This window comes from Ornithodoros turicata, chromosome 1 (genome assembly GCF_037126465.1).
Source record: "Ornithodoros turicata isolate Travis chromosome 1, ASM3712646v1, whole genome shotgun sequence".
NCBI lineage: Eukaryota > Metazoa > Arthropoda > Arachnida > Ixodida > Argasidae > Ornithodoros > Ornithodoros turicata.
The window spans coordinates 13,123,078-13,699,793 of record NC_088201.1 but is presented as its reverse complement, the minus strand read 5'-3'; the positions used below and the strand labels follow the sequence as shown (position 1 = coordinate 13,699,793).

General features: G+C 46.0%; 15 protein-coding genes, 4 long non-coding RNA genes and 2 pseudogenes across 33 annotated transcripts in view; 11 read left to right on the top strand and 10 right to left on the bottom strand.

The window, feature by feature from the left end:
• The window catches only part of LOC135377519 (nucleolysin TIAR-like), a 231,867-nt gene extending 6,096 nt beyond the window's left edge, over positions 1-225,771 (top strand). Inside the window, exons 4-13 of one of the 7 annotated variants that reach the window (XM_064609993.1) lie at positions 38,770-38,865; positions 174,167-174,224; positions 194,784-194,871; positions 213,800-213,875; positions 217,954-218,062; positions 218,132-218,239; positions 218,306-218,390; positions 220,035-220,161; positions 222,452-222,588; positions 222,653-225,771. In XM_064609993.1, coding sequence (XP_064466063.1) covers positions 38,770-38,865; positions 174,167-174,224; positions 194,784-194,871; positions 213,800-213,875; positions 217,954-218,062; positions 218,132-218,239; positions 218,306-218,390; positions 220,035-220,161; positions 222,452-222,588; positions 222,653-222,806 — 1,038 coding nt within the window. In that variant the 3' untranslated portion in view covers positions 222,807-225,771. Of the gene's footprint in view, positions 1-10,084; positions 10,152-38,769; positions 38,866-151,351; positions 151,674-174,166; positions 174,225-194,783; positions 194,872-213,799; positions 213,876-217,953; positions 218,063-218,131; positions 218,391-220,034; positions 220,177-222,451; positions 222,589-222,652 lie in introns of those variants that run through there. The other 6 variants (XM_064609996.1, XM_064609992.1, XM_064609995.1 and 3 more) reach the window with 6 other exon arrangements.
• A 94,715-nt stretch (positions 225,772-320,486) lies between these two features.
• On the bottom strand, positions 320,487-374,341 carry LOC135377515 (insulin-degrading enzyme-like). Of its 2 annotated transcripts, XM_064609986.1 has the most exons (29): positions 374,258-374,341; positions 372,562-372,648; positions 340,699-340,907; positions 339,952-340,028; positions 339,848-339,874; positions 339,158-339,261; positions 338,862-339,031; positions 337,811-337,933; positions 337,514-337,626; positions 337,057-337,146; positions 336,863-336,935; positions 336,675-336,767; positions 336,343-336,515; positions 335,077-335,180; positions 333,253-333,355; positions 333,082-333,177; positions 332,964-332,990; positions 332,743-332,825; positions 331,178-331,322; positions 330,957-331,067; positions 327,215-327,335; positions 327,024-327,115; positions 325,228-325,339; positions 322,443-322,610; positions 321,944-322,068; positions 321,676-321,823; positions 321,405-321,466; positions 321,012-321,143; positions 320,487-320,880 (listed from the first exon to the last, which is right to left on the bottom strand). In XM_064609986.1, exons 1-29 carry the CDS (start codon positions 374,323-374,325, stop codon positions 320,764-320,766), a joined length of 3,153 nt encoding a protein of 1,050 aa, XP_064466056.1. In that variant the 5' UTR covers positions 374,326-374,341; the 3' UTR covers positions 320,487-320,763. The 2 variants fall into 2 exon arrangements, with proteins under 2 accessions (XP_064466056.1, XP_064466057.1); XM_064609987.1 differs by lacking the exons at positions 372,562-372,648; positions 374,258-374,341 and adding an exon at positions 341,495-341,687.
• On the top strand, positions 371,075-407,041 carry LOC135377518 (uncharacterized). The gene is made up of 3 exons (XR_010418121.1): positions 371,075-371,215; positions 399,274-399,504; positions 406,819-407,041. It is a non-coding gene; the product is annotated as an uncharacterized LOC135377518 (long non-coding RNA).
• Positions 406,129-410,119, bottom strand: LOC135377517 (glutamine amidotransferase-like class 1 domain-containing protein 3, mitochondrial). Its single transcript, XM_064609988.1, has 8 exons — positions 409,831-410,119; positions 409,675-409,727; positions 408,472-408,585; positions 408,282-408,401; positions 407,356-407,448; positions 407,053-407,126; positions 406,897-406,982; positions 406,129-406,348 (listed from the first exon to the last, which is right to left on the bottom strand). The coding sequence occupies exons 1-8, from the start codon at positions 409,915-409,917 to the stop codon at positions 406,217-406,219; spliced, it is 759 nt and encodes a 252-aa protein (XP_064466058.1). The 5' UTR covers positions 409,918-410,119; the 3' UTR covers positions 406,129-406,216.
• Positions 410,120-410,143: 24 nt separating this feature from the next.
• On the top strand, positions 410,144-422,062 carry LOC135375727 (WD repeat-containing protein 11-like). Its single transcript, XM_064608568.1, has 26 exons — positions 410,144-410,384; positions 410,591-410,660; positions 410,723-410,764; positions 410,820-410,973; positions 411,269-411,442; positions 412,661-412,880; positions 413,983-414,103; positions 414,198-414,351; positions 414,494-414,675; positions 415,667-415,967; positions 416,025-416,109; positions 416,168-416,350; positions 416,422-416,530; positions 416,599-416,720; positions 417,140-417,260; positions 417,319-417,425; positions 417,487-417,601; positions 417,657-417,825; positions 417,882-418,116; positions 418,181-418,265; positions 418,332-418,427; positions 419,819-419,985; positions 420,053-420,245; positions 420,670-420,750; positions 420,845-420,986; positions 421,458-422,062. The coding sequence occupies exons 1-26, from the start codon at positions 410,254-410,256 to the stop codon at positions 421,607-421,609; spliced, it is 3,711 nt and encodes a 1,236-aa protein (XP_064464638.1). The 5' UTR covers positions 410,144-410,253; the 3' UTR covers positions 421,610-422,062.
• A 1,791-nt stretch (positions 422,063-423,853) lies between these two features.
• On the bottom strand, positions 423,854-433,248 carry LOC135377514 (DNA-directed RNA polymerase II subunit RPB2). Its single transcript, XM_064609985.1, has 18 exons — positions 433,101-433,248; positions 432,093-432,316; positions 431,695-431,807; positions 431,364-431,583; positions 431,133-431,291; positions 429,060-429,224; positions 428,388-428,584; positions 427,580-427,699; positions 427,284-427,470; positions 427,074-427,217; positions 426,083-426,954; positions 425,775-425,869; positions 425,568-425,689; positions 425,045-425,263; positions 424,597-424,818; positions 424,361-424,521; positions 424,077-424,272; positions 423,854-423,997 (listed from the first exon to the last, which is right to left on the bottom strand). The coding sequence occupies exons 1-18, from the start codon at positions 433,117-433,119 to the stop codon at positions 423,908-423,910; spliced, it is 3,525 nt and encodes a 1,174-aa protein (XP_064466055.1). The 5' UTR covers positions 433,120-433,248; the 3' UTR covers positions 423,854-423,907.
• Positions 433,249-433,503: 255 nt separating this feature from the next.
• Positions 433,504-448,908, top strand: LOC135377512 (phosphatidylinositide phosphatase SAC2-like). The gene is made up of 18 exons (XM_064609983.1): positions 433,504-433,713; positions 434,388-434,468; positions 434,935-435,071; positions 435,141-435,269; positions 435,485-435,538; positions 437,476-437,667; positions 437,855-438,245; positions 439,172-439,364; positions 439,447-439,524; positions 439,610-439,730; positions 440,003-440,131; positions 440,268-440,338; positions 442,949-443,194; positions 443,267-443,338; positions 443,472-443,545; positions 443,626-443,781; positions 444,027-444,418; positions 444,738-448,908. Exons 1-18 carry the CDS (start codon positions 433,617-433,619, stop codon positions 445,617-445,619), a joined length of 3,495 nt encoding a protein of 1,164 aa, XP_064466053.1. The 5' UTR covers positions 433,504-433,616; the 3' UTR covers positions 445,620-448,908.
• A 1,779-nt stretch (positions 448,909-450,687) lies between these two features.
• Positions 450,688-462,993, bottom strand: LOC135377513 (casein kinase I). Its single transcript, XM_064609984.1, has 7 exons — positions 462,716-462,993; positions 462,378-462,484; positions 458,439-458,565; positions 456,770-456,868; positions 453,794-453,933; positions 453,048-453,421; positions 450,688-450,893 (listed from the first exon to the last, which is right to left on the bottom strand). Exons 1-7 carry the CDS (start codon positions 462,845-462,847, stop codon positions 450,883-450,885), a joined length of 990 nt encoding a protein of 329 aa, XP_064466054.1. The 5' UTR covers positions 462,848-462,993; the 3' UTR covers positions 450,688-450,882.
• Positions 462,994-463,469: 476 nt separating this feature from the next.
• On the top strand, positions 463,470-468,522 carry LOC135377509 (uncharacterized). Its single transcript, XM_064609981.1, has 11 exons — positions 463,470-464,020; positions 464,111-464,341; positions 464,473-464,699; positions 464,799-464,862; positions 464,998-465,088; positions 465,756-466,324; positions 466,758-466,909; positions 467,309-467,447; positions 467,589-467,693; positions 468,121-468,264; positions 468,336-468,522. The coding sequence occupies exons 2-11, from the start codon at positions 464,141-464,143 to the stop codon at positions 468,459-468,461; spliced, it is 1,818 nt and encodes a 605-aa protein (XP_064466051.1). The 5' UTR covers positions 463,470-464,020; positions 464,111-464,140; the 3' UTR covers positions 468,462-468,522.
• A 680-nt stretch (positions 468,523-469,202) lies between these two features.
• LOC135377510 (la protein homolog) lies at positions 469,203-476,996 on the bottom strand. Its single transcript, XM_064609982.1, has 14 exons — positions 476,743-476,996; positions 475,162-475,231; positions 474,838-474,878; positions 474,669-474,734; positions 474,472-474,573; positions 473,342-473,452; positions 473,168-473,268; positions 471,324-471,371; positions 471,176-471,257; positions 470,931-471,059; positions 470,752-470,866; positions 470,451-470,519; positions 470,198-470,239; positions 469,203-469,822 (listed from the first exon to the last, which is right to left on the bottom strand). Exons 1-14 carry the CDS (start codon positions 476,815-476,817, stop codon positions 469,560-469,562), a joined length of 1,314 nt encoding a protein of 437 aa, XP_064466052.1. The 5' UTR covers positions 476,818-476,996; the 3' UTR covers positions 469,203-469,559.
• Positions 476,997-478,809: 1,813 nt separating this feature from the next.
• On the bottom strand, positions 478,810-486,583 carry LOC135377508 (ATP-dependent RNA helicase SUPV3L1, mitochondrial-like). Of its 2 annotated transcripts, none has more exons than XM_064609979.1 (13): positions 486,129-486,583; positions 484,252-484,329; positions 482,668-482,775; positions 482,463-482,577; positions 482,202-482,370; positions 482,029-482,140; positions 481,704-481,873; positions 481,566-481,617; positions 480,964-481,487; positions 480,204-480,383; positions 479,973-480,121; positions 479,759-479,892; positions 478,810-479,112 (listed from the first exon to the last, which is right to left on the bottom strand). In XM_064609979.1, the coding sequence occupies exons 1-13, from the start codon at positions 486,406-486,408 to the stop codon at positions 478,886-478,888; spliced, it is 2,298 nt and encodes a 765-aa protein (XP_064466049.1). In that variant the 5' UTR covers positions 486,409-486,583; the 3' UTR covers positions 478,810-478,885. The 2 variants fall into 2 exon arrangements, with proteins under 2 accessions (XP_064466049.1, XP_064466050.1); XM_064609980.1 differs by having other exon boundaries at positions 478,810-479,109.
• A 255-nt stretch (positions 486,584-486,838) lies between these two features.
• On the top strand, positions 486,839-487,413 carry LOC135377511 (uncharacterized). Of its 2 annotated transcripts, none has more exons than XR_010418119.1 (2): positions 486,839-487,019; positions 487,276-487,413. It is a non-coding gene; the product is annotated as an uncharacterized LOC135377511 (long non-coding RNA). The 2 variants fall into 2 exon arrangements; XR_010418120.1 differs by having other exon boundaries at positions 486,839-487,158.
• Positions 487,414-488,096: 683 nt separating this feature from the next.
• Positions 488,097-499,507, bottom strand: LOC135377506 (AP-5 complex subunit beta-1-like). Of its 3 annotated transcripts, none has more exons than XM_064609977.1 (23): positions 499,446-499,507; positions 498,121-498,212; positions 497,904-498,027; positions 497,673-497,798; positions 497,461-497,577; positions 496,806-496,961; positions 496,641-496,715; positions 496,400-496,543; positions 496,210-496,336; positions 495,970-496,120; positions 495,804-495,905; positions 495,511-495,652; positions 494,995-495,130; positions 493,726-493,832; positions 493,257-493,326; positions 493,125-493,191; positions 493,000-493,067; positions 492,817-492,893; positions 492,670-492,751; positions 492,551-492,586; positions 490,498-490,558; positions 489,699-489,875; positions 488,097-489,293 (listed from the first exon to the last, which is right to left on the bottom strand). In XM_064609977.1, exons 2-23 carry the CDS (start codon positions 498,159-498,161, stop codon positions 489,023-489,025), a joined length of 2,457 nt encoding a protein of 818 aa, XP_064466047.1. In that variant the 5' UTR covers positions 498,162-498,212; positions 499,446-499,507; the 3' UTR covers positions 488,097-489,022. The 3 variants fall into 3 exon arrangements, with proteins under 3 accessions (XP_064466047.1, XP_064466046.1, XP_064466048.1); XM_064609976.1 differs by lacking the exon at positions 499,446-499,507 and adding an exon at positions 498,776-498,978; XM_064609978.1 differs by lacking the exons at positions 498,121-498,212; positions 499,446-499,507 and having other exon boundaries at positions 497,954-498,027.
• A 2,234-nt stretch (positions 499,508-501,741) lies between these two features.
• LOC135397194 (B-box type zinc finger protein ncl-1-like) lies at positions 501,742-521,264 on the top strand. The gene is made up of 3 exons (XM_064628602.1): positions 501,742-501,809; positions 517,523-517,672; positions 518,703-521,264. The coding sequence occupies exons 1-3, from the start codon at positions 501,762-501,764 to the stop codon at positions 520,821-520,823; spliced, it is 2,319 nt and encodes a 772-aa protein (XP_064484672.1). The 5' UTR covers positions 501,742-501,761; the 3' UTR covers positions 520,824-521,264.
• Positions 521,265-525,045: 3,781 nt separating this feature from the next.
• Positions 525,046-526,279, bottom strand: LOC135397186 (uncharacterized). Of its 2 annotated transcripts, XR_010423608.1 has the most exons (6): positions 526,191-526,279; positions 526,027-526,062; positions 525,879-525,969; positions 525,755-525,818; positions 525,444-525,673; positions 525,046-525,367 (listed from the first exon to the last, which is right to left on the bottom strand). It is a non-coding gene; the product is annotated as an uncharacterized LOC135397186 (long non-coding RNA). The 2 variants fall into 2 exon arrangements; XR_010423607.1 differs by having other exon boundaries at positions 525,444-525,818.
• A 4,872-nt stretch (positions 526,280-531,151) lies between these two features.
• Positions 531,152-531,752, bottom strand: LOC135397181 (uncharacterized). Its single transcript, XR_010423606.1, has 2 exons — positions 531,664-531,752; positions 531,152-531,595 (listed from the first exon to the last, which is right to left on the bottom strand). It is a non-coding gene; the product is annotated as an uncharacterized LOC135397181 (long non-coding RNA).
• An 828-nt stretch (positions 531,753-532,580) lies between these two features.
• On the top strand, positions 532,581-533,349 carry LOC135374750 (brain tumor protein-like; annotated as a pseudogene).
• Positions 533,350-533,355: 6 nt separating this feature from the next.
• On the top strand, positions 533,356-536,754 carry LOC135373975 (B-box type zinc finger protein ncl-1-like; annotated as a pseudogene).
• Positions 536,755-539,398: 2,644 nt separating this feature from the next.
• LOC135397176 (B-box type zinc finger protein ncl-1-like) lies at positions 539,399-555,570 on the top strand. Its single transcript, XM_064628569.1, has 3 exons — positions 539,399-539,521; positions 552,287-552,436; positions 552,724-555,570. The coding sequence occupies exons 1-3, from the start codon at positions 539,474-539,476 to the stop codon at positions 554,881-554,883; spliced, it is 2,358 nt and encodes a 785-aa protein (XP_064484639.1). The 5' UTR covers positions 539,399-539,473; the 3' UTR covers positions 554,884-555,570.
• A 1,307-nt stretch (positions 555,571-556,877) lies between these two features.
• Positions 556,878-563,104, top strand: LOC135397170 (B-box type zinc finger protein ncl-1-like). Its single transcript, XM_064628556.1, has 3 exons — positions 556,878-556,961; positions 560,463-560,612; positions 560,930-563,104. The coding sequence occupies exons 1-3, from the start codon at positions 556,914-556,916 to the stop codon at positions 563,087-563,089; spliced, it is 2,358 nt and encodes a 785-aa protein (XP_064484626.1). The 5' UTR covers positions 556,878-556,913; the 3' UTR covers positions 563,090-563,104.
• Positions 563,105-565,541: 2,437 nt separating this feature from the next.
• Positions 565,542-573,276, bottom strand: LOC135397155 (uncharacterized). 3 transcript variants are annotated; one of them, XM_064628543.1, is made up of 12 exons: positions 573,119-573,276; positions 572,618-572,917; positions 572,319-572,450; positions 570,445-570,759; positions 570,246-570,368; positions 570,068-570,178; positions 569,711-569,824; positions 569,521-569,625; positions 568,791-568,904; positions 567,561-567,692; positions 567,298-567,487; positions 565,542-565,765 (listed from the first exon to the last, which is right to left on the bottom strand). In XM_064628543.1, the coding sequence occupies exons 1-12, from the start codon at positions 573,204-573,206 to the stop codon at positions 565,678-565,680; spliced, it is 1,812 nt and encodes a 603-aa protein (XP_064484613.1). In that variant the 5' UTR covers positions 573,207-573,276; the 3' UTR covers positions 565,542-565,677. The 3 variants fall into 3 exon arrangements, with proteins under 3 accessions (XP_064484613.1, XP_064484594.1, XP_064484603.1); XM_064628524.1 differs by having other exon boundaries at positions 565,546-565,765; positions 573,055-573,276; XM_064628533.1 differs by having other exon boundaries at positions 565,548-565,765; positions 567,561-567,689; positions 573,055-573,276.
• Positions 573,277-576,716: the final 3,440 nt, after the last annotated feature.

Below are 576,716 nucleotides of genomic sequence, written 5' to 3'. Positions count from 1 at the left end.
GGCCCTTTCATGGAGTTGTTTTCCTGGTAAGAAAGAACATGCGCAGAGTCCGAAAGTGTACCACATGATTTCGGAGCACTCAAGTGTACCGAGCTACTTCATCCATTTATCTGCCGAGGAGAGACCTTCAGGTCAGAGCTCACCTGAAGGTCGCTTCTTGGCAGATAACTGATGTGGTTCTTCTGTACGCTCGAGAGTTCTGAAATCGAGGCATGTGCCCCCGTGTCACGTGGTACACTTTCGGATTTTGACGCACGTTCTTTCTTACCAGGACAGGTGTTTCTCGACACGCTCTACCACTTTCCAATTTGCATCTCGGCCCTAAGATGAATAATTAAAAAGTTGGCCAATTATTTTCACCTACTTAATTAATCCGTCACCCACCACGAAGAATACAGGCAATTAGAGCACGAGACTCCTCACAACATTCTGCAGTTTTCATTCGCTTATGACACACCTTTTTTTTTTAATACCACGGTGCATGTTAACTCGGACGCCCTGTATATGCATAATGTACGCGTGGTCTACTGCAACAATCGCGGAACATTTTAAGGGGATAGTTTCACTCTTAAAGCGTCAATTTGTAGATTTTTGATGCCGCGGGTTTTCTAATTTGCTGATTCACAGCTTCAGTTTTAACCAACTTGAGTGATGTAATTTAATAAGTCATATATATATATATATATTTAATAAGGCATAATAAGCCATTGGAATCCAGCACTGGTTTAAATTGCCACACTTAGATATGTATGCACGACATCAGTGTTACGACATGGGGCACTTTGTATGACAACATACTTGTTTGGCCTACTATTGGCGCCATTTTCACGTGACCCCAACCGTATGAATGAGTTGCTTCTGTCGCTCCTGCTGAGGAATTCTTCACATCCCGCTGCGCAGACTACGTCTGGAGTAGGGTTCCAACCCCAGCATGTTTGTTTCGAACCCCAGCAAAAGTAAAAAAACAGTATGTTATAGCCCTACGTTTGCTGGCATCCCGTCCACAAAAAATATTAATTGCAATCCAAAAGTGAAACAACTGCATTGTCCACGATGCATGACAAACATGTTAGCTGCTTACACAACTCACCACACAGCCGATAGCCGAGAACATCCATGAAGTGCCAGTGGCGTACGCGGGGAGAATGGCGCTCCTGTCACAGTGTGTGGCGCTCATTTGTAAGATAATGTGATCGTATCATGAAATAACAAATAGAGTCAAGCTTGTAAATAATATAATGAACAATGTAAGTCACTTAAAACAATTCTAAACATCGCTAAAGATGAATGAAGGCGCTACAAGGAAATTGCAACTTAGTCTGCCTTGCTTTCACTAGCAAATTTGTCAGTGGCATGATCAGAGATCTGTTTCTACAGTCAAGAAAGTACTATTACAGAGTCTGCTTTGACCCATGAAGACCCTCAAATGTGAAAGATTTAGTTTTAACTTGAGTCATATTTCGCAGGTGGCAATGAAAACTGCAATTGAATTGGTGCACCTGAAACTGAATTGCTTTCAGCTTCACAAATCCAATGTCGTCGTGTTCAATCCCTTGTATGAAGGCTGGAGTCCGTTTCTCTAGGTTCGATCTTATAAAGTGCAACCTCAACCTCCCCCTCTCACGTTCTCAGTGTCAGCGACAGCCTCACTCTTTTAATTTCAATTCTTCCCAGTATGGAAGTGCGCCCCCGCTCAAGTGGCGCTCAGCACAAGCGTCCCCACTTGCCACACCATTGATACACCTCTGATCAAGTCGCATTCAAACTCCTGCAAAATCATAAGGATTCTTCCTATATGTGAGAGTACACAGAATATTACAGATCTGTCTCACTTTTTTCTTCTTTTGATCTCCATCAAAACATTGGTTTAAAAGTGAAAAGAAAAAGTTCGAGACAGCCTTCCCAGAAAACTGGACTGGGGTACTCTCGACCGCAACACAATAGTTACCATGGACGAATAAGAAAAAAAGAAAAGAGAAAAACAAATTAATGGTGATAATAATGGTAACAAACGATATGGTAGGGACAGTTGCATAAAAATCCTAATCCAGTCCAGGACCTGGAGATCCACATACAGAAATCCAGGGACCATAAAAACTAGAAATGGGACGAATCCAGCATTTTTTGAATCCGAATCCAAGGAGGGCTCTGCGAATCCACAAATCTTAAGAATTTCAAATCTTTCGAATCCGTTCTCAAAAAAGAGTTTGAAAGGCCAGGAAAAATAACACTTCTACTGGAAAGTGTTTCGAAGCAAAATTTGATATCTTTGTTTCGTGAAAAACAAATAATAGTTCACTTTCAGGAGAAAACATACCCATATGCTTCTTCTTAAACATAATTAACTAATAACTTTTAGATAATTTAGAGGTTTCTGTTATATTTTCTTCAAACTGCTCTTCTTTTGGAGCTTTACAGCAAGAGTAAGGTAGACATTGCAGATAAAGTACTTCCCCATTTTTGCCTACCTATACTTAATTTTTATTTTAAAAAATGCACAAGTTCATGGTAGTTTGGCAACAGTTTTTGTTGTATGACGTGAGGAAGCCACTCTAGGCATCAGAATCGAGGACTCGTGGGTTAACGTTTGCCCCCCATTTCTTTTATTAGGGTGCAAGTTTGATTGTATAGACAGATAGGTATGAGAAGCCATGAATTAAGCAATTGGTTTCATTTTCCAGTGGTAAAACTATCTATGCATAAGGATTAAATTAGATCAAGTTCAGTTTAAAACAATTAATTCGAAGTTCAATACTGTGTGAAATGGGATACCACAACAATAGCTGTGCGGTGTTACAAATCATACACAGGTTTTCTTGATTCCACAAAAAATGGCAGTTAGTTAATTCAGGTAGTACAACCAAGATAAGAACAAAGGAAGAGATTGCAGTTAGTACATTTTTAAATAGGCTTTTCACGTTTATTGGTCCCCTAGATTAGAGCAGTAAAACAGGTCATTGGCCTTTTGCTAACTTGAGGACATGTGTGCAAGTTTGCTTTTCAAAATTGGAGTATAGCCTCAGGTATTGCTTTTGCATCACCAGTAATATCGATCACTTCTAGTCCGCACCGTATTGTTAATACGGAATTCCAGCTATGAAAGTACAGTTCATCCTTTTGGGAGCCATACATGTGCTGTTGACTTCATAAAGTAAGTGCGATTGTTTTCTCTCTATTCGTAATGAATGTGAGAGATACGTGGGTGAAAAAGATCAACCTGTAACAAGCATCGGTACAATATTGCGATATTCTTATTGACACATACACCTTTTCCCATCTATCCGCATATTAGTTTCCGGAGAAGAGTTGCCGTATTGATTTATTTCCGTAGGAACCTAATTCTCTGGACATACTTGTGTCTCGATGCAACTTCCCGATATTGTGGCCGCCTCACCTCATGGCATGGGATTGAACCAGTACTCATATTCACCGTGCTCCTTGAGGTTGAGGTTACAAGGAGTTTAGAGAATTAATTGATAGGACTGGAGCGGCTTGTCTTATGACTAGTGGCTAACAGTCCTTGTCTCAGAACTCTGTTTGCATATGACCTCCTTGTTGCTTAAGTTTTGCAATTTGCGTAGCTTTTTGATATACCACAATTTCTATAATATCTTGGATGCAAGAAGGGAAAGAGAGACTTAACATGAAAAAAATAACAAATTTAATCAGACGTTTCATCTCCCATAGGGAGACAGTATCACATATTTGATTTAGGATAGCATAGTATATTTCTAGGTGCTGCGATACACATGATGTTCGGCTATTTTTTCCGATGTGATAGCTCCGTAATATCCGTGTCAATTATCATGAACTTGAGTAAATTCGGCACGCGCATCACATTGGTGGTGTAAAAAAGCGACCTTTACTTGGCAAATTTCCATGTTCAGTTCGTAAAAAGTGACATAATAAAACTTTAGTTACATGACATTCACGTTAGAACGTGGTAAAAACCTAGTAAGAACAGATGCCGTTGGCCGCGTGATTCTAGGTGGCGTGGTTTTTTACATAATGATTGCATGACACGTTTTCTGGGACACCCTGCATAACATAGCTCCCACACCACATGTGCACTTCCCTGGACCGTGATCACATCATATTCGTGTATCGATGAATTGGCGTCTCATGAAAGGTTATCATTACGAAGTTGCGATACGGTTAGTGCTGTGCTTCACTCAGGTCGTATTTCAGACTTTGTATGAGCAAAAAGATAACTGTGATCCCTTTCCCAGTGTGACAAATTAATTATCTGACCTACGTACGCACTTCAAAAGTATGAAGCAAGACGTCTCAGACCAATTGAAGTGAACCGTGGGCTTTGCTGTGTAGGGCCAGCTGTTTGTACATAAATAACCATTTTCATCAGAGCCTTTCACTGAATTTTGCTTGCATTTGTGTTAGCCTCCATCTTAGGCTTGCCGCATTCTGCCGCTCGCCTGCGGCTTCGGCTGAAGACACCATTTTGCAGCTGACTATAATCAAAGATATTTGAGGAATTTCGTTAATCAAGATAAGGACGGTTTAATGAGTGTAAGACTGCAAGCCCGTCGCAGATGTCAGAGCAGCGTGATATGCTGTCTCGTAAGTCGTTGGAATGGGTGGGAAGCTCATGGCTCTTCTTTGGAGCTCGTATAATGTGCTGCTCCACAGTGATGGCCATTAACTACTTCGTGATGCAGTAGTTTAACTAGTAGTTCAACTGCTTTTCAGGGCAGGTAGTTAAAACTGCTTCTTTAACTACTGCAATGTATTTTAACTACATCTCTAACTACTTGACATTGTCCATCAACACCAATCTCATTCTACAGTGTTCTTGGACACCTAAATATGAATCACAAGCAGTGATAAAAGTGAAGATTTAGTACACATGCACGGCACAATTGCTCTGCACCTCCGTTCTCATCAAACAAGCAGCTCAAGGTAAAAGTCGGAAGCACAATCGTGCCGTAAAGCTTGCGGCAAAATCGGAAGTAGTTGGTGCCTGCAGTAACCAAAACTACTGTAGTTAACTACTCGAAATAGTAGTTAAACTACTAGTTTCACACTACATTTCTGCAAGTAGTTGATAACTACTTTTTCACTACCATCAGGTAGTTCAACTAGTAGTCCAACTACATGTAGTTAACTACTGGCCATCACTGCTGTTCCAAGTTGGCCACAGCAGGACTGCAGCTGCTGGCCATGCCAGTGGACCTTTTTCACCTTTGCGTCATATCCTAGTGGCTTTCCAGCGAACCACCCTGGGCGCGGCACAGAACAAACCCACGTGTGTAGCACAACGGGCCAAGTTCCGGTCTCGGAGTGGAGCCGACGAGTTCGTGTGGTGTCTCCCCACTCCTGTCGGCCCCATCCAACACCATCTGTTGGAGGTAACACAGACGTAACTATGTTTGGTTCGCCCAAGGTCATCGGTGCCGCAGCGCATGCACATAAGAAGTTGTGAAAAAGGTCCATTGGTTATCTTGTAAGTTACGTTCGAGCTCATGTAAGGAGGCGGACTGGTCTAGAACATAAGCTTGGATACCACCGTAGTACGATACCTAATGCTGTTTAGAACAGCAGTATATATTTTAGAATCTGTATAAGTAGTAAAGAGCTCTTTTCTTCGCGAATTTAAAGTTCCGCGAAATGTTCAAACCAATGACAGAAAAAAATACGTGAATGAAACGTGTAAGAAATTTCGCGCAGGACGTGAGGCAACTTATGTACACGGTTTCTTACGCTATAACACTGCATTGCCTCACAAAGTGTTCAGTTCTTCTCCGCTGCAAGTGGGGACAGTAGTCCAGCCTTCACGACTCCCGCGCGGATATCTGCGTCCTGTGATTCCAGTTCCTTGTATAAGCCTGGATAATCTAGCAAGCGTGTAGGGGTTTAAGCATGCTGCCACGCGGATTGGCCTTTGCAAAAGTTGGCACATCGCTATAGAGTGCCAATCGTACCTGCTCCGTGCCCCTAATTGCAGCCCTCTCAGTCAGAAGGGCTCAAAAGGAGGAAGAAACCAGCAGGTTATTACCCAGTTGTGATACATTCCATGATAGGCAAGCCTGGACACCTTTTGTTAACTTCTTCCTGGAAGTCCAAGGTGGAGGGCGGCTAAGACGCCTGATGCAGGATCGATGCACCGCGGATTTAAGGTTCCGCGACTGATAGCCTGATCTTGGCTCCTCACAAATTTTCGAACTGTTGAGCCTGTGAATTAAACCAGTTACACAGTATAGAACAATGAATATTTTAGAATATTTAGAACTGGCAGTCGCACTGCCAGTGGACAGTACAGCAAGAAGTCATTGTTATGCTGGTAACGGCAGTAAAAGTCCAAAGAGCTCAACATCTGCTGTTGGACTCCCATAAAGTGCTGAGCAAGTGCTTTTTCCTCCCCTTGAAAGCACGTCGAGAACCATGCACTGCGAAGTAAGTGGCATGCTTTTCGCAATATTTGGATACAGATGTTTGTTGGTGTAATATTCCATCTGGAACAGGCATTGTTTGTGCCCGCTATATCAGCTATCACATTTTCCATGTGTTAGCATTTAAAGTGACATTCAGCTCATTTTTGATTGTCCTGCAAACATTTGACACGAAACTACGTTTGGTTTGAACAGCCTTCAGACAAGTTCCGTCCAAAATATGATGGCCATAAGGTTCTTACGGAGTATTTGCTTCTTCTCTGTGAAAGAAGAATGCGTACATCACAGGTGTGGATCATAGCATGCACACGGATTTCAGCCCAAATGTTTACAGCAAGTACCTTGCTCTTTTCTGGTGCGTTCTCATGGAGCACCCACAACCAGACGTTGCATTTGGGCCAAGATATTTAGGCAGAGCAGGTCAATACTTGCTTCTTGTCATCTCTACTACGAATGCACCTCATTGAATGCTGAAACTGACAAGGATTTGTACTCCATTATACAACTTGAATGGGTCAGTTCGTAGCCAAATAGTCTTAAAGGGGCACTAAACAGCTCGACGAACATTCTCCAGTTATTATGCTCTGTGAAACAACGTGACTCGCGATATCCAAATAGGTAATTAATTTACTTCTAGTGAGCGTATCTACCGCAAAACAATGCCATTCGACAAACATAATTCGTGTGAGTCTCTCCTTCAACCTTGGAACGGAGTCACGTCACCATGTTCCAACGTATAGCAACACTGCATTCCAGGCGCTGGAGATGGGGGAGATTTCGCTCTCCTAGCCAATGACTGGCCCCGTTGAGACAAGCTGCGGCTCGCAAGGGAACATGCGGTGACCTAGCGGAGCAATACAACACTGAAAACATGAAATGGAGCATTGCGGGCTTTTGGTACGGTTTGAACTGGTTATCTTGGGTTTGACAAGTGGAAAGATGTTTAGAATTTACCTCGCTTCTCGATATTACAACAAAATCAATGTATGGGCGGCCGGCATTTTGAATGGTTGATGGTGTGTGATGTCAAAATGACGTGTGGCTACTGTCGCGAGAGCATGGCATGAGCGTGAAAGAGTGCAATGAATATTTGGTCGGCTTGGAGCCATTATTTACTTTTTGGTGGCGGAATTTTTTGGAAAACGTTCACTGCCGGCAATGTATCGCAGTGCATTTAAAAAAAATGCACCTTGTGTACCTGTTTATTGCCCATTTAACCACATACATGATATGGCGGACATCTTACGTCAATATCGTTTGCCAAAGATTAATGAACAGTAATTAAAGAGAGTCGTGCCCAGCATGGGGAATCTAACATTGACTCTTCTGTAGTTCCGCAGCAACATTTTGCCACACAGATACCTGCTCCGGGTAACCCACTTTTCCAAGCATGCATCACTGGCCAAAATCTGGACCTCATTTCAAACTGTGAGAAGTCTCCGGCATAGTAATCTGCTCAATACATGAGACACGTTAACTGTTAGCTCAATTTGTTCTTGAACATCACATTAGCCATTACGAGACTGCGAGGCAGACTTTCATGCTTTAGGTTGGACAACTCCACCTTGAATAACACCTTGTGGTTTTACCTGGCGAGGACTCACTCGATTTTCCAACATTTTCAAGAAACGCTCGTGGGCACTGGCATGCTGCAAGGTGTGGCTGACATCTCTGCCACAAATCGATTTTTTTTACAATCTCCGTTATGCCATTCCTAGGTGGTGTTGCAGTAGTTAAATTGTTCAAGTGTGATGCATTTCCGTGTCTGCCATTACAGTGCTGTTTGAAGCATGCTGTAGAAAATTAATTTTACAAGAATAATAGTGCTTATGAAATTTCGTGGGCTTCTGCCACTGAATTATGACCAGTTGTCAGCTATGTTGAATTCAAGGATGTATTCTCCCCACTGATATCATGGAGCCCTTTCTGCACAGATGTTGCACATGCTTTAGTGCTTTGTGGCACACAATAGGAGTGTATTCTAGAAAGGGTCGGTCTCATTATTTGCAGGAGCTGAGTGCGAAGTCTTTGATGGAGGTTTAGAACTTGTCTAGACCAGTTGGACGGGTTAATGACGGAAACTGGGGAAATTCAGTACCGTGAGCATTCGTGCTTCTGGGGCATCTCAGTTTCTTAAATTTTCTCATTTACCTTTCCAGGGGATGAATAATTACACCACATGGTATCTGGATAGGCGTCATTGTTATCCATGCCAGTTGTCTGTCACACACGCACACACACGCACACACAAAGCAGTGTTTGTTGCCGAGTCACCTGAAAAGTGGTTACTGCATGATTAGTACTTAAATTACTTTTAATTTGTGTGGGCATGAAGCTCTGGAGTGGTGATGGGCTCTTTGGAGTTACCACCCAAAGTATCTAAAATATGTGCTAATTTTTCCAAAAAGTCAATCACTTTTTTTTTTAAATCTGTGCTATGATTGTATGTATGTTATATTTCCTAGCATTTCTTTTTTTTTGTTTTTTACAGGTGAAAAATTTAAAATTGTGTCTGTGCGATCTTTGAAATTGGAACTAGTGTCTTACTGGCTGTGTTGCTTTTCCTTCTACACAATTGGATGAAAAGTTATGTAACATTCTTATCAGTATGTATAACCTTGTTTGAAGGGGCTGCTACTATTGTAGAGTTCCAACGAAATTTGTGTAAAATTTGCGTTGCAGGAGCTAAAAACGTGCTTTATTTCCTTCAGGCATCTTCTTCAGGTGATCCTTTCAGGCACCAGCGATAAGCCACTTTTTTCTATTCAAGTGTACATAGATACTTATGCGAGATACCTTTATGTGGGGTAGTCGGTGCTATAATTCCTGTGCCTCATACAGTGCAGAAATCATACGGCGGCTGTCCTAATTATCCTAGTAATGAGCTAACCTAAGCTGTGTCGACTTTTTTTTTACTATTTGAAGGCTGACTTTTCTTATGTAGCCACAGTGCAGAGAGCGTGGCATAAGAGAGAGAGAGAGAGAGAGAGAGAGAGAGAGAGTAAAAAAATGTCACTTAGTTTGTAATTGCCAGGCGGTAGTTTGATCGCAAGCCTGAGCGGAGCCAGTGCATTTCCAATTGCGGAAACGCATGGGTCACAGGAAGGAAGGACAGATGCGTGTGCACGCCCGCTCATTAAGCGCAATGCGGTGTCTGCTGGTTAATTACTTTTTGCAGCAAGCAGAAAAATCACATTTATCTGCCGATTCCCATTTGTATTATCTGGGGTCTGAGAATTTACGCGGTTTCTGGAATCCCCCCCATTCCCCATTGGGTACTGGGCTTCAGGTAGAGTGTTGCGTCTCATGAGGGCTTAATTACCTTTCCAGCGTCGTTCCATCGAGTGCACGAAAGCCCTGGCCTGGCCATGCGTCGTTTAGTTTTTTGCTTCTCGTAAAATAATTACATAATGATTAATTAATTAATTAATGGTTAATAATTAATTATCGTAATAATGAGAGCTTGTTGCTTTCTCGAGGAGCTTCGGTTGTACTGTTGAGTCTACTGAAAGTGAGGACCCCCCCCCCCCCCTTTCTGGCTATGCACATCATGGCAACGCCGGCGAATGTGGCGCTCCCCTGCGGGTGACATCACGTGAATAAACGACAGTGATAACAGTGTACCCAATTTTATATGGCAATTAATTTCGGCGCGTATGAACGGTGAGGGCTAGCTTCTGTCCTGCTCATTGCACGTATACGCTGTGAGCCATGTATTCTTTGAGAACGTTCGTGATGCATCCCGTAAGTAGCAGAATTCTACCATTTCTTTCCCCTTCTAAAATTATTTTACCGGGAGGCTTTGGGACTTCCCCATTCATGGTAGGTTCCGGTAAATATCCTACGCAGTTTGCCAAGTAATGAATGCCGTAAAAACGGAGCCCTGCATATAACTAGCGTTAGAAGGTCTTCTTGTACTATGTATACAGGTTTTGAGATGAGACAGGTTGTTTACGCGCTGAAACTTTACGACAGCTTTTCGTTTTTTTCTTTTTTTGCTGTCTGTCACTTAAAGAGGGTACACATGTTGATCGCGTTCTTTCTAACTAGCTTTGTTCAGAATTGGAATTGCACGTGATCATGGGTTTGGCAGAACTGGCCGGAAAAGCGTTTCATTGCGAGCGCTATGCATTGAACTGGAGGGCTCGATTTTGTACCTGTAGGATCTGCGTGCTAGATTTAATCATTGTCTGGGTGAGATCGACTGTTACTTAATCATTTCGGAGTTATCGATGGAAAAACTTTTCTCAACGTTGCATCTGACTTCACTTACCCTACGCATAAATCGAGAAATTCCTTTGTTTTGCGTTCAGACTCGATTCAAGAACTTACTGTTGTACGGCTCTACAGTAGGATCTGCTTCGAACGCAAGCGTGAGCACGTACCGTTCACAAGGCCCAGCCAGCTGCATTGTTTATTTTTTGATGCACTAGAACTGTAAGGTTGATAGATAGGTAGGGCAGAAATCTGGCTCGTCCCTAAACACACCAAAATCGATTCAGGAGGCAGAAATCTGGCTTTGCGTGGTCAAGCCCCTGTTTATACCTAGCAGACACCTTGTAGATTCTTAAAGCAGCATTGTGCTAGCTGCTGTTGGAATTTCGTTGCAACCAGCTCCGTCTCTCACCTTCCGGGCAAAATGATGGGAGTCTGGAGAATGTGCATCTACTGTCTGTGATGACCCTGCTAACCGTGAAGGCCTGGACGAAAGTTCAGGGTGTGATCCAATCAAGGTTGCTTACCGAAAATAATGTTTCCGTTTCTGTCTTCGGTACCTAGGACATTCAATTTTTCGTTTCCGTTACCGTTTCTTTTCGGTAGCGGTTTCCGGTAAAGGTAACGAACTTATTTTCGTTTCAGTTTCTATTTTCGTTTCTTGCAGAATTTGGGTGCTTAACGTTTCCGGTACAAACCCCGCGTTCTGTGTCATACTTGAAATAGGAAAACACAGAAGACGTAACTCGGCGCAGACTCAGGCACCAACTTGGCACGGTGGTGGTGGTGATGGTGGTGACGATTGAACTGCCTGCCTAGTTTTCCAAGCTCGGGCGGGCAACGTCACGACTATCGCTGGTGGGATCGTGCGTCCGGGGCCGACTTCACAGGCCGACATTTGTCTTAAAGCCGTCTGAGAAAAGCCCAGGGAAAACACCCAGACAGCAGAGCCGGTGCCCGGATTCGAACCCGGGTCACAACTTCGCTGCAAACTTGTGCAGAGCCAACCGTTAGTTGCGGTTTGGATTTAAATCAATCTCATGACTGATGAGACCTGAATGAAAGAATACTAATATGTGCACATTTATTTTATTTATTTATTAATACTCTCAAGGCAAAGTACTACGGACGGGAGTGGTGGTTAGTTATAATGCGATGGAAGGAACATGCCACTACCGGCATTCATACAAAACAATGACGATGGAAGGTGGTTCCACGCCAAGCTTGTTCTAGTTATGAAGCAATTAAAGATATTATATGTATATTAAGAGGAAAGGTAGGGGAGTGTCACGTGGTTTGATGAGCCAGGGATTTCCCAACGCGACGGCGTAACTGGGGAAGAGCTGTGTCGTCACCGACCAATGAGCAGACCAAGTCACACAATCGTTTTTTGGAAACACACACATTTATAAGCAATTAAAGAAACAATCAGTTATAGACAGTTACTTGAACCACTAGTTGAACATGAGAGAGAAGTTTGCCTGACAGTTACAGTTACGCATTACAGAAGGGCAACATACAAAGAATAAGAACAAAGCAAACTTGCGGTCAAAGACTGTCCAATAGCCGGTGAGTGAGGTCCCTCGTAGAGACGAAATGCGCAGTGGAGAAGATGATCTTGAAGAAAAGTCTGATTGGTACTTGAGGAGGATGGAGATGGGGCTTGAAGCAGAGAACACTATTGCACAGATTGATTGAAGAATACACCAGCCCAATACTGGTGGCACAACATCGAGACGCCCGATACGCCACGTGAAAGTGTGCGACTTCTTCGTGAGCTAGCCCGATACCAGCTACTTACAACTCATTATTCTGTCCCGCTCCGGGACTGGAACCCCCCTCCATAAATCTGTCGTCAGTGTCAAACACTAGCGAGCGCACAACATTCCCGAGTATCACTGAGTGTCCAGTTACTGAGGCCCGAAGTGTGGACCAGACACCATATAGGGGAATAGTTCTTGGAATCACACGTGTGCGAATGGCTGCTAACAGAGCGCAGGCCATTCGCGCAGTTTCTTGCCCGTGTTGCTGTGCCGGGCAGATGTTTTTTTAAGCAACCGGGGAAACAGAACTGCAATATACTTGTGTGGGGTGCTGCCTTTGTTCGAGGACTGTGACAGGGAGTTACGTGAATTCCGTTTCCGTTAACGTTTCCAGACTTGAATTTCGTTTCCGTTTCGGTTTCTGATAAAGGTAACGAAAATATTTTTGTGTCCGTTTCTATTTTAGTTTCCTGCGGAATTTTGGTATTTAACGTTTCTCGTTTCCGTTTCCGGTAACCCAACCCTGGTTCCAATACTTGGCTGTATATGAGAAGGCATCTGACTGGACAGCTAGGCAGACGTCTTAGGGGGCGCGGATTTCGAACAGACTTGGCGCAGTGTCCGCCCGCCGTCTGTCAGACAACGGAGGAAATACACCTCGCACTTCATTAATAGTCTCAATTGTTCATTTAGCGTTGATATATCAATATGGGCGACCTATAATTAAACACCGCAGACTTGCCAGACGCGGAGACCTGGATGTCGTTGACGGGCGGGACGATTTCCATGGTTGCATGGCTAGTCTGCATCGGCGCAGACTAGTCGAGAGGCGCCTTAGCAGTCTAGTTACAGTGGCTAGAAGGAGCCACTGTAGTAAGGAGCCACTCTAGCCACTGTAGTCTAGTCTAAGCACGGCGGCACTTCCGGATAGACCACCAAGAAGCTGTCCAACCAGAGTATTGGAACAGCAGCCACGTGTAGCGAGAGCGGAAGTGAAACCGGATGTACGCGCGCTTTCTGCGGTCTCTCTCTCTCTCTCTCCCCCTCTCCTTACTCCTTATAGGTTAATGAAAGCGGGTTTGCGATTGATAACGGCGCGTTGATATATCCGAGGCATACGTGGGATGATTGACGACGCACAACCGACGCGTGTGCGCGGTATTGGTCGTAAAAGCTGTTAGACCTTTGGTGGTCTGTCTTTACTAAAGGATACGCCGTAAGCCTGACGCGCTTGTCTTGAACCGCTGTCCTAGTATAAATGGCAAAGGTGTACTCGAAAGGAAACGGAAGTGTGATTTCCAATGCCTGTCATATTTTGAGTAGAATAACCAGCGCGTGTTAGTAGATCGGGAGGTGTTCACGATCACGGTTACGAAAACATTATAAGCCAATCGCCTTATTCCTTTGAAGTGGCTGACGTCACTATGCGGATATTTGATTGGACTGTTTCCGCTCTACTGAAACTCCCTTCTAGCTCTGCCGAAGTGTAAATAATTGAAACGCGTCGTGGATTTCGGGAACCCTGCGGGATTCGACTTTTCTGGGGAATATGGGGAGTTATACCGGTGCCGAGTGGTTTATTTTCCATTTGGCTGCTGGCTCGAAAAATGTTGCTCTTTTCGAGGTAATTTCATTTCTGCGTCCCCTTGTACGCGATGATGCAACTGCCGTGAGTGCCATGTCATATTAGCAGTCGTGGTAACTCTGAACGTAACCCTTGTAACGAACTACACAACGATGCATGAACTATACAGCAATAGGCGAGTGGACTGCTGTAGTACTTAACAAGAGCTCCAAATCCACGTACTTTCCAAAGGCGCGAATGGTGGTGACGAGTACCTTAAGACACGTACTAGGCTTCTCTTCCGAAGCCCGGTAGCTGGTATTGCTATAGTTGCTAAGATCTGTTCTGAACTGGTAATTTTAAAACGCTTAAAACGGTTCAGACGCTTCTGCCACAAGTAGGACATTGGTATGGTAAAAGAATGGGACAGTTCTGGGTTTCGGACGAGCGTGCCGCGCATGTCACGTGGGCAAAACACCATCAGCTGTCTTTGTTGTGCTGTCTGTTGCACATAATTCCGTAAAGATGTGTTTCCCCTACCAGGTACGTGCAAACTTTTATCCCCAAAGTCGTTTATATTTTAACTGGCCACTGGAACACTCTAAAAGGTGCCCAATATTAGCAGTTGAAAAGTAATTGCGAAGAATATGAAGTTAGAGAAGGCAGGAATGGACTTGGGCATAAGAGGTCGTCAGAGACCGCCGGTATTCTGTATTGACACCGTTCTTTTCCTTGCAGGCCGAATGCCTTATTTAGCTCGATAAACGAGACGCATCTTATTGCGCCGTTCAAATTGCTTTATACCAGTGCTCAAAGCTAAGCCGGCAGGTGTGAAACAAAAGGGGAGCATCGTCAGCGGTTGCTCGGGGGTGGTCGGAAATCTGCAGTTAGTGCGCCCGGCAACCTAATCTTTCCTGGCTTCCCCCCTCTCCCTTGATAAGCAAACGTTTGCTTCCTAAGTTAAACCCTCGTAGTACTTACGGCAGGAAAGGCTTCCGCCTGCTAGTTGTAGGTCTGTTTACTGGAATTTGTTCTGTATAGGAAAACTGGACAATCAGTCCTAGGGTTGTTTTGTTGTTGTTGTTGTTGTGGTGGCGGCGGCTGGTAGGCGTATCAAAAGCCAGCACCTTGCGTTCCAATCTGCGATGCGAAGCTTTTAAGGTATATCTTGAAACAAATGTTTCATATATGTTGTCTGTTGCACACTGCAATGGAATCCAGCAAAGCGCTTTTTCTATGCAAAGTCGCGCTTCCAAACGAGAGCTCACCAAGTGGAATTATACGGGGTGTTTCGCGTAACGTGTTAAAAATTTCTTGTTGGATGTCTAGTTGTCCGAAAATTAAGAGGTCAGCGTAATTTGTGTCACGACCTGTTCGATCAATTTTCTGTCGCAAAGCATCAAAATTTTCTATTTATTTATTTATCAATACTACACCCTCCATTTGGTGGCCAAGTAGGAGTGGGACTCATACCGAGCAATGAATAAAAACAACAACAACAAAAAACATCCATGTATACATACTTACACACATTGGTAAACAATGTTTGCATGGTACGTGAACGATATCGCATCAACATCAACACAGTGATACTATCAGAATTGTTAAAGTGCAGATTTCGCTGTAAAAAAGGCTGGGCATATAAATTATGATTGTTCCTAACACAATTACTTACGTGCATATACAACAACCTCAAACAGTGTACTCTCCGTCGTGTTTGTTCCGTCGTCGTCGTTCTGAATTGAACTCCGAAATTTGCCAAGTCTAGGTGACGCTTTTTTTGTTTGTCAGAAACAAAGCCCATGCCGGTTTTACCGCACTCCATTTCAAAATATACTCCCTGCTACAGTGATAACGGATTTAAAAAAAAAAGCGAAATCTGTTGGATCTAGACACACAGGTACGATGGGCCAGTAGGTCAACTGTTCGCGCAGCTCCCCAGTTTCCATCTTTCTCCTATTGCCCCCGGTGCGGCCTCATTGGTCCCTGTCTCAGAGGTGAGGCGCACGTGGTTTCTTCTGTGGACCTACGCGGGGTACTATGCCAGTCTGAGTACCCTCACCTCCCGTATTACTGCCTTGTGAGTAGGACTGACACTTCATCGCATGGTTCCTCCAAACTTTACCTTCTTTAATGCGCAGAGACAAATTGTCGCAGCGTATTGTCGGCGGCTGTCGGTTCTGCGTCAAATTAATGCAGGAAAAGGCAGAACAAAGCGGTGTCCCGTCTGTTCCTGTTTCCTTCTCACTGTTGTTTCGGATGACTGGTGCGTAACCTGGCAGCCGTTATCAACAGAAAGGGCGAAAAGGGAAACTGAAGGGTCAGCTCCATGTCCCGCCTTTCGCCGCCTCTTGCATTAACTTGACGGAGAACTGACGGCGGCCGACAATTTCCGTGTCTCGGAACGACGATTTTCGCGTTTTTTCCCCAGCTATCACCATTGCTGTAGGGAATGTACCTTAAAAAAGAGAGAGAGAGAAAAGAAAAGAAGAATCGTTGCATGGGTAATGTCTCGACAAATGCGGAGTGCTACAGCACTTACGTTTCAGTGGCAAACGAAATGTCGAAATTACGGTTCTCATTAATACATGTATATGTGAGAGCGCCCCTCGCAGGAGGAAGGAATCGCACGAAAAAAAAAAGAAAAAAAAAGCACGTGAAAAAGAGTAAAGAGAAGGGGATGGACAGAGCGTGGCACCCCGCTCCACCCCGTCTGGCTTTGTTTGCTCTGTTTTTCCAATAAATTCCAAGCAGGTTGACAAACTTTCCACGCCAAGGAATTAGTAGTGGTGTGCAGTTAACCTCATGCACCATAATTGCGCGCTGAGGAGTGCGGACTCTGCCACACGCAGGCTCCTTCATCGCAAACTACCAGGTCGCTGAAAGCATTCTGAAGCCGACGGTTCCTCGCTAATTCCGGCAGTAGTTCAGCCAAATTTGCTAAATGCCGCTAAAGGTATTCCCCGCTTCTGTTGCCCTCCCCATGTGCGAGCGCTGCTTGTACCCGAATGAACGGGGACTGAGGCTGCAGCCTTCGGGATGCTTGGCTATCGTTGAAAACCGCGCATTCGCTTAGATGTATTCTGTTACCTATTGAAAGCCTCGCTCAAAGGCTGCGTGAAAGCCGGAAGTCTCTTCTCGTATTTAATTGCTTTCATGGGACGCGTGTGCTCCGGTGTGGAGCTTGTTGATGGGACGGTTATTGTGACGCGCACAATTGTTGCGTTGCTTTCCGAATGGCGAATGCGAGAGAAGCATGGCCTCCTCGCACCCCAGAGAGGTTTCTGATGACCGTTATTGACGGGCTTATCGATCGTGTGGCTGCTTTCATTTAAATCTCATTGACGCAGAAACTTCAGCCGGTGTCATTTGAACAGGGAGATATTGGACTGCGGTTGGTTCAGCGTTTCATCGGGATATTTGTAAAGGAGCGCGCATTGAGTGTGTGAGCGCAGTTGCTAATATGGGGTCATATGTGAGGTCTAGGCGAGGCACCTGTTAATGTGCAGTCTGCCACAATGGGAAGTGCAAGGACGGTGGGTAGATTAATGTGAAGGCCAGGGACTGCAAGCTCTTTCGACCTTTTTGGACACCATAGGACTTGGATCCTTATTGTGAAGGGGCTCATTATTTCATTCCCCACATCACCACCAGCACTGGCGATGAAACTCCCCGTTCATCGTGTCACAATTAGGTGGTGGTTGTAGTTCACAAATGAGATGGCTGAATTAATATGTTTGCAAATATAAGCGTCATGCCTATTAATGTGTCTCTGCATGCACATGCTATGCGAGACAAAAAACTGAAGTTTCCAGGCTGTACAGACTGCATACTTTTCTAACCGTCGAATCTGCGCCATTCCAGTCCAGTTTACACCGCGCCACCTCGCTTTACTTTTCTCCCGAACACGCACACTCAACCGTTACGTCCTGGGCGTTCCAAAGGCGGCTGTGGACGTCAGGATGGCAGCACGGTTTCTCGCAGAGCGTCGAACCGAACCAGAACCGAAACCAAAAACCGGAATTAACCGTAATTTTTAGCTCGAACTGAACCGTAATTACTAGCGCCATCTTGGAGCTGAACCGGGACCGAACCGATATGAAAACTTCGGTTACCGGTTCGGGATGCCGGTTCGGTTCGGGTTGGTATGTGGTGGAAGGGTGATGTGGGGATTCGAGCGGTCTGCCTGCCTAGATTGGGGGCCCATTGCTCGGAGAAGGACGAAAGGGGATCCTGTTGGTCGAAAAACAGAAATAAGTTCATAAAAACATAACTAAGTGATCTCGTCATTTTTAGTGGCTACCTATAATTTTGTAGCATATTAGAACCTCGAACCGGTTCGCAGCCTCTGAACCGGTTAATCGAACCCGCATATGTGAACTCCGGAGCTGAACCGGAACCGAACCTTTATGGCCGAACCCGAAACAAACCGAAAAACGTTTCGGTTCGATGCTCTGGTTTCTCGTGATGGGTGCCGGGCAGCGCACCATTTTCAGTGACCGCTTTCAGCTGGGATTCCCGTTGGACTTGACGCATGTTGTCTTTCTCCGTCCCTCGGTGACGATAGCAAACCCAGCTGCCTGCCCCCAAGTGGGCTGGTGGGGGGGGGGGGGGGGGCTGTCTTCGTTATTGGAGCAGTCCGAGGAGAGCGCTTTGAGGAGCGTCGATAATGACCGTGCATAGGCATCCCTCCGGGTGACTGTTAATTTCTTTTCCAATGATAACGAAGGGGGTGGAGGAGTGGCGGTAGCGTCATCGATTCGCGGCACCACACATACCCGGAGGCTGTGAAATAATACGCTCCCATTTTCTATCAGAAATAATGCCCCAGAAACGGTCGGGAATATCATCGCCGTGTGCGCGAGTAGGTGTGATACCGTTATATCGTCGTTCGCCCATTCGCTCGCTCGATCGCGTTCGAAGGGACGAGTATCGTCGTTTGTAGCTCTTCCCCCCCAAAACTGCGCGCATGGGCGTGTGCAGTGCGCCGGGCTAGATGCGTTGGCAACCTTTGCCCTATAAAGGCTAATTCACATAGCGCGCACAGCAGATGGAGCTTCGCTTTGATCGCCGCCGACTTGGATGCGAGGCACTTTGTGGGAACTGCACCTTATTGAACATGCTCGGGCACGGTGGTAGTATTTCTGCCTCGTGTGCCAGTGCGACGTTGGGTTTCCAAGGCGCAGTGACCTCTTTGATCTTGTGCGGAGTGATAGCTAGGCGACTGATTTTTGCCTTCTCGTTTCTACGGGGGTGGGGGGTGGGGGATGAATTGACTTGACGACTTATTGCCAGCCGCGTGAGTGTATGTAACCACTTTTTTTTTTCTTTTTTGCCTCCCCCCCCCCCCTTTTACGTTCTTTATCGATAGGGGCGACTGTACGTTCTTGTGATACCTCATAAATATACGATGAAAGATGAAAGTCACTGAAAAGGTTAGCCAGCTGTAGGAGTCGAACCCACATCTTCTTCTGGATTGCCGGTCCAGGGCTCTACCAATTGATGTTGTTCCACAATTGTTACGATGTTGTTCCAGCCTCAGAACATCAGTTCTCTCATGTTCATAAATATAGTTACGCGACAGTGGGCACTAAGAAAATATGTTACCGTGGTGTCGAAGTAAACTCAACTTCATCTCCGAAGCTATTTGTTACTTCGGCTTATCACATAGAAATAAGTCTCGCTAGTTGCTACTAATGGCAGACAGTCGAACGGGATTTGTTGGAGTAGAGGGTAAAATTCCCTCGAGTTTGAGGAGGTGAACGCACAGAGAAATGGACATGACTGTGTTTCCTCCTCAAACTCGCGGAAATGTTCCCCTCTGCACCGTTACACCAGCTCGCTTGTATTTTACTGCTTCGTTCATTGATGGCGTAGCTGCTGCTCCAAGCGCCATGATGCGACGTCCTGATATGGTTGATGTCTTACTGTAAGTTTACCGTTTATTTCGACAAGCCAGGCGCTACATCGATATCAAAATGTATCGAATCGTATTTTTCTGGAGTCCCCTCGGCGCGCCGTATGAAACGGAATCCATCAATGCAGCATTTGACTCCATCGCGTTGCGGGACACTGTTGAGTGCAAAAGGCGAGAGTGCTTCTTGTTTGAAGTGCACTTTGGGTTGTACGCGCCGGCTGATGGCCCACCACCGTCAAAATAGTTCGTTCCCCGGAGACAGTCTTCCGCCATGTCCTTCTAACGATTGCACTTCCAACACCGCGTCGCCCATTACATAGAAACGCGACGGCAAGTTCAGGTCAACGAATCCGAGATCGAAGTGTTCGGATCAGCCGGCTGCGATGCATGCGTGCCTCCTGATTTGTGTCCGCTTGAAAGCTATCGATTGTGGCAACTCCTTGGTGTCGTGCTGACTCTGCTTGGATTGATAATCGAGTACCGGAAATGGAAGTTAAGCGACTCGCCATTGATTTTAGGCCCCGTCGGATAAAACGACTGTGTTCATTTTCTCACATAATAGGTGAGAGAAGGCGGCGTTTCTGCCGGTGCTTGTTCGCGTCTCTTGTGTCCGGGCTGGGTAATTTGTTTCCTCCTTTCGTGGCGGCGGTGATGGATTGGCGGTCTTGTTTTCCGCCTCTTGTCACCCACCTGCTGTTGACGCAACTGAAACTTGGCGTCAAGGCCGCGCCCAAGGTGGTGATGGTTCACACCAACGGGGCCCACGGGACCACTTATCATTCCAACAGGCGTGCGAAGATGTTCACTGCAATGCCGTAGTCGACGTTGATCATGATGGATGGTACGAATGGGTGATTGACAATTCCTGATGCGGGACCGAATCGAAATGGCACTGTTAAGGTCTGCGGCAGCAGCGTGGGGCACGTCCGACCGTTTTGTAACGATGTGTGTCTTATATATGCTGCTTTGGCACATTAGCAGACACGCTCGGTAGAAAGTAAGATTATTTCTCGGTGTATACTACCCCTTTTTGTTCCCTTCAGTACTGGCGAGCCGTTTCCACTTAACCTTATGACTCAGCATTCAGTAGCTGTCATGCGGCATTTCAATAAATCTAATTTTTCGACGAAGAGCGATTTAGAGTCGCTGGATTTCCCGATGATACGCATTCTGCAATCAGCACGACGATCGGTGTTAACCTTTGTTGAGTACGCCGCCGCCCTAGTCGCGTTTGCAGTTGGGGGCACGGATCATGGGCCTTCCCTTGATATTTTCGAAGGAGGGAGGGGGCAAAGTGCTTCCAGTGGTGGTGGTGGGGGGGGAGCAAAGCGTGCAACCCCTTAACGTCTTTTCCTGGAGACTGCAGCTGCGAACTGTGCGTGTATTCAGAGGTTCATACTATGGCATCCGAGAAAAATCATGACCTATGAATAAAGAGTGCACAATTTTCGCAAGTGACCTTGAAGCTCCAGCGGGGGGGGGGGGGGGGGGCACGCCCCCCTTGCCTCCATCTCGGCACGCCCGTGCGCGGATGCCCGCCTTGTCATTCTTGCATTCGTAGGCCCGGTATATCCCCATGCGGACACGACTGCAGTCTAATCACGATTCCGAGTAAAGCATGCAATTTTTTTCCACCGACTGAGTCCCCGTGTCTTTGAAATATGCCTGTGATGCGAGTGGGTGCTGGCTTGTGTCTCGTCAACTTTCTGGTAGCGTACGTGACGTCCTCGGTATGAGTACAGCGACGAAGCCGACGCGCAAACTTCAAAGCGTTGCTGCTCGAAGCAGCACCCGCTGGTTCCCTCTCGGGCGGAAGAGACTCCTGGACCCCATGTCCTCAGCAGCGATGCAACCGTTCGTTAACCGTGTTCCCGTGGTTGGACTGCTCCTAACGGAGCCACTGGAGCGTACCAGTTTAATGACTCCTCCTCATTTCGCTACGCCATCCTAGTACACCGCTGCCTCCGCGCTTCATCTGCTTGTACACACGGCGACTTCCTTCTCCGGAGGTCCGGTGCGAACACTTGCGTTTGGCCCACTGGTTCTTGTATACGGACGTTTGGGGAAAACTTTGCCCCCTTTCGGATTTATATTTGGATCCGCAGTGTGGCAGTAATAAATATAAAGTAGGCTCACAACTAATACGAGCAGTGTCTTGTAGTCAGTGGAAGATGGCTTCAGTGGCCAGTTAATGATGTAAAAGCGTTTTCTTTCTTTGTCAGCGCTGGAATCGGGAGTTCAAGTTCCCGGTCTGTAATCGATCTAGCGGTCTAGCAGATCTCAATAACTGCGTATATTTATCGGCTTTCTTTTATCGATAACGATATGGTCGTTTTAATGATATTTCGCAACACAGTTCCGTTCTCCTTTGCCGCCAGACGAAGTTTTAGCGCCTTCATTTCGCGAAACCAAGCCCAAGATATTCTTTGTCCTCTCGTCTGTGTGCCTCTTATCACAAAGTATGGTGTTTAAGCCTACGACACCAATCTCTCCAGGGAACTAGAAAAGGCTGCCGACAGTCTGCGAGCTTCGTACGGCTCTGGAGAACCAAAAACATCGCGATCCGCGCTCGGGACTCGTGTGATGGGTTTCGAAGTTGCGTCTACTTCAGGGAGCCGGTTCGTCGACTTTCCTTTGTTACTCCATCGAAAAGGCGGCCGAAAATCCCACCTTCTTCAGAGCCTTTCTGTTCACTACGATAGCGACGACGGCGGCGGAGGCGGCGGCGGCATTGCCTCACATCGCGTAGAGTTGTCGGGAAAATTGCGGCCGGCTTTTCGGCTTCTTGCTGCTGTCGGATTAGACACGGATCGCACCTGATCTATTCCCGGCGTAGAGCCTTTCCCATCCCTGAGCTGACATCTTTACGAGCTCTCCGTTTCCAATATAGCCCCGGGGTTCATCCGCGCGGAGTCTCTCGCCGTCTTCGGGCGGAGTTTTGCGTCGAACGCGCGCAGTTTGTAGAGTTTATTTCGTTAGGGAGGACGATTTTACGTCACCCGGCCGCGCTGCTCCACGAAGATGGGTTTGGGACGGTCGATACTGCTCCAAATAATCACCCAGTGAGGCGAGAACTTTGATATCCCGCCCCCTCCCCCCCACAAAGAAAAGAAAAAGAAAAGATATTTGTTGGAGTGTGCTAGTTTTGCTAGGAAGGGGAAGCTCGGCAGATTCCTCGAATTGGTCGGGAGGTGTGTTGATACCACGCTTATTTTGACGCTCTGTTTGTTGACGACCCGTTGAATGCTGTTGGTATCACTCCATATATTCCTGGCTGTTTCGCTGTGCTTCTTTCGTTGTTTCTAGTCCGTTGAAATGCAATGTGGGGTGATTTCGTTGTGAGGCGAACGTGACATTTTCTTTCTACGTTTGTTTGAGAAGGTATAACAATGTTTCTGTTTCTGAAAAGGTTCAGAATCTACCATGACATTCTCCATCGTCAGAATTTTTTCTGGAAATTTTCCATTCGGGGTGTAGCGTATGAGCATACATTTTGAGCGAATGAGCACTTTTTTTTTGTCATTAATAACTTATTATGTACAGTGTCTTTGTGTATCAGTGTCAGTATGTACTTTTTGTGACTCTCCTTTATTTTCAATTATTTTTCTTTTTCTTATAACTTCAGGTTTGCGTCATGTTTGTGCGAAAATGTTCAAATGACTTTGTTAATTTACTCCGCTCCCTTATGTAAAGCCTGCAAGCGCATTTAAGGTCAAATAAATGAAATGAAATGAAATAGCCAACCAAAATTGAATGAATGGTTGACGTGCCCCCAAGGTACGGGTACCAACTAGGGCGACGGCAAGTCCAACACGAACGAAGTAAGAACACGAACTGTTACGGTGTGAACCGCAGATCTCAACCCCTCTTCTCGAATCTACCCTCTCCCTCCACATGTGGCTGATTCTCGTCCTTGTGATGTAGGTACCTGTGTGTCTGTACGTGTTCACTACGCAGTCCGTAAAAATCTGCATGTCCTTTGTAACTCCCGACGAGGGGAGTCATTTGAAGTGACGGACGGAGCGAGTCCATTCTGCAGGCCAAGTCAGTGTTGTCACTCATAAAACAAAAACTGGGAGAAACAAAATCTCATCCGAAGACATGGACATCCGAATTCTGCAAGTTCGCCCGCTCGTTTTCGTGTCATTTGTTGTTCGTTCCCTCGGGACACCCCTTGTTCCCCCTGAACATCATTTATGTATGGACAACTTACTCTCCTCGTGCTCAGTGTCCTCTCCCTCTTTCTCTCTCTCTCTCTCTCTATCTCTCATTTCTGGTATGTCGTCTTTTTCCCAGTGGAAATACTTATTGTGAGTTGGAGCGTGCGGTGCCAAATGTAGCATATGCCGGACGGCGCTTTCTAATCCCAGAAGCCGAAAACGTTTTGTCGCAACTGCATCGAAGATATCAGCATTTTCGAAGAACTGTGAACGCGTTCTCAGCCGATGCCTGACTGCCTTGTACCATCCCTCCAGTAGTATCATCAGCGTGTGCTGATAGAACGTAATAGCGACGGCGTAACCTCTTGACAGCTAATTTCATCGCAACACGCCAGTGTTGTATGCCGGAACAAGGACTGGGGCTTTGCTTTGATATATAGCGGACGTTTTCAAGAGTGATTGGCCCCAGATCGGATGGGAATTGGCCCTAGAATTGGATTGATGTACTTCGTCTGGTTTCGACTCGTTTGGTCTTTTGATTTATCGTCCTCCGTGGCGGGGTTGACCGCTTTCTTGGAGTCCCCCTCTGGCGAAGCGGCCAGCAACGAAGTAGTGTGCGCGTCACGTGTCAAATTTTCTTCAAATGGACGTCTGCTTGGCCGAATACGATGGATGGCGGCTCCGCGTGTTCGCTCGCCTGCCGTTTTGCAGTTTACATGGCTCGTGTGGTGCGCCGCGGAATGTTGTTCTTGGCGTTTATGGCGCACGGCTGCCATGCCCACTTCAGTGTCGCTCCTGGGATAATTTATTGCTTCATGGCGCGACTGATATAAACAGGACGGCGGGTCAGAAAAGAAAAAGTCTGCTCAGCTTCGTGGGGCGGTGTTTTATTTCTCGTTTCGATTGAAGGACGTTTCGCAGCGAGACAAAGAGAGTGACCACTAAGATATACGCATGGCGGGAAGGTTTTTGCAGGAACGCGAGGCTTTCTGCTCCTCCAACAATGCCGATTTCGTGTTAGTTGAGGACCGCGCGTAGGGCGTACCCGCTTAATATTTATTACAGGTGGGACGAATCCAAAATTTTTCGACTCCGAATCCAAATCCAAGGAAAGTTCTACGAATCCACGAATCTTACGAATCTCGAATCTTTCGAATCCTTGCTTGAAAAAGAGCCTAAAAAAAAAACACTTCGAGTGAAAAGTGTTTTGAAGTAGAATATGATACCTAACAAATTAAATAGTGCTTCAGTTTCAGGAGGAAATATACCCATATAGTTCTTCTTATACGTAATTTATTTAACATGTTGTTCATAAATATAAATTCTCGAGTCTGAGTTATTTCCATAAAACTAAGCAACAATCAAAAGCAAAGCCAGGTTACTTTTAAACATGTAATGTAACAGTTTCTGCTTGAACTCTTTCAGTCCAGAGCAATGTAAACGAACAAACAAGAAAACACCTGTCGGCCAATCAGGCTTTCGGAGGACTCCGCAGGCAGCAGTTTGAAAAAGAAAGGAGCAAACGTGGTTGGTGGATTCGAAAGATTCGATTCGCCGTTTATGACACTGGGATTCGGATTCGCGAATCTCGAATTACCTGCCTAGGATTCGAGGATTCGCGGATTCGCTTGGTACATTCGTAATATTTATCGTGCCCAGGAAAATTCCTCCGTGGAATCGCTCGACTCTGGCACGTTCTTTGCGGAGTTTGCGGTTCTATTCACTACTATTCACACATACGGTTTCATTAAAACACGGCGCATGTCGCGAGGAGGAGACTTTCCAGGCGGATGACGGCACGGTTCCTTGTGAAGTCATCCCAGGACGCATGCTAAACCCCCTGTTTATATATATCTATATAAGTACATTGATTAACCTGCCTATAGGAATGGCTGACCGATAATCGTCAAGGCGAGGGTTGCAAATATTCTGATGCAAGAAAAGACAGCAGTATTCACGGAATAATCGCGAACCACCATTATTTTGCATTGCTGTCCTTGAAGCCTACGGTAAAGACATGCTGGATGGAATGTTTTTTTTTTTTTCTCTACAGAATAAGTGAAAAAGTATAGCGTCTTCGATCAAGACCGTGTATCGCAGTGACTGCATGTTGAACTAGTTTGAAGCGGGAGTTGCCAATCCGTTTGGTAATGCGGCTTCTCCTAGCGTAAGCTGAGCTGCGCCGGCAAAGCACGCTTTACAGGGCACAACCAGTGCAGTTGCATTTTTCTAAAGAAGTTGTGAAAGAATACAGCCTAATAGAAGAACGCTTCCTGAATTTGTTTGGCCAGTAACAGCCTTTGGTGTTACGTATTTATAAAGCGTTTGTCGAGCGTGGTTCATAATATTTCGAAGTGGTGTCTCGCTGCACGTATTTGACGTTTGTGTCATCCTTCTGTTGTTGTTCTGGCATTTATTTAATTGGCGAATAGATATCTTATTGGACAGCTGTGGGGAGCGCGAGGAAAGGGTTAAAAACGCTGTCGTCCACACATGCAATTGAGACATCGAGATCCTCCTTAGTAGTTTCTAACAGGCTCGATTCATGGACCGCGACGTGTATTCTACAGGTATTCATGGTTGTATTTAATGAATGGCCGTAAATTAGACATAAAGCGAACTGTGCAATACTCTGCAAGCCTAGCTACAATCGCTTTTTTCTATCTGTAACGATCCAGCACTTTCTACAGATTCTTTCACCAAGTGAGCGAAGGTTCGTTCCTTGGGCACATCTGTTTCGAATGTATAAATTCCCTTGTGCGCGACCAGTGATAGGACACGTTCTATCCTCGTATTCGTATCTCCTCCCAGTTTATGCGGGCCATTGCGTGGCAGGGGAATCGTTGTGCATTCCCCCCCCCCCTCCAAAAGTGGATCGGAATCTTCACGAACTGCCATTTGGGTGCAGAACGACTTGGGTCCGGAAGCCTGAATAAATGGACGTCCCCTCTTTTACGGCTGTGCTGAACCTGGCGTAACGGGGGGGGGGTTAAAGGGGGTGATGGGGACTTTGCGCGCAAAGACCGAGCGCGGCGCTTACTCTCTCTTCGATCCTGGCGCGGCGCGGCCGTCGCCGAGCGCAGTCTGCCGGTGGCGGTCGGTGGGTCGGTGGGTGCGTGCGTCTAGGACCTTCTGTCTGCCCGGATTTGAGACTTCACCAGTCTCACATGCTAGCCAGCGAGATGCAGTGGGCCGCTCTGTCGTCCTGGCCTTCGCCGCTGCTGCTTTGGGTAAGCCCTGTGGCGCCCTCCCACGCCTTTTTTTTTATTGTGTGTGGTCTCTGTCACGTGGTTTTGTGGGGAATCCTCCCCGTGCGTCGTGTCTTTTCTCCCCCCTTTCCCGAAAGGTACTGTCGTTCTCTGGCACGACCCGTTCGAATCCCATGTTCGAGCATGTGAGTGTACGGCAATGCTCTGTGTACGATGTGTGCGACGGTTGTCGTTCGGTTGCTGCGCCGAGCCATCCACCAGACGAAATTTGAGTTTTCTCTCCAGGCGTGGCCTCAGGTCGATGAGCGTAGGCTGAATCGTGTGCGACAACAGTCTTGCCTTGTCGGGGAGCACATGGTATTTCTCTTGCCTGAAAGCGGTTTGCTGTAAATCTTCCGAGTAAAGGACGTTCTCAGTGTCAGGGTACTACATTTTGTGGAGTGGGACAAAAAGTAACACCGGGTCTGTGTCAATATCGAAAACTGGATATGGAGCAGCCTACTGTATCTTGGTAATCAGTTACAGGATGAGCTTATGAAAGCTTTCGAACGCAGATGTGTGTCACATTCTAATATGAAAGGAAAGCAGCACGGATATGCGACCTTCCTACTCGTACTGATTTACTCGCCTAGCGTACAGAGATCGGGTGGTACCGCTAAGCTGACACTTAATCCGCGAGCTCACTTCGTTGTATTGATTTGATGTGTTATAGATGCATAACCCGTGTTCCAAGTTTTTAGATATGTAAGGTTCAGTTTATAAATGTTTCCCGTCGTGCTTCTTCCTACATCGTTCGATCCTTCCATCAGGACACTGGCCGATCGTTGTTCACAGATGTAAATTGGAACTTGCAAGGCGATCAAAACCTGTCATAAAGCGTAGTATCGTGTTATATTTTTTCTCGTTACTTGAGAAGGTTGAGTTATAGTACTCCTGTAAGACGACACACTAAATGTCAGTTTAGGAACTGTCATTCAGGATAAAAGACCTTTTTGCGTCGCTGTCAGACGACAGTGGAACGGCCTTGTGCGATAACTGGCATTTTCGCCTAACGGAGGCCTCTAACGGTCTTTAGGGCACAAGCGGCGTAGCATCGACTACAGAGCGCTCGTCGCGTGTATCTTCGCACCCAGAGATTGTTTACGCCGTTGCTGACGAACTCCATTTATATTTTGCTTCTGCTCTACGTTCGCTTAGCTTTAATCTTCTGTTACATTTCTGTAGACATTATCTTCCAATATATGGTAACTATTATCTTTTTTTTGCGTGTATTTACGAATAATTGTGCTTCACAAGCTTGAAGCAGGTTCCGATGGTTGGTCATCGCTGCGACGCTGTCCTTGTAGCAGGGCGCCGTTTCTCAGAACGGATGCGCTGCTCCCCCATTCAAAAAAAAAAAAAAAAAGAATACTGCTGCGATGAAGGTCACGAAGGATTGAAACACGTGTGTTGGATGAGAGTTGGCATTTGGTGTAGTCTGTACTTGTTCATGATGGAAGAGCTGCAACTGAACAGAGCACACAAGGCGAAGCGACGCACACACCAGCTGACACACGACTGCGGTTTATTGTACGTACACACAAATCAACACACAGACTATCTTAAACTTACTTACCTTAGGCTTTAAACTGACTTGTAAACCACAATCGTGAGCTGTTGTGTGCGTCGCTTCGTCTTGTGTCCTCTGTTTAGTTGTAGCTCTTCCGTCATGATAAAAAAACACGCTCTGAGTTCATTTGCTCGTGACGAGTGGTGGTCTTGTATCGTTGGGATATTATGTGACTTGTTCTCCACCTTGTATGCGAAAGGATATTTGGTTAGCGGTATGAACATCGCTGGTTAGGAATGTCAGCTAGAGCTCGTCTGACAGGTGTCCACCGTTAAGTAACACAAATGTCAGTTTACTAATTCGCCGTGTGACAGGGCGCCGTTCCAACTAGGTTCGCCGCGAAATATTCGTTACTTGAGAGCCAGTGCCCTAGCACACACATTTAGTTTACGCATGTTCTATCATGGTCTCCCAAAACGTTGTCTCGTCTCTGTATCGCCTAACTTCTGAGCGTTGCATGACGCCGCCTTGTCGTATTAATGCTAATTGCCAAAGCTGCATTGCGAAATATTTCTCCACCGTGTAGAAGGTAGAGTATCGCCCCTGGCGGTGAAACTCCCCAATAATCATAAAGATGTTTGTTTGTTTTTTGTTCAGTCCGGATGAACTCTAAGCACGTTACCAGGGTGTCTACCAACCTGGAAAACAGGGAATAGTCAGGGAATTTTGATGTGACTGGAAAAGTCAGGGAATTGTCAGGGAATTTTGCTAAAAAGCAGCTGAAGTCAGGGAAAATCGCAGACAAGTGCCGTGATGATGCACGGCGAATTCGCAAGTGCCGACCGGTGGTTGAGAGGCGATGCCGCAGCAACGTTACTGCGAGTAGCAGTTCACCAGTATGACAAGCTCTGACGCAGAAAAGTAGGGTAGCCTCACTAATACTTAATAAATGGTCTGTTTTATGTTGGATCTGGTATCAAAACGTATGAGCAGGCACCAAGTTCCCTTTTGTTTTTGCCAGGGAATTCGCTTGAAATAGTCGGTGAAAACCTGGAAAAGTCAGGGAATTTGAAGGCTGCTGTTTGGTAGACACCCTGGTTACATAGTAAAGAGATATCCATTCTTTATGCTGACAGCTAGTGTTTCCCTCCCTTCAGTGGAATGGAAGAAACAAAATTGCCGTAAACTGCCGAAGACACTGTAACACTGCGTGTCCCTCGTACGAACGCGTGCCACTCAGGTTTTGGAGGTTGACATCCCTGTTGACCGTTTTCTGCCAAAATGCAATCATCTTCCCCTGATACCCCGCTGTAATGACGCTAAAAGCAGAAATGGCTCTCGTCTCGTAACTCTCCTCTCGCTGAGGCCGTTACTAGGCGTGATAAAAAAAAAAGAGGGAGAGAGGGAAAAAAAGCAAAGAAACGAAACCGGCCATTCGCGCCTGTGGTTCATACGAGAATGCCGTGTCTTGGTGGCCCGATTAGCCTATTTGAGGGTTTTCCTCGCCGAGAAACTCTAGCTTCTGTATTGTCCGTTTCTTTGTGCCCCCTGAAACAACAATAAGCCTCCACCACCAGCAGCAGAAGGGTCTCATTTTCCTTTCGAAAGAAAGAAAAAAATAACGCCGAAGAGAAAGGCGTCGATGAAGGAAGTTTTGCGCCATTACCGGGCAGTTTAGACGGAGGAACCTACTATTAGCTTATTTTTGGCGAATAATTCCGGGCGGGCGATAAATCACAGCCCTTCCGTTACTGCAGCCGCTCGTCAGAAGGAAGGTGTCATCCGGGGCGGGTTTGGTTTTAACGCTGCATTCTTGGCGGAAGTGGCTGTGCTTTGGCGGCCCGCGTTTCGAATCCCTAATAACGGATTTAGAAGTTCCAACCACCAGAGCGGGAAAGCAAAGGAAGGTCGCTAGGGACCACGGGAGGATTTGGAACAGAGGCCGTGCATGGGCGGGCGTTCTCTGGAAGGGAAAGTCGTTCCAGGGAAAAGTGTCATTGGCGTGCCAAAATGTCGTGCGATAGTCTCCATCTTGTGCGAGGAAACGCAGTTCTTCCGTCTGAAAGCGTAGCTCGTTAAAATAGTGGCAAGTCTTAGTAGATCGGAAGGTGTTCAAACGGTAACGTTTCCAACAGCACGATAAGCCGGTCGCCTTGTTCCTTTTAGGCGGCTGACATCACGTTGCTGATCTTTGATTTGGTAGCTTCCTTTATCGCATAGTTTTCGTATAGACCCCTTCCGATCCGTTCAAGCTCGCTACTGATATAGACTAATACCCCTGTCACACGGGCATTTTCGATCCTGCTCGACCGAACCTGCTTGAACCCAATGCAGATCGGATGGTGCTACACGGCCGCTTCCAAGCAGGATCGAACTTTGATCCTGCTTGACTCAAGACAGTTCCCATAACAGGATTGAGAATTTCAAGACGGCTCGACGGCCGCCATTTGCATCCTCGACCCCGGTGAACTGTCATAACTTAAGACGGACATGCGTGCGAAGCTACAAATGATGCTTACATCGGTATACGATAAATTACCACTAATATCGCTCTTATATAGGAAACGCGAAATTAATGAGTTCCGTTTATTCATTTGCACAGGTCAACCATTCAATGCGCATTGAAAGTGGCCGTGTAGCAGCGTCAAAACTCGAGCGTGCTCGGGAAGTTCGATGCAGATCGGATTCGAGAAGGATCGAAATGCCCGTGTGACGGGGGTATTATACTTAAAATGTGCGTTCTTATATTTCGTTATGGCTCCCAAGCTGTGCTTATGCCATGCATTGGTATATACTTCTCCGGTGGTATAACCAATCGCAGCTTCCTTCCATTTTGCCTCGACACGTCGAAAGAGCGAATCTGCCCATCAGTCATGATTAGGCCATCCACGCTTTCTTTCTTCCTCCGCTCCGTGAATTCCGATTGAGGCCTGTGCCGGAGCGTTATTGAGTCGTCTCTAACGCGCCTTCCCTCGGAAGCCACCCCGGTTGATCGAGCTCTAACTTGCGCTCGCATGTACGAGCTGTGCACTGTCGAATATGTGGGCAGCGTCGTGATCGAAATAAATTGCACTCGTAAGACTTTGGCTAGTTATCGTTCACCGATGGCTCGTTTTTCTTTCTCTCTTTCTTTCTTTCTTTCTTTCTTTGTGGCGTGTGCGCGCGCTCGAATTAGCAGATAAGTTCTCTGGCGTCTGCCAAGCATTGAGCTAGACAAATATTCGTTGTAAATAAGAAGAAGAAGAAAAAAAAAAAAGAAACTTGCGTTGTATTTGACGTTGTCATTTCGTCCCGAAGAGCGTGACAAATGGACTAGTGCTTGACATGTCAGTGCACGCTAAAATGATCTTCGTATCATTTTGCTTTAGTTGAGGTTTTCCCTGGGTTTTCCGAAGACTTTCCAGACGAATGTCGGCACAGTTCCCCTTGAAGTCGGCCCAGGACGCATACTAATCCCCCTGTCCCCCACTCCTTCCTGCTGTCCTCTCTCCGTCTGTCCACATCTGTACGTCGCTCATAGCCACAGTTGCTTCGCGGCGCTAACACGCAATCAAAAAAAAAAATCATTTTGCTTTAGCAGTCATTGAGAACGCTTCCGCACACATTAGCCGTAGTTCATTGATCTTTCATATGCAGAACCGGAAGAATTCGACATATTCACTGCGGGTGTTCCTGCAAGGAATTTGTCACCTGTGCGTCGTTTAACTCCATCCACATTTAAGGCAGTCGTGCTTTAACGATATACTTCTTACGAGACTTTTCTTAAAAAAAGGTTGTTCTTGTCCCTTTCCGACGGGGAGACAGGAAATTCTCAAATCTCCTCATTTGAAGAGTAAGAAACGACACGCCCAAGTAAAAGCAGTAACATAAAAATCTAAAAAAAAAAAAATCCTGGAGTACAGCGCTGTTGACCGGTACCTTTAGGCCGTGTTTTCTTTTAAGAAACATCATTTCACGCGTTTTGTTTTGAAACGCCCTGTATGGTCTGCACATCGTGATGTAGCTATGGTCGCCGTCATTCGGCTAATTTAGGTACGGCATCTGACATTTGGGAACCCAAACACCCGGTGACAGATTGATGAATCGGGTCCCCAGCATTGAAGTTCGCAATCATTGCCTAGCCGGGCTCGTATCCTGTCTCGCCTTGGGGTATATCCATTGCCGTGTAATTATGTATGTGGTTGTAATACAATTTATTCAGCTCTTCATCTCATTACACGCGTGTCGAGCGGAAATACCTTTTGTTGTTCTCCAATGTCTGTCGCTTGAAACAGCGCACAGGGCTGCGGGAGTGTTCAACGGCTGCACGTATCTGAAACCGGACCGTTCAAATGCTAGTGTTTGCCGTAAACACGCTGTTAAGAAAAAAAAAAAGTTGCAGATAGAGCACGTTATATTTGCAGAATAAGGATATAATGTTTACGTCATTTAATACTTGAGCTGTCATGGGGTGAATGTTGTGTTCCGGAAATCTTGGCTGTTGCGGTTATTAGTGGCGGTCCAGGTCTACTAATGGCAAGGTCAGATTTTTTTTTAAAGTGATTAAAGTTTGGAATGTCCCATCTGAGGAGCAGGCTTCCTCCAAGGCGAATGCATTTTATACTGAGCTTTTCTTTTTTTTTTTTTTTCGTTTCTGTCATATAAGCGTGCTGCTGCGATGATTTTCTGTTCGTTCTACTACTAGTTGATCTAAGTCGTAAGCTTGCGCGCTTTCCCGTCCATTTCGTTTAAATCAACACTTTCGTCTTCAGCGCTTCGACTAGGGCCGGAATCGCATATTCTGTGAAAAAAAAAAAAAAAAAAAGTGGATGCACACAACTCACTCGCCTAAGAATAGCAACGGCCGAAAGCTGACCAGCCGTAGCTCCGAATGCATTCGCTCCCATTAAAATGGAATCGGCCAATTAAAGCACGTAGTCGGGGCTTAATTATGGACGATGACTTTCTACTTTGATTCGAGATACACGCATTCCCCCCCCCTTTTTTTTTCTTCTTTCTCGTTTCCGCCGTGACTGGAAAGTTCGAAATGGCTCGCGCGATGACCTCTTCGAATGCGGGTGAGTGGGTAAAACGCGGGGAGCAAGCCGTTTAGAGCATTGTTATTGCCGTGCCGCTTGTGCCTCGTTAAGAAACTCCATTGGGCCGAGTATTTATTGGGGCTATTTACGGAACCTCGCTGTATTCTCTCTCTCATTTTTTGGGGCCTCTGTAATGATTCTTTTAAAGCATTGCTTTAAACATAGGCACGGAGGAGGTCTATATAAATTGTCTCCGACCCGGAATTACTTTGATGGCAATCGATGCGCTCCTTCTCGAAACTCTGTTAGTTGCAGTCTCGTGAGCGCCCTCAGCGACGACTACGACTTACTTACTTAATGGTGGTTGTGATAGCTTCAAGTCGTGTATTGAGACACATAGTGAACTTGTGAAGGCTTTTGAGATTGCCTCCAGTTTCGGGTGGTTGTGTTCCTTGAGGCGAAGATATTAGGACGACCACCTTCCTCCCTAGCCTTTGAAAGAAAGAAACGAATAAAAAAAAAGCATGGTATGCGAAGTACTACCATTCTTTCCTAACGATTCCCGCTAAATTGTGACTCCGGATAAACTGACGTAATCTTTTCGAAGAGCTCTTGTTTGTCGAGGTGACTAGAAATCGATATCTTCTGTTGGCAACGGTCTTAGTTCTCGGATAAATCGACAGTCTTTGGATGGATGGATGGAAGAGAAATGAAAGCACGGATTTCGTCGCGGGATGTGCTCAGTTCAGAAGTATTTTGTTGTCTCCCCAATATAGTACGGTACCAGAAAACAAAAAAGATGTTGAGAAGGAATCTGCTCGGTGCTAAAAAAAAAAGAAAAATAGGAAGAAAAAATACATGCCCATGCAGTCGCAGCTGCCATGAATCGGCTTACTTGCCTACGAATTTGTACCAGGCTCTGCGTGAAAGTCTGTGATTTGTTACAAGCTGATTTGTGAATACGCAACGGACACACACATTTTATCCGCCACTTCCCCAACGCACAGCAGTGGGTGGTGGTGGTGGGGGGGTTTAAAGCCGACGTGCGGTGTAGTTTGTCCACGTTGCGTAGTACACGCATTGATATACAGACATTCCAAACTAGACAGCGGCGGCGTGTGCTCCTGTAGTTTGCTGCGATCGATGAGTTAAAACCGTCTGATAGAGTTCCTGCGCGCCATATTTGCTCGTCCAGAGAATGAGCCTTACCCTGATGCCTGGCCCTTGTCTACTTGAATTGCACTACGTATTACACAGGGGAGTTATCTCGTGACGTAAAGCTGCGAACTATTTTTATTGTTTATTATTATTATTATTGAGGTCCTCCTCCTCTACTCCGATTGAGAAGGAAATTGGAAGCAATCAGCCTCGTTTTCCGATCGGAGGATTGGAAAGTATTTTTATGCGCAGCAGAAGTTTGAGCCTCGTCCAGTAAAAACCTATAAGAAAGAGTACCTTGATAGCCGTGATGAAGAGCTGGTGAAAACTTCGAAAATGTAACGCGGAACCGAAAATGCGCTCTTCCGTGAGATGGTCACTTACGACCCGGAAGACCCCGATGTTCGCTCGCGCTGCTCACAGATGGCACCACCCTTAGTGGTCTCTTAGGTTCATGCTACCTGCATGCTGTGACTGGTCTACGCTGGTCAGGAGGGCTTGATTTCACAATGAGCTTAGCACAATGAGTGTAGCAGCGTATATGTTTAGAGCTACGTTGAGGTCCATTTACCCATGTTGCATTGGCACTCATGGTTGAACGTTGAAGCATCCCAAAGAAGCTCCATTCCCCAAGGGGAGAGACAAGCGTACTTTTGCTCGTCTCTCAGTCCATGCGTGGAATCTGGAGCACGCCCTACCTCGGGACTATATGGTCAGTGGTGACACTTTGTTTGTCTAGCCTGTCTGCATTCAGCCTCAGGAGCTCGTAGAAGTGGTCCCTGTATACCGTTCGTGCCACTCTAGCGATATATCGTTAACATTCAATCATTAATATTTGCGGCACTTTATTGGTTAATACGTTGCGTGAAACCACACTACACATTTTTTTTAAGTTCCCGTTGCAATAGGAGTAGTGTCTGCCTGACAATTGATGCCGTTCGCAGTGCGAAAAATATCTCCCGTGCCGGTGTCACAGTCCTTTGGTTTGAAACAGAATTTGAAAACTTGTTCCGCATCCGACGACACGCTATTGAAATAAGTGCGGAGCTTCATCGTAGATGCCTTGCCCCACTGCCCTCGGTGGCGGGCGCAAAGTTTTCGCACTATCTCCTCCCACACAAGAATAAATTGCCTGTCGTGCGTTATGTCCCCCCATCCCGAAAAAAAAAAAGAGAGAAAAAACATAGGCGTACATGTTACGCTATGCATCGATTATGAGGGGGTAGTCAATTAATCGAAGCGGAAGGGGATTAGAAAATAAAAATATTGATGATCTCGGCTGCTGGTATCTGCTATGCGAAGACTAAGCCAGAGGGGTGATCGAACCTCGTAACGGTTTCTAGGGCAGTGGTGGATTTTTCTGCGACATTTAGCCCCCCTGCCCCCGCTTTGGGATCGATGCTAGTGTTGCAGTACTTGCGGATACAGTGCGGAGCGGGAGAGATAGTGTAGGACAGAAAAGCGATGCTGCTGACGTTTTAATGTGACAGTTCCAGGATTGGTGACGACTGCCGCTGCACATGCAGTTGGGTGTTTCACGGAATTACGATACGAAATATACAGAAGTCTGAAGTCTAATGTGGGATTACATTTCAAGTTTCTGACGACTTTCGCCATTGTTTGGCGCGACGTGGCCATAGTCGCTTATGCATCATAAAACATCAACACATCATCATCATCATCATCGTTTCTGACGGACGCGACTCGATGTTCTTTATTGGAGTAGGACAACCGTCCTCAGCTCCGTATAGGTAGCATGAAAATTGGATTTCATTCCTGTGGTGGCAGTAACTTTATCGATTGGCTGCGTGTGAACAACAGAGTTCAAAGTGTCGTTAGAAGCAACCCTTCCAGTATTTCGTTGACGATAGCCACTGGAGAGTGTACAGTGCTGGACAAAAGTCTACGGAGCACGTTCCGGCGCATTCCTTCCTCGGAGTGACACGCTTGCAGCGAATGGGACCGTACGGACTTAGACATCTGCCTAGGTAACCCAGTCACCTGTTTGCAAGTGTATAAGGTACCATTCGCTGCTAGCGTGTCACTCTCTGGATGGAATGCTCCGGAGGGCGTTCCCCGTCAAATTTTGTCCAGCAATGTACACCCGTTCTTTGTGTGAGCTCTACAGTCGGAGTCGACGTAAAATTCCGCTGCTTCGAGCTGATGGGAGCTAATTGCTCGTATGCAGTGTGTGCGTCAGTGAAAAGAGCCATATGAGCTTCTTTCTACGTTCTTTCTACATTCATCCCTTCTACCGTTTAAACCGTCCCTTCGAGCTCTTGGAAGCACGGTTGCACATCGGACATATACTGATTTACATCGAGACATTTTGGTTATAGTCGTCACTTTGTCTAGCGTGACTCCCAGGAAATCGGGAAATAAATGTAATAAAAATAAAACACATACCCTAAGGTGTGGATAGTTTTTCTCAAAAATGATCAGCAGAGCACGGCGAAAGACAGTAAATCGTAGCGTGGTTATTCTTAACAGTGAAATAGCCTTAAGTGCTTCACCTGTCACATTATGCTGAAAAGTGCATGCCAGTTATCCGTCCCGCTGACGCCAACTCTGTAGCACGTTGCTAGACTGAACAAGATTTGCCGGTTTTGCACATAGGTAATGCCTTTAGAAAGCACTGCAGCATAAATAGTCGAGGGGGGGGGGGGTCTCTGAGCCCTCCTGTTTTCGAACACACACACACACACAATAACTCCATTTGTTAGAAGAGAAATCGCGGGCAGTAGCATGTAATGTGACACATCCCTGGTTTTCCAGCAACTATGTAAATTATAAAGAACCTTGGACTCGCGGCCCGACCGCAGGCGGTGGAACCCAGCCGCGGCGCAAGGCAGAACGGAAGCTGTGGTCGTTTTAACGATAAGCCGTTGAATCGGCCTTGTTTCTTTTACCAGCGGCCGGGATGGATGGCGCTGTTAATTCTTGCCGGGAGACGCGGTGAAATACGAGTTTCTGCGACGGCTTGAGGTTGATAAAGCTGACAGTAGGGTGGCGGCGTAATTCATCGAGGCTTGGTCTTAGCAAGTCAAGAAGGGCCTCTCTAGAGCGCCATTCAGCTACCTTGCATCAATTGAGGGTCTGCTGGCAGCTTGCGAAGCCCTCCATACGGACGGATCTCATTTAATAGTCGGGTTCCGGCTTTTCGGAGTTTTCATATCGGGGGTGTTTACTGCTGCTCTTAATTGCTGGAAAATTTGGGAGTTTCTCGAAGGGTCTCCGAAAGGTACCTCCGAAATTTTCCAGAAATTGAATACTCTGGTAAGCACCTTCGGATTTTTGTCTTAGGAAAATTTCGAAAAGAGTCGGGACCCCATTTTAAGCGACGAAACACCGTGAGTTCCTGCGCAACATTTCGCCGCGCAGCACAAGGGCTTCTAAAATAAACTTCTCAGCTTCCTTGCACTTGATGCGTGCATATTTTCTCGATGTGTATCTTTTGACGTGTACTGTTTGCTATCCTATTGAAGCGCTACTTCGTGAACGATGAATAGATTTGTCTCGATGTTCTTTATGGGTTATGTTCGTAGTCTATCATGACGCCTGCTTGTTGTTCCGCTCGGCAAGAAAGAACGAGTCTTACTTTGCCGTACGTTTACAACGATTCCTTTCTAAAACAGTGTCTGGATTCGTTGAAAGTGAACCGTGTTTTGCGGCGCTTATCCGTCTGGAAAGTGGTCACTAGATGGATAACGTGTACATCATAACGTTTTTCATGTATACATCATGCTTGAGTTTTCGAACAATACGGCAGTGTGTCCTCTCTTTTACATTAGATCCCATTCTCTTTTCAGCCCGGAAATGACCCCTACTGCTTCGTGGAATTCACAGACCATCATGCGGCCGCCGCTGCCTTGCTAGCCATGAACAAAAGACACTGCCTCGGAAAGGTACGTGCCCTTCAAACATTGGAAGCCAGCGTTACTTTCTTTTTTTTCCCTTTTCTGTCGTTGCAAGTCTTTGAAAATCTCTCCTCGCGCTACACGTGAATCAATTTTCCGATGTACGATGGGGAGGGCTTTTTGAGATTTTGCTCTGATCTGAATGCTGATGTAGTATTAGAGATGTTTGTCGAGGAAAAACCATCTGGCTCGTCGCCCCACGGTCCCTTAACGCTTATTTTCTGCGAACTCGGCACACCTTTTTTTTTCATCTGCGCCCGAGCTCGCATTGTCTTTCTTTAGCATTGTATTAGGTTAGGGGTAACCCATTTTTGGCACTACGTATCCGATGTAGCGCTGCATATTTGACGTCAGAGAAGTGAGAGCCTCGGCCATTCTCATTGGCTCTCGTCTGCACGTGACCCCGCCCGCGGACGCCTCACTGGAGGGGATGCCTGCCCTGATGTAAATGCCCGAGTTTCGCTGAGTGCAGATGAATGAGTTTCGCTATTCGCGGTGCAGATTTTCTACACTATGTCTATCACCCTCTCTCTGTAAAACTTGGAATGCTGATTAACATCGGTGGAAAAATAATCGTTTTTTTTTTTTGTTTTCATATATCCGGCATAACTTGGGGCAATATGTCACGACCCCTTTACAACTCAGAAAGTAAGGTAACGTTCAGAGAAGTAACAATTAAATTATCGCCGCGCTTGATGCGCGATTTACGGCGGAACAGGCGTTTAGGGCTTGCCTCGCTGCCGTCCGGCTTGTCAGCTCGTTCTCCACATGTGAAGGGAATCGGACAGGAGTGATCAAGTGGCAGCGACACTCCATCTGCTGAATCGGTCGACGCGTTCTGCCGGCTCACCGCTCGTATATCTTTTCTCGTCTCGCTATTCACCGCGCCTTTCCATCACACTGACGGATTCAAAGGGCGCCGGCCACCAGTAAGAAGAGGTAACAAAACGTGTTCTCTTCTTCTTCTTCTTGTTTTTCAGCATTATGTTATGCCCTGGCCTGGCACAAATATAAATACACCCGTAAATGCTATAGCGTGGCGTCACGCGAAGTGAAATTTAGACATAGCGCCGGTTATGGACTAGCTATTCGATGTGCCCATACTGCTCGCTATCCTGACGCTCAGCGCTATCTATCTCCAATGCCCGTTCGCATTTGGGCACTTCTTTTTTTCTTGAACAGATGCAAACGAGGCAGAGAAACTGATCATGCGAAACTCAAACGGGCGAGCTCTGCTCACGTAAAGTAGGCCTTGGGATGTTTTGGTTATGACGAGCGGAAACCCCATCGCTTTCATCGCGTTCAGAAAAAGCAGATATGTAACTACACGCGCTATTAGCCGTTCTTGGCGGTTGAAGTCATTACGTCTCTGCCCCACCACTTTCCCTCTTTCGAGCCAAGCCGATCGTGAGGTCTTGCAGCCAAGTTGCATTTTTCGCCTCCAAAGACACGGACCACACTGTGCACATTTAAGTACACGACGTTCGTCTGCACCCACTCGCTTCTGCAATCGTACGGAACCTTATTACTTGTCATCATCCAACCCTAATATCTAACATTTCATCAATTCGAGTCGCCTGTACTGTAAAGGGACGCAGAAACGTAAAATGTAGGCATACCAGTCGAAAAGCAACGCATTACCGTTTTCTCCATTGAGATCCTCCTTTCCGCTTCGGCTGTGCCACGTCATCCCATTATTTTTCATGGAGGTACGTCGATGGTCTACGTCACGACGCTATATAAGCTAATTATTTGAATGCAGCTGTTTTTTTTTACGCTAGCACAGCTGTTGCTTCGGTCCCGCTGATCGAACATTCCCGATGAAGGGGGGTCGAAATTCTAATTGAATGAGAGGAATGTGCGACTGCAGCCGAATGCCATCCAACGTATTGCGCGTCAGTGGGGCGCGAACCCGCGGGAATTGTCGCAATCCACGGGCTGAGTGTCTACTAAATTACTTACAGTTGATTTATCCGTTTTAATCTACGCCTAGGCAATTATGCAATTAAAAAAAAAAGTCCAAAAATACCTCGGAACGAATCGACATTCTTTTGTGCACGCACGTGCGGCTGTTTGGCACGAACCGCCTTTAAATTGCCCGAATTGAATTTGTAAGTGTCGTAAGTGTAGCAAAAGAGGTTCGTGGTGCGTTATCTGTAAAACGACTGGGCACGGAGCTGATATTACAGATGCTTATGATGAACTTGGAAACGAACGGCGAAAAAGTTCCGTAATCTGGTGTAGTCTGTCGTGTGAGCTCTGTGTGTGTGTGTGGGGGGGGGGGGGGGGGGTGAGGCAATAGCTTGCCCAACACCATCCACCTTGTTCGGCGGTTCTGCTTTGCCGAGGCGAGTGGGTGACGATAGGTGCCATGGTGTCGTGGCGGCAGTTGCCAACATTCTGTCGAGTTTCTGTGAAAGTCGACAGTATATGAAAGAAAGGATCAAGAAAAGACGATTCTGAAATGTCCATGTTGGAAAATGATGTTTTGTCACTTTTTTAAAGCCGCATGGATTTTGAAACTCCACGAGCGCGGATTAAATCAATGCAGGCACTGTTAAAACGAGTCGTGTATCTCATAATACTAATCTTTCGCGCTCATATTGTTCTTAACCGCGTGCTGTTATGTTTAGAGATTAACTAAGAGGCTCTACATTTCTGTCGATACGTTACTCTCCTCACCTGGCGCGTCTTAGCACTTCTGTGAGATTCCGCACTTGAGGGAGGGCATAAAAACGCAGGACACAAAAGCACTGAAGAATTAGAAGACTGAAAAAAAAAAAAAAAAAACTGAGGAAAGCGGAAACTCTTCGCGGACACGCTGCTCCGCATTTGCAACAGTTTCGCCTCAAGAACGGCTTTCGTAGGTATCGCGTCAACTCTGTCCCGTTTTAAATAAATAGTTAATGATTTACCTATTTACGTCTTCTGTAATTTTTCTGCACTTCCACGCGAAGGTTTAACTCGCTTAATGCGTAAGATGTGAATTAGCGTACTACGCGCTACACAGTGCGACGTCACACATGTAGGATTTCGACGGCAAATAAAATAAGCACGTTTTTATTCCCACGAGTTCGAGTGAAACTTGTGTTTAGCCCGTTTAGACCTTGTACTGTACTATACTCCGAGACAACTCAAGAGCTGCAGGCACAGAGGTGGTGTATCTCCGCCCGCAGAGAATGTCGTCCGCACATTCAGAGTGGGGCACCGCCAGACTGCTCTGGGGCATACGAGAAGGCGGCGGACGGGGAAACCGATCGGCATGTTTTATTAGCGCGAATATTTTATTTAATCTACATTGGCACGTAAATGTGATGTAAGTAAGTACATCATATCCGACGGGTGCTTTCGCAGCGTGATCAGTGTACGAGCAACAGTTCGAAGCATGCGGGCGCACTATGTTGTGACTCGGAAGCGATATGCGTCCGTCTAAGCCAATCACGTCTTCAGATTTGTGGACGGAGTTGACCTGCAGGAGTTAACTTGTCCCGAAGTATAGCGGCCGAGTACTGTACTAGTTATATAATATTCTGACAAGATGTCTGCTAATTTCTTTTTACGGCTTTCAACAACTTCATTTGTTGCGGCATTTACAATTCCAGAAAGCTCTAGAAATCACGGGAGGCTCCGTGAACACCCAGCGAAATTTCCGTGATGGAGTCCCCTAAAGATAGGGCGACATTCCCGTTTTGGAAGGTCCATTCCGCCGTCCCGTCTTTTTTTTTTTTTTTTTTTGCCTCAGTGAGGTGATGTGTCCATGTTTTCGCAGAGGCGAATAGTTTGGGGATCAACGTGAAGCCGGGAATGCAAACTCGAAAAAAGGTTTACTCCTCGCACGCGTAGCATTTTTTTAAAAAGATACCATGAAAATGTTTCCTTCCTTGGGGTACAGTTTGGTACTGCGTCCCTTGTTTACATCCGAGTGCCTTTTTGCGCAGAGGTGGGCGCACAGAAAATTTTGTTGCTGAATTTGTCGTGCTCGTAGAACAGGGCAGACCGCCCTTTCCACCCAGTGTTACCCTCCTCCCTGCTCCCCAGAAAAAAGAAGAAAAAAAAAACGAAAGAGTAAGTATTTTTTAAGTGCTTTCTCTGTCCCCTACTCTTACGTCTCGTTTTCTACCTTCAGGAATGTCGTCACCCCTCCCTATAGATCTACTCCCTTAGCTACTTTTTTATTTCGTGTTTGCCGCGAAATTTAATACGTACGATAGTATCAGGAATCATCGTTTTTTTTTTTTTTTTGCTTTGTAACACGACTCCGCTGCGTAAATACGGATCACCCTTTGGATCACCGGTGTCGTGTGGGGTAGGCTCCGCTCGGCAACCCCGTGATGGATGTAGCTTCATTAGCGGACGAAGGAGTGCAATGGCGGCGCGTTACCGAGGTGTCTGTCAGCTCAGTTTATGCAGGAGCGTTAACAAAGGAGGCAGCAGGTATAGGGTAATGAAGCCCGACAGTGCTGGTCTTTGGGATATCTGCTATGGGCAGCTCATTTGTGTTACTCATCGCGAGGAAGCCTGATTAGGTTTTGTGCGCTGGCAATTTAGTACTACCAAGGTGGCTCTGCGCGGGTGTTTATATATATATATATATATATATTTCGTTTGGTACGGCGCTCGATTATTTTTTTGAAGCGCTACGTGCTCGTGGCGGTATCCTGTAGTTGTATGCCGATAGGAAATACGTTGACGTGACATCCCTTTGGGAAAACAATACCCAGGACCTCACGCTCAGGTGTTAATGCTTGAAGAAATATCGCTCCTGTTGGAGTGGCTTGGTTCTAATTGTGATGTTTCGCCCATAAGGTAACCGGCGCAAGCTGAATAATGTGCTGAAAAAGTACAACATTGGGTGAACGCTACAGTGGGTGAAGGCAAAGGCCTTGGATGACTCTTTCTATGCAGTTATAGTGCAATGTGTTGCTGGAGATGAAGGCTAGTGGGAGTGATCTTGAAAACGGCACGGATGCAGTGCTCATGCCTTGTGCTTTGTAGTGATTTCTCGCGTGGGGGTGTGGTACGTTTTCTCCACTAACGACAACGCGGTCACTTCTGAAGGACACCACTGTGGGGGGGGGGGGGGGGGTGATTAAGACGAACGCCTTTTTCGCGCCAAGAGTGGGAGCTGAACCGGGTTCGAATCCGGTCGACCCTCCTCAAGCCCCTAAACAAACAAACAGACAGACAGACAGACGTTTAAGACAAATTTCGGCGCAGTTCCTGTAAAGTTGTCCCAAAACACACGATTCCACTCCCCTCTTCCCTATAGTTGCGTGATGGGCAGATCGCTCAGTTGACGCGTATCGAGAGGGAAAAGTTGACGTTATCGACCTTTAGGGGTCTTCGTGCACTCCAATTTTTTACCCTTTCCCCTTTTTGCTGCACAATCTCTCTCCCTCCTTGGCAGCCTCTAATATTAATGCACTTAGGAAGTCCTTTTCTGGAGGCCAGTGCGCCTGGTTCCTTATCGGCCGATTTCTTGTGTCATCCATTGCGCTAGTTCCGTTCTTTTTTTTCTTTTTTTTCATGTTAATGCTTTCATTTCGTTTCATGGAAGTAAGGAAGCGTCTCTGTTGTTGCCTTATGCCGGATGTGAAGTCGAACTAAAAAAAAAAGGAAAGATCTCGTTGCTGCCCATCTCGAATACGTTTAATTTCAGCGCGTCTTCCGATCTGTTATTTCAAAAGAAACGTTATATACAGCGACTTATTTGCTGATCATAATTTAAATGGCAGTGCTCGACACACGGTCATCGAAAAGTCTGTGTTCGCCTGTGACAAGCAATGCGCTTTGCCGCACGGAGATTTACGTGCGTGGAAGTTCCCCGACTTGCGATCTTGAGCAGATTGATTGATGCTTATTGCTTATGTAGTCTTTTGTACGTTTTGGATTTATTTTTTTCGAACAACCATTAGCCGGAGCCGTTGTACAGTAATTCGTTGTATCTCTTGAACCCCGAAAGTAGGACAAAATAAGTCACAGTCAATCAGATCCGGATAATGCATGCAAAGTAAACTCGTTTTCTGTTATTCAGTCCAAGCAACGTAGTAACCCTTGCTTTTCCAGTTTCCCTAGAGAGAGCCAGCATTTGGCACAGCTTCTGCAACCTGAAGGCACGCCTTGACCAAATCCTGCCATTTTGGAACCATTTCAGAAACTATGGACGCCGAAAATAGTAAACCACAATATATATGTACTGTATAAGTAGTAATTTTCACGAGGACCTATTTTCCCCGAAATTCGCGGACGCCCTTTTTTTTTCGCGAATTTAAAGTCCCGCGAAATATTCAAACAAATGACAGAAAAATACGAGAACGAAATATGTAAGAAATTTTACCCAGGACGCTGAGGCAACTTATGTACACCGGGTTTCTTACGCTATTAGACTGCATTGCCTCGCAAAGTGTTCAGTTCGCCGCTGCAACTGGAGACAGTTGTCCAGCCTTTACTTACGAATCCCGCGCGAATGCAGGCGTCCCGTGATTCCAGTTCCTTGTAAGCCTGGATCGTCCATCAAGCGTGTATGCACTCTGCCACGCTGATAGGCCTTTGTAGAAGTTGCCGCATCACTATCGAGCGCCAATCGCACCTGCTCGATGCGATGACAAGAATGACGGGAGACAGGGCAATTCGGCAATGACACAGATACGAACCGAGTAGGACCCCCTAATCGCAGCCCTTTAATTCAGAAGTTCTCAAAAGGAAGACAATTTGAACGAGTTACCCAGTTGTGATACCTTTTATTAGCTTCTTCCAGGAAGTTCAAAGTGGAGGACCCCAACGAGACAGGGCGACGCACCGCAGCACCGCGAATTTAAGGTTCCGCGAATAATAGCCTGATCCTGGCTTCTCACAAATTCGCGAATTATTGAGCCCGCGAATTTAACAACTTATACGTATATCGAATGGACCCTGTCTGGGTTCGTTGTGGCCGTATAGTTCAATTACGCAATCTGGATCACTACATAAAATTTACGCATTACTGCGAAATTTGCGTGTCATAGTCCCATGCGTTTATAATATCCCTAGGCTCCGCCTTCCACGAAGTTTCGTACAGAAGTTCCAGCCGCTGCCCGAATATTCGGTTTCAATTCACACTGAAATATTGAGGAAAAAGTGATTCGTGGAAACTTAAATTCGCAATATAACGTGGGAGCCACTGTTCCACTGTACTCGTTCGGTTATTGTTGCTAACAGTTAAATGACGTAGCATTAAGCTGACATATTATACGACACATTTTGTGCAATAAGCACACCTACAATAAATGCCGGCCTAGAAGATAACTAAAAAGGAAACAATGTTACATAACCCCACCACATCTAAAAAAAAAAAAAAAAGTATGTCACCACCAACCATAAAAACCAAAACGAGGGCACTACGAATTACTTCTTTTTAGGGCTGCATCACATATTAACTCAACAGAAAAAAAAAAGAAAAGAAAACGTGCAATCGCATCATCTGCATAATTAACGAAATACTTATCCTTATGAGCATTTTAACCGACGCAGCTATTGCGGGCAAAACAAAAGGTACGTCCCCACGTGACGGGGCCTGCCGGTCGACCAGTCAAATGGATGGCGCGGACACGAAGGATGCAGTTTTTTTTTTGCCTGCCGGTTTACTTAAGCGCGTGAGGTTATTTAAATGAAAGCGCCATAAACTATCACGACCTGGATTTTCGCACGAAGCGGAGCGTGAACGCCCCTCGCTGTCCTTGGGAGGCACGTGGGGCACGACCAGCGACGCGAGACCGTCGAGCTCCCCGCCAGGCAACGGGTCCGCAACGTGACCGTGCGGCCATAACTAATTAAAGCGATTTCCCTGGTCGTCCCACTGTTGGTGTCGCCCACACGAGGCCGTTTTGTTTTTCAATTTTTCTCCGCCCGCATTACAGCGGACTTTTCACGCATGGAGGAGGCTGAACGCTATGAGCCATACTTTTGAAGCCCGTGAAAGAGTTGGTGCCCGCTTTTTAATTGGGGTCTTGCCACGCGGCCTTGTTTGATCAGCACCACTTGCTTCGTTGGTTTTGCGGTCATCGTACTTGAAACTATTTTCACCATTGCGCGGGAAGCCATTTTCGTCGACCGTAGGTGGCGTCTTCTGGATCTGCCCCCATTGGTGGTAGTTAAGGTTTGCCCAGTCGTAATCCTGAAAAAGTCGCCAACGCGCCCTGAGAAAGTAGCCTAGCTAATTTTCCTCGTGCGTAGCCAATTCTGTAGCCAGTGGTGTACACCAGGTCAGAGAGAAAGGCATGACACGATGCGCATATAGTCTAGCGGTCATTGCAAAATGAAAGGGAACCCTCGATTTACGAATCCCCTCTCTTCATGCACTGGGACAACGCACTCCCCCTTCCTTATTTCAAACCCCCATTTGTGAATTCATCGATTTATGAACAATTTTTTTCCGGGAACGTTAACCGTTCATAAATCGAGGGTTGACTGGGTCGACTTAGGGTCGACTATTTGGTGGCTTGGCTTTGCGAGACAACATGATCACGAGAGAGGCGGCGGCGGGTCGGTGGACGACGTCTACCTTCCGGAGGATTATTTAACGAGTGCTGAGATTCCAGCACACAGCCACAAACCAAGCTGCAGGACATCACACCGGCTGAGAGAAGGTTGCCAATCGTGGGACAAAGTGAATGTGCTTCAGTATTGCGTGTGTCGCCTCGATGAAATCACCTCGTACAGACTTTAAGAGGAACCTAAAATGGAAGCGCCGAGAAGTGTCCCCGAAGTAGCCATAAAATAGCCAAGTCACTATTGCTCAAATTTCGGCGCCACAACAGTCAGAAAGTAGCCAAATCTGGCAACCCTGCACAGGTATCTTGGAGGGCAGGCTAAAACCGGGAGGTGGTAGGACCGAATCCCACCACCGGCTGGTGCTGCCTGATGGTTTTCCCTGAGTGGTTTCGGCAAATTTTCATGTTCGCGCAGTTGCTCCTGAAGTCGGCCACGTAATGAATGTCTTCTCTTCCTACGTTTCTGCATCACTCATACCCACAGTTGCGTCATGGTGCCAACGCATAAGTGAAAGAAATTGTCGTCGAAGGAGGGCATTACACTGAACACATTCTGAAATGCCTGCGTAGAAGTCGTGCTGAAAATGGGCAGCAATTTGGGACATGTAGGGTCTCTTATCAAAGGAAGCAGGAGCTCTATAATGTCGACTTACGCTGGACATTGTTCCGACGGCCCGTTATCTCTTCCGCAGAGGGAGTTTACCTGAATAGCGAAACCGGGTTTCGTAGTAGCCAGGGCAACACGTTCCGAATTTGACATTCCCGGGTTGTTAGGAATCGAGTGGGTTGCAGTGGAATTCGATTTAAATACAATGCCGGTGATGAGGACTGTGCCCAGCAGAACAGTCTCTCGTTGGAAATAAACCCGCGTCATCCGATCTGAGGCACCACCTGGATTTGCTTCAACTGGGGACTTTCACGTGTTAGATTAGATTTATTAGGAACTACAGCTTTTTCCGCAGTTATTAATCCTCTTGTCGTACATTTTTAATCCTTATACCATGACATTTAATCCTTTTGCCATCCGAATTAATCATGCTTTCATTAATTTTAATCCACGTGACTATGTGTGGGCTACGTGACTTTTTTTTGTATTTGGGGACAATTCCCATGTCTACGGGTATTGCACATGTTTTTCATTATTGATGTGGGTTTCAGCACCATATTGGGATACTGTCTACGAGTTTTACCCATGGTTTTCATTACAAACGCGGGTCTCTGCGCTTTAATGGGTACTCCGGGACTGCAACATCTGGATTATGATATTGTGGGACTATTTCCATATATGCGGGTATTACCCATGCTTTTGATGAGATATGCGGGTTTCTGCATTGTAATGGAATACTGTGGTACTGTCGATCTTGATTACGATATCCTGGGTCTCTTAAGGGCGTCTACGGGTATTCCGCATGCTTTTAATTAAACATGCGGGTTTCTGCACGGTAATGAGATACTCTGGGACTGCCAATCGCAATTACGATATTATGGTACCATTCCCATGTCAATGGGTATTACCCATGCTTCTCATTAAAAACGTGGTTTTCTGTACTCTAATGGGATACTGTGGGACTGTGTATCTGGACTACGTTACTGTCGTCGGCGGCATAATTGGGAATAGTCCAACAATATCGCAACCCAGATTGACAGTCCCACAGTATCCAATTATGGTGCAGAAACCCACATTAATAATGAAACACATGTGCAATACCCGTAGACATGGGAATTGTCCCAAAATACAAAAAAATAGTCACGTAGCCCACACATAGCTACGTGGATTAAATTGCATGAGAAATTGATTAAATTATGTGAAATGAGGATTAAAATTAATGAAAGCAGGATTAATTCGGTTGGCAAAAGGATTAAATATCATGGTATAAGGATTAAAATGTACGACAAGAGGATTAATAGCGGCGGGAAAAGCTGTAGTTGTTGAAGACATTACCGTGAGTTTTGGGGTAAACGACACTGACGGAACACAAGTGGACGGGAAGAGACTCAAACTGGCAGTTCGGTTTACCCAAGAAACAGTTCCAGACACAAGAGTAAGCCGAACAAAAAAGGGACAAAGAGGCAAAGGTCACAACGAGGAGAGTAGCTGGGGGAGGGAACATTGTTAAGTCGGGTTAATGAAGTCAGCTAAAGTCGGAGTGATAAAAGAGGAAGGTTTACTGACACATCTTGGGGTATGGATTATGGCCGCCGTTTCGAACCGGGTACGAGAAAAGTTATCGTGGCAAGACATAATGGGAGAAAATGGATAAAAAAAATGTCCGACAGTTACACTGGGCGAATGGTTTGTATAATTCAGAAGACGTGGGTCTGTTATACACGGTTGCAAGTTCTCTTAGCCAGCGTTCATACGGGGCAACTTTTCCCATCAACTGGAACCAACATCTGATGACTAACTTCGAGACTGCGCAATATCCGCGTTCACATGTACAGCTTGGGACAAAAGTTCACGGAACACCGGGTAAGTCGCATTTCTCCAATGGAGCGACAACCTATCAGCAAACAAGAGTGGACACGCATACTGAGAGATGGATGGAATTGCGGGCCACTCGTTTCTTATTCGATCTCATCCTGATAGCTAGCAGGAGGCCGGTCCGATGAAGACACAGGTGCCTTGTTCCGTAAACTTTTGTCCCTAGCTGTACCAACTCTGTGTAGCTCCACCCACAAACAACCTTACGGCATTCGAAGGGTGTGGGTTCGAATCCAGCTGATGGTGCCTTTTTTTTTTTTCAACTGCCATTATTCAAACCTAAATCATTTCGCCCAAAGATCATCATTAACTTTAAAAAATGCCTATTGATATGTTTGCGTTGCGTTAGTTCAAAAAAATAACGATATATATTTCTCAGCTACGCCTGCAGGATGTGAACCAATGCCAGGTAGTATGGCACGAACGAAATCACATCACGCCATCGCGAGCCACGTGGCAAGGCTCCTCACTGGAGATTCAGCGCGAAAAGACGAACAGGGACTACAAGAAGAGACAGAAACACAGGCGCTGAAACGCTCCTCTCATTTATTGGCTAGAACACCACCAACTTTCTGGAGTTTTCGCTCGGCGACCGATTCCCAGCAACTCGAGTTGGTGGAGGTTGGTGCTGTCGGCCGACTGCCACCAACTCCAAAATTGGTCATAGTTGGTGGAAAAAGTTGTCCCGTGTGAACGCAGCCTTGGGCGGTGGTTGAGACATCTCTTAGTTTGACCAACGTAGAAGGCGCCACAGCCTAGAGAACTACGGTATAGTTAGCACATTTTTCTTAGAAGACACGTAAGGGGGGTTGCGCATGGACTATGGTGCAAAGCACATTAGGACTTCGGGCGTAGAAAAGGTGTGTGATATTAGAGAGTTTGTGGGAACGTTGATGAAATGAGAAAGGAACGATGCTGCGAAAAAAAAAAAAAAAAGAATTGTGAGTGAAGGAAATTCCACAAGGACCTGTGAATTGATTCAGTTGGGTAGCCAGCGTGGAAAAGTCATTTTACCTGGGAAGAAATGGCAACGTCGACGCGATGAAGACAAGATTCTTTCAAAGCGCAGGAAATAGTTGATTTGAGAATGCCACACTTGATAGATTTAGGATGACAGCTATTCCGGGAGGAGCGAGGGTTTGATGTGGGGCCAGCCACACTGCCAGCAAAACCCATTGTCAATGTAGAAGGTGAGATCTAATCTACACTCTAGTCTCTAGAGATAGTCTACACCGGTTAGCTTGCGTCCGGCTACTCTGTTCTTGTTAGGAACCTCTCGCATTCGTTTAGGGCAGTTTGGATGGAAGGAGTGTTGTATTCGCAAGGGGGAGAGACGGGCTGATCGAAAACCATTTGACCTTTCCCTGCATCCGTAGTTTGGCTGATCGCCCGAAATCGGCTGGTTGATGTATCGCGCTCCGATCAATAAAAACACTGAGCGGACAGCAGAGCACACCGACTCCTTTCTTGTTTTCTTTGTGCGGTTTTTAGAGCGCATACCAGTTGTCGCTGTGACTGACGTAGCTGATATCTCGGTTGGACAGTGGGATCCGAACACAGAGCGGTAAGCGTAATGGGCCGAAGGAACCTTGCTAGATTAAGAGACCCCACGAAGGTCGTTAGGTCATGTGCTGTGATTGCAAATATACAGGTATAAACGGAAACGAGAATGAAAATTATCGGTCATCTCCGAAGATGGAAAATCTTATTTCCCTTGCTCTAAAGTCTCTTTGAAGAGCGTAACAACACTGCCCATACGACAGTTTTTCCAGTTCCTGTCCTTTCTGTAACAATAGCAAAGCAGACGTCACTATAGTTTAGTGTCGGTACCGTGCCATGAGTCCCAAGCTACATTGTACCTGTGTGTTGGACTGGTAAGGTACGTCACGTCCGCGTAGGATGTGGAACGCTGTGTCACGAGTGACGAAATTTCAGCACACGTCCAAAGGACAATGTACAGATCTTGTAAAGATTGTGCGCCTTGATAATGCATTTTCTTTTCTTGTTCGTCGTTAACCACGAGAAATAGAAGCGTACAAAATAACGTTGACATTTCGCAAAGGGCCGGAGCAGTCCAGCGCGAGAACGTCGCCTCCGCTTGCGGCTGGCGTCGTATGTAACCCTTTCAGTGACGGAAATATCGGCGGCACCTCACTTCGGCAGGCTAGACGAACATCTGCACGTGACGCCGTGACGTACTCACACGAAAGAGGGAAGGGCTGGGCCTGTCATTTTGCTGTTTGTTAGCGAGCGAAATGGCGCAGGAGTGGTGAGTTTACAACAAAATGAGAAGCGTGTGGCCATACATAACGCTGGAAAACATTAAAAAATTCGTCTAGTTATTCGTAATGGAAATTACTGTGCTGCCCCCCCCCCCTTTTTTTTCTTGTCTGGGCATTCGCACTTAGGAAGCACGAACACAGGCCGTACAAGAAACACCACTCGGGACTGGTCTTCCCGCCTCACGCGGTGTGCCACGTGTTTTCGCTGCAACATATGTTCAAGAACATCTGAACGTGCTTCTCCCGTACTGCTGCACTTGTGTATATGAAAGCATTTTTTCTGCCTTTTGGCATCCCTGCTTTCCAACGCTGCTTTCACTCGCCGAGGCGCGCGAGTGAAAAATGACGCGTACCGCGCGTTGGAGAAGCTTTCAGGCGTCGGCGGCGTGTGATGCATGCACAACTTTGCGCCAACGTCTGGCACGTACGGCGCCCATTTCCTCACCGGGAAAGAATTCTTCCGCACTTGTTCCCCTTTCGGGGCCCCCGGAGACTTTGGGAATCGTTCGCATCTTCTCCGTCCGCCGAACGAGATCGTTGAGGCAATTTTTCTCTGGAGAAATGGCTCTCGCCCCCTTGTGCAGGTGTCGCTAGAGTGGGCGTCGAGAAGGTCAATCTGTCTCGCATATTTGCATAGAGATTCTCTCTTTTCGAAGGAGTGACGACTAAACGAAACAAAGTTTTAAAAAAACCTTCGCTGACGAGTCGTTCCTTGAGCCAGCCTCTATTTATGCGAAATAGGAGGACTGCAGACGACATCAAAAGAGTAATGTGCAGCTCTCCGAGAACTCGAAACTTGGACATAGCGGGACAAATATTCCGTCGATAGATTCTGGCGAAGGCGTGTTCTGTTCCAGTGTTCAATCGGGTCGAACGGAGGTTGTTATTTTCATCGTAAAATCTGTGCGGTTCGGTGAAGATTTCCGGAGGTTGCGACATACTGCCGACTGCGTAGCCTTCCATGTGCCACAGAGTGCCTATAGTGGCTTCACGCTATAAATGCGGAAAGAATCGTTCAGTGAGCATTTGTTTTCAGCGCGAAGGGGGTTGATTGCGGGAAACCTTTCGAAAGATTTCCCTGTGTACAAAGGCAGTCTCTACCAAACCATTTACGTGAGTCGTGCACTTTTTTTTTTCCCCACGAAACCAAAGTTCTGCATTTGTTCTTGAAAGTAGTATCAGCGGCATGGCCGGGTGGGTACACCATTCACCCGTGGTGGTTATACTGCAAGGTCATGGTGAATACTGGAAGGTGCTGGGTTCGAATTCATCGGAGGTCTTCCTTTCAGACTTCCTTCAGACTTTACGGACGGATGTCGACACAGGTTCCACTGAAGTCGGCCCAGAACGCATACTCCCCCCCCCCCCCCGTTTTCCACTCCTATGTACTGTGCTCTGCCCGCCTGTCCACGTTCGTGTACCGCTGATAGCCACAGTTGCTTGGAACGCGGATTCAAAATAAAAACAAAGGATAATGAACGTAGATGATAAAGTTTGTTCGCTGTACTATAACGAACCGCGCGTCTCGGACCATCCAGTGCGGGTATGACGCGGTTAACCGCTTCCGCGTGGCCACTCCCCGAGACTGCGATCGAGTTTGACGCCGACTTCCCCTTTGTCTCGTGTGTTTCGTCCTTCACCGGTATGTTGTCACCTTTTGTTAAGCGGTGTTGCGCTTCCACTCGGCTCGTTAAGGAGAAGGGCTCGAATCGATGACCTTTTTCGTTCCCTTCCGTGTTGCCAGAAGGTCGTCAATGTTGATCGGGTTTCGCGATCTCCCTTCTCTATTTGTGCGACCTTTTCTTTTCTGCTTCAATCAGGGGACGCAATGAAAACGCGCCAGATCGTTGCCACGAAAAGGGGGCCAGCGAAAATAGTTTTTTACTTGTGGCGTTATTTTCAAGCAGGGTGATTGCTGTTGGAACCCGCACCGTTAAGACCTTCGGGGGCTTTGTGAGCGAGAAGTATTGGAGCGCGGGAGAAATACGTAGGAAAAAGAAAAAAAAAGTAGATAGTGGAAAGGAAATGATGACGACAATTGTGATGACTTCCTCGGTTCAGTGGAGGCTTTGTCGCTTTGGCGCCGAAAGGATTGGCGAGGGAAATCGAGGTACGTGCGTCGATTGCCCCTTTTCTATTGAGCCGGGATGAAGGGTGATGTCGCTTCCCTAATTGTGCTTGTTATGGCCTTTTGTTTGTGTGTCCCGTCATCCCTGCTGGTATGCTGATTTTTGGTGCCTTCCCTTATCAGGATGCCTTTGTGTGGATATTATGTGGGTAGGAAGCCTGTCAAGGAAGGTCATCACATCGCTCCTGGTCCAGGCGATGTAGTTCAGCGGGAGTCGTTGATAAGTGGCACCTCTGTGTCGATAAGTAAGCGACGGCTTTTTTGTTGGGCTGTTTGGGAAAGCCCAATAGGACGCTCTCACGTGGAGCTCCTTTTGCTGGTTGAGGTGGACAGGCAGCACACTCAAAACGGATACGTTCAAAATAGGTATATGGAGTGCTCGTATTGAAACGGTGGAAGAGGGTCTTGAATTGCGAGATTTGAGAGTCTTGCATGCTATAGGGCAGCGCAAACACGGACGAGTTGTTCTCACGGTAAAGCGATGTGTAGCTCCCAGGGCGCACCCAGCGTTATATCGTCCGCGCTCCCAGGACGGTGATGGTTATGAAAATGTGGCCGAATGTAGTGGGGTACTACAGACGTGTGAATGCGTGGGTGAACTCATAATCTTAAAACTTTACAGGATTAAACTTTGTACGAGTTTTATGGATAAATGTAATGTCCACTTTGAGACCTGACTCGGTTAAGTTAAGGTGCGCGATTACAGATTAACACCATGCAGTTTGTTCATGCAGGTGGTAGGAATCTGTCTCCCACCCCACCCCACCCCACCCCACCCAGCCCCGTCCTATTTTGTTTATCGTCCATTGGCTTTCGTTACTACCCGTATAACAACCATAGAAATCGAAAAAAAAAAAGTCCCCATGGAAAAGAGCAGCTCTTGGAATGAACGTTCGCGAGAAAGAGAGGTGAGATCCTCTTCAAACTTTTTTTTAAACTGGGAATTGGTTTACCCAAGTGCGGCTGCTGTACTGAATAGGCTACGGTTAGGGTTCGTCGTCTTATACAGCACATAACTGTTAAAACGGAATGATTTTTTTTAGAGATTGGAGAAATTAACTCCTGTATGCTGAATGTAATGCTTTTAAGCTGACCCGTTCCACTGCATAGAGGCATTTTTTCCTATCTACACACTGCTCCTGCACACCAAAAAGGAACGTTTCTGGTGATTGCCAGTCACCACGTCAGGGGTACCCTGAACAGTGTAGTTATTAATATTATCAGTTCGTCGATTCGCCGTCTTTACGCGATTCGCTTCTTGTAGTTCGTCTTTTCCTTTCGTGATCCTCGACACAGTTTTGTAAAAACGAAATGTCGTGCGCAGCGGATGGCGAGTGCCACTTTGAGTTGAAAGATCCTGTTCTGACGATGCGAAATACTTGCGTTGGGGGCTGGGCGCTGCTTTCGAAGGGCGTGATAGCTCCGGGAGGCGCTTTGAAAAATGACGCGAAGGAAATTCAAATTCACATCTCCGTGCGGTGTTGCTCGACGGACCAAGAAGGCGAACGTCGCATATTTGCCCTATTCTACGGGGAACTTTTGTTTCAGGCGTGGCGCGATGGAGTACAGATGGGCTTGGATACGATATGTGTGAATAGGGCAAAAGAGAGAGAGATGGGAAGAAAGGTCTTCTTTCTTCTCACCCGTCGTTTATCTTCGAACTATAGTATGGACATACGTAGGGCTCAAGTCATGCTGGTACATTTTCGGGAAAAGTATTGGAGGACTTAACATTGCGACCATTAAGATGGTATGAAGATGTGGTGTCCGTACGCAGTCCTACGCAGCTATTTCTGTTCCGGCATGCTGTTTCCTGATGACCTGCTGCAAGCCTACGTAATTTGATTGGCTCGGTGCCTTTGGCGTTCTTTCAGGGCAGATGCATTGTAGTTCAGTTTCGTTCTTCCGAAAAGTAGCCCCCATTGAGAGAGTCGTTTCGCCTTTTACTAATAAGTACTGAAAAGGCGAATAAGTACTTACTTCACGGAACTCGTTGTTCTTACGATTGTTTCCCTCGTTATATCGCATGCTGCGTGTTTCCATTATTGCAGTGTTTTGTCGTCCTAATCTGTATCTCAACTCTTGAACTCTCTTCGTACAGTATCCAGGAAGGCTTTTTGTAGAAAGAGCTATGGGAGCAGCATAGATTCCGTTTTTGTTACTGGGTTATACGGCCAGGCGTATAATATCTCTGACAGTATGTGACTACTATATGACTAATTACTTAAATTCGTGAATTACCTCTTTCAATTAGGGGTTTTTGGGCAAAAGTGAGATAGCAGTATGGCAGACAACCCTCGTCGAAAGCCTTCTGAAGCAAGCATGCGCGTTAAAATATGCATCGCGGAACTCTGCTATGCCAACGTGCCGAAATCGCGCCCGCGCGCACCAGGAGCGTAGTGGGGACAGCGCTCATTCCACTTCAGAGGGCTTCGTGCTTTGGTGTTGGTGCTGATCCGCTGGGCAGATCAACCACTTTGCGGCGCAGTCAAGGTCATACCCTCCCTGCGCTCCTGATACGCGCGCCTCTTTAGTTTCGGCTTATGTAGATGTGACAATTCAGGGATATTTCAGCGTACGCGCTCGTTTCGGGGTTTTATAGTAAATATGGCTTTCAACAAGGATTGTCTCCCATTTTGCTGCCTCACTTTTGGCCGAAAGCACCCAATTAAAGACTTAAATTTCACATATTTATTCATTTAGTAATTACATACTCTATTCGAGAGGCTTTCCGCCGGGCCGTATAACCCACCGGCAAAAACTGTATCTATGTTACGTTCGTCGCGGTTTTATAAAAAAAAATATATGTAACGAAAAAAAAACTAAATTCATCACTAAGCTGAAGCTATTGTTCCTGTAAAGCGTGCTTTGCCTACACGGCTCAAGTGTCGTGGAGTGAAGCCAACTTGCATCTCTCCTTCCGTTTGGATGAATCATCGAATTGTAGCTAGGAATCGTGTCTGCATTGTAGTCAGACTTGCCGCAAATATTATTTGTCTGTTTGTCATCTGAGACTCAGCTATTTGTACACAATATGAACAGTTGTGCGGGCGCATAGTTCTGGTTTCGACTCGCTTATTTGGCGATGGATATGTCAACGCGCATGCTTGTTTCAGGATTTTTTTTTAAATAGAAATGCTTTCGACGAGGATTGTCTCCCATTGTACTGTCTTAGTTTTGCCCGAAAGTCTCTAATTACGGAGTTAATGCATTTTAGGTAATTAGTCATATAGTAGTTGCACCGGCGTCCATGCTGCTCTCATAGCTACAACGAATAATAATAATAAAATCCTGTATTAGGTGTTGTTCATCTTCTCCTGATGTACCGGCCGCGTTCTGAGTTTGTCACTGAATACAACGCCACACGTTAGCTCGCGTATGAGAAGCGCTTTATTCGAAAACGGTACCCATTAATTATTAATTGGACAAATTATTCGCTCGTAAGCTGTACCTGCAATGCCGATCCTCGTTGCTTACTCATTGTCCGTCTGCTTAACCTGTGAAGTTCTTCGTCGCATCCGCACCTATCCTCGCCCAATATTTTAAGTGAGGACTGCCCAGACTCACTCATTTATATGTATACGATACCGTATTTCTTCTCTCTCTCTCTCTTTCTCTTTTTTTTTCGTTAGCGCCGGCGGCACTTGGAAGCGAAGTCTGCATCATTCTTCTGGTGCAGTGGCTGAAAAACGAGACGCTTGCCTGGAACTCCGGAGGACGCTCTCCGAAGAGCGTCCTATATTTTCTGGGACGCCCGTAAGGAAAGTGTTTTCGGACGCTCACGTTTTAAAGTTCTTCCGGGCCTTTTTAATCCATTACTGGGCGCCTTGGCGGTGCGCCGATTTGCATGCGGCCGGCGTCGATCTGCGGCTCTACTTTCTTCTCTGGAGCATCGATGAATTGTGGCTCCTTTTCCTTTGAGAAAAACGGTTCCTCCGAACAGAAAAGGGGTTCCTCCTTAGTGCAGCCGTCGTTTCCGAGATGCGTGTTCTTCGTTTTTATGACTATCTTTAGTGCTTAGTTCAGAACGGTCTCTGCCGTCGCTCGCGGTGATGCTGTATTGTATAGTCCGCTCGTGAAAAGACGAAACAAATCGGGAAGGCGGCGTCATTTCATCGTCTTGTTTCTCGTCGCAGGACAAACATGGCGACGGTCCGTGCAGTGAGTGTACTCTCGCTGCACTCTCGTCTTCAGAGATCGTGATGAATTCTTCGGTGCAATGGTCTCCGTTTTGCGCGAGTACATATTGCGTAATTTAGTGTCCTATTCCTCGCGTCTAAAGATACGCGTGGGCCATCTGTGATACAGAAGCATCGCGAGACGCGAGTATTCACCCGTAATGAAATTACTCGTGTGTTCAATGCGTTGGAACGTATTGGATGTTTGGATGCGCATAGTTGTTTCCTTTTTTAGCCAGTGCTTCCCTTAGGTGTACACGGTGCTGTATCTCATTTGAAGCTTCATACTCGAGTCTATCAAGAGACACGATAACTATCAAAAGTTTGTTAGAGAAGCATGGAAGGCACCTGGAATACTTTTTTTTTCTTACCGCGCGATATGAACGTACTACCTTCAGGAAATGTTGCGCAAAATATTTCCTTTTGGGAAGAGCGGATTTCCTAAGAAGATTAGTTTGTAAGAGTGAGCGCAGTGGCGGCGATCTCTCCGAGCTCCTTCTGGCGTGTTGTGACGTCAGATAAGCCGAGCGCTTCCAAAACGATCTATGGCTTTACCTACGAAATGAAAACTACCAGGAAAACTGCAGCAGCCTTACGTATTTGGGCCTCTTGTTGGGCTGCTGCGTTGATCGTTTGCAAGAAGCTCGCTGTATGGGGGTTTTGGGACGCGCTAGGGATAGACTTCGAATACCTCATTTACCTCTCCTATACTCCGAGTTGACAGGACTTGGCGGATGACGTGTTCGGATGCTACCAGCGGCTGCCTTTTCTGCGTATTCCTGTGATTATCCAGAGGACTGTCGGCACAGTTTTCCCAACTCAGGACGCATGCTAACCCCCCAACGTCTCCGACTTCGTCCTGCTATCGTATCTATACGTTAACTTTGATTATCACGTACAAAAAAGAACACAAAGTTCTAAGGAAAGGATGGTTCTGTTTGAAGACCGTATCGAAAGATCGTGTATGTTATGTATGTATGTTATGAGCATCAGGACGAAATGTGATCCATGTCGTAGTTAGTATTCTGAACTGGCGCCATAGCTGAATGTACTGCTCTCAGTCTAAACTGGGAAGTAACCGGTTATCGAGTGCCGTCTGCAGCAGATTTGCGTTGCTGTGCGTTGGGCGCGTCTTCTTGTATCCGTGTTACTGCGAATTGTGAAGGTGGCCGCGCTTCCTCGTCACTCCTGTGATTCTTCACTCCAAAGTACGTTGTAATCTGTTCAGGGTGTCTGAACACCGAGAAACGAATGCATTCACCCGTGTGCCACTGAAAAATCCTCGGAAGATGCAGCTCAGAAGCGTATGTGAGTGAGATTTCAGAAATGCGCTTCGTAGATGGGGCTCCTGTTTTCGAGAGAAACCGTCAAAGAAGAAGAGAAAAAAAAATGCGAAAGAATGGAATGTCGTTAAACCTTGATAGCCCCGCTATTCTTCCTCCCGTTCTTCCTATCGCACGCTGTAATTTTGGCTTGGAATGAACCTCTAAGAGGGAACCTCAGCGCTACTAAACTGTCTTGCTGGTCGATTAGTGCTTGCTTGGAGTGTAAACATGTTGATGTATTAAGCGTGCCTTTTTTGTTTCATCGAACACGGTAGTAAATGAGTTGTCTTGCCCTTCGTTCCAGCCTCTAGTCATTTACAAAACGGCCGCACGTGTGAGCGAGTCGCCAGAAAAACTGTAATGATTCCACCTCTTTACGCGCTTAGAGTAAGTTCAGTGGCTCGCAACCACGTAAATCTTGATCGGAGAGTACGTTACGCGTCGGACGAGCATGAATGAATAGGGGGCGCATCTATAGAGAACTATTGGGGAGAGGGTGTATAGATATCTCTTCGCAACAGCCACTCTTGGCAGATATTTGATAAATGTTCTTTTATTATCCTGACCAGTTTTGACCTCGGTGTCAATTTATCCCGTATGGAATTGGCGGAATTCGAGAGAGAGAGAGGGGGGGGGGAGGGAAATCTGAAAAAACGACTGTTGGCAGGAAAAGTAACGCTTCTGTTGTTTTTATAAGCAAGTTGAGTTGAGCAAGTATCGGTACTCGGTACAAAAAATGAGCTTTCTTTCGAGACGTGCGAAATGGTCATCGGATATGTTTGCACGAGTGCAGGATTTCCGTAACTTTAGTCTACTACTCCATCCTAATATTATAATTATCTTTTTTTTTTCTGTTTATTGTAAACGATGAAATCTTGTTGCCTAGTAGAAACGCCGATCAGCGACGCAAGTGAAAGCAACTAGCGCATGCGGTATTTCTTCCGTGCCCACACCACCGTCCATTCACAAGCACACAACGTGCTCACCAAAATGTAGCGCGTGTCGCCAACTTGTCTTCAACGTTGGAAACGTCTCGCGGAGCACCCATTGTATGTGTTTGGTTAGGTCCCAGCGAGGCTTTCTGCCTGCGTACGGGCGCCACATAAAAGAGAAAGCAGCCGAGACATCACTTAGCGGGAGCGCTCCGTGCCGCATATTGGTGGCGGCGAGAGACGGGGGTGTTGTTTCTTGCTCGAATGGCTGTCCGAAAGCATCGGGGACGAAGAGCGCATCTTTCGTTGCGTGGTTGATTGCTTCCGACGAACAAGCGTCTGTTTAAGATCCCCTTTGTTCGGACCGGGAGTAAAACTCCAATCCCATTTGGTTTTGTGACCGCTAGTAAAACCTTGAAACGAGCCTTCGTTGAAGCCATTGCTCGCCCGAGTGGACCGTCTACTTTCCCCCACGTTGGTCGCTGCCCCTATTCAAGTTGTGGTTTGGCGTCACGCACACCGCGGAGGATCTTACGCTTCCTGTGTTATGTGCTTGTTTGCGTGGCCAGCTCCTGACGACGAGTGTTTTCTGTCTCTTTCTCTCTCTCTTTCTTTTCAGACTACCGCTTTGTATAACGTTACTCTTGCCACGCCCGTGTTTATCCCTCGAAGGGTGACTGCGTTTCGAAGGTGGTCTTAGCAGCGACGTCGCTCGCGTGAAAGGCGGTGAACTGTAAGCGGTGGAATACTTTACAAACAGCGTACTGTTGAACCGTTTCCTGCATCTGAAAGAGATGTTCTCTTTTGGAATGGGCGCTGCGGAAACAGAGTCGACAGGGATTCTGCTGCAAGAAGGGTGGAGGGGGGGGGGGGTGCGTTCCGAAGAATTTTGCGCAATCATGCTTTCCACGTAGTCAATGCGGAGATGGAATGCCGTCGGAGAAGCCGAAGAAGATAAAATGGAAATTGGAAAGGAGCTCATGAAGGGGAAGAAGAAAAAAAGTACCGATGTTGCTCTGTTTGATAAGTAGCTGAAAACTGGGGGAATTGTGGGAGGTGGCGTGGAATGTAAAGAAGGATACCGTCTTTTCTTTCGACTTCCGTATGACTCTCTTGGGCCGAAATGTACACAGCACACTTTCCCTTTCTCTCTGACGTGGAGCAACCACACTGTTTCTCGATGCTCCTTTGGCTTTCCCGAGATAACGCCCGATTATTTGAGAGGTACTCCCTCTACGTGCGGGTAGGGATAGTTCCCAATGGTAGTGGGTCGTCCATTCGACGTTCCACCATGTACCTTGGAATGTGCCAAGAAATATGTTTTGATCAGACGTATAGTCTCGGCGTGTTCTTTCCTGCTTCGTCTTTGTTTTAGGAGGACGCGTCGAAATCAAGCCTTAATCCCAGCGAACAATAGAGAACGCCGAAGCATCAGGATCAAAATTTTCAAATAAATACACACGCATAACTGAAAAAAAAAAAAACAACAACAACAACAACAAATAACAGAAGAGGGGCAGTCAGAAAATTCCAGCGAGCTTCAGCGACGGTATGTCACACACATTCACCCTCCACCATTTTAGCCTACAGTCACTCCACTCACTCGCATCTCCCAAGGACTCCCAAGGGACTCGCATCTCCCACATTCGGGACAGGCGGCCCTTTGTGAAGACGGTGAAGGGCAACGTGCTGAGGCTGTCACGAATGCTTCGCTGAACATTGCATACCGTTTCAAGGATGTTACGTCTAGTTGGGATTGAAGGATGAAAATGTTGATGTTTGTAGCTCGACCCACAGTGACCCACACTGAAACCGGAACCAGTAGCCCTGAACAGAGTTGTTGCCACGGTTCCTTGTTCACCGCATTCAGCTTAGATATTAAAATTTCGCTGGCAGTTTGATGATATCCAGGAAGCTCCAGAACTCACTCATCGGTTTTTCGCCAACACGCCTTTAAAGGTCGCTAATCGAGGTAGTAGAGCGTCTTTTAGTACCGTGATAGAAGTACGCCATTGTGGTGCTACGGCGGCACATGAGAGGAGGTGAACAGAACAGAGGCCACGCGACGAGCGTGGTCGATGTTCGGGTACGCTGCATGGTGGCTCTCTGTCGCCAATGCTGAGACCATGCGGGAATGCACATGGTCAACCTCAAACTTTATTTGGAGCTCAAACAATGAGGGCACGTCCTTCACAAACGGGGAAAGGAGGAAGTTAGAAGGATGCACTGTCCCTTTGACCCACTTACGTGGCGCATTGCCGACGCGTAATGAGAGGAACGTGTTAATTCCCGTGAAAGAACCTGGGAATCCACGGGCTACAGTCGAGCCGCGGAAGCGACCGCGAGTTTCTTTCTTTGGTGTGGTTCACAGTGGCTCGATTCCAGGGTAAGGGGAAGGCTGATATTACGTAAGGTACTTTAACCCTGTGCCACGTAGAGCTTATTTGTGGCGATCGATCTGTCGCAGTCCTTCAGCTCCTACAAGCAGGTGCTTAGAATCCGCTTGCTGGGAACATACTCGCGCAGGACTTTATCACCCGGATCTGTAGCGTAGGCACGTTTTGAAATTCCCACTACCACGGGCACGTTTAAGTTGTTGGTTCTTGCGAAGGAGGTTTTTGAAAATTTAGCTCGGCTGAGGCGCGTACATGCACGAAACTACGTCTTCCGAGACATTGACATAGGCAGTGTTCGTTAGTTTCGAAACGTATTCGTCATTGCTGGGATGAAAGCTAGAGAACTGAGGTCTTGGATGCCAATGACATTTCGGGACCCTGTACAAGTGCTCAGTTTATTTTACAAAAGTAGAAGGAAACTGATCACAAGAAATGTGCAAAAACTTTGGTTTCTCGTGTAATATTACCTGTATAATAATATATATTATCTATAATATATTACTATTATATCTGTTTCTATCGCTTCTTCTTTTCTGAATATAACAGTGTACAAGTGCTTTCATTAAATGCAGAATATCGCGAGTTACGTATAGGCCCTCTGCTCGGGATCACCAACAAGGCCACGGCTACCTCAGTCACTTCGCGGTACTCAAAGGAAACCTTTGGCATCATCGTCCCTGTCTAGTTTTGTGTCCCGCACTTTTTTTAAATCGCTGTACAGTTTAAAGTCTGCTTTCTTTCGCAACAGTGCTTTTTTCTTCTTCTTCTTCTTCTTCTTCTTTCCTTTCCCTCTGAACACCAGAGCGATGCTTTGAAGGCTGATGCCGCGGTGTAGCCGCTCGACGTTTCGCTGACAATGCTGAGACTGGCGAATAATGTCCCAATCGAAGGTCTATCCCGCGCGTAGCTTTCCTTTGCAAACGACCCATAAGATACAGCTGCTCGAATTCTCGGCGGTATTTTTCTGTAGCTGTGTGTCCGGTTTTGTGGTGGGGCTAACATTCTGTTGAACAGCGGTCTTTCGATCGATGACGGGGGCTACACGCCCTCTTGGCTTTGGTTTTGGGCTCGGTCCGTGTTCGCGATGTGCCATTGCTATGCGGGTAGCTGTTCTGTGCGTATGAGGCGAGTGGGGAGGCAGCACCGGGTTTAGTAAATAGATTCAATTGCAATGTGGTCCTTCCTTCATCTGTACGTTCTGTTTGTAAGGGATTGAGTAGAGATGTCACTCGGGTCGATCTTGGGGATTGATTTCCACTGGATTAAATATATATTATCTCATGGAATTACTATTGAAATTTACGGATGTGGTAGAGAACATGTAATATCCTTTTCATGATATGGGCCTTCGACTATACAGGGTGTACCACGAGAGGATGTCGCTAAATTCCTAAAAATGGGTTTTACTTCAACGAATTATAAAACTACTTGGAATACACTCATGTAGACTTTTGCCACAAATTGAGCCCTTTCGCATTCGTGGCACGCATTAAGCTAATTTGCGTAATTAAACTCGAAAATTGCCAAGCAAAGGTAGCATTTTTCTTCCTGAATTCGGAAGCCTATGGCCCATGACACACTATTCCAATAAAAATCGCGGGGGTTTTCACAAGATTTGGACAAAAATATGACGGCCGAAAATCAGTCGCTGGGCGAAGCGTGCTCGCTGTTATGTACGTTTGCGGAACTGTTGACTCCGTCCAAATACGCTCCTTCCTGTGAAAGAAACCACGCCACAATCACACCTTTCCCCTTGATCAACGTGTCTGTCATCAGCCGCCATCCACTGATAACGACGGGCTGCGCGACAAGTCCCTCGATCGGAACAAAACTGTGTCGCTCCTTTCCACTTCGCCTCGGTAAAGGCGGAGCAAAGAGTTCCGCCAAGGCAAATTTCACCGGGCATGCTTCGCCCAGCGACTGGCTTTCGGCTGTCAAATTTTTGTAGAAATCTTGTGAAAACACACGTGATTTGGATTTTTGCGTTACGGTCCTAGGCTTCCGAATTCAGGAAGAAAAATGCTGCCTTTGCTTGGCACTTTTTCGAGTTTGATTGTGCACATTAGCTCAATTAATGCGTAGCGCGAATGCAAACGGCCTCAATCTGTGGCAAAAGTCTGTATGAGTGTATTCTAAGTAGTTTCATAATTTTCTGAAGTAAAACCTATTTTTAGGAATTTAATGACATCCTCTCGTGGAACGCACTGTATATTCGTACAATGAATCGTGGGATTACTTGCGTTTATTTATTGTTTTTCCATATTGGCTTTTTTGAAGTTGAGTTGTTCTTGAGGCGCTTTCTTCACATTCTTACTGTTCTGCGTCGCATTTCCTCTCCACGGCTTTGTTGCCTCATGAGTGACCCTTTCTGTGAGAATTATATCGGGTGTTCCTTCACCTTACGTATTGCGTATATACCGATTGCAACATCGTTCTGACGTTCTCGCGACAACTCACCCATTCCGCTGGACAACAGACGGCATCGTTCGCGAAGAGTGCAATATCGCCGTTGAGCTCTTGGAGGGCTCTCCACTTGCACTGCTTGGGGCTCTCTCGATGTCGTCTCGAGTATCTGCACGCCGTCCTTGTCTCGGCGCACTTTTCCCATCGTCGACAAAACCTCGGCGACGACTCGTTCGTTTTTCCGCACACTGTGTCGCTGTCCTCGTAGCAGACACTTTAGGCCGCGGCATTGCACGCTTGCGTGGTTGGGATCTTTTTTTTTTTCAGCGGCCGGCGTCGTCATGAGGACCATTAAGTTGACGGACGCTGTCTCTTGCATTGCCTTGGCATGTCAAAGTAGCTTCGCGCCCAAAGGAACTCGCACGAGAGGAGGGGGACTGGCGTCTTTATGCGCCACATTGGAACGCGCAGTGTGTGTGAATAGTTCGACATCAAAGATGGCGCATGACTCGGAACCCGAAGAATATGACGGCGAAAAGACCCCTCAAAAAAAAAAAAAAAAAAAAAAAAATGTCCACACGCTGTTGCCGATCTTGTGGTACTAAGACAACTGATATAGGCGCCAATCGAGAGAAGAGGGCAGTCGATGATCTTTATCTGCATTACTTGTCGTTTCTTTCGCTGCTGCTCGGGCGTATGGTGATGAGAGCGTGTTGTTCATTTCTCCGATGCAACGGCGCCGGTTCCGGAGTTTGGGTCCGAATGGCGATGTCGTCTGTCATGATCGCCTCGTGGACCGTGGGTCATTTGCTGCTGCCGTCTCGGTGCCAAAATGCAGACGAGAGGAGCGACGCCGCAAGTTGGACCATATAATCTCGGCCATCCTTCTTTTTGGGAGAATAAATGATGTTGATAAGATCATGTCGGAAACACGCAGTGAATGTTCCGTGGTTGTGAAGGCTGCTTCTGACAGCGTTTGTGCCCCAGGTTTCAATGTCGGCTTTTAAGCGTTGCTGTTGACAATGGCTATTTAACATAGCGGAACTGATGCGGAACTTGAAAGGCGATCTTTCGTTGTCTTCGAGGGAATATACAAGTTCTATCACGCCGCCGAGGGAAAATATGATCCGCCGAAACCAGAGATAGCCTATTTCATGCTGGTGAGATTATCGCGTTTTCCTAGGAAGAACTGAAAGAAAGTTTAGAATGGGAAATTTGGCAAGGGTGCCCTCGAAAAGTCTTCGTATAGGTTTCTGATGTTGGCAAAAGGTTAGTTGCCAACATTGAAGGAGGTGAGAACTCCTATCTGCAGCTATTGGGTTACGGGTGTAATAGGTGTATTATTGTTTTTCTACGCTTCGTAATTCTATTTACAAGTTCTTGTTCAATGCTTCTCCTTCATAACGGGTGCAGCGTTAATACTTAATACAATAACGCACTTTTTTCGGATACGGGTGACACGTACCGCCATCCAGATACCCATATCCATAATTATGTCATTTTTAGAATTGTAGCACCCAATCAGACGCCAACGCGAAGGTACACATAAGGTCGTCTGCTCTAGGTAGGTCAGCAGGCAAGAAGCAGCGAGAAAAAGTGACTAGCTTACGCGAGATGGTAGCATATGACCTCAAATGTTGGACACAAAATTTATGTGCGATATAACTTCTGCGCGTCATTCGTTTGATGCGTCTTGTTTTCTAGGATGCGGTGCAATACACTTTCTTTCTGACTCTGACGACACACAGCGTAAGTATTTCGTCCACAACGCGCGCGGACACCTTTTCCTTTCTGCGCATGCTTTCTGCGGTAAAGCCTAAAATACGAAGAAATGCGTGCTCACGTTGAAAAACCGTGGCGGACCGACCGACCGACCGTGGAACCGAGCCGAGGTAACCGTGATCGCATTGGTTGGATACGCATCTCCCAAACAGAACAAAACCTCCCGGGGTGTTCCTGTGGATATCCCTTCACGGAAATTCGGATCTCCCTGGGAGACAGACATTTTTTCTACGGACGTCCCCCACATCTCCGAGTGGCCACGGTTCGGACTTCCCACATATATCCGTCGTTTGTCCTCACAGGATGTTCCATTGAGATGTCTGGACATTGCACGAACCTACTTATGTACATGCACACGTTGTGTGGGTATACAAACATCAGTAGAGGAGATACATTTATCCTCAGTTTTCGTAGAAATCAGCATTTTTCTGCCTGCCATATTTTTTTAATCCCCGCCTACGCACTTTTTAATTTCTGTTGCTCCTCTTTGTTTCTCGCGCATGCCATGACGGAGAATGAACGCAGCGTTTTAATCGAAAAAATATATATATATACAAAAGCTCAGACAGGACCACCCAGTCCCAGAAGCTCACTTCGAAAGGCAGTGCCATTTCCTTCCAAAGAGAGAACAGATACCATATACTGCTTGTCTCGCGGGCGTCCCCATATTCCAGATACCTTCTCGCCTGTGAATCAAAATGATGGGTGAGTTGTCTAAGCTTAATTCAATTACGCGCGCATACAACAACGAAGTGAGACATTGCTCGGTACAATTAACTCGCTATCAAGACAACGTCCGTGTTTCCTACTGGTTTTGGTTGGAGACATTCAGCTGGTACATCGAAAGTCAGACTTCCCAGTGCTACATTGCCACCCTTTTCTCTTTTGGTGCCGACACAGTCGGCGGTGTAGTTTGGTAGAGTTCATAGGCCCTTTAAAGCATGTCACCTTTTCTTTGCTCGTTGTGAAATATAATGAATTCAGGAAAATGTGCGTTGTGTAATATTTATTTACCATGGCCTCATACCTGAAAAAGTTCATACCCGACTGCATACCAAGGAATCGGAACCCACAAATGTTACTCTTGCGTCGCCAGATTGGACGCTGGTAACTGAATTAAATATTGCCTTCTTTACAGCTCGAAACCTGCTTAAGGCTGATTTAAATTACAATACTGCTCGTACTATCGCTTTGAGCGTTTGTACAACGTCCCGCCACCTGGGAACTTGTGTCGACAGCCCAGCTTCCCGAGATGCCTCGAGTACTTCACGCGATAGTTCGATAGACGTAAATGATTGAAGCGCGCTAGAATGTTACTGTATAATCGGGGGAGCCCGAGCGAACCTTTTGTGCTCAAGGGAAAGTCACTTCTCTTTAGCGCGCGTAATTAATGAATGGAAAATGACTGGCAATACTAATGAATGTATTTCGTGCCGTCGGTTTTGGTTTGTTGGGTGAGGACGTTCGCTGCGCCTGATTCCGATGAGAAATGGCTTCCTTTTGAACTATTCGATCGTTTCCCGTTGCTATCGCAACTTGTCCTTTTTCGTCTCGTATCGCTCATTCCGTTTTTGTGTGTCTCATCTCTCTGACTGAATGGCTGTCACGTTCTGAAAGGAAACGGCTCACTGTACATCTTTAAAATGCGGCAGTGCTCCGCATCCAGTGAGAAGTCTCTCGCTACTTCGATGTGAGTACCGCGTACATATTTTAAAGTTTTATCTTTTCCTCAGCGCTCTATAATCTAATCAGCCGTATGACTTGTTTTCTTCTTTAAAAAAAATACCTCGTCACTCGTAAACTAGTGTAAGTTCAGTTTCTCTCCGAGAGCACTAAAGTGCAAACCGCGTCGTTCGTGATTTGAGCACGAAGGAGACATGCATTTAACGCTTTCCCCCTTGTTTCCTTCTTCACGAGCGATATATTTTACGGAATATTATAATGGAAGAAAAAGCAAAAAAACAACAACAAAAAAACTGCTCACTGTGCGGAAGTTCTTACGTTGAGCATTGGCACGGCGCAGGAATATCGGGGTGCCGTACTGCGGACATTCGCGACGACACCATTGACCCTGTCGTCTGCTACCTAATATTTTGTGGCTGAGCCGCAACATATTCCCCATGGTTAGAAGTGCATAAAGTGACGTGACGTTGAGCGCTTACGTGACAGCAGAAAGCTATGACGTTTTCCCCAGCTGCCACTGGAATAGTCATGGGAATGTCACCCGTGTGAATACAGGGGTACTTCATAGTCTGCTTGGCCAAATTTCTCTTTCGAAAATAGCTTCCATATTAAGCGAACGCGTTTTAAGTATTCGCATTGCCTCTGCGCCGAAGGAAGCCCCAGCGATAGTAACATCATGATGACGCAGGCCATGCAGGCGCATGGCAGCGCAGCGCATGCGATTGTCTCCGAGCTCGTCTGCTTCGGGTTCGCATCGCAATATACGAAGTTGAAAAGTCCTCTGTTAACATGGCGATTTTCGCTAATGAGTGTGAGTTCTGACGCCACCATGTCGCGTGGAACAACGGTTTTACTTTCCTGGCTGTACGAATACGTCCTGCGATAACCCAAAAACGACATTCCACGACAGGGGTGACACAAACCCGCCATTGTTGTAACTACCCTCAAGCGGGTGCTTTTGGCAAAACTGCCATCTTGTCCTGGTCGCACGTCATAGAAAACGTCATTTTGAGGTCGTGTGACTTTGTTTACATGTCGCTTTGCCACTTACCGATATATTTCCGTCGTCATAACGTCAAGAGATGAACGTATTTTGCCAGTGTAAACTATGCGGTGCTTCTTCCGCAACATGGTAGCCCATTTCTCCTTAGTTTAAGTACATCGCATCAGCTCAGTGAGTCTTAACGCGCGGTCGTCATCACATCTTTGGAAGTCATCAGCAGTACCAGGCCTTATGTGCAAAACTGCGCGTTTTACTGCGACGTTATCGGATAAAAATAATTACCGTGATCGAAAGACATCTAAAACGTTGTTGAACTGTCAAGTGGACGGGGTTTGCCTGGACACCATAGAATTGCATCACGGGGAGATGTAGCCTGCCTTTTTCAAGCTGTATCGTCGTTCTGGCACATCGGATTCCGGAAACGGGTGCCTAGTGGACGACCGTCTCGATTCTAAGCTCTCCTTTTCCGAATTGGTCTTCGATACGGCTTGGTAATGAAGCTTGACGAGAGTCTCAGACCCCGGAGATAGCTCTTACCGCGAGTACTTTCTTCTCCTGAGAAGGAGAGTCCAGGCATGGTCAGTGGGCACGTCACGTGTAACAACGTCAGGATACGTTCTGTAAAAAAGCAAGCTCTTGTGCAGCGATTGCCATATTGGTGAGTTGTCTGTCCCGCCGTGGCGCTAATGGTTCGGAAAATGGTCTTTGGGTGCCTCCACGAAGGAGCCCTTGTCGGGGAATCGCTGGTTCCGTCACGCGTTTTTCTTCGTCGCTGTTCTGTTGCTCTGTCCGAACTTCTCTTTGGAGAAGTTGGGCAATGAAATTAGAGCGGTATAAGTAATTGGATTAGGGTCGTCCGCCTTGCCAGTGAGTGCCTGCTGTTCCTCGGGGCCGCTCGTGGGGCCGTCCATCCCATTGGAAGCGTTACTGGCTGCGCTGTCCGGCGCAATTTTCAGGTGCATTTCGTTCCTGCATCATGCGGCCGGTCCGCAATGCTTTTGCCATTAGACCCCCTTGGACGGTGTTCTTTGTCTTCCACTAACGGAGATGTGCCAGTCGAGGCTGAGCGAAGTATAATTGTATACTGCGTGCCTACTTTCTCTTTCTTTGGATGCCGTTCTTGGCGAGTCTGCCAAGTGTCAAACCAGCTAGGATCAGAGAGTGGAGGCTCGTATCTTACGTGTTTGAATACACGCGCTTTGACACGGCGCCTGTATAAAGTCTTTCTCGTGTGATGGCCGAGGAGCTTAACCTCTCAAACCCTTATACGGCAGCAAGGAAGAGCTTTCCTTTCGCGTTTAAAGTGGTCGTAAGGGGTCTTGTTTGATCCAGCTGCCTACTCTCCACGAATCCAGCTGGAGTGCAAACACACCTGTTGGTTTTGTTTTCGCTTCCAAAGTTTGGGAAACTACTCTCGTGTATGTGTGGATTCGTCTGTGAGCGAACGGATGCGTGTGTACGGGTCTCGCTAAAGTCGCAAGCTCTTCTCTCTCTTTTTTTTTTTTTTTTTCATTTCTACAGTCGCCGTTCTCGCGTTCGCTGTCGCCTTTTTGTCTGTGTTTTGTCTTGTTGCTTCCAGTAATTCTTTGTCTCGGATCTCTCTTATCGCATCGCTCAAGCGTTTGCGTTGTGCTGTCGCGCTGCGTACCGATGTTGCCCATTGGCACCGGGGCGCAAGTGCTTCAAGCGGTTGAACGGCATACTTGCTAGACGGTCAGATAATTGGAAATAATTAGAAGGTGGATGGTTCCGCACGTTACTATTTTCTGCGCTGCTTTTTGACACGGAAACGGTCAAAAAGAAGTCTGCGCCCGTTTTCCACCTACAGGGTACTTGGTTAATGACTCCGATGGGATATCAGTCGGGGTAGAATTAACTGGAACTGGCGCGAGATGTATCCGAGGCTAAAGAGAGAGAGAGATGGAGGGTACACGGTCGGCTGACTTCGCTAAGCTGCCGCCCAAAGCGAGTCTTTCCGTAGCAGTGTCAGCTGTAGCGGCAAATTCGCGGGATCCGTAAAGAGCCTTTCCCCGACAGTTTTATAATTGTTTCGTTAATTAATGCAGTTTTGCGTACGAGGCAATTCCCTTATTTCGTGCCGCGCGACGCGCGCAGCAAAAAGCTGATGGTTTGAAAACTTTGGAAGTAAGAAGCAGAAGAAAAGGCTTCTCCGGCTACACGATGAGGACGTCGCCAGTCTTCTGGCGTTACGACAATAACCAGCTAACTGGCTAATGTCGGAAAATGTAACAAAGCAGGGGTAAGGTGTAGGGCAGTCCCGCAACTTTTGAGGAAAAAAAAAAGCACAAGACAACGTCTGCTACATACTCACCGGAGTGCAGTGTTTCCATTGCCCCGTGAGTTTCATATAGTTCCAGCACTCATTTAGTAGGTGGAGCGAAATATACTTCTCAGGGAAAGGCATCGTTTTTTGTTTTTGTTTTTGCGTTTGTTTTTTGCTGGTGAGCGTTTTTGTTTGTGTGTGTGTTCCAAGACGTCGTCGGACGCATTGGACGGACTGTCTCTCGAATTTAATGACATTTCGGGCATAGTGACAATTCAGTTACCAATGTGCTACTGCTATGCGGTTAAAGAAACGAACGCCCACTTGCAAACTGTTACTTCTTTAGAGGCCGTGTTGTGAAACGAGGAGGCAGCACGAATGCTTCTAAAACAAAAGATGCGCACGCTCCACCTGTGCCGATCCACTATTGAACATCAGGTGGAATATTTTTTTTATTGTTATTGACCCTTTCGTTCCTTTCTGGTGAGCGTTCCTTCTTGCAGCGAGATTGGAAAGCCCTCGTTGCGCGCTCGAGTTATCCCGATTTGCGTTTGTCGCGCTCCTTGCTTCAGTTGAACACGCGTCTTTTTGATCTTCGTCCCATCCGTTTGCTTTTGTCGGCCCTCGTAAGGTTTTCACCGAGGCACGCAAGCGAAAAGACGCGGTTTGCGTTCTACGTTGTCGTAATAAGTGAGGCTTCGGTTTTAGACAGCTAGTGCACAATACGCATTTGACTTCGGAAGTTACAAGGCGTTACTTGTTAAATGCTGGAGCCCTTGCCTCGATTGCTAGGTTTGGTTGCCGCTAAGTGTGTAGGTGGCCTTAGTGAAAGGTGCAGTGGCCTTTCGCTCATTAAGGGATCGATTTCCGATGTGGCGCTGAATTGATCAGGCGTCAGCTTGGGACTTGCCGAGAGACGTAGCTGCAGCAGTGGTGGTCAAAACGTCTGACACCCGAATGCTGCCTGTATAGATGGTGTTGTCGGTTTGCGGTAATGAACGCGGCATTTCTCCATACCGCGATATGGAGGGAATCTGTCGGTTGAGCTCCACGTTTTCGGCCATCAGCGATACACAGAAAAGAATATTCGACGACTCGACTTTGCGTGGCCGGATTGCATTGTGCCTATCTTCTCGCTGCACACGTATGGAAATAAATTTTGGAAACAAGAAAACTTTTCTCAAGTGAGGTGATGAATTCGCCCGCTCTGTATTTTGCAATTTTTGCGTTCATTTCTACGTAAAGCAGCACATAAACCATGGACAAGTATGATGCATGACGCCAATAAACGTTCTACAGGAACAATGGCAACGTCACCTTATCCCATGAGTCTTCAGAACGGCACCGGTGACCAGCGGAAAGCAAGGACGAGAGTGCAGGCGATAGTGTTTGCCTTCCTTTCGAGCCATCCGTGCAGAGACTGGCGGAAACGGCGCAGAAAGCTCGGTCCTGGGCGCAATAACTTTTCGTTGGCCGGGCGAAGGAGCACGTAGCCGGGTGGCCGGCCGGCCAACCGCGGCGCACCGAGGCTCGTGTCACGCTTCCCACGTTTTTATTTCCGGCCACTTTTGTTTTGTGCCGTACCTGAGTTCGCTGCGAGGTGGGAATCTCACTTTATTGCGTTCTCTGGAATGGAGAGCCCAACAGGAAAAAGTTTCTATTTTTGGTGTGGTCTCCGGAGCTGTGGTTTGAGCTCGCTCGAAAATCCTGTTATGGAGAGGCGAAATAAAGGCACTCCCATCGTATCTTGTACTGTGGGTGCTCGTAAGGCCCCCACCCTTATTCATCCTTCCGGGAGGCTCCTTTTATGATGATGATTCCCGGAGGATGCATTGTGCGCTTCGATAGCGAGCGTCCAGATGTTTTCCTTCTCCTAGTGATCACGCCGGTCCATTTGCTTGGGGAGCGACGTCGAAAGGACTTCTCAACACGGTGTGCGCTCCCCGTGGTGTCTGGCTGCTAATACTGTCTCCATGTCGCTCCTCTGTTGTGCCGTGTTTATAATCGCGAAGCGCTTCTACGTGTCATCGTTTTTTTTTAAAAACCCGTTTTACCTTGCTGCTAGCGACGTATCCAGGGCTTTGTCGAAGGAAGCGCGCACAGAGACGGGGCTATCCGTCTCGTTTAAGCACCCCGAAAGGACTTGGCGGATTCGATCTAATAGAGTGAAATCCAATCCCTGCGAGGGCTTTGCCGGCTCTCGCGGGGCCATCTGTGTTTTCTCTCGTTGAGTGGGGAACATATCGGGTGTGTGGCTGCTGCCGTGGCCCGTAAGGTGCGAATATCACCGTGATGTCCATTTGATGACTTAGTTTTTTGTCCGCGCCACGAATGCAGGACACTATGGGTGGCAGTTTCAGATTTCCAACGTCATTTGTCGTTAGTAGGTAGCTCTTGTTGCGTCTTCGTGGCGTCAAATCCAGGGTCCCTGCATGGGAACGACTGTGTTCGATTGAAGCTTTTGGGCACCTGATTCCGTCCATTTTCACCCGCTCTGTGTGTGGCAAGGTCTGGTGAAAGATTCAGACGGCGAGCAGCAGGAACGTTGGTCGTTGCGCAGATGGCGGCCTCCCGTTGTCATTAGCGATGTATTATGGATGTGGTGAGAAATCGTTGCCCATTCCTAATGGCGGGCGGGAGGCTCCGCCGCTCCATTTGGCAGCAGGAGGGACGGCTACCGCTGTTTGCCTTTGCTCACTCCTTGCTTGATAGCCTCTTCCCAGCGACCTCGGCTGACGACGCAGTAGGCTAATGTGCATTAGTTACAACTAGAAAATGAGCTTTGTGTTATTTTTCTCGTGTACCGGCCCTGCACTCTTGACGCCTTCGACCGATTCATCGAAGAGGGAGGCAAGATACATACATTGTGCAAACTAAGCAAACATTGTCTGTCTGCGCCATCAACCGCGCTTCAGCAGCAAAGTTTTAATTTTTCTTAGAGTGATTTCTGCAGTCTTTTATGACTGACAACCTATTTATGGCACATGGTCTCTGGTCTGCGTGTTTTTTGAGCAGTTTTATTCCTCACAAAGAGGTAGGTGAAATTACGCCGAGCTAACAGAATCCACATGGCAAATTTCTTTGTGGGTGTCGTTTGAGTGTCCAGAATAACTCTGAATACGATAACAGTACTCTTGCCATGACAGCAATTCCTTGAAAGCTTCTTTGATGGCTTGTCTTTTGAGAATAGTGAACAACGCGTGAGGGATGTCTCGCGCTGGAGCTGTCGGTTTCAAAGCTCCAAGTGAGCTCGGAGGGTGTTCCTAAAAGAAACCAACGCCCATATCCGTGTCACGCGAAGAGGCTTTACGGAGCGCGTTCCAATAATGAGGGATCGATCGAAAGTGATTGGACAGCCTTCATTAAAAGCCATAAAAGTACTCGAGAGAGGGTCGAAGCACTATGTTGCATGTCTCCATCTAATGCTTCTTTGCTAATACCCTTTCGTAATGAAGGTGATTTTAATATATATATATATATATATATATATATATATATATATATATTTCTTAACGTTCCCAAGTTTCAGTGGTCTTGCCGATCATCTCTTTTCCTGGAGAATAGCCCTGAAGTCTGCGGGATATGAAGTGGTATGTTGGGATTTACCGCGGTTGCCGGCAGTCACTGGGCTTGTTCGTTAATGTACAGGTCGTATTTACCCATTGGAACCCAAACCTACAAAATAGCTCTACAAGCAGTGCTTCTAGTTCCTTTTCTGGATCAGTGGCAAATACATCATGGAAGAATCGGAACTGGGTTTATTTTTCTGGTCACTCTCGCGCATTGTATCACAATAGGCGAATACGATTGAGCAGTAATTTCCGGGCTTTACTTCGTGAAACGACTGCGGTCGTGTACGGCGCCACATTTCGAGGCCCATAAGTGTATTTTATCCACCTGAGGCATTCTCAATAATAACGTTCGAATATCCGTCCGCACCCGCTATACAATGTCGACGTGTCTAAGGAGCTTATACCGCGCTACGAAATTGCTGCCTTTCTCTGTTGCGCTATGCAAGCTGACACTTTCATGGTCGAGCTATATTTAGGCTAGAGATGGTCGACTTGAACGACGTTGGTCCGTTGCGTTGTGCCCGAATATTTTCTACTTACACCCTCCCTGCCTAAGTGAACATTACTCGCGACAAACGCCTCGGTAAGGTACACGCGACTGCAACCCATGGATCGCGCGTCCTCGGCGTTAACTGAAACCGGCGGCGCGGTATTCCTTGCTGGGGTAGTATGCGGCGGAGGGAAGTTGCTTTCTCTCAAAGGAAGACGACATTCGTGAGCGCTAATTGAATTCCTCTGGCCGGATGCACCTGGCCCGCAGGTTGGACTGTGTCCGCGATGGGACTGACCCACCGCGCTCCTTCTGCCGTCCATTGCCATTAACAGCGGAGCGGCTTCTGTAGCTTCTATTATGCAAATCCCACATGGGCGGCCTCTCCACCGTTGGTTAATGGATGAGGCTGACAAAACTCGTCCTGAACGCTGCCGCATTAATTAACTCCGGAACCGTCTCCACCGGGCAACTTTCGTCGGATCTGTCTTGATGCACCGGCGGATTGGAACCTGCGCCGTCTCTTCCGCCACGCAGTTTTTCCCCCCACGTATGCCTCTGCGTCCTCCGAACTGCAGCCAGCGTTCCTGCGCTCGACAGGCAGGGCTGAGTTGTGGATCGGTTGAGCAAGTATGGAAGCCTCACGCGATCTTTCACGCGGCCCGAGCGGTGTACCCCTTTTGCCGTTTTTGCCTGAAGCTCGGAAGAGTGGTCCATCTTGATTTTATTAGTTTACCTCACGTTCGGAGCAGCTGGTGTGGCGGCTTAGGCTGTCCTCGCGTTATCCATCTCCTCCGATGAAATATTCATCCTCTTCTCGATCTTTAATGCATGCCGCGGATCTTCCGCCTCTTCAGTCTGCCCATCCACGTAGAGACCGACCGCTATATATATATATATATATATATATATATATATTCTGTCTTTAACCGGCATTGGTGGACTCGGGCCACAGTCAGTAATCTCCTCAAGTGGAAATGCGTATTTCCCCTTTTTAATCACGGTACAGCCACGGCTGTTTAATCCCTGCTTTTCACTCGCGTAGAGGAGGGGGCTGGAGTAAGCAGACGGTAATCGAATGTTCACTTTCGTCGACTGCGCGGACACTCATTTTCCTCCTTAAACCCCCCTTTGTTCCTGCTACTGACAGGTTGTAAGGTCGTCGAGGCCAAGTTTAGCGCTCCGTTGGCTTGTCGCTCCTTCCAGTCGCAGTCGTTAAGAGTCACAGCACTTTCAGTATTTCAACGGCATTTAGGTATCAATTACAATCGGAACGCGTTAAACATGCATAATGTAGCACCTGTGGCCGCGCTACACGCGTTGGAATGCACGTGCAGTGTACGAGCCTCCACTGCTGTCGTCGTAGGAATTACCCCGTTGACTCTCGGCAAACGTGTACGCTGCACTATAGCGCATCACTGCCACATTTAGACGTACTGCCCCCCCCCCCCCCCCGCCTCCGTGGAAAATCAATCTCCCTGGGTTACTGCCGCGTCGTGTGGCAAGCGCGTTTAGGCGAGGAGTGTGCTAGAACGGACGCACTTCGACCCAAGTGACAGAGCCTTCTGCATCACCGAGTCGACAGGTCTGCTCATTTTCTGTCGCATACGCTACCGGTCTGCAGCGCGCTGTGGGCATTGGAGAATCTCTGCTCGTCGAAGGAACGGGCTCGTCGGAAATCGAAGCGCGCATCGTTTTCCGCCATTCTTCACAGGCCTTCCGGAATGACCGAATTCGATTTCGTTGGCGATAGTATTGGCTATGACACCGCTATTTCCAAAGAACGGACTTTTCCCATTGTGTTATCGAGAGGCTCGCTCTTCTTTTTGGTCGTTTCTCTTTTTCTTTTTTTCTTTTTTTGCAGTAAGCGTTCCTTTGAGACGAGCGCATTCTCGTGTTGGCTTTTTAAAAGACCGGTGTCTCGTTTTCTTTCGCCTCTTAAGCAGTTGAAATGCCACGCCATTGTATTCTCAGTACAGTTCGGTAGCATCCACTCGCTTCGAAATGAAAATCTCAAGGGCCTACTCAGGTTTGTGCTTTTCTTTTTCTTATTTGTTTTGCAAAACGGCCACATACCTACGTCTTTTTTTAAACCCCTCTATAGTCATGTTCGACCTAAGGACGGCATTTTTCTCCCCAAATTTAACCGCCAGAAGGCACAATAGTGGTTGAAACGTTCCACTCATTATTTCTTCGGGTCATAGTTACGTTTGAGAAAAGTTATTTTCTGAAAGTTCTCCTTCAGCACCCGAGATGTCATTCGTAGGTAGCACACGACTATATTATTTACTACGGTTCCACTTTTCGGCAAGCTGCGGCAAGCTTTCGCTAACGCGGCATCCAGTAGGCATTCAGTCAGTGTTCACGCTGACGTGCGGCCGACAGATTATCGTAGTCGAAGTGACCACTGTGTTTCGCATTATGTGTGATAGGCTAAGCAGGCTTGTGACAAGCAACACCTCGTATATGTTCTCACTCGTAACTTTTTTTACGACGCACTGTGCTTCCTTGGAATCATGTGTCCACCTACAAACGGAGCGTCGTAATATTGTAGCTTCGAAATGGCACGTTGATCTGGGTCTCATTCAGTGCGCCTGAAGAATGAACGGACCAGCGGGCATGGCCGAGTGGGTTAAGGCGTCTCGCTCTTTGGTGTCGTGCTGACTGGGAGGCGGTGGGTTGGAATCCTACCACCGGCTGTGCTGTCTGGTTTTCCGAAGACTTTCCAGACGAATGTCGGCACAGTTCCCCCCTGAAGTCTGCCCAGGACTCATACTAACCCCCCCTGTCCCCCACTGCTTCCTGCTGTCCTCTCTCCATCTGTCCTCTGTACACCGCTCATAGCCACAGTTGCTTCGCGGTGCTAACACGAAAGTAAAACAGGCTTCCCTACCGGTTCGCTGGATTTTTACCCGTCTACCCTGCCATGAAGAGTATTCTCTGTAAACTTAAGTGATCGCACTTCTGCGTCAAATGCGCCATTTTGCGCCAAGCTGAATTTTTTCACGCCATCCTGATAAGAATCTCGAAGTTTGCGCAAAGGTGCACCAAGTGGAGCGTACCGTCTTCTCCCACCTGGCCACGGGTGGGTGCCAGCAGTGGCTGGAACACGCTGACTGGGGAGAGGGCGAGATATTCCTCCTTTCCACGTGCGTTGGCATTTCCCTTTTCCTTCCGTTAGCTAACTCCTACTGTGTTGTTTGCGTGCGGCTGCGCAACTGTATTATTCGTGCCTGTTATCGCCGCGTATATTGTGTTGCTATCCTGGAGTACTCCGAAGTGTCAGAGAACGGATTTGTGAGTTGAAACTCTTCGAGGCTGTGTGCGCGCAGTGAAAAACGGTACCTCCCTTGTTTGTAATGTATTGCGTACAGGACATGCGCACCGATTTTGTTAGTGAGTGCAGTGTAACTAAGGCACGAGTATGTAATTGACACAGTTGTGTATATCAATCAACCACTGTGAAGTACTCAGCGTAGAAAATGGGATCACTCAATGATCATTGCACATTTTTCGAAAAGGCCCGTAGATTTGCATAGTTCCGGATTGCTAAAGAACAGGTGACGACACCAGCGTAGCGCTTTTCTTTTCTTTCTTTTTTTGCCTTTTACCAGTTTTCAACAGCACTGCTTACACGAGAGTGTCGAGTTGATTGTCCCATCCTACAGTTTGCAATACAAACTCGACCGGGCTGCATTTACGCGAACTCGCTCCAGCGAGTGTCGATCGCAGGACCGCCGCATCGAGTCGAATCGTACCAGCGGCTGTATTTGTTTCCGGTAGTGATCTCCGTCGCATGAGAGCACAAGATCGCTGCAGGCACGACATCCCGACCGCGTTTACATGAACCTGACATTCGCAGAGCTCTCTGAGCGTACTCATACTCTGTGCGTCGAAGCTCACTGAAAAAAAATGATGCCTTCAGCAGATTTCAATCTATGATCCAGCGTGCCCATGAATTTATCAAAACGGAGTTGCCACTGACAACATAGAAGAGATCGAAAGTAGTCATGTTCTCCTTTCCAAAGCTAACTCGTTCGGAGTTACATTTTTTCAAAACGTCAGGAGGCTGGCAGAAATTAACGAACGCCTTCAAAAGCTCTGTAGGTACTGTGTGTGTTTTTGACTTAATGAAGTCTTCGAATGCTGTCGTGTTTTTTTTTTTTTGTTTTTTTCAATATGCTGCTGAATGTGTTTTCATAGTGATGCTGCCAATGTAGTGTTTACTTCAGTCTTTTTACTCAGATTCCTTTTTTCTGTGGAGGCCCACATAAGCGAGCGTACCTTTATGCTTGAAAGGATACCATGTGGATGCACCCCATTATTCAAATTTCGTGCACTAAACTTTGGTACCCAAAATTTTGTGGCTATGTGCTTCAGAGCGCTCCAAAATCGCACGTTTGCATGCCCCAAAGTGCTCCAAGACCAAAATTTTGTTGCTCAAAACGTTGCTTCAAATTACTTTGTGAGGGTGGCATCACAGAACTTAGTGTTCGTCCGAATTCCTTCTGTCTACGTGGGTGCTTGTTTTCTTGATAAATGTTATCCCAATTGACGCGTAGCACGTCGGTCGTCCGCAGGTTCACAAAAGGAGACGTGTGCTGGACGGTGGAATAAAGTTCGTTTGCAGCGTGTGCATTGTGGTAGCGCTGAGTTACAAATGGTGGATGGAGCGTGGGCATGATTCGAGTGGAGGCGCGAAAACCGCATGCTTTTTTCTGTATTGATGGGTACTTCCAAGTGGCACAGAAAAGCAATGAATAAAAAGACACGGAAGGGCGTGTTTGCGGTCGATATGACAGACAGCATCCCCTCATATTTTTGCATTAATTTCTGCAAGGTGAGCAGTCTTTGGCGTCCTTATTTATCCCGGCGTGGTTCCATTAACGGCAGGAGTGGTGGCTGTCACCATCTCGCCTAATTGCCACCACCCTGGCAGTATGTCGTATGCAGATGGGATGTGCCGTCAGCGCGACCTTTTTGCCGCCGTCGGAGATTCTGGTTATGATGTGCGCACGGCTGGGATGCGGGATCGATATGCTAATGAAGAACGAGTTCCCTCTCTTCGATACAGCCTCGTTTCGATATGACTTACTGAAGCGACGTGCTGCTTTCATTCTTCTTTTCTTTCTTATAGAGTGCTTGGCGGGGGCTCATTCCGAGGCTACCTGTCTTTGACATTTCATCGGCTTACTCAGCAAGCTTTCAAATGAAATATGTGTACATTTCCTCTTGCTTCCTTTAAAGTCTTGATTCCTGTAAAGTCGGCAGCGGAAGGGAATTGTATGGTCCCCGCTGCAGCGTCGTCGTCGTCATTTCGGGTTCGTTCAGCGAGCTTTGATGATAAAGCAGCTTTGACGCGACGGGCACGGGCGACGGCGTTATGCTAAGACACTGAGGCGGACTTCGTAAACAAAATTTGAATACTACGCGGTGCTGAGGCGGCACGTCTATGTGGAACCGCGAGACCTACTGATTTTTAACTGATTGCTGTAGTGCGGCAGTGCAGAATCGGCTAGTGGTGTACGGCTGGTGGCTGTCAGGCTGGTCTTTCTTGTGGAGATGGTGCGGTGGAGGAGGAGGTGTTGTAATTTTCACTCTTACATAGTGGCTGCAAACAGCACTCCCCGTATATCGCGACACGTTGCACAGTTGGAATGAACGCCATCTTGTGGAAACGGAGGATATAGACCCCGTATTTTCTCTCGCTGGTAACCATGCGATGGGATGCGTATAAGGACATCCTTGACGATCTCTGCAATTCTTGGATATGAAGTGTCCTGAGAATCCGAATAGTACAAAGTAAATGGAACGTATGTATACCTGGATTTATTCAGCGGCTATATGTACACGAAACTAATTTGAGTAGTACTTAAGTAGAATGTCTTCGATACGCTAGTTACTGTTTTACTTCGTTATCGATTCTTTTCCAGCCTCATCTCGGAAACACGGACAGCACTTATGAATGTTACCTCGGTAGTCCGTGACGACCACGCTAAATGCAGATAACAGCCCCGTGCCTTCGCACGGAAGCATCGCGTCTCATGGCGTGTGCCATTGACAGAGCCGTCCCTTCTGTCCTATGGCCGCCGTTCTTTCATTGGCAAGAGACATTTGTTATGCGGCACCAATCTATATGCAAGCACGGAGGCATCGTCTTGCTTATTGTGGCTGACGCGTCCATGCATGGATATCATCTTTACTTATCTGGAGCTTTCGAAGATATGGATGCAATCTTGTCTTCCTGCATTTGTGAGAGTAACAGTTGTATGCTCATCGTATCGGACTTTCATGGCTCACCTGCTCATAAATACAGCCTCGTCAAATGATCATTTGTGGCTTTTCGTCGGGAGACAACTGTGATCGTGATGGACGTGACATTGGTCTGTGTGTTCATTAACTTCGCCTATCTAGGGTTTCCTTGACGTGCGCCTACGTCTCCGCTCACGGCGAGCCGTATCTAACGTCCCTCGTGCTCTGCCAGCAAGTTGCCTGCGTAGTCGACCCGTTTGGAACCCGCAATTTTGGGATCAGTAGAGAGACACTCTTGCGTTGTTTTCTCACAGCCTCCGGCCGATTAAAGCGACATTTGTCACTGGTACTTAGTAGCGTGGCCAGACAACCCTTTCGAGAGTGGCTCTACGGGAATTGTACATGGGGGAGTGGATTTCATCCCTCCTTTCCCTCTTCCGAATGCACTGCCGAAGGTACGATTTCGCCCTTCCCTCCTCTTTGGCTACGTCACTGCCTGTATTGTGCCATCATGCATAGGCAGCAGCAGAGTAGCGTGACTTGCCCCGCACAATGACGGTCGTGTTACGCGCAGCTTGGATATGCTGAGGTTTCCCAGTTTTCGGACTTAGTTTTGGCATATTCGGAGCGTGTTTTTCGGGGTTTATTACTTTCTGAAAAATCTGAACTTTTCGGAGTTTTCTTTTTTTTTTTTTTCAGGTTAGTTAACATCCGACATTCAGAGGAAAAAGAAACTACGGCTGCGAAATGACGCAGTCACACAAAGGATGAGAAGCTTCCTCGAAGAACGCTTACTGTCGTGCGGTGGAGCCTCAGGCAGTTCCAATACTAGGAAATTGCTGACTTCAAAATGCCCTCATGACGAGTCGAGTCACTTATTCAGTGATTGTAATGGCGAGGTGTCTCCAGGCAGTGATGGAGTTGATCCGCATTACCAGGATGCTTTGGGCTTTGCTACATCAACGCCCATGCTTGAAGGCTAAAAATATTTTCACATGGTTTGGATAGAAGACATTTTGTGCCCAGTATACAAACCGGACACCTCTTACGCTTCTCGTTTACCATCGCTAGTGTCTGTCCACCCAGTCTCCAGTGGCTGACAACTGCGTGACGCAAGCAATGGGGAAAAGAGCAAAACAGAAGGCTTGCGCAGGAGGCGACGCCTCTCGAGGGCCATGCAGACGCCAGCTAATGCCAAAGACGGGGGTCGTTGAGACGTTTCCGTATCAGCGATTCAGGATCAGGCTGCTACTAGAACAGGGATTCCTGTGCTTCACGTCTGGAAACTGATAACAAATGCCGGATAAACGGGTAAAAAAAAAGGAAAAAGAAAAAAAGAAACACGTTAGGAAGTTCGTTCCCGGTCACGCAGGCCGGATAACGAGCTTTTTTTTTTTGGTTAACCGAGTTACGGGTAAACGAGTCATGCCTGCATTGTAGTTATTTCCGTCAGAGATAAAAATTTCCACTCTCGGCTGCAGCAGCATGGCTAACGGAGTCGAACTGGTTGTACACAGGCTAATACAACGCAGTACATCCAACGCAAGAACCAGAGCCTCACCTTCGCTCAAGCAGTAAAAAAGCGAATTGGATGTGAGCGATCGCGTTCCCATAACTAGCGCTGCCGAGGGACAAAAATATAGCGACGGTCCCCTACCCGTTGTATGTGTATTGATCTATCCGGGTGACTCTTCTCGAGTCGTCCAGCCAGGCTGGCGATAAGACCATCGCTGTCTTTGGGCGGTTTGGCTAGACCCGTCTAACGTTTCTGCAGAGGTGTTCATATTTCAAATATTTGGACGGGGGGTTCGCTAGAGTAGCCGTCTGTTTTGAAAGGGCGTTCTTCCTCTCGGAAGCTGGCTGTAATCCCGGAGCAGCTTTTGCACTGCGCCGCGTGTTTTCTAGTCCGCGCTGTGACAGATGGCTTTTTGTTTCGTATGCCATCAGATGCGTGTGCTCGGAGAATCACTTCGGAACAACGTTTCGATTTCGTGGAGCCTTGCTGTTCTCTTTGACGGCGTCCTCTATTTCCCCCACCCCCTCTTTTGTTTTTTCTTGCTCGGTTCGGGATTTTCGATTTCCGTGCTGTTATCGTGATAGCTAGGGTTGACGTGAGTGCCTGTCTTTTATAGACTCGATAGTCGCTAGTTCTCGATACGTGGCAATTCGTGTGTTGTGGCGTATCTGGTGATATGTTACCAATGCGAAACGTGTAAAAATTCGTTTAAGCTTGTTGTCGTTGCGTTTTTTGTTTCTGTAAAGGTTCATTGAAAGGAGTTGTAACGCTTAGACACATATGATTCATTACATCATGCACGCATTGTGCTGCTCGCCGGAATATATATTTAAAAAAAAGTACGTGTTGTGCTTGGCGAGGTAGGAAACCCTCGAACGCACGTACGCGCAAGCGCTGACGTTAGAGGAGCGAGAGGTACTGCTGTTCCCATTGGTATTCGTAAGCACGTGACCTCTCCCACGGCTGTCCCACTGGCGGACACGCCACAGCTGGATGAGTTTCAGTGTTAGCGGTGCCGAATTCCCGCTCGTCTGTTACTCTCCTTTGCTGTAAAACTTGGAATACACGTTAACATCGATGCAAAGAATTTCCCTTTCACATTTATTTGGCTTGAACTTGGGGCGAAGCTTCTCAACTCCTTCCAGAAAGTTGCTTTTGCGTTGCTTCGTAAAAACATTTAATGCTGTGCATAACCGTGGGGGGAGGCTTAATGTCGTCACGTATTTTCGTCGGTAAAAGAATATCGGGGTTCAAATAGCGCGAAACCTCCTTTATGTTACTTTCGGGAGTGTAAACGTCAAACTTAGCGAGGGAGATAAAATCTAATTTTACACGCGACGCTGAAATCTCGGCAACCTGTTCATGGTGGCATGACGGTGTCGAGTTCTTCGCCACCTGCGTTACTTATTTGCCGCAAAATCAACGGACAATCAGTTCTAGAAAAGCCGTAAGGAGGTAGAGATGAAGTAGAATGTAATCTTGTCTGCTGCTGTTGAGCTTGCTGTCCAGCAGTTCCACGTATCTACAACAACGATTGTGCGCGACTTCATCTTAGTCTAGTGTATCTTCCCAGTTGCTGTTCGCCCTCCGCTCGGTGTTTTTGTCATTTGGCGTGGCAAAGCGTTGATGCTCCGCAAGCTTCGTTATATCTCCTGTGCTATTTCGGGGAGAATTTCTTTCTTCGAAAGATGGATGACGCAAAAGCGCCCCCATTGTCTCCGACTGGTGTGGTCACTTGGGACTTTCGCTGTCGTGATGACCTCTTCCGGTGCCATACAGTACGATGCCTCGTCGACAGGTCTTTGCATCACTGCGTATCCTTCCATTATAAATGGCGTCGAAGAGAGCCTATCTTGAAATAACAGGAAAAAAAAAGAGAGAGAACGGAGGAGTGGAGGACAAACATCTTTTTGTCGTTAATCCCTCTGAAATATCGAGAAGCTGAGGAAGACGACAATTGGGACTCAGTTGCACATTCATGTATTTATAAACGTACGCTATATCTGACAACTGTAGGCCATCTCTTTTTAAATTTTCAACGAGGGGCCTCCCTGAAAAAAACAAGATAAGGTCAGGAGTGAACAAGGGCAATGATAATGTATATACGAGGGTGGTTCCATAAGTTTCCGGCCCGAGGTAGAAAATGCGCGCGAATTTGAAAATGCGATTAAGGACGCGTGGCGCCATCTGTTGGAGGGCCGGAGCACCACCCTCAACCCTCTCCATGCTTTTGTCGGTTGGAGAGCGGCATTTCAAACAGCCAGGGTGCACTCTTCAGTTAAAATGGAAAAAAGCGAGTACCGCGCTGTGATAAAATTCTTGACAAAAGAGGGACTTTCGCCTAAAGAAATTAAAGCGCGACTGGACAACGTGTACAGGGAAGCCTCTCCGTCGTACACAACGGTAAAAGATTGGGCTAAGCAGTTTCGACTGGGGCGAGAGTCCATTGAAGATGATCCACGCGATGGTCGTCCAGTGGAAGTGGTGACACAAGAAAATTTGTCTCTTGTCGAGGAGGAAGTGCTGAGCTACAGGCGTCTGAAGGTGAAGGAAATCTCAGAAAGGCTGGGGCTTTCCAAAACAACCGTTTTTCGAATCATCGACGAGGGCCTTCACATGAAAAAGGTCAGTGCGAGATGGGTGCCACGACTTCTCTCGTCAGTTCAAAAGCAACAGCGCGTCGTCTGTGGCAAAGAGTTTTTGGGGCTCTGTCAAGAGAACGAAGAAGAAATATTGAAGTCAATTGTCACAGGGGATGAGACTATGGTGCTCTACTATGATCCCCTTTCGAAAAAGGAGTCGATGGAATGGCGCAAACCAGGAGAAGCGCCCCCAAGTAAAGCCAAGGTCACACAATCCACAAAGAAGATCATGACAACAATATTTTGGGATTGTCACGAGATCCTCCTCATCGACTTCAAAGAGACGAACACCACAGTGAATGCGACTTATTATGCTTCACTCCTGCACCGACTGCGAGACGTCATCAAGGAAAAGGGGTGCGGCAGGTTGAGTCGAGGTGTCCGGTTGCTCCGGGACAATGCCCCTGTTCACACGGCTTCTGTTGCCAAGGCTGCACTGAAGGAGTGCGGCTTCGAAGAAATCCACCACCCACCCTACAGTCCAGACTTGGCACCGAGTGACTACTTCCTGTTCTCAAACTTGAAGAGGGATCTCAGAAGACGGAGATTTCAAAACGATAGTGAGGTGCAAGAGGCAGTTTTCCAGCATTTTGCGGACAAAACTTCGGACTATTTTTTCAAGGGTATAAGAATGCTGGTTGAAAGGTGTCAAAAGTGCATCGAAGTTAAGGGTGACTATGTCGAAAAGTGATACACTTGTTTCGTCTCTATGACAATTAAAAGTTGGTCGGGCCGGAAACTTACGGAACCACCCTCGTACATTGAGTACAAACAGGTGTGGACAGAAACGAAGTTAGTATACATTAAACTTTCATTCACTCACGTTCTCCTAGTGCACGATGTAGTTGTGGACCACGTTGTTCTTAAGGAGCCTACAATGTCTCGTCCGCTATCTTGTGTTATTTCAACAGCCGTACTCGCGTTTATTTCACTAAGACAGAGAATTGGGGTAGTTCGTGCATGGATTCAGTTGATGAAACAGCATCCGAACACACCACAAAGAGAGAGAGAGAGAGCGCTTGTGTTGTCTATCTCTCCCTTTGTGATGTGTTCTGGCGCTTTTTCATCCACTGGATCGTGTTTATTTCTCTGGGACGTAACATGCAGGCAGTGCGGTTTCCAGTTACCAGCGCACGTAAATCCGCGCTGTTTTGTTCGAGCTACTTCGAGCGTATAACTGTCAGATTAACCGCGATAAAGCTGTGGTATTTTGTAGGAGACGTTAAAGTGGGACACCGCTGGAGTACTCGCGTTGTTAAAATACTGACCTCTGGACGTATTAATACTGTCAAAACTCCGTATTTCTCGAAAACGTTTACTCCGAGTTCATTGTAACGTCGCGCAGGATATTAGTACTTGCAAATCTATATCTGTGTAGGAAATTGTGTTGTCCATTGTGTGGTATAAGTAGTGCGTCGTGAACTGCATGAATTGAAATTTGGAAACGCGCGTCAACCAGTTCGTGAAACTGCGCGCACGAAGTACGTAATGCGATGTAAATGGGGAGGGCGCGGAACGTTTCCGGTTTCTGGTCGCAGTTATTTGCAGCGTGTTTTGATCGTTTTTAATTTCGGAGTCTGCGAGCAAAAGAAAAGAAGAAGAAGAAAAAAAAACATTGGTTGGTTCTGACATTCAGAATATAGATGTAGCGTTCCTCCTCTGGATTATACAGCTGCTCGCTGTAGCACAATAGAAAACGCGATTGTCAAGGACTTTTTGGCGCAGCCACTATGGAGCCCTGCCAGAATGTTTTCTGTAAGTTGAACTTTTTGTCACATAGCGCTGTTTCTTTCAAAGCGGACCCCAAGAAGCCATGATCCCCCAAGACAGTGGTAGAGTCGAATAGCCGTGCTCTTTCTTCCGGTAGGTCTCTTCCGGTTTGCCGGGGAGGTTCTTTCTTTCACCCCCCCCCCCTTTTTTTTTCTTTTTGCAAATGGGATTTGGAGGAATTTCCTCCTCCTCAGATTTTTGGTCCCTATCCTCAATTAGGGAGCCGTCGTTTGTGCGGTCGGTGAGTGCGTGCTCTCTCCCTAATGGAGTCCGTTTGTTTTTCTTGGCCCTTCTGGAAGGAGCTTCCGGTCTTTGCGTCATGTTGCCTTTCCCTGATGGAAATGAGCCGAGAACCCGGAAGCGGCCAATGGGACGTCCCGGCCGACCTTTTTCGATCTGAATATTGAGATCCCCGTGTGGAGAGAGGGCCTGGACGTCTCTCTTCCTAAATGATCCCTGCTTTGTTTTGCTTGTATCAGAAATTCAGAATGGTGTATGCACCCAGGATAGTGAGTTACACGGAATTATCCAAGTCCCCCCCGATGTGGGCTACATGCTTGGAATGTATGCCAAGCTTTGGAATAGTTGCGCTAGTGGGCAGCACATAATAGCAATCTAAGGGTCTGATAATATAATAATATTAGACCAATATCTGATCTAGATGAGATCTGTCTAGAAGCACTAATTACTTCCTAGTTTACTCCCCCCCTTAGAGTGTAATGTCACACTAATACGAAAGATGCCCCGATGCGGTAAAAATGCTGATCTAGATGAGATCTATCTAGAAGCACTAATTACTCCCTAGTTTACTCCCCCCCCCCTTAGAGTGTAATGTCACACTAATACGAAAGATGCCCCGATGCGGTAAAAATGCCTTCCGTACGCACCTTCTGCCTTATTCATCTTGTATTCTAAAGCACAGAGTCAATAGTTGTCTATGCAGACATCGTCTGCCTAATCGCAGTGGCTTGTGAGTGCTTCGCGCACTTACTTGCGCAAATGTTAGTAGAAGGGGACCTGTTTGAGTAACTGCGCGGTAGCACTGCAATGATATTGAGAGTTATCGGAAGGCTGCAGTTTTATTGGCTCGTGGTTTCTTTGCGACATGGTTGCCCGAGGCTGTGTAGCTGCTGCCGTTTGGTGAAGTTTCTTTGCATTGGGGGCCCATCGCTTTGATGTCTGCGGATCTTTCTCTCCCGGCCGCTGATTCCCGAGGGACTGTCCCGTGTAACGACGTCTGTTCTCCCACGCGTGCAAGCGAGAGGCACTCAATACGAAGGGTTTTCTTTTATGTTCTTGTTTTGCTGTCCGCAGCATTTGCACGCTGTGTTCATTGTACACAAATGTTACGGGGACATGTTGAGTCAGCAGGAGGACGACGCGGAACGTTTTGTTTCAGTCGATTAATCTGTAAGCGTAAATCAAATGCGATTTCTCTGGATGCTGTGCCCATTGCCGAATGAATGCGCAGCTAAGATGTGTTTCGATAGTTCTATTTGGAATTGTTTCGCCTTATTCGGTGGTTAAAGGTGCCCGTGAGAACGTTGACATATCGTAGTTGCCCAGTTGTCATCCGTAAAATGTATACGTGACACGCGTCTGCGGTTGTCTCGATGTTATTTCGCGTGAGCCCTATTATACCTCCTATAATGTACCGGTCTCCTGCCCCTGTCAGAGATATAATGCGGTATTACGCGGATTACCCAAAAATATGTGTTCTATATAGTAGTCGCTTCGTAACAGAAGTCGTAATCAATTTCAGAAATCATGTCGCGCTTCTTGATTGAGCAGTTTCTATGATACGTTATCTGTACACTCTTCTGCCATTTTTTTTAAGGCAGCAGTACGAATAAAAGAGAGATTCGTCTTTTATAGAGCATTACTGATAATGATTCACGCCTAATTGCTCCCACAAGGTCGATGTCTGGAGAACCTGGCTCTCGTTCTCGTCTTGTGGCAAAAGCTTTTCGCGCAGCGACCAGAAAACGACCGTTTCCCTTTTCCCTCGAAGAACATGGGCCTGATTTACTTCCTTGGTGAGAGTCCTACACTGGGCGAATGCGGGAACTTTTTTTTTTCCCTCCTATCCCTCGCTGGAATCGCAAAAGATCACGTTCATTTGCAAGAGAAATCCTCTTTGGAGAAAGACGCTCTTATTTAACGAAGAGGTTTCGGAGAAGGCATTCCAGTCCAGCTGAAAGAATAGCGTCCTTTTTACCAGAGGTCTGTCCTTATTAAAAATTTTGATTTCTCCAACGTACGTTCTTATAAGGCACGGGTAATTACTGACGCGCAATCTGGAAGGTCTTAGCAGAATAGAAAACGTCGTCTAATGCTCGGCGACGAGTACGGATGTATCGTGTCTTCTCGGTGTTTTTTTTTTTTAATTTTTGTACTTCGACAGTTCAGAGAGTTATAATTTGCTGCCTGCTATGAATGAGGCAGGGCGAATAGCAAAAAACCCGGAAAAGATGACTTGTAGACGAACGTGTCTATGCGAGCCCTTGGACTACGAACAAACCCAGCCTTGTGGATATTGTTGAACCCCAATTTGTAGAATTTGTCAGCTGACGCGTGACGCACTTGCCGATGTCTCCAGCGTGAGCGGTGTTTACAGAACCTACAAACTTACGCATTAAAACTGCGTTATGGCGCGACTGCTGTGTCGACCAAGTTCATACAGCATGCCTGTTGTTTTTCTTCTTCTTCCTTGTTTGTGATGGTGCGCTCACTACTGAGCCACGGAGTTCAGTTCACCTCCCGTTCTGTATGCAACGCAGAAAGCGAAGCTGTAGGCTGAAATCCCTTCGTTTCGAGCAATACAGGACAAGTCGCATTCAGTCGCGATCAGTACGGCATGCCGTTTGACGAAAGCCTGGAGCCAAAAAAGAAAACAAGAGCCATAGGGGTATCCACCAGTAACGCTTAGCAGTGTCGTGGCTGCGAGAATACTTGATGACGCGGCTCTTATTCTAATGGAAACCTGTCGCTGATGTTGCGCTGAAGGTTCTGTCGTCCGGCCAATGTGAGGCCGGCAGTGGTATCGAATGAGGCCTCTCTTGTTTGTCGGAAACTGTTCGTTTCCCTGCTTGACATGAACGGAAGATAAGCGGAAGAGTTTCATTAGCGGACCCTGGGTAATAATTCCCGATGAGGCTTCCATATCTTTATTCTTGTTATCTGCCGCTCTCGCAATAATGTATATTTTATACGCGAAGAAAGAAAAGTAAGTCACTTGTCGAATGTAATTAAAAAGCTCGCCCTTCCTCGCCCTTCCGCTTTTGAAGAGGCGGCCGTCGTTCCGGAAGGTATTTTTGCGTCGATGGCGTTTCTTTTTCCTCGTGTGATTTACATAATGCCATTCCGATGGTCTTAACATGTGCCGTTAGGGGCCGTATTGTGTTTTTTTTTTTCCTCTCCGTTCGGTCACCGTTGGGGTAATGACAGTAGCCGGCACTTCTTTCGCGGCGGCGTGCCGTAACCTCGGGCTTTCCGTGTCTTCGTCTTTCTAGCTCGCGTCTGTGCACGCCTCCCATTTATAATTTAGGCGAGTGCTTTCTTTGGGTACGTTTTCAGTTTTCAAGCAACACGCACACACGAAGAATACGTGGAAGAATAAAGAGTTACGCCGAAGGATATTTGTGAAAAGCAAGACCAACATTGTGAAGACAGGATCGAAATTGTCTACTTGGAGCTACAGCTCCTATCGAGGTGTCTTCTGGATGTCTGGGACGTGTGTGTGGTTGCCTAAAACAGAGGATTGACTTTTGGCCGATGGTATTGTTTTCCCTCGGGATGTCTTTTCCTGTCGGATTACGGTGCCGATGCTTCGGACAGGGAAGTTGGACTACGATGAGGCTTGTTACAACAGGGCCCTCTTGTGCGAACATTGAGGAAGCTCCTGAACAGCTTTGCCGGTGCTCTACGAAAGAGCAGCGTTGAGTACTGTATATAGTGCGTGCTCGGAGCACTACTGAAGCTCTTTAGGGTACCTCTGAGCAATTTCTTCACCATTCGTGCAAGCGAGCCCAGATCTGTTGGTTAAATAGTGACAAGTCGTCTTTGGCCAAAGTACCTCTCCTTTTGATATAGTGTCGGGAAACATCCGTCTCATTCCTCTCCGCTTCACTGCGCCCTTACGACTGCAAGAGACAGACAAGAGCTCGTTTTGCGTCGCTTCGACCTCATTCAGCGACTATTCTTGACATTTGGAATTCGAGAGAACAAAAGAAAGCCAAAACTCTCCTCGTTTGATAGCAGCTTGTATGTGGACCTTGATCGATCCGAACTGCAAGAGACCGAGGGTGGTCTGACCTCAGTCCCTTGACGTCTCTTGAAGTGCGGTTCCATTGAGTTCATCCCAACAGCCACGTTTGTTGTTTTTCCGGCTTCCACGGGCCGACTGCATTTCTTTTATTCAATTGCAGTACGTGGGACGCCTTCGTGCTTTGGTAACAGTAACTCGCACTCTGGGGCTCTTGATCTTTCTGTGTTGTCTTTTTTTTTTGTCTTTTCTGAGTAGCGCACACCATCAATGGCTACGTTAACTCTTTACGGTTCGACGTTCCAGTTAACCTCGAAGGAGATTAAGAACGCAGTGTTGTCAAAAAATCGTTTTATAAAGGATCACTCGTGTCTTATATCATTGACCATCCCAGCCTTTTAGCGTAGTCTGTATCTACTGACGCGCATTCGTATGTGTATACAGTAAATTACATCAAGACAACAGCAGTAGAATGAGGGATAAGCGATTTGAACGGGTGCTTGAGACAAGTTTACACGAGTGTCTCACATTCTGGCGGAGGCTCCGTCTTATTCAGGATAAAGAAGGCTGAAGCTCAGCTGCAACGGCAACACCTCCAGTTGACAAATAGTTTGTCAATTTTGAAACTTTGTGTGTGTGTGTTACCCTTCCAGGTTTGCTTTCGCGGATCATTTATATTTTACTCGTACTACTTCTGAACTTCCACATTTCAGCATACACAGTCATATTTAACGTTCCTATTCAAAAGCACATTCGCAACCGAACGCCTGCACACTACACGCATCCTTTGTTACCCGCTCGGGAAAAAGTCTGCAGATCAAAGCCCGTATATGTCTACGCACGTTAGCTCTCTGCTCTCGAAACACGGCAGCTGCCAGGCCAAAGTCGGGCGCCTAGATTCCCCTTCTGTGCACGTATCTTCCGCGACTTCTTCTCTTCTTCCCTTTCAAGTAAGCGGATGAGCAACAAACCAGTTGTATATGTACATCTCTGTCTTGTCCCATTTGAATTAGGGAAGAGAGGAAAGTTTGCGGACTGTGTTTTATGTCCCTCGTCCAGGAGGGATTCCTTGCTTGGTGGGTCACGGTGGTTTGCCCCGTGGCTCCCGGCAAGGGACGCACGTCTCACGCCGTGACCCGGTCGCACGCCAGCGAGTATTATTCACTCGTTTCGCTCTGCTGGCTTCCTTTTCTTTTTTGCTTTCCTCCCACCCAGGAACTGAAATCCGGTGCACTCCAAGGCAAACGATCAGTGTAGCATATTTGCTACGTTGAGGTTATTTTCTCTGCTTTGGCGCTCTCTGCAGATGGAAGGAGTTTGACTCTTTTGCGGGCAAACGTCTGGAGGCTCACTTCCCCTGCTGGTGCTGACTTTTTGAGTAGTTGTACTGATTTACAGGAGCTTCTGTTGATCTAATTTGGCTAGACGAACGAGTTGTGTATGTCGCTGTTTGGCTACGTTTTATTTTCTTCATTTCGTACCATACTTTGTAGTATAAGGCGCCAAAGCATCGTCTCCAACGAGTTCATACCCCTCTGGTGTCTTGTTGACGAAATAGTGCGCTTATTTCTCTTCTTTGACGTTAAAAATGCGTCCCCGTAAGCGTGATATGATGAGATGAGGACAACATACGCAATATTCTGGTGAAGGCATAAGCTACACCGGGAGCACTAGAAGCTTTATTCCGTTCCCAAGAATGTGCTCCTCTTTACGGTACGATGGGCATCCCCGGCCTTTTAACGGCAGTATCCAGGGTACTTTTGTCCAAATGTTATATGGCTCCTTATATCGACTGTCGTTCTTTAATGTCGAAGAATTGGGGCCTTTTCCGTTGGACAGGTCAGCGAGTTTTTCGTTGCAGAATTTGGTTTGGTGACTTTCATAATGTTAATTGTTTTAAGGAGTTAATGACTTTGATAAGTTGCAGCACTAGTTGACAGTTCTGAAACAGCTGAAGAACCTCTCGCAGACGACGTTGACGGCCGTCCCTTGGTGATCGAGCGCGTCTGAAAGCGCCGAGACGAAATCGGAGCCGTATAGATGTCGTAAGTTGCTCCGCAGATTTTCTGGCACCGGCCTCGGTGGCTCAGTCGGTAGCGTGTTCGCCTTCTGATCCCGAGATCGCGGGTTCGAACCCGGCCGAGGACGCCAGCAACTTGGTGGCAGGGTACAAGTTGCTTAGACACGCCGTCTTCCGCGAGGGACGTTAAATACGGGGTGCCGTGTGATGAGCTTTCATCACACGTTAAAGAACCCCCAGGTGGGCAAAAGCAATCCACAGACCGACCGCTGTGGCGTCGCTCATGACCTCAGTTGTCTCGCGACGTAAACCCCCAATTATAATATATATAAAAGATTTTCTGGCTCTATGCTCTCGGACACGCTGTGCTCCGTAACGCCAAAACGTTGCATGAAATTTCTCGAGTGTCAGCCACGTAAGGAGATATGCGAAGGACGTGAATTCTACGCCAAAAATAACGATAATCGAAGTACCAGCCTCCTGTTCGCGACTTCAATCAGCAAAGTCTCCACGATAACCGCCCTCTTCTGGTGGAAAACGGGAAAGGCGATTAAGGAAGAGCGGAATGCGCGAGTACCTCGAGTGGTCTCTATTTGGAGCTTGCCCACTGTAGCTACTTGGTAGCGTGCTGCTCGGTAGAGTGGGCTGACCTCCACTCATAGATTGCGGCTGAGGCACCTATCAGCGTTCCTCTCTGGCCTACGATGGCTGATTGATATGCCTCCTGTGCACGCGATTCTCTCATCTTTTCTGTTTCGCAGCGAGAACTGTGCATGTTCCATGGGGCCCTGGTGCTGTAATTTCATAGTTTAATAGAGGCCGTTCACGACACGCCTCCAGTCGCCATGTCGATTCGGCCGTTCCGAGGGGGCTTCGGATTGCTACCACTCACGTATGGATGATTTTGAAGTTCGTAGGAGTTGGATTTCGAGAAGTAACAATGGCTTCGAGCGAAATGTTCGAACCCTCTAACCTACAGTATACGTCCACGTGGTAGATTGCTCCGTAGTATAGGTGTCCAAGTAACGTGCAGTTGTGCTGACCAGATGTTAGTGATACAGAAGGACAAAACGAAAAGAAAGGAAACCGGTTCATTTGTTGTTCATTGTTCTTGCTTTCGTTCATCCCGATAATTTGGAGGTTATTCGATGCTTCTGAGCTCGATTTGACGTAGTATGTGCAAGTGTTCTGCGTCAGTGCAGTAAAATTTGACAGATACGGAATAACGAAATTGAGGTGTCTACCTCCTGGGAAAGCACGAATGTTGAACGCCTGTAACGAAGTCAGCGAAGAACAAATCAGGAGGGTGCAAGTGAGTTGAGTCCCGTGTCGTTCTACTTCGTTCTGTGTTCCATCTGTGTTTTGGCCTTCCTCAGACTCAGGGAAATGTTACCGCTCTCACGAAGTCCGCCTTCTTGACACTGTGAGGCTGGTGAAGTTTTTATACCGGAGTTCCCCCGCGTTGTGCTTTCCCCTTGGCGATGCTTTGAATGAAGGCCTTATGAATCGCAGATACTTCCAAGCGTCCTTCCTAATGCAGCCATTAGCGTGAGACTTCACTGGAAGATTTTTTTTTTTTCGGCGTTTCTCCTTTCCCGTGTCTCAACGAGAAGAGGAAATTGTTTCGACGCCCGAGATGGTACCCTGGACCGTGATCTTATTTCCTCGTGCCATTTGTCATTGTAGTCCCCGGTATCGGCCTGATTGATTGAGCATTGTCTCGATGCTAGTTGCGTTTCTTTTTGCTCAGCCCTACCCACTTGAAGTAAACGGCCGATAAGCCGGAAGGGATCCTTGTTAGTAGTCTGCGCGGGGCGTTACCGGTCATTTCGGCGGTTCCGCTGCACCCTCCTTATTTCTGTCTTTCATTAGCGCTGGGAGAGCTGCACGTGGAAACGATCGGACTACGCAGGGACCTTCAGCGGAGGGTGGAATTGCTACCCGTTGGGATCCGGTCGAAAGTCGCTTTCGAATGCTTATCACAACGCAGTCTCGTATCCCACAGCGTGCATAAGAATTGGAAACCAGGGAGCGGCGTTCCCACTCGGCAGTTTCTGCCTGCACTCTTCGTTTTAAGTTAAAACTCCACCATTTATTTTTTGGAGATTACACGTCCGAAGTATCACAAAAATGGCCTCGGAGTTAGCCTGTGGATGATTGTTATCCAGACTTGATCGACGTGTAAATATTTCGGCACATACTTTGATTTTGCACGCTCAAAGACTCACTGATGATATGAAGATATCCCTCAAGGTCAATCAGGCGTGATTCATGTTGGGCGGCAAACTCGTAGCGCCTTTTTGTTGAATCGCGGCGCAATCGGAACACGCCTGGAAATGTCAACAGATCCTTGTTCGCTTGTCGCGTCTGTACGTGGACGGCTTTCATCACATTACAGAGAGAAAGAGAGAGAGAGCGAAAAACCGAGGACTATAAAAGTCCCTTATCTTGTTTGCTTCAGTCATCCCTGGAGAGGGAACCAAGCTGGGTCCGAAACGTTGCGATGTTCGTTCATCTTTGGTTGGAGACGTTTTTCTTTTCTTGAACCGTCAGGTGTGCACAGTTAATCCACAGATCTAGATTTCTGGCGTCTCTCACGATCGCAGTAGCATCGCAACGTGATGCCACGAACTGTCATTAGTGTTTCAGTACATCGTACGCTATCGCCTTTGCGTACGCAAGGATTATCATTGATGGTTCTGCGTACGCCCATAACTGCAAGGAGCTTCACGCAGTGCGCAGAACCACCTACGCTATCCCTTACGTACGCTATCGCCTTTGCGTAGGTAAGGGATAGCGTTGGTGTTTCTGGGCACGCGCAAGACACAAGCAGAGCTTTGCGCATCGCGGAGAACCACCACGACGCTATCCCTTACGTACTCATGGGCGATAACGTACGTTGCACTAAAACTCACTACTATCTCGTATTATACTAGCGACATTTATCGTTGGCACGCGTATGAAATCACCGAAGTTCTGGATGGTTGAGCCTGTAAAGGCGTCTCGCCCGCATCGAGCCTGTTGTTCCAGGAAAGCACGCTTTCCGGTATGAAGCTGTGTGTGCGTTGCGGGCGATTTACGTATGTGATCGGGCATTGTTCGGTTGCTTTGGGAGTTTGCGAATGACGAATGCTCGCATTGTTTATCTTGTATAAGCATGTAACAGTACACAAATCGATACACAGCAACAACAGAAGTCTTGTGTGCGTACGGAATCTGGTTGATGCGGCGTTGCAGTATGATGAATAGTTGGCGCATCCGTCACAACATCCTTGTTTGATGCATGCATTGAGAGAGGTTTTCGTGTTTTCTTTTTTTTCCTTTCATTTGGTAAATTGTACTTGCATTCGTTGTTGCTCGCTACAAGCGTCCGTGATGGAGCTACAATCAAGCGTATGCGTATTATTGCTGCAGATGGACACTGTACGCTATTGCAACGCCGAGATTGGTGTGTGTTAACGCCAACTGTTTGTTTTTAGCAGCTTTTTTTTTGTTGTTGTTGTTGTGCTACGTGCGGTGCTCGTTTCAGCTCGTATTAAATGTCTGTAGAATAGATACGAAACGGGAATGCAGTCGTAAAGTTGAAAAGTAATCGATCAGTCGCTTAATTTAAACACGTTTTCTCTAGAATGACGTGACATTTCGTTGAGTGTGATGAACACGGATAGAACTCGTAGACGACGCAAGAAACAAAGTAAAAAACAAAAACAAAAAAATGTTACCTCTTCCTGCAGTATCCCAGCTCGCTTGGACCATCTGAATTCGTTCATTTTCTGTTTAGATTCACGGTGCAGCGTAGTACAACAACTTGATACATGAGCCTACGTAATGAAATTTCTCACCGAGAACCTTCGTTTGCATTTCTAACGAGGCTCGTACATGCGCTTTCAACGGATTTTGCGTCCGAAACCTCGCGCTCTGAAAGGTTGCTGTCATCTGCTGTCATTGAAGGGGGACAGAGTAGAAGCATTCTGACCATTCTCTCGTGGCCTCTGCGGTAGCACCCCCCCCCCCCCCCAGTCTTCCCTCCGCATAATGTGGAATGACGTACTGCCATCTGACCGCCTGTTCCCCATTAATTGGAGGAGCCCCTAGTGTGATGACGGATGACCCACATGGCGCGCAATCTGCTTCCACCGTCGTTATTCGGGCTACTTCTACTGTGGCCTCCCTGCCAGTGTGTGTCGCGTTTCGCGAAAGCGTCACAGCGGTGACGCGCGCGCGTGGGTCACGGCAATATCTCGAAAAAGCGTGCCGCCCTATCTGGTGCGTGCTGCTTGGATTCCCGCTTTGCTCGTCATGCGACGAATCGAATGCGCCTCCTCTGGGTCCTGCGAAGTCCATGGATCCGATTGGGCTTCCGGGAAGGGACAATTGGAATGGCGATCTCCAGATGCTGAGTACGGGGAGTATGTTGATGGAGCAATGTCTCCTCAGTCCTGTGTGCTCCGTGTTCTGTCTTGCGTCCTCCTTCTCCTTCAGTCTCAAAGAAATGTTACCTTATTTGCGTCCCCTCAGAGTTTCGCAGTTTCAGACAATCAGAGTGGGGATAACCAGTAATTCGCAGCGCCTTTATTCGGTAGACGTAGCCCTGTAGCGTCTTTAACGTGCAGTTGTGGAACCTAATGGGCGTACATGTTTGCTGTGATCTCGTAAGCGTACTTGACCTACAAATGCCTCCTCGCTCGTTTCATTTCTGCTCCATTAGTGTTATTTTTTCTTGAACACCCCGCTGACTCTGTACGTCCTTCCCATTTCTGTTCCAAGACGACGTCGCAGCCTCTGTCCTCGTTAAGAGTTTGCAACGCTCACTTATTCTCTGAAACAGAGGGACGCAACCATCCATTTTAGGCCTAGATTGCTGTGTATCTAAGCACGAAGCCGTTTCTAGCTTTGGCAACGATTTCATGGGCCATGCAATTATACGCGCTCAGTTACAAGTTTAGCATAAGCCTGTACAAGAGAGTGCTTTTTAGAGCAAATATGCTAACACGACTGTTTACGCTGGGAGCGTGTGGATAATGATGATGTTTGACTTGGAATGCGATATCGCATGTCGAAGGAGTGATTATAGAAGTAATGAATCTCATCAGCTGTTAAAAAAATAAAGAAGAAACATGCTCTTGTACATTTACACTAAGTTCGTCTGAAATGTTTCCAACAAAATTACTTCGGTAAAATCCGATGATAACGTGGTTCCAGTTTTGAAATAATCTAGTTCTTCCCGTGAAAGGCACTTTATGGGGAATATTACGAAAACGGAATTCCATCCAGGCATTCCTGAATTTGAATATTCGGATGCACAGGATTCACGAAATCAAAATGTACCAGATTAGAAGAAATATGAATTTCAAAGATTGCCGTTCTACCGGAGACGACTCGTATATACTTTCACGTAGAGAGACTAACATAACTAACAGTCAGGGCGGCCGATGTACTGAAGCTTAAGCAGGTTATTCTCCTCTTCTTCGTCTATTGAATTTTCGGCGTAAGCCGCTTGGCGAGTTTCGGGTTTATTCCGCGTTGAGCCTCGGCCTCGCAATATTTCTTCCCCTCGCGTTCAGCTACTACAGAACAAAGCGGCTTACTCGTGACAGCTAGGGCCGCTTGACCGGTGGACCCACGACGCGAAACTTTGGGGGGCGTTCGAGATTAGACGAGTGGAACCGGTCAGTGTGCGAGGATAGAAATGCGTAGCTGACCCACTGAAAAAAGGCGGGGATGAAGGAAAGGAAATGTCCCCTGGAGCTGTATTACGTTTTTCAGATTTCAGAATAATTGCCCTCCTAATACTTACTTGTGTGCTAATTTCTCGCAAAGTACATATAACCCTTTTCTTGCAGTTCAGTTGCAGTAAATCAACGACAGTTCGCTTTTGAGTGGCCGCTGGGATAATTTCATCGTGTTTGTTCGCGTCCAAAGGGCGTACCATTTGTTATAACGTAACAATATTAACATCTTATACGCGACATAGCATATTGGCATTTGGTATTTATTGTAGCGTAGCAGTTACGGAGCTGCTTACACGACCCTGTCGTAGTGTCCATAGTTCCGGTGTATCACGCAGGAAACAAGATCATTTGTTATCACGTGTCCCGTGAGCTAGAACGTCGTTAGTGAAGGAACTTCTCATAACCGAGGCTGGGAATAGTATAACACCGTCTTTGTGCCTGCTTTCTTTTTTTTTTTTTTTTTTTTCGTGCAGTACTTTTTACGACCATCTTTATCCTATTTCTTCCCGTTTGTTTATAAGAACAATGCTTTCTTTCTCTTTGCAGGTAAGGGGATGTTTCTTTCCTGCTCACGTTGCGAGCTGCCTCATGTGAGTACATTCGGAAAAAACGACCACGGTGTCTGAAATATTCCTCCACGAGCTGCTCATGAATATTACAGCGTCCAAACGAACGCTTTTGCTAGCTATGCGACCACACAAGAACCACTCTGTGATCGATACTTCACAAGCGCGCCTTGCACACCTAGGCCCGCTCCCCAAGTTTCGCGGCCCATATTGTGGTGGGCGCATTTACCTCGTCTCGAAGGGCTACAGTGTACGGTCGGAATTCAACCATTGCAGCTTCCTACCATTTCTCCGTGGGTGCCGTCTCGAGAACGGATTGTCACCCGAGACGGCAATATTGGTTCTTGGTGGTGTTTACCTCGACTGGCGTGTTGACACCTTTAATAAGTAAGAAACGTATTCCTGGAAACAACATTTATCGAGCGGCACGTCTCTTTTTTGCTTCCTCCGGGGACGGCGGGGCGAATAAAGAAAAAACTGAGCCAAAAGAAATTCGATCCTGGGGCATTGTCTTCGTATCGGCATCAGCGCAACAGCAAAAGCCCTTAGTGATTTTCGCCACTGATTACGTCGGCGCGTTCGGCTCTCCCCCTTGTAACGACTGGCCATGATAACCGGGATGGGCAGCCGGTTCGTCTAAGACGGCCGATACGCCGTTTAATTGAAGGGTTCTGCAATCTCCTCCTGCTTGGAGGCCTCGCCGAGGGTCTCCCTCTTCGTCCGACTCGGGGACCCCGGCCTTATCGCCCCCCCGACTTGGAGCGCCAAATCCCGATAAGTGGCCCGTACAAGAGCGAACGCGCTCGCGCGGAATAGAAAACACCACTTTGTCCCGCGGGCTCCAGTGCGGAGACGGACGAATTTTGCGGTTGCTACTCAATTGACCTAGTGTTTCCGGAGGTGGGAACGGATTTTCTGTCGTCGATGTCTTTTGGTGTGGCACCGTCAAGGCCTTTTGGAGATGATGTCTCGTTTAGAGTGGAGTTTCGACGTGATTTTATTCACGTTGACGGTTTGTTCTTGAGCTTGAGTAAGGCGCGTGTCGGCGCGATCGAATCTCGATTTTTTGTTGTGAGATTTGTTGTTTAGTTACTTGACTTACTCTTTGCGCCTGCTCTACTATTTTGGATACTTGATTCCCGAAGATAACAGTTTTCCATTGTGTTTTATGTGGTTGCGGTTCCGAAGCAACTGAGCTGGGCCACGATCCAAAGAAAACGTTTTGCCACCAGCTAGTTCCCGGGTAGAACAGTGGGCATCATACCTTGTGGGCACTTACTTTAAAGCCAGTAATTACGTGAATGGATCGGGAGCCACGTCCCAGAAAAGAAACGCAGTTGGAACGCAAGTATCCTGGCCGACGCTGGTTGGCCTGTAAGAGCAGCCATAAGCCGCACTGTGGAAGAGGAAAGAGGATTAGGAAGTAAGGAAAAGCGCTACGTAGCGGTAGCGTGCGTCAGTGGCCTTCATTAGGAAGTTCCCGCTGAAAGCTATCGGGGATTTCCGAGCAGAACCGCACGGATTCAAGCGCACTCTACGCGGTCAGGAGCATGCGTGTGGTTCTCAGTAGTGTATTAGTTAGGAGCCATATATCTCTCTCTGCTATCGGGAATTTATTAGAGAGTTTTAGTACATCGAACGCTATCGCGTTTGCGTACGTAAGGGATAGCCTTGGTGGTTCTGCGCACTGCCCGAAGCTCTCTTTCTGTTATGGGCGTGCGCAGAACCATCAACGCTATCCCTTACGTACGCAAAGGCGATAGCGTACGATGCACTAACACTCTCCAGTAGCCGCGTTTTATCCCTGTTAGAGCGCTAAAGACACTTTGATTCTGTATATCAGCCTAACTTGCGTTCTGTCGTATTTCATTAAAGCGCATCTATTGTTGCTATTATCCCATATCGAACGTGCGGTCTCCATTCACCGGGGCTTCCCGATTTAAAAGCTAAGTAAACACGAAAGGAAGGTGATTTCCCAAATTGTCCGTTTCCCACTGTTGCTGACGTTTGTAGGACTGCCCCAGATGGATGGTTCTGAGAATGTGCCTCTCGGCTGGAAGATGGACCCATGGAATGTGCCCGATTTTGTTCTTTGTTCGCTCGCTGCACCGCTGAACGACGCCACCGCGTCCCTGACAATCGATGCTGGGCTACAGGACTACCGCTTGTATGCCGTCATTGCTTGGAAGGAATGCTAAGTGAAGCGCGTGCATAAGGAATCGGAAATGCGAGCAGCTAGGATTATTACTTGGACTAGGAACGATTTGCGAAGCCTTCGTCGCGCACAATCGATTTATTCGTAAAAGCGTACCAATTATAAAACGCGGTGTTTAAACTCGATATACCTTTCTAGCAGTCCTCGTCCTGATGTTAACACTGGTGTCACGGGTAGCGTTTTTACTGCGGCAAAGAAGACTACTGCCGCGAGCCCATGCGTATGACTTCCAAGGCTGAGCTTTCTAAAATGAACGCGAAGGGACTTAGTGTGTACCACCAGTGTGGCGCAGCGAAAGGAAGTCAGGAGTAGCCAGCCAGCCAACCAAACCAACCAGCCAGCTCGTCTCGGCTAACAGCTCCTTTCATCCAATAACGGACGGACGGACGAACGAAAGTGTCGAGCTTTCGTTCCCAAATAAAAGTCTCGCTTTTGCTGGAGGATAGGCGAAATTAGTGAGCATTATTGACAGCCGGAACCTTACGTGTGTTGTCCACCACGCTTTTGTAAAACTTTCAAAGGAGCATGGAAGGCACCTCAAACATGTTTTTTTTTTTTTTATTCCGCGTGACATACACACACTACTTGCATGAGCTATCAAACAAACTATTTCCTTTGGGAAGTGCGGATTTCCGTAGCAAATTAGTTGATTGATTAAATTTATTGGTGCGCGCAGCGGCGGCGATCTCTCCCAGCTCGTTTTGTCGTGTGGTGATCGTCGGATGACCTGAGCGCTTTTATTGACTGTCAATAATCGTCTGCGGGGGCAAGGCGACCCGTCGACTGTTCCGCGCCAGACGTGGGACGGGCAACGCCAAGTACGACAGCAAAAAGAAAGAAATAAAAAAGAAGACGCGCGCTTCACTATTGTAATGTATGTAGGAGCATGTACAGATGCATTTCGTTTCCTTTGTTACCTGCACACGTTTTGTTAAATGTTACATCATTGTAACAATATCAGCCATTCAGTCGGATCGGTGGAGTAGTCTTCTTCTTCTTTTTTTTTTTTTTTTTTAGCCGTGAGGGATCTATATAAGGTGATAAGCAGAAGCGCGACGTTGGAAATTGTGGCTGTCAACCTACATCGCTAGCCAGTGGTGATTCAATAGGCTGACCGCTTGAGCGAATCGTCCAGAGCCAGCCGCGAGGAAATGGCGTCATCTGTACATTTCGGGGGTTGGGGAGTGGGTGTCCCCATAAACGTCCTGTTTAGAGATTTCCGCTCGCGTCGCAGTGTGTGCAAAAATAACTTCAGTAAGGAAACACGCATGTCAAAGCGTAGTAACAGCCAAGGTGGTAACAGATACGATGGCATAGACGCAGGCAAGCTGCTGTGGATGAGATTCACGAAGAAAACAGCCTGAGCTTGGGGTGTACAGCCGTTGGGGTATAACACTGACAGTTCGCCTTCGCGATTCTTAATTTCGCATGTGTTCCCAACGATGGAAGCTACCAAACAGAAACCATAACCATGGTGAAGCCACGGTAGGCATTTCGCCCAGAAGGCCATTCTCTGAAACGTAAGATTTCACCATATTTCCTAAAACATAATCTCTAAAACGAGGCTCGCGCAAATGAAGCCGCTATAAAACGACCGCTACGAAAACGATTCTCGCTAAACTGATGGGCCCCTGTGAAGGATGGATCCTGAAGATCGCGTGTGGCGTTTCTCATGTAGTCGCGTGGTGTTCAGGGCATGCACTACACAGCGAATGAGGAGGAAAAGATCATATCGTTGCCGAATAGTAATAGCCATTAGCGGAGCTCAACACCGGCCGAACATTTTCGTTTCCGTTTCCAGTAATCGTGGAACGCGGTATGCGGTTTCGTTTCCGATGTCGTTACCAGCTCCGATTCCGGCAATATACTATTCCTATTTTCGTTACCGTTCCCTGGTTTCTACTACTAACCCCCCGTTTTTTTTATTTTATTTGTTGAGTCCGTCCATGTTCCTTACACCTTATCCACTCCCGTGTGACGTTCTGATCAATTGAGCCGCAGCCAATTCAAGTTCCATTCGAGGAACGACGTCCAGTGTCGTTTGTAGAGTGTTACGGAATGATAACCAGTGAATTCTGCGTGAATATTACCGGGACATTATTCGCGCGATACGACCTCCATGAGATATTCTTTCGGTGCTCCAGCTTCGACAATGATCGAGAGCGCGAGGCGCTCGTGTAACGTGCTCTTATGATTTCCGTTCTTCGCACTTGGGTTGTAAAGCAATATAGGGCTAACAATCCGAACTTGCTACCTCTCGTGGTTTGTGCATGACGCCAGTTCCTTGGAAGAATGTGAGCCCCACAAAGCCTTGCGCGAGCATTCACTCGCTTCCCATAGAAACCTCGCGAAACAATCGCTTTTTCTGACGCTTTGTGCTCCGCTGCTTGTTGCTGTCGGCCTTTGCAGCGATAAGACACTTTCGACAGGTGTATTGTGCGTGAGCTTTTTTTTTTTTTTTTTTGCGCTGGAGGTAAATGGCTCGCGGAACTCGAGTTTCTTGCAGGCCTGAATACGCGTTGAAGGATGACGGTGGTTCGTGCAGCGGACTCCGTTGTTGTTTGCAACATCGTGCTGGCAGTTACATATGACAGTCGGCATCTGCCCGTGCTCATTGGGATGCAAATCTTGAGCCGCTGCTGAAATCCCGCGATGATTCCACGTATGCAGGCTTTGCTTCCGCCTTTATTTTAGGCCCAAATTGGGATTCTAGTGTGTTGCGTCGACTCTCGACGTTAAGTGAGGCTCATCCGACACGAAATGGGAGTTAATTCTTTTAAGCCGCTTTACGTCGACGAGGCTTCTGAGAGGAGTTGGTGTGGCGCGCGCTCCGGAAGGCTCCGTTGTTCCGCGTGATTTCCAGGCCCGTCGATGTGATTGTGAGAGATATTATGTTGAGCGTCCCCATTTCAGTCGCTTTCATGGCACACGTGACGCCTGTGCGTAGCATACCCGCCAATTTCTGATGATCACGTGCATTAATGGATACCGTTCTTCTATTCAGAAATGTTGCACGATCTGGCACAGGCTGAAAAACAATTTGGAAGGCATAATTAATCCACAGACGGCCACCCTGGCGTTGCTCGTGATATAACTGTCTGGTCACGTAAGCTCTCGGTTGGAGCCGTTCGCCGCGCAAAAAGGAACTCCACTTTCTTTTTCGTTCTCTCCCTTTTTTTTTTTTTGAATGCGGTTCAGTGTGATACAAGTAAAAGCGATTATTACAATTCGAAGCCGTATAAGAAAGGAAACCTTGCATGGTGTCCGGTATGGGGTATTTTCTTGGTAAAGACCAGAAATCGGGAAGTAGTTCTATCACCAAGTGTAGGGAGAGAGAGATAGCACGAGGAGATGGTATTTAGAGCTGTATGTGCAGTACCGATACTTAAATGCACTCTTCATATCATATTATCGCAAAAGTTGTTGCAGTGGTCTAATAATTGTGAGTGCGTCAAGTTGGTTCTGGTTAACTCTTTACGAACCAACCGCAGCTTTATTTCGTTGTCGCAGCATCTCTGTTTATACCGGACCGTGGCTCTGTCCTGCTCTAGATAGCACGTGATAAAAGTTCTATACCTCTCCTTTGTTTCTCCAGTTTGAGTCTTTCCCCTACTATACCATTAGTTTGGTACGTTCCACATTTCCCTACGACTGAATGGCAACCGTTTGTTCCCGAGATATGCTGACTCCCCCCCCCCCCCCCCCACACACACACACCCGCCATACCTCTGGCCCAATGATAAAATTGAGATCTATCGTAAAGCGAGAAAGACGTCGTTCGTCAGTATTTCACAATTAATCGAACGTGTCTACTCGGGAATTTTCTCTTCGCCTCTTCCTTTCCCGAGCTCACTCTCGAGTATTACACCCGCATTTTTACTTGGACTGAATTCCATCAATCGAGCCACCCAATTACGGCTAGGAGGAAGGACAAATAGATTTCGCTCTTAGGGGTAATGTGTTAGCGGAGGTCTGGAAGAGGGGAAACGCAAGAACCCCTTTCCCCGCGCTCTACGGTGTGTGCGGTCCTTCGCCGTGGCGGTAACGCCGCCCTGTACGAGCGCTTTGTTACTTACGTCGCCTTTTTAAAGGAGCAGTGAAGGACCCTTCCATACATTTTTCGCACTCGCTACGTTGCTCCTAAGTTACAGTGTTCTCCTCGCGTCACGGCAGCTCAGCGGGTCCAAGGTTACGCAGCTCCGACCAGTGCTTATATTTAGGGTCTTATTTGTGAATTGAATTGCCCAGTGCTAAGACAAAGTTCGCTGTAAATATTTTACGCGGTACGTAGCTCCTGAGCAGCATTCCTAAGATTCGAACAATCGTAAGTGTCATTTCACTTGCTCCCTTTTGCAGCAGCGAGAGAATAGCGGCTCTTGTTCGTAACCTGACCGGAAAGCGAATCGGATTATCTGTCTTTTCAGGTAATTACTACACACACAAGGAGTCCTCCCTCTCCTCCCTCCCTCTGTCTCTCCCTCTCCATCAAGTCCTCCCTCTCCATCTGTCCACGTCTGTACGCCGCTCATAGCCAAGGTTGCTTCGCGGCGATAACAGGGAATTTTTAAAAAAAATGCATACCTGGTCGTACAGAGGGGAGCCCACTAAGGGTACGTGCCCATTCACTGAGAACCTACGCGCAGTGTTCAGGAGACCACTGTTTTTTTTTTTGTTTTTTTTTTTTTTTGTCTTGTTGTCTAGGCCGTCGTCCTTCAGCTTAGCGCTGTCGTACAAATGACCCGAGTTCAACCGGAATGGCACTACGGCACAGCAAAGGAAAAGTCATTTGTTCGAACAGGAAAATAATTCCGCACAGAGTTGTACACTGCTCAAGGCACCGTACTACGCGTTTCCTTTTCAGCCATGACGTGCAGCGGCGAATGCGCGCTAATGTCCCTTCTCTCTCTCTCTTTTTTTTTTTCTTCTTTTTCCTCGCTAAATGTACGTGTCGTCACAAGGCGACGTTGGCCCTGTGCATGCAGCCGTGCAGCTGCAAACGTGCCATTTTTTTTTCGCCGCTTTTCTTTTCGACGCGAACTTTTTGCCCCCTCTCAATTTTTTATGATTATTATTATTCTGCTTGGATACGGCGTTCGCTTTTTCATGTTCGGCGAAATACAGCCTTTTTGTCGGCTCCTCTTTGTCAGGAGAAATGGCGAAAACGTCGCGCTCCGTCTAGCAGCCCAGCACGAAAGTCGCTGGACTGTGAACGCTAATCTGGGAGCACTCGGAAGTGCGACATCCCAACACTCTCTCTCTTTCGTACTTTTGCTCTGTTTTTTTTTTTTTTTTCATTCGTCTACGGATTGTTTTGGTCGCCAACTTTAAAACTCGTCCGGTTGAGCATGCAATGAGCAGTGTCGGAAGAAAGCGAGAGAATTATGGACGAGCGTTCGGAACGTTATAGTGGCGAGGGCAAACGCTGGCTGTTTTTCACATGTTCGCCTCGCACACGCTGTGAAGTGACAAAAGGCTTACTCTTCGGAAACTGTTGGACTGCCGTCCATCAGTTTCCGGACGCTAAGGAAAGCGTCGGAATATCGTTGTCGCTTTTTTAATGTTCCTTTTTACATCACTCTAAGCGAGCGGACTGCGTTATTGTGCGCAAGTATAGCGCAAGCTGGGATCGAGGTTGATGCAACCGTTAACCATATAGCTTGAAATGCTGTTAGCATAGTTATACTACACAGTTGCCTCTGTAGCATTGGGAATTCGTGAAGAGGGATAAAATATTCGGAGTGAGGCTTTTCTGTTCGTTTAGGAACACGGGCTATGTCAAATAATAGAGAAAAGTCTCGGGCGGTCGGTGTCTTGACCATACACTCTTTGTGGTAATACGAAAGCCTTCATCACGGATGACTTTATTGACTATACGTTGGTGAATGGATCCTCGTTCGTTTTGTAAGAACGGCACAGGCATTGTCGTTAATACGCATAGCATGAACTGCGCTTCAATCGCATCTTTCGCCGCTGCTCTCTCTCTCAAGCAGCGAATCCTGCGAACGTGTTCAGCGTGGCGATGGGCTTGACGGTGGCACGCTACCGGAGTCAATACTAATATTGACTTTGCGGTAGTGTTCTGGGTGTTGTATCTCTCCGCACAACGCAGACTGAACGATCGCCGATTGCGTGAAAACAGCAAGTGGCGTTCTTTGACGACTCTGTCGCCTTGCTGGTTCCTCCCCCGCGGTTTTCCTTCAAACGCGATTGTTGCTTTCAGTATTCACGTTGCTTATTTTTTTGGGAACGCCCGACTAGTAATAAATGATGGGTGATGCCTTCGAGGACGGACGGACGGTTGGATGGTTACGGACTCCACCCGGCTAGGTAAGGGTATAAATAATACAGACATATAAAGTGCGTGCGAAAACGGGGCTCCTCATTGGTCGGTTTTGTTGTTTACCCCGGAGTCATTTATCTGGACTTTCGCTTCGCACGCAGGCTTTTGTTCTGCCGCGTGGATGTCACGCGCAGCATGATTAGAAACTTACGAGGGTTCTTACAGTTCGTCCCAAGCTACATTAGAGGGTTTTTCGGGAACCGGAGTGGAACGTTACATGCGGCGCCATCTTTGCTCAACAATTGAAGAAAGACATTCTTCCGAGGTTCTGCAAAAACTATTTCGCGGAACGGTAGCAGACAGACTCCCATATGTGTATTCAACCGGTGAGACATCGTACGATTTACGAAATAGAAAGTTTGAACAGTTCTAAAATCATCGCAGCACTCCACATGGAATGACATTAAAAGTGGCGGCGGCAGCCTATCGGATATTTCCTACGGTCAGTTTCTGATCTAACCTGAATGGCGATGAACCAGGAATATTAATGCGCAGCGAGATTTTCGAAGGTGTTCCAAACGTCATGACACGGGAAAAAAAAAAATTAACACAACATTGTTGTCATTCTATGTTGTGTTAAGTCGGTGACAAATTTTTTTTTTCTTCCGAGATGTTCGAGGAACGCAGTGAGGAATCATTACGACAACATCCGCGGAATACTTGACTGCTGCGAAGTACGAGGGGCGTTCAAGTCAAACCGGGACTTTTTTTTTTTTTTCGGGGATTTTTCGCAAATGTAAAATTAACTTGGGGGCGAGAAATTAGTTATTTTTCAACGTAATCTCTAGCTGCGCTAATGCACTTGTCGCAGCGTTTCACGAGGGCTTGGATGTCAGCAGCGTAGAAATCCTTACGGGCGCGTAGCAGCCATGATCGGACCGCATTCTTGACCTCGCCGTCGCAGCCGAAGTGGCAGCCCCCAAGGAACGCCTTCAGTGGACCGAAGAGATCGAAATGGCTGGGTGGCGAGGTCTGGACTGTAAGGGGGATGTGGCAGCAACTCCCAGCCAAGTTCCTGTAAGGTGCCTGTCGTGAGATGTGCGGTATGCGGGCGTGCATTGTCCTGTAGGAGGAGGACTCCTTTATTGATGAGGCCCGGCTTTCCGAAACTGGAGGTGTTCATGAATGATAGTGTTCAACGTTCCCACAGAAAGGTCCATCTTTCGAGCCAGTTCGAGACACGTTATCCGTCGGTTCTTGAGGATCGGGCGCTCCACAAGTTGGATGTTCTCAGGAACTCTGACACTGCGCTCTGAGCCGTCCCGGCCGGGATCGTCCTGCACTGATGTACGGCCGTCTCTGAACCGTTTGCACCAATCAAACGCTTTGCTGCGGCTAAGTGTATCGTGGCCATACTGAGCCTGAAGTCTTCTGTGAATTTCAGATGACTTTACGCCTTCACTCACGAGAAACTTCATGACAATTCGCTGTTCGATGTGCGCGCTCACCTCGTTGTCGGCCATCTTGTCCAGCACGTGTCTTCTGTTTTGCACAAACTTTGGACCACCATGTGGTCCAAGGACCTGAAGGTCCAAGGTCCAAGGAAGGTGCGGAGGCCTGTCGCGTGTGAAAATGACGAAAAAGAAGTAGCGCGAGCCATTTGTACACTCAGGAGACAGAAAGTCCCGGTTTGACTTGAACACCCCTCGTAGATGGAATCCATCCCGTGGGCCATTTCAGCTTCGTTCGGGAGACCCGGAAGGGAAACTGTCGAAAGCGAGCCGATCGTCTCCTCGGAGCGGTCCGGAGGATCGCCGCGCGGGAATGATAACCCCCCACGGGGGTAACACGCGTGATATCAACATGACATCATGAGGCTACGATAGCTGTTCGCTTCTTAACATGTCCGGCATGTTAGATAATGTTCCGAAAACTAATTTACGATGCTTGTAGATGGAAAATATACGCGGCGGTGGCACTTCGACCAGAAACGAACTGCACGGATAACCCACGGAGTCTCGTCTCTCACCCTTTCGCTTAGGCCGGTTTTACACTAACTTTTTTATTATGATTTTTTTTTTCGTCCGTGTTTTGCACGGATCCGAAACGGACCCGTTGGAACATACGGGGCTCGGTTGCCCTTAGTTTCTATTTGTGAGGCAAACGGGCGAAAAATACGGTAGTGTGAGATAATGGGCCTTACTTTTAGCAACGCAGATATATGGCCACACATGCATGTGCTCTTAACTGTTGAACTCGTTCATACGTTTCGATTCCACGGGTCGATTTAGTCTCGAAGCTCCCGTCCGACCTTCTATGAGTCTGAAGTTGACTTTGCAGTTTTTCCACATTGGCTGCAGGGAGGATGGGAGCGTCGGGGACATTTGGTGCGTTAGTATTCGCGGACCGTGAGCCTCATCTGATTACCGGAAAGGCTTCTAAACTTCCCGTGGCCGGTCCCTATGTCAGCAATGCCCCCCCCCCTTCCCTCCCCCGTAGTACAGAACACGGGGGACGCGCCTAGATGCTGTCGGACGGCTATCCTTTGCCCGAAGCGGCTTTATTGTGAGGCCAGAAAAACGGGTGAAAAAAAAGAGTGTCTCTGTTGCGCCTCATCAAAGCTACTTTGTATGTGGGACGTTTACAGCTGGTGGCTGTTAACTCTCTTGTCGGAGGCCCAACGGATTGCCTCTTTTGTTTCTCCGCCTCCGGGCACCGCCTTACTTAACTCGATTGAGGTCCTCTTCCCGGGCCCATGTTGCCTCACGCGAATGATTAGTCCAAAGTTTTTCTTTTTTCTTTTTTTAGGGAGCCCGTTCTGCGAAACATTGGTAAGGCGAGTCACGCGACTGCCCTAAAGCCTTTTTTTTTTTCTCTCTCTCTCATCTCTACGGTCGCCTCCCTGAGCAACTATAAAACTGCAATGACGGTAGGCGAGTTGCACGCGCGAGGTCTCTGTCTTGACTGTCATCTCCAGCCGGCCCGCTTGAGTGGCCCGTTATTACAACGAGCGGTAAGGTATGCCCCTCACGCCCTTGCATTGCGCGGCCGCCCTTTCAGATCTCGCTTTTGAAAAGGGAGAAGTCGAATAAAAGGTGGCGTCTTTCGCTCGGTAAATTGTGGTCCTTTGCACGCGGCTTTTGACGTCGCTTTAAGGTAGCCGATGCCAGTTCCATTTCCTAGCGCAGTGCGCGACGTGCCACGCATGCGCTAAGTTAAGTTTGCCGGGGAGGTGGCATCTCAAAGAACACTGCTGGCAGAAGTTTTTTTTTTCTTTTTCTCTCCCGGTATTAGAATGGGCGACCAGCTAGCCGCCTCTGCGCCAGACAAGTCATTCATCCACGTCGCCGTGTGTGCAACAATTTTTTTTTTTTTTTTTTTACTTTGGTTCCCCCTCCACTGCTTCTTTGATCTTTTCACTTGGTGTTGTCCTCACTATATGAGAGATCTCTGAGTAGCTTGTTCTCCGTCCTGGCAAAGTTTTAATGGGACTGCCTATTGTGCGAGAGGGTTATAAAGCTCCGCTTCTTCTGTTCATAGAAGGTGAAATGTCCTCACCAGCGCCACTAGCTATCTCGTGTCATTTTTTTGACACTCCTTCCAGTAATGGGGAACATGCACGATAGTAGTAAGAAGTTGATTGTGGCATCGAGTTCATCCCATATATTGATGTTGTTCTCTATTATCAATGTGCGCCCGTGAGTGTCTTGTAATTGAAGCACGGTTTCTTGACGGCCCTGCCTGAAATGGCGCTCGGCGGTTCTCGATAACAGTCTAGGTCTGCCTTTCGCCAGTGTTGCTGACATAAATAGACCGCACTGAGATAGCCCCCGCGAAGACCTCCGTGTCTCTGCGATTTTTATGGTGAACACCGGGTCTCTGTGGATAGGCGTCTCCGCCGGGGGTCCCTTGACGCCTTGAGGTCGACAGGGACGTGAGATCAGGTTCTTTTTTATTAACTCGAGTTTGCTCGACGGGCAGTGTCTCCTTTACGACACCCCAGTGTGTCGGCAGCCGTCCATTCCACCGGGCTCGAATTTCCCGAAAGGGTTTTCGTGTTTACCTCCGGGGTCTCATCTGCTACCGCTGCGCTGTTAATATTTCCGCTCTTTTGTCGCTACCGCATGGCCAGGGATATGACCCGTGCGTACCTGTTTGCTCGCGGTGAAGACACCGTCTCAATCAGTCCGGGCTAGGAATTGACATGTAGCAATTTTCATCAATGCACTGCCTTCGATGTCCTTTTATGGCAGTAGTGGTGAAGATAGACAAGGTTCTTACACGCACTTCGTGAACGTGTTTTGGACGAATGGCAGGGCCCTAACACTGAACTTCGGCGCTTTGATTCCATTGCGTGCGATTATACTCCTTGTAACCTCATGAACTGCGATATCCTTTAACCCTTACGAATAACCCTACAGTCCTTTCCACCAACCCCTGCCGAGTCCCAGTGATTGGATGCGATGTTTTTGTGTGTGTGTTTTTTTCGCGTCTCTTCGCAAATTTGTTGAGATTACAGGAAAGCGGGCATGTGGTGTTCCTTTCATTCGAGGAGGATTTCCTCTTCTAGGCCCGTACCTGAGTCGCGGTGTTCGCCGGATTCACTATTTCATTAGGCAGAAAGAAGCGCTCCCCCTTTGGCCGGAAGCCCTGTACAAACTGCTCCACTCAGTCGGCTTAATGCGGGTTAGGAACGCGCCCTGAGTGTTAGGTGCTTCGTGGCATTAACAAACCCACTGCTTTCTCAATATCCACCTCCCAGTATGGGCTTTCCGTTTTCCTCTTGTATTCACTGTGGCGCGCCTGTTTCCATGTCTGCTTTCATTTGGCGTCCCTTCCGTCGTTATAAATTGTTAGCGAGCGTCGTAAGAGCCAGGAATGAGCTATGCTGTGGGATTCATAATGAAGCAAGGGCGCGAGTCGGACGGTTCGCGACTCTTCGGCCGGCTTTGGAGAATTCTAGAGTAAGTGTAGGAAAAGAGAGAGAGAAACCGTTGCGTTGGTGCGCTTAAAACAGTCCATATTGTTCTTCCTCTGTGCACACGCGTTGTGTCAGCCTTACTCGTGAACGTGTTTTTAGCCGGTGACCGGGGCTTTGTCTGTTCTTACAGGTAAATGCTGTTCTTTAAAAATATTACGGAATTGTATTGCGACCAGTGTCGCATTTGAAAGCGACAGCTTTTCGGACCCACGAATATCGACAGCTGTGTAGGTCCGTCCCTAACAATTGTGGAGAGAGACGAGAAGTAAGATGGCCGTACCGCGTGCGACAGAATGCCCAAAAATTGAACTACTTTGTATGATACCCGGTGAAATGGCCAATTTTACGCGTTACCGTTTGGGCACGCGCTGCAGCGACAGAAGGAATACTATTTTTTTTTTTTAAAGGCATAAATCCGACATGTCATCGAGCGGAAATAAAAACGGCGTCGTTCAGTGGGTTCTGAACTTGCGTCGTTTCCATCTCTGCCCTCAGAGACGCTTTGAGGAAGCTATGTCGCCCTCAAGTTTCATCCGTCTCCTTTTCTTCCCTTCCTTGCAAGTATACGATCTTGTAAGTACAGGATGTTACATTCCCCGGCAGTTTAGTTCGGTTCCACTCGCCGCGTACAGGACGGCTTCTGATTTCCCACCTCCCTTATTTTCCGGCTCTCGTCTTCCACGTGACGTGACGGGCCTTCATCGAGAACTCTTGTGGAAAAAAAAGCAAGCAGACAGCGCGTAGTTCGTCGTCTTGCCAACGCCACGGACAGCAGCTTTCCGTGTTGACACTGATGGATTGCCAAAGGAGCGTGTCTTTCCCCCATGCAAATGCGTTCCCACCATCGTTGTCCTGTCGTGCGTCGCGCGAGTCTATATCGTTCGCGGAGCAGCGTTCCCAGCAGGTAATTATGCGTCCATGTTTTCACAGACGAGCTTCAAACGATACTGGTGTTGTCCCCGGCGGCTGTCTTCTTTCTCGAGGGTCGCGAATTTTTCGAACGGGCTTTATTAGTCTGCTGTATCCTCCCAATTTGGCGCGTGTTAAGCTCGATGCGCGATAAAACCATAATGGCAGAGGTACCAGATATTGTCGTTCCATTCGCTTCTCGGACTACGCTAGAGGCATAGGGGAGAACCTTCGGAAATCGGTTGAGCACGCCCGTATGATCGGTTGGGAGCGACGCGCACGCGCTTTACCTTGTACGGATTATCCTCGCCGCGTGGGAATTCTCCTGTCCGCTTCGAAGCGACGATCGGTTCCGTTCCGATCGTTCTCCTTCGAGGTGTCCCGAACGAAGCAGACGGGATTGAATCTACTCCCCAACAGTCAAGTGTTCCGCGCATACTGCAATGGCGCCTCATAAGCTTCCGTTCTTCGGCAGCTTCACGAAGAATAAAACTCTCCAGTTCATCGTCATCCAAACTAGAGGTATAGAAAATCGCTGTAGGAAATTGCCGAAAAGCCTTCTGCTGCGGGATGCCCTGGTGATGTAGGATTGTTCGTTTTGCTTCATAATTTGTGCAAACTAAAGATACGCAGACTGAATTAAAACCGGTACCATGTCATGTATCACCACCACGTCATGTATCGGCACCAAATCATGTACCAACAGGCCCACTCTGCCATTTTGATAAAGATACGCGATAATTTTGAGAGCACGTTTGTTATTGTTCTGTGAAATAGTAATATAATTAGAGTGCATCGGAAGATGGCACCCCACGTATCGTAGCGGTGGTCCTTTCCGGTTCCCCAAAAAACATTTTTCTTAGAGGTTCCGATCGGTTCCTTGCCGATCGACCACGCAGCAACCGACCGACCGACTGTATGCACGTCGTCGGCTCCCGAAATCTCCCTATGCTCCATAGCTTCAGGATATCGGAAGATCGGAACACCTTCCACGACTTTGCGTCTGGAAGGTGACCAGGGTTGGAAACCCGGCACCGACTGTGCTGTCTGAGTTTTCCTGAGACGCTGTGGGGCATACGTCTGTACAGTTCCCTGTCTGCTCAGCGAGCACACACCGGCAGGCAGACTGCTCGGCAATAACACACCGCCAACCAATCAATAAACGTAGGTCACGTGAAATATCTGTCTGTGCTGCTTTCTCAGTTGTGGCAGCTTCAAGCGGGGATTTCATCTAACATAGCAAGCTTCCCATTATTCGCATCAGCTATTGTGGCCCGCGTGTTGCGTTTCCTACGATGTCTTTCGTTGGTACCCCATTCCAGCGTGCTAGGTCTATCTGGGACGACGCGAGTGGGCTGTTAACGAGGTTAGCTTGTCGACCGATCGTCCTCTTCAGTGGCCGTTGGTGTCCCCGGGACTTTCATTAACTGGCGAACAAAAGCAAGGTGGTCAATTAAAGGCCCGAGAGCAACGGAACGGCACCCAGGGCACGCGTAGCTTCTAATTATGGCCCATCGCTGAAGATGCATAGGCTCCGGATCACCTGTCCCCGCGCCTCCGCCGCTTGATTTCCCTTGCGGCCGCCTTTCCTTTGCCGTCTCTGCCGAGCTTCGCTCCTTGAGCACACATCCGCCAGTAGCCTTGCATACTGCCTGGCGAAGTCGGAAAGGTTACGTGGGGCCGCCATTCAATCGGTCGAGCTGCTGGCCCATCTCGTTTCTGCCAGGTGATTTCGTTCGAAGCTTTACGCTACTTCCCGAGCGTCTTCATGTGGGCTGGACGATAGCATGTGCGTAAAGGTTGTCTTCCTTCGAAGGAGCCTATAACGGGTATTTTTTCCATGTAGGGAGCGTGTTTGATCCAAGACACTATTTCGAGACATATGCATGTTATGAGGCCAATAGGGTAATGCACTTTGTCTTTGAATGTTCCTCTCATTACTCAGTCGGTAGCTCCACGCCCGCTATTGATTTCTCATTTCAAGACGAATATTGTGTATCACTACCGAAACAGGATCTATGGTTTGTTTACATAACGCGATTCTGCGCCAGCTCTGACTCTGAAACATCTACACTGCTTCGTGACATCATTAACCGACGCAACATCGTGTCCCTGGATATCGACTCGTTTAGAACCTAATCTATATCTAATCGAGCAAACTCACGAATTATAACGCACGTATTGCGTTTTTCCAGTTATGGCGCTTCCTCCCTAAGTGGTTCCTCTGCACTATCAAAATTTAAGTATCTCCTCCACCACCACAGTGCCCGTAAGCCCCGGTTTTTTGTTTTTTTTCTGCGCCTGTGCTCCGCAAAATAAATAATGCAGCACGTTCACTGGTGCACGGCGAGCTCTTCCCGGCTGGTAATTATAATCTCTGTCGCGATTGGTTACCCCCTAAATGTGATTGCTTCTTATCGTATTTAATCCCGGTATTAATAAATATGCTGCCTAGGGCTGTTCTGTGGACCGTTTCTGGCATGTCCCTTCGCGGAATTTGTCGCTCGTGGTTAAGCAGCGTGGTTTTTGTGCAGCGTTCAAATTCTCCGTGACTTACCTACTGGCACGCCGGAGTCTCTAGCATCATTTCTGGTAGAATTACGTACAGCGGGAAAGTACCGAAAGCACACCCGTTTTGCGCTGCACACTTTAACGTAGAGATGTCTAGTTTGAATGAGTGTGATGCTCTCCAGTGGAATCGTTCCTGTGTCTCACACTGATAATCATAACCAGAGTAGTCATCGTACTAAGTACCACCATTAGAAACTAATGTTGACCCTGAAAGTTCCTGTCCTCAGCCCACCACCTTGTCAAGGTTATTCCGTGCAGTAAATGGCAAAAATTCCCTGAGTCTGGGGCGAAACTAGAAACGGGGACAAACAAGGCTGACAGGTCTATCCACCTGTTTGTCGCCGTCAAGGAAATGTTGCCATCTGTTTACCTATACCAGCTAGCTTGCGTTTTATCCCTGTATTCGTATTACGTGCATGTTTTTAAGTCGTCTTTCCAAAAGTAGAAATACGTGGATTCCTTTTCCCTCAGAGTTATAAATTGGCATTCTTTTGTTTTGTTACATGTTCGGGCATTCATATTCCCAGTAGCCAGAGGTGGGGTTCAACCCCGAACGTTCAACGGGGTTCCCCGGGGCTCAACGAAATCGTACATTTGGTATTGCACTTGGGAGAGGGGAACCAGGGTGAAATACTCCTCCCCCATGTAAAGTCCCCATAGAACCCCTCTCGAAATATTTTTCTGGCTACACCACTGAATCTTAGTATGAAAAATGCAATGCTGTCTGCGCCACTGGGAAGAGATTTTCAACGCTATTTATGCTAGCGTACGTGTCCTTGCGCCAGAGCAAAACTATTATAATATAGCGAGCGTATGCCATGGTTGGGCAAGCTTGGCAATACCTAGATCGTCTTGTGCGCCTTTGAACAGGATGAAATACCCGCACTAGAATATCTAATGGTGCATATTAGTTCCCATTTCGGAATAGTTTGTTTACGTTTAGTTGCACTGCCTTGAAGTAACAAGTAAGCCAGATCACTCATACGAGAATTTGGTAAACGATACACTCCCATTGAGTATACAGACGTGGCGCAATCTTGCCGCGGTACTCTAGGCACAGTAGCCGTCGAGACTCTGCAAATTCAGCACGCAATCCCGAACATGTTAGCCAATCTGCTCGCCTCTGCATCCAGCCCTCGGTACACAATATTGCTTCTTTGCGCAGATTGGATCCGCTGCTGCCGCCACAATAACGTGTTCTCCGTCTTAATGCAGGTATTCGGTAATGGATAAGGCAACATGCACATAAACCAACATGTGTCTACTCCTAAAGCTGGAGATACATATTTCGCTTTTCCTTCGATGGCCCATGTTCTGGTCTAATGCCTCTTCCAGCTACCTTTGTGGCGTTCTGTAGGGTACTCGTCTTCTCAAAACTTCCCGTACACCGAAACGTATGCAGACTGCAGTATTGCGTTTGTTAGTCATGTAGACGCCGTATTACGTGTGGTTAATGGCAGTCGTTAGACATGAGGCTTTTTGTATCGCATCTAAGTACAGTTGTGACGCCCGCACAAATAGCATCGGTACAGCGTGTACCGATTTCGAACTCTCCCTTTAATTAACGTCTTCGCGAAGGCATCTCTTTCGAATGGCATGGGCACATTAGTGAGAACTAGTAACCAATGACACCGTTCCTTCTTTGTCGGGGCTTATAGTGCTTGAAACGGCTTAGTCACCAACGGCTGGCTAAATCAGGCTGACCTTCTTATAGCTAAAGCGGGATAAATCCGGAGGCAAACTGTAGATCCATTTTTTTTTTATTCCCACTCCTATCAGCTGATCGAGGATGGGCAATCGGTAAGTATATCGCATCAGGACGTGACTAGGCATGAGACAGGATGTAGTGCGGTATACTAAAGAGTCTGCAACCGATTGTCAGCCAGATACCCTGACTGCGTCCCAATGATCACGCATGTGACGTAATAAGCCACGAGCAGCTTGAAATAAACCTGTTGTCGTTGAAAGATGGAGTTACTGTACCCTAGGCCTGGGCGACACGAGTGGCTCTGACCCAGAAGTTAGTGGGGGTTCCCACGACATGTACCCCTGTCACACGGCAAATTGAATGTTCTTAATCAGCGACAGTGACATCATTTGTGAATGCCAATCGGTACGAGTGTCGTTCGCTGAGAATGCCATTCAATTTGTCGTGTGGCAGGGGTATAAGTTCAACTGTAATTTACTTATCTACGTGACCCACGCTTGAGCGCGTGAAATCCAAGAAGCTTAGTTGAGCGAGCAACGTTCATTTTAAGCGCAGTCTTACCCGGGCGCAGGCAATGGGGATTATCGAGGAAAGACTGGGAGCCGAAGCAACCTTCCACTAGGGACGGCACGGATATCACCCTTGAATTTCATGGCGATTATGTTTGCGGTCGCCGTTCGGGACGGCTCCCGTGTATGCGATCGACGTATTTCGGGGCCCAATCTACCCGTGCAATTGAAATATAACCCGGGCGTCCAGAATCGATGTAGACGCTCAGAGAGAGAAACTCCGCTTCTGCCGCTAACCTTACTCGCATTAGTGAACGCTCCAACGACTTTCGTAGGAACATTCGTAGGAGACTATTAGGTTAGGCCTGCCACGGCTGGAATTCGGGCTCTGGGTAGCGTTACCACGAGCCGGAGTCGTTATCAGCAACCGTCGTTATAGGCGAAATCGTGCTTCGAAATTGGGACTTGTGTAACTGCCTTTATGAAGGAGTCGAATGTGAATCAGCCTTAAGTCTCGTCTGGCGTTGGGCGTTTTCGTTTTGCCGGCCATAAACGTCACAATGGACCGTCGCGCAGGAGCTCGTGGCAAATCACAGGGAAGCGGTGCCGGTATGGAATAACGAAAACGTGAACGTCGAAGCCCCTGGGAGCATACTAGGTTTCGCGTGCACCCAGATCGTCCTTGCTTCTTTACTAGTACGTCTTTATACGGCGCTGCCTAACAGCAGCGGAGGCTTCAACCGTAGAACTGTCGCGCGATTATAAATTGGGAATACGTCACCCACCCCTCTATACAACAAAGGTCATACTTACGTGCAACGCGCGATCTGTGGCCTCTGACGGGGTTCGAGCACCTGGTAACGAGATATGAAGCCGGTCGGACACTGTCTATTTGTCGGGGAGGGCGTATGCACATGTATAGGAGCTGGGACAAGTGATAAGGGTGATACTACAGGAGATGACAATGGGGGATGCGCAGTGTTCGTCCTGAGACTTGTAAGGATAGCTGAAGCATGAAGGAGTGCGTTCGGTCGTCACCATGCGCTTCCATGCAACGTCAAGCTGCACATACAAAGGACACCCGCGGCACTACTCTTACTCGCGACTCCCTGCCATGTGATCAACCACCGCACCATGGCCACTTTTTACTCTATAGTCATTGTTGTGGTCGGGCTGGTTTCAACGTAAATTACATCCTGCCTCTGCCCCCAAGCGTCGTCCTAATGATCACGTGTGAACGTGGCTAACGCCGACATTGTTAACGCTTCTTTTCTCAGCATACTGAGTTGAATAAAAGCTTTTCTACGGGACCGTTTAGGTGGTGTTACTTTGCAAGCAAAACATTGCAAGCAGCTGGATCAATTGTGGGCAAAATCCTTGCACCTAGAATCCGCTTTCGTCGTCTAAAATGGTCGGTGACAGTTTGGAGTGACTTCCGAATGCCATTCAAGACGGACCGTTATGTACGTTGCGGATCTTTGTGGGTTTTGTTACTTTTTATTGTGGCCATAATATGCGATAACTCGCTAATTTTGGATCACCTGTCCTGCGCTTACCGTTTCGGAAGTGCCGTGAAACAGAACTTCAAGCGGTACGTGGAGGTGTACGTTCCTTCTGCTAGTGGTCCTCGAACGCATTGAAGATTCTTGACTAATGCCTGCCGGCGTGCTTCCACAAGTACTGACCACGAGCAACATTGCGTAGCATCGGTCTCCTCTCTCGGTTGCATTCATGTTGTCCTGGATGCATGATTGGAGTCTTTGTCAAGAGCAAACCCGGAAGCCCCGAGTGTCTGCTTCACTACATATTTCCTTTCGTTTTCCTTTTTCAAAACTTTGCACAACTTTTATTTTTATTTTGTGTGTTTTTTTTTTATCTGGGTGTAAGCGGCCCTATTAAATCCCTGTTTGCTCGTCGCATTTGGTGCATTTCGGTCTCGTTTCTCGCGCGACAATCTTCCGCGAAATGGCAGCATGCCGTGTGGTGCTTATGCGCGATTTCATATATATATATATATATATGAAGACGAAGGCTAATGACTCTCGTTTGTGTCTCCCCATACTTGCGTTTCTTATGCCTCTGTAATCCAGCTAATGTTCGAACGTGAAAGCGCGAATGCTTCCTTCGTTTTATTTCTTTCCGATCGCGACGTCTCAACGCCTTGTACCATCCCATTTTTCTTTTTTCTTTTTTACGTGCGGAAGCTCCGGTTTCATTTGAAATGGGATTTGCAAACAAATGCTGCCGCTGAAGCATCCTTTTTTCCAGACGACACGGAGTTGGGAACCTACATGGGTGGAAATGGCGACTTCCCTTTTCTCTCTCTCACACTCTCTCTTCGTCAACAATGAGGATTGTTTGAGATTTATTCTACAGGGTGTTTCGAATGTCACGTCATTTCTTTTTTTCTTTTTTAAGAAATTCGGGAAAGCATTCCGTATCAGGATGGTTTCGTAGTACTCACCGAGTTCTGTGGAACATATGTCCGGAGTGCTTGTCTGATTTCTGATCCAAGTTACAGCAACGGCGGTAATAGATACCTGGAAAGTTACAGCCGCGCAGACCGGAACTGATGTTTTTATGGCGGCAGAGCGCATCCTGAAGCTGCCGCTTTCCCGCCGACGCCGATCTTAGGAGGAATCACACGGTCGGACTTAAGTGACTATGGTTGAGCACTCGGTAGCAGCATACGCGTTCGCTTGGCACTGAAGAATACTTTATTTTTCTTTTTATTTACTAATTATCCTGAGATGCAGTAAAATGGGGACATTAGCTGGCGACATCACAATGTCGCATCCCCTGTGAACTCACTGTGCAACAGTTCCACGTTTCTTTGTCATTGATTACGCTAATTTCCGTCAACATCTTAGAAAGGGACGAGAAGGCTTCTTTCGTCTTGAAACATTCAGGAGGATGGCGGTAACGCGACCAGTTGAAGCTCGGTCATGATTTCAGGATAATCAGTCTTAATCAGCGTTCTAACTGGCGCGATGTATTTTGATGCCTAGCGCAGGCAGTGTGGACGTGGTCAGGCGGTCGAGAAAGGCGCGCAGCTGCCAATACTAAAAAATGCTTCTATTTCTTCGACTGTCTAATTTCAGACACCTTCTACGTGTATTTATTCCACTGAGGGATCCTCGCGTGAGTCTGTAGCGACGGGCACGTCTTCGTTCCAGACGATTTCGCAACGCGTTAGCGGAATGGAAGGGATTTACTGGCCTGAGAGACGGCTCTGTGCAGCATATGTAAGTGCGGTCTGCCATAAGCAAATTTTCAATTACTCCGGCACGCCTACTCTCTTAGATTCCGCAACCTAATGCGCCCTCTACCTCGTATGGCTCAAAATAGCCTACATGGAACATATGGAGCATTATCCTGCTGGCTACAATGATAATGCACACGGAGAAATAGTAGGGTGATTCCATTTCAACTCAGGCAAGGCGGTCCGGGCACCCTCAGTGATTTTTACTGAAAAAATATATGTTGTAGCCTGGACTTTGAGTAAGAACGTAACAGCGAGTATTTTTTCTCTAGTTGCCGTAGTTGCCGAGAAAAAAAAAAATCCGAAGAATATCGCAGGTCCAACGCACTTTCAAGCGTAGCGTTTTCGGCGTTCAATACCTTTCCAACGAACGCGTTCACACCTTTGAATTTTTTCCCCGCACTGTCAACTATGTTGGCTAGTAACTTTTTGGTTTAATTCCTGCGAGATGTGTGCTGTTTTGCAGCTAAAAAGATGCGAAGTTGGCGGCGACGACAAAAATCGCTCATATTCTTGCGCCTATTGCGGCACTTCTGTGCACGCTGGTGGAACGAGAAAGGTATTGCCATGTAGGGGGGGACTAAGCTCTACAATTTGGTATCAAATTTAAGGGCCTAGGTCAGACTTCTGTCCGGCATGGAGGCGCCTACCACACGCAACATTTGAAAAAATGCGGTTTTTGAGTGCCCATATCTCAAAAACCGCACATGAAATATTCTTCAAACTTTGTAGGCCCACGGTCCCGCATATGATATGTGAGTCAACAGAAAATAGGTTTTTTTCCTTGTACAATAAAAGTTATAGCACGACAAAGTTTCAGCGTCAGACTCTGCTGCGTGTGATGGCCATGCAAGCGCTGTGAGAACTCCACGCGTCAGTATTCGCATTTTTCTCGTCACAGCTTCTCGTGCTGTCCACTGTGCATGCTTGAGCTTACAAAGAGTCGAATGTTTCTCTTCAGGGCGTCGAAATAAGCACGATGGTTACACAAGGGTACAATACAGAAATGTTGATTGAGCGTATGTGTCAATGTTTGCGCGGTCCGTGCATGAAAATTCGATCGTTACATCCAGCGCTCTAGACCATGCCAGCAAAGTTGACCAACTGTTTATTTACTGCATTAGATTGATTACATTATAACATTATTTGCATTATTTACTTTCTGCCTTCTATACATTAGTGATGATAACTACTGCAGCGTATGAAAGCATTATGGTAAAGTAAGCTTCATCTATTTCTATTGATCAGGTAGTGGAACTCAGGCAGTCCTCGACATCTGGATAACCATTTGCCCACTTGCGTTCATTTTTTTCGTCCACAAGTGACAAGACTGGATTCCTGTTGCTGGGCGAAGTCTCGCCCACTCGCTTTTCTTCCTTGCACGGAACGCTTCGAGCTTCGTATTTTCCAGGACCACAAGCTTCGTTTTCTTAATTTTAGCAGTCAACGCAACGGCCATTGTCGCGGCAGAACTTATTATATCAGTGGATGACGACCGGAGGTTATGCATGGATGCGAGGTGTTTTATACGGCCGCCAACTCAATCGGCGGCGTTCTTGCCGTGGCCTGTCGCGGAAAATAGCCACTTCGTGACATGCGTTTTCTGCAGGAATTCGTTCAGTTGGTAGCGGTTCTTGAAGTGGCTGGCCGCTCCGTCTGACACAAATGTGGCTTTCGTGAATATTGGCAGGTTTGCTTCTAACCTGTCTTCGACTAGGTTCAGCGCCGCCAAAGCGTGGGCGCTGTCGTGGCACGTGTCGTCGCTCACTACGGCAAAGCTATATGTTCCATTGCTTGTTGTGACAACACACGTAAATATGGATATTTGTTGGTTCCGCCAGTAATAACCTTGCACAGCTCGCGGGATTACTACACTCCAGTTTTCTGCGAAGTCGAACAGGAACACGACTGAACGTTTTGCTAAGCGCGATTTTGCGTTATATATTGCGGTTCTCTGAATTCCACGAATGTAGTCGTGGGGTATGTATCTCAGGATGATGTCATTCACTTCCCCCAGAAACGCAGGAGCACCAAGGTCCTTCCTGACAAGGTCCCCCTTTTCCCATGTAGTCAACGTGACCTCATCGTCCTCGTCTATTGACAGATCACACAATGTCATTCCGCGCTTTTTACGACAGTCTTCGCACTCAAGGAGAAGGCATCTTACAGATGGTGGACGGCAAAGGAAAAAGTCTTTTGCGGAACTTTCAGTGAAACACTTGCCGGAGGCATTGCTGATCGCTGTGAGGTACAACGTGAAGTTTGCACAATAGCAGCACAGGCAGCCGTACGGGCAGCCTTGTACGGGCTGCACTTTACCCACTGTGGTCGATGCGAGTAGAACTTTGAAAGGCCCACAGTCGCATTTGGATGAGCCTCCCGGAAGACTTGGTATAGGTTTCCCTTATAGTCTGTGTCATCTACTGTTTGTCCTTCAGTATGAACCGACACAACATCACGTTTATCAGGGCTCTGTACAGAACAGCCCAAGTCGTCGTCTGTGAAATGACTCGCGGCAAGTGCGACATCGTCTTCCTTCAATCCGTGTCCCGCGTATGGATCTGGCCTGGCGTAGACGCCTGCTTCTGAACGCAGTTTTCTAGCCCGGTCAATGAGATGCTTTGTCGCCTCTGGAATCAGCTCAACAATGTCTCTTTTCGATAGAATTGCTGGCACCAGAGTCAATAACCGGCACCTTTCTTGATATGAAGACGTCGACCGTAAAGCAAGGCGGATGTGCTCTACCCACTCTGGACATAGATCACATTTCCTGCTCTGTTCCTCCACCGAAGGTCCACCATATGCTGCCGACAATTCCTTTTCTAGGCTTCCGCTGAAAGCTTCCACAATTTCGTCGTGTTTGCGCTTCGCGTAGTACTGTCGAGTTGTTTGCTTCACGTGCGATGGTGGCTTCAGAGGAGAGATGGTTTCAAATGTCGAGCTGGTTGAGCTCAACGTCGCGTTCAGCCTTTCAACAGTCTCATCTTCGTCAGTGAGGCTGGTATCCAATGGAGCCTCCAGTGCGGTGTCGTCCTGAAGAGAAACGGTCTTCCTGATATGGAGACAGCAGTTGTGGCAAAGAAAATCCGACCCGCGCACGCCGCAGTACTGTTCGGGCGTCAAAACGTTTCTCAGCAACGCGTCGTCCAGGGAAGATACACAGACGAAGTTCTTTCGAAAATTTATCTTCTGTACGTGCCTGTTCATGTAGTCCGCGCAGTAGACACGGTCTTTGCTGAACTTCGTGTTCATAGCGCAGATGCGGAGGGCAACGCGTACAGATTTTGCAAACAGAATGAATACTGGTCACGGGTAGAGGAACCACTCAATCTCCCAATGACTTGGAAGTACGTTGAGCTTGGTATCTAAAGCCCGATGCGGCTGCAGTGCGGGTGGCGCTAATCTTGTTACTCTCCGCTGTTCATTAGCAGCGGCTCCTGACACCACAAAGTACTCGCCGACGAACACAGATATATTTGTCTATGCTTGCATGTTAAACTGAAGAACGTATCCTAAAATAAGCTACAAGTACAATATACTGCTGTCACGAGAAAATTGCGAATAATGACCCATGGAATTCTCACAGCGCTTCCATGGCCATCACACGCAGCAGAGTCTGACGCTGAAACTTTGGCGCGAATATGAGCGATTTTTGTCGTCGCCGCCAACTTCGCATATTTTTATCTGCAGAACCGCACACTTCTCCCAGGAATTAAACCAACAAGTTACAAGCCAACATAGTTGACAGTGCGAGGAAAAAAATTCGAAGGTGTGAACGCGTTCGTTGGAAAGGTATTGAACGCCGAAAACGCTAGGCTTGAAAGTGCGTTGGACCTGCGATATTCTTCCGGATTTTTTTTTTCTTGGCAACTACGGCAACTAGAGAAAAAAAATACTTGCTGTTACATTCTCACTCTAAGTCAGGCTACAACATATATTTTTTCAGTAAAAATCACCCAGTACTGATTTGATTTTGAATTAGTCTTAAAGAAGCGTACTTATGCGTTACGAATTCAAACGACGGTATAGGCATCGCGCAAAGCGAGACGTGTCTTCAGCGACCAGGATGGAAAACGTGAACGCAATGTCAACAGCGTACTGTGCAAGATGTAGCGCGTGTTCGTGTTTTAGTGCGGTAACGCGATTCAAATCGGCTGTTACATGACGACTTACTAAGACAACTAGAAAGATAAACGTTGATTTTTCATCCGCTTTGATGAAAGGAAGACACCTGATGTTTTTAAAAACATAGTGACAGAAAGCATGAACAACGATACCCCAATTGGGTGAGCCAATATAACTTAATGCTGTGCTCTCGAGGCTTTTCCAATATGTGAACGGTGTTTGTTCTTGTCTGCTTCATCTTCCTCAACGCCCGTGTAGTGCATGATATGATGTGCCCACCCTGTAATGTTTGGCCAGCAAACATCCACACCGAATCATACTGTACGTGCGTTGTTGGCTTATATAACGCCGTTTCGTGACCCTGTATGTGGACAACTAGTGGTCTGCTCATGGTGTGAAAGAGTTTGGGGCAGCTGGAGCTCCATAAGCTCATTAATCCGCTTCACCTGGTGTCTCATCTTGTTACCAGCGAGCGAGACGCTAATTATTCTCCCGTTGAGGATAGGCCGGACGGAGTTAATTTGCGCGCCGCTCTCTGGAAGCGATGTCATATTGCGCTGCCTTTTCGCGCTTTTATATTTATATATTTTTTCTTCTTCTTCCTGCCGCCGTGTACGACCTATCGGCGTAACTAGTTTAGGGATTTTATTTTCTAGCCTGTGAGGGGCAGGAACGCAAGCAAAAGAAGTGAAAATATGCGCTGGGTTGAGCGTTCTTTATCTTTTTTTCGGAATGTCGGGTATTCTACGACTTTAGCCGCTGTTGTTTTTGCTTTGAGTGAGGGATTGAGGGGCAAGGGAGTCAATGCTGACTCGGATAAGTGTGCGGTTGACGTGCACCGCGCCTGTTCAGAAAGAAACCTAAAAGGACTAGCAACGAGAATTAGCCGAGGCGAGCTGCTTCCTGGACCGACATAAACACATAACCCTCCAACGCTCCAGAAACAATGGAATTCGAATAACTTTGGTTCAATTAAAGTATAATTTAATTGTAAAATGGCTGCCTCTCCCAAACCGCCTCGCACTAAAGGGCTTGGGACAGTTTCATAGATGTGGTTTATTGAGGGAAAAAAGAATATTTCTCTGCGTGCCGTACTTGGCGAGATATAAACCCTTATACGCACACACGTACGCGTCAAGTTTTGACATCAGTGCAGACTTTTACAAGATAGTAAAAAAAATAAGTTGAGTGACTTTTTTTATTGCTTGTTAGAGAGGACAGCAGGAAGCAGTGGGAGACAGGGGGGTTAGTATGCGTCCTGGGCCGACTTCAGGGGGAACTGTGCCAACATTCGTCTTTGGAAAGTCTTCGGAAAACCCAGGGAAAACCTGAGACAGCACAGCCGGCGGTAGGATTCGAACCCGCCACCTCCCAGTCTTCAGCTCGACCTTGGCTACCCTGGACCTTGGCTAACGAGCGGGACGCCTTAACTCGCTCGGCCATGCCGCTGGCCTCCATGAAAAGTATTTGAGTAGATTACTAAATATTCACAAAAGTAACTCGTTGCATTCAATATACTATCAGTTTACAATACGGGAAATGTACTGTCAAACAGATACAAACAGAGCAAAGATGAAATTGTTACTCGTTCGGATACTCTTGTTTTCCCCCGAGATATCTTCTTCGTACATGCTCTCCCTCTCCCCCGCGGACATCTGGCGCGGATACCCGACGTACAGCAGGTGTAGAGTCAGGAAGAGGAAGAGCGGTACAAAAGGAATGGAAGTGTGAGCAAGCCACGTTAAACTATGTCTATTGTTTTAATCAACGGTTGATTCCAGTTAACCTGGCCGACCTCGCCCGCAATGACTCCATGAAACACCGGTCCTCGTCCCTGGCTTCTACAGACCCCGACCATTCACCGACCATGCCCTTCAGGCCCAACACATTGTCCCGCGTTTCCCGCTAAACCGCCACCGCGCTCTTGTGCAGACTAGGTCGCAGAGGGACGGGGTCACCCCGGAATATCTTAGATGAAATGTATGCAGATATAAGTGGCAGACGGCCCAACCAAAACACATGAAGTTAATCTTCAACAGGGGTTGCCCTCTCAGTCCTCTTTTCAATGTACGCTGTAAATATCATAAGCTAATAATAAAAATCTGAAATCGTTATTGCTAAAAAAAAGGGGGGGTATCTTAGGAGTAACTTAAGAAATGAGTACAAGTCACCGATAACTATTTAATACAGATACTGGCTCTTAAAAGTACTTGTCTGATACTACCGTACTCCCAAAAGAAAGTAGTGCAACTTCAGTAGAGGATTTCAGTTACATACAAGTCTGCATCAGAGAAGTGAGAGCCTCTGCCATTCCCATTGGTTCTCGTAAGCACGTGACCGCGCTCGCGGACGCCTCACTGGACGAAGTGCCAGCCGTGATTTAAGAGCCGGATGAGTTACGGTATTCGCAGTGCCTATTTTTCTACGCGTCTGTTATTCCCGTTACCTGTAAAACTTGGAATATAGTCAACAAGTAGATGCCCCAAGATAGAGCTCGGCTGGGCTCGGCTCGTTTGCCTATCTATTTGGAATCCAGGTTAACATCGGTGGGAGAATAACCGTCCTTTCCATTTATCCTGCGTGACTTGGGGCGTTGTGTCACAACTTGCAACCTTTCTGAAGCTATCGATCATTGTCACCTTTCTCTCGGTCGCTTTCAAGCGTCTTTCGGCGCTTGCATGTCTCCTTAAGGTGGTTATTTTTTTATTTTTCCACCATTCAAATAATGCACCTGTATCGCTAGACACTCGAAACTGCCCCTCCCGATATCAATTCATTCCAACGTGAAGCGCTGTATTGTATCCCGTTGCCATTGAATTAAGGCGATACTCTTTTTCACCTGCGTCTTACACGGAAGTAATGATCTTTCTTTTCTCCTTTTTCTTCTTCTTCTTCTGGGTAAACTTGCTTTCATCGGGATCAATACGTAACCGATTCCATTTGCTTCGAGAGCTGCCGTCACGCGTCCCGACAATGCGGAAGCGTTAATTATCGGAAAACTGAAGCATCCTTGAAGGAAATATTTCTTTCTGTAGCTGGAGGCGACGATTTGAATCACCCAAAATACTTAGGCGCAATTAGCGGTTGTCAGGGAGCAGTTCAGAAGCAGGCGCGACGACAGATAACTCGCGCGTGGCAGTTTTTTTGTTTTTGTTTTTTACGCTTCTCGCTCCTTTCCGAATTCCCAAGGTGCCGCCTGTCGCGCCATTCACTGTTTGCTATACTAATAGCGAGTGTTTTCTTGGCTATGAATGGAGAAGTGTAGCGGATAAGATGTTTATATGGTAGAGAGTTGGAAATTTTTTGCATTACGTGTTGTGTCGCCATATGAGGCAACTGCCCATGGTTTCGCTCTTGCCAATAGGATGGTTCATCAGCGCAACCGAACACGGCACTGGCGTATATCTTCATCGGAGCAGCTCCCTTCTAGATATCAGGAATAAATCGAATAAGAAACGGGTGACCGACTATTCCTCTCAGCGTGTGTTTGCTGCGAGGGTTTCGTTCCAATGGAGAAATGCGACACCCCGGTGTTCCGTAAACTTTTGTCTCAAGCTGTACCACTAGCGTTGTTGCGACTGAGCCTTTCATTTTTCTTTTTTTTTCCCCCGATGCCCCTGCACGCTTAGTTAGATGTGTTTTTATGCGCCGTAATTGAGAGTGGGCGCCCCGTAATCTTCTGGTCGCTGTCTAATTTTTGAAAGTGGTTCGCTTGACTACGCATTCGTTTTCCTCCGTATGACGACTTGTAATGCTCGGGGCATTCGGTTCGAGCACTTCTGTGCGCGCTGAAACGAGGGATTCCATCTAATGGGCCGCTCTTAATAAGCTCTATAAAGTATTCACAAGAATTCGTTTCCTGTTCGTTGTTTTCTTCACAGCGAGCGTCTGGTTTTGGTAATGCGAAAAACACTTATTTCTTTTCATTTGCAGTCATTGGTTTCTCTACTGGTATCGTTTGAATGCTTCCCTTCTTATGTTTCCAAAGGCGATCTGCGACATTGCTCACTGCCTTATATATTCGTATGAAACGGTGTTTGTCCGAGGATGTTTCTTCCCGAGGCTAATCTTTAAGTTTGGGAACGACGCGTTGTGAACGAGAGTTAATATGGTTATTATCGATTTAATAATTCGGGGTCTGTATATAGTGTGTATGTGTGTGTGTATATAGTTTGTCTGTCTGTGTATAGTGTGTAGTGTAGGGTGTTGGGCCCGTGGAGTCCAAAGTCAACCTCGGAGGTTTCCACTGGTAATCAAATTCAGATCTTTCGAAGTTCTCCACATGGAAAATACTAAAATAAAACACTACTCGGTCCTCGAAAGTGTCGGAGCGAAATGCGTAAATACATAATGCGTTGCGTATTCCTATCGCGCAGTGTGAAGAAAACGTGTTTAAAAAAAAAACGTTTTGAGCCGTGGCAGGGCAAATTATGTCAGATAGACGCTAATGTATCGTTGAAGATGCTCGAAGATATAAACATAAAGTCCTGTGTTTTCCCGTTCTGAGTGTGTCCGGGATATGTATGGCACACAATGATGGTGTGTTAAACGCACCCGCTTGAAATGCTGCGCATTAATGGACCAGTTCTAAAGGCGGATGACCCGCAAGGGTGAGGTGAAAGCCTTTGGGCAAGTGGATTTGTGGAGCTGCGATTTTGGACCATCCCAATGGCAGATCTGCCGTTTGCGGCCGGAAATGTTCTTCTGGTGTGAACAGGGAGGGGCATTAACAGGAAGGCATTCGGGCCACGTCGCGGCAGTCTCTGTTCCGGCACGAGGTGGTGCACAGTGTACCACATAGATTAGCGGGTGATTCACGGGCGGGCCTTGTCTGGTCGTCCGATACGGGCTCTTCCCGCGTACTTCGTTACGATAAGGTGGTTCTGCGTTCCGGAATGGCCGTGATAGGAGGCCCGACTTTCCGACAACGGCGACTGATCCCCTCGGGCATCCGACGTCTATTGTGTCCTGCCTCCGACCTGTCTTCAACAAATGCGCGCAAGGGCGGCATAACGCCCGTTGATATTGTCTCGTTTGTTAACTTTGCGTTTTCATTACTATTATTATTATTCGCCGATATTCCACCTATTATATAACAGTATATCTTTAAGTACGTCGAAGGGGGAAATAAAACAAAAAATACATACTATCAAGGAGCCCGCGACGAGGGAATCAGAAACGTAATATATAAAATAATAACGTAGTAATAAATATAAAACGTAATATTAAAAAAAAAGGAACTCTTGCACGAAAGTTCTCGTTCGAATAAACCTTACTTGCTCCTAACCATTTTAATATTGGAACAGCGTCTATATAGTTGCATGTAAGTATGGAGTGTGTATTAGCTCGTCTCGCCTTGTTATTACTCTTGAACTCGTTTAAATGGATAGTCAACTCGTTTTGTACATATCTGGCGTTTTTTTTTATTTTTTTATCAGTGTTAGCGCCGCGAAGTAACTGTTGCAGGCAGGCAAAAGTAGCAGGAAGAGTGGGTTAGTACGCGTGCTGGGCCGACTTCAGGGGGAACTGGCGACATTTCCTTGCCGGGTTCGAACCCTCTTCACCTCCCAGTCTCTGCTTGGAAAGCGATCATCCGATCCACTACGCCACACGAGCTGCCATCTAATTTGGTTGATTGTGGATTGAAGAGTTTTGTAGTTCCATTTCATTAGCAGGCAAACGCAGGAAGTGATGGTTTACTTTGATTGTGCTTAACGGCTACATGGACGGCTGTGACTTCCGCCTGCCAGCATGACTTAGCAGTGTACACAATTACGAAGACTGCGCAAAAAGTTTGACGCTGGCTTAATGAGCGAACGACGATTTGCCTGAGGGTCTCTCTCTTTCTCTCTCACTCACTCACTCACTTTTTTTCTTCTTTTTTCGTTTGGCTTTCTTGTCCGTGTTTCCGAATGTTCACGGAACAGGCAGTGCCGTAAAAAGGGACTTTATGGGTTCTGCCATGTCGAGGCTAAGCTCTATTTCGTCGTCTTCCTGCGTTTTTTTTTTTTTTTTTCCTCCCGGGATAGCGAAAAAAAGTGAAGATTGTGGTTCGGTCCTCGCCCACTCAACACTCTGCAAACAGACCGCACTGTGTTGTCACCTATTTAGGCAAACAGTTCCTCATAGTTGCACAGTCTCGCCGCAGTTTACATTGGCCAGTCGTGGAACGACGTCGAAGCTTGTGATCGCTCGGTGAATGTGGTCCGCCATTTCGTGGCTTTCCGACAACTCGTCGGTGACCTAGCTTCCATACGGTATTACTCGAAAAGATAATTCTAAGAGATAAAAAGTTATTTTATGAAATATGAGCTAATTTAAAAGGTAAAAAGTTAATTTGAAAAGATAATTCTTTCTTTGGCGGAGACTTTGGTCAGGATTTTAGCGTAGCGTCATTTAAAACTGTGGCATAGTTCACGAAATAAGTGGTGGCGAAAAGCTAGTTATGTGTAGTTGATATTATCCAGGGGAAACTTGAACTGAACTCCGAAATTGCGTCCAGGACACTGCATTCAACGATTGGTTTCAAAACAGTAATCATTCAGCTGTTTTTATTTTACTGTAGTTTATATAATAATTACTTGGCCCTAAAGATGCGTTTGACTAGCGGTTACTCCCATTTTTAAACAGTAGCTGAGCGATAGTTGATGCCCATCCTCACACGCCTTGCCGATTGTTTAGCCGTCGATATTTCGGCAGTCGATCCATCGCAACAAAATGTCGTCCTCGCATCAGTTATCTTTGAACGCGAGGCGAGCCCGTCGATGCATCGTGGGGATCGTAAGTTTTGCAGTTTGTTCGTAGCGCCAGGTGCACTGTATAGCGTCAACGATTGGGTAAACAGTGGTCTGGATATAGACACACGCCCCTGCAACAATCCTGGAAGTATTTTTGGATCGCAACGATACGACGTGTTTCAGTGCTATTTCTCCCCTAGAACTGTATTTCTTTTCACAACGTGTTTTTAAATACACGTAAAATCGTCGCACAAGGTTTTGGGCAGGTGTACGTTGTCGTTACTCTGTTGTCTCATCGGCTTCTCGCGTTTTCCTGGCGGTAAAAATTGCCGACTTTGGCGCTGCCTTTCCGTTGTTGGCTGTTGGAAACGCTCTGAACCCGGAAAACTCTGCGAATCAATCATGTGGCGTCGTTAACGATCCTTAGACAAGCTTGCTGTCACCGACCAAGTTTTTAATAGACTCCAGCGCCGCGTTGCTTTTAATTAATTCGCGTTACGTTGTCTGCTTTTCTTTTTCCGCCGGCATTCATAAAACGGTTATTCTGGCTTTGTATGTATGTATAACTTCCTCTCGAGGGAAGATCAGTCAAGCGAGGACGTGTTTTAAAGTTGACGGCAAGTCTTCCCCGTCTTGGCTAATTACTTGGGGTGACGAGCAACTCTGGCGATGTTCCCCGCATGAGACGCTCCGCGCCGCCTGTGGCTCGCAGTATCACAGGTAGTGGAGCCACTCGATATAGCTGCTCAGGATATTACACAATTTTCCGCGTTGCGTAGCAGAGTTTTTGGAGGGAAGTTGTCTTTGAACTTCGCTTCGCTTCCATCGGGAGTACTTTCTGTGTCCCTCGGCTGTCTTGCGCTTTTCTTTATCTTTATTTAGACGGTATTTAGCTAGATGCCTGCAAAAAGTCACGCGTAGTTTGTTTGTCGGGAGGGAACAAGTTTCGTTGTTACATGATGGCTAGGGTTCCGGGTTTTCGGAGTTTATTTCTGGGCGTTACCGGAGGATGTTTTTCGGATTTGTTTTTTTTTTTTTTTTTTTTTTCAAAAACGGAGTTTTTCGGAGTGTATGATTTACAGCCCAGTTAATATCCGAAATTCGGAGAAAACTTGACGACGCACGCACAGTTGTGCTGCGAAAATGCGGTTGTCACATTTATTGCTTCAACAGCAAAGAGACACAAGTTTAACAATACATTTCGTGCGACACACACTGAGGTGTTCCGCAATTCCAAATGCGCCCTTTCCGTGTGCAGTGCTCACTGTTATGCGTGCTCGTGAACGCGGGACGATGTGAACTCCTCGAAATCAGGGTACTCCTTGACGTAGTCGCAGGGCAGCTTTGGCTTGCGTCGTATCTTGTCGTCAGCACTGCAACTAGTTGCCCTTTCAAAAAGACCACTCCGTATGACCTCGGTTCGATGCTTATTTTAGTGCTTAGGTCACGTGTAGGACAATGAAATCGGGAAACACTCTGGGGGGAAACCCGGGCGGTGAATCCTCAAGTGGTCGAGATGACCGCCGAAGAAAACGCTAGGTCACGGAAACCATTATTATGTTGCGGTGGGGAGCTATCCGAGGTCAGAACAAACCCAGGACACAAAAGGAGGCCAAGAACAATTATCCGGTTATCAGGGAAAACATCTGTCAACCGGAGTTTTTCGTATTAATCCGAATTGCTTAAAATTTTACCGGAGTACGTTTTTCGGATAAATCCGAAAAGCCGGATTCATAATGTTAGCTCTAATTTAACATACGAAGCAAAAGCGAAACAATTTTATTGTGTCACAGTGGCGTCACATAGGTGTACAGGGCTAAAGAGGACGCAGAATGACAGGACGACGGGCAGCACACGAGCGAACAACCGTACATTCTCTCTCTCTCTCTCTCTCTCTCTCTCTCTCTCTCTCTCCGTTTCGTTCACATACAGTATACAGTGCACAGGTATACAGGGTGTCCAGGCTAACGTGCACCGGGAAAGAACACGGTGAAAACATAGGCGAATGAAAACTGTAGAATATTGCGCCACATAGCGTGTTCCAACCGCCTGTATTTTTTCATAGTTTCCGATTAATTAATTCGCTAACTTATTAATTGTTCGTCTTCGAACGGCGATGTGTATTAGAAAGCTGTAGAGCTTGTGGAGAAACACCCATCTCAATTGTTTCCTACAGCGTACGCCTTGTGTGGTGTTTTTCTCCTTTTCCCGCGAAACCCGAAAGTGTGACACGAGACGAGCGCCGTCTCGATTTCAGAGCTTTCAAGCGTACAGCAAAAGAACTACATCCGTTATCTGCCAAGAGGCGAGCTTCAGGTGCGACGCTTCCCAAGCAGCACAATATACTGAAAGTCCAGTGCAATAGGCGTGGGCGGGGTAGGTGGAAGGCCTTGAACAGACTCTTGAAACTAAAGAACAATGATGAGACACTTACCGTCCACCCCTATTACACTCGACTTTCAGTACATTGTGCTGCTTGGGACATAAGCTCTGAAATCGAGGTGCTCGCGCTGGTGCGCTAGCCTCCTGCCACGTGATACACTTTCGGGTTTCGTGAGGCCGCGAAAAAAAAAAAAAAAAAACTCCCTGCAAGGCGTACGCTGTAGGAAACAATTTCGATAGCACGTATGTGCCTAATACAGAGTTCGCACAGGGCCTTGAAGACCCTGGAACATGAAAGTCCATATTTGAAGGGCTTGGAAGCCCATCACTTTGGAGCCGCCCTTGAATTTTGGGAGTATTTCCTCACGCGGGGGGGGGGGGGGGTCATTTAACGAACAACACCACGGCTTGAACTACCCCACTGTCCCCTCCACTTGCTTCCCAAACTAGTCGTTCCATGCGTGTTTTGATCTACCAGACCAAATGTAGACTTGCTCCCCTGTCTGGCCACCCTGGGATCTCTGAGCGCGTCTAGTTCTGCCCGATAGCGTAGCCACTGTACTGATAGCATTTCTTGTCAACGTCGTCTGACAACCCTTCATTCAAACGTCTACATGTATGCCCACCTGCGTCCGCGTATTAACCATGCACTTTTTGTGTAATGCTACCTGACCTTATTGGGAGTTGTCATATTGTTGTAACGTGAGCGTTAAGTAAGTTAAAAACGGCCTTCGAAAAACTACTGCAAGGTGGATACAACGCGTTGTAACAGTTATTTCGCTTCGATATTTTGTGTAATTATTTCGGAACAATCTTGTCTGCGTAGCTGTAGCAGTAGAGTGCACATCACACACCTTTGCGCCCAGAGATATTGCCCTCAAAACTATACGCCGTAAAATTGTCCTTGCGCCTTCAAAAAAAAAATAAAAATTACCATAAACCTGTACTGAAGTCGTCTGTCTTCCAACCTCCTAGTTACACCTCACATCGAATAGATAATCGTCAGAAAGATAGGATTCCATCGCTCTCTTCTGTGGATGATCAATTATCTTTCCCGGGATGAGTCTTCCTGGTATGAGTTTAGTGTGGTATGAGTTGTCTTGGTGTGGAGCTGGGTGGTCGCCACCACACATAAACTCTAGGGAATAGTGTCGTGCAGGTTAACGTGGGTTTCTGGTCTCAAGCGCTGTCACTAAGGGACTGCTTGCCAATTGCTCTTTCGGCGCCTAGCCTTATAGCTATGGGTGGTGTCACCAAGTTAATGGCATTGGTATTAACTACCCACAAATATTTTACCTATCTTTCGTTTGATTTCTATGTCTGCAGCGCGCCTTGTTCGCTGTACGTTCTAGTTGGTTGAATATAATTTTTCTTTCTTTGCAGGTAAGCTGCTGAACTTCGAAGGCTTTGTCGAGAAATTGGCAATACGTAAGAGTTGTGCCGATTACCTACGATCCAGCATGCAATTTACGACATTTCGAATGTGGGACTTGGTTTGCGTGCATGTGTATAAGCATGAAGCACGTAGAGAAGAAAGGAACCGACAACCCGAGTCCCTTCGTATTTAAAGTGTTCAAGTGAGGGTTCCTTTCTGTTTTGGCGAGCTTTAAATTATGGACACTTGCGTGTGCGTAGCTCTCGTGGAAATATTGGACCTGAATAATTATTCTCGAGCTTATTACTATTTATCATTCATCATGAATAGAGCGCCTTTAATTAAACCGAGAGGAGGACGGTCGTGCGCTACTCATTCGCGATGACTTATTCAGATTGCCTTATTGCTGCAGAATTAATGCTCATGGAAATTGCATACCTCCGGTAGGACACGAACTGGAATGCATTCTTTGATACATCGCGCGCCGGGAATACTTGAAACAATTTTTCCTCATACGTTGCTCGATTTCCTAAGTAGTTTCTTCCACTCGAAAAAAAAACGTCGCAGCCGTGACGGTTACCGCGTTTGTGAACCCTACATTGGAAAGCGCCGATATGATGCCACTACAAGAAGTCATACTGCCCACTGCTCGCCGTATCCACTCGCTTTATTGATGGCGCTGTGACTCTGCCTAATTCTCCGAGCGATTTCCGGCATAAACTTCCGGCTTGGGGCAGTGTCCAGAATAGTGCTCGTTAAATCTGTTTTACCTCTCGAAGCCGGTGTTTTTGTGCATGCTGTGCGCTCGAGGCTGTAGTGCGGGCTCCTGTGCACCGCAGAGAGACGTCATGAGCAAGGAATCGATAGAAAACGCTCTTCGACTTGTTCGTTCCATCTTTATGACCATCTCTCTCTCTCTCTCTCTCTCTCTCTCTCTCTCTCTGTGTTCACATCCGCCTATCGGTGTGGAGCCAGGCACCGGTTTGAGCGTTGCCGCATTCCAAGGTTACTTGTCTCTGGGAGGACATTACGCGGTTTGCGATGGACCACTTTCCGCACGCAACCGAACAATCTCTCGCATCCACCAATCGCTGCGGAGTCCCGCGTGCGTTCTTCAGGGAGTTTGGTGGTTATTCCGGTAGGCAAAGAAGGGATCCGATAAAAAAACACAACGAGGGCGGTCTCCGGCTTCGCTCTCTACAAATCGCGCCGGTCTGGCATCGATCGATCAAATTTCGAATTCCTTCGTACCGTGCCTGGCTGCACCCTGACTTGATTCTGAATATAATCTTTCCGAGTCTTTGTTTTTCCCTCTTTATTGTTCTTTCTCTCCCTCCCCCCCCCCCTTATATACACACACGTACTACGCTTTCATGTGTGCATGTTGTGTAAGGACAAAGAGAAGCTGCTCCGCGAGACGGCGGGGGCATCGATTGGCGCCACTTTTCTCTACTTTTGTCGTTTCAGCCATATTCTTGTCCACTTCTTCCGATCCTAAGCGATGAGGTGGAAGGGATAAGTTGAGGGAGATATATGGCAAGATTCACTCCGGGAAGGAAGGCACTCTTCCCGAGTTTATTATTGTTCTTTTTCCTTTTTTTGCTCGCTTGTTTGATTCACCTACATTTCCTTTCCGACTTCTTGGTGGGGGGGAATATTATGCTTGCACCTGGCGCTATCCGCTTTCGTTATGTCGGAGCCAGCCGAGCCTGTGCTTTCGATTTTTCCGGGATACAAAAAGGAAGCGAGTTGAGAGTGGAATGTTAAAGTCCGCCGTCAAAGAACTCTGTTCACATAAGCAGCGCACGTCGCAAAGCGCCATCCCTTTTTTTAGATGGTCGTGGCGGACGATATGGATCGTTTTGGCGTCCGCGCACCTTTCTCCTAATTTTCGTTAATGATGGCATTGACGATGGCCGCGAAAAATGCGTCCGTGCGGCGAAACACTTGGGAGGCTCTCTGGGATTGAGGCCGTGATGAACTTGATGAAACCTTCATGAACTAAAGACCTTGCCCATTGTAGTGGGAAAATTTTTGTGCCCATATACTGTCTTCTCTTTGCTTCTATTGCTTCTGATAACCGTTTAAAGACTTTCTTTTGTGTGGGGTTCACTAATGAGTTTTTCCCGCGTATATCAGCTCTGTCACACAGGAAGTAACATTGAGCAGGTGAACTACCATAATGGCCACTTGGAAGTTCTCCCATTCTCTGTTTTAATTCGCGATGACTTGGAAGCTCGCGACGTCAAAGACTGAGACCAGTTAAACCCGAGACGAGCGCCGATTTCTTTCCCTTGTTTCTCACCTTTTTATCTGTGACACGGCTTACACGGGTGATTGTTCTGCAATTCTGCCCGATGTCCTTGAGGAATCGCAGTACCAGAAATACTGTAATTCGCTACAAAACATGTTCGACTCACTAAATTTTATATAATTCGGCAACTTTCCTTACTGATGTATGAAGGGTGACAACCTCACTCACGTAATGTGGTAAAGGCAACTGCCCCTCACTTGAACAGCTGACTAGCGGGCGATACTGTGAACCAATCGGCGATCGCGGGCGGTGTAGCGTCAGCGCAAGGTCACAAGCTGGTACTGCTCTCCACCACCGTTGCGCACGGTCGCCTTTTGCGGCGTACTTTAAATTCAATTTCTGCGATAATTATGACTTTGTGGGGGGGAATTACTTCTCATGGTGCATTTTACTGGCCTACTTAACAATTTTATAGAAAGAAAACAGGGTGTTAAAATTACTTTTGTGCTGCTTTAATGAATCCCTAGTTTCTTATTGCCATTCTCGGTCATTAGTCCAACAACAACTTTATTGGAGATAAAGTTTTTGTTTGTTTTGTTATTCAAAGTACTCTTTTTGTCATATGCAATGTCAAACCCAGTGACGGCTGTCCCGTTTATGTCCATAACATCGCCCTTTTTTTTTTTTTCCTTTCCTACCTACATGTGTCCTGCTTCTCTCACATAGTTCTAGCACCTGGCAGATGTACCGTAGACGTAGTGGGGTATTTCCTCTGCTGTGCGAGCAGGGATCCTCAGAGGACCGGAGAAAGCGGTTGTGTAAATTTGCGCCTACTTTCTGCACTGTGGCAAATATTTCATGGGCGCGCGACATTTGATTGCGTCGCGATTCGATTAAGCCTGAATCCGAAACAAGTTCTTGCGCTAACTCAGCAGGACAACATTGACTGATTACGTTTCTGATTACGGAGGCGCTCCCTCCTATTGGTGGCAGAGCCTCAGGACTCTCCACGGTCGTCCACACACAGTGCAGCTAGGCGGGATACAGCTCAGTTTAAACGTTGGTTTAGGCTCTGTAGCGAGCCGTTGGTGTTCAACTGGGAATCGCACGGGGAGCATTAATCTGGCGCTATCCTCTTGCACGCTTTGAGCCTTGGAGTCTTTGGACGTATTCTTTAGGAGAAGCAGATGATCAGGCGGCTTGATACCGCTAGTGGTTTACACTAGTGTGCTGCGGATTCATTTGGCTCATCTGAAGGTTTTGTAACGTGCGGTCAAAGCTGAGTGGGTGGCACACACTGCTTAGGTATCCTGGCGGAAGACGTTAGACCTCAGCGGGCAGCGTTATACCAGTCGGCCGGAAAGTGCACTCTAGATTCCCAAACATTCTTACAACGCAATTTTTCCATTGCGATTTCGTGTTTTTCCTTACTGTAAGGAAAACCACGACATCGCAATACTTTCACACGTAAAACTAACTCGCAGTCGCGCTCGGGGTAGTGCATAGTTCGGGTTTCATCTCATTTGCATAGAGAAATTTAGCAATTTATATCTCAAAGTACGTTCGCTTCTCAATTTCTCAGGGTGTTCAACAAGGACGATGGATTTGAATAATGACTGGCTCCAATTCTGCTACTTCGCATTTCCCAGAAAACATATAATAAGTTAATAATGTTGATAATGTTATAATGTTAATCTAATAAGTTAATGAATGTTGAGCTAAGTAGTCGTCCAGCAGTTACAAACGCTTTCCCGCAGGACGTCCGCCCGGCCGCATATCCCGCCTGCACAAATGGCGTCTTTGCTGTTGTCGCAGCTTATTTATAAGAAATCTAACGAATAAAAATACAACCCGTATAGCGAAATCACGAGAAGCTTCACTTGCAGCGAGAGAAAAAAAAAAAACCTCCAGTCCATGCCATAGTCTGCAGCTGTTTTTTGCTTCTCAAGTTCGCGGTGAAGAAATCTGAGCACTTGGTGCTGTTGTGTGTTTGATGAAACATTGAATGCATACCCCAAACAAAAGCAATTGGATGTAAATGTCAACCTGTGTCAGAACCTTCAACAGTACGGTTCAAAAAATATTTGAACCTTTCTTGAATTCTGGTCTTTGGGGTGCTTCAAACCCTTGAATTCTGGGGAAACGTTTCTGTACGAACCCTGCATACTTTACTTCATGATCATCAGTCACATCTTTGCTGTTGTTGCGCCAGCAGAAATCAAATCAAATCCTCAGTGATATCGGTTGTCCTCCTCCCGTCGTAGCGCTCTGCCTATTGGTGTTCCTCGCCTAAGATCGCTAGCGAAGCTGACTCGGCTTACGTGTCTTTTCTGAAGGCAACAACCCGAGAATGCGAGATATAACGGGAATATGAGATGTCTCAAGATGTCAAGATGCGGGCTCTCCTTTTAAGTATGTCAAAGGCCGTTCGAATATAACCTGAACAGGGAATGCTCAATGTCTCGAACACCGCGTTTGCCCGTGAAAGTACAACCAATCCCTCTTTCTTCCAGCATGCAATATATTGTCTGACTCCCTGTTTGTTTGCCAGGTACAGTATGTTGAAAGTAGCATGACGCACGGTCCGTCCCTACGCACCTGAGCTTTCGGAAAGGGACTTCGAGATGGTTGGGCGACAATGGGACCCGGGTGTCGCGACGTAGCCGTTATCGGCGCTTCGCGCACGGCGAGTTTCCCGTTGCGGAACGGAACATCGAGCGCTCATAAACGATTTTCTCGTGCATCATTCTAATGCAGCTCAAGGGATCTCTGCACTAAGCCTTGTTTTCCTCCTATGGAAAAACCCATCGTTTTCATATTTAATTTCAGCAGCATTCTTTGGCGATCGAATAACCTGTTCCTATTAGTATGCCGCTTCCATCTGTCTTGTACGCTGATGTGCGAAGAAACGTGTTTTGTATTGCGCGTGTATGACCCCAGCATCTGCTAACGAGGGAAGCTGCAACGGGTTTCGAAATATATCGTGTTTATCGTTAATGTCAAGTGAGAGTTCGGAGGATGAGAACAGATGATGAGAAGGGAGCGATGAGTGTACTGGAAACCTTGCCGGAAATTGAATTATGGCAGTGATGGTGCATTCAAATGCCTCATCCGTTATAACCTTACCGGAAAGTTTTTGTCTCCATTTCCGGAATCAGCCATATTTGTCATGTACAGTTCTCCAGGAAGCTGGATTATTTAAGCGGTAGAATGACTGATTATGATACTTCAGACAGACTTCCGTGTCTTGCCATCGAGTGGACAGTCAGGGCAGAGCTTCACAAAAATAAAACACATAAAAAAAATACCGGGGAATGAGTGGGAGTAGAAAACCGCACTCGAAAAGCAGTTCCTAATCATAACCTTGCCAAGCCAGCTTAACAAAAAGTAACATCGCCGTTCCTACTCTGTATTCCCGGTGCCTTTCATTTTTCTTCCGGGTAGCACACAAGTGAGGGAAGAATGCTATTTATATTAATGCTCGTAAGTTCCATTGTTCTTGCTCCGCCAGCGTAGGGTTGATGAAGTTCTCTTAAATGAAAATTTGGATGGTGTAGCACAGAGGAATCGGCGGGGCCCCGGGCCTCTTCTCTGGAAGAAATCGTGCGCAGGCGTTTGATTTAAACAAACGACCCCATTCATTGTTTCAACTTTCGCCAGCCGCTTCCGTTGTCTCTTCTCACTGCTGTGGGTAGTTTCTCTTTCCACAGTCTCTCTCTCCATCCTTCGTTGCTCGTCGTTTTTGTCTCTCCTCAGAAGCGAATAATAAATAATGAGCGCAGCAGGAGTTTGTGCGGCGGGGCAGCCAGGCGCTGAAAATGACGGGATACATATACGTTGGCGATGTGTTTGTGTTTAAGGAAGCTGGAGAAGAGCGCTGCTTGGGAAGAGAGAGAGAGAGAGAGAGCCGTGGCACAGAGTACTGCGCTATGAAGGATCGATCTTTGTAACGATATACACTGGGTGTCGGGGGCTATGGAAACACTGGCATGCAGTTGAAACCGTGTGTTCGATGTGCCCCTTTTTTACGTCTGACGCATTTTTTTGACGCCCTTGTATCCGGAGTAGAAGAGTATTGAAATTGTTGCAGCGGAGATATATGGAGGTTGAATCCGCCCGCCTTGCCTGATCGATTAACATTTCCGAGACTCCGTTCCGCGCTGTCGTTGCGTGGGTATTTTGTCGAAGGTGTGCTATAATATGTGAAGTTGATTATGTTAGTAGTAAGTCGCGATATTTGGTATCGTACAGTAGGTTTGAGCGTCCTCATGGAATGCTGTCAATGACGGAGTACGGAATTCCTGTGGGATCAGGATTTGGGATTCGCTCGACCGTTAAAAAAAAAAACTACTGAAAAGCATTTTGTATAAAAATACTTTTCTTTCTCACTTCCAATGCTGCAGCGCAGAACGGATTGCATAAATTAATATGCGCTTCGTAATGGCGCTCCTAGCAGCTCTTGTGGTCACTGACTGCTCCCGAAGTCTGCCGTGACTTCGGCTTTCTGAGTAACACTGGTTGACTTCGGCTTTCTGAGTAACACTGGTCGTGCCAGTAGCTATATAGCAAAGACCGGTTCGCACGTAGGCTTATTGTTACGCACGCTAGCATTGCGAGTGTCATTTGAGTGCAACGGCATCGTCTGCTCCGACATCTTCCCATCGTAGCAATGGACATTTGTACAAACGACCGTGCAGTAGACACCCTTTGTCAATAAATAACCGATCCCGTTTCATTGAACGATGCGTTTCGCGCTTGTCGCTATCCTCACGCTCGCGAACGACCGTCTCACCATTTCCGTCCTCCTCCGTATCGCCATAACAGCTACTCCGCCCAGCAGCTTATTCGTAACACATCCCCGCATTCTGCATAAAACTCGTCCGTCTGCACACGGGGCGTCTAGGAAGGCACTCTCAAATTAGCCATTGTGCTGTTGTCGCAGGATGGCATAGTAGGCCTGTCTCTCCTGGGATGCCTTTCTTCCCCGGTCCTTCCCGTATTTCAGTCATCGCACGCCGAGGCCTCTTGTTTTAAGAGAATTCAACGCTGGCGTAATTGCTCATTTGCTTCCGCTGTTGTCGTCTCCTCCATCCTGTCGAATGGGTGCGACGATTGATTTTGAGCCGCCTCGTTTGGCCCGTGAATGGGCTACGGCGTAATTCGAGGGCGGCCCTTAATTGGTGAACTTTTCTCCATTAACGGGACAGTATTGTGACGGACGGTGATATTTCAATATCGGGAATGCACAGTTGGTAGCGCGTGCCCCGAATTTATTCCAGTCTGCGTGTGAGACGGAAACGACCGTCCAGCCATTTGGACCCCGCAAGCCCCACTCCGAAATGCCTCTGTCGCAGATGGTCTTCGCACTAAACGGATAGCGTGGAATTAGTGCTCGTGCAGTATTTCTTAGGGTATGTCCGCTATATATGCTTGGAAACAAAGCAATTTTCAGAAATGCGTTTCGAATACATACGCGTCCTGTAAAGCGTGCTTTGCCTGCAGTGCTTTGGAGTTACGTGTGAAGCCTACTTGTCAGTTCCCGTGGCGAAAGCTAAGTGGATGCGATGCATAGAATGCGATGTTGTTGTACGTGTAGAACAACGCGTATTAATGATATACAGAGCGAAGGTACGTGGGGCACGAGAGAACTGATGTTCTGAGGCTGGAACAACATAGAAGGGCAATCACATGCAAGGCCTCAAGTTGCCTAAGAAATTAACGATGAAAGATGAAAGTCACTGTACGTGGGGCATGTACCGACAAGAAACGAAGACGACACATAGAGATCCTGTTAAAACAACGTTGTAGGGTAAATATGTTAAAGTAGTATTTGCGTATTATGAAATCATTATATACCTCATTTATGTAGCCTGCTAGATCCACCACATCAGGGGCCGAACGCCGCGCATACAGTGACGGACGTGTGTTGTTCGATGCCTTATCCAAGAAATCTACACCGCTCTTCCTATTCTTCTTTGATTTCTTCTTTTGTGGTGTCTAAATTGTGCATCGGGGGCAGGGGTATCTGTGACTCCCCAAACTACGTGACCAAATCGTAGTTCTGGTGATTCCCAATAAATGGCGAAGCCACATATTTCGCCGCCAGTGCATATCAGTCGTTTGACTTATTCATTACTGTTTTTTTTTTTCTTCTTCTTCTTCTGCTTCGTCTTCTTGACATGCGGTTTTTGCTTCAGTGGTGCCTGCACCATCGATCACTTATTGTTGCTCCCCCTACCGGTTACTATATTGTATGCGGACACACCAGAAATGGGGATACGGAATGTCAGTGTGTTAGTCTTTTTTTCTCCGAGACGTGGACGCCATTGTGCATAAGCATTACCAGAATGACTTTCGCACAGTCTTGGTTTCTCGTAGTGCATATTTGTCATTTCCGACAGAAGAACGGCTGTTTGCCTTTTGTTTCGTTCCGTATTTTTGGACGGCGTACTCGTCAGCTTCTTTCTGTGCGAGCATTTTTCCGGCCTTTATTGAGCTCACAAATTCGAAAGTCGTGCCCTGAATTTGAGGCTTCCTTAACCTCTCGAAAAAAAGAGAAAAAGTGGTCGGTGCTTTATTGGATCGAGTGTCCTATTATGCCTTTCTAAATATTAGGCTGCACTTATTTTTTTTCTGGCGGCAATACTGCGAGGACAGTGCATTGTCTCTCGAAACGGACCGGTTCTGAGCAGTGCGCTTTAGCGTAGACTCCAGTATGCTGCGGCGCTGTGTCAAATCCACTCGCGAATATATGCGCACATGTACGTTATATGTGGAGCAATCCCACGTTTAATACCGGCAAGGGATGCGCGTGTCGCTGCTTAAAATGATAATTCATTTTTATTTCTTTGCCCGGATCTCGATGCATAGACAATGCGGACTTTGGTTCGGTGACGGTTTGAACTATAGTACGGGGAAATTTCTCTGTGGCGTGATGAGAGTGCAGACCGATTTGTATGCGATGGCACGACCAGCGGCACGCGATGCCCTGCGGCCGTCGGGACTTTATTTATGGGCGCGGCGTGCCAGCCTCGAGTCGGGGCCGGATCATGTTGTGCAGATTTGAAAGAAGCCGGGATGCGCAACTTTTCTTTCGACGACGACATGGGCCCGACTAAAGGATACGGCTCACTCTGAAAGCGTGTTATGCTCGTCCGTCACCGGGCTTAGAGTACTTTGAAAGTCGCAGTGGTGTCATTTGTGCCGCTTGATTTATGTACTGCAAGGTGCTGTCTTTCGCGAAGTGTACAGCGCGCCCTTGTTATTACGGTTATTTACATCTTGTAAGATGCTGGAATTAAGAAAGGAATCGTCCACCAATCGTTCGTGTATCGCAAAACGGGTTTCTGTTTAGCCTTCCTCTTGCACTTTCCTCTGTAAAGAAACGGCGTGAGTCGCTAAATACGCACGCCCACACCCACGCGACACGAAACGAAGCTGTATACGGCAAGAGTAGCGATTTTCGAGAGCCCCTAATTTTTGTGAATTTAATATCACGCGAAATAGTAGTAACGATGACAGAAAAATAACGGGCAGTTCAGTTTCAAGAAGTCGAAGTGACTCACTGAATTAGAATTTATTTTGGCATTTTCACTATTATAGTGCATATTTATCGTAGTTTCATAGCATTTTCATTTTCGCATGCCACGAAACACCTCTCGTCAAGATGCTGCATTAATTCATCGAATGCGCCTCGATGTGGCTTTTACAGCTCAGTGGCGTTGCCGCTTGAGACAAGTTGACTCTCCCAGATGCTGCCACTGCGGTGCTCTAGACGATCTAGAGCACATTCTTCTTCATTGCGCACACTACCAACCTTCCCGAACCGCACTCTCCGGGTATCTTAGTCAGCTGGACTCTTGTCCCTTCTGCCTATCAAAATTGCTTGGTCCCTGGCCGAATCCAACCCACCAACGGTCTCCGCTCAAAGCTCTTTTGACCTTTCTGGACACAATCGGACTTCGATCCTTATTGTGAAGGGGCTCATTGTTTCATTCCCCACATCACCCCCAGCAATGGGGTAGAGTATTGCCTGTGGCGATGAAACTCCCCACTCATCATCTGTAAATAAAGTTGTTGTTGTCATTTCTGGACACTCATTCTAACATCATTTCGTCATTCCACACTCGTTGTCAACTCTTGTCTCCCCCTTTGATGTAGAACTTTGGTTTCCAGTCTCAAACCGCTGCTAATGAAGTAATGATCGACTTGCACGTCCACACAACGTAACTCGGTACCACTGTCGTAACCACTTTAGTTTGCCCATCCATTTATCAGAACAGGAAAAAGGAACAGGTTGTCTACGCGTTTAGGAAAATCGATGGGATAAGAAAGAAAATCACGACTAATGGCAAAGCATTGAACATGTGGTTTTGTCAATGGAGCCTCGTGCGAGTAAAATGCGTGAAGCCAAGTGGATGTTGTCACTCCCGCGCGTTCAGTAATCCTACCAAGGCCTCAGCTGTAGCCGTCAGAAAGATCACTGCAGAAGAACGCACAAATGGGATTCCCTCGTGAAAATAAAATATCCTATGCATTAGTTACTTGGATTCACGGTATTCTTTTTTTTTTTAATTCTATCCGTAGTAGTTATTTGTGCCCTTATTTCAGTAGCCGTGATAGTTGCGTTTCTTTGTGCCCCTGGAGGGTACTCTGTTCCCTTTTGTTTCGCTTCGTTCCGCACGTCTAGAAGGGTCCGGAGCTACATTTTCCTACACCCGAAAGTCCCTCTGTGACTCTAATACCCCTGTCACACGGACGCTTTCGATCCGCATTGAACCAATGCTCATCGAGCTCGATGCGGATCCGGCGCTGCTACACGGACACGTTCGAGCAGGATCGAACTCCGGTACTGCTTAACCCGATCCAGTTTGTTAAACGGGACTGAAATTCTCGAGACGGATTGAAGACCGCCATTGGCATCCTCGAACTGAGCGAATTTGTAGTAGTCAACAAAAACATTACATTAATTTGCGAATGTTCCTATGCAAGCCCATGGAACTTTACGGTTTTAGTCTAGGTATGACGGGCGACTGCGTTTGCTAATTTGTTTAATCTCGACCGCTCTCGACACCGCGCCCCCCGTAAAGGCTTAGCGAACACCACAATGTGGAAGCGGATGCGGTTATTCCCGACTTTTTAGGAACGTATTTGTCGATCCTAGCGTACTCCCTCGGGGCTGTTAGCGACGCCTGCTGACAAGCCAACCTTTCAATACACATTGAGTTGGACCATGTAGCAGCATCGCGCACCGAACGCTCTTGAACGATGCGGATCGGATTCAATCCGCATTGAAAATGCCGTGTGACAGGGGTATTACTGTACTGCATCATCAAGTTTTCATTTGGACTCAGGCAGCGCACACTGTTGGTGCGAGGACGTTCCTGGAACGGCTCCTCTGTAAAGGGTGAACCGCATGGCACGAAAAACTGGCCGAAAACTGTCCGAACCGAAATCGGGACCGAACTTTTTTTTCTGTGCATCACCGCATGCTACCGAAATGCACCCCGAATTTCGGCCGAAGACTTCTGGCCTTGGGGAACATCGCCTTTCAACCATCCAGGTCAATGAGATAATCCATGTATTCATAGGGGTAGAAGTCCCACACACGGCAACAGTCAACCCAATTGCTACGTCATCGTTGCTGTGGTTCTCCTTCCGACTGGATAGCCATTGGATGTTTCTACTTTTTCGGTTGGCGTCACTTCCCATTTCGGAGGAGAAATCCGGCTTGGCCAGATCGGGCCGAATTCGGCACGGAATTCTGTCCTCCTAAAAAAGTTCGGTCCCGAAATCGGTTCGGAAAGAATTCGGACGCTTTTGGGGCCATGCGGTTCACGCTTAAGGAGAACCTGAAAAAAAATTGGTCCCGGACACACAAACCTTCGCCGTCATTGGTCCACTACCATTAGTCCACTTCACACAGGAGTGATATTGCAGGTAACCAGAGAGCCATGATAACATTAGAACGCCTGGAGACCTGGGGCCCCTTGCACGAACGTTCAGGCAGTTCCTCAGTGCTGCCCTCGGTAGCGCTTTCTGCACACGGTACTGTCCTCTGCGCTTCTCTTCCTTAGAGCACTGGCAAAGCTACCGAGGGAAGCACTGAGGAATTGCCTGAACGTTCGTGCATGCGTGCCCTGAACCGAGGAAGCTGCAATGTCCTTCATTAAGAGTGATCCTAGATTTCGGTAAATTTGGATGGGGATATTGTAGAACCTTAACTGTGACATAGATAGCAAGCTGTTCCATTACGATTATCACTTCGTATCGAGTGACTTGGAAGCTGTGCAGTCCGCTCCCGAATGTCCTATATATTCTTTGTCGTGCTTCCAGCAATAACAACTTTATTTGAATGGTGATGTCCTTCTTCCTACGGCTTTCTTATCCATTTACTGTGTACCGTTAGTTTTGTCTTGGAGATCGATCCAGAAGTGAGATTTCGTAGTTCGACTCCGTCTGTTATATGTACAACCACCAGCCATATGACGTTGGCGTACATATTAACAGCAAAACACTAAAAGGCCAGCGAGCTGGTGTGTCAACGTGGACGGTATCATTTTCTTGAGCATAAGGAGGCGGTAGGGAGAGAGACACCAAACACAACGCGGTTGTCAGTTCCTACCACCTCCTCATGTTCAAGGAAATGATACCGTCCACGTACATGTTAAATTAGTGCAAATCAAGGCGACCATCCAGTGTCTGCCGTGGAATACAGTGCTCAGCCACTGTTGCCAGAGTATGACATGTGGAGGTTGAAGCCATCTGAACCAGTGTTGAAGCGAGCTCAGTGTCCGGTGTGACTGGCGTTAGCGGCGGCGCTCGGGTCTGGAGCGAGCGGACCATCGATTGGGCGTTGTATCGGTGACGTCAGGCGCGGCGTCGGGCGGCGGCGCTGAGGCTGTCGCGGCATACTCAGTCCCGGCGTCGGCGTTCGGCTTGGCGGTCCGAGGTGATTGGCGCGCTCTCTCCCCCTCTGGGTCCCGCGCTTGAAATCCTGGCGTCGGTCGTGTGCGATCGGTTCTGCTGGTGCGCCGCCGGGCACGGTGGCATTGGTTGCGGCGGTGGCAACTTCCTCATTCTGCCCTACGTGCCCCAGGTAAGCGGTCGCCATGTTCGTTAATGTGAACGGCTGTGCCGTGCCCCTCGGACTGTCCACGACGCACGCCGCCGCCGCCGCTGCGCTCCGGGGCTGCGGCGTCGGAACCTGCGGACTCGCCGCCGCGCCTCCAGCCCCGGACATTGTGCCCCTGCTCCAGGTAATCACAGCTTGCTGCCTGCCTGCTTGCCTGCCTGCTTGTTTATCTCTTTTTTTTTCTTTTGCCCTCTGTGCAGCGTACTATGTTCTGACCTAGCTTTCAGCCGGGTTAACCTTTTCGCGTTATCATATTCAGGGTACTTTTGTCCCGAATATACATGTCCATAGTACTTTTCTTATTCACATTTTCGCACTATGTACTCTTACTGTCCCTTATTAGCGGCGTGTAATGAGAGAAAGGCAACTAAATCTAAATTTACGGTGACAAGGCCATGCCATCTGCAGTTCAGTCTATAAGTCGGGATGCCAAAGCATAAATCAGCCATAGGAAACGTGATGGTTCTTCTTTTACTTTTTCATCCCATCAGGATTTTCACAAGTTGCGCCTCAAGAATTGAAAAACTCGTGTTGCCACGTCCAGGTGGTCTTCTTTGCAACGAAAGTTTGTCGTTTTCTCTCTTTTCCGAAGCCTCCAAAGCAAACTCCCACAAGTAACGATTTAGGATATCCATACAGTGATTCTCCAGTTAGCTACAGAAACTCGCTTTCGCAGTGTATCCTCGCTGCTTTTACTTTGGACATGCAACCATCAGGCTGCCTACCAGTGGAGCCGAAACGTCTGACAACTAGCCACTTGTTTCTGGCTTCCACGGGAAAGGCACTCTTTTGGTTCCTGAGGTCCTGGAAGGGTATTCTCGGTTGTTGCTAATGCAGAAGAAGACTACGAATCGCTTTGCATGGCTGTGCTTGGTAGGTGCCGTTTCTTTACCGTTGGAGCGGCACTTCAGGTGCTCTCGAATTGTACTCGTAGTGTACCCTCCCCCATGCTACTCACCTCGGGGATGCTATGCTTAACGCAGGTCGTCCCTGACGTGTGGTGTGTACACCATTCTCTGTATGAGAGAGTAAGGATGGCGCCAGTGAACGGCATTATTACAGGTTTGACTCGACGAAGGAATCGTCATTGATGTGCCGTTTCCGTATTGTTGTTGTTGTTTTCTTTTCGCACAGTCGTTTTAACACGTGGAATCTGTCCCTAGCTACGACAGTCTGGCATTCAAGTGCGGAACCAGAGCTGTAAGCGTCCTAACACATGTACATGTGTACCATATGACACTCTTTTCCTATTCTATTCTACTCTACTCTCCACTCCACTCCACTGGCTCTTGAAAGACGTTTGTTACTAAGTGACCCCCCCCCCCCCCCCCGTCTCTCTCCTGCCATGGTGGCGCTGTGTGTAAGGCGAAACAGTGTGCTCAGGTTTCCGCATCAGTTTGCGCAAAGCGAGTGCGCTCTCCTTGCGTGCTATACTATTTAACCACGCCATCGTGTAGGGAATTCCTACCAAGGAGGGAACTTCTTATGTAATGTACAAGGATTAGGGTTTTTAGAATCCCCCCCCCCCTTTCTTCGTTGCCTAAAGTACATCGTGCATGCACTGTTCACGCTGTGCAATATTTTGACTCCGGTTCTTTTACCTCATGCGTACTTATAACTCGTGACGTCATCAATGATGTCGACACGAGATCTTGCAGGGTAGTACCTTGTCCATTTCTTCTTCTCCTTTACTGCAATTGTTTGCCTGTTTATCCTGTTTATTTGTTCCCCACATGCAGGCCTGTTCTAACGTATTACAGACTGTCATGCTCCGATCGAAGTATAACAGATTCTGATTCTATAAGCATTTTCTGTGCTGCACATAGCAAGTGGCCCACTATTGTCGTGTCCAACCTTCTCGACTGTTGTTGGAGCCGATCACGTTTTCTCTTTTTCTCTTCTTTTTTTTTTTTCTTTCGTTGCACGTTCCTCCGAAAATATTTGCCAGGCGTAAGTCTAAGACGAGAAAAACGTATAGTCTACATTGTAGGTTCAGTAAATTTTCTTTGAAACGTAAGGGAGGGGAGATGTTCAATATCCTTCTTAGATTCCACACGACTATAGGGAATCCCGTTCCTGTTGACGAACACCTCGCTGTAAAAGTGCTAAAACGAGACGGCGACGCAAGGTAGAGTGTAGATGCAATAGTGTAGTTGTAGGCATCTATCAGTCGATGAACGAAAAAAACAAAAATAGCAGGGTTATAATGACGCTGCACACAGTGTACGAATGCCCAATGCATTGTTGGATGCAGCGACGAAGGATAAGATAAATTACGTGCCCTTTTTTTTTTTTTTTTTTTTCATTCATTCATTCATTCATTTAGCCGTCAAAGCCACTGGCAGAGTTGTGATATAATACACCATTTTTCATCCCATGATGGGGAATAGCAGCAAGAAGACAATGACATAGGTAGAAGTAAACAGGACAACTGCAGCTATTCGCCATCATGAACCTATACCAACTACCCGGGATTGTTCCTATTTTTCATCATTGTAAGATAAAACGTGATCCTTCCAGCGGCAGGTCGCGAATCATGCACGATGACGATGATACGTACTTCTGACCGCGAGAAGCATTTATTAATTCACCCGCCATATTTGTTTGTTTTCTTCTCGGTAGAAGGTTACGTTGACTTCCCCCACACACACACGATGTGGAACCACGTGCTATCCTGCGGGGAAGTCCCGTTTCGGCGAACGGAAGTGCAAATGCTCTTCCAGCATTTTGACGTATCTGCGGTAGCGACAGAAAAGGACGCGTACGCATTAATAAAACGCGCGTGTAATGTTCGAGGAGCTTCTTGTTTCTGTGTCGACGAAATATGTTCAAATACTTAAAATAAAAACGTCGGATTCGAAAATGAATGTTACGTAATAGGGGCGACCACTGGGTCACAAACCATCAGTGAATCTATCCTGTGAACTTTTCCATCGTAGCGAAAGAGGAAGGAATCCGGGCCGTACAAAAACAAAACAAAAAAAACAGGGCGTATATTAGCGAGAAAGTTGGGCTACTAGGTTTTGCTCTTCGTTTTCCTCCAGAGAACGCATATGTGAGGGTAGTTTTTCAATGGACGCGTCGTCTTCAACAACCCAAGTGTAAAGCCAGGCGAGCTTCGGCAAGAATTCAGTAATTGCTGGCAGAACGTGCCCGTCCGCCAGTAACGGAGATTTCGCTTCGATGATTAGGAGTTATCTTGGCTGATGAGCTTCCCAGCGTCGAAAAATGGGCTACGATTGACCCGCGGTGCTAGGCTCTCCAATTCTGCCGGTCATCTATGGCTGTCGGGAGCGCCCCACATTACAGTTTAGGGGGTCCGGTGATGGAGTCCACTTTGACCGTTCAATGTTTATCGGCTTTTAGGATTAACGGGTTTGATCAACCATAGATCGTTGGCGGAAATTTGAGGGGGCGAGTGAAATTTATATAGCTTTGCTAGCTCAAATACCGATTCTGCTTTATTTTGTTCTACCCTGTAGCTAAATGATATTGCGCACCAGCGTCATTCGGGCGCACGCGCCGATAGGGTCATCCTCTTTATCGTTGTCTAAATCGGGATTTATCGGCACGTGGAGTGGGGCGTATACGTGATGCGAGAGAATTGACTCCACGTCGACTTCCTTACCCACCGAATGATCGCTTCGGGTGTTCCAGGTCTATTATAGATATCTGTAGATTTATGTGAAACCGGGCGAGTGTCGGATTCGGCTTGTGATCAATGTCCGAATTGGTCGTGAAGTCGTGGAACCGTTTCGCCGTCGGCTACGTGCCCGCTTGTGCAGCCCGTTGCCGACCGAGCCGTTAATCACCGGCTGCCCTACCCATTCCTTTCCCCCTCCTCTTTCTCTCTGTCCGCGCACCGCTAGTTTTGCAACTCCTTTGGTTTTTGCGTTCTCACTCTTTTTTTTTTTTCCTTCGTCTACCCCTTTTCCGCCGGGTCGATATTGCACTGGCGAACGTGGCAGCCGCGCGACCTTATCGTGCGTTTTGCGACAAAAAGCGTCCATGTGTCGAGCGGTCCGCGTGACCGGAGCCATTGAGCGACCCCCCCTAGAATCAATAGGGAGGACGGACCCGGACGACAAATTCGGCAGCACGCAAGCTGGCCGCCGCCTCCAATTGACCGGATGAGGAGTGGATCTGGGCTGTGGGTTCCGACGACCGTTGTCCAGTCCTATATGCCCTCAACGTGGTCTGTTTCGGAGCGGTCAGATTCTATTAGCTGCACGGTGAGAAAGTGCCTGCCGCGGAGAAACGTATCGCGGAATGTTGTTTCGTCGCATTGCGCCTCCGCACACGACTTTTCAGTGCTTGGCGTCTCGGGATGGGAAGCGACCTTGGCATTCTGCGAGTAATTAGAAACGTACTATTTTATGTTATGAGCGCTATGACTTGCACACACTCGGTTGTAGCTGAAAAACGACCCTGGTGTCCCTTTGTACTGCAGTTTGGTTCCTCCTGTCATCGTCGATATTAGATAATCAAGAAGGCATTTAAATTGATGTGAAATTTAAGTTACTACTGTTTGTTCTGGAAGAGTAACTAGTAGAAGCATACAAGTAAAAGCTAAGTAATAGGGAATGGACATAGTTTTTTTTTTTTTTTTTTTTTTGCTGAAATGGAGGTTTCCGCAGCGCCTTGAATCTTGAAGGAAAGAAACAAAAGAAAAAGAATGCTGTAGGCCGGTGGAAGAATCCTTTTATTATCAAACGTTGCTTGGCAATACTTCAAATGCTCGTCTTTGCGTAACATCTTAAAAACGAGAGGCTGCGTGGGTTCATAGTGGAGTCTCCCACATAGGGCGGAGCAAAATCTGAGACAGGAAGAAAATTAGGCATCGCAGGTATATCCTCTCAAGCCTCTGGTGTCTTTGTTGGCCAAAACCGTGAGCAGTCCGTGTTCTGGAACCTCTGCGATTATCATTTTGATCAACAGCCATCCAATGCTTTCAACTCACTTGAGAAGCCGTCAGGATATGCGAATGTCTCGGGAGAGCTGCGCTTCTCTCATTTTTCTTCTTCTTTTTTTGCACGTTTCCTTTTGCGTTTGTTTCTCTATCAAACTTCATTATGCCGTGTATGGCACATTTTCACTTCAAAGATTAGAATCACTGCTCTTCTTCACAGATGACTGACTGTAATACGAATACGCGTGGGAGCCTTGCGGGACGATGTTGTCACGAGGGACACTTTCTTATTCATTTTTTACCTCGTTCGTCTTAAACTTCTTATCACCTCATCTTCAGGCGTGTGTCACGTTTGCAGACCTTGGGAGTAAAGACCGGAAACTCGGCGACGTCCGGGATGGGTGCCGTCTTTGGGGAATTAATTACGATAAAGCGTCGGCCAGGTGCCATAATTTTTGGGCCGGATCTAAGCTTGTGGCCTCACCCGTTCGTGACGAGCAGCCCAAATGTTGGCAGCGGATTAGCGTCGTATTATTATATCTGGCAGGATAAAGTCCCCCAATCGATGCAGACTGGGCGAGGAAGAGGGAGAGCCTTTATGCGGCGCTGCACAACACCCTTTTGGGAAGCGTCGGGGACGTGCTCCGTTTATGTTCCACACAAAATTTAAATTTGTGCGAATTTAAAAAATCAATATGCCAAGACGTTCTCTTTGCGAAAGACTGTACCCGAAGCAGCTCATGGGGATGGTAAATTGCAGAGTTCTTGCACGTACGAAGGGTATCGCTTGAGCTCTGCAAAGCGTGCAGCCAATGCCACATTTTACCTGCATGAACGGCAAAATGTTACGTAAAATACATGCGTGTGCTGTCGCCACGTTGACAGCGTCTTGAATGATAGTTGCATTTCTAAACCTCAGAAAGACGGCAGTCAAATTACGTAATTACCGTGAGGAATTGTTGGGTTTATGTTTTTGTGCGCTACAAGTAAGCGCTATTAATGATAATCGACACGGGACGACAAGAGAGGCACCGGAAGCGGAAGTCATTAACGTCGGTAAGGGTACAGTAGACGGAAATCGATTTCTTTTACCTACAGAAAACTTCGTTACTTGTGTGCGTATAGCATAATAACCACCACAGCATAATAACCGGCATACCACAGCAATAACCGGTTTTATTCGGCATCAAGCGCTTATTAGTTTGTTCTAATACTCTGGAGTACCCACAACTAGTGCAATTACGAAATATATGTACCATAAAGGTACTTGTTTTACTCGGTGTCAAATTCTGTACAGGGTGCCCAAGCTAACGTACACCGGGGTCTAAAAAAACACTGTGCGTCATAAGCTAATGAAAACTGCTGAATATTGTGAGGAGTCGCTTGTGCTAATCGCCTCTATTTCGTGGTGGCTGATTAATTAGGCGCATTTAATTAGCTAACTTTTTAATTATTCGTCTTAGGGTCGAGATGTGAATTGGAGAGTGGTAGAGCGTGTCGAGAAACACCCACAATGTACGCCTTTCGTGGAGTTTGTTCCCTCGTAAGAAAGAACGCGTGCGAATTCTGAAAGTATAGCACGAGACGAGCGCACTTACGCGCACGGCCTCCATTTCAGAGCTCTCAAGCGTACAGAACGGATGTAGCAGTTCTGTATAATCCATAATTGCACCGAATGAAGGGACACTTCCGTTTTACGGTGCTTTTTTTTTTTTTTTTTTTTTTTTTTTTTTTTTCAAGATGCGCCATTATGTTATATCAGGATACATTGTTGTTGCATGAGATTTGTTCAATTATTCTTACCGTATACTCCATCACGAGGCAAGCCTGAGCATAGGCGGCAAAAGTAGAGACAACGCGTCATTCATATCTATGTGGAAAAAAACAAAGTGTTCAAACATCCAGCTTTCTCACTGTCCTACATTGTGAACAGATAATGTTTATTTTGCAATTGTATCTTTCGAATGTTGACGCGGAAGTTTGCTTTTAGAACTTCGCCTTTTTTGTGCTGCTTATGCGGCGGTGATCGAAAAGGCTGCGAACGCGACTTGTAAAGTGGGCTTGCCCACATATATACTCCTGAACGGGTGAAGCACGCTTTCCGGCGGACGGTTCCGTTCGCTCCCGTAAAGTCAAGAATGTCGTTCGCCGTTGCTCACGAAACGCGGAATTTTGGTTTGTTTGTGTTCATATTCTCTAGTGTAATGTTATGCTTATCCAAATAGAGCCTCGTAAACAGACAATATAAATCGTACTTAGTGGAATATTTCGAACTTGTTTACCTTATAAGCGCACGGGTAAGGGGGAATCACTTCTTCTCAAGACAATAGAGAAAATTTGTTCGCACAGCGCTCAGAAACGGCGTAAAATATCGTCAAAACAGAAGTACTGGCGTGTTCTCCTTGTATTACCCTTGTCAATGACACATTTTGTAGAGTTCCAGGACTATCTGTTGATTTGTATTGAGCCCGAATTCGTAAATATTTTAGTGTCCGACACTCTATCGAGATGGCAGCACATGTTCGAGACGCACCAAACTTTAATTTATTAAAAATCAACGGCTCAACCTTGTCCTCTAAAAATACTTCATCGACTAGAGAAAAGCTAAAGGAACACGCCAGTACCAATCTTATGATGATAGTTTAGAGTGTTCACGTGTCTTGTGCCAACGAAAATCGCCCATGGATTTCTGAAGTGATTCCTCCTTAATACCCTGGGCTTTGTTCTCGACGTGGAAAATAATTCAAATTTTGTACATATTTATTTGGTTTTTGTGCGTTGTCCTCGTTTAATAGTGTCTCAGGTACTGCCAGCTCCTCGTTTTCATCTCATCTTTTTGCTACACAAAATTAGTCAGTGCTGGCAGATTGCAATGTTCGGTAAAAAACATCGCAGAAAAAGAGTTCTAGAAGCCACGTTAAATATTATCGCTTTATTAGGTTAAAGCAACGATAACGAGAAGAATTACGGTAAATTCGGTCGCTTCTGTAGAGCATTCGCTCGCATATGTAAAGCGCCTGTACAGTATTGGGGGAAACGTGTCCTTAAAAAAAAAAAGAAAAAACTCTGGGCAGGCTATTGGATAGTAATTTTGAAATGCAGTTGTTCCTGCGAGCTAATAAAGCTTTTCGGTAACGCCATTTTCAACTTTACGATCTTCGTATTTCTTTGATAGCGAATTCCAACTGTGACGTCAAAGTAACTTGAAAGAAACGCGTTACTTTTTAATACTCTACCTTAACTACTTTTCAAGATCGGTATTTAAGTACGCTACTTCTTTTTTTTTTTGTTGTTGTTGTTGTTGTTGTTGCTTGGTACTCAGTAACGTAACTTAGTTTTTGTGAGTATCTTGTACAAGCCTGGTGCCAAGTAACCAGCAGGGGCAGCTAATCATCACGTGACATCGTGCCGAGTCCCTGCGTAGGCGTAGAACTTTCGCAATCCAGTGAATTAATCTGACTACGCTCTCAGCGTGCACGTTGAATGGCGATAGAAATGATTGAGGTATTTGTCGTGTGCATAACAACGAGACAGTTCTATTCCACTGTTTGGTTCAAAAAAGAGAACCCGCTTTTGTTCGTTTTGCGCTCGAGGATGATGTCCACTCCCTTCCGCACGGAAGTTCGCGTGCTGCTTGCTCTTCTCTTTCGGTTCGCGAAGGGCGGTCGTCGCCGACGATGTGGGAATCCGAGACCGATCTGGTAACTCTCGTTAAATCCCGCGTCTTGGAGAAGTCGGTTAATTGCTTTATATGGTTCGATAATCAGGAAGTGGGGGGGGGGGGGGTAATGAAAAGTGCCGAGATAATCTCTTTCGATTACACTTGCGCGGCATTGTCGTTTAGATTGCGTTTCCCGGTTTTAGAGCTATTGGGAAAAGTAAAAGAGTACGATTGCCGACGAGATAGGTTACGAAGCCGTCAGAGCCGTTGAATGCGACAAAAAGGGAAAGATCAGCGAGGCGTGCGCGATAACTTGGAGCGGGGCTTATTCTTCTCTTTTCGTTGTTTTTCATTCTCATTGACTCTCTTGACTGATTCTCAATAGCAATGGCAGCGCTGCCCGCACGGTGAGCACGTGCTCATTGCACTGCCAAGGCTTATTCAGTATCAGTTTGAGACTTGTTTGCTACTTGGCTACCGAGAATTGCGAGTTTTGTTCTTAATTTGAAGCACCAATCATACCCATGTGGGTATAGCGGTGTTGTTAGCAACTACAAACAGCTCCATCCTGCTTAGCCCTACTTTCGTACCCTAGTACAATTTCGAAAACAGCAAAATCTAAAGAGGCCGGAGGTGAGGTGGCGATCGCGTTGTTGCGAGCGTTCTTCGTATAAAATTTCACTTGCCGTGCTCGCCTCGTCCACGCTGCGTGATATTGTAGAGCGTCAAATTACCGCTCACGCTGCCGTGTGAGCATCCCGGTTCAAAAAAGGTTAGCGAGCACTTATCAATGAATGCATGGGAATACAGCCATCTTGTGACCCTTTTGTGCCTTACTTCGGGCTTTTCACACACCAAACCGGCAGTGTCAACGCACGAATGTATGCTCTTCCAAACGCCAGGAACCTACTCCCTTTTAGGTGTTTTTGGCGCTCTATTTGGGTGCAATGCAGGCTCTGAAATCATGGCCATGTGAAAGCGACTGCTCCCTCTCTCGACGAAAAAATAATAATCAAACTTTCTTCAAAGAGCACCACATTGAACGACACCTTTCAAAGACTGGCAAATCGGTGTCACCCCCTGTCTCCACGAACCGACGGCGAAACGAACATGTTCCGTTCAAGATTTGCCTTTTGTTGATCGTTTCAATATTTCACGAGTGCCACAATTCAACGCACCTGCTCTCCTTCCGTTGCTGCCAAGGGAAAAAAAGAAAAAGAAAGCACTGTGGAGAGAAGTCGGAAGCGCCAGACGAAGCGCGGCACACGAGGGTTTCGCTTCTGGTCGCCTTGTTCCGAAAGTTAAAAGAAAAAAGAAAAAAAGCTACTCCTTGCGCCACTTTCAATAAGTAATCGTGATGGTATAAGAAAACGTACTGGAAAGAATGAGTCGTCCGTCTCTCTATTTAAACAGAGATCGCTCGTCGACGGTTGCCTTTATTCAAAGCGGAAGGTTTTTTCCCCAAAATGAATTCCCTCTACACTGGCACATGCGCCATCGGGGAGTTCAGGCGGGGACACGATATGCTTTTAAAGAGCGTTCTTCGTCTGGGCCGGCAAAATAGAGTTGTAGTGTATCGTAAGGGATGTCGCGGTAGTTTGCGAAGCTTTCTTTATGATTTGCGCGTCCGCAGATCCACCAACGCTATCCCTTGCGTACGCAGAGGCGATAGCGTACGATGCACTAAAAACTCACTAATATTGAACCCGCTGGCTAATATTCTCGATCTTCGATCTCGGGGTAGCCGGTTTCGGTCAAGGTGAGCCGGACTGGAAGGCCATTTCGCAGGAGAATGCCGCGAGTCAAAGTCGCAGCGGATCCAAATAGCCGGTTGTGGCCGACTGCGAAGGCGGCAGCTTCCGTTCGTGCAGGACAGGTTGCCAACAGCGGAGAGCCAGCGAGTTTTTACATACTTGGGAATGATTTTAAAATATGTTTGCGTCTACTAAATGCGACGAAACTTTGCAGAGTTGTTCTCCTTCGGGGACTTCATGAGATGCATGAAACAGTAGCAGCGTTTTCCGGACTGTGCAGAACACCTTTAATGGCGGTGGACACGGAAATGAGCGTTTCGCTGGGTCTAGCATTTTACGCACTTCTCAAGGATGGCTTCCGAACTATTCGTGCGTTCGGCCCAGAGCCGTCGCGAGGCGAGTTTGCGCCCGGGGCAGGGCAAATCCGAAGCGCCCCCCCCCCCTTACCGTTGCCACTAGAAGGTCTGTAAACAAAGAAAAGAAAACGCTTATTTGCACTGCCGAGACCGTAAATTCTAGTTCTCCTCATTCCCGGTTTATACGGTTCAGCTAACCTGCCAGGACCCGCCGTTCGGCGCCCTCTCCGGTGAGGGAGCCCGGGGCGTATGCCCCTCTCGCACCCCCGTCGCTACGGCTCTGGTTCGGCCTGACGTGAACGTTAACTGCATTGTTTTCTTTCAATTCTACTACTACTGGAGTCTCTTTACGTAACGCGGCTGCGTGGGAGGTCATGTGAAAGGCACCGCCTTTGCGCTCGCTGAGCCTCTTTCTGTAACCCCTTGCCATTTTATGAACCTTCATCCCAAAGTGTACTCATCCTTGTAACCGCTATTAATCCTCACAAGGCGCGTTTCCCGGGCTATTAAAGGCAGTGCGCAGTTCAGCCTTTAGCACGAGACGACAAACCTTTAATGACTGGCAGCATCACGGACCCGTTAATCCAGTACGGTTAGGACGCGGTCTAACGTGGACCCAGTGCCGCAGTTTGATGGCTCTTTCACTGCCTCAGTCAAGTGCGGACTTTGATTCTGCTAGTTAAGGTTTCCCGTTTCTTTGTGAGCCACCCGGTTTACTGTTATTGCTGTTCCACGTTTTTGGTCCTTATTTCGACGCTGATTCGGTGCCTCTCCGTTGATTAGGCTCACTTTTGAAACTCGAAGAAGTGACGCATAGGTTGCGCTTAATGCGCACGAAATTTCGCTTCCCGCATTCGCCAAATGTTCGTTTCTTTGCGTGTTGTTCACGCGAAACTAGAGTCTTACGAATCGGATACGGGGCGCCCTTCGAAGTGTTTTGGTGAAATGGGCGTCTTTCCATGTTGCGATTCCGACTAGGCCGAAGTGGCGGCACCTATGAGCGATGGGAGGAATTAAATGGATCACTGTCACATTCCGTCCGCTTAGCTGCTTTCTTCTGCCTGTGTCATCTTTCTTTCTTTCTTCTATCAACTACTTCACAAATGTCGATCACCGTTGAGCGCTTGCATGTTATTCGGGCGGTTCCCGCAACAATAGTCGAGCCTCGTCGGGTCGACATATTGACTTCGCGAGACTGGTTCGGAAAGCGGCCCTCTTTCACGCTTAGAGAGTCATTGGCCCATAAAACGTAACAGCCTCCGACTAAGCGGGCTGCACACTGATTGGCTGACAGCGATACGGTGTCGGAATCGGAGGGCGCTTACGATTCTCTAAAGATCTCTATTAAATACTCTATCCCATCCTCTGTTGGGAAAGGGAACTGTAGCGCAGTTTTGACTTATTTTGCGCGACTAGGCCAGTGGTGAGTTTTTCAACTTTCGCTCCAGCTGTGCTCCTTTCTTGTGCGCAAAGCAGCACGTCGTATCATTACATTGGTTACGACCCTCCTCTCCAGTTACACCAAATAGATGCGAAAGACCTGCACCAGTGTGAACCTGCATTCCAAGTTTTACAGGAAAAGAGGGCAATAGACGCGCAGCAAATCGGCACCTCGAATACCGAAACTCAGCGGGCTCTGACATCACTGCAGGGTGTCGTCCAGTGAGGCAGCGCGGGAGAGGTCACGCGCTTACGAGGCCCAATGGGAATAGCCGTAGCTCTCGTCCCGCCTGATGTCACAGATTAATGCGTACGCGTGTAGGTAGGGTTTATAGCTCACCATGTACGACCCGGAAAAAAAGTAGTTCTGTTTTCGTCAATACACTGGTGTGGTGTACAATGTGTGCATACTGTAATGAAGCACATACAGGGTGTTATTTTTAATCTTTACATTTTTTAGCAAAAAAAGAAAAGCTATAAGAGCTGCATAGATGCCGTTTTCGCGGTTGAGTTTTGCGGCCTGGAAGACATCCTCTTGTAGACAGAATGTAGCTACTTGATGGCTAATTACCTGAAATTCATTAACTGTTTAATTATGGGATTTTGGGCCAAAGCGTGATAGGTTTCGGTATCTGCTCATTTGCATAGCAAAATTCGGGTACCGATATTTCAACGCACGTGCTCGTTTCAGGATTTCTTTTATTTTTTAATTTTTTTCAAAAAGAAGTGCTTTGAATGAAGATTGTCGCCCATTCTGCTATATCACTTTTCCCCGGGAGCTCCTAATTAAAGCGTTAAGTTATGAATTTTAGGTAATTAGTCACAAAGTTACATACTCTCTTCGAGGGAATGTCCGCCTGGCCATATAACCCACCTAAAAAACGGTATCTGTACTGCTGTCATAGTTTTAGTACAAAAATCTGTAAAACTATAATTTAAAAAAAAAAACACACACAAACACCCTGATGTCGAAGTGTGTCAACCCCTTTGAGACCGAATTCGGGATAAGTTATGGCTATAACTTGATTCGTTGCAATTCTTAATTGCAATGTCTCAGTTGCCATCCTGTTCGAGCAGCCACTGGCAATTTTTCTCGGGACTATCCGGGAAATGTTTTGTGGCCGTACAAAACTCCCGAATTGACCGCACCCATCTTCCAGTCAGCTTACTGTTACCTTCGACATGGCGAGTTCGCTACTAACGAAGTAGAAAACTGCAGCGACTGATGATGTGGAAGCGGGAAAGGAAAGCCACTAGGCGGGATTGAACTCGCAGGGTGCTGTCCCCATTTGCTGGACGCCCGCAGCCTCTTTATGTGTGACGTTGACTTCTTATCTTGGTCTTTGAGAACCAGAATAGTGGCGTGGATGTACTTCGAGTTCCAGAGGTGTCTAAATAGCTCTGCGGTACGATAAGGGTGTGTGAGAAAGATTTTACGTATCCTGTCATAGCTGAACGCTTGTGCCGCTCGAGGAAATGCAAGATCCCGTAAAGGTTGACGCAGTCCCATCCGAGTAGGCAGATCCTCTGTGTCTTCGCCACACGCTTGCACTAAAAAGCATATGGGAATTTCGTATGCCCTCGCCCATGTGTGTCTGTCCCGGCCGGTACTGAAGAGAGAAGTACGTTGTCAGGGTGTCTACCAACCTGGGAAACAGGGAATTGGCAGGGAATTTTTCTGCGACTGGAAAAGTCGGCGGATTGTCAACGCGTTTCCCAGAAAGCAGCTGAAGTCAGGGGAAAATCGCAGACAAGCGCCATAACGATGTGCAGCGAATCGCGGGTGCGCACCAGTGGTTGAACTGCCACGCCGCAGCAACATTGCCGCAAGTATAGCAGTTTGCCATTACAACAAGCTCGGAGGCAGAAAAGTAGGGTAGCCTTACCAATACTCAATAAATTGTCTGTTTTATGTGGGATCTGGTATCAAAACGTAGCAGCAGCTACCAAGTTCCCCTTTGTTTTGGTCCGGGAATTCGCATGAAATAGTCAGGGAGTATGAAGGCTGCAATTTGGTAGCCCTGGTTGTAAATGCTTGCGGAAAGCATATTGATACATCGCATAGAGAAACTGTATGAACCCTCTATCCTAGAATGGTGAAACTTTCTTTTCTTTTCTTTTTTTTTTCGAAGCTTAATTAAATTATTCGGTTTGTTTGGAATTTTTGTTATTGGACTTCACATTATTAAAGATCCAAATATAGGTACACGATCTGTACAAAAAGACCACGTGTAACACCTGGACAAGGATTCATGCGACGTCCTTATAAAGAAACTCAATCCAATTCTGCGAATTTTGCGTTATTTTTGGCCCTTCTTGGTCGCTAAGATTCGATTAAAGAACAGAGTTAATGGAATCTGAGATCTGATTAATGCCGTTAGGGCCCCGAAAGGATGTCGCGCTTGTGGCCGCGTGTTCTTATTTTGCGGGAGTCCTTTTTCTATATTGGTCCAGGGAAGCTTCGATGTTATGCAAGTGTAATGCTAGCGTCAGGTAGGTTTGTTACCTGCTGCTTCGAAGGAAAATTTCGTTACCACACCATGTAGCCATGTTCGGATGGGATCTGAACTTCCAAAATTTTTGTGTATCAGTTACCATAAACAAAATAAAACAGAATGTGAATAACCGCGATGGATACCGATAGAGACCTTGTTTCCCACTCCACCTCTCGCTGACAAACACTCAGATACAGCAGAACCGCGAACTACTACTACTACTACTCTATCCCGCTATCTACTAGATATGGTCGTGGGAAATTTGTTGTCGCACTTCATTAATAATTAGTTATGAGCGATAGCATTGCTCGAAACCTTTCTTCTCCTTCCTGCTGTCCTCTATCTGTCTGTCCACGTCTCTACGCCACTCACAGTTGCTTCCCTGCGCTAACACGAGTTTTTTTTTTTTAGACACCTTGTTTCATTCATCACGTAGTCCATCAGGAACCACCGTACAAAATATTTTCGCTTAGCTGCTATGTTGCGGTGAAATACATCGCTTTCTCTCTTGTCTCTGCACAACTTAATTTACAAAGACTCCCTCAAGGACCCAGCCATGAGCGCTGCGACGTGACCCCGGAGGTCCAGGCCGATCTCCTCGCGTGACGTAATCAGGTTCATGCGATGTAGCATCAACGTAGCGAGCAGCCGCTATTGTCCCCATTTCCCCCTGAAAATTCGTCTGCTACGGACAAGGCGCGGCGCTACTTGTAACTGCATGCTCCATACGTCACGGAGTGACGTGAACATCACTCATTCACTTACGGACTCTCTGAGGAAGTTGAGGGGTTTCTAGAGGGAGGTGCAAAGATTAAAGGTCTTCCTCGCGCGTTAGCGATCAGCTACAACCATAGTTCTTGCGCGAGAGCGCATGTTATTTGTTGCACAATCCGCCGCAGCCATAAATGATAAATCTATGGAGGAGGCTTTTCCTATTTTACGGGTATGAACGACGTGCAAAACCATCTTCTCGCGTTCGCAAAGTAGAAAATACTATAATGATAGTGTAATGGTGTTGAAACATTCGCCTTTCAACATGAACTTCAATATGTTCACCCTGCGGACAAGTAACGCATAATTTTGGTGTTTTTCACAATGGTTTCATTATTACTTCATCGCGACATTGGTGTTCAAAGCCAGTTGGGTCCACTCTGCTGCTCAAAGGTGCAGAAAGTGTCATCCCGTATTGCCTGAACTAATCCATAGTTCCTAAACAGCGCCACTTATTAGTCCCACGTTGAGGATTAATCGCCGTCAGGGAAAATGTAGTAAACAAATGAAAACGCAAAAGTCGCAAACATGCTAGCTAGCAAAAAGATTCCATAAGCTACTTGGCATGTAGAAACGAAAGGCAAAGAAATGGCTAAGAAAAGCATCGCCGCTAATAGGGCGCCTTCATGGCAGTCAGTTATTGTGCAGCAGTACCACAACGTGTCGCTTTAGTTTATCTACTATTTGTCCTTGGCTTTCAATAAATACTAACGATAATGTTTACAGTAATATCCCCGTAAGTTATTTTGGAAGGTTCTATCGTGTGTTTTCAGCCGCGATACAATGAAAAATAGAGCGACAGGGAGACTAAAAGAAAGGAAAAAGCTTTTCGGCGAACCTTTGACGTTTTCCTCGGTGTACACGAATTCACAGATCTTGTTTACTGCCGCGCTTTAGCCATATTTTATTAATCCCCCCCCCCTCCCTCTTAGTCGAATACGTTCTAATCCCTTTTACCGCCTCGATTTATACTTATCCTTCGTACCTTTCTCCTTCGCTTTTCCATTCGAGGCAGAATTTCTATTAGGTGGTAAGTGCCTTCCCATCTCGTCTTTTAAGTGGACAATGCGCTCATTCGATGCCACCTCACAAAGGAAAAATCGTCCTCTCAAAGGACCATTTGAGAGATTTATTTAAACCTAGAGGTGAGGCGTTTGATTTCTCGCGACGAAGAAGCTTGTCGTCAGAAAAAATTTGTAGGGTGCTAAGGGTGACACTATTATTAGGCTGGCAACGAGGCATGGCGTAATCGCCAGGTCGTGCTGCATTATTAAAGCACTCTACCATCCATCGATTGCCAGTAGCGGCGATGCACTTCCCGTCCGACGGCAACCCCGCCTGATTGAACAGGGTCTCGTCTTGGAAGGCCCCACGCCCATTAGCACCCGCTGCCGTCGCAGCGATTGATCTCGGCCGCTCGCGATCGCCTTTTAAATATGTGAACAGCTCGTTTTTCAGAATACGCCGTGACATTTGCTCTCTGAGTACCTCGCCCAGCAAGGAAATTCGATTTCAGTAATACCTGCCGTTTATGCGAACGTCGATGGGCGCGTCCCTCTCGCTCGTTCAGCGCCTTTCGACGAGGCTGGGATGAAAAGCCCAAGCCTGAAGGCTTACGGTACATATTGTCCGCGTCGATGGCGGTTTAGGAAAACGGAGTACGACTAAGTTAGAGAGAACGTTTAGCCTGTTTCTTGAGGCACTCATGTATCGAGCTCCTTGAAGAACTCTCTCGCGTCTCTTCCTGATTGGTGCGGGACCACGAGAGCTTTCAATGGAGCACGACTATTTAGCCCGTCAGCTACTCTTACAAAGAAAAAAAAAGTGTTGTTGTATTTACTACCTCGAAGGTTGTAACTTATTGATACAGATTTTACTTCCTTCTTAGTGACACAGGGTTGTAACCGGGGTCTGTCTAGCTTCCCTGCTGTTCTACATGGACGTTTATCAACTTCTCCGTATGTACGCTTGTGCCGTTATTCGTTATCCCAAACTACTAAAATGTTTTTTTTTTTATCTGGTTAGTAGCACCTTACATCGTTGGTCGTAACAACACCAGGTTGTGTAATGTTACTACCTTCTTAGTAACACAGGGTTGTTACCGGGAAGGTAGTAACATTACAACCTGGTATTGTTACGACCAACGTTCTAAGGTGCTACTAACCAGTTTTTTTTTTTTTTAGCATTTTAGTAGTTTGGGATAACGGATATCGGCACAAGCGTACATACGGGGAAGTTGATAAACATCCATGTAGAATAGCAGCCAAGCTAGACGCGAAGACAAAAGGCTACACACCGACGAGACAACTGTTACACCAAAAGGAATAATATTTGCTCTGTGCGGATGTAAACAAGTAGCCCGCGAAATATCCCATTTATTTGTAGCACTCTGTCAGAGTGCTACTGTCCCCGTCAGGTGTGCCACAAAAAGAAAAAAAAAATAGAAAGAATAAATCACCGCAAGGATGAAACAGTTTCAGTGCTGAAGCGTTTGGCATTTGCTGCGGAACAGATACTCGTATGCACTGCAGCCGCAGCTTCGCAAATCCGGGAGCCTCCTTCACGCGAAAACCGACTTAAGAAGTGTAAACGAGCAGATTTCATTATTTAAGGAACGGAAAACACGCTGCCCTATACCCATTCCTTCTGTCCATTAAAATGCTAATGTATAGCGACTGTGTTTTGTACTGAAATTACTGTTGAATTGCACAAGCTCGCCATTGTTTCCAAGTATTTACCACCGAATGTCTGTTGTAAACCAAAGGGGCGGGCGACGAGGTAACGAGGTTACTAGCTGTTACCCTTTATTGCGTCCGTTGGTAACTGGAGCAGTTACAACCTGATCGCGTGCGTTAAGTTCTGAGCCGTTTGTAAATGTGGCAAAAGGTATAGTAAAGTAGTTAAGGTTGTGAGGGTTGGAACAGCAGCAGTTTCCTACCTTTCTACAACCTTTTTCTTTGAAGAGTGTAGAAAGTCCGCGGTACCGTAAAGCGGACGGTTTTCACGTGAACTAGACAACCGATAAAAGTACGAGGTGTTTGCTATTTTACTTAATTGCATAGTTTTCTTTTTCTGGCAGATTTCGCGCTCATTTCATACGCTAGCCACCATGTACGCCAAAGGCCTAACATCTCCTATACGTCCCTAACAAACCAAACCAAACCAAACCAAACCAAACCAAGCGAGCGCTCAAGCCTGCACGCTAGCGTCGTACTGCTAGCGCTGTAACTGCATATTTAGGCCGGTTAACATTTGTCGCGTTCCCCTTTATGCAGCGATAACTCGTCGTCGAAATAATAGCGAGTTTTTGTACATCGGAAGAACTCTACGAAAACGGTAAGGTAAAAGATATCAAATCGAAGCTTAGCAATGTGATATCACCCGCTTCAAAGAAGCACGGCGATTGGTTTATCGTGTTTTCGGAACCATTATCGTGAACACCTTCCGATGCTATACTAACCCTCCCTATTATATAATTCGGCAGTCACTTTGAGACTAGTAGGGTACGTAAACATTCCTTCTGATCCTTTCAAGTTGAAGTGCGTCTGCTTCTGAACGGATGTTTCTATTGCAAGTAGTATTCCGTTTCGTAAGTGGTTCCGTCGTTCGCTTACCTTCCTCGAGTGCTGGAAACATTTTCTACGAAGGCGTAACCGGATACTCGACATTTCATTTTTGCGCAGCGTGATGCGATCTGTCAATTTCCCCTGTGTGTTGTCTAAATCGCATAAGCTCTCGTGTTTACCTGTACTCGAACGCGTGAAGTTTCCCGACCGAGCGTGGATGCCCCTGGTGATCGCTATTGAGCGCAGTGATCAGCCGGCCTCTCTGGACGGCACCGGGAACGTTGCGCCATCTCTCAGCTGCCATCGGCGGCGTGGCTTCTCTCGTAAATATCTTTTCTTCGGCGTTACCGAGATATTGAGCGCCTTTGTCTGGCACCGGGCTTATTGTCCACGATTGTGCCACATGAACAGGTCTCGTCCGACACACTGACCAAACGATGATGCGTCCACGCGGCCTTACGCATGACCGGGGAATTATCAGCAAGTTAAGGTGTACTTCGCGATAAGCGGTGCATTGATACCTGGCCCCCCTGGCAGCGAGTATCTTCAACGGAGTCGCTCGCTCTGTACTAAACGCGTGGGACTTTGTTGTGTGTTCCACGTACTGCGTATGTTGCGCAATTCTGGTGTTTGTACCGTCGCTGTGTGCAATAGTGGTACGATTGTACATGTTCTGGTTCACTGCGTTATGTCTGGCTTCACTTTCTGTTCAGCTTATTCTCTTCTTCTTTTCACTCTGGGACAACATCTGAGTTCACCGTGGAAAGTTTCATGTCCTGTACATTGCTGGCTACTTGTTGTCCAGGTCCCTTTGTTTAGAAGTGGCACTCTTGTTCGGGTCACTGGGGCTACGTTCAGAGATAAGCGTAACCGTATCGGATAAAGTGAAGTGCAACAGAAAACTGCAACGGAACCGTCACTAAAAATAGAGTGAAAGTATCCGTATGTGTGTGTGCTCAGCATTGCCCACGTGGTGGGCGCTGCTGACGGGCAGTCGGATGAGCCGCATAATTTACAGCCTGTCAGGATCACCGCCTCGACTTGGCGAAAAAGGAGCGAAAAAAGACGGTACCCCCTGATAAATGGAGAGTCGTTTTGCTGGCGATGGATTCCGCCCTCTCGTATCATTACGAGCCAGGATAAAAAAGGCGAGTCTGCCGTGAACGGTGTTCGCGTAAACTGGAGCCGCAGTTGTAATTCCACCCCGAAAATGCCGCGAACCGAAATTTGCCCCACCAAGTAGAAGCTGGCGATAATGCCAACTTGTCTTTCCCGACTAGGAACGGAATTTGGATTAATCGCCTTTGATGTCGGGCCCCTCGGTAGTCGTGCTTGGGGCGGTTCCCGGCTGGTAACCCAATTCCCCCGAGTTGCTTTGCACCGTCTGCTTTTAGAAGTGGACAACCCTTAGTAATAGGGAGACCGATGCGGTGTATAAAGAAAAGTGATTTTGTTAGGGGAGCTTTGTTGATTTGTGCTGCTTTTGAGCAAGTCGGAACGTAACTGACATATCTTTCTTGGCACAGCTTCTACTCAAAACGAACCGCACTCCTGGGTATTTGTAGAACCGCACTTGTAGAACTGCAATTGGAGTGATGGCGTCCCGAATTATGGCGCGATGTTCCGCTGTTGAGCATCGCCTCGTGGTGATCTTAATACAATTATCGAGTGTCGGCGAACTGGCGTCGAGACGTCTGCTACATTAAGTTAAGATTCAATTTGGGGCCGCCCGTTAGTCGCGAGGTGCCTGCACTGGCTCGAGTACAACCCCCTGCCCTCGATCCTACACAGACGCGCCTGGTTACTATGAGCCGAACCACCAGTCTGCGAGCTTGAGAAATTTACTCTGTGCCCAACAGATGTGTATCTCGAACTTTGTTCTACGCTCCCGAAACTGCGCCGCAGCATGACCGAGGAGGCGACCAAAACCGGAAACTGAAGGATGTGTGGCCCGAACGGCATGACTATTTTGTCGTATAGAACAAAATGCAGGTGCAGCACATACCCTCCGGGTCTTCTTGCTCTGTACGGCTCGTGTAACAGAAGCACGCACAAAAAGTACCGCACTTGAGGAACGTTTGGCAATCTTTGAGAAATCTACACACGCCGCGCACGTACACACAAAAAAAGAAATACACTTTTAGTGCAGCAGACCGGAAGTCTTTGGAATCGAGTTTCGACACTAATGGTGGCGACAAGTTTTTCTTTCTCTCTTTTTCTTCTTTCTCTCTCCCTGAGCTGCTAATGCATTCACTTACGGAGACAAGTGGCTCAAGTTTTCACCTCGGGACCCGGTACACTCCCCCAAAACTCCTGCTCTGTCTTTGCTAAAGTTCATGATCGACCATTGAACGTTATTCGCGGTCGAGGATCCAGGACAGGAGGCCTCCGACATCGTTTGCTGTTTGTGGACTGCACCACGTTCACGTCGCCTCCGGAAAATGTTTACCCCTTTCAGGCGCTCGTGTGTATACGCCGAAATAAATCATTAAAAATAAAACATTAAGGTTTTCCGCGCTTAAAAATACACTCGTGAAAATCCACCTTCTGAAATAAATCGCTGAAAAACCCACTCCCTCGAAATAAACACTGCCAAAATAAATCACGCTTAGGGAGGGAAAGCGTCGAATGTTAATTCAAGGGCGACACAACGTTGTTTTCAATGCAACGCACAACTGGAACGTTTTTTTTTTCTTAATATTTCTACCGTTATTAATTATGTGTCTTCTAGTAAGAGCTGAAAAATTGAAATATCCAGCTTAAAAGTGCAGAAGACGACGCGCGTATGAATATAGCGATAAGGGCCCGATCTCGGAATCCACGGTCTCGAAAAGAACAAAAAAATGCGCGACTGCTTTACAAGATGATATGCGTGAATCCGATATCACTCATTAACCGCTCAGCTTCACGAGTTTGCGATGTCTGTGAAAGTTGTTTTAGCGAATGAACTGACCAACGTACGCTTCCGACGTGACCGCCCTACTAAGCCTAACGGCCTCAATATGACTTTTTCATTCTCTAAAACAACGGTGTGACGACTTTCACAGACATCGAAAACTCGTGAAGCTGAGCGATTAATTAGTGATATAGAATTTTTAAACACGGCACATCATCTTGCAAAGCAGTCGGAGCGTTTTCTCTGTTTCGAGATAGGGAATTTCGCAGTCAGGAATATCGAGGCCCTCCCAACGAAAGCGGTACTATTTTTCAAGGCGGACGTAGGGTGCTTCGGCATTCCACCAATCAGAGAGGATTTATTTTGACAGATTTATTTTTAAGAGTTGATTTCGTGTAGTGTACTTGTACTAGTTGATTTTGCCACCGTGGATATTGACAGAGTTTATACTGAAAATTTATTTTGAAAAGTGGATTTTTATTTATTTATTATTTATTTTTCAATGTTTTATTTCGGCGTCATCCCAGGCGCTCGCCTTCTGTTATATTTTATTTACGCCCACCCTCTTTTCCACTGGTACCACATCAGCGCAACCTCGTGTTTGTGGATGGATTGTAGAGCGCACTCTAATACTGTGTGGTTGTACAGAAGGAGAATTGTGGCAGCTTTGTTCCACTCCTCATCTGGTGGCTCGTTGATTTGTTTCTTCATTTGTGTGTGTGTGTGTGTTGTTCAACACACTGTTCTGATGTGCATTATTTCTTTGTAGGAGATGAAGGTAAACTGGGCAACATCTCCCGGCAACACACCGAAATTGGACACTAGCAGTAAGTAACACTCCTGCCACTTCATTTTTAACCATGTGGTGTGCTTGTGCTGCTTGTTAGATGTGTAGTTGTTCGTTTGAGAAAAATCTGAAATAGTTATTCGGCTTCCTTTGAAATTGTGTCAATGATAAGATATACTCTTGACTACTCAATCGGCAAGGGATCCTTCGCCAAGTCTTCAGCTGCGCCTACTAGAGCAGCACCGTGCCAGGGTTGCCAGGTCTAAAACGTGAAAAGTCGCAAACACGCCCTTAAGAGAGTAGACAATTTATCTTGTTTGCAGCAATATTTTGTAGTCAGTGGTGTACAGGCATCTGGTACCACGGGATGTGCTGCAATAAGCGAATTGGACCACGTATGCAGAATTGTCACTTACGCTATAGAACATACGTGATACATAGTCAAGAATAAACAGTTCAATCTGGAGGCCAACCTCTTACAGTAGCCTACGCGGCATCTTCAGGAAGAAACACATGACCAGTGCAAAAGCACGGATCTCAAACTGTGTCACAAAAGCGTATTCGATGTATGACGACTTTATCAACCGAAGTGCCGTGCAAATCTTTTCAGTGCTGCAAAGTCCTTAAAGGAGCATGAGGTGACCCCCTCTTTTTCTTCAGCGGCATGTTTTGCAACGACTAAAATAAGCTCCTACGAAATAACGGTGCGCGCGAGGCTTCTGTTTCGCACACCAAAATCCTCCACTTGGGAATAGCGTATCTGGGAACGAGGTGATGTCCCCCTGTATCCCAATCATGTGACTGGTGAGTAGACCGGTGAGCTGAGAAGAAAGAAACGAAGATAGGCAACGGGGACTTGCCGACGTCGCGCGAAAATCGTGCCAGCCGCGGCTGCTTTCACTGACGGTTAACTTAATTGTGCAGAGACAATGCGACCGCAGAGCGAAACTATTTTGCACGGTGACTCCTGATGGACATCTTGATGAATGAATGAAACAGGGGTTCGAGCCACGTTCAAGGGACCATGAGAGGTTATCTGACAAGCCTACGATCATTTTCAATTTGTTCCTCTGTACTAAAGCATTCACCCTGTGAAATACGAAGTTGAAAAACGTTCAAATAGCGAAAATATTCGATGTTAACCACAGCCGTGAACGACGGCTGCTATACGACCCGCCTGCGAGGCGAACTGGCCGTGACATCATACCCAGGGTATGTGTCCGATTCGCGGACGGTCTTTTGTGAGCAGAAAACTTCGCTGTGAAATATGTTTTAATTTGACCTGGAGTCGTTGATACAGAATCCTACCAGAAGTGTAATGTAGCCCTTGATTGTTAGCATGGTTACCGGAGCACGTTTTCCTCTCTGAGCTTTTTCTTCGTCAGAAAATGTCTCTGTCGGCGGTCTTTTGGGAGCTGCTGCGTACGGGACGATTTATAGACGCTGTGTGCGTCGCATAATCTCTTCTTCCATCGCTGACAATTTCTACTGGTTTCCACGGCAGATATACGAAGTCGTCGTTGTCCGAACCGAAACCATATGCCCACGTGGTCCCGCGGGCTGTGAGCTCCCGGTCGTCCACAATTGGCTGAGAGGACTGCACGTTGATGACGTAGGCTCGCTTCGAATAGATTTATCCGGCGGTGACGCCCCGCTATTTCTGCGTGGTAACTGCGCCCCCGGTGCACTAAAAGTCCAGGTGTTTATGATAGTGAGGGATCACGAGAACCGTTACCAGAGTACTCTGAATTCGCGAAAATCATTTCAAGGTCCCTTTAACTGTCACCTCATAGGCTTTTAGAAACCAGTCAACAAACCGCGATCAGCGACCTGGAAAAATGCTGGCTTAACTTTTCGATAAAGCGTCAGTCCCGCATACCAAAGCATCCTGTAGAATCTTTCCGCATAAATTATCCCGATCTAAGACCCCCGTACCCAGTCCCTCGTAACCAAAGCGCATCATGTCGGTATGTTTTCCACACCGCCTCGGAGCTATATTCCTCGTCTAACAGCGCTGGGCAGTGTTAGCCTTTGAAATGCTAATACGGAATATATGCGAGTTTCTCTGCTGGACTGGAGGAACTCCGAAGGAAAGTGCAAGTCGTCCGTCAGTTTACATATCCATCATCCCTGAATGATAACTTCGTGGCAGTTTGTTTTATCCAGTCGACTCCCCTCCACACTTTCCCCAACCAGTGTCACTTAAGGTTTGAATAATCGCTCTCTTAAATGAAGCGTGACCCTCCTCCAAGTTCACATTTCGCAAACTTTTTTTCTCTCTGTCGTATCTATTTCATTTTGGAGGCAGTTGTTGTATGTACGCTTTTGTATGAAATTCGGATGTCGGCGATTACAGCCCGGGACGCGTATAAATCATGCTTGTTTCCCGTTTCTTTCCTGGCGGGGACAAACTTGGCGCGAGTATCAACTCTCTCGCCGACTGCCATGTCAGTTGCCGATTATTTTTTAAGGCGATTGGAACCCTGTGGTTGCTGTGCACGTAGCCGATGAGCTGGACACATTCCTGATGTGGCATTTGCTGCGATTCCCTCGCTTCTAAGTTCTTCCGAATTATAGGGGATTCTCGTCAGGGCGATTAACATTTGACATTTTTCAGCAGGTGTCAACCCGATAGAAACACACCGATGGCAGCTGCAGTTTTGCTGTCCGCTGATTGCTATATTTTTCTTTGACCATTACCGGCCTCTGTGGCTCAGTCGGTAGCGTGTTCGCCTTCTGATCCCGAGATCGCGGGTTCGAACCCGGCCGCGGACGCCAGCAACTTGGTGGCAGGGTACAAGTTGCTTGGACACGCCGTCTTCCGCGAGGGACGTTAAATACGGGGTGCCGTGTGATGAGCTTTCATCGCACGTTAAAGAACCCTCAGGTGGGCAAGAGCAATCCACAGACCGACTCGCTGTGACGTCGCTCATGGTCTCAGTTGTCTCGCGACGTAAATCCCCAATTATTAAATCTTTGACCATTCTGCTTGACATAAGTGCTCCTTTTCTTTCTCTCTTTCTTTTTCTTTTTTCTTTCTTTCGTTCGTTCGTTCGTGTTTAGAAGACAGTATTATAACCTGTAACTCAGTAAGAATTGACATTTATTTTGTCGTTACTGTCATGCAAACCTTCTCAGCCCCATGTACACCGGCTGTTTTCGATATTTACCTAACATCCCACTTCGAATGCTCGACTTCGTTGTTTTATTTTGCTTACCTGTTTGCGCATTTTTTCATTTATTGCCTTTGATCGTGCTTCCTCATTCACACATTAAATCACCTCCCTGAACGTACGCACCCAGTGATATCGCAATTGGTTATTTCGGCCGCAATCCTAACTTCCCGCAACTTTCTCTGACGGAATTCGGATGATAAAGTTCGTTCCATTTGCTCCAGCGCTTCCTGATTATCCGTTCTCTCTCTCTCTCTCTCTCTCTCTCTCTCTCTCTCTCTCTGGAGAACTGCTCTGAATCAAGAATCGGAAGTAAGCGGAGAATGACTATCGCGCACCATAAACGCCCGCGGAGCTCCAAGTGGGGGCACACTTTGCGTTTAACCTATACATAAAAATAATGGCGCAAGTTAACGTTCGGGTGGGGGTGGACTGACGAAGAAAAAGCCTCATCAGGGGAAGAGCTCTTCGGATGCCTCGCATGTTTCCTCTTGTTCGTTTGCTTAATGCCCATTGCTTTTAATAAAGCACGAGACATTGAAGGAGGATGCGAATGGTAGGAGGATCCTGAGACTCGAGTCTGAAAGCAGTTATCCGCTCCGATTGCTCTGGCTGTTTCTTTTCCTTTTTCTTTTCTTTTTTTTATTTTTATTTTTTTGCGTGAGTTATGAGTGTCGTGCAAAATTAATCGGATTATTAGGATTGTTTTACTGCCATTTGATTTGAGTGCGAGGCTTGCCTTCCAAACTGGTATTCTAACCCTCTCTTTAGGACTGACGGCGCTTGTATCGCTACGGTTTTTTATCTGATGTTGACGCAGTAATGATTGCGTCTTTTCGTATCTGGCCACATCCGTATAAGGGCATTTTCTGGTATGGCACTAAGTGCTCGACGATGGCACGAGGAGACATTACGGAGATTACCTCTTTATGCTAGCATACGTTCGCTTCACCAGAAACAACGCGTGCCCCATTGCGCCGGTTTCGCTCGAATCAACTTGGATTGCTCGCTATTTGTAGTCTGTTGAGATGCGCTCAAGGTGCGTTGTACCGGTTTCCGTACATATGTGCACTGGGCAAAAGCGAAATGGTCATCTCTGTCTATTGTCTGCGTAGGAACGAGCCTTGCAACTGACGTTCGCTCCGTTTGCTCTCCTTTATAGAGATGGACGGGTGCCATTTCCATTGGGAATGGCTTTGCAAGAACCTAATAGAGAGTTGCACCGCTTCTTTTGTAAGACACATCAACCGTGACAGGGTGGAATGCAATGAATGGCTGGTACTGCTACAAATTATGACTTTCTTCTCGGCTTTCTCGACTCCAAGCATCGTGATGCCTAATTGGATTTCGCTAAGTTAGACGTAATTGGCTACGTTGTTTGTTTGCAGTTTTTTTGGGCTGCCCTTCATTTCTCTGTGCACGTGCGCTCGTACAGAACTCCCGTTTTGCCTCGGAGGGTCTTTGGCTCGATGAGCAAATCGCAATTACTTTCTCTCGTTCTTGAAGAGGCAAGTGGCAGTGCGCCGTGAATGGGCTAACGGCATCGCTGTTTTTCTTTCACCAGGAGAAGCAAAAAACTGAAGTCAGATGGAAAAAGTATAGCGGTGAGCCAAGTCCAGGTAATCGGAGTCTTTGCCCAGCAGAGAAAATTGGCGACCCTTCGACGTAACTTGATTTTTAAAGCTCCACGCTTTGCCCCGCCGCGCCACCTGTTTTCCTTGTCGTCAGGCGAGATCTGGGTGTACTGTTTCCAACGGTCGAAACCTCCGTGTCTTTTTGTACATTGATTTATTTTCTTTCGTATATAATCAGCAGTCTAGTATTGGCTGAATGCTTTTCGGAAGCGGATTGTGGTAAAGTTTCCACACACGAATTATTTACTTCCTTACGATTTATTTATCGTCACAAACCCAAGGGTCACAGGGCATTACATGGGTGTAAAAGGAGGAAATGATAGCTACAGCGACAGAATTTCTGAACGCAAACACCGGGGAGGCACATAGCATGACAAGCAACTGTAGACGGATTACAATTATAACTATCACTCATGTTAAACGCAAAGGACAATCTGAACAATAATTCAAATTTACTTTGTGATAATATGAAATTTTACTACAGATGTGAATGAAGAACGATAAAGAATGGATACTAGAGATTCATGCAGGGAGTTCCAAAGCTCGGTGGTGCGGTAATAAAAAAAAATGGATGAACGCATAGCTGTGTCATGAATATGGCTCGCACTTAAGACAATGATCTAATCACTGACTATCAAGCTGGAGGAATGTGTGATGTGTGCAACGAAGGAGAGTGCAAAAGATATGGAACAATGTCAGAGTTTGAATCCTTGGGCGATTATCTATAGGATCGAAATCGAAAGTGGATTTAAGACCAGTGACACTAGTGGAGTAGAAGTACTCGCCGGCAATAAAACAAATGGCATACTGAATTGTTTCAGTGGCTTCCGACAGAAAGGACTCTGTGAGGGTGCTAGATACAGCATGCGTACTACAGCTTCGGGCGTATGAACGTGGTGTAAGCCAGACGTTTGACATGGGGATGCTCCCGACGAAGATTGCGCTTAAAGAACCCTAAACAGCTGTTAGAATCATTCATGATGTATGAAGGGTAGAAGTAATGTGGAGGCCCAAATACTTATGGCATGAAGTGTTAGTAACAGGCGTACCGTTGAGTGTGTACGGGTAGGTATGTTGTTGTTTGCCAACGTACATTTCGATAGGTTTAGCGGCATGAGCCATGTAGAGCACCGTGAATCTAAGGCGCGAATATCGGTCTAAAGGGGTGCACGGTCAGGTGGAGATGTGAAATGCCTGTATATGACACAATCGTCGGCAAAAAGACGAATTGTAGAGTTAAGGTTAAGCGGGAGATCATTGATGTAAATGAGGAATAATAACGGTCCCAGAGCAGACCCTTGGGGGAACACCAGCGGTAAAAGAAGAGCAGGTGTTGTTAACAAACGAGGACTGCTTGATGGACAGGGGATAGTTAGGAGCCCATTGCATGAAGGTTGCTGGGAGATTCAGTTGGGTTAGTGTTGCGATCAGTCGATTGCGAGGAACTTTGTCAAAAGCTTTCTTAAAGGAGGGGAAAACTCGTGTATGCAGCTATTGAGTTACGGGTGGAATATTGGTCTTCTACGCTTCATAATTCTATTTACACGTTCTTGTTCAATATTCTTCTTCGTAACGGATGCAACGTTAATACAAAAACGCACTTTTTTTTTTTTCGTATACGGGCGACTAGAAGTGCCGCCATCCAGTTACCTCTATCCGTTGTTACGCCATTTGTAGAATTGTAGCACCCACTCAGACGCTAATGCGGAAGTACACATAACGTCGTCTGCTCTAGATCGGTGAGCAGTCTAGAAGCAGCGAGAAAAAGTGACAGACTTGCGCGAGTTGGTAGGATATGGCCTAAAATGTTGGACAGAAAATGTGGGTCCGTGCAATATACTTCTAATCGACATTCCTTTGACACACCTTGTTTTCAGCGATGTGGTGTTTAGTGCTTGCTCTAAGTGTCAGATCGTGAAGTGCAATTCACTTTCATTCTGACTCCGACGACACCACACACCGCAGGCATTTCGTCCTCAAAGCACGCGGCGCCAAAATACCCTTTCGGCGATGAAGCCGTCCTTCCTGGCTGACTTTTCCTGACAAAATAAATAATCCCCCCCCCCCCCAAAAAAAATAAAAATAAAAAACGAAGAGAAGAAGAAATGCGTGCGTACGTTGAAAGACAGTTGCGGACCGACCGAGTGACGAACCGATCAGTAGCCCTGGTTACCGTGATCGCATTGGTATAGGGTACGGACCTATATCGGATTCATCTATACAAAAGGTGTCAGAGGTGGGTGCCGACACAATCGGCGGGCTCGGTATGTATGCCCTTGTCAAGATTTAGTGAAGATCGTGAATGAACAATGCAAGCTGCATGGTACAAGAACGGCCTCGGCGAAAGCCGTGCTGAAGAGGAAACTGAGATTAGAAAATCAGTTAAGTTTGAAAGCATCACGTGTTCTGGGAGCTTACAAACCGTACTTACGAGCGTTACAGGTCTATAGTTAGGCGGATTACTTTTGCAATCACCCTTATGGAGAGGAATTACCTTACCGAGTCTCCAGTCCTTAGGCACCTCCCCGCTTGAAAGTGATTGGTTGAAGATGTCCGTGAGGAAGTAACTCGACATGTGTTTGGTATGAACATCACCTTTCGTGTGTTTGGTACTTTTCAGTATCTTAGACCATCAAAACCCGAGGAAGCAGATAGCGGAACGATTAACTTACAGATGCCGTTATACGAGACACTGAAATGAAACGATTACCTGTCATTAACGCGTGCAGGGATATTCCTTGGCCACGTTGCGTTTCATCGGGTTTCGCTCAATACCAGACTAAACACTGCCTCATTCTGTATAGCAAGTAACCGCTGTATCAACGCGGCCGATTCGTGCTACAGCAACATTTCCATTTCTGCATCTAGCTCCCTTGGAGTGGTTCTAGTGCGTGTTAGTCATTCTTTAGCTCTATCATATTTGTAACAGGTGACGTTCTAGGTCAGGCAACGTTGGGGTGTGTTCTGTCATCAGATAGGTCGACACTGACATCGCAGTGACGAATGAACAGAGGAGATGGCGCTATCTCTTCTCCTTCCATATACATATAGTATGATAAGCGGGAGCTTTTGTGGTGCAGTCGAATACATCTCTGCGCGAGCAGACCAGAGCCAAGTTCTTTTTTTCTGTTGTGCCTGTTGTGAAAGGAGTTTGCCTGCTCGCAGAATTCTGCCGTATTCAGTTGGTGATTTTGAGTTTTTCCACCAACGAAATAAACGAAGGGGGAAGAATCTGCTGGCAGTGAGGTGGTATGGCGCATTTGCCCTTGATTACCGCCATCTTCCATTCGCGTGGAATCGACGAATTATGCATACGTGTAGCTCTTTCTATGTACGTTTGCGTTATATAAGATCGATTTTTCAATTTTCTCTCGCCATAGCCGGGGGAGTGGCGTCCCTACGGTGGTTTCCAAACGAGTCCACTGAGTTGAATAGGCAGAAGAGAGAAAGGAAAGCGCCCTCTCTATTGATTCGCTATTTTCCACCAACCCCCCCGGGGAAAAAAAAAATTCTTTGGTCTTTCCTATCTTCGACATGAAAGCAAAATATGATTGAAGGAGGGTTTATGAACCCACTGGTATGCCGCTCGAGTGTCCATAGATCTGGGTGGATGCGAGGCACAAGAAGAGAGGCTAGATTAGCCGTTTCCCAGCACCTCTTACGCTGCATGGCAGGATAAGTACATGCAGTAAGGGAGCCTTCACGTCCCGTAAGTCATAGCGACTTGTACTTGTGACGTCACAGCTGCTGCTTCATGACCTGATAACGGCAAACACATGTCTGCCATGTACTATAAAACCCTTAATTTTAGCGTGCCCTTAATTTTCGCGAATCGAGAAAATTCGCGAACTTCAAGGGCACGGGAAAATTATAAAAACAGCGGAGGAGGAGCTAGAGGCGCTCGCGAAATTTAGTGGTCCCTGTTACTCGGTTCGCGAAAATTTAGGGCCGCGAAATTAATAGGTTTTACAGTATTCGATTGATGTGGCGTTGTCCACCATGTAGCTCTGGATAGGACCTGAGCCCCTACGTCACCGATTACGTAACGCCGCCGCGCAAAGGATGCTGGTGGGCACCTATCAGCCTTCTCAGCTACGCGTTCTTTCCGCTTCTGGCTCACCACAGCAAAATATAACCTCGAACCGGTCTTCACGTGATGTCACATGTTTGTAAACAGGGGGTCATCTGTAGGCTGCGGAGTTGATCCTCGCGTGTACCCCGTGTACTCGGATATTCGTGCAAGCTGTAATGTTTGTTGACCTTCCCATAGGCCTCCCGTGACCTATTTGGAATTGCATAGTTTCATCTATCTTATGTCATTTTTGTGCGCAATGTGGTCGTGTGTTATGAGATTTAGAGCCCGGCATGGACAAAAGGCGCAATAAATGATCACTTCATTTCCATGCTGCAGGCAGCCAAGGAAGGTTTTCTTTTTTTTTTTTTTTTTTTTTTCAAATTAGGGGTTTGAGTCGGGACAACTACGAGGGGTGTTCAAGTCAAACCGTGACTTTTCATTTTTCGCAAAAGTAAAATGAAGTTACAGGCGAGAAATTAGTTTTATTTTCCAACGTAATCTCCAGCTGCATTAATGCACTTGTCCCAGCGTTTCACGAGGCCTTGGATGCCAGCAGCGTAGAAATTCTTACCGGCGCGTAGCATTCTTGGCCTCGCCGTCGCAGCTCAAGTGGCGGCCCCCAGGGAACGCCTTCAGTGGCCCGAAGAGATAGAAATCGCTGGGGGCGAGGTCTGGACTGTAAGGGGGATGTGGCAGCAACTCCCAGCCAAGTTCCTGTAAGGTGCGTGTCGTGAGATGCGCGGTATGCGGGCGTGCATTGTCCTGTAGGAGGAGGACTCCTTCCGTGATGAGGCCCGGCCGCTTTTCCTTCAGCGCCTTATGCATATCCCTGGGAACCTGGCAGTAATATGCACTATTGATGGTGATACCACTGGGCAGAAAGTCAACATGAACAACGCCAGCCTTGTCCCAGAAAACCGTGGCCATGACCTTACCCGCAGACGGGGTGCTTCGGAACTTCTTGGGAGCTGGCGAGCCAGGATACTTCCACTGTTTTGATGCGCGTTTAGACTCAGGAGTGAAATGGTGCACCCACGTTTCATCGCACGTGATGATCCGATCAAAGAACGGCTGTCCTTCAATGTCGAAACGGTACCTTAGACTCTTGGGAGATTTCAAGTCTTCTCTGCCGGTCAAACACGGAGAGCTGCCTCGGGACCCAACGGGCACTAACTTTCCGAAACTGGAGGTGTTCATGAATGATAGTGTTCAACGTTCCCACAGAAAAGTCTGTCTTTCGAGCCAGTTCGAGACATGTTATCCGTCGGTCCTTGAGGATCAGGCGCTCCACAAGTTGGATGTTCTCAAGAACTCTGACACTGGGCTCTGAGCCGGCCGGGATCGTCCTGCACCGACGTACGGCCGTCTCGGAACCGTTTGCACCACTCAAACGCTTTGCTGCGGCTAAGTATATCGTGGCCATACCGAGCCTGAAGTCTTCTGTGAATTTCAGATTACTTTACGCCTTCATTCACGAGAAACTTCATGACAATTCGCTGTTCGATGTGCGCGCTCACCTAGTTGTCGGCCATCTTGTCCAGCACGTGTCTTCTGTTTTGCACAAACTTTGGACCACCACGTGGTGAACGCGGAGGTCTGTCGCGTGTGAAAATGACGAAAAAGAAGTAGCGCGAGCCATTTGTCCACTCAGGAGACAGAAAGTCCCGGTTTGACTTGAACACCCCTCGTATGTTCGTGAGTGGTGCCAACGTGGCCGACCCACGGAGGATGACGTGTCTAAGTAATTTCTGCCGCGCCACGAAATTGTTGGCGTCGACTGCAGGGTTCGAACTCGCTGTCTTCGGATCAGTACGCGGACACGTTAGCAACCTAGGCCGGTAAAGGGAATGGTTTGATGACTGATAAGATGGCAAGTGATTATGCTTTCATTTAGTCACCTATTCTGGGGATAAATGGCAGCATTCGCACGGCATGCGTCGATGAAGTGCGTGACACTCATCTTTGGCTCCATCGATTTCACCCATTTTCTACGAAAGATTAATATGAATGGGTTTTCCCGCACTATTTCGCACGTCTCAGCCATATTTTAACAGCCTGATTGCTTCGTTAACAATTCTAATGGATCCAGTACTTGGTTCATTTTGAAATGCGGCGCATAAAGAATATTGCAAGTGGGGCTAAATGTGGACTGGACCTGTAATTCTAATAGGACAGATTGGCCGTATACAGTATCATGGAAGCACAATTTATCCACGATGCACACAGTTCGCTCACCAACCAATAATGCATGCTCCTGTCGTTTGCGCACGGAATGCTTGGCAAAATTGGTCTGAAGCCGGTGCCCATTTCACCTACTCTGACAGCGTTGAGTGCTACTGGTGAGGGCCGACCTGCTGGGGATGCTCATGAATGGGGAAAAGAAGTCATTTTCTCGATGCACCTTCGCTTTCGCTTCCCCGGAATTGCTTCGGGCCTCATTTGCATCCGAGTAAATGTTTTATTGGTATTGGGGTAATATCCTATTCATGGACATATCGACGACTCTGGTACAATATTGACCCAGTTGTTTATGCGCCAATCCACGACACGGCGCTACGAGCGCGCCTGCTGCCTCATCAATATTATGCCTGGAACATTCGCCTAGTGCATCAGCGATGTGCTCTTAAGCCGCGATTTCACTGCTTTGAAGACAGCGGTTGAATGTTTGATTTGTTTTTTTAGCGGCCCACGGGAACCGCCGCTGACGTCGTAGCCTCAAACGGGATTATACATTAGTAATACGAGCCGCAATAGTGTAAGTGTAGGCCCGAACATGAGCGGTAAAGATGAAACGTTTTGGCGACACACTTTTTCTTGGACGCTCGCCTAGCATGCTCGGCCGCATAATCTATCAGCGATATTTTTAACGGCATAATCTCGTGTCGCCCGCAGTAAATGTCCCTGACCGATGAATAATGGAAGGTGTAACAGGGGTGTAAACTGGTGGCATGTGCTGCACGTTGTTGAACGAGTTGAGTAACCGCGGGTCATTCGTAGGCTCCTCCCACCCCGAGCTCCTCGGCCAATGAGACGTGGACGGTGGAGAATTGATCGACCGAAAGGGTTGGTGTGTGCCGCCCGCCCCCGATCGATTGCGAGGACCGTGCGTCCAACAGGTGTCTCGGCCCCTGTCTCAGGTCCTTTGTTTGTCGCACTGTCTTTTTCCCATGCGACATGCGGTGTCGGCAGCATGTTCTCCACACGTGCGTTTTGCTTCGTTGAGCTCGTGTTTGTCGGCTGAGTTTTCCTTTCCTGTCCGAATATTTTTGCAAACTCTAAACCGGGAAAGTCGTGACACCTTGCTTCACAGTTTGACATCAACCACTGTCATTGCAACCCCCTGTAGTTCACTTGCAATTCCTCCGGGACAAGCATTATACCACACGCTATACGTGTTAACGACTGATTTATTTTTACTCACTTACACTATGGGGGAGAATACAGTATCTAACATGTGTCCTTTACCTTCGTGTTTTCGAGATTGCGTTCTCACCAAAGTATCAAGCTTTCATACTTAAAGGGGTTGTGGTTCAGTACATGATACATGCGTTGCACTGCACGTCAGAGCTTGACCGCCATTCGCGTTGGCTATCGTAAGCACGTGACCTGCCCCGCGCTGCCTCACTGGCGGGAGACGCCTACCGTGATGTCAGGTTTCGGTATTGGCGATGCCGCTTATTTTGTAGGCTACGTGTATTGTACTCTTCACCCGTAAAATTTTGAAAGCAGATTTTCATCGATGCATATTCGTTTACCTGGGCGAACTTGGGACGAAACGTCGCATCCCTTTTAATGTACCACGATTAAGCTTGGTATAGAGGTGATTTTGCACGCTATATCCCGATCCCAATGGCTCTGCGTCCTAGCACAGACTGTCGTCTCCAAGGTATAATCGAATGCACCTCACAGCAACCATCAAGTCGCATCTCCCCATTGTTGTCCGAGTGTATCACTGCTGTTTCCGTCCATCCGTCCCCAAAAGTTTGAATGGAAACGGAAATGGCGGCCTCTGTCTTTGTTGTAGCGGCTGGCGACAGGGGATCCCGGCCTTTTCTTTCGTCCGTCTTTTCTCCGCAATCTTAGAGACGTTAGGGGATGATGTTTGTTTCTGCTGCTGCTTAAGAGACGACCTTGCGTTTAAAATTACGGCTCCCCGCTAGGCTGCCTTCGATTAAAGGCTCCGCGGGACCGTTGTCGTCGTCGTCACTACGACTCTGTCGTCCTCGTCTTGCTGTCGTTCCTCTGGATGAAGAAAACGAAATGGGAGGATTTTGGGAAGAACGGCGATGATGGCCTGCGAGGGAGAATTCCTGCGGGTCCTAATGTTTCGTGTTTGGCAGAAGCGCCCGGACAAAACATCTTATTCCCTGAAGGGGAATTATGATTCCCAAAGGGGTCTCCCCAGGGTAGTACTGGTTATAGAAAAGTTATAGTTGTGGTGATGGTCAGTTAGCAATAAAACCGTGATGCACTGGAATGTCGATGGTTTTGTCTTGGTGTGCCTTCTTTCACACATCCTCAGGAAGCAAAAATACAATTGCCTCACCAAATTGCTCTTCTAAAACCAGTGCATAAGGGGTCACCGGAAGAGCTGTTTCCGTAACGCTTGCTTCCTTCCGTCTCTGGCACCGAACCTGACAAATATTCCATAATATTATAGAAATGCTAGTTGCTGCCTCGAAGTGTCCTGTCAACAAATGGCTGGTCGCATGGCACAGCGGCGAACCCTGGGTAGGTTCTGTTGGCGTTCTGCCTTCGCTCCAGTGGGAAAAAAAATTACTTGAGTGTGCAGAAAGGAGCGCAGCGAAATCGAGGTACTATGTTATGCCGAACCAACTTCTGAGAACGTCCGTATGTACCATAGCTTCCCTTCGCCTATGGACATCCCCGAAGTCTTTTTAAGACAGAGGGGAGGGTTGGCGACTCCCTCGTCTGGGGTTACCCTGAAGTGGAGCACTGCACGGACCGCATTCTTAGGCCCAAGCCCGACCTTCCTTCGATTTACCTGCTCGGGCCCGGCTCAGCGGCTCCATACCCTGCCCTGGCCCCAAGAATTTCTGCGTTTCCCTGAGAAATATTCTGTAAATGTTGACCGTGGCTAAGTAACAGGGGGCTAACACAGGCTCGGGCCCGTCCCGAGCCCATAATAGTCAAGCCCGAGTGCAGCCCAGATCCGCAAAAAAAGGGTTTTCCCAAAAAAAAAAAAAAAAAGGTTTCCCGACCCGCAGGCCGGGGTCCGAATTTCGGAGAAGCCCGTCCTGCTTGACCACTTTGTAACCTTGAACTACCCTACCTGTTATGGCAAAAGAAAAAGAAATACATGTTTTGCACTGGATTGCTTGGGCATTGCTCAGATGTTGCTCTGCTTTCTCTGGTGCATACATAACATCCTGAACACTGAATTCGCATTGCAAAAAGCAAGAAAAATCACCATCAACATCTTTTAGCACTGTCTTGGCACAGCATGACCTCCGTTGCTGTTGCGTCATTAAGCGTCAATTTACCTTCGCAAATTTTGCCGAAGGCAAGGAGTGGCTCCCGGTCATAGCTTCTAGACTTCCGCTCAACAGAAACTGGTTTTCTACAAAAAGATGACAAACTGGCTGCCAAACGTATCTTGGCACATATTTCATTTCTATCGACTTTACTGCAATGCAACAGTCCCCGACTGCAGTTACACACCTTTCACGTAATAGGCCAACATGAAGAAAAGGATGAGGTTGAACGTCGTTTCATTGTACATTCTTACGAGGGCGATTCAAGTGAGACTGGCAAAATGTGTGAATAAATACGAGGGCTCGGTAGAGCGCCATTGCAGCGTGCTACTCTAAGGTACGGCGGTACTAGAACACGTAGCCAACCAAGGAGGAAGGAAAACTAATGGCAAATTCGGGTGGTAATTTCGTGGCAACTTCTTTTTGCCATATCCCGCCTGTTCTCGCCAGTTTTGCCAGATCTCGCATGTTCGCGTGGGGCTTTCCGAGCGCCAGGAATTTGCCACCTGGCACTTTTTTTTTTTTTTTTTTTTCGCCCGTCCCCGATGCAATCGGGCAGCGGGTTGCCCAACTATATCCGGTGTCGTCACATCCGTACCGCGAGGGCCCTCATTGGCCAACACGTCGAAGTTCACGTGAGTTAAGGCTGGTTTAGAGTCCGACGTAGTCTTCGCCCATCGCCGCCCGCGTTCCGCGCCGACAGCTAGCGTTCGCTACGCGCGCTTCCACATCCTACCGGGATCATAGCCCGAGGCGATTCGGCGCAGCGAAAACGAAAACACTGCGGGATATTTTCACATTTTGTAGTTGTAAAGCAGTCATACTGGCAACTGTACCCGTGTCTTAGAATCCGATTAAAGACCGTCCGTGTTCCCATCGTTGGCACTGTTATGTCTGTACGTAACTATTGCAATATGCGGTTGGTGCCCCCAAACATGGACACTGAATTGAAGAAGACAGTCGCACGTCTTCCCAGCTGTTCTCCTTCTTTTGCTTGTCTCCATAGTCCATCCGACGTGTATTATATAGGCACGGATGTTCCTTAAAGGGACCATGAAAAGATATTTGACAAACCCACAATCATTGTTAATTAGTTCCCCTGTACTAAAGTATTCACTCTGTGAAATATGAAGTTGAAAGTCGTACAAATAGCGAAAATATTGTATATTTACCACAGGCGTGAACGGCAGCTGCTACGGCCCGCCTCCGAAGTGAACTGGCCGTGACATCATACACAGAACATGTTGCCGATTCGCGGACGGGCTTTTGCGAGCAAAGTGTAAATTTTTCAAACAAGCTTGCATACTTTGTCATGAAATATGTTTTAATTTGACTTGGAGACAAGATTGTAACTAACCGTTGACACAGAATCCTACGAGAAATGTAATATAGCCGTTGACTGTCAGCATGGTTACCGGAGCACGTTTTCCTCTTTGAACTTCTTCTTCGTCAGAACATACCTTCGTCGGTGACATTCTACGAGCTGCTGCGTACCGAACGATCCATAGACGCTGTATGTGTCACATAACCTCTTCCTCCATTGCTGATAATTTGCCTTTCGCCATATTTCAAGTGATTTCGACGGGAGATGTACAACGTCGTGGTTGTCCAAACAGAAACCATGCACCCACGTGGTCCGGCGGGGTGTGTCCTCCTCGTCGTTCACAGTTGGCTGAGAGGATTGGATGGCGGTGACGTAAGCCCACTTCGAAGGCATATATTCAGCGGTCACGCCCTGCTATTTTTGTCTGATAACTGCGCCCCCGTTGTACTGAATACGGTTAAAAGTCGATGTGTGTACGATAGTGATGGATCATGAGAACGGTTTCTTGCAGAGTACTCGGAATTCTCGAAAATCATTTCATGGTCCCTTTAACAGCTTCGATCAAAAGCTCAACGAAATGCGAGTCCACCGGAGCTCACGCCGCTCTGCTGGCACAGCTCGCTGGCCACCGTCAGATGTATTGCATTGGTTTACCCCCCCCCCCCCCTCCCGACGGCGTAGTTTGGTTTTTCTTTTCCTGTTCTTTTCTTCTTTTTCTTTCTTCTTTTCCCGTTCTTTTCTTCTTTTTCTTTCTTCTTTTCCCGTTCTTTTCTTCTTTTTCTTTCTTCTTTTCATTTCTTCTCCTTTCCTTTTCCTCTGCTTTCTTCTTCTCCTTTTCTTTTCTTATTTTCCCTTTCTTCCACTTTTCTCCTTCTTTCTTCCCCTTTTCGTTTCTTATTTTTCTTTTCGTCCCCTTTTCTTTCCTTCCCCTTCCCTTGCCTTGGAATAGCAAGCCGACCTTCGTCTGGCTGACCTTTCCTTTCTTTTCTTAATACACATATCCCCCCCCCCCCCCCCCCGACGGCGGCTCACGTATCGCGCGTTGCCACCACGCCGCGCTTCGCCGAGTGTCGTCGAACTATGAACTCACCGGCGGTGGCTCACGATGCGCGGCCGTGCGCTGCGCGTCGTTACGCCCCGCTCCGTCGGACTCTAAACCAGCCTTTAGCAGACAACGAAGCCCGAAGATGAGCGACCGCGGTGGCCCTAGCGTGATCAAAGCAGATAAAACCGCTAGATTCCTGGTACTCATGTTCGAGTGGCAACGGTCAGGTGACCCAGCGCGGGCGCCGACCTAGCAATTTCCGAGCGCCAGACCGTCTAGCCATGAAATGACCACCCGAATTCGCCATATGGAGTGCGTGTGACGCCAACCCGCGTGATTCCGGAATGTCGGGTGAGGGGAATCAACTGGGACAAGCAATTCTCCTCTCCCGCATGCTTTCTGTACTTCCCGTTTGTGTCGAACAGATTGCTATCAATTAATACTGCGGTGCTCGCTGTGGAGACAATGAAAACGTAAGATGCGACATTCTTGAAACCAAATTAAACGATATTGAACAGATAGCGCGAACAAGAACATGCATCGTCTGATAGCATTCCGTTCGAGCCCGCGTACCTTTTCACTTTTTTTGTTCCCCAGTCAAACTTTCAGCGTCATTGTTTCTCCTAAAAGTTCACAGCACGTGCAGCGGCACTGCTAGGAAATTGATTGCATCACATGTCCGTCAGCTTAGCAATCCCATTCCTCGTATCTACGCCGGCAGCTAAATTATTTGTTTCAGTTGTGGCGACGTCTCACCGCAGATCCGGTCACCTGATCTATATGACGTGCACCATGTGCCGTCACTTGCACTACACTTTCGTGATTCGAAAAGAAACGGCGTTGCTCCCACCTTAGTTTTCCTTCCTCCTCCGAGCCAGCTTTCGTTTTAGACCCAGTGTTGCCCGCATGCAACGTAGTTTTCTCTCCCGTAATTTTCAATTTTAATTTTCTGAGAAAAGTACGAGCGCAATTTGGACCAAAGATCGTGACCTAAGAGTTCTGTGAGCCCAGCCTATGGAATTGGTAAATCATTGCACCTCTACTGGTTTACGGTACCCTTAAGGATATTTTCTTTGTATTTTTGCGTGGCTATGAGGCTATGGCAAAGGATATGCAAAATAGCGCGACCCATTGCAAACGCCAGTAAGAGACACTATTATAAGGACAGCTTCCCCGTGGCATCTCTCTAAACATGGTTACGTTTACCGATCACGAATACTGTACCTTCCCTTGGTTAAAAAAAAAAAACACTTTTATGGCAAATGCTTTGAGCCCACGATCAAACTGCTTCGTGGCAGTCCCACGACCAGTGGGTGGAGAAGCTTCACAAAATGAACGAGAGGTGACGCTTTCATTTTGCATAGCGTCTATTAGACGCCGCTGCAGTAAATTTGGAGACAACTGCACCATTCCGCTGATGCATGGGATTCTTAGGTGGACCCGACACATCCATCTGCTTAGACCTGCTTGTGCGCGCTCGTAATCGTCACCTCCGTTGTTTTGGGGGAGCTAATCGGTAATAATGTTCATTGCCGCCTTGGAAGTCTGATGACACTGCGCGCGACGCTGTAACGGCACACTACTTTAATCGGGTCTTACTTTAATTTGCCTGTGGCTCTCGCGCTGTTGTTCGCGAACAGGTCGTTTGCGTTAATATGCTGGGATAGGTTCACCGCTCTGGAGCCCCAAATTATCTGCGTTAATTATCCACAAAGGGAGTCCGCGCTCCACTCCTTAGGGCGACCAAGTTTTCGCTGCGGGTGATGACTACGTAGAGTGTGTCAGATGGCTTTTAACGTGCGGACGGACTCTGCTTGTCTTGTCTGGTTCCACGTGAACTGTCGTCTTCGTATAAAGTATCGTTTCGATGACTCCAGTTGCGCGCGTGTTTGGGTAATCTGCTGGACGTGTGGGAAACTGCTAACATTTGCATGCAGACACAGGGGAGCTGTGTAGCTGGGAGAGTTATGGAAGTCGAATGACGTTTGAATGCCGCTTCTGTTGCGTAGCGGTGTCGCCTCACAGTCAAATATGTCTGCCAGAATACAAGGAAAGGGATACCGTCCATCCCGTCACAGAAAATCCGAAGATTATGTCCGAGACAATAGCGAGTTTTAGTATATCGTGCGCTGTCGCTTTTCCGCGCATAAGGGATAGCGTGGTGGTTCTGCGCAATGCGCGAAGCTCTCTTTATGTTGTGCGCGTGCGCAGGACCACCAACGCTATCCCTCACGTACGCAAAGGCCATAGCGTACGATATACTAAAACTCACTATTCATGTGTGTCGAACTGTACTGTTCTGTGTTTACTGATACAGTCGTGACATGTATTCGTATTTAGTCCGCTTGTGTCTGTTGTGCATGGCATGCGCGCGACATTTGGCCGTTAGCGGGTGAGCGGGGCTTCCACTCCGCTGCGCGCTGTCTGAACGGAGTGAGACGCGAGCCGGTCCACACTACCGGGTGTCAAGATGGCCGCCCTCGTCGTCTTTTGCTGCTGCTGAGGGCGATGCGTCTCAGCAGCGGCTCCGGAAGCGTTTTCGGATCGACGAGGATCCTGTAGGGCACTCCAGAAGTTCACAAGTGAACCCGGGGCAGACAGCTTCAAGCGCAAATTTATTGTTTACAAGAAGCTTGCACCAAAGTCGACCCAGTCTTGGCTATTGGAAAGCCGAACGGCCTCTTTTTAATATTCAGGTTTGTCATGAAAGCAACAGTCGTGGAATTAGTTTCAAATATAATGAAAACGGTAATAATAAACAGTACCGCCTTGCTTTCACTGGAAAAAGCTTAGCTAATCACTTACATTCGTTCTACTACTTCCCGTCTACAAAGACAGAGAGCGCCGTTAGCGGTGCGAAACGGAAAAAGAGATGATCGCCCTGCTAAAACCAATTTTCTTACCACCGCTCCGCTCGCGCTCAGCGGATCACCGTAAGCGGAGCGGAACGTCAAGACGGTCATTAGTGAGTGCCTTTGCGTACGTAAGGGATAACGTTGGTGGTTCTGCGCACGCTTAAAACAAAGAGCTTCGCGCATCATTGCGCAGAAACACTACGCTATCCCTTACCTACGTAAAGGCGATAGCGTACGATGCACTAAAACTCTAATAGTGAGTAGTAGACCGTTGGTAACATGGCTTTCGAACTACCGTGTCTACCGCACCCAATCAACTGATAAGATTCTGAATCATGCACGCTGCCATTGGTTCCGGTAGGTACGGTGACGTTATCAATGGTCTACTAACACCCACTAATTATTTATTTGACTGTTCTCCGAATCCCTTACGATGTCTTATGTCCATCAACGGAGCGCGGTTGTCCTCAGAGTCGCCGAGACACAGACGCTTGCGTCGGAAAGGGTGTGTAAGACTGGTCAGGTGTCGTGACTTTGAGCGACTTTCCTGATCTCCATGCCGTATTGGAAATCCACCGTAGGCAACAAGGACACAATTAATACGTTTATTAACTCGGCTGCCCACAACAAAGAAGCCAGGGCTGGTAGGCATCTACCAGCCAAGTTCACTTCCGGAGCCTGGTACGAGCCACGATGTTTCTGCGGAACGGGAAATCCGTCGTCCATTTTCACAGTCCAAGTTCGATGCAGTGATATCACCCTATCCGCCTCCCTATCTCATGGCATCGGCACCTCGTAGTGGCCGTGACATGTTGGCACATTGTATGTGTGTGTGGTACTAAACGCCGAATCAACCATGCGCCGGAGTGTTGGTATCTGCATTGTGCTCTGCTTTCCCCCTATAGGCATTAGCCTAATTCGCGTATAAATTCTACACATGTGTGTCCTGCATTTCAGCTGTGTGTCATAACACGATTTTTCGTTTTCTTCTTTTGCAGAACACTATCATATTTTCGTTGGAGATCTGAGTCCTGAAATAGAAACAACTCAACTTAGGGATGCCTTCGCGCCCTTTGGAGAAATATCGTAAGTACGGTTCTGACTGCGCGTCCGTTTTTTGGTTCTTAAAATGAGCTCCACTTCTTGTGATAAACTAAATGCGTTCTTGAGATTGATTCTCCCCGGATCTACAAAGTGCGGTTTATGTGTGTTCCCTATTTTTTGTTATTACCCAAGTTATGAGCTTATTATTTTCAGAGCTGAGTTGTGGCACCTATCTAAATTTCTCAATTGGCGTTGCGCACAGACGAAATTTCGTTACTTTAGGACGGTACAAAATGTTTAAGTAAAGAGAAAGTTGAGACTGTTTTGACAGTTTATTTTCAGTAACTTCGGGGCTGTTTCGTCAGCTCAAACAACGCCTCCTTTTTTATTAGTAGTCACAATGTCACGGATGAATCTTGCCGAAGATCAAATTACATATTAAATCTTAGGTTGTATGCGCTAGGCTAAATGCTGACCGCCCAAACGCTCCCGTACGCGGTACGAAGGTCAATAGTTGGTTGTCCTACATACCGAACGGAGAGCGAAAACATGAAAACAACGCCGGACGCTCTGGACCCGCCGGACAGCGCCGGCTGACCCGGAAAACACCGGACTGAGCTCGCCCGGTGTTTTTGTCATTTCTCTTTCAGTTCAGTGTGTAGGAAGGTTGTTTTTAGAAAGCCGCACAGCATGACTTGTATGGCTGTTGAATACACATGCCGCTTGCTTGACTATTGACCATATGGCAGTGATAGAACATCTTTACTATGTTGTGGAGACGAGCGGTAATCATATGATTGGAATATGAAGCTGTGAACTGTGTGATTATCTCATTAAAACGCCAGTTGTTTACTTTTCCTTACGCGCCAATAGACAAACGTGATAGGCTTTTAACGTTTAACTGACTTTTGATAATGGCCAATATCGATCATCGCGGTATTCACCGGGAAACGAAACATCTTTTCTCACCCGTTACTGCGTGATAGTTATCTGCAGAAACGGCGGCTGTTTTGCTAATTTCTAGCGCCTGTAATTCGTGCCAGCTAGGACACACATGTCGCGATAACGCAACTGGAGAGCGCATTCCTCGTTAATGACCTTCAGCAGCTTACTTGGGCGACCCCTTCGATCTTGGGAAGTCGTACGGTTCACACTACGAAAACGAATGTTCTAATTTGCCGCAGCAGCGTTGGACTCAAGCTGTGGGGTTGCGTGGCGTGAATTGCTCACGTTTGGCGGTTGTCATTAAACGCGCGGCTTACGGAAAACAAATTAGCTCGTTCTCAATAATACGGTTACTGTGTCATGTTGCTAGGCCGCGTGGCTCACGTCCGCCCGATTTTTAGGTCTTCGCTCTTCGACGGCTGGTGACCACCTTTGAATCGGCGCAAACCCGCTCCCATCGTGATTTCATTACTGAAAGTGCTACGTTGTATGCTGCCAGTGGGAAGCTCCGAAAAATGACCCGTAAATTGATTGAACCGATGGCGTTGTCTTCGGAGTTTGTTAGAGATTCCCTTAATGCCCCATAACTTTTCGCGCGGATGGTTTGAACTTGCTTTTGTTGGGTACTCTAACGCCCGTGTGTAAGTATGGCGGCACTAAAAATTGGGGGAAACGAAGGAAATCGTCGGAGTTTGACCTTGTCTGAAACGGCTGTAGTGACCCGTTTCCTGCGAGGAAATGGTCGCTCACTAATTCCTATTCAAGTTCGTATCGCAATTTCAAACGCACGCACGCCATTTTGAGCACATAAACCCCATAACGAAATTATGGTTGCGAGGGCCCGGCACTTTATGCGGTCAAAGTTTTGAACCATTATTTCGAGGTGCGTGAATGCAACTGAATTATTGGTACTTGGGATATTATAAATAGGTATTTGCCTCCAGTGCATAGCTGGACAGCGGCACCCCGTACTGTGACACCCCCTTAGAATGCGCCTTTCACATTTCGTTGTGAAAGGACGGACGAAACCCATAGCGTTATTGTACGCCTTGTTGCGTCGCGACTGCCGTTCTGCAAAGCCCACACTTCCGGAATATTCGAGTAATTTCAACCCGTCCAGGCGTTTCGCGGGCCTGAAAGCTCCCCTTTCTAAACATGCGTTTGGTTGGATGCCCATCTTTGGCGCGATTTGTTGCGTGCAGACTCGCCTATGAAACGGTTGCACGCAACAAAACAAAAATCTGAAAAGAAGCGCACAGCAAGGACGATTTTGGGGACGCCATGCTCTGTTTCCCCTCAACAAAATTGGACATGGTGTTGGAAACCCAGTGAGGCAATGGTTTGCAACCGATTGACTGCTTTCACTCGTGCCATTGGTAGCGTATGCCAATGTGGTCGTCTTTTATGCATTCGAGAACTTTTTCCAGGGACGGGAACCGGGCAGGGGAATCGTTTAACGGGAACGTGGGGGAGGAAGAGCCGCTTCTTTGTCTGCCCCCCTCCCATTTTTTTTTGTTTGCTTTGGCACTGCAGAAAATGGCGTTTGGTTTTGCTTCTCTACCTTTTTCTCTCCCGCCTATTATGCGATGTGTAAAGAAAAGTGGCACGGAAAGAGCACGCTTACAATTGTGACTAATGTCGCCATCTCAAAAGACTCGAAATAGAAAGAAAGAAAAACGTCGCCACGGCTCGTTTTTTTGGCATCCGATGACACGAAAATTCGCATAAAAGACCATCTCTTTTTTAATCGTCTCCAGCAAAACATCGGAACAAAATACAGCGCTTTTCACTTGTCGCGGATTCGCAGTCGTTTCAGTGTCCGCTCTTGTGCTGCGAGAGAGCCCAAACCCGTTCCATGAGAGAGCGGATGGTGCCCTATGTTATGCCACCTCTAACACGCATCTCTCGCTGTTCCACAGAGCGCTTTTCATCCGCAAAACTGTGCTCGAGTGCCTTTTCGGAGTTTCCGGAGCTACTTTGACTGTATCTGTCGAAGTATGCGGCTCCGCGCTAAAAGTAAATAAGAAGAATGTCGCGTTGCAAACAGAATGTGTGCGACCACTGAATTTGAGTAATGATAATGGGTCCTTTTTTTACACTAAATGAACTATGGTTCGGTTTTCTTTTCTTTTTTTTTTTTTTGTAGTGTGTGTCTATGAGATGAGTGTGATTATTGGTGATAGCATTCTAGTAGTTTGACTGGTACAGATGGCTCCAGCCGTGGAAGGTAACCTCGGTTTTTGTCACTCTTTTGGCATTGCATTTGAAGTAGCGAGGCATCGCGACTGTGCGCTCGCTCACTGCTCGCTTCCTTTCTCCCCCTAGCGTCGAGGCCCGGACTCGCTCGTGGGGTTGCTCTTGAAGGCGCCCAATGGGTGTCCCGTTGGTATTGTGGCACGTAGGCACATGTTTTATTGTGTCTTTTTCATTATTCCCTCTTTTTTCATTATCTTTATATATATATATATACCTTTTTCACGTAACATTGTGTTTCGCTTTGATTTGCTTTTTTACGCTTTTGTTACTTCTCCTTTTCTCATTCCTTTTTTGCATTTTATTACTCTCTTTGTTACTAACCCGGAGTGGCTTCAGAGGTAAGGGAGCCGCTACCGCGCTTTTGGGGTCCGACCGATAGCCCTCTACAAAGGGCAAAGTCCTCCTCGTGTTACATCCTTACTTCGTGTCCACGCTCTCCACTAATGACTCCTTGCTCCAAGAGCTCATAAATTGTCAGGTACGTCGTCTTTTTGCGTAAACGTATTGTGGCGGATATGCTCAGCCATTCACTGGTATTTGACCTAAATTAGCCTATACACCTCATGATTAGTGTCGTGCGAATATTCCAATTTTTTTTTAATATCGAAGCGAATACTTATATGTTCGATTCGAATTCCGAATACGAATTTCGGTGTTCGATTCGAATGGAATGCCTCTTCCATACCGAATATATTAGAATAGTTGCCGCGCAAAAAGCCACGCAAGAACAGACAAAAAATCGACAGCGAAACCGCCAGAAACACTGTTTAAGTAGTAGACTCGTCCTATCCCTTTCCTTAAGCCAAAACGAGGTGGCGCAGCACTCTGTTTCATCCTCGAATGCACCACCTTCTGAATGCATACTCACAAGGATTTGGCGCTTGTATACCGCTGCAAATTAAAATATATCTGTTCTCTGCTAACGTTTCCTGTGCGTTTGCATTTTAGTTCCACCCCGCCTACGCGTGCAAACCGCTCCATTTTGCAGCTATTCGCTTCGGTTTTCAAACCACTATTCGCACGGGTCTACTCATGATCTAGCGCACAACGTCATCACAGAATTACTGGAATCTTTGAATGGAATGGAGTGCGCGGAGTAGCATCTGGTGGTGCCAAGCTTTCCAACGCCTCAGTTGATGGACTGTAGTTTTTGCGAGAGAAGGTGAAAGCCGAAGTGGTGTCTACAACGTGTCTACCCATTTTAAGGGCTGTGGTACAGCCCTTAATGTAACGTTGCAGCCTCCAAATCAAAACATCTAAAGCTCATACCACTAATGCGAGAGAGATTGTCCGTCGCAGACCTTTTCTATTATACAGGGCGAGGCATCATTTCGGCTGTTTCCTGAGAAGAAAAAGTGGTTACGTATTTATCCCGTAATACCACTTACATTTGCCACGATGGTGCCACTTTTTTTTTTCTCTCTCTCGTAAAATAACTAATAAAACTGTTCAACAACTGCAGGTACACCTGCTCCACGCGACCGTGTTTCCGCGGATGCCGACAGGTGTCAGGATTGTCATTGGTTGTGCTGGAGGCAGGAACCAGCGCTTATCGTAAGCTGTAAATATACCTGACGAGTGTAACATTTCATTGAATCTGAGACGAAACTGCAAAGGCGGAACAAGGTGCACGATACGATACGTGCTTTGTGCTGTCAGTTCCTTTATTCGTTCCGCCAGCGTTCAAGTTCTGCCTTAACCCCCAATGAAACTTTTGTTCCACCTGGGTGTTAATGCATGGGCTGTACTTACAGAGGAGGGGAACAAAAAAAAAAAAAAAAAAACATTAGTAAAATTTGTCTAAGTTGATGAATAGAGGTCAGGCCCGTGCCGTTGCTCTTTATACGGGGTGTTTTTTTTTTTATCATTTACAGATTAAAGAAAGAAAAAAGAGTAGCGCTGATGCCATTTTTGCGGGCGAGTTACGCGGCAAGGCGGACATCTTGTGGAAAACTACTGGACGACTAATTCCCTAAAATTCGTCAATTCACTTCTTAATTAGATGTTTTCGCGAAAATGTGAGACAGCAGAATTGGAGGTAATCGTTATTTGAATCCACCCTCCTCTTTTCCTTTTCCTTCTTTTCCTTTTCCTTTTCTGTTTTTTTACTTTCTTTCTTTTTCTGTTTTTATCTTGAAACGAGCATGTACTTTGAGATTTAAATCTCCAAATCTTGATATGTAAATGAGCCGAAACCAGAACTACGCACTTCTTGAGCGCAGAGACGATACGACCTTCGGCTTATCTGCGCCGGAAAACCGGGTCTATCTGGCTATAAGATCAGCGCGTACTCCAATCAGCTCCATCACCACAAATCACGTGGCCCTCCGACGCGAACGCCTGTTGCTCCTTTTGCGCTCGAGAAGTGCGTGGCTTCAGTTTCGGCTCATTTTCATGGCAAAATTTAGCGATTTATATCTCAACGTACGTGCTCGTTTCAGAATATGTATAAAGAAGGTGGAGCTTCTTTTAATGACTCGTACCAATTCCACTATCTCGCGTCTTGCCGAAAACATCAAATTAATAAGTTAATTAATCTTTTGTAATTAGTAATCCAGTAGTTACATACGTTTTCCGACAGGCCGCATAAAGCACCCGTGAAAACCGCTTCTAGAGCCCGTTTGCATAGACGTTGAGTTCGAGTCTCAGACTCAATCTCAATAGCTTCGGCAGCGCTTCTCGTGCGTGCTCAATGCACTGCCAAGGCTATTGAGATTGAGTCACTCGTACTCAACTTTTATGCAAACGGGCCTAGGTAGCTCTCATAGTTATATTATAAAAACTTCTGTAAAAAATGCAAAAACGCCCTGTAGAACAGCACAGCTAAAAACTCGGTGACCTATTGGAAGGCTCACTTCTGAAGCAGTATACCAAACTATCGGTGCCAAAACAAACAAAAAAAAATCAGCTTCAACTGAATGTCTACCTTTTATCTGAAAGTGTGCCTAACATCCAATCGCAGATGTTCTCCCGTTTATGGTCTTCACGTTGCCATACAAGCTGTCCCATCGAGCCTTCTGCAAATCTCGGCCACATGCGACATTGAGGAGTATTTGAGTGCTCTACTGAGCCGCGCTCTCCATACTAAACGAGCGTACAACTACCGCTGGTGGCTTTGAATGTGGGACGGAAGTGTTTGCGGGTCAGTTATTTGGTATGGTAAGGAGCCTGTGGACCATTTGCAGTCGGTTCGCGCTGGAGAGACCCCTTCTATTTAATTGGCAGAACCCATTGCCTCGCGTCTTCCAAACACGAAAGTTCTGACGCTCAAATCTTCCTCAAGTGTTAAGTGCGCTCCCAGAGTCGTTCCCCCTGCGGCTTCTGCTTAGCAATTATCTTCCGTTTTGTTTCGATATACTTCTTTGAAATATTTGTTGAGCCTGATTTCTCCTTTGTTATAGTAACGCACGTTCCTTTTTCGTCGGTACTGCAAGTAAACGCTGAAGGTTATTGCAGAAGCTCGTCTTTTAAGGGCGAAAAATTCCGTTCAACCATTTGACATATCACGCACCGGAGTGACGTTGTTGTGTGACGCTGGGACTACAAGACAGGGAAAGCTTCAAATAACTACCCTGTGGAGTCGACTGTGAAGTGGTTGTTTCAGAGGAGTACCGAAGCGTCCCCTCTTGCACGTACTATCCATGTGGTGGTACTATCCGCACACAGAAGCTAATTGTAAAATTACTACGATATTTCGGCGGGGAGGGGGGGGGTTGAGGGATTCAAACTCCTCCCAAACCGTACCTTTGCAATCCTCCCCCCCCCCCCCTCCCTTCAATGTAAATTTCTCATAGAACCCTTCCCGAAATATTTTTCTGGCTATGCTACTAGCGAGTTTTCGTACATCGGAAGGTGTCCACAATAAAAGTTCCAGAACCATGATAAGCCAATTGCCCTGTTTCTATGAAGCGGGTGACATCACTTTGCCAAGCTTGGATTTCAAACCTTCCTTTATCGTGTCGCATCGTATCGTTTTCGTAAAGTTCTTCCAATGTTCTAAAACTCCCTTCTGTCGGAAGTTGTTCACGATAGTGGCTCCGAAAACATGAAAAGCCAATCGCGTGATTCCTTCAAAATGGCTGACACCCTATTGCTGATATTTGATTTGACAGCTCGCTTTATTGTATAGTTTTCGTTGAGCCCTTCCGATCTAGCTTAAACAGTACGTTAAATGCAGCTCTGCTCTTATTAAGGAGCAAATAGTATTGTCTTTCACTTCTTGGTGAGGGCTTAGTCTCTTGCTCAACTGTAACACAGCTTTACGATTCACAGCGTTCCAGGGAATTGAACTTCGCGGAAAATGGCGATTGTATGACGGCAAGTCGTTCTCTTATGCAGTGCAGTGGCGCCATGTTCGGTTTATTTACGAACGCGCTCTGATTCACTCACGCACTTCGTTCTTCGATTGCCGCGGTTGTTGGGTGGTTTGTTTTCGCGTGACGGCAAATACACTGAATGACGTCATACTCTAGATACCGCTCATTTGTTACTCTTCTGTGCCCATGCATGCGGTGCCTTGTTGAACCGCGCCAAATTGATGACAAACATGTCCCATACGCCGCCGTTCGAACACGGAAGGTGTCCGGACTGGCGTGCGAGGTGTCGTCGGATTCTAACATTGATTGACTGTTGCCACGGCGTCCTACGGAAAACAGAGGTGCGAGCCGCTTTTATAGTTGAGGCAAACGAACCTCCAGTTTATCTGCGCTGCCAATACAGGGAACTACGTCGCGGAAGTGTTTAATGGCATCTACGCACGCACTTCACTCGTTGGAACCTGGCCATTGAGATTTGCTTTGAGCGGTAGTGAAGTTCCCTGGTTAGAAGTCCGCGTACTTGGACACAAGTGCTTCTGTTGAGTGACTGATAATTTTTTTCCCGTGCAATATAATGTGCAGTGCTAGCTCGTCACGGAAGAGAAAAGCAGCCGATAGTCGCAGCGGTTTCAGTATTTTGCCTGAAACTGGTTGCACCGATCTGGAGAACACTGTAGCGACCAGCGCTTCAACGAAATCTAAACAAACAAAAGTTTTTCCGAGCCGAGGCCAAAAGGGCTGAATTTTCTGGTGGCAAATGGGCCAAGGTACGACATGTATTTCTGTATTAAAAAAAAAAAAAAAAAACAGGTGGTGGCAGAATTGTAGGCGGTGCTTCTCGGCTGAATGACCCTGAACAGTCGTGTGTCGGAAAAGACGCGATCTCTAATATTTCCTATGGGAAAGACAAACCTGGAAATCCAGGCATCGATGAAGGCGTGAGCCACCAGTTCGGTCGAGCTATCCGCGCAAGTTGCTTGTACCGCACTTGCGGCCGCAGGACGATGACAGCGAACCCACCAGGTAATGGTAGAACTGCTGGAAGCGCGCGTGTGGCATTGGAAAGCGCTGAGCAACAAGGTGTGTACTCCGGCAGGATGATTGCAATTTTGCGTTGTGGCCAGTTGAAACAGAAAGGTGTGCACCCAAGCAGCAAAATTTACTGAAAGTCGGGTGCAATAGGGGTGGACGGGTAGGTGGAAGGCCTTGAACAGACTCGTGAAACTAAAGAACATTGATAAGACACATACCGTCCACCCCTATTGCACTCGACTTTCAGTACACTGTGCTGCTTGGGCAGTTATCTTTGACAAAACACGAACGTCCACGAAATTCTCACAAAATTTGAGTCCACGAAATTCTCACGTTTGGCCAAGTGTGCATGGTTGAGCAAATCTTGGTGGGTGGTAGCGATCTTGTGAGCCAGAAGACGTGTGTCGTCTTGATCAACACGATGTCTAAAAAAAATGATTCCAGTTGTACGATTAACTATTCGGACACGAAGCCAAACATCTTCTCGGGACAATTCTCGTGCTTCACTGGTACTGCTGGGGCCGCAAGGCGATCGGCAAAGTGCTGTCCGCGTAACACTGCTCCCATGAACCGTTGGTTGGTCTGTGCCGCGTGCCGTATCTTTCAGGAGTTTTCTACGTGAGTTCGGATGTGTTCTCTTGCATCTTGTACCCATGCACAGCCGTTCCAATTGGGCATCCTCCTTGCGCAACTTTGTGAAGAGGCGATATTCCCTTAGGAACGCGGCAAAGAAGACTTTCCAGCTTAGCATCAGATGCACGCTCTGTTTATTTTTAAATGTTGTACATGGTGAACGATTTTGGCGCATGACATGAAAGCTTCATCAGCGAGTCCCAGCGAAAAAGTGCAGCGGCGTGGATTACCGGAGCCCCCAGAGGAAAACTAAGAAGGATGGATCTCTGTTGACCTTCGACTGTCGCAGTGCATCTCTGATGCGCCTTCAGGGAACCGGAGCACGAAAACGTTCCTGATCCAGCAGGTCATCTTGAGGGCTGTGTGTTTGTCCCAGCGTCTCTGTTCTTGCGCTTGTTGTTCTTGCTGCATGGAAATCACTTAGACGAATCATCCGAGATCCCTCTAAGCACCGAATGGAGAGCCCTATCCTGTATTTCCCCCGCGACACGATCAGTGTTTAATCGCGCCGGTCCCTTTAGCCTTCAAGTATTCATCGCCATGTAGCTTTAATGTCTTCCGCATGCGGATCAAGTTGTTTCTGAGGTGGTTGAGCTGCTTAGCTACTATCGCACGAGTCCGAGAGAGTGCCATCGGCGGCGGCGCCATTCGCTGCAGTGTCTCCGGGCGATTACTGCTATGAAACACGTCAAGCATACGTTCGGCCTCGCGGGTGCAGCTTCGTATTCTTTTTCTCAGTTCGCCATTCGAAACTGCTCTACTCATGCACAGTTTTCATCTCGTTCGGATTCGGTAATTTGGAACGCAGTGAAGAATGATCATTACGCTTTTTGCGACGACGAAGACGACTCAGTTTCCTTTCTTCTTCTTCGCTTTTTTTTTTTTTTGCATCGTTTTTGTGTCGTGTGTGCGTGTATGCGTGAAAGGCCGTTTGGGTCTCCCAGCACCCAGCTAAGCGAAATGCATCTAATACACCATGTTTGATTGATTCAGAGAGCTCTGAATTCATGAATCATACAACGGCCACCGTCTTAGGCCGGCAAATGATCTAAGCAGGCGCTTAATTAACGTGTTAACAAAGGAATAAAGATTGTTATTATACGAGTTTTTTATTATTATTATTCTTATTCTTCGCTAGATTTAAAAAAAAATGTGACAGCAGCATAGGTGCCGTTCTTGAAAATGGGTTATAGGGCGAGGCAGACATTCTCTCGATGAGTGACTAATTACCTAAAATTCACTAGCTCTGTAATTAGGGCCATTTGGGCAAAAGTGAGACAGCAGAACCTCGTTGAAAGCGATTATATTTGTTGAAAATGCTGAAACGAGCACCTGCGTTGGCATATCCACCGTCGAATTTTGCTATACAAGTGAGCCGAAACCGCGCGCACCAGGAGCGTAGGGAGGACAGCGCTCGTTCCACGTGAAAGGGCCGCGTGTTTTGGAGTAGGTGCTGACCTGCTGAGCAGATCAACCACTTTACGGCCCAGACAAGCCGCCGACGGCGAAGGTCTATCATCCCTGCGCTCCTGATATGTGTGCCTTTTTTGGTTTAGGCTTATTTGGATAGCAAAACTCGGCGATATTTCTGCGTACGTTCTGTTTTCGGCAGTTTTTCTTTTTTAATAGAATGGCTTTCAACAAGGATTGTCTCCCATTGTGTTGTCCCACTTTTGCTCGAAAGCACCTAATTACAGACTTAACGAATTTTGGATGATGCATATAGTAGTTACATAGTCTATTCGAGAGGCCGTATAACCCACCGAGAGGCATGGCCGTATAACCCACCGGCAAAGCGGATCTATGCTGCTTCCGTCGCTTTTTTATAAACAAATATGTGACGAATAAAAAAAAAAACGGTTTTAACCCAGCCAAACACATTTGTGTCAAATATCTTCACTTATCACTAAGCCAAAGCTATTGTTCCTGCAAACCCTGAGTTTAACCCAACAAGATGCGTTTGTGTCAAATACGAGGGGTGTTCAAGTCAAACCGGGACTTTTCATTTTTCGCAAAAGTAAAATGAACTTACAGGCGAGAAATTAGTTTTATTTTTCAACGTAATCTCCAGCTGCACTAATGCACTTGTCCCAGCGTTTGACGAGGGCTTGGATGCCAGCAGCGTAGAAATCCTTACCGACGCGTAGCAGCCATGATCGGACCGCATTCTTGACCTCGTCGTCGCAGCTGAAGTGGCGGCCCCCAAGGAACGCCTTCAGTGACCCGAAGAGATGGAAATCGCTGGGGGTGAGGTCTGGACTGTAAGGGGGATGTGGCAGCAACTCCTAGCCAAGTTCCTGTAAGGTGCGTGTCGTGAGATGCGCGGTATGCGCGCGTGCGTTGTCCTGTAGGAGGAGGACTCCTTTGGTGATGAGGCCCGGCCGCTTTTGCTGCAGCGCCTTATGCACATGAGAACCTGGCAGTAATATGCACTATTGATGGTGGTACCACTGGGCAGATAATCAACATGAACAACGCCAGCCTTCTCCCAGAAAACCGTGGCCATGACCTTACCCGCAGACGGGATGCTTCGGAACTTCTTGGGAGCTGGCGAGCCCGGATGCTTCCACTGTCTTAATGCGCGTTTAGACTCAGGAGTAAAATGGTGCACCCACGTTTCATCGCACGTGATGATCCGATCAAAGAACGGCTGTCCTTCAGTGTCGAAACGGTACCTTAGCTCTTGGGAGATTTCCAGTCTTCTCTGCCTGTCAAACAGGGAGAACTGCCTCGGGACCCAACGGGCACTAACTTTACGAAACTTGAGGTGTTCATGAATGATAGTGTTCAACGTTCCCACAGAAAGGTCCGTCTTTCGAGCCAGTTCGAGACATGTTATCCGTCGGTCCTTGAGGATCAGGCGCTCCACATGTTGGATGTTCTCAGGAACTGTGACGCTGGGCTCTGAGCCGCCCCGGCCGGGACCGTCCTGCACTGATGCACGGCCGTCTCGGAACCGTTTGCACCACTCAAACGCTTTGCTGCGGCTACGTGTATCGTGGCCATACTGAGCCTGAAGTCTTCTGTGAATTTCAGATTACTTTACGCATTCACTCACGAGAAACTTCATGACAATTCGCTGTTCGATGTGCGCGCTCACCCTAGTTGTCGGCCATCTTGTCCAGCACGTGTCTTTTGCACAAACTTTGGACCACCACGTGGTGAACGCGGAGGCCTGTCGCGTGTGAAAATGGCGAAAAAAAAGTAGCGCGAGCCCTTTGTACACTCAGGAGACAGAAAGTCCCGGTTTGACTTGAACACCCCTCGTATGTTCACTTATCTGATCACTATGCGGAAGACCAGCGGCATGGCCGAGCGGGTCAAGGCGTGCCGCTCGTTGATGGTAGCCAAGGTCGTGCTGAAGACTGGTAGGTGGTGGGTTCGAATCCTACCACCAGCTGTGCTGTCTGAGGTTTTCCCTGGGTTTTCCGAAGACTTTCCAGACGAATGTTGGCACAGTTCCCCCTGAAGTCTGCCCAGGACGCATCATACCCCCCTGTCCCCCCACTCCTGTCTCCACGTCTGTAGACCGCTCATAGCGACAGTTGCTTCGCAACGCTAACAGAAAACGACAACAACGAAAAAAAAAGAAAAAAAAACTGCGGAAGCTATGTAACCTGTAAAGTAACCTGTATCCTGTAAAGCGTGCTTTGCCTGCACGGCTCACCTGTCGTGGGTGAAGCCAACTTGAATATTTTGTTCCGTTGCGACGAATCTTTGAATTGTAGCTAGGAATCGTTGTCTACATTGTAGTCAAACTTACTGCAAGAATTATTTGCCCGTGGGTCATCTGAGACTCAACTATTTTTACACAATAGGAACAGTTGGGCGGGCACATTCCCCCTGTCAAACAAGGAGAGCTTCCGGAACATACTATCCGTTATTGTATGAACCTCGAAAACATTCTTGGCAGTCTTGTTTCACGACGTTGAGTCGTGATCGAGCAACTCCGAAACCAGCGAATTTTATGGCTACTGATAGCGAGGCGCGCACCTGCCAAAGGCTGGCCGGCCCGGTTGCCGTTCTCCTGCTATCTTTGTTCATTTCCAGTTTTCCTTCGTGATAGCAAAAGCGCGATGCTCCAGGGAGTATTGCCTTGACGGCAGCAATTTTTCCAATAAATTCGTGGACTGATTCTCGCGAGCTATTGAGTAGACTCGCAGCGCTGCTCTCTGATGCTCCCGAGATCGCGGCCCCAGGCCCTGGCGTGTGTGCCGAACTGATCTTTTTCCTCGCACTAAAAGACGCCTACAATAGCATTTATTGCGCGGCGTTTTAATGGATTTTGCAGGAACTTCCGTTATCGTTCAGCTAGCGTTCCTGCAAGTTCAACCTCAGAGAAATTTTAGTTGAACAATACGTCCGGAGTAACCGGCAAATTTATTATCTTTCGTTTATCATGCACGAACGCAAGTGGTATAGCAAACGTGAGTTGGAGTTGTGAGCTTTTAATCCACACCTTACATGAGTTAATGGAAATGTTCTGTTGTACTTGCAGAGTCTCATCCAAATTTTCTTTTCTGTGATGGCACTTGAGAAAATGTAAGACGATAAAAATGTCATCTCATGACATTTATGTCGGGCATCAAAACTAGGGTCATCCGAAAACCGATCAATTGGGTGGAACCCATGAGTGACGCCTATATTCTTGAAAGCAGAAATGAATGCAATACAGTTGCCGTTCTGACTCTCTTCCGACGGTTTCCATCTGAGTGCATTGTTGCTACATGAGGCGAAATGGGGGAAAAGGCTGCTTTTCTTTTCCCTCCCTTCTGTAAGGACTTTTTCCATTAGTCGTTTTACCGGTCTACTCCTGCGGCCTTATCTTTCGTGGACAGGACTGCCCTTTGGGTTTCCTTACAGGCATTGAACGTGGAGAACAGGTCACTTCCTCTCAAGAAGGAAACTGACAACACTGTTCCACTGCGGTATAATTTGCCGGTTTTGTTCCTAGTCTACAGACGGCTGCATCAGTGACGTAACACTTACGCAGTCCCTCATCAAACGCTAAAGAGCTACAGTGCAGCATTCTTAGTAAACCACCATCCCTATATCGTGGAGTCGCCTCTTAGCTCATACCCTGATGAATTAAACGTAGATGTGCCGGTTGTCAGCTAGGCAGATGAAGACAATGACGAAAACGACGGTGTAGTGATATCGTGTAACATACCTTTCAATCATTTCCAGGAATTTTGCAGCTTTCCGTTGTGAATGGAGTCTTCCGACGTTAAGCACTGTTGTATCACAGTTTAGAAAAGCTGAGTGTTTGATATTTGCGTTCGAGTGGACTCCCCTCGAAATAAAGTGCCATCAGCTACGCGACGAAGGAACTACCACGCGCTTGTTGGTTCCCTCTTTGTCGTGACTATTTTTCCCGTTGCGTGGCTGACCGGACTCGTTTCACTTGGGGGCCAGGGTGGTTAATTGAGCGTACGCACTTTGCCCGCTGCTGTTGGCAGGGGACTTTCTCGGATTCCATTATGGCCGACTTGGTATTTCCTTCCTTGGACTGGCTGGTCATATATTTCACCTGATCAGGGCTGTGGGTGAAGCATTGTCCAGGAGATGAATCGCTCTTTTTGGAAGTCCGGGCAGCGAAGAATCGCCTCTCGAAAACTCGTTCGAGGGTCGTGTGAAAGAGGCGTTACTGTCCTCACTTGATGGACAGCTTTTGCGCACGTCGGGAACTAACCCTGGAGAGGTGCTGTGCGGAGAGGCGTCACGCACGCATCATGATAAAGAGAGGAAGCCGTCGTTTGCTGATAGTTAGGATAATAATGGGGGGTCGTAATGCGAGAAACGAGGCCACCGCTCGGATCGAACACGGGGCGCTTGATGAAAATATGGTAATGTGGCCATGCCATGGTGGAAGAAGAGCGCATCTGCTGATTACCTTTGAGAATTGGCCCTCTTTTGAATGCATTTCCCTGCTAGGCAAAATTGTAAAGCGGAGTGTTAGCGTTTGAACATTATTAACCCAGAGACGGGATGCCCGCTTGTGATAGCTGGCCGACATGTGATCTCAAAATTGAGCGTCTCATGCAAAGCAATGAGTGTGCGATATGCAGTTGAATTCCTTATCTTAGGCAAGAGTCTCCAGGGTATCCCTTGTGAATAAACGCCCTTAAAATAAGAAGAGCCGTCCGCAGTTAATTCGTTATTTAGCGCCTTTTTTGTGTGTTTCGGGCCTGCACACATATTTCCCTAGGGAGTGGGGAAGACCAGACGGCTCACCGCTGGGTGGAGCCGATGAAAATATGCGCCACTGTATTCCATACTTCATCTGATGCCTGAGCACCGCTTGTCCATAAGAAAGAGCGTAACTCAGCTGTGCGAAATTGCGTAGCCCTTGAAAAGCGAAACCGATAAAGCTATCAAGTTTACGACCTCAAACACGGTAATTGGCTTTCGTTAAGGTTGATGGAATGTGTTCGATCCCAATTTCGGCGCGACAAACCTGCAGTTATGTGCTTTATTTCATTGAAGCGTAGTATTTCGATGAACGTCATCGTGATGGCGGGGAATATGTCCCATCAGAGCACTGTTTTTTTGGAGCGAGGCTCGAATGCGTATCTGCGTACTCACACCCCAGTTTCGCTCTTTTTCGGAACCATTAAAAAATATCTAGCATTTTATTGCCTCTGGAAGAGAAATCTTGATGCGGGTCTTCCAGCGTGGCCTGGTGGTGGTTCACCCGTGCAAACCTATCTTAGTTGCCTTTTCATCGGAGCTTCTATTTTCGGCCATTAACGTCGAACAAAGCGCCCACCCCTCGGAGCCACCCCTCCAAGAATGGCGTCTGTGTTCTATAGCCTTTCTTCTTCCCCATTCACAAAGAACTGTCTCATAAACGGTAGAGAAGAAAAGTTTGATATATAAATATATTCTGGCACGCCATCATTGTTGAAGTTATTACGGTGCTTCTTTCTGGCCCTTTTTCCGAAGGCAAAAGTGCTGCGATCCTCCCCCACTGCTTGCAAGCGATACTATTGTTGTGTGGCCAGCGTTTGTGGAATACAATTTTCCACTACCGGACAGGTCATTGGTAGCGTTCTTTGGTTAGTTTCAGTTGGCCCAAAAGATGTCGTGGTGTGGGTAGCAGGGTAACGGAATAAATATGGTTTCATGAGGGGGGGGCGTTGTTTCACCTCCCGAGAGAGTAGAGTTTCACTACCTCTGTAGAACACTTTCCGGTTCCACCGCCAATTGGACCTGCCTCAGTGGATCAGTTGGTAGTGTGTCCGCCTACTGATCTCAAGGTTTCGGGTTCGAACCCGGTCGTGAACGCCAACTACTTGGTGGCAGGGTGCAAGTTGCATTTACACGCCGTCTTCTGCGAAGGGACGTTAAGTGCCTGGTTCACACTGCATTTTTTCTCCGTTACGGTACGGATCCAATGCGGAGGCGGTTGTCGTATACAACACGCGTGTTCAGACACCTGCGTTCTTCATACAGAAAACGCTTGTGTTTGACCAATGACGCCTCCATTCCACAGACAGCCATGAACGGGCAACAGTGATGTGGTCGGCGAAACTTTGAGTTGTATTGAAGCGCATCCTGTGGCATACAGAGTAATTAGATCTTCTTGTTTCGCCAACGCGCTTTCAACGGTGGCAGCCATGTTGGAAAAGCAACGGCGACAGCAGAGCCGTGATACGCTTGCACGGTACGCCTTCCCTCATTCGTCGGCTGCATAGGTAACCGGTACCGCATGGAGTTCGGTTAATGCCTGGTTCACACTGTTGCACTTTCACGCGTTACGGGTGCGGCACGGCACGGTTATCATGGCAACGAAGTACGGCAAACCGAATAGCACACGCACCGCAAGCGTTGGGCTCGACCGAACTCCATGTGGTACGGATTATCTCCGGTTACGCAGATCACCAATGAGCGAAGGCGCACTGCAGAGCGGAGATAGATAGATAGATAGATAGACAGACAGACGTAGAAAGAGTGGATGCATGATTGGTCAAACACAGGTGTCTTCCGTATCAAGAACGCGTGTGTCTGAACAGCGTGTCGTACGACAACTGTTCGATCTGTACCGTACCCGCAACGGCAGTGTGAACCAGGCATGAGCTCAACTCTGCCGCGCCGCATCCGTAACGCATGAAAATGCAACAGTGTGAACCAGGCAAAATACGGTGTGACGTGTGCTGATCTTTCGGCGCACGTTAAAGAACCCTCAGGCGGGCAAAATTAATCCACGGACCGACCATGATCATAGCTGTCTCGTGACGTAAAGCCCCGAATTATTAAAGGTACTGTAAAGCAGCACCGATCAAATGTCATTTAGTGTGGCTATTCGACAGTCCAAGCCACCAGGACAAAAACTGTGCAAGTTTCATTCGAATCGACAGTGCAATTAATTAGAAAATTACAATTAAAGATTACGGGCAACACTGTACTAGGTATTCGAAATGAATCCGTACTTCTGACACATACGGCGGCAACCACATTGCATGCGTATGACACTGGGCCCGGCATAACAATCCACCATAAAATCCGCCCCTGCAATCCACACAACAATCCACATCTGAGGATAAACGGATAAGCGAATTGAAATGAAATGCTGAGCCGTTGAAAAAAAAATTGTCAGACGTTCAAGAAGGGACTTGTTTGTTCACAGAGGTTCACAGAGAGAGTTTGTTCGTTCGAAAGGGGCCGCGAACAAAAGGAGCGCGCAGGCGCAGCAGAGAAGTACGGAGAGCCCCCATCGAAGAGCGACCAGCACTGGGTTACTTCGCAAAAACAGGGGTTAACAGGTTAAACTGTTAACAGGGGTTTCAGAATGCATAGGTAAACAGGAAAACTAATAATATGGTTACTAAAATAACAAAGTTCCGATGTCATATTGTGTAATACCAATTTTCAGTGTTGCCCGCTGTACAGGGGGTTGTTTGACACCAGGCGTCGCACCGCTCCACTATGCCGCATCTTTCATGGCAAATTAAAAATATTTATAGCGCGTTGTCGGTCGTGTGGTTATGCATATGGTATTTAGAAGCAACAAAATCTCTAGACATATCACCGGCATATCATGCTTGTCTACTGCTTTACAGTACCTTTAAATACCACCGCCAATGGTATACTGAATGTGGCAGAATTGCCTCGTCCTGCAAGATGCGTTGTTTTAACGTAGCCCTGAGTATTTTCATCAAACTTTTAAATAGGTGATAAGCAAGAGGTGCACATTCAACCATTCTATGCTACAATGCATAAGGAATGCACAGGAACTCGCAAAAAAATAGAACGAACGTACAGCTTGGGACAAAAGTTTGCGGGGCACGGCACTGGCGCATTTCTTCATGGGGGCGGCCCCCTGCTAGATATCAGGAAGAGTTTGAATAAGAAACGGGTGACCGGCTGTTCTGTCCATCTCTCAGTATGTGTGTCCGCTCCTGTTCGCTGCTAGGGTGGCGCTCCAATGGAGAAATGCGACACCCCTGTGTTCGGTAAACCTTTGTCCAAAGCTGTACGCACGCTGGAGCGCGTCTACAAAATCAATTTTATGAAATGGGCACACAGGGACGTGCCGCTAACCAATGGTAACCACGACGGGCATATAAAATTACCATGTTGGCACAGAACCGCTTTTATTGGCTGTAACTTTCACCGAATTAGGATCCGTCACCCCTGATTGGGCACTTGAGTGTCATTTTGCAGAAGGTAATGCTGTAACACAAGGAGGAAATGCCGGACGCAACCTTTTAGATTGGGTGTTCACTCTTCCTATAGCTGGCACATGAAGCGCGCTGAACCTAACTCACCGTATTTTTTCCTTGCAGAGATTGCAGAGTGGTCCGCGACCCACAAACGCTCAAGTCGAAAGGCTACGGCTTCGTGTCCTTTGTCAAGAAAGCGGTACGTGTCATAGAGCGTAGCTGAGGTCCCACACCTCCGCTTGTGCGTTATGGTCATGGTAAAAAACATTTTAGTACTCTAAAACTTTTCTTACTTTTTTGGCGCAGCGTAGCACGAGTGTTTTCTCAAACTTCCCTCGCTTTATTTATCTTTTTTTTTTTTCTACGCATTTCGTTTTACATTCGGTTGCCTCCTGCCTAAACTTCGGTGCTATAATGTATAAACCATATTTCGATGGCTACGTGCGTTAGTAATTTACGCAAATCATCTTGGCCACGTCAGCGCTCGAAAATTTTGCATTCACCGTCGCGATTTGCGTAAAAATCTGTCCGATGATAGTTTGGAAAATTTTTGCATACTGAAGTACGCGTTATTTAGCACGTGCAGTTTGCCCATCCAAGTTTTGCTGTCACGTGCCTAACATTTGGAGTGTGTCGTGGCCGTTAAAGAAATAAGCCGCGGTTTTATCCCGAGTACAATTCTCTTATCTACATTATGTACCCTTTCGCCTAGCGTACTACCGTATATTCCACTCGTGGGACGCTGTGGCCATTTTTTAAACACAACAGAGCTCTAGCGACTGTTGGTAAGGCAGATCGCCGGGGCTCCATTAACCGACCACGCCATAACAAACTGAGCTTGTGACTACGGGTTCGCGTTCGTCGAAAAGGCACTTCCTTGTTTGCGTTCACTAGGGCTTAGCCCCCTATCTGTTTAGCGCCTAGTGCAATCGGGAGACGGGAATTGGGATTGACAGGTGGCCTATCTGTCGCTTTGTTTCGTAGCGGGAGTTCACAGACATATTTGCGACAGACGGGTCTCCTGTCCGATTCAGTTTCAGTGTACTGCGGAGGGCACCACAGCGAGATGGTGTCGAGCAGCGCGTCCGTGAGGTGAGCTCGTTACGATGCCCCGTCACGCCAGCTTGGAAAGCGTCCACCCAGTGATGGCTGCGGCTTAAGTGGGCCCGACACGCAGCTATAATAAACTTCATTGTTGAGCCGCTGCGGCGCGAAGCTTACAGCCTCATCACAGTCCTTTTGTATAACCATGTTTATACGGGAGATGTTGCTTATGTCTGCATGCGGCGCATTTTTTCGTTGTGATAGAGTGCGAAAAACAAAAAAAAAAGCATCAAATGTTCATGTGCATTCATTCCATTAGTCAGGTCCCCCAAGGTCGCCATTTTCCCATGTATTTGTTCCTATCCCGATGCGTGCAATGCCGGAGGCCGCCCTTAGATACCCCATTGTTACCAGACGTTGGCTTGCGTGGATTGTAGCGCGCTAAAGATCCAGTTGAAGCACAATCCAAGCCAGCCCAAGTCACCGAAGGAGAAATGGACGACTGCAGCGCCTGCGGCGCCTGGTACGACAGGTACGCTATGTGATGCACGCAGCCGTGCATTAGATCCTTCCGATCGCTCAACACGTTTAAAAACGGGACCAAAAAGTGAAACACGACAGAGAAAGTTGTTATACGCGTTTTATTTGGACATATAAAGACTAGATTCATTCGCAGAAACAACAAAAACATTTTGCCGCTAAACTTAGCGCGCTGATGTGATCCGGAACGGCAACAGTGGGGTATCTAGTGGCGGCCTTCTTCGTTGCACGCTTTTCCGAGGTGAGTTTGGGGGACCTGCCATTAGTAGCACTGTCTACGATGACACTAAGGGCTCTCCCTCAGAGTCAGTCATTCTAAAAAAAAGCCGCAGCTTGTACTGAAACGCGCGACTTCAATGTAGCCGTATAGGTGTTGCGAGTGATTTTGTTATGCGCACGGCTTCGATGAGACGCGGGGTTTTTATCCGGTGAAATGAAAAACAAGAACCAGCAGTAGGCCTTGTCAGTCCCCCGAAATGAAATGGTAGCTGCCTTGTCTGCACATAAGCACGGGCTGAAAAGAAAGGTGCGTTAGTGTACTTTCCTGTTCTGCTATTAGCGGGAAATTTGCGATGATTCCCCGTGGCCCCGGCCCATTACCGAACGTGTTGGCCAGGTATCCGGGTAGCGACGCCCGGATGTCTTTGCAGCCGCAGGAAAGCGTGTTTGTGTAAAAGTTTTCCCCCTAGCCACGTTAGCCGTTTCACTTTTCGTTCGCATTTTACTGTCTTCCTTTTTCTTCGGGCAGAAAGGCATGGCCGCATTCCGAACGGCTTTTTCGCCGCCCTCCACAAATGGCATTCCACCGCAGGAATGACACGGTCGTGACGAAAATTGTGTTTCCTCTCGCTCAGGTACGCGGAGGCTGGGCTAATGCGTTTCGGGCTGCGAGATTTGCGGAAGTGCCATAATAGAGAGGGCATCCGGAATGTACCGCATTTGCGCGGCTGCCCGTGTTGCTATCCACAGGCTGCCTGGAAATCTCGTTAGGCGCGCTGCTCGAGGATCATCGTGTATCCACACCAGACTTGTTGTGGCTCATATTTCCGTGATTACGTTTATCGTGCAGCGCACTTTGAACTTGGGCGCCTTTGTTTCTGTGTGGAAGCTGTTAAGCTGAAACGCAGCCATTTAACGCACAGTGGCCGTCGTTTTTGATCGGCATTCTCTCGATGGCGATGAATGGCTGCTGTAGGAGCCGCGTGTCACTCGCAGCGGATCTCCTATCAAAGGAGCGAGTGATCGCTTCCTTTTTCCGGCCCCTATCGTTTGGCCCGAATCCTTCTCCAATTTGAAACAGCCTCGCTCGTCCTCGAATGACGGTCAGCTTTTGGAACCGCCGCCCCTCGCTGCGATTGCCGCTCCATTTTTACTGCCGCTAGCTTTTCTGATGGTCTCCAACTTGAGAGTGGCTGTCAACTGGAGATGAGTTTTCGCAATCTACCTATGGCCAAGTACGAGACGGCTCACTTCTCGGCCCGTTCCGCCCCTCGCTGACAGTTCGTTGGCCTCCAAATATGATTTGGTACTCTTTTATTTTTCCCTTTTTTTTTTTTTTTTTTTTTTTTTTTTTCAAAGGTTATAGAAATTTTGCAAAGTGGATTCTTGCATGTCAAAATCTAATCAACGCTCGTCCCATGTGCATTAACTCTCGAAGGAAGATTTGTTCCTTTTCTTCCGAGAAAGTCGCGCGAATTAATTCCCGGTTGTGCGGACTTGTTTTCCACGCGCGAATTACCGTGTCGTGCCCCAGTTCCTGGATATCACCATAATCTTGCTTTAACACCTGCGTGCGATTGAGCCCCTAATTAGCCAATTTCCGTCTGTTTGGCTTGTTTTCGATGCGCTTTGCTCCGCGTGCCATTCGCTTCCTGGCGACGGGAGCAATAGATTAGCAGTCGTGGATTCTTCCTTCTTTTTTTTTTTTTTTTTTTTAGAGCGGCCTCGCATTCCGTCAGAGTGAAATTGGTTTCTGCGACAAAAAGGCACTTTTCTCCTTGCACAATTACAATCTTGTTTGGCACGTGCTCCGTAAAGTTGCTCTGTTTGTAACGGATTACATCGTCTCTCTCTCTCTCTCTCTCTCTCTCTCTCTCTCTCTCTCTCTCTCTCTCTCTCTCTCTCTCTAGCATCTACACTAAGACCTAATCTGGTGCCTCGCGTTTATTTGACGTTTGCGCAAACGTTGAGTTTTACTGCATTGGGCTCTGAAGAAGGGGCTGGTTCAACTGCCGCGCGAACAGAATGCATTGTTGCCGATCTCGTCTGTAAATGACGTGTGATGAGAGAAAAATCTCGGCCGGAATATTTTGGACATTGATGACGCTTTTACAAAGACAATTAAAATGTGTTTACCTCGGAAGCGGCGATAGGAATTATGTTCGGATATTACTGATAAATGATGTCTTTGGTTGACGATAGTTTCACTCTTCCATTATTGGAAGTCGTCCATATTGATGCTGAAGGAAGCGAAGCCAGTACAGTAGCAGAAATTGATTCGATTATTTCGGCAATCTACCCTAAAGGGAAACTATCTATAGCGAGCACAACAAATCCAAGTGAAAATGGGTAACGAATATCGCGTCGGGTTGCAAAAACAATTCGTTACCGGTCCCACTGAACTGAGTGAGCTAAAAAAAAAAATGAACGGTTTACGATAACGCTGACGTATATACATGTCACTTCTGTCGCAGGACGCTGAAAATGCAATATCCACTATGAATGGCCAATGGCTTGGCAGCAGAGCCATCAGGACTAATTGGGCTACGCGCAAACCACCGGCTAACCGGACTCAGAACGAAGGTAGGCTTCAGTACACGCTGGATGGGGGCATCGTTCAGTCTTTATAGATCAGTTTTCCTTTGCTCGCAGTTGATGTTTCTGCAAACACGAAGCCGCTGACATTTGATGACGTCTACAATCAGTCAAGCCCTACCAACTGCACAGTGTACTGTGGTGGCATCACTCAAGGTTTGACAGGTAATGCTAATTTGCTCGGCGTTCTGCTGTTTACAATTGCGCTACATTGCCCATTGTCTTTTCCAGAGGAATTAATGCAGAAGACCTTTAATTCATTCGGTGCCATCCAAGAAATACGAGTTTTCAAAGACAAGGGATATGCATTTGTAAGGTACGTACTTGTTTGTGGTCTACTTGTATCCAGTCAGAAAAGTCGTTGAGGAAAACGATCCCGACTGAGGAGAGCATAAAGTTATATTCGTATCTACGTGTAGAGGTGCTTGAATCACACGTGTCGGTTGTACTCCATATTCAATATCGTTCGCATACGTAACCACTTCTGAAAGCTCACGTGTCCGCTGCGCGCTTTGGGCGGCAAATATGGAGCTTCTCTCCCGAGCGTATCAGCGATGATGCTGCGAACTGATTTCGTGACTCTCGAGTAATGATGTTCGTGCTATCCATCACAGGAATCGTTATATGCAACGTATACCGTACGCTATTGCCTTTGCGTACGTAAGGAATAACGTGGTGGCAATAACTCTGCGCAATGCGCGAAGCTCTCTATGTAATGCGCGCGCGCAGAACCACCAACGCTATCTCCTGCGTACGCGAAGGCGATAGCATACGATGCACTAAAACTCAGTAATGAAGCCACACATTTCCTCCGTTGTTCCTTGCGTCAGCGTGATCAGCATTGGACTTGCGATCGTTGTACACGTATTAGGCAGTTTTACAAACCGTTGGTAAGGTTATCGTGCCTATCGGAACCAATCGCAGTCGTGTGACTCGGGATCTTATACACTGATTGGTTCCTGTTGATGCGGTTCGACACAAGCCGCGTTATCAACGGTTTGCTAAAACTCTCTATTATCACGTAATCTGCCGCCGACACACTCACCATTTTCCACTTGTCTGTTTGCACGCGAACACTCCGTAGTGATGGTCTTAACCACCGACCAGTGCTCCTTGGTCTACGGTATTGTCGCCATGTCAGTGATGATCTGTAGTTTCCGTTTGAAAGTCAGTGGCTCCCAAATGTAATGTCTAGCAACTTGAGAGCTCGGAGGATAGTGAGTTTTAGTATATCGTACGCTGGGGGTCGCCTTTGCGTACGTAAGCCTAGTAGTTCTGCGCAATGCCCTGTTTAAGTCTTGCGCGTGCGCAGAACCACCAACGCTATCCCTTACGTACGCAAAGACGATAGCGTACATTATACTAAAACTCACTAGTATATCGTTCGCTATCGCCTTTGTGGGGTCCTCTCAGAGAACCGCTTTTCGATACAGCTACCGAATCTTCATGGTGCAATACGTGTTTTCGGCCAAGGTCACTGCGCTTGTCAGGTGCGACGCGCGCGCGCGCCTTCGGAAGAAGAAAGGGTTGTCGGGCTTGCGAGCGTCTCGTCGAGCCGCTGGGCTTGTACACACGGAACTGGCCTGGGTGTCCCCAGGGCCGGCGTCTACTTTTCGCCACCGGGGGGAGGGGGGACAAGTGGGAAATTTACGCCCCCCTCCCTGTGTTCTTGGTTTTTCTTGTCTCTCCTCTGTAGCCCTAAGGCCGCCGCTCCTTGCCCGAAATGTGTCTTTTTGCCGCCCCTTCAGGTGAGCTTGGGAGGGGGGGGGGGGGGGGAAGACGCTGGCACTGGGTGCCCCTCCAAGATAGTTAGTGATTTCAAGTGATTATTGCCGCTAAATTTTTATGATGTGCCAGTATAATCGTCGGAATTATCCCCCACAGCCGTTGTTGTTATAAAAGGAACTTAGCAAGTCTGAGCATATATTCGACCCCTTTTAATGAAAGCTTTCCCCTTTAGATTTGCAACCAAAGAAGCTGCAACACATGCAATAGTGGCAACCCACAATTCTGACATAAATGGACAGACTGTGAAATGCTCCTGGGGAAAGGAGGCAGGGGACCCTAACAACCAGCAGCAGCCCCAAGTAAGTTCGGACAAGGTGAAAAAGCAACAACTTTTTTATCCTTTATATTACTAACCACAAGTTCCCCTGGACAGTGTTGCTGCATGCCCAGACCGTAGGGGATCATATTTGTTGTGTAGCATTTGTACACTAACCATCTGTATGTCTTTGTGTGTGTTGTCCATATTGGCATCTGTCATGCGTAAGGAACGAAACATGGACATCGTAACTGGAAAGTGGCCAAGCTGTCACCCTCTTCCCCAGAAATAGCAGGTTACATGTGTGCATCTATAGAGGTGACAAGCAGCAATGGCATTGTATTGGGCCCACTTCTCCTATTTCCGGGATATTAATATTTTCTGGAAAACTTAAAACTTCTCCAGTGTCCTTGAAATGTCTTCACGCCACTGGAACTGTACTTGGTCTGTAAGAAGTGGCAGTACATATTGCATGCACTATGTTTGAATGTTAAGTAGGGGTCCACAAGTTCTCAAAATTACAAGTTTGTGCAGTTCCTGTGCATGACACGAACAATCAGTGCAGACATGCACATAAGAACACAAAAAAATTCGGGCTGGAGATGATGCCACAGAAAACGTCGTGCTGTGAAACCAGAAGCTACATTTAGGCCAAAAAACTTGCCAACCAATCCGTCCATCTCGAAAGAAACCAAAAAGTCCCGGGATGTTATCAAGTAATTGTCATCCAATAAGCATCACTCTTGTTCATTGCTGAATAATCCTGCTGCAGATGATCCTAAAACAAAGTAGCAATTACAGTCTGTCACATTTGCCATACACTCCAGTACTTCACCCAGCGAGAAACAGCACCCATTGGGTACAAACATCTGGTAGCTGTCTTATGGGACTCCTGCGGCGCATGAGTTCTGTATTATAGGTGAACCTTTTATGATACTCACACATGTGCAGGACAGCCTCAAGATACCAATTGGCAAACACTGTAGGTCTGCTGCTTTTGTTGATGCCAATTTAATTTTTGCAGTGCTTTTGCTCTTTGGGGTTTTGTCTCTACTTTTTGCATGTAAGATGTAACTGTGGAACTATTGAAGGCGCTCTGAAAATATTATTTGCAACCATTTCATATGGTATAGGGTAAAAACTGTGTATGATCTACATGCCGTATCAATATGCTTTATCTCATTCTTTGTGTTTATGCCGCATAAGAAGTTGGGAAAACTACGGAAAGAAGTGGGTGAAAGGCCTTGCATCGCATCCTCCAGTATACAAATCTCCGTATCACCACTGCACATGAGAATGCATGCGAGAGGCGGAGACGATGGGCATTGCCATTTGGCTGCGTTTTTCACATCATGATGCACTGTTGGCCAATGCAGGGAAATTATACATGTGCTTTATTGCTGTTGGATTCTGTATATAGGTTTTTGAGTGTGACAGATGTGCACAGTTGTAATGCTTTTATAACATTTGCGTAAAGACACAATTGCAAAGAACACCTCTTCAGGGAACCATTACGCCTACTGTCTAGCAATCCTGGTACATCAGTCAGATATCAAGAGTCATGGCAGCAGAAGAGCCATAGATCCAAACAAGCATAGGCACAGTAGAAGTTTCAATGCGTTTTTCGGCTGCAATGTTGTGACTTAAGTGTGCACTACTTGAAAAAATATCTGGAGTGGTACAGTAAGTTCCTTTTACATGTATTTCTTGTACATCTGTCTTCCGTCAAGCATCATTCACGTCCCCATTTCACGCTGCAATCACCCTGCAACGTACTATGTATTTTTGATCAAATACGAACACGATCAAGCTAAAGCGAACAGGAAAGTAACGTGCTGTAGTGCATTTTTTGACTGCAATGTTATGACATAAGTGTGCACTAGTACTTGAAAAAATACCTGGAGTGGTACAGTAAGTTCCTTTTACACGCATTTCTTGTACATCTATCTTCCCTCGAGCATCGCTGGCATCCTTATTTTACCCTGTAACGTGCTATGTAGTTTTGATCAAATATGAACATGATCAAGCTAAAGAGAACAGCAAAGATCAAGATCATGATCAACAGCGTGATCAAGAGAACAGCAAAGTTTTAATGAGAAAATGGCTAGGAAGCAAGCGAGCTGGTGAAGATGATGCATGATGTAAAACCCCCCGAGACTAGGGAACACGAAGTCTCTTCGTGTTTGTGTCTGTCCCTTCGTGTTCCCTAGTCTCGGGGGTTTTACATCATGCAAAGTTTAAATGTCAAGCTCAATAGCTTCCTATTGAACAGATACGCCGTGCTATTCATGGTGGGATGCTAATGGCAATTTTTGTTCTCCGCTTGTACTCAGAACTTGGCTGCCCAGTACTCGTACCCCTACCAGCAGATGGGCTATTGGTATCCGCAAGCAGGCTACCCTCAAGTACAGGGACAGTTCATGCAGGGAGTTCAGTACCCTTACGGACAATACTATGGACAAGGATTTGGGTAAGTGTTTACCTCGTGTGAATGTGAATGAGAGGGAATGACGTTGCGTCGCGTTTCTCCTCTGTTCCAGGAGCGTGGGCATGCAGATGGCGTGGCAGGGCATTCCAGGCCAGCCCCAGATGGCTGCTGCCGCTGCTGCCCAAACCCCAATGGGGCAAGGCTTGCAGCAGCCAGGCATGATTGGTGCCTACCCTATGCAACAGTACCAAGCTCAGTAAGCGGGAAGGAAAGGATGACAGCAGGCGACGGTCATTATCTATATACATTTTGCAAGTATATGTTCCAAGGGATGATACAAGACTGCTGAACTGTACCCTTTGGGGGTAACCGTATTGTGACCTCTTGTTTGCTTCCCACACTTTCTTTCTCTTGCCAGCTTGGTTTCTCAGATTTGTCTCCTTGATAGCCTCGGAATTGTTGGTAGAAAAAGGTTCAGCCAATCTCTCACTTAAGCAACCCTGTTCCTCTCACAGCTATCACCTTGTGGTGACTTCCATCGAGTGTTTGTTGCAATGAACAGCGGTTGGCCCGTGTAATGCCACTGGGCGAGCTGTCAGGACTTTCACAGAATCACCATTGAAAAAAAAAAAAAAAAGATATTTGAGCTGGTTAGTGGTCAACTGTACACATATTCTCCCATTTTTCCTGTAGTTGCTTAGCAATGGTCAGTGTGTAACTGGTAGAAAGAGATATATGCTCAAGTGGAGCCACACTGACAGAAGCTGTACTGGAGCAATGTTGGATGAATGTTTTGTTTAATACTTCTTGGGTTCCAATGCTGTCCTGTTATGTATGTGTCAGGTGTGTTCTGTTTTGTGTCCAAACTGGAGAAGAAAGAAGTATGTTCACTGTAGAGAGGCAGGGTGACAGTTGCTCTTGAATGTGGTGCTCAAGGCAGAAGTAAATGTTGGTACTTCTACATCAGCCAGGCAAATACATAAATTATTGTTAGCTTGTTTATCATTGAATTGCTCAGGTTAAGATGCTAGGATGAGGTCATGAGCGCATTATACCTCCAAGACATCGAAACCCCTCTTGCAAAGCGCACCTTTTCTTCTTCATTTTGCAAGCAAGCTGAACCCCTGGACAGTGCCACATACTTTTGGTGGAAGTATGACAGAGCATTTGTTGTCATTGTAGGAAGGTGTATGTGCTCGAAGATGTACCAATGAAGGAAGACAAACATTATCTAAATTAATATTGGTGCCACCTCCAAGGGTTGTCAAACTTTCTTTGCATTTGTGGATTACACTCTCTTAAGAGCCAAGTGAAAAGAGTAGGTGTGCATAAGTCATTTGCATGCCCACACTTTTTCACTTTTTCTGAAGCATCATCCTCCATCTTCTCCAACATGGACCCTAACCAGCTGTTTTATGTTGCATATGGAAATTGTAAAGACGCTCTGAAAGATGGGCTTTATGTTGTCTGTAGATGCTTGGCAATTTGACAGTCATTGCTACTTCATGTCATGACACACTTTGAAATTGTTAAATTTTGTTTAAATTTTTACATCATTGCGCATGTTGCAATACTGTTGGCATAAATTATTGTATACACCCCAAAACAACTTAGCATCGTGCATGTGCAGTGTTTCATGGCTGTTTTCTTACTACCAGTTAAATTGGAATACAATAATCAAGCCCATCTTACAACATAGCAGTCATTAAGATATTTAGTTCTTTTCCTAACAAACTTGACTGTGGATCCCTAATGGTGCCATGGGGTGCCCCTAAATGAGGATGAAAGGACAAAGATTGTGCATTTTGCTGCTAGACTGTTAAGTGTTGTTTTGCAGTTTATTAAAGACGTGGCTGCGAGGAATCCCTTCTTGCTGCTGAATTGATGAATTGAGCACGTGAAAACAGTGTGAGTGTTTGGTTTCCAGATCCGGAAATAAGTTGATGTGGAATAAAAGCCCTGCAAACCAGCTGTACTGTAATTTCTGTTGGGTGACACATTTCCCCGCAATAGTTTTCATTGTTTGCAGTGTTGTGGTGGTGGACCACTGGGTTTGATGCTGTATTCCCATCCTAACATAACACTTCACTCAAGGTAGGCTGTGGCTTAGAGATCTTTAGATGTAGTAGTATGCTGTCAGCTCTATGGAGATGAGTAAAACATAGGCTTGAGTAAGCCATACTGTAGCTTGGTTAGCTGATGCATAACAGATCATTAATCATTTTGTATGAAAGTGATTCTAGTTGTCATGTGCAGCATTTTCAATGAAATTGTTGCAAGTGCTCTGCTCTCTCTTGCCTGTAGTCAAATCAGAATCAACCATGGATATCTAGCTATTAGAGAAAGCAGTTTGTGTGTGTTTGGGGGGATGAATGGTGTGTTACACCAAAAGTCGACATAAATGGCACCCACAAATCACATGCTCTTAGCTGTATATTTAAATACCTATATATACACACAGACATACAGAGAACTGCTGTTTCATTTTGATGGTCGTCTATTTTTCATACGCGACTTGTATACACGTTGGGTGCTTTGTTTTAGTAACATTTTACCAAACGGACTGAAGAACGTGTAAATACAATGCAGTATAATTTCCAGCTGACACCCCTGTGAAACGCAGTGTGAAAGAAGTTTTTACTGTTGACTAAACCAGTAAACAAAATGCAATCCCCGAGGGACGGCAAACTTTTTTTCCCAAGTGTTTGGTGGAACAAAAACTTGAGAGGAGGGCACTTTTCTACCTTGGGAAGTTTTTGCTACAACTGTTTTGGTCAAGACCAAACAAGCTGTGTGTTGGACTGGTGGAGTAGTGCTGCCACCACAAAGTGTTTGGAATTCAGTTGTTTGTATGTGTAAACCTGTCATAACGTGCTTAGACAGACTGTTGGTGCGCCTTAGGATATTGTTGAGTATATATTCATGTATATATATAACAGAAAAACATGGCAGCGGAAGACGAACCCTGGTCCCAAACCCCATCCACCTTATGTATACATATAACCAAGTCCGTAGTCACACAAGTTATAGTCTGCTTGTAACAAATGCTGAACTTTTCCTAGTGAGTAGTGTCATTGAACGGGCTATTCAAGGAGCATAGCTGCAGAGCCTATCAAGAAATAACCTGCGATCTGGGGTGAGAAAACAGGTGTGTTGATGTTCAATGCCAAAATCCTTCATGTGTCCCCCAGCTCGAATAAATCCCTGGCTGTTTGATGATTTGGATATGTAGTTATGTAGATTGCGACTGCGCTATGAAAAAGAGGAAGAAAAATAAAAGATGATAAATTTGTAAAAATCATGGCTCTCTCATTCTACGAGTGTCTGATCCGACGCATTCATTTAGTTTTATTTAAGTGCACAAGCTGCCTTACGGCATTAGTCAGAGCCGTAAGTTTCATGGCGTTGTTCACAGAGGCCATCAGACCACTTAACCTTCATGTCGTCATTAGTTATTACCACGTTATTTTAGGGCATACACCGAAATACGCTAAGCTATTCCAATTGCCCTAGCATCTATATGGTCTTGCGAGCGGAAAATATGCGTGACAGTACAGTGTGTGTATCTAGGCTTGTAGATAGAGCGTGATGACTGGACTGCTAGGGCGTGAATACGTGGCCTTCGTGCTCGGTTCCAACAGAGGTTTTGGTATATTCCGGCTCTCCTCAATTGTGGTTTTCAAGCTAAGGGGTATTACAACGACTGATCTTCATGCGAGGTAGCGCGACTTCGTTCCCCGCTACGTTTTACATATTTATTGTAACCCAAGGGCCCTTACGGTCATGTGAGCTATAAAAGTATTCGGATACTTGTCACAATAACTTGCTGAGGTGGTATCCTACCAGCTCCCGTGGCATAGTGATTAGGGTGATCGCTTTCCACGCCGAGACTAGACTGGGAGGTGACATGGGTTCGTATCCTGTCACCGGCTGTGTTGTCTGAGGTTTTCCGAAGACTTTTCAGACAAATGTCGGCACAGTTCCTGCTGAAGTCTGCCCAGGACGCATACTAACCCCCCCCCCCTGTCTCCCACTCCCTCCTGCTGTCCTCGTCTATACGCCTCTCATAGCCACAGTTGCTTCGCGGCGCTAACACTGAATTTTTTTAAAAAATGAGGTGGTATCCAGAGAATGGGTCTTCTTCGTGCGCACTCCTCAAACATGAATCGAGTCGCGAGCCGCGTTGGACCACATCATGGTGGGCCGCGCAGAAAAGAAATGGCCATAATTACATGTACACAAAAAACACGAGCGGTGTGGTTATTGTGTAGCCGGACGGTAACGATTCGAGCAAAATACGTTGTTCACAAACTACGGCATGGCTGGGACTTGGTGTTCGTGTCGTCCATGTTTGTAGCTTGCACAATGTTCAGGAGCGCTAAAATTGTTAGCACACTGTTTACTGTCTATAGTTTTAACTTCGAAATAGAAACAACAGGCTGATTTTATTAACACAGGAGGCTTGCGGATTTGCTACTTAAATATGACTACTCGAAACTTGAAAGGTACACAACTGTCCGGTCCTCGTACATAACTGTTCAGTCTCTCCTTTCTCCTTATCTACGTCTCTCGGTTCCTTTCTAATTTCCCGCAGACTACATCCGGAGGGGCTGCTGCTGCTGCTTTTATTGTTGCTGCGACCGTAATTTGCTGTTGAGGTTCACGAGTCACATGAAGTGCTCTCGTAGTATGCGCTGCCTAACACGGACTAACAGCACTATGTCAGGCAGGGGCAAAAACAATGCCTGAAAATCTGGTTTCGTTCCTAATTCTTCGTTTTAAGAGAGTAAGTTCCGTCCGTCCGGTGTTCAACGGCCCTCGAGCCGCAGAAAAGCAGATTGCGGGTCATTGACCAGTCTTTGGAGCAGATAGCATATCTGCATACGATATAAATATTCCGTTAGTTGTAAGCAGGCCGTGGCGTCAACTTCGTGTCTTCCCTGTGTTGCTACATTCAACAATATGAGGGCCTCGTCTTTGACATCCCTGGTCTATAGGGTAAGGTCTGGGCCTACTGATGAGCACTAAGTAAGGTCGAGTAGCTGTAGATCTTCCGTGGCTCCGTTTTCGTTCCTAGTACTAAAGAAATGATGGTCAGCAGTTGTAGCATCTATGTTCCTGTTAGTAACGTTGCTGCAGGGTAATAACTGTTGCCGTTTTGTTTCATCTTTCCGCTAACTGAACGGCTGTCCCTGTGGCTCACCTGCACTCGAAAGTGAAAAGGGTACGTTTGTCAGGAGGAGATGAAGTTATGAGGAACCTTTAAAAGAAACCCTTTGGGGCGTGTTCCGCCTTTCAGCAGTTGAACGCGCATTGAAAAATCAAAATGGTGCCGCTTGCTCTGATTAGAGTCGCTAGATATGACATCCCAAACAGGCTTGGACACAGGTAGAGCTCAAGGACAGGTCCCACTTTTGCCACTGGCTGTTCCACCTTGTATAGACACTTGAAACGTGCCGTCGTTTAAACCGTGAGTCGGCTACATTGATTCTGTTTTTCCCGGCACGCACAATGCACCTGACGAAGGATGTCCCAAGCTGTAAGTACTTCTGAGCCTTGATGTATCCAAGAGCACGTCAAATGTGCCGCGAAGGCTGAAACCCTCGGAAATACTTTTCGAAAGCGTGGTTTATCTTGCGTGGATATCTTTTAATGAATGTTCATTAATAGGAAAGCAGGGAAACAACAAATACTACATGTGGAAGAGTGGTAATAAAAAAGAGAACGGAACAGTATCAACTACTCGCACTATTTTGTGGTTGAAATGTACCGGAGTAATTCGAGTGAAAATCGCAAATGTGTGAATAAATATCGAAGCCTTCACAATGCGGCTTGATAGCGCAGTGCGGTGCTCTCTGAAGTACGCAGGTGCTAGAGCACCCAGTAGCATCACTGGAGCAGAAGTGACCGACGCTCTTCAGATGAGCGCAGGCTACATAACTAACAAAAATGTATAGCGTACGCGTTCTCTCTATTTCTTTCTTTTTTCTTTTTTTTAAGGCTGAGGATCTGAGCATTGTTTCCCGTTCTGTTATCTCGCTTTTGCCCGAAATTCCCTAATTAAAGAGTTACTTAATGGATTTCAGGTAATTAGTCATCTTGTAGTTACATACTCTCTTCCAGAGGATGGCCATAGAACTCAACTGGAAAACCGACATCTATGCTGCTCACATAGCTTTTTTATAAAAATACCGTAAAGGCTAAAAAAAAACACCCTGTATACTTTTAGAGATATTTCACAGCCGAGACAATCAATCCCGCATATTTCAACGTTGGTGTCGCTGATGTATTTGAGCAGGAGACATGGGTTGTAGGGAACGACCCTTTCATTAACCCCATCGGTGGAAATGACGAGTCGCCCTCGTCGACGGAGATTAAGATAGCTCTCAACCGAGGTCGCTTCACAGAGTTCCTTCGGGTATTTTCCATTCCGTATATATGGTGATTCGCGATCAAATACTGTGCATCTACGATGCACCGCGGTCTTGACGGCCTAAAACAACTGACGCTCTTCCACTGGGTTTAGGCACTAATACCCCTGTCAGACGGGCTGATTTAGTGTCACTTTCAACGAGTGACACTTGCGCTTAGTGTTATTCGTGTGCTGTCACACGGCATCTTTTAGTGACACTCCGCAGAAAGTGCACTAACGATTTAGTGAGTTCCCCAAACTCACTTCACTTCACTTCGGCGGACCAAGTGTGTAGCCTCGACAGCAGGCTTTGAGGTACAGGTAAGAATATTGAGGAAAAGCACAACACCCTCGCAATCACAATATTTTTTATGAAGTATTTTCAACAGTGGGGTGATTTCAGGCAGGGTGGTCCGGTCGACCTCTCAGATTGTTTTCGTTCCAATATATATTGAAGCCTAGTGCTTAGGAAGTGCATTGACGGAGGAAATAGCTGAAAATATCTCATAGTTGTTTAAAAAAATGTTCATTTCGAGCACTGCGCTTCCTCGGAATTTTCAGGACTCGTATCTTCGTAGCCATTAAGGCCATGCAGGTAATTTTTTCCACGCTTATTCCCCATGCGCTGCTGTACTGTTTGCTCTATCTTTAAGGTTCTAGGTTTTGCAGGTGTCCAGATAAAAAATCGCAAAGTCGCCTGATTTGCAAAAAAAAAAAAAAAAGAAACACTTTTTCGGCGCGTAACTGCTTTTCTGCAAATACCAGAGGTTAACATGGGTGACATCGTTCTGTTCGTCTTTAAACGCTCTTTCCATTCATATAAAAGAGATTGTTGGAAAACAAACGCGCGTTTAATGAGGGGTGGTAAGGCAAAAACGCGCAACTTCGGTTGCTTATTTTTCATATTCGCCCACTCGTGACGTGGTTCATATTCCTCACACATATTGTGCATAACAAGCTCACATAGCGTAGCTCACGTAGCGTTTCACTTCAGAAATGTCTGAAGTTCATTTTCGGGCTTTCCGCGTACACCTGCCGTGGCCGGTTCGTGACGAGCACAGCGAGAGCGGACAGCGGAGTTTCGTCCCTTCCCAAGGAGAAAAGCAACGTCGGCAGGCCAGGCCGACGTGTGCTTCCATCCTAAAAGTCGTTGGGCCGTCCTTGCAAAAAAAAGGTTGGACCAAGCTTGGGCATTGATATTGGCCTTACTCGGCCCGACTTAATACTGCCAATGTAGCAGACCGACCTATAAGACATGGGGCCAACACAGGGCCAGTGTAGGACCAAGTCTGGGCAATAGCCGGCCCTTCGTCGGCTAGATGACGGCCCACCAATTAATAGCAACAATGGGCCAACTATGCCCACCCAATAAACAAAGGTTGGGCCAAGCTTGGCAATAGCTAGGCTGGCCTACCCGGCCTTGGTTGGTGCATTATCGGCACCAGATACTATAGTGCAGATACTATACATAGGTTGTCTCGCGAGCTTCCACAAATTCGCGAGTCCTGTTCGCGTGTGAGTCAAAATGAAGGGCGTACACCAACAACACTGAAATGAGGAATTTCTTGTCGTATTAGCTCACCATGAATATAAGTCTCTGTTTCTTACTGCTTTTGGTTTGAGACAATCACTTGGCCAATCGAAAGTCGAACTTATGCAGTGCTACACCATTCCGCGTTTCCCTCTCCCCAAGGCAACATACCGTGATTGAACCAAGCTTGGCAAGAGCTTGGCTGGCCAACCTAGCCGTGCTTGGCAAGTGCTTGGCCAACGAACTCATTTCTTGCTACAGATCTGCCCCCTGGCCGACGGCTTGCCAAATCTCGCTCTGCCTATCACTGTGCAACATTGCGCCAACGTTGGCTGGCCGAAAGAGTCGTTGGCCAACTGTCGTGGGTGATTTCACGCCGGATCAGGCAGGGTGGTCCGGTCGACCTCTTCAATTTTTTTTCTTTCGAACATATATTAAAGCCTTGTCCCTAGGAGGCATATTGGCGCTGAAAGTAGTTGAAAATAATTGGTGGTTATTTTTTAATGAATTATCATTCAGGTGTGGGCATTTCGACCATTGCGCTTCCTACGCAGATTGACGCCACGTATCTTCATAACTATTTGACATATTCAGCTGAATTTTTTTCCACATATTGTCTGGGGTGGGTAGCATTGCATCCTAAGTTCTGAAGATCCTAAGGTTTGCCTTTGAGGAGATAAAAAATCGCAAAGTTGCCTCATTTGTGAAATATGGTACGTTTTGGGAACCTCACAACTCGTCCCTCAGTTGTGATACCCGAAAGTAATCTACATCATTGTATTCGTCTCGAAATGCCCTTTCTTCGCATAGCGAGTATTCTGATGTTGTATTGTGTTGTAGTTTATTGTGAATTAGCGCAACGCCCCCAACAGTCTTTTTGTGAGGGGCGTTTACGGAAAATGCGTAAATTCGACAGCGCGCATCCCATATATTCACACTCGTGACTCACAAACGTTCTTCGTGACGACTCAAAACAGCACATAAAAAGAAAAAAATTGCTTCAGAGATGGTCAAAGTTACGTTGCGAACGACGTTGAGTTACGAACGTAACTTCGACCATCTGAAGCAAATTTTTGAAGCAAAATTTTTTTTCTGAAGTAAAAAAGATTGTTGGGGGCGTTGCCCTAATTCACAATACAATGTACTCGCTATGCGAAGAAAGGGCATTTCGAGACGAACACAATGATGTGGATTACTTATGGGTATCGCAACTGGGGGCCGAGTTGTGAGGTTCCCAAAACGGTACTATATTTTACAAATGAGGCAACTTTGCGATTTTTTATCCTCAAAGGCAAACCTTAGCATCTTCAGAACTTAGGATGCAATGCTACCCTCCCCAGACAATACGTGGGAACAAATTCAGCTGAATATGTCAAATAGTTAGGAAGATACGTGGCGTCAAACTGCGTAGGAAGCGCAATGGTCGAAATGCCCACATCTGAATGATAATTCATTAAAAAATAACCACCAATTATTTTCAACTACTTTCAGCGCCAAGAAGTCAGTTGCAATGTAGTATATGCTGAAGGGCACTCCTAGGAGGGCACCAGCAAACTCCTGAGGCAATGTCCTAATTAACTTTCAATAATTAACTTTTTAATTATAAAAGCTACTTACTAATGCTACTAAAAGTTAATTGGGAGTGAAGGGAAGACGCGCCTCTGGAGATGTGCAATGAATAAAATAAAGAAGAAAATGGTGTTCCTTCACCAATATTTTGCGGACGATCTATCGAACGGATTTTTGTTCTGAAAACGGCTACGGTATCAGGTGACCAAAGGGACCAGATGTTCTCATTGGGATAACTTCGTAACTTTTATAATTAAAAAGTTAATTATTGAAAGTTAATTAAGACATTGCCTTAGGAGTTTACTGGTGCCCTCTAAAGGTGTTCCCCTCAGCATATGCTATATTGCAACTGACTTCATCTTAAAAAAAGTGATATATTATATATTTTAAAAAATCTGTTCGCATTTAGCTGGGACACCTTGTATATTGGAACGAAAAAAAATCTGAGAGGTCGACCGGACCGCCCTGCCTGATTCTGCCTGAAATCACCCAGTATTTCAAGTACAATGGAATATTGTGCCGAAAGAAAATGTAATTACTCTCGTTAACAGTCTGTGAAAACTTCGCAGGCTGGCGATCTGGCCGCGGCCGTTTTGATGTGGCACATATTTGAGACCAGTTTCTTTAACATAAGAAGATTTGTGGGAAGTGTTTCTAACTCAAAGAAGAACATTCTTATGACAGATTTGTGTCGCACGCCTAGAAATCTTGCCACCGTTCATTCTGTTGTAGTGAAAGTGACATTCGCTTGGGATGAGTGCACCTCACGAAAATGCCACTAAATCAGCCCCTGTGACAGGGGTATTATCCACAGCAGAACTTGTCAACATCGTCACTGGTGTGTGGCTCAAAATATTCCTCAGAAGCATGTGGCCAGTCACAAAGGCCACCACGTCTCCGAAAATGTGCTTCTTGAAGCGTTCTTTGCGGATCTTGGAGTTTCGAAAGACTCTGGTGGTGGGATCTGGGGAGCAGCGGAACTTAGGAGACGGGCCAGGTAGGAGGTTCTCTTTGATTTCTCTCCATTGAGGAAGACGTCTAGAAGCCCATCGCGTCTTAATAGCTCTGTTGAATGTCTATCGGGCTGCCTTGGAAGGAGGAAGCAATTAACGATTGTCCTTCCTGGTCGAGCATTGACATCTTCTCCACTAAAAAAGCCTTGAAGCCCGCGATAAGTGTCACGCTTTTTCCAGTGCGCTGTCTGGTAGTTGAGTCGAATTCAGCTCAGTCTTCACCTAAGAGTCGACGACGAACAGAGACTGGAACAGTAGTCTTATACTGAGGGATGCTCTTCTTTTCAGAGCTCTTCAGGTCGGTATGCCAAACGTCTTCTCTCGTCGGGAACAACAGAGGATGATGGAGACGATGAGACGGTTTAGAGGCTATATAAGAACCGGACCACAACCTGTCTTTGAGCATTTCCTCTGTGCTCTACTGTGCTCTCTCTGAGGTGTCGTGAATGTAAATTTGTCCGTACTGCCTCTATTGCCCCTCTTGTGGATAAAGTGGTCCAACACATTTGTAAATCTGGGTGTGGACTCAGAAGCCATTACGGGGGCCGTGTTAAAGTTACGAATATTCTGATCGAAATTCTTCTGCAGCCTTTTCGCTTCCCTGGTCGAAATGAGAAGGTTTTTGAGGATCTCAGGGCAGTTGCGGAATTTCTGAGCGCGATCAACGACCGAGATCGCAACGTTGCAGAAATTTCCAGGGGTGATCTCTGCATCAAAGTACCTCGCAGAGTACCTCGAGTAGATCTCGCATTACAGCCGACACAGAGAACATAGCTCCAAGACAGTGCTTGGAAAGGACGAGTCCCGCCAGATATTTGGACGGTGTCGTGCGTCATGGGCGGGCGTCTGTTTTCCCCTCCCCGAGCCCTGCATTCCTTGGATTTACCCGTATGGGCCCGGCCCAATGGCTCCATACCTTGGCCGGTCCAAGCCCGAAGAATTTATAGGCTACCCGGCTCGGCCCAGTATAGTGGGCTGTAAAAGTTGACCGTGGCTAATTAAGTGGGGGTAACACAGGCTCGAGCCCGACCTAGGCCCGCAAAAAGAAGGCTCTACCCGGCCCACGGGCCGGGCCGGGATCGGGCAAGCCCGAGCCCCTGTAGTGCTCCACTTCCTCCACACTTTCCAACTCTGTGTTAGGCTAGCGCTGTCTCTCAGCATCAGCACCTCGTCGTCCCTGAAGTTCTCAGCGTTTCTTCTCTTTCGCGCCCTCCCAGCATCTCTTTGTAGTCATTCCTCCTCCTCGCTCTCAAGTGGTCGGCGCCGTCGCTGCCGCTGTGTATCCGCTGCCCAAGTAAGTGGGATGACATTCGAGTCGAGGGCAAGGCCTCTGTGGAAGAGCGACTGGGATAGATTCTTTGCCGTTTAAACGACCGCTCATACTCGGCAATCGGCATGGCCAATTAAATGAATCGGTACATCGGGGCAAGGCTATTGATAACTGACAAGATGGCGTATATGCAGGCCAGCTTGTGGATGAACTCCATAATGTAAAAGCCTGAGTCTGGGCACACAGAGGCCCAGACTCGGGCTTTCACTTTATGGGGCTATTGATAAATTTCACGCCAGGGGGTGTCGAACCGCCCGGGCTTGCGATCTTTGGCCGGCGCCCACTACCAGTGCGCCACATATGCTATTTCCTAAACGGCACGATATTTATCAAAATGGTCTTCAAAATCATTCTCCGCAAACCCAAATTCTCCTAAAAAACACTTTTCCCTCTCCTCTCCCATGTCTACACACGAAAGGAGTGCGACAGACTAGCGGACATGTATTGCTCGCGGTGCAGAGCGCCCATGTGGTATTCGTGGTTAAAATCTCAAAAATATTAAATGCAGCTACACTTTGTTGTATTGGTTACCAGCAATGGGGTAGAGTATCGCCAACGGCAATGGAACTTCCCAATCACAAAATAAAGTTGTGTTGTTGTTGTATTGGTTTAAGGACCTTCGTCAACAATCTGGTCATTATCTTTACGTTGCCGATTTTTAGTGTTTGCCATTTTCACGCGATTCTGCATGGTCTTGTGGTGGCCTAAAAATTGGTCTGAAGATGGAGGCGGACTGTGAACAGGCATGTTAATTTTTCTTTCGTAAGTTCTCATTTCCTACGGCCCGCATTCGTGTTGTATTTAGAATGACAGAGTTAAATCACAATGGTTCTGACACCAAGAAACGTGTCATGTCTTCCCTGCAAATGAGGTTAACTCAGAGCCGCTAATGTGGTTTTCCCTCTATTGCCATGGCACATTCATCTATCTAAAACTAATTTTGCGTGTTATGTCGTAGTGGAAGTCCGCTATTTTTTCGTGTCCTTTCACTGCGCTTTTAAAGTGCTCTGTATACCTGGCCACTTGTACACGTCATTATGCATCTTTTCCATTCCTATTACCTCTTTTCTAACAGCGTCGTAGCTGCAGGTTACGTTACGTTACGTTAGTTGCAGGTTTTACGTTACGTTACGTTACGTTAGTTGCAGGTTTTACGTTACGTTACGTTACGTTAGTTGCAGGTTTTACGTTAAAAGTGCTGCGCATCGTGGCTCGCAGTGCGGTTGGAATTAGACGACGGTGACTCTCATAATTCCGGGTACTCGACGTTTCTGTTCGACAGTACGCAGCACACAATATTGCAGTGGCTATTCTATGACCTATTCGAACGTGATTCGCCTCAACACAACTCTCTTATATTCTTTTTGGGCAACATAGGGTTGATAATCCGCGGAATATGAACCTCGCATATCGGGCACTTGGATTTGGTTCAATCAGCGCGTGTAAAGGCAACTATTTTTAGCCGAATGTTTGGACACATAGTTTGTGAATCGTATTCCAGTTACGGATCCACACAATGTCGTGAACTTATGGGTTAATTCTTCAGTTTCGTTAGCGGAAGCCTGCCCATGTTGAGCACTACGTCTTCTGGTGTTTCTAGTCAGGGTTTCTCAAGACCGTATGACTCCTGCAATGTGACACGTCTCTACAGTTAATGATACCCATCATGGCTATACACAAGCTCTTGACGTGTTTCAGCACTTCATATTGCGCACATACCTTTTTTGATGTCGCGTATGCATGACACGACACGACATGTGCTGACACTAGCAGTAGCAGACACCACCATGTTAAAGCATGCAAAAGAAAGTCAAGCTCAATCTCGCCAAAGCTGTGCGGTCTGACACTCGCGTAACAGCATTGTTATGGAGGGATTAATGTAGTTGGCCCCCGCCTGGCGAACAAAGCCTTAATATTCATGATAATTCCTATGAGCGTATCAACGATTCGCAAAGCATCTAGGTGTCTCACAATATGAGTAGTGACCTGTGACGCTGTAATCCCCCGCTCAAGCTTTATTATAGCCCTGTGAATGCTTGTCACTGGTAATAAAGCCTCTGGATTAGCGCTGTCGCAGTTTGTCGCCTGATGGGCAATCTATGTTCCCGACATAACTGGAGAACTCTCTAAATCTGCTTCGGTCGAAGTTGTAATACTTTCATCTGACGCATCTACGCTGGGGATCCGACGTTTTCGAGTTGAATGTTATCCCCAAAATTAAGGGGAAGGTTGGAAAAGGGAACGGTACGTTTGATCCGCAATTCCTAAGTAGGCAGAATATATACAGGGTGTTTCAAAAAACGTGTTATTCGGACTTGATAAAAAAAACGGGGCGACGGAAAAATACGGTGTAAACGGCACTTGTGTGGCAACTGAATTTGCCATCTTGCAAAATTATTTTCATTTGATTTTAATTAACATAAATTGAATTTCTTTAATTGAACTCCAAAATTTTCCAAGTCAACCTAACGTTTTTTTTACAGAATTAGATAGCCCATAGCGAACTTAGTCAGATCCACCAAGAAATCCGCTCGATATTGCAAATCGAACTGCCCAAAAAAAGTCCCGAAATTGAGGGTTCAGAGTTTCGGGTATTCAACGGCGCACCAAGTCAGTCGCAAAGATGCGCAGAGAGCAGCACATGCTCCTGCCCCCATGAAAGATAGAAGGTCGAAAAAAAAAAGAGGGCGGGAAAAAAGAGGCGGAATCATTTTTGTTTGCCGCTTATCAACGTATGGTGGAATGTCAACCGCCTTGTTATCGGCACGTCTTGTGCTGCACTCCGGTTCGGCGATAAATTGTTCTAGCTTCGTGGGGGCAGGAGCATGTCCTGCTCTCCGCGCGTTTTTGCGACTGATTTTGTGCGCCGTTGAATACCCGAAACTCTGAAGCCTCAATTTCGGGACTTTTTTGGGGCAGTTCCATTTGCAATATCGAGCGAATTTCTTGGTGGATCTGACTAAGTACGCTACGGGCTCTCTAATTCTGTAAAAAAAAAAACGTTAGGTTGACTTGGGAAATTTTGGAGTTCAATTAAATAAATTCAATTTCTTTTAATTAAAATCAAATTAAAATATTTTTACAAGGTGGCAAATTCAGCTGCCACACAAATGCCGTTTACCCCGTATTTTTCCGTCGCCCCATTTTTTTATAAAGTCCGAATGACACGTTTTTTGAAACACCCTGTATATAACTTGATGAACTTGTACAAAAAGCACACACGCGCACAGTGTGTGTGTGTGTTTTACGTTATGCTTGTTAGAGACACGTAGTTGTTTTATCCTCTGGTAAAATGCCAAGGACGAGATTACTCTCGGCCGTTTGCATGGACACTGCCCCTCGAAGATAGCCATCCATCCTGATGCCTTCCCCTACTCGAACAACAAACGAACACATTGTCGTCGGACTTGTCGGTTGTCATTGGTAGAAAATACAGCAGTGCCGATATGCGCGGCAACCGTACCTCGTAAAGGTCCACACACTTAACGTATTCACGTGTCAGTCGCGTTTAAACTTGCGTAACATATCACCCATGGCAAATCCATAATCGTAATGCAATATCACAGTCAGTGGTCTATGAATACGCGTAATATCATTTGTAAAACGAGCAAGCAACAAGATTTTGCGCACCAAAAGATGGAAATAAACTGCACAAGCACGACAATGATACACATGGGACGTGGGATAGTATTTATTTATTTATTTAACATAACCTCAAAAGCCTGCGAACGTCTAATACATGCTTGCATTTGTCTGCCACAAAGAGAACAAAAGAAAACAACAAGCCATGCCGCGAGCCTGTCTAGCATAGAAATGCAATTTTCATATTGTGAAAAAAAAAAGAGAATACGATGAACACCTCAAGGCAACTAACATGCAGAAGTCGCGGGGCACACTAAAACCTGTCTTTCTTTCTTTCTTTTTTTTAATCCAATTTAATGATGAGTTTACTCCCCTAATGTGTCACTGCTTTTTACTACTCCTTTAGATTATGAATAGGACACTTAACTTCCGTAGACATAGCTCGTTCACTCTTCTTGAGAACACATTCAAGATCGCATTCCCCAAAGGCCACTAAAAGAGGCACTCACACCGAAGTGACATATCCACACCCACCAGTTTTAGCCGTCCTATACCTTGTCAACCACTCTTACCAAACGTTACGGATCAAAATTGTCAGGAAGTGCTGTACAAATATACAACCCATGGCCGAAATTTTTCGACGAAAATCATTAATATTTTCCAGTGCAAGGTCGAGCTTCAAAGGAGACGTCCTTTTTACACCTAAAGCATCGTACAGCTATACGTATCCATGTTATCACTGCCATTCAATGAACGCTTCACAATCTCAATTTGAGATCTTCTCGAACGTTCCGGAAGCTCAGGACTCCTCCTCAGGGAACGCTTGAAAGGCGGCGCATATTTAATCCTCCATCAGTGATGGCCATCCGTTGCGTATGCTAACGTCGTGCGGCGATCCAACCGTTGTTGTCCCGAATCCTCTTTCTTGTTTACCTTCTTCGGTGGACTTTATAAAACGTCAAGCCGGACAGTTAACGGACACAAATGACGACCTTACTGACTGCTTTTCTAGTCCTCTGCTGTATCCCATCTCGAGCCCGGAAGAGCACACTGCTATTTGAGATCTTTCAGTTTTCATTTCTGCACGAGGCCACAGGAAGTTGGTCGGACACCCCAATTTGTGTATAAACATGTTTCGGGAAGCCTGTCCTCATGCATCAACCGAGAACGACTTTTTCCCCGACGCATTGGTGTGCGCTTCACTGTTTGATGTCGCGCGCATCTTCAAAACTTTTGTCCGGCTCCGGAAATCCGTTCCTTCTTTATTATTGTGAAGCAGACGCCGGAAATGCGGGCCCGTGCTTTGGCGACCGATTCCAGCCGGATTTCTTTCTCGAACGTGATCTGCAGTTGAGGCCTGAAAGACGTTTTCTTTTGTGGAATTTCAAATTTTGCCGCCTTCAGTTCAAGCATTGAATATTGCGTGAATGTCTTGTGGGCGATCTCTGGCAAAGAATAGGCGCGTATAGACATACTGTGTATAGGTGACGATCCCTGACGAGAGAATCGGCTTCGCCATTAAGGGTGCTGCTTTTTCTGCTTCGGCCGCGCGACAAACAAGTGGATAAGAAGGCAATAATGTACGTGTATGAGGTCTTTCCGAGTGTCTGACGCCAACTATTCTTTTTTTATATTTCTGGTAATGTAAAGTGAGCGGCGCTTTGAAGCATTCCCAAATACGAATACCGTTCTTTCTAGAGTAGCACTCTAATGTAGACGATTGGAATCTGTTGGAATCATTAGGAATCTATGTAGTGTGTGCCTGGCAATTCAAAATTTCTTGACTCGTCGTGGAGCCATTGTTTTAGTATACACATTTGCACTACACAAAAAGATACTTGGTTCTTATATTTTTCATGTGATCCTGTTGTCGTCAAAGGAAGTTCAGGATGTTCTTCTGTCACAGCGCAGCAGTTGCCTTCTCGCATATTTTGCATGGCACATACCACGCAAAGTTACGTATCTTTGTAGGTTTATTTTTTTAGAAGGGGTTCAGTCTGGCAGTAGAAGAATTTGTCGGGTGACCCGTGAATCCAATTCAAGTTAAGTACATACTAAGCACGGCTGTATATATTAACTGTAGTAGCTGTACTGTATACAGGGTGTTTCTTTCATAAAAAGGGGAGTTGCATTAGGTCGCTTTTACTTTTGTCATTGGATTACTCGACGGGGCTGCTACTAGGAAACCGTATTTTTTCTCAGTCGAGGCACTAATTAACGGAGATATATGAATCAACCTTTTAATTATTCACTTTAGGGAGCACGTTGCAATTGCGATATTAAAGCCTGGTGTCCACATGATGCGCTCAAACCACTGATGAAACACAAAAGTAATTACAGCACGCGTTACGGACCTAGTATTTGACCGCTGTCGTCTACTGTAAACCGCAAGTGGTAGGGTAAAAGAGCGTCATCGACGTTGATATCTCCGCCCTCACTTAACGTCACAGAAAAACGTCATACGCGATGTAGGGAACCCTTATCGCGGTATGTTTCACGATCTTTGTTCTGTATTTCTTTTTTGCTTTCTTTTTTGCTTCATGTGTTCGGAGTCGCTCGCTGTGTCACTCCTCTCATTCTGCTGGGCACAGCTCTCACCCTTCCCAACACCTCCTACATTCTTAGAAATGAACTTCACCACATAGCATGCTCCTAGCCAACCATCATCTCGAATGATATCGTTATCTGCCCTGATTTGTTGAAAACGGGGGGCGTACGCCTTTTTTGTGACAATTATGAACAGCATAAGTGTCACAGAAGGGAAGTATTTGTATAAGTAAGTAAGGGAAGTATTTGTGGGGCGGAATCATTTGTGTGGCAACTCAATTTGCCACCTTGCAAAAGTATTTTCGTTTGATTTTAATTAAAAGAAATTGAATTTCTTTAATTGAACTCCAAAATTTCCCAAGTCAACCTAACGTTTTTTGTTTTGTTTTTTTACAGAGTTAGAGAGCCCGTAGCGAACTTAGTCAGATCCACCAAGAAATCCGCTCGATATTGCAAATGGAACTGCCCCCAAAAAAGTCCCGAAATTGAGGCTTCAAAGTTTGGGGTATTCAACGGCGCACCAAATCAGCCCTCAAAGATGCGCGGAGAGGAAGACATGCTCCCTTGGCTACCCGCCAACGGACCACTGACGTTCTACCCCCTGCCATGCTGAGCAGTGTTGATCCAGCGCTCGCTTTCCGCATGCCTGCACACATCTCTCGTCAAGATGCCGCATTAAGTCATCGAATGCGCCTCGACGTGGCCTTCACAGCACAGTGGCGCTACCGCTCGAGACAAGTTGCCTCTCCCCACTGCAGCCACTGCGGTGCTGTTGAAGATCTAGAGCACATTCTTCTCCATTGCCCATCACTACCAACCTTCCCGAACTGTACTTCTACGCATCCCTCAACGAGCTACACTCCCGCCCCCTCTCTCTCAAAAAATTGCTTGGTCCCTGGCCACATCCAGCACACCAATGCTCTGCCATCGAGGTTCTCTTCACCTTTCTGGACACCACAGGACTTGGATCCTTATTGTGAAGGGGCTCATTATTTCATTCCCCGCATCACCACCAGAAAATGGGGTAGAGCATCGCCCCTGGAGATGAAACTCCCCAACCACCATCCCGTAATACAGTTGCTTGTTTGTTTTTCGTGCGGATAAAACGAAAAGAGAGTTTCTGCAGAGAGAGAGAGAGAGAGATTCTGCAATATTTCTTGTTGGATTTGAAGACTCCTTCTGATTTCATGGGAGTTTCATGCTATTTGAGGGCTGTTCTCCGCTATGGCTTGCGTAGTTCACATGAGTCAGCAGCTAACGTCGCTGTAATGTGTCGTGGACAATAAGGTTGGTTCGGTTTCGGATTGCAAATGATATTTTTCGGGGAAGGGACGCTTGAAACAAAAAGTCGATTAGACACCGTTCTTTCCCTTTCACTCGTACGACCGAATATTTGTTGTCAGAAAAGCCGAAATTTATAATCCCGAAATCGGGATTTCGGGACATGAAATTATGCTGAAATCCCGGGATTTCGGGTTCCCGGGATCCCGGGCTCCGAACCCTAGTAGTGATATGGTCATGTGCTTTAGCAGAGACATGTTGCAAATCAATTCAGCGCTCCTCCAAAATCTCCCGAATCAACGGGACGTAAGGCAGGTACAGACACTGGTCCCTGGGTCTGCTTGATTTTAGCGACTTGAGCTTATTGCTGTTGTGTAATATTGTTCAATTGTGCCAGTAGGCTGTGTTTGGCATCGCAGTCGTGCCGCCGTTACAGTAACAAGCATTGCAACCGAGTCAGCAACTGTAATGTTGCTCACTGTTCGGTAAGCATGTGTGTGGACATCATATCTCATCCTGAGTACACACAAGATATACAACCGCTTGCGGGTAAACTCGGTCAGTTGATGTCTGTATTGCCGCATCTGGATCTCCAGGATAAGCGCGCCACTAGTGGATTATCCATATTGGTACCCTTGCGTTCGGTCGCACAAGCATGCCGCTAAGCTGACGGCTGTGTAAACCGTATGATTGCGCAGTTACACACGCAATCGAAGGTCCTCTTGCATGGGATATAACATTTTCCTTCGAGGGCAAATGCTTCAGGCTTTGGTACGTCGCCGTATACGGGAATTATATACGCCATTCCCGCTTCGAGAGCGTCGACGGCTGCTAACATATAAAGGGAAATGAGAGCGACAGCGATGAACATAAGACTTGAAATCCGGGTCATTATTAGGGACGAAGTTCAATGTGTATATGGCGGCAGTGACATTACCATTTGGGTGAAAGCATATGTCATGAAGACGCCTTCTGGCGTGCTTAGAGCCCCCATGGCATCAAAATTCTCCTTTTGTAATTACGCCAGATCGACCCTTTGGAGGGACCTCAAAGTGCAATCGCAGCGCCATCGCAGCTTGATCCCTGTGCGCGCATATGCATTGGGCCGCTGTAATCCGGCCAGCCTTGTTTCCGTCAAGCTCTTACATATTTAAAAAGTGCTGCCGTGCGCTATATTTCCGAGTGGTCCAGCAATGGCACTAGTCAGAATGGGGGATGCATAAATGGGAACAAAAAATGCGCTTAGTTGTTTCGGGTACGGTATATATATGCTAATTACGCAACGGAGCTGAGGGAGCGTAATAGCCTGGCACGGGCTCTTTTTTTCTTCTTCAGTCTTTCTTTCTGTTTTTTTCTTTTTTTTTTCAAACCAGCTCTGCTAAGGCGTAGGAAAGTGTGCGTTCGGTATACTCCGCTAGATACCAGGGAAATACTTATACACATCGTTTTTGGGAAAGCACCTAGCTAGTTTCAAACACGTTTCAGCGTGCTCCGCATTCCACCCAAGACATGTTGCCAGACTGCTTTTTCGCTTTCCCGTGTTATTGCATCACAGATATTTCTGCACCCGAAACATTTTAAGAGATGGCAGGCGTCAACACATGTATTATAATTACGCGGAATTTAAATAACTTTGCGCGCTGCTTACAATCGTTCTGGACACGCGTCGTAAAAGCGTCCCTCCCGCATATATTTTCACCATAAGAAAATTCCGGCGAAAAAACAAACAAACTGCGGCGCCACCTAGCGCCACAAAAGCTATAAATTTGGGTTGTATAACCGACCGAAATAGGATCCGTTTTTCCACCGCCCCACTTCCCATCATGGCCCAGCCAATCAGAAGGCACGTAGTATCATTGGCGGAACCTGGAATCTGCCTGGGTTTCAGGATGATACAATAACTTTTCCTTTTTTCTTTTTTTAATTGTTTGCTCGCTTGTGGTCCTTTGCTTTGCACGCATCCCCGCACTTCATTTTGTCTCGCGAATGTTCCGTGAACTCGTGAATGCGTGTACATATGTTTGTAGGCCGGCGAGCGTAAATAATAATACCAGGGTAGCGAGGCAGAGACAGCGGGTCGTGTTTCGCGCAGAATGCTCTTTTTTTTATGGCCAGCGTTCACCTCGGTATACTACTCTCGAAAGCTGCATCCGAGAAAGGGATTGTTGGTATGTCCAGGTTTATCAAGCTTGCATGATTCACATTTAAAACGCGCTCTATGCTGCTGTGCATGTGCATCACGAAGGTGGCTTCAAAATGGCGCATAATTCCTGCTGCACTTTTCCAGTTATCTCTCTTATTTCGCTGTGGTGACCTGACATATGTCCTCATTAAATGAACCTTTTCGGTTTCGTGTCATTTCTTTCGGACGTTCTTTTCTCCTACTTCTATACCGTAGAGTCTGTTAGTAAAAGTCCGTTCTACAGCGGCGCACATTCTTAATGCTTCTTTGCTGACATCTGACATGGCGTTCTTGATACGAAGCCCCCGAATTCGGCGTCTCCAACTTCACTCTCCTCCATGGAAGCAAAAAGAGAATCAAAAGCTGAAGAAGAAAGTTCCATGTGTAGTTCTATGTGTGTGCGTGCTTGGATGTTTTGGACATTGGTTTACACGACACTGGGCTCTCTTCACTCAACTCCCCATACATTCCTTCTCACGTTGTTATTTCTTCGTTTCGTATCTTCGTTTATTCCTCGCTTTTGTGGAGTTTAGTTGACCGGAAAGATAGATAGAACGGAAAGACTATAGCTTGTCGCGAAAGATATTTCCTTTTACTCCAACCTGATAATGGTGTTTCGGCCGTACGTTCCATCGTGATGGATATGGTGTGGAATCAATCACGTCAGATCTTTACTTCTTTATTTAGTTTGTCATTTAACGAGCTTCATTGATTGTTAAAGTTATTAGGGTGCATGTTTTGCATTACGCAGGGTCCGTATGAACATTATTGAACGGCGTAGCTGTTCACCAGAACAGAGCTGAAAATGTGGGAATATGTGGCGAATGACAAACATGGTCTCAATCTTGATGCGCAAGCCTACCAGTGTCTGTTTCCATACGAAATACTGCAGGTTGACCGCTCAAAGTAAACTATATTTGCGTGAAATATTATAATGGAGCGCAGAAAAATGCGCACGATGCACGTGCGAAGCGAAAAAAAAAGGGGAAAAAAGCCGCCACTAAACTACACCACAACGGGGCTTGTGGTTGAGTTTGAATGTTAAAAAAAAGTTTTTTCTTTTTGGCGCTTCGCACGTGCATCACGCGCGTGTTTTTCTGCGCTCCATGATAATATTTCACGAAAATATAGTTCGCATCGAGCAGTAAACCTGCAGTATTTCGTTTGCACGGTTAAAGTTTTTCACTTTACACTTTAAAAGCAACAACCATCAACAGAGTCAACGGATCGATTCGTAGCAAATTTCGATAGCTTAACCAGGGAAGGGTAACGGTAACGGTAACGGTATATTACCGAAATTGGAGATGGTAACGATAACGGAAACGCATACTACGGTCCTTCATTACCAGAAGCGGAAACGAAAATTATCGTCCGGTATTGAATTCGGGTAATGGCTATTCCTGTTGTGCGATGACATTTGAGTGACTTTTCATTTTATTTTCGTATTTTTATGAATTCATTGCCTGTAATGCTCTAAATACTATACACGAGAGCATGGAAACAAAGCGCAGTATTAGATGTCGAGGGTGCATAGTTCGCTTATTTCGACCCAGTCCTCGTAACTCCATGACATGAACACATGACTATACTCCACCATAGCACGAGGATGACAGCCTACGAATTTTAGTTACTGATTTTCTACTTTTGTTTTTCATTTCACCGTGGCTAGTATTATTTACTAATGAGAGCGTCCTCTTATGAATGCGACATTGGATGAAGGTTAACGCCCATCTTGAGTTGCTGGACTCAGAGTGAGTGAAGACTAAAGACACGTTCGTACATTTAAAAAGAAAAAAAATCTTGCAAGATGTGCGCATCCTAACGACGTAAAATTACTTGTGTAGTGTCTTCCAGGGTGCGTCACTGAAGGGACAAACCAGTCACTCTCTCTCACTCATCCTCCTTTCACTCTTACATTTTTGCACACTCATACACACATTCATACGACAGGGATCGACGCAAGCGGCAATTGCGCACGCGTGACACCGAGGCAGCACTTGGGCAAAACAAGATACTGACACAGCCGGACTGGCTGTCCTCCCGCCAGCTCTGTAAGAGCCTTTCCGTTACCGGAAACAACTAACAGAAACGTAACGGAAACGAAATTGAAAGGCTGGTATCAGAAACGGATAACGGAAACAAAAATATAGCAGCAACGAAAATGATAACGCTAACGAAAATCCGTCCGTTATACCCTCCCCTGAGCTTAACTGTCTGTCTTCAAGAATAAGTGATGCCGGGGAAAGGAATTGGGGTTTTGTCATGATCTGTTTAGTGACTGAGAACTCACCAACGAAAGTCTGTGAAAATGAGTTCTAAATATATTGTCTAGACATACGTACCCTCTGTTAGATGCACAGCGACAAGACAAGATGGGCGCGTGTCGCACACGACAGCGCTGAATTCGCGTCCTCGAAAATGATCGTCGGGCTCCAGGCTCCATTGCGGTCCTCTCCAGTGTGCAATGGAGGTTGATACATGTGCTGTCAGTTCTGATTCAGTTTACGGGGCTAATTTGTCAAATTTGCTTCTTTAGCTCAAACTCTATCTGACTGGGAGCACTGCTCCAAGTGACTATATCCAGATCACGTCGAGAAGAGTTACACAGTCCAGTCTCAACACGGGCGAGATTATTTCTGCACTACACTTTCTTCTATACTTTTCCCGTCTCCTTTCGTTTCTGCTGTTTCTTTCCCGTTTTGTCAGGAGAAATTGCACTTTATTCTGAACGCAGGGCTCCACCTTTATCGAAGACATGCGAGGATTTACAGGTTACGTGCCATTAAGAAATCTAAACCGAGACAGTAGACGAGTACAGATTGATAGCTAATTCCCACCCGTGGGTACACGGATTAACTTTATCCATAGAGTCTGCCGAAAGCTCAGTACTTATTTCTGAAGGGGTGACGCTGATATAAACCATTTAAAAATAAAAGTTCAAAAATAAATCTCTTAAAAATCCAACGTGGTCCGAAATCCAAACTTCCAAAATAAACTTTTGAAAATAAATCGTGTAAATACCAACGTGGTCAAAATAAACTCTGAAAAATAAACTTCGCAAAATCGACGCGTCGAATTAAATCTTTCTAAAATCCATCCTCTCTAATTGATGGACAGAAGAAGCTTTCTACGTCCACGTCGGAAAATAGTGCCCTTGGAATCAGCATCATCTGAAAACGACAATTTCGCTCTACTGGAAGTGGGTTGTGTGCACAGTCTCCGTGACTACGTACTTCGTATATTTGTATTTTTACTCTAAAGGAGAACAGTAAAGCAGGGGACGGATTAGAAGCGTCAGCTAGCTTGAACCCACGTCCATGCGTCCACCACTTCCACGTGCCATGACTACGTATAGGCAGCATATTCCTGAGTGTGGAGAGAAAACAAGGGAACGAACAAAGAAACGTATACAGTGCTGGACAAAAGTTTACGGAACACGCTCCGGCGCATTCCTTCCCCAGAGTTACGCGCTAGCTAGCAGCGAATCGTACCGTACGGACTTGTAAACACGTGACTGGGTTACCTGTCCGTAAGTCCGTGCCGTCCCATTCGCTGCTAATGTGTCCCTCAGGGGAAGGAATGCGCCGGAGCGTGTTCCATAAATTTTTGTCCAGCACTGTACTACGTAGATAGGATGGCCTTTATGCCATGAGGCCTTCCCGGGTATATAGGAATGGCAGTTCCACTAGCTCAACTCGGGAATGTGTGTGTTATTCTTGTATTGATACGCGTCGTCGTCTCACTCTTAAACTGGATATTTTGATTTCCTCAACTATTACTGGAAGAAACATAGTTAATTATGGAACAGATGTGAATAGAGAACGTCAATATTGGGGATTTCGTTAAACAGAACATCCTGTTGCCCACAGACAGACGTACGGCAGACTTCCCCGCTAGACCTATACCTATGATTTATTTTGACAGTGTGGATTTTACGAGCGTGGATTCTTAAATGGTTTATTTCAGCAGATGGATTTTGGCGGGTGAAATTTGAAGCGTGGATTTTTTAATGTTATATTTGCAAGTGTGTATTTCAACAATCACCCTTTCTGAAAGTCCGACGCAGCAAACGGCGCAACTGAGCGTGTCACACCGTGCGCCTCAAGTTGCTGGCGTCCCCAATCGCCATTCCAGCCATGCATCAGGGTCAGTGAGCATTCACGTTCGCAACTGATTATAGTTCGGTTACCGTGAAGAATGCTGTTACAGAGTGAGAAAGTCTTCAGTACAGACACATGGACAGCAGGTCCACTTCACTGGTGTGTCCTAATGCGTCATTGACGCAACCCCCATGCACAAATGCACACTTCTACTACAAAAAAAAGGTTTCCACTTTGTTGTAGCAGTCGGAACGTGCTGTCCATATTGTGCGTTTCGAATCTTGTGTCACCACAATTGATTCATGATGCCGGGGTCTGGGGAACTGCAGGAATAAGCGCCAATTCCCTCGCCACTGTCGCGTTGTTTGGGCAACGGAATTAGCTCATCTGCATAGTTACACAGTTAGCCGCGGCTCTTTGGACGGTCGCATTGTTTTCCCTCGGAATGTGCGGGATGCAGTTATGCCCATGTTTCAGCCCCGATGCAAACGCAAAAATGCAAACGTCCGGTCAGAAATTCGGGTGCGGTAATTAGATTTCTGAGACGCTCGGATGTCTCTACGACCATTCAGTTTCGGGTTAATCGTTTGAAGGGGCGTCCCTTTGGAGAGTAATTAATGCCGTCAGCAAAGACGCGCTAGAAACTAGCCTTGTTTGCTCGTTAGAGAACGCCGGCTCAAATTAGATTTGACGCTGGTTCTCGCCACTTTTAATGGTCCCTACTTTTGTTCCACCGCTCCGAGTAGGTCATGTAATGGCTTCACGTTCGTTTTTTTTTTATAAGTGCTACTACGCCGCGCACTACTATAGCTGCGAACGACGCGGACCCTTCCCCCGAGAGCTATTCTACTACTTCCGCGAGGATTCAGTTTGGCAACGGTGGCTTTTTTTTTTTTTTTTTTCGCTGTCAATTAATGCGATGTTGAATGCTAGATACGTGCATGATGCAGTGCCTCTTGTAATACGGGGCCCCATTTGGACGACGTAAAACGATTCTGTCCAGCGTGTTTCGCGTGACACATGGCAGTAATGCGTTGTTAAACGACCTGTGTATGCCTCTAGCTCACGTCTACATGTATCGGCCTTTGCACTAACCTGTCAGGGTTGAGGCCGATAAGCTTTTTTTAGGAAGGCGCATTCTCCTCTCTCTTTTAAAACTTCGACGCTGTTACATAACATGTTTTCTCGACCAGGTTTGCAAAGGAAGCAATCATCAAAGTTCGAAAGTGCTCTATCGATTCAAAGAGAGCTGAGAGGTTCGGCATTTCCAGTTTATGCCAGTCACAAAAGCGGAATAGGGTGTATGCAAGTGTCTTCACGTACAGAATATAGGCATTAATGTTTGCATTAACGAACCCCGGCATGTCGAAACTTTTACATAGCACGTGTCGTGTGAGCAGAGCAACATTTGCATTTGTTTCAGGCATACTGTTAGACCGAGGGCTGCTACACGATTGGACGGTGCTGTTAAGTATGTTACATGTGTATATTTCAATTAACAGACTCAATAAATAACAATCAATCAATGAAGTGGGCACAAGTTAACTACACGTATCTATCCAACCGTGCTAGAAATCACCGTAAAATGTTCGCCGTGATGACTCCTGGTGGCAGCGGGTTCTCCGACAGTAACACTTGTGCTACAGGGGCTCAATTACCCAAGTATACAGCGGCGGTAGCGGGCAGCACCCAACACCTAGCATTAATGGGCCATACCTATACCTGAAGCTCCACCCACTTTTTCAGCTTTCCGACCAATAAAGTCTTGAAATATGAAGCACTATCAATCAGCCTATCCCCACTAAATGCCCCCTTATCCAACATGGGCAGCGCCATTTTGGGTGGCAAGTGGATTGGATGGGATTGACATGGATACCTCTCGTAATCTGCAAAAGTAGTGGATTGTTGGTGCAAATTTGATGAGCGCCACCTAGAGAGCGTAAGGCACGTCGGGAATTGTCGTCTGCTTCCGTCGTTGTACCGCTGCCGGCAGCTGGGACACATTCTGTTGTCGGTACGATTTTTAAACAAATCCACATGAATAGTTGGAATATAAGAGGCAAGAATGTTTATATCCATGAAATCCAGCAATTAAATATAAGATTGTACAGCACAGCGCCGTTTTTGTTATGGTTTCGTTGTGATCGTCGTGTTCACTAGGCCTAACACCGGCGACAAAACGTATTATTTTTAGTTAGATATCGATGGATGAGCATAAGCTGAAACTAATTTCCGACAAACTTATATTAGGATGTACATTTGCAGCGTAAAATCAGGTTAGTCTGTGAAAAATTTTTGTCACGAAATCCCCGCTTCACAGTGTTTGTTTTCGTCGCCATTTTGGGTGGCAGTATGGTGTCATGGCGACCCCCTTGGTAAAAAACAAACCAATCAGAGGAGCGAAACTGTGATTGACAGGTCGAGCCTCTTTTTCTGACTCCTCCCAATGGCCAGACTCCCTTTTAAATATGGCTCTGCCTAGCACCATGAAGGTGCGCTCGCCTCGGACTCGGGCAAAGCCACAACTCAAGAGGAGACGACTGCCAAGTCAAGCGGATCCCACCCCACATCGAAGGAAACTCCAGCTCCACCACGTGAACCGTTGTGAACAATAGTCTGTTCTTTCCACCCGAGCCGGTTTTGTGCGGAACCTATCTTGTTTTATTCGCCTGAGGCACCACTTGTGGAGCCCGCCCTGATGTAAAAGAATCTAGGCGCACCTGAACCTGAACCTTTAGGGACTAGGTTCAGGTTCAGGTTTCTGCGTGGACACGGCATCTACTGATCGACCAATACACGGCGTCACGTAACCATGATTTAGCAGCGTGTAATAATTATTTTTCGAAATGGTCTAGTAATTCTAATCTACAGGGTAGCTACCTATAAAAGTTTACCAATGCCGGCGCGTCGTACTCACCAATTATACTCAATGCAGGTGGACAGTTCCTGTGTCTGCGTAGTAACATGTGTATATTACATGTGTACATGTAGTCCATCCATGTAGAACATCCACTTCCAAACTTATGCTGTTTGGAAGTGGATGTTTGGCGACATATCCGATACACTCCAGAATTGGTGTCGAGCACCAATTAGTTGGAGATCAACCCGATGTTGATCTCCAACGCGAAACATGTTGGCCTCGCATTAGTGCGAGGCCAACGCGCACTAATTGGTGCGTTTCCTCGTGGTAAATTTCAAACCGACTCAACATCGCAATCCAAAGTTACAACCAAAAACCTCCAAATCTCTACGGGGAAAACAATCTAGATGGAAGCCATGTTGGGTAAACTTTTATAGGTTGCTACCCCGTATATTTACGTAAAACCTTCCGCTTACGAGGCTGGACTTTCGCTGCAGAATCAGGATAGTAGGCAGTCAGAACTGGATACAAGGCGTAGCTTGTGTGCTTTCAAGTTTGGCAACACCGCTGGAACTGTATACGGATGCCATATAGGAATCGAATACTGTATACTACGACGGGAATTATCAACGTATTGTATGCAACCAGCTTATATTCCAGGGTTGCGTATCTATGTTACGTTTAATTCAAATCCAATCCAATGTATAGGGTCGCGTGTTTCAATGAACCCTTCAGGAAGCACAGTTTCTTACGCGTTTTTTTCTATGTTCTTTTTTAAATGCGAGTTTCAAGAAAGATCTGCCAGTATGCATACACCGAGATATTTGCATTGTCACACATGAGTGAGCGATACGTCGTTCAGCGAATAGTTAACTGTATATACTTTTGTTTCCTACGAGTTACTGTCATTGCCATGATTTTGTCAGCATTTGTATACGCATTTGCCATTTCTCACACCACCTTCCGGTGTCGCTCAAATGCCTCTGGAAATTAATTTCGGCACTTACAGTCAGCCGCGTAGCCAGAAAAATATTTCGGGAGGGGTTCTATGGGGACTTTACATGGGAGAGGAGGATTTCCCTTCGTTTCCCTCTCCCAAATGCACTACCAAAGGCACCATTTCGGGGGCGTTGAACACCCAGAAACCCCCTCTGGGTACGCCAGTGCTTACAGTGGTCACTTTCGCTTCACTTTGGAGTTCACTTCAGGGCTCAGCTTCGCAGTCATGCCGACAAGACGACGACGACCGCGAAAAGATAGCATTTCGATATCTGGCGACCCATTCCGAATGGCGTTTAAGAAAAGTATTCGTTCTGTAAACATTAGTGCTACTACACTGGGGAAAATTAGGGCCATTCTCAGTAAATGTCAATGTAACACTGTTCCAAAAGTGAAAGTTACGGGACGTCCCATCCTGGTCAGCTTAGAGATTTTTGTTTCTTTCTGACCCTTACGCATTAACAACAACAACAACAACATATAAATCATGAGAATGGGGTGATTCACCGCTGTACCCACCGCCGGGATAGCGTACTGAAACATGTTGTCCTCTGTAAGCGTTGCTCTTCTCGTTGGTGGCTGGTGGCGATTCCCGGCATATTTGTTACGCATCCAGGCCGCTTGTAAAGAACTCGAAAGCCGGCGCTCCGCCGGTTGTGACTTTCTAATGGCACCGCCTGTAGAACGACTATAGCGAAAAGGGAAGCGGTTGTCCGGGTTAGTCGTGGCACGAGGAGGAGGGTCTGGACAACGTAACAGGCAGCATTCAGATAATACGATTCGCTTTCCCTTCAGACCTCGCAGTTAATGCAATCCAAATTAGCGAAACATAATTATGCGCTATGTCCGAAGCTGCCAGAAACAAGTTCGCAGATGGCCCTATCATCCCCGCTCCGCTGATGGTTGCTTCATGTCTTGTTCCGTCCGCCGAAAATAAACGATAATATTCAACTCCCGCACCTTTCCTGATGAGTAAAAACAAAGTAAAAAGGTGGCAATAACGGTGATGATAATCGGTGTGGCGATGATGAGCTGCATGGCGCGTTCGGCTGTTTAGGCGTAATGAACGTTCGCAGTTTCTGGCCGTTTAGAAAAGAAAAGCCATCAGTGTACACGCGTGAATAAATACAGAGTCATCGTATACCAGGTGTTCCTACCAAAGTGGGGCGTCAGCTGCCCTGCGTGAAGTCGCCTCGAACGACGTCTTGACGTGCATAATGGGAAAGCTGCACCAGGCGAGATGAATTTTGAAAGACATCGCCCCAAAGTATCTCCGGCGACGAGCTGGCCAGATAAATATTTTAGAGGTAGCAATCCTCCGCTCGCGGCCACTCGTCGCTCTGTAGGCAGAGCCAGAGACGCGCGTGCGGCAAGCAAAATATTGCATTTGCTGTTGCGGATGCATGCTGCACGGTTTACCGGCGACTTTGAGACGAGGTGTATAAGAACGAAAGAAGATGGTGAAAGCTGCGAGCGGATGTACCGAAGAATGGAGCGCTTGAATTCACAAAGGAGCTAGGACTTTTGGCGTTAAGAATATATTCCGCGCAAATCTAAACCTGCGTGTAATACCCCTGACACACGGGCACGTTTGAACTCCTTTACACAAAGCGACACCTAACGGAAAGGCGTTGCGTGACGTGACACACGGCCAAGGAGCATCTCCTTTCACGAAGCGGTCCTTTTGGGAAGCTGAGATCGGCGATATCTCCTTTTCATCTATAAAGTAGGCTGGTTCGAATGGAAATATCTAGCGCGACATCCTTGGGTATCTTTTTCAGACGAAACACCAAAAGGAGTTCGATCGCTCCTGCTGTGTGTGCTGTAGTGTTAGCTCCGCTACTAGGGGGGAAAGGACGACGACGTTGACGAGGTGTAGGAGCTCGTGGGGATGAATAAAGCATTAACGTTCTAAACTGCAACGTGGCTGGATGTCCTTTACTTCACGCTACATGGTGGCAGCGGTGGGATACGTTTGAAGACAATGTCCCTGGAATCAAGCTTTATTCATCCCCACGAGCTCCTACACCTCGTCAACGTCGTCGTCCTTTCCCCCCTAGTAGCGGAGCTAACACTACATGTATCACCAGCACGAACTCCTTTCGGAAAGGTGTCCTTTGCAGCTGTAAAGGACCCCTAATGAAAAGGAGTTCAACCGTCCCCGTGTGTTAGGGGTATAAGAGCGATACACTTATAGTAAATTTGCGCAATTCAAACCTGTTTTTTTTTTTTTTTCTTTAATCGACGTTCGGAAAGTCATTCGTAGGTACCGTGCTAACATCTGTTGAGAATAATTCGGAGCATCGTTATGGAAATGAACATGTTTCCATACCTTACTGAAAGTTCATGTTGTACGCTGTTGGTTGCTTACACGTTAAGGCTATGTGTTTGAAAGTAGGCGAGTGGGAGCTCATCTTGGTCAAGATACGGATTCCAGCCCACCGAATATGACATACGTGATCGAGAGTAAATACGGTGTAGGTTCCAGAAGTTTCTGGCCTAACAAAAGAAATAGGAACAAAACTTTTCTGCTCCTTTTCAATGTAATCTCATCTCTCTCTGACGCATGTCTCGTAGCAGCTACAAATTCGAATGTGATCATAAATAAAATAGCGAACACAGCGAGTGCTTCAGTCCACTATTTATATCGGGTTTTGCTGTACCTGCAAGTTATGTGCCACATTATGATCAGATGTGAGGTGAAACACGCTTGCCGTCATTGATTTTAGTCGTAGGCTCGCACTCTTTTTTCTTGTTTTGCTTTCTGCGGTTATTATGTTAGTCCTTAATGACACATGGCGACATATTGATCTCAAAAGTGCGTGTGTGTCTCAGACAGTAGCATGAAGCGTCAAAGTGAAAGAACGAATGTGTTTTTTTTTTTTTTTTCGTGTGTATTCAAGGTCAGGAGAACTGTTTGTAGCGTAAACAGCCAAGAATCCAGAATGGCGGATATCTACAGATGCACGTGTTTTACGTATTTGCACACCAGCAAAGACACAAAGAACCAGGTGCTCACAAATGTTTTTCTGACATACCATGCCTTCCTACGAGGTCTCCATTTCAAATTCGGAAAGAAAAACATTTCGGCATCTACAAATGTACTGAAGCTGCATAGTTACGATATATGCCAGCCTATATTGACAGTATAGTTACGTGTCATTGTTCACACTCGACACCACAAGCGAAACGAGTTGATTCGCGGTGAAGACACCTTACATGTGGGACTTCAAACTCACCTGTTTCCCCCTCTCTGTTTTCTTATTAACGATAGGCGTAGTTCCTTTTACCTGCCGAATGTGGCTCGCAATCGTTTTCTTTTGGACATATGGATAGATCCCCAAAGAAAAAAGAAAGCACCCGTGCTGAAGAGTCTATAGTGCAATGTTTGATGCGACATATTTCTGGCCTTGCATTATTTATCTGTTACTGGCTGGTCACCAACTTTAATGTTCGTGTTTACAACGGTCCCGATGTTGATGTCTCCGCAAACGGACGACAGCGAAACTTTGTGAAGAAGTCATCCATAGAACAATGCAATGAACTGCGCTCCACATATGTATGACTGGAGTGTATTCATGTTCCTCGACGACAATTCTCCGTGCGCACTCACTGGAAAACATATATGTTTGCTTTTGCTGCCAATCGCCTCGAATGTAAATGCGAGGCCCCCCGCTTGAAAAGGAAAAGATGCATAAAATGTCTTCCTATTCGCCACACACCATTTAAGGCGAGCGAGACGAAATGCAAAGACGGGGCCACCAAAACGGGTTGCGCGAAGTTCGGCGGGTGGAAGTCTGCTTCCGGATGACGTTTCGACAATGCTTAATTGCGCGCATTATAAATGGAACTATACTGCGGCCTCATTTGTCAGTCTCATGACGCAAAGAGGAGACACATGGAAGATGCAGCCGAGTTGTTTGCTTTGCTTGCGGCTTTTGCGGGGGATGATATTACCCATGAAATGTCTGCCCTAGGGATGGCTACACTCGCCATCTTTCGAGATGGGTCCTGCGCTCTTGATGCTGCATATCGTTGCGTGCACAACAATGTAAAGTCTCGCGCTAACTGTTACGCATGAGTTCCGTGTCAAAGAAAGGTTTGGGTTCTGGACATGCGTTCGGTGCGAGAGGGAAACGTGAATGAGTTCCCCGAACTCATTCCCATGTATTGCCATTTGATTTCACCGTGTGACACGAGACGAATGTTATTCAATGCGAATGACATTCAATTTACCGTGTGACAGAGGTATACTACTCCACCAGTTATCATTAACCGCCGATAAAGCGCCACCAACATTTTGCTGAAAAAAAGGAAAGACGGAAAGGGAGATAACAATATTCTAACTAACCACAAACGCAAGAGAAGACACAGAGGCACGCAGCGCAACTCTCAACAACCTGGGCAACATATCAGTCAGTATCAGGTGATCAGGTGTCAGCCTGGTCAGTATCAGGCGATCAGGTAATAGCATTAAATTACATTCTTGTATTGTATTTATTGTATTTCTTGTAATTCTTGTATTGCTAAATGAGTATGGCATTCTCGGCGACACGGTTGTGCCATCAAACCGGTATCTGAAAGCGTTATTTTTTTAAGCGTCCATGAATCGATTCTAATGAACTGGTTATTGCGATTTTCGGCTGTGTTTCTTGTTGTGTTTTTGCCTATGTGACTATATGATTTTTTTCAGTTTTGCCCATGTGATTTTCAGTTGTGCTTGTTTTTTTCTCATGTCAATTAGTGTTTCTGATAAAGTGATTGCTGTCATGCTGTAGGTGCTGGGGACCTTTTGTCAAGCTCCATTGGAGCTTTTTGTCCCTGGCTCCCGCACAATATCGTGGAAATAAATATTATTATTATTATGTTTTTTTTTTTTTTCTTACCGGGGCTTTGTCATGTCGCTGTAGCGTCGGAAGTGTGACGGATGCGTACGGATTTATCTCTGCTTTATGTGTTCGTCAATGCTAGGGAGAAAGGCAAAGGATTTAGAGCCCTACAAAAACTGGAACCAATGCGCAACCCCTATCCAACTTCAAAATGCGTGACAACTCTAGAATGAGTTGTGTAGAGGGCATGCGTTGATGATAGCCTGGATTTAGTGTTAGAGTAGTTGCTCGGGTGCTAGAATTCGATGTGGTTCAACATGACACCGTCAGAAGGTATTCAAAGCATCTGTCAAGCAGCATGGCGATTTGCTTCCGTAGTAGGAAGTATTTCATCGTATCAGTTGTTCCTGATATAGTATCAGCCTTTTCTCTGCTTCATGACCCATTCATTAGCTCTGCTGTGTTCAAGCCGCCACTAAAACGAGAACGCAAATTCTGGTCGGGGATATTCACGTAGTGGACGGCGTATAGTATCGGCGTTTCCCTTGCGAGTCACTCGTCCGCGAGTAACTTTGTTAGGAAGAGAAAGGAATGCGGTCCGGCGAAATGTAAGCAGCCCGTCTCAACGCTCTTATTTCTTGCAGCCCGCGGTATCGAACATGTACCGATATGCTCGATGAAAGAGGAACGGGCGACAGGGAATCTGCCGATCGCGTTGAACTGTGCAGTGGGAGCCGATGTCGCCCCTAGAAACTCCCGTACGTGCTCTTAGATTTCATTGGCTTTGTATTCCGCTGGGATCCTTTGTATCGTTTCGCTGTGATTTCTCTTTGATGCATGCGCGATACAACTGTCACGTTCCTCTGAAAGCACACAGCCAGCGTCCCATGGCGACTGCTATCGTCTGGCTCCGACGTGCTGTTGGTTGTGTTTGGAAATTCAATTTCTTCCTCTATGCGAAGAAACTCTTTTGGGGAAGTTTTGATTTCTATGTTATTGCAGCATTATTGTGTAGCAGGCACGACAGGCGCGACTCCGCGTGTGTCGCTTTCCCTGAATTCACCAAACCGCGTCATGATCTGTAAAAACTAGGTATGTACTGTGTTAGATGCATCATGGGGGTGGGGGTGGGGGGGGCTAATCTATATAACCCAGTATTTGCCTCATGCTATACTCAGTTACTCACTCAGAAACCTCCGCGCAGAAGCACAATATAATGTCATTCTTAATTACATTATTTGGAGTGTAAGACTAAACATGTTGTGCTGTCCCACTGTAAGTACTTTGACGTAGCTAAGTTTTATATACCGATTCCCCATACCACCAAGAAGAAAGAGATCGAAATGGAATGTCATTTAGGCAGATATGCGGAAGTCAAATGTTACCCTGAATCGTCATTTAGCCTCGCTAAATGCGACAAATACAACTGCTGTAATAAGCTACGCTAAGGAACGCTTTTCATTTCCACATTCGTTCCCACAGCTATATAGTGTGAAGTAACTGGGCGGGCGCGTGACAGGGTGTACGAACCTTTCGCCTTTCGCTGTCCACGACACAATATAATTCAACATGCGAGTCATTCTTCACTGACATGTGCAACTCAAAACATGTGGGAACCTTCAGTGCTTTGTAAACGCGCTAGTTACGGGGCTTCCGACGCGATAACGCACAACGATTATGTAGGCTTTTAAATTCTTCCTTTGTGAAGGCGCCAGTGAACGCCTGAATAGGGCACAATGTATTAGCCGTGTTGGGCACGGCGGGGAAAGCTGCACCGCCTAATGCACCAAGACACGGGCGCGGACACAACCAGGGCCTTTGTTCTGCTTATCAATGGAGTCTTGCCTTGCTTAGAATCCATTATGGTGGCAGCATCGTAGGTGATCAGGAGCTTCTTTGCATCTCTCTTTTCACTACTTTCTTTTCCTTTTTCTTTTTTATGACGTGCTGCGTAAGTTTGACGACAATAGCTCTTGTGGTTTCAGTAGTTGAAGGAAAGGTAACGAAACTCTTGGGTTTGCAAGTCATTGCGTTCTGTAGTTTACACGATGGCTTTCTGCCCACACGTGCGTATGCCTCCTGGGTTTTTATCGCGTATCTTTAGCTCATATAGGACAGAAAGTATATGCTAGGGCAGTTGTTCTCAACCCCTCTTGCCGTTCATCAAAGTGTTATCCCCTCCCCCTCATATTAACTACAAAGGAATACACGCAAGAATGTATTTTATTGCTTCTTCCGAGCTTCTTGAAAGTATTGTTTGTGGGGAGCGGCCTTACTGCTAGATATAGGCGTTCCTGGCGAGGGAGATGTCCTGTGAATGATATACATGGGTCGTTCAAGGTTGACCGAGACTTTTGCGCGAGAAAAATCAGTCAGTAAATGTAATTGAATAAAACTTTCTGAGGACGAAGCACAGTATCCTTCTCGGGTCAGTGGCACGTGCAGCAGTGTACGTACAGGAGCGGCAGCTATCATGGTGGCGAGCAATGTGTCTGTAGCTTTGAAACAGCGATGCATGATCTAGTTCCTTGTGAAGGAGAACGTCAAACCAGCTGAGGTTTTGCAAAGGTTACAGGCACAGTATGGGGAACAAACGTTGTCAAGGGGAAGAATGTACGAATAGTTCAGATAGTTTGGCGAAGGACGGGATATGGTGACGAATAGACCACGTGGATACGTTCGTCCGACTGCAGTCACGCCAGTGAACATCGCGGGCGTTGAGCAAGCCATCCTCGAGAACCAGCGAGTAACAGTTCGGGACATTGCAGCCCAGCGTAATATTATAGTGTCGGCAGTGTGGAGACAATCATTCACGAGCACTTACTGTTCCGCAAAGTCTGTGCAAGATGGGTTCCCGACAGCTCACTTGTGACCAAAAGAGAGCGCGCATGGCAGTCTCTGAGCAGCTGCTGAACCGGTTCAATCCTAGGGGGACGAATTTTCGCAATCAATCACCACATGTAGTGAAACCTGGATACATTATTTCACCCCAGAGACAAAAAGCAGCATGATGGAAGGGTGACATAAAGCTCCTCCGCCGCCAAAGAAAAGCAAGATGCAGCCTTCTGCTGGGAAGTCCATGGGAACTGTCTTCTGGGACATGCGGGGTGTCATCCATGTGGACTTCTTGGAGCAAGGTGCCACGATTAATGCCTGGTACTAGGCTCCACGTTTATAAACGATGCCCCGCGAAACGCTATTCGCGAGAGAAGAACTGGGATGTTGTCCGGAAGGGTCATTCTTTCATGAAAATGCCCGGCGTCACATGGCAAAATTTGATAGCAACCCTGGCCGAAATGCGCTGGGAAGTTTTGCCCCATGCACAGCCCAGATTTATCCCCAAGCGATTATCATTTGTTTGGGCCACTTAAAGAGCACCTTGGAGGACAGACGTTCCGCACAGGTGAATCATCCAGAAAGATGTCCTGCAGTGGCTACAACGTCATCTCACTTATTTCTACGCCGAAGGCATCAAAGAGTTGCAACAGCGATGACAACGTCGTCTATATGCGCACCGTGAATACTTTGAAAAGCTGATGTAGTTTGGTGCTTCCCGAATTTTCCATTGCATTTAAAGAAATAAAAGTCTCGGTCAACTTTGAACGGCCCTTGTACTATACGCAGAGTGCGCGGCGCAAAGCCCGATTGGAGGCGAATGTAAAATGGCGTCATCCCCCACCCCCTAACACTCCCAAATCCCCTCAGGGGGGAGTTCCCCAACGGTGGTGAACTCCTGCAGGGGTTAGCGCTGTGCACGTACCCCGACCACGTGAGTCCAACGAAATGCTGAAGTCCTGCCATTCTTATGACAAAATTGTGCTTCCAGTTGGTATTCCGAGACCTTCACCTGCCAAGTGATGATGTAGCGAACGGGTCTCCAGGGTAATGAAGGTGAACGCCCGGGAAAGCAAAGGAAGCATTGCTACGCCACAACGCGTCTAATGAGGAAGCTAGTCTAGAAGCAAGCTCTCACGTATTGAAGGCGGGTTAATATTCCTATAGACTATTCTATGTAGTGTTTTGAGATTTTATGCGGAGATGAATCCGGACGCTTTTTCTGATTCTGTATATCCAATTTCCACCTTCTTTACACAATTAGCGATTGCCGAGTCACTCATACGAAACCGGATAATATGTGTTATCTAAGTTTAGCAGTTCAATCCGCTATGTGTTCGCACAGGGACGGGCGTCCGTTTGGAACTTCATTTCGTCTCATTTGCAAAAGCTGATCTAAATTCCGAATAATAATTTCAATGCACCGTGACTCCTGAACACTTCTCTCCTAACAAAGGAGCGTTAGAAGTCCTGCTGCTTCCGTAAGCTTACGCGTATTACAACTCGATTTATCGCCCACTTAACGCAGGGAATAAACAAGTGACTATTTCCGTAACTGTGACACCATCCAAAAGAATCAAATCCGAGCTTTATTAGTCACGACGGGTATCAGTGGCAGACTGTCGATTGTAAGTACACATTCGTTTATCCAATCAGTCTGTCAAAAAGAAGAGCTCTTCAAGAAGGCAGTTGCTCTCAGTGTCAGACCCGTTTAAAATATAGGCAGCGACTTCTGTCGCAAGCGTTATGGAGCATGCTAATGGTGTTTTCTTAGCGGATGTTACATTTCAGCCGCTTACAGACGGGTCTTCTGCGCGTATGCATTGGTCCGAAATTCCGCCGTTGCACGTTAGCTGTTTGAACAAGGTGCTTGTTTGCCAACGTTGGCAGCGTCATGTCGTATTACCTAGTCGCTAATGTACTTTTCGTGTTTCGAGCTTCAATTAGGTCTCGCCAAGCACGAGCCGTTATAGCTGGAGAGCTTTTTACGTGCCGGAAGAAAACCATTGCCTTTTTAAAAAGAAGTTTAGAAATATCGTGGAGTTACAGTCAACGAACTTGCCCGTGTTTCTCCATCAAAGCATTCGTTTAAGTATAAATATGTGTTTGGGCAACTGGGGCTAGGTGACTATGGATGCTTGGAAAGCACGGGGATAAAAGCTCTCTTTTGCCTTAGTTTAGTACGATGGCTTGAGCATGCTTTCAGTTGTGTTCGTCTTCTATTGAAAACCGAATGAGTATGTGGAAACCAGGTCTTTCGATGAGATCGTCTATGTGAGCCGCCTGTTAACGCAACAGACATGGAGGAATAAAACGTAGATTGACTGACTATTCCATGCGGTTATTCCTGGGGTACTTGCGTGGTTTTCGAACGGAAGAACTCGCTGAATCGGAAGGGCTACTAATTATAAACAATCAGGCCATGAATTTCGCCCGATTTTTGATAAACTAAACCAAGTGTACGTCCTGAGTTCGCAATAAGTACCCTTCAAACGCGTTTTCGAACGAATAAAAGAGATTAATGGAATATTTGTCTATAACATCTACATCGTAACATCGTACCATCTACGGCTATAATGATTATATACGAAAACTCTGATGTTTCGAAACATCTTCGAGTTGTAGAGCGGCAGAGAGAGAGAGAGAGAGAGAGAGAGAAAAAAGAAACGCTTCATTTTCCGCTGGTTAAGCATAATGGATATGTAGGATGCGGATAGTTTAATAAAGAGGGGTACAGTAAATTCATAAGCAAACAGTTTTTTCGTATGAACCTGGAGGTGAAACACTTTTCTGCATCACCATATGTCGCTCTCTCCACCCCTACTCACCTGTCTTCCTTATAGCACCTGCTACAAGGCCCGACAACTGCCATTGAATATTCTCAACAACATGCTTGCTGCAAGTTTTAATAGACATCGTCGCACATATATTTCCTGCATAATGTAAAAACCCCGAGACTAGGGAACACGGAGGGACAGACACAAACACGAAGTCTCATTGAGACTTCGTGTTTGTGTCTGTCCCTTCGTGTTCCCTAGTCTCGGGGTTTTTACATTATGCATCATCTTCACCAGCTCGCTTGCTTCCTAGCCATTTTTCCATTGTCATATATTTCCTGTTCTCGAACAGAGGCAAAGTACGTGTGCATGACACCGTACTAGAGCTGCGAAAGGTAATCTGATGCGGAAGTTGTTTTGAGAATGTCGCCCAGATTTCCCCTTTGGGTTTCTTGAATGTAACTCGTGTTAAGGTCTTGCGTGACTTCCCCACCGAAGCTCTTTTTTTCTCGCGCTCACTCAAGTCAAGAGGTAACGATAACAACAACAACAACAACCGCACTATATTTTGGTGATTATGTGTGGAGTGTTTCATCGCGTTAGGCGATATTCTACCCCGATAAAATGTGTCTGAGCCGGTACTCGTACGTGTGGTGAGGTACCTTCACGTCAACAGTGACGGACATGAAAGAACTGATGTTCTGAGGCTGGAACAACATAGAAGGGACAAATACATACAAAGCCTCAATTTGCCTAAGAAATTAACGATGAAACATGATAGTCACTGAAAAACGATCCCTTCAGATGACGCACCCTGGAAGTCGCTGAGGAGGCGTGTTAGCTTAGCCCAGTTGGTAGAGCCCTGGACCGACAATCCAGAAGATGTGGGTTCGAGTCCTACAGCTGGCTAACCTTTTCAGTGACTTTCATCTTTCAACAGTGACGGATACGTTGGGAAGTGTTTTTTCACGACATATCCATTCTGATTATCTTCTCTCATGGGACTTGTTGTTGCATTTGAACGAGCGCATGGCGGCTTCATTAACATCGTGCCGCGTTCGATCGGATCGAGGGAGTTTCCGATATCGGCTGGTGTGAATGGGCAGGACTCGTCGTCATCTGACCCTCAGCCCACCGATTTTCCTAGCTCCACCCACCTATAGATGCTCGTTCCGTCTTCGGCTCTTGTGTTACAATGTTGACTTGGTATTGCTGTTGTGCGGCGTATATTGCGGTGGATCTGACTGGTTTCCGCTTCTTCGGGTCAATCTGGAACGCAAAACAACGCTTGTGAAACGGAAATGGTTGCATGTGTACACGGCACAGTCCGAAAATAACCGGACAAGTGCTATGAGGTTCTACGAAAGAGGTGGTGTGCGTAGTCAGTAATCCGGGAGAATGTGAGCTGTCAACTAGTGAGTATCGTGGTATAGGTATAGTTCGGAGCCTTCAGCTGAGAAGGCCATCGTGTGTTGAGCGTGAAACTCAAACGTAGCAGCTAGGTGTAATGGAGGGCTGCAGCAAAGTTGAACTGCGTGCAGTGGTGCGATTTTTGCACGTAGAATGCTTAAAACTCGTGGAGATTCATCGGAGGATATTAGTGATTTCTGGTGAGGGGGGTATCCCGAATTGCCACCGTTTAGAATCCCATATGCTGAATCCCAAATGGCGCTAGCGTAGCGTTGCGTGTGTGCCCAACTGTGGGGACCCCCCAAAGGCGTGGTGTACTGTCAAAAGACACCTAAACTAACCCAACCTAACCTAAATCTAATAATTTTTGTTGCTCTGATGTGACCGCCATGCTAAGCCTAACGGTCGCCAAAAGCCTGACCTGATATTTATTCATGACAATTACTTCTACTGACATCAAAATCACGCAATACTGCGAGGTTTGTCAGTAATATGTATTATTCAACACTGTCATTCCACCATTCTTAACATTAAAGCTTCATATTAGAAATCTGGGATTTTAAACGGTGGATTCTTAACGGTGGGATAACGTGGCATCCCCCTGGTGAGAACCGTATGTCACGAAACCAGTGCATGAGTCGTAGTAAAATTCCAAAACGGGCGCCACGTGCCTTGCACACGCTTCCAGTGCCATGCTGTTAGCGTCGTGGATCCTTACACGGTTCAAGCCGCCGAATAGTGATGCGGGAGAATCGATGTGTTATTGTCGGTGAGGTGGTTGTAGCAATGAACATGAGTCGTGGATCAGCTCATTGATATTGACACATCGATTCTCCCGGATCGGGTCCTCAGCTGCTTGAACCTTATGACATCTTTCCGGTTATTTTCAGACTGGTGCTTTGTACTCGTACATCTTTTTGTATGTTTGGAAAGCATCACACGATGTATCGCTCTGGATATGAGCACGTGATGGTATGCCGTTTCAATGTGAAACGTGATTGGAATGCCTGAGACGCCAACTGTTGTCACTAGTTCTTTCGAGAAACAATTAAGACTGGTAGCTCAAAAACGTGGTTAGTTAAAAATAAAAAAAAAATAAAAAACTGCTGGTTCACTACCAAATTTTTGTCGCCGCACGCACAACACAAGCAACGTCCTCTAACCCTTCTCTTGCTTTGTGTTCCTGGGCTGAAGAAGAAATGAGAATGTGTGTCCAGAAGGTCCGGCCATGATGAGCGACCGCTATGCGGATTACATACTTGTATTTACAGGTGGCCCGTCCATAATAGGCCGCGGAATAACGCTGACGCAATGATATAGCACAGCGAAGGTCCATGGAAGAGAAATAGCGAAGAAAATTGACAGCCAGGTGTGCTGCGCGCCAGTGCACGTGTCAAGAAAAGCGGAGGTTGCCATCCGAGGATGTGGGTCTCGGCAGTTAAAACCACCCAGCCTGAAGCCCTGACCTGGCTCCTTGGGATTACTGCCAAATTCCGAAGGAATTACTTTGAGGACAGCGTTTTTAAATCGACGAAGTAGTCAAGGTAGCGGCGACGTCCTGGTTTGAAGACCAGCCAAAAGAATTCCTTTCAAAGGGGATAAAGTCTTTGCAGGAAATGTGGCTTAAGTGTATTGAAGTGTAAGTTTTTTTAAATATAATTCGTTGCTTTTCCTAACCAAGTAGATAAATTATTGAACGCCCCAAATATAGATATCTTTTCTTGGAAGGGGAATCAATGAAAAAAAAAAAAAAAAAAGCCCAAATATCCTTTTGTGTCCCTTCCTTCATTACTTGTTATGTTCTGAAGTACACTCTGAGAAAATGGTTAGTTTTAGTCCTTTTAAGGATAAAGATGGCATAGCCACACTAAATGAATGTCATAGAGCGGCGACTCCGTTTCGCGCTTTGTCCTCACAATCCTATGCACATAACCTCTGGCATATTTTTTTATCCTCATTTTTTTCTTTCAATCATCATCATCATCATCATCATATTTTTTTTTAATTCCATGTGAGCGCCGCGAAGAACTGTGGCTATGAGGGGCGTACAGATGTGGACAGAAGACAGCAGGAAGGAGTGGGGGACAGAAGGGTAGAGTATAAAAAGATTGCGATGTCAGGATGAGTAGACAAACAAAGAGTTTAATAGAACGAGGACGTCTGATCCCAGCATAAGTCCTCCTGCTTCCAGGTCGAAATCGCACCTTGTCTGTTCTTCCCAGCTCTCGAGCCCACCCCAACCTCCTTGCTCGTGACCATTCATTCCATTAGCCGGCTCAATGACAATTCGACTGCCAACCGTTACATCTCTGTAAAGTGGAAACTTGCTGTGCGACGGAAATGGCGGGTTTCTTTTCTATTTTTACTTGTTTATTCCCGCGCTTTTCACACGGTCACTTTGAAGATTCGACCCTCTTTCCTTGCGTGCCTGGGTGTCTGGATGCGGCTTCCAGGGTTTGGCGCAAAAACACGGGAGATCGGGTTACCGTGAGGGAAACCAATGGTTCTGTATAGCAAACAGGAAGGGTTCGAAGACGGTTTGGTCAGCCGAGCTAACGTTTGTTTGGGGGGTATTGTTTTTGTCTTGTTTTTGTCAAATGTGTAACATAAGCTGTGCGAAGGGAAGGGCATCATTGGGGACTAAAAAACAACGCCATGAGCGGGAAAGTTGGAACAAAGAGGGGGACTTGGCTAACGGACTCCGTAGCGGACGGACGTCTCAAGACGAACGTCTTGACCGTACTTTGTAAATATCATCCTGTAAATAAACCTGTCGTACGTGGTACCCACGTCGCCCAATTTCATCGTCGAACACAACGGAGGCAACTTGGCAACGGTAAGCTATGGGATCAGCGGAAAGAAGAAAACAACGAACCAACATCACAGCTTTTATACCTCCCACAACTAGTTCGTTGGCATGCCCGTAGAGACATCCAACGTGCAAACACTGGAACCAAGAAAAACGGCGGAGACACACCTAACACACGAATGGACCATTTCCATATTCAAGTCGACCCTAGCGGCTGAAGGCCGAAGTACACGTGTTTTCCAACCAAAAATGGCGACGCTCATGCCGTGCAATGAAGGAGAAGAAGTTTCATATGGCATGAAGTAACACGTTAGCGCGAGCAGTGCAACGATACCGATGTGCCACTGAGCTATGTCACTTTTGAAGAAGAAAAATACCGATGTTTTCCACTCAAAGATGGCGAACGCAAGGACTGGACATGCGCGTAGGCGTTGTCAGAAACTTCCCATTAACACAACCGTTAGGAGGAGAACAGTGAAGACAAAGGGGTTAACGACGCCCACGTACAAAATACACCAAACTCCCTAGGTTACTAGAGAAATAAAGTTTATTTCAGAACAGTTCTGCATTCAAATGCTCAGTCATCAGTGAGTCTAGCCACGAAGAGAGCCGTACAGCTCTGGGGAGGGATAACGGCGCCCATGCATACTGGGACTTTCCCTCTGCCCATGGGGCTTTCCCTCTTTCTTCGCCGCCAGTTCCAACTTTCCTGTCGATGAATCGTCCTGCAACACCCAAGTGACCTGCGTAGCACTGGAGAACTGAAAAGAATCCATCCCCCAAGGGTTGTTCCGCTATTTTCTTCTCCGCTATGTCATTGTCGCAGGGAGATTGTGGATTACCATCCACACCAGGCTATATGACGGGGTTACAATTACTTGGCCACACTCCCGTATCGGAGATTTACTGCACAGAGCTGTAACTTTAATCTCCTTAGCTGTGTCTTCGTTAGCGCACTCTTCACCAACGTCCGGAACTTGCGCATCATCTGATCTTAAAGACTCGACTGATGAGTTGCCGGCTACATTTCCTAAGTTTAAATAACTTGTACCGATCAAAGTCTCCATGCTGACGGACTGGGGTTGGCACTGATGTTCACCATCCCGCCGCCAAAGTCGCGGTAAGAGACGGCGTCATAGACGAATATAGTAGAGGTCTGAAGGTTTTCTGTGGTCCAGAGCGGCTTCGAAGAAGATTTCTCAGGCTGGCCGTCGATATAAACCGCGCTGGAAACTACGCCTGAACGAGTGGATCGGGCCTCTTTTTCCGTAGACCTGTAGCGGCTATATCCAGCAGCGCTATGTAGCGATATGTAGCGGCCATATCCGCGCGACACCACTGCGCGGATATGGCCGCTACATATCGCTACTGGATATGATGGTGGTGGTGGTGGGTGGTGAAAGGGCTTGCCGTTGTCGGCCTCACGCTACTGGATATAGCCGCTACAGGTCTACGGAAAAAGAGGCCCAATCCGCGACACCACTGCGCGGCATCTCCTCGCGCTCAGAAATAAACTACCAGTTCTGCCTATCGCCCTGGTCTGATCAGTCGTCTCCCACAGACGTTCTAGCCTCTTCTCTTCTTCGTTTACTTCTTCTTCGGGCTACTCTCCAGCTGAAGATAAGTTGATCTCTCCAGATTGCGCAAGGACGTTCTTCCACACACTGCTCTCAGCAGTGACGCACGATCCCTCGTCTTTGACAGTGTTTCGAGGACAGTCATAGATGAAATTTAGAGCAGAGGTTTCCCCGACCATGACTTCTGGAGGCGTAGGTTGCGGTCAGCGTTCTGCAAGGCTTGTCATCCCTTGCTTGTACGGCCCCCCGACTTGAAAACACGTTCGAGCCCATACTCCTGTTCCCATACTTCTAGGACTCTCTTCTACAAAACGTGGGATAATACTTCGGTCGCCGACTTCTTTGACTTTCCGAGGACTCAGCAATCCTTCGACCCTTCTCGACAGACACAGCATCACTACCTCCAACCCCAACGGTTCCACGGCAACCTTCTTCTTCTTCTTCTTCTTCTACCAATGAGATAATGGCCGTGAGCCACTAACCTGTAGCACAGAAGTCATTTTAACATCCAGTTTTCTTCCTATAAAACTGTTAAGTTTGCCAGTAAGATGCACCATGCGAAGTAATTTACACCACAGAGTCATAATTATCGCAGAAATTGAATTTAAAATACGCCGCAAAAAGCGACCGTGCGCAACGGTGGTGAAGAGCAGTACCAGCCTGTGATCTGCCTGGAATTCGCCTCGAGATCGAACTGTAGGTGGCGCTGCGACGGATGCCCTAGTGGGGATACGGCATGATCGGACGCAGCAGGCTCTTGCTTTTCTACGCAGATATCGCAGTGTTTCTGGGTGAAATGCTGCTGCCAGTGCCTCACATATTGTGGATGTGTTGAAATGCGATATTTAGAACGCTGTTATGGTGTGGAAGTTCACAAAAGTGCTGCACTGCGAAATGCTCAAGTCACGAAGTTGTGAAAAGAAAATTTCCTGTGTGCTTTTGAAGGGAAACACTGCCTCCTTTGTTCTAAGCTAGATTTTGTTTGTCTTTTGCTGCTCTCGCTCGAATATTTATTCGTCGCTTGTGTGTAGCTGTCTTTCCCTGTGCCTTTCTACCTTACATTGCGACAACAAGGATTAAAAAAATAAAATAACTCAAAATTCATGTCTCTACTGATCTCAATGTACAATGCACTGATCAACAATAACAATGAATCTAAATGTACAAATGTGCAGGAATGGTGGACTTGACTTTGTGTGGGGTGCTACCGGTCAGGAAATACATATAAACTAAGTTTTTGGTTCGAGCGGCAGGTATATTCTGAAACACGCTGTTGCAGACGTGCTTGACACCCCCCAATACAGGCGTGTTTTACATAGAACGTTCAGGGATGGTGCATTTTACCTTGAATGCGTGTGTTCCAATGATTACGTATGTGAAAGATAAAAGTCTAGCCTGTCATACGGTCAGATGAGAATGAGATGAAAGCTTGAAATTCACACATTGAAAAACACCCGTATCATAAATATATATATATATATATATTCATGCATTCGTATATTTCATATATTCGATGCAACTTGTGTTTAGAGCGTGCAGAATATCCTCAACTCTGCACAACTATGAACAAGCACAAGCACAACTCTGAACTTATGAAGTAACTTCGAACCTCTAGCACAGAAGCCATTCTATAAATAACTGTGACATAGTTGTATGCTTATGATAAAAAAACTGTTACAACATTGACCTTAGTTCTTGGTACATTTTGTTTGACACACAGAACAGCAGTGACAAATATAATATAACAAAGGCCGAGTGGAATCCGCGTACTGGAACGTATGCACTTTCTGTAGTTTTCTTATCTGCTAAGCACGCTGGTGCAGAGAACTAGAGAAGTTGAAAAAAGTTTTCCACCAAATCATTTTCACTCATTTTGAAGCGATTTTAAAAGCACAAATGTCCAGAAATTGATCCTTCCGGACACGTTTTCGAGCACGATGACCACAGCGAAAGCACCGGCTCAAGCGGCGCGTCCCCACTAAAGGCAGTTCACGGAGCAGCCGCGTGGTGGCGACGCTGCTCGATCTCGAGGTGAATAAGGAGAACGCTCGCTGATTGGCCTAGAGAAATGTTGTCTGCTACTCCGCAGTCGTCTGCTACTCGGCTGTTCGGGGTTCTGATAAAGCCTTTCTCCTTGCTCGGTAATGCTTCGGCCGCTCCTTCTATCCCCAATTCTCCGGGAAAACTGGCAAAACAGGTTTACGGCGGCAAAGGGACAATGCGCTGACCCCCACTGACCGGCAAACCAGAACGAGTCTCCTTATGCCGTCATCGGTGACGTGCCATCATACCTCCTCATCCTCGTTATACCTGGAGTGGCGAGTTAAGGGTGAAGGCGCGGAGCTACGTTTATGTGAGTTTTTTTCTAGGAAACAAATTGCACACATCAATACCTTTCGCGCTATTCGGTATAATGACACACACACTTTCATCAGATGTCTTAATCTGAAATTTTTTTGGATGGCCCTCTGTACTCCTTTAACAGCTCAACCGCTAATTGCTGATCTCTCAACTTGTCTGGCCTGTTTGCCTCGCCGTCAGCGTCGCATCCTGTGGTTAAGCCTTTCCCAAAAGACACCGTCTTCACATCTTGACGTGCCCTGCTGGTCACTAGCCTCAATTCCTCCAACCTCACACGGAGTTACTGCTGTAGTTGCTTCTCCTTTTTCGATTTGCAATTGGTATTGGGTAGCCATCTAAGCATGGCGTCGCTAGCACCTTCCCTGCGCACTCTCTCCGAAACTACGCCCCGTCCCCACACAACAACAACACTCTTCTTAGTTCAGGGCGGTAGAGGGCTAGTCGGTTCATACACTGGGGAGACATGATAACAGCACACATAGGACACGGACCGCGACGACCGGGAACGCGGGGTGTACAGCGCTCATTGCACGTCAGAGGGCCACGTGATTTGGAGCGGTGGAGATAATTGGAGTAGGTGCCGCTCAGCTGGCCACATAAACCGCTTTCCGGCCCAGATAAGCCTCCGTCGGCGTGGCCCAAGCAGCACAATGTACTGAAAGTCGAGTGCAATAGGGGTGGACGGTATGTGTCTTATCAATAATCTTTAGTTTTACCAGTGTGTTCAAGGCCTTCCACCTACCCGTCCACCCCTATTGCACTCGACTTTCAGTACATTGTGCTGCTAGGGGGGTGATGCGCTCCTCAGGCACGTTTTTTCGGTTTCGGCTCATTTGCATATCAAAATTCGTGGATGGATATTTTGCGCACGTGCGTGTTTCGGGATTTTTTAAACGTGGAATGGTGTTCAACGATTATATAGTCTCTCAATCTGTTATCCCGCTTTTGCCCGAAGTTCCCTAATTAAAGAATTAATTAATGAATTTCAGGTAATTCGTCATCTTGTAGATACTCTCTTCCAGAGGAAGTCGGCCTGGCCGTGGAGCTCAACTGCAGAAACGACATCTATGCTGCTCTTACAGCTTTTTTTACAAAAATTATGTAAATGCTAAAAAAAATGTAAGACTCAGAACAACGTGAACTCAGGTATCATATCGATGACGTATGCGTGTGCATATGTATGTATTTGAGAATGCGTGTACGTGGATGTGTGAGAGGATGGAAGGCGTCTAAAAGCGGTTGGAGAGAAGAATGTAAGAGGCGAGGCCTACTGCCACAGACCTATTCTACAGCGCGGTATGAGATGCTCCGAGTGACAGCAGTGAAGCTCAAGAGACAGGGGCTCCCAATAAACGCAGAGGCGTACACATGTACCTCTGGCGGAGTCGGTCGCAATTAGGGCAGAGGAGCAAGAAGTGTTGGGCCGTCTCATCCTGGCGGGTAGCGCCCCAAGCAGCACAATGTACTGAAAGTCAAGTGCAATAGGGGTGGACGGTATGTGTCTTATCAATGTTCTTTAGTTTCATCAGTCTGTTCAAGGCCTTCCACCTACCCGTCCACCCCTATTGCACTCGACTTTCAGTACATTTTGCTGCTTGGGGCCAGGCGTCGAGCTCGTGTCAACCAGACTTGTGCCTGTCTTGAGCTGTAGTGGTTAGGGTTCCACGAGAGGAGGAGATGCTCATCTCGTCTGTTCTTTTTGCTCTCGAGCCCACTTCAGCCTCCTTGGTCGTGACCATTCCCTAGCCGGCCCATGACGATTCCACTGCTACCAGGTAGTATGCATCCTGGGACGACTTCAGGGGGAACTGTGCCGACATCTGTCTGGAAAGTATACCGGAAACCTGAGACAGCACAGTAGGGTCGCAGGACTCGAACCCACCACCTCGAGCACGACCTTCGAGCAATTAACGAGCGGATGCTTTTATCCACTCGGCCATATCTCTGGTCATGGGCATAAATGCAAACACTTTGAGTAACTGCTGAGCAACCGATATATCAAGTTATAAATTTTTGTAACATGCATGGGACACAATTTGTCAAGAAAGGACCACTAACTATTTCTTATTCTGAGTGTAGGCACAACATTGTTTCATGCATTGATCATGGTAGAACGCAAAGACGACACGGACAGCGTTCCACTATAGCAACTGCAACAAGCTGCTGCTGATTAGCCACTTGTACAACTAGCAACTTGAGCTGATAGTTCAACGCTGTTCCTGTTTGTTATTGTCTTCTGCGCGTTCTACCATGACCAGTTTAGAACAACACGCTCTACATCTTTTAGCACTGTCACTGGCGTTGTTCCATCAAATTCGCGAAGAGCACACTGCTGCATTCGGGGGACCAAGTTTAGGAACTATCTTCAGTGCTGGCGAGTGGATTTCAGGGTCAGGGGTCTAAAATAGGGAGTAATTACAATCTAGGGGACTGAAAGCTGTAATTACTCCCCAATTTACTATGTTTTTTTTTTCTCCTTTTGTATCAGTGTTTGTATCAGTGTACCAGATGCTTTATCGATGGCACTGTCTATCACGTGCTCCGAGGTATGTAAGTATCCGTAATGGCGCGCAAAAGAGGCTGGAAATGAAGCAACCACTTGCATGAACGGCAGTAGGTGATAACATTTCTCTTAGTTGGTCTTGCGTGCGTGCGCGTTTTAGGGAAATCTCGAAGTGCTCTTCGATTCCTGCTGTTGTACCATATGAAATATTGTTGTCCACTTCGTGTTATAGCACACGACATACGAGACTTGTTTCTTCTAAAAAAAGTTAAGAAGATTGATTGGTCGCGTTCTTCTTTTTGCAGGAGTCCCACTGGATTGAGTTGTTCCGTCAGCGCTTCGTTCTCTTATAGATGCGAGAATGTTTTGGTTTTGCCGTTTTGTATGATGGGATAATCTGTATTATGCATGGCTTACTGTCTCTGGTATACACCGCATTTTTTCGCAGTTCAGATGTTGCGTTTTCGTACTTTACACGATTGCTCGTTTGTGAAGGAATCTTCAACTTTGTAGTTAATGTACTTTCTCGATCACAACAGGCAGCCCTGCCGTCAATTTGATTCAGTTCTACGCAACAGGATGTTTTCTGAAAATCGCAGAGTTCCTGTCACTCTCCGTTTTTACTTCAATTTTGTGCTTTTGTGTTAGTCTGTCTGCCTTTTCATTACTATGTACACCAGTAAAGTGTTGTTGTTACCCAGGAGTCATTGCAAATGCTGCCAGTGAAGACGTTTGACAATTTGGATATTAAAAGCGGAAGAAGAAAACACAAGGAATGTGCTTCTTACCGCTGCCGTCCTTCGTTATGCGAAAATGGTCCCGGCCGTGTCATGAGAACGATCAAAATTCAATTACGAGAGAGAGGTAGAGAATTCAATTACGAATCGTGAAGGATTCTCATATGAAACATGCGATGGAACGCAGAGAATGGGAAAAAGGAGAGAAACTAAGCACGTGCAACTGGTGTTGTCGCGGCTTCAAAACAGCTCCATGCCGCCCCGCCGTCGCGTTGTTCATATCACGGCCTATATTGCCTATCACAGCTTGGTTTAATTTTACAGCGCAAAAAAAAAAAAAAATGAAATGAAATGGGAAAATTAGCTAGAGGTCCGGCTCCTCAAATTATTTGAAGTTAAGCAAACAAGAAGAAAAAAATAGAGCTCACATTTATGCACTCCGAATAGAGTTATGGGCAAAGAGAGTTGGCTGCTTTATCCATATTTGTGGAATTTAAGCGACTCAGGTACCGCATTCGACCTCAAACGTAGTTCTCGAGGCATGGAGCCTCCAAGGACTTTCCTGGTGTCAAACAGTACGTCTTTTTCCAAGGCCGTGCAAAAGGAACCGCCGTCAGCTTTGTTCGCTTTGTTATCGCACGCGGTTGCGATAACTGCCGTAAACAAAACCGTCTTCAAAACTCGTTGGATGCGGTTCGGCGTTACTTCACGAAGGCCGGCATGGACATCACGGCTGAGAAGACGGTTGTGCTCCCATTCACGCGGAAACGCATGAGCGCCTTCCCGTTTCGCTTGGCAATAATACACTCAGTCAAATGAAGTGCCATAAATTCCTTGGTGTTATGGTGGACGCCAATCTCTCTTGGAACGCCCATATCAGGTACTCGGAAGCGAAAGTTCAACGCTGGACCAACGACATTTCCCACTTCGCTGGCGCTGCATGGGGGATTGATCAGTAATCGCTCCGATCCATCCATGGAGCATTGGTTCACGGAGCCATTCTCTACAGCCTACCGGCTTTACACGGCATCTCAAGAACTTCTGAACAGAGACTTTGGTGTATGTTGGCCAGGAGCTTGGGGATCTGCCTCGGAGTATCCCGCGCCGCTGGAACGCGCATGGTGGTGGCAGAGGCCCGAGAGCTGCCAGTAGAGGTCTTACGTTTCAAGGAAACTGTTCGCCGTTATCTACGCCTCGTCGCGGAACACCACCGTCATCCGTTGGTCTCGAAGCTCAAAAGGCGGAGGCAGAGCAATATTTCTCGCTGCATATCTGCTGTAAAGCCGTTGCTACCGGCCTTTCCTTGCCGACCCATCGTCCCCAGGACCGCTCCGTGGGTATTTTCGATACCTTCAATCTCCACTACCATTCCTGGGCTCAAGAACAATCATGTTACAGCACCTGTGTTGAAACAACTTGCGCTATACATGATGCAGTGCCGATACCCTACGCACACTGCAGTATTCACAGATGGATCCACCAACTTTCAATGCTCCACTCTGATGCCGTTACTATTCCGGCTGCGTTATCGTGCCACGCATACCGTGCCTCGCACCGCAGATCTTGCGCATTCCATCCATCGATATCAGCAGCTGGGTGATATACTATGACTCCAAGGCAGCTCTTCAGTGTATAGCGAAGATGGGTGTTCGTGGATCGCTGGCGCCAGTGGTTGTGGAAATACTGCAGGAGCTAAGCCGTCTTGAGATGAGCGGGAACTCTCTCTACTTCCAGTGGATTCCTGCACACTGCGGCATCCGCGGCAATGAAGAGGCTGACGGGGCTGCGGCAGCTGCGTGCCACTCCCGATCAAGCGTGCGGATTATCCTCCCCAAAGGCGACAGGCGAACCTTCCTCAATGACGTGGTGAGGCCTCTCGCACATGCGCAATTGTCTCGTGACGTTCCATCAAACACTCTGATGCGAAAAGTGGATTCTGACCTCTGCTTCACCATGCCCTCCCGTGTGCCTCGCTATTTTGCATCGCTGATGCATAGGCTTCGTCTCGGGGTTGCGTTCACCCCCCATTTCAAGCATCTGATCGGCCGCTCCGACTCCATGCTCTGCTCGCGCTGTGCTGCTTTGGCAGATATCAAACATGTGCTGCTCAACTGCCATCTTTACAACTCCCAAAGAGCAAGCACTTCAGTGTCGCCTGCAATCGATCGCTGCCGCACCATTCACATTGGCAACCATCCTCGGCCCTTGGTCTAATATGATCGAACATCGTCGTGATCTGGTTTACTTCCTGATTTTTCTCCGTAACATCGGTCTCCTTACTAACAAAAACGCGTCTAACGAAGGGACGAAGACAGGACGGCACACACACAGCGCATACTTTCAACAACAACTTTACTGAAAAATGACTGTCTGCCTGTCTTGCCTGACTGCTGCTTTACTGACAAATGACTGTCATGCCTGTCTTCGTCCCTTCGTTCGACGCGCTTCCCTTGGTATGAACCTGTACCAACGCGCCCAAAGTGAAGTGTTAACCGGTTTCCTCTCTGCCCTATGATGTGCGTGTGTACCCGTGTTCTGTGTGTTTTTGTGTGTCGTGTTTTTGCCTAACGTTTTGTTGATCTTCTCGCCGCACTTCATGTGGCGAATTTCCCCATTCATCATCATTAATTTATCGGTTGTTGTTGTTGTTGTAAATAAAATTTACCCCCCCCCCCCCGAGAGTAAATGCGTCCAGTATCATGGGCTCATCCTATAGAGATGCCCTCAACTGCCTTTGCCTCAACGCTTATGTTTCTCACACAGGTGTCGGTGTCTACCGAACTTCCCTCTTACCTGCAAAATTTACAATCAGCCTCTTTCACTTTTTGATCAGTCAGTCCACCATGGGACGATAGTCAAGATACTCACATACAGTCGGCCTTGACTACACAGTACCGTGTAGTGACGTGGTCCTAGATCATGGGCATGGTTGTAAAGCTTCGTATTCCCGTCAATTACACAAGAGAGAGCGCAAGCGTCTAGGTGCTTCTGGCAAGATTGCTGACGTTGACTATACACCCTCAGGGGGTGGAGTGTGACGATCATACTGCCAAGCGCTAAATGATGTGTCCATTAGGCTAGTTCCTACATTCTAGCGGAGGAACGTGTCTGGAGAGCAGTGTTCGGTATAACAGATTGTTTGGCGATCGCTGTTGCCTCGGGCGGCGTTGCGCTGCGAAGCGTGGCTGTTAACGCCATTTTTACGGCGTGTGCTTTGAGCCTCGCTCATTATAAACTATGAGTGTGAGCGCTCCGTAATGGGAAGGGGTATATGCCTATAACTCGTTGAACGTATTAGCGCATGGGGTGCCGTTAGAGCAACCACTTTGTAGACCCGTTTCATCGCGTTACAGGAATATGTTCATATAGCGTGTATGCATTTAGAGAGAGAGAGAGAGAGAGACAATAGTTTGATTATATCGGTCTCTCTTGGTGTCCAAAGGGTAGTGGCGGGAGCACAGAGACCGAAAAGCCATGTCGCCATTCGGAACTGGAAGTACCGGAACCCTCTCCCGTGTTTCCAAAGTGCTAGGGTGCTTTGGACCTTTACCGATTTGTCGTTGCAATGAAAGATTTGCGAGATGCCGAGGACGAATCTTTTTTTTTTTTTTCGTTTCTTCTTTAATGGCAGATGGTACATTTACGAAGGATATTTCAATGATTTGATGCGACCTCCAGACATTCTTAAACATATTTGGGGGTGGGGAGAATCTATTGCAGGGGGTCGAAACTATGACCTTGGATGACTTCCTAATACATTAGAAGTTCAGGCGTTGTAAAAGGTCGTTGAACTGCCGCATGTTAGTTCATATCTGCTTCAATGTCCACGAATGAGCCATTACTATTATTCAGTTTTGGGGGTAACTCGTTACAAGTAACTCCTTACTGTAACTAAGCTACTTTTTTTCGGTAACTTTTAACTTAACGCGTTGCTTTTGAACTCCAGTAACATCTTGAGGAACTCGTTCTTTTTTTAGGTAACTTTGTCAAAGTAACTTGGGGGAAAGTTCCAAGTTCCTTTTGTTCGATTCTCCTCTACAAATATTGCTCCCTAGTGAGACGAAAGCCACGTGCACGGCGCGTCTGACTCCCTAGTTGTTACGCGGTGAACGTTACAAACTCTGTATTGGCCGTACCTTAGCAGGCTCAGGCGACGCTCATCATAGCGACGAGCAGTGTATTTATAATGACGGAGGGCGCTGTGTAGCAGGATTAAAACTTGGCGCGGTTCTATACGACATGTGCATAACAACTCATGGAACCTATACTTTCAATGCCTACTTTTTGCTCCGTTCAAGAACCTTAGTTTAAAATCATCAAATCCCTTCCTAAGCAAGCACATAATATAGCAGAGTTCGAGGTAACTCGTTACTGTAACCGCAAAAACAACATCTATGCTGCTCTCATATGTTTTTATAAAAAACCTGGTTTGTCTTACGTGACACGCCCTGTATAATGATATACAGGGTGTCCCAGCTAACTGCGAGCGGATTTTTTTTACTATATTCAAATTAGATTTCCATATTTCCACCAATGGTGACACGTTCTACGGCGGTGGGCCCACCTTATGAGGGCATCAGAAAATTCCTTGGTCGTCGTATTAATTAATTTGCACTAATTAACTTTTCAATTATTAGAGATAGAGGCTCGGTTCTAATGTAACGTTGGTAGATCTTGTTCCCCTGATGACATTGCCGTTTGCAGAATCAAAATCGTCCCAACCATTGCTCCACAGTCCTTTGCCGAAAAACCATGTGTTTTTCTTTGTTTTGTTTATTTTCGGGCCCGCAGGCGCGCGCGTTATTTCCCTCGCCTTATGATGTGACAGAGGTAGGGGCATTCTAGGGGCTGCAGTTGCATGTTACATTTGAACCGAGCCTCTATCTCTAATAATTGAAAAGTTAATTAGTGCAAATTAATTAATACAACGACCAAGGAATTTTCTGATGCCCTCATAAGGTGGGCCCACCGCCGTAGAACGTGTCACGTGGTTGAAATATAGAAATATAATTTGAATAAATTAGAAATAAATATAGTTAGCTGGGACACACTGTATATGCGCTATACAATCACATTTCACAATACAACATATAATCACATACGTCACATTTTTATTGGTCCAGTAAATTATATTTGCATTGTGCACAGTGCTGTGTGAACTATCTCAGACTATGGGTTCTATGGGGAGTACTGTTGGGCCCTGCCACGCCTCCTTCCATTTTGTTACATGTCTTGGATGGGATGAAGTGGATTGTGAGGGACCGTATCAAATTCTTGAGACCCGGAAGCTGAGTGTTGGGTACGGAGGGTTCTAATAATAGATGAGAGGTTGTCCACAGTATATCTTCATGTGGCTCAACGTATAGCTTTGATTGCTCATTATAGCTATCGCTCAATCTTTTGCGACGAATGCGCAATCGAAAAACTCAAGTCGTACGGTTTTTTACTCCGACTTCGCCAATTTCCGAACATTTTATGTCCAGATTACACCTTCACCCGGACACCGAACGCAAGCCTTGAATTTCTGAACTGTTCGGGTGAAATCCGGACAGGTGGCAACCCTAGTGATAGACATTAAACTTAACGATGACATACTAGAGATACACTTTATTTAGTGCATATAGGGGAAGGTGGGGCAAGATGAGACAGAAATTTGCAATTGAACATGTATTTTTTATTTTTCGTGTTTTTCAAAAAAACTAGCCATAGGCACATTCTCAGGGGTCTAGAGCTTCTGACCTGTAAATGCAGAACGGACGTAGCTGGTCTAAAATAAGCATAGAACAAGAAATTCAAAAATGTAGATTGTCTCATCTTGCCCAACCCTCGGGGCAAGACGAGACATTGCGTGGGGAAGACGAGACACGCCGTAGTATGAGCTATACAAATTAGTTTTTGCATTCCAACCGGACAAAGTAAAGTCCGTGGGCCCCTGCACAACCCCCCTTGGGCCCACCGCCCACATGATGTGCAATAAAACCACACAGAACCCGGCTATTTTGCTCCACCGTCCTTTGCAAGCAAGGCATCGCCAGTCTGATGTGTCGCTGGTCGCTCGCTTTTGCGCGAGCTTCTGCTTTGCTGGAAATATCATAGGAAACAGGAACATTTGCTGGAAAATTCATCCCCTCATGGTAACCGCTGTGAAGTGGGGTAGGGTCCCGTGGCTACCACGGGGAAACAACCCATGTCATCATCACTTCTCCCTTTATTGTTGTTGTTGTTGCTGGAAACTCCTAGACGATATGCAAAAAAGAAATCTCTGAGGAACAAGCTTAAAGCCAACTAATAGTTGACTCATCCGTTTGTAAATTAAATTTAAATTGCATGAAATTGTCGCGTCTTGCCCCGTGCATGTCCTCGGATGCATTAATTTTTCTGTTCAACACCGGATAACCAAGAGTGACCATATTTTGCATATATCTATATGAACGAATAAAGAAATAGGATGCGAACTTACATTGACAGAATAAGTCTGCGAAACGCTGCTGCACAGATAATAAGAAAAAGGACAACAGAAAACCGCGCCTCTTTGGCGGGTCTCCACATTCGTGGCTGAAGTAACTGATTTTTTTTTTCTCTCTCTTCAACACATACACCAATCCGGACAATTCTCATGTGCAATAAAGCGGACATGCAGAGCCACCTATGAGTGAAGTTTCAAGCGCATGGAGCAACGCGTCTCTGAGACAGGCGGCGTCGAGCAAAAAATGTCGCGTCTTGCCCCGTGTCTCATATTGCCCCACCTTACCCTACGAGCTGTGTACGAGTAAATATAAACCTCTAGTCAGCTACAACGTGGATTCTTTCCATTTCTATCATTCATTTGCGCAGAAAGGCACAAATATCAATCACGCACATGAACATCAATATCATGTAGGGGGAAGGTGCGGTCAGCCTGCTCTGAAATGGCGGCTCGGTGCACCCAGGGGAGGGAAAAGAGGGGAAAGATGATGGTGGCACAGGAGAGGGAGAGGTGTGCTAACCCTCTTGCTCTGGGATTTTGGGTAGTCCAAGAGGACTACCCACCACAGAAAACATGCGAGCCTCCCTCAGCAGTCTTCATTGGGATGCTCCCTATATACCACGGTAACCGCCAGGATTATTGGCGAAGTTAGCCCATCATATCCGCCTTGCTCCCCATCTCGCAACCTCAGACACCGACTCATTGAGACACTTTTTATTTATTTGTTTATTTCAGATAGGTTAAGGACCCGGGAGGGGCATTACATTGCGGAGTTGAACTATAGATTACAGAATGGCAGTTGACGAGAAGCACTGACACAAATATAGTGATTGACATTGATACAAGCTGAAAAACATATTAAGCCATACATCACAGTTAGGCAACCAAAGGGTACTTTCTGATGAAACTAGGGAAATAAATGTAATGTCGATATCAAGTGGAAGAGTGTTATCGAGCGTGTTTTGCATAGTTAACAGCGTCACGGCGAAATGTATCGAAATGCTCAATTCTGACCAGGGACTCGGGAATACCGCTCAGCGCTCACATATTGTACGCGGAATGAACGGCTCGGAGTGTGAAAGAATGCGACATACGGGGCGTTTAATCCGAACTTCCAGCTAATGATCTTTGAAAGCAGGCAAGACGTTACGCGGGGTTCTCTCTGCGCGTTCCACCACTGCTACAACTCGTTACACGAGATGGTGGGTCGTTTTCGGAAATTGTCTGGCGCGTTCTGGATGTTGCCTGATAGTGAAGATCCATGATTCTCCTGGCCTTTCTGGCAAAGCCATCTGAGTTGCTGCTCGTTGTTATGATGGCTGGCTGCCTCGTATCGATACCATTTGGATGAATATGCATGATGGCCTCGCGTTCTCCTCGTGTTTGTTTTAAGGGCCCGTTAAATATTCCATGCCTCCATCAAAGCGGAGCTTGTGAAATATTAACGCGTTGTCGCACCTTCCATATTTTAAAAGGAAGAGGGGGTGGTCTTCTAATCCAGCCTTGCGAAATCGCAAGCAGGGGGAGGAGGGTCAAGGCTCTAATTTGGAAGCAGCGATGAAAATTGCATTTTCTGGCGACGCCCTGGTCGAAGCTCTTTCCCCTTGACGCAGCATGTCAGATGACCAAATCCAGGGGGGGGGGGAATCCTTTTCCTCCCTCTGGAATTCTCATCAACGCCTCTCAAGGCCAGATTAAACCCTTTTCATCTGCAGTGCTTGTATTCATCGTTCCTTGGCGCTGCTTCAGTTGTGGTTCGCCACTTGTGCACTGCGCAGTTTTCGACGCGGTAAAAGAGCTTTGAAGACAACACCGCCGGTCTGACCCACTGTCACAAGGTTCAAAATAAAGAGGAATCAACTGGAAGTTAAATATGTTCCTGGATATTTATGGGTATCATATCGTTTTGAAGGACCCATTGCGCAACTATGTAAGAAATGTTACATGTCGAGCTCCACATTTTCCGTTTAAGCTGCAAAACGCCGATTAGTTTTTCGTCCACGAGCGAGTTTTAGTACATCGGAATAATTCTACGAAAACGATACGGTAAAGGAAGTTATCAAATCCAAGCTTAGCAATGTGATGTCACCCGCTTCAAAGAAACAGGGCGATTGGCTTATCATGTTTTCGGAACAGTTATCGTGAACACCTTCGGATCTACTGCAACTCCCTATTCTGTTTTAACCGTCGATTACACCCCAAGCAGCACAATGTACTGAAAGTCGAGTGCAATAGGGGTGGACGGTATGTGTCTTATCAATGTTCTTTAGCTTCACGAGTATGTTCAAGGCCTTCCACCTACCCGTCCACCCCTATTGCACTCGACTTTCAGTACATTGTGCTGCCTGGGACGTGTCAACAACGACAGCTGCATGACAATAGGATAGGATGCATATGGCAATTTCTGCGCCACGTACGTAATACAGAGAGGCTATGTTCAAAAGCGATAAAAAAAAAAGGCTATGTTCGCTGATTGTCGAGACACTTGATGCGTCGCGAGATAAGTAATGGGAACGCGCCTATTGGTGGTGGTGGCGATGAAAGGGCTTGAGGCGGTGAAGGACATTGAGGAGGACGCCTATTGGACAGCGTTGCGCACGGTGCTCCCCGCTGTCCAATAGACGCGGACTGGGAGGTACCCGGGTTCGAATCCCGGTGCCGGCTGTGCTGTCTGGGGTTTTTCCTGGGTTTTCGCCAGACGCTTTCAGACATATGTCGGCACAGTTCCTTTAGAAGTCGGCCCAGGACGCACATTCACCCAGGGCGTTAGTCGTGACGTTGCCCACCTCTGTGAGGCCGAACACGGCGATCCCTTTCACCGCCACCACCACCAACCAATAGACGCGTTCCGATTATTTTTCTCAACGCATCAAGTTACCTCTGCACTAAACGAACTTAGCCTCCCTGATCTGTTTCCAAGTAGCTGAGGATAAAGCTCGTATATCCTTTCCTTTTATTCGCTGCTGTTTCTCAGCAGCTTATGACCCTCCATGACATTATAGATGTATTGTGTATTCGGTAAGATAATCGGAAACGTAATAGGCGATCTATACTCCGAGAAAACATGAGAGCTACAGTCAGAAGAGGTGTATGTCTGCCAGCGGAAAATGTAGTCCGTACAATTGAGAAGATGGCAGACAGGGAAGCCGATTCACATGTTTTGATAACGCGGATATTTGACGTGTTTGCCTCAAAAGCATGCAAATGTGCTCTAAGTACGTCCTCTCCGACGAGTGTTTCCGCAACATGCTCAGTGTACACGCAACCGCTTTGAAGCATGCGGACGCACTACGTTGTGACTCGGAGGTGTCATACGCACGCTAAGCCAATCACAGACGTCTTTAGATTTGTGAGCGGAGTCGACCTGGTGGAGTTGACTTGCACACCATATCATAAAAGAACTTTCCGGCGGCTCTGTGCTACAGATTAGCTTTTCTTTTTCCCTTTTCCTCGCACTGACATGCTGCCGTTCCTCCCAATTAAATGCACTTCAGAGATACCCCTCTCACCTTTTTTTTTAATTGCGTGTCAGCGCCACCAAGCAACTGTGGCTACAAGCGGCGTACAGACATGGACAGATGGCGAGAGGACAGCAGGAAGGAGTGGGGGACAGGGGGACTCACTTTTTGTTCCTTCTATCTTCCCCTAATCTTACTCTACACCAAAGCCGGCTTCTACACTTGAGTCAAACATGCCCAAGAGAAAATAACTTAGTGCTCGGACCAACTTTAGACACACGCCTTTCTTACACTACGGCATCATGTTCAATCGAGGTGAGCTTGAAGAACGTTTGCAGCAGCTAGACAAGCGGAACCTTTCCACAGCCTCCTCTACCCCCAGAAGCAAGACGCCATGGAGGCTGTTGTAGCTCAGGTGCCCTGTACGCTGTACCTAGGGTTCCGGGTTTTCGGAGCCTATACTAGACTTATTTGAAGAGCGAGGTATAATGAAAATTTGCAACATGTACTCTCATCGACTATTCTCCGCATACAAACTAGGCAATCCAACATATCAACAATTCCTGAGCACGATATTGGATCTAAAAGTACACGACCCGCCCATTCGCCTTCGTAGAACTGATAAGTGGAATATTCCCTATCGTCACACTGATCATGGTAAGTACTTAATTCGTTATACAATCTACTGCAGATACTTATTCAATTCTCTAGCGAAGATATCTTGATCAAAACACGTACTGCAGGAAAAATGTTCGGGACTTTTTTGTCACGCAATAGATGCACCATGTATTTGATGTACTATAATTGTAAACGGCACTTTTCTGTCTTTCTATGGTCTGCACATTAATATCGTTGCAGTTTTTCAGTTACTGTTAGTGCTGTAAACTTTCTTCATCTGTGATCTCTTGTGTAGTTCTTTATTTTCGTAATTATTCTCCTTTATATGTATGCGCGCGTATGTCCTTCATATGTATGAATTTGGGCGGCAGGGCTCTGTCAAGTTGCCATTTGGCAACTTTTTCTCTGTAAACTCAAGTAAATAAAATTTAAAAAATAAAAACTTTTGCCGTATTCGGAGGGTGTTTTTCGGAGTTTACATTTTGACGAAAATGCCGAGTTTTTCGTCGTTTATTTTTGACAACTGACTTATTACCCGAAATTTGAAGAAAAAGCGACGGCTGTGAAACAACACGCATGCCTACGAGAAGAGTGAGAAGCTGCCTTACAAATCCGCTTACTCTTATGCGGAAGGACTTGGAGGCAGCGAAATACGCAAATATGCATGATGATCACCTGGCGATGTGAGCGTCTCGAAATCCGGATATTCCGTGACATAATTCGGAATAGGGAGCGTTCGATTGCGTCCCGTCTTACACTGTCGGCGCTGCAACAGATACCCGTGTTCAACCTAAGAAAAACACGAAATGTAGTCCGACAGCTTTTCGGCAGGGATGGGTAAGACCGAGTAGTGATGTCACTCCAGCCGCGTCACCTCTTTTTCGAGGAACTTGGAATCGAAACTGTGCCAACGTACCACGGGAATAGCTTTCTAATAGCTAAACCCTTCAGGACAGGACACGATGGGATGGGATGGCCCATCATAGCACCGTTCGAAAGCAAGCAAGCTGGCACAGTTGTTCCAATGCGCGTTTTGTGAATTGGTTTTCGAAAGTGAAACAAAGCGAGGTCCACTTCCGCAGTTACCAAAGCAAGTTTTACTTTTTTTTTCCTGGCTCAGGCGTGCATTTTGTGATTTGCATATGTGTTATATATTCCATGCGCATCAGTTATGTAGTCATCCAAGCCAAATTCATGTCATGTTGTATTGTTCCTGTTTTCGTTTCAAGCTTCCTACGCTGCTGGAAAGGCATCGCGAATGCGTATTTGTACTAAATATTTGCTACGATATTTTCATTTGGGATATGATAATTGTTGACTTTATCGCGTTATGTGATTTTTAGAAACGATGTAGCCGGCGTGTAGGAGGCACATAACGTTTTCCCACCCATCATCTCCGAAAAAAAAAGCCTCTCGCCTCCATGCTTACTCGATGAGAGCGCACGCGCGTTCCCAAACCTACTCGACCGGTTAGCTACTCTAGGGTCACGTGGTACAACCGTGTCACCTGATCGACCCAACTCGGGAGTAGGTTTAGGAACGTCTGAGTGTGCTGAAGAAATGATACTGCAGGGCCACCAGGTGCGACCTACAGGGTTCCTTCAGTTTCAGTGTCGGCGGGCGCGCTACTTGTCACGCCTACTGCAGCCAGTAGGAACAAGCGTATAACGCTTAGTTTGAGCACCACTACAGTATAGTACCCTTCCAATAAAGCAGTTTGTATGTCACGTAAAAAGGAAAACCCTGTGCGCTGGACGTCTTTCAGGTAGATAGACTGGGACCTCAAAATGCCCTCATCTCGAGCGGAGTCAGTACCCTATTCAGTGACTCCTATGTCAAGGTGTCTCTACGCAAGGATGGAGTTAACACGCATTACGCGGATGGTTCCTGCACTGTTATGTGAAAGACCAAGAGAGCCACCCTAGGTGTTTCACGTAACATTGCAGGAAATCGCAACACGAAAGAAAACGAACCCTGTCAACATGAAGGCATGGTTTCTCTTGCAGAGCTCTCGGTTACTCGACGCCCAAAAGCGGAGGTTTCTGGATAAATCGGAATTGCTTTAAATTTTACCGACGTATGTTTTTTTTTGATAAATCCGAAATCCCGGGCAAATTTCTCGTTCCTGACTTTTCAGTAATCGCACGTAACGCAATGTCTGCCGACCGGGAATCCTGAAAAGAATCGCGCGGTTCCACTGGGGTTCAAGTGCTTCGGAACAAGTGCTCTGCCCAGCCACAGCTATAGCATTCAGAAATGATAGACCTGTAACAGTCTAATGTGTCTTCACGGAACAGAACAGAATCAGGTAGAAGTTCCCACCGTTTTTAATAAGCACTCTGACTTCTGTTCCAGAAACAACGTTATTGATAGGAAGGTTAACGTTGAGAGGGTACTTTGGTAGACGCCCTAAAATTAACTGAAAAACTCCAGTGTTATAGAAACGACGAGTACTGAAAAACACGCGACGAAACATACCCAAAACGCAGAACACCGTAGCTATACGTAACAAAACGTATATGCATTTGCAACGACCTTGCTGTTACATGCACTGCTTTGCCTGCAACTGTTACAAATATCCGGATGTAAGCTTCAGACAGATATGTACTCTACAAACAGAACGCTCGCCTATCGTCTCAGAAGCTTACCATTATACCGTTACTGACCGAAAGTACTGAATATCGCAGTACCATTTGACACTCTACAATTTGAGTGAAATTTATTTCGAACTTAGCTGTGTATACTATCGGATTGTTGAAATATACAGTAAGTACACACCTATAGTCTTGGCGAAACAAAAAGACAGCTCACCTGACACCACCAGGTAGAAACTGCATGCCTCACGCTCATTTACAACCTTCCAAGAGTGCATATCCACTAGTACACACGGAGACCACATTAGAAAAACCCCACCACGTCTCTGTCGCGTTTGGAACGCTAGATAACGCTGATGCTAGATAACGCGAAGAACCGCGCAGCCTCGACCTTCGACAAAGTAGGGGATGACATGGTTTCCTTTGTGTTCAAGCTGACACCATATTTTCTTGCGTGCGTCCGACGATGACTTGCGCTTACCTCATGAGATAAAAATGATCATGAACGACGCCACAGCGGTCGACCAGTGGATTACTTATGCTCGCTCTTTTTCAATGTGCACCGAACTCTCAGCACACGTATAGCACAGTGATCCTACTCGGAGATACGCACCTGAAGAAATTGTACCATACCACTGACCGTATAGAAGAAGTATCCTGCGAATGCGTTACGCTGGGTTCAATGCAGCAGGTGAAACACACACACAAAAATGGAAAGGCAAACGTACACTGTCATTGCCAACTAACCAGTGAAGTTTGTTCATCGGAGACATATTTTAAGTATGCAGGAAGGCTGAGTCAGCAAAAAGACACGTATCTACGAAAAGGTTCACAAGTTCCCGTTTTTTTCTTCTGTCCGCCATCATCAATGACGTGTTGCATACAGATAACGAATTTGTTGTGATAATAGGCGCAGCGAAGGAATGGTAACACAATGTTTCTCGCCAAGGCTGGCGATAAGGGACGCTTCCAAAATCTCTCGGGAAAGTTGGTTTTGCCTTGACAGAAGTGTTCCCAAAAATGGATTGGCATCCACATTCAGACGCTTCAGGTAAGTGGTCAGACGATGTGCTGCTACATACGGACGCGCCGTGCTCTCATAGTCTAGTATTAGGGCATCTTCCCGTCTGGCCAACATATACCTTCCGGCAGATGAGGGGAATGCTGTACACTACCCCCAGGTGGCATTCAACAAAGGCAACGAAAGATGTCCCCAGGGTCAGTTACCTTCTTGCACAGACCTTGTTGCTGCACCGGAGTGGACAACACCACGGGGACCCCATATCTTCGCCCCATCGTCTTCAAATTATGTGGAAACAAGGAACTGACACTGTCCTCCACAATAGTCTTTCCTTAGGTTGCCTATCATGATTCCCTCAACCTCAGTCTCTCCAGAAGCTTCTCTGCCACAGTAACCATTTTCGCGCATTTTCCCTACTACTGCCCTACTCTGGGCTACCTTTGCACTGCAGGGAATGCGGATGCCAACCCATTTTTGTGAACACTTCAGTTTTTTTTCTTTTTATTGCGTGTTAGCGCCGCGAAGCAACTGTGGCTGTGAGCGCCGTACAGATGTGGACAGACGGAGAGAGGACAGCAGGAAGGAGTGGGGGACAAGGGGATTAGTATGCGTCCTTTGCCGACATCAGGGGGAACTGTGCAGACATTCGTCTGGAAAGTCTTCGGAAAACCCAAGGAAAACCTCAGACAGCACAGCCGGCGGTAGGATTCGAACCCACCACCTCCCAGTCTACAGCACGACCTTGGTTACCACCAACGAGCGGACGCCTTAGCCCACTCGGCCATGCCACTGGTGAACACTTCAGTAAAGGCATCCCTCAAAGATCAACTTTCCCGAAAATAAGTGGGGAAAATGCATTCCCTGCACTGCAGAGGTACGGTATAGTATAAGTAGGGAAAATGCGACTAGGCCGGGGGCTGCCCTGAATCACTCCTGGTTGCTATGGCAGAGAAGCTTCTGGGGACACTGAGGAGGCTGAATCAAGGTAGACAACCTAAGGAAATACTACCTGAAGAGCAGTGTCAGTTCCACAGGCTTTCGTATAGGTAATTTGAAGAAGGTGAGACGAAGACATGGGGTCCTCGTGAACGCTTCTGTCAAGGCATCCCTCAAAGATCAACTTTCCGGAGAGATTTTCGAAGCGTCCCTCATCGCTAGCCATTGCGTGAATCATTGCAAGCGCTAGGCAGCGGGTCTGCAGATCGCCCTCCGTCCACTCTGTCCCTCTCGCTCCGAAGCCTCTGCTAAACGGATGTTCAAGTCAGCGTTGCGTGTGCACGTGCTGTGTCCGCGTTGCGTGTGCAAAGCGCCTCTAGGCCTCTGGGTGTAACTGAATGTTCTTTTCCGGTACAGCCGTCTTCCGATGCGGCTGTCTGCAGCCTTCAAAAGGTTGATTAAGGTGGAGGTGGTGGGTCCAACCGGAGAGGAGGGTGGAGAGCGCGAAAAGCACTCCAGCTTGTGGGTTGGAGCGCGGGAGCGCCACACTCCGCAAATGGATATGTCCCGTTTAGTAAAAAGGAGCGCGCTCCATAACTTCCGGAGCCGCTGCTTAACGCGCCCATTGTGTTAGTACCCCTTCGCTGCGCCTATTATCACAAGAAATTCATTATCTGCAGTATGCAATAAACTAATCATTGTGAACTTCTTTTTTTTTTTTTTCGTAGCTTATGTGTCTTTTTGCGGACTCAGCCTTCCTGTACTTAAAATGTGTCTCCGATGCATAAATTTCAGTGGTTACAGTATGCCTCTCCGTGTCTGTGTGTCTCACCTGCTACATACTTATAGACCTTGTCGCGTTACTCTCAAGCCCTCAGCCTCGTTCCTATAGCGACGACAGAACAGGGGTGGACTGCCAAAATCGCTCTTCCCATTGGGACGAATACTGGTGGCCGCCGTCTTTAATGAGTATGGCTGACGATAACGTAACATTCCATATAACTAGTCATCCGGGTACCGTCTGAGTAGCATATCAATGTTCGAAAGACCAAGGAAAAAGAAGACTGCTTGCTTCCGCGCGCGATATGCGCAGTTGTTCACGCACGCGAGGAGTGCTGGCCGATGCGATATCTTTTCTACACCGGTTCCCGAGCGGGAAAAAAATACACGTGCACGAAATGAACACGAAAATGAACGAACACACACACGGCAAAAATGAAGGAACTCGGCAAACGACAGTCCACACGTGCACAGTTCCGGTGACTACCACGGGGTGGCAGCACTAATGGCGGCGCCCATCCCTGAACCGCGTTGTTGTGCATACTCCTGCTCAATGCCAGGGTACCAACTACCCCGCCCTGCTACTCTAGTATCGGTTTGAGCGTGTTTCTAGCAAAATTTCCTACTTTAGACAGCGCCTCTCATGTTTTTGTCCCGAAAAGGCCGTCTTAACAGTTATAATCAATACTGAACGTTACTTTGGGGCATTTGCGTCACGCTCCTGATCGAGCATTTTATTTTTCTTCCCTTCCAGCACCATTTAGATCGGCTAGTCCATTTCCTTCAGTTACGGACCGTTTGCCAGGGCGTTGTGACGCTGGTAGGCAATTTGACGAGGCCTTAAAACAAATTTCTCGCTGGCCCATCTGCGCGAAAGTCATCGCAATCCATCAGCATGCTTCCCCTCTGACTTCCTCCCTTTGTGCTTCCATTTCTGCCATTGTTTCACGCCATCGTATTTCTCACCCGCAAGTGAAAGCCAGAGGGGGGACAGTCGAAGGGCCCACAAACGCATCGCTAAATCACATGCGCGCACAAAACCGTCGGCCCTGCGGTGCCCGATATTGTTTTTCCATCTAGTCGCGGTTGCTTCCATTTTTAAAATAATTTTCCAGTAAATTTCCTTCGTAGATTAGCGCCCGACTGGGCTTCTGCTCGGTCGCGTTATTATGTTCCTTTTTTTCCTTTTCTCCCTATTTGGTGGCAGCACTTTTTATTGTGCGGTCACGCTGGCCCGGGGAGAAGTACTTAAAAACGAGCACTCTGCACCGAGTCAATAGTGCTAAACTCGGTTGGTGCTTATGTGGACTATGAGAAGATGATAAAGAAAAGTGCTGTTTGATTGCGGAGAATTTGGTGTGCGAGTTCTTCTGAATGTCCCTGTGCCGACCGTAGCATATGCATCGACGATTACTGTCATCTGCCGAACGTATACAATCCAGAGTACCGTGTCTGTGGCACTTATATTTACCTAGATAAATGAAGGTGGCCTCTGATGTCTGAGGTGGTAACTGATGTAGAAGAGCTCATCGAAGTTTGTTCCGGGCTTTCCTGGCTAGAGTTGTTTCTGTCTGAATACTAGTTGAACGCTTCTCTCTGTGCGTTTTCACCATTTCCGTGCGTTCGTCTAGCTATCAGACAGAGAAAGACAGACTTTTGCCGCCGGCTGCCCTGACTGGCTATTCCAGCTGGCGACTACCTGTTACGTTATTATGCTAACTTTGATAAATACTAGTATATCTAATTCCCATGAAGTACAAAAATGAAACGGCTAGACGATTTCAACGTTGAGTTGGGAAATCAAAGTAAGTGATTTCTGAAATTGCCCAGTTCTAAAACTTTCAGCTGTGAGAATATTTGCACTCATATCCAAAGTGGTAAAGTGATTATCCAGCTATAAAGAATATGTTTTGTTTTTTGTGTGGCTTTTCTTCTTCCTTTTTTTTATGCCTCTTGATCATCTTACGGTTGACTTTTCTATTTTCTTTTCTATTCACGAGTACTGGAGTAGCCTGACCCGACTTTGCCGGGTCTCACATCTCCATATTTTTATGTATGAATCAATCAATCAATCAGTATCGAAATTATCATTTTGTGGCTCTAAGTGTATACCTCACCAAAGTAATATTTATAGTTCATTCCATCTCTTCGTTTAGGTACACGACATCAATCAAGGCTTCTAAGCTGTATAGGCCATGTCAGAGAAAAACTGTCATGTCAAAGGCACTGTTACGCCGGCTGTTGGATAAAATATTAGCGCTCGCACTAATTCCAAGAAATTACGTGATTATGTCAGCATTGCGTAAGGATGTCAAGGTTTGACTGTGTTAATTGCCTATTTTTTATACCTCCCCGATTAGTTCTGCTTTTTGCGGAGCATCTTTAGATCCTTAGCAGCATGTGTCGGATGCGCCTGGAGCCCTGGACTATAATGGCAGGAAGAAAAGAGCGAGTTGTTTCGAAAGTAGCCTCGTGTGTGTCCCAACTCGCCTGAACCTATCTGCTCGAGTTATAGCCCGCTAATTCCACGGGAGGGGCCATCTAATATTAAAAGCGGAATAAACGGCATTTTTCGAAACACCGCACGCAACGAGCTAATACCTGAAGAGGACATCCTTCTCCGAAATGAGCGCGCTATTATGGGGTAGGAATGCCCACACATATCCCGTAATACGGAAAGGTGATCGAGTGTCCCGTCACGACACAAACAGGCCTTTGTAATCACATGCTTTCTGCAGAATTAAGGATTTTCTCTTTTGAGAAAGATTCTCATTTTGTGAACGGCAGCACCAGCAATGGAAATACGAACGCGCTTCTGGCGCAACGAGAGACGTGAAAAGCTATTAGAGAAATGAGTTGGTCGCGAATAGCAAGTACTCGGCTGCGCATGTACTTCTCCTATGGCGTAAATGACAAACGCTGCGATGGAGACACGTTGCACTAGTATTCCGCAGAAAGATGTCTCTTTTGTGCGCTAGTATATACCCAACGGTGCACAATGCCGTGCCAGCTGCCTTGGCGACGCTCGTGTTTAGTGAAATAATTTGTGCACCCAATATAAACTAGTCATTGTGCACACATGTGCGAGGTTCTTGAGGGGTCTGTTACGTAAACGTTATTGAGTATACGTCGCTTCAGAGGTGCTTTGTGTGCCGCAATATTCGTGGGGCATTCAATAAGGACGGTATATCATTTCCTTGCGCTTGAGGAGGTGGTATAGGGACAGAGATACAAAACACAAGCACACAGGATGCTTGCTTGCGTTTTAATGCTCTGCTCAACATTCAATACGTTCTACGCGTAGACATATGTACAAATTGCGATGTTGCATACGTGTTGTATCATCATTGTGGTAAAAATGAGTAGCAGTCTGCTCTCATTCAGTTTTGTGTAGCGCTGCGTCGAACTTCGCAAGATGTCAATTGTCTGAGGAAGGTGACAGCAGTGATCGAAATTTTGACATATAAAAGAACAACACCGGTCAGTACTCGTGAGCGCACGAAAAAAAAGAAAAAATGTCTACGAGGAATTTGTAGCTTTGTGTACAACTGTCAAAAGACGGGCATTGTTTGAGCACGGTGGGGAGTCAATGGAAGATAAATGGGCCCACAGGGAATTCGTCTAGTTGAAATCGCCACTGAGGAAATTTGTCGAAAAATCGAAGACATGGTTATGGATAATAAGACTGTGATAGTTCTTCAGGTTGCTGCTGAACAGAGTATTAGTATTCGGTGTGTGAGAACGATCACGTACGAACGTCTTGGAATGGCCTTGGAATTTCCTTCCATGTTGTCAGCTTCAAAAGTACCAAGCTTTAGTACCAACCAAGTACCAACCAGTGATCGGAACCGAAATGGAACCCGAACCGAAAACCGCTAAAAACCCGTATTTTTCGCTGAATCGGAACTGAACCGAACCAACATATCTTTTCTCGCGTTGAACCGAACCGGAACTGAACCGAACTAAATTTAGGCGGTTACCGGTTCGCGAAACGGTTCAGAAGTAATGTGCGTTGTGAGAGATCGGAACTACGATTTATACAGCGCATTGAGCCGCGTTGCCAAACATATTCGAAACCGAAACTGAACAAAACAAAACTGCAACCCAAGTGCACGAGGTATAGCTGCGATCGCAGCTATTGCGTTCATTCAGTTGTGTTAGTTTTGAGGTCGTCCTTTTGGCAGTTGTACGCTTCCCTGTACGCGATTTTTGTTGTCCAGCCCAAGTTTTCATTTTGGGCTGCGCAAATAACGGCGAGTCCCTGAGTACGGTGTAAAATGAGTGAACATATAGAGAGTACAGTATGCTACCGTAACGTTGCACCTGAAATGCAGATCTGTAACACGCAGTCTTGCTGTGAACCACTGCTGTGTCGGCAACAACAGCAACAACAACAACAAAAAAAAAACATACATTTCTGTTGTTTGAGAATCGTAAGGATGTGCTTGCTTTTAACCCATGGCAATTGCTCAAGCTTCACTGAACCGGTTCGAACCGGTTTAAACCGGTAAGAACATGTTCACATTCCCAGAATGTGAATAACTGCATCCGGAACAAAGGCGGCCTGGGGGAAATGGACTCAGCTAGATAATACTAGAGTAGTGAAGCGATAAACAAATGTATTAATGACGATGAAATCTATCTCCCGTCTTGCTTCCAGTCGGAAACATACAGATACGGTCCGTACTGATATTTTGCGCTGCTGCGGATCGAACCTGAACCCAACTGAAAAAAAATAATGGTTCCGATCGCTGGAACAACGCGTTTCATTATGTGGGAGGATACACACGTCAGACATTTGCTCTGTTGCGAAACAGATAGATCACTTTCGAAATACATTCTTGCGAGCGAATAGTCAACATCCCTCATGACTGGCGGAGCAGCGCTTTAATCATTCTCCATTGCTTTCATTACCTTAAATGCGTATACGCACATAGCCAAGACAAATATGGGCGAATACATACTATATACTACGAGCGCAATTTCGATATCTTTTTGCCAGTGCATTTCCCTTGCGGAAAAATGCGGCTTCTATATTCGTCACTGATGCGTATCGTTGCGGTGTAGAACATGTCCTTTAAGCATTCCAGTTCGTTGACTAATCTGAATGCGCCACGTGTCGAGTAACGAGTGAAGCAACGAACGTGAAGTATCGCTCTTTTTTTACGAAAGATGGGAAACATCACGAGAAAGATGAAAGCGCCAAGGGGATGTAGCTTTAAAAAACAGCGAGAAACGCTCCTCAATGTTTTACCTCGCTCATTGAAAAGAATAGTGTCCAGCGAAGCTTTTGATGGCTGCTTTCAGGAGCTTAATATCACGTCGCTTGTTACTAAAGGGGAAAGTTTCAGGAGCCAGGCGTACTCCACATGTCTTCGTATTAAATTCTAATAGAGACACGCGTAAATGCAGGCGAAAACTACAAAGCGCTCTTGCAAGACATGATAAAATTTTACGTTCCTCGAGCTTTATTGAGGGGAGTGGCAGATTTGGGATAGCTGCCGCCATTACCATATATCTGTGTTAGGGGTTTTCCTGCACGGTGTAGTTGCCTGACAGAGAACAGATCTCGTTCCTTACTGCCGCCCAAAATCCTCATACATTTGCTCAAATTGCGTTCACGTGGTATGCGCAGCTCTTCTCAGCGGCAGGGATACGATTTCTCTCTCTCTCTCTCTCTCTTTCTGGTTCAGCGATCGCCGCCCAATATGAGACCAACATACTTGACTGCTTGTTGGTCCCTTTCACCTTTGGATCAGCGGTGGTCGTTTTAAAAATGCTGTCGCTACAATGGTTTCATACAGTGCAACCAGCGTGCGGCCCTTACAAAGTGTGAAATAGACGGTGCAGCGATGCTTGTCATGTGCTTATAGTCGTCCGTAAAAAAAAAAAAAAAAAAAAAAAAAAGAGCAGGTTTCACACGTTCTCGTACAGCGTTTTTCCTCGACACAGAGGCGTAAGACAGACGCACAGCTTGGACATAAAGGATAACGTCACGCTCTGTTATTTGAGGAGAGGCCTCGAGATGCAAGCATCATCAATATGCAAGCACAAAATGAAACAGCCATCCGTAAGGCTGAGAATGAGAAAGCTTTTCCAGAAATCAGAGGTCATTTGGTAATGCCACCACGCGGATATATAACGCTAATTAATTTGAACTAATCCGCGTCTGCATGGGATGGTGGTTATTCAGGTGCCACGTGTCAGATTAACTTTTCTTTCTTTTTTTTTTAGCAGTCTTCTCACCACTCATATCTACATCCTGCTTTATATTGTGTAATTTAGTTTCGCTATATATTTAGCTATTTGCTTAATTAGCGATCCCAAGCGGATTATTTTTTATGTTACGAGTCCTGGCGGAAGGACATCTACGTTCGTACATGTTTCTGTCATAATTGTGTAGTAATGATATTGTAATACTAAACATTGAAGACTGACCGAACGCCGGGAACACACATGTTTATAAAAGCGATAAAAATACACACGACGTACACAACGAATTAAAATTTAACAACAGACATTGACGTTTCGGAGCCTATGCAGACCCCCTCATCGGAATGAAGCAGGAGGCGGTTACCCGCAGTCGGGTAGTGTTCCTGGGTGCTCGTTCAAAGCATTATTTGTTCTTTTGATGAATGTAGGCGAGAATTTTTGAATGTATGTAGGCGAGACGATGAGGAAGACGGGTGGATGGATTGCTGACTATCTTCAAGGAAGGTCTGTGTACATACAGACCGAGGACGGGAACAGACCTCGGTAGCGGAGTGCCGCAGGGTGGGGTCCTGAGCCCTCTGCTGTTTAATCTGCCATGGCAGATTTACCGCACCGTTTACCCAGGAACGTCTACATCAGCATTTACGCTGACGGTATATGTATATGGACGTCTGGGGCGCAATTGCCTGCTTTGCAACAGCGAATCCAGAATGCGTTAGATTGCACGGTATCCTTCCTCTCGGACAGAGGCATGGACGTATCTGTCGAGAAGACTGTATTTCTCCCGTTTACTCGGAAAAGAATGAAGAGTCTTCAACTGACTCTCAATGGTCTACCAATTCAGAGGGTGTCTCATCACCGCTTCTTGGAAGTCGTTATTGACGCTCAACTATCATGGTCTGCTCACATAAAACATCTTCAGGAGCGATCTGAGGCACGGGTCACCGTGCTTCGTCGTCTCTCCGGCCCCCGTTGGGGAATGTCAACGAAGTCCCTACTTACGGTACATGGGGCGCTTATTCGGCAAATGGCGGCTTACCATCTACCTGTACTATATGGGATAAGCAACACAGCAGAGAGGACACTACAGAGAGTTTTAACAAGAGGTCTGAAAATCTGCCTCGGGGTACCTTGAGCCACCTCCAATGTTTTGGCAATAGCAGAAGCTGGAGAACTGCCTGTAGAGGTGCTGAGAACGCAAGAAATAGTGCGCCACTATCTGCGCCTGAATCTGCGCCATGACAAGCACTCCCTGGCACGGAAATTGAGATGCCGAAATTCTGACTTCTACAAAGCCATTGCTTGTCACCAGCGCAACTTGCCAAAAACACAGCCTCCAAGAGCGACTCAGCATCCCCCTTGGACTCTAGAGCTACCCCGGATTTGCATCTCCGTGCCTGGAGTACACCACCCCAAGTCCACTTTGCCCACGACAGTGCTGAGACAGCATTGTCTATCTATGATGGGGCGTCACTGTAGCAGCATCGCTATTTTCACTGACGGATCGACGACGGCATCAGGCTCAGCATCTGCTTTTGTGGTTAATTCCACTGCACAGGAAAGAGGGAATGGCACGACTGTCGCACAAAACAACTTCAACAACAGCAGAATTAGTGGCCATCCAGCTGGCAATGCAGTACGTAGTAGCACAACAGTCACCTGCCGAGTGGGTGGTATACAGCGATTCAAAAGCCGGACTCCAAGCCATGCTTTCATTTTTGGAAAATGGCTGTATGACACCAACATTTCACCAAATACTCCATGAACACAACAAATGTAGAGTCGCCGGCCACAAAATAACTCTGCAGTGGATTCCTGGACATGTGGGTATAGGAGGGAATCAAGCAGCAGACGAACTAGCGGACATAGCACACCTATCTTCAACACTACATCCGGTGACATACTCAAAGTCAAATGTTACATCTTCATTAAGGTCATTGTCGCAGGAAATGTGCAAACAGCGATGGGTGCAATTGCAGAGTGATTCGTCGCTGCTACCTCTTTAATTTAAGAGGTACATTTTTTTAAAAATGTACCTCTTGGCCAAGCGGTACTTAACCGTTACATACGCGTTACCAGTGTACGTCGCATAGATCCGAAGCTGAAGTTCTGTGTTCCGTCTACGTTACCGCGCTCTGTTCAGACGTTTTTACACCGGTGTCGCTTGAATGTGCCTTATGGCCGTCATTTTCTTCATGAAGTTGGAAGAGCCGACTCATCGAATTGTTCAGTTTGTGCAACGGTGGAGGATAGTGAGCACATTATAATGCACTGCACTAGGTATGCATCTCAAAGAGCTACACTGAAAGCTACACTTGCTCGGCTAGACAGGAGGGTCTTCGATATAGTGAAGGTTTGGGACTTTGGGGCACCGAACACGAGGGATGTTGCCTTGGCGGCACTTGTGAAATTTGTCCAGAGCTGTGGGATGGATACAACCTTCTAGCATCCTCTGTGCATGATCTTGGGATAATTGTGAATAGTGTTTAATTGTGGACTTCTCTAGTGAACATGTGGATAGTGGAGTTCTGAATAGTGAATAGCGAACTTGCGAGTAGAGCACCTGAGAAGTAGTTTTTGGGGGTGGGGTGAGAATTTTTGTTAGGAGTAGCAGAACAAGTCGGGAGACGAGTTCAATTTCTCCTTTTTTTTTTTTCTTACAAACAAACAAACAAACGGGCACGAGGATGAAGGAACACTACGCTGGTATCTACAAGAGCACACATAAGCACACCGAACTGTGTGAACATGGCCACAAGACAGGCCACCACGTGGATTTAGATAACCCTCTCATTTTGGCACGCGAAAGTAGTTGGGGAGTGCGCAAACAACTTGAATCCTGGTTCATCAAAAGAACAAATAATGCTTTGAACAAGCACCCAGGACCACTACCCGACTGCTACGCCCCCTTGCTACATAAATAGTGCAGGGTAACCGCCTCCTGCTTCATTCCGATGAGGGGGTCTGCATAGGCTCCGAAACGTCAATGTCTGTTGTTAAATTTTAATTCCTTGTGTACGTCGTGTGTATTTTTATCGCTTTTATAAACATAAATTACATTGTCCGGAAATCTGTGATATAACGCATTACTTTTGAGATGAAAGTATCTTCGAATGTAATTTCATTGGAATTAGGGCAATTTTAGTGACATTGCTTTTTTTACTTGTTGGAAAAGTGCTTAGTGTAGCAAGAGACAGCAAACGGGAGGAGTGAATTTACTTGCAATCTCCATAATATCATCTAATCTCATAAAACGCCGCCGCCAAAGCACCGCACTCGCGTCAAAGATTTCGGATCGCTGGTGATGGTGACCTTGCGCTCTCGCCCTCGGTCACGTAGGGTGTTCGGCGCTTCTACCGTGTACACATCCATCATGCAACCACATCCAGCGTGACGTTTGCACTCGTGACCTGTGGCGGCGTTATGACCGAACAATCCACCGCATCGAAAGCAGATTTTGGTTTTAGGTGTCTTGACACTGCTCTCTCACAACTTCACAAGACAGGAAGCCTTTCTGGTAGCCATTTCGAGAGTCAGGTCCTGTTACGATGAAACAGGAGCTTATAGAGGAGCACGGTTTTTAATGAACAGCTACGATTAATATATCCCAATAATGTGCATGTTGAAACAGGTGGGAGACTGTATACAGGGTGCCCCAGAAAACGTGTCATTGAATTATAATAAAAAAACTACGCCACCTAGAATCATGCGGTCAAGAGCATTTGTTCTTATTAGGTTTTTGCCACCTCCCAACGTGAATGTCATGTACTCCAAGTTTAATTATGTAAATATTTGCGAACTGAACTCAGAAATTTGCCAAGTAAATGTCACTTTTTTACCCCACAAATATGAAGAGTGTGCCGAATTCACTCAAATTCATGATAATTCACAGTGATATTCACGAGCTATCCCATCGGAAAAAAAATAGCCGAATATCATGCTTTTCGGAGCACCGGACCATAGCGCGCGATGAGTTTTTGAGCGCAATCGCTCTCAGTGCTACGAAAGGAGGTTCCGAAGCCAGCCCACAGAGTGACAGTAGAAAAAGTAACAGTTCCTAAAATTGGGAGAGGGAAAGCATTATCCCAGCGAAAGTCGGACGTGATAAGCCGTGCCTGTTTTATCTCTTTCTGCGATATCGGGGAGGGCTGGGTTTCAACCTCCTTTCGTCGGACTGACAAAGATTGCGCTGAAAAATTCATCGTACGCTATTCTGTGCGACCTCCGTAGAGCACGATGTTCGGCTATTTTTTCCGATGGGATAGCTCCTGAATATCCCTGTCAATTATCATTAATTTGACTAAATTAGACACGCTCTTCACATTGGCGGGGTAAAAAAGTGACCTTTACTAGGCAAATTTCCGACTTAAGCTCGCAAAAATTTACATAATTAAACTTACGTTACACGACATTCACACGAGGAGGTGGCAAAAACCCAGTAAGAACAAATGCCATTGACCGCATGACTCTATGTGGTGTAGTTTTTTTATTATAATTCAATGACACGTTTTCTGGGACACCCTGTATAAGTACGTTTCTTGAACGGTTTCCGAATGTATCGTATTTCTCTTTAATCGGGTATATCTCTCGTGATTAAGTAACAGTATGTTATACGCATATACAATCTGGCGTGCAATGCACGATCCCACTCCCCCAAAAGCTTTTGCGATATCAAGCCCATGATACCTCAAAACAAAGCTATCTCATGTAGGATGTTTAAAGTAACAACGTTCAACATGCACAAAGCTCTGGTATACGTTTGTGTCTAATATTCCCATAATCTCATTGGAAAGAGAAAAATATCAATACAACGTTTACCTGACAACTTGGTCACCTGTCGACCTTTTACCACGCAGCGTTGGTACAGCTCATATTACAGCTTGGAAAATCACACATCATCCCACATCATCATCATCCATTCATCTATGTTGTTGTTGGAGAAAAGCATTATTTAGCTTCAGTTCCACTCATTCGCAGGAAGCGGTGAAGCAGTCAGAGCATCAAACGATGGAATTTCATGGCTGCGCTTCGGGTCTATTGGTGTAGCAGGGATGTGTGCGTGCCCTCAATCACCCGCAAGCCTTCCTGTACAAGGCTGTACAAGTGGTACAACGTACAAGGGTGATGGAGTAATCTCGCCGCCATTCCCAACATGTGGCTACAGACAGTGGCGTAGCCATGGGGGGGCTAGGGGGGGCTCGAGCCCCCCCTACCTGATGCCACGGACCGACCCACACAAATCGTGCAAATCCGAGAACATAATATATATGGGGGGGGGGGGACCAGTGTGATTATCGCGAAAGTTCTTGCAGTTCATGGCGTCTATCTAAGAAGCACTCTTGAATGGTTTTCAAAGTATGAGCTTTTCAAAACACTTCCAATCTCGTGACACCACCTCATTGGTCATGACGGCCTATACATGTAATCGTACTGTGAACGTCTAAATCAACTATTTTCGTTCCTTTTTTTAATCCCCAGTTTGCAGTGTGCACAAGTATGTGTGTGTTGTCGACACAGGATCATCGGGGGGGGGGGGGGGGGGCGAGTTTTCATATCGACCCCCCCCACCTTGGAGGTCTGGCTACGCCACTGGCTACAGAACACATTATACTGATGCTTAGCGTGGGGAGTCGGGCGAGTTGGTACGTTGATACATTGCGTAAAAAAAAGTAAAGAAAACAAAAAGAGCGCAAAAACACACACGACGACACGGACGATCTCGAGCTTGTCCGTGTCGTCGTGTGTGTTTTGTCGCTCTTCTTTTTTTTACGCACATACTGATGCATTGCGAGCGCTGTCTTCAAGGTCGTCAGATCCTGCAAAGAGCACTGGTGAGCCCCCTCACGCAGTGAAAGTGTTGAGAGACTTGCCTGACGGCGAACTGCATTGTTGCCACAAACATAATTTGTGTGAAGTTCATTGGTGCGGGGCATTCATTTCAAAGAAATCAGCCATGTATACGCTTGTCTAAGTCCTCGGGAGTGACCGGATCACCCTTATCATCAACTTGCTCGTGCAGTTATCTTCCTCTTCCTTTCTTTTTTTTTTATATAATCCACGCTTACTCTTTGCAGCACGACACATACCGTGGAACAGTTTTTGCCCAGAAGAAACACTCATTTGAGGCCGCGATTCATGCTTGCCCACCCAGCAAGTTTTATCCGCCATAGTGGCGTGGCGCTCATGGTTTTCAGAATGTGAATAACTGCATCCGGAACAAAGGCGGCCTGGGGGAAATGGACTCCGCTAGATAATACTAGAGTAGTGAAGCGATAAACAAATATATTAATGACGATGAAACGTATCTCCCGTCCTGCTTCCAGACGGAAACAAAAGCGTTTAGAGAAAGACGTAATGCGGCTGTACTTTGGAAGGCATTTGTGTTTTCGTTTTTTCCTATTCTAAACGAGAAAAACTTTCTTTTCGCCCTTTTTATTCCGGGATGCGGTGAAAGGAAGTGGGGTGGGGGTGCACGCACGAAAGGAACGGAAAAAGGAAAGGTGTTTTGTATTCAGTGAACAGGACTATAGCTATACAACAGTCACTCCATGTCTCCGTGTGTGAGTGAATATTTTGCCTGCAAGGTGCCTGTTTTCTTCTTTCATTTTTCTTTTTTTTTTTTAATGCTGAAGGAGGAACGTTCACGATGTCAAAAGAGTTGGCAGTGAGGAAAAAGATGTCCTTTATACTTTGCAAAAGGCTGTTCATCGTTAGAACGCACCCAAATGGATTGTTCTGAATAGACGACATGTTGAAAGTCAAACTTTCCAAATAACAAATGTGAACGGCGTTCATCAGTGATCCCGTTATAGCACATTTGTTCATTGGAAACTGCCTTGAAAATATACGAATTTACTTGGCGTGTTTCGGGGGAAGTACGTTTCTTACGTTGGAGTTACCCTTCGTGGCAGCACAGAATAGACTTGTACGTATCTTGAGTACGTACTCAAACTTCAGTATTTTAAATACTCTTTCCGGTATTTTGGTACTCTACTCAATACTTTTCGCGACAAGTATTTTTAACGTACTTAAAATACTTTATTCGATATTTGCTACTCAGTACTCGAACTACTGTCCTTCCTCATCAAGCACCCTTCCCCACTGTGTCCCGATTTTGAGCTCACTGGAATTCAACCCTCTTTTTTTTTTCGGGAATTCGGGAATCTGTCATTTATCCTCTTGTACACTAGGCTGGTCCCACGCTTATCCTTGTTGTCAATAGCCAACTTCGTCAGACAACGGTTCCTATTCATATTGCCAGGTGAACCCCCAGGGGACTAGGTACAAGTGAACCCCAGCAGTTACTTCCTTGGTCACCCAAGCAATAAACACGCGCCGGAGGTTGAAAGTCCCGAGCTGACATACACGAGGGATTACGAAGCTTTGGGTCAGGAAATATCAACAAAGTTTACTTGGGTTCACCAAATTTCACCAAACATTACTTGACACCGAGACCTTGCAAATAAAAGATAAAGCATGGCAGATGAAGTTTATTCCTTTCATTTGTATACGGCCACGTTCAGAATACGCGTTTTCACTTACTGCTAATGCTAAAGTACCTTAAAGAGTATCCTTTTCAGAGTATTTAGAACTCTACTCAAATTACTTTCAGTTTTGAATATTTTGTACTCTACTTTAAATGCTTTTTTCGTGGAGTATTTAGTATCGTATTTTAAATACTTTTGTGCAGTATTCTCTACAAGTACTGTAGAAGTGTTTTTTTTTTCGCGCGGAATTATTTTTCGCGTTTTTCGCGCACACCTCCAAAATCGCGAATTTAAGTTCCCGCGAATAACACTGGCCATATGAGGGCGAAAATCGTTCGACGCTATACCGCGTCTACCTGATACTTTCTACTCCATGTAGCATAGGCAGTTTAAGCAAGCGCAGAAGATTGTTTTATCCCATCAGGCAAGATGAAAAGAAATGAAAATTCATCATCCTTTTGTTACTCCTATAAACGCTTTGCACTATACATGCAATATACCACTATACCATGAAGCCAGAACATGCCTTTCCCCGCATTCTCAAAACCAGCTTGAATGATAGTACGACATCTCAACCGAACTGGTCAGTGCGCCGAGTGATAATAAGAACTGCTAAAATAAAGTGGCTAACTTGCACACGGCCAGTACTATGGCCTCCTACAGGGTCCCTAAAGGCCATTTGACAGGACCTTTCCTCCTATGTCTGTGAGGAGAAGAAAGGAATAGGCCTAGAATGCCGCAATCCACGTGAACAACGGATGTCATAGTACGTGCCGAAATATGCCCGAGTAATGACGGCGGCACGATATGCAAGAGCAAAGCACTCCCGGAAACCTGTGTCGCGAATTTAAGTTCTCGCGAATCAATCCTCAAAGCAGCTCTGCTCGAAAACGCGAAAATATTTTCCACGCGGAAAAAACCACTTCTACAGTATGCTGCGAGCACAGTTTATGAGCAGTCATAACTATTGTATTCCTGGATAAGCTGTATCCTTCGACTGTTCTTAGGCACATTGAGGCTTGTGTTGTGTTCGTCTGTTTCAGCCTGAGAACAGTTACTTTCCATCGTCATAGTCATCACCAGATCCCGCTATGCCTCGTTCGTGTGTTGTATCTTATCTTATCTGTGTAGAGAAAAAAATGTAGGAGAGAATGCGAAGAGAGGGAGTGCGCGTCTTGTTGGTCGAATGAGGTCCCTTCTTTGGTAAGTCGTCGAAAAGCATATGCCAGCGCAGTGTAGTGGTTCAGTGCACTCGACCGGCAATCGAGATGCGCGCGGTTCGATCCCTGCCGTTCTCTGGCTTTGTCGACGACGGCCATATTTCAGTTGATCGTTCGACTCCGTACACCTACGAGGGTGGTTCCATAAGTTTCCGGTCCGAGGTAGAAAATGCGCGCGAATTTGAAAATGCGATTAAGGACGCGTGGCGCCATCTGTTGGAGGACCGGAGCACCACTCTCAACCCTCTCCATACTTTTGTCGGTTGGAGAGCGGCATTTCAAACAGCCAGGGTGCACTCTTCAGTTAAAATGGAAAAAATCGAGTACCGCGCTGTGATAAAATTCTAGACAAAACAGGGACGTTCGCCTAAAGAAATTAGAGCGCGACTGGACAACGTGTACAGGGAAGCCTCTACACGTACACAGCTCGTACACAACGGTAAAAGACTGGGCTAAGCAGTTTCGACTGGGGCGAGAGTCCATTGAAGATGATCCACGCGATGGTCGTCCAGTGGAAGTGGTGACACAAGAAAATTTGTCTCTTGTCGAGGAGGAAGTGCTGAGCGACAGGCGTCTGAAGGTGAAGGAAATCTCAGAAAGGCTGCGGCTTTTCAAAACAACAGTTTTTCGCATCATCGGCGAGGGCCTTCACATGAAAAAGGTCAGTGCGAGATGGGTGCCACGACTTCTCTCGTCAGTTCAAAAGCAGCAGCGCGTCGTCTGTGCCAAAGAGTTTTTGGAGCTCTGTCAAGAGAACGAAGAAGAAAGATTGAAGTCAATTGTCACAGGGCATGAGACTATGGTGCTCTACTACGATCCCCTTTCGAAAAAGGAGTCGATGGAATGGCGCAAACCAGGAGAAGCACCCCCAAGAAAAGCCAAGGTCACGCAATCCACACAGAAGATCATGGCAACAATATTTTGGGATTGTCACGGGATCCTCCTCATCGACTTCAAAGAGAGGAACACCACAGTGAATGCGACTTATTATGCTTCACTCCTGCACCGACTGGGAGATGCCATCAAGGAAAAGAGGCGGGGCAGGTTGAGTCGAGGTGTCCGGTTGCTCCAGGACAATGCCCCTGTTCACACGGCTTCTGTTGCCAAGGCTGCACTGAAGGAGTGCGGCTTCGAAGAAATCTACCACCCACCCTACAGTCCAGGCTTGGCACCGAGTGACTACTTCGTGTTCTCAAACTTGGGAGAGTTCTCCAAGAGGGATCTCAGAGGACTGAGATTTCAAAACGATAGTGAGATGCAAGAGGCAGTTTGCCAGCATTTTGCGGACAAAACTTCGGACTATTTTTTCAAGGGTATAGCAATGCTGGTTGAAAGGTGTCAAAAGTGCATCGAAGTTAAGGATGATTATGTCGAAAAGTGATGCACTTGTTTCGTCTCTATGACTATTAAAAGTTGGTCGGACCGGAAACTTATGGAACCACCCTCGTACATGTGTTGCTAAAAGATTTAAACGATCATGTTGTTCGTAAAGCGTCAAACTGGGGCAGCTGGTACGACATGGTAAAATTAAAAGCACTAAACAGACGTCTGTATACGTCTGTTTTTAGCGCTTTTAATTTCGCAATGGTGTAGTCAATTTCCCAGGAATCCGAGGATTTGCCAATTACGAATATTACTATATTTGCCTGATGTAAATAAAAGAACGTCTCTGACAGGTGTTGCATTCATCGACTATAGAACCGCCTCGTTTTAACACATGTAGTCTAACCTATGCAGTAGACCATGTAGTAGACCTATAACTGGCGTCAGTGGTGATTCAAAACCAGCTAGCTCGTCTCCTCCTCCTCATTTCAGTAGTGCTTCTGGTACACGCTACTTCAGTCAAAGTCCTTTATAGCGAACACCTTTTTAACGAAAATACCACTACAGCAAATTTTTTTTGCGGTCCCGCTGGAGCCTATAGGTCCAATAATAGACATCCTTTTTAACGAAAATACCTTTACTGCGAATTTTTTTTGCTGTCCCCTGAGTTTCGTTGTAAAGGAGTTTGACTGTATTCTCAACGCTGCTCTTTCGTGGAGCACTGGCAAAGTTACCGAGAAGAGCACTGAAAAAATTCCTCAACGTTCGTGTATAAGTGGGCCTTAACCTCATGGTGTTGTTGTTTGGCGTAGTTAGAACCAGAGAAAGACTTAGAAGGCTTGCTCGAGTTGAAGGAAGCAGGTAAAAAAAAAAAAGTAGAGAACAACTTCGATTTCAGTGCACCAACTACGTACTTATATACAATGCAGAGAAGGTTGTTAGCAGACAGTCATATACAGGGTGTCTCACGTAACGTGTCAATAAATTTTATTGCAAGAGAGCAATAAAAGAAAAACGACCGCTACTTTTCTGCTACTTGAGTTACAAACAGGTGCTACATCAAAAGTATCACCTGTTTGTAACTCAAGTAACAGAAAAGTAGCGGCCGTTTTTTCTTTTATAGCTCTCTTTAAATAAAATTTATTGACACGTTACAAGAGACACCCTGTATATTGGTCCGTGCACACGTTTACCTAAGATCTTCGCTGTCGTTATTCTCATATTCTTTCTTGTCTTTTTTTTAAATGCTTTTGTGCTTTTTTTTAAATGTGCTTTTTTTAAATTCCGTGTTAGCGCCGCGAAGCAACTGTGGCTCTGAGCGGCGTATAGACGTGGACAGATGGAGAGAGGACAGCAGGAAGGAGTGGGGGCAGGGGGGTTAGCATGCGTCCTGGGCTGGCTTCAGGGGGACATTCAGTGTGCCGACATTCGTCCTTAAAGTCTTCGGAAAACCCAGGGAAAACCTCAGACAGCACAGCCGGTGACAGGATTCGAACCCGTGTCACCTCCCAGTCTCGGCGTGGAAAGCGATCATCTTAACCACTATGCCACGGGAGCTGTGCTTTGTTGGAATGTATTTTAGAAGCCATACGAACTCACGGGCTCACTATACAGGGTGTCCCACCGAAAAAGGGCCAGGGGCTAAAGAAAAAACCGAGTGCCTTACCCAAATTGAACCAACTGTACGTGCTTGCAGTTGTGTGGTCTATCCAAAAATATTTTTTTCATCGCCCCTTGTCAATTAATTAGCGGTAATTAATTTTCCAACTTTTTAATTATCGGTTTTAGCTCTCAGATGTCAATGAGGAAGTTGTAGTATATGTCGAAAGAGACACAAGTGAAGTGGTTCGATGTCGATATGGCTTGTGGTTTCGTTTTTTCACGGGTTTAAAAGTCCGGCAATCCGGCACCCGCGCGCGACAATTCCAGCGCCCTCCGGCGTACATTGACCTTGATATTAGCGCTTGGAGACCATCCTTGGGCCACGTCACACAAGAGGAAGATATTTCACCTGTTTCACGGCACACCTATCAGAGTGCACTGCAATCGTCGCGCGCGGGCGCCGAATTATGGGAAGCGCTCTGTGGTGCGCGCGGCTTCTGAAACCAATTTTTAAACCCGGGAAAAAACTAAACCACAACCCATAGCAACCTCGAACCACTTCGGTTGCGTCTTTTTCTACATGTACTACAACTTCCTCATTGACATCTGACAGCTAAAACCGATAATTAAAAATTGGAAAATTAATTACCGCTAATTAATTGACAAGGGGCGATGAAAAATATATTTTTGAATAGACCACACGACTGCCAAGCACGTACAGTTGGTTCCATTTGTGTATATCACTCCGTTTTTTCATTAGCCCCTGGTCCTTTTTCGGTGGGACACCCTGTATAGTGCTACCTTTCCTCACATTTCCATTTCAACGAGCATTACATGGCCGGTTAGAAGGGCTTAGTTTCCCTTTCATTCCTACGCAGATACACAATGTTCTTCCTCTTAGCAATACAGTGAACAAAAAGGAGACAGAGTCGTGGGACCTCTGCAATCCCTAGGCTGTCCCAGCAAGATGTATGGACCATGGACATTTAAGAATCTCGTTCCTTGCCTCGCTCACTCGCTTTAGCGTACCACAGCCGAGGCCAGAGACGAATCTACAATAGAAATGCGCATGGCGAATTGCGCCAGAATTGAGTTTGATGGCCCCCTTAATCCAGTGCTCTGGTGGCCACGCTGTGTCAGGAGATTGTGTTCTTGTGCGGTGTCTCTTTTATTTCCCCCGGTTGGGTCTTGGCGCGATGTGAAATGAAACTTTGATCACCAACTTGTGTCTCCGCGCCGCGCCTGAATTATTTGTATCCCAGCGTCGTTAAATATGTAAGTAGCCGCTCAGAGAACTCTATTAGCACCACCAACTCTTTGAGTGCAAAGTGATACCGTACAACAAAAGCTATAATGGAGACTACAATGCACACGTGGCCGCTTTGACCTGGGCTGAAGGCTTGCGGAGAGACCAATGAAACATGAATGTTCCAGATGCCGCCGCACATTTAAAAAAAAAGGGAAGAAGAAAAGAAATATCAGGGAGAATGGCATAAACGCTGGCAAGCTGGTGGACAAACTCCATGCCATGATAAGGCTGAGCGATGGGCAAACTTACATACACGAGACTTACTGCAACAACTCATTTTCAACTGAGTGCGGGAAGTAATGTGTTAATTTATAGACAGGGTACTTTCACTTAACAATTACTTATCTTGTTGAGGGGCGCACACTATGACCCCGTAACGAATCTAATCTTTGCAATTGCGTAAAATTAGTTTCTGTTTCTGTTAATTTTACAATTACTTAGCGCAAGCGCGTTCGCACGCAGATATACATTGATCGTGCATCTCATGCATGTGTGTGCGTGTGTGTGCGCGCGTGCGTGCAGTGTGACAGAGTTACAGGGGGATTTATTTTTGGAACGAGAAAGACACTACGTCGTCCTCTTCCAAGAGTACATTTTATACAGAGTGTTTTTTTTTTTAATTAAAAAACTATTAAAGCTGCATAAATTTCGTTTTCAGGGGTGGATTATACGGCCAGGCGGACATAGTGTAGAACAGCGTATGCAACTACTGGACGACTAATTAGCTAAATTTCACTAACTAACTTATTAATTATGTGTTCACAAGTCCCGAACGTCGCCACACCAGCACTGGACAGCTATGTCGGCCTTGTTGGACCTCTTCAGCAGAGCGCAGGTGGGCAACGTTTGAGTGGGTGGCTTCAGAAGGTATGCACGTATGCAATGCAGAAGCAGACTTGTACGTATTTAGAGTATTGCATTTAAAATACAATTTGCGTTATTTTGGTACTCTACTCAATACTTTTTGTTTTGTGTATCTATACTCTGTTTAAAATACATTTTCTGGTATTTTCTACTCAATACTCTAATTACATATTTTGGATCTTCCTCTCAAACTCGTCTCGTCTTTCCATTATCTTGCTTGTTCTGTGGAAATTTCCTGAGTCCCTCGGACTTGACCCGGACATTGGCCCTTGGAAGTCTCCATTTAGAGATCTTGCCCCGTGTGTACTAATCCTTGGCGAGTGACGGTAACGCAGAATTCTGACCTCGCCGAGCAGGGACCTGCTAGAAGTTTGCTTTGTTCTGGGTCACATATGCTTAGTGGAGTTATGTGGTATCTCTTTGTCATCTTTTGGGGACTTGTGTTTAGATGACTCCTATCACACAGGGACGGCTTGCGTAGTACGCGGGGTTTAGGTGATTCGTGTCACATAGCGGCGACTTGCCGCATTGACCAGTCACTTTTTGCGTTCAAGGATAAAGAGTATCTTTTGTATTTCAAATACTTTTTGAAGTATTTCGTACTCTACCTTAATTACTTTAATTTTCATGTATTTATACTCTATCTTATTTACATTCTAACGTCAGTATTTATTATCTTATCTTAAATACATTTTTGAGTATCTTGTACATGTCTGCGCAGAAGGTGCGTCCAGCCAAAGGGCTTCGGCTACTTTCGCCCCGTATATTAATTATGTGTTTCTGGGAAATGCGAGATAGCAGGATTGAAACCAGTGATTATTCAAATCCGTCGGCATTATTAAACCATTAGAGAATAAATTCCCGAATTTTGCTATGCAAATGAGCCGAAACTAGAACTGCGCACTATACAGGATGTTTCACCTAAAATTCGATTTAAAAATCTACGTGTCTGAACAATATGGGATCAGAGCTATTCATCTCCGGGTAGATTTTGCCATTACGTCCGAGCACTTTTATCAAATTTAATTCGTGGGCAATTGAATTTTTCCAATTGAACTCCGAAATTTGCCAGATCAACCTCTCACGTTCTCTTCTTCTTCTTTTTTTTTTTAAGAGACAGAAAGCGCATGCGGGATTTACCTCATTCTAGCACAAAATGCATTCACTACTACAAAGTGATAGCCGTACAAAGGTAATAGCCGGAAAAAAATTGCGAAAGCCGTCCTTTCGAAGAGCGCAAATTGGCGGCCAAGCTCAGTTCTGCGTCAAGGCAATGCAAGATGCTAAGAAACAGTCAAACGTCGGAGCTTTATGCTGTGTCGGAGCTTTATGCTGTGTCGGAGCTTTATGCTGTGGTTTTGGCGCGCCCCGGGGCCTGCCGGCCAATCAGGCATTCGGTGAACTTCGGAGGGGCCAGTTTTAAAAAGAAACAAACAAAGGTGGTTGATGGATTCGATTCGCCGTTTTGGGCACTGGGATTCGGGTTCGCGAATCTCGAATCCCTGCCTAGGATTCGAGGATGCGCATTCGGTTGGCCCATACCTACTATTTAAGCTATAATGCACCATCACAAGTGTTTTACTATATTTTGCAGATACTACGATGAATCTCCACTCAAGAATTTGCCTAAACAAAGATACTGTATGATGAAAGAAGGAATAACCAGCTGTAGGACTCGAACCCACATCTTCTGGAACATCAATTGCCATCATGTTTAAAAGATACTGTGCTTTTTCCACAAAAGATGAATACGTGCATTTCGTCGTTTACCTCTTTTTATTTCTTTGAATTTGAGTTGGTGAAAAAGCTGAGCGGAAACTCTCACTTTTCCGTCGTCTACAGGCCGAAATACAGGCTGATTTTGTTGTTTTAAAAAAATCTCTATCGAATGATAATAAACACCCTGTATATTAAAGAAAACGCCATGGCATCACTGCACTGGCAGTGTGTTGAGAGATGGATACAAAGCCATATCCATGAAAAATATGGAAAATGTAATCGTGCAGGTTTTGAAATTGGGGGATTTGTTTCTGAACCTTATTGCAGGTTGTGTTCACCAAAAACGCAATCACCTTATAGTGGGACGGAGTAAATTACGCATTCTTACTAAACATGTAACGTCGTCTCGGTAAGTTATCAAGCTCATTCCTTAGATTATGAAAGTGAAACGCTCCACTTGTCATAATGTATCAAAAGCGTACATTGCTCCTTCGGTACTGGCCAGCATTCCGAACTCTAAACTTCGTAATAGTAATCCCGCGTGCTTAATAAAACACGCGTACACCTATGCATCTGAATCAGGCGTGGATCTTGGTTGTCATTCGATCACCAAGTGATAGACAACTCCCTTCTGTCTGGCACCCCTCTGAGGAAAGCACCCCCACCCCCACCCCCCTCGGAACGGCTCTTGCGTCGCCACAGACACAGTGATGAACTGTAAAACGGATAAAAAAAAATGGCATTTTGCATACATAGTGGTTTGCATACATAGAATACATGGTACGTATATCCACCTGTATGAGATCCTCCTCGTTATAATCTGGTTATAATCACTTAATTGGAGGGGTAGTGAGATACTGGTAGATATTGACTAGTGGAAGGCAAGAGTGGGACACGTTTCGAGGGGGGGAGGGGGGAAGTGATAACAAAAAGCAACAGCGTTGGTAGGACCGCAGGGGTAAATTCTTCCTTCCATGAAAACACAGATTTACGGAGGACGTGCGGGGAGGCAGATACTGTTACCATCCTTAGCTCCTCCTCGAATTTCCCCGTATCGGCCAGAGAGCATAGTACGGACGATTACTATAACAGCCTCGTCTGATAAAGCATGCCCCCTTTCCGAGCTCCAACTGGTACATAGCGGACCCATAATGCTTAGCGTTCTTCGCAAGTCGTAACGCCGGCAACATAGCGGGCAGACGATGTTGGTCAGCTCAATATAATACGCGCTCACGCTGCAATCCTCCGTAATAGCTTCTGATGGCCGACGCTAACCTCGTTCCGACAACTAAGGACTTGCTATGGCTCCAATGGTGCCCTTCGCAAACTGGCTGTGTATTCGCGCCACGTGGAAGACTGCTTGGGTCCTTTCATTTTTAATCGCACTATCGGCAGTTTGGTTAATAATATCAGCAATGGAAATGGTTGGCGGCAAATCCGACGTAGCTTCTAATGGCTGTCATTAGCAATAATTATACTCCACCCTCCTCCCCCTCGTTATTATACTGACTGGGGACACATCGGCCGAGGCTTCAGTGGAGGGAGAAACAGTTTGTGTTTGTCGCAAAGCAACTTTTGAGCAGTTTCGTGCCGGCATAGGGACGTGAGCCGTAAGCTTATAATCCCAATGGGAACACTGCAAAGATATTATCCCTTTAGTACACAGCGTGCTGCAATTTAACTGTTGTTCATATGATGCAAAGGACACAGAGCGTTGTAGAGCGGCAACAGGGTGCAACGAGACAATCACCCTCGGGCTCTTGCTCAGCACTGTCGTATCGCATATGTCGTAACTCGTATCACGGCAGGAGAAAAATGAGTATAAAGGCTGGGAATGGAATGAGTCCTGCTGGTTCGTCAAGGATGTACAATACGGTACGCTGTAAGACACCACAGACACCCTCTAGAATGGGAGGCCATTTCACCCTTACCGTGTCATCACGAAACGTCGACCAGAGACTACCAATGATTTTGGCATCGCTGTTGTATATAGCTTGATTGTATCGGAATGAAGAAAGATGGACATTTTTTTTTCGTTGTTGCCTTACCATTTCGTAAACATCGCACAGGAACGAAGGCATTTTGTCCGTATGTTTGTGAACGGATGATAGTCAATGCACTGGCATGATGCAGACGACGGCTCGCAGACGACAACAAAGTCACAGCAAGCGGGCGACGTGTGGTGGCGCTTTTCTAGAGTATCATTGCTTTGACATATCATATACAATCCGAGATCCGCTCGAGGCTTTCCCTCCACACTTCGCACCCCATCCGCATGTAGCCGGTATCTTGTTCAATGCAGCGACGGCTGATTGGAAAAAAAATAAAAAATACAGAACGGTTACGACTCGCGTGTGACGCGAAATTCAGCGTCAGCTGTGCGGGTGGTGAAATGAGGCCGGATGAAAGTGTGTAAACAAATTTATTTAAGCGTGATGAGTATTTGTGGTCTCTGAAATGGTTGGCGAGGTGAGTGGTGTCCTGAAGAGGGCTGTTCTGGAACGCCAAGTCTATGCATGAGCCATGTCCAGTTGTGGGTTGGCGGATGTCTGTGCACAGCGGAAGGTCTAGTTGTTCGGACATATCACTTAGGAAAGTGGTGTGTCCATGTTGAAGTCTCCGACGACGAGAGGCTTGTGTAAGGCGCGAGTACGTACACGATAAAGTCGCGGATGCGTTGCGGCGCAGAGCGAAGCGAGAAGTAGCACACAGCCACCACGAGGCCTGTGGGAAGCTGCACGGCACAAATTTCTCCGGCGTCGTCTCCAGGAAGGGTGACTTCAAGTGGTGTAGCCATGTACTCTGACACGCTGGTATATGGCAACTCCGGCCGCTCGGTTGCCCTTGCCACTGCGACGCGCCCCGCAGCAGCACTTGAAGCCGTCTAGTTGTATCGGTCTCTCCGCCTTCATCCAAGTCTCGACACAGAAGTGATGTCTTATGGAGGACATAGTCGTGTGCAACGACTTCTGCGTGGAGCTGTACGGAGCGTACATTTAGGGCTGCGAGTGTCAACGAGTGGGGCCTGTCTATAGTTCTTCCACGCACTGCGTAGTGATGGTGCGTAGGCGGTGCTTTTGCAGTCGATGAAATTCGTCCGCCAAGGTTCTGTCGATATTTGCCTTTCCGTGATAGAAGTTGCAGTCATTGCCAGCTCCCTCAGCTATCTCACTTTCCATCGATAGCGGTTGTAAACTGCCGGGATTCACCTCCTTACTCCCAGCGCTGAGCGCGCATGCGATAAGAGTTTTGTGCGGACATGCGAATGCCGACGACGCCGACGGCAATCTCGGGAAAGTCTCCACTATACAGCTGACGCTGTAAAACAAAGAAAGATGCATACACACCTGCAAAAACTTTCGTCAATATCACGCGAAGTGTCTTCCTGTGGGAGTTCCCTAATTAAGTTTTTAATTAACGAACACAAACTCATGGTGGCAAAAAATGAAAGCCCCAGAAACAAGTTAATAAAAGGAAAAAGGTGGTCAAGCATTGCGACTTGGCCCATCCTCCAGATAGCAATAAACGAAACGAAACAAACGAGAAGTGATGTTTGAGACGTCACACGGTACGACACACTTCCAGTCGAAGTACCCCGAACGTCGAAACGTCGTGCAGCCGTGTATGACTTCTATTGACGAATGTAAAGTAGCTATATTGCTTCATCGGGTCGTTATTGACTCAGATTCCATGGGGAAGGACCGCTAAGATGCCAAAGTCCAAGACCGAAGGGAAACAAAGACTGGTCTTCTATCTCCGCGGTCGATTAGGGTTCGTAATTATCGCGAGCGTGCAAGAATCAGTCACGCGCCTTCGTGGTTTCTGTAAGCGATCGCTTCTTATCTCCAAGTAACGCCACTTCCTTGGCTCTCTCCAGCGCTTAATTCATTTTGGGGGAGATTATTTTTCTTCCGATGGGGAGAAGGGTGTATGTGAGCATATATCTCCGCCATGCTTTACGAGCTTCTCTTTTAGGAAAATTTTTCTGGAAGACACCGAGTACTGGCTATCAGTTGCTTCTGCCAGCGCCACAAAGAAAAAGAGGGTGCATGCAAACTCTGTGCTATCGGGGTACTACCGAAAGTAAATGCGCCGGTTGGTACGCTTCCCGTATTTCATCGGCTGTGTACGCCGCCACCGGCCATGTAATAATAATTGGGGCGTGGCGAGACAACTAAGATCATGAGCGACGTCACAGTGGTCGGTCTGTGGATTGCTTTTGACCACTTGAGGGTTCTTTAACGTGCGATGACAGCTCCGACACGGCACCCTGTATTTAACGTCCCTCGCGGAAGACGGCGTGCCTAAACAACTTGTACCCTGCCACCAAGTTGCTGGCGTCCTCGGCCGGATTCGAACCCGCGATCTCGGGATCAGAAAGCGAACACGCTACCGACTGAGCCACCACCACAACATGGCCGTTACCACCTGCCATGTATCTGGCGCCCTATGCGAAATATAAACTAAAATACTTTATTAGTCATTCTAATTACGAAGTCAATTGTAATAACAATAGTGGCAGGAAAAGTGCGATTGTAATGCCAAGCAAGTGAAGAAAACCCAGCGAAAAGCTTCACAGTGTCACCTGAAATAGAAAGTTGACTGTACACAATCTTTTTTTTTTGGTGTGTGTGTGTGCATCAAATTGTCTTTCTCTTCGTCAAAAGTAGACTACATCTTCCGTGACACTATTATACGTTCACAACTTTCAGGCCCGATTTCACAGCTTCGATGTAATGCATGATTCAACAGCATTAAGGATCTTTTTGGTCGTATGGTATCAAAGCAAACCTGGTCTGTCCAAACGTCTACATGTATTGACGTTTACTGCAGTCCTTTGTCGTGACTTCTCTTAGCGTTATAAAACACATCTTTATATACATCATGGATGAGATTTTAGTGAGCAATATATACATCGTAACGTATCGAATACCCTTAACTAGTAACTACCTCGTAAGCTGCGTATGCAATACGTTTCTTCATCAAGCATGCCACACTATCCCAGTTGCAGACGGCCGTTTCGCCCTTTTGGGGGGGGGGGGGGGGGCTCTTCAGCACAGTGCAGGAAAGTGACACGTCTTAGGGTCCACACAGACACACATTAGTGTTTCACAGTGTTAGCAACACCTGTGGGGTCACACTGCAAGGCACACTGCAAGGCCGGAGCATGTTAAACCATAGAGCTTCGGCTTATTTCTTTCTGCATTTGGGTTTATTCACATGACGTCACTTGCAGAGGAGCGCCACAGCCGCTAGCGGGTTTGTCGCCATATTGTAGTTCCCGACCGTCTGCACAATCACGATTATCGTATTCGCCGTTCATTTGGAGTTTTTAGATTACCCCTTGCTGAATGAAAGATCTGGGGGAAGATTTGTTACCTTGACACAAACACAAAAGGAACGGGGTTCAACCGTTGCGTCTTTTGTGATTTATGAGCAAAAGAGCCTGCGCTTTCCCTCTCCTTCACAAGAAGACCGACAATGCGGAGCGCTCTCTCATTGGTATCCGCAAACGATTCGTCCAATCATGGCGGGAGATCGTTTGAAGAGACCAATCCGAGGCCTCTCCAAATTGGCGGCCATAAACGACCGGCCGTCGCTGGAATAGTGACACGTTTGATGAATAAACGAATAAATAAAATTTACGTGCAGCCACAGAGCTTCGGCTTATTTCTTTTTGTATATGTACCTTCTGGCTTTGCACTGCAACCTCCACCGGTGTTGCTACTTGCTAACACCGTCGAACACTAATGTCTCGCCGTGACACGCTGTCTGTGCCGACCCTAAAACGTGTCACTTCGCTGGGGTGCGCTGTAGAGCCCTAAAAAGGGGCAAAACGGCCGTCTGCAGCTGGAATCGTGGCAATCTTGATGAATAGACATGTACTTTGCGTTCAGCCATAGAGCTTCGGCTTATTTCTTTTTGCATGCATACCTGCTGGCTTTGCACTGCAGCCTTCACAGGTGTTGCTAGCACCGTGGAATACCCCGCCATGACCCGCTGTCTCTGCCTACTCTAAGCCGTGTCACTTCCCTGCGGTGCGCTGACGAGCCCCAAAAGGGGAAAACAGCCGTCCGCAGCAGGGATCGGCTGGGATCACGCTTGATGAATAGGTATGTACTTTTTACGTGCAGCGATAGAGCTTCGGCTTATTTCTTTTTGTATAAGTACAGTTTGCGACATACTTGTCTGGAATCGACAGCTTCCGGTTTATCCTGATTGAAAAAATACAGGTTACAGGAATGTTTCTTCCTACTAAAAGACAAGTACGGCATGCTACCCAGTACGTATTTATTAGTCGAAACAATCAATCTTGCAACGCCTGGAGATTCCAGGCCAGATAAGCCGCAAGCTGTCGATTCCAGACAAATATGCTAAGTATATATAAATATATAATATATAAATAAGCTGTACCTTCTGGTTTTGCACTGCAGCCTCCACAGGTGTTGCTAACACCGTCGAACACTAATGTCCTGCCGTGACACGCTGTCTGTGCCGACCCTAAGTGTCACCCAGCTTCCTCTTACGCCACCCCACTCCACTAAGACGTGTCACTTCGATCTGCTGCTCTGAAGAGCCCCCAAAAGGGCAAAATGGCCGTCCACAGCTGGAATCGTGGCACGCTTGATGCATGTACTTTACGTGCAACCATCAAGCTTCAACTTATTTCACTTTGTATACCTTCCAGCTTTGCACCGCAGCCTCTACAGGTGTTGTTAGCACCGTGGAATACCCCGCCGTGACACACTGTCTGTGCCTACCCTAAAGCGTGTCACCTCCCTGCGCAGCGCCGCGCTGAAGAGCCCAAAAGGGGCAAAACGGCCGTCCGCAGTTGGAATCGTGGCACGCTTTAGACATGTACTTTACGTTCAGTTATAGAGCTTCGGCTTTTTCTTTTTGCATATGTATACCTTCTGGCTTTGCACTGCAGCCTCCACAGGTGTTGCTAGCACAGTGGAACACCCCGCCGTGACACGCTGTCTGTGCCGACCCCAAGACGTATCGATGCGCACGGGGTAACTTCGCCACCAATCCTGGCGGTTACCGTGGTACAGGGAGCATCACGATGAAGGCTTCTGAGGGATGCTCGCATGTTTTTCTGTGGTGGGTAGTTCGCTTGGACTACTCAAATCCCAGAGCAAGAGGGTTAGTACACCTCTCCCTCTCCTGTGCCACCATCATCTCTCCCCTCCCCTCTTCTCCCTCACCCGGGTGCTCCGAGCCACCACTCCACAGCAGGCAGCCCACTACATCACCCCACCCCACCCCACCCAAGACGTGTCACTTCCCTGCGCTGCGCTGAAGAGCCCCAAAAAGTGTAAAACGGATGTCCGCAGCTGGGATTATGGCACGCTTGATGAATAGACATGTGCTTTACGTGCAGCCATAGAGCTTCGGCTTTTTCCTTTTTGTATATGTACCTTCCGGCTTTGCACTGCAGCCTCCACAGGTGTTACTAATACTAACACCGTGGAACACAAATGCACCGCCGTGACATGCCGTCCCTAAGGCGTGGCACTTCCTTGCGCTGTGCTGAAGAGCCCCAAAAGGGGGCGAAACTGCCGTCAACTGCCGTCCCCAGCTGGACTAGTGGCACGCTTGACGAATTGAACCATTGCCAACTCAGTCGGTGAAATACGTACTGGAAGCAGTGGTGGTGGTACTGCAAGCACTGACATCGATAGCCGCATAGTCCCCAAACAGTAGACACCGTCTACAACGCCCCACCTACAACCGCCTACCATTCCCACACACAAAAACAAAAAGAAAAACCAAAAACGGAGCATGCATTCGCACCAGTGTTCCATGTATTTAAGTGCCCCTTTTGGCGTTCTACTTGTACGAAAAGTCTTCGGCTCTCCAGCTGCGCAATAACAAACGGCGTCAGTTCTTTCACTTAGACGATGTAGGCTAGAACATAACTTCGTTCATTCAAGCGCGCGGGCTCGTTGTCACGTTTTTATACTTCGCGAGCATTTTTCGAACGTGCAGAAATATCTGCGCAACAGGTAGCATGTTGGGAGAACCTGCTTTCAAAGGCGACCTACAACCTTCTCACTGCAACTTAAGTCCTTAAATCGATTAGAGCGATGGTTAATTACCCTCAACAAATTAGTAAAGTAGGCTAAATGCTAAAATACTCCCACTTGCAGTATGCCACAGCCAGTATGCCAACCAAATGCTGTTGGTTTCATCCTCGTAGAATGCTGCATTTTTTCTTTAAGGTTGGCTAAGATGCACGAGACATCCTGTGTTACATCGTATCAGTGACTTGTCTGCATTATCCAATTGCTGTTATAACGATTATCGCCACGATCGGTTCCACCTATGGTTCACTATGAAAGCTCTTACACAGAGCCAACGTCTACTTTTCGCCTCTGGGGGACAAGTGGGAAATTTGCGCCCCCCCCCCCCAACCCGTATTCTTGATTTTTTGTCTTTTCTATTGCTTCTCCCTGCGTCCTTTTGGCGCCCCTTCAGGCGGGCTCGGAGGGGGGGGGGGGGGGGCTATTGCACCCCTGTAGACGCTGGCACTGCTCTTACATATGTTAACTCTTTCCCACTATGCCAACAGATGGAAGTTTTCCAGGTAAGCCAATGGCACCGTTCAGCAACCACTTAAAACGCTTGTTTTAAGTGTGTTTAAGTGTTACTCATATAGACCATGTCGGAAACCTGCGCAAGCACATAGAATCTAAAGCACCATTTTTAAGGGACTGTGAGCAGATATTGCAAAACTTTGCATTTCTGAGCACTAGTTCATTTCCCCAAGCCCAGCTGATCACACAACAAGAAAGCTACGTACTTCATAAAAACAACATCAAACCAGCACAAGATGTGCATCACTGCCTCCCACATTAGACACGTTTTGCTATGTCAGACATACACCCGCAGTGCATGTTTCACACAGCACTCATTCAGTGTAGTGCATGCATACTCTAGATTTGCAGTTGCACCAGTGTGCCATACTTTCGTTTCATCATGCCACAACGTGATGATGCTAAAACTGATGCCTCCCCTAACACAAATACCTGAATGGTGGAAGCTCTGTAGAAATGTAGTTTAAAATACTATGTAGAATGTAGTGCAAATAAAATTTTTAATGAAAAAATGACAAAACCCAGGAAAACAAAACACGGTTTTGTGTTTCTAAATACCAATTGGAACTTGCTTTCTGGATGCCCCTCATATTAGGTATGAGCTTGCTTATACATACAGTACGTTCATGTACGACCACTACATACACACAAAATACTAGGCTCATATTTTTTGTAAATACCCCCTCCATGCAGATGAAAGATGCTTAAAAATAAAGTGAGGCTGACTAAAATTTCACTTTGGTTCTGAGCACTTGAGATGCACCTATAATTTAGATTTTCCTCCAGAGGCTGGTGCGTTGACATTAATGTAAGGTTTCACAAGCGGATAAAGTCCAAGGCTCCTCTTGAATTCCGTGATGTTCTCAATCTTTGTGGGCTTCTGGAAGTAAAAACAGTAGCACTGCAGCCCCTTTACACTAATGGCACAATCCCACTTGTAAACATAAAATGAACATGTAACAAAGGTACAGAACATACCGTAAAAAATACAGAGATACAATAGAAACATACTTGATCTTGCGCACAGATCCCATCCGCTCCATCCACTGCCAACGCTGGCTCCGACCATGCAGTTTCACCCGCTACTGGTTTAATCTGTACTGACAGCTTCTTGCGGTGAGTTGCACCCAGTGCAATGTATTCCTACACAATATGCATCAATAAGAATTTATCGCGCGCATCACGAAATCAAAAATTGATATTGCTAAATGACTAATGTAATCCATATCCCAAAATGGGAGAGCACAGAACACGGCAGACGACACGGTCTGCCGTGTCGTCTGCCGTGTCGTCTGCCGTGTTTTGTGCTCTCCCGTTTTGGAGTATGGACAATTACCAACACACCCGTCTTTCAAGTCCCACGACTAATGTACTTTCATAATCACACTAAGGAATGTAAAATACCTTAAAGAATTTGATCACATCCTCCTTTTGAATCGTTTCAAGATGTGCAGTTTCAATGGCCTCTGAAGGAAGAAAATTGTGACCCTTTAACATCACCCTGCATGCTTTGAAAATTCACAATATGCTTCAAAGAACGTAGTTTAAATATGCTATGTTCAATGCCAAGTAATGCAAAGGCATAGAAAACGCTAAAAAACTAGCTAAAGCAGCTACAACGATGCGTCAAATACTTTAGCTTTTTTCCCTACCTGACACAATTCAGTTCACTAACCTCTGTCAAAATTGTACTGCTGGGATATGATCTCCATCCAATACTTTGCCGCCAATTGCGCCAACTTTTTGGGTCGCTCCAGACGCCGCACTGCGAGTGCACTCTTGTTGGATTCAAACTCCTTGTCGCTCATTTCCTCCAAGTAGTTCTAAGGTGAGCAAAAACATTTCTGGATTGTGTTAATCACTTCCAAGTTTCTTCAAAATAATGTAACACAACTGCTCAGGCAGTTGATGTCATAGGCAGTCGATTTACGAAAAAGACCCACATCAACATAAAGCAGAAACGCTTCGATTCTGCTGTCCAGGAAGACTGGCGATCTGTCAGACTGCACAATGATGCGAACACCTTGAACTCCATTTGTTCGTCTGGGACCACTAGCAACAATGTATCCTGTTATGTTTTGAAAAAGAAAGGAATTATCATTCACTCACAAATCACCACTGCAAGAGCACTATTTGTAAGACAAGGTACACTTGAATAGCTGGTGAGCTGTAAAAGTACTAAGAAAAAGTGCGCTAGGAAAAAAATCTCGAAAGAAAACAAAAATGTGGGCTAGACCAAACAGAAACTTCAGTTTTCACTTAAGCTAGAATCATACTGCAAATCTGTGAAAAAGAAAAATACACACATGCACCTATAGAGAATGGATGCTTACAGGAATACACCAAAACTCATTGAAACACTTTTTTGTGAAAAGTGGCTTTGTTTACAAATATTTTTGACATGTTCTTTGGTTATCTTCTCACTGCATGAGATACTCTTACCCAGCTGTTCCTGTGTTCTCAGGATGTTGTAGCAGGGTTCCATGATCAACTGACAGAACAGTTCTACCAACATGTTTGAGTGCGTTTCCTGTGGGCCACACTGAAAGTATGTCTGAATGGATGATGTCTGGTGGATGTGATTCACTCTCTGATACACATAATCAGCCCCTGAAAATATAAGGAGTGCACAGAAGAAGGTGAAGACAACATGCAGTAATTATAAATCTACATTATTATACCTTCTAACCAACTGTCAAGAGAACACTCCTGTCAATATTACATGCACATATTATTAAGAGGCCCAAAGAGAGATGTACTTCGCTCACAAGATTAGTCGTGCATACGGAAAACTGGAATTGAACATAACATACAGCAAATTTTCATGGCTCTCTTGTCCACAAAGCCAGCAATGTACCGCTCACCAAACATACAAATGGTGCTGTCCTCCCTGAGCGAGTTTTCTGTTTTATAAACAATTTAGAGGTGTGCGAATATTGAAATTTTCGAATACGAATCGGATACGAATATCCGCGACATTGCCCTTCGAATACTGAATCGAATTTCGAATATCACGTCATAGGATAAAGGCTTCTAAGAGTAGCAGTTAAGCCCTGGTAAACTAACATTGTCACAGTTATGTGCTACAGACCCCTAGAAAAATGCCCGAGGACACGCACTTGAAAAGGGCTAATAAGGAATATGTATGACTGTATTGGATCAACACAAGGCATACATGCTTATCTGCACATGCACAGTAAAATTATTTTACAATGAAACTGTGTCGTTCTCATGAGGCAAACTGAAAACCGTAAAAACAGCTTGCACTTCAAAACTCCTTCATGGACACTGAAAACCTGCGCTGGCATTGTAACTGCTGGTGAAACACAGACAGAATGGAAGTAAAGAGTAAAGGAAGTACTGACATGCTCAGAATGTGGGATGGTTTACCGATGAGCACATGTCAGCTCACGGGTTATCAAGAAGGAAAACGATTGTAGCGCGTGCTCTCTTCTTGCACTGGCGGGAAACTATACGGTTTCACTGGGCTCTCACGCATGACTGAGACCATCATTCCTAATAGTAATGCATAGTTTGGAACAGTGTCATCCATTCATTCACCCTGAAGTATGCTTTGGGGTTGTAAACCTTATCTCGTTCTTTCGGTGCATCGAGGCAGCGGCTAAAATGTACCGTATTTTCATGCGTGTGGCTCATCTGTTAAAAACAAGTTTGCTGGGAGTTCACTGCGGCTTATCTGAGGAAAGTTTCTCCTAGAGCTTATCACCTGGCATAAAGGAACCCCTGGTATGTGACCCACATGCCTTTGATTGACCAGGAGTTCTCCTCTTTCTTCTGCGAGGTCAGGGGCTCATCGAATGACTAAACATGCGCACGGAATGCCTACGGGCCTTCCCCCTCGTCTTTCTCTGTGTCATCAGGAACCTTCTAGAATCAATGCTCTATAGGGTGTGCGAATCCGAATCTTTTAAGTCGAATCGAATATCGAATCGAATGGGGTAAAAAATTCCGAATACTGAATCGAATATCAAATATTCGTGCAAAATTTACAATATGTGACTTTCGCGCTAAAAGTTTCCATTTTGTGACCCATGGCTTTAGTGTAATTTTTCTAGCATTAAATGTCACAAGAGAGACATGCAACTCTTCTATTTAAAGCCCCTACTCTTTAATTTTACATCAGAGTGCTTCCTGCTTTTCAGGTGAGCATACATTTACTGGAGTACTGGAGTGTTTACCTTCACAAATGGCATTCTACCTCAGCTTTGCCATGAACACCCTTTAGTTTCTTTGCTCTCACCTGAGGAAGTTGCACTGCTGAAATTTTAGACATAAAGGACATCTTTAAAACACCCTTCTTGTTCGTGGGCTGTAATCATTATTCGAGAGTCCTAACTTTTCAAAGGCAACCTCACAAACATCAAATCAAAGTCTCCCGTCGGCACCGCTAAACTGCATGTGGGAGGGGCACCACCCCTTCCACAGACGATGTCTACAAACCTAAGTTTGGATAACACCGTCCCGCCTGTGTTGGTCCTGCAGCAATGGCAATTTCGTAAAGCAGGCTTTACCTCATGCACGGAAGCATCAGGTGAAGCCCACTTTCGGGTTGTGTCGTTCGTATTCGTGGAATAGTCGAATATTCGAAAAATCGAATACTGGATATTCGATTCTCGAATCGAATAGTTCGAGCGTTTGATATTCGATTCGAATTCGATAACTCGAATATTCGCACACCCCTACTCTATAGTATTTGTTTGGGACCTCAGTCGTTGCTGGGGATCCCATAGATCACTGTTTGCAGAAGTGTGCACATGGCTCCCGTAAACTGGCACAACTACAACACTGAAAGTGACTGTGAAGAATACTTGTTGCTCTCAGAGCAGGACGACGTTGAATGCAACGTACATACGTGAATGATGATGTGTTGAAGACCAACACAAAGAAAGGGAAATGCTAATGCAGAACAAAAGTCTACCAATGACAATGAGTGTCTCTCACACGTGACTTTGCATTTTATTTCAATACTGGTTCTTTCGGTTCATAAAAGATCGGGGTATGGGCACTATTTTATGACACTATGGAAGAATCAAAATGTCACAATATAAGTGCAGTCTTTGGTAAGAATATGAACGAAGTGAGCTAAAAAAAATAAGTTAACTCTACTAACTTCTTTCTGAATGCTTCGTTATTTTTAAACAATATATGCAGAACAATGTGAACAAGAAAGAGGACTTATAATATGTAACAGCAAAAGTGCACATACTCTCAGGAAGTTGGTGTTCCCTTTGACCTACAAGCTCACTTGGGAGCAATGGTTTCATATGCCTTTTCGTAGACAGACTGTTCTCCACAATGGCAACAATATCGAGAGCTTGCTGCAACGACAAAAAAGAATGTGGTAAAGAAGAAAAGCATATTGCCCCTACCACACAACAGGTTTTAATAGCATAAGCTGATACAAACTTTGACAGAAGTAAGCATACAGGAACGTAAAGTTTTGGGATACCCAACATGGGGATTGCAACAGTTCGCAAAAATTTACATGATAAAACTTGCGTTACATGACATTCACATCAGGAGGTGGCAAAAACACAGTAAAAACCAATGCTGTTGACCACATGATTCTAGGTGGCGTAGTTTTTTTATTATAATTCAATGACACATTTTCTGGGACACCCTGTATATCATGCAAAAGAGTAATCAGAAGTTTCTTGTGTGCTTGCAAGTGAACTGGAGTAGCACTTGACTCATGGAGTTAAATTTAAATAAATGCATATTAATGAATGTGCTCTGAAACTTCCCCAGTTAGGAGTTATGCCTAAAGCTAAAGTTTTAGAAAACATGTACCCTATCTGGTCCAGGTAGCTAAGAAGAGTGGAAGAGGAAGCAGTAGAGAAATAACTTGATCTTCTAACTAGAGAAAGCATGCCTTGTATGTGTTGTTGAAGGCTGAGTCTTACATGTGAGCGTGCAATGTACCTCAGAGCTAAAATGGAAACCGCATAGAAATCACGTCATTCTCGAAACTTTATGTATACTCAGTTACCTGAACCCATTCTAAATCATTCCAAACCATTCACTAAACTCCAATCAACTCCGTTCACCAAACTAACATCTTTCATAATGACGGCTAGGCACTTTGCCTGCTAAGCATTTACAACAGATATTTCAACTGAATTAGCCAGAGTATGAAAGATTGCTACATAACAAAGCCATGAAAAAAAAAAATACGTAGAAGCGTGCAAGCGATCTGGCCTCGATTCAAAACGGGCTCAGCGTTTCACGTTACCCTCCTCAGTGTCAAGGAAATGTTGTCCCTATTGGATAACAAGACACGTTGCTGATGCTTCATTTTTGAAGGGACTGTTGCATCCATCCCGGTCGATCCCGAAACTATAGTGCCCTATTACTCCTCATTCACGGCTTCGCCTGCGCTGTGCTAGTACAGCTGCGCTCCCATTTGTGTGCCTGGCTTATGTCACCATGATGTTACTACAGTCAAACTCCTTTACAACGAAACTCAGGGGATAGCAAAAAAAATTTGCAGTAAAGGTATTTTTGTTAAAAAGGATGTCCATTATTGGACCTATAGGGCTCCAGCGGGACCGCAAAAAAATTTGCTGTAGTGGTATTTTCGTTAAAAAGGTGTTCGCTATAAAGGAGTTTGACTGTATTGCTAGGGCTTTAGCTGCACAGGGAATGCTAATTTTTAAAACTCTTTCATTTAATATCGAAGCTGTTTTCGGAAGAGAAACTTCACCAAGTAGACTGCGAAGCGGTGCCGACCATTACCGTCTCGGTCTCACATACATGTTTCTGGATGTGATAGGTACTTTAAGAGGCAATTTTCCAAACATAATGCAGCCTGAAGTTTTTGAACAGAACACAAACATTTTTTTTAAAGGTTTCTCGCAACTCAATATTTTTAAGCAGTAGTCAACACGTATATTAGTGTGGATATTAGGTTGGTATCGTAAAACGTTAGTTCATCTAATAGCATCAAGAAGGGAAGAGTGGTAGAGTCCCTGGCAGGGTACTGCTGCGCATGAGTAAACTCACCTGGCGAGTTGCGTTCCCGTGTATCAAACATTCAATATGCATGCGTGATAAGAGCTTTGGTATCATCTCTTCAACGCTCTCTTTTGTCAACTCTGTCATACAAAAAAAAAAAAAAGACAAGTGTTACAACAGCAGAAACAACAGACTAAAAATTCTGCGAAATCAGTTACTGTAGGAATTAAATCAATTACCGTCGGTTGCTTCTAGCATCTCAGTATGTGACCACACTTTCTGTGCGAGCAGCATGTATGTGTAATACACTGCATGCTGGTGAGGCTGTTCTGTCTGAAAATTCTTCAGTCCCCGAACGTACTGCAACAAGAGAAAATAGATTTAGCTGACCTTTGGGACAAGTCAACTCCTACATGTCAACTGCGCCCACAAATCTAAAACCATCTGTGATTGCTAAGGTGAGCACATGACGCCTATGAGTTACAACACAGCGCCCGGCCGCATGCTTCAAACTGTCACCACTTGTACGCTGATTATGTTGCAAAATCACTCGTACTTAGAGCACACCTGCATGCTTTTAAAGCAAGCAAGTTACATACATGTATTTGCATTAACAGAACACGTGAATCAGCTTCACTGTATGTCTGGCGTCTGCCATCTTCCCGCGTGGTGGGGAGGAATCTACCTATTTTAGCATGAAAAATAAGATATACCTCTGTAACTGCAGCTCTTAAGTTGTATCGGAGTACAGTTGAGAACAACTCTTTCTGTGTCATATTCCTTTGAGCATTTAACCTTGCTGTAGGAAAAGGTGCTGCTAATCAACAGCATGCTGTTTTCTGTCCAGTTTCTGTTCAAGGAAACTATGCGTCTCCTTGTTGTAAGACTACCGTTCTTCCAATACAGACAAGCTTCTCTATAATGGTCCACAAATGGTCCACCCAGGTCGACCTGAGAGACTAGGGTACCTACTCTTTGCGTTCCAGAATCAAACCGATTATGTCACAACCCACGTTCCTAAAACGGGTCGTATACCCAAGGGTAGCGACTCCAGATCGACTAGCGCTACTCCCTATCAGATGCGGGTAGCAAACAGTACGTCAGAGCTGTCGTCTGCTTTTGCTGTTGCTCGTCTCGGCTGCATCATGGAAAACGCCCACAAACTCCAGTGTGGATTTTGCGACCTGAGGTTTTCTTCAGAGCAGCATGCGCAGGACCAAGCATATAACACACATCAGCTTGTTGCATGTGAAGGTCAAAAGCTGCTTCTATGTGTTTTAGAGCTAGCTGTGGACCAGAACAGCGCAACCACTTCTCGGAATGCGCGGTTAATACCCCTAATTCATGGTGTGAATGCTTTACGAACTCATGCAGAACACCCCATACCGAAGTCAACACTGTCACAGCAAAGCAAAGCAGCAGCCAGCGGTTCTGATTTCCCAAGGCCCACACGTCACTGTCGTCTGCTGTCGCCCATGTCAAGGAGGCCCGTTCCACAACCAACTCGAGCATCGCCTACCCTCTTGGTCACATGGTACAACTCCGACCAAATCGTACTCGAGAATTCGTTTTGGAACACAGCCATAATGATAAGTCTAATTTACAGTGAAGTTGACTACAGCTATTGCACTGAGATATATGCAAACAAAGCAGCCTTACAAGGATCGCCGTGAAAGTGCTTGCCTTTTCAAGGCAATTTGAAACTTCATGGAAGGCCAGCAAAACTCATACGAAGTTCGCAAATCATCCATTTACATCAGATCAGATAAAGAATCCTCATATCAGAATAAACAAAGATACAAGTCACCGAAAGATTTTCTTTTCTTATGACTGCCACCGACACTGACGTAACGTGTATGTTACATATCAGTAGATGAAGAAACATCTAGAAAAGCATTTTCGAGCAGTGTGCACAGAAGCGAGCAATATAACCTGAAAATGACTCTCTTGATGAGGAATCTGATAATGAGCTCACAACAGCACAGTACACATTTCACATAACATCAGCCTCAAGTCTTCCGCGGTTTTGCCACTAACTTTCGGTTGCCACGGAAAAAGCCAAACTGGAATGCAAGAGGAAGCTGCTCGAAGTTAAATATGCAACATCTATTTTTCAATAAATGTACTTGCTATATGGTACTTAGTAAGTGGTTTACTAGTGGTGTTTACTAGAGGTAACAACTCCCTGAAAAATGGTGCAAAGTGGTACTGCAATTAAGTGCTCATATTATGCATTCCCCACAAATTTTTTAGATACACAACTCAATACAATGCCATGAGAAATGTTTTTTGCTCTGCTAGTTTGTTTCTTTGTTTCCCTCTGTAGATTACTCGCAGCTTCTTTAGCACTTTGTAAGCAGAATTAATGTACTGTTTTATGTTCACTAGTACACAACCAACATCCTATTGCACCACTCCTTTACATACATAGCACCCTACTGTGGCCTTTAAAGGAGCATTAAAGTGGTATCTAACATGGCCAAAAACTGCTGTCATCTTGTAAAGCAGTATGTGAAAAGTATTCCTACAAAATATTTCTGTCCAAAGTTGTTTCACCACGGTGCAATTAATTTGGAAAGTCGCTGCCGCGGTGACAGGCCGGAGCGCTCCAACTGCAGACCACACCCACTCTACTGTGACAGTTGGTGGTAGAGAACCCCTCATTCGTTCGTAGGAAAAACCGTCTCCTACGAACATTGCGAGCTGTTTCTTGTTGACTTCTATTCTTTATATGATTTATATCACGTTTTCTAAAAAAAAACAAAGCATATATGCAGCCTGAGAAAATACCATTACGATCACAAGAGTAATATATCCGTGGCTTCTGTGCAATCTCAGAATTCACGGTAGCAGAAAGCAAGCGATGGCAGCGGTATTGTGGCGCCACCTGTTAGCCACTGAACCAACTGCGCGGAGAAAATGGTCGGACAGGCTGCACACTGTCGGGAAGCACGGGGTTTTCGCTGTACAAGCGCAGTTAATTTCGGGCTGCACCACTCGTTCTTCCTGTGGTGTCTGCGGTCCCAAAAAACCGTGATTGTGTCGTGGACACCCTTCAAACCCTCCGTTTCGGACATCACGTAGCCGGAGAACGCGTGGAGTCTCCGAAGCGGTAGCAGACGCTCCGGCCTGCGCGATGTTGTTCCCCTCGATCATGTGATCCCAGGTCCAATGAGAAGCATCCTTTCCACTTGCGTCACATAGTGACGCGTGTGGTGGCGCTCATCACATGCCTATCGTGAAGGCGAAGGAGGGTGTTTCGCGCACGGGAGGTTCGGGGAGCTATTGCAGGCGTCCCAATTTCGCTACGGTTGCACTAATTGTGGGAAAACTGTTTTCGGCCGCCTAACATTCCGTACTGACCAAAAACGGAAACAAAGTTGTGGGCCTCTAGACTGTTCCTTTAATGTATTTCCAAAATAATAAACAAACAAATAACCAAAATTCTTATGAAGCTCTCAATTCTTTCGTTGCCGCGCCCACAGAGTGTCTATCACCAGTAATCGACGGCTTGCGAGCCGTGCTACTCAAACTCCAAAGCAGATATGGACAAGTGGTGACCTCTGGTAGATACTATACACTCTACAGAATGAGTTTCGTTTCCACTTTTAGCTTTTCCAAGTGGTGGTGGTGATTTATGAAGCTGGCTCTGCACCAAAGAGGCAGTGTGGAGATTTTATCTTTGTCCCGGCGTCGCATTCCTGAGGCGGAACTCTTTCGCAAATGCGCAATAGTACTTGCATTTGAAGCATATTGGGGTTCGATTTCATTTATTAGAACACAAATAAAGGCCATTTTAGTCATCGGCCATTTTTCCAGCGGTAAGGAAAGAGTTAAGCTCTTGTTAGGTGGAATGTGCATCATGTCACAAAACTCCTATAAGCCTCACATCTCCTATGTGACGGGTGTGTGTTCAGAGAATCGTATAAGGAATATATCTCTAGAAAAAAAAACTGGATAAGAAACTCAACTGATACTCACAGATTCTTTGAGAATATCAAATCGTTGCGGTTCAATGGTGAAGCTAGTCATTCTGTCCATTATCTTCTGCAACAACACGTGCTGCTTGTCGTTGTAGCCCTTAATGCTAAGCTGAAGACATAGGAACAAGTATAAACCATTAAGACATTAAAAATATAGACTGTGAAGGAAAAGTCACACTTGCAACATTTGACAATGGATCACAATAAGCTCAAGATTACCATGATGCCATAAACAGTGTCACTCAAGCTGTAGGTGAGACCAGCTAACATGGCTGCATATGCATACTCAGTCAGTGCATCGACAAAGAGATTGACAAACATGCGTGTCATGTTCGTATGATGAGGATCCTGGTATGCAATGGGACTGGAAAAGAATTGAATTGTGAATTTTATTGTCACATAGAATTAAAGTACACATGGACATTTATACAGTCGACCCGCGTTTATCCGGACGACTTCGTTTCCTATGAAAATAGGATAGCGGGGGAACCGGATAAGTGAAACACGAAAATCCAGAGTGATCCTAAAAGGACATCTTTATTGACCATTACACAGAAAACTATCCATTGTCATCTGTTTCATTCTAATATACGCATGCAGTTCTTGCAAACCTTAGCGAATGACATTGACTTGCGAAATATTGTTCTGTTGCCCGAAAAATAATAGCGCTGTTCTCAGTGCCGCCCGCGCATTTTCTACCTTTACAGCTGGTGCCATCCATGCTTTCATCATCAGATTCTTCTTGAACACTATCGGAAGCGACGACACTGACGATGTCGTCATCTATGATTGCAGCGCAGGGGTCCTCGTTGCGGACCTTCTCAGTCTGAAATGACCAGACTGCTGAGTGGATTTTGTGTAAACGTGCAAAGTCGGAAAGGGAGAAAGTTCTTCCTAGCAACACCGTCTTTGTGTCAGTAAAAAGAAGGCCACGACCACGGTTCTCGACCTCGCTTGACTAGGTGTGGGCCAATTGTCATTCCTGGACAATGACCGGATAACTGAAGCCGATTGTTGGGTATTAGTCACTTCTGTTCCCTGGAATTCCCGTCCGAGTCCGGAAGCTGAAGTCCGGATAAACGAGGGAGAAATACATGGGGAGAAATCCGTCCCCATGCTTTTTTGTCCGGATAGCACAGGATCCGGATAAATGAAGTCCGGATAAACGCGGGTCAACTGTGTACAGGTCGAGGACCCAGGGGGATACAACCCCCCGATAAAGGGTCCACCATAATGCATACATAAGATCACAAACAGTACACCGGTAGACTAATAAATCCATATCACATACATGAGCATTAAGTCAGAACTGAATTACAAGTATGATGAAGTATGCACAGATTATTTTTATAAAGTGACGTATGTAGTGGTTGCTAGGTATCCAACAGAAAGGTTTTAGTTTGAGCTTTACAGGCCCTAGAGTTTACAATGCTTCTTATTTAAATTAAATTAAATAAAAAATTAAATAACTGAGTCGCTGCATACAAAAAAAGCTATGTACGCATTGTGTCGTTTTTCCGTTTGCCCATGCTCAGACTTTTTTGGTATGGAGTTTCTCTTCCAGCCATCTATGTCATCAGCCATCTTGCATCTATGTCATTTTATCAGTTAGCTTGGTTACAATGCTACAAAGGTTTACAAGTGCTTTAAGGTTTATAAACCGCTACTATATTAGAAGCTACTTTCTTTTTTGGGATGAACAACACGATACCACTTCTAAGCACTTCCGCAGTTAAGCATGAATGCAGACAGGACATATATCACAGGTCACACCAAATATGTACCTTTTCAAATGAAAATGTAGTACAGCTTTGGGAAGGTTGTACTCTTTGTCTTGAAGAAACCACACTCTTGAGGATTCAGTGTTCTATGAAAGGATTAACGTTTTAAAGCACACAATGTGCAGTAAAAGCACATGCGTTACAACGTAATTCGAACATAGTAATATAGCAGAAGAGTGCCTGACAATGCTTTTAACTGCAAATGACTAGTCAGAAAGGCTCACCTTTATCATCACTGGTAGGTGACAATACTGGAAAGTGAATGGCAAGCATAATCAATTTGCCAAATGAGCTCAGATACAAATGCGCATCTACAAGGCAGCACAATTAAACAGAGCATACCTCCGGTTCATGAGGGCAAGCATCAAAATTTGTTGGAATGAACTCGTTCTTTGATGGCAACTTCAGGTTTTCATGCGTACCAGCTTCCCTCCATTTCTGCAATACATTATGTAGAATTTGCAAACTTGCTACACAAAACACCAGTGAAGTAAACGAAAATGAAGCCCTAACCTGTAGCGTTTCCTCTGGAATATGATCGAGCCTGTATTCAGTTCCGTACCACTTCTCAACTGCATTGGTTGTTCCACTGAACTGCTTTCCAACAACTGCGACCCTAAAGAAGTTTGAGTTTGAGTTTGAGTTTATTTCATGAAATTGTTATTTACCATATACATGAATGACGAGGAAAAAGCTGTTGGTAGCAACAGCTTGACTAGCCTCGCCTTTCAATATACTCTGGCAGCAAAAACAACAGCTTGCATGTGATCAAACAAATATCAATTAATTAAGTTACCACAACAAAGGTACAAATAAAATAGATGAACATTGAACTATACATAGCATTTATACAAAAAAAATATGTACAGACGAACCAACCATGATATATATACCAACCATGATATACACACAGCCCTACGTATCATTGAGGGGTATTTACCAAAACGTACGTTTGTCTTATTTTTGTTCATTTAATAAGAACATCTGAAACATAGCGCGTTTAGACGCGCGACGTAAACGTTCTTCAGTAAAATTGTATTTGTTTAGTACGCTAGGCAATTGATAATGTAACGTCTGTAGGCCATAGTTCGTTCTTTGGCGCGGAACACACCAGTGTTCTGGATTCCTAGTTTGTCTGGACTGGGGCCTTTTTTGTAAGTTTGCGCAGCTGCGCAGTATTGCTTTATTCTGCCGAATCTCCGACTTCACAGAAGCCAAAAGTTGGTATTCGTACAGTGAGCCCAGTCTCATAACATTAAAATTTAGAAACATAAAGTATGTAAAGAAGTAAAAAAAGTATGTATGTATATATATATATATATATATAACTAAGAAGGGACTGTGAGAAGGGATCGTCAAGGTTTGGGCATCAGTCCTATCATGCGCAACGTAGATGGTGCATGATTGGAAAGATTGCTCACGAAAGTGCACGAAGCACCTATTGTCCTTGACCCTTATGTCGGCCACATGTCACTGTCGCTATCAAACAATAAGCATAGCAATGTGTATTGGTAACATGTGGCACAAGAAACAGGTTGCAAATGCGAAACGAAAGTACTCAGATCGGGTCACATGCGCAGCCACTATATTGTGAACATAAGTTCTGTCAGTTCTCCGTTGTCACGTGTACCTTGAAGCAGTTGGGAGCATGTGCAGTACGCGCATTTATCTGATGGTCTTTTGCGCGAGTGTGCAATACTGCTCCTGAGACGCTCCGCACCATATCGCGCCAATCGCATCCTTCGACCCAAACAGATTTCCGTGAACGTCAGTGCAAAACCAAGAATTCCGCGAAATTTCGAGCAAAATATAGGATTCTGCGAAATTCTGTGCCAAACTAAGGATTCCGTGACGAATTTCAGAGCGGAAAACCGGGAGCCTTAGTTATGGTTAATAAAAAGTCCCCTCCAAGAACACAAAACAGAGAAGCCATTTTTCATCAACTCCTTCACAGGATCCATGTAAGCGTACAGTTCAACAGATGTCAAAAAGGTTGTGTTTTTAACTAACTGCACTGAGACCTACGTGCAAACTCTAGTACAAGGATTTATGTACACCCTGGAACATTCAATTGTGTGACAATTGTGTGCTTTATTATCTATGCTCCATGACCAAGCTGGGACATACACAATGAGTTTCATCATGCACAGCGATACAGAAAGCAAGCGGGGAAACATGGGAATTGCCTCAACCACTAAGTGCATCTCAGCAACGCCAGAGCAAGTAGCATTCAGTGGTGCATCAAGCATCTTTCTACAGGCAAGAATCGCAACCTGACCAAAAGTGTCGGTATTCGCATGCACCTGTATTTTTAGGTCATTTGTGCGGGGTACACACCTGATATTGTCAGGTACAAGTCTATTCAAAATATCCTCGATAAGTTCAGGCTTGTACTCCTTCAAAAGGTAAGGTCCAGTAAGAACGTCTTCCATGGGAAAGATCTACAAAAGACATATATGCTCCTTAAAACAGTTTGACAAGAGGTAATATACATAAAATTACAATACTCAGGCACAAGTACATGTATACTGTACAAGGTTACAGTGCGTAGTAACATTAGTACCAGAGGCCGATTCACCACAAATGTAGCTGCATCTGCAGCCTTCTAATGTCCAAGCTATGATGACAGACACACAGCGGACGAAAAAGACAGCCAGTGCAACATCCCTTTTGTCTACAGTGCTGTGTCAGGACATTCTTTGATGCTTTATGAATAATAGACCATGGTTATATCATGTTAACTGGTTAACTGTTAGCGGGTATACTATTCGAACGCATAGAATAACTGGGGAAATCTCACAAAAAATATTCCCCCATACTATAACAACTCGAATGAGAGATTGCCTCTGAGTTACATAGCAGCTTCAGCAGGTTCAATAACACATGCAAGATGAACTATAAACAAAGTACCATACCCTGAATAATGGTAAAGTGGTAAAGAACATCAAAAAGAAATATACAGTCATATCTCACAAATCTGTAACTCTGTTAACCGGAAAACTTGCCATTCGGTCAGCGTGATCGGAAAGGAACTTGCTAGCACTGTATTTTTTATCCAGTTATCTAGAGTTCGTTATCCATATCCACATGTAAAGTACTGGAAACAATGTCCCAGAAGCAATGCCAAGTGGAAGCTATGCCATTCTGATTCCCTTATTTTGAAATAGTATGTTAACGTGCCTCCGTTCTTGGCAGGCACTGACATTGCCCCATTGGTAATGTTGTCTCCTGCACAAGCCTTATGTTCTACTCTTTGACCACTTTTTGGTAAGAGGTCTGTCACTGGAGACTGGTGTGGAAAGACAGTAGGGATGGCTCCAGAGATGTGCAAAGGGTGTCCGATTTCCACTGGACACAAAAAGTTAATTTCCAAAAAGCGGCTGTCCACTATTCAAACAATGTGAAAATATTTCTAGCTCTCAAGCCTGGGCTAAAAAAGCACTGGGCATTGATGTCAGAAATACATGATCTACATGATTCATTTCAAGCTGACAAAATGCACTTCTGGGGCAAGATCAGAACACGTGCACCACAGGGCTTGGTGATACTTTAGAACATAATATAATGTGACACCATGGCAACCATGCAATTCAGTGTACATACATGAAGTAAGCTTGCGAGGTCCAGGGCATAGTTTAAAGGGCGTTCCTTTCCTTTGAACCTGAATGCCATGCTTGACTGATCTTTAAGTTCATTAAAAATCCACTCCTTGGGACCTTCCTGCCTCAACATGTTTAAGTACTGGAAGATCAAGGTGACAATGTCTTCTGTATGGTCTAGAAATGAAACAAAGTAAAAGTACTATACCAAAGGTGCACCAACTGACAGAGGATGTGTCCATTATATAATGCATAAATAAGGTACAGCCCAGAAAGCATTCACAAGTATTGTAGGTTTTGTTAAGCAAGAACACAAAACGAATGAATGACACTTACTGATGCCTTCTTCAGTTAGGTCAACATTCACAATGGTAAAACCAAAACCCCGAGCTCCATCTTTCTCCCCTCCAATCAGAGCGCTGACCCAGCCTAGAGGAACAGAACAAACCCTTGACCATCGGCACAGTAAGTTTCAATGCACAGTAGGCACAAGCAATAAACAAAATTCTTGTGGTGAGCCTCACCTCGTGATTTCAGTTCAGACAGCAGACTACCAGGGCCCTCATGGCCAATGAGGTGAGCCAAGTAGTGTCCAGGCTGCACATGTGAAGAAAAACTGTGTGACTTGTCCGAAACGTGAAAAACAACTGGGATATTAAATTTGGGCAACGCCAAATTTGATATCACACTTGGTTTTCAGGAATACTGATCAGCTTACACCAGACTTGTAGTACTTCCTCAGGTCAGGAGTTGGAAAGGTCATGTACATTGACCGGTCGTCTTTTACTGGAACCACATGCCCAATCACCTTTAACGAGAATGTAACACATTAAATGTTGCCCAAATGATACGTTAATGTGGGAACCTCTAGACTGTCTATGACTGGCATAGCGAATCTAAAAGAATTTTACAAATATTACACTGCCCTGCTTCCAGATTTTGGTCATTCATATGCGAAAGGTGTCTAGCATAAGCTACCACCAGCGATCGCAGCGAACAAAAGCTACAAAAGCAGTTGGATATGTTCCAATATGCCATTCATGCATGTTTGAAGCACAGAATACAAAAAAAAAAAGAATTAATACACATAGCAGACTAGAAAGAGACCCCCAGAGACCTACAGGAATGTTCCACTTTGTATTCCAAGGAAACCCCTAAGAAGATGAAAAAATTACTTTTAACTGCTCAGGACCATAGGGATGCTCAGGCCATTCAGGTCGCACCACTCTTTTGTTAACAACTTGCGAAAACATTGGGACAACCATGTTCATCAGGTCATCCAGTGTCTCTGAAAGGCAAATGCTAAATTCTAACTTTCCATAATGTTTCACATGTGAACTCTAGAGTGTCCAACTAAGCTTAAACAAAGGTCGGAGTAAAAACAAAGCGCCACATAAAACATGAGCATTCGTTTGGCTCATTCTTAACACGACCACATCCTATAACACGCAATAAATATGATGTGTAATCACCTTTGCCAAGGACAACTGCTGCCATTATATTAGATGAGTACCACTTCTGATGAAACTTCAGGAGCTCCTCTCTGACATTGATTCCATTAGCCTTGGGTGCTACACTCAATGTTTCTTTGTTTCCTGAAAATTACGCAGCAATATAAATCTTTGTTGCCACATATTCTGAGGGGTGGTTCGATGGCAAATCGTTTGTGCAGTCCTTTTTGTGACACCCAAACACCGAGACGTGACTGGACGAGATCCCATGGCCACAAACAGTGGTTAAAAAACAGGGGAAGGAGGGAGGTTTCAAATAGAGAAGCCTAAGGGTGTCAGGTTTGCTCTCGAGATACTATACTATACTTAGACCCTTAAGTTTTCGGGTTTTATATTTTTCCAAATTCGGGGGGTAGAAATCAGGTCAATAAATTGATGTCGAAAATTCGTGCAAATTCGGGCAGAAAAATTACCATCAAACTGAGTTCGGGGAGAAATCGGGCATTATTGCAGAATAAACGTTCACTGTACCGTTTATCCAGAGTGCCAGAAGTAAGGGGCAGTCGCATATTTTGTGAGAAACTAGTATGTCGATGCCTTGAGGTGCCTAGCCTAGGTGCAGTTTTGCAGGTAGAAATCGGGTTTAACCCTAGATAGGTGAACCTCAATTCGGGGTGCAAATTCGGGGTGCAAATTTGGGGAAAAATCGGGTTTAACCCTAAAACATCAGGGTCTAACTATAACCAAGTTATTATAACTGCATTACATATGGTCACAGGTGGATCCAGGAGTTTTCAGAGAGGGGGGAACACTATGTGAAGACAGAAATTGAGGAGGGGGTCAGGACATCCTGAACCCCCCCCCCCCCTCTAGATCCGCCCCTGCATATGGTAGTGTGTTTCTGCATGTAGTAGGGAAACACACATTTCAGGATGAACTTCAAACATCTGTTCTTAGATTTCAATATACAATGTTGCCATCGACATGAAGAAGACTATATGCCCTATGACTGTCAGATGCTAGAAATCATGTGAAGCTTCCAGTCATGCACACTGTGCCAATAAATACACACCTGTACCAAATTTACAGTAATCATGATTTGGATTAGCAGTCGATATTTCAAGCTGATTAAGCCTCCATGTATCATTTTGAATGTTCTTCTCATGTTCAGAATGTACTGCATTTGCCTCACGGTCTGACGCATCTTCATTGAAAAGGGGGCAGACAAAAAAAGAAGCGAATCTGAAACAACAAGAATTCATTAAGATATAATGCGGAACTTATAAGGAGGAAAATGTATCCATACTGGAACATAAAAACTGACACAAACAAGAACCGGTCGTGTAAAACTGGTCACACTGAAGTTACCTGTCCAAGGCCTGTTCAAGGAACTCTGGTGCCACATCAAAGTAGTAGCAAGTGTGGTCATTTGCAGTGAAGGCATTCGCAGTGCCTGCATGTTGTGATAGGTACTGGAAGGAAGTGAACATGAAAACTCAGAAATGATACCAGAGATATCGAGAAGCAAGTGACACTGCTTGGTCCCTGTGCATTCATCAAGACGTGAAGGATCATGTCCTACAAATTTCAATCACAAACTATTTAAGTTCCTGTAGTTTTTACGGGTTTCAATTACATTTTAACTGAGTCATGCTAGAAGTGAATTATTTCACTTTACAGTAAACTTCGTGTAACCAAAGAAGAGCAACGACATTAATTCATGCTTTCTCAAGTTCAGTGTGCAAACTAACACCACTGCCTCACGCACGTCACTAGTGAACGATGCAATGCATCCAGTAAATGAATCAGTAACTGTAAAGGTACATGGAATAATAGAGAAGGCACACTGCTGCACGTAACTTACAAAGCATGAACAATGTGAAACTAGATGTGCTACAATTGGCTTCTTCAAGTTAATTAGCGGAATTCTCTAAACTTTTTACAACTTAAGCATTTTGGAACATAAAAGTGCAAATCGTCTGCTACATTTGGGGTGCTACAGGAAGTTGAGCCTGCTGGCATTTCCACTAAATGAATTTTGCACAGAAATTTGTTTACCTTGTGATAAGCATTTTCTTCTGGATACTGGAAGAAAAGAAGAGATGTTACTCTAAGTGATCACATACGTAAGACAGAACATGAGCAACTCAACAGCGATGTACCTTCTCAGTGCCAAGAAAGAGCATGTGTTCACAAAAATGAGCAAGACCAGGCACCTGTCGAGGATCAGACATAAAACCTAGGGACAGAAAGATATTCAAGATATAGCCATGAAACTGTAATGACATGCGACTTGAATTGCTACAATGTGCACTCACTGCCCATTTTCAATGCAATTGCAAAAATACAAAACAGTGCCTTGTAAACTTCAAGTTTAGACCCAAACAGATATATCTCTCAAGTTTCATGAAGACTTTCGCAGACATTACAAAACTGCACACTGCGAATTTCACCAACCTATTCCAACCAACATTATCTGGGTCCCTGCCGCAGAATTCACGACTTGCTGCAACAGAAAAACCACAGCCTTAAGAATGGCCTAGTAGACTGCATCTTCCTAGCAGGCAATGGTCATGCATGTTGCCAGCTTCGAGCCACCAGGTTGTACCATGTCTATCCAGGGACATCATTAACAGCACCTCGGGCCATGCCCACACAGGAAAATTCAGGCTTTTCTTTGTGTAACATTTCAGCGTGGGGTGCTGGTGGATAAAATTTCTCGGAGCTGTATAGATGGCGTGCATATGACGTCACACCATAGTTTCACCCGTGCTTTTTCCTTCTTTCTGGTGAACCGGCGCACGTCAATCCACCCCACCTATATGTACCATCAAATGATACTTATGTGCAAGGTAGCTGACCTGTTGGCTGCACCCTTTTCATACTGGGAGTGAAACTGTGAAACTTACCAACTTGAACATTAAGAGCTGCTGCAGATTTGTCCGTTGTTGGGTCACTTATGAGCAGCACTTTCATGCCATTTGTCAGCTCTAGGCCTCTGTACTCATTGCTGTCACACTCTGATTTAACGATGTTGTTGTACACCTTGGCAACATATTGTGAGTCAAGGCTAGGCATCTTGCGTGCTTTTACAGTGATGCCCCTGATAAATATTGATCTGAAAAAAGATCGTCATAAGTAAATATAAATCATTTCTGTACAAAGCGCATAATCATGACGCCTCAGCGTCAACTGCAGAATACTTAGCACGCTCCATGATGTCATGAAATGTACATGTACTTTTTCTCTCGTTTTGTTGTAATGCGTACGTCGCTTTCACATACGTGTCACTTCGACAGCTGAATATTACATTCAGCTGCCGTGGTGATGTACATATGAAACAAATGCTCCTCGAACGAACTGAACTATTTAAAAATTTGTAGCAATACCTCGTTTTTCTAGCTGGGAAACACACGATCTGTTGCAAGTCATTGTCAGATTATTGCGCTATAAATTGGAGTATTGCATTTGACGACAATCCAAGTAGTTAATTCCCATACAAAAACGGAGAGAGAAAATGAACATGTTAATGAACATGTTCTGCACATATGATATGACGCATATCAGTAAACACAGATCACACACGCTCAATAAAATCAGAGCTACTGACTCCCCCAGCCAGTGTGAAACAACACGAAACAGCACAGAAAATCTATTTAGCGTGAAATCATACAAAAGTCAGCAGTATAAACGTGAAGTAGCTACCTTCCGTCTCGTTGGAAAGTGTTACGATAGCTACGTACACGGGCAAGTATTTGTCTATTGAACGTGCTATTGAATAAGCTCTTACACGAACTCACAACCATACCCGACAAATCCGACCCAGCGTTGCCCGGCGCTACTCGCTACCACGGCTTCTTTTGGCAGTCTTGGAGCCTTGCGCACTTGGGCAACTGCCTTGCAAGCACTGCAGTAGGCACCGGGGCTTGTGGGCACGCTCTTTTTGAGTATTATGCCTTCCTTCCTCTTCTTTGTTTCTGTTGTATACTTTACTGCCTTTACGCTGTTCCTCTGTCGTCGTCTGTGGCGGTCGTGGTGGTGCTTCTGAAAGAGTTCGCCGTTGTCGGCCTCACAGAGGTGGGCAAGTGATGTTACTCACGACTAACGCTTTGGGGAATGTGCGTCCTGGGCCGACTTCTTGGGGAACTGTACAGACATGTCTGAAAGCGTCTGAGGAAAACCCAGGAAAAACCCCAGCCAGCACCAGGATTTGAACCTGGGTACCTCCCAGCATGGGCGCCGAGTTCTTATTTTGCCAGGGGGGGGAGGGGGGCGTCAGCAGTCTCCAGTCCAATAGGGAACGCAAAGTGTGTATGTGTGTGTGTGTGTGTTGGGGGGGGGGGGGGTGACAAGAGCACGGTTTCTCCGGTGAGCTAGACTGAGACGACAAACAGATCTGGAGAAGCCTTTAATATGACCGAACGGTGCTAAAGCCAGAGCTGAGCTAATGGCTCTCGCGCCAGTGGCGCGTTTTGTGCTCCGTTTTGTGCGGCCCTGCACAGTTGGAGCTCGGCCGTCGGCATGCGCTTCCCTCCCGGGCAAGTCCAGAAACGTGAGTGTTAGCGATGCGTTGGGGTACACTGTGTGTATGCCCAGTAAACCAGAAACATCCCAGGTACGTCCCACAAAGGTAGCACACGTCGCATATGTCCGCCACGTCTATGCGACGTTACTTGTACGTCCACAATGCGACTTCGAAAAGTGTCTTACTTTCTACATCCCTGAGATATCTGGTAGATGTAAAAAGAAAGGAGCAAGCGCGCGTTATTTTTCGGAGGCATCTAGCAATATGACAATATGAAACAATATGAAAGAACTGATGTTCTGAGGCTGGACCATGTGTGTGTGAGTGAGCAAAAATGTAAGAGTGAAAGGAGGATGAGTGAGAGAGAGTGGCTGGTTTGTCCCGTTTGTCCCTTCAGATGACGCACCCTGGAAGTCGCGGAGAAGGCGTGTTAGCTTAGCTCAATTGGTAGAGCCCTGGACCGGCAATCCAGAAGATGTGGGTTCGAGTCCTACAGCTGGCTAACCTTTTCAGTGACTATCATCTTTCATCAAACAATATGTTGTGACCACACGTGTTTATTTGTATGGATAAACCGGCCGCACGATGTAGATTTCAGCGCCGAAGCCGTATGCGCAGCGATTTGCGAAAAGGACGAAAGGAATACGAGACTCAGTTAAAAACATGATGTTACAAGTGGCGAGTCAGAGAAATGCACCTTCGTTAGCAAGCCAGGATTTTGCGAGACATCAAATAACCATCCTCTCGATAGTCGGTAGCGTGTTCGCCTTCTGATCCCGAGATCGCGGGTTCGAACCCGGCCGAGGGCGCCAACAACTTGGTGGCAGGGTACAAGTTGCTTAGACACGCCGTCTTCCGCGAGGAACGTTAAATACGGGGTGCCGTGTGATGAGCTTTCATCGCACGTTAAAAAAAAAAAACCTCAGGTGGGCAACAGCAATCCACAGACCGACCGCTGTGGCATCGCTCATGATCTCAGTTGTCTCGCGACGTAAACCCCCAGTTACTATTATTATTATTCCCCATCGTCTTTTGACACAGAGAGACGCGAGTAGCTGTATCTCCTTCCGCACTGTCAGATACATTATAAATACGGTGGTTGCTTCTGTGCAGTTTGTTTCCATTCTCTTGGTTTGCGCCCCTGAAATGTTCCACATTATTTGCACTTCAAAAATCAGCCCTTCAAATTATGGCGGTCGCCACGCAAGCTATACGGTTCCACTTGATAATGCATAGAACGTGATACTTCCAAGACCGCCACTGGCGGCGCTGTCGCGACGGAGCAGCGCCCCCCCCCCCCTTTAGGTGTCGCACAGTTCCTATACATGAAACGTAACGCCGGGGCCGCTCGTGCGCTAGTCGCTCTCGGACGACGCGTGGCACGTCGTCAGCTACCTGCAAAGAGTGGGACTGACTGTCCCAAGAGTTACTGGACAGTCTGATCTACGCATGTGGTCCATGTATTGTTGTGCGGGAGGACAACACATCTTATTGAACGGGGTCTGAGGGATGGTGCTTGGTGAACGATGCATATCCACTCGACAAGGACCATTAGGAACATTTGCGTTTCTTCTTTTGGCGCAGCCTCGCTGCCGCTTTTATGCCTTACCGTGATTGCATCAGCGGAGAGCTATGTTGAACGTATATCTACAAAGTCTGCGTGCTGAACAACGGACGTCTGGGAGCATAGGCGGAGAGTTTTCAATCTGCCGGAGGGGGCCGGGGCGCAGCGTCCCCCCCCCCCCCCCCCGCCTTCATCCACAGAGGTCGGTCAGGGTGGCGGGAATTCCGTCTTGCGACGTTGTGAGCAGGGATTTCCCTACACCCCCAGGGGGGTGTACACCCTCCCTGCATTTTTGCAATACCCCCTGAAATTTCTCAGGTGACCCCCAACCAGCTCGGCCACCGACGCGTTCTGGTAGTGAGTCCGGCGTAGCGAATTAAATCCTGTACTCTCAAACTTGGGCTGTAGGACCACAGTCATGCAGATGATCGTACCATGCATTTGTCCAAAATCATTTGGAAGTGACTGTTCAGTGCATATATTGCGCGCATATACGAGCAAAAATGCGTGCGGGTACGCAAGCTGAATGGATCATCAAGAACCATTTGCGCCCAATTCAATCAAGCAAGGTATTCTGCTTTTTTCGTCTAAGGTTTTCACCGTTGGTTGCTAGGTATTCATTGAGCTTCGTGAGACCAGGTACTGGTCTTTTTGTCGGTCGTGTGATTATGCACCTTAATGCTGAAATGCCATTCATAATGAATCTGTATTCTGATGAACTGTGTTCTAACGTAATGACATGCACAAATAAAATGGGGAAATTGTGCAGACATGTCACCATTGTGCCACGATTCTTTACGTGTCTAAGAAAAATTCCGTAAGTGGAACCTTCACCAAGCCCCCCCCCCCCCTCTTAAAAGCTCGGCACCCCCCAGCAGTGAATTTCTGGGGAAATCACTGGTTGTGAGGCAAAGTTTTACAGGATTTCCATGATCACTCGCATGAAACAAGCAATTCTTAGGATATCCCTCGAAACTTTCATCTTGAGTGTCAGCTGGGTAAACTTCCCGGAGGGGGCCTAGCCCCCCCCCCCTGGGAAAGTTCCGGGGGGGGGGGGGGGCTCAGGCCCCCAAGCCCTCCGCAGTCGGCGCCTATGCCTGGGACGGTGCAAATCCTTCATTCTCTCATATTTGATCGCCATTGTAAATATAGCATATCACGAATATCATATCAATATCAATATCAATCATATCAATCAAATATCATATCAATATCATATACACATTTCGCAAAATCAAAACCCTTTTCGTTCTAGGACGTTATTATTATGAAGAAAAAAAGAGAGAGGGAGTGTTTCGAGGGGGAAGGCTACAGTCCCCTCACGTTGTGACATTAAGGTTCATTAGTGGCACACACACACACACATACATTGGGTGATGATGAGGTGGGCGATTCATTAGTGGCAAACAGCTACGTAAGCGCGCAAAAGATGTCATGACTGGCTTTGTTTAAAGAAAGCGAACGCACGGGAGCTAGTAGCATTTTCTGAAGCCTGAGGTCACGGACAACAGGTTGAACGCGGAGGAGACTGAACGCAGCTCCACGTCCTGTTCCTTTCCTTGTCTTCGTCTTGACGTAACCTCCACCAACGTGCACACAGTCGTCGTCAGCCATAGCTCAGGAAACTCAAATTCGGTACCGCCCCTAAAGTGTCTTTAGTGGCGCAGATGACACGCCCGAGATCCACTGATTTCGCAACGTATATGTAACATGTGAACACCGCCGGAGGCACCCGTGGCCTCTGCCTATCCCTCCTATTTCCATTACTCTTGAGTACCTTCTGGAACATGTTCCCCTTGACGTCCTTCGAGACCATTTTGATCAGTGTTGGGGGTAACTCGTTACTGTAACTAAGCAACTTTTTTCGGTAACTTTTAAATTCACTCTTTGCTTTTGAACTCCAGTAACTTCTCGGGGAACTCGTTCCTTTTTACCTAAACTTTTCAAAGTAACTTGGAGTAAGTTCCAAGTTCCTTTTGTTCAATTCTGGACTACAAACGTCGCAAGCATGCGTCCTCCCTCTCTGATGAGACGACAGCACGTGCGGTACGTGCACGGCGCGTCTAACTAAGTGATTTCCCCAGAAATTCACTGGTGAGGGGGTGCCGAGCTTTCAAGGGGGGGGGGGGGGTATGCTTGGTGAAGGTTGCACTTAAGGAATTTTCTTAGACACGGAAAGAATCATGGAACAATGGTGACATCTCTGCAGAGCTTTCCCGTTTTAGTTGTACATGTTACTACGTTAGAACGCAGTACATTAGAATACAGATTCATTATGAACGGCATTTCAACTTTAATATGCATAATCACACGACGGACAAAGACTAGCACCTTGTCTCACGAAGCTCAATGAATACCTAGCACACATATTGTACAAATGCATGGTACGATCATCTGCATGACTGTGGTCCTACAGCCCAAGTTTGACAGTACAGGATGTAATTCGCTGCACCGGACTCTCTACCAGAACGTGTTGGTGGCCGAGCTGGGTGGGGTCACCTGAGGAATTTCAGGGGGGGGGGGGGGTTGCAAAAATGCAGAGGGGGTGTACACCCCCCCCCCCTGGGGGGTGTAGGGAAATCCCTGGTCTAACTCCGTTCCCTTGTAGTTATGCGGTGAACGCTACAAATTCTGTTTTGGCCGTATACATTAAAGGAGACTCAGGTGACGCTCATCATAGCGACGGGCATGCACTGTATTTATAATGACAGAGGGCACTCTGTAGAAAGATTAAAACTTGGTGCGGCTCTACGAAATGTGCGTAGAGCAGTGGTCTACCCAGAATTTCGGCCCTGGGGGTTGTGTCAGGCTCCGCAGGGGGGGGGGGCGTCACAACATGCAGGGTACTCCCAAGCACATTTATGCTCTTCGACGAAATATCGCGTAATCTCACAAAATTTTAGGGGGGTGTCTCCCAGATTTGGGGGGTGTTGGGGGGGGGGGGGGTCTGGATAAATCAGTGGCGTGTGTGCCGTTGCAGAACCTTATTACGAGGTCAAAATCATGGAATGCGGGGGACGCCCTCGCAACATGCTCCTAACGTCACGGTGTTGTCACATGACGTATAGCGCTAACGTCGCTATGCGCGGCCATTTCAGATCGCGTGGATTCCGGTGCTTTGCGATGCCCATACTAAATGATATGCCGTACGACTTCACGCAAAGTAATGCAGAAACAAAGTAGGAAATGCACTAGCCTTTCCAACAAAAATGTACCGATATGATCCGTACACAAGTAACTATGCTTACATTCCGTGCACACACAACGGTAAACTGGCTTCGGCGAATCAGTTGGTAGCGTGTCCGCCTACTGATCCCAAGGTTTGCCGATTCGAATCCGGCCGAGGACGTCGGTAACTTGGTGGCAGATTAGGGGGAAATTAATCCACCGACCGATCACTGATACTATGTCCGAGCTGGTGGAGGAACCCTCTTGAATCGTTTGTGCCCTGTCGTCGTTTTTCCCTGTGCGCAGATTCATGCTTTTTCGGTATGGAATCCGATTACTGTAGCGTCGCTCATTATCATAGTTGTCTCTCGTCGTAAAGCTACGAATTGACATACATACAATGGTAAAAGCGGCCGTAGAATAGCCTCAAACGCTACTATAATCAGCTAAGCTGCAAGGTACTCTCTTCTCACCAAACAAATAGCTCTCACAAAAACAAAACAAAAAAAGTATATGTCTGCGCAGGGGAAACGCAGATTGGAGCCACTGCACAAATGAGCTACTCAGAAAATAACGAAGGTGATTTCTCGCATGAAGATGGAGTAAAGTATGGAGCCCTTGGTTTTTCTTCCGGGGTAGCATTCTGCTCAATGAGCGGAAGTCATCCCCATATCATCGTCATCATGTATTTCTCTCTCTCTCTCTCTCTCTCTTCCGGACAAAACTCAACTCTCCGAAGTGCAACCAATGGTGTTCGTGTTCATGGGGTCTCTTCTTTGGAGGTTAAAATTTAATTTCATTCCGAAATTGACTGATCGTCTTTTCTTCTGTTTTTTAACGTGTATGTGTAAATAACTGGACGTCGGCCAAAACAATACGGTACACATACGAAGTATATTGCCTCACGCAGGCGTTCTCTACCCTGGCCTAACCACGGTCTGGTTACAGGACTTACAACTACTTTGTCATATGAAGTACGCCTTTTGTCATTGCGGTGAACAATTACGTTACGAAATGTAGACGTTACAACCAGGGGTGGATCGAGGAGTGGGAGGTTGCCCTGACCCCCCACTCAGTTTCTCTCGTCATCGAGTGTTTCAATTGATCTTAGGCAGTACATATACGTAGCCTGGTTACAACGATCATAAAACACGTCTTTTCTTCCTATCAAGCAATGCAAAAAGGGGCCACATAGGCCAGCGGCCAATGCATCGTAAGTTTACGGTCCTTTTGTGACGTCACGGCAAGGGTGAATAGGTTTTTTTATGTGTAGGCAATTGCACTTGCCAGTGGATGAGATAGCATAATTACACCGCATCTATTTTCTCCTCTCAAACTAATGTCACAATTAGACCTCTCCTCCTGTCGAAAGATGAAAATTCATGAGCCTACATGAACATTTTTGCGGCAGATCTCTCCAAGTTCAAGTTTTCCCTACACTACAGAGGACCAGCAGTAAGGCAGTTGAAGAAGGCGTGCACGTGAATCTTCAGTGTCAAGGCCATCCAGAGATTTAATTAAAGCTCACCCCGATGGCACGTATTCATTCTAGTGGTGCCGGACTTGTCCAGCAGAAACGAGGTTGCCAACCTGCTTCATGCTACCCCGAAATGGGGCGCGAGTTTCGTGAAAGACCCCTGTAAACAAGATAAGCAAGATTGATTCCGCCGGCGAGTTAGAAGGTGGACGGACGAGAACAGGACAGTTCCCCCCTGCAGCGGCGGTGACGACATGACGCGGGCCTCACGAACTAAGAAAATTAGGCGGGTTAACGGAACAATTACGGGATGTTTGGGTTTCCTTTAATGTGACGTTGTGTGTGACGCGACGGCCCTGTCATTGCGCATCATTAGCAAGGAAAGAAAAAGAGAAGAACTGTGAGGAAGCTCCGAGGTGGTTCACTCGTAGCTTATGCGCTTGAAGCTATATGAATGAAAATGACGGATGGAGAAGCGTCTAGGTTGTGGGAACAAAACGTGCGACGATAGATTTTTGCCCCTTCTTAGAGCTCGAAAGTTTACTTCCCCACTCTACCCCCCCCCTTTCCCCAGAAATATCCTGGATCCGCCCCCTGATTGTACTGCACGCTACACTGTTAAAACAGAACTTCACCACATAGCACGCTCCTAACCAACCATCATACTGAATGATATCATTCTGTGTCATGATTTGTTCAAAACGGGGGGAGGCGCCTATCTGGGACAAGATAATCTGTCCCAGATAGGCGCCTCCCGCCTGTTTTGAACAAATCATGACACAGAATGATATCATTCGGTATCATGGTTGGTTAGGAGCGTGCTATGTGGTGAAGTTCTGTTTTAACAGTGTAGAGTATTGAGGGAAAAAAAGAATCTTTCTTTCTTTCTTTTTTTTTCGCGTGTCGTACTTGGCGGGGTGTAAACCCTCGAACACACATGCGCGCCAAGCCCTGACGTCGGAGGAGAGAGAGCTACGACAATTCATATTGGTAGTAGTAAGCACGTGACCTCTCTCACGCTGCCTCACTGGCGTAGACGTCTGCAGTGATGTCAAAGTGGATGAGTTTCGGTATTCGGAAGGACAATTTCCTACGCGTCTATTATCCCCCTTTGCTGTAAAACTTGCAATGCAGGTTTCCGTCGCTGCAAACAACCATCGTGTACATTTATCTAGAACAACTTGGGACATTAAAAAATGTGCAGAATGTATGCGATGCAGTACTTGACGCTATACGGGGCAATGGAAAAGACTGACACACTTTTTCATATCTAGAGAAATGACGCTACCATCTTCATAGCTCTCTAGAGTTTATTCTTCAACGGTGCTGCAGGTGGTAGGGTCGTTGCATCTCCGATCAGCACGCCGCCATATGGGCAGGCAAACGATCGAGCCCGTCAGTTTTGTGCACTATACCCAATGCGTGCTGAACAATTCTGATAGAAATTGTCTACAAGTCTACAAGCGTGGGCCAGCACATTCAAAACGTATTGCAAAAGTAATTTCCCTACAGTAACGCACTCAATAAACCTCTATCCGAGAAACGTCATCATGTTCGTAGACAGACTGAAACCGAAACAGATCGGAAGGGGAGAGCTGGGTTCCACGAATGTGCACCTGTTCGCTGCCTCCTATATACAACTTCAGAAAATCCCATAGTGCTCTTCGCGCACGCGTTGCATCCTGGCCGCTTGCTGAGCGGGGGAACGAAGAATAATCCTCCACATTTTGCTTTCGCTGACCTTGACACGTCGTGGACAATGCACTGGCAGGGGAGAAATCGGAACGGTTTGGAGGTCACACGTTTCTTTCGTATTAGTAAACTCCCACAGTTCACAGCGGCGCTAAGCACTCTGGGATTTTCTGAACTCGCAAAGTAGGACCGAAGGTCGCGTCCCTTTCACAGACCATCGTAATCGCCTCAAGACCATGGCTTTCCGGCGCGACCTTGTTCGCCACTAGCTTTGAACGTAGTTCAACTCTACCAAATTGGTGGCGCTGTCGAACACTATGACGTCATTTGTTTACAAACAGGGAGAGGTCTGCACAGCAGTTTAAAATGTGTGATTTGGATAGCATGATTTGCTGATTCTCAGTGATGCTGTCAGCACCTTGCGTTCCAGGAGGCGCAAGAGCGTATTTTGCCACGTTTCTTTTTTGTGGCCATCCTTATAGGGCCATCCAAGGGTGCCACATTTTTGCCACCCTTTCGGGTTACGTATGACCAACTTCGACGCCCCATCTGCGGCTCCGACGGGTCAGTTGCTCCCCGCTCCGCAAAAGTTGGCCTTGCTGATAACGTCTCTTGCTACGTTCACACCGCGGGCGACCGTTTTAGACTAAACAACTCCCGTGTGGGCAGCGTCTTGTGGTTCACTTGTCCCAACTCGGTATTTAGTGTCCATTACAGATTTTACAGTGTGTCCTGTGTCGACCTCATAGGAAAATATGCCGTGATTTGTCTGAGAGCGAGAAACGAAAGAACACCGGAGACAGCACAGCCACTGGCGGGTTTCCGACCTGGCTCCGACCTGAAGCACCCAGTCTCGGCACAGCAGGCGTGTATTCTATTTACGTACGACCAAAGGAGATGGGGATGCTTCGAGGTTAATTCGGGTACGGTGTCCCTCAGAAATGATTGAAGTTGCGAGATCTGTCCGCGGGCGTGCCCCAGCATCCTGCCTGTCTTTTAGCACGCTATTCTCTGGGGTACGTGTTCCATGAGGAAGATCTCTCAATCTGCGGACGCGGCTACGGTCAGAGGTACCTGACTTACACTTTTTGCTTTTCATAAATGCGGTTCGTCGTACATACTGTTCATTCTTTAGCGCTGACATTTCTCTGAGGAACGTGAGAGTCTTCTATGATGATCTGAGGGATGGTAGTAAGTGAAACTGCAGCTGAATGTCCTGGTCAGAGGCACAGCAGATGGTCATGTGGTATATACTTTCGTCCGCCATCTAGGCTGATCTCTGCCACATTCCTTTCTGAAAAATTGGTCAGATTATTATTACATTAAACTAGTTGAGTTCAGTTGAGTCGCGAACTAGTCGTCGCCAAGAGGTTCCAGGAGTGCGCAAGCCCCGCCGCTGGTGCGCGGTGTCGGACCGAGGCCACAGAGTATGTGAGCGTGCTATCAACTTGTCCCATACCGCTCTTCAGGATTTTAGCACTTTCACCTATACCGTCTACGACACGCGGTGGAAAATAGCCGCAAATTGACGTGGAAGCCGGCGGGGAAGCGTCAGGGAATTTGACGGATGCACAGCACGTAATCAAGGTGATGCTGTACTTCCACACCCCTAGCTGTGGACCGTATGATGGGGTGGGTAACGAAACAATCTATCAGGTGAGCCTTATGCTGAGGGGCGTGACATTGGAGACACGGTCCGATCTGCTGCCGTGACGTAAAGAGTGCTGTGTCACGTAGGAGCAGCATGGCGAGCAGCCGCGAGCGAGCCATCCGAACGGCCCATCGGGTTTTCCCGCGTCATTCATTCTCCTACGGTTTCTCTGGAGGAGTTGAGGAGTTTCAGGAGCGCTGTCCGGACGAAAGAACTCTCTCTCTCTCTCTCGCGCGCGCGCTACAGGTTGGCTACGATTATTGTTTTTGTACAAGAACGCTTGTTTGTAGTGTAACCTACACCGGCATAAAAATATAATAATTGATGGCGGAGTCTCCTACTGCTCCTTTAATGCTTCCCGGTCTGCCTCCTCATAGCTACGAATTCCCACATGACCTGGCACCTATTCGAACGCAATGCTCTGTTCTTTGTTGTACAATTTCGGTTAAGCTTGAATGTCAACAACTAGTATGTTGAGCCAAGGACCTTGCGGATTCCTATATTAGCCAAACACTGTAGCTTTTGTCGCTGATCTCAGCTAGCATTTAGTTACCCGATCAGTGGAAATGAGAGTTCAGGCCGTTCGTTCTCCGTGCGCGTCTTGGTCACAGAACAGTCTCTATACGAAAAATTGGAATATCCACCAGTCTGGTTGCTTTCCGTACACGCCCCACTGTGTCTTATCTTTCCAAGCGATTATCGCTGCCATTGTCACCGGATCGGTATGATATATCGCCGGTATCGGGGGCACTTCAACAGCGCCATTAGGCTCCAAATCCCGTACAAGTTGCGGCGTATGTACGTAGGTCTCTGTGACAAATTTCTCATACCTGTACATCACTAATAACGAACTGGATTGTAGAAGAAAGTCAGGACGTCCATGCACATGTGCGGAACTACAAATCGTTTAATGCAGGGCCGTGGGAATATTCGAATTTTTCTAATATGTAATGAAGCGACTCTATTCGAATTCTGAATCGAGTATGGAATCCTATATTCGAAGTTTGAATTGAGTATTTAGCATCGTTCATCACCTCCTCATCAGGACACATCAGATCCTGCCCCATTGTGCCTTGGGGTAGTGGGCCGCACCTTACGTGGCGAATTTCCCCATTCATTATCATTAACTTATTTGTTGTTGAGTATGGAATTCTATATTCGAATTCCGAACTGAAGCGATGTCTCTTCCAAACGGAATATATTCGAATATGTTAAGTGTAGCAAGCCCGGGCAGGTCGGAGTCCATGCTGAAAACGAGCACGCAAAACGAAGACATACAGCACACACAACCTCAAACTGTGGTTTTGTTGTACAGAACAGAGGGAAAATACAGGGTGTTTTTTACATTATTCAACTTGTGTGTATTCGATTTGTTATAAAAAAAAAATAAAAAAGAAAACTATGAGAGCTGCATAAATTTCGTTTTCGCAGGCGGACATGCTGTAGCGCAGCGTATGCAACTACTGGACGACTAATTATAGCTAAAAGTCATTAATTAACTTATTAATTTGATGTTTTCTGGGAAATGCGAGAGCCAGCTGTGAGTGCACGTATCCTGGAATGTTCCTGCCCTCCCATCGGGAATGGACAGAGGACGCTTTTACCTTGCTCTTTCTTGATTGATTGGTAGAAGAAAAAAATTGAGATTTGAGTCCCAAACTACTGGCTACTCCAGGACGCGTTATTTAGGGCTCATTATATGTAAAAGAAATGAAGGGAAAGGAGGGTGGGGGGAAAAGAAGAAAGGAAAAACTATACAAACCTATACACTTTGCGAGGCACACATAACCGGTCGCGAGTGCGAAAAACTCAGTCAAGTGCGGAAGTGCGAAAACCCAATGCACGAAAAACAAACAAACAAACAAAGAGCGTCACAGAGTGTCCAAGAGGTCCGATCGAGAACGAGGAATTGCACAAGGGCGCGCATGGCAGGTATATGAGCTGATTTCCAGGCCAGCACCCAAGAACTTTTTCCGTGGAGTATATATGGGCGATTATCCAGGCGGGCCAGCGATGACACACGGGTACGACGGTATGCACTGTACCTCGGGCATATGTCATGGAGTATGTGATCCACGTCTTCAGCTACGCCACACAGAACGCAGTTGGGGGAAGAAACCCTGCCGAGCTTAAACAATTGTCGGCCGCTGTATGGCACGTTGAGGCGTATCCTGTATATTAGCGATGTGATGGGTCGAGGAAGCGCCGACGGCGTATAAAAACGGAGATCTCTGTCCACCTTGCGCAGAAATGACGTAGCAGGGTCACTTCTTCGCCAGTGTTCACTGCACAGACGTCTTGTGAGTGTACAGATTGTTTTCTTCGCGTCCGCTTGGGTGAAATACGTAGTGCGCGTCGGTACACCACACGTGCCACATGAGCCCGTCTCGCACGCAACTAGGTCTGCAGCTTCATTCCCATGGACATTATTATTATTTCCATTATTTTGCCCATGCACGCAGATGGTGAGGCTACACTCTTAGAAATGAACTTCACCGCATAGCACGCTCCTAGCCAACCATCCTCTCGAATGATATCGTTAGCTGTCCTGATTTGCTGAAAACGGGAGGCGTACGCCATTTTTGTGACAATTATGAACAGCATAAGTGTCACAAAAAAGGCGTACGCCTAGCGTTTTGAACAAATCGGGTCACATAGTGATATCATTCGAGTTGATTGTTGGCTAGGAGCGTGCTAGTATGCGGTGAAGTTCATTTTTAAGAGTGTAATGGGACGAAATGGAGCCCTATCTCTCTTGGTGACTTTCTTGGTTTCAGAACGGGGATAACACGAGCCGCTTTCCATACGTCAGGCACGACACCAGCTATCCAGGAGTCATTAAAAAAACACAGCAGTTTCTCAACCGACGCAGCCCCCAAGGAGGCTATGGCCTGATGCGTAATCCCGTCGTGCCCTTTCCAAGTGGGAGGTTGCTCTGCAACTCGTTGATGGTAAACTTAAGGTCCATTACACGGTCACAAGCCATGCAGCCGAAATAAACACCACTAAGAACGCAGCAGCTGATTGCTTGTGGGCGTCACTCGAAGAAGCACAAGATGAACGCGTGAGGAGACAGCAGAACTCTTCGACAGCTCCTTGGTAGTCCTGCTCTTTCTTCCTTGGACTTTTTTTTTTTTCAGTTACTTACTACTACTACTATTTCTTCCTTGGAATTCTTTCACTAACACTTCCTGAGACGATTGAGTTTTTTTCGTCTCCAATGGCAGTTAAAAAATCTGTGGTCCTCGGACTTTTCTTACTAATCCCGGGTGTCCGGGCAACCCTTTCCTTTGTGGTCATTCGACTGTTTGTCTTCCAGCTGTGAGCGTTCTATAAAGCTCGACCCTAACGACTGACCTCACTGCTCCGTTTCGCAACACGACGGAGATGAACAAGAAAGCAACAATATACTTCGTATCAGCCATTCCGATTTGTACGGCTGTCACTCCGATTACCGAGCCAAATGCAAACAACGCGGGCACTCGCCACTCGGAGGGAATGTCAGCGGCAGACATAAAGTAACTATACATAGACTGTTCATGATCTTCCCCTTGTCAAGTATTCACCGGGAAGCTGCCTGTGCAATGAAGCCGAATGAGGTGAAGCCCTATAGTAACTGTCTCGGAATAGACAGCCGGCAGAAGGGCTCTTCCTTTAATGTCTTTGATGTCTCAACATGTGTAACTAATATGCACGCTATCTGAAGTCGGTCTGAATTCCAGGATTTTCGTTGAAGCGGAACTAGGCTAACCATGTTCGCGAACTTCTGCAATGCGTAAACCTTTTTATTGGAGCATTATCCTTCGGGATAACAAAAAATGTTTCCAAGCCGGATGATGGTTTACAACCTATCTCCGTTACTTGTCTGTCGACGACGGCTAAGGTTAAGGTTAATATGGTCAAAAATAAAACGGACATGCATGGCGGCTGTGACAACCGTCTAGTCTAGAAGGAACAGCACAGATACATGGCAGGGTCAACAGGGACGAGAAAGCTGGCAACAAATAATTGGATGCACACAACTTAGGCCAGCAAAACTTCCACGCAGTGCCAGATTTCGTGCCACGCATGTAACAGGTTTTTGTTCATCTTTTTCTTTCCTTTTTCTTTTTTTTTCATCGTGACGATCAGCCACCAGTTTGCAAGCACTTGTGTTATTTTGCTTTCTGGTAAGTATGTGATAGGCATTTCATCAGTTGAACAATTTTCTTGTTGAAGAATGTTGTACTTCTCGTGTATACTATATCGCTTGGACAAAGTGTAAAAATCCTCGTCGCAAGAATGTCTTCTACACCTTCAGTTTCTGCCCTGTTGACATGCAGGACTGAGAACGTTGCGAAGCAGCGCGCAACTGCGTTAGTTGCTCAGATACCCGTCCCGCTTGCTGTGCGGGGTAAAGTACATTTCATATATCTTTTTGCTCTCGTTGCGAGGTGTCCTCGTAACGCAAGTTAACACTTTCTTAGTGCACGGATCTGATATGCTAAGGGCTGCAGCCTCCTATGCCATACTAAAAGAGCTCTATAAAATCTCTTTTCGCACAATGATTGCACTCTCGGAAAAATTTTCACTCTGTCATAGTAATACTGTGGATTGTCATGCCAGCACCGTCACAACGCTGGACAGATGCCTAACCCCTTCGCCGTGTGATATCTAATCTCTTCATCATGTTTCTTATCAGGTCCTAAAACGAAAAAAAAAAAAAACGGTTGCAGCGGTAACCACAGTTTTCTTTAACTGAACTGCGCAAGAATGTGCCCTATAGATGTTAGAAGTACCGAGTTAACATAATTTTGCCCAGCTCTGATATTTCAGCGATGCGGTGAACATCGGACTATTTCAAGAAGTACTCAAGTGGTATTTTTCAAACGATTTCTTCTCTTTGTCTTTCTTTCTTCTTCTTTTTTGCAACGTTACGAGCAGTCAGGTGCAGCATAAAAGGCACAAATTCGAAGCATAGAAAAATATGTAAGCCATAGTGCATACACAGCACAAGACTTGTTTCTCTCACGAGTAAGTAAAATTTTCCGTTCTTGCAATTTACAAATATTGCACGACACACACTAAAGCTCTAAAGAATTCACGAGTTGGTAATCTTTATGCAACTTTCGGACATCTTTTCACGGATTTTCAGCGGAATACGCTCCACAGTTACGTCTACTGATGAAGTAAAGACATCGCGGATGCAATAGAGGTCAGTTGTCTTATACGAGGCGGGGTAAGTTGCCACGTGCTTCAACTGGAAGAGCAACTGACAGCGCAAACTATATCCGCGAGAGCTCTTTTAGTACATCGTATAGAGCTCGTGTAATAATTTAGTGCCGCTCTTTACGTTTACAATGCAGGTCTACAAAAACCAGTAATGACTATAGTTTGCATGAATTCTGTACAGCTAGGACAGGCGTGGAGATATAAAATATAAGGCTCAAGATAGGTGGTGGTGGTGGTGAAAGGGCTTGCCGTTGTCGGCCTCACGTATGTGGGCAACGTCACGACTGACGCCCTGGGGAAATGTGCGTCCTGGGCCGACTTCTAGGGGAACTGTGCCGACATATGTCTGAAAACGTCTGAGGAAAACCCAGGAAAAACCCCAGACAGCACAGCCGGCACCGGGATTCGAACCCGGGTACCTCCCAGTCTCGACGTGACATGGCTATAGCACGCTAACCACTGAGCCACGGGAGCTGGTTCGGCTCAAGATAACAGGTTCTTCTCTGCTCAGTTAGTTTGTTTTCTATGTGCACTTCTAATGGTATTTTATTCGGAATACCTCCACGATAGAAATTACTAGAAAATGCAGCTGAGACAACGTGCCCCAGCCCGTGTGCCAACCTGCCCGCTATACTGCATGGGGCGTATTGTCACACTTGACGACCTCCAGGCAAATGTCATTTATAAACTGTTTTTGGAAGCCAGCTTTAGTTTAATATGTGCGTTGTGCAACCAAAAGATGGCACTAACATCCAGCGTTGGTTTCATCAGCCTGACGAACGTGCTTCCGTCACAGCAAGGTCAGAAGTAAAAACTGTGACAACTCTCCCCGGTCTCCCCTACCAGAATAGCGGCGCAACACAAACCGTTTGGTTATATTTCAGTACGTCGTACTGCGTTCGACAAGGGACGACGACGGAGACGATGATAATATGTCCCAACGTCCTCATACGTTATAGCTCAAGCATATATTGCAAGAAAATAAAGAGCGAAACAATCTGGACAATCCTGACATGCAAGCTGCATGCACATTCGTTATATTTTGATGCTGCTTATCAACTATCGCTAATTTCACAGATAATTTTTGGCTCCGCAGTCTGGGTTTTCGTCAGACGCTTTAAGAGAAATGTTGGCACAGTTCCCCATGAAGTCGGCCCAGGGCGGACGATCTTCTACGAGCAGCATTCCGCCAGATCAGGCAGGCAAATAGCTCTCCAACAACGACACCAAAAAGCAGAAATGTCAAGTCCGCTGAAAGGCCTTTGAAACACCACGACGAATTCCAAGGTAAGGAGAAGAACAAGAGTCCTGAAAAACAACAGCGGAGAAAGGGATGCTAAAATGGAAGACTTTGGAACATCTACGGTCCAGATTCCTTTGCACCACGTTGCTCATATAAATTCCTTCTATAAGGCAAGGTAGCCATATGTAGTGCCTCTGTTTCCTTTCTTGAAAGTCGTGTGCTTTTTCTTCACCGCCACTCAAGCTGTGAATCCACGATGAAATATACAAAAGACCCCAGCGAAGCAGACAAAATCACACAAGGAACCATGCAGCACCGTATTGTATGGAGCAGCCGCAAAAATATACGAGGAGGACCTGACGACGAATCCAAAGGTGGCCCTCACTCATGCAAATTTCATAGTCAATGAACAGCGACGGTTTCTTTTAGAGAACTGTTCGCTAAACAGAGCTACTTCCCGCTGCCCCTTAAGGTACCCTCTGTGACTGCTGGGTTCTAATTTTTGCCGACGAAGGAAAAAGTGCCAAGGTCCAAGTGGATATTATGGGCCCACACGAGGGACGGGCACCATGGTGCTCAGTGGACCAAATCGGCAACACGAACCGCAATATTGATGGCTTCGACCTGGATTTTCGGGGAGGTCCTTCCAGCTGCGGACATCACATAGAGCCACAACGTCCATCAGTCAGAGCCATCCAAAGCGTATAGCTCTACAATTTGAAATGTGGTTTCGGGAGTGCGTTTTCAATGTTTAGAAAGCGAAACAGGTGTACCTTCCATCACGGGCCTTGTTATGTCTTGTAGGCGGCGAGACTTGTCAGCTGTTTTATCTTCTGTGCTGTCACGCTCTTGGGGTTTATAATTGACCGCTGTCAACCTGACGCTTTCACTTTGTCGGCTGTCTGCGAAACCTTTTCCGCTGCATTTAGTCCGTCATCGAGATAAACCATCCGTATAAAATTGCAGGCACAACTTTGGAAGCAGAAAAAACGCGAATACTTGTGAAAGGGAATCCGCGCGCATGACTGTCCATAATAACGAGGAGTATTTTCTTGACGACATAACATTCGCCTTGAGTTTGAGGGAAAACACAGGACGAGAAGAACACACGACAGACTCACGAACCAGCAAATACACTGTGTGCAAGTGAGACAGGTTATGTTCATCGAGTATTTTCTCTTCTATTCATTTAGTCCTCCGTGCCGAGGCCGACCGCTCGGTAATAGCACACCACAACCAGAAAACCTACCACGGTAAAAAGACACAAACCTTCCGCCATACAGATAACTGTCTAAACCCACAGTGTGGGACAACCTCGAACGCTAAGGGACGTGTGTAACTCAAATTCAGAGCAAGTGTTTTGTTTTTATTTTCGTTGCCAGTCTTTCGTTGCACGGGTCTCCTATATCTGGACCTGTGCAATGTGGACCTGTGGATCGGGACCTGCGCACGGGCAGAGCGACAGGCGTGTGCTATACGGATATGCATCTCTTATAGATGACTGACCCTTCTTATCATATGGACCTTACACTCTAAGAAAAAAAAGAGTAATTTTACTCCTTTTGGGGACTAAATGCATGGCCACAAAAAATAGTCCCTTTCGGGAGTAAATGCACGGGAGTAAATGAATGTCACAGAGCGGAGACTGCATTTCACGCTCTATTCTAAGAGTCCCAGGTACATAATTTGCGTGCATGCATGAAAATACTTTGAATCAAACTATCAACAGTGTTATATCGAGTGATATAAAATCTTGCGACATACATAGGGCACAATTTGCGAAGAAAGAAGCCCTAACAGTTTCTTACTCTCTGTGGGTGGAAAAATGTTTAGGTTTGCTGAGTTATACAGCGTTATGCCCTCAAATTGACCAAGGGCACATATTTACGTAGTCTGTTGCATTCGGAAGACCATTTGTGAAGTTCAGTGACAATTTGCAGCCCTGGAAAGTAAATGTCGGGGCTAGGGGAGTAAAATAGGGAGTAATTGCAATCTGGGGGATAGAAGCTGCAATTACTCCCTATTTTACTTCTTTTTTTCTTAGAATGTATATATAAATTTCTAAGGGTGTTAATAACGCTACGTGAATATGGTATCCACGTGCTGCAAAGGATCCAGTAAACGACTCAGTCAGAGCTACTGTCACACAAGAATTCATGACGTGGATTTACTGGGGCTACTTATGCGTCGCAGGTTTGAACAAAAAGGGGAGAAATGGCACCTTTCGAAATCGCATTACATTAAGCTTTCGGACGGGAGAAACTTTAGTTTTTGTGTTCCATCAAAAACTGGACAGATGACGATGATGGTGATGTGGACGAGAAAAAAGGGGGACAGCTTACCTACTGAAGTAGGGATTTGCTGCCAGAGGGATTGAGAATGCATATAATTGATACTGAAAATGCATATAATTGGAGAGTGTATAGTCCAGCAATTATTTTATGTACCGCACATTTCTAACATGTTAGGTGCACCAGTTTGAACATTTTGTGTTTTCTCTCGTTTCTACCGCGTGCCATGATATTTCACGACCATGGGCGGTCAGTACGAACGCAATAATAAACTGTGCTCTAAAATGTGTCAATGTTTCTGCCTATATAGGTCCGATAATTGCCTGTTCTTTGGCGATGAATACAGACATAAACAATTAGCGTCAATTATCACCGAAATCTTGAGTTGTATGTAAAGACTCTTAAAAATGAACTTCACCGCATAGCACGCTCCTGCCAACCATTATCTCAAATGATATCGTCATCTACCCTGGTCGTTATGGTCGTTACAATCTAACGAGTGGCGGGAAATTCAAAAAGGTGGGCACGTGACACATTGCGCGTGATGTGTACCACGGCCTTCACGTATCGCGCGAAGAGCGCCGTGCACGTGTTTTATCACGTGTCCACCTTTTTAAATTTCCCGCCACTCGTTAGCTTGTAACGACCGTAACGACGATGAAGCGATTAAGCCCCCTGTTTTGTTGGAAACGGTAGGCGTACGCCTTTTTTGTGACAATTATGAACAGCATAAGTAAGGCGTACGCCTCCCGTTTTCAACAAATCAGGGCAGATAGCTATATCATTCGAGATTATGGTTGGCACAGAGCGTGCTATGTGGTGAAGTTCATTTTTAAGAGTGTAGCTTGCACGGAACGACCCTCAGTGTTACGTAGTACGATACATCAACAGACATCCGCATAGCTATACTTACTGGACATTTGCAAAACCGGTCCATGCATGGGATTGAGTGTACCAAGCAACAACTAGAACGGCCGAATAGAATAGATCGGCAAGGTGGAAGAAAGTTCGCGCTCGGTCAGTCCTCACACGCACACCTTACGAACAGGAAGGTCCGGCTCATGTAATACAAAAGAAAAAAAAGAAAGAAAGCGATGCACGGGATCTCTTGAACAGACATAGCCACCAACATCCCGTCGTGCTACAGAAAATATCACAGCAAGGCTATAAGGTGGATCCCAAACTCACCAATACACTTCCAAAAACGCATATCGGAACCACCACAACATGTTTGGGACAACTGATATCTCTACAAGACCAAGATGCTGAACACTACCTTATCTGTGCAGTCCCCCCAGAAACTGCACGACATATCAAGTCTGATTTTTTTTTTTTTCCACCAAACCAAGGTGGTGCACTCTCAGAACAGAACTTCACCGCAGAGCACGTTGTGCGCCAACCACTGCCACGAATGATAGGGTTATCGCTTCTGATTTGAAAAAGCGAGAAGGTACGCCTTTTTGTAGCAATTATCGTATATCCAAATTGCTACAAAAAGGCGTACGCCCCCCCCCCCCTCTCTCTCTCTCTCTCTCTCTTCGAATCAGATGCGATAACCCTATCATTCGTAGCAATGCTTGGCCGACAACGTGCTATGCGGAGAAGTTCTGTTCTGACAGTGTATGAAAAAGGCAGGGCCAGTCTTTTAGGGTGACACGCCTTGCGTGCAAATCTACTTCAATTACCTTTATTTAATAGGGCACGCTTCGCTAGAAAAAATAGATTATAGAGGATTCATTTTTGTTAAAGCCTGAGAACATAGAACTCTGGACGCAACCAAATAATTACCACAAATGCCTTGCGCGCTTTTCGGAGCGACATCAAAATTGCTGAGGATTATTATTTCTCTTTCTTCTCGTTCATTGCTTTCTTTACTGCAAGAAAAAAAGAGACCTATCGTAATCGTTACGTAATGTAAAAGCAACGTAGCCTCCCTGCTGGAGCCGCCCAGCTACCCGGTATGCCCCCAGTTACACAACGTGAAGAAGATAACGTGCTTTAATCTCGTCATATGTGTGTCCTTGAAAGTTGGCGATGCCTAAAATTGTTCGGAATGGAGCTCCGTACAGCGAGGGAAGTACCATAATGAGCCTGGCGGCTTGTTGTACTAATAGAGGGTCAAAAGCACAGAGGCAATGCATCACCCGACCATGTTCGTGGGCGATTGCTTTCCCTCGTAATGGAAGGAACTGCATTCCTCCCACATGCATGACGCCCCTTGTAATATAAGGACTGCGCTTGCTCTTCGAGTTGAAATATTCTGCGCTCTCCGCCTCAGAGCTAATGAGACAACCACTGAAATTTGGATTTGACTTTGAAGCCTCCCTTTCAGCAAGTTAACCCGACAATGCAGGACAGCATTGGACGGTTAAAACACTTGACAGAGTCTGGTCTGGAGAACCAAGCAGCACACGACATCGGGCCGATATCGGCAGCAAGTTGGGCATGTCGGCCCAACATATCCCCGACACTGCCAACTTGTGACCGATGTGCGACAGAAGTTGGCAATGTCGGCTGGATGTTGATGGAAAAACGCATTCTAGCCGACACTGCCAACTTGCGACCGATACCACGCTGAAATTGGCAATATCGGCTCGGTGTTGACCGAAACAAGCGACATGCAGCAAACAAAGTAGCGTACAAAGGAGCGAAACACTTTCGTGACGGTGACGGATACACGCCTCAGCATCTCACACTGCATCTGTAGTAACTTCAAGGCACCTATCGCTTTCTGTCAGACACTGCGTTTTTTTTACTTGTCCTGCAGCTTCCATTCTCATTAGAGACTATAACCACCGACATTTTCGGCTCGAAGGAAACGACCAATCCGAGTGTCGCGCATGCGCATTACAAATTGTAGGACATGATAATTCGCTGAGACGACCACACGCTCTGAGTCGTTTCGTTTATTCCTCAGCTACGACCGATTGGCATCGTGAAGCAAGGTGACGGCTGTACTAGCTGTACCAGCTGAGTTACAGTGCATGTTACAGTGGGATTGACAGACGTTGACTGTTTCGAACAATATGTGTATCGTCTGCGGGAGGCTGTTGGATGTAACGGCCTATTGACTATAGCATTTCACACGCTTCAACGTCCAATCTTGCCGTGCTGGTTGCATTTGGTACAAGTACCCAGTATGGATTCGCCCCATTTTCTTCATTTTCAGCATTTGTGGGGTGCACATGGGCAATTTGGAGCCCATATTGCCGACTTTTTCTCAAATTGGCTCAAACCGGGCCATATGGGCCCATAATACCAAGTTTGAGTCAATATGGGGAAAGTCGTGGCTAAATGGTAATGGGTCCCATATTGGACCCGTATCGCCAATGCTCAGCCAATATGGGACCCACTTTAGCCATGACTTTTCCCATATTGGTTCAAACTTGGCAATAGGGGCAGTATCGCCAATGCTCAGCAAATATAGGCCCAATATTGTATGCTGTCTGGAATATTATTTGTTCTAAGCTACATGTAGACCATATTGCCCACTTGCATTCAATATTATTTGTTCTACGGCTATATGTAGACCATATTGCCCAGTTGCGTCCAATGTTATTTTGTCGACGGCAATATGTAGACAATATTACCAGTTTTCAGCCAATATTCCTTGGCCGACGGCTATATGTAGACCACATTGCCCATTTTCATCCAATATTGTTCCGTCGCCGGCAATGTGTTGACCATATTTCCAACTTTCATGGAACATTGTTTGACTGACGGCTATGTGTAAACAATATTGCCAGTGTTCAGCCAACATTCTTTGGCCGACAGCTATATGTAAACCACATTGCCTACTTGGAGCCAATGTCGTTTGGTCACCGGGTATATTCTGGCCGCATTGCCCGCTTCCCTCCAATATGGTTTGCTCCTCCGCTATGCGTAGACCACATTGCCCATATTCAGCCAATATCGCCTGTTTCATGGCTATATGGCGACCATATTTCTAGTGACAAGCGAATATTGACCGGCTGATGGCAACCTTGCACCAACATTACCATGCAGCACCGATTCTTGGAAGAATAATGGTAAACGCGGGCCTATATAGGACCGGTAGTTCCAGTGTCCCGACAATAATGGACCAGGATAGTGTGCTGCCTGGGTTGCTCCAGGATGGAAGGCCCCGCTGCCACTCTATGGACAGTGTGAATCTAATTAACCCGGTAGAGTATCTGGCAGACATATCCTGAAAGCTGTAAATTATCTTTGGGGCAGATATACAGACAACAAAAAGACGCTACTGTGTTGTTGCGAAAACTAAACACTAATAATCATTTTGGTGAGACCTCGTGTGAAGGCTCTGCCAACTTGACTAGTGCACCACCACTTCGAACGGTCGACCGCCTTCTCTTCTCAGTGCACGCTTCAAAAAGTAATCGACGAGAACTGAAGCGTCAAGAGTATATTAGAATGTGTCCTGCCAGTGTACGGTGCACCATGGGCTATATCAAGAAAGGGACATCGTTGTAGCGAGGCCATACTTAAGGAGGGGCTTACATCCAACAATACCGCATTCACTAAAGTAATAACGATAGTCCACAGCTTTACGTGGCGCGACAAGTATATGATCAGTCTAATCCAGTGTTTCTCAAACACTGTGGGTCGTCTCAAAAAACCTCGTGGTAGCGGACCACAAAGTGTACAAAGCAAGTTCACTTTAGTGAATAGGAACAGTCATCCCTTCTGCCACGCGTTTATTTTTCTGTCTCCGATGGTTTCTAGCCCGTCTTTCTAACTGTGACGATATCAACTGTCAAATTAAGTTTCAGCGTCGGTTTTGTGTATTACTATTCATGCGCTGATATCGAAAAGCTTGTGGCACCGCGAAATCAGGGAAGGGGGGGTGACGCGATATCTTGTAGTTCTGATGGTCGCAGGGTAGCAAAGTTCGCGGGAACCACTGGTCTAATCAGCTGCTGTTTTTGAGCCTTCGTGTTGTGTCGTCTTTGACGTGTCCTCAAGCTCTTCTTGTACTATCAGTCTAATCAACCTCAGTACTTCACCATACTTCTGGTCCCGAGATCGCGGGTTCGAACCCAGCCGAGGCCAGCAACTTGGTGGCAGGGTACAAGTTGCTTAGACACGCCGTCTTCCGCGAGGGACGTTAAATACGGGGTGCCGTGTGGTGAGCTTTCATCACACATTAAAGAACCCTCAGGTGGGCAAAAGCAATCCACAGACCGACCGCTGTGGCGTCGCTCATGATCTCAGTTGTCTCGCGACGTAAACTCTCAATTATTATTACTTCACCATACAAAAAAGAAAAAGAAAGGAACAAAGGGCCGCGACACAGTTCATACATGTGTTGCAGTACATATCGTGCAGAAGTTACATAACCACACATATGCGAAAAACAAGACCTCTGAGCAAGCTTGCGTGACATGATAGGAAAACAGGGCCACCCATCAATTCGTGAAAAGCGGCCGCACTAGAGGATAGGACTCGGATTCATTTCCCTGATGTGCAACAACACGAAAAACAAAAGAAACGTGTGGGACACATGCGCTCTTAATTAAAATCGCGTGTGTTCTTAGCCTGAACATGTTCATAAAAGCGCTCTGCTCCGGACATACTTCACCGAGATCTTATCGCTTCTCAAAGATCGTGCCTATTTCGTGGGTCGTGCCGTTCTGCTTCTGAGGAACCTGTTAGAAACACTTCGGAGCGTAAGCCTAAATAGCTATCCGCAGCAAAGTTCGACGGCGTTACAGCGTGTTACCATATAGGTGTTCCAGAGAAGGTGGGAATAAACGTTAATGACAAAGACTAACTCTGCGCTTTCTCTTTTTTTTTTTTTTTTTTTTTTTTTGTTGTTGCTCAGCGGTATGTGACGACGGTTCTAGTTCCCTCATTTACTTGCGTGGAAGGTATTCGGAGTCTCGTGGGAGCAATATTACTGCTAGTAGTAGTAGTACTGCCAGTCGTACTAGGAAGCTGGAATCGGTAATAGCCACATAATGAATGGCAAAATTTTCAGATTCTTCAGAATTCCTGAATAGTCTCGAACAGTTCACTGATGCGCTACGTTGACAGCTCGACCATTTGGCATATGACTTTTTGTTTCGTTTTTGCCTTTCAGAAATAGGTATAGCTCTCGCGCCGTTCACTTAATTTCATTACTAGCCTCCTGCATTATCGTAAGTCTAGTTGATGAAAAAAATATCAGCGAGACTTGCAGACACACTGAAAGACCCCGTGTCCGCACACGTTACTGCGGCGAGGCGACCTTGCAAGGCTTAACTGCATGAGGAAAAAGGAGAAGGGATAACAGAAGCGTTATCATGGGACAGGATGCGGCGCACCTATAGCTTGCTTAGCTGACCTATGCTACTCGGTGACTACAGTCGAGTCATATCTAAGCACGGCATTACCGGCTAAAGTTTTCTCCAACTTTTACTTCACTCCAGAATACATAGAGTAAAGCAATATGCGTGCAGAGCACTTCACACGATGTGATTCTCGACAAAGGGCACAGTAGACTCCAGTGGATACCATACGCGGGCATCCGCGTCAACGAAGTATAGCTGACCGCCTTGCCTTAGACAGTCACCAGAGCATGCCCACACGACGAATCTGTTTTACCAGCTCCGATGCGAAATGTGCTCTAAATTCTATGTCTTCTGCGAAGCCGACTGATAAAATGTGATTGGTTGAACGTGAGGGAACCGATGTCGACTGTTCACAGGATCTATCCCCCACCTCAAATATAGAATACCTTCAGGGATGCCAATGCCACTGGAATCATTACTTCACCGGTTCCTGCTGAACGTTCCCTCTTGACACTGAAAACCGGAAGAGCAAAAACCCACAAGACAACACGGGACGCTGTCTTGTGTGTTTTGCTCTTCGTTTTCAATATACACCAACCAACTACTGCAGCTTCCTACGGTGAGTTCCCCTTTGTCACGTCTTCCTACGTCGTATCAAGATATAACCTCGTCACCAGACTGCATCCTACAAGGGTCGTTCAAGGTTGATCGAGACTTTTATTTCTTTAAATACAATGGAAAATTCGGTAAGCACCAAACAATGTCAGTTTTTCAAGGTATTCACCGTGCGCATCTAGACACCACTGCCATCGCTGTGGCAACCCTTTGATGCCTTTGGCTTTGAAAGAAGTGGGTCGCTGTCGTAGCCACTGCAGGACATATTCCTGGAGGGCTTCATCTGCGTGTGCGGAACGTCTTTCCTCCAAGGTGCCCTTTAAAGGGCCAAATAGATGGTAATTGCTTGTGGCTAAGTCTGGGCTGTAAAGGGCATGGGGCAAAACCTCCCAGCGCGTTTCGGCCAGGGTTGCTAACGTGAGAGACCGGGCATTGTCATGAAGAATGACCCTTCCGGGCAACATCCCATGCAGGCCTTTTCTTGCAAATTGCGTTTCACGCGGCACCCTTTACCAACACGGAGTAGTTCTGGGCAATAATTGTGACCCCTTGCTCCAAGAAGTCCATATGGATGTCAACCCGCATGTCCCAGAAGACAGTTCCTATAGACTTCCCAGCAGACGGCTGCATCTTGCTTTTCTTTGGTGGCGGGAAGCCTTATGTCGCCATTCCATGCTGCTTCTTTTTGGTGTGAAATGAAATGATGCATCCAGGTTTCATCACATGTGATGACTGATTGTAAATATTCGTCCCCCCTCGGATTGAAACTACTTCAGCAGTTGCTCAGAGACGGTCATGCGCGCTCCCTTCTGATCACAAGTGAGGTGTCGGGGAACCCATCTTGCACAGACTTTGCGGAACAGCAAGTGCTCGTGAATGAATGTCTGCAGATATCTTTGGTTCTTTTTCGCCGTGAGGGTCACACATCCGCCGCGCTCCAGCCATGGTGTCAACGAAAGACAAAAAACAGGTGCAATGGCCGTTCTGCTTGACGAGTGACATGATGATCTCGAAGCCCCTTTGAATTTTACTCTGGTTCCATGAAACCAGATTACAGAGGCATAGTCTATACAATAGAACGCACTAATGGTTTATATGCGGTTAAGAGTAGCATCTTTTAAAGTTCTACGTAGCCAGTTTAATCGAATGCCAGCCCTTTTAAACTGTTTCTGTGATGCTCAGTTGCCCGCGATACACAGTAAGGGTCTGTTCTCACATACAGCGCTTTACTTCGCAGCGCTAGAAAACAGCCCCTGGAAACTCAGCGCAGTTTTCTACTTTCCTGTTTTCACTGGCAAAGCAGAGCACACAGAGCTTGGCCGGCTCGGCAGCCCAAGCCTCGCGGAAGCTCATAGACGACGTGACGCAGCGCCGTTTCGCATGATTAATTCTTAATTCCCGTAACCTATGAGGACCAACAAGCTTAGAATTAGTTGGGCAAATGGGAAATTCGACAAGTTCACCACGGCATCGACATAACACCGCAAACCGTGGAAGCAAAGCAATGGCACAGCTTCCGTGACGTTGTGGATAAAATATAGCCACTTGATTGGCCAGCACAAACCATCAGCGCTAGAAATGAGCGCTGACCAGCGTTGTCCGCTATCGGTCCATATAGGAGTGCGAGGAGGAAAACAACAGCGCTGTTTCCTAGCGCTGTGGATCACAGTGCTGTACGTGAGAACAGGCCCTAAGGCCCGGATTCTCGCTCCGCCCTGAGGGTTAAGTGCACGCGCAGGGACCCTTTCGTCCATTCACGAAGCATGGACAGAAGGGCCCCTTCGCATGCGCTTAACACTGAGGGCGAACCGAGAATCCGGGCCTAAGTCGTGAAGAGCTACGGAGTGCATTGGACAGACACGTCAACGGATCTCGACGACGACGACGATGACGATGCTGATGATGGTGGTGGCGGCGGATTGCCGTTGTTGGCCTCACTCATGCGGGTAGTGTCGCGACTGTAACCAAGATGAGATGGGATGAGAACAAAGGATGAAGGTTGAAAGTACTCGGTGACTGACCAGTTGCCTATCAGCTGTGTTCAACTCTGTGACTTAGGTTTCTTGAGACTCTTGTGGAACACGCATCCCTCTGGAAGTCTCGTAGCAAAACATACCACACTAAGTATGCTGGAGTAGCCGGCCCAATGTAGAGCCTGAGCCAACCTCTCTGTACTTTTCTTCTCTTTCAAACAAAACTACGTAATGTGGTATTTCGCACGGAAGCATGAGATCGGAGATGTATGAATCGTGAGCACAATTACTCAAGAGGCTTTGATTGGCACCTTACTCGGAACTTTTAGCGCAGAATGTTCATGCTCTATATGGCATGCAATGAAAACGGAAACCATAAATTGGAGATGCTTGCCACGACACACTTCTCCCAACACGTAAAAAGAGAATGATTTTAGTTCGAGGAACAAATGTGAGAATATACTTAAATGACTTTCTTTTCTTTTCTTCTTCTTTCTCATTCCAATCGATTTTTTAATGTCTATAGACTATGGTTTCCCCAGAGTCCTGGAGTCCTGGAGAGGAAAGGGTTGTATAACGGAAAACAGGTGTACTACTAAACGCGAGTCTGCGTTTCCTTAAAAAAGCATTTAATTTACAATACAAGATACAATGTGATGTAATCTCCGCTCAGAAAGAGTGGAATTTACTACAATAGTACCTATAAACACGTTGGCTTCTACTTATAGCAAAGTGAGGTCCTGTCAACAGTACCATAGAAGACTCCGGTATGGGTCAATAGAATATTTGTGCTTCAACTTTGCACATGAAGGCGGAACAACCATGATCCCTCAAGCACGTATTGTTCCGTGTCACTGAGCGTGAACGACAACTCTCTCTCCGAACTTCCCTTTCTTATCCTCAACAAAAACTTATTTTCAATCATAGGCGTGTCGCTGTTCCAAAGATCGTTAGGCAAAATGTAGGGGCACGGTAGTTATTTGTTTCGTACCGTAGGATATGGAAGATGGCTTATACTAAGCTGCGGGTCATTCATATCACATGTTATACAGCCCAACGTTTGGGTTCCTGCACTGAGCTCTCATCACACGGCACGGACTTTTTAAGTCTTTTACGGAAGACGATATATTTATGCAGCTTGTACCAAGCCGTCATGTGTCGCATGCGTGTATGTCGGGTTGAAGTTGGAACCCGTAGTCTCGAGTCAATGACCGGCCGGGGCAAAATATCAAAGCTTCGTCCTGCGACCGAAGCTTACCTATACAGCTGACACTCACCGTTCTGTCAGCGAACATAAGAAATCAAAGCCAATATATGCATATGTGTCACATTAGTTGTTTGCTCGGAAATATTTGGCAGATAATTATCCTCGCACATCCGGTAAAATACATTTCAAGTCCGGATCCATCATCCACATCTGATGGGATGGCCAACAGCAACAAATTGTTGACCCGTCACTCGGGGACGCATCGCTCTAGATAACTCGTGAAAGGTAGCGGAAACAATCGATTAAACATTAAAAAGAAATCTGACGTCATTTTACGTCATGAGAAAGGAGGACGCGACCGCCCGCCCCCCTCGTTGGAGCGCGTTTCCGTGAGTTGTATATAAAGTAACTCTCCGCCGGACAAGGGACGTAGAAGTGGTTGCCGCTTGTGCCCTGTCGAGATGACGCGCCATGTTGTGGTCAACGTCGCGTGTGGCGTGTTGTTTGTAGCCCTTGTGGTGCAAGCGGGGAGCGTGCGCAGTGAGTACAACCACTGCCATCATCTCTAATCTTGTTGCCGCTCGCGATGAGTCTTCCCACGTGCGCGTCTTTGTATTGGTTTGTACATGTGATGGTGGCCAGCGCATCAGTCGGTGTCCAAGTTGGGAATTGACGTGAACATGTCTCATTGTGTCAGGAGCAACGCAACCGAAAGCCTTGGGTCGCGAAAACAAGCTGCACGTTGCAACTCCTGATACACCTGTGGTGGATAGCGTGTTTCATTGCAACACGACGCCGTAGGTGTCTGAAGAAAGAGTCGCATGTTCTTGGCTTAACCGTAGTGTATCCCGTTATAACGTCGGTGACACGATGTTATTTACGCATACACGATGGGGAAGCGATGAACTTGTGAGTGCTAGTAACGGTTTCGGTATCCAGTTGCATGGCTGTAACTCGTTAAAGGCAAGAAGAGTAACGTTACCTGGGTGCGCGGATGAAAGTAATTCGAAGTCCATAAAAGGCAAGTCCGGTATAAAGAGGGCCTCTAAGGATATGTCCTCTCTAAAAGGAATATGAAATCGGTTCGTGATTGAGAAGATACTATCCATTGCTTTTCATGGTGTGAACGAACTTGATGCCTTTACTTTTGAGCACAGTTATTCCATGTTCGGTTTCTGGTTTTACTGGAGATTACACTGATGGTTATTTCGATTAACCTTGCAGCTGCTTTTTCGTGTACAGTTCGATAGGCCTAAAAATAAGCGCGGAACACTGGCATTTAATAACATCTATCGAGTTCGACCACCTTTCACAGAACTTGTTGCACATGCGCGCGCGTAAATCAAATACAGACAAGTAGTTTTTCATGTGCTATGACATCAATAAATTATTACCCTCTAAGTACCGGGTATATATTTTGTCGTTGATTAGGGTCCCATCAGTAATACATAGGCCAACAACGTGGAATGACTTCAAAAAGGTCACGTGGAACTGGACTCTTCCTGTCAGAACAACATATCCACAAACTGTATTTGTCCCTTCTATGTTGTTCCAGCCTCAGAACATCAGTTCTTTCATGTACACCATAGTTCCGACTGCAGCAGCCTTGTGTCCATATGTCGTACTTCAATATTCCTTTATAACGCCCCCTCTGCATTTACCAGTGACCCGGTGAAACAAACCTCCGCTCTGTCATGTGCGCGCATATAGTGATAATAAAGTGTTTTAGTGTATCGGAAGGTGTTCACGTGTACGATAACGGTTCCGAAGCCAATATATCATCTTATTCTGGCGGTTATTTGATTTGACAAGCTCTGCCTTTATTGCATCGTTTTCGTATAGAGTGCTTCCCATCCACTAAAACTCCTTACTGAACTGGCATATACGTATTCAGGAGCGTCGCTTTCGACCTCAGTCCGTAAGCCTTCCGTGTCACTTCTGAGGTGCATTCGCCATGACAGCAGCCACGTCCTCTGCAATTTATACAGAACATATTCAGTGGGAGTGAGTTTTGACAGGACATTCATCACCTGGGTATATACTCGTCAGCGGTTCCAAAACAGCGTGGTTTTGTGTCACCGATCCCCGAGCGAAACACAATCGGCGTTCCCCTTTTCCGACTAATTTTGCTTCCACCACAGTATTTCCATCGGCGTTTGATTCGTCTCGCTTTCGTTCGGGTGGACAGCACTCTTCAACAATGAGGGTGGAATCGGCCGGTTAAAAACCGATTGTGTATACACTTCCTAAGATTGCCAGGAAATTTCCACTTCCAGCTGTAATTTAGCCGCTGCATTCCTCGAAAGGAGCGCAACACGTTGCGATGGCGAAACGCGTTGGAAAAGAAAAGCAGGAACTGCAACGGGCGAGGAAGTTCCGAAAGCAGGATCGGGCGGCTAAGTGCACTTCCCGCTTGGGATCGCTACGATAAAAGCCCGGTAAAAGGAACTGACCACCGGCGTCCACGGGACAAGATACCACCACAGCTTGTGAGGCTTCGTCTTGGTTTTCAACTACAGATATTAGACGATAACAAACGGTGGAATCGGAGCCTCCTCTGCATGCAGGAGGTGTACATCCTGTGGGCCAACATCTCCTTTTTTTTTTTCTCATCTTCTTCTTCTTCTTTTTTACACCCACCAACCAACCAACCTCGATAAATAAAGAGTATGGATCCGTGATTTCGAGGATAAGGTTAGTCAACAGGCGATGTGCCGAGATAGCGCACCGCGCTTTGTTATGCATCGTGTAAAGGAAATGGACGGACGATATCTCGCGAACTTGTGATGAGGACGACTAACGAGACAAGACAAAAAGCCGCGAAAAAAAATGTTTCCTGTGAGTCGACGTTTCCGCGAAAGCCGTTTGGTAATGTTGCATTGTTGTCAGCACTCCTGTGTCATTATTTCACTCTCGCTGTACCATCTCGAAGCGCTATGCAAACAACTTGTTGGTTTGAATGTCATCAAAGAGTACGTCTCTTAGGGTTGCTTGCACTTGATATACCACGCCGACATCGTTTGTACGCTCGACAACTGTCTTAAGACAAGCACGAATTTTTGCTACGCGAGGCAGATGCTCTAACTGTCTTCCCAACGTTTCGCTATGGCATTCCTCTTGCATTATCCGTCCTCCTTCATTTGACGATAGCGGCAGCTCATTTGCCATTGGTGTCCCCGGAGCATCACCTATCGTCCTATCCTGATAGTTACACGCCAAACGCCTCACTATAGATAATGGGTGCAACGCTCACGCCCGATGTAATGCAGCCCAAAGAAATGGGGACAAGCGGAGCCAGGTTAGGTACCTAGCGAGCTTTTTTTTTTTTTTTTTTTTGTATTGTTGACTCTATGAGATGAGCCACAGAAGCCACAGAAGCGAGCTTTAATGGATTGGAAAGTATCCACGATAACGGTTCCAGAAACATGATTAGCCAACAGCCTTATTCCTCTGAAGATGTTTGATTTAACAGCTTCGTTTATCGTACCATTTTCATGGTGTGCTTCCGATCGACTCTCCGTACTATCCCCGGGTTAGAGTTGAACATGCACTGTAACTGAAATATGAGTATGACCAACTCACCTGGCGCACCCGCGCCGAACGCAAAGAGCACAGAGAGCACCGCCGTGATTTTTCGCCCTTTCTAACATAAAGCGGCGCAAGACAAACCGCGAATTAGCGAAAGCAAACATTGCCCAAGCAGCACAATGTACTGAAAGTCGAGTGCAATAGGGGTGGACGGGTAGGTGGAAGGCCTTGAACAGACTCTTGAAACTAAAGAACATTGATAAGACACATACCGTACACCCCTCTTGCACTCGACTTCCAGTACATTTTGGGTGCAATCTCGGGGCACATGACCCGATAAGGACGCACCCGTCCAACTTTTTTTACGGGACATCAGCAATGTCGAATACAGGTAGCTCGCTATGGTTTCCTTATCAGCAAGTCACGTCCCGATGCATTTCGAAGAGTGTGAAAGTCGCAGCTATACGACGACATTCGGAGCTTCCACCTGTGAGATCTTCCTCTCTACACAGTTGAATAGACCCGATAAGTCGGCGTGCGTGAGAAGAATCCCCGGCAGTGAAACGTCCCCTTCCTGGGACTATTTTTATGCCGTACACGTATCCTCGCAGGAAACAAACGGTGGGGTTGGAAGTCCGGTGCCGTAAGGGGGCTGCTGGCCAGTGCATAACACTCGTGAAAACGCCCGTGATATTCGGTGTATACTGCAAAGCGGGCAGGCACAAGAGCTGCGTTCGAGCGAGACGGACAGGAATATTGTCGTCGGTCGGCTTCCGTTTTTATGAAGCCAGTAAGATAGATTTGAATGTTGCTTTTGGCCTCGATGGTTCCTCATTCACAATGAGAGCTCGCTGAGGCGGACCATCGAAGGACGCCGTAGTGGCCACGCTTCGCCGCAGTCCTCGTTGGGCAAAAAGAAATACATCGCCCATACGATGATGCTGTGACAGACCGAGGTTTACACAACATCGAGGTATTTGCAGTGTCATCGTCCTTAGACGTTAGGCAACAATGTTCAGCCTGGATATGTCACGCCCTTTTGATGCCATTGGTGGTTCGATAGAGAAGCAACAACAACAACAACATATCAGGAAGTATGCTAACATAAACTTGGAAGAGGTAGTGTCTTCTTCAGTCTGAGGAATAAACAGGCACTGATAGAAATTATTTGAGTTTTAATATCGCGGCGAACGAGAGGGGGATGGACGCAGTCTAGAAAGTTGGGTTAGTTTGTCTAAACGAAGAGCGGGGATACAATAAATAATACGGGATGGGCTCAACAATAATAGCGATTGGCATTTATGGTGGCAGGTTACGGAGACCTAAGAGCAACGGACGACAAATATAGTTCACAAAGCAAAACGCAGAACAAATGGTTTTAAACGATGAAAAACGATAACCTAAGACTTTGACTTAGGAGGAGACAAGCAGGGCACGCCCACGTGTAATGAAAACAAGAGCTACAGGGCGCAGAAAGAAGGCTATTAGTAGGGCAACCAACTTGTGCCAAGGACAAGGCCGGTTGTAGCTGGCGCATCGCTTCTTGGTCGTTATGAGTCGGATGGCCAGTCAGGGTTGCTATTCTGGACGGTTCGACACACAAAACGCCTTGTCTTCCCGGTCCCTTTGAATAACCAGATATTGTGGGGCGACAGGATGTAGCGCATCTTGAATTAAAATTCAGCACGACTGCGATTTTGCGCATAGCGCCGCATAGCGCCATAGTTGTGCATCAAACATGATTCTCCGCGCAGTCTCTGCTGCAGTGTCATGTGTCAATAGAAGCTTGTCGATAATGAATACGTCGCAGTGAGAACGGCACGAAGAATCGATGGTTTTCTCGGGGATTCCTTCTTGGAATGTACTGCGATGAAATCTTTCTTTGAAACAGCAGAATGGTTAAAACGGTGGATGTGCTCAAAGGGCATTCTGGTCAGCACAAAAGGAAAAGCGAGCAGATGTGCAAAATGATGATCGTTCTGAGGAAGTATCTTAGCTGCTAGAACACACGCTTTCTTTCCTACGCACGGAAGGCAAATTAGACACGCGAGTCAGTACTCACGTGCAGTTGCAGAGTTCATCACTGCTCGCTCTTATTGGCCGAGCGTCGAAAGACCATCAACGGCGCTCGCTTGTCGTGCTTCTCCGTAGCCTCGGCGAGCAGCTCCACTTTCACACTCACCACCACTACCACTTAGCCGTCTTTCACGCGGTGAATGCTCACACACCGTTGAATTCGTGCTTCCGTTATGGAAGGAAGCGGCACTGTCCAAGCGCGTGTGGAGCTGAATTCGCGAGTAGTGGTAACTCTGAGAAAAGCAAAGTACCTCGTTTTTGTTACGATAAAGGCGACGTGGTCGAGCATTGCGCATTAGCCCACCCTGCAATCTTTATTAAGGGAGATGAGCTGACCTTTTGGTGACTAATGGAGCAAGCCAACTGTGCTACCACAGAGCACTGCGGTGGCTGGTACAATGGGTAAGAAATTCTTATAATGTGCTAAACTCACGTGTTTCACACAAACAAACCAGGTGTGCGGTTCCTAGGTGTGCGATATGGCGAATCATTCATGCTCACTCATGCTCAATGTGGCGAATGAGCTGAGCATCAATGAGCGGAACTCACTCGCGAACATGAATGAGCAAACGATGGGATGAGCATGAGCAAAAATTCACTCGCCAGTATGAGGGAACAAACGAGGAGATGAGCATGAACAATACTCATTCATGAGAATGCTCAGTGTGGCGAATGAGCTGGGCACGGAGTGAATGAGCATGAGTGAGCGGCAGTCGACGAGTGCCGACCTCTCGCTAGTGTTTGCGAAAGGTTGTGTACAGTTGCAGCATTCTACACGTAACGATCGTCACATCGAGGCACGGATGTGTGTATCCAGTGTTGGCGAATGACGCTAGCCCACGTGCATTTGAAGGGTTCGAGATGAGAAAGCGATTTCGGGACACACGCATCTATATTTTCGAGATCCATATAGGGTTTATTCACTGACGTCACCTCCCCCTGTAGGTCCCTCGAAGTTATGTTCCCGCATTCGCTCGCTGTCATATGTGTATTGTCATCAAGCAGGAGAGCTACCTATGGAGGTAGACCCCTTTGGACAGATCCTAACTTTACGTTACAGTCCTACAAGCTACATAACAACACACTCTAGGAGAGTTTGCTGTCATATGCTTTTTGGATGACAATTAACGTCGAAAACCTGGAAATTACTTGGATATGCTACAAATCACACCGAACAATAGCTTTTAAACATGAAATATACGGTGAGTGCGATATGGGTGCCGGCTTGAATGGGACCTACAATATGGCGGCCGATGGCAGCACATCTGCCTGCTAGCGACAGTGGCGGTCTCCTACGGATGACGTCATGTGAATAAACCCTATAGAAGTTGGTGATACTAGAACTTCATTTATATTGTAGATTTCAAACATATCGGAACCGTTTTTGGAACGGTCGCAAATGCCTACACGATATTCATCGACAAATCTTTCGACCCTTCTTTTGCTTTTCCATTCATGGCCGCAAGTCCTCCAACTGTTGAAACGTCGACGTAACAAGCACGCACGCGTCGACCACGTGGCAGAAGTGAACACTATAATTTTTGCTTTCGGAGTTGTTCGAACCGTAAGTCCAAATGGGCCAAGAGCAAGGATGCATCCTATATTATTCGGAGGAAGATATCAGCGCTGTCATCTGTACAGAACAGGCAGCGGGGTTTAGTAGTTTCGTCCCCGCTTGATCCGCAACTGCCTGCATTCCCATGATCAGGATGTTATTTCCATTGCAGATCTCCCGATGTCACGACAAAGGCGCCGATTATTTAAATGAAACACTGCTCAAGCCCTATCGTGTACACATCTCAGAAAGGCTGGATCACGACTTCCTATATCCACGCGCCCACCTATAAGACATACATTTCCGACGGGCTGGAAAACCGTCTTATCAGTCGAGAAGATCTCCGGATCAAAGCCGTGCCACGTTCCAAATATAGGGCGCATGACAAACTTTCCGAAGCAGTATTCTAATCAAGCTTGCGGATTGCTTCTGCTGTGTTGTTTTTACTCATGGCCCAGGTTCAAGGTCGATGAGTGTCCTACATAGACGTTTACTAGGTCACGCGCATCATTTTGATTTGCAGGTAGATCGAGCAACGTTACGAGTTTCTTGACGTATTCACTTTTCCTACATCAATCCGCACAATATGCCAATCTGGCCACGCATTTATAAAGGGTTCATTACACTCGTGTCTGAGTTGTGACACATAGATCACGGTCAAGTTTCACCTTCAACGTTTTCCTGCAAACGTGCCAGCTACACCAGCTACGTTCTTTTCTGCGTGTCTCGCTTGCTATATTCGCTGTGAAGTTCGGTATTCTTTTGTCTAGGCTAGCTATGAATACTCATTAGTATTTAGGGTCTGACTTTTTCGGGTTAAATGCCTTTACCGGATTCGGGAGCGGAAAATCGTGTGCTATTTTATAATCTGTAATTCCGGGTGAAATCGGGTGCTACTGATGCATACGGGCGTTATCGGCTTATTATGTTTTGCTTCCTGTCTAGCAAGCCGCCCGCGGTTAAAGTACACATATTGGTAAAGCACCCATACCTCGAGATTTATAGAGACTAGCACCACATGTTGTAACATCAAATGTGCTTCCCATACTTATTGTTGCAATCAAACAGTACCAACATCATGCATTCGTATAAAATTGCTAGTAAATAGTGCACGTGGTACGTGGTACAACCTGATACGTGACTGTTTAACCCGAGCCGGTCCTAAACTGATTCGGAAGGGAATAATCGGGGCGAATCGGGTTTAACCCGAAAATGTCAGACCACGTATATGTATTGAATAGCGCGCTTCTCATTATGCAGGGCAATGGGGATGTCGCCATATCTCAAAGATACTGATCATCTTCAAAATATTTTTGATATGTTATCTCGAGGGTTAACAACCTTGTCTTGGCAAACTTAGCAAACAAAGAAAAAAAAAAAAGGTATCTCAGTGGTTTTGGCGCACTATAGCCTGAGTTGCTTATGCGCCATTAAAATTGAATCATCATCATCATCATGGTATCTCGGATATTAGAGATCTGCTACAAAAAGATTTTTTCCTCCACGTACGTTTAATAACCATGGCCCCAGACTTCGTAATTTCCCAATAATGTCTCCCACTGGAACACTTTCCAGGCGCCTTTTGTAATTTTTGCTATCAGAATGACCGCGCGGCAGCGAAGTCCTCGGTGGTTGGTTTCATCCTGCTTCTAAGGTAGTGCGTTTGGGTTTTACAACATTAGTGAGTTTTAGTATATCGTACGCTGTCGCCTTTGCATACGTAAAGGATAGCGTGGGGATTCTGCGCAAAGCTCTGCTTACGTATTGCGCGTGCGCAGAACCACCAACGCTATCCCTATAGCGTAACGCAAAGGCGACACCGTAAGATATACTAAAACTCACTATTATCGCCATACCACTACATTAGCTGGGAATCTATGCTCCAATTCGCACTGGCAGGCGAGCAAGGTTTGAACCCCGCAAATGTTGCGCGGTTTTCGCTGGATATCCCATAAACGCCCAATATCGGCACAGGACACCTCCTCCCGCTCCTCCTCCCGAGCGGCATGCCGCACTATGGGCAGGCAAACCGCTTGGTAGTGAAGCGGCACAACCACGTGCCATACCTCGTATATAAGTATACAGGCGCATGAAAGCATTTGACAAAAAAAGTTTATTTTACGCTGTACTGCACTGAGAACTTTGACACATAAACGATAGCGCCTACTGCCATGCTGCACTGTTGTCTAAAGATGAGGGTGATGACCACAGGGCTACCCTCACCACGTTCGAAGCCGATTCGGTTCCTTACTCTTGAGGATAGAACCGAAACGTCGGGACCGCCCCTTCTCGAAAACCTTGGTTGGAGTTCCGCATTTCCCACTTATAGGGTTAGTCTCACAAACGTTACACATTTTGATCGCATCGTAAAAATAGAAGACTGGGTTTATCCAACACCAAACTTTGCAGACTCGTAGCCATTTGTCTGAAGTTTTGTTGGGATTTTTTGTGGGCATTATGGTTCTGTAGAAGAAAAATTAAAAATCAAGCAAAATTTCACTCCATGCATTTTCTATGGCCTATCTCACTCAAACGCCGACATTTTCTGCTGTGTGCGCTTCATTTTCATTTCACCACACACAGGTGGCACCAGCATATGGAACAAGACTGGAACATGAGGATTGGTGCATAACGTCAGAATTAGCCTGTCAGATCGTTGTAGGCAGCGCTACCTGTGTGAAGTGATGTGAACGTGGAGCAGACACAAGAAAAAATGGCGGTGTTTGTGTGGGATAGGCCATTGAAAATGCATGGGGCGAGATTTTGCTTTATTTTTAATTTTCTTTCTACATGACTATAGCGCTTACAAAAAATTCGAATGAAACTTCAGATACATGGCTATCAGTCTGCAAAGTTTGGGATGGGCCAAACCTAGTCTTCTGTTTTTACGGTGCGATTGAAATGTGTAACGTTTGCTAGAATAACCCTGTAGTTTGCCCCAACGAGACATCCTACTGCTAAATTAAATGCCAATTGAATGCCTATAATGTTGAATATCAGACATTAACACAGCGGATAAGGATGTAGCGTTACTGGTTTAGAAACTGTAAGTGGCACACATGTAGGACACATGCGAAGAGTGGCTACGTAGGTGGCGAAGAGAACCGGCGTCAGTCAAGCCTGCCACAAGCAAAATAGGGGCAAGTGAAGAAGCGCGAAAATGGGCGACAAGGCTCGTTCTAACAAAAGCAACGCATCATTTGACGGGTCAGCGTCAAGTAGCTCCCACTGTGCCGAGAAGCAGTTGATGCGTGAACGCTTCTTTGTCAGTGCAGGTCACATCAATGGCCGCAGTGCATGCGAGACCTCCTGGCATTACGCAGCCAGTCGTGCTCTCCTTGTTCTCACGCCGTTGTAAACTTATGGGGATGACTGCGTGAAAGCAACGTTTGATGCGACTTGCTGCGAAGCTGAAACGAGGGTGAAGCTTTCAAACGACTTTTCCCGAATATGGCACGTGCGAAAGAGACGCTTTCACGAGCTATGCGAAGCTGGCTCCCAGGTGTTGGTAGTGTTCAACAGCTCTGCGATACCTGAAGAGGCTTGGGCTAGGTTCAACAGTTTAGTGAGTTACGCTATGGCAGCTCGTTTTAGCGAATTACCTGCCTCTGGAGAATGAATGCCACGTTTCTGAGAACACCGTTCTGGCAAGTTGAAAGGACGAGCAGCCCGCGCTTTCAGGCAGTCACAGGAAACGTCAAACGCAGATGAAACCTATCTTGTATTTTGGAATCATGATGTAAGCCAAAATCGAAACTTCGATAACAAATCGTTTCGATGCAGTGGCGGATCCAAAAGTGGGCGATCGCCCCCCTCCCCCCCCCCCCCCAAAAACGACAGTTTATACATTGGAATTCTCTCTCCCCCTTCCCCACTACGTGCTCCGACAAAGAACCCCATCCCCCTCTCAAACGAGTGGTCTGGATCCGCTCCTGTTTCGATGCGTCCCCACAGTTTTATCTTGAAATGACGAACCTCTTTTTTAGAAGAATGCCGATGTAGCGCGTTGTAGTATAAACTGTTGGTCTGAGTTTACCGTCACGGGCTCAAACAGGAAACGAGCAAAGCATGAATTCTTCTACGAGCGTATACCCCTCGTATACCCCTTTCGTTGGCACGACAATAGCAGTACGAGTACAAAGTTCAGAGTTCCATTTTGTTAAATAGTGCGCACATTAGATGTTATAGGACTGTAACATAAAATGTGAGTACTATTTTTTCAGAGAAACGAGATTGCGATATTTTCCTGAGCCGCTGTCGTCAAACGTCGAGTTGAATTGTATTCGTTCGCACTTATGGGTTTCATTCTTAAAAAGCGATAAAAACCTCCATGCATAATGTAAAACCCCGAGACTAGGGAACACGAAGGGACAGACACAACACATTCATTGTCAAAGCCTCCGTGCCTGGAAACAAGCAAAAAGACGACACAACACACAGCACAGACCATTTCTTAACCATTTTTAACAATTTTCGCACTTATGGGACCATGAATGAGGATAGAGTTTATAAAATTCTTTATACCACGTAAATGGTCATTTATATGTAAATTTTAGTGACTATCCTATCCCTTGCGCTTCATTGCCTATTTTGCACGCGGATCGTAGATCGCATACAACACTATACGACATCTGAGTTTCCTGTTTCTGTGTGTGCACATCTCATGTGTTCGGTAATAGCCGGTAACTCATAGTTACCCCAAACATCCAGGACACTCTGAAAGCCGTTTAAAAAAGAAATTTCACAGACTTCAGTAACAATGGAAACCTAGGGTAGTTGGTGATGCGCCTGTGGTTGTGTCTCTCCCTGCATAGTCTCCGTCGTCTTCGCGGCGTGTCTTCTGAGTATTCACAGACTTCAAATGTTCTCAATGAAAGCTCGGCAAAGTAGGGTCCCCCGCAGCGACCCCGCATCCATCTCAATCCATCTCTGTATTGAGATGGATGGAGATGTTGACTTTTACAAACTAAGGAGTAGGCCACTCCAACAACAACAACATAACAACACTTTGTTTTGATGATGATGAGTGGGGTGTTTCTAGGCTACTGCAAATCGCTTACATGAGTAATATAAAATGGCTCTTAAAATGTGGAAAGAGTTATCACATCCATAGGAAATTTGGCGCTGTTCAACCGACCAATCCCGCAGCAGCTTCTCCAGGTCAAATGGACGATGATGAAGCCAGTCCAAGGCGACACGAAGGTCACGTCAATGGGTGTTATACCGAGTGCAGAAGCAAGGTGGATGTGATTGATGTATTCTGCTTTTCTACATGCGTGCAGCAATATAGGGAATCCATTACCAATCTTGTAAAGAAAGGTGTGACCAATGGTACGTCTAATTGAAGGCGATTAATAAAGGATTCAGTTGCGCGCGCCGAAGAGAGCTATACTAAAAGACCCAACATTTTGTTCGTAACTATATACTGCAGGAGGATGTCGTGCCCACTTGAAACTGCCGGTGTTAGCTTCACAGATGACACCGTGGACGATTGTGGCTATAGGCAGCGGCGAGGTTGAAGAGCGGAGCGAAGCTGTATCTTGCATCAGAGTCGGTAAAGATTATCGATGCAGAGCTATGTGGCTATGCGTGCTATCTCCTATAGCGCCAACGCTACACCACACGTTCCGCTACGTTGACGTTGGATGAGAGAGGCGAGCTATAAGCCGGAGAACCTCCTCTGGTATCACGAAAGCACGAAGTACAAATACCAAGCAGTATAAGCATCAAGCACAAAAGCATCTGTGCGCATATCCTGGACAACGCAAGAAAATACATATGTCTGACACGTGGGATCTCAACGGAAGGAACAGGAAACTGCAAGAACACTTCAGAATTATTTTTCTGCTGCACATGATAGGTGGATATAAAGGAACTGGACAGGACAGTCACATGTGCACCTATTTTTTGGATGAGACACATTTAACGTCCACGATGGAGATCTACAAGACTCCTTGATGCAAGTTAAACTGGATACCGTCTCAAGGTTTGAGTCAATACGAAAAGAAGCGTGGGGTAGTTATATTGCACGTAACAGTTCCACTTTGTGTACTGGGGATATTTTCTATAGTTCCTGTTTCCACAGAACAGGAGTAGCAACATTGATACGCTGAAATAATAGAGCTTAATTTACTCAGGACTGTTTTCACACATACCCTAAGCCTCGCACACACAAAAAAATAAATAAATAAAATAAAAAATAAATCAGAGCTCCACGTAGCTTTTAATTCCTGCCAAGTCGAAGAATGTACCCGTGGCGTCATATACTGCATGAGTATTGTCATCCCAACGAATCAAAACGAACCAAACGCACGGATACGCCCTTCTTGGAATGTCACTACACACCTAACCTACCTCTTCAAGACCTGATGGACCTCTTCAAGTGATGTGAGTTAAAGTGCCTCGAACTGAGTTTGAATTTCCGTGAATCACCTTGCGAAGGAACTCAGGCAAACCACCCAAGTAGCACAATGTACCGAAACTGAGGGTGCATAAGGGTAGATGGGTAGATCAAGGTTGTTTTCTTCGTGGACAGCTCCTGCGAAATGAAGCACACTACTGACAAGACCCCTGCCAGCCACCCCTTGAATTTTTCAGTGTATTGCGCCGCTTGGGCAGTGACATTTCATGTGCCTTTGGCCTATTTCAGTTCAGCGACACGCCTGCTTCTGGTGCTCGACTTAGTCATTAACGGACGGTGCTTCAATATGCATTACTGATGAGATTGTTCATTTTATCTGGCTTAATATCCACTGGAATACAAGGCCTGTACACTTTCATCACCCCTCTGCCAAAGCATCATTACGTCTCATCTATAATAGTGACCTCAGAAATCTTTGTCGTCTGAAAGCGTTTTCAAGTGTCTGATCACGCCAGGTCACGCGGCGTGCTGGCTCCTACGGATATATGTACGCGTTTATTTTCACACGCGGGACGTAACAAACCATGCATAATGTAAAAAACCCCGAGACTAGGGAACACGAAGGGACAGACACAAACACTCGTGTTTGTGTCTGTCCCTTCGTGTTCCCTAGTCTCGGGGTTTTTTACATTATGCATCATCTTCACCAGCTCGCTTGCTTCCTAGCCATTTTTTCATTGTAACAAACTAGTTTCTGCAAAGACAGTCACCAAGCCACCGAAAACTACTACGTGATGCCACGCAAGCATGAAGAAATTTTGCATCCTGCAGCTTATAGCGTAGCGATTGCGAGCCAAAATGATAATAACAGTTTGAAACTAAAATTCCTAGCTCCAATATTCTATAAATAATCCTGCCACTCCTACATGAAAATCAGAATCGCAATCCCTTGCAAGGATGACTTCCTTGTGGCCACATGTATTTACTCAGAATTTCGAAGGGTTGAACTAATGAATGGGTACTTCTACAGCACTTATTTTTTTTATTAAATTACCTTGAAATCCGTATACATTAAGTTAACCCTTGTCCCTAATTTACTAAAGCCTTATGCCAGTGTAGCTGGTGCTGCATCATCTGGTATGAATGACCTGCTACGGCTAAAGCAAGCAGTGTGTGTAACTAAGAGCGTTCAAGAGGGCTAAAAATAGAAGCAAGCCACCGTGACGGATCTTTTGTTGCTTACAGAGCGAAGGTTCAGAAGAAAGTCAAGCTTTTAATTAGCAGAAGTAGACTATTTTGAAGTTGAATTACATCTCAACAAATCACGCGTCTTTCGTGTGACCCATTCAGTTTATACGCAATGAAGCTATATTTTATCATTTACATAATTATATAATCTGGTCTTTCTTTTATCACATGGATAATTTAGGCACAAAGGTTCACTTTGATGCACTTATCAGGTTATTATCCCCAAGCGTAGAGAGAGAAAGTAGAGAGCTGTACCGCGCACATAATCAACGTGACGCCGGATATTTCACATAAGCATTAAAACATAATAAGATCCACCGAATGAAATGGCGGCTACTGTTTTTCGCAGTACTGTATATCATGACCATGCATAATTTTAAGCGGGACCTGCCGACCCTACCGTGCCACAACTGGTTCCAAAATAGGGAAGTCCGATGCGTCTTCGTTTCCGCAAGCTAGTGAACGAGTCACGGCTTTTGCGATCATCGAAGTGGCCTCGTAAAGGTTGCCCCGATGGTTGCTGATAACCCGTTACAGAAAAGGAAGCCTATGTATAGCGGACGGAACCTTCACGTACGGAAAACAGGACTGGTAGCTAAATGTCGCGTGCAGAGACCTAGTAGGCGTTCAGAAAAGGGGACAAGAAACATGATCGAAAGGCGAATAACGAGGGGAAACCACGCTGTGACGCGCAAATGTTCGGTGAACATATAGCTGGATCCACGTATGCATTTAGGCTGGCATAAACTATGCAGGGTCGAATTCAGGAGTGCGTCAACCAAGGCTCGCCTTAGGCTCGGTGTCTCCTGCGCTCAAGGTACGGGTCTGTCTCAAGTGCGCTTGCCTTAGCGCCTGCGCGTGTTCGTCAAATTTTGACCCTTGTTTACTGTATAAAGGTGACAATATAGAGTGATGCGCCTCCGTTACGGAGGTCTCTAGTGAGGCACTCTTGAGCAGAGGTGGGCACCCTCACAAAGGCGTGCGAGTGTGAGGGTTTCCTCACCCTCACCTCACCCCACGATATTTCAGGTGAGGTGAGGTGAGTGCCAATTTTTCTGGTGATGTTTGAGGTGAGGTGAGGAAAATTTTCAAAAAAAATTAGGTGAGGTGAGGTGAGGTGAGGAAAATCTTTTGGAAAAATTGGAAATTTCCTCACCTCGTAATTTCCGAGGCGAGGTGAGGAAATTTCCAATTTTTTTAGGTGAGGTGAGGAAAAATTTCAAAAACATTTTGAGGTGAGGTGAGGAAAACTATTTTTTTAGGCTAAGCGAGGAAAAATTTATGAACGCGCACTTTATGAAAACTTTTCCCGCGCGTACACGGGATATCTTTCCCTCTTTCCGCAGCTTCTGTCGCTCATCTGGGCGGGGACTGCCCTCCTCTCTCGCCGCTGATCTGACGCCCGACTTTGCGCGTCATTCGCATACCTGCAACTGAACCTCAATTTCCGCGCAACTTTTACGGGTATAACAATCGTCCCACGAAGCGTTTTCTGTGATTGACTAGGCCAAATCCTCCAAGAAGAAGAAGAAAAAAAGAAGAAGAACGTTACATTGACTAAGCAATTTCATGAGTTCAATTTCGAAAATGTATTTCAATGGCAAATTGATGAAACTATTTGTATTTGGTGACAAACTAAATGTCCAGAAGAAGGTTGCTTACAATGGTCAAATGACACGTTTCGTGCCGCACCCTGTATGCACTCACGATTGAGGTATATGCATTTACATTGGAAGTTACTCAAAGCCAACGCGCATCGAATACACAATCTTCACATCGAATACACAAATAGCTTTAAAAAATTGAGGTGAGGAAAATTTCGGAAAAAAATTTTTAGGTGAGGTGAAGTGAGGAAAATTTCAAAAACAATTTTGAGGTGAGGTGAGGTGAGGAAAAGTCTCAAAAATTCCTTTGAGGTGAGGTGAGGTGAGGAAAATTTCGAAAAACATTTTTGAGGTGAGGTGAGGTGAGGCGAGGAAAATTTTTCTCCCAGAAAATTGAGGTGAGGACGAGGCTAGTGAGGACAAACGCCCACCTCTGCTCTTGAGGCAACAAGGGGACGCCTGAATGGTGGGAACGAAGGCTGCAATCGCTCTGATACGGGAGGAGTCTGCTTATGCCGTTGTTATGCGTGCACCAAAAACATCCAAGACTTTCCATTCTGTTATCATTAGGTTAGAAACAAAGGACAATTTGAAGATAGAGGCCCCGACAACGCACCCCCACCTGAGCTGAGGAAGATACCGCAGAGCTATGGCATAGGTCCTCGCAAACAAACAACGTCAGTTTCTTTCTTTCTTTCTTTTTTTTTTTTTTGTGTCCTCTTCCAAAGGAGGGTACAGCATAAAAAGACACTGTGCGTGTTCTACATTGGCCATACATAGGGTTCGTGGTTTTCGGCATTTTCCGAAAAATGCCGGAAAACACCCCCCCCCCCCCCCCCCCCCGGAATGATTTTTTTCAGATTCGGAATATTCCGAAAAAATACGAATTTCTCGTATCCTGACAGCTGCCATTCCTGGAACCGCAAAGGGAAATCCCCTTGGAATCTCCCTTTGTCGACTATTTCTCGAGCGTGGCATTATCTCCGGGCTGTGCCCTGTTTGTTTCGTTGTGCGTAAGCGCTTATAGGAGGATGACCTCAGCTCTGTTGACGAATCTCGTATGGATGACATAAAGCACGAGTTTTGCGAATATGCTGCATGCCCTGCCCCTCAGGTGGATATATCTCCTATTCCGTTTTGGACGACCCGTTCCAGCACATGGCCTTTGTTATCGCAGTGTTACTGGCTATTCCTGTTTCTAGCGCTAATGTTGAGCGCGCGTTCTCTAAACTTCTTGTTATTAATCGCAAGGAACGAGCCGCTATGACAGATGCGAGCATGATGATGTACGCTTGCATCTATTACAACAAGAGGTAGTCTCATTGTTTGCTGGTTATGCACAGGCAATAAAAGACATTGTTAATGAAACCGTGAATCAATTCACTTCTTTTCGGTTCGTTGTCACTTCGCCCGCAAAATAGGCTCTCCTTCATGCGAAATAAATAGATGCCCGTATTCGGGCATTTATTTTTTGGGCGGAATATAGATGCCAAAAAAATCCGCTTTATAGTCCCCAATATAAATGCCGATAAACACCCCCCGAATTGGGTTGGAAATAAATGCCGAAAACCACAAACCCTAGCCATACATTAAAACAAATCCACCGTTACAAGCTGTTATCAAGAAGACGAAATCGGGATAATAGAATGCGAGAAGCAGGCAGAACCCTGTATAAGACCTGAATAAACAACCTAGTTTGGGATCTGCCCTGGGGCAATAATACCACAAAGTGCTCTTCATAATGATTTCTTGTTCTAATGGTTTGTTCTAGCCAACCGTGCTCTCGGTGTGGTCCGCTTATTAAATTTCGTCGCTGTCCAGATGGTGGTGGTGGTGGTGGTGATAGGGCTTGCCGTTGTTGGCCTCACGTATGTGGGCAACGTCACGACTCACGCCCTGGGGGAATGTGCGTCCTGGGCCGACTTCTAAGGGAACTATGCCGACATATGTCTGAAAGCGTCTAAGGAAAACCCAGGAAAAACCCCAGACAGCACAGCCGGCCGCCGGCCCAGCCGGCCGCTGTCCAGAAACACTTGTGCTGAATCGCCCTACACGAGCCAATAATCTTCTCCTCTGCAAAGCGGTTTTTAACAAAAGCGCCTCGCGTTGCTTCCTCCGCCGTGCGGCAAGTTTGTTTCGGTTTCACTTTCATCCGGTCCTCAAAAGGAAGGATGAGCAGCTGTTTATTTACGGAAGAATATGAAGCCGCGAAGGAGGTAAAAATTCAGGTTACAAAACAGTTACCTGCAGCGCTCGCGGACGTCGTTACACGGGGAAGCAACCATGGTCTTGTGTATCTAGGCCACCACCCGGATCTAGAAGAATTCCTGCAAATTTCCTTTTTCCGTTGGCCGCAGATACTGGTCTATATTTATTCCGGACATTACATAGTCGCCGTTATGCGGCAATGCAAGGCAGCAAGTTTCGTTCCTGCTTGCGGAATCGAACATTTTTGCGTCGTGGCAATCACGCGCCAAAACTGCCACATGGAAGGCGTTCAGAAGATGCCTTTTACGTGCCTCCGTTCATCGACAGCGGCCATGACAAAATTTGAACGAAGTAGCAACTACCCAGCAAGAACAGCAAGCGAAGAAGCGAGTATAGGTATAATTGAGACCCACATGTGACTTAGTCAAACTGAAACGACAAACAGCTGCTGGGGCCAGCATCATCCTGGTTAATGCATTATGAATGTCAATCAATCAATTAATCAGCCTGTTCGTCACGCAATAAACCCGCTGTTACGGAACGGTCCACTGCCTGTCTCCTTCCTGTACATTCGGAGCCGGCAGAAAGGTTCCATAAGGAAACGGTTCACTCAACGTGCAAGACGTCACGTGTCGATGAAACGACTGTCAACAATATGACACGGTCCCGTTCCCATGCACTGTCGCGTCTACCATAGAGTGCGTACTGGGCCTGCAAAACCAAACTACAAAGTAAACCACGATCTTGTTACCGACTTGCACGCGCGAGAAACCAGTTGTGCAGAAACCAGCTATATAGCTTCCCTGTGCTTACCGGGACCAGACTACTTCCGTCTCGTGTAATTTGGATGTGGATGCGCGCTTTGTTGAAGATACCATGATGAATTAAAGGGGTGGACTGATATTTAAAAAAAAGAAAAAGATAACGGGAGATTTGGCAAGGCGAACTTACGCATATGAGCTTTCTTCCCGGATACGTATCCGTTTCGGAGATGTTGATGGAACATGTTAGAAGTTAGAACATTCCGAACAGTGCTGCTAACTGGTGGTAGTTTTAGCTGAACAGGTTTTGTGGTGGATCGGTGACGTGCATTTGCACATTATGCGGGTCGTCGAAGCAGTTATACTCAAGATACTCTTGCGTTTTCAGGGTCTGTCTCAGCTAGATCAGGACACGAAATTCCTGGTTTATTCTAAAGAACAAAACGGGGCAGAATCGGGCAACACCAAACAAAAAGTTGACCTTCGTGTGAAAACCACCATACGACACCGTTTCGTACCGTCGTTGTTGACAGAGAAGGATATATTTCAATGATTTTCAGCAACAAAAAACACATGCTCTTCTTTCTCATGAGCCACACTCCATGTCGCTTCGGCCTGACTCCTAATGCTCAATTTCTGAAATTGGTACATGTACAGCCGCAACCCCAATACGGGCGAAAATAAGAGTCAAACCTCGTTACAACGAAACGCGATATTTATTTATTTATTTGAAAGATACTGCCGGCCATCTGTTGATGGCCATGACAGATGAGGTGAGTACACTACATACAACACACGGCTATACACAGTGCAAAATGTCAAGTGTTAAACATCTGATAAAACGAAATTCGCGATAGAGCGAAATAATTTGGATTCCCCGGCAGAGGGCCATAGAGATCAATGTACTTTATCTCCCGCTACAACGAAATACTTTTTAGCCGCCGCCTTGATACAGCGAAAGAACGAGATAAGGTTTATGACCCCAAAGCCGATTTCAGGGTCACGAAAACAAAGGGCGCAAGCTGCGTCCTGTTCCCGCGGCGAAGGATGACACGCGCGATTAGGGTCGGGAGGAATCTGGTGCCTACAAAAGGAAGTCCGAGTCATTGGAAGGTTTGGGATTTTCCTTCTGAGGTTTCTCCTTTTCGCGCTGGTTTTGAACTGTCCGTTTGCAACCAAGTACAGCCTGTACAGGACGAAAAGAGCACGAGACGCAAGGCGCCAACGCGCGTGTGTGGGCAACGCTTCGTTCGCGTGGTGACGTGTGACGTGACGAAATCAGCCAGATTTTCTTGACGGGGACAAACATGTCGTAGCAACGAAGAGCCTTACGGAAGACGCACTGCCACAGACGCGCTTGGAAGGTGTGCGGTAGTGACTGTAGTGTGCGGGATCGCGACACGATATGGAGAACGCTGTGGAGGCTTTGGCGGCGTACGAACAATGCGTGAGAGCGCATCTTCAAGCCATGACGCAGACGCGAATAACCGGCTATTTCACGCAAGAATAAAATGCCGTAAGTGCTGTTTGGCGCTGTATTTCTAGTTGTTATAATATTTCAAGAAAAACTTTTCCGTATCGTAGCGGGAGTTATCGACGCTTATGTACAGCGCGCACCCTCACGAAGATCGCGATTCGCGACCTTAAATTCGATACAGCGAAATGTTCGATACAACGAAAGAAATTGCGGTCCTCGTGAGTTTCGTTATATCGAGGTTCGACTTACTTTCTGTAACAGACTTCTAATGTCTTGGGCCGACCTCTTCGTTTTTAGCTGAGTAAGAACTCCGTTAACGATTCTTTGTTTCATTAGCACTCCCTCTCTCTCATGTTTCTTTCGCACTGGCCACGACAGGGCACTGGGAAAGTTTCCGAAAACCCACCGTCTCCTCCACAGCTACGCTAGAAGATCGTGATTATTTTTTATCAACTTGCTGATGTACAACAGAACAACTGAAAAGAAAATGAAGACAAAGAAAAAGAAACCAAAGAAACCTCCAACGAATACCGGGGAATTCGAGAGTCACCAGTTCTTGCAATGAACGCGTCATCTTTTTTTTTTTTTTAACTGTGCTCGGTCTCCTTCCGTTGATGTAATGCGATAACACTGAGCACTGACGAACCAAAACAAGCAGCAGGTACGAAAATGATTCACCGGAAGGAACGCGGGGAAATGTGTTTGTTCCGCTCAGTGCCCCTAAAGGTATACTACACGGAAGATGGCGTTGGGGGAAAGTCTTCTGTGCCCGACCAATTTCATAGCGTCATGTACACGTCGTAAACTGATTACGGGCACGAAACAAATCCTCGCATGAACGGTTGGACGCAGGAAGACAAATAATTAGAAACAAATGCGGCGAGAAATTCAGCTGCTTTACAGTGACAACGTACGAAGGATTTTTAGCCGAAAAGTACGGATTAGAATTGGATGTGAGAAGAAAAAGAAAGAAGAAAAGATGGGTTCAACCTGATTTTTGAACACGCATCGTAGGTACACTGTACTACATCACTAACTAGTTCAAATTAAATTGCTATGTATCTGGCTGCAGCAAAACGACTATAGTGTCCTGGCTCCTGGTAATTAGTAGTAAATAGTCTATCCATAGCCAGTCACCTTTGGGCATTGTGCCAAACACGTTTCAATGAAGTAGCCTTATAGGGCCATTTACAGGACATACGGTTACACAATTTCAGCGGTCACGTGGTGTCACGTTGCCGCATAAAGTCACCGACGGACCTGCACGGTGGTTGGCCCTACAAAGCTATGCGCTATGCTGATTTTTCTATCTTGGCAAAATAAGTACGCTTGCGTCATAATTAGCGCAATATACTGATTAACTGCAAGCTGCTGCCAGCCCACCACATTGCAGCACAACGTGAAATAAAGGATTCAGTTCAAATATGTAAATAATATACGCGTTACTTCCTGGCACTGAATGAACACAAGCAAGGCTGACCAGAAAGAGTTGCACGTCTTTATCTGTTTAATCGATCACGGCACGACAACACGACGACGGTTCCACCATGTAGAACACACCTTCATCCCCGGAAATGCATCTACGTCTGCCCCACTAGTCATTTTCTTCTTTCTGACAACGCGATGCAACTGAGGCTATGTGCAGCGCAGATGCGAATGGATTGAGTGAAGAACAGCAACAAGAAGCGCGAGGTTAAGGCGACTACTTTGTGCGTCCGAACATCTTCACAGGGAGATGTCTAAAGGTACAAAATCCAATGATCCGGTGAAGGTAAGTGGACGCGGGAGCCTCAGGTCTGGTGCTGATATTTGGAACACCAAACTAATCTTCTACGGGGTCACTGTTCGTCTGCAGCCAACAGAAGAAAAAGCAACCTCGTGTTCGAAATGTCGGCCCCAGACCGCCTGGTCTTGCATCCATTCACACGGAACTGACATCCGTAAGGTACGAGTACATGAAGCCAGCAGCAGTAGACGTGGTCACGCCCAGTAATGGGATTCGAGTATCCGGGTCACCCCACAGGTCCACGTGCAAAACAGGCGTTAATCTATGAGGACAGGTTTGGGTTTGCAAGCAATGTAGTTGATCGCTTTTTGATGGCTAGATATAGTAACTAGGTTACTCCGTCGAATAACAATATCCGTGGGCTTCGTGAAGACGCCGCCGTCTGTCACATCTGACGGACGCCTCGTAGGACGTCACCTGCTTAAATACGATCCAGTTGTTCCTCCAGGCTTCAGACAGAGATCATGCTGAACAGTGAACGAGAACTGATGCTGGAATACTTTGGAAACATCGAACGACTTTTCGAGACTGAGGCAGTTGTTCACGGTCGCGAGGTTCGGTACTGGAATGTCATCGATGGTTCCTGTTGAAAGTCCAAGTATACAGGGTGTCCCAGAAAACGTGTCATTGAATTATAATAAAAAAACTACGCCACCTAAAATCATGCGGTCAAGAACATTTGTTCTTATTAGGTTTTTGCCACCTCCTAATGTGAATGCCATGTACTCCAAGTTTAATTATGTAAATATTTGCGAACTGAACTCGAAAATTTGCCAAGTAAATGTCACTTTTTTACCCCACCAATGTGAAGAGCGTGCCCAATTCACTCAAATTCATAATAATTCACAGTGATATTCACGAGCTATCCCATCGAAAAAAATAGCCGAATATCATGCTTTTCGGAGTATCGGACCATAGCGCGCGATGACTTTTTGAGCGCAATCGCTCCCAGTGCGACGAAAGGAGGTTCCGAAGCCAGCCCACAGAGTGATAGTAGAAAAAGTAACAGTTCCTAAAATTGGGAGAGGGAAAGCATTATCCCAGCGAAAGTCGGACGTGATAAGCCGTGCCTGTTTTATCTCTTTCTGCGATGTCGGGGAGGGCTGGGTTTCCAACCTCCTTTCGTCGGGCTGACAAAGATTGCGCTGAAAAATTCATCGCGCGCTATTCTGTGCGACCTCCGTAGACCATGATGTTCGGCTATTTTTTTCCGATGGGATAGCTCCTGAATATCCCTGTCAATTATCATTAATTTGACTAAATTAAACACGCTCTTCACATTGGTGGGGTAAAAAAGTGACCTTTACTAGGCAAATTTCCGACTTAAGCTCGCAAAAATTTACATAATTAAACTTACGTTACACGACATTCACATGAGGGGGTGGCAAAAACCCAGTAAGAACAAATGCCATTGACCGCATGACTCTAGGTGCCGTAGTTTTTTTATTATAATTCAATGACACGTTTTCTGGGACACCCTGTATATGGAAGTGGTGGCTTGCTTGGGAGAGTACGGTAAAGTGTACCATACGAAATCTGCAGGTCAACTGGAAGCACAATGGTGATCAGCTTGGTTGAGTGTGCGTCGATACATCACAAACGATAGTGCGTCGCTACATCACCCTGTGGTGACAGCACCGCTGCTCAGCGTTGGTATTTACACGAAGGTGATGTACTATAGCTAGGATTCCGCGTTTTCGGTTTTTATTTTTGGGCGGATTCGGCGTGTGTTTTTCGGTGTTTATTGATTTTCGCGAAATCGGCGTTTTTCGATGTTTTTCCTGGCGTGTACATGGTTTACCCGCGAATAGAATTCACAACGTAATTTCCGCACGACGCTCATTCAACGTGGCGTTGTCAACTGCGCTGGCGTTTTACGGCTAACGCAAAAGTAAACGGACATTTTTCACGAGCATCGTGCTCCTGTATTGTTTTCTGATCTGCATCAACAACTTGCTGGGCATGTCCAGCAATTTATATATCTGTCATCGTTCCTGGAACGTCGCTCTGTATTCGGTGTTTTTAGGTTAAAACCGAATGAGGGAACATTTATTCGGCGTGCGTTTTTCAGTTTCAGTTTTCAGAACCCTAACTATAGCAGACAAGCCGGTACAGAACTGATTCTCACACATGCTCGGAGATAAAAGACTATACACGTATTTGCCATGGCTACATAAAAAAAAGGAATTTGGCTGATCATCATTTTGTCATTGAAAGTGGATTCAAAGTACGAAAATATAGCGTCTGCATATCTGAATCCTTATATTCGCATAGTGGTGAACGCCAGCTCATTGTGACATGAAAGTATGACTCTTTCATCTACAGAGCCCAACACTGCGTTCAACACATGATGTTGAAATAATGTCAGTGGTCAGCGCGCGGTTTCTCCGCTTCTTGACGGTCATGATGTTAATGGAGAAAACATGGAGACATGGCCACACTTAGCGTGTCCGTTCCTTTTTTTTTTTTTTTTTGAAGTAACTGTAAAGGAGCAGTTACACTATCACGGTAATTATAGGCCACTCTCTGACCCTGAACAATGACTGAAAAGTAACTCACTGTCCCGTGACTGCCTGATGAGGCCACAGAGATAGACCAAAACGAAGAGCGTAAAATGCCATTATGTTTACGCTGTTCCATGCTTCGCTTTGTTCTCTCCCTTTTGTTTTCATCTGTCACCTGTTTTGTGCCACGTGTTCCACATCTTGGTACCATAATGCACTGACACTCTAATCATAATTATTATCGATAAATTTTGCAGAGTTTCCTCGACTAACAGGATTGCATATTTTGTATCAACGTCCCTTGTTTTACCAGGTCAGAAACGGAGTCAGTAGTCGAATTATTATATCGAGAAGTGGTCAATGTGGAGAATATCCAATGCCGTAAGCCTCAATAGCCGCTATGTAGGATATAAGTACACGAGAGAGCTGTAAGTGTTGTTTGCAGTTTTATAGACTCCGAGGAGAGGATACGAAATGATACACAGTATAGTCTGACACACCTGTTTCACCTTGCGGCAACCTCTTGCGATTTCATCCGGTCGGTCAGGGTCGCTGTAAAAACATGCTGATGATTGAGACACAACTTGATATTGAATATATGTTGGTTATCGATAAGGAATATTCGTTTATTTTGTCAGTCCGATTCGGAAGAGGTGCTGTGATACAGGAATGGACGTTGTAGGGCCACAGTAGGGCCAACTTGTAAGCTGCTGGCCCGCGTTGATCTCGGGGCCATACGAATCGAAGCGGAACGAAAAACCCGTCATTAACCGATTCATGCGGAACTGAACGAAGTACAGTGGGTGTCCTTCATCTTGGATCCTAGCTGAGCCTTTTCAGAACTATAGCGAGCCCGACCGTCGTATTGGCTCCTACTTCTCCTCACCCAATTCCCTACTCATAATGTTCCTTCCCAACTACACTCTTAAAAATGAACTTCACCGCATAGCACGCTCCTAGCCAATCATCATCCAGAATGATATGGTTATCTGCCCTGATTTGTTGAAAACAGGAGGCGTACGCCATTTTTGTGACACTTATGCTGTTCATAATTGTCACAAAAAAGGCGTACGCCTCCCGTTTTCAACAAATCAGTGCAGATAACGATATCATTCGAGATAATGGTTGGCTAGGAGCGTGCTATGCGGTGAAGTTCATTTTTAAGAGTGTACTTCAGCACACTCTGAAATTTGACAATGTTGTGCTGTTTGGTGAGGCGGGCAAAACTGCAAGGCACAGAATTTTTGTCGATGCAGCGTTCCGTGCACTTTACAAGTGAGATTGTCAGGCAGGCTCTATCACTATCTTGGAGTGTACGTCAGGGATTTTCTCAGCACCCCGCGCACACCGTAATGCCCCATCCCTCCCCCCCCCCTGAAAAAAAAAATCTTGCAACACCCCCAAAAATACAGGCCAGAAAAGCCAAAAACGCAACAAAGGTGGGAGGTATGCCCCCCCCCCCCCCCCCCCCCAAGATGAAAATCCTGGGACGCTGATGGAAAGTAATTGTTTTGAGGCTGGAACATACAATCAGGCAAACACAACACAGGCCTTTTTCGATGACTGCCATATTTTCAACTGGGAACATCCCTGGGTGTCCCGTCATGAGTCGCGTGGGAGCGTATTGGTTTCTACCAATGGAAGACAGGACCCTAAGTTCGACGTTGTGACAAAGTTTCGCTGGAGTACAATGCTTTTTCACTTCTGTCGTGACGCTACGTGCTATAGTGAGTCCGCATAGCTAGTTACCTTTTCGGTACATGGATGGAACCGCTGTAACTGACTCAGTCTCGGAATGGATCACGAACTCGAAGCAAGAACAATTTCCGCATGGACAAGTGAAAGCAACTGACCGAACTGGGGATTAATAAATCATTGCAGAAAAATAAATAAACGACACCAGTGTACGGAAGATTTTAGTTTTTTTCTCTCGTGTACCAAAGTATACGCATCAACCTGTGGAATGAGAGAAAAGCCCATTGTTTAAGTAAAAAATATTTCTATACAGTTACAGCCATGCATCGTACATAAGCAAGTTCCTACTTTGCAATCCAAAAGTTCGATAATTATATACGCACAGAATCGGAAACTCAAAAACAGTCCTTCCACGGACTTCGCACGTGGCTCGAGCTATTAGGCGGCGTAAACACAGAACGGATGACCAAATCACGAGCTCTCCTCGCGTAATCCACTTTACAGTCCCATGCCTCGTACTCTAATAGGACTCCCTAGACAGCTTCCGTTTTCGTGAGCCACATTGCAGAGTAGAACCTATCACGCATGACGTGTACATGGCAATTCGACTAAGCTTGACGACGGCGTGCCTGCGGAAGAAAGTGCAGTGCACAAGAAAGGCGACTTTCTTCCAAATTTCACGTGAGTGGTACTGGCTAGCGAAATTAGATGCGCCAGCTAGGAACCGGCTGTCCCTCTTGTCCACTCAAGCGGGCGGTTTGCCGCTGCAAGAGGCGGAAACGGGTTTGCCGCAGCACCGATTGCACGAGGAATATGCCCACTTCCGACCAGAATAAGGAGCCGTTTAGTTCCATCTGAACGAGAAGGACGAGACTGGGACAACAATGCTGTTACTTTGTCGAACCGAATCGGTGTTAGTGCACCGGCTGAATTACGCGCCCTTTGCCTCACGTAGGTGTGTATACTCTGGAAAAGCCCGTGTGTGAAAAAGATGCTCCAAGGGGTGAAAAACTGGACACGTACGTTGGTATTGATGTTGTACGGTGTACTAGCACAACGTGACACGGACAAGTCCTGCACCTTGTCCCGTTTATACTCCCCTCCTGTCCGTGACACGTTGTGCTGGTACACCATGCAAGAAAGAATAAAAAAAAGATGCTCTTCCGAAGAAACGGGCTAAATCGTGTTTATCAATTTTCGAGCCGTTTGTCTAATGCTGTTTTGCCTCAGTTATCTGCTTACTTAGATGATGTTGACACTCAACGCTGTGATGGACGGATAGCGCGGTAGCATCAGCTGCAAAATTGCACTACGTGACTTGCTGGTCGCATACTCTGATGATGTGCACGTACACAATTCTTGCGATAAAATGAGTTACTAAACAGACCGCCATTTGCTCCTTTAAGATTACAAGCAATAATCGCGTAAAAAATATGTACCGGTATTATATATTACCGGAAGACTTTGTTGTCAGGCCACTTCCCACGTGGCCGCTCCCCATGGGAATCCAGGAGAGCGTGAGACACTGTTGGCTGCTCTTGAGACGTCACAAATTCATTGGGATCGCTATTGGCTGTCAGTCTGTAACAGACCAACCAAGCGAAAAATGCTGTACGCAACCCAACACTTCTTACAGGATATTTAGGCGTGCAAATCAAAACAGAATGAATTGCGCAGCCTGGTGCAAGCACATCAGCAAACCGTCCATATTGTGCTTCGCAGTGGTAAACTGGGGTGCGAGGAAGGACCGTCGCTTGCCGGAAACTTACCGGGGTTTTATTATGTCTCCACACAGGGGTCCGTCGTCAAGTCGTTTACGAGGACACCTCTCAAGGGACTCCAAAGATCCGAATGTCCCACGCGATCCCCAGGGTTGTCCCTTACGCGCCGTCCCCACTCAGCTCTGTAGTCGGCTATCCGGGCGATCTGAGCAGTTTCCTAAAGCCCACCCCGTCTACGACGACCGCATCATCGGTCGCTAGAACGGTGCCTTCCTCGCCTTCCAGTCTGCCACCCAAAAGACAAGGTACCACAAATAATAATCGTCCTTTCTTTATTTCTCCCCGCTATAGCCAAGGAAAGAAAAGACACCCACAGCCAACCAAAGACAAGGGACGCATCCAAAGCAGAGGCAACCTCCAAGCACACTGCCGTAACGTCAGGGTCTTACGTGCCAGTCTTTGTGCCCAAGCATCTTGTACACAAACTGCACACAACTGGGGCATCGGCGTTCGCTTCGTCGCAGGAGACGCAAGACGCACGAGACTACGAAAAAGAGAACGAGGCTCCTAGGAGACCGTACTCTTACGTCCCTTCGACAAGACCACACAGTCCTTCATATCAGTACGTGGCGAGCCCATACGACGACCGTGAAAAGGACACCTACTCACCGCCTTCACAAGCCTCCTACCAGGACCGTCCAGACTCTAGTCATCAACGAGAGTACAATCCTGTGAGGCTGGCACCCTCTGAACACCAGCCGTCCACTAATAGTCACTATGAAAGTCCTGGGTACCACGCCGCAGCTGTACAGCATTCCCAGGAAGTCGATGACTACAACAGACACTTAAGCCCAAACCATTCTAGAGAACGGTACACAAGTAGTGGACGGGTGACGTATGCTCAACCGGAGGAGGCTCCCCGTTATCACAGGCAGCCAGCCGATGAAAGCAGTGGAGAAGCCTACGACACACATGGAGGGAGAGATTACGACAGCGGGCACCGTGACTATCACTATGTGCCTAAAGGACGACATTCAAGTACGTATGGCACCCCTTCACTATACCAGGCCAAGGAGCGTCCAGAGCATCACGAAGTGGAACCAGCTGTCTACAGCAAGCCGCGCCCAGAAGTAACGGCCCATCACGAGTACCCTGCTAGAAACAATGAGGCTCTGGTACCGTCGCTTCATTCCAGTTATCCGGTTAAAGGGGAAACTTCCGATAAGTTGAACACAAGGGGCTACGGCCAATACGGAACGCACACGCGGCTGGTGCCACTCGAACAAGAGCGACTGCCACAGCATTACGATTCCATCGCTGAAGGAAATCCATACGTGAACTCTGGAAAGACCTATTCTGCAGTTACGACATCCCCCAAGTATTCCCATGATGTCACTTATCCATCATCATCGCCAGGCGGTATTAGGTTCGACGATGTGTATTCAAAGAGCCAGTTGCTCCTGGACGCTTCACAGAACAAGCACGGTGATAGCAGCAAATCCTATTACGGTGCATCCTACGCGAGTCCAGTTGGTGAGCGCTACCTCAGCTCCAGCTTATTTGATGGCAGCAATGGAGGAGCTTTTTCGCTAGGAAGTAGCGGCGAATCTGTTACCGCAGGTGACAGAAATTACTACAAAAGTCCACTACAAAGCTCCGACTTCTCCGGACCACTAGATATCAGGTTTGCGGAGAGCCTAAAGAGTGAATATGGTGGTGGAACACAAGTTGTTGGTGCAACTTCCATGGACAAAATAAAGCCATATACACGCTCGGAATTCCTCGGAAGTAGTTTTGAGTCATTTGCTAAGAGCTTTCTTCCATCATCATCCCAAATGTCTTTCGACGACAGCAAGTACGGCCAGCTTGAAGGCAGTACTGGCGAGCACGGCGCCTTAGGCCTCACCTCGGGAATGCGACTGGGCAGTTCTTACAACTTTGGTCTAGACGACTACACAACTTCGGCATCCAAACATGTAGCCTCGACAGATGCATCGTCGCCTACAGATGCAACAAGACGAGTCTCCAAAGACAAGGATATGAATGGGCATTCTACCTCCAGGTCGCGGACTAAACGCCATACTCTAGAAGCGGCGCAGCAGAAATCGAAAAAAGTGGAGACCAGTACCTCATCCAGAACCCCCACTTCAGCTGAGACAGCAGCCGCTTCTCGGTTCCTTCCTATGTCACGGCCATTCAGCAGTCAAGAGTTCGGATACTCCCCATTCTTCGGTGGACAAGGAGGGCCATCGCCATCGTTTTCATCAACATTCAGCTACCCCGACCGAAGCGAAGGGAAGGGAGGGTCTTTTGGCGGCATGAGCTTTGGCCGCTCATCTCCGGCGTTTCATGATTCGGACGAATACGGCTATGGCCCGCTTGGAAGTGGAAACTTTGAAGTGATCCGTGGTGGTGTTTTCTCTAACGATCATGCAGGATCTAACCATGCCCCGTACTACATGCAAGGTCCCGGAACTTTCAGTGCTGGAAATTATGGTTATGAAGAAACAGAGCCTATTCTAGGATTCCAAGGTTTTGAGCATTTTGGCAACCCGCTTCACAATGCGTTGTCGAAACAGGCGCAAGTTGTCGGATCGCCGTCAGAAAACAAAGAGAACACAGATAAAGCCCAAGTACACGGAGATCATCTGGAAAGCGCTTCGCAACTAATACAAATAAACAATGAGTTAGAGGCTGCCGAATGAGGCCTCAAGTGACTTGTGTATGTGTACAGCATGGTTTACACATTACTGTTGATGAGATGCGTCACAAGGAACGTCGATGTCAACAGACTGCATGACCAAGTGGACGCCACCTATGTGTGAAAACTTTCCGTTTGTGGGCATGCCGAGGAGTGCTAGCACACGGCTCCCATGGTAGCCACGGCGACATGAAGTCACAGGGCTGCGCAAAGAGCCAACGCCTAGAGCGTCCGTGTGCTCCCATTATCAGATGACTGTATACACCTACATGTATCACGAGTTTCATATTTGCGAAAGGGGCTTCCAGAAGTATAGCATGAGCTGCCGAGGATTGTCAATGGTTATTTTCAGTAGCAGTTTCCCTTATTGTACATGCCCCATTGGTTTCTCTGGTATTCACAAATGCGGTATTAGGCACGACCGAAGTTCTGATCCAAGTACAAGCTTCAGCGTAGGTCCAGCGATGGCATGCCAACCACAAGTGCTCTGGCATAGCAATGTGCGAAGGCCTTTAGCAAATGTTCAATCATGCATCACTCATCGGTAATAATGTTCCACACCAGTCATAGACACTTATCATGTATTTGTCCCATAACCATATACCAAGAAATGATGTGCCAACGATGGCTTTTTCGCTCTCTAAGTGTGTGTGCGTGAGACGTGTTATGCTTCATCGTCAATAAATAACCTCCAACATTTCTACAACATTGTGTTCAGGCACTGTGAATCAAACTAATGGGTGAGATAAGTCAGCGTTTACTGTGCATATTAACCACTACACAACGTATTCTTCAATTTGTTAAAGCCTGCTCTTGCACGAGGTGACAGGCAGGTTAGAACGTGTGCTTAACACAACGTGCACTTTAAAGGAGCAATGAAGTGATGGTGAATTCCATTGGGAGAGCAATTTCTGCCCTCCCGACGGGGTCGCACGGGTTTTGCTTTGCCAGAGAAATGCTAGCATTCAAGGTACAATGCGCGCCCTGTGCATAGCGCGTGACCGGCGTGCCTTCTCTGCGCTTCTCTGGTTTGCTTTGGCCACGTGGGGTACAGCAAACTACTACGGAATCGCGCAATATAATTACACACAGAGGGACGCGCAGTGTTTACACTGTGCAAGAGACGCACGACTACCTGTGCGACACACAAGTAAAAAGATGTCGCATGTCTCCTCTTCTCTGTCGTGTTCCGCTGAGGTAATCGCTGGGTTCAAAAACTATTGCTCCTTGGAACAATTCCCCCCCCCCCCCCCCTGCTCCACCAAATTGGGACATTCAACGTATGCCCCTCTCTTCCAATGGAACAGTTTTTGCTAGAGATGGGACGAATAAAGAATTTTCCGAATCCAAGGAAGGTTCTGCGAACCCACGAATCTTATAAATCTCGAGTCCTTTCTTTAAAGAGAGTTTAAAAACCTAAGAAAAGGAAACACTTCTAGTGAAAAGTGTTTTGAAGCAGAATACGATGCATTTGTTTAATGAATAAACAAATTAAATAGTAGTTTAGTTTCGGGAGAAAATATACCCATATACAGTTCTTCTTAAACGTAATTTATTTAACATATTATTCATCGACTACAAAAGTACATAAATTCTCCAGTCTGAATTATTTCCACAAAACTAAGCAACAATCGAAATCAAAACTATTAAACTTGTAATGTAACAGTTCCTACCTGAACTCTATCAGTTCAGAGCAATGTAAACAAAGAAAGAGGAAAACACCCGCCGGACATGAACAAAACGCCACCTTTAGCTGACTCCGGAGTCGACAGTTTGGAAAAGGAACAAACAAACGTGGTTGGTGGATTCGAAAGATTCGGTTCGCCGTTTTCGGCACTGGAATTCGGATTCTCGAATCTCGAATCCCTGCCTACGATTCGTGGATTAGGTTGGCACATCCCTAGTTTTTGCCCCTTTACGAGAGCAAAACCTGTGACCCAGCTCTGCCAATGGAATGCGTCATTAGCATTGCCGCTTCATCCATCCAGCAGACAATGAGAAGCCACCATGCACAATATTTTCGCTGTAAGGTCTGTTGTCACCGTGCAATTAAATTTACAGAAAAAAATTAAAATAAAATAAGAAACTGACACACCAGCCAAGAGCCGTACGACGTGACAATGGAGGCCCGTGAACAAGTCAGCTAGGATAATCGTTTTTGTGCAAGAGCGCATGTTATCTGTGCACAACACGCCGTACAAAAAAACCTTCACTGCTCCATGGAATGGCTCCAAAAGATGTGTAAGCAGGAGTATCACACAAGGTGTCCCACGAGAGGATGTCACTAAATTCCTAAAAATAGGTTTTACTTCCAAAAATTATAAAACTACTCGGAATACACTCATGTACAGACTTTTGCCGCAGGTTGAGGTATTAATTAAGCTAATTTGCATAATTAAACTCGAAAAAATGCCAAGCAAAGGCAGTGTTTTTCTTCCTGAATAGACCTCTCCCTGTTTGTAAACAAATGACGTCATAGTGTTCCACAGCGCCACCAATTTGGTAGAGTTGAACTACGCTCAAAGGTAGGGGGCGAACAAGGTCGCGGGTGAAAGCCACGGTCTTGAGGGCTTTAGAGTGGTCTCTGAAAGGGACGCGACCTTCGGTTCTACTTTTCTTTCAATTCAATAGGAGGCAGCGAACAAGTGCCCGTTCGTGGAACCCAGCCCTACCCTTCCGATTTGTTTCGGTTTCAGTCTGTCTACCAACGTCATGATGACGTTGCTCGGGTAGAGATCTATAAAGGCGGAACCAAGAGTTCCGCAAACACAAATTTCACCGGGCATGCTTCACCCAGCGACTGATTTTCGGCTGTTAAATATCTGTAGAAATCTTGTGAAACACGCGATTTTGATTGGAACAGTGCGATACGGTCACAGGCATCCGAATTCAGGAAGAAAAATGCTGCCTTTGCTTGGCAATTTTTCGAGTTTAATTATGCAAATTAGATTAATTAGTACGCAGCACGAATGCGAACGGCCTCAATCTGTAGCAAAAGTCTGCATGAATGTATTCCAAGTAGTTTTATAATTTTTTTTAAGTAAAACCTATTTTTAGGAATGTAGTGACATCCGCTCGTGGAACACCCTGTATATGATTGCATCCGCTGGGATCCGCAACGGTCACTCCTGGTGCCCAAGAGAGCTTTCCATCTCGCGGGCCCTCGCCTGCCAATCTGCAAGGTCACTGTCTAATAGTAGACCGGCCTCAGTGGCTCAGTCGGTAGCGTGTTCGCCTTCCGATCGCGGGTTCGAACCTGGCCGAGGACGCCAGCAACTTGGTGGCAGGGTACACGTTGCTTAGACACGCCGTCTTCCGCGAGGGACGTTAAACACGGGGTACCGTGTGATGAGCTTTCATCGCACGTTAAAGAACCCTCAGGTGGGCAATCCACAGACCGACCGCTGTGGCGTCGCTCATGATCTCAGTTGTGTCGCGACGTAAACCCCCAGTTATTATTATTATTACTGCCTAATAGTGAGGCGCGCACCTTCTTCCTTTTTGAGGTTGTATTTCACACCGTCCCGCGTCCGAGCTGTTGTCTCCAGTTTAAAGGAACATGGGCTAGAAAATTTACTTTTTTTTTTTACTTTGTCACGCATAATACTACCTTTGGGAAGCGCCAATATCCTGAGAAAATTAGTTTACAAGAGTGCGCGCAGCGGCGGCAGTCTCCCCCCCCCCCCCCCCCCCCCCAGCTCTTTCTGGCGTACTGTGACGTCAGATAATCCGACCACTTCTATTGGCTGCCAGCAAGACATGGCAGGGAGACTGGTCGACTAAGCAGTCGACAGGTCTCTGTTCTGGGGTCTCAGTGGGAAAGTTATAAAGCGCCTTGGGAAACACAGTGACCGAGGTGTTCCCAACAAAGGGCATGTTGAACAAAAATACATTGGCTTCGATGGGAGGCAAAAACTTAGGTAACTGGAAACTTTGTTACAGTGACATTCGTTATTATTATCATTGTTCTTGGATGAGCAAACTGTTATTGAGAAGTAACAGCAACCCGTACCAAGCTCCTCACTCACGGAGGGTATTTTGAGACCTAGGAAAGACATTCTTCATGTTTAGATTTGACTCTGTGCACATTAACACTTTTTTTAGCCTTAAAACAGACTATACAAAAGGATACACAATACAAGGATATCATTGTGCTTCTGTCATTGTTTGTAGCTTTTGAAATGCAGAAAACGTAAGATTTGTCTATTCATGTCTCTTGACCCGTAGGAATGGGAAGACAACTTTATTACACGAAAAAAAAAAAAAAATCACCTTGACAACAAAGGTTCAGTTTGAAAACATTTTTGATGATCTACCTATTTTCCTATCAATTTCAGGAGAGCTTTTATCATGTTCCCAATGCCATCAACCACCTCGTGGAAATTTGGCGTGTCGTACATGAATGCAGGCGTTGATACAATGCGGTTCTTCTGATCCACGACAATTCCGTGAGAAGCATGTTAAGGGAGAACACTGTAGGTACAATGCATGACGCTGACTGCTAATTCAAGTCACTCTTCTTTGAGCAATCTCGACGTCACTAAACTGAGGATACCAAAACGTCTTTACATCTTTACTCCAGTAAGAGGGCTTGTAAGAGGGCTTGTAACAGGCTGACATCGGCAGTTATTTTAATGACGCACATATTGTACTGATCCCCAGAATGACAAGTGAAAAGTAACTCTTCCACTATGTGACATAGCTGACGAGATATAGAAGCCTGGGCGCACAATGCGCACACGTGATAACATCAGAGGAGCATGCACCTCGATCATTCGTGTTCATTCTCAAAAGCAAGCAACATCCCTCAACGCTCTTAATAGCTATCTCATCCATCTGTTCGATGCGCATGTAGTGTGAACTGTCACAACCCCTCTGAACAAATCTGCTAATATACGTTCTACCAACATTATTTCAGGCAGGCGACGGGCCTTCGGACAACGAAAATTGAGACGCCGACCCACTGCCCAGAACTGAACATGCCCCAAAAGGATATTTCGACTGTCCTGTTGTGATGGACAGCACCCCAGGACGTCACTGCTTCAACTGCTCCGGAATACGGCCACCGACCTGACCCATCGTCTATAGTTCGAGGAGATATCTGCTTTATTGCATTCTCCTAAGTTATAAAATCCTTATACAAAGCACTAACCTTTGTCCAGTCCCAGGGTTATTTCCACTTTGCCTAGAACTTTTGCTGCAAGCACTGGAGCAATGCAACAAAACCTAGGGAAGGGGAGATTGCAGAAATAAGGGGCAGCGACCACTATGAAAGCTTTTGCATCATACACTGCAGTAGTGCGCAATTTAAGAATTTCTTTGGTTCACATTTATGTCTGACCAGAGTTCCTTTCACAGCATAGTATAACATTCGTCAACAGAACTAGAGATGCTCTTCTTCGGATGAACACATCTATTGATACACTTTATCGCGAATCAGATATGAGAAACCTACGCCATCGGCTTCTTTGCAGCATGTAGAGACTTGATGAGTTTCTCAATCTCTGGAATAACCTTGCAGTTAGCTCCATCAGCTGCAAAGCTTGACCTAAAACAGAATCCACCTATTTATTAATCTTTGCACGGCACCACAGTTGCTCGCCTGCGGACCACTACAGTCCCAGGCAAAAAGGACCCACAGTACATTATTCAACTGCAATTCACTGCTTATTCACCATCATTCACCAGTCCTGGAGCTGTGTTGGTTGAAGCTTCCACATGCCATTTTACTTCCAGTTCTCAAATAACTCATTTCTTAGTCCCTTCCCCATATCATCTGTTTTCATGTTGCACCTCTGTTGTGTATGTCATGCTGTACAATAGCTCTTTGGTGATCCCACTGACTGGGTCTAGCCACTCTTCAGTGCACAAAGAATGGTGGTTGTGCAGCACGTAGACGCACACAGGGAGTTAGCAGGGAGGTCCATTGTATGTATGACTGGATAGTGCTAATTAATAACAATTTAGTATGTGGTACTAATCATGTGGCATCTTCAAAATATTTGTTTATTATTGCTTGCTCCTGCAGTTTTTGACAGCACTGCATTAGACAAAAGGCAAGTATACGCACTTGTCAAGGTACTGACAGCACAGCTGGAAGCATAGTCACTCATGAGTGACAACAAGCAAGATTGAAATTCTGAAGAGTTAGGGAAGGTACCCAAAATGATGACAGCTGTCAATTCTCACAGCTAGTAAGCAGTAAAGCCAGTTTGGTGTAAAATACTCATGAAGAGTAGCATGTACAATTGCTGTACAATGCATAGAGGTGACCACATAACCTTTGCACTTTCCTGCACCCTGATACAGGTGGGATGACTCACTTCCTTTATTACTCTGATTTGGAAGATCACTGAAATATGAGAGGAAGACAAAACTTACAGGTTCTTGGCTGCACCAAAACCACCGGGAAATGCGACCGCGTCTATGTCAGCAACGTTTAGCTGACTCAGAGGTTGAATTTTGCCCCTTGCAATGCGTGCCGATTCCACCAGGACACTTCTGTACAGAGAAGGAAAATGAATAAATACAAAGAAGTACATACTGAAAACTTTGAGTACTGCTTTCCTACCTGACTTCATTCTTGTCTGGCTCACCAGTGAGATGATTAACAACGTGCACATGATTAATATCGGGAGCATACACCACCGGTTCTGCACCACCACGTGTTATGTGAGATAGTATTCTGTAATTGGTAATGAGTGGTGTTCATATAGCAACCTGTTCCTTTTACACATAGACAGTTGCCTCAGCCCAAATATGTCACAAAATCTTGTGCTGCACAAAACATGCAGTGCTTAGAGGGCAGTGTGGAAAATATCAGCTCAAACTTGCGTAGCGTCACTGGCCATAGAAACAACTAATAAGACACACTTCACTTACATTTTGCTAACACGTAAAAATAAAGTTAAAATATACAGTGCAATGTGTAAACAGCTATAATGAAAGAATCTACAAACAACAGTGTGTAGATAACACACTGGCGTATCCAGAGGAGCGGTTCTGGGTGTTCAAACCCCTCCTGAAATGGTACTGTTGGTAGTGCATTTGGGAGAGGGAAACGAGGGAGAAGTCTGCCTCTCCCATGTAAAGTCCCCATAGAACCCCTCTTGAAATATTTTTCTGGCTACACCGCTGAGATCACAACATTGTGCTGGGACCTCATGCGCTATATGCCAGAGATATACTGAAATGATCGTAAGCAGAAATACAATGTCTCGAGTGATAAAAGAAATGTTCAGAGAAGGATAACGTATAGGCATACTGAACCTAACCTGCTTTCAGCAAACAAGATTGAGAAAATATTAAATGAAATGGGTGTTAGCACAAATGGTTCCCACTGAGGTAAGAGATGTATAGCCTGCCTCCACTTTGAAATCCAGTCCAGAAGCATAGCCAGAAATTTTGTGAGTAGGGTAGCGATACTTGATTTTTGAAAAATTCTTCGGAAGCGATCTTCGGGGTTGGAGAGCGGCCAAGTGCTATCTTGAACAATGACTGAATTCTGCTGATTAAAGAACCAGATCAAAAAGGTGGTGACCTGAAGCAGAAATGCAACGTAATTTCAGATTTTCGGTTACCCACTTGTGAAGAGCAATACAAACTTTTCTAGCACGCTCGCGGAACCTGTATCATCTACTCCGCGGGGACGGGATCGGGGCTTCGAATGCAAAGAGACCCATTACAACACTGACAACACCTTACACTCCAGTACAGCATTTATGTGCATCATGAATCACATATTCAATTGCTTGTACTAAACTGTAGAACTCACGCAGTTGCTTCGTGAATTTCAGACCCATCATACACTCCACTTCCAGAAAGCACCTGAAATCAGTATAATTCCAAGATCCTTCACACTGCCTGTTGCACAGCCACATAGGAGAACTGGTCTCGAACAGCACAGAATAGCTGCGAAAATTATATTTACCACGGCGACCCTTTGAGAAGCGAGCCTCGTCGAGATCGTGAAAAATCTAGCACCGGCTAATGATATACGTGCTCTGCTGCTCAGCATGATAGTTCAACGAAAGTTATGGAAATAGTACTTATGGAAACACGAAATATCTGCAGCCGGTGAGGATCAGCCGAAAACCACGAAGAGACAGTCAAGTCAACTTATCAGCCGGCCAATAAAAGGGAAAGCAGAGAAAAGAAACACGAACGCATGCACCACAATGCGCTCTGTGTCGGAAAGAAAAACCGAAAACCTAGGAAAAACCGGCCGCTAGGTCGTGCAGCTGTTGCTCAAGGCAGGGTAGCAGCAGTGGCAGGGTGTGTAGCGGTTGGTCGGCTGTGTGTAAACATGTGTAGAATGAAGTGATCAGCCTTTCCCTTGGTTTTTTAAGGCATTATGTCTTTAACTGGGCGATCACACCCAGATAAACGCAATGAAGAGCCCTCTTCTACACCCATAATTAAGAAGGTGTCGTCTAGAATCTTGCCGGGAGCTCTAAGCACAGCAAATAAAGATGCTGTTGAGTGGTGAGTTGGCAGAGCTCTCGATAATCACGCAGGAAATGAAACCAGAGACATTTCGGGAATATGTATTGCATCGTTTAGCTTCTACGTCGACTGATTAAGTTCCTGCAACACGCAATATGCTTCATTGCTGGTGTTGTCTCGTCTGTGCAGTAATGCAAAACAATACTAGTCACACTTGATACTCACTCAACTTTATTGCTCTCTAGGGGATTCCAGTCTTTATTAGCGTATGGGTGTCACAACCATGTTATTATTGTGGACACGAAATTCATGAAGGTAAATTTCATCGTAATCAGTATGTTTATCTGAGTTGGTGAATGTGGTCGAACTGTTTCCAGGTGTTCCAGACGCTGTCGGGACACAAGCATGATGTTTCAAAAGTAAGTGCTGATCAAATTCATAGCACCTGAATATGACCGACATCTCATCTCACAGGTGCGGTGGGCCCGTGAAATGTATTACCACGACCTGGTAAACCCACACAGCCTGAAGTTAGCAACAGCAGACACAGCAGGGACTATCCTGGTGTGGAACGTATCACAGGCTACAGTGCGAAGTACTCTGAATGATACTGAGCGACCAGTATTAGGTGATCAACTTTTGTTAGTGATGTTTGGTTGTCATCAAGAAGATAATTCACCTGTTTTAAATGATATAAGTTTCAGAATTTGTACATTGATATGTAAACTTTGGAGGAAAATGTTAAGTATTATCATTTAGTGCGATGACATTTGAGCATGTGTTGCGGGGCCAAATGTCTCAGGAAAACAGGTGTTCAAATTCTTCGACTGTAGATGTGCAATGAGCTTGGAACATTTTCAGTTTCCATTGCTGACTGTTTATCATTGAACTATAATTGAATTGCATAATTGTTTATGTTTCAGAACTATGCTGGCTAACTGGTAGTGATTCTAGTCACCATCTGCTTGTGGTCCTTTATTCTGCGGGTACTTTTGTGCTGTGGAACGCAGATAATGGAACAAAAATATGGAAGAAAGTCTATACAGAAACACTGCTGTCATTCTGCATTGACCCATTTTGCGAGAGCAATATATCTTGTAAGTTGCTGCTTACTACCATTAATTTTTACGCAGTAAACTCTGAAGAACTTATAAAGGGTACCTAACCACACATGACCTACTGACCAAAAGATTTATGTAGCTAACTCGCAATCATAATGCAAAATCATGGATGATAAAGACAGAGAGATGATTTGCTGTGCTTACAAGTACAGGGTTTCCAAAGGTAATGTACTGTATTTGTAATGAAGCACAAATGAGTGGAAATCCTTGCTTAGGAGTTAAACCATACATTGGAGGACATATTAGATGCTTAAAATTCATGAGAAAATTACATTTGGTTCAATTCTCCTCCAATAAATTGTGAACATTAAAATACATCTGACCTCTTACAATTTTCAATGACCTATACAACCTGTTAAGCTTTGTGTATATACAGGTTTGGTCTGTTTCGTGGCAGAGCGAACTTAATTATGATATTCATTTTGCCACCTTTGTACAATTTTGAAACATAAAAATTTTTTGCTGTTTCATCTGTAGTAAATATGCCTCTAGTAACCATTACAAAAGGACAGAGATTCAAGGCAGCTCATGAAACGAAGCAGTATAGTCGAGTAACATGTCCAGAAGAGTATTTCGGAAGGGGTGCTATAGTAACTTTACACAGAGGAAGAGGATTTCTCCCTCCGCATTAGAACTCTGTACAGGGTGTATGCTATAAAAGGTCAGTGACATTTTCGCGCGTGACACTATATCTATTTGAGAGACGGACTTGGGCTGCCATACAGTGAATCACTTATGCCAGAGAAACCTACGAAAAAATTGTGGTTACCATTCACTGCGTAATAAAATAAACACGGCCACGGAAACTTTCGTCTTCATGTGTTTCCTATGCGCAATAACGATGGATGGAGGTGAAAGTTTGCATGGTCATATATATTTTGTTACACAGTGCTAGGTAACCACAATCGTTTCGTAGGTTCCTCTAGCATAAGTGATTCACTTTGAGGCCGAGGAAGTCTTTTCGTGATAGAGGTATAGCATCAAGGAGGTATCACTTCTTGCACGAAAATGTGACTGACCTTTTATAGCATACACCCTGCACATCATTGACAAAAGTTTCAACATCCGTGGTCCAACAGTATTTTTCACAGTGCAGAAGAAATTCAGTAGTTTATCTCAGGAAACCCCGTATACACACTAAGCATTTGTGTCCGTAAAGTCTAACATAATATCTGTCGTTTCTCTCAATTTCAGTTCTTGCACCTGACTGCATTTTCTTTGTAAGCGACTTCAGCTCATCTCAAGCTCCAGCTGGTAATGGTAAAAAGTTGTACATATCAAATCAGCCATCCAGCAGCGGAAGCCAGCTGTCATTAAACTCGCCAAATACACCCACTGCTGATGAAAAATCGAAGCCCAAGAGTAGACTACTGAGCGGCATGAAGCTTCTCATCAAAGCAGACTCTAAGAGCAGGTGGGATGTTGTGTTTGACATAAGTCGTAAGTAAACAAAATGACAGATAGTGAAACACAAGGAAATGGAAACTGAGCAGTAACTACCATGCATTTTTATCTTGCCATTATAGCTTATTTGTCTTGTTGTGTAAATCAACAAGAACAGAAAAACGTGGAACCGATATTTCTCGGAGCTTTAGAGTAACAATTCTCAAGGGATTAGCCACACCAATTTTAACTGTATTTATAGTGTTTTTAGGGTGGAGCATTGTAATTTATTTTGTAGAACACCAGACATCGTGGCAGAGGGAGGGTAAAAAATACATCACCATTGCGTGTTAAGATAATGAAATAGCTACATATATGAACCTTCCGAATGTGAAAGGTGCTGCACAAAGGCTGACATGAGCTGAGATTAAGTGAATAAGTAAGTGTGAAGTGATAATGAAGTGAGGCTCCTTAAAAGGAGCACTTCGGTGAACCCGATTTATTTATTTTTTTTTTTTCATTTTTCAGATTTCTTTTTTTTTTCCTGTTTCTTGCTGTTTGTTTTTCAACATGTTCTGCAACAAATAAAATGAGCTCCTGTGAAAGAACGACGAGCACAGGCGACCTGCGGCATGCGCGTGTGATCAGTGTTCTGCATGCCTTTAAAAAATGCTCCGCTCTTGGAAAGAGTGTATCAGAGAATGAGGGAAGGAGGAAGGTACGATGTGAACAAAATGTATCCCACTGGCAGGGCCATTATGTGACTCACGACATAGACTGGCACAGCTCACGAGGTGAGAAGAAAGAAAGAAAGAAAGGTGCGGGGACTTCCCGATGCCACGTGAGAGGATCGTTGTGGTCATCCGTGGCTGCTTTCTCCGAGAGTTTTTGTAAATTTGATTGCACAGCGACAATACACCGCGGAGTGCAAATATTCTGCATGCTTGACGAATGAAGTAAGGTTTCGTGTCACGTTAAATGTCACCTCATTTATCCTTTAACAATTTAAAATGACATTCTTTTTCTTTTTGTTTTTGCAGCCAGTATGTGGCAGAATGGCTTCTGCAAGTAGTACATTATTTTCAAAAGTGGCGCATAATGTGCTCAAGGGTGGCATTCTGCTTTCGTTCTAGTGGGGATGAAGTGCTTGCTTTGAACGACTGTCTGCAACTCTCGTACCACCGGAGCTTCAGGCATCACCTGTTACTGCTCTATTCCAAAGAGATTCTCATCTTAGACATGGAAATTCACCAGGTCTAAATTTTCGTTCCTTCGTACATTTTCTTTTTTTTTGTGTGCGTAAATCCTATAGCCAAACTATGTGTTGATCTCTACTGTTGTATTGCAGACAGTTGGCATTGTTGCGCTCGAGCGAAATGGATCACCTTTCTTGTGGTGCAACACCTGCTGGCAGCGTGATGTTCTCATGTGCCTCCATGAGTCTGGCTCGGTGAGCGTACGCGTTCGGCATCGGGACCAAAGTGTGCCATTCTCTGTAGACGGTTAGTGTCAGACTGTCTAGTTTTTGCAGTCGAAGCTCTCTTTGCGAGGCCCCGACTGCGTACAGCACATAGAAATCTTACGGAGAGAGGCTATGGTACAGCGTAGACTCGATACACGAGGCTCATGCAGACTCTTTTTCAGGGGACAACACCGAGTTGTTCTATGAAGTTAGCTACGATGTTCGTTGTATCTCCGAGAGCTTACGGCCCACGAGACATTCCAGAGTTTTTGGAATGGCTGTCTGTCAGAAAACTGAGCGCAAGGTGGCTCTGCTTATTAGCGATGGCCGCGTAGTCTTTCTTGAACTCTCTTTGACAGCACAGGTAAGTCAGCTTTGATGTAGGCATTATGCGTGATTATTAGAGCCCGAAGTTTGAGGGTTTGACCCGATTCTTCCCCGAATTCGCACCCCGAATTGAAGGTTGCCTCTCTAGGGTGAAACCCGATTTTTACCACGCAAATTGCCCTCTCTGGATTTCTGTAGGAATACTTACTTGTTTGGCAGAAAAATGCAGTTACATCACCGTTTGTACCAAACCGCTACAGTTAGTTTGAATAACTGAGCCCGATTTCTCCCCTGATTTTAGCGTAATGGAAGTTTTTTTCACCCGAATTCGCATGAATTTAGTGCGCATGTTTTATTTACCCGATTTTTACTCCCCGAATTTAGAAAAAAATATTTCCCAAAAACTCTAATGATTATCCGTTCTGTATGTTGTGAATCCAGTAATGGCAGCTCTTTTGAGGTATTGCGAGCAATATTCGATTGAGTTTCCTTACCTTCTTGCTTTGGTGTACTGTACGTTGTGTACAGCATCCCTCATATGGTACAGCAGGGCACTACACTGCATCATAACACTTGTCAATGTGCTGCCCATGACTGACAAGCAATTTTTTATGACACCCAACTAAATCACACCCAAATACATTCTGTGTTAGCCTCGCAGTATTATTAGAAAAAAGACAAGACCACTGTACTTTGTCAGCATTTCAAAATGTAACAGAAATTTGATATACATACCACAGTGTACGCTGATCGTGCAGACACAATGCAGACATGCTTAAATTTATGAAATGTTATTTATGGTACTTTCCACATATATATACCAAAAAGGTTTTGGACATGGGTGTCAGGTAGGTGAAATTATGATTAGCGCATGCCATTTTTAGTGTGATTGCTCGGTAGATGTTGCAAAAGATGCGTGGGAGTTCACAGTCAATCAACTGGTGGTGACACCTTCCTGCGTTCTTGCTGGCGAAATTAAAGAATAGGACCCTGATTGATATTTCTCATTACCTTGAATGCTTTTACAGAAACCTCAGGGTCCAGGTGTAGCAGCCTCTCCAATAATGACACCGGGATTGAATGCAGGGTTTTTTGGTGATTTTTCTCTGAACGCTGAAACGTTGCCAAAGGGAGATACAAGAAAGAGAAGCACACTAGCAGACATGATCGGTCCTGTATTGTATAGTGGGGGCAAGGGAAGAGGAACTTGCCTTAAGTTTTGTACTGTGGGACTACTGACAGCACTCTCGCCAGGACCGCACTTGACTCGCATGTGCCCGCCAGTGACCATCGGAAACTGGACATCGTATCGGCCCCTTCTAGCAGTAGGTAGGTGTCCGAGCCATGCAACCGGCTTGCAGAGCTCACGTATCGTGTCTTACGTAGGGAACACGTTTGGTGGTGTGCAGCTGTTTGACCTGTCCACCGGTGTAATGGAAAAAGAGCTGAACCTACATGCCACTCCTGTGAGGTAAACCATTAGACCTTTCGACAGATGAGCCCTCCGAAGCTAGAGGTTTTCCTTCTAGGGGCATAGAATGGGTCAGCCTGACTTCCTTTCTGACCTTTGCGTATGCAAACCTTGTAAGTGTTGGAGGAAAAGTGAAAAATGATATACTTTTCACCGATGTAACGTCCGGAAGAATCCAATCTTTTCGTACCGACAACAATGAGGAGTCTCCAATTTCCTTTCTAAAGGTATCCTACTTAAAGTAAGTTTATGGTTTGATTTGAAATTGTCGAGCAACCAATTATTTGTCTAACAAAATGCATATCCTTGTAGGCAGTATCTCGCAATCATGTTCAAAGATCAGCCATTCGAGCTATGGGATCTTAAGAGCTTTACCCTGTTGCGGACAATGCCGAAAAATTTTCCATCTGTCACAGCTATTGTGAGTTTTAAGGACAGAAGTAACGTAGGAAGATGAGCGCTCAGTACAGCGCTTGCTTTCTGTTAAAGGAATGGTCACCTCTGGTAACTAGCAAGAGGCATGCGTACTCACAGGACAAGAACAAAAAGAAGGACCTGGAGCCCATCTTTACAGATACGACTCCCCTGGGAGAGAACCTTGAGGACCTGTTGTAAGGAACAGAATAATTAGAGCCTGAAGTTTTAGGGTTTTACCTGATTCTTCCCCGAATTTGCACCCCGAATTGAAGGTTGCCACTTTAGGGTGAAACCCGATTTTTACCCAGCAAATTGCCCTCACTGGGATGTCTGTGGAATGCACTAACTTACTTGTTTGGCAGAAAAATGCAGTTACATCACCGTTTGTATGAAAACCGCTACAGTTCATTCGAATAATTGAGCCCGATTTCTCCCCGAATTTTACGTACTGGAAGTTTTTTCACCCGAATTCGCATGAATTTAGTGGACATGTTTATTTACCCGATTTTTACCCCCTGAATTTAGGAAAAAATATTTCCCGAAAACTTCAGGCTCTAAGAATAATGTGCGTATGTCCTCACTGTGTTGTGAATGATTGATCGTTTAATTACAGAAACAACCGTACTGCGACCCTTCTGCGTGAATATCTGGTGTTCACGGACACAGATGGACAACTGTACTACTTCACCGTCGAAGGTAGCGTCGTCAGAGACTGCACACATATACCACCAGAGGTACGAACGTGGTGACCTGAGAGGGTACGTGCCGCACCAGTCATTCGTGTTCTCGCAGGCTGGGATGGCAAGCATAACAAGCATTGCCTGGAAAGGAGATCACATTGTCCTTGGAGATGCTGATGGAAACCTGACACTTTGGGACCTCAAAGGAAAAATGCTCAAGTACGCTGTTCAGCTGTGCGCACGGTATTGATCTATTGAACTGCGACTCTATGTGCTTCAGAACTATACCAACGCAGCGTGGCTGGATTAAGCGAACAAAATTTGGCCCTGGAAAGGGCAACATGAAAATCCTTGTGCTGTTTGCAGACAGCCTCGACGTTTGGGACGTAAAAGACGTAAGCATATGTAGCTTGTCATTGAAATACCATAGTGACTAACACTTACTTTCAGGCAACCCCATATGCACAAGTAAAAGCTCCACAAGACATTCCAAAAGTTCACGACGCTGACTGGGCCAAATCAGATAAGCTGGTCATTTCCACATCTGATGGGTGTGTTAGGATTATGGACATGGAGCTGAAGGCCTGTTCCTCATCCCTGGTTCAGCTCCAGGAAGGCTGTGCGTACATTGACCCGTTGCTACCGCAAGGAAAGCTTACCCCACTGACTTTGCAGGTGCTCCCTTCATTCCTAACATGCTCTCCCCAAAGGCGACTTTAAACTTGAAATCCCTCCTGCAACACACAAGCAATGCTGATGTGGCTACGTTAACCACCAAAGCTAAGGGACTCTTTTCTCCTGATGAGTCTTGCCTCGTGGAAGCTATTTTGGACCCTTCCAATGAAAGCAGTCTGGAATGCATCAGTGCAGTTCACTATGGTGTAGCAGAACGCAGTCTCCACATAGCTAGGTATACTTAATTCGAACGCCTTTCCTCCTAGTATTTAATCCTCCTTTATCGTATATTCGTTTAGGATGTTTGCTGACGAAGAAGGGTTTCGATTTTGGAACATTGCTCTTCATTATTTAAGCTTCACCAAACAGAAGCTTTGCAGAAAGGTATAATGATTACACGTTTGATAGAGCAAGCTTTATGGTTTGAGTGTGTATGAAATTTTATTGCAGATGGCAAACGAAGCGGAAGAGTTGCAGGACTACAATTGTTGCATGTTTCAGCTAGATACAAACTACGATTTGTTCTGCAACAATGCTGCATATAAGGTAATTTTCTAGATACTGTTTACTGACTTGTCAAAACTACTACCACAAACAGGTGCTCAGATCAGTCTCCCCTCACCTGAAATTCATCCACAAAATGAGCATCTGAGGGTACTGTCTGAAGCACCTAACAAGTGGGGGAGCCACATAGTTAACGTATCATGTTGTCACAAACCCTTGATTAATTTCAAAGACTGCACAGCAATATGTGATCAGATAATACCGCATTATTGCCCCATTACGGAATGGTCTGTCTCCTTTTTCTCTTGACGGTTTTAGAACTGAATTCATCAACTTGCCCAATGACGGGTATTGTTTTCTAAACAAAGTTAACCCAACAAGTGCTGCTTACCCCATTTTATGTTTTTTGTGAATTCAGTCAATCATAAAGTAATGCAAAGACCACAGCTTGCTTCTGCTAGTGATGAACGGATGCATATCGGCTCTAGCAATGCAGTGAGAAGAGGTTAAAAGGATTCAGAAAAAAAATATGCTTGTGTCGTGTATCACTAAGAATACCGCAGCACAATTTCGACCTGTCTGTCGACTGGCATAGCAGCAGTACGTTACTTATTTATTTATTTATTTTATTTCAACGATACTGCAGGCCCGAAGGGCCCATGCTTGAGTGAATACAGGACAGAGATCAGGGCGTACAAAAGCGACATTCCTGCGGTACTCACATGCTGTAGCTATAAATTGCTTTAATTAGGTGCACGGGCATTCCACTGCTAATGAGAAGGCATTGTCGGAGCAAAAGGCTTCAGATGGTAATCGGTTTCACTCTCCAGTGGTCCGAGGAAAGAAAGAATACTTGGATCTGTTAGTACGCGCAAATATGGGTGTTATAGCATGCCCATGAGAATGTCTACCTGTTCTTGTATTTAGTTCCGATATGTAATTGCTCCGATTTAAACCTATGCGAAGGAAATAAAGAGAATACATAAACCTCAATCGAGCTTGTCTACGACGTTGCTGTAGTTGTAGAAGGTCTGCCTTAGTCATCAGCTCGGTCATCGAAGCAAGCCTATCATACCGGTTATAAATAAAGCGCAATCCTAATTTCTGGATTTTCTCAATTTTCTCAATGTCAACTTTCGTATGGGGATCCCAAACAATACTAGCGTAGTCGAGGGTGGGAAGGATCACCGTTTTAAATGCCATTAGTTTCACAGTCACGTTCATATTTTTGAGACTTCTTCTAAGGACACCCAGTTTTCGACGAGCTGACGAACATAAGTCTTCTATGTGCTTTGTCCATTTCAGGTCACTTGTTATTGTAACACCAAAATATCTGTAATAATTCACTTGGGAGATTTTACTGTTGTTAATAGTGTACTCGTACCTTAGGGATTGTTTTTTATCTTATTATTTTTGTTTTGTTATCTCTGTAGACACTGCAGTTGGAGAGGACATTGCTTCATGAGAGCAAGCGCTCAAGTCATAGCCACACAGAAAGGTGTGCAAATACGTTCCTGTTACTCGGCCAGCCTGACCGTGCTGTACAACTCCTCCTCGAGACAGAAACTGAGAATGAACACTTTTACACGGACTCACTGAGGTTGGGAATTCCAATAACATGTTTGACCTGTTGACTATATGTGAATGCCATTCTCTATCCATTTCAGGGCTTGCCTTATTGCATCACTGAAAACTGAGAGCAAGGCACAGTCAGTAGTAAAACTTGTTGCCACAAATCTGATAGCTAGCGGCCGAATATCAGAAGGTGTCCAGCTGCTCTGCCTTATTGGAAAAGGGCTTGACGCTTGCCGCTATCTCCAGTTAGCAGGACAATGGGAACGCTCAATTTGGCTTGCAAAGGTAGCCTAAGATACCTACATTATTTTACGATGCATGCTGAATATGATGACTGAAAAACAAGACTGCATCATGGTCAGTGCTGTGCCTCTACTGGCAGTTACGAACCAGAAGGTCAGTGCATCTGGTATGAAACGTGCCCCAGGAGAGCATGCCAGGGCTTGGGCTGACCTCCTGTCCCAGAGAGGAGGTCACAGTAAACAGTAGTCGGTGGCACACAATGAAGCAGGACTTATATGTAGAAATTGACAAGTCCCAGGAATCAGTCGCAACTGTTAAGAGAATATTCGTACGAACCTAATGGCAGAACTGGTTTATTACTTTTTTATTTTTTTGTTTCAAATATCTCCACCACACTGCTAGTAAGGGGATTGTACTAGAACCATGTGCCAGTGAAAAAGAACTAAAGCAGAATTTTATGCTTCAGTCAACATTATCATATGAAGAATCACAAGAAGTTATCCGAAAGTGGGCAGACTATCTCGCATTGCCACATGTAAATCAAAAGGTAAGCGAAAAAAACTGACGACTTAGATCAACTGCTAAGAAGCAAGACTCGCTACACTTTCATATGTAATGATAACCTATAAATTCTATTTCAGACAAAGGCAGCTCTTGCACTGTTGACAATTGAACATTATACAAAGTGCCTTGAGCTACTGCATTCGTCACGCATGGTTGAGAGGGCAGCACATTTGCTCGAGGCATGCCTTGAGTTCGGAGTAGTAGATGCTGACAACAGCAGTATCCTTTGAATCGCAAATTATGACAATCAGGTTTTCAGAAATATAATGTTTTAGCAACATGTAACCAGTTTCAATTATGCTTACTTCCATGGCGGCAAGTTCTAATGTAACATGGTTGCACCATTGAAGCCATTGGTGGAACAAATCAGCCTAAATCCTATTCCTCAGTTCGAAGCTAATGAAAGCAGCGCCATGGTGTTAATAAATAACATCCACGTACAGTGGAGAACATGCACTGTGTAGTACCACATGAACCAGCCTGGCCTCCCGAAATTTCTCTTTCAAACGTGATAAACGTTTGCAAAATAGGGCGTACATTATATTTAAGGAACTATGACATACTGTTATTTTTTAACTTCAGGGTAAGTTACACACTGCTCAAGCTGAGTAATAGTTTGACATTTTGCGAGCTACCTTTCTAGCCCTTTGTTGTGGACTTTTTCTTCGGTTTTCCTTGATTCCCTGACAGACGATTTGTTTTCGAAAATATGGCTCAATTATGCCAGGTATTTGCACTCCATTGGCAACAGACCTCAAGCTCTCCACTACTGTGAGCTAGCAGGGGACTCTGCAAACGATTTAAGAAGGGAAATAGAAATGCTCCAAGAAGATGTGTCATAATTTGTAAGAAAAAGAAAGAGTTTGTTCCCTACAGCCCATGGGTAATAATAAGAGATACTTTCCGCGTCAGACTGTTTAACAGAATAGTATCTGCTTTACCTATTCATAAATTTAAAACTATATTAAGATATTTTTGAACACTTCGAAGCTTCCAAACACTGTAAAAAATATGTACAATTATACATACAGGGTTCATTTTTGCCCAAAGTGTAGTAATGTTGTGGGTTTCTGCACTGTAACAGGTGCAGAAACGAACAGGAGTTGTAAACACTCTTGCCATTTACACATTGGCCTATTTGGTCATAGTTTGTAAAAGCAGCCTGTTTTATCCAGTGATACTTCTTATTACAATGTGTCTAAACACATTCCATGTGTTTATTGGTTTGTAGTGATAACGTAGTGGTGATTTCTGAATGATGTATTTTGCAGAAAATAAATCTAAACAACAGAGCACTGCTTGTTCTAGGTTCAAGATGTATCATTTCATTTCAACTTTCTGCTTAAATACTAAGGCAAGCCACGGCAAAGGCAGATTCTGGGCGTGGGGTTTGTGGAGGTTACACCAAGCACTCTAGACTTGAACTGTGACTAATGTAAAGTACATTTCGGCCACACCCTGCAACGCCTGCAAAGAGCTAAGTTTCACACACCCAGACTGTATGTTCAGCCTCAATAATCTTTCATTTCCTGCTCCCTTTAAAAATGCACAGCTTACCTCCGAAACATACCCTTTCAATACGTTTAAAAAGTGCACTTCAGCTCATCTGCAATGTCGAAACGACATAGCAGATTTAAGGGTAGGGGACACCTTGCTTTTTGCTGTTCACATTGAAAGGAAACTGTTCTTGGAACACAGGGCTCACATGCATTTCTGGCCAAAATACAGTTTGCTTCACAGTAGTTCACTTTCATGGCCAGCCTAGGTTGCCAAAAGAAGCTAATAACCATCCATTTGTGACAAATCAACCACTCCACAACATTCTCAAGGGGGAGGGATGGAGTGCACTTCCCACCCTCCCCCTTCTTGGTGCATGTTGGAACTTCATGTTGATACAGATGGCAAAAGGTAGGTTGAAGACAAGAAGATCAAGCTATCATGTTTTGTGGAGCTTGTATGCTACCACTTGGAGGAAAAACTGATGTTTTTTTTTTCAAAGACCTGCATTTTTGAGTTGGGGCTGGAGATATCAATCAATAGCAAGCAAAGAGTAGAGGTTTGATCTTTGCAGATGAAACTGCCTACATTTTTGTGACTCAGAAGCTTTCTGTTGGCATAGGATGGAAAGTTGGGCTAGTTGGCAACTTAGCATGACCAGGGTAGATCGAGAGACACACAACAACACAGACAGTTGGTGTTAGCTGGTGAACAGTGTGGACAGGGATGAATGCCTCAAAAACCTTCATAACTCTGCTCAATCATTTTTTTCTCGCGGGGGTGGGGGGTGACAGCAGCCATACAAATTCGTCTACGTTTCCCCTCTACAATGTGTGCTATCGATCGCCCCTTCGACACCCTGCACAGGGTCAAGACATGGTTTTTGTAAATGATGAAAGAAAGTCGCTTGAATGCCCTACATTTGCTTAATGTTCACCATTAAAAGGGAACTGGCAACATTACCACAGAATGTTGCAAACATTTCTGGGCATGAGAAATGTGAACTACAACAGCTTCACTCTGTATGTGTGTCACTGTGCTGTGTGATCCTGCACTGCAACTATGATTACAAGAACAAAATAGCAGTTAAAGAAAGCTACTCACGTTTAAAACAAACCAGGCTGCTTAATTAATGAAGAAAGGAACAAGAGGTGAGCTAGCTGGTGTGTGTATGGAGAGAACATGTTCCTGAGTTTGGGCAAATAATTTAGAAGACCACAGTTAAGGAACTGTGAGAACTTGAGTTCCTTAACTATAGTTGTCTCCTAAATTATTTCCCCAAACTCAGGGACATGTTCTCTCCAAGATGCTTACATATTCAGAACGGGCATTCAGCGTCTCTCCAAGAAACTTCTTGTTTACACACGCTGGCTTCATTGGCGCTTGATGTGGTTGCAAGTAATAGTCACTGTAAGCGAGTCTCACATTTGTGGAAACTGAAAGCAGTGCGTGTAAGGTAGCGTTATATATCTGGTAAGCACCCTAGGCCAGCCAGACATGATTGTGCAATCAATATTGTAAGGGTGGCTCAACAGGCTTACCCCCCCACCCTCTAAAAGATACCCTAGCTATGTTCATGCCGGCCAAACTTTATGATAAAAACGTATTTATTTGACAACAATAGCCAAAAGAGGCATTTTTGCTCAAGTCACCATAATGCGAGGTGCTATGGACATGGACATCAGTTCTTGGAACAAAAGTTTACACGCGTACGGAAGGCAGATTTGAGAAATCTGAAAGAAGAAGCAGACAGATATATCAGCTTAAAGCTCGTCTAGAAACCCTGCAAAGCGAACAAAAATGGACACACACCTGAGTCTTATTACGGCAGCCTTTGCACTCAAACGTGTTGTTGCGCAGGTTGGCGATTGCGAGGAGGCCACAAAGGTTGCAGATGTGAGCCCGATAAGGGTCCGACACCTCAAACAGTCGCTCCCGTAGGAATTGGGCAGCTCCGTGAGATATTTGGCAATCTCGCTCCATTTCACCAAAACGCAGGCCGCCATCCCTGTCAATGGCCGAAGGTAACCAGTTTTTCACGCTCTCCAGTACATTCCTCACCAAACGCGGTTTGTAACACAGAAAACGGCTTCTACCTTGCTCTACCTTCCATAGGTTGTCTGACTAAAATCTGCACGGGACCTCGTGCTCTGGAGTGGATTTTGTCGTCCACCATGTGCTTCAGACGCTGGTAATAAGTGGGACCCAGAAAGATCTGAGCGTTCACTTTGCGCCCGGTGTGTCCGTTGTACATCACCTGCATAAGAGGAACAGAAAGAGACGTCAGCACACACAGCACAAATCCAAACGTTGCGGAATGGGTCTAGTTTACCTCATTTCCTCTGAGATGATACCCATACTCTTGCAGGAGGTTCGAGATCTTTTGTACGTTTACAGAGTCATTAAAGGGTGTGGCATCACCAATTTCACCCTTGTTGGCTGAAACCTTCCCTTGCAGGCACTCAATCAAGTGACCGATTGTCATACGGGAAGGGATGGCATGTGGGTTGATGATGATGTCAGGGGTCAGGCCTTCAGCAGTGAAGGGCATATCCTAAAAATATTATGTATGCATGTGAGAGGGTCAATGCCACCCCTCAAAATATCGTATTTTCTCGAATCTAAGGCGACAAGCTAGTAAAGGCAGGCTAGGAGTGCCAAAAACCCCTTAATCAATTCAAAATCGGTAGATAATATAAAATGTCAATTTCCCACACGACAAACAGAAATACGCAGAAGTATCAATGACACGTATGAGACATGGAATATTAGCAATTTACCTCTTGCCGGTAGGTGATACCACATGTGCCTTTTTGACCGTGGCGACTGGCAAACTTATCCCCTATTTGTGGAATTCTCACAGAGCGGACACGAATCTTGCAGAATTTGTACCCTTCCGCATTTACGGTCAGCATCACTTGATCTACAATGCCAGTTTCGCTGTTTCGAAGGAAAGTACTTGCATCCCTCTTTGTGAACCGGCGATTAGTGCTCTCCAGCTGCATCAAAAGAAATTTTCAGAACACAACAGTATGTCAACAGCATCAATGATACATTCTGACGAGGTAATTCGTCAGGCTGTATTTTATGGAAGTCAGACTACTGTCACCAATGAACCAATAAGGATTTCAATATCAAATATCTGACAAAAACGGCATGCCACTTTAGGAGGAGCATATATGTACAATCCACAAAAAGGCATGTGTATGCAGCAACTTACAAACAAATGCTGCACCAGCATTGTATGAATAAAAGTTATGCTCTATGTGGGTCCCTGGTATAAATTTTGCTTGAGGTGCTTACATCATCATCATTTTCTGGGAGGGTTATAGTCTTCCCGATGATCACATCATCACCAGATACCCTTGTGCCTGGAGCAATGATACCATCATCATCCAGCTTGTCATAAATAGCGTTTCTCATGCCTGCAACACAAAGAAGGTACACAGTTAATGCACAATTAAATAAATGTTTGTTTAGCACAGCTAGTCAGCTCTCAGGCTGCTCTACCTTGGCATGTTTCCCTTGTTGGTTTCTCAAATTGTTCTTCTTGATCACCCACACGTTTGCATTCAGAGTCCTTGTATGACCGGTAAAACACTGACCTGAGAGGATAGAGGAATATTTGTTACGTTTTTAGTTCCATTCATGTGCCCTCAACAGAGGAGCAGAATGACTGCCTCACTGGCAGAGGGAAAGCCAATTTTTTTGCCACTTTCACGGTCAACATTATAAGTTTATCCATCCCAGTGAGGAGGGGGGAGCTGACAGCCTCTTTTGCCCCCCATAACTCCATTCTTGGCACCCATAAAGCTCACCTGAAAAATCCCCGGTCGACAGCCGACGCATTAACGATGATGGAATCTTCCTGGTTGTAGCCAGTGTATGACATGATAGCAACAATGGAGTTGATACCGGCCGGCAACTCTCGGAAACGCAGGTACTCCATGGAGCGCGTAGTTGTCAGAGGTTTGTGGGGATAATAGAGCACGTGAGCCAACGTGTCCATGCGTACGTGGAAGTTGGTGATGTAGATGCCCATAGCCTGCTTACCCATAGCAGACTGGTATGTATTACGGGGAGACTGGTTGTGATCAGGAAATGGAATGATGGAAGCACACACCCCGAGGATCATGGAGGGGTGAATCTCACAATGCGTGTAGGTCGAACAGTAAGCAACACCCTTGTCCTGCAGGTCATCGGGCGTCATGGAAAGCATCACCGTTTCCTCTTCCAGAGTGTCTATGTACTCCACCACACCACTAGCCACTAAGTCCTGCCAGCTGTAATTGTTGTACTCTCGTTCTTTCAAGCTGTCAATGTGACGTCGTTTCAGAAGCAGCTTCTGGTCTTCGACAATAAGCAGAGGCCGACAGATGCGCCCCGCGTCGGTGTAGATACGGATTTCACGGTCACGGATGTCTCGCACCATCGACACTTCAGACACGATAATGTCCATCTGACGTCGAAGTTTGCGCAGCGTGTTCATCAGTTGATCGGGGTCACGATGGATGCCGACCCAGCAACCGTTGACGAAGATCTTTGTAGCCTCAGCAATAGCTGACGGGGCAATTTCTTCCAGATTCTCCATGCTCCACTCCTCCAAGAACTCAAGGATGGGAGATGGCTGGGATCCGACAGAGATGTACGACATCAGGGCGAGGTTCTTCACCAGACCCACGGCGTGACCCTAGACGAAACGGATATCGTTATTCCTTCCTGCCCAGTAGTAAAAAAAAAAGCCCAAGCGCAAGCAAATCGTCCGAATGCACCGCAATGCAATGAAATGTATCTGATCTTGATGCTGACCTCAGGAGTCTCGGCTGGACAGATCATTCCCCATAAAGTGTTATGCAGCTGACGAGGTTTCGCCAGTTTGCCATCACGGCCAATAGGTGAATTCACTCTTCGAAGATGGGACAGAGTTGAAGCGTATGTGAGACGGTTCAACACCTACGTACGTGAAATCAGTCTTAAAATACTGTTCTACGTCACTGTAGAATACGAGGTCCGTCCTACCTGAGACACGCCAGCCCTTGCCTGATGGGCCTTCTTCTGATCGCCCCAATTTCCTGTAGCCAAAGAGTAACGCAAGCCATCCGTAATAATGCGAGTTTTGATGGCAAGTTCGAGGTTAAAATCCTTGCCACGATCAATGAACTTCTGCGCATACATCCGGACTTCTTTTGTGAGGTTACGGAAAAGGCTGCAAAAACGTATCAATATTATCTGGGCTGCATCCAAAGGCAATTCACAACATAGGTAAAGTCACATTCACGTTTCCTGATGGATGAATTGGTTCCAGAGGAACTCACCCCCTGAACAGGAATGCCATGAGGGGCCCAGCAAGATCGAGTCGCTTGTTTCCGTAGTGATCTCGATCGTCCAGTTCCCGACGGCCAAGTGCAGCGAGCAGGAGCCTATGCACCATGTACCTACAGCACAAACGTGCAAGCTAAGGGCAATGCACTTCTTCGATCTTAAAGGTACTATAAAGCAGTCGAGGTGCAACCTCATGTTTTGTGTGCCCCGAATTGTGTACGTCCTCGGGAGTAAAATGTAGCAAAATGTTCTCACATAGACGTTATAGCTCCCGAAAAAATGCAAATTTAAATCTACTGGCAACACTGTGGCGAAGCAGACCGACGAAACGCCAACTCCACCAAGTACGGCGGTGAAAATGTCTTGTGCGCAAGACTCTGGGCCAAACAGAGCGACGTACGATAGCAGCGCCACGGTGCTCAAACAAGGCCCAGGTATAGACATTTCGCTACTGAGTGCAAGATTCGGCTTTTGTGTATTTTATTTCACACAAATTACATTTTCTCAAAAGGTAGTATTTGCAAATCCCAACAGGAAAGCCATCTGTTTATCGGTCTCCTTGTTTACAGGGTTGCTTGACAAATTGAGGACTTCTTCCCACGAGGCGTCGCCCCGACATTCTTGACTGCGTTTTTATTTACCAATTAAAAATACTTAGAGTAAACTCCTGCGCATATTACTTGTTGTGCTGAACCTTTGAGTCTAGCACTCTCACGTCATGCTGATTGCATAGGTTCGACCTCGACTGCTTTATAGTACCTTTAAGCAAACTATGTTTAGCAGAGTGGAATACAGCGTTACCCGAGGTAATAGGCTTTCTTTGTTTCACAGAAATCGCTTACGCCAACATGTGGCAGCATTTCTTTCTGAAGGATTTCCCTAGAGTATTTGATACGCTTTTCTTTCGTCACGCCAGGACGGGCACCACGAGAACCAATGAAGTTCAACGCGACATTTTGCTCCTGTATCACAAAGGCCTCATCTAGGGATGGTTTCACCTGCAAGGAACCACATTTTGATTACACGCGAAATACAACTCGATGTAAGGTGTACCTGTCGGACAATAACAGGCTGAATGACTAGAGCCTGAAGTTTTAGGGTTTTACCCAAGTCTTCCCCGAATTTGCACCCCGAATTGAAACTTGCCTCTTTAGGGTGAAACCCGATTTTTACCAGGCAAATTGCCCTCTCTGGGATGTCTGTAGGAATGCACCAACTTACTTGTTTGGCAGAAAAATTCAGTTACATCACCGTTTGTATCAAACCGCTACAGTTAGTTTGAATAACTGAGCCCGATTTCCCCCAGATTTTAGCGTAATGGAAGTTTTTTTCACCCGAATTCGCATGAATTTAGTGCACATGTTCATTTACCCGATTTTTACCACCCGAATTTAGAAAAAAATATTTCCCGAAAACTTCAGGCTCTATGAATGAGCAATAAATGGCACTTTGCGTCCCATGGTTTCTTTTTACCATTTCCATCATTTCGGGATCTTCAAAGTCGTAGATGATGTGCTCCAAGATATCCCTGTCTGCCACAAAGCCTAGGGCTCTGAATACAATCATGATAGGAATTTCCTGTTTGATGTATGGTAGGATTGCAATGATCCTTTGTCCGATGGCACTCTTCCTTACACCCTGCAAAACAGTGAAACTCATTGATTCAGCTGTAGTACACAGTACCACCTGAGCTATTTCATGCACCATCTGACATAAACAGACGTTTATTGAAAGTGCGAGAATAATCTGCAATTAGCTACATTATAACGATGAAATCACTACCAATATCACCACAAAAGATGCCACTGCTATATGTAGAGGGCTGATTCAAAACCATTAGAACGCTTCTCCAAGAGTTAAAAAATTGGCACAGCAAGACAAAACTACATGTAGATTCCTAATCCTGATAAACATACTAATATTTTCACATGATACCTTGTAACTCATTAACAGATGCACTAGATAAATTTTCTAAAAGCAGCTCTTGTTGAGGAAGGTCATCAAGGCCTCAGACCTCAGCTACCTTTGCTGGTAATTTGAAAGGTAGGCCTGGTGTCAATGAAATGTGTTTAGGTGAACTGAATTACCGTCACCCACCAAACTTGCATTTCGACGTTGTTGTCTGCACAACAAATTATTATTTTGGAAAGAAAGTTATTACAGTAACTGAGGTAGTTAACTAACAAGGTTGCAACTGCTACCTAGAGTACGTCCTGTCATCCCAAAATTTTTGACCCACTACCCAAATTTCTAAAATATCTGGCTCAAAGCAGTCTTCTTTTTATTTTTTTTAATGACGCTGTATAAGTAATTTGAGTATGATAAGGTTGCGCTGTAAGAAACTGTACAGCAAACAAAAAAATCAAAGTTCTATCAACACTGCCTACACCAATGTACACATTCAAATGCATGCATGTTTGCACAGATGCCACTTACGCAAATCTGAAAATAGAGAGAGAAACAGAAAACAGTGGTTAAATGAAACCATACGTGTCGAAATTTGTGTCAACAATAGATATTTCCCTTTTCTTGTCGCTTACTGCCAATAATGCTGTTCACGAGGCCATCTACCATATTTACTCGCATAATTAATACGTACTACACATTTGTGAACTGCTTATGTTGATATAACATCTCGGAAATCTGATGCCAGCAACTATGATGCTGATTACATACTATATGGCGTAGCAGTGATCTACCATCTCGAACTGACGCATCGGTGTCCGTATCCTGTTGCATATGCTACACCACCTGTTTATCGGCCTAGAATACGATAAACAAGTGGTAAATTCACCAAGATATTGCACGTACTCCGACCCACGAGCACAACGCCTAGCTTTGTAATGCACGCAAACCTGATAGGTATTGGTCCCGGATATTTGTGAATGAACACTGCACTATGTCTTGTAGAAACATGTTAGTACAAACTCTTATGGTTACGAATTTGTCCAGTGTCATAGTTTCATAGTTGTTTGCTAAAGTGGCCTATTAAACGGACATTCCAAAATTTGAAACTATATATAGTAAAACAGACAGGTTATAATTAGGGAGTGACTTTTCCGGGTTAAACCCGATTCCGCCCGGTTATTCCCCCCTGAACTGACCTCCGACCAATTCAGGCTAAACCCGATTTCTCCCCGAATTCCAGTCACTATGAAATCCTCAAGTGACGTTTCCAATGAAGACGAACAAAGGTCGCCACGTGTGACGCATGTAAGAATGGGTCACTTACGTTCCCAGCAATGCACCCATGTGTGTCGACACTGTCTACGCCTTTGGGGATTACCGCTGGAAGGTCACGATTCCGCAAATAAAATAAAAAACGAACGGAGAAAAAGATTAGGAAATGACTTAATAGACGAGAGAAGAAACAAAAACACCCGATAACACCCGAAGGCACAATTATCGCCCGATTTCTCCCCGAATTACAGATTTAAAAATAGCGCCCCATTTTTTACCTCCCCAAATCTGAGAAAGACATTTAACCCGATAAGGTCACCCCCTAGTTATAATGTGACAAGACAAAAGACTTGAAAGTCACGTTACCTGGCCACCCCTCGCAAGCATATTCACCCAGAGGGTACTTGTAGGTCTTGACGAGTGCTCGAGACACGAGCGACATTCTGCCTTGTAGGCATATTTCGAATCTTTCATTTGGAAGACATAGACCGTGTTTGTTGCCATTTTTTCCTGAGCAATCAGCACCTAGAAACACAACCACCAGCCTTATGTCCACGCGTGCATAAAACAACATCGCTCAGACGGAGAGGTACGCACCTTTTCTGAACCGTTGATAATAAAATAGCCGCCAGGATCGAGAGGGCATTCGTTCAATTCACTGAGATCACGGTCTGTCAAGTTGTTTAGGAGACAATATGTCGATCTCAACATAATCGGAATCTTGCCAATGAACGTCTTCTGGTGCTGCGTTTCGATGGGATCTTCATTCTCTTTGATGACGGTCTTTGTTATATCCACATACAGTGGTGCAGAATATCTACAGTAGACATATTGCAAGAATGCAAACAACTGACACACATCAGCTCAGAACTAAGAAGTGACTGAAGTAAAAGCCTCGTGACAGATATACAAGATCACTTTTACATACGTGAGGTTTCTTAGCCTAGCCTCGTTAGGCATCATGGGACTGGGTGCTCCATCTTTCTCCCAGTGAGTTGGTTTAGACAGGTAGATCTGCTCAAACTTGAGTAAATACCTTGGCTGTTTGAAACGAGAGAGCCACATAAAAATCACGCCCATTTTAATCGAAATTCTAAATTAGCATAATGTCAAACCGCAAGCAAGCTGGTACACATTACACCAAGTCTTGACCTTGAGGACAACACGTAATACCCAGATGAGTGCTTCATCATGTCGTAAAGATTGAGGAATGCCTTCAAACCCTCAATTCATTCAGCATAAGGTTGTCATAGTTTATCACCAACCTGGTTATGTCTTTTGGAAACGCCAAAACTCTGAACAGCTGTGGCGAATGTTCTTACATACCGGATTTTCGATTTCGCCAGATGAGTGCTGTGCCTCAGCTTGAAGATCAATCTGTGGTGTGTCCTCAACAATCCTCTGAACAGACATCTGAATAAATTCGTCAAACGAATCCAACTGTTGTCGTACAAGGCCCTTCTCATCAAAATAAGCACTGATGACAATCCAACAGGCTTCTTGCCAGAGGTCAGGAGTGATTTCTTCAGAGTCATCTTCAGCATATGGATCTGCGCATGAATTACAGAGGAATACAGTCTAAAATTGCGTTTCTCTATAATAGTAAGTTCAGAGGAGCCACCATACAAAAAGAGCGTACACCATTTGGGTGTGCACTGCATTGTCCGTATAGTTCAAGGAACGTACCACCACCAATAAGAATTACTATCCCTTGCGGGGTTACTGAAAAAGTGGCACAATAGTACATCGGGGTTTTTTTCGCAAAGAATATATTTGCTGAGAAGCAAGGCACCAGCCCAAAAGTTCCAGGTTCATGAGCCCAATACTTACGTCATGTTTCTGCTTTGCTTGTGACTATAATTTCCCACCATATTTTAGTATCAAGCACCCTACCACTGCAACGTTAGTGTAAGTAACGTAGTAAGCAACGTAGTGTTTGTGCTATTGAACCCAGAGGTGCCACAAAACAGTACAAACATAGCAGCACTAACAGCAAAAATATTGAAAAGAAGTATACAAAAAAATGTGTCTACATGACAGTAACCTTCCAGCACGAGAACGTATCCCCTACGTCGTTATGCTGACAGTGTCAGTACTACTATTCTTAGTGGAGGACGGGGAATACAGCAAGATTCAGCTGTGTTATGCTGACTAAGATTTGATGAATGAGAGGTTACCCGTTTCAGTATGATATGTTATTTTATAAACGTAAGTCGACTAACTTCTAATAAACAAAGACCAGCAGCTGAATGAGAACATCACGCACAGTCACCAGAACACGAACGTTACTATGAAACTGAAATTTTCGCAAAGTCTAGCAAAAGTGTTCTATACCTTCTTCTTGTTCGTACATGTTTGCGCGTTCAGAAGTTTACGAAGTTGAAAAGAAACGCTATGTAAGAAGTCAAACTCGCATAATGTGATCACCGCAACATCGCACAAACATGGCGTTCCGGATTGGATTGGACGTGATGTGGATAAAAAGGTTGTTCATCCCTTTGCGCCACTCATGGCGCCACCGTACCATTGTAGCATCCATATATGATTTATACGATTTTTACAATTTCTTGCTTACTTGAAGGACTTTAATAAAGTTTTTGCGGTAGCGAAGCGTCTTGCTGACACATTAAATTTTTTTTCAGTTGACTGGTGATGTTAAATGATGATGCCTACCAGTGCCACCGCCCACCGCCAGTTCTCCTTTTGTTTATGTACTTTTCCCTTTCCAGTAGCGATCATGGTGCTTTGACGTATGGGCGTGTGGTAAACGGTGGTTAAAGTATGATCATTTAAAGGGAAAAGTCACCACTGGTCTTTTTACTTCCACCATATTTAAAGCAATCTGAGATCATGGAGATTTTAATGACACCAGAGTACTATGTGATCGTAGATGGGGAATACACTTTGTGGTGTAGCCGTATTGATGGTAAACTGGAGCCTAGAAAATGTAAGTCGCTTTGTATGTTTATTTCAACAGCGAATGTCTAGTAAGGCTGATATGACGAAACGAAAACTGTAATTCCTCTTGTGTATTTCGCACAATAATGCAAATTGTGAATGAGTACACGTACATACATTCATTCAATGTGTCATGCTGTGTGTGACTTCCGTTAAGACGTTGTAAGGCTACCATCACGTGTGTTACGTACATACACCCACAAGATTCTGTTTCCATGACGGCGTACATATAGGAGATCACAATATGAACAAGTAACGACTATTTCTTTCGCAACACAGTTTCTCTGGTTCCACCATCGTGTTTATCGATCCGAATGGCAGCTTTGTGCGATTCCGTTCAACTTCCGCAACTTTGTAACGTTCTGGGAAACGTAACATGGTTTCACCATTAGGACATTTGAACCTTATAAGTATGGCACTGTTCATGTAACGTTATTTCGTAAACTTCAAAAATTACGCCTGTGGTGATTAAATTGGCGTATGAATAAGTGTCTCATGTTTGTTAGTCACCCGTAGCGCGAGTATAGCGATTGTGTGTCCGTAGAATGTGATACCTGATGGATGTGTATTTCAGAATAAAGTGGAGTCGCATATGTATTCCACATCACCTGTCTTTTCTTTTTTTCATGTCTCCACCTGTTTTCAACGTGAAATGACATGCAGTGTCAGAACTTCACGAGCTAACCGATCCTGTTTGTTTGGGAACAATATATGGAGTCATTGGAAAATTTCAAGCACATCCAGGTAAACTACAACAGGATACCTCCACCCTTGTCATTCTTTCAGAGTGATATTCTCATAGCTAAATTGCAGTCATGCTACATGAGTATTACACACATAAACTTATTCTCACATAAAACAATGTGTGATGAACACTGGCCTCTTCAGACCGCTTTGGACATAACAATTTCAGAAATATTTTTTTCTGATTTGACTTACTTTTATCATGCGTGTAAATTCTGAGGCTCTGCACAGCCTTTTTTGATGCCTCATTCCCCCCTCTTCAATGCCATCGGGCCCCTGTGGCGCAGCACAGAAAGGCAGAACTTTACACCACTGGCACTGCATGGTGCTAATGTGTATCATCAGAAATATATCACATTATTGCTGGACCAAAAAAAGTATGCCTGATCATCAATTGTTGTTCAATGAAGACTCGGGTAATTTTAAATTTAAATTAAAGATGGCTTTTTCTGCATTTCTTACATAGATTCAGACAAAAGACTGGTGGTTATCAGGCAGCTTAGCCTGATTGGCTGTCTCCCTGGAAACCATGAGGTTTACAAGATTAACAAGGTGACACTGATTCCACTATGCCAGCACGAAGCACCCGATTTCGATCTTGAGGTATGGCAAATCCTCTCTTCTTTTGACTCTCTTTTTGTATTCATGCTGAGCGTTTTTTCTCACACATAGCCTTGCAAAAAGCACAATCCAAACTATCGACGTCCCGAACGCAGCCCAGCATCTGAGTTCCAGCAAAAAGCCTTACAGAAGACCTGGAATACAATCAAAACCGCCACTTCTCAAGTCAAACCACGAAAAGTATGCCCTTAAACAACATACATGTTTGTGCTTATTGGAAGTCAGAACAACAAAGTACACAGTATGTGTATGTTGTTGTCTGCCTTCTTGATGTACTATGTGTTCTGCATACGGTATGTCTTCAAGTCACTCAAAGCATGCCTTTTTTATTCTTTTCAACCAGAATTCCTTGGCAGTACTGTTATACAGGTAACTGACCCTGGTTCCCATTTTAGTCATTCCAGAAAGAAAACAAGGAGAAAGAAAAGTACGAAAGGCGTGTTTTAGATGTGAGTAATGCTCTTCTTACTTACTAATTACAAGGGCTGTGCGAATATTGGTATTTTTCAAATACCGAAGCGACTAAGTGTATGTTTGGCTTCAATTCAGAATCGAGTGTTAAATCTTTTCACTTCATTTATTTCACTTTTGCCTGAAATTCCCTAATTAAAGAGTTAGTTAATGAATTTCAGGTAATTAGCCATTGCGTAGATACATGCTCTCTTCCAGAGGATGTCCGCCTGTCCGTGGAACTCAACTGCAAAAATGACATCTATGCTGCCCTTATAGCTTTTTTATAAAAATTCTGTAAATGCTAAAAACAAACAAAGAAACACCCTGTATATTTGAATTTAGAATTGAAGCGATGTCTCTTCCAAGCCGAATATATTTAGAATAATTCTGAAGCTGCACTCGTAAGTGCAAAACCGCTAAAAGAGAGGGTATAAAGTTAAGTGCTTCATACGAAGAACCATATGCATATATCATGTGGATATGCTGCATACCTGCTTGGTTAAGGCTTTTAACTGTTTTCTTCTTGTTCACTTCAGTTACATAACTATTCACTTAGTATTTGCTTCGGGTATTGGACTATTGAACTGTTGTTTTAGCACCAATATTATTTTCTTTATGTATTAACGATCTTCTGAGTGGGCAAAAAAATTCCACATGTGTAATGTATGCTGATGACACTAGTTTCTTTATGCCTGGCGCAAGTGTCTCACAAATTCGATCGTATGCTGAAGATAAGATAAGAAGATTTACAATACATTAATGAATAGTTTAAATGAAACAAAATGAAAGTACATGGTCTAAATTATGAAGCTTTATATTTAATCTCAATATTGACGGTAAACTTATACAGCAGGTTGATAAAGTTTGATAACTTGGTATAATTACGGACAAACATCTTCACTGGAGGACTTACATTCAACATGTTTGCCAAAAACTTTTCAAAGCCTGCTCCATGCTCTTACTTGATAGAGAACTGTTCTCTATTAGTGTACCTCACTGGTATTTATTTCACACTAGGTCATTTGTATTTAATTTACTGTTCAGAATCATGAAGCCAGTGTTACCAGCCCTATGTTGAGCCTATTCTTAGGCTAGAGAAAAGATGTCTACAAATCATGGCATTTAAGAACCACCTTTATTGGACTTATTTCTAAACTTAAAAGTTAATTTTGAGTATGTTGTTAAACAACACACAGCTTTACTTATGCATGTATTGTCAAACGTAATTTTTCATTTTCGGTTCACTCGTTACATACCAAATTGAGATCGACCAGGGAGAACAGAAGGGAGTTTAAAGTCTAATCTCAGGAAGATTAATAACGTATATGGTCGAAGGTCTGTGGAGTTTCAAGGAGTTAAGATCTGGAATTCTCTTCCTTTAGCCATGAAAAGAGCATGCAACTTTAGACCTGCCCTCACTAGGCTTTGCATTGAATGGCTCTATTAGATTTGCCCAAATCAGGTGGCACTTTCCTCCCAAAAGTGTTTAACTTAGGTGTTTTAGTGCTGCTTGTGCTGTTTTGTAGTCGTTTGATTGTTTTTGAGTTGTTTTCTTCATGCTGGTGCAAGTGAAATTGCCTATGTAAAATATATGTAATCCCATTACTAGCAGACTGCTATGGATCTGCACGTGTTCGGTACTTTACATGACTTTATATTAATAAACAGCCAATTCAAATTTTTAAAACATATTTGCTTCGGTTTTAAAATAATTATTTGCACAGCCCTACAAATTATACCTAACTCTGGAAAAACATATGTTGAGACAAAGCATGTTTTCGTGCTTTTAAATTATCAGCAAATGAAAGAATTGTTTCCAAGCACTGGATCTCGGGACAGTATTTAGAGTGTTGATGTGTAGTGTTACATGCGGTCATGGCTACACTGCAGATGCAAGACACCAGATGTGCTGATTCTCAATTTGTTTTTACAGGAGCTTGCGAAGATGTTTAATGACACCGACTCCTTTTATTTCTCCTTGTGTGGAGACCTCACGAATTCCCTTCAAAGACAGCATAATCAAGCACACAATTCATCGTACATCATGAATATGCCACTCTGGAAACGTGTCGATGACCGATTCTTCTGGAACAAGGAGATGCTAAGTGATCTCATTGAGCTAAAGGTGATAAACCGGTTAACTTAGACATGACACAACCAGAAATAAAATTACGAGTGTTTAAATTCTGATGCAGACGTTTTTGGGTCCGATTTCCAAAGTACGCTTAAAACATCGTGTAGTGCAATCTTTTGATACATTTGTGGTGCTGCGTTTAATTTGTTTATTTAGCCTACCATCATATCTGTTTCAGGACCCCAGTGTCGACCACTGGATACTGCCCATTATTCAGGGTTTTGTGCAAGTTGAACGCTGTTTCATAGATGCAGCTGATGACAGCACACATGAAGCCACACTCGGTCATGACAGCTCTGGGGTTTGGTTTGATGTGAATCCTCCTGCACTACGTTCAGGGAAGGAGTACACCATGACACTAATATCTCGTAGAAGCAAACATCGTGCCGGAACTCGCTACAAACGACGAGGGGTGGACGAAAATGGCAAATGTGCAAACTATGTTGAAACGGAGCAGATATTTGAACACGGCCACCACATAGTATCATTTGTTCAAATTCGTGGTTCAGTCCCAGTGTTCTGGAGTCAGCCTGGCTACAAGTACAGGCCTCCTCCTCGGCTTGATCGAGGTTTGTGTTTATTGTATTTTTGGATGTATGTTTGGATGGATGGATGGTCAACTGTAACAAATTTGACTGTATTCGGGTTGTGGTTTGGATACGCAGTTAGTGAATATTCTTTCTTCTCTGCAAGAAATGTTATGATATAGACAATGTTGTTATACATCATACTGTAGTGGCATATTACAAATAATGGTGCATTATTGCTTAATGCAACTTTGAAGCCTATGGGTAGAGCCTGAAGTTTTCGGGAAATATTTTTTGCTAAATTCGGGGGGTAAAAATCGGGTACATAAACGTGTGCACTAAATTCATGCAAATTCGGGCGAAAAAACTTCCAGTATGCTAAATTCGGGGAGAAATTGGGCTCAATTACTCAAACTAACAGTAGTGGTTTGGTCCAAACGGTGATGGAACTGCATTTGCTGCCAAACAAGTAAGTTAGTGCATTCCTACAGACATCCCAGTGAGGGCAATTTGCGGGGTAAAAATCGGGTTTCACCCTAAAGAGGCAACCTTCAATTCAGGGTGCAAATTCGGGGAAGAATCGGGTAAAACCCAAAACTTTAGCCTCTAATCATACTGTAATGGCATATTACAAATAATGGTGCATTATTGCTTAATGCAACTTTGAAGCCTATGGGCCGTCCGTCACCATTTTCAAGACAGATAGTTCCAAAGTTATATTTGTGCATCCAGCGAAGATAGATGTGTTATGTATGTCTTTTTTATCCTATGTGCCTTGGCCTTCTAGACAATTTGCTGTGCTGTGTACTGCTCAGACTATCTATCCTGCAACGAAATTAAATGTATACCTGTAGCTGCTTGAAACCAGAGGTACCAACCTTGGAGGTACCAGATTTCATGTCAGCATATACAGAAAGGTACCAAAGACTAGGCAAACCCATTAATGGAAGATACCACGTGTGTTTCAGATGAAGAGGAAACTAACCATGCGTTCGAGAAACACTTCACAGAACAACTGGCCATATATGGCAGCCAAGTCATAATTAATCTCGTGGAACAAAGTGGAAAGGAGAAAGTCATCTCTGACACATATCTCAATCATGTCTTGAACTTTGACTGTCCAGATCTGACATATGTAACATTTGATTTTCATGAGTACTGGTGCGTATGAATTTTAGGAACTTGTGGCTTATAGAAGTAACGCCAACTCTCTGATCATGTTGTCATCACTTCGTACTTGCAGTCGGGGCATGCGGTTTGAAAACGTGTCCATCCTCATAGAAAACGTCAAGGACATCATACGTGACATGCGCTACTGCTGGTACAGTCTCATAAGCCTTCTTCAACGTACCGTGTTGTCTCTCGAAAATTTTCAGAGACATTACTAAGTGACATTTGCGTTTTAGGCTGGATCAGCAAGGGTTGATTTGTGACCAGAGAGGGGTGTTCAGAGTTAACTGCATTGACTGCTTGGATAGGACCAACATTGTGCAAACTGCTATTGCAAAAACAGCAATGGATACTCAGGTAATGCTTATGTAAACGCTGCTTTTTGTGTGCATGATGCAGTATTTTTTTCTATGACGAAAACCCGAGACTGGGAAAAGACGAAAAACAGACGACACAACACAGAGTCTCAAGTCTCTCTGTTTTTCGTCTTTTCCCAGTCTCGGGTTTTCGTCATGGATCTTAGCCACCAGCTCGCTTGCTTTTTAACCATTTTATCTGTATTTTTTCTTTTTTGATAAGCACTAAGACGTGGAAGATGAAAGCGGTGATCTAAAATATTTCCCTTGCAGTTTATCAGGCTTGGGTTACTTCCTCCAGAGGGTGTGCTGCCAACTGCCTGCAGACGTGTGTTTCAGATGCTGTGGGCTAATAATGGGGATATAATTAGTCGGCAGTATGCAGGGACAGCAGCGCTGAAGGTACAGTGTTTAACTGCTACTTCGAGAGTGGTTGGCGGTATTCTAGTGGAATAGGTTTTGTCTCTCGCCCAGTTAGTGTTGAATGTGTTAGAAGGAAGCATTGGTTAATTTTTCTGATCTTGTCTCTCTCTTACAGGGAGATTTTACACGTACGGGGTCTCGTCGTTTGGCCGGAATGATGAAAGACGGCTACAATTCAGCAAACAGGTTTCTTATAATTGACATTTTGAAGTTGTGTTGGCACTTTTTGTCTGAAAAAATAATGAGAAAAGCAGAAGAAATGCAAGCAAGTCACAGTATATTCCAATCTGGATGCATAGCCATACATTGCTACCCCTTTTGCTATATATATATACGCTACAAAATGGAGGTTCGAACGACCAGGATGTTGTATATAGATAGGGGAGAAAAGACACCAGAGACTGAAGTAGGGAGTGGGGGAAAGTTATTTATTAAGCTGGCATTTAAACGAAGGGTCTGGGGAAGTCTACGTTTCGGCGGAAGCTCTTTTGTACATAGATTTTCGTCTCAGTCCCGAAGAAGGCGGAGCTTCCGCCGAAACGTAGACTTCCCCAGACTCTTAGTTTAAATGCCAGCTTAATAAATAACTTTCCCCCACTCCCTACTTCAGTCTCTGGTGTCTTTTCTCCCCTATCTCTCTCTCTCTCTCTATATATATATATATATGCAAAAAATCCCGAAAAATTGTACTCGCGAACATAGCTTGACGTTTATCCCGCAGAAGGAAACAGTCCTGGAATCACAAAATCAAACACCCGCGAATAACTTCGCAAATAACTGAATGCGCGATTTGTGAAAATTAATACATCGCGAATAAAAATACGATTGCAGTATATATTTATATACAAAGGAAAAATAGCCGAAGCTCTGTGGCTGTGCATTGAGCATATGTTTATAACTTGATCGTGCACTCCCAGCCGAGGACAGCTGTTTTATTCCACTTGGAACTCGTCAGTGCGCCGGGCTGACAAGTTCCAAGTAGAACGAAACAGCTGTCCTCGATTGGGAGTGCACGATCAACTTATGAGCACATGATATATATATATATATATGGCGATATACGCAGGGTGTTCCATCGAAAAAGGGCCAGGGGCTGAAGAAAAAAATGGAGTACTCTACACAAATGGAACCAACTATACGTGCTTGGCAGTTGTGTGGTCTATCCAAAAATATTTTTTTCATTGCCCCTTGTCAATTAGTTAGCGATAATTAATTTTCTAACTTTTTAATTATCAGTTTTAGCTCTCAGATGTCAATGAGGAAGTTGTAGTACATGTCGAAAAAGACACAACTGAAGTGGTTTGAGGTCGCTATGGCTTGTGGTTTCGTTTTTTCCTGGGTTGAAAAGTTGGTTTCAGATTCCGGGTGGACCGCAGATCGCTGCCCACAATCCGGCACCCGCGCGCGACGATTCCAGCGCCCTCCGGCGGACATTGACCTTGAGATTAGCGCTTGGAGACCATCCTTGGGCCACGTGACACAAGAGGAAGATATTTCACCTGTTTCACGGCACACCTATCAGAGTGCACTGCAATCGTCGCGCGCGGGCGCCGAATTATGGGGAGCGCTCTGTGGTGCGCGCGCCTTCTGAAACCAAGTTTTAAAACCGCTTAAAAACAAAACCACAAGCCATAGCAACCTCGAAGCACTTCAGTTGCGTGTTTTTCGACATGTACTACAACTTCCTCAGAGCTAAAACCAATAATCAAAAAGTTAGAAAGTTAATTATCGCTAATTAATTGACAAGGGGCGATTAAAAAAATATTTTTTGATAGACCACACAACTGTTAAGCACGTACAGTTGGTTCCATTTGTGTAGAGCACTCTGTTTTTTCTTTAGCCCCTGGCCCTTTTTCGGTGGGACACAGGGTGTCCCACCGATTCCTAATCTTCCGTCAACCCCTTTGTGCCATGCAGGCGGATGAACACGAAATTGACAACCGGATAGCTGATCCAAAGAGCGCATTGACTTTCGCCAAGACTTTCATCTTTCATCTTGCATTGATGCGTTGCTCCGCGCAAGAAATATGCAAACCGAAACCGATTAATTACTCGAAAAAATCGCTAAGTGTCGATGCGTTTTTTTTCGTGCAATAGTTTTCGCTGAAGGTCCCGATGCATAAAACAGAGGTTCCTTAAGCGTGCAAAGTAAAACTTAAAAGTTAAGATGCTTATCTAATTAGCGAGCATATGCAAATGAGCCGCCACTACTCAGTTCATGGACGATGTCCCAAGGATCTTTACCAAAAAGAAACTTCTTCGATAGCGCCACCTGTTGACGAATTATTCAGCCGCGGTATTTTCGCCGGACACCCTGTATATATAGGGTTTTTTTCTTTCTATAGACAAGGCCTCACATGGAGACAGTGGAGGCACTATTTTTTTTGCTGCTGCTTCTCAGCTGAAACTTCAAAAACAGAGGACAATTTGCTGATTTTCTCTCGCTCTCTTTTCTAGCGCAAAGAACTCATGAGAACACAAGGGCTCTTATTATATTAAACTGGGTTAAATACCACACTTACTGCTTATTTCTTGGAGTTCCTTTGAGTTGTCATGTTCTCGACCTCAGGTTAAAAAGATCAAGTAATGCTCGAGCTCAGTTAAATTTGCACTAATAAGGGTAAAAACTGTTGCTTTTGATTACATATTTTTGTGCAACACTATGTTCTCATGAAAAACTTTTCTACTGTTTTCTTGCTACCTTGTCGTCCTACTGCATCTGTCAGCACAGATTGTGTCACGTTTCCTTAAATTGCTGCCCCCCGTGTAAAAAAATTCTGCGTCTCTTCCTTTCAGATACTACGTAAACCGGTTTAAAGATGCCTACAGACAAGCTACCATCGATATCATGCTCGGTAATCCTGTAACGGAGGATTTCATGGCTGTGAGTCCCGAGCAAGAGGACAATGACCCTGTCATGGACATCCAAGATCAAGAACACCATGAGCACGTGAAACAGCTAATTGACCACTGCAAAAAAATACTCATTCCCGAAAGTGAAGTTGTGCTCGGTGGCTGGGCACTCATTGATGCGGACCCTGTGTAAGTATATTATTCAACTATTCAGCATTCCAGCACAGCACATGAATAGTAAACTGCTTACTTGCCTCACAGGACTGGTGATCCTGGCCAAAGTGATATGGATTCTATCCTGGTGCTAACAAAAGATTCCTACTACGTAGCAGAGTAAGTTCGGCAAACCGAAAAGATGACTGTGATCAAGTTCAACCTTAGAGCATCTAAAATTCAAAGAGATTTAGGAGCTTCAACCTTTCATGTGTTTCTACATGCCAGCTAACTTTGCGTGTGTCATTTTTAGGTACGACGATCAAACTGACCGAATAACAAAATATCAGAAAGTCTTCCTAGAAGATCTTGAGAAGATTGAATTAGGTAGGAGATCCTACATGCAGTCCGACTTTTCAGCCTTTTATATTAGCTTTTGTTGCTCATCTTGTGCACTGTGTCTGCAGGGCCCGAGCCTTCCCTTTTCAAGTCAAAGCACTACTGTGTTCGGTTCCATTACGTTGTGAATGGTCAAACTGGGTATTTCCACATGTTTCGGTCAACGAACACACGCTTTTTCAATAATATGGCCGTCCCTATAAGTGGTGAGGAGGAGACAATTGGTAAGCATGTCTTCAGATTGTGGGCAGCCTTTAGCGCGATATTTGGTTAAAATATAAATTGTGCTTAGAATTCTTCCGCTTAATAAGAGATGCATCGTTTTAGCGTGTCTTATCTTTTAAGCCTACAAAAGCTACAATGTGCATCATAGCAGCTCGTATCTCTGACGTGCTTTGTCAACTCGCCGGTATTAGCTGCGGTATCGATGCTGAAAGTAAATTCCCCTGCTTCGACGCTCTCTTTTCAGAATCTCTTAAGGCGATCTGTGAATCTTTCAAAGTGGCACTGAGCGTTAAATTGCTCAACGTGCCCATGTTTGAGGGGAAGCTTGAAAGGCGCCGTAGCAAGCTGCCTTTTATCCAGGGAAACCTAAGTGGCTTCCGCAACGGTGGGAGGCCGGGAGGCTTTGCACCGTTCCAGCTCGAGCTTCCTTGTTTGACATCCATGCCTCGAAATATTTCTGAAGGTCAGCTCATGGCCTTTGTCAACGTTGGCTCGCGGGCTTTGAGTAACGTCACCTCCCAGTTTGCCAAGCTCAATCCAATCCGCGGTGTACGAGGCTTCAGCAAAAGACCTGGGAACGGAAACCTTGGTGCAGCAGCCACACTTGGAGTGGTCTCTGAAGCATCGCCAGCGGTCGTGAGTACCTTTCCTCTTGTGCTTCGTTTTTACTGGCATCCTCGAAGACACATTACATTAAATTGATGAAGTGATCGCTCCGAGTGAATGGACAGAATTAAGAGCTACGAAAGTGAATACTACTATCTAAATTAAGCATTGTGTTATACCATAACTGTCTGGTTAGCAATTTAAATTTAAGAAATGAGGGTGTAATATGTGTCACACCTCAAATCACTGCTTTCTCTCTCTTTTTTTTAAGAGGTTTCAACGGACTTTACGTAGAATTAGCATTTGTTTGGTCAGCGCGAGTGGACTTCAAAAACGTTTCCTCTCGCAGCAACGAGCCTCTTTCCAAGTGGACAGCTCATCTGACTCCGAAGATGACTCCATCCGATGGCTCAAGAAACATGGTTCTTCAAATCTGCCTACTCACGTCAGTGACAGAACGCTGAGCTCAGATTATTCCGAATGCAGTGACCTAGACGATGTTTCTGATGCCTTGGATCACTCTGCCTCTGGCACTGCTCTTAACCAAGATTCCTTGCTGGAAAGTTGTGGGATCCTAGCTACCAGCCCTAGTTTAAAGAGTTCAGACGCAGAGCAGGGTGCTGACAGAGAGGACGATTCGCAGCGAGGCCCTCGTAGCCATATAGATGTGGATGACTTTGTCATAGATGCTATGAAACGCGCCTCACTTCGCCAGCACTTACGACAGCGCATGGGGTCACAGGAAGGCTCACTAGACGCTCCACAAATACAGATCAGCAGCAGCGAGGTGTTACGGCCAGCAACAGAAGTGAGTATCGCATCCCGATCTGTGACGCGCAAGCTCTCTCGGTCATCCGAAGCTCTAGATGTACGACCGTCGGTACCTATAGCATCTTCGTCTTGCGAAGTGTCGCACTTGCTAGTACAAGAAGATTCTCCGCGCGATGCAGAAGGACTGTCTGGCAAGATGAAAATGTCGCACAGCGAGAGTGCCATCCAGGACTTTTCTCTCCCACCTGCTTTGGGCCTTCCCAACCCATTGTCCTCGCCTATAGTCATAAAGAAGGATCTTGTTCTCTCACCACTTTCACGCATTGCCAAGGGCGTACAGAATCTGGGCATGAACTTGCGACCTGCCGCAATTGGAGGGAGACGTCCGCAGCCGCCACATGAAAGCGAGAGTCTCCGAGAAAGAAAGCATGCTTGCCGCTCACGCATTATTGTGGTATGATCACTTAATGCTGAAATCGGAAATAATTTACCTTAATTCTGACCCTAATGACGAAATGACAGATGTTATACAGCAATTTATCACACACTGCTGGCATGGTGGCACGATTACGGGTTCAGGTCCTAGCTTTAAAATATGATGAGCGCATTTTTGCATGACCACACTGAAAATGAAAAGTTCTTTACAGCCATCTGTACTACTCCGTTATTGGATGGTAGGTAACTGCCAGGAGACCCAACAATATTAAAGAAACATCGGCAATGTTACTTTAGCTACAGCACAGCTGTGTCACTGTGTCGTCATCGTCGTCCTGCAGCTCTCTGCTCTGCAGTAAGGGCATGTGTTAGCATCAGAAGTTATAATCTTGGAGAATCCGCACTACAGTGCTCTGAGAAACATTGTTCAGATTGCTCGCTGGATTATGACTTTGCGAATGCACACATTTTCCATTTCAGTGTCTACCACGTTTTAAAAATGTTGGAGGAGATTTTTTGTAGATGCATCAGAAACAATCATATTGTTGGCCTCTGAAGAGTAATACCCACTTCTCAGGAGAAGTAGACTATTTTGTTGCCCGTTGAATTCTTTTAGATATGTCAAATTTGCAGCTCTTATATACTTATTAGTAGCACATCCCTATGGAAACAATATATGGTAGTAGTTGCAATTCAGTGTTATGGTTTCAAGTGAAAACATTCCTATGACTGCACATGTCCAAGGGCCACCACAAAGTTTATTGCATTTGGTGTATATCTAACCGAGCACCCAGCAGCATGGTTTAACTTGTGTACATGGGCAGGCTGACGTTTTAAGTAGCCCTACTTGCAATGTCTCCGAAGTTGGGATCTTCAGATGTACATCTGTGTTAAGGATATTTTGTGAACACATATAATAACTGTACTGCACAGATGTAGATCATATCTTGTACTACAGCTTTTGCAATGCTGTAGCTGTTAATGCATAAGGTCATCGTTTGACCTTCTCGAAATAGCATTGCCTTATGGTTATGATATATGTATCAACACTCCAAAACTTGTAATGTTTTGTATAGTTGGGGGATGAATGTTAAATGTGTACAAGTATGGCTTTAGGTGCCACTTGGAGGAACTGTATAGGTGGTATTCCCAAGAATTCATTGTACAAGTTTTCAAGCATCACTGTATGACTTTACACAGAAACTGATGATGTATGAGCACACTTTTACTTTCCTCATGTAAATCTACTTCACATTTTTTTACCTTTTTCTTTTCTTTTTGTTGGGGGTGTGGGGGGATAGGAGCCTTAGTCACAGTAATAGGCAACTTGAATTCATCTACGAAAAGTTTTCTTCCAATATCATCTTTGAGAATGGTTCCTACTTCTTTTGGTTATGCTGTAATAATCATGCACAGTCTAGTCAAGTCACTGATTAAATTGGTGCACATGAAAACAATTTCAAAATATTGTGAATGATCTGTAAAAAAGGAAACCACTTGTAAGCATTCATATATATATATATATATATTTATAATACATACCATTAAAATAACTGGCTTAAGAACCATGAAGCATTTAATCACATTATTTGTTGAAGGTATACTTAACGTATTGCCAGACATGCTTCTCTGTTATGCTGTGTGACAAGCAAGCTATCAGTGCTGCTGAAATGTGCTCTGTGACAAATCATAAACTGCGTGTACTGGAGCTGTTATTCTATCATGTGATTAAGCTTAATGCTTGTTAATCACACACCATATTCAAAGTGATTCTGAGTGAAATCAGTTTAAGCAGTGAGAGTGATATACGCATTCCAAAGTCTCTGAAGGCGACATGTAAACTGTAGTGTAAATCACTGGAATACTTGATATACAATCTGGACACTGCCAGGGTGTTTCCAGGGCACTGTGTTCACTATTTATTTTTTTGAATACTCTGTCGTACCTCTAATACTACATTATACTGCAGCAAGGTAGAATGTTTGCCGACATATGCTTTAGTTGTCTTATTGTTTTTCATGTTACTGCCTATTATATCTTTGAATGAATGGATGAATGTGTTTTGTGAATTACAGATGATATGTTCAATGGGTATTTATAAAAATAGGTGCAGGTCATATGTTGTGCATGCTAGTAACAGTATATGTGGTATATATGTACCAAAACAGGCACATAGACTGATAATTTGCACTCTGCCACCACAAAGGAGCAATAGCAGTCATCATATGTGTGTGGTGTATTGGGACAGTGGTAACGAATAGAAATTAGGCGAAGTTATGTCTTCTGCTAGCACCAGTCATGGATAGCTAGGAATATTATAAATACTATATGACACAATTATGTTTGCACTTATTGTTTACAAGTACAATAAGGATTAGTCCTTGATATTTTATGCACTTGTGTCATCAGTCATATCATTATTCATATGTGGTTTAGCTTTTTGAGTTAAATGTTTCTCCAACTTTGGCAGGTAAAAGTTTTGGACAGCTTAGTCATTCAGGTATTATCACTAAACAGTAAAAACTGTGTGAAAAATTTTAGACAACATAAGGTTGCACCTACATTGTGCATATGTGGAGAAATATGTGTGTTTTGTACACAGGTTAAATTGTAGACGTTGGTGTTGTACAGTGAAGTAGAATTTTTTGTAGGATACACCGCAGGTGCACATATGTTGCAAAAGGTGCTGCTTGTCAATGGCATTTATGTACTGTTTTAGCGCAGCACATTTTTAAAGTCAAACGATAATTTGGGGGAAATTTGTGTAGCTCGACCAAACCATTGAGGGGATTCAGAGGGCTAAACGTTGGGCAGAATCAGGATTGACCTGATTTACCACATGTAAATATTATATGCACTTCTGTTATTGCAGTATATATTTAAAAGTATTATTTTTTGTTATCACTGTGATCTTTTCTCATTCCCATATTTATGATAAATGGTTTCAGCATTGCAGCACAAAGATTCCAAATGCCTAATATAAAAATCCAGACTGTAAATAGTTTTGTTACATGAAGAGATGATGTATTTTCAGTCTCACTTGTCTGTATTAACTGTTTTTGATAGTTATGTGAAACACATGAATGTATTTCACATAGCTGTGAAATATCTAGGTCATAATCTGAAAAGCAGTTCCTTTCTCCATCGGATGGTTGCAAACCTCATCAACTGCAATTTTTGAACATCAAATGCTCTCGTCTTACCAGTATGAAATGTTACAGAAGTAGAGCTACTGCATCACCACGCTTCACAGGACATATGTAACAGTGCAATGCATATTTTACCGCAATGAAGATGGCTGTACTTAAATACTGGATGCAAATGGAATTATTTCCAACTGGGAAGCTAGGTGAACATTGACATACATATCCAAATGCTGTACACCTCACTCTGTTAATGTTCTTTTGAAATATATGGATATGTTGGGGGGGGGGGGGGGTCATTGGTCTCCCCACTGCAGAAAATGCAAATGCTGAGAGCTCTCTCAATCCCACATGTACCAACACACCCACTTTTTTTTTTCTTTCTAATGCAGCAGTTTCCAAAACTCCTAAAGGGCACAGTTACCACACTCCACTTCGAAGGGTTAAGAGATTCAAATGAGCACACACATTAGCAGAGTGTTTAGAACAGGTTCCAAGATATAGGGTATACTATGCTGAGAAAGCATTCATGCAGTTTAAATAGCAGAGGTAGTACACCATGGGACCTTCAATGAGGTGTATCCCTATAAATAAGGTCTGGGTTCCATCATCGGGCAGAAATTTCATGGTCTACTTTTGGTAGTACCAGTGATTTATCCAAAACCCCCCAAATATTTGGAAACACCTTTTACCTGCACCCCCCCCCCCCCCCCCCCCCCCTCTTTCGTGCTTGGGATTCTGGATGAACCACTTGTACACCCTGTGTAGCAACAGCCATTTACTGGAACTAAATTGGAATGCCCAGTGACTAAGAACATAATACAGGAATGTCTCTCTTTTTGGGGGGGAGGGGGGAAACATGCAAAGTGATTCAGGAGAGTGCTGCACTAGCAGGATTTGATTACTTGATGCCCAGTCTGGTCTTCAATATGTACAAGGACAAATTTCCAGTAACCCCAGAGATTTATATGTAGCAACTATGTATGCTTAATAGGTTTGTACAATCACTTATCAAGCCAATTTGGAATGCAACATTGGTGTTAGCAACTGATCTGAGTATTGATGTGAAGAGAGCTTTCACAAGGACCAATGCAAGAAAAAATGTACTCTTTCATATGTGAGAATAAAAAGCATTGGTAAAGTAATCTCTCTCGTTATTCACGGCACAGTGATGAAGTGAACACACACTATTCCCGAGGCAAAGCTTTATTACTTATGGTACAAAATTATTGGTACATAGCGACTTAACTGATGTTAATTCTTGTTTTTCAAGCAAATGTAACATGATTCAAAGATGGTACACAGTCAATGCATTACTTCCGGCTAAGTTATGAAGTGTACTACCCACTTACCCACGCCATGACAATTACCTCTCCTACTGTATTTCTTTACCTCGGGGCAAGGCATGCACAACAAGAGTCCAGACGGTGAAATGAAGATAGTTTACAGATAAAGAGACATATGAATTTGCCAATGAAGCCAGAGATGTTAAGCTTTGTAGAGTGCTTTCGGAGCAAGAGTAACGCCTTATGACATCTAGTAAAGACTGAACACACATCCCTTCATATGTGCTGTTAAGTACAACCACCAGTCAGAAACTAGAGTATAGCCCTTTATATCAGCCATGTGCCACTATTTGTGCAGCACATAAGCAGTTCAATTTTAGGGCTTTACGTGTCAACACCTGACAGCTTGGATTCTGCAGCTGCCAGCACGCAGTTCGGCAGTATTTAAAATAAACCTGCGGCTGTCTTGCAGGATAACAAATACGCACAGAGGTAAAAGCAGCATCAAGCGTACCAATTGAGTGCAAGTCTATAAAACCGAGACATACTTCAACAAATTATGGAATATTTGGAAGCAATGGACAAAACCTGACGAGAACTGAAACGAGGTACTTGGCCCAAACACAAAAGACAACAGCCATTAAAAATAGACACCTACATCACACAACCTCTATTTCATTTATGATCCTGAACATCTAGCAGAGCTTATCAATGTACAGAGAGAGCATGAGATAGGGTGAAACTCTTTAAGACATTGACAAGCTGTTTCACACTTGGAACAGACCCGTGGGCCAACTTGCAAGCCCTGTTTCACTGCACAGGGAACTGCAGTGGCACTTCGTCCTAGTGCCAGTTCCGATTAGCGGCCACCTGCAAAAAAAGTAAGTCATTAACCCTAGGTAGACTTTTGTTCCACAAGAATAAAATTTAAAAGGGTCGCGACAGGTGATCCTACGTAATCCCAGGTAAAAAGGTTCTTGGGACAGATGTGAACCTGCATTGGCAGTTTCACAGCGAAGAGGGTAATGCAAGCGGAGGAAACGGGCACCACGAATACCAAAACTCACGTGGCTCTGACATCACAGACCTCACCGCCGCCAGTGAGGCAGAACACGGCAAGTCACGTACGGCTACCATTGGGGATGGACGCAACTGAGCTCTGTGACCTCTGCGCTTTGCTCGGGAGTGTGTTCGAGGGCCAAGTATGACGCGTAGAAGAACTCTTTTTCCTCAGTATCTTGGTGTTCAGTACAAGGTGTCCATGATGTAACGGACCACATCTATGAAAGTGTCCCAACCCCTTTAATAGCTCAGCACTTTGCTCTTTAAGGGAGCATGGAAGGCACCATCAACCACTGTACCTTTGTTTGTACAGCTTGGCAGAAAAATTTACGGAACACTGCCCTGGCATATTTGTTTGTCGGAGTGGCCCCCTGCTGGCTTCCAGGAAGACATTGAATAAGAAACAGGTGGCGGACAATTTTATCCACCTTTCAGTATGTGTGTCCGCTCCTGTTTGCTGTTAGGGCGTCGCTCCAATGGAGAAATGTGACACCCCAGTGTTCCGTAAACTTTTGTCCCAAGCCGTACCCAGAAACTAGCACAAAATGTTTCTTTTGGCAGGAGTGTATCTCTTGAGATGTGAGCAAATTTCAAGACATTAGTCTGCAAGAATGCACCGCCACGGCGCAACCTCCATGCTTTCTGTATGATGTCAACAGATGCAAGCATGTCTATTAGCTGGCAAAAAAATGTGCCCGAAAGAAAGCGAACGCAACCTGTGGAAAGTCAACTGATACTGCACTTATACATTTTGTGTGAATGTGTGTCGAGGTCTTGTAAGCCTACTTTCTAAGCCTTCAGAGATATTTTCACCAAGCCCTTCCATGTTCCTTTAAGGAACAGATTGTGCCTCACGCCCCAAGTTTTCTGCGATTTCGCGAAATATCACGGAATCCGGAATTCATCGCGGAATTTCATGGAATCCCTTATTTTTAGGGGTGTGCGGATATTTGAGTTCTCAAATTCGAATCAAATAGCAATCACTCGAAGTATTTCATTCACGAATCGAATACCCAATATTCGGGTTTCCGAATATCCGACTATTCGCAGAATATGAACGACAGCTCCCGAAAGTGGGCTTCACCTGATGCTTCCCTGCATGAGGTGAAGCCTGTCTACAAAATTGCCCATGCTGCAGGATTAAGTACAGATCATAGTTTAGCTTAAGATAACATTAGCCCAAGTTTATTTATGCATACCCAGCATAAGCACGAGGAAGGGGCGGCGTCCCTCCCGTGTGCAGCTTAGCGGTGGCAGTGGGGGATTTTGATTTGTTTGGGAGTTTGCCTAGACTCTTAAATAATGCCTACAGCCCAGAAACAAAAATGGTGTCCTAAAGATGTAACTTCCACAGGGCATGTGTTGTAAGCTCCTTCCTATAATCTTCCTATAAAGTTGCTAGAAACTCTGTAGATGCCGAAACATCTTTCAGTGGGTACAAAATCATTGCAGGCGACAGACTGCATTCTCTGTCAGAGGAGAACACAAGATATCATGTATCTAATGCTGATCCACAACAGTGCTTAGAATTTAATTTTATAAAAAAAAATTTTTACCACATTATCCAAGAAAGTTAAGTGTTCCCATTTCAAAAACTTCGTGATATAAATTTTTCCTCTCCTCGAGGGTCCAACTGCATGCACGATAAAGATAAAAAGAGCCAAAAATTACATAAAATAACCACTAGCACATAAATGGAAATGTTACGCAGCTGGGCATTCACCATAGTAAAACCGGCACCAAGCGGCATTGTGAGCCATTTTTTTGGAAAACTAAGCTATCAAGCCACGAAATACTTGACAGAATGGCGTAAATGCAGGCTAGCTGGTGGATAAATTCCATGATAGGCAAGCCTGAGCGATGGGCAAGACACGTAAACAAACACAAACGTTTGTGTTTGTTTATGTGTCTTGCACATCGCTCAGGCTTGCCTATCATGGAATTTATCCACGAAATACTTACCTGGTGTCGCGACGGTCTGCCCGCCCATGACTCCTGAGGCCGCAGCTGAGGCTGCAGCTTTCTGTTTCAGCATGGTCCAGTCGAAGACATAGTCATACTGATGATTCAGCGTGCGGAACAGGATGCGGAAGATCTGGCGCAGGTACTTGTAGTCAGGTGCTTCCTCAAAACGCAGTCCGCGACAGTAGTTCAGGTACATGGTGAACTCTGCTGGGAACCCCTTGCATAGTACCTCCACGGGGGTTGACATTTTCTTTTCGCTGATCTTCTCGTACTTCTGCTTCTTTGTGGCCGCCTTCAAACCTTGCCATGGCAGGCTCCCTCGGTTGAAGTACATCAACACATAGCCCATTGATTCCATGTCATCTCGTCGGCTGGAGAGACAAAGCATGTCCTAATCAAAGCCTGTGATATGTATCCAAGCTGATTATGTGCATCACACAATGCAAGGGCGCCGTATTTAGATAAAGCGCTTATATTTTCCCACGCATTCGTACAATATATGAAGCCCAATCAGTTTGGGAGGTTTAAGCATGTTCTAGGCCTAGGGAAATTCAAGAACATACAGAGAGACTTGTTCAAGATAATGATCAAATAGCATGTCCCATCCTTTTATTTTTTCACGCGATAAGTTAGTTAGTCACTAATGACATTGGTAAAATATGGAAGCGACAAATAGAGGCCCCCAACATTTTGCAACAGAGGATCTCCTAGGTACCTAGATTAGTGCTTACAAATGTACAGACCTTTGTTCAATCCCCAAGTGGGCATTGATACTGGCGTAGCGTGCGGTGCCTGTCAAATTTTTGTCTTCACGGTACGGTATGTGCTGCTTGTTGCGATTGTCACGGTATTTCTTGGCAAGCCCAAAGTCAATCAGGAACAGCTGCAGTTGGAACAGACAATGTAATGCAACGCCGCACAGCACCCGATACAGTGCAATCCCAGTAATTCGAACTGGTGCTCCAGTAACGTCGTGTATTTCAACGGGGGAAAACGCCCAGTAATTCAAACACACAAACGTGCACAACTATGCCGTTGGTGTGTTAGTCAGGGACGTGTATACTTATGATGGAGTGTAAATTTTACTTATTACTTACAAGACCATTATTTATAACTAGAGCCTGAAGTTTTCGGGAAATATTTCTTTCGAAATTCGGGGGGGTAAAAATCGGGTAAATAAACGTGTGCATTAAATTCATGCGAATTCGGGTGGAAAAACTTCCAGTATGCTAAATTCGGGGAGAAATCGGGCTCAGCTACTCAAAGTAACTGTAATGGCTTGGTACAAACGGTGATGTAACTGCATTTGCTGCCAAACAATTAAGTTAGTGCCTTCCTACAGACGTCCCAGCGAGGGCAGTTTGCCGGATAAAAATCGGGCTTCACCCTAAATAGGCGACCTTCAATTCTGGGTGCAAATTCGGGGAAGAATCGGGTAAACCCCTAAAACTTCAGGCTCTATTTAAAACGGCAATACTTGTGAGAGAAGAAATGTCACGGAACAAGGAAGGAATCGCTGTAATGGTGTGCGTGGTCAGCAAAGTAAGAGGCCTCCTCCCTTTTAAGGGCACCAAGACCATTCTTACTGACAGCAACGCGGATGATAACATTTTTTGCTCTAAATTGGGTTCGCGATATTCCTGTTCGGGTTCGCGATTGGGTCGCACTCAACATCGCAAACAATGCTGAATGAGACGCGGCTGAGGAAATGAATACCGTATTACCGCGCAGTTCCCGGCATGCCGGAATAAACCAAGGTTGACCAGCATGCCGGGAAAACCCGTATTTTCCGGCATGCCGGGAAATACCACTCAATAGTACAATGCTTCCGGAGACTGGGGCTCCGGGGGTTATGCATGGTTCAATGACAGCCACAAGGAGGTCAGTGGGAAGAACGCCCTATCCCCGCCACGTCATCGAGAAGTTCTAACTGACCCGTATTGTAACCCGTTTTGGGAGTTTTGTAGTAGAGGACCCTGCGGCATTCCACAATTTGGCAGCATGGAAGAAGGAACAAGTGCTGGTTGCGGGCGCATGCGAAGCTACACATTAGCCTTCAAATTGGAAGTGCTAGAAAAACTTTCGGAACTTCGTGGAAACATCAGTGCCACGGCACGTTTCTTCTCGATTCCTCGCCCGTGCGTCCAGGACTGGATGAAGCAGCAAGAGAAGCTCAACGCGTGCAAGGCTGAGAAAGACGTCGCCATCCGAAAGAGAACAGATGTGCCTTCCACGGAGGAGACTGCAAAGAAACGTGCGCAGTATCCTGCCATGGAGGAAGAACTTGCCGCATGGATAGCAGAGGAGCGCAAACAAGGTATGCCTGTGTCAGCATCTCGCATCAAGTCGCGAGCGGAGCAACTTTTGACGGAAACCTCTAGTGGAACGGATTTCAAGGCCAGCAACGGGTGGTTGGGGCGTTTTGTACACAGATACAGCATAGTGAACAGGACAGTCACCAGTGTGGGGCAAAAGGTGCTAGAAAATGCTGATATGCTGTGCCAGTCCTTTTATAGCTACCACAATTCAGCTATCAGTGAGATAGAACTTGGGAATATCGGTAACATGGACGAAACGCCGATGTGGTTTGATTTGCCACACAATAAGACCTACGACTTCAAGGGTGTCAAGCATGTCATATGCAAGTCCACCGGGAAAGAGAAGTTAAGGTATACCGTTGTCCTGTCTGCCAGGGCAGATGGCACAGAGTTGAAACCGATGATTATATTCAAGGGACTAAAAAATGCGCCAAAAGTTGATTTCCCTAAAGATGTCGTCGTTTCTGTGGCAATGAAGGGCAGTATGACGGCTGAACTCATGAACTGTTACAAGCAGAAAGTGTGGGGTGTCCAACCAGGTGCCTTTTTCAGGCCCCGTTCATTGCTTGTAATGGACAGTGCGCCGTCGCACCTGAAAACCGTGACGAAATCAAGCTTCAAGCAACATTATAATACAGTTTTGTCCATTATTCCTGGCGGAATGACTCCTCTGCTGCAGCCTGCTGATGTTGTGTGGAATAGAATATTCAAGACAGCAATGAAAGAACTCTGGACGGCGTGGCTACGGGACGGCGAGGTTGAATACACAAGGGCCGGAAAGCGCCGTTCCGCTTCATACCTTACTGTCGCACTTTGGGTAAAAGAAGCATGGGGCCGCATTTCATTATCAAACAGTCCTTTGTAAAGTGCGGACTTGTTGGTGGCATGGAAACCAACGTGCTGCAGCATCGTCTGCGCAACACTGACATCAAGCTCTGCAGCGCTCGAAGACTACGGAGACCCAACTGGCCTTACAGACGACGACAGCTGCGATTCTGGTGACGACCAAATCTAAATGAGTGTAGCAGCTGTCGATATTTGTCATTCTATGTCCTGTAATAAATGTTTGGTGCTCGCATTGTCGTTGACCTCGCTTAATCCGGCATGCCAGGAAATGCGCGTTAATACGGTACTACTAGATTATTATTTCTACTCTGATGTTTCGTTGCTTGCCTGTAAATAAATATATTGGAATGAACCACATCACGTGAACGGGAAGGTGCAGCAAGGCCTAGCGAGCAGTGATGAGTCTCCAATGCAGCTAGTAAATGCTGCCAACGCATCAACCACTCATTCAGAGCAGCTCCCTTTAGTTTGAACTCCACTTACTTGAAACAAATATTTGGGCCCATTTGAATTCAAATTAACGAGATTGCACTGTATACAGCAGATGATGCTTACCTTGTTGCAGTGACCACCAATACCCATGAGGAAGTTGTCGGGCTTGATGTCTCGATGAATAAAGCTCTTGGTGTGCACATATTCGATGTGTCCAATCATCTAGAGAAATACGAAAGAAACAATGCACAATACCGAACTACCAAACCACTACCGAACTACAGAATCCTGCCCAATTTACCTATGTCACTGCAATCCACACAGTATTCTCCGAAAGTATTGTTGCTCTATGTGACGCGGCAATATCATAAAACTAATTTCTAGTTTGCATGTGCATTTACAGGTGCATTTGGAGAGACGCATTTCTGTCAAGGGAGAGCACATTGAGCCGTTCTGGAAGAAACTGAACTCATATCAGACAGAGAGAGCGAAAACGAAAGTACTGATAGAGTGATTCGGCTATTAAAATGACGGCAGTCGCTTTTCGTGCTCGACGCGAGCGTTTTGTCTCTCTAGATGTGCAAGACTGAAATGTGACAGTCGTTGAAACAGTCATGCACCCTTGTGTTGTGTTCATCTGCTTGTGTCTTCCAGCCTCAGAGCACCTAGTTTCCACCTAGTCGTGCGTGTGTCGTAGTGGGCAGCACCCGCTATGTGCAGTGATGTGAATGCAAAGCAAAAACGAGAAAAAATCGTGCCGTTTGGGCGAGGCAGGCCATTGAAAATGCATGGGGTGAGATTTTGCTTGTTTTTATTTGATCTTTCTACTGGACCATATGATTTGCAAAAAATTTCAAGAAAACTACACGAAATTTTCACGAAAATTTTACACGAAAATTTCAAAAACAAAACGCACCCGGCGGATGACATGGCGGACTCCCCCCCCCCATAGTACGAGTGACGCTCCCTCTCTTTGGTTCTCGCAAAGCACCACTAAGGTGGCAGTCCTGCCTCTGCGCGGGGACGAGGTGCGTTCAAGATAACTCAGCTTCAAGCTGTACAGGTCCCGAGAAAAGTTCACTGTACATGCGAGAAGTGTACTTTTTCTTCAGCACGACACCCTGGTGGCGAAAGGAAGCGTGCTCGTTCAGAGGGGTGGGCGAGTACGCTGGTTGTGACACATTGCAGTAGGTTAGATATCGCTTGAAATGTGCTCACAAAGCAGCCAAAGACAAGGAACGAAGACTTGACGCTGCAACTGCTTACTGACAGCTGACAAATTTTAATGTGAAAAGGCAGAAAAACACGCACACAAACACACTGGGAGGTGATAGGAAAACCTGGCGACTTAACTTCTTAGGGTGGTCTAACACCACGTGTCGCACACATAACTAATCTCTTGTGGCGATAAGTCAATTGCAGGTTGGCTCACGCAGACGTCCTTCCCAGGAGTTGATATGATGCAGGCCTGTGTCAGTTGTCAGTAAGCAGTTGTAGCGTCAAGTCCTCGTCTTTGGTTGTGTTCTTTTTTATCTAATCTGTGCCAACTACCCCACATGAACATGTTAGCTCACAAAGGTGATTGCATTGGTGCCGCTATGGATAAACTCCACCACCCCCACTGAACGAGCCCGCTACCACCCGCAGCTAGGGTGTCGTGACGAAAAACTATGTTGCTCATGTCTTCCGTAAAGTTCTGCCGGGACTTGCACCAGTATCAGTACGCTGCAGAGGGCAGGCTCGTGTGCTAATGTAGCAAATTTTGTTTCCCTGAATCATATGACAAACATACCTGATCAAACAGCATGAGTACAGTCTTCATCGTAAAGCGACGAGAGCAAAAGTTGAACAGATCCTCTAAGCTGGGTCCAAGCAGATCCATGACTAGCACATTGTAGTCTTTTTCAGTGCCGTACCACCTGAAAAAATATTCCTACCCTTAAACGTGCAGTGGATGTAAGCCAGCAGCAAGTATTTGGGTGAACAAATTCAAAAGTAGCCAATATAGCCATTTAAATTGTACCAGAAACACAAAGCTTTGGCATTTCTATAGAGGAATCACAGTACATACTGAAGCAATCTACAGGGTGTTTTTTTAGCCTTTACAGAATTTTTATAAAAAGCTACGAGTGCAGCATAGATGTCGTTTTTTGCAGTGGAGTTGTACAGCCAGGCGAACATCCTCTGGAAAAGAGTAACTATGAGACGACTAATTACCTGAAATTCATTAATTAACTCTTTAATTGGGGAATATCAGGCAAATGCGAGATAACAGAACAGGAGATAATCCTCGCTGAAAGATTCTATCATTTAAAAATTAAGAAAAGAGCCCAAGGAGCGAATCACACTCGCCAACAGCAGCTTATCTGGACCGGAAAGCGGCTTATCTGGCGAGCTGAGCGTCATCCCATCTCCGATGCCGCTCCGATCATCTCCATGGCTCCAAATGGCGTGGTCCTCTGACTTGAAATGAGCGCTGGACTCCGTGTGTTCCCGCTCATTTGCATATCAAAATTTGGGGATGGATAGTTTAACGTGCGTGCGTGTTTCAGGATATGTCAAACATGAAATGGCTTGCAGCTAGGATAGTCTCTCAATCTCCTATCTCGCTTATGCCTGAAAAGGTTAATGAATTTACATAATTAGCCATCTTGTAGTTACACACTTTCTTCGAGAGGATGTCCACATGGCCGTAGAACTCAACAAAAAAAAAACATCTATGCTGCTCTCTATAGCTTTGTTATAAAAATTCTGCAAAGGCTAAAAAACTGCAAAAGAAAAAACCTGGTATAGTTCAACTGGTTGAAGGTAACCAGACCAAAAAGAATCGTTCCCACACCTAAGCTCTCGCAAATTCCAGTAAGCAGCTTAAGCATTGTTTCTAACACAACAGGGCAACTATAAACAAAAGAAAGCAGTAGAACACAGAGTCAGACCCCCTGTCCCCAAACTCCTTCCTGTTGTCCTCTCTCCATCTATCCACATCTAACACGGAATTTAAAAAAAAAACAGAATGAGTATATGAACAGGAAGAGCAGCTGCTCATGCTGGTCCTTTTGATATCCACCACACATTGCGAGATTAAATGTTATTAATGCGTAAGAATTAGAAGGCTCGTGTCAGAGGAAAAACGGCGGTGTCAATGCGCAGACATCACAAGAAGGAAAGACCAGGAAAAAAGATACCATCATCACAGGAGCCCCTTGAACGAAAACAGTTATCAAGGGCATCTACTATATTACTAGAGCCAAACGTCCTGGAAACCGAAACGCCACCGGAGTTGCCACCTACACTAAGGATGGCATCAGCATTTCACAGAGAGATTCGCAGCAACATTCATTCAACGAGCCCTGTGCCGTACGCCTTCCCACAGATGTCAATGTCATAACTGTATACCTCCAGCCAGGGATTACACACAGGCAAATGGCAACCGTTGTACTGCATTATGCTTACTCAGGAGTGGGTCGTCATGGTAGGGGACAATGTGAAAGACTTCCAGTTTGCTTTAGATATGCGCTCTCTGCTTTGTACGTTCTGCTGTCCCCAAAAAGGTTCCATCTCGACTGACCGAGGATCAAGCGTGGCCCACGCCTACAAAACATGACACTTCTGGGTCGTTACTTAGGGTGGTGAAAGCCTTCAAACAACTTTAAGATCATCCATTCGTGTCAGCATAACCCTTTCGAAACGCCTAATGGTAGCTCCTTCGGTTGAACGCAAACACGAACCACGAAACGCCAAAAAAGGAAGAAAAAGGAGAAAAAAGGAATGAAGGAACAAAAAAAAAAAAAAACCGCAACAGAGAAAGGAGGATGCACAAGAACGAACCAAGGGCCTATGCTAACGCATTGTCAAAGGATCCACCGATGGATCTTCTTAAAGTTTTTTTTTTTTTTATGCCTACATCTATTGGACATGTAGCCTTGCTGCCACGCACTGGCTCATCAGTTCTATCGACACAGTCCTGAAGCAAGGCCATCGGCCAAGAAGCTCCCCAGCACATCCACCGCTCTGGGTCATTCCATCATCACTGATCAGGACTCACATACAGTCAACCCTCGTTTTATGAACCCTCGATTTACGAATTCCCTCTCTTTATGAACGGTGTCACAAGGAACCAAGCTTTTTCCACGTTTTTCTCCCTCGGTTTATGAACCCTCAATATCCGAACTGTGAACGGATTTTCAGAGAACGCACTGCAAAAACGCTCATGTTCTAACCTCAATTTATGAGAGGGAACGACAGGGACGTCCAGAGGTGGGAAAGCACGGGAAAGTACTGGAATCGCGTCAATAAAGATGAACAAAGAATGAAGGTCAAGCAGCCCTGCAGCGTCTCGAAGAATTAGAGAGTGAGAACAGAGGTGTGCATCCCCTGTGCTGACTGCGAACCCATACTATGCGAGCTGCTTGATGGTGGTGGCTTAGTGCAGTTGTCAAATGATGGTGCGTTACATTTACGGTGCAATGTCATCGATGTGGTACTTAGAGGACCACCATACGGACAAGTCAAGTGCCAGACATCTATAGTCTCTTCTGAACAGGATAAATGCAACCGAATGTATGGCACAGAGCACAATTACGCAATATTTTATAAAATAAACGTAATTAGTGAATTTCCTGTCGTGTTTCAGCCCATTTCTCTTCCGCGCACATTGCACCTCGATTTATGAATCCCTCGATTTACGAAGGGTGTTCATAAATCGAGGGTTGACTGTAGAGGAAACACCACCTCCCCTACATCTGCTGACCCCAACATGGTGAACACCTCAGTCCGGTGTATAATGCACCATCCCAAAATTTCACATATTCCTAGAGTGGCACACATTTTCACTTGTGGCTCACTATGATACTGTTTTTCGACAGCTGCCATATTTCAATTGTTCATATCCTTAGGATTCTTGAGGCTTGTGTTGTGTTCGTCTGTGTGCTTCAGCCTCAGAGCAGTTAGTTGCCATCAAGGCAACTAACTTTCCCCGATAGTCGAGCAAGGCCACGGAAATGGTAGATTGGTCAACAGTGGCCACGACAGTACTATTCAACCCCAAGGAATCTATTGGTATTCTGGGGAGGTTAGTTCAATGAGGTTTTGACTAACTGCCCCATGGAGCCAAACAATCCAGGGAATATAGACAAAATGTGGAAGTAAAGGAACAAGAAACAACGACAACAAAACGAAGAAAAAGCAGACAAAACGGAAACGTTACTTTAATTTCTGATGTAGACAGTAGCTAATTCCGATCTATACCAACAACTTACTGCAAACTGGTATCGCGCACCGCTCAATACAGAGCCGGCACATGTGCGACAGGAAAAGTATTTCACCATGAACAATGAAAACGACTACATTATTAAGCACGTCAAGATATCAGCGACTTTGAAAACCCCTGGCAACAGCATAACAAAGCATGACAGGTGTTCAACGAAATGCCCTGCCTTTCACACTAATTCTATGATCAGTGTGCAATGACGTACAACACTGAGCATATAAATTCAAAACTAGAACTGGCAGGAAACAGGCGTTTCACGTAGCAGAAGCGTGGTTGCCTATCAGCGCGCATGTCACGGAGCACAATGCAGGGTTCCAAAGTGTCTATCGAGGGCACAAGCAAGAGCATTCTTACGTAAAGCGCTCAAAACGCATTTCCAAACTGAACCACAATTAACGGGATCTCTATCAGCCTCCCGACTCGTTTGAACTGGTAAGCAACAAATGATATCGAAAAACTGACTTGGTGTGTGGAATTCCTTCATTTCCTTGCAGAATTTTGTACAGCTTGCTTTCGTACAACAGCTGAGGGTGTCTTGCTTTCGTAGATTCCAACTTCACAGCAACTTCCTGCAAGACACCATGTATTACGCTGATCATCCGTCAAAAATGGGCAACCAGAATCACTGGGTCAAACACCATTAGGACAAGGTAGACGACGCCATAATGCTAGCACAGAAACGTATTGTCAGTTCTTACATGAAACATGCTAGACAATTTCTAGTGCGCTTATGTTCGCTGGACTCAACTGTCAAACCGTGCAGGGTGAGAGATTAATGTTAACCCTAATTCTACACTAACCTCTCCATTCACCATGTTGATTCCAAGGTAGATATCGCCAAAGGAACCACTTCCGACTTTGCGAACCAGTTTATACTTTCCTCCCACAACGAACTCAGCTCTCGAAGAGCTACTGGTACTCGACATCGCCATGTCTTGCTGAATTCACGGACTCCTCACCGCAGTACTGCAAGAAGCATAGAAAGAACGTTCGATTGTAGATTGAACGCAACGCTACACTCCGATCGCCATCATCTGACAAAATGACGTCAGAACAAAGATCGAACGCAGGGTGTTATGGGTAAATTTCAAGACCAATGCAATGGCCCCCGCGGAATTGTGGGTGACGTGTTGCGAAGCACGTGATTTTTTTTCTTTTTTGTTAGTATCAAAAGCAGCAAATGCTTATTATCCTTTTTATGACTTCTTGTGTGTCAGTCTTGTGGTTGTAAACAAAACAAGCAACCGCATCGGGGACGTAAAGTAGTAAAATCAGTAAAACCGTTAGGAGCGCTACCGCTGCCAGTGGCTGCTGCGTTGTTGTTTGGCTGCACGGCTGCATGCACGTCTGCACGCAGTGGCCGCACGAACACGGGCTGCTCACTGTGCGTTACTGAACTCGTGGTAAAACAAAACCAGTAAAACCACGCAGATTGCCAGAAAGCTCTATTAATAGTTAGGATTCAGGGTATAATAGGGACAAATTGTTGGGAGATGGACACCTCATCCTAGCAGTTCGCAATACAAAAACAAGAGGATGGGATTTTGTAATCTGCGTGCAATTTTCGGGGAAGGTGCGCGCATCTGCCTGCCCAAAAATTTGGAAGACGGGAAGACCATGCTTTGCCTCTTTTTTCTTTTATTTGTTTTGTGTGTGTGTTGAAGCACAAAGCGGCGCCGGCGCTTTGCACATGCAGCTCAGTTTTGTACAGATTATTCAACTTCGCTCTTGGCGTGAAGAAACAACAACAACGCAAACACACACAAAATGCGCAACCTTGCACGAGTTCATCAGCTGTGGACTGGGTCACCCTCCCTCACCCAACCCACGGATGACGACGAAGCACACTAGAAATGTAGCATGTAGTTAGCATCCAATCCGATCCGATCCTCTCACAAGCAATAAGAATAACCAAATAGCGGAACTGGCAGACGTCGCAAATTTGTGACATAGCGAGTGAATGAGTTAATCGGGTAAATACTCAGTTGCATCAAGCAAAACCACAGTGAAATAGGAATTCATCTAGTAGAGCACGAAGCGCTTGTAAACCTATGTGGTTTGGAACTCAATGCTGTAGTTCGTAATTGTCAAGAGAAGTATTAGAGGTATGATAACATCGTTTGATGCAGGGTACTCGCGGAACTTTATTGGTCGCACAAGATCTTTCATGGTGCACTGTGCATATTTCTTTGCAGCTGGATTCGCCATGGCAGCTCGTTTAAAGTATGAGTCACCGCAATACAAGAGAGATGGATGGGCTTGCCTCAGGTGGTGCACCAGTGACGGAAGGTATTCCAAACGCAGTGGCAAACCCGGAATTGCTTGGCGGTGGGAATCAGAGCACGTTTGGCTCGCCTCTTCGGGAAATACATAAAGTCGGCTGCCTAAAATACATTCCAGCAAGAAGAATGTGCCAGTTTTTAAAGGTACTTCGTTATTTGAACTGAAAGCTTCACATTGTGCAAGGTGGTGTAACAAGACTAGTTATCTCTTAACACGAATTTTTTCAGCCACGCATAATAACTACAAGTTGTTTATTTATTTTTATTTTTGACAGGCTCAGAAACCAGAGAAGGTGTGGGTTGCATTCTGTCTGCATAATGATAAGGATGCCTTTTTGGAGTTCTACGACAATTGCAGGAACATCGCTGGCCATGAACCATTATCCAAATTTGAGCTATCGAAGTGTCTTCATATTTCACCATCACTGGCATCAGAGGATGAGCACTTTGAGTTTGCCATCACTTTGGTGTCTCATGTTGTTCGTCTTGTGGCCCCATCGAGGTATGAAGATCAGTGTCCTCCCACATAATGAACCATACAACTAAGAAAATAGACAGCAGTGTTTACAAACACCATTGCTTCTCTCTCTCTCTCATATAGGGAGGCAATGGTAGAGTGGATAGACACAATACGCACAAAACTGCGGGACCTTGGTATTCTTGAGGTGAGTGTAAATATTACTCGCACAATTGACATTTAGATTCAGTTTTTGCTGAGAAGCACTCGTGTTGTTTTTGACATATTGCATATTTTGATATACACACAAAAATATATAATGTCCTATTGTATGCTGTCTTAGCCAAAGGACAATGTATACAGTGGAGATCCTGTACCTATGCAACCTTCACAAGAAGTCCACCTAGGCTCGAGGAGCAACAGTACAAACGAAGGTGCGCCCAAACTGTTCTGAGTCCTTATTGAGCTAATTTTTATGCTTCTGCTGGAGTGACATATCAAGAAATGAGCAAGGTGTAACGTGGCATATAACTTGATAGGTCACTTATTTAGCCTTAGATTTGGATTACTAGCAGCAAGCTAGTGTTGCGCTGCTGATCTTGATGTAGCCCCCCACCAAACATAAAATGCTGATGTACATTTTGACTTTTGATAAATATCTGTAAGACAATGTCCCAAGGTTGCATGAGCTATTGATGAAATATTTCAACATAATGTAACACTTATCTTCCAATATCGAATAATAAGCATTTGTGGTTCTAATAAACAAAGGCACATAGACACAACACAACTACTTGCCAGATGTAAATTTGCTCAGTGTTTCCTGTATGGAGAAGAGGAAATTCAATGCTCCAGTGCAACATAAAAAGATGCTTATGCAACAGGGCTACAAAAGAGACGCATAAATTGTGAAAGCTACCGGTAGATTCTTGTTCAATCATCCGCAGGTAATAGGAAATTAAGTAACAGATTTGTCCACCTAAGCATGAATAACTGAAAAGAATGTCTTCATACCTGAGATTTATAATAATCCAGCATTCTATGAAGGCTGATTAGTACCGGTGTGTCGTAGTTCTTACATCTTCATTGTTTACTTTTAAGGAGCATCAGAGGAAGCTAGTACTGCTCGTGACCCCAATTCACCACTGCCATCTGTGCCTGCACTCGCACCCGGGCCCACACCCCCTCCGCTGCCTCCAAGAAGCGCAAGCTCATCTTCGACGCCTGTCTTCACTTTTGACAGTGCCAGCCTTCCTCCAACTGAAGCTCGGCACGGCTACCAGCGTAGCGCAAGTTTAGATTCTGGTTCGGCCTCATCAACTAGTGCACACAGCTCTCCTGCTCCGGAAGTGCCAGACAGGGAAAATGGTGTTTATGAGCCCCTTTTTCGCCCCCTTGTCTCTGTTACGAGAGTCAACTCGTGGTCTTCACCATCCAGGCCGTTACACGCCCTGTTAGAGACTTGTAGGAACAAAAGACTCTCTTTCACGGCACCATCGATGCCAAATTCTTACTTGAACGCAAGGCCGGGCCCTTCAAACATTCCAAGTGAGCAAGCTTGCAGTGCTGCGAGGGATGTACCTACAGGGAACGCAGCTGCAGCCACATCTACTTCTGCAGCGGGGGCTCCTCCACAAATTCCTACCAGCACAGGGCAAGAGGCACGCCTGGTAAATGCTTCTGGAAATTCCAATGAGCTCGAAGTTTCAGTGCCGTAAAGAGCAGAAAATATAATTTAATAGCTGCGAACGTAGTTATGTGCCGCTTGCTTGTCCGACTGGCCGGTCCTGCAAACACCGGCTTCTGGTGTTTGTGCTAGTCACATGTTATGACATGGTTTTCCAAATGTTTTGTAAGCTCCAGACCCTCAGTTATGGGGAGGATCGACCCCCCCCCCCCTCCCTCCCTCCTCTCCAGATCCACCACTGGGCTGAACACAAATTACTTTGATCAGTGATACGTGTCTGTAGACCCCTGAAGTTGGCCCAGGACACACACAATACCTCCCTGCCCTGCATTTTTGCTATCCATCTGTTCACGTCTGTGCAAGGAGCATGTTCATGCTACATAGGTAATTAATTGCACCATGGTTCTTCAATGCAGCCAGAGGAAAGTGGTCAGGCACTGACACTGAAGGAAGCACAAGTTCTGTGTTTGCGTAAAGAAATTGAGCATGATTACGGAGTTCGCCTAATCGTAAGGAAGAGGGACTGCCTTCATGCTGTGGCGTTTGTGGAGTGCTTCGGAGCAGTATGGTAAGTTTTGTGCAGCATATTCATTTTCAGTTGTACAAACACTGTAACGAATATAGTCCAAAGGCCGGGGGAGTCATGGTTAGTCATGGGAGTCAATGAGCAACTCAGCCAGGACACTTGTTTCTGATGATGGGAGCAGTACTGTTCCCAAAACGTCAAGCTTTGACTTGTTTTTAATGTTGAAGTGCCAGTGTGCGTTTTTTTACCTATAACCAAAACACTGTAACGTAGGAAACGTCCCAATTATTGTTGAGTAATAACTTTTGCTGTGTTGGTTGCACTTAATTCCATGTCCGCAAGTATACAGCAGGCTTGTGAACCAGGACGCAAAGTATAGTGGCAGTCAAATTTTGTGCCCGTATAGGCAGCCTTCATCCAACTTGTAAATTTTCCTTTTAGGATAGCAGGTTGGAACCAGAAGGACCACCCACTCTTGCATAACGTATTTCACGTTGGTGACCGGCTGCGGAGTGTTGCAGGTGCTCGAGTCACCACCGTGCAAGATGTAGTTAGGGTCATCAAAAGTCAAGGAGTCACGGTCAGTGTCATGCCAAGTAGTTGCACAGAACCCCCAAGTCACACAAGTCTTTCTGTCATTGTTGAGGTTCTACTCATGCCCCAATCTGTCAATATTCCCAGACTATCTGTTTCCATGCATTATACTAAATATCATTTTCAGGTGGAGTTTGTGGTTCACAGGCTACCACATGGAAGAGTTTTTGCAATAAAGCGGGATGTTGAAGGACAGGAACTTGGTCTTGTGAGGGAACGTGGCACACCAGAGGTATATATTTAACATGTGAAGAATACATAAGTTGCAAAGACTTCGAGATACACGTGCCCCATTGTTAAGGCCTTATGGATATGTTTCCTTAGCAGGGATGTCTCTTACACTGAATACACAAGTACAAAACTTAGAAGAGCATTGTGGAGCGTTAAATGCCAATCTGTCCATATAAAATTTTCGAGCCCTCTGTACAAGCACAATTTAAAAGTAAATATGGCATTTATTGAAGAACCATCCCTCAAGTTATCTGTTGGTTCAGAACTCATTTTTCTACACCAAGGTTGTTCTCTCATTTCACCATGCCACGGCACAGAGAAAATGCACAAACCTGCTTCAAAAGAGCCTTTACAACACAGCCTGTCCGTTGCGCTGCTTCTCAATATGCCTATAGTTCGGTGGTCACATTGGACAACTTAATTTTCAGATTGCCGAAGTTAAGCCAGGAGGCCTAGCAGCAAAACATGGTCTGCCCCTAAGAGCAACAACTGTTGATGGGACAAGCTTATGCAACTGGTTTCTGACGGAAGTAAACTGTAGGCCGCTAAACCTTTTCTTCAAGAATCACGAGGTAAGTGGCACGCGCTGGAATGCATTACAGGTTAACTATATTTGTTTTCTGATGTGCATTATATCATCTAGGTACAGGACCGGTTGAATGCAGTTGGCAAAGATATATCAATACTGGTGCAGCCTTCGGATTTGGTGTTCGCCCTCAAAAAGCAGCTGAAATCTCTGAGGGGCTACAAAGAATTCATCGTTCAGTGAACTTTCTGACAACCCTTCTTGATAGTCCCGTGTAGTATACAGTAAAGCAGCTTCGTGACTATTTTTCTATTTTGTGTTTATATACGAGACTAATCTTCCGGTGCATGTTTATTACTCTGAAACCGCACTGCCCAAAAAAGCTGACAAAGGCAAATTACAGGTGCTTCACGTACAAAGCGACTCCATAGTGCAATGCTACGAAATCCCCAGCCTGCAACTACTTTTTTAGGAACCGCTCGCGACACTGTTGTCCGTAATCCCCCCCTAGAGTGTAGTTTCGCAGCCCACATTACCTTCGTTACACCTGAGAACATTGTACCAATATTGTATTTGAAGGTGGACCATATGCTGCACGTTTATTATTCGGAAGAAATAGTCTTGCAACACCTGGAGACTAGAGATGTGATAAACCACGGGGGGTGCTGATTTTAGAATAGCGTGTGCGAGCGGTACTTTTACCAAAAGAGCACGGCCATGTGGACCAGTCTGAATCAAAGATGCTGTATGTACCTATTGCATGAATGTGAAAACCTGTAGGACAGTTAGAGTGTCCCTCTGTTGCTGCTTGGAGAACTGTTCATAACATGGACCAAACTGGTAGTATATCTGACACAAGCTAGATAATATGCAGCAAGTAAAACACTACTACTATCACTACTAGTGTAATGTGTATCTGAGCTAGTAGCAATCCTGCTGAACGAACAAATGGGTATCTTTCGAGCAATGTCACAGAAACGAGAGTGTTATATGCATTGACATTTTTATTTTGCAACAAAGCGGGAGAACATGTGTACATCACTACCACACTGAGCAACTTCTAATCGAGTAGTGCCAAATAAAATGTAGCCGTGCAACGTGTTTACTTTCCATTACTTGAAACACGAATGAGTTTGCCAAGTTTTTATGACTGGTGAAGACACTTGTAGTCTAGTCTGCAGAGTACAGTTGTCCAATGTTGAATACACAAAAATGAATGATAATAAAAGTGATGCTGCATGTCACTCAACAGAAGTAATCTGGAATGATGTAACACTCACAGTCCAACACAACAATCATCACGGCATCGTGTACTTTTCGACCGAAAGCCCACGATGCGGGTTATTCTCCGTCCACCTTAACCCGCTTCTCTGGGGGTGATCCTGGCAAGCCGTCTGCTTCCCTTTTGGATGCTGTCTGTGTGGTTGTTTCAGAAGCGTCTGACTTCTCTGCTGGTTTCTCAACTTTTGGAGCTTTGTCTCCTTCTACAGGTTTTTCAGGATGCTCTTTCATTTCAGCATCCGCATCACGTTTTCCGTTCGCCTTGCCCTTCTCAGCATTATCTCGCCGGTTCTCTCTCGCATTTCGGCCGCCACCATGTCGTCCTGCACGTAACCGTCATCATTAGGACACTGTGAGGCAAGCGGTAACAAACCCGGGCTGGAAACCAGAATCCTCGCTATTACAATGGGAACCCTTGGGAGCTGTCAAAATCGGTCATTAATAAACTTGATTCGAGATTACGTTAGAGCGAGAGTTCTCAAAACTCTGCGAGCTTGAGGAACCTCCCAAAAGATCCGTGCTGCACCCTCAGAGGACAGTACTCTAGAATTTACTTCGTGAAAGGCACAAAAGACAATTTCTCAGACACAGCAACGAAATTTAATGTGCTGTGTCAGAGAAATTGCCTGTTAATTGTCCCCTGTCTCGGGCGTCCTCCTTGTCACTGTATTTTCACAAAACGTATCGTGTGGACTTACCTCCTCTGCCTCTGGATTTGCCTCGCCCTCCGCCTCGGTTATCTACACGAGAAAGTAATGCAGAGAAAGTAATGCTTCATGAGCCATTTTTTTTGCTACCTGGGAAATATTCAAAGCTTGACAAGTGCAGAAAGTAATACGGATTCTAGTGTGTTTTACATAAATATGGTGCTACGTTACAGACACACAGTCGTTTACAGAGTATTCCGTAACAAACCGTTACCAGCAATGCAGTGAAGCAAGGAAAACATACATTTTGCCTTCTCTCTCTTATCTTTTCTTGCAGCAGCTGTTTTCTTCCAGTACTCAATTTCTTCATCACCTGCAATAAATAAACTAGTTGAAAAATGTATGTATATATTCTGAGACAAAATCAGCACCCTTATCATCATAGGGCGTGAGCATTCAAGCCCTTAACATTCAACCTTTGTGCCTTATAAAAAATACCTTTTGCTACATCTCTCCTGCTGTCATGCTTGATCATCATTTCATACTTAACAATATGTATAAATATGCTCAATGGTCTATTCGTATCTGTAAAAGGCCCAACACACCCTCAAGTACTGTCGCCGTGATTTCAGCATCCTTGATGATAATTTTCTTATCAGCTGATCGAAGCTTCTCTACTACAGCTGAAGCAGAGCCCTCATCAGCAAACCTGACTGCCCCCTGCAATTTAAGAGCCACACAAATTAAAGTTAGACTGAAGACAACAGCACACTGATACACAAACCTCCTTTTCCCCCACAGTGCAGTCTACAAAGGCAATTTCCGCATATGGCGCAAAGAACGTCTTAACATCTTGCCAGCTTGTGTTCTCCGCTAATCCCTCTAACTTGAGTATACAGCCTAAAATAATGTTCTGCAAAGTAACAGAAAGAGTCATGATTTGGGCCTACGAGCTTTCATGTATGCAAAAGTGTAAGAGGGGGAGGATTTTTTTCTCAGCTAAAACACATCATTAGAAAATGAACATGCCTCTGGTTCAAGTTTGTTTTCATGCTCTTCAGACTCTTCTTTTTTTGCAGATCCATCCTTTGCTCTCTTCTTGGCCTTTTCGCTAATGGCAAAAAAATTCCTGAAGTGAATACAAGCAACCTGAAGTATACATGTCATCCGAGCTTACGCCTGTCTTTCTTGTCGCTGTCTGTGCTTTTCAGCAGAATGCTCCTTTCTGAAATTGCAAATAGCGAGACACGTGAAACATTGCAAATGAAAATCACGGTTAGACAAATCACAGTGATTGTTAGTTAAAAAGGATAAAACCCTCAGTGCATGGAAAAACGTGGATGGAACACAAAAAGAGACGCAGACATGGCATTGAACTGCCAACCAAAAATTTTTTATTTCATGAAGTGAGGCCCTACATACACACATACATACCGTAATTTCACGCGTATAAGCCGCACCGCAGATAAGCCGCAGGACGCGTTTTTTGGGACGGTTTGAAAATTTTCTGGCAGATAAGCCGCACCCGCAGATAAGCCGCGGGCAATACGAGACGACTGATTTGTGCGACAAAGGAGACCATAGAGAAGGCCATAAACCCTGTGGTCCATACTCCGGGATCGGCACAGTGTACAACAGAGGAGGTCAGTTCTGGAGTTCTACCAAGATCGGATTGTGCCCTTGTGGGGGGTTTTTCGTGGACTGATGGGTCAGTGATCTTCCAGAAGACGTGAATCACTGTCACCACTTTCCTTAAAGCTGCTTGGGGGAATGCATCAGGAAGATCAATCTACTCGAATGTGGACCCGTCCCTGTTACGCACTGTTCGTGCATCTGCAGGGCAGTGCTGTTCCAGAGGCACTGTCGGCCCTTTCGTTAAAATTGGCGTATGGGGAAAATACCAGGAAAAAATAGTCATTAGATAAGCCGCACCGGTGGATAAGCCGCAGGGCGCCCGTGAGAAAAAAAAAATCGCGCATAAGCCGCGGCTAATACGCGTGAAAATACGGTACATAGGAACCCTCCTCTCCCCCTTTATTCCCTCTCGTACCGGACTTCCTGTTTACACCACTATCTCTTGCACACCCAACCGTTATCATTAAACTTTCTGCACTGAGAGTTTTATCCTTCTTAACTATGAATCACCAACCAGCCCAAGTTTTCACCCTTTTTACAGTGATTGTGTACTGCTAAGAAAGAGCTTTTCACTCAGACTCAACCCTATCATTCAGTTCCAGCTCAGTGGAATCATGTGCATGGGCCACAAGCTTTGCATATCGCACAGAAGAAATCAATGTTTGAACATTTATAATTTTGTACTAATTTTAATAACGAAATTTGAATACTAGAGTTCAGAACTGACCCAAGTATAGAAGAAACTTTTGTAAGTGCCACAATAGAAAAACTAGGGACAGTTTCATTCTAAACTGAAAAGAAGGTCACAGCTACTCGATGCTTTTGGGCAGGTGTACCCGCACTGATACACAGGGTGTTCCAGTAACCATGCAAAAAAAAAAAAAAAAAGATAATAATGAAAAGAGCATGCTACAAAAAAAGATTAATAAAGAAGTAAAAAAGAAAGCTGTCAGCAGCATTGGTCGCTACGGAATTTTTGCCACGTGCCACAAGTAATTTTATCAAATTCTAACCAAAAGAAATTTCGTTTCTTGAATGCTACTCCGAAATTCGCCAAATCAACCTCACACCTGTTTGCCAGAAAGAGAAAGCGCATGTTGCATTTACCCCATTCCGTTACAAAATACATGGCAAAGTGATGTATTTCTCTGTAGCGTGCTTTTCTAAAATTTCTGATGGGATTACTGAAGCACCTTGTACATCTTCAAAGGATCAATACCTCCCTCTAAAATCTTATTTCCACATACACTACAGTCCGCAATGTTAAAAACTGTATTGTATCCTACAAGAAATGTGGATGATACTGTATTTAGAAATACAACAGAGAGAGATCAGAAAAGGAAATATTTACACACTGCGCTGGTATGAACAGTTTAACACACTTACTTCATGCAGCGCACTAGCTCTATTTCATTGAATGTGACACTTTCCAGTGCAAGGAACTTTTCGGCTTCTTCTTTGGTTGAAAATGTTGCAAACACTGAACCCTGGAAGATTAGTGGCGTAAGAACCAGGGGAAGTTATTCCCCACACAAAAGTGGAATTCTTTATTGCTCCCACCTTAAAAGTTCTGGTTGAAGGAAGCTTGCGCATGAAGACATTGATGCAGTTGCCATACTTCCCAAAGAACTCTAAGAGGTCATCAATTGTAGTAGTATTTGGGAAGCCTTTCTGCACAAAGAGAAAAAAAAAAAAAACTAAACATGGAAATAAGAAAAGTATAAAAAGCTGAAATGTAACTGTCTAGTCAGTATCGGATGATGAAACGTCAATGGCAAAATCGAACATGTGTGCACGACTGTGTGCATGTGCACAAAAAGAAGTTAGTTGTACAAACAACTGAGTTGCTAGGGAACTGGGGAATCATTGATATTCGCCACAAAACCACCATCTGCGTCTTTCGGAAAAGTGTCTTGAATTCCCCAGTTTTAGTCACAGTTACGTTCAAACCCACCAGCGAGAACCTGAGAATGCGAAAAGTGGGTGCACCACACCGGTACCATGCCCAGTTGAGGATCAGAGACAGCTAACGTAATGCTCGCTGTGGGATAGAGAAGCGTGTATGATTGTTGTGTCATAATCCACGTACTGTCCACCAGAGCGTCCCGAGGATGTCAAGGTGAGCTGACGGCAGTCAGCCTTGAGGGGCCGCTTGCAAAAGAAACGAACATTTCACCCGCACACGATAGATGGCATTGCCCGCTAAAATGCGCCTGAATTGCATGTGGCTACCGTGGCGTGAAAACAAGATGGCACATGCTCGCTCCTGGAACTCAGTGTCGGTACTCTGAAGCGAAGCATATTTAATGACTCTAATCTTCAGGAAGCAGCATGAAATAAACCCCTATTACTGTCACTGAAAACAGACCCCTGCCTGTCTACCTCCGCTAGCAACTATATAGACCCCGAGATTGTGACTCCGCACAATCCTATTCTTGCACAAGAACACTTGTCGTCAAATCGGTTTCCGTTCGTTCTTGTACTTCCCTACAATGTATACTTGCGTGAAGCACAAATACAAACTGTGTGTAACAGAGCTTTGAGGAACAGGAAAGAAAAGCCGTCTTGCTGACCACCAGGTAGTGACGTTCACATTCAATCTCGAAGTGCTCACGGGATTTATGAATCACACATCCTGACCAGGACAGTGGGTATTACGTCATATACAAAATGAAGGCAGTTACCCTTACCACATATACTGTTACTTCATCCAGCTTTTGCTGATTCTCTTGGTTGCTTTCTGGAAGAGGCCGATCCACACTTCGTCTCACCTTACTCTCATCTTCGCTGATCTGGTACACAGAAGAAGAAGAAGGGAAAAAAAAAAATGTAACATGCAACTGTACCACAACAGTGAAACTCAATTTCAGAATGAATTGTGGAGTACCTCCAACAGTTTATTTGAAGATTTCTTCAGCGCTTCAACAACAACACTGGGTTCTGTTGTGAGGGCCTGGAATGAAACATGTTACTACAATTGTGCAGCTTTTCAACTCATCTACTTGTCCATAAAAGGAGTGCATGCTTTTCCAAACTTAGAATAGCAAATGACATACCTTCAGGCGATTGAACGTTAGAAGAGTTTCAAGCTTGATCCCTTCAATGTGGTGTCAAGGAGAATAAATGATATGCAGAAAACAGATGTGCAGAACGTGCTTGAAGGTATAATAATCTGTTATGTTAACAAATTTCATCATATCTTGTATTACTTTCTCCCCCTTTCTATTTTTCAATTTTCTTTTTTTGTTAATCTTCTACCCTATAGTTAGCTATGTTGCTATTCAAATGGCAAGTCAGACCTCACCATATCTAACTCTATTTTGTAATTTAATCCAATTCCAACAAGTACGGCCACATGTTCAAATATCTGTAAAGGATACAACCATCGTCTAACTTGATCTGCTCCCTCAAGAATCGATCCCGTGGCAAATTGAAGTCACCGAAGTAGTACTGCAAGAACGTTAGAAGAGAATAGGTCACAAACAAGGAATCACAGAAGCTCAACTGTGAAGAAAGAAATACCGCTTAACACTCAGATTTCATAACAGCAATTTGTGACTACAGCTGAAAGGTATAAAATCATAAACAAACAAACCCACAGGAAATAATCATGAAAAGTGACCGTTCTGAGGCTGGAACACAAACACAACGTAAGCCTCAAGGTGCCCCAAAGCATGAAAGATTGAAATACAGCAGTCGCCAAATTAGGAGGCGCGTGGTTCAATTCCCACCGCTGACTGGCTTTTTCGATGACTCCCATTTCTCAGTTTTAATGAAACAATCACCTACAACAAAATTTCATGAATACTGTGTTGTAATGCACTGTTGTGGCCACTGTTAACCTATCTCCCATTTCCGCAGCCTCGTTCCGATAAATGCTCGACTATCTGGGAACAGTGAAAACTGCATTGGACCGGTCGGCTAACATTTTGGGGATGGCCGGGTGCTAGGATGGTATCACTTCTTAACAACATGTATGAAAAAAAAAGAAAAAAAAAGAAAAAGAAACAGCTGAAGCACAATGAAAGAAGTCTGCTTATCTGAGACTTGCATGAATGATTTCCTGGGGCTTCTTTAATTGCGCCTGGGCAGTTATTCCTACATGTGTCGTCAAGAAACGATACCATAACTGCAACCAACCACCCCCAAAGTGACAGTCGGCTAGTCCATTGCTATTTCCACTGTCTGCAGCAGTCAGGCACTTATCGGAGCGAGACCCCTGAAATAGGAGATTGGTTAACAGTGGCCATGACAGTACATCTTTACTCCCCTAGGTCTCGCTGGTTTCTCAGGCTACAAGTAAAGCAAGGTTACCAGGAGAAGATGGTTCAATGGTGCACATTGGAGACGTTTTTTTTTTTCTTCTTCTTTTTTTCAAATCAGGGTTGAGACATCAGATGAACCATGGAGGAAGAAATGAGAGGAGTCTCCTCTCCTGGATCATGAGCTCGTTTTCTCCTGCCACTTAATGTTGCCAGTTACGGTCGCGGCCACCAGTGCTGCCACTGGTGAACAGACGTGTTAAAAGCCTTACCCGACTAAGTTGGAAAATGCGGGGAAGCAGGCAGACGTGTTAGTCCCATGTAATAGTTTCTCGTGACAAATAGCGACCCAACGTTATCCACGTACTAGTTCCCTCGTGTTCCTCCCTTTATTGAAGTTCACTTTTCCAGCGGTCGTATATTCACGATTTAGTACTCTCAAAAGAAATGTTCAGCGAAACATTAGAAAAATATAAAGTAAACATATTGCGGGTTGCTTTCTCCGAAATGTTTGGAAACAGGTACCTGAGAGTGCAAATTAAGAGGGTTTTCAGTTAACTCGTGTACTGAGGTTGTATAAACCGGCCTACTAAAACACCTTTTAACGAGTGGACACCTGTGTGTGAAACTATATTCGCTTCCATGCACAACTGCCTGTCACACAATCGGCATGCAACGTCTACTGTAACTGTACCGTACTTCAACTTGTCTGACGATTTTTGCCTCGAGTTCAGAAGCGGCGTTCGCAGCGCTGTTTTCAGTTTCGCTGGCCATTACCGATGTCTTGGCTTCTTCTCTAGTGGAGCTAGTGTGGAAGGATGAGGTGCACCAACAGATTCTAAATTATAATATCATAAAAACTAGTTTGAAAACGAGTTTCCTAACTTGACGCACTCACACAACAAACACGTGCTGCACGAAAGAAACTGAAACACTATACAACTAGAAATTACCTCCTGCCACGTATTCATACGCGCCATGATACGCACATACCAGTATTTAAATATTCTGTTTTCGGTTACATTACATTAAATTATGTCAAAACACAGATCTTCTGAACCCATCTGAACGATATAAGGTGTTCGATAATATAGAAATCAACAACAGGCAAGCGCAGTGTTACGTCCTACGTTTTATATCGCATAAAGCGGTTGGGCGTTCGGCGGTGCCGTTGTTGCGTTGTTGGCTGCCAATGTCGGCCGGCCTACGCGTTTGGACATCGCTCTACAAAAGCTTGCTAGTTCGGGATGGTTGTTGAGTAAAGACACAAATGTAGTACAGCTTCAGAAATGGTAGTAAACAAAGGAATTTCTTTTTTGTCCTTAATTCTGTGTCAGCACCGCCGCGAATCAACTACGGCTCTGAGCCACGTACAGACGAACTGACCAGTGGCGTAGCCAGACCTCCAAGATAGGGGAGGCTCGAAACAAAAACCCGCTGGTCCTGGTCACGCCAACACACACATAGCCGTGCATACAATGGGGTGGGAGATGAAAATCTACAACATTTGAAAATAAAAAAATCCGATTACATATGGGGTGTATTGACCGTTGAGGCCGCGTCACGAGATTGGAAACAGCTTGTAAAGCTCATAATGTCAGAACTATTCAAGTAGACGTTAGGAACTGCAAGAACTTGAAGAAACTGCAAGGACCGCATACACTGCATTTTGTACGAGAAATGTTGTTTACATGGTTACTGAAACACCCTGTATAATTTTTTCTTTCTTTCTCAGATTTGCTCAATTTGCGTGGGTTGGCCCATGGCAGGTAAGGGGGTTCTCAAGCCCCCCCTCATGGCTATGTCACTGGTATAGACGTGGACAGAGGGAGAGGACAGCAGGAAGGAATGGGGGACAGGGGACTAGTATGTGCCCTGAGCAGACTTCAAGGGGAACTGTGCCGACATTCATCTGGAAAGCCTGCCGGAGAACCTCCGACAGCACAGCCTGTGCTGGGATTTGAACCAGCATCACTTCCCAGTCTTGGCGTTGAAGGCGATCACCCTAACCACTGCGCCACGCAAGCTGGTAAAGGCAAAAATAGAAGGGGGCTAGTATAAGTCTAGTTGAAACTTAAGTACCGCAATAATTCTTTCTCACGAGCTACCACTCGATGAATACTACTACACGTGCAAGCAAAGTAGACCGAAGTGTAATGGGAACATAGGACTGTCACCTTGAACAATGTGAAGCAGCAGGTTCCTCTATTTCTTTACATGCGGGCATTGCATAGTCCAGCAACCACTCAATGCTGCACACTCACCATTTCAATTTTAGGTTTACGCAGATGTACTTTCTACCTGTTGAATAGCTCTCCCACTATGCATACAAACAACCTATCCTCTGACAGTGCAAAGAAGAAAAAGCCACATATAAATATGCTATTACAGGGTCAGATTCAGGGAAACAGCAACTATACAAGAAATTCACGCCCCACAAAACAAAAAGTTTCTCGCGTACGTATTTAAAATACCCTTTCACTGCTTGCAAACAAAACAAACGGCACAAACCGACTTACGGGGTACAAATCCAGTTGATGCAGGCTGGCGGCACTGAGCCGGCAAAAAGGTCTTTGCAAACAACAGGTGCAAACAGGAAGACTTACAAGGCCCAAATCCAACTGGCGCACCCTTGCGTCGCAAAAGGGTCTACATATACGTGGGCTGCATTTGGCATGCAAGTTTGCGTCCCACTTAAAAAAGTAATCACACAGCACCTATGTGTACAGGCATGGCATAAGACAAGAATAAAAAAAAAAAGCACAGTGGATCGTGACTCTGGAATTTATTCAGTGGTAGAAACCATAAAAGTGACCATACTTTGCTAGCATTTTGCTCAGTCCTATTTTCTTTTCTTTCTATTTCGTTTGTTAAGGGCTGCTGCACTTGCACTGTTCTGACTGTTGCTTTCCCATTCCTTCTGCAGTTCCCTAATTTGGTCTTTAGTCAATAAGCCCTGCGCAATGAGCCGGTCTGTAAGCTTTCCTTTGCCGAAGCGCTCGCTCGGACCCTCAGAGGCTTGTCTCTGCTGTGGCTTCTGTCGGGATTCACGTGGACACTCTTCCTCTGCTGCAAAAGGGTGAACAAGAAGATCTTCATTATCTGCAAAACTGTATTAAATACAAGCACTCTTTCGTACGCACTGTTCTTCTGGATTAACTGGTCGTGGACAGAGACAGAAAACTGCTTCTTTGTGTTGTCTACAGAAGTCAAGGGCTAGCTGTACAAAGAGGCCTGTCAAAACACCTATCAAACTTTCCCATGTTGCTATCTTATTAAATGCTTTGCAACTAGCTGCATAAAAAATAATCATACTGAAAATTTCACAATAAATTACAAAAAGTATTAGACTAAAAGCAGACTGCTAGGCTTCTGGCCAGCAGGTCTTTCACTCAGGATCGAAATTTGTTAAAACTTGTGCATATGTAGCACTAATGGTGCAAAAACTAGTGTGACATAGGTCACAATTATGCGAGGTTGATCGATACAAAAATATCTTCTTGGCTGGGGTGGGACAGTGCTCATCCTGTGTACCTCTGCACACACGCATTGCAGTTTTGCAGCAGCTGTGTCGTGCAAGCAGATGCTATGCAACAATTGCAGCATTTGACGTAGTTATAAGTACAACATGCGCCTCCATGTGACCGCAGCAAAAGTGTGGCCACAATGTCAACACTGTAATAAGTTTCATAGCACAGTTTGCAGAAGCCAATACCTTCTTCATCCTCACTCATTCCAGCCCGTAGCAAGTTGGTGATATTGAACACGCCTTTCTGGATAATGAGGTCAAGTTCTTGCTGCATTGATCGCACAGTATCTGCGTCGCAGAAGAGGTCTGGAAAACGATAGCTGCAAATAACAGAGTGTGCAGTCACAAAAATATTTATTTGTGGCACAAGGTCGATCTGTGTAGAACCAGAAAATACTACCTCAGCCACAGGTAAAGATCCAGGACGTCAAACACTGCCTCCAAATGCACGAGATCCATAATGGTCTTGGGAACATTGAGTGGCCAGTTTATGTTTCTGCCTAACCACTGGCTGGTTAGCTGCTCGTTGCGACTGTATTGCCGTGCGAACTGAAAAGTTTGAAATAGAATTTGTCAGTTATTCATGCTCAAGCACCTGCATCTTAAAATACCAACTTGCGCAGGACCCTACCTTTAGAAACATGGTGCACACAAAAGGCATTTTCTGGTTAATAGGAGAGCAGCAAAGCACGTATCGTGCCCTCAGTGGAAGAGGAACATGTTGAATCATGTCTGCCAGGAACTTGAAGCCTTCGATGTTGCACATGAAGTACGACGATGAGTCTACTTTGCACAAGCTCACAAAGATGTCCTAAGATCAGAAGTTGTAGTATCACTTGAAGGAGAAGAGAGTACAATGTTGACCCTAAATTCTACTTCGGGTTTTGTCAACACCACTTTGATAAAGAAAGCCTGCTTATTCGTCGCCGTGCAGTAGCAACTAATAGTCAGCAAATCAGGATAGTGTTTTCAACGGCTGTAGCCAATCGCGAACATGCTTTCGGCGGTCGAAGCCATGGAAACGAGCCACCGTCAGCCGCATGGGGATCCACTGTAGTCTGCAAGTAAATGAATGTCCCCGCGTACTAAATGGTGAAACAAAATAAAGCACAAAACGATTCCATATTTTTCTCAAGGCTGATTCTCTGGAAAGTGTGTTTCACGTTTAGCCTGAAGGTACAAAGTTGCGAAGTTAGCTGCAATCATTTGCTAGTTCTCGAACTGGCAGAATGGCGAACCGCTGTAGCAGACGAATTCTGACTGTATGTGCCCATTCAGCGCCGGAGGGAGAGGCGGCATTAAGCAGGCCTTCCGTATGTAGGTGGCGTTGGTTGTGTCCCGTTCACAATGAAGACCAATAGTGATTAGAAACGCGTAGCATCACCACTTACGATCAAGTTTGAAAGAGTTGCATGTGGTAAGTGGTAGGCGAAGAGTTCTATCTGTTCAGCCGTCGGATGAAGCCCAGCTGCTGCAATTAATTCAACCGGCGACGAAAGGATCTGCTTCAACACGGGAAGGTCATCCGTTCGAAAGGTTGTCACATGCCCCACTTCAAATTGTGTACCGTAGCGTCCCGCACGACCAGCAATTTGGAGCGCTTGAGATGTAGATATCGAGTCCATTTCTCGTTCTCCTTTTTCGTTCATTGTGGGCTTAACGATGGAATAGAACACAATGCGCCGAATGCTCAGGTTGAGCCCCATGCCAATGGCATCAGTGGCAACAAGAACTTTGCAAGGATGCTCAGGGTCATTAAATTTTTTGGCTTGCGCCAGTTTGGTTCCAGGCGGGAGCCCACCATAGATGACCGCGCATTCAACCCCTTGGCGCTCAATCTGGAGGCTCACATTATAGATATCATTCTTGTTGAAGCACACAATGCAGTCGCCTGGACGAATATTCTGGAGGTTCTCTGCAATATAGGAAACAAAAAGTGGCACCCAGCAGATGAAGCTAGGCAAACAGAGCCACGCTCAAAATATGCGCTTACCTAGTGCGCGATTTTCTACCACTAACTGGGTCAAACGTTTATATCTATTAACCTAAGAGGAAATCAACAAAATTATTATGTATGTCTCATGTCATTCCTTTTATGTGCTGTTTCGGTCACACAAAGTACCAATTTTACCTTCACTTCTTCACCCACTGAGCTAAGGATCTCCTTCACCAAACTCAAAGCTGCTTCTTCACCGCAGAGATGAATTTCCTTTGCAGCCAGGCCTAAGAGGGCCCGGGTCCACGCCCAGCCACGCTGGGGGTCGCGAAGCATTTGGATTTCGTCAATCACTGCTACGTCATCTGCAAGTTTAATTTACATTAGTATGTCACTCACAACTCAAGGGTAAGTTTTTTTTTTCAGTGTTTAAGGGGACATCCCCATCATCCCTGTGAGAAGCATTTTGTCAGAATTGAAGACTGTATTAGACACATATTGTGACAAAAATGCTACTTGCATGGTGTAGTGACAGAAGCCATTTCAACAGTGCAGGCCACATGCTTTGCTGGGTTGCCTTCAGGGTCAACATATTTTCTCTCTTCCCCAGTGATCAAATCACAAGGAGTATTCTATGGAGTCAACACATTAATTACCTGCGTATTATCACAAAGAATGAAAGCAGTTGCTTACTTTCTCGTTTGTTTTCTGGTACACTTCCACAGCCAACATTTTGAGGGGACCACAGTACAGCCCAGTCTCAGAGTTCATAAAACTTTCTAATGCATTATGTGTTTTTCCACTATTCGTGGGCCCAGAATGGAAAATGATTTTCCTCTCAATGGCACGTGCTTCAGGGTACCTAAACCAAGCACGTTTTCTTCAGATTGATGCACACGACATTCAAAACAGCAATTTCAAATAGGTACGCTAATATCACGAGCAAACAAGTACCAGTTCCCAGGTAGCCGAAGATCACTAATCTTTTGTAATTCCTCCATGCATTCAAGATGTGGAAATATCTGCTTTGCATGTTGAAGGAAATAGGGAAAGAGGTCATCAACATGGCCTGAAAAAGAAGAAAACAGGGAGGATGACGAGAGTTTTCTATGTACTGTAGGTTTGCAGACGAATAAGGAGTATCGTAATAGTGCCTTACTTCCGCCCTGGAGAAGGTCACTGAACACGATATGAAGATCCACGGGTAAATGTTCAGACTCCATGCAGTATCGCCTGAAGCTGATGAAAGCCTGGTGAAACAAACGTGCTGCAAGGGTACATTAAAAGTTTTAAGTGCTTTTGCCATTACAAGGCTATGACAACGCTGATATTGAGCACGTCAGGAACATGAGGGAAAATAACTTCTCCCAATCAAAGACTATTACAATACCACCACACATCCGATATCCAAATGACTGATATGAGGCACTCATGCTGCTTGCAGCTGTTTTACAAAGGCACATGTAACATTTTGTCCTTGCAATTTTTTTAACATGTGAGCTGTTCTACTATGAACTGCTACAGAAGATACAAAGTGTACCAAGTGGTTGCACATAAAATGCTCGAACCAGTAAACAGTGCATGACCTTCTTCCAATTCCATATATGCTTACAGACGAGAAAATTTCTGGCCTAATATATCGTATGTGCTATTGCACATATTTTACCGGGACCTCCGCATTTTTGAAATTGCACAAATTCACGATTTTTCATTTTTCAGGCGTTGCTACTGCAAGTGCACAGAAATACAAACATTTTGCTTTTAACATCTTCGCAGTTGTACTTGATTCTATTATTTATAACATTCACATATTTTGAAACATATCAGACGTCTAGTGACACAAATGGGTCATTTTCTCTGGAACGACCCACAGTCAGTATTTACACACGTTATTAGTGGAGCTTATTGCAAGCAGGCATTACTGCATGTATTGGAAGCATCAAAATCTGTGTTTCAAATTGTAAGCTGCATGGTAGCATTTTCTAAAAATAACGACTAGGAAACAAAATTGTGTCACATAAATAGTTTCCTTTATTGACCCTGTGAGCATTACGGGTTGTATCACCAGTGACACCTCTCAATATGTGACACCTGTTTTCAGGAATGGGGAAAATGGGAATGCATTTTAAATCAGTCACTGACACAAAATGGATAAAGACAGTAACGGGAAGTAAAAAAAAAAAACGTAAGTAGCGAATATTTCAAGCACATTTGAGCCAGAACATGTACCAACTTCTGTGACGACCACAAAGGGCAGAACGTTGCATACAGTATTTTCATGTACGTAATGCCTTCCTCCGAGTCACCAGGAATCTTCTAGCACTGGTGACAGAAGCGTGCGCATGGCTCCCACATGCATCGGCACAGCTACAACGCTGAAAGTGACGGGCACTTGTCGCTCTCAGAGCAGGACGACGTTGAATGCAACGTACATTTGTGAATGTTGAGAACTCATTGATTTGCGCAAATAAATCTCTGGCCAATTGGTGTGCAGTATGTGTGCCTATCTCGTTGCATTCACTGTGATTTTTTTCCCCGACATGCAAGCTATGGCGTACCTGGGCCAAAAGTTTTCCACAGCGCTGGAAAAGCAGTGACATGCGACTTATCTGCAGTGCGGCTAATACGCACGAAATGTACGGTACCTTCTACAGGAGTGATTCTCCCTTGGGGTATGTAATACAATTCTATGTACACTGTTGCATTTATGCGTTCCTATATCTGTCTATGGCAGCATTTTTACCATCAAGTCCATTTTCTTCACTCAACTTGATCACTTCTGGCCTTTTACTGAACTGATTTAATATCTTGAGCAGGTCCTCTGGAAAAAGAAGAAAAATCAGTGCAGTAATGCAACAATTCACCACCTGCAGTGTCGGCATAGCAATAGATGGGTACCGGTTGAAATAGGCCTGCTAATCCAGAAAGCTTTCAAAATAGCATGCCTGTGTGCAGCATCTGTTTTTTCCCTTTCCACTGAGAGGCTTTTACTATACAGGGTGTTTCTTGAAAATCCCCCGGCTGAATAATTTGTGAACAGGTGGCGCTATCGAAGAAATTTCTTTTCAGTAAAGATCCTTGGGACATCGACCATGAATTGAGTAGTGAGCAGCTCATTTGCATACGCTCACTAATTAGATAAGCATCTTAACGTTTAACTTTTACTTCGCACACTTACCTCTGTTTTACGCATTGGGACCTTCAGCAAAAAAAATATTGCAAGAAAAAAAAACGCATCGACACTTAGTGATTTTTTCGAGTAATTAATCGGTTTCGGTTTACATATTTCTTGCGCGGAGCAGCGCATCAATGCGCTCTTTGGATCACCTATCCGGCTGTCGATTTCGTGTTAATCTGCCTGGTTGACACATGGGGTTGACGGAAGATTAGGAACAGCCATAAGAGACGCTTTGATGTTGCTTCTCAAAGTGACTGGTAAACAGCACTGCCAGTTCTGTCGTTCCGTAGGTGAGGTAGCGTGCTGTCATCATGAATGATGACGAATGTGCCGCGAGTGCTGTGAACTAGTGGGCACACTCTTAAAAATTAATTACACCACATAGCACACTCCTTGCCAACCATCATCCCGAATGACAACGTTCTCCCCCGATTAATTGAAGACGGGAGGCGGAGCCTTTCTTTTTGCACGTATGTACGACATCATTGGTACAAAAAAGAAAAGAAAGGCGTACGCCCCCCATACTTATCAAATCCAAGGAGAGAAATGCTGTCATCCGGGATGATGCTTGGTTAGGATAGCGCTATGTGGTGAAGTTCAGAGTGTAGAGAATGAGAAGGAACACCAAAGCGTCTCCTGAGGTCTTGCGGCTGTTCCTTATCTCCCGTCACCCCAGACTCACAGTTTTCATACCAGTTGCCGCAATAGACACTAGTGAACTCATGAGCAGCAACTGGGTGTGAATAAACTTGTTGTTTTATCAGGACGACATTTTTCTATTTAACGCGAAAAACAGATGCTGCAACCTAAAATTCTGCCAAGCCTATGCCGCAACTTATGCACAGTTCTGTATATATCACAAAACTTAAGCATTTTTCAACACTAAAGTTCCACAGAAATTGTTGGGAAGACGGATATAACTTCTACCTTGTTGAGTGTGTTACACCACTGCAATATTTTGAGTTTCCTCTCAACCTGCTTGGTGGTGGCATATTTCATTTCTCACAATGGGACACCACAAGGCAGGAAAAGACTGTCAATATGGTACTCTATCAGTCTCCACAAACATGTTAACAGGTATCTATGCAAAGGATACACTACAAATAACCCAACACGTTTATGTCTCTTGATTTTGCACACGTATATGTTGCACTACTATTTGTGCACGTTTAGCATGTATGTGTTCCTCTACCTTATCTCTGTGGTATTAGCTTGTAATTAAAGCTTGTATTAGCTTGTGCTTGCACAGATATGAAAAGACAAACGAGCCACCATGTCAAGATGGGCTGATGACAATGTTAAAGAGTTGGATAAGATAAGAGATGATGGAAGACGATAAGGCTGAGATTTCGCATATTTACAGAAATCTGAGCACACCTACAGCAACATGAAAAGTTGAGCAATAGGTCAGCATAGAGAAAAAACTGATGCAGCTATTTTACCTTTTTTTAGTTTCGTTGTCAACTCCTCACCAACGTTGATATCATCTGGATTGCTTGATACTTTTACAGGCACCGGCATGAAGAGCGACGATAAGCTGCCTTTCCCAGTTTTCCACCGAACCGTACTTTTCTGGTAACTGCAGCATGTCAGCTTTGATTCTTGCCATAATTTATTACCTAGAACTGCGCGAGTAGTGCTTACATGCGCACATCGAGTGGCAACTTTGTTGCATGTGCTCGACTGGATGGTGCCCCGAACGGTAAGCCGCAGGAAGCGCATTTTATGATATCGTGTGCCTTAAGAATTTGCATGTATGTGCAGGAAGCATTGGTTACTACCAATTCGATGGCGCTCGCTAATACCGCGTTTGTTCCCTGTAATTTCCGGCAGCGGTTCCACAATCACCTTTCTACCATGCTCTCAAGAACAAGAACTACGGCCGCGTCCATCACGCTCACAGACGTTGCCAGACGATCGTACCACCGAACCGGTGGTTCTTTTTCGATAATATATCCTAGGCCAACATATATAATATGTTGGCCTAGATATATCTTACCACTCTAATAAGGCAATTTTGTCTGAAACGTGACGCAGATTTTACGGGAATTTCCCCCATCATTGAATTTGAGCATGTTCAATGTTGAATTTATAATTCTCCTCACTCTTCCTCTCTCCTCACGTGACGTTCTCCTCACATCCTTTTTTTGTATTGGTTTTTGAACGTCATTCCTCCTCACGTCATTCGCAAATGTTTTTTTTTTATTCCGTGTTAGTGCCGCGAAGCAACTGTGGCTATGAGCGGCGTACAGACGTGGACAGATGGAGGGAGGACAGCAGGAAGGAGTGGGGGGCAGAGGAGACCCACAAATGCTCCTGCTGAAGTCACCTGCGTGAGTGCTGAAGTGAAACTGGACATGATGACGAACGTAGGAAGACACGCTCTGTGTCTATCGTTTTGTCCGTCTCTCCCTGCATTCATGTCCTGAAATGCTGAACACTGTATGAGCAGGGGGTTAAGCTACTATTGAAGTAGGTGGCTGTTTCGTTACATAATCCTACAGATGAAAAGCGTCCGGGCATGACCAATAAGTGATTAAAGGTGACTACACGGCAATTCAGCTTTTTCTTTCTTTTTTTTTTTTCCAGCCAGTTACCACCTCAGACCCAAACTAAGTGGCAGAAAACAAGCACTTCATATGTGGATGGAATGATGAGGATATAGTATGTATCACGCACCAGTCTGTAAAATAGGCCACCTCAATAAAGGCACAAACAGTGAACGCACGTGATGGCTCCTAAATAACTTCCTAAAAGTGATTCGTAGGAGGCAATTTGGAGAGCCAATCTTGAGCACCCAAATTAACTCGTCTGAAACATATAACAATGGGAGTGGATGTGATGGACTTTGCGATTTCATCAACAATTGTCAGAACACATCACACGAAATAACAATTAGTACCCTTGCCCAATACAGTGTATCAATATCAGTGATTGCCTCACTTCGAGTAAATAAGTTATTTTTTAAACATGTTGCACAGTGGTGGAAAACAAAGCTATCAAGATTGGCCAAGGATGGAGGAAGAGAGATTGTCCTATAGGGCACACAGAATAAAGCAACTCGTCCTATCAACAATGGACTAGGAGGCAAGCAAGCTGGTGTAGACTTGTAGGCAGGAGCAGATCCAGGATTTTTCGGGGTTCCGACCTTGGGCAGCATGCACGCTACGTCCACTGAGGCACAGTGACAACAGCAAATTGAGGAGGGGTCAGGATATCCAAATGCCCCTAGATTTGTGCCTGCTTTAGGCAACATATATTCCTTGAGTGTGAGGAGAAGTAGAAAACTTGGCATGTGTGCTTTATGCTTCTCCTCATACTCGAGGAATTTGTTGCCTACATTGTCCTATGACTCAAGCAAAACAGTTGACTCACTTCTTCACCCTGAGCATAGACAAGAACCACACATGCATTAGAGTCTTCATGACTGTATTTCAGGCAACTGCATTCAGCTTGCACATTTGTGAACCAAGTTCTCACGTCAATGTTGTGCATATAGCACAGCCCAACATTCCAAAATGTCATCCTTCCAGATTACATCATCCTACACATTGAAACCTGCTATTTAGAACCTTCCACGGAACAATATCGGCAACGTCTTCAAAGGCCCCTAATATATCCTTCTAGAATGGCAGGCACTTCGAACACAAGGAAGCTGTAGTTCTATGCTCTGTGGTCCTTGGTGTCTCAGACAGCGACTTCAGTTCCTTCACGTACGTCCACAACTGACATCAAATGTGCATAGGCGGGGAGGCAAGCACTCCTTTGTCTTCACATAGAGTGAACACCTAGCTTTTGCTCTTTATGTCATCTGGTGTTCAGACTCTCTAATCAGAGTTGCAGCTTCTTCATTGCAAGTTGGCACAACCAGGTTGGTGTCAACATCCCCAAAAGTCAGGAAACCATGAAATTTGATTGTGATTTTTACAAAAATAATTCATCCCAAGGCAAACACAGCCTTTTCTAAAGAGAGAGAAGTTAACTATAACACTGATCTAGGTTAGTGATGCTAGCTTACCAGGTAGTATTACAAACAAGGACATACGAGACTATTACACGCCCTTATCAGTGGTATAAAGAGCGTTGAGTGCTGAAATCGCAGAATTCCCAACAATAATTTTTCTTAGTATGGCTGGGTCTCTTACTTCAAAATGTTTCTGCTTCCCACCCAACTTTGAACTATCAGGCCCCTATGGTGCATTGAAGCAACTAACCATATCTAACCTATATGACACAGTACTCAAACAACCAAATTTCTTGTTCACATGCTTAATATGGAAAGACTCCATCAGTTGTACGAAATATAATGAAGTAATTGTATACACATAAAAAGTAGCTAAGATGCAGTCAATCTCTCAAGGTATGTCTCTATTAAATACAAAGACTTCCAAGAATCAGTGAAGATTGACACCACAGTAAACTCTTCCACTGGTTTAAAATTGAGGAGAATATGACAATTACTAGGAGCTAAGAGGCCAAGATCTATATGAAGGTTTGACTTTGAAACGATGAAATCCTTCGCACGATCTTCCACCTTGGTGAAGATGTCCTCTGATGATGCACTAAGCTTGAACACAGATTGTATTGAAAGTGAATCCGGAACATTCCTGGAAAATGTGCTCATCAAAGACAAGTACAATATGTATAATGTAAATACAATGCAGATACACAGATGGAGATCTCAATATGCTGGAGGGGACAGACCCCCTTTATACAGAGAGGTAGGGCAGGGTGTTGGGGATTCCATGTTGTGGCATTGTGAGGCAAATTGTTATAGGTTGTTCATGTTCACTTGCATGAAACACTGATTTTTAGGAGATCCCTCGAAACGTGCAGTGTCAACTGGGTAGACTTCTCAGAGGGGGCGTGACCCCCCCTGGGAAAGTTTTGGGGGGAGGGGGGCACTTATGCAGATACACACAGCAGTATCACTTGTGTTGATAACTAGTAACTACAAAAAATAAAATAAAAAATAAATAAGGAATGAAAAATAAAATAAAAGCTACGCTTACTCCATTTTAACGCAATTCTCCTGAACTTGACTGTATATGAAGCGTCTCCATGCAGAACACTGGCTTGGACCGAACTCAGGCAGTATGGGTATTGGCAGTAGCAAGTCATCGAACTCAATAGAGAGAGATGGTAGTTCACATATGTAGCTTCGTGTGTCCTGGCAAGTAAACTCTGCCCTGCAATAACATGTATTTATAATGCTCATACATTGTCACATCAATGAGACTTGTAATGCCAATACATTCACTGACCAATTTTTCAGACATGCTCGATTATTCACAGAAAGGGCGATGGGCCCCATAGAGTTAATATACAGGGCGCGTCATTAAAAACTGACCAGAATTTTTAAATATACAAGCCGCACTTTTTCCTCTGCAAATTGTGGTGCCTGTATCTATTTCTTGTATGGCCTACTCAAAAATAGTTTCAATTCGGCTCATAGTGCCATCATTAATGAGTTACCGTAATTAATTAGCTTGATTAATGGGAATTGGTGCCTGAATTAGAGAGTTGTAGCGCATAGTTATCCGATGTGCTTTCCATCAAAGTTCAACTTCCAGAGACATTCTGTAGGGCAATAAAAACTATTGAAAAAACGAGCGCGCCGCATACTTTCGTATGACGTGCGGCCACTTTTTCGGGTTCCCCTCGTCACTGCTCCCCCTCTCTCAGTTCTTCAGGCTGGCTGTTCCACACGATTACTATGCTTATAGAGTCCCACCCAAACCTTTTGCGTTTACAAAAATGGCCTTCACAGTCAGTTTCAGAGTGCCAAGAGATGTGACAGCAAGAACTCACGCTATGTTCACATGACATGGCTGGAACTGTCTAGGACTGATGCTCAGCACCACATTATAGCCTGGGAAAAGAGAAAAAGTTCAAGCTTTCAGTTACACAGTGTAGTAACTTGCAAACAAAAACTCATGAGCAGATCAAAGAATCGATTATTCAACTGAGAATTCTGATTAGAAAAGTAATGCAAGTATTCACAAATAATAATTTCAAGAAGTTTTGGAATGAGGATGACTATTTTTATTTCTTGTTTTATACATAACATGAACTAAGCCTTAAAAGGTGGTGTAAATTATACGAATAGTGCAAGTGATAAGAGGGTGAAACCAGCAGGATTTGATTGGCAGTTGTCTTGTTCAATGATGGAAAGTTAACTATTCTGAGGCTGGAACATGCACAAGTAGATAAACACAACGCAAGCTTCAGGTCTATTTCAGTTTTGTGCAAGTCAGGGTACTTTGTATCCATCTAAGGTTATCCGAACATAAACCCTGTGCAAAGCATTAAGTTAAACTTGACCGCACACCATTAACTGGTGTCCTCAATGGCACTTTGAAAAAGTTGGGGTTTCTGTACAGCAACATGAAGCAAAAAGCTTGCATTTAAAAATGATTGCAAGCAGGGTGTCGAACCGAACCCGAACCGAAAACCGTACCCGAACCGTTATTTTTGCCGGAACCGAACCTGAACCGAAATTTTCATGACACTGTTGAACCCGAACCGGAGCAGAACCGTAAAAAATAATAGCGGTAACCGGTTCGCAACAAAACGGTTCGGACATAAAAGAAGTCAGCATAAGAGTTCCTCTGTATCCCCGAACGAAGACACGTTGGTATCATCATCACGCGCCTATATCATGGATTTCAGAATTTTCACCTAGCAGTGAGACGACGACGTATAGTAAGTATACTTTCAGCATCTTTTTAACATGTTGAAGCGCAGTTGTCCTTGTGAGCGCCGCGGCTAGCGCCCCACGCACGCGGTGCGGCACCTACTCTTCAGAGACGAGGTGCCACGCGGACGAATGAAACAGGAATGGAGTAGGCCAGTTATGTAGCTCTACAGGACGAATATGCGATCAAATAAGTGCCCAAGATTTCCCTTTACACGTGAGCAGTACAAATTAAACAAGTCAGAAACATGAGAAGTGGAGAAGGAGCGTACGCAGAACGGTGCCTGTTTGATTGGTCGTGGCTTGAAAAGTAAATGTGGTTCTGCTTATTGGTAGTGCAGTTGTGTCGTGACATATTGCCTTTGTGTTGTGGATTAACTAGTACACTGCTGTGAGCTGGGACAGAGTAAGGCTGGCAGGCTTATTTTCGACATGCTTCAGTACGGTTTCAGATCGATTCACGTTGCGAAGGCAGTGTGCCGGCTAGTACTGTCGTCTATGTTACGCTGTCCATCTTATTAGGCTTCCTTTAAGTGTATCTTGCTGGCACTGTGCGTGTGAAAAAAAGATTTTGGGAACAGGAAGTAGCAACACCGCTTCAACAGCGTGGACTCTATTTGCAATAATTCTTCATCCATTCCTCATTTCTCTCGCTAAAGGGCTACCTCACCACTAGAGACGTCAATGCAGACAACAGCAGTAAGCTATTAGCCACGCATGTCCTGATAAAAGCAGTTTTATGGAACATATAAAACGGAAGCGTTGAACCGGTTCGCGAACCGGTTCGGGGCTGCAAACCGGTTTGCAAACCAGTTCGATTCTTGGCGTGGCCGAACCGGAACCGAACCGGAACGAAATCAAAACAACGCGAACCCGAACCGTACCCGTATTTTTTGCGGTTCGACACCCTGATTGCAAGGCAAGTATTGTACTTCAGATGCACGTAGGTGATATTATTCCACGTGTCAGTCCAATGTGGTATTATGAAAAAGTGCTTTGAGGTATTATTTGTGCTGGACTCGGCTGATGTCAGTTGCTTTGTACCATTCAGTATTCAGTATGTAGAATTTAATTATTTCATGGCACTACTATACAGTGGTGGTTTTCATTATGCAGAATAAACTAGCTTATTTCGACCATGTATTAGTGCAGTGTTTAGAAACTAACCATTTTCCTTGTTGCTGAAAACTGGAATCACAAGGTCTGCAAAACATTGAGACTGCATTAAAGAGCTGCCTGTGGTAACAGACCATTGTCTTTATACAATGACAGAAAACTGTGCACACCTTCTATTTTGCCCCATCCCTGAGGTGGATAGAACTGTAAATGCACTCCAAAAAGACGATGAAACCCTGAGTCATCAGTTTCCTACAAAGGCACATTCCTATCACAACACTACCAAAAAAAGAACAATCTCAGCAAAAAATGCTTACCAAAATGATCTTGCATGGCATATTCACAGCGTGATTAAAAGTATGTTTCAGAAATTCATTATATTCTTCAAATGTGTCTGAAATGAAATGAAAAGGGTTCAGGACAAACTGTCTTAACCATAAGGAACGCTAGGTCAGTGTTAGTCGCAGTGTGGAATGCATTTTTCGAATGCATTAACTTACCGCTGGAGAAAGTATTATCCGATATTTCTTCGGACTGAGAACAACGTGAGCTTGTTCCTCCTTTACACCTACATAGACAACCGTGAGGGTAAGGTACTGACCATTATTCAATCTGGCTTACTTACTTCTTCAGTGCTATAATACTTGGACTCAACCGTGTGATAGGAGATGGCAATGGAAAGGTTGCTGTGGCTATACAAATATAAGAGACACGAATAAACCCAGCACAGTAGGTAATCCGAAGAATGCGAACTTACGAATATCTACAAGCTCGTGAGACTTCCGATCTGGTGAGGTGCTGTTGCACGACTGGAGCAGTTTTTTCACCTGCAAGTTTATGCCTTCCCTCAGGAGAGTATAGTTATACTACTATCAAATACAAAAGAAATGCCTGGGGACACCTGAATTGCACTGGTGGAGTATATATCAACATCTTACCATAAAACCTGCTAATACTGAAGTCTATATAGGAGACGTACATAAATAATGTAATTAACTCTCACTGTACTTGTTAAAGTTTGTGCTAGAATAATATTAGTTTTCTTCGTGTGTTACTCCTAATCCCTCCCCTAGATGAGGGTGCACAACTTGGAAACCACTGTAATGGGCATTCCATTGTCAGATAACAATTACCAATACGTAGAGCATGAATTAAACAAGAAAAAGATCATTTTGATTTCCCCTGGCTTTTGTTGATGCATCCTATGGAAAATAAATTTCACGCACCTTGGATTCCGAAAGAGTAAACAAGGCTGCATAGAACACTTTTGCTCTGCTTCGCACATCCACATCATTATAATGGTCCATGATGGTGGAGAAAACCTTGCACAGCTCTAGAAGATACAAAAAGACAACTGGAGAAGAAGCCCGAATGACATTGCCCATCACTGTAATCCTCTGTTGGGGAGTCCCACTAATCAATATTAATTTATTAATTTGTGGTTGCCATACTCTGCTATAAATAGGCAGTTACAGATGTCTTCTCAGACCACAAAGCACACCAAAATGTACAGTTACAATGCACTTTGTGGCTGAAGTTACGAATGCTGGATCTGGCACAGACCCAAAGCATATGTTTATTCCCACGACCGATTGCTGACAAGTTGGTGCTCTGTGAAAGATTTGAGGTACAGAAACACTTTAACATTTCAATTGTGACACAGGTACACGACATGGCAAGTATGGAAATTGGAAACGAGAAGGAGGTACATTTCTCACAAGGAAATGCCTGAGCTATGATACGCAGGATGCAATGAAAACAAACTGCACATGAAGGAACTTTGGGGAACTAGAGAAGTTCTAGCCTAGCTTGGCAGAAGGTAATGTTAGCTTGATGCAGAACTAAGTACAGCACACGTCCAATCTCTTCCTCGTCTCGACTCTTTCACTTTATATAACAGTGAAACAACTACTGGTGTGGTGTCCCATCGCAAAGTGTGAATAGGTACTAATTTTCAAATAAACATGCGCCACGACTTTCCTGTGAACTATTCGTCTGTAGCTCGTGAGCGAGTGTTTATAGCTTATAACCAATTCCTTTCTGTGCTATTCCCACTATGTTAGTAAAAGGCAAGTCACGGTACATTGTCATGTTCCAAAAACATCGCAAAGTTTAGTGCATCACACCACAGTCTAATGTCAAAATATAGTAAGATGCAGATGCTTGAAATAAATAGTGTTGCTTGCCATTTTTGTGAGATTTCTTGCTAGATATTACCAAGTTCTAAGGAAACGAATGAGCGGGAAACCGTTGCACAGTGGTGGCGTAAATTCCACCTACCTGTCAGCAATGCTACAGAACAGACACCTTGGCGACATTACACAAAGAAATACACAAAAACGAAAGGTGACAACGCCAACAACAAGGAAATAATCAAATTGCAGCCGGCTGCGTGCACCCATATGCAGAGCGGCAGAACGCATCATTTGTACCCCATTTCAGAATTAAGAGAGAATCCCGCACGGTACGGAAATGCGGTATCATATGCATCCTACCAGAGTAGATTGGATCGATTCTTTGGTGCATCATCACTGCACAAGAAATGTCCAGCAACTGATTCCCAGTCATCCAGTCCCCATGTACAGGAAGCTCGGTTTGAAGAACCAAGTCTTGCACAAACTTGAGGATAATCTACAAAAGCAATTATGACAAACTGTTGCTCCTCTGTTGTTGTTCAGTTTCATCTTAGGCCACGTTCACACAGGCCAACTGTCTGGACCAACTCTAGCCAGCATCTTTCGACAAAACTTTCAGATGCTGCTGTCTCCTCCTTCACAAATACAGACACAATGCAATTGCAATGTACAACAATTCCAATGCACCTCAGTAATTGACGGGAGCATGACAAACTTCTGAAGTTTTTGCTGCGCAACCGATTCCAAACTACTCGAGCTGGTTTTCATTGTTGGCGTTGGGCAACACACACCAACTAATAAAATTGGACAAAAGATTTGTCCAAAACACTAGCCCACATGAATGTGACCTTAGTATTTCAATTACTACACTCTTACCTGTGGTTTACAAATCTCTGGTGGGCGTTCTACTGCCATGGTAAGAATGATTAGGTTTGAATGGAGGTTCCCCAGGCACAGTGCTAAATCCTGATTCGTTATAGACTCTACAACATTGGAAATAATTTCCCTTGAAAGTGGACTGTAAAGAATACAATGAATAAGGTAAATATAATGTGCAACTTGCAATACGATTAGACTTTGCTATTTGGTTTGACCTCAAGATGCCATATAGTAGAACTTCGTATCTGCACAAAATCACTTTTATTACAAGCTGATAATAAATACGTTACCTTTCTGGAACAGCTTGCTCCACGCATTTCAGAAAGTTCAGGAAGTTATGGCAGCAGAGAGGAGCAGATGTTATGAAGTCCATCACCAGCCTTGATATTTCTCTGAAGGTATTTATTATGCATCGTTACAAGCAAAACATGAGAAAAGTCAATCCACTAGACATACTTTGAGATAGTGCTGTGCAAGCTCAAATCTTTGAAGTCTGAGTACAGCCTGTACATACAGTTGAAAAAGAGGTTCACAGAGAAGCCGCACTGTGTACTTGATGTTTTCTTCAAGCCTCTCAAGTAGTGCATTACAAGGTCAAGTGTGCTTTCTATTTAAGAAAAGATATGCTGAACTACAATACGTCCACTGGAAGAAATTATTTAGCAACAGTGACAATTAAAGTAAAAATATCCAGACCTGACCACAAGAGATTTGCAATGATGATCTTCAACTTGATACCCTGCATTTCTGGCATGTCTACTGGCATGGGGAAAAGCGCCTCAAAATCTTCAGTCCTGGTCAGTAAAGCCTTTGACACTGTGCTCTAACAGGAAAAATTCTACCTTTTCATACTGGTTAACTACAGGCTAGGTTTGCTGCAACATACCAAATGCTGCATATAGGTCTCAATCCAGCTCAGCACCAGGCATTTGAACGAATTGTACACGAGTGGGTTATTACAGAGTGCAATTAGGTGTTGTAATGTCAGTATCTGGTCTGGCACACTGAAACAGACCTCTGGAAAATTGAGCTGCAAAAACATGACACAAGCAACCGTAATACAACTCTTATTATGATGCACACAAAATATCGGTCATCTGGATGCCTCAAAATTACCATAACTTTACCTGTGGAACGAGTCCTAACTGCAGCAAGCTTAGTTCGTGTGTGCCTAAAAATTTTGGCAACAAAGCTTTCAATGCCTGGAAAATCATTAGAGTCGTTTAGTTCTTGCAACGGAGTACAAATATGACATCACAGCCCATATTCTTAGCAGAACTACAGTGACTCACCAAGGTATGCATGTCAGGAGACCTTGAAATAAGGCACATTAGGTGTTCGAAAATAATGCTCGCCACTTGTGGGGTAGCCCAAGGCAGGAAGTTGAGGAGGACGGATAATCGTTGCGACGCGAGGTCCCCCGCCTCTTTCACTGGATGCGATTCTTTCTGAAAACAGAAAAAGAGAATGTACGCGTACTAGCCCCCCGCAACTTTGTTTTCTGCTGGTCAGTCCTGCACTTAAACGAAGAGCTAAGATGAATTAGATATAGGTTTAGGATATTTACTGCCAACAGATGGCCTTTCTTGGAATTGCAAGAAGATGCAGGGCGTGTTGCCGGAGCAACATGACGAGGAACTGCAATAAGTCTCTAAAAATTTAAGCCTCAAACTCCAAACACAAGTTTTAGCAGAAACCAGGCTACATTGAGTATATGCCCAATCTGAAGTCCTCCCTTGTTCCACCATACCGTGGAAGTATCATTGATATTCGTCAAGAAAATAAGTTTAACATTTCGATTTCCCCAGACACCGTGGAAAAATAAAACAAGTGGGTGGTGCTGAAAGGATCTTCGAAGCAGGCTCTGTCGTTTGTCAAGAAGTAGCCAATCACACAAGTCCCTTCGAGGCTTCTCCGTAAACTGAAGTAAGTCCATGCAAGTACTACCTCTCCTGTATGGTGTACAAATACAAGTGCAGCAACCATTGCATAATGCTGGCACGCCCATGAGGAGTCTCGCTGAAATGCTGCCCAAAGAGATTCTATATGCTTCTGAAGAATACCCTAATAAAAAGGAAAAACACGTCTGATATAGAACTTTTTGTGACCCTTCTTTTTCACTTCCAATAAAACATATAGGAAGGAGCACTAAAGCTTACTGGAAAAAATGTTTCAATCTCTAGAAGACAATCACAGCATGTTGTGCGTATCAAGGGATGATTCCGTTTCACCTGCACAACTGTCTCAATCAGCAGATCAATCAGTTCCATCAGATGGGTTGTTCCCTGTAAAATAGATTGTACAATGATGGAGATTGAAATCTGTACCGATGCCCATTCTGTGTTAAGAAGCTGTCCCGCCTAGAACATAAGGGATTGGGGCAGCCTTACGTCAATGTCACACTGAAGCAGAACAGATGTCATAGTGATCAATACTTGACTTTGCAAATGACGCTTCTCAGTTCTTTTCAGCTGGTCGAAGCAACTTTTCAACGAGTCCAAGGCTTCGTATATCCTGCAGGAAAAGTAAGATAGTAGTGCACATAGTATATTGCAGGATACTTCATGTCATGCTACAGCATATGCGTTCACAAAAGCGAAAACTTACGTTTCTCTAGTAAGGAATACGTCGGCGCCTTCTTGTAACATCAGCAATAAATCTGCTTGGCGCTGCTGATCATCATGGTCACTAAGCACAGCCTGCAATGTGTTCAATGAAACAACGGATGAAAACAACGGATGAAAACAACTAAGCGTGAAAAGCACCATTTTAGCATGGTGAGAGGCACGGTACATATATTTGTACCATGACAACGAGATAGTGCTTACCAATGGCACGCCCAGTTTTCCTCACTGTACAGTTTGGGACAAAAGTTTACGGAACACGGCACTGGCGCATTTGATCATTGGAGCCGCCCCCTACTGGATATCAGAAAGAGATCGAATAAAAAAACGGCTGCCTGACTATTCTATCCATATCTCAGCATTTGTGTTCCCTCCTGTTTTCCGCTAGGCTGTCGCGCCAACGGTGAAATGCGGCACGCCGGTGTTCCGCGAACTTTTGTCCCAAGCTGTACAACGTCAGATCGACGAACACACATGCGACGACGGTCGCACTCTTGTCTTTAGTCGTCATCGTCAATACTATGAACACTGTCATCGAACCTTCTACTGCGAAAACGCTAAGCAGGTGCAGAGAATCGGTGCGATAAGTAAATGGGAACTACAGATAAATATGCTGCAGGTACGCCGATCACTCTTACCTTGATTATGTCTGAATAATGAAGCCCTAAATCACTGAGATCGCGTTTTGCATATGCAGCAATGCGAAATTTCGTTAATTTTTCACACCACTCTTGTACCATTGCAAGGCTGCGATACCGACAACGCTGCTGAACAAGCTGAACCAGCTGAACTCAACAACAACTGAACCACCCGAAACGACTCGTGACAAGTGAAGCGGATGAAGCCAGGCCAAGCCAAGCGAGCCAACCCACCAAGCCCATGAAGCTGCCAAGGTCAAGATGGCCAAGACTAGCCAGTCACGTGACGTGAAATGCAGTAGGCGCATGAGTAGGCGGGAAATTTGTCCGAATGAGCTTTCTTGCAGGCCGCTCGTCTTCGGCAGTGCAGTGCCCCCTGCCGTAATTCAACAACGAGAAGTGCGTAGAGATACTTTGCGTTGTGTTAGAAGGGCCACCCATCCTTGTTTTACGGTTCTCAAAAGCATTGCGAGAGAGACAAAGAGCTGCGTTACAGGAAAACAGCACAGGACGAGCTCTGTCGCAATGAGCAACCAACTATATAGTCAATCTGAAGAAAAAGCAACAGCGTCATACAGGCTTCGCCAGTCCCCCACCCCGCGTATCTGACTGATATGCGCCCTTTCTCTGTTACGATCACACGGACGAAACACAGTTTGTCGCATAGTACCTTGATATCACATGCTTTCCGCTAGCACAGCACTGGCCCAAACTTTATCTTCACCACTCCCCGTGGCGAAGTAAGCTCAAGAACACGTAATTCATTGGTGGATAAGGGAGAGGAAGAGCGTCCTTTTGCGCTTCACCGCGACCAGCCGCGACAAAAATATGTAAACCGAAACCAACTGTTTACTGCAACAAATGATGCGCTTGGGTGGCACATTTTTATCGAAAAGCTGTCCACTGAAGGTCCCAAGGGTAGCACCCATTTTAATGCCGACGGCGCCTTGCTTTAGAAGTTATGTTTTTCACGAAACTCAGTTGCATTTTTATTTAAATAATGCGCGCCTCCCACTCATTCACACAGTGCGCAGCTTGTAGGTGGTATTGGACAGATACTTGTAAGAAAGAAAGTTCTTCGATTGGTGCTCCCGTTCGCGAATTATTTAGCCCGGGGATTTAGCTGAGATACCCGATAGAGCACATTCTTCTCCATTGCCCATACCTTCCCGAACCGTACTCTCCGGATCCCTTAACGAGCTGGACTCTCGCCTCCCCTCTCTCACAAAATTGCCTGGTCCCTGGCCACATCCAGCCCACCAGCGCTCTGCCCTCAAAGCTCTCGCCTCCTTTCTGCATACTATAGGACTCCGATCTTTATTGCGAAGAGGGACATTATTTCATTCCCCGCATCACCACCAGCAATCATCATCTCAGAATAAAGTTGTTGTTGTTCAATTATCTTCGTTCCTGCTTTATACTATCAAACCAACGTGCAAGGGCCCGCCGTTCGGCGCCCTTTCTGGCGCGGGCGCCCGCGTGGCGCCTGCCCCTCTCGCACCCCCGTCGCGACGGCTCTGCATGGATGTAGGCTTGGCGAAGACGGGCGTAAAGGCTACAGTGCGGTACGAAGTGTTCGACTGTCTCGTCCTGGCACAGTGGGGGGATGAAGAGCCATGTCCGGACGGGAGCCTACAAAACGTATCGTAAACGTATTTACCCATACCTTGCAAAGATGCTCAGCGTTTAGCAAAATCCGTGATCTCATTAACCTCAAAGCACAACGCGAGGCGTTCTATCCACGAGGCTCAGTTGCTTCTAGGAACAACCTGTGAGACTCGTCCGGCAGACATCTGGAATTGCTAACTTGCGTTAACACAAGCCTGGTAAGGTTCGAAGGTCTCGTCGCCATTGTTAAGTTGCCGTGGACCTAGGCGAGTCATTGGACGAAAGCAGGGCAACGCTGTTTATTCCTTGCAAAGTACCCACCCACCCGCTGAGACTGGGAGGTGACTGAGACGAATCAGGGCGCCAGCTGTGCTGTCTGGGTGTTTCCCCCAGGTTTTCCTCAGACGCTTCAAGACAAATGTCGCCACAGTTCCCTGTGAAGTCGGCCCAGGACGCACGATCCCCCCTGCGATAGTCGTGACGTTGCCCGCATGAGCGTGGCAAACTATATAGGCAGGCAGTTCAATCACCACCAACGAGCGCACGCGCTGTTGAAAGACCTATATAGGGCTAGACACCTGTGTACTACTATATCCCACATATAGAACACGGACAAATCTTACGTGGAAATACACATTACCATTATTATTATTATTATTATTTATTATAACACGGAAACGTCCGCTAGGCACCCTACGGACGTCTATCGGATTGCATCCGATTGCAGCTGGGTCCGTTATGGGTCATTGCGACCAATAAAGAGAAAATCACTGTCGTGGGCAGTAACCACCTCCTTATTTCCCTCTCAGTAGAACTTCTACAGGTGTTTTCGTGTGTGTGTCTTGAGCACATAGCTATCAATGTGGGCCATAGGTAACTTCAGTTTTTTTTTTTTTTTCACCAATAACTGACCACTATGATAGAAAACACTACTTCATTAATTGGCAAAATGATCTACGTGACAGCGTAAAGAATGCATGCCACTTTATATTTCCTTTACCCGAAATGAAGTGCAGTCTAACTTCCATGATTACATCCAGAAGTTTAGAGATATCTACTGTCCGATGCCTTCTAGCTTACGGTGTAAACGGTTGGGTGAAAAAACCAAATCGTAGCCCGAACTATGATGTGCAACTGGTAACATTATCTGCTACAGAGACGCAGATTTAAGCTGCACTGGGTGCAGTTGGTCAAAATAAGGCACGAACCAAAAAGGACGACAACAGCGTCATGTGCAAACGTTCCCTCGCGCACACGGACGTAACTGTTCGTTAGTCAGTTGAGGTCAAACGTTCGTCCCATAACTGTACGCTACGCTGAGCTCTCTAGCACTGTTCCTCTCCGTGTCCACATCCACAACACATCCCTTCCTTTCGTCATGTTCAACAACAGCAGCGTCGTTCCTTACTTCCCTTCGCACGCAACCGTAAGTGCTGCAGTATTTTTTATGTATTGGAAGCCTTTTTAGAGATAAGCATATAGCTGCTCGAAGCATCACATCCAAATTTGCGAACGAGTATAGGCTAGGTAGGGTAGGTATGAAAGATGAAAGTCACTGAAAAGGTTAGCTAGCTGTAGGTAGGTAGGTGTAGCTGTAGGTAGGCATGCTTAGGTTAGGTACATTGCTTTTAATAAGCAATTATTTCAGCAACGAACTTGTGTGCAGGAGTTCAGAACGAAGCCTCAGTCAGGAGTCGATATTTCGAATAGACGGTCTTCTATTGTCCCAGTGAACAGTCGAAATAACAGCTCCTGAGCTAGAGCTTTATTGCAGTCACCGGTGCGCCCGACCTTCCGTCTGTGAACTTGTATGCGGGAGTTCGGAACGAAGCCACAGGTTAGGAGCCGACATTTCAAACAGGCGGTTCTTCTAGTGACGCAGTTTAGCAGTCGAAATGTCGGTTCCTGACTGAGGCTTCATTCTGAACAGTCACTGGATCGCTCGGCCTTCCTTCTGTACTTGTATCCGCGTGTTCAGAATAAAGCCTCGGCTCAGTAGCAGATATTTCGAACAGACGGCTCTTCTTGTGACCCAGTAGACCATTCCAAATTTCGGTTCCTGACTGAGGCTTCATTCTGAACAGTCACTGAATCGCTCGGCCTTCCTTCTGTACTTGTATCCGCGTGTTCAGAATAAAGCCTCGGCTCAGTAGCAGATATTTCGAACAGACGGCTCTTCTAGTGACCCAGTAGACCATTCGAAATTTCGGTTCCTGACTGAGGCTTCATTCTGAACAGTCACTGGATCGCTCGGCCTTCCTTCTGTGCTTGTATCCGCGTGTTCAGAATAAAGCCTCGGCTCAGTAGCAGATATTTCGAACAGACGGCTCTTCTAGTGACCCAGTAGACCATTCGAAATTTCGGTTCCTGACCGAGGCTTCATTCTGAACAGTCACTGGATCGCTCGGCCTTCCTTCTGTACTTGTATCCGCGTGTTCAGAACAAAGCCTCGGCTCAGTAGCCGATATTTCGAACAGACGGCTCTTCTAGTGACCCAGTAGAACAGTGAAAATTTCGGTTCCTGACTGAGGCTTCATTCTGAACACAGTCACTGGATCGCTCGGCCTTCCTTCTGTACTTGTATCCGCGTGTTCAGAATAAAGCCTCGGCTCAGTAGCAGATATTTCGAACAGACGGCTCTTGTGACCCAGTAGACCATTCCAAATTTCGGTTCCTGACTGAGGCTTCATTCTGAACAGTCACTGAATCGCTCGGCCTTCCTTCTGTACTTGTATCCGCGTGTTCAGAATAAAGCCTCGGCTCAGTAGCAGATATTTCGAACAGACGGCTCTTCTAGTGACCCAGTAGACCATTCGAAATTTCGGTTCCTGACTGAGGCTTCATTCTGAACAGTCACTGGATCGCTCGGCCTTCCTTCTGTGCTTGTATCCGCGTGTTCAGAATAAAGCCTCGGCTCAGTAGCAGATATTTCGAACAGACGGCTCTTCTAGTGACCCAGTAGACCATTCGAAATTTCGGTTCCTGACCGAGGCTTCATTCTGAACAGTCACTGGATCGCTCGGCCTTCCTTCTGTACTTGTATCCGCGTGTTCAGAACAAAGCCTCGGCTCAGTAGCCGATATTTCGAACAGACGGCTCTTCTAGTGACCCAGTAGAACAGAGAAAATTTCGGTTCCTGACTGAGGCTTCATTCTGAACACAGTCACTGGATCGCTCGGCCTTCCTTCTGTACTTGTATCCGCGTGTTCAGAACAAAGCATCGGCTCAGTAGCCGATATTTCGAACAGATGGCTCTTCTAGTGACCCAGTAGAACAGCGAAAATTTCGGTTCCTGACTGAGGCTTCATTCTGAACACAGTCATTGGATCGCTCGGCCTTCCTTCTGTACTTGTATCCGCGTGTTCAGAACAAAGCCTCGGCTCAGTAGCCGATATTTCGAACAGACGGCTCTTCTAGTGACCCAGTAGACCATTCGAAATTTCGGTTCCTGACTGAGGCTTCATTCTGAACAGTCACTGGATCGCTCGGCCTTCCTTCTGTACTTGTATCCGCGTGTTCAGAATAAAGCCTCGGCTCAGTAGCAGATATTTCGAACAGACGGCTCTTCTTGTGACCCAGTAGACCATTCCAAATTTCGGTTCCTGACTGAGGCTTCATTCTGAACAGTCACTGAATCGCTCGGCCTTCCTTCTGTACTTGTATCCGCGTGTTCAGAATAAAGCCTCGGCTCAGTAGCAGATATTTCGAACAGACGGCTCTTCTAGTGACCCAGTAGACCATTCGAAATTTCGGTTCCTGACCGAGGCTTCATTCTGAACAGTCACTGGATCGCTCGGCCTTCCTTCTGTACTTGTATCCGCGTGTTCAGAAGAAAGCCTCGGCTCAGTAGCCGATATTTCGAACAGACGGCTCTTCTAGTGACCCAGTAGAACAGTGAAAATTTCGGTTCCTGACTGAGGCTTCATTCTGAACACAGTCACTGGATCGCTCGGCCTTCCTTCTGTACTTGTATCCGCGTGTTCAGAACAAAGCATCGGCTCAGTAGCCGATATTTCGAACAGATGGCTCTTCTAGTGACCCAGTAGAACAGCGAAAATTTCGGTTCCTGACTGAGGCTTCATTCTGAACACAGTCATTGGATCGCTCGGCCTTCCTTCTGTACTTGTATCCGCGTGTTCAGAACAAAGCCTCGGCTCAGTAGCCGATATTTCGAACAGACGGCTCTTCTAGTGACCCAGTAGAACAGTGAAAATTTCGGTTCCTGACTGAGGCTTCATTCTGAACACAGTCATTGGATCGCTCGGCCTTCCTTCTGTACTTGTATCCGCGTGTTCAGAACAAAGCCTCGGCTCAGTAGCCGATATTTCGAACAGACGGCTCTTCTAGTGACCCAGTAAAACAGTGAAAATTTCGGTTCCTGACTGAGGCTTCATTCTGAACAGTCACTGGATCGCTCGGCCTTCCTTCTGTACTTGTATCCGCGTGTTCAGAACAAAGCCTCGGCTTAGTAGCCGATATTTCGAACAGACAGCTCTTCTAGTGACCCAGTAGAACAGTGAAAATTTCGGTTCCTGACTGAGGCTTCATTCTGAACACAGTCATTGGATCGCTCGGCCGTCCTTCTGTACTTGTATCCGCGTGTTCAGAACAAAGCCTCGGCTCAGTAGCCGATATTTCGAACAGACGGCTCTTCTAGTGACCCAGTAGAACAGTGAAAATTTCGGTTCCTGACTGAGGCTTCATTCTGAACACAGTCATTGGATCGCTCGGCCTTCCTTCTGTACTTGTATCCGCGTGTTCAGAACAAAGCCTCGGCTCAGTAGCCGATATTTCGAACAGACGGCTCTTCTAGTGACCCAGTAGAACAGTGAAAATTTCGGTTCCTGACTGAGGCTTCATTCTGAACACACTGTCACTGGATCGCTCGGCCTTCCTTCTGTAAACTTGTATCCGGGGGTTCAGAACAAAGCCTCGGTTCAGTAGCCGATATTTCGAACACTGTTCTATAGTCAGTGGCGTAGCCAGACCTCCAAGGTAGGGGGGGGGGCTCGATACGAAAACTCGACCCCCCCCCCCCGCTGATCCTGTGTCGACAACACACACATACCTGTGCACATTGCAAACTGAGGATTAAAAAAAGGAACGAAAATAGTTTATTTAGACGTTCACAGTACGATTACATGTATAGGCTGGCATGACCAATGAGGTGGTGTCACGAGATTGGAAGTATTTTGAAAAGCTCATACTTTGAAAACCATTCAAGAGTGCTTCTTAAATAGACGCCATGAACTGAGCCCCCCCCGTGGCTACGCCACTGTCTGTAGTGACCCAGTAGAACAGTCGAAATATCTGCTTCTGCCCTGAGGCTTCAATCTTGACAGACACCGGATCGCTCGATCTTCCTTCTGTAAGCTGTTCGAACAGACTGTTCTTCTAGTGACACAATGATAGTCGAAATGTCTGCTCCTGACCTGAGGCTTTATTCTTAACACGCTGACACCGGATCGCTGTCTTCCTTCTGTAAAATTGTGTCGGAGAGTGCAGAACGAAGCCTCAGGTCAGGAGCCGATATTTCCAACAGGCGGTTATTCTATAGTGACTCAGCAGAAATATCGGCTCCTGACCTGAGGCTTAATTCTGAACAGTCACTGAATCGCTCGGCCTTCCTTCTGTACTTGTATCCGCGTGTTCAGAATAAAGCCTCGGCTCAGTAGCAGATATTTCGAACAGACGGCTCTTCTAGTGACCCAGTAGACCATTCGAAATTTCGGTTCCTGACTGAGGCTTCATTCTGAACAGTCACTGGATCGCTCGGCCTTCCTTCTGTGCTTGTATCCGCGTGTTCAGAATAAAGCCTCGGCTCAGTAGCAGATATTTCGAACAGACGGCTCTTCTAGTGACCCAGTAGACCATTCGAAATTTCGGTTCCTGACTGAGGCTTCATTCTGAACAGTCACTGGATCGCTCGGCCTTCCTTCTGTGCTTGTATCCGCGTGTTCAGAATAAAGCCTCGGCTCAGTAGCAGATATTTCGAACAGACGGCTCTTCTAGTGACCCAGTAGACCATTCGAAATTTCGGTTCCTGACCGAGGCTTCATTCTGAACAGTCACTGGATCGCTCGGCCTTCCTTCTGTACTTGTATCCGCGTGTTCAGAACAAAGCCTCGGCTCAGTAGCCGATATTTCGAACAGACGGCTCTTCTAGTGACCCAGTAGAACAGTGAAAATTTCGGTTCCTGACTGAGGCTTCATTCTGAACACAGTCACTGGATCGCTCGGCCTTCCTTCTGTACTTGTATCCGCGTGTTCAGAATAAAGCCTCGGCTCAGTAGCAGATATTTCGAACAGACGGCTCTTGTGACCCAGTAGACCATTCCAAATTTCGGTTCCTGACTGAGGCTTCATTCTGAACAGTCACTGAATCGCTCGGCCTTCCTTCTGTACTTGTATCCGCGTGTTCAGAATAAAGCCTCGGCTCAGTAGCAGATATTTCGAACAGACGGCTCTTCTAGTGACCCAGTAGACCATTCGAAATTTCGGTTCCTGACTGAGGCTTCATTCTGAACAGTCACTGGATCGCTCGGCCTTCCTTCTGTGCTTGTATCCGCGTGTTCAGAATAAAGCCTCGGCTCAGTAGCAGATATTTCGAACAGACGGCTCTTCTAGTGACCCAGTAGACCATTCGAAATTTCGGTTCCTGACCGAGGCTTCATTCTGAACAGTCACTGGATCGCTCGGCCTTCCTTCTGTACTTGTATCCGCGTGTTCAGAACAAAGCCTCGGCTCAGTAGCCGATATTTCGAACAGACGGCTCTTCTAGTGACCCAGTAGAACAGAGAAAATTTCGGTTCCTGACTGAGGCTTCATTCTGAACACAGTCACTGGATCGCTCGGCCTTCCTTCTGTACTTGTATCCGCGTGTTCAGAACAAAGCATCGGCTCAGTAGCCGATATTTCGAACAGATGGCTCTTCTAGTGACCCAGTAGAACAGCGAAAATTTCGGTTCCTGACTGAGGCTTCATTCTGAACACAGTCATTGGATCGCTCGGCCTTCCTTCTGTACTTGTATCCGCGTGTTCAGAACAAAGCCTCGGCTCAGTAGCCGATATTTCGAACAGACGGCTCTTCTAGTGACCCAGTAGACCATTCGAAATTTCGGTTCCTGACTGAGGCTTCATTCTGAACAGTCACTGGATCGCTCGGCCTTCCTTCTGTACTTGTATCCGCGTGTTCAGAATAAAGCCTCGGCTCAGTAGCAGATATTTCGAACAGACGGCTCTTCTTGTGACCCAGTAGACCATTCCAAATTTCGGTTCCTGACTGAGGCTTCATTCTGAACAGTCACTGAATCGCTCGGCCTTCCTTCTGTACTTGTATCCGCGTGTTCAGAATAAAGCCTCGGCTCAGTAGCAGATATTTCGAACAGACGGCTCTTCTAGTGACCCAGTAGACCATTCGAAATTTCGGTTCCTGACCGAGGCTTCATTCTGAACAGTCACTGGATCGCTCGGCCTTCCTTCTGTACTTGTATCCGCGTGTTCAGAACAAAGCCTCGGCTCAGTAGCCGATATTTCGAACAGACGGCTCTTCTAGTGACCCAGTAGAACAGTGAAAATTTCGGTTCCTGACTGAGGCTTCATTCTGAACAGTCACTGGATCGCTCGGCCTTCCTTCTGTACTTGTATCCGCGTGTTCAGAACAAAGCATCGGCTCAGTAGCCGATATTTCGAACAGATGGCTCTTCTAGTGACCCAGTAGAACAGCGAAAATTTCGGTTCCTGACTGAGGCTTCATTCTGAACACAGTCATTGGATCGCTCGGCCTTCCTTCTGTACTTGTATCCGCGTGTTCAGAACAAAGCCTCGGCTCAGTAGCCGATATTTCGAACAGACGGCTCTTCTAGTGACCCAGTAGAACAGTGAAAATTTCGGTTCCTGACTGAGGCTTCATTCTGAACACAGTCATTGGATCGCTCGGCCTTCCTTCTGTACTTGTATCCGCGTGTTCAGAACAAAGCCTCGGCTCAGTAGCCGATATTTCGAACAGACGGCTCTTCTAGTGACCCAGTAAAACAGTGAAAATTTCGGTTCCTGACTGAGGCTTCATTCTGAACAGTCACTGGATCGCTCGGCCTTCCTTCTGTACTTGTATCCGCGTGTTCAGAACAAAGCCTCGGCTTAGTAGCCGATATTTCGAACAGACAGCTCTTCTAGTGACCCAGTAGAACAGTGAAAATTTCGGTTCCTGACTGAGGCTTCATTCTGAACACAGTCATTGGATCGCTCGGCCGTCCTTCTGTACTTGTATCCGCGTGTTCAGAACAAAGCCTCGGCTCAGTAGCCGATATTTCGAACAGACGGCTCTTCTAGTGACCCAGTAGAACAGTGAAAATTTCGGTTCCTGACTGAGGCTTCATTCTGAACACAGTCATTGGATCGCTCGGCCTTCCTTCTGTACTTGTATCCGCGTGTTCAGAACAAAGCCTCGGCTCAGTAGCCGATATTTCGAACAGACGGCTCTTCTAGTGACCCAGTAGAACAGTGAAAATTTCGGTTCCTGACTGAGGCTTCATTCTGAACACACTGTCACTGGATCGCTCGGCCTTCCTTCTGTAAACTTGTATCCGGGGGTTCAGAACAAAGCCTCGGTTCAGTAGCCGATATTTCGAACACTGTTCTATAGTCAGTGGCGTAGCCAGACCTCCAAGGTAGGGGGGGGGGGGCTCGATACGAAAACTCGACCCCCCCCCCCGCTGATCCTGTGTCGACAACACACACATACCTGTGCACATTGCAAACTGAGGATTAAAAAAAGGAACGAAAATAGTTTATTTAGACGTTCACAGTACGATTACATGTATAGGCTGGCATGACCAATGAGGTGGTGTCACGAGATTGGAAGTATTTTGAAAAGCTCATACTTTGAAAACCATTCAAGAGTGCTTCTTAAATAGACGCCATGAACTGAGCCCCCCCCGTGGCTACGCCACTGTCTGTAGTGACCCAGTAGAACAGTCGAAATATCTGCTTCTGCCCTGAGGCTTCAATCTTGACAGACACCGGATCGCTCGATCTTCCTTCTGTAAGCTGTTCGAACAGACTGTTCTTCTAGTGACACAATGATAGTCGAAATGTCTGCTCCTGACCTGAGGCTTTATTCTTAACACGCTGACACCGGATCGCTGTCTTCCTTCTGTAAAATTGTGTCGGAGAGTGCAGAACGAAGCCTCAGGTCAGGAGCCGATATTTCCAACAGGCGGTTATTCTATAGTGACTCAGCAGAAATATCGGCTCCTGACCTGAGGCTTAATTCTGAACACACTATTACCGTATCGAGCGGCCATTGTAACCTTTGGTTCGGCAAGTGCTGCACACGCGGGATTAGTGTCTCAAACACAACCTGTTGCAATATGTGAAAATTAAATATAGGACTAGAAGAGACAAGGACGGGTGGGGGGAATTTGGGATTTTGTCATGGGGGAATGACAACATTCACCTCTAATCGGCCACTGCACGCACTCTGTGCGGTGCAAGGGTCGTTCAAGATTGATAAAGACTTTTGCTCGAGAAAAATCAGTGAGTAAATGTGATTTAACACAACTTTCGGAGTCCTTCGCGGGTCAGCGGCACGTGCAGCAAGTGCGGCAGCGGCAGCTATAATGACGGCGAGCAGTGCATCTGTAGCTGTGGAACAGCGATGCGTAATGATGTTACTTGTGAAGGAGAAAGTAAACCCAGCTGAGATTTGGAAAGATTACAGGCACAGTGGATTCCCCGAGACCTCACTTGTGACCAGAAGAGAGCGCGCATGGCAGTCTCTGAGCAGCTGCTGAACCGGTTTATATCCGAAGGGGACGAATTGTTGCAATCAACCATCGCTTGTGATGACACCTGGATGCATCATTTCACCCTCAGACAAAAATGCATGAGGTGAAACCTAATTCTGAAGAAAAGGCCTGGGATGATGACCGGAATGCCCGACCTCACAAGGCGAATTTGATGGTAGCAACCCTGGCCGAAATGCACTGGGAGGCTGTGCCCCATACCTCTTATAGCCCAGATTAAGCCCCTAAGCGATTACCGTTTGTTTGGGCCTCCAAAGGCCACCTTGGAGGAACGTTCCCCACAGATGAAGCCCCCCAGAAAGATGTCCTGCAGCGGTTACGACGGCAGCCCTCTACATCAAGGGGTTGCCACAGCGGTGTCTAGATGCGCATGCTGAAAAGTTGATGTAATTTGGTGCTTCCTTTCTATTGTATTTAAAGAAATACCTTGAACCTCGGTCAACCTTGAACGATCCTTGTATATCATTAACAGGATATCTCCCTCACCAGGAACGCCTCCACGGTATGTCATGATGGCTCCGGGGTGCGCATGGCTCCGAAAGGGCTATCTTGCAGTGAGGTCTATCGTCAGAAACAATACGTTCGACGAACGGCAAAGGGGGTGCATGGAGCAGGAAAGGTTGTGAACCACTGGACTACACAGTACGCGCTGAAATGAATATCTATCCATAATGGTCGCGAGAAGCTGGTCTACGTATGGCGAAAGAGATGCCGATAGTATTTGCTGCTCTCATTGTGCTGGAGGATGAGAAAAGTCGAAGATGGTGTTGAGGTTGAACATTACCCATCTGAACAGTGTGCATCTTATTTGCTTTCGAAAACATCGCCCTGCTAATATAACACTACAATGCCGACACTGGATATTGATGGTTTCCTCTTTACTCTACTGCAAGAACGAAATTATTAATGATTGGCGGGCTGGACACTGAAGCAAGATTTTACAAAACGTCCCTTTAGATACACTGATAATCGATAAACAACCAGAGGTAGTGTTTACAAGGGGAGTCAACTGTGAACGCAAGGCCATAACCCAGGAGGATCAGCCCCAATGAAAACCTTGCACGAACCGCAAATTTCCAAGACCTATGTTAGGGATCCGGGTTTCTTTGCGTATTATAGAGCAGGGGTCTCCAACACGCGGCCCGCGGAGCTCCCGCAACGAAAGAAAGAGAATGAAGCTAGTAGATGCTATGGGCAATCGTGGGCCTGCGGAATGCCCTTTAGTTCTTGCATAACGTCGAATCACAACATTGACAGCCCCACTTAAAATAATACACTTCACAGGGGAGCTCTCTTCCCTGCAATACACGGGTCCTCCGTGGCGGCTACGCTTCCTCGGAAGGACCTAGTGGTCGAAGGTCGTCCTATAGTTTCGTGGACGTCGGTTTGCGCAGTGTATCCATGTTTTTGCGACCGACTACAAAAAAGCGAGAGCAGATGATTAGCAGATACAGAGCCTATGGCCTGCTCGAAGTCACATCTGAAGCGGACGGTATAGAGAAGTGTACCTTCCAAGGGCATTGGGAGGTAAAGTATCTGCTCGCGGATATAAACAACGTCCCGGAATGTCTGGTGTGCCAAAAAACTGTTGCTGTTCCGAAAGAGTACAATGTCCGACGTCATTACGCAGCGCTTCACAAAAGACAGTACGCAGAATTTACTGGAAAGATTCGTGAGGAAAAGGTGATGCGGCTCAAATTGGCAGCCACAAAAGACATTTTTCGTAAGGTTGACGGATAAAGTGAGGAAGCAAGCTTAGCCCTGTCGCAGTTGAACGCAAAAGCGTCAAAACCCTTCACAGAAGGTCTTGTCTCATTCTGTGCAGCCGAAATTGTGTGCCCAACCGCAAAAGATTCTTGTGAGAAGATTAGCCTTTCTGCAAATACTGTCGCTATATAGGCGGGTTGAGAATTTTTGTGCATATTCGATAGCACTTGATGAATCCACGGACATAAATGATGTTGCTCAGTGCGTGGTGTTCATCCGCGGTGTCATGCATGACTTCGACATAAATGAGGAACTGTTTGAGCTGCTTCCTCTGAAAGGGACAACGACGGGGAGTGACCTGTGCTACACGGTAAAAGGCAGCATCGAAGGAGCAGGTCCCAAGCAGGGTGTCGAACCGAACCCTTCCGAAAACCGTACCCGAACCGTTATTTTTGCCGGAACCGAACCCAAACCCGAACCGAAATTTTTATGACACTGTTGAACCCGAACCAGAGCAGAACCGCAAAAAATCATAGCGGTAGAAGTCAGCATAAGAGTTCCTCTCAATCCCCGAACGAAGACACAGTGGTATCATCGTCACGCGTCCATATCATGGATTTCGGAAATTTTCATCTAGCAGTCAGGCGAGGACTTATAGTAAGTACACTTTTGACACGTTGAAGCGCAGTTGTCCTTGTGAGCACAGGGGCTTGCGCCCCGCGCACGCGCTGCGGCGTCTACCCTTCAGAGACGAAGCGCCACGCCAACGAATGAAACAGGAATGGAGTAGGCCAGTTATGTAGCTCTATAGGACGAATATGCGATTAAGTAAGTGCTCAGCATTCCTTTTACACGTGAGCAGTAAAAACAGCAGCAGTCAGAAACACGAGAAGTGGAGAAGGGGCGGTACGCAGAACAGTGCCTGTTTGATTGGTCGTGGTTTGAAAAGTAAATGCAGTTCTGCTTATTGGTAGTGCAATTGTATCGTGACACACTGTCTTTGTGTTGTGGATTAACTTTCACTGCTGCAAGCTCAGACAGAGTAAGGCTGGCAGGCTTATTTTCGACATGTTTCAGTACAGTTCCAGATCGGTTCACGCTGCGAAGGCAGTGTGCCGGCTAGTACTGTACTCTATGTGAGGCTGTCCATTTAATTAGGCTTCCTTTAAGTGTATCTTGCTGGCACTGTGCGCGTGAAAAAGATTTTGGGAACAAAGTAGCAGGGCTACCCCGCTTCATCAGCGTGGACTTAGTGTTTATCAATTTCTTTTTCGCTAAAGGGAGTACCCGACCGCTAAAAACGTCAATGCAGACAACAGCAGTAAGCTACTATTAGCCACGCATTTCCTGATAAAAGCAGTTTTATGGAACCGGTTGAACCGGTTCGCGAACTGGTTCGGGGCTGCGAACCGGTTCGATTTTTGCGCGGCCGAACCGGAACTGAACCGGGATGAAATCAAAGCAACGCGAACCCGAACCGAACCCGTATGTTTTGCGGTTCGACACCCTGGTCCTAAGTGGGATAATCTCGCGTCAGTATCGACGACTGATGGAGCTCCTTCAATGGTTGGTCGCAATCTAGCTCAAGTAGCCCGCCTTAAATTTGTTAAAAATTGTTTCCCTGCCTGATGTCTGACGTTAGCCTTCTTCTGTCGATGTCTGGAAGCATATACGTATGCGAGCAGTTCTTTTCAATGATGAATATCCACAAGACTAAGCTGAGGTTCCAGCTGTCTGATGAGCATCGTTGAGAATTGCCACTGCGGTCAACCTAACAAAGGGAAAGATCCATAGGGAAAGATCCTTTCCCTATGGATCTTTTTGCCGCATGGATCTTCTTTCTCGCTTGGATCTTTTTTCCTTATGGATGTTATGGATTTTTATTCCCTCTGTCACGTGACCACGTTGGAACTTCTTTGTGTTGTACAGTTGCAGTTCGCATTGCGACATGGCTCTTTGCGTACATGTTTTCCTCCTAAGAAGTAATGTAGTACCAATCTACGGCATGGTTTGCATTCGTCCTGCCTCCAGCCAACCCAGCGAATCAGCTATGAGCTCTTCCAGCCCTCATCACATTTTTAACAGCAACAGGGCTCCTGCGTGAGCTCTGAACATTTCATCATTCACCATTCCCCTTCAAGCAATGGGATAGGTTGCACGAAACATCCCACTACATCGTCGTCACTTAAGCATTCCGAGTAGGGTTCTTCATTTTCGGGTTTTATGATTTTTCAAATTATTGAGGGAAAAATCGGGTGCTATTTACAACCGAGCATTCGGGAGAAATCGGGCGCCATGATCTCTGTTTGATATGTCACCAGGGAAGTTTCGGGTGAAACGAAAGGCATATGAAACAAGCCGCTGCTGTGACACGGGGACGAGATTTATATTTTCGCTTGGAACTATAGGGTAGTGAATGACCGCGGTATTCAAACACTTGCCAGAGCTCCACAAAAGCTAGTCTTTGACTCCTGCAGGAGGTGATCATAAATAGAGGACAAATAGGTTGTCACAAATAGCTGTCTTTGCTGATATTATGATTTACTTTTCCGACAGTTTACAGAGAACGACAAGACCACAAGAATTTCGGGTAGATATCGGTTTTATCCGAATTCTTGAAAATCTGTTCGGGACGGAACTATCGTGAAAAATCGGGTTTAACCCGAAAACGAAGTGTCCTAAGCACTCGTTGTTATTCTCTACAATCAATATTTTTAGAATAAGCAAATAATAAGTAATAATATATCCTTAATATGTAAACTGCAAGGAAGATGCCGCCAGCAAGCCGTCTGCTGGTTCCCTGTCCGAATGACAATCCGTCAGTTCAGTCGAAGCGATTACGATCACCCGGTACTTCTCCTGGTACTTCGAGAGCTTCTAGATCGAAAATGCCATCATCAAAGACATATGGGGTCCATTCAAGAATATCTGGCCTCGAATCACGAACATGGTAGAAGACTGACACAACGGCCTACTGAGTCGAATCGACGGGGCGGCGCCCCAGTTTGGCAGAGCTGTGGCGGTGGCCTCGAACCTCGCAGCATGTCACTCGGATGCATGCTCTGAGGCTTGACCACAGTGCCCAAGCGTGCTTCGGAGGAAGACTGTTGCTTTCCGAGATGGACAGATTAGCAACGTATGTAGCAGAGCACGTCCCCACGTTTCCTGATGTTGTGAACTACTTGGACTCAATTATTGATATCGGCGCGCAAGTTAGGGATATTTTGAAATGACTTTGTGGCTGTCGGAATGCAATGACACCTTGCTGCAAAACGAGACTGCTCAATTCGTGTCCGAATAGTGGTGATTCACAACGGACCATTTTCTGCTCTTAGGATGAGGAAGCTGGCGACTATTGCAAAACTCTAATGTGCGTGGCTCCAAATTTTTGCGAATCTGACGGAAGGCATATATGCCGTACGGCCTGACATTTTTTGTTAGTTTTCAGCAGCATTGAGGGGGGGGGGGGCAATAGGGGTATATATTTCCTCAATAACTCGGGTGTAACCTGGTTCAGCTGGACCTGATTCAATCCAGTGCTGGTGGAATCTAATTGAATCAGGTGCAATTCCTCGGATTCCTCTGCATAATACACGTTACACACCAGCAGACACAGAACATTCCGCAGCGTCTTTGTTTCGCGTGGCGGTTTGGTCTGTTGGACAGGTCGCGCCTTTCAACCGAGTGGGATTCGACGGGCGGATTCCCACAAGTTCTGTGGTCCTGGTCTTGCGGTCCTCGTGGAAATATCGGGCTTAATACAAACTGGCAGTATGATACGATGGCCCGCTTATTAAGCATTCTTTTCGATCCTATATACACATTCACGCGCTTCCTCGCTTGGATTCCCTTTCCCTATTGACCTTCTTGCCGTGTGGATCTTCTTTGCCTATGGGTGTTCCGCATGGATCTTTTTTCCCTTTGGATCTTTTTTCCCTTTGGATCTTTTTTCCCTTTGGATCTTTTATCCATCGGTCACGTGACCCCGTTGGATGTTCTTCCCCGATGGATCTTCCCGTTGGATCTTCCACAAGCGGGGAATCTGGTGAGGAAGAAGAGGTCTCAAGTGTCGTCAGCGCATCATTAGGAGCGCGACCTCCCGTAACCTTGTTCGCGTTTAGTTTTTCGCGAGGTGCATAGCCTCCTGCCGGTCGATATTGTCTGTTCTTGACTTCTACTGCGTATTTCCTTCGGGCTTCTTTTCTAGACTATAGGACTGTAGCCAACGGCATCCACGTGTCGCATGGAGAACGAGTTCTGTGCCATACTAGAGACAGTTCAGAAAGTTGCCGTTACGCCACTTGACCTCTGCCACGCGGTCCCCCAAATCGGGCAGTTTTTGTGTACGTTCTCTATAACCGCGCCAGTGATTTCCCCAGAAATTCACTGCTGGGGGGGGGGGGTGCCGAGCTTTCAAGGGGGGGGGGGTTAGGCTTGGTGAAGGTTCCGCTTACGGAATTTTCCTTAGACACAGGAAGAATTGTGGCATAATGGTAACATATATGTGCACAGCTTTCCCGTTTTATTTGTACATGTTAGAACACAGTACATTAGAATACAGATTCATTATGAACATTAAGATGCATATTGAGACGACCGACAAAGAAAAAAGACTAGCACCTTGTCTCACGAAGTTCAATGAATACCTAGCAACCAATGGTGAAAACCTTAGACGAAAAAAGAAATACCTCGCTTGATTGAGTTGGGCGCAAATGGTTCATGATCCACATTGAGTTTGCGTGTCCGCAAGCATTTCTGCTCGTATATGCGTGCAATATATGCATACTGAACAGTCACTTTCAAATGCTTTTGGACAAATGCATGGTACGATCATCTGCATGGCTGTGGTCCTACAGCCCAAGCTTGACAGTACAGGATGTAATTCCCTGCGCCGGACTCACTACCAGCTAGAACGTGCTGGTGGCCGAATTGGTTGGGGTCACCTCTGAAATTTCAGGGGGGGTGTTGCAAAAATGCAGGGAGGGTGTACACCCTCCCTGAGGGGGGTGTAGGGAAATCCCAGACCGCGACCCACCGTGGTGTAGGCCAGGCCAATGCGTCCCGCGACTCAGTTTGAGTTGGAGACCCCTGTTCTAGAGGGTGTTTTTCTGCGTTTATGATTTATTGTGAATTCATTAAATCATCAAAGAGTGAGAAGCTGCCTTGCAAAAACGTGCCATCTGTGCTTCTTTCCTTCTCCAGTTTGAGAAGGAGGGAAAGCATGATTGACAGAAAAGGGAAAAGAAAAACCTTAAGCGCTGGACTTTCCTTTCCAAGTTGTCCTGAGAAATGTCCGCGTGTCGAATGCACTCACTAAATATCCAGAGACAAGGAGGAGTGTGATACTTATCCTTATAGGTAAATGAGTCATCCTTCCCCTGTTGCGGGGGATGGTAACCCACGATGCCAGGCCAAGTCCCGGAACAAAAAAGAAAGGAGCCCCGCCAACCCATCATCAGGGAATGGCTTTTCTTGCAGACATTTCAGATAAATCCGTTGTGCTTGAAATTTTGCCGCCGTATGCTTTTTCCGATTTTTTGTTTATAAATCCGGAGACTCGACAGCCTATATGGCATACCTATGATATGCGTACGTGATAAAACTAAATATTATGTTGCATTTCCAGGGAGACGCGGCACAGGCCAGCGCGCCAGGTGACTTGACTCCGTTGCCGGTCTGTCCTGGAACATCGCGTTCCGTCCAAAGCAGCTTCAATGCAAACACTACCATCAGCGCCAAGTGCAACAGCTGCCAGGACGCCTTCATGTTTCCTAAGGTTTCTTTTACATTCATAGTAACTTTGGTAGCGGCGACGCATTTTGAGAATCTAGCAACTACATCGACAGTGTAGTAGACCATGCAGTCTCTAGACAACGCACAGTGCATATAGCAGCGCACGTTATTGTTGCGACGAAGAATTCGACAAATTTCGGGCTCGTAAAAAGTTTCGATGTGTTCGCGTCAACAAGAGCCGACAAAAGTCAGTTTTACTACTCAAAGGCAGTTTAGGTTTAGGAGGCTAAGCAAACCCGAAATACTGCACAGAAAGAAGGAAGGAAGGAAGGAATTTCCCCAACGCATTTGATATTAACCCATTCTGGGCCAATGACTCCTAGAGGAATCATAATACAGTTTCGTCTATCAAGCCTCGCGAACGAAACCGAAACTATTGTTCTCCGTGGCCAAGGCTCGCGGAAGGATATTACTTTAAAATTCCACGCATAGACGGCACTGGAGCGTAGTCTTCGTCTTCCTCGGAGCTGATTGGGTCAGCGAAGCGCGCGTTTTTTGCATGTGCCCTCGACGGCCAAAATATCTCTGATTAGGATAGGTAACAGTGATTTTTGTGTGCAATAAAATTGATGGTTTCGGCCATAAGACTGGAGTAGCAGTGAATACAGTGTGCCTCAATCAGTCGGTTCGTCTGTTTTATGGAGGGGAGCACCTTTTTTGGCCAATGACTCCCACAGGAATCATATGTCAATTCGCTATAATGAACAGCGCAAAACTTTTGAAACGTTTGTCATGTATTCCTTATGTCTTGGGAAGCCCAGAAACAAAATTCTGAATTTTTCCCTCGCTGTAAAAAAAATCGTCCCAGAATGGGTTAATAAGCTACAAAAGGGGCCAGTTGGTACATAACTGAACAGCTGACAACGAAGAAACGGTGAACGTCGTTCACCGTACGTGTCTGTCGTCACCACGTCGTGTTTCGTCGTCGTCGCCTCTTCAGCATTATGTTGCGAGGAAAGCAGAACTGACTGTTGTGAGAACTGACGATTCAAAATATAATATTTGATTCGCAGGTACTCAACTGTCTGCACGCCTTCTGCAAATTGTGCCTAGAAAAACAACAGACAAGTCCCGACAAGTTGAAGTGCCCGCAGTGTTTACAGGAGACAACATTACCAGCCGAAGGCATTGCCGGACTTTTCTCAAACTATGCCACATCAATCATCCTCAAAACCTTGGTGCTCGATCATTCATGTCTCACATGCACGGCTTGCAAACACACAGCTGTTCCTGCAGTTGCACGCTGCCTTGATTGCGTCCATTACATATGTTCTAATTGTGTAATGGCGCACCAATTCATGCATTGGCTACAATCCCACCGCGTTCTCACATTGGGTGACATCCAGATCTATCCAAACAACCTCCGAAAAAACGACCAAGCGGTACGTTGTTTTCGCCACAAGAATGAGGCTCTTCAGTTCATCTGCAGGACATGCAACGTTTCTGTTTGCCGGGAGTGCGCAGCGTTCGAGCACCCGACGAGCACGCACAACCTCATGGCTCTTGTCGATGTGAGGCAAAAGCTCACCGAAGGTCTCTCATTCGTCATCAGCAGTACTAAAATGAAGGCCAACAACCTTCTCAGCTCTGTGACCAGCATAGAAACAATTTTGAGCCGGCTACACATCCATTACCGTAAGGCTCAGACTGATATTAGCAGCTCCTTCGAAGCTTGGAACGAGACTGCACTGGAACAGAGCAAACAAGAAATCCTGATAGACCTGGAAAATACCTATAATAAAAAGCTTATGTTCATGAAGCGCCTGGGCAAGAAAGTGCAGGAGAGCTTGTGCAATATCGTCAAAGTTTGCGTCACTGCCGAAAGGCTAGCAAACTTCTCCTTTACAAACAAGGAGTTAATAGATTTTCAACAACTGCTGGATACAGATTTCCAGGAAATAATGACATTCAACCCCGAGACACACTTGCAGGACATGGACGTGGTGTTCGTGCCAAACTTCACGGCCCTGCAAGTGAGCATCCGAAATTCCTTGGCGTGTGCCCAGCAGCGCTCCGAAGTCCTGGTGCGTGGAGCGTTCTCACGACCACATATCAAAGCCCCTACCACGGACAGTCCTTCTAACGCACCATCGAGCACATCATTAATGCATGAGCGCACCTACTGCAGTCGTTCAAGTTCTACTAGCAATGACCCATGTTCTACGGAACTCTTCCCTTCAGCAGAAAAATTGTCCACGGTACCAAACCAAACACTTCCATCTGGACCTCACCCTTCGGAGCCCGTCGTTAACGTGGTGCGCAGTCCATTCGCCTGGAGTAACATCCCGCATACCAAGTCCGCAATAAAGCGCCAGAAAATTATCTACCACAGCAAGTTCGGAGAGTTCGGCGTCAGGGAGGGTCAGTTCACGGAACCGTCTGGAGTAGCGGTTAATGCTCAAGGCGACATTGTCATAGCCGACACCAACCGACATCGAATCCAGGTGTTCGACAGAGGCGGCAGATTCAAGTTACGCTTCGGAGAGTGCGGCAGGAGGGACGGCCAACTGCATTATCCAAACCGCGTTTTTGTCGTTCGCGCTTTCGGCGACATCATAGTGACCGAGCGATCTCCAACGCACCAGGTTCAAGTTTTCAACCAGTATGGACACTTTCTGCGAAAGTTTGGCTCCTCAGTCTTGGAGCATCCGCGTGCAGTCACTGTCGACAGCAAACTGCGTATCATCGTCGTTGAATGCAAAGTAATGCGCGTTATCATCTTCGACCTTTGGGGGAACATCTTGCGTCAGTTCAGCTGTTCCGAGCACCTCGAGTTCCCGAACGGTGTCGCAGCGAATGACAAGGAGGAAATTTTTATCTCTGACAATCGAGCCCACTGTGTGAAGGTGTTCTCCTACGAAGGTGCACTCCTCCGTCTCATTGGTGGAGCTGGAGTAACCAACTATCCCATAGCAGTGTGCATCAACAAAAATGGTCATCTGGTCGTGTCTGACAATCACCACTACTTCCACATCACTGTGTTTACGCAAGACGGTCATCTCGTGAGCGCCTTCGAAAGCCACGTGAAGCACGCACAGTGCTACGACGTAGCCCTCATGCACGACAACTCCGTCATACTTGCTAGCAAGGACTGCAAACTCTATATTTATCGCTATGACCAGTCATTGTTCTGACGCTAGTATCTGTGGCGTTTCTGTGTTCGTGGCAATTATTTCTGTTGGTACCCTTGGTTTTGCATGATGGGATTGGTACACGCGCAATTGGTGCAATTGCTCTAGGTGGTACACACGCACACATAAAAAAAGAAGCGTGCCAGCGAAGGTTTGAACCTAACTCTCTGGCAGTCATTAGATTTTTGTTGATGTCAGTTACTTTCTGAGGTTCTGTGTTGTGTTGGAGCCGGCTCTGCTCGTTTACCTGTCTGTTAAATAATTGTCCACTTGCTAAACAGAAATCTCGTTTCAAGAACAACTGTTTTACTTCTGCTAGAATTCAAGATGAAGCCATCTTCAGAGGCGCGTTCGTAGTGTAGACAACTTCTTTCCAGATTTCCTTCAGTTCATGTTTACGCTTATGGATAAACTGCAATAAAGGCTGGCTGGCTGGGCTAGATTTCCCCCAAGAAATCCCTCTTCCCTACTCGTTCCTTCACTACTACGACGAGTTGAACAGCCACACGTACATGGTTCGTCGGGTAGAATGCAGCGGGTTCACTGTTTTTCTCCGGGCACACAATGTCAGTGATGAAAAATCGTGTAATACAAAGTCGTGTGCTCCCATCCAAAACTAATGGCGAGGGGGAGGGGGGAGGCGATGACGAGGGAGGGCGCGTATGTTTTCCTTCTGTTTATCCTGCTGAAAGAATAGTTGAAAGTATCACCAAAATTTAAAAAAAGTTAGTGAACCATGTGTTTGTCGTGTTTAGTGGCAAGGACGTATAACGACAAACACGAAACTGTAGGGGCGTACAAGAACAAGCTCCCCCCAAAGCTGGACCGAAGGTAAGAAGTCTTGGCGACACGCACCTCTTTGCTCCAGTACTGTCCAGCGGATTGGTTTACACGGCCTGGTGGGAACGAGTTCGCTGCGATAAGTGGATACGACGCTATTTATGTGACATAGTTTGGATCTCGCCACTTAATGTGACCGAGACAACTGCATACTACATTTCCCGCACGGATTTCTCGCACTGGATTTTACCCCAGCTTGGATTGTAACACTGGTGATATATTGTACCAGTTGGAACTCAGATCTTTCTGTCTGTGTTATTGCGACCACGTACCCCCTGTCTCCTACTCCTTCCTGCTGTCTTCTATCCATCTGTCCATATCTGTACGCCGCTAATAGTCACAGTTGCTTCGCGGCGCTAATAGGGAGTAAACAAGTTATTGCGACCAACAAAGAGACAACTACTGTTATGGACAATGACCGCCACCTTATTCGCCTTCAAATAAGGGATTTTTTGTCGCCTGTAATTGTAATGAGCACACAACTATCAACATGGGCCATACGTGAGATCAGTTCTTTCACCAGTACGTGACAACAAAGATGGAAAGCATTACTTCGTAGGAAAATTATCTACGTGTCAGCGTAGAGAATGCATCCTGCTTTGCATTTTCTTTGCCCAAAATGAAGTGCAGACTGCCTTCGACGATTACTTCCAGTAGTCGACACATCAACAGTTCGATACCTTCTAGCTTGCGCCGCAAACCGTTGGGTGAAACAACCAAATCGTAGCGCGAATAATGGCGTGCAACAGGTAACATTCCCTGCTACACAGACGCGAATTTAAGCTGCACTGGGTGCAGTTGGTCAAAATAAGGCACGAACCAAAAAGGACAATAACAGCGTCATGTGCAAACGTTCCCCCGCACACGCGGACGTAACTGTTCGTTAGTCTGGCAAGGTCAAACGTTTACTCTAGAGCTGTATTCTACGCCGTGCACTCTGTAATACTGTTCCTGTCTGTGTCCACAACACTTTCGTTCCTTTCGCCATGTTCAACAACAGCAGCGTCGTCTCTTACTTCCCTTCACAAGCAACCGTCAGTCCAGCAGCATTTTTATTTATTGGAAGCCGCTTATAAGATAGCTGCTCAAAGCATCAGATATGCAAGTTTGTGAACGAGTTAATCAGCTTAGATTAGATACCTTCCTATTCATAATCCAAGGTTTTCAGCAACGAACTTGTGTCCCGGAGTTCAGAACGAAGCCTCAGGTCAGTAGCCTATACTTCGGACAGATGATTCTTCTAGTGACCCAGTGAACAGTCGGAATATCGGCTCCTGACCTGAGGCTTCATTAAAATTGTCATCGGGTCGCTTGATCTTCCTTCTGTAAACTTGTATCTGGGAGATCAGGAGCCGGTATTTCGAGCAGACTGCTCTAGTTACCCAGTACAGCAGTCGAATATCAGCTCCTGACCTCGGGCTTCATTCTTGACACAGTCCATAGTTGAGTGGAACTGCAGCAAGCATGCGGACAAGTGGGTAAAACAAACGACAGGAGACCTGGAGCTCCTATCGTTTATGTTTTAACCCACTTGTCTGTGTTCCTTGCTACAGTTCCACTCAAGTACGCACTTCAACCAACTACCCCGCTTCAACCCACCTGTTTGACACAGTAACCAAATTGCTCGGTCTTCTTTCTATAAAGTTGTAACCAGAAGTTCAGAACGAAAACCTCAGGTGAGGAACCGATATTTCGAACAGACGGTTTTTCAAGTGACTTAGTGTACAGTCGAAATATGGGCTCGTGACCTGAGGCTTCAGTCTTGACACAGTCACCGGATTGCTCTGTCTTCCCTATGTAAACTTGTAACTGGGAATTCAGAAAGAATCCTTAGGACAGTAGCCGATATTTCGAACAGACGGTTCTTCCAGTGATTCAGTGTACAGTCGAAATATCAGCTCTTGACTTGAGGCTTCATGCTGATTACACGGTCACCAGATCGATCGGTCTTCCTTCGGCACACTTGTATAGTAATCCCAGCTGAGATTTTGCAAAGATTACAGCACAGTGTGGGGGAATGTCAAAGGGAAGAGTGTATGAATGGTGCAAATAGTTTGGCGAACGACGGCTTATAGTGACGAATGAACCACATGGATACGTACGTCGAACTGTAGTCACGCCAGTGAGCATAAAAGCCCATGAGCAAGACATCCTCGAGAACCAGCGAGTAGCAGTTCGGGACATCGCGGCTCAGCGTAATATTATAGTGTCGGCAGTGTGGAGACAATCATTCACGAGCACTTACTGTTCCGCAAAGTCTGTGCAAGATGGGTTCCGAGACACTTGTGATCAGAAGAGAGCGCGCATGGCAGTCTCTGAGCAGCTGCTGAACCGTTTCAATCCCAGGGGTAGGAATTTTTGCAATCGATCATCACGCGCGATGACACCAGGATGCACCATTTCACCCCAGACACCAAAATGCATGGAATGGCGACACAAGGCTTCCCCGCAGCCAAAGAAAAGCAAGATGCTGCCGTCTGCTGGGGAATCCATGAGAACTTCAGGGACATATAGGGTGTCATTCATGTGGACAGCTTGGAGCAAGGAGTCAGGATTAATGCCCGTATTACTCCACGTTGATAAAGTGTGCCGTTCGAAACGCAATTCGCAAGAAAAGGCCTGGGATATTGTCCAGAGGGGTCATTCTTCTACATGACAATGCCCGGACTCACACGGCGAATTTGACGATAGCAATCCTGGCCGAAAAGCGCTGGAAGGATTTGCCCCGTGCCCCTTACAGCCCAAATTTAGCACCAAGCGATTACCATTTCTTTGGGCCCCTCAAAGAGCACCTTGAAGGAAAGACGTTCCACATAGATGAAGCCCTCCAAAAAGATGTCCTGCAGTGGTTACGACAGCAGCCCACTTCTTTCTACATCGAGGAGTTGTCAAAGCGATGATAGCGGTGTCTAGATGGGAATGAGGAAATACTGACGTAGTTTGGTGCTTCCCAAATTTTTCATTGCCTCTAAAGATGAAAAGTCTCGGACAATCTTGAACGACCCTCGTATATCATTTACAGGCCATCGCCCTCTCCAGGAACGCCTTGACAGTATGTCATGAAATGATGGCTCCTGTGTACGCACTGTTCTGGAAGGGCTATCTAGCAACAATACGTTAACAAAACTTTTATGCGTGCATTGCAAATAACATCCGCGCACGTCCCAAGGAAGTCCATAGTACGTCAATGACGACCTTTTACGGACCTCTAGTGGACCTTTTTCCCGTGCCTTAGCCAGGCTTACTGGCGTTCTCTGAACATTACATCAACACCGCACAGCAGTGCGTATCAGTGGCACAAACAAGCAACATTAGATCAAACACTTTATTTCGTATGAAACTGAGCGTCATCGCATCGTATTACCTCACCAGGAATGATATCACAGCGTAACATGACCAGCATTTTTTTCGCATTATTATTGAGAACTTACATGTCTTTGAAAACATGATGTCCATGAACACACACAGCATCGGTCCACAAGGGGAAAAACTTAAAGGTATATGCCCGCAATGTCCAAAGTGCGACGCTGAAACATATGTTGAAGCACTGGCATAACCGACGACCATGCTGCACTGTGTTTCGTACAACTGGAGATTTGCGATGTGTCCAGCTTGCCTTTCGTGCGCAAAAATTAACGCTATCCAACTTCGGCTATATTCACTTTTCGCCACGGACTCCCTTCCCTGCCGCGTCATGTGAGCTTAACCTGCAAGAAATGTAATTTCAAAAACACTGCTACAGCAAAATGTCACTGTGAAGTACGCATCGACGTATACGCATACCTTTAGACACAGCGCCTATGGTTGCGGTCTGCAGTAGCCTAGCATTCTCCCTATCAACAGCCCTATTGCCTGCGAAGACGGGAAACGCATGGATAACCACGTAGTAGGAACGTGAATGCCTCGCACATTCACTACGTACCTTCAAAACGGGTAAAATCTTGAAAATGACGCGGGCGACGCCACTTGGAGATCCATAATTCACATTCATCCGCTACGACGTTTCCACACATCTGTAAAAGAGTCAACAAGGTGCGACACATTGTACTTCCCTGCAAATTCTTTATTAAAATCACTCAGCATTTTTTACATACAGTGGCACAGCCGTAAAGCCGTGGAGCACATGACGAAGTTGCACGGGTGAAGCGTATGCCCAATCTGTTTCGCAGTAAACACAAGTCACTGAAGAGCTCTGAAACGCACTTCAGCGTAACTTACCTGATGTCTTCCAACATTTCTGTGACCTTCCCACGTCGTGAGTGTGCTGTCCCAACCGCGTTGTTCACCGCAATGAATACGTCGAAAGTATCTGAAATTCATAGATTAGACATTAGTAACGGGGCCACTGACGATGTTGCATCTTCACCTTGAAAAGTGCTGGTAGGGTCACGAGTACACTTAGCTGAAAGATAAAGCATAAGGTAATAGGAATCAAAAGGGTAATAATCACACTGCTAGCATAAAGTAATAGAACCCACACGCTAGGAATAATACCAAACAAAAGTTGCACGAATCGTACATAGAACTAACCTTTAATCTAAGAAATCGCAAGGCTTCTGGACCTATCTTCCAGGGTGCACACATAAAAGCACCCCTAGGCAACACTAGTAGGGCATAAAAACACATTAACAGCAGTCCAGGGCACCAGAGCAACGACGGAACGCGAGACAACGGGAGCCAGAAAAAGGCGTGCGAACGCAAGCAAATGGAAATGGCAAGCGAAATGGACGCCGCCCGCAGCGCAGAAACGGCAGGAAGGCCACCTGCCCGCCAGGCCATGCCCCAGCACCCAGGCGCTCCTCAGAAGAGTAGCAAGCCATACCGTCTGGCTGACCACTCTAAACCCATAATAAGGAAGGAAGGAATGTAGCAAGGGAATGGAAAGTCGCGCGAAGACGGGACCAACGCTATCGGAAAGAGGACGTTTCCCTCTTCAAAAACACATCTCAATCACCTTCCTACGCCAGCAAGAACCCGATATCGAAAAAAATGCCCCAGGCCCATGTATCAGAGAACCGCCGTTGCCACGGTGTTCTAACTCGAGAACCGAGAGGGATAGAAAGATGCGGCAAGTTTCTACGCGTTTCCCATGTCGAGTGCGTGTGCCCATTAAAAGGAAGTCGGATCCGCCGTGGGCTTCAAGCCTGAAGACAGGGACAAAAATCGGTGAACGGTGGTCGGTGTCAGGAATTTCGAGAATGACGTCTTAACCACTGGAAATCGACGGCTGGTCACAATTGGAAAGTTGTAGAGCAGGGAACAGAGCACGCGCACACAAAATTTCGACTAAATCGGACATCGGGTAATCGACTTACGACACCGAAAAGTGGGAAGCGTTTCAGGGTGGCTCTAGCCAGCCTCGCAGCTCGTCATATGCTCTTAAGCCGATATCGGGAGAACGGAACATCGCGCGCCTGCGGGACAAACGCTGTTGGAAAGAGCACATTGAGACCTTCATAACGAAGGCAAACATGACCATGTGGCAGCAACGGGAAGGCTTTTTTTTTTGGGGGGGGGGGGAAGCCGCTAGTCCCATGTATTGGGAGGAGTGAACGCGGAATCTTTCTAACTCGAGAACTGCTAAATTTAGAGAGACGCGGTGAATTTTATCACGTGCTCCGCATCGAGAACAGTGGGTTCTCCAAGTATGAACCCTGTCCGAGGCGAACTTCTTTCCAACAAGGGCACTGAAGTTCGGAAAAACGAATTTTACTAACGCGTCTCCGCCTACGAGTTCGAAACCACTACAGATCAGTTCCTGTGTGATTTGCGAGATCACACAGCTAATCCAGGCCCGTTCGGACCTGAATTTTGGTCTCGATCCAACTGTCCGGGCGGGATTTACAAGACTTTAAAGGTGTCAGAAGCACCGACGGTTGACTAGAATTTTCAAATATCTGGACAACCGCCAGGATTTCTCACAAGCCGCAAGGTGCACGCGTAGGGGGATGGAAGGGAAATTCGTCACAAGGAAACAGCATCCCGATATCGCCGCTGCAGGCCAAGATATTAGACACGGGAACCCATCGCGAAACACCGCGATGTCACTCTGATGGGGTTAAACCATCACTGGATGGCTAAAAGACGCCGCGGTATCAACCGCCACCTCAAGTGGCATGTGCAGTGCTCACTTGGAATCTCTATGCATATCTGATCTATTCTGACCGATGATGTCACTACGGTGCCGTAGGGGACCTGGGCACATTCTTCTTATTTGTCCATGCTACCAACCTTCCCGAACCGCGCTCTCTCAGATCCTTAGTCAGTTGGAATTTCACCCTTTCTATCTCTATGAAAATTGCTTGGCCTCTGGTGAAATCCAGCCCATCAACACTCTGTGATGAGAGCTTTTTTGGTCTTTTTAGACACGTCAGGACTTCGATCCTTATCGTGAAGGGGCACATTTCATCGCATTTTATGCCAGTGGGCTCGGGTATCCACACTAGCGACGAAACTCCTCATTATTAACCTTAGAAATAAAGTTGTTGTTTTATTGATACTCTCGGCCAATTCCTTCAATTGGTTTCGCATTCTTTGAACTGGTGCAGTGTGTACAAAACATGTTGGATTACATTAAATCAAGTGGAAATCAGCGTTTAGCATTTATATCCAATAAGCCAATTCATTGAATTGCTTCTTTATTCCGTGGGTACGGTCTTCGCCACACAACATAGTGGAACATGATGTCGCCAAGGTATAGGTTCTCTTCAAAAACCCTGATTCTGTCAGTGAGGAACTTGTACCTGACGGCTACATAATGAACGAATTGACTGTCTGATTTGTCTTTGGATCTCGTTGGAATTGTGGCGACAATTCAATGATGTTATGTCTTCTCGTTCCGGCAGGGAAACACATCTGGAGATGTAGTTGTGTGTGTTCCGTTCTACATGGAGATATTGCAAGAGATATCGAGGTCTTCTCGGCCTTCCTAACTACCTTTATTAGCACTACAATAAAAGGAAACAGAAGCTAGATACTGTGGTACATCTGCTAAGCTCGGACCATGTCGGGAGTTTCTTTGTAAATTCAGATGAATAATTTTTGTGTGTTGCCACTTCGGTAACACGGATAAAAATTAGTGTCACTGTTTTAGTTTCTTGCTGCACGCTGTTGAACGTTATCATAAGGATACAAAAATATAATGAGCATCGAAAGTATGTTTGTATTCTACTTCTAAATCAACATCCGATTGGGACGCCATTTCGAAGTCCTAGCGATATCATTAAAATACATCCTGGCTAGACAACGCTAGGACGTTTCGAATGACGTCTTATTTACATCATTGGGACATTTTTCGCGGATCAGGACTTCGGGATCTTTTCAGGACGTCCGTGGGACATCGGTGGTTTACTGGGTTTGGATTCAAAATCGGAGATAACACTTCGATGAACGCCAAAAGGGGTGCATGGAGCAAGAAAGGCTGTGAGCCACTGGACTATCTATCCAGAGTGGTCGCGAGAACTCGGGAACGCAGGCGAAAGAGATGCCGATAGTTTATTTACATCTATCATTGTGCGGGAGGATTGGAAAAGTCGAGGAAGGCGTTGAAGATGAATATTTCAGAATTCATCCTATTTACTTTCGAAAACTGTTCCCTGCTAATATAACGACAACACTAATGCTGACACTGGATGTTGATGGTTTCCTCCTATGATTTTTTCCTTCTACCGCAAGAAATGGTCAATGGTAGGCGGCCTGGACATCGAAGCAAGACCAGACGCCCCTTTAGATACAATGCTCTTCGATAAACAACCAGAGCTCTGGTTGTTTACCGAAGAGCATAGTATTTATAAGGGGGGTCAACTGTGAGCGCTGTGTCATTACTGTGGACGATCAGCCCCAATGAAAACCTTGCACGAATCGCAAAGATCCGGCTATGATGAGGGTTCCGGGTTTTCGGGGTATATTTCTTTGCACATTCGGGAGGGCGTTTATTTTGTATTGGGAATTTCGTTTATTTTGTACAAGTTGCAACTGAGTTAACCTCATTAAAGAACCTTCATTAAATGACCACCATTAAAGAATGAGAAGCGGCCTTGCAAAAACTCTTACTGTTACGCGTTAGAAATTGCGGACAATGACGCGCCATGTTAGTGCGTAAGTTTCAACAACTAGCTACCCCTGTGTCATATTGTCCAATTTGAGAAGGAGGGAAAGCACGATTGACAGAAAAGGGGAAAGAAAAGCCTTAGGGACTTTTCGTTTCAAGTAGCTCTGGGAAATGTTCAAAATGGCCTCAAAATATCCTAATGTCGAGTAGACTCACTACATGCTCACTACATATCCACAGATCTCGATGTTTAGTACGAGAAGGATACTTCGCGTATTGTTAAGTTAGACACGTACTCATTGGTTAAAAGTCACCCTCCCTTGTTGCGGGGGCTCGTAACACGCGGTGTTAGTCCCAATCCCGACACAAACGGAAATTAACACCCCCAACCATAAATCCGGGAATCTCTTTTCTTGTCGATCTCTCGGACACTCAGTCGAACCCGCAAAAGCGGGAAGTTTTTCAGATAAATCCGTATTGCTTCAAATTTAATTCTATGACCCAAAACCCTACCTGTGATATATGCATACCTCATAAAACTAAATACTACGTCGCCTTTCCAGGGTGACGCAGCAGAGAGTCGGTTGCCTGGTGGCTTGACTCCTCTCTCGGTCTGTCCTGGAACGTCGCGTTCCGTCCAGAGCAGCCTCAATGCGAATACTACCATCAGCTCCAAGTGCGGCAGCTGCCAGGACGTCTCCATATTTCCAAAGGTTGCTGTCATATTATACTAACCATGGTAGTGGGGATGAGTTCGAGGAGCTAGCGACTAATTCGACTGCGTAGTAAACCATGCAGTCTCGAAGATAACGCACAGTGAGCATAGCAGCGCACGTTGTGTCGGCGACGAATTCGACAAATTTCGGGCCCGTAAACGCTTTTGATATTTATGCTGCGGGGAAGTATTATTCCCTTACAAAAATGGCTGTTGACCATTTGTTTCCATTCTACAGAACTTAGTCAACAGAGAGCACAGAGATTCAGTAGATTTTCTATTAGCCTTGTGTTTACCTGAGATATTGATTTTATGTTGACTTATGGAACTTTAAGTCTTGTTGACAATTACACAGGAAGGTAACAGGTCTTTCTGTAGACTCTCCATATACTTTACACAAATTTCATGTGACCTTCATGTGTAAGTCTTGTTATACGTGATCTCAATTTCTCTGTTGACTTTGTTGTGACTCAGCTATCAATGAGTCGGCGTCACCCACGAAACTACCTTCGTTCTTTTTTAAAAGGCTCGGCGACCGTTACGTGAGGCACTCGGTATATTCTTCTTAATCGAGGAAGATACATGATTTACTGAAGCAAGATTAACGCCATCCCCGAATGATGTGAAGACTTTTTGTGGACTTTCTGTGACTTGAGCGAAGTTGAATTTCTCCGTTCTATTGTTCACTCAATCGCAACTGGCACACGAAATGAAGTACTGCAAAACTATATATGTATCTATTTTATTCCGAAAATACATACCTTAAAAGTGGTATCCAGTGTCGACACAATCATACAAAACATCCCGCGCACACAGTAGCGAAGTATTCCACACGTACACATGCTTTATGCCACACAATGTCGCGTGGCACAATAGACAGTCAATGACGGGTTGCGGTCTGAGTTCTTCTGGTGACCCACGATAACGGTGGACTTCAAAATTCACTGAATTTCGGCGAAAGCGATGTCTCTGAAGCGCTGGAGAGAAATGTGTCTGAATAGGGCGTTCAATCGCAAATTAGTAATGTTCAAACACAAGTGAGTAAAACCGAGTAGAATGGTCATAGCAACAACAAATTTGGTTCACAATCAACACCGGCCACGAACTGATACTTGTACACTTACCTGACGGGACGGAAAACTGCTGCCGCCGCTCGAAACATACAAAACCCTACAGCACAACAGTCATGGTATGAATACAAGTGATGCTTGATCACACACTTCTATCACACAGCTTACCTCTTACGACGCAAATCATATCCTTCTTTGTTCTGTAATTGACGAGCGAACGCTGAAAGCCTGAGACAATTGAAACATGTTGCAACCGTCCCAACGACATTCCGATGATGCTAATGGCGATGGCTCCTTCGTGATGAGGCGAGGGCGAGGCACTGAGGCGCAGAATCAAAATGTGCAGCAAACCTGTCGCATGCGCATGATCCTCATGTGGTCGTATAAGTTGGAAATATATTGTGTAGTGAACTGAAGTAAAGTAATACGAGGAACCGTCTTTTCAAAGACATCGAAAATGTATTTTGTGTTTTTGATATGTAGTTAAAAGGTGGCAAAGTTGCGTTCAAGCTGCTACATTTAAGTATAAGGTCAGACCCAAATACCGTTTTGTTTAGAGAGCCGATAACACGGACCTCTCCACCTCCCAGGAGTTGTGTACACCCCACATGGTTTTTCACAACACACCCAGAAATTGCTGATATTACCCAGCTTGTCTCCCAATGAATAGAGCAGTATGCCTCTATATACATATACCCCTCCCCCTCCCTATGGGATGCTCGGTGCCCTTTTGAGGTCGACCTCTGTGAACATTACTGTCCGATAATGCAGTAATTAATAATACGGAATTCATCTATGTAAAAAAAAAAAAAAACGATTGAAATAAGCACTTGCTACATAGGCGCATAGAAAGTCCACAAACTCTCAACAGCGACATCTATATACCTTGTCCACAGAAGGTACACATAACGTAGTTCAAGAGATTGTAAAAATGATGTCAATAGCAATTCCTGTTGACTTGATCAACAAGAAGTTAAAGTCAACACACTGTCAAGACAGGAAACAAGAAGTCCACAAGAAGTCTGCAGAAAGAAAAAATCCATTTTCATAAGGGTTAGGCGCTCTTGTCACATGCCGTCGGCGTCATGGAACGGAACGGGCACTTCGATGTTGTTTCGTGCGATGCTTTGTGGCTCAACGGACCAAAGGTTCAAAATATAACATGTGATTCGCAGGTACTCAACTGTCTACACACCTTCTGCAAATTGTGCCTGGAAAGACAACAGACAAGCACCGACACGTTGAATTGCCCTATGTGTTTACAGGAGACAACATTACCAGCCGAAGGCATTGCCGGACTCTTCTCAAACTATGCCACATCAATCATCCTCAAGACCTTGGTGCTCGATCGTTCATGTCTCACATGCACTGCTTGCAAACACACAGCTGTTCCTGCAGTTGCACGCTGCCTTGATTGCATCCACTACATATGTTTCAATTGTGTAATGGCACACCAATTCATGCATTGACTTCAAACCCACCGGGTTCTCACATTGGTGAGATACAGATCTATCCAAACAACCTTACAAAAATTACCAAGCGACACGTTGTTTTCGCCACAAAAATGAGTCTATTCAGTTCATCTGCAGGACCTGCGACATTTCTGTTTGCCACGAGTGCGCAGCGCTTGAACACCCTATGGACATGCACGACCTCATGGCTCTTGTCGATGTGAGACACAAGCTCAACGAAGATCTCTCATTCGTCATCAGCAGCACTAAAAAGAAGGCCAACAACCTCCTGAGCTCTGCGACCAGCATAGAAACAACTTTGAGCCTGTTATACATCCAGTACCGCGAGGCTCAGGCTGATATTTGCAGCTCCTTCGAATCCTGGAACGAGACGACACTGTAACAGAGCATGCAAGAAATTCTAATAGACCTGCAAAACACCTACAATAAAAAACTTCTGTTCATGGAGCGCCTGGGAAAGAAAGTGCAAGAGAGCTTATGCAAGATCATCAAAGTTTGCGTCACTGCCGAAAGGCTAGCAATCTTCTCCTCTACAAACAACGAATTACTAGCATTTCAACAACTGCTGGGTACAGATTTCCAGGAAATAATGACCTTCAACCCCGAGACATACTTGCAGAGCATGGACCAGGTGTTCGTGCCAAACGTCACCGCCTTGCAAATGAGCATCCGAAATTCCTTGTCGCGTACCCAGGAGCGCTCCGAAGTCGGGCTGCGTGAACCGTTCTCACAACCCGATATCAAGGCCCCTACCATCGACAGTTCTTCCAGCAGATATTCACAAACTCCTCTTGGAACGAACAACGCATCATCGAGCACATCGTTAATGCGTGAGCGCACCAACTGCAGTGGTGCAAGTTGCGGTACTAGCAATGACCCGTGTTCTTATGCAGAAAAATGGTCCACAGTACCAAACCCAATATTTCCCTACGTGCCTCACCTTTCGGAGCCCAGTGTTAGTCTGCTGCGCAGTTGATACGCCTTGGTAACGTCCTGCAAAACAAGTCCCCAATAAAGCGCCATAAAATTTTCTACCACAGCAAGTTCGGAGAGTTCGGCGTCATGGAGGGTCAGTTCACGGAACCGTCTGGAGTGGCTGTTAACGCTCAAGGCGACATCATCATAGCAGACACCAACCGCCATCGTATCCAGGTATTCGACAGAGGCTGTAGATTCAAATTACGCTTCGGAGAGTGCGGCAGGAGAGACGGCCAATTGCATTATCCGAACCGCGTTTTTGTCGTTCGCACTTTCGGCCACATTATAGTGACCGAACGATCTCCAAGGCACCAGGTTCAAGTTTTCAACCAGTACGGACACTTCCTCCGAAAGTCTGGTTCCTCAGTCTTGGAGCATCCGCGTGCAGTCACTGTCGACAGCAAACGACGAATCATCGTCGTTGAATGCAAAGTGGTGCGCGTTATCATCTTCGACCTTTGGGGGAACATCTTGCGTCAGTTCAGCTGTTCCGAGCACCTCGAGTTCCCCAACGGCGTCGCAGCGAATGACAAGGAGGAAATTTTTATCTCCGACAATGGAGCTCATTGTGTGAAGGTGTTCTCCTACGAAGGTGCACTCCTCCGGCTCATTGGTGGAGCTGGGGTAACCAACTATCCCATAGCTGTGTGCATCAACAAAAATGGTCATCTGGTCGTATCGGACAATCACCACTATTTCCACATCACTGTGTTTACGCAAGATGGTCATCTCGTGAGCGCCTTCGAAAGCCACGTGAAGCACGCACAGTGCTACGACGTTTCCCTCACCCACGACAACTCCGTTATACTCGCTAGCAAGGACTGTGAACCAGTGGCGTATCTAGGGTGTGGCAGGTGTGGACAGGTGCCATGGGCGCCAGGTGAACAGGGGCGCCATTATGTGGTCGGGAGTGAATGTGCCAGGTCGGGCACTCAACCTGGCACATTCATAAATGATCTAAAGCACCCGCTATTAGAGAGGTTGTAGTGTGAAACCTAGTGCGGACCACACGAAAACGCATCCCCAAGGACATCGTGTTAACCATGTTGCCATGGGCGCACCTAGCTCTAGATACGCCACTGCTGTGAACTCTACATTTATCGCTATGACCACTCATTGTTCTGAAGGTTTCATCACTCTAAAGGTTTCCGACGATGCTTGTATTTGTGGCATTTCTCTGTTTGTGGCACTCATTTCTGTTGATACACCCTCGGTTGTGCACGTTTGGGATTGGTATACGCAGGGAATAAATGAATAAATTTGAATTGCCCTCTCAATTGCTCTCCGTGGTCTCCGTGTTGTGTTTGTCCATAGATGGAATCCGCCTCGGCTCGTTTGCTTATCTGTTAAATAATTGTCCCCTTGTTAACCAGAAATTCAGTTTCGAAAACAATTATTGTGCTTCTCAGTTCTGTTGAGTGTCGGCCATCAAAGTGCAGCGAAAGAAAAAGAAAATTCGTATTTTGAAACATTCTTGAATTCAAGATATCTTCCATCTTCATAGGCGCTTTTGTAGTGTGGACAACTACTTTTCAGCTTTCTTGCAGTTAGTGCTTACGCTTATGGATAAACGGTAATAAAGACTGGCTGGGCTAGCTTCAGGTTCCACACGCCACACGTACATGGTTCGTTGACTAGTAACTCCTTTGGTTCAACGGGTTCATGGTTGTTCACCGGATACACAATGACAGTGATGAAAAATCATGTAATAAAAACATGGTTATGTGCTCCCATCCACCACTAATTCAGAGGCAGTAAAGGTGTTGTCAAGAGCGCGAAAATAAAGAAAAAGGGATCATTCGTATACCTTTTCCTTCTGTTTATCCCGCTGAAAGGAATAGTTAAAATTATCACCAAAGCAAAGTAGCTTTTGAATGGTTAAAAAGCAAGCAACCTAAGACAAACTCGTGACTGAAGGGGCGCACAAGTAAGGTAACAGATTTCTTGCTGACACGCATCTTCTTTGCTTCAGTACTCTCCAGTTGATTTCTTTACATGGCCTGGTGGGAGAGGGTTCGACGCGATAAGTGGATGCGACGCCATTTATATGACTTAGCTATAATATTCGAGCAATGTACCACTCATAACGAGAGACTGCCATACATTGCCTCACAACTTCCTCAGCTTTTATGGGACACTCTCTCCTGGGTCTAATCACTATGACGTCCTTTGTGCCACTAAATGGGGTGTCATCTCCTCATAATTCAATAGGTGTGGAGTAGGGATGCAATAAGTGATAATTGAAATGCAATACGTTGTGAGCATGAAGGAGGCGCAACTATACTGCGTGGCTCCAATGAGCACTGGACATCATGAATAATAATGGCCTCATTCGGATTGTACTTCACCCCGGCGACGAAACTCCCAAGCCATCATCCCGTAATAAAGTTGTTGTTGTTACTTCAGAAGAGAGGGGTGTTCTTCTTCTGTTTCAAAAGAGTGACTTTCTGTTTCATTCACCCCTTCATCTTCGTTTTTCCTTTTTGGCTATAGCCGTGACGATGCCCACTAGTACGTGTCCTGCAGCGGCAAGTCTATCTCAACATAACCCCCCCCCCTCCTCCCGCGCTTTCGGTATACAAGGTGCTCGTGCAGGCCATTACGTGGAACGATTAAATCATGTCAGTTACGGTAAGTCATCCCGATTTAAGAGGCCTCCATATTTTTCTAACTAACCCTCTCTTTCCAACTCTCTAGGTCTCACCGATTTGCAATTGTATGTCTCAAAATCTTTTTGTCTTCTACGAAAGAATGGGGAAAAGACGGAGGATGGGTTTTTCCCACCCACCGAGCTGTCGACCTGCCATAACCCTAACCCTTTCCCTTTAAAGACCATGCCAACGAAAGAAGAGCAATCTCGGTTCGAAATATCGGCGGCTCTCGTCCTAAGCACGCAGACACGCTTTGTCATGTGATACTATTCTGCATTTTGTATTTGTGATTTGGATGACACTATACGAGGCACACAAACTGGTTCCTTTATTCACGTTCGGAGTTCAGATACTTTTATTGCTTTGTACAGAATCACATTAGAACATGCTGCATGCTTTGCATAAATATGGGCGTTCAGTCTTCGTGGTGTCTCCACTGGCTAGGTTGTCAACGAGCGGAACTCTGCCACGTGCGCCGACCTTTGGATTATGATTTGGATTGTTGATGCTGATTTGCGATGTTGGATGCTACGCAAAATAGATTCTCATCAAGTACACTCTAAATCGTTTCACACCTTTAAAGGTGTAAAATAGGTGTATTAACAAAGATCACACCCGTTTCACACCCTACAACTTTGTTTTGGAAGTTCCTGAGGGTGTAACAATGGTGTACTACGCCCCCAGGTGAAATATGGTGATAAGTGTGTCGCCTGGGTGTAGAAAGGGAGTATGTTTATTTTCGTTCACATGAACAAAAGTAAATATATACAACAACAGGGAACAGGAAGTTACATTACAAAAGTGCATGGCCTGGATTTACAGCACGTCTACCATCTACAGATTTAGATCTGTTGAGATAGTGCCTAAATTTCTTAAAACACGTTGCTCCTCATTGCGAGACAGAACAAATACTTGATAGTGCTCATCATACTCAACTGTAGTTAATGTTTGTATAAGAAAGATGGTATCAGAGTTAATAACATATATGCCTGTAATAACACGGGTAAGTCCTCCTCGGAATATTCTTTGGCAACAACACAGCCAACAGCAAATGTGTTATCATTATCAACTGCACTTTTCACATAGAGTATACATTCTGCGTGAATATCACGGTCATGAATAAAACTCTGAATTGCTTCTGGGGCATGTTGAAGTATTATCTCCTTGGAACCATCAGTAGATGTGGCATTTCTGATGAAGGGCTGCAACCACACATACATTTGATAAAATTGATGTCTTCTTGCTAATGCAAGGGTTATGTTTTAAAATGTCGAGTTTTTCTAGCAACATCTTTAAAATGCTAGTGTTTCCCTTCGAAACGCGTACAACCATACAGATAGGAGAGGACCAAACATCCCGATGAGTCGCGGATAATGAACAACGTAATGCATTTTACAGGGGTTAGGTATTTGTGGGTACAGCATTGCAAAGCCTTGAAGAAACGAATAAATGCAACGTTCTAAGTAATGAACATGCATATGGGGAAGGTGCTTGCTCATGAGAAGGTCTACAATTTCACGAAAAGCTATGTACACCTGCCATGCTTCATTGCCATGCACAGCTGCCATGCCATACATGATTGTCTGAATGTCGGCTGTGCATGTTTGCACACATATTTAATCACCTTGATGTGCATACATATATGGACCTCAATGTGATTATACGCAATATGCTGGTAATTGTGAATACACAGTTACCACAGCATATTGCCACAAACCCAGCAGTTTTATTCGGCGTTACACCCTTTACACCCCAATTGCCATGAGGGTGTTAAAATACACCTTAAAAGGTGTGCGCCATGAACATTTTGATTTACACCCTTTAAGGTGTAAAACGATTTAGAGTGTAAAGTGCGTTTCGCCATTTATGTGACGGAGAGTACAGTATACAGTATTTCCAGCAGGAATTTCTAGCACTAGATTTTGTCCTAGCTGGGATTGCAACATTGGTGATACATTGTACCAGATGGAACTCAGATCCTTCTGTCTCTGTTACTGCGACAATCCCCACTCCTTCCTGCTGTCCTCTCTCCACCTGTCCACACCTGGACGCCGCTCATGGTCACAGTTGCTTCGGGGCGCTAATAGGGAGCAAAAGAGTTATTCCTAGCAACAAAGAGACAATTACTGTTATGGACAACAGCCACGTCCTTATTTGCCTTTCCGTTGTACTTGAAACTTCTACAAGGGTTCAACAGCTATCAATATGGGCCATAGCTAAGATCAGTTCTTTCACCAGCACCTGACAACTAATATGGAAAGCATTACTTCGTAGGACAAATTCTGTACGATGGAAGTTGATGTTCTGAGGCTGGAACACAGAAGAAAGGACAACATAACACATAAGCCTAAGAATAATGAATAATGAATGAAGAATATTGTAGGAAGTAAGTTACTGAAAAGGTTAGCCAGCTGTAGGATTCGAACCTTTTCAGTGTCTCCCTTCTTTCGTCTGAAAAACTATCTACGTGACAGCGAAGAAAACGCATGCTACTTCGCATTTTCCCAAAATGAAGTGCGGACTGCCTCCCACGATTACTTCCAGTAGTTTAGAGACATCGACAGTTCGATACCTTCTAGCTTGCGGAGCAAGCAGTTGGGTGAAACAACCAAATCGAAGCGCGAATAATGGCGTGCAACTGGTAACATTCTCTGCTCAGAGACCCGAATTTAAGCTGCACTGGGTGCAGTTGGTCAAAATAAGGCATGAACCAAAAAGGACGAACACAGCGTCATGTGCAAACGTTCCCTCGCGCACGCGGACGTAATTGTTCGTTAGTCAGTTGAGGTCAAACGTTTACTCTAGAGCTGTATTCCACCGTGCACTCTGTAGTACTGTTCCTGTCTGTGACGCTTTCCTTCCTCCCTTCCTTTCGTCATGTTCAACAACAGCAGCATGGTTTCTTACTTCCCTTCACAAGCAACCGTAAGTCCAGCAGCATTTTTATTTATTGGAAGCCTCTTAGCAGATTAGCATAGCTGCTCAAAGCATCATACGCATTTGTGAACGAGTTAGTCACTTAGGTTAGGTACATTCCTGTCCATAAGCCAAGGCTTTCAGCAACGAACTTGTGTCCAGAAGTTCAGAACGAAGCCTAAGGTCACCAGCCGATATTTCGACCACACAGTTCTGCTAGTGACCCAGTAGAACTGTCGAAATATCGGTTCCTGACCGGAGGCATTAGTCTGAACACCGGATCGCTCGGTCTTCCTTCTATAACCTTGTATCCCGGAGATCAGAACGAAACCTCAGATCAGCGGCCGATATTTCGAACAGACTGTTCTTCTAGTGGCCCCGTAGAACAGTCCTGACTGAGGCTTATGAGGCTTCTGACCTGAGGCATTATGCTGATTACACTATCACCGGATCGCTCCGTTTTCCTTCGGAAAACTTGTATCTGGGTTTGGGTCAGCTCAGGACCCGATAACTCGAACAGACTGTTCTTCTAATGGCCAGTAGAACAGTCAAGATTCCGCTCCTCACCTGAGGCCCTGATTCTTGACTCACTCTCACTGCGTCACTCTGCCTTTCTTCTGTAAACTTGTAACTGGGAGTTCAGAAGGAATCCTCAGGTCAGGAGGCGATATTTCGAACAGACGGTTCTTCTAGTGACCCAGTGGAACGGTCGAAATATTTACTCCTGACCTGAGGCTTCATTTTGATGCACTGTCACTGCGTCGCTCTGTTTTCCTTCTGTAAACTTGTAACTAGGAGTTCAGAAGGAATCCTCAGGTCATGAGCCGATATCTCGAAAAGACTGTTCTTCTAGTGAGCCAGTAGAACACTCGAAATATCTGCTCCTGACCTGAGGCGTCACGCTGATTACTCTCTCACCGGATCGCTAGGTGTTCGTTCGGCAAACTTGTACCTGGGTTTGTGTCAGATCAGGAGCATATATTTCGAACAGACTTGTGGTGACCCAGTAGAACAGTCGAAATATCTGCTTCTGACCTGAGGCTTCGCGCTGATTAGACTGTCACCGGATCGTTCTGTCTTCCTTCGGCAAACTTGCAATTTAGGCTTGGGTCTCTGTCTTCTTTCTGTAAACTCGCGGTTCAGAAGGAAAACTCAGTCAGGAGCCAAATATTTCGAACAGACGGTTCTTCTAGTGACCCAGTAGAGGAGTCGAAATATTGGCTCCTGACCTCGGGCTTCATTCTTCAAACAATCACCGGATTGCTTTGTCTTCCTTCTGTAAACTTGTAATTCAGAGTTCAGAAGGAATCCTCCGGACAGGAGCCGATATTTCGAACAGACGGTTCTTCTAGTGACCCAGTAAACAGTAGAAATATCAGCTCCTGACCTGAGGCCTCAAGCTGATTACACTATCACCGGAACGCTCGGTTTTCCTTCGGCTGACTTATATCTGGGTTTGGGTGGGGTCAGGAGCCGATATTTCGAACAGACGGTTCTTTTAGTGACTCAGTGGAACACTCAAAATATCTGCTCCTGACCTGAGGCTTCATTTTTAACACACTGTCACTGCGTCGCTTTGTCTTCCTTCTGTAAACTTGTATCTCGGAGTTCAGAAGGAATCCTAAGGTCAAGAGCCGATACTTCGAACAGACGTTTCTTCTAATTCCACAGTAGAACAGTAGAAATACCAGCTCCTGTCCTGAGGGTTCATGCTGATTACGCTGTCACCGGATCGCTCGGTTTTCCTTCGGCAAACTTGTATCTGGGTTTGGATCAGGTCAAGAGTCGATATTTCGAACAGACGGTTCTTCTAGTGACCCAGTAGAACAGAAATATCAGCTTCTGACCTGAAGCTGCAATTTTGACGAACTATAGGCTTCGTTTAGTGACCCAGTAAACAGTAGAAATATCTGCTCCTGACCTGAGGCTTCATGCTGATTACACTGTCACCGGATCAGTCGGTCTTCCTTCGGCAACCTTGTATCTGGGGTCAGGTCAGGAGCCGATATTTCGAACAGACGGTTCTTATAGTGACGCAGCCCACGTACGTGAGGCCAACAACAGCAAGCCGGTTTTCGCCACCACCACGACCACCAACCTGAAGTTCCGAACGGAACCTCAGTTCAGGAGCCGACATTTTGAACAGACGATTCTTCTAGTGACCCAGTAGAACTGTCGAGATATCTGCTTCTGACCTGAGGCTTCATTTTTGACGCACTGTCACTGCGTCGCTCTGTTTTCCTTCTGTAAACTTGTAACTCGGAGTTCAGAAGGAATCCTCAGGTCAAGAGCTGATATTTCGAACAGACGTCTCATCTAGTGACCCAGTAGAACAGAAGAAATATCAGCTCCTGACCTGAAGCTGCATTTTTGACGAACTAGGCTTCGTTTAGCGACCCAGTAAACAGTAGAAATATCTGCTCCTGACCTGAGGCTTCATGCTGATTCCACTGCCACCGGATCGCTCGGTCTTTCTTCGGCAACCTTGTATCTGGGGTCAGGTCAGGAGCCGATATTTCGAACAGACGGTTCTTCTAGTGACGCAGCCCGCACGTACGTGAGGCCAACAACGGCAAGCCGGTTTTCACCACCACCACCACCACCAACCAGAAGTCCCGAACGGAACCTCAGTTCAGGAGCCGACATTTTCAACAGACGTTTCTTCTAGTGACCCAGTAGAACTGTCGAGATATCTGCTCCTGACCTGAGGCTTCATTTTTGACGCATTGTCACTGCGACGCTTTGTTTTGATTCTGTAAACTTGTAACTGGGAGTTCAGAAGGAATCCTCAGGTCAGGAGCCGATATTTCGAACAGACGTTTCTTCTAATTCCCCAGTAGAACAGTCGAAATACCAGCTCCTGTCCTGAGGGTTCATGCTGATTACGCTGTCACCGGATCGCTCGGTTTTCCTTCGGCAAACTTGTATCTGGGTTTGGATCAGGTCAAGAGTCGATATTTCGAGCAGACGGTTCTTCTAGTGACCCAGTAGAACAGAAATTTTGACGAACTATAGGCTTCGTTTAGTGATCCAGTAAACAGTAGAAATATATCTGCTCCTGACCTGAGGCTTCATGCTGATTACACTGTCACCGGATCAGTCGGTCTTCCTTCGGCAACCTTGTATCTGGGGTCAGGTCAGGAGCCGATATTTCGAACAGACGGTTCTTCTAGTGACGCAGCCCACGTACGTGAGGCCAACAACAGCAAGCCGGTTTTCGCCACCACCACGACCACCAACCTGAAGTTCCGAACGGAACCTCAGTTCAGGAGCCGACATTTTGAACAGACGATTCTTCTAGTGACCCAGTAGAACTGTCGAGATATCTGCTTCTGACCTGAGGCTTCATTTTTGACGCATTGTCCCTGCGTCGCTCTGTTTTCCTTATGTAAACTTGTAACTGGGACTTCAGAAGGAATCCCCATGTCAGGAGCCGATATTTCGAACAGACAGTTCTGCTAGTGACCTGAGGCTTCATTTTTGACGCAGTGTCACCGCGTCGCTCTGTTTTCCTTCTGTAAACTTGTAACTCTGAGTTCAGAAGGAATCCTCAGGTCAAGAGCTGATATTTCGAACAGACGGCTCATCTAGTGGCCCAGTAGAACAGTCTAAATATTTACTCCTGACCTGAGGCTTCATTTTTGACGCACTGTCACTGCGTCACTCTGTTTTCCTTATCTAAACTGTAACTGGGAGTTCAGAAGAAATCCCCACGTCAGGAGCCGATATTTCGAACAGACGGTTCTGCTAGTGACCCATTTGAACAGTCGAAATATTTACTCCTTACCTGAGGCTTCATTTTTGACGCACTGTCACTGCGTGGCTCTGTTTTCCTTCTGTAAACTTGTAACTAGGAGTTCAGAAGGAATCCTCAGGTCAAGAGCTGATATTTCGAACTGACGTCTCATCTAGTGACCCAGTAGAACAGAAGAAATATCAGCTCCTGACCTGAAGCTGCATTTTTGACGAACTAGGCTTCGTTTAGTGACCCAGTAAACAGTAGAAATATCTGCTCCTGACCTGAGGCTTCATGCTGATTCCACTGCCACCGGATCGCTCGGTCTTTCTTCGGCAACCTTGTATCTGGGGTCAGGTCAGGAGCCGATATTTCGAACAGACGGTTCTTCTAGTGACGCAGCCCGCACGTACGTGAGGCCAACAACGGCAAGCCGGTTTTCACCACCACCACCACCACCACCACCACCAACCAGAAGTTCCGAACGGAACCTCAGTTCAGGAGCCGACATTTTCAACAGACGTTTCTTCTAGTGACCCAGTAGAACAGTCGAAATATTTACTCCTGACCTCAGGCTTCATTTTTGACGCACTGTCACTGCGTCGCTTTGTTTTGCTTCTGTAAACTTGTAACTGGGAGTTCTGAAGGAATCCCCATGTCAGGAGCCGACATTTTGAACAGACGATCCTTCTAGTGACCCAGTAGAACTGTCGAGACATCTGCTCCTGACCTGAGGCTTCATTTCTGACGCATTGTCACTGCGTCGCTCTGCTTTCCTTCTGTAAACTTGTAACTGGGAGTTCTGAAGGAATCCTCAGGTCAGGAGCCGATATTTCGAACAGACAGTTCTTCTAGTGACCCAGTAGGACAGTCGAAATATTTACTCCTGACCTCAGGCTTAATTTTTGACGCACTGTCACTGCGTCGCTCTGTTTTGCTTCTGTAAACTTGTAACTGGGAGTTCAGAAGGAATCCCCATGTCAGGAGCCGATATTTCGAACAGACGATCCTTCTAGTGACCCAGTAGAACTGTCGAGACATCTGCTCCTGACCTGAGGCTTCATTTTTGACGCATTGTCACTGCGTCGCTCTGCTTTCCTTCTGTAAACTTGTAACTGGGAGTTCAGAAGGAATCCTCAGGTCAGGAGCCGATATTTCGAACAGACGGTTCTTCTAGTGACCCAGTAGGACAGTCGAAATATTTACTCCTGACCTCAGGCTTAATTTTTGACGCACTGTCACTGTGTCGCTCAGTTTTGCTTCTGTTAACTTGTAACTGGGAGTTCAGAAGGAATCCCCATGTCAGGAGCCGATATTTCGAACAGACGGTTCTTCTAGTGACCCAGTAGAACAGTCGAAATATTTACTCCTGACCTCAGGCTTCATTTTTGACGCACTGTCACTGCGTCGCTTTGTTTTGCTTCTGTAAACTTGTAACTGGGAGTTCAGAAGGAATCCTCAGGTCAGCAGCCGATATTTCGAACAGACGGCTGGCTCATCCAGTGACCCAGTAGAACAGTCGAAATATTTACTCCTGACCTCAGGCTTCATTTTTGACGCACTGTCACTGCGTCGCTTTGTTTTGCTTCTGTAAACTTGTAACTGGGAGTTCTGAAGGAATCCTCAGGTCAGGAGCCGATATTTCGAACAGACGGTTCTTCTAGTGACCCAGTAGGACAGTCGAAATATTTACTCCTGACCTCAGGCTTAATTTTTGACGCACTGTCACTGCGTCGCTCTGTTTTGCTTCTGTAAACTTGTAACTGGGAGTTCAGAAGGAATCCCCATGTCAGGAGCCGATATTTCGAACAGACGATCCTTCTAGTGACCCAGTAGAACTGTCGAGACATCTGCTCCTGACCTGAGGCTTCATTTTTGACGCATTGTCACTGCGTCGCTCTGCTTTCCTTCTGTAAACTTGTAACTGGGAGTTCAGAAGGAATCCTCAGGTCAGGAGCCGATATTTCGAACAGACGGTTCTTCTAGTGACCCAGTAGGACAGTCGAAATATTTACTCCTGACCTCAGGCTTAATTTTTGACGCACTGTCACTGCGTCGCTCTGTTTTGCTTCTGTAAACTTGTAACTGGGAGTTCAGAAGGAATCCCCATGTCAGGAGCCGATATTTCGAACAGACGATCCTTCTAGTGACCCAGTAGAACTGTCGAGACATCTGCTCCTGACCTGAGGCTTCATTTTTGACGCATTGTCACTGCGTCGCTCTGCTTTCCTTCTGTAAATTTGTAACTGGGAGTTCAGAAGGAATCCTCAGGTCAGGAGCAGATATTTCGAACAGATGGTTCTTCTAGTGATCCAGTAGAACAGTCGAAATATTTACTCCTGACCTCAGGGTCATTTCTGAGCCACTGTCACTGCGTCGCTCAGTTTTGCTTCTGTTAACTTGTAACTGGGAGTTCAGAAGGAATCCTCATGTCAAGAGTCGATATTTCGAACAGACGGTTCTTCTAGTGACCCAGTAGGACAGTCGAAATATTTACTCCTGACCTCAGGCTTAATTTTAGACGCACTGTCACTGCGTCGCTCTGTTTTGCTTCTGTAAACTTGTAACTGGGAGTTCAGAAGGAATCCTCAGGTCAGGAGCCGATATTTCGAACAGACGGTTCTTCTAGTGACCCAGTAGGACAGTCGAGACATCTGCTCCTGACCTCAGGCTTCATTTTTGACGCATTGTCACTGCGTCGCTCTGCTTTCCTTCTGTAAACTTGTAACTGGGAGTTCAGAAGGAATCCTCAGGTCAGGAGCCGATATTTCGAACAGACGGTTCTTCTAGTGACCCAGTAGGACAGTCGAAATATTTACTCCTGACCTCAGGCTTAATTTTTGACGCACTGTCACTGCGTCGCTCTGTTTTGCTTCTGTAAACTTGTAACTGGGAGTTCAGAAGGAATCCCCATGTCAGGAGCCGATATTTCGAACAGACGATCCTTCTAGTGACCCAGTAGAACTGTCGAGACATCTGCTCCTGACCTGAGGCTTCATTTTTGACGCATTGTCACTGCGTCGCTCTGCTTTCCTTCTGTAAACTTGTAACTGGGAGTTCTGAAGGAATCCTCAGGTCAGGAGCCGATATTTCGAACAGACAGTTCTTCTAGTGACCCAGTAGGACAGTCGAAATATTTACTCCTGACCTCAGGCTTAATTTTTGACGCACTGTCACTGCGTCGCTCTGTTTTGCTTCTGTAAACTTGTAACTGGGAGTTCAGAAGGAATCCCCATGTCAGGAGCCGATATTTCGAACAGACGATCCTTCTAGTGACCCAGTAGAACTGTCGAGACATCTGCTCCTGACCTGAGGCTTCATTTTTGACGCATTGTCACTGCGTCGCTCTGCTTTCCTTCTGTAAACTTGTAACTGGGAGTTCAGAAGGAATCCTCAGGTCAGGAGCCGATATTTCGAACAGACGGTTCTTCTAGTGACCCAGTAGGACAGTCGAAATATTTACTCCTGACCTCAGGCTTAATTTTTGACGCACTGTCACTGCGTCGCTCAGTTTTGCTTCTGTTAACTTGTAACTGGGAGTTCAGAAGGAATCCCCATGTCAGGAGCCGATATTTCGAACAGACGGTTCTTCTAGTGACCCAGTAGAACAGTCGAAATATTTACTCCTGACCTCAGGCTTCATTTTTGACGCACTGTCACTGCGTCGCTTTGTTTTGCTTCTGTAAACTTGTAACTGGGAGTTCAGAAGGAATCCTCAGGTCAGCAGCCGATATTTCGAACAGACGGCTGGCTCATCCAGTGACCCAGTAGAACAGTCGAAATATTTACTCCTGACCTCAGGCTTCATTTTTGACGCACTGTCACTGCGTCGCTTTGTTTTGCTTCTGTAAACTTGTAACTGGGAGTTCTGAAGGAATCCTCAGGTCAGGAGCCGATATTTCGAACAGACGGTTCTTCTAGTGACCCAGTAGGACAGTCGAAATATTTACTCCTGACCTCAGGCTTAATTTTTGACGCACTGTCACTGCGTCGCTCTGTTTTGCTTCTGTAAACTTGTAACTGGGAGTTCAGAAGGAATCCCCATGTCAGGAGCCGATATTTCGAACAGACGATCCTTCTAGTGACCCAGTAGAACTGTCGAGACATCTGCTCCTGACCTGAGGCTTCATTTTTGACGCATTGTCACTGCGTCGCTCTGCTTTCCTTCTGTAAACTTGTAACTGGGAGTTCAGAAGGAATCCTCAGGTCAGGAGCCGATATTTCGAACAGACGGTTCTTCTAGTGACCCAGTAGGACAGTCGAAATATTTACTCCTGACCTCAGGCTTAATTTTTGACGCACTGTCACTGCGTCGCTCTGTTTTGCTTCTGTAAACTTGTAACTGGGAGTTCAGAAGGAATCCCCATGTCAGGAGCCGATATTTCGAACAGACGATCCTTCTAGTGACCCAGTAGAACTGTCGAGACATCTGCTCCTGACCTGAGGCTTCATTTTTGACGCATTGTCACTGCGTCGCTCTGCTTTCCTTCTGTAAATTTGTAACTGGGAGTTCAGAAGGAATCCTCAGGTCAGGAGCAGATATTTCGAACAGATGGTTCTTCTAGTGATCCAGTAGAACAGTCGAAATATTTACTCCTGACCTCAGGGTCATTTCTGAGCCACTGTCACTGCGTCGCTCAGTTTTGCTTCTGTTAACTTGTAACTGGGAGTTCAGAAGGAATCCTCATGTCAAGAGTCGATATTTCGAACAGACGGTTCTTCTAGTGACCCAGTAGGACAGTCGAAATATTTACTCCTGACCTCAGGCTTAATTTTAGACGCACTGTCACTGCGTCGCTCTGTTTTGCTTCTGTAAACTTGTAACTGGGAGTTCAGAAGGAATCCTCAGGTCAGGAGCCGATATTTCGAACAGACGGTTCTTCTAGTGACCCAGTAGGACAGTCGAGACATCTGCTCCTGACCTCAGGCTTCATTTTTGACGCATTGTCACTGCGTCGCTCTGCTTTCCTTCTGTAAACTTGTAACTGGGAGTTCAGAAGGAATCCTCAGGTCAGGAGCCGATATTTCGAACAGACGGTTCTTCTAGTGACCCAGTAGGACAGTCGAAATATTTACTCCTGACCTCAGGCTTAATTTTTGACGCACTGTCACTGCGTCGCTCTGTTTTGCTTCTGTAAACTTGTAACTGGGAGTTCAGAAGGAATCCCCATGTCAGGAGCCGATATTTCGAACAGACGATCCTTCTAGTGACCCAGTAGAACTGTCGAGACATCTGCTCCTGACCTGAGGCTTCATTTTTGACGCATTGTCACTGCGTCGCTCTGCTTTCCTTCTGTAAACTTGTAACTGGGAGTTCAGAAGGAATCCTCAGGTCAGGAGCCGATATTTCGAACAGACGGTTCTTCTAGTGACCCAGTAGGACAGTCGAAATATTTACTCCTGACCTCAGGCTTAATTTTTGACGCACTGTCACTGCGTCGCTCTGTTTTGCTTCTGTAAACTTGTAACTGGGAGTTCAGAAGGAATCCCCATGTCAGGAGCCGATATTTCGAACAGACGATCCTTCTAGTGACCCAGTAGAACTGTCGAGACATCTGCTCCTGACCTGAGGCTTCATTTTTGACGCATTGTCACTGCGTCGCTCTGCTTTCCTTCTGTAAATTTGTAACTGGGAGTTCAGAAGGAATCCTCAGGTCAGGAGCAGATATTTCGAACAGATGGTTCTTCTAGTGATCCAGTAGAACAGTCGAAATATTTACTCCTGACCTCAGGGTCATTTCTGAGCCACTGTCACTGCGTCGCTCAGTTTTGCTTCTGTTAACTTGTAACTGGGAGTTCAGAAGGAATCCTCATGTCAAGAGTCGATATTTCGAACAGACGGTTCTTCTAGTGACCCAGTAGGACAGTCGAAATATTTACTCCTGACCTCAGGCTTAATTTTAGACGCACTGTCACTGCGTCGCTCTGTTTTGCTTCTGTAAACTTGTAACTGGGAGTTCAGAAGGAATCCCCATGTCAGGAGCCGATATTTCGAACAGACGATCCTTCTACTGACCCAGTAGAACTGTCGAGACATCTGCTCCTGACCTGAGGCTTCATTTTTGACGCATTGTCACTGCGTCGCTCTGCTTTCCTTCTGTAAACTTGTAACTGGGAGTTCAGAAGGAATCCTCAGGTCAGGAGCCGATATTTCTAACAGACGGTTCTTCTAGTGACCCAGTAGAACTGTCGAGACGTCTGCTCCTGACCTGAGGCTTCATTTTTGACGCATTGTCACTGCGTCGCTCTGCTTTCCTTCTGTAAACTTGTAACTGGGAGTTCAGAAGGAATCCTCAGGTCAGGAGCCGATATTTCGAACAGACTGTTCTTCTAGTGACCCAGTAGGACAGTCGAAATATCTACTCCTGACCTCAGGCTTAATTTTTGACGCACTGTCACTGCGTCGCTCTGTTTTGCTTCTGTAAACTTGTAACTGGGAGTTCAGAAGGAATCCCCATGTCAGGAGCCGATATTTCGAACAGACGATCCTTCTAGTGACCCAGTAGAACTGTCGAGACATCTGCTCCTGACCTGAGGCTTCATTTTTGACGCATTGTCACTGCGTCGCTCTGCTTTCCTTCTGTAAACTTGTAACTGGGAGTTCAGAAGGAATCCTCAGGTCAGGAGCCGATATTTCGAACAGACGGTTCTTCTAGTGACCCAGTAGGACAGTCGAAATATTTACTCCTGACCTCAGGCTTAATTTTTGACGCACTGTCACTGCGTCGCTCTGTTTTGCTTCTGTAAACTTGTAACTGGGAGTTCAGAAGGAATCCCCATGTCAGGAGCCGATATTTCGAACAGACGATCCTTCTAGTGACCCAGTAGAACTGTCGAGACATCTGCTCCTGACCTGAGGCGTCATTTTTGACGCATTGTCACTGCGTCGCTCTGCTTTCCTTCTGTAAACTTGTAACTGGAAGTTCAGAAGGAATCCTCAGGTCAGGAGCAGATATTTCGAACAGATGGTTCTTCTAGTGATCCAGTAGAACAGTCGAAATATTTACTCCTGACCTCAGGGTCATTTCTGAGCCACTGTCACTGCGTCGCTCAGTTTTGCTTCTGTTAACTTGTAACTGGGAGTTCAGAAGGAATCCCCATGTCAAGAGTCGATATTTCGAACAGACGGTTCTTCTAGTGACCCAGTAGGACAGTCGAAATATTTACTCCTGACCTCAGGCTTAATTTTAGACGCACTGTCACTGCGTCGCTCTGTTTTGCTTCTGTAAACTTGTAACTGGGAGTTCAGAAGGAATCCTCAGGTCAGGAGCCGATATTTCGAACAGACGGCTGGCTCATCCAGTGACCCAGTAGAACGGTCGAAATATTTACTCCTGACCTGAGGCTTAATTTTTGACGCACTAGCTGTCACTGTGTCGCCCTGTTTTTCTTCTGTAAACTTGTAACTGGGAGTTCAGAATGAATCCCTAGGTCAGGAGCCGATATTTCGAACAGGCGGTTCTTCAAGTGACCCAGTTGAACGGTCGAAATAATTACTCCTGACCTGAGGCTTAATTTTTGACGCACTGTCACTGCGGCGCTCTGTTTTCCTTCTGTAAATTTGTAACTGGGAGTTCAGAAAACACCCTCAGGTCAGGAGCCGATATTTCGAACAGACGGCTCTTCTAGTGACCCAGTAGAACAGTCGAAATATTTGCTCCTTCTCTACACCCACTTCTTTCTACATCAAGGAGTTGACATAGCGATGAAGGCGGTGCATAGATGGACACGAGGAAAAACTGGTGTAGTTTGGTGCTTCCCGAGAAACTCTAGTACATCATTCATAGGACATTGCCCTCTCCAGGAACGCCTTGACAGTATGTCATGAAATGATGACTCCTTGGGTGCGCACTGTTCTGGAAGGCCTATCTAGTACGTTAAAAAACTTTTATGCGTGCATTGCTTTTGAGTCAAAATGGGAGATAACACTTCGATGAACGCCCAAAGGGGTGTTGGAGCAAGAAAGGCTGTGAACCACTAGACTATCTATTTATAGTGGTCGCGAGAATTCGGGAACGCAGGTGTTTTCCGAGCTGGTCTAGGTATGATGAAACAGATGTCGACAGTTTATTTACGTCTAACATTGTGCGGGAGGATTCTAAAACTCGAGGAAGGTGTTGAAGATGAATATTCCGGTGTTCATCCTATTTACTTTCGGAAACTGTTCCCTGCTAAGATAAAGACAACACTACAATGTCGACACTAGATGTTGATTGTTCCCTCCTATTTTTTTCTTCTGCAAGAAATGGTCAATGGTTGTCGGGCTGGACACTGAAGCAAGACCAAACGTCCCTATAGATACTATACTCTTCGATAAACAACCAGTAGTAGTGTTTACGGGGGAGGCTCAACTTTGAGCGAAGGACCATAACTGCTGAGTATCAGCCCCAATGCAAACCTTGCACAAATCGCAAATATCCAAGACCTGTGATGAGAGTTCCAGGTTCTCTTCGCTTATTCGGGAGGGCGTTTATTTTGTATTGGGAATTCCGTTTATTTATAACACAAGTTACAAGTTAGAACCTCATTAAAGAATCCTTCATTAAATGACCATCATTAAAGAATGAGAAGCTGGCTTGCAATGCCTAGTGTTACGCGTTAGAACTTGCAGACAATGACGTGCCATGTTAGTGCGTAAGTTCCAACAACTAGCTACCCCTATGTCATAGTCCAGTTTGAGAGGGAGGGAAAGCACGATAGACAAATATCTCGTGCCCTCCTCCTCGTCGTCTACATTTAGTATCAGACTGATGGTTCGGGTACTGTTAAGTGAAACACTCATTGGGTAAAAGTCACCCTTCCTTGTTGCGGAGATTGGTAACCCGCGATGTGAGTCCCAATCCCGACACAAAAGGAAACCAATCATACATCAGGGAATGGCTTTTCTTGCCGAGCCCTCGGCTACCCACTCGAACCCGCAAAAGCGGGAGTTTTTCAGATAAATCCGTATAGCTACAAATTTAACCCTATGACACGAAACCCTATACCTATGATATATGCGTACGTGGTAAACTAAATACTATCTATTGCCTTTCCAGGGTGACTCAGCAGGGAGTAGGTTGCCCGGTGACTTGAGTCCTTTCTCTGTCTGTCCTGGAACGTCGCGTTCCGTCCAGAGCAGCCTCAATCAGAGTACAACCATCAGCTCCAAGTGCGGCAGCTGCCAGGACACCTCCGTATTTCCTAAGGTTGCTTTCATATTATACTACTATACTATATAAGTGGGGTTCAGTTCGAGGATGTAGCAACTAAATCGACAACGTAGTAAACCATGCTGTCTTGAAGACAATGCACAGTGAGCAGAGCAGCGTACGTTGTTGTTTCGGCGACGAATTCGGCAAATTTCGGGCCCTTATAGGCGCTCTTGTCTCATGCCGTCGTCATCACTGAACGGAACGGGCACTTCGATGTTGTTTCGTGCGATGCTTTGTAGCTCAACGAGCTATAAACTCAGAATATAACATCTGATTCGCAGGTACTCAACTGTCTGCACACCTTCTGCAAATCGTGCCTCGAAAGACAACAAACAACAACCGACAAGTTGAAGTGCCCTCAGTGTTTACAGGAGACTACCTTACCAGCCGAAGGCATTGCCGGACTTTTCTCACACTATGCCACATCGATCATCCTCAAGACCTTGGTGCTCGACCGTTCCTCTCTCACGTGCACAGCTTGCAAACACACAGCTGTTCCTGCAGTTGCACGCTGCCTTGATTGCGTCCACTATATATGTTTCAATTGTGTAATGGCACACCAGTTCATGCATTGGCTTCAGTCCCACCGGGTTCTCACATTGGGTGAGATACAGATCTATCCAAACAACCTTAGAAAAAATGACCAAGCGACACGTTGTTTTCGCCACAAAAATGAGACTGTTCAGTTCATCTGCAGGACCTGCAACATTTCTGTTTGCCGGGAGTGCGCAGCGTTTGAACACCCCATTGACACGCACACCCTCATGGCACTTGTGGACGTGAGACAAAAGCTCAACGAAGATCTCTCATTCGTCATCAGCAGCACTAAAAAGAAGACCGACAACCTCCTGAGCTCTGTAATGGGCATAGAAAAGACTTTGAGCCGGTTACACATCCAGTACCGCGAAGCTCAGGCTGATATTTGCAGCTCCTTCGAATCCTGGAACGAGACGACACTGGGACAGATCAAGCAAGAAATTCTGATAGACCTGCAAAACACCTACAATAAAAAACGTCTGTTCATGGAGCGCCTGGGCAAGAAAGTGCAGGAGAGCTTATGCAGGATCATCAAAGTTTGCGTCACTGCCGAAAGGCTAGCAACCTTCTCATCTACAAACAAGGAATTACTAGCATTTCAAGAACTGCTGGATACAGATTTCCAGGAAATAATGACCTTCAATCCGGAGACACACTTGCAGGGCATGGACCTGGTGTTCGTGCCAAACTTCACCGCCTTGCAAGTCAGCATCCAAAATTCCTTGGCGTGTACCCAGCAGCGCTCCGAAGTCGTGCTGCGTGGAGCGTTCTCACGACCCGATCTCAAGGCCCCTACCACCGACAGTTATTCCAACAGATATTCACAAACAACTCTTGGAACGAGCAACAACGCATCATCGAGCCCATCGTTAATGCGTGAGCGCACCTACTGCAGTGGTGCAAGTTGCTCTACTAGCAATGACCCGTGTTCTACGAGTCTCTTGCCTTATGCCGAAAAATGGTCCACAGTACCGAACCCAATATTTCCCTACGTGCCTCACCTTTCGGAGCCCAGCGTTAGCCTGCTGCGCAGTTCATATGCCTTGGGTGACGTCCTGCAAAACAAGTCCCCAATAAAGCGCCAGAAGATTTTCTACCACAGCAAGTTCGGAGAGTTCGGCGTCATGGAGGGTCAGTTCACGGAACCGTCTGGAGTGGCTGTTAACGCTCAAGGTGACATCATCATAGCAGACACCAACCGCCATCGTATACAAGTATTCGACAGAGGCTGCAGATTCAAATTACGCTTCGGAGAGTGCGGCAGGAGAGACGGCCAATTGCAATATCCAAACCGTGTTTTTGTCGTTCGCGCTTTCGGCCACATTATAGTGACCGAACGAGCTCCAACGCATCAGGTTCAAGTTTTCAACCAGTACGGACACTTCCTCCGAAAGTTTGGTTCATCAGTCTTGGAACATCCGCGTGCAGTCACTGTCGACAGCAAGCGACGAATCATCGTCGTTGAATGCAAAGTGATGCGCGTTATCATCTTCGACCTTTGGGGGAACATCTTGCGTCAGTTCAGCTGTTCCGAGCACCTCGAGTTCCCGAACGGCGTCGCAGCAAATGACAAGGAGGAAATTTTTATCTCTGACAATGGCGCTCATTGTGTGAAGGTGTTCTCCTACGAAGGTGCACTCCTCCGGCTCATTGGTGGAGCTGGGGTAACTAACTATCCCATAGCTGTGTGCATCAACAAAAATGGTCATCTGGTCGTATCGGACAATCACCACTACTTCCACATCACTGTGTTTACGCAAGATGGTCATCTCGTGAGCGCCTTCGAAAGCCACGTGAAGCACGCACAGTGCTACGACGTAGCCCTCACGCACGACAACTCCGTTATACTTGCTAGCAAGGACTGTAGACTCTACATTTATCGCTACAACCAGTCGTTGTTTTGAAGGTTTCATCACTCTATAGTTTCCGAGTATGCTTCCATTTGTGGCGTTTCTCTGTTTGTGGCACTTGTTTCTGTTGATACCCATGGTTGTGCACGATGGGATTGGTATACGCAGGGAATGAATTTCAATTGTCCTCTCAATTGCTATCCGTGGTCTCCGTGTTGACTTTGTCCTTCAGGCACTTGGAGGCTGTGTTGTCTTTGTCCATAGATGGAACCCACCTCGGCTCGTTTGTGTATCTGTTAAAATGTCCCCTTGCCAACCAGAAATTCCGTTTCGAGAACAATGGTTGTGCTTCTCAGTTCTCTTTAATGTCGGTCATTAAAGAGAAGCGAAAGAAAGTAAGTTCCAGAAATCAAGATACCTCCCAACTTCATCTTCCAAAGTATCTTCAGACGCGCTTTTGTAGTGTGGACAACTAAGGCTGGGTGGCTGGCTGGTCTAGCTTTCCCTCAAGAAATCTCCCTTCCCTAGTCTTCCCTTCCCTATACTACACCACACGTACAAGGTTCGTCGAGTAGTAACGCACCAGGTTGAACGTGTTCACGTTTGTTCACCGGGCACGGAATGACAGTGATGAAAAATCACGTAATAAAAACTTTGTTGTGTGCTCCCATCTACCACTAATTGAGAAGCAGTTAAGGTGTTGTCAAGAACGCGAAAGACTTCTTTCTGTTCAAAAGCAAACTAAAAGAACACATACAAAGCAAACTAAAAGAAAAATAAAGATATCGTTCGTATACTGCCACGCATGTCTTTTCCTTCTGTTTATCCTGCTGGAGAAAAAAGCAAGCGAGCTAACGACAAATAGACTGAAGGGACGCATCTCTTTGCTTCAGTGCTCTCCAGTGGATGGCGCATTATGATCTTTGTTGTCAATGCAACTCCCAATCATCATCATCATCTCCAGTGGATTGGTTTACATGGCCAGGTGGGAGAGGGTTCGCTGCGATAAGTGGATACGACGCTATTTATGTGACATACCTGAAGTGGATCTCTCACTTGACCGAGACTACAGTATACAATATTTCCCGCACGAGTTTCTAGCACTGGATTTTATCCCAGCTTGGATTGCAACATTGGTGATACATTGCACCAGTTTGATACTCAGATCTTTCTGCCTGCGGTACTGCGACCACCCTCACTCCTTCCTGCTGTCCTCTCTCCACCTGTCCAAATCTGTACGCCGCTCATAGTCACAGTTGCTTCAGGGCACTAACAGGAAGTAAGACAATTATTGCTACCATCAAAGAGAAAATTACTGTTATGGACAGCAGCCACGTCCGTATTTGCCTTTTCGTTGTACTTCAACAGCTATCAATATGGGCCATAGCTAGGATCAGTTCTTTCACCAGTACTTGACAACTAATATGGAAAGCACTAGTTCGTAGGATAAATTATGTATGATGGTAGTTGATGTTCTGAGGCTGGAGCACAGAAGACAACACACAAGCTTCAAGTGTCTAAGAGTACTGAATAATGAATGAAGAATAATGGAGAAAGGAAGTTGCTGAAAAGGTTAGCCAGCTGTAGCATTCCAACCCACATCGGGTCCTACAGCTGGCTAACCTTTTCAGTGTCTTCCTTCTTTCGTCTGAAAAATTATCTATGTGACAGCGTAGAGAACGCATGCTACTTTGCATTTCTTTTACCCAAAATGAAGTGTGGACTACATTCCACGATTACTCCCAGTAGTTTAGAGACATCAACAGTTCGATACCTTCTAGTTTGCGGTGTTAACGGTTGGGTAAAAAAAAAAAACAAATCGTAGCGCGAATAATGATGTGCAACTGGTAACTTTAGATGCTACAGTGACGCAGATTTAAGCTGCACTGGGTGCAGTTGGTCAAATTAAGGCATGAACCAAAAAGAACGACAACAGTGTCATGTGCAAACGTTCCCTCGCGCACACGGACATAACTGTTCGTTAGTCAGCTGAGGTCAAACGTTTACTTTAGAGCTGTATTCTACGCCGTGCATTCTGTAGCGCTGTACCTGTCTGTGTCCACAACACTTTCGTTCCCTTCGTCATGTTCAACAACAGCAGAGTCGTCTCTTACTTCCCTTCACAAGCAACAGTAAGTCGTGCAGTATTTCTTATTTATGGGAAGCCTCTTAGAAGATCAGCATGGCTGTTCAAAGCATCATATGCAAGTTTGTGAACGAGTTAATCAGCTGAGGTTAGGTACACTCCTATTCATAAGCCAAGGCTTTCAGCAACGAACTTGTGTTCGGGATTTCAGAACGAAGCCTCAGGTCACCAGCCGATATTTCGAACACACGGTTCTTCTGGTGACCCAGTGGAACTGTCGAACTATCGGCTCCTGACCTGAGATTTTATTCTTAAAACTGTCAACGGATCGCTCGGTCTTCCTTCTATAAATTCCCGGAGTTCACAACGATACCTCAGGTCAGCAGCCGATATTTCGAACCGACGGTTCTTCTAGTGGCCTACCAGAACAGTCGAAATATCTGCTCCTGACCTAAGGCTTCATTTTTGACGCACTCTCACTGCGTCGCTCTGTCTTCCTTCGGTAGACTTGCAACTGGGAGTTCAGAAGGAATCCAGAGGTCAAGAGCCGATATTTTGAACATACGGTTCTTCTAGTGACTCAGCAGAAGAGTCGAAGCTCCTGACCTGAGGCATCATGCTGATTACACTGACACCGGATCGCTCGGTTTTTCCTTCGGATAACTTGGTTCGGGTCAGGTCAGGAGCCGATAATTCGAACAGACGGTTCTTCTAGTGACGCAGCAGAACAGTCGAAATATCTGCTCCTGACCTGAGGCTTCATTTTTGACACACTGTCACCGCGCTCTGTCTTCCTTCTGTAAACTTGTAACTGGGAGTTCAGATGGAATCATCGGGTGAGGAGCAGATATTTCGAACAGACGGTTCTTCTAGTGACGCAGTAGAATAGTCGAAATATCTGCTCCCGACATGAGGCTTCATGTTAATTACACTGTCACTTCGGCAAACTTGTATCCGGGTTTGGGGCAGATCAGGAGCGGATATTTCGAACAGACGGTCCTTATAGTGACCCAGTAGAATAGTCGAAATATCTGTTCCTGGCCTGAGGCTTCATGCTGATTACACTGTCAACGGATCGCTCGGTCTTCCTTCGGCAAACTTGCATCTGGGTTTGGGTCAGGCCAAGAGCCGATATTTCGAACACATAGTTATTCTAGTGCTCCGGTAGAACAGTTGAAATATCTGCTCCTGAGCTGAGGCTTCATGCTGATTACGCTGTCACCGAATCGCTCGGTCTTCCTTCTATAAAGTTGTAACCAGAAGTTCCGAACGAAACCTCAGTTCAGGAGCAATTTTCGAACAAACGGTTCTTCTAGTGACCCAGTAGAGCAGTCGAAATATCTGCTCCTGACTTAAGGCTTCATGCTGATTACACTGTCACTGGATCGCTCGGTCTTCCTTCGGCAAACTTGTATCTGGGTTCGGGTCAGGTCAGGAGCCGATATTTCGAACAGATGGTTCTTCGAGTGACCCAGTAGAATAGTTGAAATAACCGCTCCTGAGGTAAGGCTTCATGCTGATTATACTGTTACTGTTATTGTTAGTGTTACTGTTATTGTTATACAGTCTGTGAGCAGCTGCTGAACCGGTTTCAATCCCAGGGGGAGTAATTTTTGTAAACGATCATCACACGTGATGACACTAGGATGCATCATTTCACCCTAGAGACAAAAATGCATGGAATGGCGACATGAGGCTTTCCCGCTGCCAAAGAGAAGCAAGATATGCAGCCGTCTGATGGGGAAGCCCATGCCTTCTCTGACATACAGGGTGTCATCCATGTGGACATCTTGGAACAAGGGGTCAGGATTAATGCCCGTACTACTTCGCGTTGATAAAGTGTGCCGTTCGAAAGGCAATTCGCAAGAACCGGGGATGTTGTCCAGAGGGGTCATTCTTCTACATGACAATGCCCGGCCTCACATGGCGAATTTGACGATAGCAATCCTCGCCGAAATGCGCTGGAAGGATTTGCCCCGTGCCCCTTACAGCCCAGATTTAGCACCAAGCGATTACCATTTGTTTGAGCCCCTTAAAGAGTACTGTGAAGGAAAGACGTCCCACATAGATGAAGCCCTCCAGAAAGATGTCCTGGAGTGGATACGACAGCAGCCCACTTTTTTCTACATCAAGGAGTTGTCACAGCGATGACAGCGGTGTCTAGATGGTCATGAGGAAAAACTGACGTAGATTGGTGCTTCACGGATTTTTCATTGCATTTAAAGAAATAAGTCGTACTGGGTCAACCTTGTGCGACCCTCTTATATCATTCATAGGACATCGCCCTCTCCGGGAACGCCTTGACAGTATGGCATGAAATGATGGCTCCTGGGTGCGCACTGTTCTGGGAGGGCTATCTAGCAACAATACGTTTAAAAAAAAGAAAACGTTTATGTGTGCACTGCTTTGGATTCAAAATGTGGGATAAGACTTCGATGAACGGCAAGATGGGTGCATGGAGCAAGAAAGACTGTGAAAGACTATCTACCCAGAGTGGTCGCGAGAATTCGGGAACGCAGACGTTTTCCGAGCTGGTCTATAGGTAATGGCGAAACTGATGCCGATAGTTTATTTGCATCTATCACTGTGCGGGAAGATCGGAAATGTCGAGGAAAGTGTTGGAGATGAACATTCCAGTGTTCATCCTATTTGCTTTCGAAAACTAACGTCAACACTACAATGCCGACACTGAATGTTGATGGTTTCCTCCTCTTAATTTTTTCATCTACTGCAAGAAATGGTCAATGATCGGCGGGCTGGACACTGAAGCAAGACCAAATGTCCCTTTAGGTACCATGTTCTTCGATAAACAACCAGAGATAGTTTTTACAGTAGGACGGGGAGGCTCGACTTTGAGCGAAGGGTCATAACTGTGGAGGATCAGCCCCAACGAAAACCTTGCACAAATCACAAAGAACCAAGACTGAGATGAGACTTCCGGGTTTTCTTTGCATGTTCTGGAGGGCGTTTATTTTGTATTGGGAATTTCGTTTATTTTTTACAAGTTGCAACTGAGTTAACCTCATTAAAGAATCCCTCATTAAATGACCATCATGAAAGAATGAGAAGCTGCCTTTGGAAAACGGCTACTGTTACGCGTTAGAACTTGCAGGACAATGACGTACCATGTTAGTGCGTGAGTTCCAACAACTAGCTACCCCTGTGTCATATAGTCCAGTTTGAGAGGGAGGGAAAGCACGATAGAAAGATATCTCGTGCCCTCCTCCTCATCGTCTACAATTAGTATCAGACGGATGCTTCGGGTATTGCTAAGTGAAACACTCTTTGGGTAAAAGTCACCCTTCCTCGTTGCGGGGATTGATAACCCGCGATGTGAGTCCCAATCCCGACACAAAAGGAAACCAATCACACATCAGGGAATGGCTTTTCTTGCCGAGCTCTCGGCTACTCACTCGAACCCGCAAAAGCGGGAGGTTCTCAGGTAAATCCGTATAGCTTCAAAGTTAACCCTATGATTCGAAACCCTACCTATGATATAGGCTATTCGTATGTCATAAACTAAATACATACTATATTGCCTTTCCAGGACGACGTAGCAGGGAGTAGGTTGCCAGGTGACTTGACTCCTTTCCCGGTCTGTCCTGGAACATCGCGTTCCCTCCAGAGCAGCCTCAATCCGAATGCTACCATCAGCTCCAAGTGCGGCAGCTGCCAGGACGCCTCCATATTTCCTAAGGTGTGTGTCATATTATACTAACCATGGTAGTGGGGATAACTTTGAGGAGCTAGCAACTAAATCGACAGACAGCGTAGGAAATCATGCAGTCTCGAAGACAACGCACAGTGAGCAGAGCAGCGCACGTTGTTGTTTCCGCGACGAATTCGACAAATTTCGAGCCCGTAGACGCATTTGATATTTATGCTGCGGGGAAGTATTAGGCGCTCTTGTCTCACGCCGTCGTCGTCACTAAACGGAACGGACACTTAGATGTTTCGTGCGATGCTTTGTGGCTCAACGAACTATAGATTCAATATATAACATTTGATTCGCAGGTACTCAACTGTCTGCACACCTTCTGCAAATTGTGCCTGGAAAGACAACAAACAACAACCGACAAGTTGAAGTGCCCTCAGTGCTTACAGGAGACGACCTTACCAGCCGAAGGCATTGCCGGACTCTTCTCACACTATGCCACATCGATCATCCTCAAGACCTTGGTGCTCGACCGTTCCTGTCTGACGTGCACTGCTTGCAAACACACAGCTGTTCCTGCAGTTGCACGCTGCCTTGATTGCGTCCACTATATATGTTTCAATTGTGTAATGGCACACCAATTCATGCATTGGCTTCAGTCCCACCGGGTTCTCACATTGGGTGGGATACAGATCTATCCAAACAACCTTACAAAAAATGACCAAGCGACACGTTGTTTCCGCCACAAAAATGAGACTGTTCAGTTCATCTGCAGGACCTGCAACATTTCTGTTTGCCGGGAGTGCGCAGAGTTTGAACACCCCATTGACACGCACACCCTCATGGCACTTGTGGACGTGAGACAAAAGCTCAACGAAGATCTCTCATTCGTCATCAGCAGCACTAAAAAGAAGACCGACAACCTCCTGAGCTCTGTAATGGGCATAGAAAACACTTTGAGCCGGTTACACATCCAGTACCGCGAAGCTCAGGCTGATATTTGCAGCTCCTTCGAATCCTGGAACGAGACGACACTGGAACGGACCAAGCAAGAAATTCTGATAGACCTGCAGAACACCTACAATAAAAAATTTCTGTTCATGGAGCGCCTGGGCAAGAAAGTGCAAGAGAGCTTATGCAAGATAATCAAAGTTTGCGTCACTGCCGAAAGGCTTGCAACCTTCTCCTCTACCAACAAGGAATTACTAGCATTTCAAGAACTGCTGGATACAGATTTCCAAGAAATAATGACCTTCAATCCGGAGACACACTTGCAGGGCATGGACCTGGTGTTCGTGCCAAACTTCACCGCCTTGCAAGTCAGCATCCAAAATTCGTTGGCGTGTACCCAGCAGCGCTCCGAAGTCGTTCTGCGTGGAGGGTTCTCACGACCCGATCTCGAGGCCCCTACCACCGAAAGTTATTCCAACAGATATTCGCAAACTCCTCTTGGAACGAGCAACAACGCATCGTTGAGCACATCGTTAATGCGTGAGCGCACCTACTGCAGTGGTGCAAGTTGCTCTACTAGCAATGACCCGTGTTCTACGAGCCTCTTGCCTTATGCCGAAAAATGGTCCACAGTGCCGAACCCAATATTTCCCTACGTACCTCACCTATCGGAGCCCAGCGTTAGCCTGCTGCGCAGTTCATACGCCTTGGGTGACGTCCTGCAAAACAAGTCCCCAATAAAGCGCCAGAAAATTTTCTACCACAGCAAGTTCGGAGAGTTCGGCGTCATGGAGGGTCAGTTCACGGAACCGTGTGGGGTAGCTGTTAACGCTCAAGGCGACATCATCATAGCAGACACCAACCGCCATCGTATCCAGGTATTCGACAGAGGCTGCAGATTCAAATTACGCTTCGGAGAGTGCGGCAGGAGAGACGGCCAATTGCATTATCCAAACCGTGTTTTTGTCGTTCACGCTTTCGGCCACATTATAGTGACTGAACGATCTCCAACGCATCAGGTTCAAGTTTTCAACCAGTACGGACACTTCCTGCGAAAATTTGGTTCCTCAGTCTTGGAGCATCCGCGTGCAGTCACTGTCGACAGCAAACGACGAATCATCGTCGTTGAATGCAAAGTGATGCGAGTTATCATCTTCGACCTTTGGGGAAACATCTTGCGTCAGTTCAGCTGTTCCGAGCACCTCGAGTTCCCGAACGGCGTCGCAGCAAATGACAAGGAGGAAATTTTTATCTCCGACAATGGCGCTCATTGTGTGAAGGTGTTCTCCTACGAAGGTGCACTCCTCCGGCTCATTGGTGGAGCTGGGGTAACCAACTATCCCATAGCTGTGTGCATCAACAGAAATGGTCATCTGGTCGTATCGGACAATCACCACTACTTCCACATCACTGTGTTTACGCAAGATGGTCATCTCGTGAGCGCCTTCGAAAGCCACGTGAAACACGCACAGTGCTACGATGTAGCTCTGACGCACGACAACTCCGTCATACTTGCTAGCAAGGACTGCAGACTTTACATTTACCGCTATGACCAGTCATTGTTCTGAAGGTTTCATGCACTAAAAGTTTCCGAGTATGCTAGTATTTGTGGTCTTTCTCTGTTTGTGGAGCTTATTTCTATTGATACCCTTGGTTGTGCACGACGGAATTTGTACTATACGCACTCAAGATTCTCCGTGGTTTAAAAAATTACCGGTATCCCTGTTGATGCAACGAGGGGTAAAGCGATACCAATCTTACTGCTAAGAAAATGCGGGGATAATTTGAAATTGAGCGTAATGTAATGTAGGTGCAGAACTGCAATGAGCTGTATACGGGAGAAGGGGCGGAGTCACGTTGAATACACTGCTGGTGTGCTCACCGGGTTAATCACCGGGACACTTTTGTGGTTCCATGGAGGAAGGAAAGAGGAGGAGCCCAATTGCTCTGAGAAGTGAAGCCGAGATTGGCCACTCCAGTGACATCACCATTCGCCATCCGGTTTCGATTACATACTTCTCTATGGGAGCCCCCAACGCATACTTTCGGAATACTTGGAGAGGTGTGGTGGTAGCGCGCCGAAGTGGCCGCCAAAGTGGCGTGCGCAAAGCGACCTCATTGGGCTATTCAGGTAACGTGACCCTCGCATGGCTCCAAAGAAGCTACAGCGCACCTCCTATCCTCGCGTCACTTGCCACACGCTACTCTCTTCTGTCGAAGAGCCGATGGGCGCCTCCTTTTCGTCTATCCTCCATGGGTGGTTCACAAGTTGGAGCACTGATAAAGGCCGGGACAGAGCCCAGCACCCCACCCCTAATGCCCCCTAAAAAAATATCGTGCAGAAAGGCCAAAAACGCCACAACCTCAGCAGATATGGACGTCACCCTCCCTCCACCCCGCCCCCTACGGGACAGCAACCCCCCTCCCGGTAAATCAGGGGAATGTCCTTGGGATGGGGTGTCCCGAAAAAACTGGCGTGGCGGGTTATTACCACGGGTCGGATCTTGCCAACTCCGAATATTCCCGGGCCTAGGCCAACGGCTCAGCTGAGTCGTGGTCTCGGTTTCGTGAGCAGTTTCTTTTCACATCATAAATATTATGTGTCACATTGTATCCGGCCGGGATAGAGTAGTGGTATGCAGCCTCTGTCCAGTTCGATTCTCGGATGTTGAGGAAGGCCTGGGTTGGGTAAATCTTCGTCTCTTCGGGTACGGGCCGGACGAGAAAGACAGGGACGTGCAGTGCTTTACAACGGGTACAATGCTTTGCCGATGACTGTTTCATCAAATACAGTTACCATATGTCCTACTCCGCAATGTATTTCATGCATAGTAAATTACTTCAACGACTGCGGCTACAACAGATGCAGCATCGCTACTCGTTGTGTTTATGTAATGATAGAGAAATATAAATAAATCTTAAATAAATGGAAAGGGGGAAAGGAGATAAAGGAAAACTGTTGCTGTCACTTGTTACTTGACTTTATAATTGTATGTATTATTTTGCTATTGTGTATTTCAAATATTTGTTTTGTAACGTGTTACCATCCAGTATCCAAACATATCAACGGTCAGTTCAAGCATATATGTCTTGAACAGCACGAGTGGTATGTCCTGATGATTTCATACATTAAAAACACATTTTTCATACATTAATACATTTTTCATGAGAAAAATTAATGTCAAAACTCCATGGAGTTCGTGATAGGAACGTAATGTGGAATCACATTACACGTTGAGTTTCTGATGCGTTTCTGTTGACTCATTAAAGACACATCAAGATCATACAAGAAATTCCACTGCCAAGGAAGCCACTGCGAACCAAGCCCTTCGTAGCCACCTCTTGGCAGATCCGTCGGCTTGACCCGTTTGCAGCCGCAGTTTAGCACGCCAGTCCTTCTAGCGCAGCATAACACCGCCATAAGTGCTTGTGCACCGACGGTTCCCGTGGCACCATCTGTCGCCAGAGCTGAGGTCTCGGCGCATACCACAGAAATTTCAGAGGGGGTAGCCACGGTGAGGGCAGCCCAATAATGCTATCGCATTAAAATTGCCCTTGCTGGCCAGAAACTCCGTTTTAAGAACAATTGTTTTGATTCTCGATTCTGTTCACCATAAGCCATCAAAGAGCAACGAGAAAGAGAAAGAAAATTCGTATTTTGAGACATTCTTTTGCGAGAATTCAATATATATTCCATCTTCAGAGGCGCATTTACAGTGTAGACAACGTCCCTTTCCCTTCCCTACTCAAACTACGACGGGTTGAACAGCCACACGTACTATATGGTTCGCCGAGTAGTAACGTTACAAGCCAGTATGTGACTCGTTCACCATGCACACAATGACAGATGAAGAATCATGCAATAAAAACTGCGTTATGTGCTCCCATCAACTACTTATTGCGACGGAGATGCAGTAAAGGAGTTGTCAAGAACGCAAAAGACAGAAGAAACATTCTATTAACTTTACAATCCTCCATATGTTTCACTATCTCTTGCTTTGATCGATGTTTGGTCGATTTAAACCCACAGGTCAAGGGTATCTCGGAAACGGTATTTGACTGGCAGTTGACATATCTGTTTTTATGATTTTTAGAAAGAGTCACAAGAAGCACAAGAGAGCGTAATACAAGGAAGCTTTTTCTTTTTTTTTAAGTGCTAGGCCTTCGCATGGAAGACCGTTGACGAGCGATACTGGCGAGGATTCGGTTGCCGACCACATTTTCTAGGAGCTTCAGCTGTGACCCTGAAAGCACAACGTTCGGTTATTTTCTGTCTACGACTCCAAACATGTTCCCTCTTCAAAATTAGAAGGAGCTATTTAGTTGCGGGCTTCCCAAAAGAATAGTAAGCTGTCCACACTGTGCGGAAGCAAGCAGTGCACTTCTGGTACCACTGATTTCAACGGAACCGAGAACACGTCACTAAAGAGCCGGAGTTATACAGTTCTGGAATGCAGGGTCGTGCCGGGCCGTAGACTTTACCGGGAAAGTTCAGCACCGCCCAGTACGGTACAAGTCTTTCGGGTCCTCTCTGTAGGTTGTTCTCGGACTTTTTTACCGGTGAAAGTTGCCCGTAAGGTAAAATGCGGTTAACAGCTAGGGTTGCCACCAGGCCGGTTATTTGCTCGCTCTGCCGGTTGCCGGTAGGAAGGTGATACCGGCAGCCTTTTGCCGGTATTTGTGGCTCAACACCTTTCATAGGGGCTTTTACGGGGTTTTCCTTTCAACATTCCACTACAGCTTGAATAAATCTGGAGCCCAGACCCACTCCGGACTCACCAGTCGTTTTCTTAGTTATTCATTATTATCATCATTGTTGTCTTGAGCGAGTACCGTTCTTTCTTTCTCTCTCTCTCTCTGTATACTCTCAACCCCTCAGCCCTCACCCACTTTCCCTTTCCCGCAAACATTTCCTCCTTTCCCTCTATTCCACCTCCTCTCCCTCAGCCGGTATTTTTTACTACGAAAGGTGGCAACCCTATTAACAGCAACAATCGGTGTGTCGGTGTCCCTTCTATCAGACTCACGGAGGACGAGATTTGTTATCTCAACTGTCAGTGCAGGAAGACCTCCGTGTGCCGGAGATTTCCGACGCACGTCAAAAGAACCCCGGGTGGTCGAAATTATCCGCAGTCCTACCCTGCGGCACGTGCAACATGTCGATCGTCATACTATAGGCAGATAAATCTTACGTATAACATCACGGGACCATTATTGCAGGAAGACCAGACAACAAAAACAGGAAGGGATGTTGTCGATATCAGTTTATACCTTATTCTTTGTTCGTCAAATCCTGTTCTGTGTTCTGAATAAATCCTGTCAGCTGTAAGTTAGAAGTTGTGTCGAGCGGTTCTGTCCGTGTATTGATCCTGGCTGCTTCAATTCGTAAGACACGCTAAGCCAGTTTTGTCCGTGGATGTCAAAATGACAAAGTGCTTCATGAATCTGTCTTATGGTCAAAACTGTTCCATTGTTAATAGGGCCGACTATTCCATTATGCAGACCTCGGCTACCTGTGCGATAGAGTTCAGCAACCGGCAGATGATCAACAGGAGATGGTGAGTTCCTGTTTTATGGCTCACGAGCTATACTATAGCCGTTGTGCGCCTAACAAAGGACAGATGGACGCCAGCAGGAGCAGTGTACATCGAAGTTGGCAGCGACAAACGAATACCAATGTAGCATCATGAATTGGGGGAGTTGAGAATTAAAAGCGCTTTCTTGATTTATCGCACTTGGAAATAAAGCATCCCATCTGAGCTACATGGAAACTCACCATTGGGCATCGCTAACATTTACGACTTCGGCATTGTTGGACACTATTGCATGTTCCATTTCTTCCTTCTTGACGAATAATGCGATGCAAACTATAAACGCCGCCGCGATTGTGACTGACATTCCAATTCCTGCGCCCATAATGAAGATCTTCTTCATGTCTGGATGTATTGTGACAATATCGTGGCCCACTGCAGAACAGAATACCAGTTTGAGTACCAAGCTTTATTGGAAAGTACTGGCGATTTTCGTCTCAATACCTACCTTCTTCGCAGAAACCCAACACCATTTCTGTCCCTTTCTTGCAGACACAGACTTGTTCCAGACAGACTTTATTTCCTCCGCAATCAGAGTCAAAGAAACACTCGCTCTTCTTCAGGACTGCTTGTCTCACTGCTTAGGCAAGATACATGTATACAGTTTAAAATACGCAAAAAAAAAAAAAACTGCATCGGTAAGCCACACACACCGTCATAATTCATCGTTGTACAGAACTGAGAGGCAGTAGTCAATGTGGTCCTGATACCATGGCCGCAGGCGTGTGTATAACTAATCTGTGGTCAACAGGACGCGGAGTCGCATGGCCGCTGATGCCTGCGACGGTGGCGAAAAAGGGGGAACTTATCTTGTCTCTATAGACCTCTTCCTGTTTGTAAACAAATGACGTCAAAGTGTTCGACAGCGCCACTAATTTGGTAGAGTTGAACTACGCTCGAAGCTAGGGGCAAACAAGGTCGCGCCCGAAAGCCACGGTCTTGAGGGGATTACGATGGTCCATGAAGGGGACGCGACCTTCGGTCCTACTTTTTTTTTCAATAGGAGGCAGCAAAGTAGTGCCTATTCGTGGAACCCAACCATCCCCTTCCGATTTGTTTCGGTGTCAGTCTGTCTACCAACGTCATGATGACGTTTCTCGGGTAGAGGTCTATTCTGCCAGAAGCACCATTGGCATGGCCGCAGGGCCAAGTTCAGTTATTTGCATCGATGTGATATCGTGGCTGAAGATGTGGAGCAGGGGTGCCGAAAATCTCTCAGAATCTCACGCATTGTTGAAATCCTATTCCGGCACATTTTCGGTTCAAGATAGTGATCCTTCCTACGAACAACATGATTCGGCATTCGCACGTTAACCATATATTTTACTTACAGCAATACAGCGAAGATAGTAAAAGTAGTGCCCACTGAGAACCAATACCAATGGTGTCGAGGATCAAGCGCGTGGGCTTCATAACTTAGAGCTCAAGCATGTTCGAAAAAGGCATGTCTCGTTGATCATGACACGGAAAAGGATAAATATATTTTATTTGCGCGCAGAGTACAAAATGTATACACTCCACAGAACAAACCAACATCAAGGTAATTTAACGCGTTTAAGTAAGAGCCCGGATAAATTGTGTTGGTAGTTGGGTACCCGACAGTTAGCAAGTAAGTGACAGCAACCAGCTTAGTGTATCGACAATATTGACGACTAAAAAGTACCGATACGGTAATTACCTTCAACACACTTCTTGTTGAGTACTATAAAACCACTCCTGCAGATACAGCTCCTGTTGATGCAGACCATATTTGCGTCGGGGCAGTCGGCAAACGAGATGCATGCCATGTTCCCTATTGCAAGAAGCATCTCAGTCTTTGAATACGGTAGTAAAGCAGAGATCATGGAAGCAAGTAAAAGTACGCAACCGGTGCTACATTACGCATTACCACACACGTCACGACACAATTCATGCAGCTCGAATCGCCACGGAAAACTACTTAGACAAAATCGCCGGCTGTGAGCAAAAGCATGCTGGCGTTGAAGGATGCCCTGCTCGCCATGGCACCGCATTGTGCACTTTTTTTGCGATTTCTTCCAGGTATACCGACTTCTGTCTGTGGCCGGTCCCACACCCAGTCAGACATTTGGAAAATGTATATAGTATGGCTCATCACTGGCTGACAGGAAAATCCCAACTTTCATGTGTGAATCTTGTGCAGTTTACACTAAAAGAACAAGGAAGCCTTCTAGCCGTAACGACTTGAACACTTCTTGCCTCAGTTCTTCTATGTTCAAAGATATCCTTGTACTATCCACAATACTAAACAGGTTTCATGAAATTATGTCCGAGCTACACGATTTTTGTCATCACGAAGTTATTGCAAGTATCGGAGTCCGAATTAACCGGCGTTGTCCTACGATGAAAAGTAAACGCGCGTATCCAAGTAACTCCCCAATCTCACTTACGAAGAATGCATTTGCCCATGTGATCGACCAGGTCCTGCCCACATGTACACGATGTATTGTAGCACCTCATACTTGTGTCTTGACAATGCATGTCCTGACTACATACTGCGGAAAGCGATATTCGTTATACGGACACCATTGAATTATTGATGCAGGTTTCGCGAACAGATAGTTTACAGTATAAGCTTACCTATTGGCATGCAAGCTTTGTTGATTTCTTGGAAGCCATGTTTACATATGCAGCTTCCCTTATAGCAGACAGTGTTCGTTATAATTCTAGAACACTCGTAGTGACTTTCGCAATCTGCAAATGCAAGGAAAATGTTCGTAATATGTCTTCACGATCAGGAATAAATCGAAGCTGAGGTAAGTGACAGTTCACATTGTTCTAAAACCTACAGAAGCCACAGTATCAAGCGTCGACATGAGTTCATAAAAAAAAAGAATTTACGTAGGCTCCAATGATCTCAACCCCTGGTGTTGATATTACGATATCAAAACTGTTAGTATAAGAAATATCGTCTTAAACGGGATCGCCCTAACGTACCTCGTGGATAGCACTTCCCATCAAACAAGACCATCCCTTCGGGACACACGCAAAAACTATTGTTACAAAGTGTGCCCGTGTGTGCCTTGCAATCTGATGTATTCCTGCAAGCTGAAGTAAGTCATCAATCATAAGTCCCCCCACCGCGTGTCTTAGGCCCTGCAACCAAAACACTTACATTTAGCGCACGAGCCATTCACGTTACTTGAGAAAGAACAGCGGCATTGTCTGTCCAAACATTGCGCATTCAGTTCAACACAGTCAGTATCATCCATGCATTCCATACCAAGTGCTGTAACGGCTGTCACGATGACATTAGCATTACGTACGACACTGATTCGCCAAATCAGGACGCACACGAAAGAGCTTGAACTTACGAATGACCACAACTGGCAATATAATTTCATTCGAAACAACCGGGTGGCTTTTCAGAGTGATCCTGACAAGCACAGTGTTACTTCTTGTGACGTTCCAAAGCACAACTGTCCTCCTTTCTTTGTACTGAGTAGAGTTTGGTGGCAGGGTAACCGTGCTGCTGCTTTCAACGCCCCGTAGCCGTTCTGTGACGACAACGTCCATATCAACGACGAACTCGTACGTGAGAACTAGATTGTCGTTTTTCTCCAGTAGTATCCGGTCTCCGTGTTGGTAGCTTTCGCCATAACGGTTCGAAATGTTCAGGTTTGCAGTTCCTAAAGAAGAAGAGAGAAAATGTAATGCCCTTCATATATTCAAGAACGCCAAACACGTATACAGCCTAGGCGGCGTTCCTGTTGGTGACGTGTGACACATAGTATCCAGCCAGGGGGGGTAGTGGCTAGCTAAAGGGATTACGAGAACTGATCATTTGATTCCGGGTATGGTTTTTGTGGAGTAAATCAGCTGACTTACTGGAGAGTAAGTAGATTGAATCTCTGTATGCAAGACGGGGATATGTCGAGTTATCCCCTTTTTAGTATTTCTGCCGCAATGACAACTACATACAAATATGTACCTGCCAAAGAAAATTTAGGACCGTATTGCAATTTATTGGTTCGCTACAGGAAGGTAAGAAACGGGACCTGCATGTGTGCCAATGAGACGGACAGTCGATCAGACCAGGCCACTTTTCTATGCACACGACTTCGACAGGAACTTAGACTTCTACTCGAGAAACATGTTCTCCCAGCCTCACGTGATCGTGTCAGCGGTGCCATTGAGCGTTGTAATCGAAAAAAAGAAAAAATACGCGTGTATTAATCAATAGTCATATATGCTGGCCATCCAGGACATTATTTTCAAGACTGTGCTTCTTTAGGGGCACGATAGGCCCAACCCTGGCTGCTCCACAGCACAAAGGTGACTTCGCCCTACCTGACATCACTGTCAAAGTCAGATCCGTGAAAACTATTTTTTTTTTTTTTCAGCATGAAGACCCTGTGCGTGCCGTGTTACATTGAAAAAGGGGATATGTCATGCTCCTGGATTTTGTTCAATTTCTGGTAAGTCACAGACCCGAAAACGATGCGAACGGGATATGCATGTAAAGTAGACCATACATACATGTTACACATTTTGCATTTGCGTTATTCGAGGGAACCCAGCCGCGATTACTTTACCAAATATTCACTTGAAGTTTAGTCGGTTTGGGATTTTTCGACTTATCCCCTAAGAGGTTCAATTGTCGCCTTCGAAGGAATGTCCATGTGATTGTATGCACGTATTCCAGACCTCCTGCCACTGAAAAGAGTAGGTGGTGGTGGTGATGGAACTGCTTACCTATATACTATCGGCCACGCTCAAGCGGGCAACGTCACGACTATCGCATGGGGGGGGGGGGGTCATTCGTCCTGGGACGACTTCACAAAGAACTGTGCACACATTTGTCTTAGAGCGACCGAGGAAAAAACACCCAGACAGCACAGCTGGCGCACTGATGCCACGTGGCCTGCCTTCATGTCACTTCGCTACAGATTATAATCCCCCTGCTCCCCCCCCCCCCCACAAAAAAAAACAGTCTCAGAATTAAAGGACCAGTACTGGCATATTGCGCACATCTCGTATTGCATCGGGACGTTAATTGGATGCAGCGTGGTGGAGAGGAGAAGCACAGCAACAAATTTTAGATAATAACAAGCAGAACAGACCGCTACACCAGTGTGGCTTAAGTATACCTTCTGCCTTCCATTTCACGTGTGAGAAATAGTACTGGAAGAAAGAAGAAAAAAAAATGTCCCCTACTATAAGCAGTCTAATCATAATACAACCTGACCTTTTGAAGCACTGCATCTCCAGATATTGCCCGATGAGTACATAATGTTCGGGCATCTGCATGCAGAACTGCATTCAGTTGGGAGTACTGCCGAATTGCATCTCCAGTCACTCGTGCATTTCTTGAGGACAGCTGCAATTACACATTCCAGAGGCCAAAATGAGCTTCTAACGCGATTAAAATACTACACATAAGCGAACACTGACGTTGTTTTCTCGTGTCATTTTTATGGCAGGTATTTCACAGCATATTCAAGGAGTCAACACATTTTAAGTAAAGGTATTTCAAGCTGTGCTTACGGACAACCGAGACGTTCCAGAAGAGTGCTCGACTCCTGTTGGTACCTCTCATAAGAGCTATGCAGGCATACTGACCGCTGTCGTTGACTTTCATGTTTTCGAGCAGTACGGTGTTGCTGATCTTGTAGTAGCGGAGTCCCATGGGGACGACAACCTCCTGAACGCGGCGCACTATGTCATCCTTGACGCAGCGGATGTCCGTGTCCGAGCTCGTTTCAAGCACGTACTCAAGACGCAGCGAATCTCCTACTTTGTACGTTTTCGTTGGTACAGCATCGCGTTTTGCAAAATTCAACGTGTCTGTAACAGAACGTGCGTAACGTAAACGGCATGCAATCACCAAACGATTTTGTAATGACAGTGCTGGGGAGTATAATGAATGACAACTTCAAGAATGGCGCGACTCAACAAAATGCAATGCGCTTGAGTTGCCTTACATGTTTTCTCAATCATGAATCCAAGACACGTGTGGAGCAGGAAGAACAACACTGTGCCTATTACCATTCTGTATGGCACTGGGGACTCGCGCGAACAATGTACACTTGAGGCCAGTGTGCACGACATGCATCCCTTTTGGACCAGAATACATCACAAGACGCCTTCTTTTAACGCAATGTCCCACGGATGGACGATGGCACTCTATTAACGCAGTTCATAACTTCATCTTCGTCGAGTCTAGGCCTCCATGTATTACACCAGGCCTGAAAGCTCCCAAGAAAAAGCTGTGCCGCACTTAGTTCGTTTACCTGCCACATTGGCGCTCCCTACATGGCCCAAAAGGCTGCTAAGCAGACCGCGATCCGCAATGAGGAACGACTATTACTACACCGTCACCTTCGCTCGTTGTTGCTCGTGGTACAGCATGCAGCAGCATTCTCCACGGATTGTGGCGGTTGTGTGCTCTACTCCCGAATGATTTACTGTCATCGTGTGCTTGAATAAACGTCTATCTAGAAAGCTTTTGACCAAGAACATTGATTTGAGTTAGCAATGTAGACAACAACGAGAATTGGCCGAGGCAGAGGTCATTTGGGGATGAACCGTCGGCACGCACACTCGGCGCACTAGCAGACGACAACCATCGTTATCACATAAGTTCAGTCATACTCGCTTGTAAAAGTTGTTAAATTTCAGTAATTTCTAGATTTAAACTTTTCAAAACCGAGACTGCGAAACCACTGGCTTTGTCTTCTAACGAAATACTCTCGGAGTTGGAAATACATTTTTCGCAGAAGATCATTTCCAAAAGCTTGATGTTGATCAACGCTTTGTGGTTCCCAAAGTGACTTATACTTTAATGTGGCAATGGTTCATTGCTGCATTAAGGCGTGTGGCTCCAGAAATGACAGAAGAAGAGACTGTAGCGAGAAATGTTCGTATCATGAGTTTCTTGCGGACCAGGCGTTATACGAGGCATGGAGGCGAGCAATACCGGAGCGCGGTAGGTATATGTTAACTTTGTGATTCTTTAATTGTGATGCCTTTGGAGGGTGTAAAGTGTAATGTAACCTCCTTAGGCTATTACACCAATAAAAATAGCATGAACGAATGAGAAAATACAAAGTTCGATATCGTCTTGGAATTTTAAACAGTTATGTATAGGGACGAGCGCTGGAGAACGCGAGTGGCGTATGCGCTGCGAGATCGAAATCTAGGAAGTTTTGCTTTGTACACGGCGTATATTTTTGTACTGGTAGTCAAATGTGCAAAACTGCATATCCTTCTAGGAGCGGAGTGGAGGCCAAGTGAGCACGATAGAGTCTGTTCAAGGCACTTTCTAGAAAGTGATTACAAAGAAGGTAGGAGAAGGAATCTGAAACGTGGTGTTTTTCCCGATAAGCGACAGAAGCTCGACGATCTTACGCCGATATCTGGTGAGCAGGCACCTATGGGAAGTGAAACAGATGACGTAACGCTACTGGACCCAGCGAATGACTCTACAGGCCAGACAGATGAAGGAAGGGCTGAAACACAGCATGACTGCTTGAGACCTACCGCTAATATGTTTGAGGGTAAATCCCACACAGGGACAAGCGTCACCGTCCAGACGAACGTAGTCTCTAGACATATTTACTCAAAGTTTGGAAAACTAAAATCGTCGATCCAGAATTGCAGGCGCAATACCGCCACCGTAGAGAGATTAAAGAGGCAGAAGAACGCCTTGAAGCGCAAGCTTGATCGATATGAGGAAATGTACAATCTAAACAAAATCGAAAACGACATGGCAGAAGGTTCGGAAAGAGCAGCGTTTTTGATAGACCAGTTGCGAAATTATAGCAAAAAATCACCCAGGTGGTCAGAGACGACAATTCGCCACAGCATCTTATGGAGCAGCAGGTCGCCTAGTAGTTACGCTCTGCAACTATCATCCAATGTACTAAAACTCCCCACAAGACCCACACTGAAAAAGTACATTGGGCCGACAACCGCCGACTCAGTAACGGAGCTCATGGTCACCAGGCTCAAGAGCGAAGCTGAAGGCTTGAAAGATGAGGAAAAACTGGGATCTCTTCTCATGGACGAAATGGCCATCAAGGAGTGCATCCTCTACGACAGGGCCGGTGACCAGCTGACTGGATTTGCCAACTACGACGCCTCAAAATCAGCAGGGCTTGAAGGGGAGGTTGCAAATAGACTCCTGTGCTTTTTGTTCTTGGGTTTAAGTACCCGTTACCGTTTACCAGTGGGCTTTTACTTCACCAAAGGGCTCCAAGGCCCCCAACTGCGCACCCTTATTTTGGAAATAATGAAGCGAGTCGAAGAAGCGGGATTCATCGTGGTCCGCCTGGTTGCAGACAACCACAAGACAAATGTAAACGCATTTTCATTGCTATGCGGAGGCGAGGACAAGCCCTCTATTCAACACCCATTTGACCCGCAGAGGAAGCTGTTCATAGCCTATGACCATTGTCACATAGTAAAAAACATTCGATCCCAGTTCTTATCGGATGACAAAAATTTCCAGGTAGAACGTCAGAATGTGTCATCCAAGTTCTTAAAAGACCTTGCTGACATCCAGGAAACGTCAGGTGACATCATCACTCCAGTACGCTGCTTGACAAGAAAACACCTTTTCCCAAATAATCTAGAAAAAATGAATGTTAAGCGAGCAGTCCTCATTTTTTCCCCAGAAGTTGTAGCAGCCTTGGAATGGCTACAGCAATATGGACAACAGTACGGCATTGGGTGCTTCAAAGACGCTGCTGCGACTGTCAAGTTCATGAAGATGATCGGGGAGTGGTTCCAAATTCTTAAGATAAAAAATCCAACTCACAGCATCCACTCCAACAGCACAGCATCAGCAGCCTTTTTCAATGTTGGAGATGAACGATTAAGGTGGCTGGAAGAAGACTTCTTATCTTACATTGAGACCTGGCGAGCGTCCTGTACGCACCCACGAAGAGAGTTTCTAACGAATGAAACTTATAGGGCCTTGAAACTTACTACCCTGTCCACTGTCGGCTGTGTAAAGTACCTGTTAAAAGCCGGCTTTCACTTCGTGTTGACGAGGAAATTTTCAAGCGACGAGATCGAAATCCTCTTTTCTGCCATGAGGCGCATGGCTGGCAGCAATGACCAGACAAGTGCTGCAAGTGTCCTTTCATCATTACAGAGAATTCTTGTCACAGGGTTGGTGAAGCCATCACAAAACGCAAACGTTGTGACGAGTGAAAATTCTGCAATGTGCACTCCATCCTTGAGACCACTTCCGAAGCCTTCATCATCTACATACTGTGACTCCCGAAGCCTACGTTCCAAGATACCAGAAGAACTGTCAAGTCTGGAACGAGGCACATGTAAGCTGAACTTTTATTGCATAATCCAAAGGATATTTAAAAAAAGAGAGGACTGGTGGACCCTATACGTATGTGGAGGACGTGCTGCTCCAGGTAAATAATTTTTGTTGTTTATTGCAGTTGCGCCACCTCCTGGATTGAAAGCGGCAGCAATGTCTGTTATGGCTGGATACCTTGTTCGCACATTGAAGGACAACCTAGAGTGTGACAAGTGCTGCTCTATGCTTGAGGCTCCAAGAACAGACGCGCCTATGAATGGCATTATTCGTAGGTTAGACAGGGGCGGGCTCACCTATCCGACG

Coding starts and splice junctions, on each gene's coding strand:
- LOC135375727 (XM_064608568.1), top strand. CDS start 410,254: ATGTCTTTAACTGGGCGATCACACCCAGATAAACGCAATGAAGAGCCC. Junction 415,968..416,024: donor TCGGCCCCTTCTAGCAGTAG/GTAGGTGTCCGA, acceptor TGTCTTACGTAG/GGAACACGTTTGGTGGTGTG. Junction 420,987..421,457: donor AGTAGATGCTGACAACAGCA/GTATCCTTTGAA, acceptor ATTCCCTGACAG/ACGATTTGTTTTCGAAAATA.
- LOC135397155 (XM_064628524.1), bottom strand. CDS start 573,181: ATGTCGTGCACACTGGCCTCAAGTGTACATTGTTCGCGCGAGTCCCCA. Junction 570,369..570,444: donor ATTGCCAGTTGTGGTCATTC/GTAAGTTCAAGC, acceptor TCATCGTGACAG/CCGTTACAGCACTTGGTATG. Junction 568,905..569,520: donor CATGGGCAAATGCATTCTTC/GTAAGTGAGATT, acceptor TTCTTGCAATAG/GGAACATGGCATGCATCTCG.
- LOC135397194 (XM_064628602.1), top strand. CDS start 501,762: ATGTTCAACAACAGCAGCGTCGTTCCTTACTTCCCTTCGCACGCAACC. Junction 501,810..517,522: donor ACTTCCCTTCGCACGCAACC/GTAAGTGCTGCA, acceptor TTGCATTTCCAG/GGAGACGCGGCACAGGCCAG. Junction 517,673..518,702: donor ACGCCTTCATGTTTCCTAAG/GTTTCTTTTACA, acceptor TTTGATTCGCAG/GTACTCAACTGTCTGCACGC.
- LOC135397176 (XM_064628569.1), top strand. CDS start 539,474: ATGTTCAACAACAGCAGCATGGTTTCTTACTTCCCTTCACAAGCAACC. Junction 539,522..552,286: donor ACTTCCCTTCACAAGCAACC/GTAAGTCCAGCA, acceptor TTGCCTTTCCAG/GGTGACTCAGCAGGGAGTAG. Junction 552,437..552,723: donor ACACCTCCGTATTTCCTAAG/GTTGCTTTCATA, acceptor TCTGATTCGCAG/GTACTCAACTGTCTGCACAC.
- LOC135397170 (XM_064628556.1), top strand. CDS start 556,914: ATGTTCAACAACAGCAGAGTCGTCTCTTACTTCCCTTCACAAGCAACA. Junction 556,962..560,462: donor ACTTCCCTTCACAAGCAACA/GTAAGTCGTGCA, acceptor TTGCCTTTCCAG/GACGACGTAGCAGGGAGTAG. Junction 560,613..560,929: donor ACGCCTCCATATTTCCTAAG/GTGTGTGTCATA, acceptor TTTGATTCGCAG/GTACTCAACTGTCTGCACAC.
- LOC135377513 (XM_064609984.1), bottom strand. CDS start 462,847: ATGGCGATGTCGAGTACCAGTAGCTCTTCGAGAGCTGAGTTCGTTGTG. Junction 462,485..462,715: donor TCAACATGGTGAATGGAGAG/GTTAGTGTAGAA, acceptor GGTGTCTTGCAG/GAAGTTGCTGTGAAGTTGGA. Junction 453,934..456,769: donor TTGGTGGTCACTGCAACAAG/GTAAGCATCATC, acceptor TTCCAACTGCAG/CTGTTCCTGATTGACTTTGG.
- LOC135377515 (XM_064609986.1), bottom strand. CDS start 374,325: ATGTTAGAAAGGGCGAAAAATCACGGCGGTGCTCTCTGTGCTCTTTGC. Junction 339,262..339,847: donor AAGAAAATGCTTATCACAAG/GTAAACAAATTT, acceptor ACTTCCTTCCAG/TACCTATCACAACATGCAGG. Junction 327,116..327,214: donor GATGCTAGAAGCAACCGACG/GTAATTGATTTA, acceptor TTTGTATGACAG/AGTTGACAAAAGAGAGCGTT.
- LOC135377509 (XM_064609981.1), top strand. CDS start 464,141: ATGAGTCACCGCAATACAAGAGAGATGGATGGGCTTGCCTCAGGTGGT. Junction 464,342..464,472: donor GAATGTGCCAGTTTTTAAAG/GTACTTCGTTAT, acceptor TATTTTTGACAG/GCTCAGAAACCAGAGAAGGT. Junction 468,265..468,335: donor TTTTCTTCAAGAATCACGAG/GTAAGTGGCACG, acceptor TATATCATCTAG/GTACAGGACCGGTTGAATGC.
- LOC135377506 (XM_064609976.1), bottom strand. CDS start 498,877: ATGGTACAAGAGTGGTGTGAAAAATTAACGAAATTTCGCATTGCTGCA. Junction 495,906..495,969: donor TTGCACAGCACTATCTCAAA/GTATGTCTAGTG, acceptor AAATACCTTCAG/AGAAATATCAAGGCTGGTGA. Junction 492,752..492,816: donor TGCCATGCAAGATCATTTTG/GTAAGCATTTTT, acceptor GTGCCTTTGTAG/GAAACTGATGACTCAGGGTT.
- LOC135377510 (XM_064609982.1), bottom strand. CDS start 476,817: ATGGCCAGCGAAACTGAAAACAGCGCTGCGAACGCCGCTTCTGAACTC. Junction 473,453..474,471: donor ATGAAGTAACAGTATATGTG/GTAAGGGTAACT, acceptor CTCTTTGTGCAG/AAAGGCTTCCCAAATACTAC. Junction 471,258..471,323: donor CAGCGACAAGAAAGACAGGC/GTAAGCTCGGAT, acceptor TTTTGCCATTAG/CGAAAAGGCCAAGAAGAGAG.
- LOC135377508 (XM_064609979.1), bottom strand. CDS start 486,408: ATGCGCTTCCTGCGGCTTACCGTTCGGGGCACCATCCAGTCGAGCACA. Junction 480,384..480,963: donor CAACTCTTTCAAACTTGATC/GTAAGTGGTGAT, acceptor TTCTGATCTTAG/GACATCTTTGTGAGCTTGTG. Junction 479,113..479,758: donor AATGAGTGAGGATGAAGAAG/GTATTGGCTTCT, acceptor ACCCTTTTGCAG/CAGAGGAAGAGTGTCCACGT.
- LOC135377512 (XM_064609983.1), top strand. CDS start 433,617: ATGGAGATTTTAATGACACCAGAGTACTATGTGATCGTAGATGGGGAA. Junction 439,365..439,446: donor TTTGATTTTCATGAGTACTG/GTGCGTATGAAT, acceptor TCGTACTTGCAG/TCGGGGCATGCGGTTTGAAA. Junction 440,132..440,267: donor CAGGGACAGCAGCGCTGAAG/GTACAGTGTTTA, acceptor TCTCTCTTACAG/GGAGATTTTACACGTACGGG.
- LOC135377517 (XM_064609988.1), bottom strand. CDS start 409,917: ATGCTGAGCAGCAGAGCACGTATATCATTAGCCGGTGCTAGATTTTTC. Junction 408,402..408,471: donor CCAGACAAGAATGAAGTCAG/GTAGGAAAGCAG, acceptor TTCTCTGTACAG/AAGTGTCCTGGTGGAATCGG. Junction 406,983..407,052: donor AACCCTGGGACTGGACAAAG/GTTAGTGCTTTG, acceptor CTCGAACTATAG/ACGATGGGTCAGGTCGGTGG.
- LOC135377514 (XM_064609985.1), bottom strand. Junction 426,955..427,073: donor GTCCAGCCGAGACTCCTGAG/GTCAGCATCAAG, acceptor CGTTTCGTCTAG/GGTCACGCCGTGGGTCTGGT. Junction 424,273..424,360: donor CCTATGGAAGGTAGAGCAAG/GTAGAAGCCGTT, acceptor GGCCATTGACAG/GGATGGCGGCCTGCGTTTTG.